General features: G+C 39.8%; 5 protein-coding genes, 2 non-coding genes and 2 pseudogenes across 17 annotated transcripts in view; 4 read left to right on the forward strand and 5 right to left on the reverse strand.

The window, feature by feature from the left end:
• The window catches only part of ARHGEF9 (Cdc42 guanine nucleotide exchange factor 9), a 386,748-nt gene extending 361,254 nt beyond the window's left edge, over nt 1–25,494 (reverse strand). For all 4 annotated transcript variants that reach the window (XM_025276866.2, XM_025276865.2, XM_025276863.2 and 1 more), the window contains exon 1: nt 24,995–25,494. The gene's annotated coding sequence lies outside the window, so the exon portion shown is untranslated. The remainder of the gene's footprint in view (nt 1–24,994) is intronic.
• TRNAC-GCA lies at nt 5,837–5,908 on the reverse strand. The gene has a single exon. It is a non-coding gene; the product is annotated as a tRNA-Cys (tRNA).
• Nucleotides 25,495–161,881: 136,387 nt separating the features above from the next.
• Nucleotides 161,882–192,154, reverse strand: AMER1 (APC membrane recruitment protein 1). 4 transcript variants are annotated; one of them, XM_025277336.3, is made up of 3 exons: nt 190,830–192,154; nt 183,940–184,098; nt 161,882–169,909 (listed from the first exon to the last, which is right to left on the reverse strand). In XM_025277336.3, exon 3 carries the CDS (start codon nt 169,807–169,809, stop codon nt 166,450–166,452), a length of 3,360 nt encoding a protein of 1,119 aa, XP_025133121.1. In that variant the 5' UTR covers nt 169,810–169,909; nt 183,940–184,098; nt 190,830–192,154; the 3' UTR covers nt 161,882–166,449. The 4 variants fall into 4 exon arrangements, 3 of the variants coding, with proteins under 3 accessions (XP_025133121.1, XP_006054332.1, XP_006054333.1); XR_327192.4 differs by lacking the exon at nt 183,940–184,098 and having other exon boundaries at nt 161,882–164,388; nt 164,586–169,909; XM_006054270.4 differs by lacking the exon at nt 183,940–184,098.
• Nucleotides 192,155–206,119: 13,965 nt separating this feature from the next.
• Nucleotides 206,120–213,889, reverse strand: ASB12 (ankyrin repeat and SOCS box containing 12). The gene is made up of 3 exons (XM_025277088.2): nt 213,600–213,889; nt 206,961–207,809; nt 206,120–206,417 (listed from the first exon to the last, which is right to left on the reverse strand). The coding sequence occupies exons 2-3, from the start codon at nt 207,742–207,744 to the stop codon at nt 206,284–206,286; spliced, it is 918 nt and encodes a 305-aa protein (XP_025132873.1). The 5' UTR covers nt 207,745–207,809; nt 213,600–213,889; the 3' UTR covers nt 206,120–206,283.
• A 32,325-nt stretch (nt 213,890–246,214) lies between these two features.
• On the reverse strand, nt 246,215–472,087 carry MTMR8 (myotubularin related protein 8). 5 transcript variants are annotated; one of them, XM_006054317.4, is made up of 14 exons: nt 471,944–472,087; nt 417,583–417,705; nt 413,359–413,521; nt 409,695–409,852; nt 408,252–408,380; nt 406,939–407,073; nt 383,204–383,336; nt 381,802–381,911; nt 374,540–374,665; nt 373,608–373,657; nt 367,098–367,298; nt 364,387–364,515; nt 250,934–251,060; nt 246,215–248,489 (listed from the first exon to the last, which is right to left on the reverse strand). In XM_006054317.4, exons 1-14 carry the CDS (start codon nt 471,965–471,967, stop codon nt 248,025–248,027), a joined length of 2,073 nt encoding a protein of 690 aa, XP_006054379.1. In that variant the 5' UTR covers nt 471,968–472,087; the 3' UTR covers nt 246,215–248,024. The 5 variants fall into 5 exon arrangements, with proteins under 5 accessions (XP_006054379.1, XP_025132867.1, XP_025132868.1 ...); XM_025277082.3 differs by lacking the exon at nt 406,939–407,073; XM_025277083.3 differs by lacking the exon at nt 367,098–367,298.
• Nucleotides 361,853–361,956, forward strand: LOC112582397. The gene has a single exon (XR_003106935.1). It is a non-coding gene; the product is annotated as a U6 spliceosomal RNA (small nuclear RNA).
• Nucleotides 423,620–423,909, forward strand: LOC123332000 (annotated as a pseudogene).
• On the forward strand, nt 440,217–471,792 carry LOC123331959 (annotated as a pseudogene).
• Nucleotides 472,088–474,927: 2,840 nt separating the features above from the next.
• On the forward strand, nt 474,928–475,389 carry LOC102407513 (profilin-2). The gene has a single exon (XM_006054315.1). It carries the CDS (start codon nt 474,928–474,930, stop codon nt 475,387–475,389), a length of 462 nt encoding a protein of 153 aa, XP_006054377.1.
• The last annotated feature ends 71,978 nt before the right edge of the window (nt 475,390–547,367 follow it).

Raw genomic sequence — 547,367 nt, forward strand, 5'->3', positions numbered from 1 at the left:
GACAATATTCTCAAAGTACGGTATAGCACACCTGAGTCATAGCCACCTAATACAGAAACCCTGGTAGTTGGAACTAAGAAATATACATCTGTAACAAGTACCCTCAGTAATTCTGAGGCACACAGAGTTTGGGAACTAGGGCTTAAGAATGAAAAGTGAAGGTCTTTTGTGTCTGTTCTTACTCATGGAAAACCATTGCCATGTTCAGTTCAGTTCAGTCACTCAGTTGTGTCTGACTCTTTGTGACCCCATGGACTGCAGCATGCTAGGCTTCCCTGTCCATCACCAACTGCCATGTAGCAAGAGATAAGATACTGCCCACCTCATTTTGCTGGGAGGAACCTGAAGGGGAGTAAAACCCTAGTGAAGTAATTGAAAAGCAAAGCCAGCCCATCTGGGGCAAGAAGGGAATTAGTTACCTTGAGAAAAGGGTAACTGTAATATTCTACATATATTACATTTGTAGAATCAGAAACCTGTATTTCATATTCTCTCAACAGACTATTGTGTTGACTGTTTCACACAGGAAAAAAATTACTAATGTTATATTTATACAAAGATGAACTTTGAAAACCTGTTATTATGTACATTGTTTGTAATTAATTCATTGATTAGTTTTTTGTTTACCTTTCTTTAACTTTCTTATTAATGAATCTCAACAGAGAGCCCCAGGGTCTGTCTGTGTCTAGGTTTTGGCTATGTTCTAGGAATGACAGTGGGAACAACATCAGGGCATAAATGAGAACATTCCAAGAAGATACTGAGGCTCGAAGGAACCAAATTGTGACCACTACAGGCTCCTTTGTTACTTTAGAAGTTTCTAGCTTGTAGTAGTAAATGTCCATCAACCAATGAATGGATAAGAAGATGTGATATCAGCTGTTGAAGGAATGAAAATATACCATGTGTAACAACATAGATGGACCTAGAAGGTATTATGCTTAGAGAATGAAAAATACTTTATCCACTTTTATGTGGATTATAAAAAATAAAACAAATGAACAAATACAACAAATCAGAAAGACACTAGTGGTTACTAGAAAGGAAAAGGTTTAGGGGAGGGGCAAAATATGTGAATGAGATTAAGTGGTACAAACTACTAGGTGTAAAATAAGTTACTAGGATGTAATGTATAGCACAAATAATATAGTAAATATTTTATGATAAAATTGCATGGAGTATAATCTATAAAAGTATCAAGTTACTATGTTGTATGTGCAAAACTAATATAATATTGTAAGTCAACTATACTTCAATTAAAAAAAGTTGTAGTATATTCAGACAATGAAATACTATGTAACAATGGAAATAAAGGAACTATAACTATGAAAAACTCTAGCTTCTCACATTTGAATGTGTACATAAATAATATGAAAGTGAAGTGCTAGTTTCTCAGGTGTGTCTGACTCTTTGTGACCCCATGGACTGTAGGCTTTTCTGTCCCCAGGCTCTTCTGTCCATGGAATTCTCCAGTCAAGAATGCTGGAGTAGGTAGCCATTCCCTTCTCCAGGGGATCTTCCCAATCTAGCGATCAAACCCAGGTCTCCTGCATTACAGGCAGATCCTTTACTGTCTGAGCCACAAGGGAAGCCCTGAATAATGTGAGGATCTTATTAAAATGCAAATTCTGATTCAGTAGGTATGTAGTAGGACTTGAGATTTTGCATTTTTAACAAGTTACCAACTGATGCCAATGCTGCTGATCTGGACACTGTATTGTGAATATAAAGAGCACCTCTCAGCAAAAAGTGAGGGGAGGGTTCTCATTTATTTCTTTCATAAACATAATCTGTATCTCTCCAAGGCCCCTTACGTCTCTGAGATTTATTTCCCAAGTTCTTCCTCAGTTCTTCACATAGAGTTACAAGATTCAGAGAACTTCCTTTCAAGCCAATAAGTCAGTCTTCTCTGCAAAATCCACTGCTAAGTTCCTGGAAAAAATGAATCACTGAGAGTAGAATTCCATGTATGTAAGAGAGAAATCTGGGGGCAGAGAACCTTCCTGCTACTACTACTGCTAAGTCACTTCAGTCGTGTCCGACTCTGTGCGACCCCATAGACGTCAGCCCACCAGGCTCTCCTGCCCCTGGGATTCTCCAGGCAAGAACACTGGAGTGGGTTGCCATTTCCTTCTCCAATGCATGAAAGTGAAAAGTGAAAGTCAAGTCGCTCAGTCGTGTCCGACTCTTCACGACCCCATGGACTGCAGAACCTTCCTAGCACTCATCAAACAACACCATATAAATAGCCACCACACACCCCTCTGTTACACTTGCCTGTATTTTTTTATGTTTTCTACCTACTGCTTCCTCTTCTTACTGGGAAGAATAAATAGATAAGCCCTTCTCTGTTATACAGGTCCCCCAAGGTATCAGTTTCGCCTCTTTTATATTGGGCCTTGCTCTTTGTTTTCCATCACACCCAAGGCCACATCCCTTCTAATAATGTAAAAAGTTATCTGAAGAAAAGGAAAATTATATATGCTAGGAACTCAGAACTACATAAAAAATGGAAGCGTTTGAAGAAATACTATGTGAAGAAAAAAAAAAGCTTTTTTATTATTTATAATTTTAACTGAGATATAGTTGATTACCAATATTATATAATTCATATGTATAACAGTGCTGAACTATTTTTAAAGATTATAATATACTTTATACTTATTATCAAATATTACCTAAATTCCCAATTATGTACAATATATTCTTGAACCTTATTTTACATAAAGTATTTTGCATCCCTTAATCACATACCCCTATTATGGCCCTCTCCACTTCCCTCTCCCCACTGATAATCACTAGTTTCTTCTCTACATATGTGAGTCTGTTTCCTTCTTGTTACATTCACTAATTTGTTTGTTATTTTTTTATATTCCACTTATAAATGATATCATACAGTACATTCCATTTTATTTTTGGATATGTAGCCAGAAGTGGAATTGCTGTACTATATTTTAATTGTTTCAGGAAACCCCATAATGTTTTCAAAGTGTCTAAACCAGATTACATTCCCACCAACATTGTACACTGGTTCAATTTTCTCACAAACATTTGTTATTTGTGGTCTTTTTGATGAAAGTCATTATGACAGGTTTTAAGTGATATCTCATTGTGATTTTGACTTTCATTTTTTTGATGAATTTTAATAATTTTGAGTATTGTTTCATGTACCAATTGGCCATTTGCAGTTTTTTCTTGTTTGGAAAAAAAAAAAAAAGTCTATTCAGGACTTATGCCCACTCATTAATAGGGTTCTTTGTTTTTTTCTTCCTCTCTCTCTGTGGCTGTCCCACAGTTTAGGTTGCTATCTCACATTAGCTCCCTCAGATTGCCCTCAGGTCATTCAGGCGGTCCTTCCCTAAGTAATGCAGCCTGCTCCTCCCTGTTCAGCCCCTGCTTGCTGGTGGTGAATGCAAGCATCTGGGCTACTTCTCTGCTGAGAGCTGCCGTTAGGCACGTAATCTGTGGGTTTTATTTATTTATTTATTTATTTATTTTTCCCTCCTGGTTATGTTGCCCTCTGAGACTCCAAAACTCCCCACAGACCCGCCGGTGAGAGGTTTCCTGGTGTTTCAAAACTTCTCTTTAAAGACTCCCTTCCCGGGCCTGGTACCCATTCCTAACTCTTTTATCTCTCTTTTTATCTTTTATATTTTGTCCTACCTCCTTTCGAAGATAATGGACTGCCTTTCTGGGTGCCTGATGTTCTCTGCCACTGTTCAGAAGTTGTTTCATGGAATTTGCTCAGCATTCAAATGTTCTTTTGATGAATTTGTAGGGGAGAAAGTGGTCTCCCCATCCTATTCCTCAGCCATCTTATGACCGCCCTCTTTGTTTTTTGATATTGAGTTGTACTACCTGTTTATATATCTTGCATATTAACCCATTGTTGGTCATATCATTTGAAAAGATACTCTCAATTAGGTAGGTTGCTTTTTCATTTCATTAATGGTTTCCTTTAATGTGCAAAAGCTTTTAAGTTTAATTACATCCTGTTTCTTTATTTTGCTTTTGTTTGCTTCAGGAAACAAATGAAAATATAATATTACTAGTTAATTATGTCAAAGAGTCTTCTGGTTATGTTTTTTTTTTTTTTCCCCTAGGAATTTTATTATTCCTGGTTTCACATGTAGGTTCAAATAAATTTTGACTTTATTTCTGTTTATGGTGTTAGCAAATGTTATAGATTCAGTCTTTGACATATAACTGCTCAGTTTTCTAAGTACCAGTTTTCTAAGTACTTCCTGAGGGAAGCACACCCCTAGTCTGCATTACTGCAGCATTGTTCACACCCCAGTCTATCACTGTTGACTTTTCACCTGCCAGTCACTGTCCCCTTGTTGCTGTTCAGTTGCTAAGTCCTGTCTGACTCTTTGTGACCCCATGCATTGCAGCACTCGAGGTTTCTCTGTCCATTACGAATTCCCGGAGCTTGCTCAAACTCATGTCCATCAAGTCTGCGATGTCATTCAACCATCTCATTCTCTGTGGTCCCCTTCAATCGTTCCCAATATCAGGGTCTTTTCAAATGAGTCAGTTTTTCACATCAGGTGGCCAAAGTATTGGAGTTTCAGCATCAGTCCTTCCAGTGAATATTCAAGACTGATTTCCTTTATGATTGACTGGTTGGATCTCCTTGATATCCAAGGGACTTGCAAGAGTCTTCTCCAATACCACAGTTCAAAAGTATCAATTCTTCAATGTTCAGCTTTCTTTATGGTCCAACTCTCACATCCATACATGACTACTGGAAAAACCATAGCTTTGACTAGATGGACCTTTGTCTGAAAAGTAATGTCTCTGCTTTTTAATATGCTGCCTATTGTTGCATTCTGTTTGCAAATATTTTGATGAGGGTTTTTGCATCTCGGTTCATTAGTGATATTAACTTGCATTTTCTTTTTTAAAAAGTCTTTGTCTACTTTTGGTATCAGGGTGATTCTGGTTTTGTAGAGTCAGTTCAGACGTTTTCCTTCCTCTGCAATTTTCTTGAACAATTTGAGAAGGATAAGTGTTAACTTTTTTTTATATGATTGCTAGAATTTCTCTGCAAAGCCATCTGATTCTGAAATTTTGTTTCATGGAATTTTTATAATTACTGCTTAATTTCAATTACTGGTAATTTATCTGTTCATTTTCTATTTCTTCCTGGTTCACTCTTGGAAAACAGTACATTTCTAGAAATTTGTCCATTTTTGGAAGAAATATGGGCTAAGTTTTGTAACACTGTACAGGAATCAGTGACCAAAACTATCCCAAAGAAAAATAAATGCAAGAAGGCAAAATGGTTCTGAGAAGGCTTTGTAAATAGCTGAGGCAAGAAGAAAAGCCAAAGACAAGGGAGAATGGAGAAGATATAACAAACCAAATGCAGATTTCCAGAGAATGGAAAGGAGAGATATGAAGGCTTTATTAAGTGAACAATGCAAATAGAGAAAAACAACAGATGGGAAAGGTTACAGGTCTCTTGAAAATTGGAGATATCAAGAGAACATTTCATGTAAGGATTGACATGACAAAGGACAGAAATGGTAAGGACCTAACATAAGCAGAAGAGATTAAGAAAAGGTGGCAAGAATACACAGGAGCTATTTAAATTCCTAAAAGATGACATTGTTAAAGTGCTGCACTCAATGTCAGCAAATTTGGAAAATTCAGCAGTGGCCACAGGACTGGAAAAGCTCAGGTTTCATTCTAATCTCAAATAAAGTAAAGTCGCTCAGTCGTGTCCAACTCTTTGCGACCCCATGGACTGTAGCCCACCAGGCTCCTCAGTCCATGGAATTTTCCAGGCAAGAGTACTGGAGTGGGTTGCCATTTCCTTCTCCAGGGGATCTTCCCAACCCAGGGATCGAACCTGGGTCTCCTGCACTGCAGGCAGACGCTTTACCATCTGAGCCACCAGGGAAGCTCAATCTCAAATAAGGGCAATGCAAAAGATTGTTCAAACTACCATAATATTGCAGTCATTTCACATGCTAGTAATTTTATGCTCAAAGTCCTTAAAGCTAGTCTTCAGCAGTATGTGAATTTAGAACTTTCAGATGTACAAGTGGGGTTTAGAAAAGGCAGAGATCAAATTGCCAACATTCATTGGATAATATGAAAAGTAAGAGAATTCCAGAAAAACATCTACTTCTGCTTCATTGATTATGCTAAAGCCTTTGACTGTGTGGATCACAGTAAACTGTGGGAAATTCTTAGAGATGAGTATATGAGACCACCTTACCTGTATTCTGAGGAACGTGTATGCAGGTCAAGAAGCAACAGTTAGAACTGCACATGAAACAATTGGCTGGTTCCAAATTGGAAAGGAGTATGACAAGGCTGCATACTGTCACCTTGCTTATTCACTTTCTATGAGAGTATATCATGGAAAAGTATGGGCTGGATGATGCACAAACTGGAATCAAGATCGCTGGGAGAATTACCAACAACCTCAGATATGCAGATGATACTACTTTAATTGCAGAAAGTGATGAGGAGCTAAAGAGCCTCTTGATGAGGGTGAAAGAGGAAGTGAAAAAGCTGGCTTTGCAACTCAACGTGAATAAAACTAAGATCATGATATCTGGTTCCATTATTTCATGGCAGATAGAAGATAAAATAGTGGAAGTAGTGACAGGTTTTCTTTTATTGGGCTCCAAAAATCACTGCGGATGGTGACTGTACCCATGAAATTAAAAGATGCATGGTTCTGGAAGGAAAGCTATGGTAAACTTAGTGAATTAAAAAGCTTAGATATCACTTTGTTGACAAATGTTGTATAGTCAAAGTTATGATTTTTCCCATAGACATGTATGGATGTGAGAGTTAGATCATAAAGGAAGTTGAATCGCTGAAGAAATTTTACTTTTGAGTTGTGGTGCTGGAGAAGATGCTTGAGAGTCTCTTGGACTGCAAAGAGATTAAGCTAGTCAGTCTAAAGGAAATCAACCCTGAATATTCACTGGAAGGACTGATGCTGAAGCTGAAGCTCCAATACTTTGGCCATCTGATGGAAAGAGCCAACTCATTGGAAATTACCCTGGTGCTGGGAAAGGTTAAAGACAAAAAGTGAAAACGGTGGCAGAGGATGAAATGTTTAGATAACATCATTGACTCAATGGTCATGAATTTAAACAAACTCTGTGAGGTAGTAAAGGATAAAGAACCTGGTGTGCTTCAGTTCATGGGGTCCCAAAGAGTCAGACATGACTTAGTGACTGAACAACAATAAAAATGTTAACTGAATTGGAGTAAAGAATTGATCATTTTAAGACAAAAGTAGGAAATATGAAAATGACTCAATTAAAAATAGGTAATTCAATATCTGAAATTTAAAAAAAAACTAGAAGGAATGAGTACTAGACTAAGTGATACAGAGGAATGCATATGTAATCTGGAAGACATAATAATGGAAATCATCCAATCATTAAAGCAGAAAGATAAATGAAAGAAATGAAAACAGTCTATGAGATCTCTAGGAGAATAAGTGTGCCAACATTAGCATGATAAATATTCCAAAAAGAAAACAGGAAGAGAAGAGGACTGAAAAATATTTGAATTAATTTTGGCTGAAAAGTTCCCAAACTTGAAGAATGAAAGAGATGCCAAGGTGCAGTAAGCATCATAGAGTGTCGCAAACAACATGAAACCAAACATGCCCACACCAATGAACAGAACATTTTAATGGCAAAATTAAATCTGAAGAAATAATTCTAAAGGTAGCAAGGGGGGGGGGGGATTCATGTACAAGATAATCCCCATAATGCTATCAGCTAATTCTCCTGCAGAAAATTTCCATGACAGAAGGGAGTAGCATGATATATGCAACGTGCTGAAGGGGAAAGTGGAGAAAACCATTATACCATTCAGGTATGACCTAAATCAAATCCCTTATGACTATACAGTGGAAGTGAGAAATAGATTTAAGGGACTAGATCTGATAGACAGAGTGCCTGAAGAAATATGGATGGAGGTTCGTGACATTGTACAGGAGACAGGAATCAAGACCATCCCCAAGAAAAAGAACTGCAAAAAAAAAAAACAAAAAAAACAAAAGGGCTGTCAGAGAAGGCCTTCCAAATAGCTGTGAAAAGAAAAGAAGTGAAAAGCAAAGGAGAAAAAGAAAGATATATGCATTTGAATGCAGAGTTCCAATTAATAGCAAGGACAGATAAGAAAGCCTTCCTCAGTGATCCGTGCAAAGAAATAGAGGAAAACAACAGAATGGCAAAGACTAGAGATCTCTTTAAGAAAATTAGAGCTACCAAGGGAACATTTCATGCAAAGATGGGCTCAATAAAGGACAGAAATGGTAGGGAAGCAGAAGATATTAAGAAGAGGTGGCAAGAATACACAGAAGAACTGTACAAAAAAGATCTTCACGACCAAGATAATCATGACGGTGTGATCACTCACCTAGAGCCAGACATCCTGGAATGGGAAGTCAAGTGGGCCTTAGGAAGCATCACTACGAACAAAGCTAGTGGAGGTGACAGAATTCCAGTTGAGCTATTGCAAATCCTGAAAGATGATGCTCTGAAAGTGTTGCACTAAATATGTCAGCAAATTTGGAAAATTCAGCAGTGGCCACAGGACTGGAAAAGGTCAGTTTTCATTCCAAACCCAAAGAAAGGCAATGCAAAAGAATGTTCAAACTACTGCACAATTGCACTCATCTCACATGCTAGTAAAGTAATGTTAAAATTCTCCAAGCAAGGCTTCAGCAATACGTGAACTTCCAGATGTTCAAGATCGTTTTAGAAAAGGCAGAGGAACCAGGGATCAAATTGCCAACATCCATTGGATTACAGAAAAAGCAAGAGAGTTCCAGAAAAACATCTATTTCTGCTTTATTGAGTATGCCAAAGCCTTTGACTGTTGGATCACAATAAACTGGAAAATTCTAAAAGGGATGGGAATACCAGACCACCTGACCTGCCTCTTGAGAAACCTATATGCAGGTCAGGAAGCAACAGTTAGAACTGGACATGGAACAATAGGAAAAGGAGTACGTCAAGGCTGTATATTGTCATCCTGCTTATTTAACTTCTATGCAGAGTACATCATGAGAAACGCTGGGCTGGAAGAAGCACAAGCTGGAATCAAGATTGTCGGGAGAATATCAGTAACCTCAGATATGCAGTTGACACCATCCTTATGGCAGAAAGTGAAGAGGAACTAAAAAGTCTCTTGATGAAAGTGAAAGAGGAGAGTGGACAAGTTGGCTTAAAGCTCAACATTCAGAAAACTAAGATCATGGCATCTGGTCCCATCACTTCATGGGAAATAGATGGGGAAAGAGTGGAAACAGTGTCAGACTTTATTTTGGGGGGCTCCAAAATCACTACAGATGGTGATTGCAGCCATGAAATTAAAAGACACTTACTCCTTGGAAGGAAAGTTATGACCAAAGTAGACAGCATATTCAAAAGTAGAGACATTACTTCCCTAACAAAGGTCCATCTAATCAAGGCTATGGTTTTTCCAGTAGTCATGTATGGATGTGAGATTTCGACTATAAAGAAAGCTGAGTGCAGAAAAATTGATGCTTTTGAACTGAGGTGTTGAAGAAGACTCTTGAGAGTCCCTTGGACTGCAAGGAGATCCAACCAGTCCATCCTAAAGGAGATCAGTCCTGGGTGTACATTGGCAGGACTGATGTTGAAGCTGAAACTACCAATACTTTGGCCACTTGATGCAACAGCTGACTCATTTAAAAGACTCTGATGCTGGGAAAGATTGAGGGCAGGAGGAGAAGTGGATGACAGAAGATGAGATGGTTGTATGGCATCACCAACTCGATGAACATGAGTTTGAATGGGCTCCAGGAGTTGGTGATGGACAGGGAGGCCTGGTGTGCTGCAGTTCATGGGGTCACAAAGCATCTGACATGACTGAGCAACTGAACTGAACTGAAGGGGAAAACTTGTAATTTACTATACTCTAACAAGATTATTATTTAGAATATAAGGAAAAAATTTTCAAAGAAAAATAGTACATCAATAATAAAAGTGTCTTTGTGTCTCAGTCATGTCTGACTCTGCGACCCCATAGACTTTAGCCTGCCAGGCTCCTCTATCCATGGGATTCTCCAGGCAGGAATACAGGAGTGGGTAGCCTTTCACTTTTCCAGGGGATCTTCCAGTCCCAGGGATCAAACCTGGGTCTCCTGCATTGCAGGCAGATTCTTTACCATCTGATCAGATCAGATCAGATCAGTCGCTCAGTCGTGTCCAACTCTTTTCGACCCCATGAATCGCAGCACGCCAGGCCTCCCTGTCCATCACCAACTCCCGGAGTTCACTCAGACTCACGTCCATCGAGTCAGTGATGCCATCCAGCCATCTCATCCTCTGTCATCCCCTTCTCCTCCTGCCCCCAATCCCTCCCAGCATTGGAAGTCTTTTCCAATGAGTCAACTCTTCACATGAGGTGGCCAAAGTATTGGAGTTTCAGCTTTAGCATCAGTCCTTCCAATGAACACCCAGGACTGATCTCCTTTAGGATGGACTGGTTGGATCTCCTTCCAAGGAGTAAGCGTCTTTTAATATCATGGCTGCAGTCACCATCTGCAGTGATTTTGGAGCCCCCAAAATTAAAGTCTGAAACTGTTTCCACTGTTGCCCCATCTATTTCCCATGAAGTGATGGGAACAGATGCCATGATCTTCAATTTCTGAATGTTGAGCTTCAAGCCAACTTTTTCACTCTCCACTTTCACTTTCATCAAGAGGAGTTTTAGTTCGTCTTCACTTTCTGCCATAAGGGTGGTGTCATCTGCATATCTGAGTTTATTGATATTTCTCCTGGCAATCTTGATTCCAGCTTGTGCTTCTTCCAGCCCAGCATTTCTCATGATGTACTCTGCACAGAAGTTAAATAAACAGGGTGACAATATACAGCCTTGACATACTCCTTTTCCTATTTGGAACCAGTCTGTTGTTCCATGTCCAGTTCTAACTGTTGCTTCCTGACCTGCATACATATTTCTCAAGAGGCAGATCAGGTGGTCTGGTATTCCCATCTCTTTCAGAATTTTCCACAGTTTATTGTGATCCACACAGTCAAAGGCTTTGGCATACTCAATAAAGCAGAAATAGATGTTTTTCTGGAACTCTCTTGCTTTGTCCATGATCCAGCGGATGTTGGCAATATGATCTCTGGTTCCTCTGCCTTTCCTAAAACCAGCTTGAACATCAGGAAGTTCATGGTTCACATACTGCTGAAGCCTGGCTTGGAGAATTTGGAGCATTACTTTACTAGCGTGTGAGATGAGTGCAATTGTGGGGTAGTTTGAGCATTCTTTGGCATTGCCTTTCTTTGGGATTGGAATGAAAACTGACCTTTTCCAGTCCTGTGGCCACTGCTGAATTTTCCAAATTTGCTGGCATATTGAGTGCAGCACTTTCACAGAATCATCTTTCAGGATTTGGAATAGCTCAACTGGAATTCCATCACCTCCACTAGCTTTGTTCTCTGAGCCACCAATAATAAACCTAACTTAAAGGCAAACTTGAAAAGCCCTCTCCTCTCTAAATGGAAAATAGTAAGAACTTATAGAAAAGGGAAAGTCGTGTCAACAAATGCAACTGTATAATAAGGTTTGAAGATTACTTAAATAAGCTAGTATGTGTTTTGACAGACAAAAATGAAAAGGCAATTTTGTCTAGAATAAGCTGTTAAGAGATAAATATGAAGATGCAAAATATGATATTAAAAACCAAAATATGTGGAAGGGGAATAAAAAATATAGATTTTTATAATATATTTTAACTTAAATGAGTACCAGTTTAAAACAAGTAGATATCATTATAGGTCAACATACATGGACTATATGGTAACAATAAATCAAAAATGTACAATACAGTTCCTGGTACAGTAGTGGATAAGAATCTGCCTGCAAATGCAAGGGACACCTGTTTGATCCTTGATCTGGGTAGATACCACATGATGCAGTTTAACTGAGTCCGTGCACTACTTCTACTGAGCCTGCGCTCTAGAGACTGCAAGCTGCAACTACTGAGCCATGTACAACAACTACTGAATCCTTGGCGTTCCAGGGCCTGTGAGCTGCAACTACTGAGCCTGTGTTGGGGGAGGGGCCATTTCGCAGCCGGCTAGCTCTCCTCTGGTATTTGCTCAATCCTTTGTTCTGTGAGAGGGCCAGGTTGTGCCTTAGCTTTTCGCGGGAAAGTTCTCTCTCTCTTTTTTATCTCTCTCTGGCTATCCCACAGTTTGGTTTGCTATCTCAGGTTAGCTCCCTCAGATTGTCCTCAGGGCTTTCAGACCTGGTCCTTACCTTAAGCATGCAGCCCACGCCTCCCTAGGGTTCAGCCCCCACTCGCTGCTGGCCAATGCAAGCGGTTGGGCTACTTCTCCCCTGGGAGTTGCGGTTAGGCACGTAATCTGTGGGGTTTTGTTTTCCTTTTCCTCCCGGTTATGTCGCCTTCTGAGATTCCAAAACTCCCCACAGACCCGCCGGTGGGGGTTTCCTGGTGTTTTGAAACTTCTCCTTCATGAATCCCTCCCTGGGAGGGTCTCCATCCCTAACTCTTTGTCTCTCTTTTTAATCTTTTATATTTTGTCCTACCTCCTTTCAAAGAGAATGGGCTGCTCTTCTGGGGGCCTGGTGTCCTCCACCAGCATTCAGAAGTTGTTTTGTGGAAACTGCTTAGTGTTCAAATGAACTTTCAATGAATTTGTGGGGAAGAAAATGGTCTCCCTGTCCTATTCCTTCACCAACTTAGGACCCTTTGGGTTTTTTTTTTTTTTTTTTTTTTTTTTTTTTTTTTTTTTTAAAGCATTTTCTGTGTTTCTATCTAGAGAACTTCCCTTAGCATTTGTTGAAGAGTTGGTTTGGTGCTGCTGAGTTCTCTTAGCTTTTACTTGTTTGTAAAGATTTTGATTTCTCTTTTGAATCTGAGTGAGATCCTTGCTGAATAGAGCAATCTTGGTTGTAGGTTTTTCCCTCTTATCATTTTAATTATCTCCTGCCACTTCTTTCTGGCCTGCAGAGTTTCTGTTGAAAGACCAGGTGTTAGCCTTATGGGGAACCCATTGTATGTTTTTTTGTTTCTTTTCCCTTGCTGCTTTTAATATTTATTTTTTGTGTTTAATTTTTGTTAGTTTGATTGATATGTGTCTTGGCTTGTTTCTCCTTGGTTTATCCTGTATGGGACTCTCTGGGCTTCCTGGACTTGGGTGGCTATTTCCTTCCCCATTTAGGGAAATTTTCAATTATAATCTCATCAAATATTTTCTCATGTCTTTTCCTTCTGTGTTCTTTTTTTTTTTTTTTGGACACCCATGATTTGAATGTTGGGGCACTTTGATAAAGTTAAATAAGCTGTTGCTGTAGGCTTATCATATATGGCCTTTACTGTGTTGAGATAGGTTCCTTCTAGGCCCATTTCTTGAAGAGTTTTAATCATATATAGGTGCTGAATATTGCCAAAGGCTTTTTCTGCATCTATTGAGATGATCATATGGTTTCTACATTTCAATTTGTTAATATGGTGTATCACATTGATTGATTTCCATATATTGAAGAATGTTGCATCCCTGGAATAAACCCAACATGACCATGGAGTATGAGCTTTTTGATATGTTGCTGAATTCTGTTTCTAACATTTTGTTGAGGATTTTGCATCTATGTTGATCAGTGATATTGGTCTGTAGTTTTCTTTTTTGTGTTGTCTTTGGCTGGTTTTGGTATCAGGGTGATGCTGGCCTCATAGAATGAGTTTAGAAGTGTTCCTTTCTCTGCAATTTTTTGGAAAAGTTTTAGAATGAAAAGCATTAGCTTTTCTCTAAATGTTTGATAGAATTCTCTTATGAAGCCATCTGGTCCTGGGCTTTTGTTTTCTGGGAGATTTTTGATCACAGCTTCAATTTCAGTGCTTGCAATTGGGTTGTTCATAATTTCTTTTTCTTCCTGGTTCAGTCTTGAAAGATTGAACTTTTCTAAGAATCTGTCCATTTCGTCCAGGTTATCTATTTTACTGCCATATAGTTGTTCATAATAGTTTTTTATAATCCTTTGTATTTCTGCATTTTCTGTTGTAACCTCTCCTTTTTTTATTTTTAATTTTGTTAATTTGATTTTTCTCTCTTTTTTCCTGATGAGTCTGGCTATGGGTTTGTCAAATTTGTTTATCTTTGCAAAGAACCAGGTTTCAGTTTTATTAATCTTTACTGTTGTTTCTTTCTTTCTCAATTATTTCCACTCAGATCTTTGTGATTACTTTCCTTCTATTATTTTGGGTGCTTTTTCCTTCTTCTTTTTTTTTTTTTTCCAGTTGCTTTAGGTGTAAATTTTAGGTTGTCAATTCCATGTTTTTCTTGTTTCCTGAGGTAGGATTGTATTGCTATAAACTTCACTCTTAGAAGTGCTGCATCACATAGGTTTTTACTTGTGTTTTCATTGTCATTTGTTTCTAGAATTTTTTTGGTCTCCCTTTTGATTTCTTCAGTAACCTGTTGCTTATTTAAAAATGTGTTGCTTAATAGCCATGTGTTTCTCTTTCTTACACTTTTTTCTTGTAATTGATATCTAGTTTCATAGCGTTGTGGTCAGAGAAGATGCTTGATATGATTTCAATTTTTTAAAATTTACTGAGGTTTGATTTGTGACCCAAGATGTGGTCTATCCTAGATAATGTTCTATGTGCACTTGAGAGGAAGGTGTATTCTTCTGCATTTGGATGGAATGTCCTGAAGATATAAATGAGATCCATCTCATCCAATGTATCATTTAAGACTTGTGTTTCCTTATTAATTTTTTGTTTTCATGATCTGTCCATTGGTGTAGTGGGGTGTTCAAGTCTCTTGACTATTACTGTGTTACTGTCAATTTCTCCTTTTATGTCTGTGTTTGTCTTATGTATTGAGGTGCTCCTATATTGGCTGCATAGATATTTACAATTGCTTTGTCTTCCTCTTGAACTGACCCTTTAATCATTATGTAATGTCCTTCCTTATCTCTTGTAATCTTCTTTATTTCAAGGTCTATTTTGTCTGATATGAGGATTACTACCCCAGCTTTCTTTTGCTTCCAATTTGCATGGAATATATTTTCCATCCTCTCACTTTCAGTGTATATGTGTCTTGAGGTCTGAAGTGGGTTTCATGTAGACAACATATATGTGGGTCTTGTTTTTGTATCCATTCAGCCAGTCCATGTCTTTTGGTTGAAGCATTTAATCCATTTAGATTTAAATTAATTATTGATATATAAGTTTCTATTGCCATTTTCTAATTGTTTGGTGTTGATTTTGCAGACCTGTTTCCTTCTGTTGTATTTCTTGACTATATAAGTCCGTTTATCATTTGTTGTAAGCTTGTTTGGTGGTACTGAATTCTCTTAACTTTTGCTTGTCTGAAAAGCTTTTGATTTCTCCATCAATTTTGAATAAGATCCTTGCTAGGTACAGTAATCTTGGTTGCAGATTTTCCCCTTTCAGTCCTTTAAATATATTCTGCATTTCCCTTCTGGCATGCAGAATTTCTCCTGAGAGAACAGCTATTAAGCATATGCGGTTTCCCTTGTATGTTACTTGTTGTTTCTCCCTTGCAGCTTTCTTTGTGTTTAGTTTTTGTTAGTTTGATTACTATGTGTCTTGGCATGTTTCTTCTTGGGTTTATCCTGTATGGGACTCTTTGTGCCTCTTGGATTTGATTGGTTATTTCTTTTTCCATTTTGGGAAATTTTCCACTATAATCTCTTCAAAACTTTTCTCATATCTTTTCTTTTTCTCTTCTTCTTCTAGGACCCCTATAATTCGAATGTTGGTGTGTTTGATATGGTCCCAAAGGTCTCTGAAACTGTCCTCAGCTTTTTTCATTCTTTTTATTTTATTCTGCCCTTCAGAAGCTATTTCCACCATTGTATCTTCCAGATCACTGATTCATTCTTCTGCTTCAGATATTCTGCTATTGATTTATTCTAGAGTATTTTTAATTTCAGTAATTGTGTTGTTTGTCTCTGTATGCTTATTCTTTAATTCTTTTAGGTCTTTGTTAATTGAGTCTTGCATTTTCTCTATTTTCTTTTCAAGGTTTTTGATCATCTTTACTATCACTATTCTGAATTCTTTTTCAGGTAATTTTCTTATCTCCTCTTCATTTTTACTTCTGTGTTTCTAGTTTGCTCCCTCATTCATGCAGCATTTCTCTGCCTTTTCATTGTTTTTTTGTTTGTTTGTTTGTTTGTTTTTAAGTTATTGAAGGCACAGGGATAAAGAGCACTTCAAAACTTCATAATTTTACCTTTGTGAGTGCCTGCATCACTCACTGATTTTCATCCCACCTCCCCTCCCCCATCTCTCTTTCTTCTTTTCTTCCCCTTTTGTTTCTCTCCTCAGTCTTTAACCGGTCAATACTTGGATTGAAATATACTTGGGAGGAATTTCAAAATGTTGACTACAGTTTTTCCCTCCTTGTTCTTTTTTAAATCAGGAAAATGCCATTCTGAAACAGAACAAACTGTGGTGTCTTGTTTGCAAATGGTCATTAATGAGCTTTTCTGGAGCTCAGTTACATTTTATTTGAGGGTGGTCCTCAATTAGGTTTATTAGGATTCAGTTATCTAATAAATGGATGGAAAAAAAATAGGATAAATAGGCTAGTTTAGAAGGATGCCTTGGGAGCTAGACTGAGAGCTTGGCTTTAGGTGTTAGGCAAGGGCCAGTACTGTCTGCTTGTGTGTCCAAAAGCCAGAAGTGACTTCAGATAGCAACTGTAAGCTAATCGAAGCTAGCTGTAAGCTTTGAGAATCAAACTAGGGGAATGGATAGTGAACCTTCATAGGCTACTTGTTTCACTGATGCTGCTCTTCCCACTCATAACCCAAAAGGTCATGGTCAAGGGGGCTTCCACAAAGCACTTGGGAACTCAGGCTGTGCCTTCCTTCCTTCTTCCATTGGCCATTGCCCCCACAGCCTTCAACTGTGGCATTAATAATGGCTTTGGTATCTGTGAACAAGCTCCTAAAATAGCCAGTCCTAGGAGACAGGCCACAGATCCTGGCAGAAAACTGGAGACAGTAAAGACCCTGGGAAAGAAGTGTGAGAGAAGTTCAGATAGGAGTATCTGGAATATATCTATCCAAATAGATTCATTACCACCATGTTTTGCAGTGATGGTAGAGCCACTAGAGAGGCAGAATCAAAAACATCAGAACTCAAAGAATTTTGGAGATTATTTAACTTAGTCTAGACCATCTCTTGGGTACCAACACAGAAGATAATCTAAGAGCCCAAGGAGTTCCACTGGGAGCATACTGGGCTTCCATGGAATACATCTTTGCTGAAAATCACAAATCTAGTCTAATCAAGTTGTATAGATGGCAAACCAAAGCCAAGAAAGAGCAAGGTACTTGTCAAAAGTAACACCTCGAACTCAGGTCTCCTGACTCAACACCACAAGAATCAGAAATACTTCAGACTTATGTAGTATTTTAGTTCTTTTTAAACTGTATATTTTTATTTCCACAGATCATATAATTTGCTCCTTCCTGTGGCAAAATACGTATTATTTTCCCATTGTTTGACCAATGAGAACCTGAAGCTCAGAGTGTGTTAGCAGTATGTCCAAGATGACATAACAAAGTAGCTTTAGCCACATTACATTCAGATTGACTTTGGCAAATCAGCAGTGTCCAAAGTGTTAACAGCTTAGAAATAGCTCTGCGATTCCCACTCATAACCTCCATCACTAAGCTATATTTCTTACATCATCTGTCTCAGAGAAAGGACATCAATCAGCACTAAAAACATTCCAAGTTGTTCTATCCTTCCATATGCCTCTATTGCACTCCACCCCAAAATCTTCAGATACAACAAGAATGCCAAGGCAGATGTGGAAATTCCTTTCCTTGGGTATATGGGTTTGCACTTATTTTCAGGCTAAATTCATCTGTTTCTTAATTTTTTGAGCATCTAATGTTTAAGGCCCTTAAAGAAAAAGAAAACAGAAAATGTAATACTTTTTTATGCATGTAGCTAATTAGATAGTATAATAGCTAGTTCAGGTGTGGAGCATGGGGAAGAGGAAGGAGAGAGTGAGAGAGGCTGAAACTTCAGAGAAGAGTGTACATTTCCTCTAAAGTACATGCATTTTGAAGGAATGGACTTTGGGATGACCATGTGGAAGAGGCATTAAAGGATAAACAAAATTTAGTCATGTGGAGATGGGAGGAGTAAAAAATATTTCAGATGGAAGGCCTGAGGAAAAAAAAGAGGATACAATTTTTGGTGTGCATATGAAGAAAAGCAAGTTGCTAAATTTGGCTGAATTCAGGAGTTTTAAACTAGAGTAGAAGGGATAGCAATAGAGAGGCAGTTTGTTGTCAGAGTTAGACTTAAGGCTAAAGAGCTTGGACTATATTCTGCATTGTGGGACTGTTGACTTCATCAGATTTGTTTTAAGCAGGAGAGTGATACCATCATATTTGTTTTTAAACAAATTGTCCAGGAGAGAAATTATGACAGCTTGAGGAAGAAAATAGTGAGACAGGTTGAAAGGAAGGAATTTTCAATCAGCCAAATAATGTTTTTGGAAAAACTCTGAGTTCTGCAAGATCATCACTGCATAAGACATATTACAAAATAAAGAGCTTTCACAGATCCATGAGCAAAATATGAACAAGTTACCACAGACAAATGAGCACTAATATGAAAAGAAAATTTATAGAAAAGAAATATAAATGGCTAAGCGTATTTTATATGCTTAACCTCTGCAGTAATAAGGAATATGTAAATGGCTCAAAAAACCATATTTCATTTGTACAATGTACAGAATTTGAAAGATGACTTAATGAATGTATAGAAAGAGGGATATGTGATAAAGCAAATACAGTTAAATGTTAATGGTAGAATCTAGGTAGTGGATATATGGGTGTTCACTGTATAATTCTTTCAACTTATCTGTATGTTTGAAAATATCCATAATGAAATATTGGAGGGGAGGGGCAGAATTTTAAAGCATAACTCTTTTGGCACAACAATTTCATTTCTAGGAATCTACCTTACAGACATAGATGTTCACATGTACATAATAAATAACTAAAGAGGTATCCTGAAGCCTTATGTGTCATAGGAAAGAATTGGAAATCATTTAGCTATACATCAGAAGAAATATTAAAATACACTATGGTATACCCATACTATGAAATATGAGGCTGTTTTTTTTTTTTAAATGAGGTAGATCCATATACTGAAATGAGATGTCCAAAATATATTGTGAAGTCAAAAATGCAAATTACTGACTCAGCTATAAAGTGTGATCCATTTAAATTTAAAAGCAAAACTATTAGGTTGATATGGATGTATATAGTTTTGGATACATATAGAAAAAAGGATTAGAAGAATACACAGAAAATTGTGAACTATATTTACCTCTGGGAGGAAAATATGGATGTAAGGAGCTTTTCCTTTTTATTCTGTGTACTTTTATATAGTTTGAATTGTCTGCAATATGACTGTTGACTGGGGCTTCCCAGGTGGCGTGCGTGCTAAGTTGCTTCAGTTGTATTCATCTCTGTGAGTCCCTGTGGACGGTGGCCTGCCAGACTCCTCTGTTCATGGGATTCTCTAGACACGGATACTGGAGTGGATTTTCATGCCCTGCTCCAGGTGCTCTTCCCAACCCAGGGATCCAGGGATTGAACCTGCATCTCTTATATCTTCTGCATTGGCAGAAGGATTCTTTACCACTAGTGCAACCAATAAGAAAGTGACACTAGTGGTAAAAGAATTTGCCTGTCAATGCAGGAGATGCAAGAGAAGCAGGTTCTATCCATGGGTTGGGAAGATCTCCTGGAAAAAGAAATGGCACCCCACTCCATTATTCTTGCCTGGGAAAATTCAATGAGCAGAAGAGCCTGGGGGGGTGGGTAGGGCAGACTACAGTCCATGGGGCCACAAATGGGCACAACTGAGCAATTGAGCACATAGCACTTTTAACTGTACATTACTTATGTCCCCTGATATTTTATTTATCTGTTTGCCATTCATTTATCTATTGATTGAGCATCCATTTATTAATTATTCATTTATCTACTTATTAATCCATCTATCCATTTTTGATTGAAGTCTTTTTGTAAAGTTTTTTTTTTTTTTAATTTTTACAATGTTGTGTTGGTTTTTGCCATACAACAATGCAAATCAGCCATAATTATACATACACCCCCTCCCTCCCTGGCTTCCCTCCCTTCCCCCATCCCATCCATTGTTGTGTAGCATAGAGCCCAGTCTGGCACTGTATTTTCTTATCTTTTGATGCATTTCAAAGTAAGTTGCAGAATTACTCTTATGTTTTAAAATTCATAAAAGACAAAAGATATTATCAACATTGACTATAAAGACTTAGCAGTTAAGTCAACTGGGACAAGGTTGTATATGTTGGATTCTAGGAAAGAGAAGATGACGATGGCTCCGAGGTTCACTGTGTAAACACAAGGCAAAGAGCCTAAAAGCTCCCTTCTGTAAGAAATAGAAAAAAAAAAAAAAAAGGCCCAATGTGCCAGGTGCTAAGGGCAGAGCAATGGTCACTCGAAATCTGAAAAAGAATTGTTGGTAGAGGATGGAAAAGGAAGTGGATTTGAGAAAGGAAATATCTTAAGAATTCAGCTCAATGACACTCCTTCTGACCTTCCTCTAACAAGGACAAGGAGTCCCAGTCTGCAATACAAAGATTCTTTTGTAAGCCTTAGGTTCACAATGAATCCCAGTTTTATAACTTCAAATCTGGACAGTCTCTCTGGATTCATCCATGGGGGATAGAAATTATATATCTTTCCTAGCTCTTTAGAGCTAGAAAGGACCTAAAGACTCACTGAGGCCGAACTCCCCCACTTCCACAAGTAACAATGGAAAAAGTGAGGCTCAGAGAGGGAAAGAAACTTGATTAAACTAAAGTCTCCTGACTCCCAGGCAAAAGTTCTTTCCATCTCTGTAGCAGGATTGGCTAGGCTTCTTCAATATCACCAGACCACATCAGAAACCTGGATCTACTCTTGATTCCACCAGTGGTTTCCAAAATCTTTTTTTCTGGACAGGAAACACCATTAAGTCAAGGCACATGATCTCGAAGACTCTGTCTTCCCTTGCCCTTCTCCAAGTCTCCACTGTGCCCTATGTCCTTCAGCCTCAGTCAGACAGTGAGGATTACACTCAGTCCATCAGTGTCATCCTCCATCCCTCAGCAGCCAACAAGGCTGACCACCCTCACTCCTAGCAAAGGGCCAGACCATATGCAGTTCATTGGCAGCCATCTCAAGGATGGGTCACTCCACCCCTATGGTGTTTCTTCTCCATTGTCATTAGGAGGTACTGTCTACCATTAGACAGGGAAGCACTGCCATTCCTTGAACTTCTGAGTAGAATGAAGATTGGGCAAGGCATAGTTTTTTATGGGAGACTACACAATGTCACAGGTGTTTGTTCACTGGCACTGCTCAGCTCAAAAACCAAGCGTGGCTGCAAGCTGCTAATTTTGCCTTTCCAGGAGCAGGTCCAAACTGTCAGTCTAGTGCTCAAGGGCTCCGTTTGCAACCCCAATTTCTATTTTCCTTTTTTGGATCAGCAGACACACTAGCCATTAGCTGTCAGTTCCTTCAAGCTAGGCTTCAACAGTATGTGAAGTGAGAACTTTCATATGTACAAGCTGGATTTAGAAAAGGCAGAGGAACCAGAGATCAATGCCAACATCTGCTGGATCATAGAAAAAGCTAGAGAATTCTAGAAAAACATCTACTTCTGTTTCATTGACTATGCTAAAGCCTTTGACTGTGTATATCACAACAAACTGTGGAAAATTCTTAAAGACATGGGGATACCAGACTACCTTACCTGCCTCCTGCAAAACCTGTATGCAGGTCAAGAACAAGAAGCAACAGTTAGAACTAAACATAGAACAACAGACTGGTTCCAAATTGGGAAAGGAGAATGTCAAGGCTGTATCTTGTCACCCTGCTTGTTTAACTTATATGCAGAGTACATCATGTGAAATGCTGGGCTGGATAAATCACAAGATGGAATTGAGATTGCTGGGAGAAATATCAATAACGTCAGACATGCAGATGATACCATCCTTATGGCAAAAAAGTGAAGAACTAAAGAGCCTCTTGATGAAAGTGAAAGAGGAGAGTGAAAAAGTGACTTAAGACTCAACATTCAAAAAACTAAGATCATGGCATTCGGTCCCATCATGTCATGGCAAATAGACAGGGAAACAATGGAAACAGTGACAGACTTTATTTTCTTGGGCTCCAAAATCATTGCATATGATGACTGCAGCCATGAAATTAAAAGATGCTTGCTCCTTGGAAGTAAAGCAATGACAAACTTAGTGTATTAAAAAGCAGAGACATTACTTTGCCAACAAAGGACCATGTAGTCAAAGCTATGGTTTTTCCAGTAGCCATGTACAGATGTGAGAGCTGGACAGTAAAAAAGGCTGAGCACCAAAGAACTGATGCCTTCAAACTCTGATGCTGGAGAAGACTCTTGAGACTCCCTTGGACATCGAGGAAATCAAACCAGTCAATCCTAAAGGAAATCAACTCTGAATATTCAGTGGAAGGTCTGATGCTGAAGTTGAAGCTCCAATAGTTTGGCCACCTGATGTGAAGAGCTGACTCATTGGAAAAGACTCTGATACTGGGAAATATTGAAGGCAGGCAGAGAAGGGGATGATGACAGAGGATGAGATGGTTGAATGGCATCACCGAATCAATGGACATGAGTTTGAGCAAGCTCCGGGAGATTGTGAAGGACAGGGAAGCCCGGTGTGCTGCAGTCCATGGGGTTGCAAAGAGTAGGACACAACTGAGCAACTGAACAACAACAACATATCCATGAAGGCACATATGTTTTTCATGTGTCCAGGAATTTTGTCCCAGTTTCTGCTGTCTTCCTCTGTTAGTGTAAACCCTACCCAGAGCACTTCAAGGCCCACCACAAATGCCTCTTGAAGACCCACCCAAACCAGAAATTCTCATCTAATACCAGAAAGTCTTAAAGTTTCAGGCCTCAGAAGGTGGGCTGACCTGCCTTAAGTGACCAGCCAAGATTAGAATCTAAGGCTCCCAAATTTCTAACCTAGTGTATTTTTATGGCTCCACATGATTTCTGTCTTTTCTGTACACCCCCCTCAAAGCAACATTCTGCCTTATAATATGGTCTGTGATCCTTGTACCTGCCTTTCCCATAAATGACTTGAAGCTCTCTAAGGGCAAGAGCCTATTTCATCCATTACTCTCTGCCCTCATCTCCATTTGCTCAGTACAATGTACCACACCAGCAGATGCTCTGCATTTTTGCATAACAAGACAGAGCAATTGCCTTTGCAGTGACTAAAAAGCAATGCAGTTGTCATTGGACAATCCAAGCAACATCAAAGGAGGCCCTGAGTTTTTACTCTTCAGAGACCTTGGCTGTTGGGAAACACTACAGCCATTGAAAGTGTATCTGTTGGATGGACATTAGAGTCACACCTCAGCCAGTGAAAGAAGGGAGAGGCATTTTAGTTCCTTTTGGGGTCCATCTTCAAGATGTTGTGGAGACCCAATTCTACAACTCCTGTAAATTCAAGAGTGCAAAAAACTAAAGCCCATTTTTTTTTACAATTTTATTTTTACTGGTCAAAGGGATTTTTTTTTTTTCAGGTAACCTAGTGAAGTCTAATTCTCTGACTTTAAAGAAGAGGGACTTGAAGTCCAGAGAGATGATGGTATTTCTCTAAAGTCACGGCATGAATGAATGATAGACTCTCCCAATATCTTGTACAAGCCTTTTTCAGCCCCAGCAAATGAATAGATGGTTGTCACAAACCTCGTCTTAAGAACAGAAAGAGCTGCAGCCTAGACGAACAGAGACTCCATTACTTCCTGGCATTCCATTTCATCATTGGACATATCCAAACCTTGCTAAGTGTTAAATGGGATAATTTATGTAAAGAAGTGAAAATGAAAGTGAAGTCGCTCAGTCGTGTCCGACTCTTTGTGACCCCGTGGACTGTAACCTACCAGGTTCCTCCATCCATGGGACTCTCCAGGTAAGAATACTGGAGTGGGTTGCCATTTCCTTCTCCAGAGGATCTTCCCGACCCAGGAATTGAACCGCGGTGTCCCACCTTGCAGGTGGACGCTTTAACCTCTGAGCCACCAGGGAATTTATGTAAAGCACTTAGCAAATTGCCTGATACACAATAAAAATACTCCTCCCTCCCTGTTAGAATGAAGTTCCTTTATAGTAAGCTTAATTCTGCCTCCTGGTGGTTTCCACTCTGTTGAAATCTGACCCATCCTAGGTTCTCCTTTCTAGAGACACTTATGACAAATAATCCTTTTCCACATGACAGCTTTGAAGGCATTTGAAGACAGCACTCCTGCTCTACTTCCCTTCCTTCAAAATGGTTCACTGCAAGACTATCCTTCACCCACTCAGATTTCATCTTCCTGCAAATAGGGGTTGGCCTCATTTTCCACAAAATCATTACATTTATAATGAGAAGTTGTCATTCGGTCTCTGACTGGAGAATTGGGCCAACAGAAGTGCACTTACCTTGTGCCCTCAAGCCCCTTACAACACAAGCAAAGGCTGAACTGAGCAGAACACCCCAAGGTGGCCAAGTGTTGAAGTGTTCAGTCCTCAGGTGAGCCAGTAGCTTCACACTGCCACTGGTAGCTTCCCCAACACTGTCCTTGGCTCCTTACCTCCCCCATCTCTCTTCCTCATTTCCCCATCCCATTCCCACGGTAGAACTCAGCTACCCTACATCCCTAAATCTGTAAGCTCAATTGTTGAACCATGTAAACTATTAAGCCTTGAGTCGCGCCAGGCAGGTGCTCCTGCTCAACTACCTATCCTGGCATGCCCCAGTGGTCCCTGCAGGCTCCCCAGGTAGCCCTTGTCTCGAGCATTTTCCCCAAGCTGGTGGCAAAAGTGGACCTTTGCCCTGGCGGGCACAAGACACTAGTTCCGCAGAGAGCCTACAGTGGGAGTTACCTTGCAAGCATTGAGTGGTTGAAGCGCTCCATTGGACGACTGGACCTAGAGGTGGATGGGTCGTCACCTAGGTTGCGCTCCTTTCGCCACGGTCAGGCCCGGAGTAGAGCGGCAGGCTGGATGGAGGGTTCCCGTCCCTCGTAGCCAGGAGTTGGACTGACCCACTGATGAGCGGCAGGGCTAGGGGGCCGGCAGAGGATAGCACGGAGGCAGCTTCGGAGGGGGCGCTGCTGCGGAGGGAGCGCTGCTGGTCGCCGCCTAGGCAGCCCAAAAGAGAGACTCAGCCACCGGTTTCTGTGACAGCCCCTGGCCCCCAGCTGCGCCTCACTTGTAGGCCGCAGTCGCTCTCAGCAGGTTACCCGCACGCCCGAGAGCTCTGGCGGAGGTTCCTGCGGCGTCAGCTAGGGGTCAAGGAGGTTTGAATTCAACTGAGCCTCTCCTGGCGCTGCTGCTTGCCAGCTACTGGGCGTCAGGACGGCGGGTTCCTCGGGTCACAATTGGCGGAAGATGGAGCCTTAGAGGCGAGTAAAGTGAGTAGGAGTGGTAGGGAGGGGCCCCAACCCTGAAGTTCAGATCAGAACTCTGCTGCCTGAACGGAGAAGGCTGGCTGAAGGCCAACGCACACTCCCTCCCAGGGGCGGACTTGGGCGGCCTAGATACTCCAGGGGGTGGAGGCGGAGGTACCCGAGCTAGGGTGAGCGGCAGAGCGTCAAACTCGCTGCTCGCTAACGCCACCCACCTCCCCGCCCTGCCGTGTGCTTGGGTCGCGAAGACTGATTTGGTCCACCAAAACCTGACGTAACACAAACATTTCATTAGCCAAATGGCTAACCTCTCTGGAGCCAAAGGCTGGGAGGGCAGAGTAAGGAGGGGTCCTCCCCTTTCCAGGCCCCTCTGAGAGGCCGCCAGAGAGCCCTACGGTGCACCACACCCTGGCCTGGAGTCCCCGTCTCACGCCTCCGGGAGGCCCAGCGATTTGTGAGGGAAGGGGAGGGTGGGGTGGGATGGCGCGACGGACTGTCGACAACCTTTTCCTGGATCCATTCAATCCGCTACTCGAAGTTTCCTGGCAATTACAACATCCCCAGGAGGGCAGATTCCCCGCCTGTTAATCACGGTGTGCATTTTTAAACCACCTCCCCCCTATCTTTTTGAAAATTTAGCTGGCATGCTTCCAGCCTACAAGCTTGGGATGGTTGGGAAAAGACACAGCTCCACAGCTCAAGTGCGGTGGGCAGGAGGACTTGAATGTTGCTTTCCTTCAGCTCTCACCAGATGTGTACTAGAACACGAAGGAACATTGCCTCTTGGATATCCCACCTCCTGGCTGAGGAAACCTACATTTGAGCCCTTGCTTGCTAGGTGGAAGGAACTGACTTCAGAATTTTTCCGGAGGGCTTAGTGAACACACCTCTGTTTTTAAATAGAGAAGTTAAGCTAATCAACCTAGAAATTATACTAATGAATCTGTATAACATGCCTCAAGCGGGGTGGGGGGACGGGGTGGACTCACATGAATCACTTCAGCACTCTAAAAACATCAGTGTTCAATGGAGGGAATTGTGTAAGGCAGCACTCCTCTGGAAAAGATTTTCTTGAAATTCTGCCAGTAGGTTGAAAAGCAACCATCCTTGACAAATGCGTGTACCGAACAAGTTTATCCTGTAACATTGCCACGGAGATGTGAAAGGGGACCTGACTTTAAGGATAGATGGTCAACTCCATACAAAAGCCAGATCTGGGGCTTCTCTTACATTACACTCCTCCTACTCCTTTCCTACCTCTCATTTTCTCCTTTTGCTCCTAGTCTTCCTTCCAGGGTGTGTAGTATCTGGTAGGAGTCTGAGAAGACTTCACCACCTCCAAACTGAGAGGAAACCTATGAGCTAAGTAAGCTTTCACGTCTTTAGGCCTTCAATGGTGGTGGTTTAGTTGCTAAGTCGTGTCTGACTCTTGCGACCCCATGGACTGTAGCCCGCCAGGCTCAGAGGAGTCCATGGGGATTCTCCAGGCAAGAATACTGGAGTGGATTGCCATTTCCTTCTCCAGGGGATCTTCCCAACCCAAGAATCAAACCTGGGTCTCCTGCATTGCAGGCACATTCTTTACCAACTGAGATATGAGGGAAGCCCTTAGACCTTCAATATTCTTCATCTATTAAATGACCCTAATAAAAGGACCTTCTTCCCAGTATTTTAGAAAGGATTCAATGGGTTGATCTGTGCCTGGCCGATAATCAGAGCTCTGTATTTCTCTTCTTCCTCCAAGACAAAAGAAAGATAGTGATTCCAAGACTGCCTTTTATTCTCATTGTTGTACATGGCCCATTGTCCTTGATGAAGGCAGAACCAGATCACCAATGGATGATCATACTCTGAGGGAAAGGGCCTAGCTTCCTGCTTTAAAAACAAGCCCCTTCATGCTTTCCACAGGGCCTGGCTTTTTTTTTTTCTTTTTAGTTTTCCCTGTGCCTTGTAGGATCTCAGTTCCTTGACCAGGGATTGAACTTATGCCCCTTACAGTGGAAGCATGGAGTTTTAAACACTGGACCGCCAGAAGAGTCCCTACAGGCTTGTCTTAATGAGCTCAGATCAGAGACTTCAAAACAAAGGCCAGCTCTTTCTACATACCATATGTAGATCCCTGAGAATATCCCCTGGAGAAGGAAATGGCAACCCACTGCAGTATTCTTACCTGGAAAATTCCATAGACAGAGGAACCTGGGGAACCTAGTCCACAGGGTCACAAAGGGTCAGACATGACTGAGCAACACAAGTTGCAGGCATGCTTTTGAAAATAGGTAAGAATACATATTTTGATTGCCATAATTCTTCTTCATCATACTCACTCTGATAATAACAACAATAATAATGTCTGTGCTGTGTAACAGCCTCTGCAATTGGGGATAACAAGAGAAAAACCCTTTCCCCAGCCCTTATATTTCATCCTGCCATCTTCCTCTTAGATCCATACTTGGGTTTAAGCCTTCCATCAACTTTAAAACATATACCTTTTGTGTAAGACTGAATAATTACTTCACACAAATATCTATATCTTAATCCCCGAGACTTGTAAAATGTTACCTTACATAACAAAAGGGACTTTGCAGTTGTAATTAAAGTTCTTGAGATGGGGAGACTATCCTGGATTATCCAGTTGGGCCCTAAGTGCAAACACCTGTATCCTTATAAGAAGGAGACAGAGAGAGATTTATATATACAGAGAATAAAAGGATATGAAGATGGAGCAGCATGAGTTTTAAAGCTACTGACCTTGAGGATTGTACTGATGAAGCCACAAGCAAAGAAATCCCAACTGCCACTAGAAACTGGAAGAGACAAGGAAATTATTCTCCTCCAGAGCCTTTAGAAGAAACAACCCTGTCAACATCTTGATTTTTGCCCCATAAAACTAATTTTAGGCTTTTGATCTCCACGACAGTAAGAGAATAAATTTAAGTCACTAACTTTGTGGTAATTTGTTGCAGTAGCCAAAGAAAATGAATATACTTTTATAATCATATTTAATTCTATCTCATCTAGTTTGTTGTCTGTGTCTTTGCTACAACTCCCTACCAGATTTTAAGCTACAGTGCACAGCAAAGGGCATTCAACACATTTCTACTTACTGGACAACTAACTAACCTAATGAATGAATGAACTGATGTCACTCATCAGCAAAGTGGTCAGAGCAGGGGAAAAGTGCCTAGCTCATTGTAACCCATATCTGTTGCTTCTATACCTTAATGGTGTGCTGGGTTCAGTTGGTATATTTCTTCTTAAACAAAGAACAATACATTGTGTAATTTCTAAATATCCTACAGGATGTTAATTAGGCAGTATTGTATGCTGAAGTAGTTACGTAAGGGCTTGAGTTTTAAATCCCAGCTCTGTTATCAGTTCACTTGTGACCCTGGGTAGGTAATACTCCAACTCAGAGCCTCTGTTTCCCCATCTGTAACATAAGAAAGTTTCTAGACTATCTGGAAGATCCCTTCCAACATTGTTCAATAGTCCTTAGAATTACACCACTGTTCTGTTACTGTCTGCATCCCCTTTATTTTTACACTTTGGTGGGGAGGTGCTAAATCAGTAATGGTGAGGTTGCAAGCCATAAGAAAAGAAAGAAAATCAAGAAATGATGGTACTGGAAGGAAAGCATCAAAGCTTTTTAATTTTCTCGAAAGGAGATGACATACTCCCATGCACTTGCAGACATAACGTATTTCTGTACCTCCGCTTTGGCCTTTTACAATCACTTTACTCAGAGTACTTCACAGTATATATTCTCATAACACTAACAATCTCTGGTTTCATTTTCTAGTCAATGTCACAGTAATCCTAAGAAAAGAAAAACAGTGAACCAGTACTGGGTTTCCTCAAACACCCGCCCCAAAATGTCACTTGTATCAGCAAAAATATACAGTGGCTTTTCATTGCTTTAGAAATATAGTCTCAAATCCCTTGCATGACATTTGGAAGCTTTCTACAATCTAGCCCTGCCTTCCTTTACAATCAATTCATCATTATCTGAAGTCTGTGCTTCAGCTAACATTGTCACATCCTTTCCAAAACTTCTGTTTTGCTATGCTGCTCCCACTACTTGGAAAACCCTGTCCCCTCGATTCCACTCCCTTTCACCTGCCTAAGGAAATTTTATTAATCTTTCAAAGCTTAACCAAATGACACTTTCTCCATGAAGCCCTCCCTGATCCAGCAAAAATGAAGCACCTCTTCCCTTCCCTTACTTGAACCCTATTTATTTGATATATTGGGATGGCCAAAAAGTTCGTTCAGGTTTTTCCATATGATGGTATGATGGAAACCTGAATAAACTTTTTGGCCAACCTAATATTTTCATCTTCTTACACACAGAGTAGAGTCCTGGTAGATACTCACCAAATCAGTCCACAAAATAAACCTAAAATGTCCCATACTTAAAAATGCCCCTCATATATTGTGAGGTAGTTTCTCACAATGTTAATTATAGAGTCACCATATGACCTACAATTCCTCTCCTAGGTTCATAGGAGCATCATTTATAATAGCTGAAACAAACCAAATGTTATCAATTGATGAATGGACAAACAAGATGTGGTCTATCCATACAGTTGAGTACTATATATTACTCAACTTTTAGAAAGGATGAACTACAATATGGATGAAACTTAAACATATTATGCTAAGTGACAGAAGCCAGACACAAAAGGCCATATATTATGATTATATTTATATGAAATATTCAGAAAAAGCAAATTCATAGGGATAGAAATTTGGTTAATGGTTGCCAGGGACTGGGGGAGAGAAGGAAATGGTAAACAACTGGAAATGAGTATGGAGTTTCCTTTTGGGGTGCTAAAAAGATAACAGTAATGGTTGCTGAATTCTGAATATATTTAATTTCACTGAGTGGTATACTTTAAAAGAGTGGATTTTTATGGTATGTGAATTATATACAAGAAATATTTTTTAAAAAACACATGCAATATCCCATGTAAACAAAATCATAGGAAAAGACCAAAATTCCAGTATGGGTTTGTATTTTACTAATAATTCCTCCTTACAGTCTGATTTCTTTTTAGCCTCACCTAATTTCTTCCTGACCTCGGCTTAAACTGCTTCTGACCACCTGTATAGCAGAATCTTTTTAAGTCAGTCAAATGTTTTTCCACAAGCTCTTAACTACCAGTTTCCTTGGAAGCAGACTGCAGAGTGTTAATTGTATAAAACAAATACAGGGCTTCTTCTAACTTTCCCTCTCCAAAAGGACAGTAGGCCTATGACTCAGGCCTATTCTAGATGGTCCTAGTAAGTAGCCAGACTTTTATCCAGTAACCTGTGGGTTACCCCAAACAGCTGTCTGCTCTGCCTGGCAGAGGCCCAAGATGTTTCTCTTCATGCGTTCATCACTTAATTGCAAGGAAGGCCTTGCCTGAAAGACATGCTGCTCCTTGCCAACACAATGCAGAGAAGGACTTCACTGAACTTTATCTGGAGGAGGAGGTTGGGGATAGAGGACTGACTAGAGAGAGAGCTCCACAGGAGAAGTAGAGAGAAATCCTTGTCAGTTTGGGACCACTAGGCCGAGAAGGAGGGAGAGAGGAAGCAAAGGAGAGAGTATATATGCCATACATCTCTTTATTGGTGGAAGGGAAGCCATGGTATTTACAGGTCTTTGGGATGGGCCCAATACCTCAGCCAAATGTACCAACCAAATAGAAATACCCATCAAATGCTTTGATAATAGAACAATTCAAGGAGAAATTGCAATCACCTTAGGCCTGAGAAGACTATGTAACTCAGTCAGTTCAGTTGCTCAGTCGTATCTGACTCTTTCCGACCCCATGAACCGCAGCATGCCAGGCCTCCCTGTCCATCACTGATTCCCGGAGTCCACCCAAACCCATGTCCCTTGAGTCGGTGATGCCATCCAGCCATCTCATCCTCTGTCGTCCCCTTTTCCTTCTGCCCTCAATCCCTCCCAGCATCAGAGTCTTTTCCAATGAGTCAACTTTTCACATGAGGTGGCCAAAGTACTGGAGTTTCAGCTTTAGCATCCTTCCTTCCAAAGAACACCCAGGACTGATCTCCTTTAGAATGGACAGGTTGGATCTCCTTTCAGTCCAAGGGACTCTCAAGAGTCTTCTCCAACACCACAGTTCAAAAGCATCAATTCTTCGGCGCTCAGCTTTCTTTATAGTTCAACTCTCACATCCATACATGACCACTACGTAATTGACAATTGGGAAATGGGTAACTTATTAGTTACTTAAGGGATAAAATTCTACATATATCCTTCCTTATCAGTTCAGTTCATTCAGTTCAGTCACTCAGTTGTGTCCAACTTTTTGCAACCCCATGGACTGAAGCACACCAGGCTTCCCTGTCCATCACCAACATCCAGACTTTACTCAATCTCATGTCCATCAAGTCAGTGATGTCATACAATCATCTCATCCTCTGTTGTCCCCTTCTCCTGCCTTCAATCTTTCCCAGCATCAGTGTCTTTTCCAAAGAGTCAGTTCTTCCCATCTGATGGGCAAAATATTGGAGCTTCAGCTTCAGTGTAAGTCCTTCCAATGAATATTCAGGACTGGTTTCCTTTTGGAGTGACTGGTTGGATCTTTTTGCAATTCAAGGGACTCTCAGGGGTTTTCTCCAACACCACAGTTCAAAAGCATCAATTTTTAAGTGTTCAGCTTTCTTTATGGTCCAACTCTCACATCCATACGTGACTACTGGAAAATCCATAGCTTTGACTATTGGGACCTTTGGTGGCAAAGTAATATCTCTATTTTTTAGTATGCTGTCTAGATTGGTCATAGCTTTTCCTCCAAGGAGCAAGTATCTTTTAATTCCATGGCTACAATCACAATTTGCAGTGATTTTGGAGCCCAAGAAAATAAAGTCTGTCACGCTTTCCATTGTTTCCCCGTCTATTTGCCATGAAATGATGGGACCGCATGCCATGATCTTAGTTTTGTGAATGTTGAGTTTTAAGCCAGCTTTTTCATACCTCTTTTACTTTCATCAAGAGGCTCTTCAGTTCCTCTTCACTTTCTGCCATAAGTGTGGTGCCATCTGCATATCTGAAGTTATTGATATTTCTCCTGGCAATCTTGATTCCAGCTTGTGCTTCACCCAGCCCAGCATTTCACATGATATACTCTGCATATAAGTTGAATAAGCAAGGTGACAAGATACAGCCTTGACGTACTCCTTTTCCTATTTGGAACCAGTCTGTTGTTCCGTGTCTGGTTCTAACTGCTGCTTCTTGACCTACATGCAGATTTCTCAGGAGGCAGCTAAGGTGGTCTGGTATTCCCATGTATTTCAGAATTTTCCACAGTTCATTGTGATCCACATAGTCAAAGTCTTCAGCATAGTTAATGAAGCAGAAGTAGATGTTTTTCTGGAACTCTCTTCCTTTTCCTGTGATCCAACAGATGTTGGCAATTTTATCTCTGATTCCTCTGCCTCTTCTAATCCAGCTTGAACATCTGTAAGTTCTCAGTTTATGTACTGTTGAAGCCTAGCTTGGAGAATTCTGATCATTACTTTGCTAACGTGTGAGTTGAGTGCAATTGTGCAGCAGTTTGAACATTCTTTGGCATTGCTTTTCTTTGGGATTGGAATGAAAACACCTTTTCCAGTCCTGTGGCCACTGATGAGTTTTCCAAATTTGCTGGTATATTGAGTGCAGCACTTTCACAGCATCATCTTTTAGGATTTGAAATAGCTCAGTTGAAATTCCATCATCTCCACTAGCTTTTTTGTAGTGATTCTTCCTAAGGCCCACTTGACTTTGCACTCCAGAATGTCTGGCTCTAGATGAGTGATCACACCATCGTGGCTATCTGGGTCATTAAGATATTTTTTGAAGAGTTCTTCTGTATATTCTTGCCACCTCTTAATAACTTTGGCTTCTGTTAGGTCCATACCTCTTCTGTCGTTTACTGTGCCCATCTTTGCATGAAATGTTCCCTTGGTATCTCTCATTTTCTTGAAGAGAGCTATAGTCTCTCCTATTCTATTGTTTTCCTCTATTTATTTGCACTGATCACTTAGGAGTGCTTTCTTATCTCTCCTTGCTATTCTTTGGAACTCTGCATTCAGATATATTTCCTTTTCTCCTTTGCCTTTAGCCTCTCTTCTTTTCTCAGCTATTTGTAAGGTCTCCTCAGTCAACCATTTTGCCTTTTTGCATTTCTTTTTCTTGGGGATGGTCTTGATCACTGCCTCCTGTACAGTGTCATGAACCTCCATCCATAGTTCTTCAGGCACTCTATCAGATCTAATCCCTTGAATTTGTTTCTCACTTCCACTGTATATTAGTAAGGGATTTTTTTTAGGTCAAACCTGAATGGTCTAGTGGTTTTCCCTACTTTCTTCAATTTCAGTCTGAATTTTGCAGTAAGGAGTTCATGATCTGAGCCACAATCAGCTTCTGGTCTTGTTTTTGCTGACTTTATAGAGTTTCTCCATCCTCAGCTGCAAAGAACAGAATCAATCTGATTTCGGTATTGACTATCTGGTGATGTCCATGTGTAGAGCCATCTCTTGTATTGTTGGAAGAGCATATTTGCTATGTCTAGTTTACCTTGATTCATGGACCTAAGATTCCAGGTTCCTATGCAATATTGTTCTTTTACAGCATTGGAATTTACTTTCACCATGAGAGGCATCCACAGCTGGGCATTATTTCTACTTTGGTTCAGTTTCCTCTTTCCTTCTGGAGCTATTTTTCCACTCTGCTAGTAGCATATTGGGCACTTACTGACCTAAGGATTTCATCTTTCAGTGACATATTTTTTGCCTTCTCATACTGTTCCTGGGGTTCTCCAGGCAAGATTGCTGAAGTGGTTTGCATTTCCTTCTCCATGGACCTCATTTCTCAGAACTCTCCACCATGACCAGTCTTTCTTGGGTAGCCCTATACGGCATTTCTCATAGTTTCACTGAGTTAGACGGCTGTTATCTGTGTGATCTGTTTGGTTAATTTTCTGTGATTGTGGTTTCCATTCTGTCTTCCCTTGATGGATGAGGATAAGAGGCTTGTGCAAGCTTCCTGATGGGAGGGACTGGATGTGGGGAAAACTGATTCTTACTCATGTGGGCAAGGCCATTCTCAATAAATCTTTAATCCAATTTTCTGCTGATGGGTAGGGCTTTGTTCCCTCCCTATAATTTGTCCTGGGGCCAAACTATGGTAGGGGAAATGGTGACCTCCTCCAAAAGGATGTATGCCAGCATGCCCTGCCTCCCAGAACTGTTGTAGTCAGTGCTTCTAACCCTGCGGCAGGCCACTCTTGACCCACACCTCCACCAGAGACTCCGGAACACTCACAGGCAAAGCTGGCTCAGTCTCTTGTGGGATCACTACTCCTTTCTCCTGGGTCCTGGTGTGCACAAGGTTGTTTCTGCCCTCCAAGAGTCTCTGTTTCCTCAGTTCTGTGGAAGCTCTGTATTCAAATCCCACTGGCTTTCAAAGTCAAATTCCCTGTGATATATATATATATATATATATATATATATATATATATTTCCCTGATAGCTCTGCTATTGAAGAATCTGCCTACAATTCAGGAAACTCTTGTTAAATTCCTGGGTCAGAAAGGTAGAAAGGTCCCCTGGAGAAGGGATAGGCTACCCACTCCAATATTCATGGGCTTCCCTGGTGGCTCAGATGGTAAAGAATTCAACTGCAATGCGAGAGACTTGGATTTAATCCCTTGGTTGGGAAGATCCCCTAGAGGAGGGCATGGCAAGTCACTCCAGTGTTCTTGCCTGAAAAGCCCCCTGAACAAAGGAGGCCTGGTGGCCTATAGTCCATGGGGTCACAAAGAGTCAGCACACAGGAAACATACACGCATACACACATATATATATATATGACATATCTTTAATCATTCATCTATTGATGGACATTTAGGCTGTTTTCATGCTTGGCTATTTAAACAGTACTGCTCTGAACACTGGGGTGCATGCATCTTTTTGAATTAGAGCTTTCTCCAGCTATATGCCCTGGAATAAGATTGCAGGATCATATGGTAACTCTACTTCTAGATTTTTAAGTAGCTTCCATACTATGCTCCATAGTGTATGAGCCAATTTACATTCTTACCAATAGTGTAAGTGGGTTCCTTTTTCTCCACACTCTCTCCAACCTTTATTGTTGTCAACATTTTAATGATAGCCATTTTGGACCAGTGTGTGGTGATACTCCATTGTAGTTTTCATTTGCATTTCCCTAATAATTAGCGAGGCTGAGCATCTTCTCATATGCCTGTTGGCCATTTTATGTTTTCTTAGGAGAAATGTCTATTTCGGTCATCTGCCCTTTTTTTTGTTTTAATATTAACTTTTGTGAGCTGTTTATTTACTTTGGAAATCAATCCCTTGTCCATAGCATAATTTGCAAATATTTTCTTTGCTTTATGTTTTGTTTATGGTTTCCTTTGCCATGCAAAAACATTTATGTTTAATTAGGTCCCATTTGTTTATTTTTGTTTTTATTTTCATTACTCTAGGTGATGGATCCAAAAAAGTTATTGCTGTAATTTATTTCAAAGAGTATTCTGCCTATGTTTTCCTCTAGGAATTTTATAGTACCTGGATTTACATTTAGGTCTTTAATCCAGTTTGAGTTTATTTTTGTATTGGTGTTACAGAATGTTCTCATTTCATCTTTTACATGTAGCTGTTCAGTTTTCCCAGCAACACTTATTGAATAGACAGTCTTTTCTCTATTGTATATTCTTCATTCCTTTGTTGTAGATTAATTTAACAATAGGTATGTAAGTTTATTTCTGTGCATTCTATCCTGTTTCACTGATCTATATTTCTCTTTTTCTGCCAGTGACATACTGTTTTAATTACTGTAGCTTATTAGTGTAATTTGAAGTCAGGTAGGGTCATTCCTCCAGCACTATTCTTCCTTTTCAGGATTGTTTTTGCTATTCAGAGTCTTTTGTATTTACATACAAATTTAAAAAATGTTCTAGTTATATGGAAAATGCCATTGGTAATTTGATAGGGATTATACTATTCTTCTAAAACTCTTCCAAAAACTAGCAGATGAAGGAACACTTCCAAACTCATTCTATGAGACCACCATCACCCTGATACCAAAACCAGACAAAGCTTCCACACACAAAAAGGAAAATCACAGGCCAATATCACTGGTGAACATAGATGCAAAAATCCTCAACAAAATACCAATAAATCAATTCCAATAATATATTAATAGTATCATACACCATGATCAAGTAGGATTTATCCCAGAGATGTAAGAATTTTTCAATATCCACCAATTAATTAATGTGATACAGCACACTAACAAATTGAAGAATAAAAACCACATGGTCATTTAAATAGAGGCAGAAAGGTTTTTGATAAAATTCAACATCCACTTAGGATAAAAATCTTTTCAGAAAATTGACATAGAGGGAACCTACCTCAAAATAATAAAAGCCATACATGACAAACCCACAGCTAATATCATTCTCAACAGTGAAAAGCTGATATTATCATTTCCTCTACATTTAGGAACAAGACAAGGATGTCCAATCTCACCAGTTTTATTCAACATAGTTTTGGAAGTCTTAGCCATGGCAATCAAAGAAGAAAAAAATAATAAATGAAAAGAATCCAAATTAGAAAAGAAGTAAAATTGTCACTCTTTGCAAATGACATGATTCTCTGTATAGAAAATCATAAAGACACTACAAGAAATCTACTAGACCTCATCAATGAATTTGCTGGATGCAATGTTAATATACAGAAATCTGTTGCATTACTATACACTAACAATGAAAGATAAGAAAGAGAAATTAAGGAAACAAATACATTTACTATTGTATCAAAAAGTATAAAACACCAAGAATAAACCTAAGGAGGCAAAAGACTCATACTCTGAAAACTATGATGCTGATGAAAGCAATTGAAGACAACACAAACAGATGGAAAGATAAACTGTGTTCTTTGATTGGAAGAATTAATATTTTTTAAATGACCATATTACTGAGGCAATCTACAGATTCAGTGTAATCCCTATTTGTAGACTTTTAAATTATAGCCATTGTTGCAGATGTAAGCTGATACCTCTTTGTGCTTTTGATTTTTATTTATGTGACAAGTAGTGATGTTGAGAACCTTTTCACATTCCTGTTAGCCATCTGTGAATCTTCTTTGGAAACATGATTGCTCAGATCTTCTCCTATTTTTTTAACCAGGTTGTTTGTTTGTTTGATATTGAATTGTGTGAGCTGCTTATATATTTTAAATATTTTTGTCAATGGTTTCCTTTGTTCTGCAAAAGTTTTTAAGATCAATTACGTCCTATGGGTTATTTTTACTTTTATTCCCTTTGCCTTAGGAAACAGATACAAAAAAAAATTCTAAAATTTATGTTAAAAACTGTTCTTTATGTTGTCTTCTAGGACTTTTATGGTTTCCAGTCTTACATTTAGGTCTTTAATCCATTTCAAGTTTATTTTTTATATGATGTGAGAAAATGTTCTAATTTTATTGCTTTATATCTAGCTGTCCACTTTTTCCAGCAAGACCTATTGAAGAATTTGTCTTTTCTCCATTGTATGTCCTTACCTACTTTGTTGTAGATTAATTGGCCATGAATGTGTAAGTTTATTTCTGGGCTTTCTACTCTGCTCCATTAATCTACGTCTGTGTTTCTGTGCCAGTACCATTCAATTTTGACAACTGTAGCTCTGTAGTGTAGTCTGAAATCGGGTAGTGTAATACCTCCAGCTTTGTTGTTTTTAAGATTACTTTTGCTATTATGGTCTTTTGTGGTTCCATATAAATTTTAGGACTATTTGTTTTAGTTCAGTGAAAAACGTCACTGGTATTTTGATACAGATTATGTTAAATCTGTAGATTGCTTAGAATAGTATGCAAAAGAATAGTATTACTAATATTAATAGTAATATTAATTTCTGCATTTTTCATATCATCTTTAATTTCCTTCATCATTTTTTATAGTTTCGGAATATAGGTTTTTCAATTCCATTTTTAAGTTTATTCCTAAGTACTTAATTCTTTTTGATGCAATTTTAAGTGTTTCTTTTTTGGCTTTCTCATTATGAGAGCATATAAAAGCAGCAGAATTCTGTGTATATCAGTTGCTGCCGCTGCTGCTAAGTCACTTCAGTCGTGTCCGACTCTCTGCAAACCCATAGATGGCAGGCTTCCCCGTCCCTGGGATTCTCCAGGTAAGAACACTGGAGTGGGTTGCCATTTCCTTCTCCAGTGCATGAAAGTGAAAAGTTAAAGTGAAGTCGCTCAGTTGTGTCTGACTTGTAACAACCCCATGGACTGCAGCTTACTAGGTTCCTCCGTCCATGGGATTTTCCAGGCAAGAGTGGAATTGCAATTGCCTTCTCTCATATATCAGTTGTAATCTCTGTAAAATCAGTTGTAATTTCTCCCGTTTCATTTCTTACTTTGTTTATTTGAGTCCTCTTTCTTTTTTTCTTATTGGGTCTAAATAAAGGCTTAACAATTTTGTTCATCTTTTGAAAAAAGCAACTCGATTTCATTGATATTTTCTATCATTTTCTGGTTACTATTTTACTCATTTAATTTAATTTATTTATTTATGCTCTGATCTTTATTATTTTCCATATTCTGCTGGTTTTGGATATTATTCATTCTTCTCTTTCTAAGTCCTTTAAATGGGAGTTTAGGTTTGTTATTTGAAATTTGTGTTTTCTTTTGTGGAAAGCCTGTATTATTATTAACTTCCCTCTTAGAAGTGCCTTTACTGCATCCCATAGTGTGCACACTCTTCAGGATCAGTCTCAGTTTCTTACAGCCCTCCAGTAAGTCACATTGGTTTTTAAATCAGTCGAGTGGACTTATCTTTACAGTGTTTGTCCCCAGTGCCTAGGTGCCCAATATGTGGCTCAAGCTCCCCAGGAAGGATTCCTGAGCCCATGATATTCTTCTCCTCTTCTGTGTTTCCTGCTAAGAGTATGGATCCAGACCTGATTGCTTTTCTCTTCCTACACAATTTCATGTGAATCTTTATAGCTTTGTTTATAGGAGAACCTTACTGCCAGCCTCCAGTTTGTTTTCAGTGAGAGTTTTTCCACATGTAGATGTATTTATTATGTGTTCCATGTGGAGGAAGCATCTTCCTAATCTGCCATCTTGACCTCCCCTCCTCTCAAGTTTTTCTCTTTTGATCTTCTTTTAGTCCACCATTTCTTCAGTTTCCATCTCCAAACAGCTTTTCTCTTCTTTGTGCCTGATGTCACCACCTGGAAACTACAGTAGCATATTGGAAGTTCATAATATACTTAAACACCTCTCATTCAAGCAAAGTCAAGGGCAAGACTAAATCCAAGTCTTACTGAGTGTCAGTCATTCATGCTAAATACTTCACATACATTATGTTACCTATCTGATGACAAAACACATGATATAATCTGGAAAGGGAAGAGAGGTTATTTCTTCACACCCATTCAAGGCCCAAAGATCATAGTGTTCAGCTAGTGCTCGTAACAGGGGAAAGGACACCCTAGAAATGATGTTGCTTCAAACTTGGGATTTGGTTCATTACCTTTTAAAGAAGAGATGATCTGAAGTCTGGTCATTAATTATTAACTAAAACAGCAGGTTCAGCTGCCTCCTCAGCCTTACCTATGGAATCACACATCAGTCTTCAAGCATAGGCACATACAAGCTTCTGAATTTTCTTATTGCCAACTGCATAAAAGCTGAGCCCTTACCTAAATAATATTCTTCACAAGGTCTATTATCCAGCCTCTGTTTTGTGAAACAGTTCCCAGAAGCATAACAATCATAGTACTGATACTAAAATAAGAGCTTGAGGAATTGCTCAAGAAGAATCTTGTGGCTAACTTTTACAATCCAGTGGGAAAAAAAATGGAAGCCTCAACTTTCCTATTTTTCATGGCTAAGTGTGTGCTTCTGGAGCCTCTCAGGGAAGACTAAAGATAGAGCATAAAGATCTTTCTGCATTGACAGGCTATTTAGTTTCATCTCTCTATGTTAATGTGTACTTTTTGAAAGTGAACTTTTCATAAAAACTCCATCTCTGATTCTTTCTTATCCTAGTTTGTCAAAACACTATAATGAGACTTCTTATACTGAGACTTATATAATGAGATTTTTATAATGAGACTTCTCATTATACTTATATAATGAGACTTCTTATAATGAGACTTTATAATAAGATCCCCCAGGTTCAGAAAGATACTTATCAGGGCTTTTTTTGGTGATAGGTAGATGGTTAGAGATGATTCTGAGACCCAGTAAATGTCCTTATCAGTGACTTCTACACCTCTAAAGTGTTTGGGGATTGTACATTCCACTTGAGAATTTTGGGCAGACTTATGAAGTAGAGAAAGGAGGGAAAAGTGAAGTCATTGCAAAACACACAGATATTTCACTGAAGGGAAATCATACTGCTGATCTTTATATAGATAGCAAATTAACACTTGAAAAGATGATCCTTATTAGTCATAGGGAAATTCAAATTAAAGCCACCATGAGATATCACTATACACCTATAAGAATGTATATCAAAAACCAAATATAGAAATTAAAAATAAAATAGTATAACACCAAATGCTGGAGAGGATTTAAAGAGACTGAATCACTTGTCCATTGCTGTTAGGAATGTAAAATGGTCATACATTTTGGAAAACAGTTTGACAGTTTCTTAGACAAGAAGCCATGCAATTACCACAATCTAGCTTGAACTCTTGGGCATTTATTCTACAGGAAAAAGAAACTACTGTTCATACAAACACTTATATATGAATATTCATAGAAGCTTTACTTGTAATAATTAAAACCCAGAAATATCCCAGATGTCCTTTAGAAGCTGCGTGGTTAAATCAATAATGGTACATTCATGTCATCAAATACAAATCAGCAATAAGAAGAAGCAAATTCTTGATACACACAACAACTTGTATGAACCTTAGAGGGAATTATAATGAGTGAAAAAAAGGCAATCCCCAAAGTTGCATAGTGTATAATTCCAATTTTATAATGTTCCTGAAATGACATAATTATAGATATTAGTGGCTTCCAGTTGGTTAGGAAAGATAGTAGGATGGTGGTGACTGTATCTATAAAAACATTGCATAAAGGATACTTTCTACAGTACAGTTCTTCATCTTAGTTTTGGTGATGATTACACATGTTATAAAATTGAATAGAACTTAATTACCCCCCACACACACTTACACTTGACTGCATATAAAACTGATGAAATCTGAAAACTGGATTGTATCAATAACAATATTCTGATTGTGATATTGTACTGCTTGCTGCTGCTGCTGCTAAGTCACTTCAGTTGTGTCCGACTCTGTGTGACCCCATAGACGGCAGCCCGCTAGGCTCCTCTGTCCCTGGGATTCTCCAGGCAAGAATACTGGAGTGGGTTGCCATTTCCTTCTCCAATAAATGAAAGTGAAAAGTGAAAGTGAAGTCGCTCAGTCGTGCCCGACTCTTAGCGACCCCATGGACTGCAGCCTACCAGGCTCCTCCGTCCATGGGATTTTCCAGGCAAGAGTACTGGAGTAGGGTGCCATTGCTTTCTCCGGTGATATTGTACTACAGTTATGCAAAATGTTACTAATGGGTAACATTAGAAAATGGATAAAGAATATACAGGATCTCTCTACATTATTTCTTACAACTGCATGTGAATCTACAATTAGCGCAAAATAAAGTCCGTTTTTTTTTAATAAAAAGGATAAATCATGCCAAATGTACTATATATCTTTTGTTAAGATCTTAATTAGAAGGAATGAAATCAGTTATAAAAGAATTAAAATTTTAATGAATAATTTTTAAAAGAGCATTTACCTTGTAATACCACTAGTTTAAAAAAGGAAGATAAGTTTGATTAAAATGGTCAACTAACATATAGATTTGTACAAAGTCTTAAAGAGGTAAATATATTAGAGATTTCTTTTAAAAATATGAAGCTATGGTTTTATTCTGTTTTGACCACAGAGAATGCAGATGTGGTCACTGTTGACTGTCCAAAGTCTTTTATCTTTTATTATAAGTGCCCATTTGAAAGCATCTTTTGTTCTGAGGGCTATAGGTGCCACCCCTCCACTCAAGATTGATTAGAAGCCAATCAATTTGAATCAATCCCCAGGCTAATCTGTAGAAAAAAAATTAACCATCTCTGATTGTACATACCCAGTCAAGCCAGCAAGATACTGAATGATGACTTAGCATCTTGCCATTCCCTATCTAAGCCATGTTCCTCATGTCTAGGATCCTGTGCTGAATTTCACCTATATGCACTTCAGGTGTTTGCATATTGGGGTGAGGGAGAGGCTGGGAATGGCTACTATATTTTGCTGCATCCTGGTTTTCTTGCCTAAAGAACTCTTGACTGGATGTTGACAAGTTCATCTATTGCAATTAAACCCAGGACTAAAAAAGAACAGACTGTCCTGCCCAGTACTCTTGCTAGAGTAACTACTAAATATAAAATAGAGGAAAAGATAAAGAAAATATTGCTTTCTGAATCACCCAATAGGTAGATAGAGGAAGGTAAAAGGAGTAGGTGGAGTAGTTTACTGGTTCCTGGGCAGAGAAGAATGATCTCATAGGTCTTATTGGTTTTGGATTCTTCTGACGCACCTAATAGTACCTGAGCACATCTTGGCATGAGATCCAGGCTTTGTGCCTCTTTGTGCCCACATCATTGCTGTGGCAGTCCCTTTTCTCACAACTCTGAGAGTGAGTCACAGAGAAAACAAGCAAGCATTTCCTCATATGGCATAAGCCTGTAGTCTGTTGCTGAGACCCCAGTAAGTAGACTCTTGCTGGCAAGATTTGCTTTGTCCCTTCGGAAGCAATCACACATGTTAACTTCAAATAAATCTGACAGTTAATCAAGTGGTTACATATCTGATTACCCATCCTGGGCGAGTTATCCATGGCTTCCTTTTCCCCTCCATTCAAAAATCCTGATAGTCTAGTTTCTAGCCGCATTTCACAATTATATCCTTCAATTCTGGAAGAATTATATTCCAAATCAGCAGAATTGTGATTTCTGGAGCAAGCCTCTTTGACGTGTGGAAAGTAAGGACTGTTATTAAGCATGGGATGCTAAAAGGTAGACCTTGAAAGAATTAAAACATTAGTAGTAGATCTAGGTTGTAACATTATTAAACATTTCTGTTTTAGTCACAACCCAAAAGTCAGCCAAGAAAGTGTTGTCTCTATTGTTTCTGGGAAAGCCATGTCTTCTTCAAAGAAATTCTAAAGATACTTGTTAAGGATATTATCTTGATTAAGAAATGAAAATTTATAAGCTTAACAGAGCCAAAGAAGAAGATAAAAGAAGTATTCCCTCTCTTGAGTACTCTTTAGTCTTCTGTGGGGACTGCTAGTGAAGGCTGAGGCTGCAAGAGGAAAGGGAAGTTGAGGTATAGCCATTACAACTGTTGTTCCTAGACAAAGAGGATGTGGGGGTTGTCTCACTTCCTCCCCATCTGCTTTCAGCAGTGGAAGTGAATTATAAAAATACAGAGGCTTTACTTGCTATAGAAACCAGTTGGGCCTATCTGATTCGCAGAGCTCTCAGAGAACCAGTACATTGCTCAGTTCCAAGGAATACAATTCACATTGAAGTCTAGGTGAATCTTACTCCCTAGAGTCGTACAGAACACAGATTGTTCAACCCTATATACAGCAACTCCAACTCTATTAAGGGACCATTATCAATAACGGGGTGAAAGTGGGGAGATAATGGTGATCATTGGCTGTTGATTACTGGTTTTCCAACAGCCAGGCAGGACAAAAATGATGCAAAGAGCAACAGTTCAGCTTCTAGATAGGTATTATTAAACACCTCCTGCCTATGAGACACCAGGAGTTGTGATCCAGAAATGTTGCAGAACAGTTTCTTTTGGAGAGCTAAGGAGAGAATCCATTGCAGGAAACAACAAGACAAAACAAAAAGGCAGCAATTCATACATTACTGTCTGAAAACTACTGTCACAGTTGTGGACAAAAATGTCTTCTGCTGTATGGATAAACAAAGGATGTTGCAGCGATCAGCCACAGCAACTGCCCCTGACTGTGTACCCTGAAGGGATTCAAGATGAAGAAAAACAAGATACTCACCCTAGATAGTTAAAGTGCATATAAAAGGAATGATTTAAATGTGCCCAGACTCTTGCATGCCTCCATACACAAAAAGTGCTAAATTCATTGACATGAGGTTTCTAGTTTTTCTTAAATTAATCATAATCTTTTAATGTTCCTATTACTTGATTTTTGTTTCAAAAACCTCTGTATAGCCTGGCTCCTCTCTTACCTCTTTGAAGTAGTCCCTCAGAGTTCTCTAAGAGACTGCCTCCTAGGCTTAAGTTTTCGGCAACTCTGCTGAATAAAACATAGTTCTTAACTTTTAGGTTGTGCATTTTTTTTTAATTGGCTGCTTTGGCAACCAACAAAGGGACCAGGGCAGCTTTTTTAGCCTGGTATCAGCAGAAGCCTCTTCAGCCTGTCTGACTCCTTGCAGAGTCCAGATGAATTTGTGTGAATCTCACCTGGTTCTTGGATCTCCCATTATTGGCTGATGATCATAAGTTTTATTTGATGGTGTTGAATTCCTCTCTGGAAGAGAAAGTTATCCTTGAAACTTGGTTTCAAGAAAAGGTATCTGGGTTATATTCAGTTGAAAGATACTGCAAAGATTTTTGCTCAGTTTAGTCACTGAGTAGGTTTATCCTCACTTCAAAGACTGAGAAGAACTTGTACAGTTGAAAGATACTGAGTGAAGTTGGACTGGATAATTAGGTACAAGATTGGCTTTTTGTTTTTCCTTGAATTCGCTATTTTAAGATAGTGTTAAAATAAAAGTGAAATTATCTCATGAGAACCTTCAGCTCCAAAGAAGGTATATCTCCTCCCAGCCAGTAATGATGTTCTCAGACAACTGAGAAACTTATGGAGAAGTGGAGGCAAGTCCTCATATCATGCAGCTAACCCTACAGGGAAACACATTCATTTTAATTATCTTGACAAAGTAACCTCAGAATGGAGAACAAAACTTTCAAACAAGAGAAAAAGGAATGAAAGATTGCCAGGCTCCAACTAATACATCACTGTTTTGGTTCAGTTCAGTTCAGTCACTCAGTCATGTCCTACTTTTTGTGACCCCATGGACAGCAGCACCCCAGGCTTCCCTGTCCCTCACCAACTCCCAGAGCTTGCTCAAACTCATGTCCGTGGAGTTGGCGATGCCATCCAACCATCTCATCCTTTTTCTTTCCCTTCTCCTCCTGCCTTCAATCTTCTTCAGCATCAGGTTCTTTTCCAATGACTCAGTTCTTCGCATCAGGTGGCCAAAGTATTGGACTTTTAGCTTCAGCATCAGTCCTTCCAATGAATACTCAGGACTGATTTCCTTTAGAATGGACTGGTTGGATCTCCTTGCAGTCCAAGGGAATCTCAATAGTCTTCTCCAACACCACAGTTCAAAACCATCAATTCTTTGGCGCTCAGCTTTCTTTATAGTCCAACTCTCACATCCATACATGGCTACTGGAAAAACCATATCTTTGACTAGATGGACCTTTGTCAGCAAAGTAATGTCTCTGCTTTTTAATATGCTGTCTAGATCGGTCATAGCTTTTCTTCCAAGAAGCAAGCATCTTTTATTTTCATGGCTGCAGTCACCATCTGCAGTGATTTTGGAGCCCCCCAAAATAAAGTCTGTCACTGTTTCCACTGTTTCCTCATCTATTTGCCATGAAGTGGTGGGACAGGATGCCATGATCTTAGTTTACTGAATATTGAGTTTTAAGCCAACTTTTTTACTCTACTCTTTCACTTTCATCAAGATGCTCTTTAGTTTTTCTTTGCTTTCTGCCATAAGGGTGGTGTCATCTGCATATCTGAGGTTTATGTATCTACAAAACCTACACTTAAAATACTTATTTAATTATAAATTAAAGCAACCTCACCCTGAAAAATAACTAAGATGGGGCTCTTTTATTGCATACACAGTTAAGTCAGAGAAAGCCAACTTGATAATACATGCTTTAAAAATTCTGACCTTAAAGAAGCTAAAGTCCTTTGAGGAAGAACTTATATTTCTCTTTCTGTGTCTTTCAAAAGTAACAGTAAATGTAAAAGGAACACTAAACAATAAATTTAGCAAATTTACTAAAAGAGTAAATATTAATAGTAGTAAATGTTCTATATGATCTTCTGTGTGTGTGTGTGTGTGTGTCTGTGTATTGAGAACATGGTCTCTGGCATCTGCAAGATACACATAGCGTGTACATTTGGCAACCAATCAAATAGACTGGGATGCTACGCAGTCTTTTCTCTGTGCCAATTCTCAGTGTATTTTTGCCATCTTAACCTGTGTTGTATCAGCTTGTATAATGAAGGTCTTTACTTTCTTATATTTTTGGAAATAAACTTTCTGGGTCTTACTTAGGCAGCATGCTTTTTACTCTATTGTGGGGATGCCTCTTGCATCTTATTGATTTGAGATATTATTAAGATATGTCTCCTTAACAGGAAAGTGATAAATCTTTTAAATTGGAAAAACTTCTAAACTGATAAATGTTTAAGAGCATTCATTATAAAGTTGTTTTAGTGGTACCTGTATAAACAAAAACAAATTAGAGGGTGGGAAATACATATGTGTGTGTGTGTGTGTGTATATGTGTGTGTATGTGTGTGTATATATATATATATATATATATATATATATATATATATATGCTTTCCTGATAGTTCAGCTGGTACAGAATCCACCTGCAATGCAGGAGAACCCAGTTCAATTCCTGGGTCAGGAAGATCCCCTGGAGAAGGGATAAGCTACACACTCCAGTATTTTTGGGCTTCCCTGGTGGCTCAGATGATAAATAATCTGCCTGCAATGTGGGAGAACTGGGTTCATCCCTGGGTCAGGAAGATTTCTTGGAGGAGGGTATGGCAACCCACTCCAGTATTCTTGCCTGGAGAATCCCCATGGATAGAGGAGCCTGGCGAGCTGCAGTCCATGGTGCTGCAAAAAGTTGGACATGACTGAGCGAATAGCACACATGCATTGTTCAACTTAGTGTACTATGGTCCTTTTTATTTGTGCAAATTCCTAATGGACAGAGAAGGCTGGTAGGCTACAGTCCATGGGGTCACAAAGAATCAGATATAACTGAGTGATTAAGCACAGCACAGTATAATAGTCAACCTAAGAACTCCTTTAATTTAAAGCAAACAAACAAAAACAGTTTGGGAAGCCTTATTTCTGGTGTCTGCTTCCACTCAATGGGTCCTAGAGATGCCAGTAAAAATATGAGAATAATTAGTGTTAATTAGGTTGATTAACAAAGAAATAAGAAACAACTAAGACAACCTGGCAGAGGAGTAGGAGGACATGGGGTTCATATCTCCCCACAAATGCATCAAGAATACATCCACAAATTGAACAATTCTTACAGAACAGAGGACCTTGGACACGTAAAAGGACATGAAATATCCCTACATAACTGGCTAGGAGGAAAGAATAAGGGGAAAAAAAGAGGACAGGAAGCAAGACAGGACCCTCACCCACCCATCAATGGAAGAGCTGAAGGAGAGGAGAATGTGCTTGCACCTGAGGAAGGCCCCTCACCAAAGAGGAGATCAGTTGGGACAGAAGAGGAGCTTTGAGGGTTATTGAAGGAGAGTACAGAAAAAGATCTGTGGCATACAAGACAACGTGAGACCTACACAGATGGTCTGTATCATAGCCCTGCACACCCCAACCTAAGACATATGTATGCTGGTGAAGATGAGGACTAGAACTTGAGGTTTGGAGAGCAAACTCTGGGAGAGGATTGACTGCTGTTGGCTGGGAAGAGAAGGCCTGAGGGAATAAGAGTGAGGAGGTCTGTAATTGGGAAGGGTTGTGGAGGAGACCAGGACTGCCACAGAAGCAAAGTGTCATTATTAAATGACATGCAAGGAACAGAGTCACCATTGCAACCTCTCTCCACATGCACCAGCTCCTGCTCCCCAAAGCACTGGGAGGGGCCACCACCAGGGCCAGCTCTCTCATGCCTGTGGTTGTTGACCTTTCCACTTACTTCATTACCTCTGGGTTGGCTCTCACATGTCCTTGGCCAGGCAGCAGGAAGGGCCCTGCCAGGACTGACTCTCCTGTGCCTGCTGTCTCCCACGTGAATATTCAGGACTGATTTTCTTTAGGATTGACTGGTTGGATCTCTTTACAGTCCAAGGGATTCTCAAGAGTCTTCTCCAATAGTACAGTTCCAAAGCATCAATTATTCAGTGCTCAGCTTTCTTTATGGTTCAACTCTCACATCCATACATGACTACTGGAAAAACCACAGCTTTGACTAGACGGACCTCTGGTGGCAAAGTAATGTCTCTGCTTATTAATATGCTGTCTAGGTTTGTCACAGCTTTTTTCCCAAAGAGTAAGTGCCTTTTAATTTCATGGCTGTCACCATGTACAGTGATTTTGGAGCCCAAGAGAATAAAGTCTGTCACTGTTTCCATTGTTTCCACATCTATTTGCCATGAAGTGATGGGACAGGATGCCATGATCTTAGTTTTTTGAATGTTGAGTTTTAAGCCAGTTTTTTCACTCTCCTCTTTTACTTTCATCAAGAGGCTCTTCAGTTCCTCTTTGCTTTCTGCCATAAGAGTGCTGTCATCTGCATATTTGAAGTTACTGATATTTCCCCTGGCAATCTTGATTCCAGCCTGGCATTTCACATGATGTACTCTGCATATAAGTTAAATAAGCAAGGCAACAGTATATAGCCTTGATGTACTCCTGTCCCAATTTGGAACCAGTCCAGTGTTCCATGTCTGGTTCTAACTGTTGCTTTTTGACCTACATACAGGTTTCTCAGAAGGCAGGTTAGGTGGTCTGGTATTCCTATCTCTTGAAGAATTTTCCTCAGTCTGTTTTGATCCACACAGTCAAAGACTTTGGCATGGTCAATAAAGCCGAAGTAGATATTTCTCTGGAACTCTCTTGCTTTTTCTATGATCCAATGGGTGACAACCTGGTCTCTGGTTCCTCTGCCTTTTCTAAATCCAGCTTGAACATCTGGAAATTCATGGTTCATGAACTACTGAAGCCTCACTTTGAGAATTTTGAGCATTACTTTGCTAGCATGTGAAATGAGTACAATTGTGTGATAGTATGAACATCTTTGTCATTGCCTTTCTTTGGGATTGGAATGAAAATTGACCTTTTCCAGTCCTGTGGCCACTGCTGAGTTTTCCAAATTTCCTGGCATATTGAGTGCAGCACTTTCACAGCATCATCTCTTAGAATTTGAAATAGCTTAACTGGAATTCCATCACCACCACTAGCTTTGTTCGTAGTGATACTACCTAAGGCCCTCTTGACTTCACATTCCAGGCTGTCTGGCTCTAGGTGAGTGATCACACCATTGTGGTTATCTGGGTCATGAAGATCTTTTTTTGTATCATTCTTCTGTTTATTCTTGCCACCTGTTCTTAATATCTTCAGCTTCTGCTAGGTCCATACCATTTCTGTCCTTTACTGTGCCCATCTTTGCATGAAATGTTCCCTTGGTATCTCTGATTTTCTTGAAAAAATATAAATGCACATTTTTATGACCTTGAGTTTGGAAGTGGATTTTTAGATATGATGAAAAAACATAAACAATAAAATAAAACTAGACAAATTATAATTCCTCAAATTTAAAAACTTTGCACTTTAAAAGATACTAAAAATAAAGTACCCTCATGGCAGAAAGCAAAGAAGAACTAAGGAGCCTCTTAATGAAAGTTAAAAAGAAGAGTGAAAAAGTTGGCTTAAAACTCAACATTCAGAAAACTAAGATCATGGCATCCTGTCCTGAGTGCCAAAAAATTGATGGTTTTGAACTATGGTGTTGGAGAAGAGTATTGAGAGTCCCTTGGACTGCAAGGAGATTCAACCAGTCCATTCTAAAGGAAATCAGTCCTGAATATTCATTGGAAGGAATGATGCTGAACCTGAAAGTCCAATACTTTGGCTATCTGATGCAAAGAACTGACTCATTGGAAAAAACCTTGATGCTAGGAAAGATGCAGGAGGATAAGGGAATGAAAGATGATGATATGGTTGGATGACCTCACCAATGCAATGGGACATACGTTTGAGTAGGCTCCCGGAGTTGGTGATAGACAGGGAAGCCTGGCATGCTGCAGTCCATGGGGTCACAAAGATTCGGACATGACTGAGCTGACTGAACTGAAGTGAGCTGAAAAATAAATTGAAATAGACAATCAACACAATAAGAGAATTTTTTACAAATCAGATACCTGTTATACCTAGTATCTAAAATGTGCAAATAAGTAAATATATTACAACTCAAAGTAAAAGAGAAATAATATAATTTTTAAATATGCAAGGATGCCAATAGACAATTACCAAAGAAGATATGCAATTATCTATTAGTCGATGAAAATATGTTCAACATCATTAGCGAATTTGGATTAGTAAAATGCAAATTAAAACCACAGTGAGATGCCACTTCACATCTTTTATAGTGACTATAATAAACAGCAGCAAGTGTTGGTGAGGACGCGGAGATATTGGAACCCCCCACTCCAGTACTTTTGCCTGGAAAATCCCATGGACGGAAGAGCCTGGTAGGCTGCAGGCCATGGGGTTGCTAGAGTCGGACACGACTGAGTGACTTGACTTTCACTTTTCACTTTCATGCATTGGAGAAGGAAATGGCAACCCACTCCAGTGTTCTTGCCTGGAGAATCCCAGGGACGGGAAGCCTGGTGGGCTGCCGTCTATGGGGTCGCACAGAGTCGGACACGACTAAAGCGAGGTAGCAGCAGCAGCAGCATATATCACTAAAGGCGATGTAAAATGGTGCACCCACTATGAAAAATATCCTGGCGGTTTCTCAAAAAGTTAAAAATAGAGTTACAATATGACTTCACAGTTCCACTCTTAGGTATATATACTCAAGAGAAATGAAAATTTATGTCCATACCAAAAGTTGTACACAAATGTTCATAGCAACATTATTCATAGGTAGACAAAAATGTCAAGATAGCACAAACGTCCATCAATTCATGAACAGATTAACAAAATATATTTTATCCATACAACGAAATATAATTCATTCATAGGAAGCTGTGAAGTGAAGCTGAGAAGGAAGATGGCAGAGTAGGAAACAGTAGGAATCTGAGTCTCTGCACTAGACAAAAAGTATAGTTTACAAACTGCTGGAGTATCTATTTTGGAACTGTAGATTCTATCAAACAACTGAAGTTTCTAGGGCAAAACAGACTGGTAAATTATGATTAATTTCAGTCAATTTCACCCATTAGTGAGACTCCCTACTGGATTTTGTTTTCAGCAGCAGCAACAGCAAAAAACCACAAGGCATATAAAGAAACATGAAAGCATAACCTGGTTAAATGAAGAAAATACATCAATGGAAAGTTCCTCTAAAGAGGAGTCCAGATGATGGGATTTTTAAACAGAGACATTAAAACAGTTGTGTTAAAGATGCTCAGAGAGATAAAGGAAGACATGGACAAAAACAGGAAAACAGTGCATTAACAAAGTGAGAATATCAATGCAGAGATAAAATACAGAGAAAAACTGAAAAGAAGTGCTGGACTTGAATAATACAATGACTAAGATGAAAAATCACCTACAGGCTTCAAAGCAGATTTAATCAGGGGAAAGAAAGAATCAAACTTGAAGACAGGACAATTGAAATTATCAAGTTTTTAAAAATATATATGTTTTATTGAAGCATAGTTGACTTACAATGTTTCAAGTGCTCAGCAAGGTGATTCAGTTATACAAAAACACATATATTATTTTTGAAATTATTTTCCATCATAGGTTATTACAAGATATTGACTATAGTTCCCTATGCTATACAATAAAATTTTGTTGCTTGTTGCACATTTATTTTTTTAACTTGAAATCTAACATTTTATTCATACTAAGTCAAACAAGTGGGATCAAAATGTCATAATTTTTTTCAGTTCAGTTCAGTCACTCAGTCATGAATTAGGAAAAAAATTCATAAGTTTTCTAATATATATATATATATATAATGCATATTTATAAATATGTGTTAAAAAAACTAAGATCATAGCATCTGGCCCCATTAATTCATGGCAAAAAGAGGGGAAAAATGTGGAAGTAGTGACAGATTTCCTCTTCTTGGGCTCTAAAATCAATGCAGACAGTGATTGTAGGCATGAAATCAGAAGACATTTGTTTCTTGGCAGGAAAGCTATAACAAACCAAGACCATGTGTTGAAAAGCAGAGACATTACTCTGTCAACAAAGGTTTGTATAGTCAAAGCTATGGTCTTCCCAGTGGTCACATACCACTGTGAGAGCTGGACCATAAAGAAGGCAGAGTGCCAAAGAATTGATGCCTTCAAACTGTGGTGCTGCAGAAGATTCCTGAGAATCTCTTGGACAGCAAGGATATCAAACCAGTCAATCTCAAGGGAAATCAACCTTGAATACTTGGAAGGACTGAAGCTGAAACCCGAGTATTTAAGTCATCTGATGAAAACAGCTGACTCATTAGAAAAGTCCCTGATGCTTTTGAACTGTGGTGATGGAGAAGACTCTTGAGAGTTCCTTGGACAGCAAGGAGATCAAACCAGTCAAACCTAAAGGAAATCAACTCTGGATATTCATTGGGAGGATGGATGCTGAAGTTGAAACTTCAATACTTTGGCCACCTGATGCAAAGAACTGACTCATTGGAAAAGACCCTGATGCTGGGAACAGTTGAAGGCAGGAGGAGAAGAGGTCAACTGAGGATGAGATGGTTGGATGGCATCACTGACTCAATGGACATGAGTTTGAGCAAGCTCCAGGAAATGGTAAAGGACAGAGAAGCCTGGCGTGCTGCAGTCCATGGGGTCTCAAAGACTCAGACACGACTGAGCAACCAATCAACAACAATCACAAGCCTATCAGGCTTCCTTGGTAGCTCAGACAGTAAAGAATCTGCCTGCAATGTTGGAGACTCGGGTTCGGTCCTGGGTTAGGAAGATCTCCTAAAGAAGGAAATGGCAATCCACTGCAGGATTCTTGCCTGGAAAATACCATGGACAGAGGAGACTGGTGGACTATAGTCCATGGGGTCGCAAAGAGTCAGACATGATTCAACGTCAAACACTTTCTTTTCAGTGTATTATTCATCATTGTTTGTTCTTTAGTGCTTCTAAATCTTTGGTAAACATTTCCTGCATCTTCTAAGTTGTTGCCTCCACTCTTTTCCTGAAATTCTGGATCATCTTCACTATCGTTATTCTGAATTGTTTTTCTGAAAAGTTGCCTATCTCCACTTCATTTAGTGTTTTTCTGGGGTTTTATCTTGCCCCTTCATCTGGGACATGACTTTATGCTTTTTCATTGTGATTAACTTTCTGTAATATGGTTTTTGTTTTAGCCTCTGTGAGGCTGTGCTTCTTCTTGCTTCTTTTGTATGCCCTCTGATGGCTGGGTCTAGGAGGCTTGTGTAAGTTTCTTGATGGGAGGGAAAGACTGGGTCTTGCTCTAGTGGGCAAGGCTTTACTCAGTAAAACAGTTATCTGCTGATGGCAGGGGTGGCACTCCCTCCCTGGTATTCTTTTGGCCTGACTAAGATATTCATGAATATCATCAAGCAGACCAACACACATATCGTGACATCCAGAAAGAGAAGAAAAAGGGAAGGGCTGGAAAAGAATATTTAAAGAAGAAATGACTGAAAACTTCTAAAATTTGATGAAATACATGAATCTACAAACTCAAGTGTCTCAACAAACTCCAAGTAGAATGAAAAGAAAGACACCCACCACCCACACTTAGACCCATTATAATCAACTGTCAAAAGTCAAGACAAAAACAGAATCTTGGAAGCAGAATGGGAGAAGCAACTATCACATATAATGGATCCTAAATAACTTTATCAACTGATTTCTTATCAAGAATCTTGGAGACAAGAAATCAGTGAGCTGATATATTCAAAGTGATGGAGGAAAATAATAAACTGTCAACTGAGAGTGCTATGTCCAGCATAATTACCCTTCAAAAATTACTGAGAAATTACACATTCTCAAATAAAAAAAAAGCTAAGTAGGTTCATTGGAGAAGGCAATGACACCCCAGTCCAGTACTCTTGCCTGGAAAATCCCATGGACCAAGGAGCCTGGTAGGCTGCAGTCCATGGGGTTGCTAAGAGTCGAACATGACTGAGCAACTTCACTTTCACTTTTCACTTTCATGCATTGGAGAAGGAAATGGCAACCCACTCCAGTGTTCTTGCCTGGAGAATCCCAGGGATGGGGGAGCCTGGTGGGCTGCTGTTTATGGGGTTGCACAGAGTCAGACATGACTGAAGCGATGCAGCAGCAGCAGCAGCAGCAAGTAGGTTCATTACCACAAGACCCGCCTTGCAAGAGATGGCAAAAGGAGGGAATTCATAATATTGAAAATGAAAAAAATACTAGACAGTGGATTGAAGCTGTATGAATAAATAAAGATCCTCAGAAAAGGTAAGCTCATGGACAATTATAAAATCTACTGCTATTGTAATTTTGATGTATAATTCCACTTTTTAAATTTAATACAGTCTTTGAAAGACAGATATATAAAGCAATTATTTATCTATGTTATTGGACATGCAATGTATTCAGATGTAATTTTGACAGTAATCTACAGTTCATTATCAAATTAACAATAACATTTTCCACACAATTAGAATAAAAAATTTTACAATTTGCATGTAAACACAAAAGATTCCAAATAGCTAAAGCAATCCTGAGAAAGAAAAATGGAGCTTGAGAAATCAGACTCCCTGACTTCAGGCTATACTGCAGTGGTGCAGTAACCAAGACAGTATGGTACTGGCACAAAAATGTAAATATAGATCAATGTGACAGGATAGAAAGTCCAGAAATAAACCGATGCACCTATGGTCACCTGATCTTTGACAAAGGAGACAAGAATATACAATGAAGAAAAGACAGTCTCTTCAATAAGTGATTCTGGGAAAACTGGACAGCTATATGCAAAAGAAGGAAATTAGAACACTCTCTAACACAATACACTAAAATAAACTCAAAATGGGTTAAAGATTTAAACTTAAGGTCAGATACTATAAAACTCTTAGAGGAAAATATAGGCAGAACACTCTTTGACATAAATCATGGCAAAATCTTTTTTGACTCACCTCCTAGACTAATGAAAACAAAAACAGAAAGTAAAAATTGGACTTAATCAAACTTAAAAGCTTTTGCATAGCAAAGGAAACCATAGAAAAGAGGAAAAGACAATCCTTAGAATGGAAGAAAATATTTGCAAATGAAGCAACTGACAAGGGATTAATCTCCAAAATATTCAAACAGCTCATGCAACTCAATATCAAAACAATCAAACAGCCCAATCAAAAAACATGTAGACGACCTAAATAGACATTTCTCCAAAGATAACATACAGATGACCAAGAAGAACATGAAAAGACGCTCAACATCACTAATTATTAGAGACATGCAAGTCAAAACTATAATGAGTTATCACCTCACATTGGTCAGGGTGGCCATCCTCAAAACATCTCATTGTTGGTCAGAATGTAAATTGATTCAGCCACTATGGAGAACAGTAAGGAGGTTCCTTAAAATGTGGAACTACCATATCACCCAAAAATCCCACTTCTGAGCACGAATCCTGGAGGAAACCAGAATTCCAAAAGATATATGTACTGTGATGTTTATCGCAACACCATTTACAATAGCCAGGACATGGAAGAAACCTAAATGTCCACCAACAGAGGAATGGATTTAAAAAAGATGTAGCACATCATATACAATGGCATCTTTCTGAACCATAAAAAGGAAAAAAAAAAATGTTCCATGGACCTAGGAACTGTCATACAGAGTGAAGTAAGCCACAAAACCAAATATCGTATATTAATGCATATATATGGAATCTAGAAAAATGGTACAAAAGAACCTATTTGCAATGCATAAATACAGTCACAGTCACAGAGAACAAATGTATGAATGCCAAGAGGGCAAATCACGGCAGGATAAATTGGGAGATTGGGATTGACATATATAGACTACTATCTATAAAATAGCTAATGAGAACCTACTGTATAGCTAAGGGAACTCTACTCAATGCTCTGCGGTGACCTAACTGGGAGGGAAATAAAAAATGAGGGGATATACATGTATATGGATGATTCACTTTGTTGTGCAGCAGAAACTAACACAGAATTGTAAAGCAACTATACACCAATAAAAATTTTGAAAAATGAAAGCATCAAAAAGGTATTCCATACAAACAATAAAAACAGAGAGCTGGAGGGGTTATCCTAACCTGAGAGAAAAGAGAGTGTAAATAAAAAAAAAATATTATGAGACAAAGAAGGACACTATATTTTAATAAACAGCTTAGCACAGCAAAAGATAAAATTATAAGTATTAACAGACCTAACAAATGGCCTTTAAATATAGGAAGCAGACCTTGATTGAATTGAAGGGAGAGATATTTCTTTAATAATAGCTGGAAACTTCAATAACCAACTTTCAATAACAGATAGTATAGAAGAAATAGACAGAAGCTCAGTAAGGAAATGGTGGACTTAAGCAATACAACAAATCAACTAGACTTAAGAGATATATGCAGGACACTCTACCCAATAACAGAATACACAATCTTTTCAAATGTACACAGGACATTCTCCTGGATAGATCACAGATTAGACCACAAAAGAAGTCCTGATAGGTTTAACAGATGGAATTCAGTCAAAGTTTCTTCTATGATGAAATTGAGTTAGAAGTAAAGAACAAAAGGAAAACTGAAATTTCACCAAAAAGTTATACATTAAACAACACAATTAAGAACAACAAATAAGACAAAGGAGAAATCACAATAAAAATTAAAAATGCTTAAGGACAAATGAAAACAAAAACACAGCATAAAGACACAGTATGCAGGAATATCAGTGCTCAAAAGGAAATTGATAGCTGTAAATGTACACATTAAAAAAGAAGAAATCAGTACTATAACATTATATTTGAAGAAACTAGAGAAAGAAAAGTGAACCAAACCAAAGCTGGCAGAACAAAGGAAATAATAAAGATTGCTGCTAAGTCACTTCAGTCGTGTTCGACTCTGTGCAACCCCATAGACGGCAGCCCACCAGGCTCCGCCATCACTAGGATTCTCCAGGCAAGAACACTGGAGTGGGTTGCCATTTCCTTCTCCAATGCATGAAAGTGAAAAGTGAAAGTGAAGTCGCTCAGTCATGTCCGACTCTTCGCGACCCCATGGACTGCAGCCTACCAGGCTCCTTGGTCCATGGGATTTTCCAGGCACAAGTACTGGAGTGGGTTGCCATTGCCTTCTCCAATAATAAAGATTAGAGCAGAACTAAACAGAAGATAAATTACAAAACAATAAAATCGATGAAATCAAATGATTGCTCTTTGAAAAGATGAACAAATATTGCAAACTTTTATCTAGACTGAAATTAAAAAGAGAAACATCACATGATTAAAATCAGAAATGAAATTCGGGACATTACTATTAAGCTTCAGAGATAAAAAAGAATTCCAAGAGAATAGTATGAACAGTTTTATGCTAACACATTGGATAAACTAAAAGAAATGAGCAAATTCCTTGACTCATACACATTAAGTCAAACTGATCAAGAAGAAATAGAAAATTTAAACAGACTTGTAACCATTAGAGATTGAAACAGTAATAAAAATTTCCCAACAAATAAAAGCCCTGGACCGGATGGCTTCACTGGTGAATTCAACTAAGCATTTAAAGAATAATACCAATCACTTTACTGGCCTCCTGATAAATCTATATGCAGGTCAAGAAGTAACAGTTAGAATGGTACATAGAACAACAGACTTGTTTCAAATTTGGAAAGGGGTAAGTCAAGGCTATATATTGTCACCCTGCTTATTTAAGTTACATGCAGAGAACATAATGAAAATGCCAGGCTGCATGAAGCACAGGCTAGAATCAAGATTGCCAGGGGAAATATCAATGGCCTCAGATATGGAGATGACACCACCCTTATGGCACAAAGTGAGGAAGAACTAAAGAGCCTCTTGGTGAAATTGAAAGAGGAGAGTGAAAAACCTGGCTTAAGTCTCAACATTGAAAAAACTAAGATCATGGCATCTGGTCCCATCACTTCATGGCAAATAGATGGGGAAACAATGGAAACAGTGACAGACTTTATTTTGGGGGGCTCCAAAATCACTTCAGATGGTGACTGCAGGCATGAAAATAAAAAATGCTTGCTCCTTGGAAGAAAAGCTATGGCAACCTAGACAGCATATTAAAAAGCAGAGACATTACTTTGCCGACAGAGTTCTGTCTAGTCAAAGCTATGGTTTTTCCAGTAGTAATGTATGGATGTGAGAGTCGGACCATAAAGAAAGCTGAGCGCCAAAGAATTGATGGTTTTGAACTGTGGTGTTGGAGAAGACTATTGAGATTCCCTTGGACTGCAAGGAGATCCAACCAGTTCATTCTAAAGGAAATCAGTCCTGAGTATTCATTGGAAGGACTGATGCTGAAGCTGAAACTTTGGCCACCTGACGTGAAGAACTGACTCATTGGAAAGACCCTGATGCGGGGAACGTTGAAGGCAGGAAGAGAAAGGGACAACAGAGGATGAGATGGTTGGATGGCATCACTGTCTCAATGTACATGAGTTTGAGCAAGCTCCAGGAGTTGGTGACGGACAACGAAGCCTGGCTTGTTGCAGTCCATGGGGTTGCAAAGAGTAGGACATGACTGAGTGACTGAACTGACTGACACTTTCTTGTAAGAGTTCTATTGCTTAATCTCTTAGACTTTGATCCATTTTGAGTTAGTTTATGTATATGACCTGAGATAGGAGTCCAAATTCATTATTTTGCACATGGCTATCTAATTGTTCTAGTGAAATTTGTTGAGAGACTTTGATTACCCCCATGGAATTGTCTTGACAGCATTGTCAAAAGTCAGTTGGCCACAAATGTATGTCCTATTCATTTATAGAAACTATAATATTTCACCAGGTTATTAATCTATATCCTTTATAAGAAATAGTAAACATTAAAAATTGTATTTAATTCTATGGGTGTTTATGCTATTAATGTTAATATATAATGTTTATATATATATATATATATATAATGTTAATAATATAGCAGCAGTAGCCACAATGATATCAGTAATAGTAGCAGTTACCATATATTGGGTATAATCATTTAGCCAATTAAAAGTTCACCAAACTGCCCTGTCAGTCAATCTTTATTTATCTATGTAGACCAAGAGACAAAAAAGTTTTTGTTAGCACCCTACCATTGGCCAGATAATCATTAATCTCCTTTCTCCCAATGCATAAGGCCAGTTTCATTGCATAAAAGTAGCACAGCTGATCCACCAGAAATGTTTGTGTTCCAGATGTTCCTTTGATGGTTGTCCTAATTATCACTTCCTTTTCTAAATTTTCATACACCAGTTTTTGCATAGTCTGTCCTAGAATCTTGCTTCAAGTCAAAATTAAGATGTTTTACCCCTCATTTTCAATATGTGCTCATTTCTCTTTTTGGAAAAATTAGGCATTTTCCTATTATCTATCCTTCATAATTTCTCCAACTCTTCAGGATCATTAGTTAATGGTTGTATTTGAAATTCAGCATGGCAAAAAGAATTTTGAAAGCATCAGTGAAGTATTTGTGACATGCTCAATAAAGTTTGCTTGGGGGCAGAAAAATCCTCTTATTTTAGGATATTTTTCTCTGGGTTACTCTGAGTAAAATTTCTAGATCATGACAAATTTACAGGCCCTAGAGAATGGAACTGCTACTCACATGAGCTCTGTGATTCTCTAAGGAAAGTCTAAAGACACAAAAGAGATAACTCACTAGGTCACCTTGAGTAAATTATTTCCACCTCTTTAGACTTTGTTTTTCCTACCTTAAAAATGAGGGGATAAGTTAAGGAAATTGTGAAGATCTTTTCAGTTCTGAGACTGGATTTGTCTATATAGTTACCTACAGGACTCCAGAAGAGCTTGAGGATGGAGATACTTATAAAAGAGGTAAAGAAAAGTTATCAATTCCTTTCCCCAGAAAAAAAAAAGATTCCTGCCTTTTCCCTCACACTCTCTCCACTACCAAGGTATTTTTGAGGGGGCTGTGCTGGGTTTTTGTTGCTACTCATGGGCTTCCTCTAGTTGCAGCAAGTGGGGGCTACTCTCTAGTTGTGGTGCAAGGGATTCTTATTTTGATGCCTTCTCTTGTTGTGGAGCATGGGCTCTAGGGCCTGCAGGCTTCAGTAGTTGTGGCACATGGGCTTAGTTGTCCTGCAGCATGTGGGATTCTCCCAGACCAGGGATTGAACGGATGTCCACTGCATTGGCAGGTGGATTCTTAACCACTGGACCACCATGTAAGTCCACCAATGTATTCTTGACCCCAAAATAAACATACACAAACAAGGCTTAGAGGAAGGCAGGCTGGCAGGAAAATGGAAGGCTCTAACTTCTGTGCTATTTCTGTTGCTTGTCTCCCAGGGTCCTAGAACAAAAAATCTCTCAGGAGAAAAGGCAGACAGAGTTGTACAGTGCAGTGCCTCTTTCTCCTCCCCTTCAAGGAGAGATAATATTCCCCACTAGCAGGATGGAGGTTGGGTACAGGGGTGCATTAGAGAGCACAAATCCTATATGGAATATTTAAAACAAATCCATGAAAGGCAATTATAAAGCAATAGCTAGTGGTTCTGAGGGGCTTCCCTGGTAGCTCAGCTGGTAAAGAATCTGCCTGCAATGCAGGAGACTCCAGTTTGATTCCTGCATTGGAAAGATCCCCTGGAGAAGGGATATGCCACACACTCCAGTATTCTTGGGTTTCCCTGGTGGCTCAGATGATGAAGAATTGGCCTACAATGAGGGAGACCTGGGTTGGATCTCTGGGTTGGCAAGATCCCCTGGAGGAGAGCATGACAACCCACGTCAGTATTCTTGCCTGGAGAATCTCCATGGACAAAGGAGCCTGGTGGGCTACAGTCCATGGGGTCACAAAGAGTCAGACACAACTGAGCAACTAAGCACATAACAGCACAGCATTCGTTCCAGAGTGGTCAAGCACTAACAAGAAAACAGCCTGGAGTCAGCTTGATGGCCCAAAATAACAACATTTCTGCAAGGGATGGAACAGCAACACCAATTCAGAAGTCTGTCCTGTTGAGAAGATTCAGTCTCCCAGCAGCTAGGAGGTTGGGGACTAAGACATCCTGGAAATTAGCATAGGGCGGGATAAAGAGGGAGTTGGTGGAGGTGTGTAAAGAACAAAGTGTTTGGTAACAATGCAGGATGACAAGTCGATAATAGTGGAAAGGGAAAGAAAACTCATCCTGATTATATTCCATACATCTGATTCTATACTAGGTATTTTGTGGGTATAGTTTCCCCTATCACTCATTACATATTCAGAAGTAATTATTAGACCCCTGTTACTAACATAGAAGCTGAAGAACAAACTGTGAAATGACTTGACCAAGGTCAGACAAATATCTGTGAAGTTAGGATTCAAAGTCAAATATACCTGCCTCCAAAAAGTTCCTTTCACTACATCAACTTGCTCCTTATCTTTTTAAAACCATAGTCACTTGCTTCCACACTGACTCTCCATCTCTCTTTTGCTGTGATTCATTTTTTGTTTCATTCATCTATGTAGCAAGCAGGCCTTGAGATTCTATTACTTAGTGTGTATATTCCAGGCACTGTGAACAGAAATAGGACTTTCATCTAGTCCTAGCCCATGAGGAGCTCCCAGATAGTGGAGGATTCCAAAGGTAAGTAAAAGCACTTTAATATGACATAGTCTGTGCTACAGTAAGAGGATTTAAGAGAAAACATGTTGGTATGGGCTCCTCCAGAGAAGTTGATGAGTGTACAGAGTCTTCTGGAATTGAAGTAAGTTCACCAGTTGAGAAAGGGGCAAAAGCACACAAAACATTACTGTAGTGTGAAAGAATGAAGTGCATTCATGGGCAACAAATTGTTTGATAGGCTTAGAGCCTAGAGTACAAGAAGATGGGGAAGTAGGGGATGAGGCTGCAGAAATAAACCTTGGTCCAGATTATGGGAGGTTTAAGTATAATTCTTTTATTTAGTCAATAAATATTCATTAAATACTTACTATGCATTAGGTTGAAACAGAGCAGGACACTGTGGGGCCTTTCCAGATGTAAGCTTCTCTGAGTTCCCTGCTTAACTTTACTCTCACAGGCCTTTTCTCAGTTCCAATTAGAAATTTTAATTAGTTAACAATTACAGAAGTGAGAAAATGAAGAAACTAAGGAAAACAGTTAAGCAAGACAAAATAATAACAGTTTAGTCATACAAAAATGAAGGGCCTTTAGTTCCTCCTCAAGGACTATAGATAATATCCTGTGCATCTCTTTGAATAATTACATAGAAACTATGTCCCCCCTCCACACTGGGTGGATTAAATTGACTGCATACTGATTATAAACACATAGATCACAGGCTGGTGAGAGCAATAAAATTGATAATTGAGATTCTCACATTACCCTGTTACCTCACCACCAATCAATCAAAAGGATGTCCACAAACTTATCATTAACCAGTGACTCTCACCCCTGATGTTGCCTTTAAAAACCTCTGCATGTAAGCCAAGGGGGAGTTCAAGCTTTTTGAGCATTATCTGCTCATTCTTCTTGCTTGCTGCTACTGCTGCTGCTAAGTCGCTTCAGTTGTGTCTGACTCTGTGTGACCCCATAGATGGCAGCCCACCAGGTTCCTCTGTCCATGGGATTCTCTAGGCAAGAATACAGGAGTGGGTTGCCATTTCCTTCTCCATCTCCTTGCTTGGTACCCTGTAAATAAACTCTAGACTCTCCTTCACCTCAACCCAATGTCAGTACATTGGCTTTGATGCATGTGAGACAAGTGAACCCAAGTTCAGTTTGTTAAAAATGTGGGTGACAATAAAAGGAGCAGTGTCCTGAGTGAGAATCTTGCCATAACACATCAGTCTTTGGTTGGTGGAGGCTCTTTGATTATGTACAGCAGCTGCCCGAGCACCTTTGCCTCAGGGACAGCCTTGAGCACCTGCCTTGCACTGGGCATCACTGGCTTACAACCCTTTAGAGTGTGTGTTAAAGGAAACAAGGGGAAAACAAGATAGCATAGGAGTAGATGGACATGGAGTACATCCCTCTCCACCGATACATCAAGAATACAACTTCAGACACAGAAGTACTTGCAGAACACCAGCTGAGAGCAGGCAGGAGTACCTGACCACTGGAAAAGAATATATAGAATCACACAAAACTCGCTAGGATGAAGAAGTAAGGAGAAAAAGAAGAGAGTTAGTAGGACTGGACCTTTCCTTGGCAGGTGGGGGAACTGAAGCAGGGGTCTGATCCCCACATTGGGGCAATTGTTTGGACAGAGGAGAAATATTTGAGGCAGACACTGAGACAGCTGATCTGTGACAATCTAAATGGGATGAGAATCACACAGACAATCCTTGCTGCAGCCATACATACCCCAGACAGAGATGGGGGTCCCCAAGAAGGCACAGCGACTGGGAGCCGGAGTGTAGTGATTATGGAGCAATCCCAGGGCGAGGTCTGCTGTTAACTGCAAGGAAACAGCCCAAGGTGCCAAGAGGGAGGAGTTTGTGGTGGGAACTGCCTGTGGAGGAAAACAAGGCAGCCATGGAGTCAAGGCGGTACCACTGAGTCATGCATACGGGGTGGAGCCATCACCATAGTTTCTCTCTCCCCACACACCAGCGCTAGCAGCTAAGCAGTAGAGAGGCTGGCCTTTAAAGCTCCTGAGACACCAAACAACAGAGAAGAAACCCAGCCAGGTGAGCCTTTTTAGTGCCTTATGCACCCGAACACCAGAGTACAACCCCAGCCAGGAGGGCGCCTTTATGTATCTGATGCACTGAGCAACAGAGAAGGACCCCATCCAGGGGAGCCCTCTGTACCTAAATGGGCAGAGCAACAGAGAAGGACCAGCCAGAGGCTAGAAAAAGACTCCTATAGGGCCATAGCTCCTGTAGCCGAGGCAGTCCGTGTGCCTGCACACTTGGCATTGCCAGGGTGCCCAAGAACCAAACAGCTATGCCACCTTCATGCTCAAGGCGTGAGCATGAGAATGAGGTAGGGCTGCCTCAGGCTAGAAAAAGTCCTAATACCATCACATCTCCTTTGACAATAGTGCCATATCTCCTGTGATGTAGCTGGCATGGCCAGGGTCCCCATGATCCAAACAAATGCACCACCTCCATGCAAGATTCCCACTGGGACAGAGATGTCAGAAGCTAGAAAAAGCCCTGCATCTGTGCACATGGGGTCACTTTGGTTGTGTCCAACTCTTTGTGAACCTGTGGCCTGTGGCCTGCCAGGCTTCTCTGTCTGGGGGATTCTCCAGGCAAGACTACCGGAGGGGGATACCTTATCCTTCTGAGTGAAGTGAGTGAAGTTGCTCAGTCGTGTCTGACTCTCTGCAACCCCATGGACTGTAGCCTACCAGGTTCCTCCATCCATGGGATTTTCCAGGCAAGAATACTGGAGTGCATTGCCATTTCCTTCTCCAGGAGATATTCTCGACCCAGGGATTGAACCTGGGTCTCCCGCATTGTAGGCAGACCCTTTACCGTCTGAGCCACCGGGGAAGCTCAGGAGGGGGATGTCTTACCCTTCTATAGCACCATATATCCTGCTGCCTTAGTTGCTAGCTCCCCTGTGTACATGGTGTTCCCAGGGCTCCTGCAACCCAAGCAGCTGTGCCACCCCGACATGTGGACTTCACTAGGGCAGACACAAGTCCTGCAGGGCATCCTCAGGAGCAAACGCCTGTGGACGATCCATATGCAGAGGTGGAGATAAAACCACAATTGAAACTCAGGGGCAGAGTGGATAAGGAAGAGGACGCAAAACCTTTCCAGAAGCTGAAGATCAAATCCACCTGATTAACTAGGCAGACTCCATGTACATGGAACATATAAAACGACAGTGAGAGCTCCCACAAAAGAAAATGCAGGAGTTCTGAGAGTAGGACCAGATTAGAGTCCAAGCTGCCCCCACAGCAGGTCCAGAGACCATCCCAGTGATAGAGGGCATCCTAGGGAGGCAAGGTAGACTGTGACTCCCAGCGAGGGAAAGAACACTGACAGCACAGACTCAAGAAAAAAAACATGTATTGTTCTTATATTTTGACTTGATTTGTAGTTGCTTCTGGGTTTGTTTGTTTGTTTTTTTCTTTCTTTGTTTTTCCTTCCCCCTGCCTCCCCCACTGTTGTAGTTGATTTTTTTAGTAGTTAAATCTATTTAAACTTTTGAGAATTTTTTAAATCACACTTTATTTCTGTTATATACTTCTGCATCTACATTGGCCTTTTGCAGTTCTGTGGGGTTGTCCTTTTTTTCTATCTTTTTAAATTTTAATTAAAAAAATTTTAATTTATTATAATTTTTACTACATTTATTCCTTTGCTTTTCCTACTGTTCTTTTCCCATTGTAGTTAATCTTTAATATATATAAATCTTCTTTATCTATCTCTATTCAGCTTTGTGTTTCCATTCTTCCTTTTCTTTCTTTTTCTCACCATATTTGTTCATTTGTTTGTTTTTATTGCTTTATTCCCCAATTTTGTTTCCCAGTTTGTGCTTTAGTTAGTTCTGTTTTTAACTGATGGATATAATTTTTTGTTTCCTTTGTTTGCTTGGTCAGTATATTGTATTTTATTTTTTTTTTTTGGGGGGGGTGCTGTTTTGGCCTTGTTTATGGGTGTATATCTGGAGAAGGCAATGGCATCCCTGCCAGGAGCCGGCATATTGCATATTGAGTGCATATTGCATATTGCATATTGAGTGCAGCACTTTCCACAGCATCATCTTTCAGGATCTGGAATAGCTCAACTGGAATTCTATCACTGCCGGGAGCCAGCGTGAGGAACTCCGCCCATGACAAAGGTCATGAGGAAGGAGGCTCGGCATATGCAAAGGCGGGATCGAGCCTCAGGAGTCCTCCTGGAAATTCTCGAGCATCTACCCCCCAAGCCAGAGTCTGCCTACTTTCTGCTTTGTGCTTTCACCTACACCTCTGACTTTACGGGGGGCTGTCCCCCACTACCTCTCTCTGAAAAAAGAATTAGCTTACAGCTCCAGTTAATAATTCCTGGGTGTGACAGTGTTTAACCTACAAACTCCTTTGGAAATCCTCTAGCCTGCCTGAATAGGTTTTTCCAGCCACATGTGATTGTTCAGAGCCTCCCAACTGTGAGAGGCAGGAGATGTTCTAAACTGTCTAAACACAGATTCTTTTGAGTAGTTAAAATATTGATTAGAAATTGTATTGGTGAAGGGTTTTTCACTTATTGAGCCAATGTTTGCTGCTAAGTCTCCATACTCCTTACCTACTGTGTCCTTGGCAGTGTATTGATTGATATAATGGGTGTATAGAAATGTAAAATGCAGCTTTGTCCAATGCTTTTTTGGAGGCTGGTGCCTGACTTTGGAATAATCACCTTTAGAGAAAAATAAGTTTCTTAAAATGTAAACAGGTCTCCTGGCCAGAAGATGATGTCAATCATCTGAACTTTTGCATATGATAAGTTTGAAAGCCTGGCTTCGATTAGGACCAGGAACTGCTGTCCTTGCATGACTCCACCCCTTCCCCCATTATCCTCTATGCATAACTTAAGGTATAAAAACTACTTTGGAAAATAAAGTGCGGGCCTTGTTCACTGAAACTTGGTCTCCCCATGTTGCTCTCTCTCTCAAATTCTGGCTGAGTCTCCATCTGGAGCGCAGAACCCGCCATGCTTGCTAATTATGCCTGGGCTTCTAAGATCCGACTGGGGAGGCCTCAGTGTCTCCTCTCCTTCGGGAGAACGGAAGGACGCCTGCGGCCTACGTAAGTGGTGCAAACATCTTGTCTTGAAGTTTTATTGGTCTCCCATGTAAACCAAGCTACTCAGCCTCTTTTCTCCACTGAATTTTCCTACTGAGCTATCCTCATTCTATTACTCTTTATATCCTTAATTAACGTTTAATTAAGCAGTTGTTTCCTGACCCTCGCCTACGCCGTCTCTCCTTCGAATACCCTGGATCAGCTGGGGCTGGACCCCGGCACATCCCACTCCAGCACTCTTGCCTGGAAAATCCCATGGATGGAGGAGCCTGGTGGGCTGCAGTCCATGGGGTCGCGAAGAGTCGGACACGACTGAGTGACTTCCCTTTCCCTATGGGTGTATATGTATGTGTGTATACTCCATTATTTCAGTTATTATTTGCCTGGTTTTGTAATTGCTATTTGTTTTGGGTGCATCTTTGGTTTTTATTTTTTGTGTATTTGCCATAACAATCCACTGTTGGAATCTCTGTTCCCCAGCCAGAGGTCAAGCCCTGAGCCTTTGGAGTGGGAGCACTGATTCCAAGACCCTAGGCTACCAAAGAACTCCTAAAACTAAGGAGAATCAAATAGTGAGAACTCCCACAAAACCAACTACTTGTATACAAGATCCAGTATCACCCAACTGCCAGTAGCACCCTGTGCAGGACACTTCATCCAAAAAAGAAACAAGACAAAAATACAAATTTAATCATCAGCATATAGGATTACCACCTAACTCATCCCTGCTCATCAGAGGAAACAATAAAATCTCACCTCCTCCCACCAGAATGCAAGCACAAGTCATGCCCTACATGAAGCTTACACAAACCACTGGACCAACCATACAATGGCAGAAACCAAAAAGGAGAAAGAATTCAATCTCAAAGCCAGGGAAAAGAAGACCTCAAACACCTAAGTTTAAAAAAAAAAAAAGTCAGAGAAATACTGTGCAAATGAAGGAACAACCTAGAACCACACAAGTCCAAATAAATAAAGAGGAAATATGCAACCTACCTGAAAAATAATTTAGAATAATGATAGTATAAAGATGATCCAAGAGCAGAAGAAGATAGTGGAGGAGTAAGACAGGGAGATCACCAGTCTCTGCACAAGCACAACAAAAACTCATCAAGATATGGAACAACTCCTACAAAGCAACCTCTAGGCAACAGCAGAAGACCCCAGGCCACCAGGGAGGCAGGCTAAGCTCACTGGAATGAGGTAGGAGAGAGGATGGAGACATAAATAAGGGAAAAGATGGAGAACTTCTGGACGGGAGCTTGTGCCCCAAGGGAGAGAAGCAGTCCTGAAGCAGGAAGAGTTCCTGTGCCCTGGGAAGCTCCCTCACTGGTGGCCCCAAGGGGGAGCTGAAGAATCTCAGGAAACTGGGCAAAACAGGGACTTAGAAGGCAGAAAGCAGAGAAAGTTGCACTTCTCAGCCCATAAACAGCTCACGGACTGTGGCCCCAACCAGATGGCAGGTTCAGGGAACCAAAAGAAGCTCACAGAAGCCCCATGGAACAGAGGGCAGGCCCAGGGTGCTGATAGAAAGGCAGCATACAAACCTCTCCAGTGCACACAAATCACAGGGTGCAGAGGGTGGGCTGGGGAGATGAAAGAAGAACACACAATGTAAAGAGCAGGCCACTGAGCTGAATCAAGTGCACACAAGCCCTGACATAGAGGGTGGGCCTGGTGAGCCAAGACAAGTGCACACAAGCTCCACCACACAAGCTCAGGGGGCTGAGGGAAGCCCACACAAGTTCTGCAGAGGGCGGGTTAGGGAGCTGGGGAAAGATCCACATAAGCCCCTACCAAGCAAGCTTTGGCCTGCAGTGTAGGGAAGAACTGGGGAACAGAAGCACTGGCAAAGATTCCAGGGACAAATACAGGGCTAGTGGCAGTGAAGATATGCTAAGAGGGCCACTTCAACATGGCTGCAAAAATAGAGGCTGCAATGTGGCTGCATGTCTAATACTGCCAAAGCCAGAAGGACTGCCCAAAGACATACTGAACGCATAGACACCCCCAAACTTACTACTGGACACTGCATTGCCCTTTAGAGAGATGTGTGTGTGTGTGTGTGTGTTAGTCGCTCAGTCGTGTCTGACTCTTTGTGACCCCATAGACTGTAGCCCTCCAGGCTTCTTTGTCCATGGGATTCTCCAGGCAAGAATACTGGAGTGGGTTGACATTTCCTTCTCCAATTAGAGAGATGAGATCCAGCTATATCAACCAGAACACAGGTACAAGCTCCCCCAAACAGAAAAACATCACAAGACACTATTCCAATCTCATCCATGGGGGCAGCCTCCACAACCAAGAAGAACTATGAACTTGAGAAATTTTCTTCCTTATAAATGACAATGTTAATTCCCCTTACATATTTCTACCTTCACATTAGGCTTTTGTGGTGCTATAGTGTTTTTCTTGCTAAAAAAATTCATTTTAAGATTTTTTAAGAATTTCTTTTTCACCATTTTTTGTCTGATTTTTCTGATTGTGTTTTTTGATATATTCAGCTGCTTTTCTTATAGTTGTTTACTGGCAGTGGCCATTCCTAAATATATATAAATCTTTTTCACATATGTCTATTTATCTTTGCTTCTCTATTTTTTTCTCTTCTTTTACTTTTTAAAAAAAATATTTATTTTTTTGTTGAAGGATAATTGCTTTATAGAATTTTGCTGTTTTCTGTCAAACCTCAACATGAATCAGCCATAGGTATACATATATCTCCTCCTTTTTGAAACTCCCTCCCATCTCCCTCCCCTTTCCACCCCTCTAGATTGATACAGAGCCCCTGTTTGAGTTTCCTGAGCCATGCAGCAAATTCCCATTGATTATCTATTTTACATATGGTAATATAAGTTTCCATGTTACTATTTCCATACATCTCACCCTCTGCTCTCTTCTCCCCATGTCCATAAGTCTGTTCTCTGTTTCTCCATTGCTGCCCTGTAAATAAATGCATCAGTACCATTTTTCTAGATTCCATATATATATGTTAGGATATGGTATTATCTTTCACTTTATGACTCACTTCACTCTGTATAATAGATTCTAGGTTCATGCATCTCATTAGAACTGACACAAATGCATTCCTTTTTATGGCTGAATAATATCCTATTGTGTATATGTATCACACATCTTTATCTATTTATCTGTTGATGGACATTTAGGTTGCTTCCATGTTATACCTATTGTAAATACTGCTGCAATGAACAACGGGATACATGTGTCTTCTTCAATTTTGGTTTCCTCAGGGTATATGCCTAGGAGTGGGATTGCTGGGTCACATGGTGGTTTTATTCATAGTTTTCTAAGGAATCTTTATACCGTCTTCCATAGTGGCTGTATCAATTTACATTCCCATCAACAGTGCAAGAGTTCCCTTTTCTTCAAACACTTTCCAGCATTTACTTTCTGTAGACCTTTTTTTTTTTTTTTTTGGAAATTAATTTTGTTATTTTAATTGGAGGCTAATTACTTTACAATATTGTAGTGGTTTTTTTCATACATTAACATGAATCAGCCATGGGTATTTGTAGATTTTTTGATGAGGGCCATTTTGACTGGTGTGAGGTGATATCTCATTGTAGTTTTGATTTGCATTTTTAATAATGAACAATGTTGAGCAACTTTTCATGTGTTTGTTAGCCATCTGTATGTCCTCTTTGGAGAAAAGTCTGCTTAAGTCTTTTCCCCACTTTTTGATTGGGTTGTTTGTTTTTCTAGTATTGAGTTGTATAAGCTGCTTGTATATTTTGGAAATTAATCCTTTGTCAATTGTTTCATTTGCTATTATTTTCTCCCATTTTGAGGATTGTCTTTTCACTTTGCTTATACTTTCCATTGCTGTGCAAAAAATTTTAAGTTTAATTAGGTTCCACTTGTTTACTTTTGTTTTTATTTCCATTACTCTAGGAGGTGGGTCACAGAGGATCTTGCTTTGATTTATGTCATCAAGTGTTCTGCCTATGTTTTCCTCTAAGAGAGTTATAATTTCTGGTCTTACATTGAGGTTTTTAATCTATTTTGAGTGTTTATTTGTGTACGGTGTTAAGAAGTGTTCTAATTTCATTCTTTTACATGTAGCTGTCCAGTTTTCTCAGCATCATTCATTGAAGAGGCTGTCTTTGCCCCATTGTATATTCTTGCCTCCTTTGTCAAAAATAAGGTACCCATAGGTGCATGGGTTTATTTCTAGGCTTTCTGTCTTGTTCCATTGGTCTACGTTTCTGTTTTTGTGCCAGTACCATACTGTCTTGATGACTGTAGCTTTGTAGTATAACCTGAAGTTAGGAAGCTTGATTCCTCCAGCTCCATTCTTCTTTCTCAAGACTGCCTTGGCTATTTGGGGTCTTTTCTGTTTCCATATGAATTGTGAAATATTTCGCTCTAGTTCTGTGAAAAGTGCCATTGGCAATTTAATAGGGATCTCATTAAATTGTAGTATAGTCATTTTCAGAATATTGATTCTTCCTACTCAGGAACAAGGAATATCTCACATCTGTGTATGTCATCTTTGATTTCTATCACTAATGTCTTATAATATTCTATGTACAGTTCTTTTGTCACCTTAGGTAAGTTCATTCCTAGATATTTAATTATTTTTGTTGCAATAGTGAATGGGATTGATTCCTTAATTTCTCTTTCTGATTTTTCATTGTAAGTATATAGAAATGCAAGTGATTTCTGTGTATTGATTTTGTATCCTACAACTTTGCTAAATTCACTTATTAGCTCTAGCAATTTTCTGATACTGCTTTAGGGTTTTCTATGTACAGTATCATGTCATCTGCAAACAGTAAGAGCTTTACTTCTTCTTTTCCCATATGAATTTCTTTGGTTTCTTTTTCTTCTCCGATTGCTGTAGCTAGGACTTCCAGAATGATGTTGAATAGTAGTTGTAAAAGTGGGCACCCTTGTCTTGTTCCTGATCGTAGGGGGAATGCTTTCAGTTTTTCACCATTGAGAATAATGTTTGCTGTAGGCTTATTGCATATGATCTTTACTATGTTGAGATAGGTTCCTTCTCGGCCCATTTCTTGAAGTGTTTTAATCATAAATAGGTGCCGAATTTTGTCAAAGGCTTTTTCTGCATCTATTGAGATGATCATATGATTTCTACATTTCAATTTGTTAACATGGTGTATCACATTGATTGATTTCCATATATTGAAGAATCCTTGCATCCCTGGAATAAACCCAACTTGACATGGTGTATGAGCTTTTTAATGTGCTGCTGAATTCTGTTTACTAACATTTTGTTGAGGATTTTTGCATCTATTTTCATCAGTGATACTGGTCTGTAGTTTTCTTTTTTGTGTGTGTTGTCTTTGTCTGGATTGGTATCAAGGTGATGCTGGCCTCATAGAATGAGTTTGGAAGTGTTCCTTCCTGTGCAAATTTTTGAAAAAGTTTTAGAAGGATAGGCATTCAGTTCAGTTCAGTTCAGTTCAGTCGCTCAGTCATGTCCGACTCTTTGCGACCCCATGAATCGCAGCACGCCAGGCTTCCCTGTCCATCACCAACTCCCGGAGTTCACTCAGACTCACATCCATCAAGTCAGTGATGCCTCTGTCGTCCCCTTCTCCTCCTGCCCCCAATCCCTCCCAACATCAGAGTATTTTCCAATGAGTCAACTCTTCGCATGAGGGGGCCAAAGTACTGGAGTTTCAGCTTTAGCATCATTCCTTCCAAAGAAACCCCAGGGCTGATCTCCTTTAGGATGGACTGGTTGGATCTCCTTGCAGTCCAAGGGACTCTCAAGAGTCTTCTCCAACACCACAGTTCAAAAGCATCAATTCTTCAGTGCTCAGCCTTCTTCACAGTCCAACTCTCACATCCATACATGACCACGGGAAAAACCATAGCTTTTCTCTAAATGTTTGATAGAATTCTCCTGTGAAGCCATCTGGTCCTGTGCTTTTGTTTTCTGGGAGATTTTTGGTCACAGCTTCAATTTCAGTGCTTGTAATTGGGTTGTTCATAATTTCTATTTCTTCCTAGTTCAGTCTTGGAAGATTGAACTTTTCTAAGAATCTGTCCATTTCTTCCAGGTTATCTATTTCATTGCCATATAGTTGTTCATAATAGCTTCTTATAATCCTTTGTATTTCTTCATTGTCTGTTGTAACCTCTCCTTTTTCATTTCTAATACTGTAGATTTGATTCTTCTCTCTTTTTTTTCTTGATGAGTCTGGCTAAGGGTTTATTAATTTTGTTTATCTTTGCAAAGAACCAGCTTTTAGTTTTATTAATCTTTACTATTTTTTCTTTCATTTATTTTTCATTTATATCTGCTCAGATCTTTATGATTTATTTCCTTCTACTAATTTTTTCCCCCAAGTGCTTTAGGTGTATACTTAGGTTGTCTATTTGATGTTTTTCTTGTTTCTTGAGGTAAGATTGTATTGCTATGAACTTCCCTCTTAGAACTGCTTTTGCTTCATTCCATAGGTTTTGAGTTGTCGTGTTTTCATTGTCATTTGTTTCTACAATTTTTTTATTTCCCTTTTTATTTCTTCAGCAACCCATTGTTTATGTAGAAATGTGTTGTTTAATCTCCATGTGTTTGTGTTTCTTATAGTTTTTTCTGGTAATTGATATCTAGTCTCATCACGTTGTGGTCAGAGAAGATGCTTGATACAATTTCAATTTTCTTAAATTTACTGAGGTTTGATTTGTGACTCAAGTTGTGGTCTATCCTGGAGAATATTTCATGTGCACTTGAAAAGAAAGTGTATTCTTCTGAATTTGGATGGAATATCCTGAAGATATTAATGAGATTTATATCATCTAATGTATAATTTAATACTTGTGTTTCATTATTAATTTTCTGTTTTGATGATATGTCCTTAGGGTGAGTGGGGTGTTAAAGGCTCCCTCTATTATTGTGTTACTGTCAGTTTCCCCTTTTATGTCTGTTAGTGTTTGTCTTATGTATTGAGGCATTCCTAGTGGGGTACATAAGATATTTAGAAGCTGGAATCAAGATTGCTGGGAGAAATATTAATAACCTCAGATATGCAGATGACACCACCCTTATGGCAGAAAGTGAAGAGGAACTAAAGAGCCTCTTGATGAAAGTGAAAGTGGAGAGTGAAAAAGTTGGCTTAAAGCTCAACATTCAGAAAACGAAGATCATGGCATCTGGTCCCATCACGTCATGGGAAATAGATGGGGAAACAGTGTCAGACTTTATTTTTGGGGGCTCCCAAATCACTGCAGATGGTGATTGCAGTCATGAAATTAAAAGACGCTTACTCCTTGGAAGGAAAGTTATGACCAACCTAGATAGCATATTCAAAAGCAGAGATATTCCTTTGCCAAAAAGGTCCGTTTAGTCAAGGCTATGGTTTCTCCAGTGGTCATGTGTGGATGTGAGAGTTGGACTGTGAAGAAAGCTGAGCGCTGAAAAATTGATGCTTTTGAATTGTGGTGTTGGAGAAGACTCTTGACAGTCCCTTGGACTGCAAGGAGATCCAACCAGTCCATCCTAAAGGAGATCAGTCCTGGGTGTTCATTGGAAGGACTGATGCTGAAGCTGAAACTCCAATACTTTGGCCACTTCATGCGATGAGTTGACTCATTGGAAAATACCCTGATGGTGGGAGGCATTGGGAGCAGGAGGAGAAGGGGACAACAGAGGATGAGATGGTTGGATGGCATCACCGACTTGATGGACATGAGTTTGAGTAAACTCCTGGAGTTGGTGATGGACAGGGAGGCCTGGCGTTCTGTGATTCATGGGGTCGCAAAGAGTTGGACATGACCGAGAGACTGAACTGAATTGAACTGACTGATGTCATCCTCTTGGATTGATCCCTTGATCATTATTTAGTGTCTTTCCTTATCTCTTTTAATCTTCTTTATTTTAAGGTCTATTTTGACTGCTATGAAGATTGCTACTCCAACTTTCCTTTGCTTCCCGTTTTCATGGAATATATTTTTTCATCATCTCACTCTCAGTCTATGTGTGTCTTGAGTCTGAAGTGGCTTTCTTTTAAACAGCGTATATATGGGTCTTGTTTTCGTTTCCATTCAGCCAGTCTGTTTCTTTTGGTTGGAGCATTTAATACTTTTACATTTAAATTAATTATTGATATACATGTTCCTATTGGCATTTTCTAATTGTTTGGGGTTGATTTTGTCTATCTTTTTTCTTTTGTTATATTTCTTCACTATATAAGTCCCTTTAACATTTGTCAAGCTGGTTTGGTGGTACTGAATTCTCTTAACTTTTGCTTGTCTGAAAAGCATTTTATTTCCCCATCAATTTTGAATGAGATCCTTGCTGGGTACAGTAATCTTGGCTGTAGATTTTTCCATTTCAGTACTTTAAATATATCCTGCCATTCCTTTCTGGCCTTCAGACTTTCTGCTGAAAGATCAACTGTTAAGTGTATGGAGTTTCCCTTGTATGTTTCCTGTTGCTTCTCCCTTGCTGCTTTTAATATTCTTTCTTTGTGTTTAGTCTTTGTTAGTTTGATTAGTATGTGCCTTGTGTGTTTCTCCTTGGGTTTATCCTGTATGGGACTCTTTGTGTCTCTTGGACTTTTTTGACTATTTCCTTTTCCATGTTGGGGAAATTTTCAACTGTAATCTCTTCAAAAATTTTCTCATATCCTTTCTTTTTCTCTTCTTCTGGGACCCCTATAATTTGAATGTTGGTGCATTTGATATGGTCCAAGAGGTCTCTTTAAACTGTCCTCAGCTGTTTTCATTATTTTTACTTTATTCTGCTCTTCAGAAGCTATTTTAACCATTTTATCTTCCAGCTCACTCGTTCTTCTGCTTCAGATATGCTACTATTGATTCCTTCTAGAGTATTCTTAATTTCAATAATTGTGCTGTTTTTCTCTGTAAGGTTATTCTTTAGTTCTTCTAGGTCTTTGTTAATTGATTCTTGCATTTCCTTCATTTTGTTTTCAAGGTTTTTTTTTTTTTTTATCATCTTTACTATAATTATTCATAATTCTTTTTCAGGTAATTTTCCTATTTCCTCTTCATCTGTTTTGACTTCTGTGTTTCTAGTGTTCTTTTATTTGTGCAGTATTTCTCTGCTTTCTCATTTTTTTTTAAGTTATTGTTTTTGGGGTCTCCTTTTCCCAGGCTTCAAGGAAAGTTGAATTCTTTCCTTTAAGAAGGTTGAATTCTTTCTTCTTTTTGGTTTCTGCCCTTCTAAATTTGGTCCAGTGGTTTGTGTGAATTTTGTACAGAGTGAGATTTGTGCTGAGTTTTTGTTTCTTTGTTTGTTTGTTTTTCCTCTGATGGGCAAGGCTGAGTAAGATGATACTCCTGTCTGCTGATGTTTGAGTTTGTATTTTTGTTTTGTTTTTAGATGAGATGTCCTGCATAGGGTGGTACTGGTGGTTGGGTGATGCCTGTTCTTGTATTCAAGTGGTTTCCTTTGTGGGAGTTCTTACTACTTGATACTCCCTAGGGTTAGTTCTCTGATAGTTTAGGGTCTTGGAGTCAGTGCTCCCATTCCTAAAGCTCAGGGTTTGACCTCTGGTCAGGAACGAATATTCCCAAGTGGTTTGTTATGGCATTATGGGAGAATAAAACAGATATCAAAAAACGAGAAACCAAAGATGAACCCCAGAGAAATGGCAGTTACAAAACCAGGCAAATAATAATTGAAATAATGGAATATACACATATACATATGTCATGAGCAAAGTGAAAACAGTCCAACAAAAATATAGTAGATTGATCCAGGAAACAAAGGAAAAAAATTATATTTACCAGTTAAGAACAAAACAAACTTAAGCACAAACTGGAAAACTAAACTAAAGCATGTGCCAAGTGGCAAATAAAGCAATGAAAACAAAACTAACAAATATGATGAGAGGAAAGGAAAGAAAGAAAGAATAGATATGAAAAGTTAAATAGAGGTAGATGAAGAAGATTTATGTACAATAAAGATTAGTTGCAAGGGGAAAAGAACCGTAGGAAAGTCAAATGAAGGAATAAAAGTAGAAAAAAATATGATAGGTTTTAAAAAATTAAAATTATAAAAAAGAGAAAAAAACAGAAGATGAAAGAAAAAAGTTGGGAAAAAAAGGAAAACTCCACAGAACTGCCAAAGCCCAATGTAGAGGCAGAGGTTTATAAGGACAATAGAAAGTGTGGCTGAATATACACATATACATGTACACCCATAATCAAAATGAAAACAGTTCAACAAGAATTAAGTACAATAAGTTGACCCAGAGAACAAAGGTAAACAAAAATTATATCTACCAGGAAAAAAAAAAAACTAATTAAAGCACAAACTGGAAAACAAAACTAAACAAGGTGCCAATTGAGGAATAAAGCAATGAAAATGAAATGAACAATTATGTTGAGAGGAAAGAAGAGAAAGAAAAGAAAAAAGTATAGATATGCAAAGTTAAATAGAGGTAGATAAAGAAGATTTATATATGTTAAAGTTTAGCTGCAAGGGGAAAAGAACACTAGGAAAAGCAAACAAAGGAATAAATGTAGAAAAAATAATAGTTTAAAAAATTAAAATTAAAACAGGAAAAAAGAGAGAAAAACTACACAGAACTGCAATAGCCCAATGTAGAGGCAGAGGCTTATGACAATAAAAAGTGTGACTGAAGAAAAAGAAAAAAAAAACTCAAAAGCTTAATTGGATTTCTTAGTGCCAATAAAATCAATAACTACAACACAGGGGGAAAAAAAAAAGGAGAAAAAAGAAAAGAAAAAAAACCAAAAGAATCTACAGAACAAGTCAAAAAATAAGAATAATAAATGTTTTTCTTGAATCACTGCTGTCAGAGTCATTTCCCATGCTGGGAATCTCAGTCCACCTTACCTCCCTAGGATGCTCTCCAACACTGTGCTGGTCTCTGGACCTGCTGTGGGGGTTGCTCAGATTCTAATCTGGTCCTACTCCTGTCTATTCTTGCCTCCAATGTCCACAGCTATGAGAACTAGTGTGTTTTATTTTGTGGGAGCTCTCAATGGCCTTTTATATATCCCATAGACACACAGAATCTGCTTATTTGATCATGTAGATTTAATCTGCAGCTTGTACATCTGGTGAGAAGGTTTTGGATCTTCCTTAGCCACACTGCCCCTGGGTTTCAATTGTGGTTCTATTTCCACCTCTACATGTGGGTCATCCACTGGGGTTTAGCTCCCGAGGCTGCCCTGGAGGGCTTGGGCTTGCCCCTCTGAGGGCCAGGTGTAGAAGTGGTGCAGCTACTTGGGTTGCAGGGGTTCTGGCAGCACCAGGTACTCAGGGGGGTTGGCGGCTAGGTCAGTAGGAAATATAATGCTCTAGAAGGGTATGACAACCAGTATTGGCCAATACACTCCAGTATTCTTTCCTGGAGAACCCCCTCTCTGACAGAGAAACCTGGCATCCCACGGTCTACAAAGTTGCAAAGAGTAGGACAGGACCAAAGCCATCCTGCACGCATAAACACGGTTTTTGTTGTTGTTGTTGTTGTTTTTGCCTGTGGCAGCTCTGTCCCAGTGAGAGTTGATCATGAAGGTGGTGCAGCTGCCTGGCTTGCAGGCACCCTGGCAGCGCCAAGTGTCCAGGGACACAGACTGTCTCTGTGACAGGAGTTATGGCCCTATCAGTGTCTTTTTTCGAGCCTCTTGTAGCTGGCAATCAGAAGGCCTCTTTGGCCTGTCTTTCTCCATAGCTCCACCTGTTCAGGCACTTAGGGAGATCCCTTGCCTGGGGTTCTTCTCTGTTATTCAGTGCATCAGGCACATAGAGGACCCCCCCCCCCCCATGACTGGGGTCCTACTCTGTAGATCAGTGCATCAGGCGTTTGATGAGCCAGCCTCTCTATTGTTCAGCTGCCTGATGCTGGTGTGTGGAGAGAGATAGGGGCTATGGTGATAGCTCCAACCCCTACACGTGACCCAGCAGTATCACCTTTCTTCCATGGCTGCCTGGCTTTCCTCCATAGGCATTTCCCACCACAATCTCCTCCCTCACATCCCCTCAATCTGTCTCTCCATAGTCAATAGCAGCCCTCACACTGGGATTGCTCCACAATTCCTAAACTCCAACTCCCAGCCACTGCCCCTTCCAGGAGACCTGCTTTCCTGCCCAGCATATGTATGGCTGTGGCAAGGACTGTCTGATTCTCATTCCATTTAGGCTGCCACCGATCAGCTGTTTCACTCTCAGACTTAAATGTTTCTCCTCTGATTCAGACAATTGCCCCGCTGTGGGGATCGGACCCCTGTTTCAGTTCCCCCACCTGCCAAGGGCAGTTCCAGTCCTACTAACACTCCTGTTTTCCCCCTTATTTCCTTCATCCTACCAGTTTTTCTTGGTTCTATATATTATTTTCCACTGGTCAGGTACTCCTGTCTGCTCTCATCTGGTGTTCTGCGTGCACTTCTGTGTCTGAAGGTGTATTCCTGATGTATCCTTGGAGAGAGATGTATTCCTTGTCCACCTACTCCCCCACCATCTTGTTCTCCTCTTCTTCTTTTTCTTTTTTTAAATCTCTTTTCCAACTCTTCATTTTTACTTTTCTATCCCTTATCCACTTTCCCCCCTCTTTTTTATTCTCCATTTTTTCCTTCACTCTTTCTTTTTTCACCAAGTAAGTTAAATTGTTGAGCTGTCTTTGCTCTATTCCCCAGTTGGCATTCTGTTCAGGTTCAGTTTTCCAGATTGAGCATTATCTAGCTGTGCTTTTAATTGGTCAATATCAATCAAGAACTGGTCAATATTGATAGAAGGCATTAGTCTCCACAATTTACAAACAGTTCATGCAGCTCAATATAAAAAATGCTGGATTTAGAAAAGCCATAGGAACCAGAGGTCACAGTGCCAACATCCGTTGGATCATAGAAAAAGCAATAGAGTTCCAGAAAAACATCTACTTCTGCTTTATTGACTAGGCCAAAGACTTTGATTATGTAGATCACAACAAACTGTGACAAATTCTCAAAGAGATGGGAATACCAGGTCACCTTACCTGTCTCCTGAGAAATCTGTATGCAGGTCAAGAAGCAACAGTAAGAACTGAACATGGAAAAAAACAGACTAGTCCCAAATTGGGAAAGGAGTATGTCAAGGCTATATATTGTCACATCAATAACCTCAGATATGCAGATGACACCACCCTTATGGCAGAAAGAAGAGAGGAATTAAAGAGCCTCTTGATGAAAGTGAAAGAGGAGAGTGAAAAAGTTGGCTTAAAACTCAACATTCAACAAAGATCATGGCATCCAGGCCCATCACTTCATGGCAAATAGATGGGGAAACAGTGGAAACAGTGACAGACTATTTTTGGGGAGGCTCCAAAATCACTGTAGGTGGTGAGTGAAGCCATGAAATTAAGAGGCTTGCTCTTTGGAAGAAAAGCTATGACCAACCTAGACAGCATATTAAAAAGCAGAGACAATACTTTACCGATAAAGGTCCAGCTAGTCAAAGCTATGGTTTTTTCAGTAGTCATGTATAGATGTGAGAGTTGGACCATAAAGAAAGCTGAGCACCAAAGAGTTGATGCTTTTGAACTGTGGTGTTGGAGAAGACTCTTGAGAGTCCCTTGGACAGCAAGGAGATCAAAGCAGTCAATCTTAAAGGAAATCAGTCTTAAATATTCATTGGAAAGACTGATGCTGAACCTGAAATTCCAATACTTTGCCTACCTGATGCAAGAAGACAACTCACTAGAGAAGACTCATTGATCCTGGAAAAGACTGAAGGCAAAAGAAGTTGTGTCAGAGGATCGGCTCTTTAGATAGCATCACCGACTCAATGGACATGAATTTGAGAAAACTCTGGGAGATAGTGAAGGACAGAAAAGCCTGGCATGCTGCAGTCCATGGGGTCCCAAAGAGTCAGATCCAACCTAGCGACTGAACAACAGCAATAAATACTATACTAGGGATTGCATTAAATCTGTAGATTGCCTTGAATTGTGTGTACAGTTTAATAATGCTAATTTTTCCAGTTCCTGAGCAAAGTATTTTTCCAATTATTTATATCATCTTAAGTTTCTTTCAACAATGTCCATAGTTATCAGTGTCTTTCACCTCCTTGTTAAAGTTTATTCTTAGGGATTTTATGGTTTTGATTCAGTTATAAATTTGATTATTTTCTTGCTTTCTCTTTCATTATTAAGTTCAGTTCAGTCACTCAATCGTGTCTGACTTTTTGCGACCCAATAAATTGCAGCACGCCAGACCTCCCTGTCCATCACCAACACCCGGAGTTCACTCAGACTCACATCCATCGAATCAGTGATGCCATCCAGCCATCTCATCCTCTGCCGTCCCCTTCTCCTCCTGCCCCCAATCTCTCCCAGCATCAGAGTCTTCTCCAATGAGTCAACTCTTTGCATGAGGCAGCCAAAGTACTGGAGTTTCAGCTTTAGCATCATTCCTTCCAAAGAAATCCCAGGGCTGATCTCCTTCAGAATGGACTGGTTAGATCTCCTTGCAGTCCAAGGGACTGTCAAGAGTCTTCTCCAACACCACAGTTCAAAAGCATCAATTCTTCAGCACTCAGCTTTCTTCACAGTCCAAATCTCACATCCATACATGACCACTGGAAAAACCATAGCCTTGACTAGGCAGACCTTTGTTGGCAAAGTAATGTCTCTGCTTTTCAATAGGCTGTCTAGGTTGGTCATAACTTTCCTTCCAAGGAGTAAGCGTCTTTTAATTTCATGGCTGCAGTCACCAGCTGCAGTGATTTTGGAGCACAGAAAAATAAAGTCTGACACTGTTTCCACTGTTTTCCCACCTATTTCCCAAGAAGTGATGGGACCAGATGCCATGATCTTCGTTTTCTGAATGTTGAGCTTTAAGCCAACTTTTTTCATTCTTCATTTTCACTTTCAGCAAGAGGCTTTTTAGTTCCTCTTCACTTTCTGCCATAAAAGTGGTGTCATCTGCATATCTGAGGTTATTGATATTTCTCCCGGCAATCTTGATTCCAGCTTGTGCTTCTTCCAGCCCAGCGTTTCTCATGATGTACTCTGCATATAAGTTAAATAAACAGGGTGACAATATACAGCCTTGACATACTCCTTTTCCTATTTAGAACCAGTCTATTGTTCCATGTTCAGTTCTAAGTGTTGCTTCCTGACCTGCATATAGGTTTCTCAAGAGGCAAGTCAGGTGGTCTGGTATTCCCATCTCTTTCAGAATTTTCCACAATTTATTGTGATCCACACAGTCAAAGGCTTTGGCATAGTCAATAAGGCAGAAGTAGATATTTTTCTGGAACTTTCTTGCTTTTTCCATGATCCAGCGGATGTTGGCAATTTGACCTCTGATTCCTCTGCCTTTTCTAAAACCAGCTTGAACATCTGGAAGTTCATGGTTCATGTATTGCTGAAGCCTGGCTTGGAGAATTTTGAGCATTACTTTACTAGCATGTGAGATGAGTGCAAATTGTGAGGTAGTTTGAGCATTCTTTGGCATTGTCTTTCTTTGGGATTGGAATGAAAACTGACCTTTTCCAGTCCTGTGGCCACTGCTGAGTTTTCCAAATTTGCTGGCATATTGAGTGCAGCACTTTCACAGCATCATCTTTCAGGATTTGAGATAGCTCAACTGGAATTCCATCACCTCCACTAGCTTTGTTCATAGTGATGCTTTGTAAGGCCCACTTGACTTCACATTCCAGGATGTCTGGCTCTAGGTGAGTGATCACACCATCGTGATTATCTGTGTCATGAAGATCTTTTTTTGTACAGTTCTTCTGTGTATTCCTGCCACTTCTTCTTAATAACTTCTGCTTCCGTTAGGTCCATACCATTTCTGTCCTTTATTGAGCCCATCTTTGCATGAAATGTCCCCTTGGTATCTCTAATTTTCTTGAAGAGATCTCTAATCTTTCCCATTCTGTTGTTTTCCTCTATTTCTTTGCATTGATCGCTGAGAAAGGCTTTCTTATCTCTTCTTGCTATTCTTTGGAACTCTGCATTCAGATGCTTATATCTTTCCTTTTCTCCTTTGCTTTTCGCTTCTCTTCTTTTCACAGCTATTTGTAATGCCTCCACAGACAGCCATTTTGCTTTTTTGCATTTATTTTCCATGGGGATGGTCTTGATCCCTGTCTCCTGTACAATGTCACGAACCTCCATGCATAGTTCATCAGGCACTCTATCAGATCTAGTCCCTTAAATCTATTTCTCACTTCCACTGTATAATCATAAGAGATTTGATTTAGGTCATACCTGAATGGTCTAGTGGTTTTCCCTACTTTCTTCAATTTAAGTCTGAATTTGGCAATAAGGAGTTCATGATCTGAGCCACAGTCCGCTCCTGATCTTGTTTTTGTTGACTGTATAGAGCTTCTCCATCTTTGGCTGCAAAGAATATAATCAATCTGATTTCGGTGTTGACCATCTGGTGGTGTCCATGTGTAGAGTCTTCTCTTGTGTTGTTGGAAGAGGGTGTTTGTTATGACCAGTGCATTTTCTTGGCAAAACTCTCTTAGTCTTTGCCCTGCTTCATTCCGTATTCCAAGGCCAAATTTGCCTGTTACTCCAGGTGTTTCTTGACTTCCTACCTTTGCATTCCAGTCCCCTATAATGAAAAGGATATCTTTTTTGGGTGTTAGTTCTAAAAGGTCTTGTAGGTCTTCATAGAACCGTTCAACTTCAGCTTCTTCAGCATTACTGCTTGGGGCATAGACTTGGATTACTGTGATATTGAATGGTTTGCCTTGGGAATGAATAGAGGTCATTCTGTCATTTTTGAAATTGCATCCAAGTACTGCATTTCGGACTCTTGTTGACCATGATGGCTACTCCATTTCTTCTGAGGGATTCCTGCCTGCAGTAGTAGATATAATGGTCATCTGAGTTAAATTCACCCATTCCCGTCCATTTTAGTTCGCTGATTCCTAGAATTGTCGATATTCACTCTTGCCATCTCCTGTTTGACCACTTCCAATTTGCCTTGATTCATGGACCTGACATTCCAGGTTCCTATGCAATATTGCTCTTTACAGCATTGGACCTTGATTCTATCACCAGTCACATCTACAACTGGGTATTGGTTTTGCTTTGGCTCCATCCCTTCATTCTTTCTGGAGTTATTTCTCCACTGGTCTCCAGTAGCATATTGGGCACCTACTGACCTGGGGAGTTCCTCTTTCAATATCCTATCAGTTTGCCTTTTCATACTGTTCATGAGGTTCTCAAGGCAAGAATACTGAAGTGTTTTACCATTCCCTTCTCCAGTGGCCCACATTCTGTCAGCCTTCTCCACCATGACCCACCTGTCTTGGGTGGCCCCACGGGCATGGCTTAGTTTCCTTGAGTTAGAGAAGGTTGTGGTCCTAGTTTGATTAGGTTGACTAGTTTTCTGTGATTATGGTTTCAGTGTGTCTGCCCTCCCATGCCCTCTCGCAACACCTACCTTCTTACTTGGGTTTCTCTTACCTTGGACGTGGAGTATCTCTTCACGGCTGCTCCAGTAAAGCATAGCCGCTGCTCCTGACCTTGGACGAGGGATATCTCCTCACCACCGCCCCTCCTGGCCTTGAACGTGGAATTGCTCCTCTAGGCCCTCCTGTGCCCGCGCAGCCACCGCTCCTTGGACATGGGGTTGCTCCTCCCAGCCACCATCCCTGGCCTCGGGCCGAGGGTAGCTCCTCTTGGTTGCTCCTGTGCTGTCACAGCCTGGGTTTCTTGTAGGCAGCATATGGAGTGAGTGAAGTCGCTCAGTCGTGTTGGACTCGTCGCGATCCCATGGACTGTAGTAGGTGCCTACTTTATATGTAGGCAGCATACAAATGAGTCTTATTTTTTATCCATTCAGCCCCTCTTAGTCTTTTGAATAGAGTATCTAGTCCATTTACTTTTAAAGTGATTACTGATAAGTAAGGAAGTAAGTGAAAGTCTCTCAGTCATGCCCAACTCTTTGTGACCCCATGGACTATACAGTCCATGGAATTTCTCTAGGCCAGAAAGCTGGCAGGGGTAGCCTTTCCCTTCTCCAGTGGATCTCCCCAACCCAGGGATTGAATCCAGGTCTCCCAAGTCGCAGGAGGATTCTTTACCAGCTGAGACACAAGGGAAGCCTGTAGGTATGCATTTAATTGCCATTCTGTTACTTGTTTGCTGGTTGATTTTGCTGTTTGTTTTCTTCTTCTTTTAGTTTCTTCCCTTTTGGTTTGACAATTTTTTTTATTGTTATGTTTGGGTTCCTTTCTCTTTTTTTGTGTCTCTTTTGTAGGTTTCTGATTTGTGAATACCATGTGATAGATAGGTAGATGACAGTAATGTAAGTTCCAAAACATTCTAAAAGCTCTACATTTTTATTCACCCTTAACATTTTGTTTCTGATGTCATATTTTACATCTTTATGTGAGTCCCTTAACTGTTATAACTGTTATGTAGCTATAGTTGATTTTACAACTTCTGTTTTTCATCCTCTATAACTTTTAAAGTGTTTGTTCCACTATCTTTACTATATTTGCCTTCAGCAGTGACATTTTTTTCCTGTATATACTTTCCTATCTCTTGTTATGGCTTTTCTTTTTTGCTTAAAGAAGATCCTTTAACATTTCCTGTGAGACTGGTTCAGTGGTGATGAACTCTTGACTTCTGCTTGTCTTGTAAACTACCTCTCCTTACATTCTGGATGATATCACATCCTTCTGGTCTGCAATGTTTTTCCTGACCAATTAGCTGATTGTCTAATGGAATTTTCCTTGAATGTGATTCTTTTTCTCTTGCTGCTTTCAAAATTCTCGCTTGTACTTTTGCCATTTTGATCATGCTGTTTTTATGTGGATCTCTTTGAGTTCATCTTCTTTGAGACTCTGTGCTTCCTCTACCTGGATATCTGTTTCCTTGTTTAGGTTAGGGAAGTTTCGTGTCATTATTTTATTAAATGTATTTTCTACTCCCTTTTCTCTCTTCTTCTTCTAGTATCACTATAATGCTAATGTTAGTACACTTGATGTTTTCCTGGAGTTCGTTTAAACTATCCTCATTAAAAAACATATTTTTTTACTTTGCTTATTTGGTGATTTCTACTATTCTGTCTCCAGGTCTCATGCATTCTTCTATATTACCCAATCTGTTGTTGATTCTTTCTAGTGTATTTTTCAGTTCAGTTATTATATTCCTGAACTCTAATTTTATATTTTCTGGCATTATATTTTCTAATCCTTTGTTGAAGTGCTCACTGTATTCCTCTATTTTCCCCCTGAGTTCAGAGCATTTTTATTACAACCACTTTGAACATTTTATTAAGTAAAATACTTATACATTTATTTATTAGTTTCTCCCTGGGTTTAATTTTCTTTTGTTTGGAATGTATTCCTCTAATTTCTCATTTTGCTTTACTTTTTGTATCTATGAAATTAGGTGAAATCTTGTTCTTGAAGGTATGTCCTTGTGTGGGAGCATCCCTATGCAGTCTACTTGTGGCCAGTGGTTTTGCTGAGAATGGTTGATCTGAAGAAAGTGTGGGCCAGGACTTTTCTCTGGGATGCATTGCTAACTGATGCCTTGATGGAGGAGTGGAGCTGGAGGTAGATGGGCTAAAGCTGTAGCCCCATGTGAGTTGAGTCTTCACCAGGGGCATGCTGGAAGCTGCTACATCAGCAAGAATTGTGAGTGGAGTTGAGGGATTAGAGCTAGGGCCTGATTCAAGATAGTTTCCCCTGGGCTTACTGGTGGCCACCTTGTCAAAAGGGTTGTTGGTTCCAGAGCCTGGTGCAGGCTGGTGGACATGCTGTGATAGTTTTTGCAGGCCACATTGGGCATCAGCCTTTCCCAGTGGCTCAGTGGGTAAAGGGTATGCCTGCAATGTGGGTTTGACCCCTGGGTTGGGAAGATCCCCTAGAGAAGGGAATGGCTACCCACTCCAGTATTCTTGCCTGGAGAATTCCAGGGAGAGAGGTCTGGTGGAATATAGTCCACTGGGGTCACAAAGCGTCAGACACATCTAAGTGATTAACACTTAAGCACCAAGCACTTTTAAATCTGCTGCTTCTGTGCTGGGACTGGAAATGAGTAAGTTTGCTCATACACACTTTAGTAGTAGAGTCTTGGTTTCCTAGAGTCCTCTAGTTCTCTCAGTTATAAGTCCTACTGGTTTTCAAAATCAGTTATGGGGCTTTGTCTTCCTGGTGCAAGACCTCTGGGCTGAGGTGAACAATGTGGAGCTCAAATTCTTCACTCCATAGAGGTGATCACCAAGTTTGTGATATCCTCTTCCTCTTCCAGGGGTATGTGTCATGACTGGATCAGTTCTTTTTCCCTTCAACCTGTCTTGATATATTTTCTTCTTTATATCCTTAGTTGTAGAAGAGCTATTCTCAGAAAGAGTTTTTTTTTGTTTGTTTTTTTTTTTTTACTTTTATGTCAAAGCTGAAATTTTGGTGTATTTGTGGGGGGGAGGTGAGCTCAGGAACTTCCTACTCCACCATCTGATCCCACCTCCAAGCTCTTCACAGGGACAATTTTGTAAATGCATCAGAGTAAAGCAATAATTATAAATGACAAAAGACTTAATTTCCACACTTAAAGATCTGCTGAGAGTTGCAATTTTTTTGCCAAAGAAATTTGATTATTTCTGTGACAAATAACATTTCAAGAAAACAACTAGAATTACAAGTGATAGCATACCAGGACATAGCAGATCTCTAGGAATTTCATACAATTTCTGGAATACTCATGTTAATAGTATATATCTACAAAAAATATAACACATCAAGGACTAGCATCACTTATCTGACAATGCTTTCCCCATAATTTAATATATCAAATAAGCCTAACTAATATATCTTTTTATAAGTATAGAGAAAAAATCTTATGAGATGTTCCAGTTCAGTTCAGTGGCTCAGTTGTGTCTGACTCTTTGTGACCACATGAACCGCAGCACACGAGGCCTCCCTGTCCATCACCAACTCCTGGAGTCCACCCAAACCCATATCCTTTGAGTTGGTGATGCCATCCAACCATCTCATCCTCTGTCGTCTCCCTCTCCTCCTGCCTTCAGTCTTTCCCAGCATCAGGGTCTTTTCAGGGGGGTGGTCCTAAGATGGTGGAGGAATAGGACTGGGAGACCACTTTCGCCCCCACAAATTCATCAAAGAACATTTGAACGTGGAGTAAATTCCACAAAACAACTTCTGAATGCCAGCAGAGGACATCAGGCACCCAGAAAAGTGGCCCATTGTCTTCGAAAGGATGTAGGAAAAAATATAAAAGATAAAAAGAGGGACAAAGGAGGTAGGGATGGAGCTCCATCCTGGGAAGGGAGTCTTAAAAAAGAGAAAAGTTTCCAAACACCAGGAAACACTCTCACTGCCGAGTCTGTGGCGAGCCTTGGAACCACAGAGGGCAACATAACCAGGAGGAAAAATAAATAAATAATTAAACCCCGTAGATTACGTGCCCAATGGTAACTCCCAGCGGAGAAGCAGCACAGACGCCTGCATCCGCCACCAGCAAGCGGGGGCTGGGCAGGGAGGCATGGTCTGTATTGCTTAGAGTAAGGACTGGGCCTGAAAGCCCCGAGGGCAATCCAAGAGAACTAACTTGGGATAGCAAACCAGACTGTGGGATAGCTACCATGCGAAAATCCCTAACCTAAGACACCATCAGGCCCTCTCACAGAACAGTGGACTGAGCAGAGCTAGCCGGCTGCAGACCAGCCCATATCCCCCCTACAGTGACAGACAGGCAAGGGCAGCCAGAGCCGGAAGGGGGCAGTCGGGGCCCCAGAGAGGCATCATCTACCTAACTGCAAGCAGGCTTCGTTGCTAACCAAGACTTCTTGGGATTTGGGACTGTCAACATCCGCCTGAGAAGGTGTGCCAGTTGTACACCCAGAAAACCGAGCGGCAGGGACGGGGGAGGAGATAAGTTGCAGCGACCGTGCTCACCAAACACCTGGCCACCTGAGCTGCTCGGACCTGGGAAGGGCACAAAACGCAGGCTCAACCCTGTCTGCGCCTCTGAGGACTACCTGAGTACCTGAACCTGAGCGACTTAGACCTGGGAAGTGCATACAACCCAGGTCTGGCCTCAGACAGTTCCTGGCAGAGCAACCTAGAGCCTAAGCAGGGTAGACAGGGAAAGCACACACGCCGTGAGCGGGGGCAAACCCAGTGTAGCCGAGACACTGCGAGCACATGCCAGTGTTATTTGTTTGCAGCATCCCTCCCTCCCCACAGCACGACTGAACAAGTCAGCCTAAAAAAGTTTCCACCGCCACCCCCTGTGTCAGGGCAGAAATTAGACACTGAAGAGACCCGCAAACAGAAGAAGCTAAAACAGAGGGAACTTCCTTGGAAGTGACAGGTGCAATAGATTAAAACTCTGTAGTTAGTACCAACTACATAGGAAGGGGCCTATAGATCTTGAGAAATATAAGCCAGATCAAGGAACTATCCGAAAATGAACTGACCCCACACTGCCCACAAGGGTCTTTTCAAACGAGTCAGTTCTTCGCATCAGGTGGCCAAAGTATTGGAGTTTCAGCTCCAACATCAGTCCTTCCAATGAACACCCAGGACTGATCTCCTTTAGGATGGACTGGTTGGATCTCCTTGCAGTCCAAGGGACTCTCAAGAATCTTCTCCAACACCACAGTTCAAAAGCATCAATTCTTCGGTGCTCAGCTTTCTTTATAGTCCAACTCTCACATCCATACATGACCACTGCAAAAACCATAGCCTTGACTAGATGGACCTTTGTTGACAAAGTAATGTCTCTGTTTTTTAATATACTGTCTAGGTTGGTCATAACTTTCCTTCCAAGGAGTAAGCATCTTTTAATTTCATGGCTGCAATCACCATCTGCAGTGATTTTGGAGCCCCAAAGAATAAAGTGAGCCACTCTTTCCACTGTTTCCCCATAGTACTTGGGTAAAATCTCAAAAACGACAGAAGGTTCCTGCTTTATTTGCAAGGCAAACCATTCAACACCACAGTAATAGAAATTATTTCCCCAATTAATATCAAGGAAGTTGAAGTTGAATGGTTCTATGAAGACTTACAAGATCTTCTAAAGCTAAAACACACAAAAGATGTCCTTTTCATCATAGGGGACTGGAATGCAAAAGTAGGAAGTCAAGAAATATTTGGAATAACAGGCAAGTTTGGCCTTGGAGTACAAAATGAAGCAGGGCAAAGGCTAATAGAGTTTTGGCAAGAGAACACACTGGTCAAGCAATCACCCACTTCCAACAACACAAGAGTGGACTCTATACATGGATATCACCAGATGGTCAGTACCAAAGTCAGACTGATCATAATTTTTGCAATCAAAAATGGAGAAGCTCTACACAGTCAGCAGAAACAAAACCTGAAGCCAATTGTGGCTTAGATCATGAACTCTTTATAGAAAAAATCAGACTTAAATGGAAGAAAGTAGGTAAATCCACTAAGTCATTCAGATATGACCTAAATCAAATCCCTTATGATTATACAGTAGAAGTGACAAATAAATTCAAGGGATTAGATCTGATAGACTGAGAGCCTGAAGAACTATGGAGGGAGGTTTGGAACATTGTACAGGAGGACGTGATCAAAACCATCCCCAGGAAAAGAAATGCAAAAAGGCAAAATGGTTGTCTGAGGAGGCCTTACAAATAGCTGAGAAAAGAAGAGAAGTGAAAGGCAAAGGAGCAAAGGAAAGATAACCATCTGAACGCAGAGTTCCAAAGAATATCAAGGAAAGATAAGAATGCCTTCCTGAGGCAGAAGAAGATGGTGGAGGAGTAAGACGGGGAGATCTATGCCTCTCCACAAATACATCAAAAACTCATCAAGATAGGGAACAACTCCTACAAAGCAACCTCTAGGCAACAGCAAAAGACCCCAGGCCTCCAGGGGGACAGGCTAAGCTCCCTGAAATGAGGTAGGAGAGACGATGGAGACATAAAAAGGGGAAAGAGGGAGATCTTCTGGGCAGGAGCTTATTCCCCAAGGGAGGGAGGGAGTCCTGAAACAGGAGGAATTCCCATGCACAGGGAAGCTCCCTCGCAGGTGGGCCCAAGGAGGAGATGCAGAGTCTTGGGAAACTTGGCAAAGCAGGGACTTAGAGGGCAGAAAACAGAGAAAGCTGCACTTTCAGCCCATAAACAGCTCACGGATTGTGGCCCCAACCAGACAGTGGACTTGGGGAACCGAGTGTGGGAGGCATACAAACCTAGTCAGCGCACACAACACTTGTGACACAGAGGGAAGACCCAAGTAGCCGAGTGTGGCATGGTGTACAAACCCCTGGAGCACACACAACCCTCGCAGCACAGAGGGCAGGCCTGGGGAGTCTAAAGAAGAACACATAAGCCGTGTGACAAATAGGTCAGGCAGGTGAGATGAAACAAATGCACACAAAACCCTTGATGCAGAGGGAGGGCACAGGGAGCTGAGACAAGTGAACACAAGCCCCACGAAGCAGATGGCAGGCACAGGGAGCAGAGACAAGTGCACACAAGCCCCATGATATACAGGGCTGGCCTGGGGAGATGACATAACTGCACACAAGCCCCACAACACAAAGGGTGAGCTGAGGGGGTTGAGAGAAGCCCACAAAGCCTCCATGATGCAGACAGCAAAAGAAAATATCCACACAAGCCACTACCAAGCTTTAGCCAGCATTACAGGGCAGGACAGGGAACAGAAGCACTGGCAATGATCCCAGAGAGAAGTAGGGGACTGGCGGCAGTGAAGACATGCTGAGAGGGCCACTTTGAAGTGGCTGTGGAAATAGACATGTCTAACATTGCCAAAGCCAGAAGGACTGCCCAAAGGCATACTGAGCCCATAGACACCCGAAAACCTACTACTGGACACTGCACTGCCTTTCAGAAAGACAAGATCCAGCTCCATCAACCAGAATACAGGCACAAGCTCCCCCAACCAGGAAAACATCACAGGACACTAGTCCAACCCCATCCACGGGGGCAACCTCCACAACCAAGAAGAACTACGATCTTGAGAACCTTTTTTTTTTTCTTTTCCCTTATAAATCACACTGTTTATTTCCCCTGCATATTTCCACCTTCACATTAGTCATTTGCAGTGCTCTGGAGTTTTTCATCTTTGCATTTCTTGTTAAAAAAAATTCATTTTAAGTTTTTTTTTTTCTTTTCTTATAAATCACACTGTTTATTCCCCCTAAACATTTCCACCATCACATTAGACTGTTGTGGTGTCCTGGAATTTTCCTCTTTGGTTCTCTTATTTAAAAAATCACTTCAAGATTTTATTTTATTTTCTTATAAACCACACTCTTTATTTCCCATGCATATTCCCACCTTCATATTAACCTTTGGCAGTACTGTGGAGTTTTCCTCTGTGTTTTTCTTGTTTAAAAAAAAAAAAATCATTCTAAGATTCTTTTCTACTTTTTTTCCTCCTTTCATCCTTTTTTTGATGAGCTTTTTATCTTGTTTTGATATATTCAGCTGCTATTCCTATAGTTATTTACCAGTTAAAGCTATCCCTAAATATATATAAATCTTTTCCACATCAGTTCAGTTACATTCAGTCTCTCAGTTGTGTTCGACTCTTTGCGACCCCATGAATTGCAGCATGCCAGGCCTCCCTGTCCATCACCAACTCCCAGAATTCACCCAAACTCACATCCATAGAGACGGTGATGCCATCCAGCCATCTCCTCCTCTGCCGTCCCCTTCTCCTCCTGCCCCCAATCCCTCCCAGCATCAGAGTCTTTTCCAATGAGTCAACTCTTTGCATGAGGTGGCCAAAGTACTGGAGTTTCAGCTTTTGCATCATTCCTTCCAAAGAACACCCAGAACTGATCCCCTTTAAAATGGACTGGTTGGATCTTCTTGCAGTCCAAGGGACTCTCAGGAGTCTTCTCCAACACCACAGTTCAAGGCATCATTTCTTTGGCACTCAGCTTTCTTCACAGTCCAACCCTCACATCCATACATGACCACTGGAAAAACCATAGCCTTGACTAGCTGGAGTACAGGGAAATTAATTTCCTAAAGTAAATTACTACAACTATAGGCATTTTGGTCAGAGAAGGCAATGGCAACCCACTCCAGTACTCTTGCCTGGAAAATCCCATGGATGGGGGAGCCTGGTAGGCTGCAGTCCATGGGGTCGCTAGGAGTCGGACATGACTGAGAGACTTGACTTTCACGCATTGGAGAAGGAAATGGAAACCCACTCTAGTGTTCTTGCCTTGAGAATCCCAGGGATGGGGGAGCCTGGTGGGCTGCCATCTATGGTGTTGCACAGAGTCGGACAAGACTGAAGTGACTTAGCAGCAGCAGCAGCATAAAATCAGACAAATAGATCAATGAAACAAAATCAAGAGCCTAGAAATAAACCCAAACAAATATGGTCAACAAATATTTGACATGGGAACCAAGACTACACAATGGAAAAAAAGACAGTTTCTTACACAAATGCTGCTGGAAGAATCATATGTAAAAGAATGAAACTCAGCCCTATTTTTTAAAGAGTGCAATTTATTATTATTATTTTTTTACCTCATTGCATGGCTTGAGGGATCTTAGTTCTCCTACCAGGGACTGAACTCAGGCCCTTGGCAGTGAAATCATAGAACTGAACTGCCAGAGAATTCCTTCAGCCCCTATCTTACACCACTCAAAAATTAGCTTAAAATGTATCAAAGACTTAGATGTTAAGCCTGAAACCATGAAACTCCTGGAAGAAAATAGGAAAAGAGATCTTTGACATGGGTCTTGGATATGACACCTAAAGCACAAGCTACGAAAAAAAAAAAAAAAAAAAAAACACATGGTACTACATCAAGCTAAAAAGTTTCTGCACAGCAAAAGAAATGATCAACAAAGTGAAATGACAACCTACAGAATGCAAAAAAAAATTGCAAATCCTGTATCTCATAAGAGACAAATATTCAAAATATATGTATATAGACATCTCTCCAAAGAAGATATACAAAAGGCCAACGAGTACATGAAAAGATGCTCAAGATGATCACTAGTCATCAGGGAAATGCAAATCAAAATCACAATGAGATATTACCTCACTCCTGTTAGAATGGCCAATATCAAAAAGACAAGACAAGGGATTACCCTGGTGGTCCAGTGGTCCACTGGTTACCAGTCCACCTTCTAATGCAGGGGATGTGAGTTCATTCTCTAGTTAGGGAACTAAAATCCCACATGCCACAGAGCAATTAAGCCCAAGCATCAAGCATTGCGACTACTGAGCCTGCATTCTATATCCCACACAACACAACTAGAGAAACCCACACACTGCAATGAAGAGCCTGTGTGCCTCAACAAAGACCCAGCACAGCCAAAAAAAAAAAAAAAAAAAAAGATGTAACAAAATGGAGGACACCCTAGACAATATCATAAATAGCAGGCACCCTCACTCTATCACAGGCATATTACTTTTTATCCCCAATCTTTCATCAAATGTTTCTTCAGTTAAGGTATAAACCACTGAGAACAGGTTAAAGTACATTAAAGTATACTCTGGAAAGCACTCCTTCTGTAGAATGCTGTTATGTTAAAAGAAAAAAATTCTCCTCTTCAAACAAGATTGGGCGTGTTCAGGATGGTAAAACTGTAGACAAAGTCTCATCTTCAAACAAGTTTAGGAAATAATGAGTTAAATAAAGATCAATGCTTTGTCTGCCACAGAACTTCTCGGGGTTTTTAATATACATTGTGAAATTTCAAGGTCAGAGAACCCCTTAGTTTTTGCTTTTTTTTTTTTTAACTATTAACACCTAGTAACTTTACCCGATCCCAGATATCCAAAACAGGTTGCACTATAAGAAATACTTATTTATGCTATTACCTTTCCTCCTTGAAGCTATATTTTAATAAGAAGAGTCCTAAGCTAGAAGGATGTTGCTTTAATGGAGGGATTTCAGGCATTGGTCAATTGGAGTGGATAAAACAGATTTCTGAAGTCACACCATGAGTGGTGCCAACACAGGTGCTATACCCCACACTAACTTAGCACTCTCTCTCCCATCTTTACATTAGAAGCTCAATGAATGAATCAGGCTCAGTCTGTGGATGTGAATGTTGATGTGCTCAGCTTCATGAACAAATTGCCCTGGGATCATTGCCTCTCTGATATTACATAAATATATGCAATTGCAAAATAAAGAGATGAGGTTTTTTTTTTCCCTTCAACTTACATATCCTAGAAGGTTGTTTTGCAAAGTTCCAGGTGGCTCTAGTGGTAAAGAACTCGCCAGCCAATGCAGAAGATGTAAGAGATTCAGGTTCAATCTCCGGGTTGGGAAGATCCCCTGGAAGAGAGCATGGCAACCCACTCCAGTATTATTGCCTAGAGAATCCCAAGTTCAGAGGAGCCTGGCGGGCAACAGTGCATAGGGTCACAAAGAGTTGGACATGACTGAAGCAACTAACCAAGCATGCATGCTCCCTAAGAAGCTGCCCACTTTTTCCTATGATTCTGCTATGGTTCAGAAGATGAGAAGTAGATAAACCTGCATTCAAATATCACTATGTCACCTATTATCTGAATGATATTGGATAAGCTACTAAGTTTCTCTGAACTTTGGTTTCCTCATCAGTAAAACAGAGCTAATAGAGCTCTTCTAGCAGGTTGTTTGGAGAATGAATTAAGTTTAACGTCTGGCACAATTACTCTTCATCACTCTACTCTGGGGGACAGACATCTCTCAAGGCATTATAACAGCCTCTGCTGCTGCTGCTGCTAAGTCGCTTCAGTCATGTCCGACTCTATGCGACCCCATAGATGGCAGCCAACCAGGCTCCCCTGTCCCTGGGATTCTCCAGGCAAGAACACTGGAGTGGGTTGCCATTTTCTTCTCCAATGCATGAAAGTGAAAAGTGAAAGTCAAGTCGCTCAGTCGTGTCTGACTCTTCGCAACCCCATGGACTGCAGCCTACCAGGCTCCTCTGCCCGTGGGATTTTCCAGGCAAGAGTACTGGAGTGGGGTGCCATTGCCTTCTCTGATAACAGCCTCAGGAAAGCCTTATTTTTGCCCAAATAAGCAGCTCTCTTTGCTCATCATTTTATCTATCAAAATTTAAACTTTCTCTCAGAAGATCAGAATTTGCCAGTGGTTGTGAAGGCAGCCCAAGTCTAGAGTCTTCAGCTTTTAACTAATATGCTGAACTGCCTCCCATAGAGGGTTCTTCACTTAGGAGCCCCTCTTCTCAGAGTTTTAGCATCTATTTCTACAAAGCAGAGTTTATATTCCCTGCCCTGATAGCTTCCCAGTGTTATGTGCAAGTTACATGGAAAATAGATGTGAAATAATTTTTAAACATTAAAGCACACAAACACACACATACATATAATTTAATAGGAAGATAAATTCCTGTGGCCAGGATCCATCCTCTGCCTTTGCCTTCTTTGCCCTCTATCAAATCTTGTAACTTAAGAAGCCCCCAACTCCTGCCTCCAGCTTGCATTATATAGAACTAACTTGTATTGTGCAGGTCAAATGAAAAACCTATGGTGAAACTCTGGTCACAGTATTTATATCATAACTAAACTACTCAGACATAAATCCATCCTTAATCTTATCTTCTCTGTTGTCTCAATACTCTTACCTATAAAATAACACTTACCTCATAGCAATGGTACAAAAATATAATGAGATAATCCACAGGAGTCTAGAAGCATGTGGGGCATATAGTAAATGCAAGATAAGTGTAAGCTCATCATTACCATTCATGGAATCCTACATCATAACTTTCTAGCTCAACTTTTCACATTGTACAGAGAAGGAAACTGAGGCCTAGGGAGAGAAAGGGATTGATTCAATATCACATAGAGAGTGGCAGAATCTAAACAGAATGTATTTGTCGGTAGAATTAAAGACTGAAATCTGGAAATGCCAAGTAACGTAAAGCAAAGGTCCCTGTCACAATTCACAGTTTAACACACAAAAGCTTGCTGGCCAGATACGTTTCTCTGTAACACACTGGAAGATTTGCGAAATTCTAACTTGACTGAAATTCACTGACACTTTTCCATCCAGTTGTTAATTATTAGTCAAAGAATATACTGCTTCCCAAGCAACCTTTATCCCTGGGGACAAAAGGCCAAAGAAAACATTAATTAGCAAAACTGATACATTATTTTGCTTAAGATTGGAAGCAATTTTTAAGTATTTTCAATTGAGTACTGGTTGGGCCTAGGAGAAATCTTCACCTACTTGTCACAGGCTTTCTAGGTTCAGAGTTGGGACACTCCTCCATTCCCTTACCTAAAAGTTGCCCACAGCTACTGCCAAAATGACCACAACCTTGTCATAGCCCAGAAGAATGCCAGTGTTGGGTGATGAAGGGTCTTTAGAGATGATTCAGTCCAACTTCTCTCATTTTTCAGATGAGACCAGAGAAGAGAAAGAATAGGCCCCAGGTCACACAGGGAAAAGCTGAAGTTTAGACCCAGGTCTTCCCAGTGGGGGAACTGGATTCCACTAAATCAATGGATATATGGACCAAGGGGAAGGAAATTTCTGCTTTATTGACTATGCCAAAGCCTTTGGCTGTGTGGATCACAATAAACTGTGGAAAATTCTGAAAGAGATGGGAATACCAGACCACCTGATCTGCTCTTGAGAAATTTGTATGCAGGTCAGGAAGCAACAGTTAGAACTGGACATGGAATAACAGACTGGTTCCAAATAGGAAAAGGAGTTCGTCAAGTCTGTATATTGTCACCCTGTTTATTTAACTTACATGCAAAGTACATCGTGAGAAACGCTGGACTGGAAGAAACACAAACTGGAATCAAGATTGCAGGGAGAAATATCAATAACCTCAGATATGTAGATGACACCACCCTTATGGCAGAAAGTGAAGAGGAACTAAAAAGCCTCTTGATGAAAGTGAAAGTGGAGAGTGAAAAAGTTGGCTTAAAGCTCAACATTCAGAAAACTAAGATCATGGCATCCGGTCCCACCACTTCATGGGAAATAGATGGGGAAACAGTGGAAACAGTGTCAGACTTTATTTTTCTGGGCTCCAAAATCACTGCAGATGGTGACTGCAGCCATGAAATTAAAAGACACTTACTCCTTGGAAGGAAAGTTATGACCAACCTAGATAGCATATTCAAAAGCAGAGACATTATTTTGCCAACAAAGTTTTGTCTAGTCAAGGCTATGGTTTTTCCTGTGGTCATGTATGGATGTGAGAGTTGGACTGTGAAGAAGGCTGAGTGCCGAAGAATTGATGCTTTTGAACTGTGGTGTTGGAGAAGACTCTTGAGAGTCCCTTGGACTGCAAGAAGATCCCACCAGTCTATTCTGAAGGAGATCAGCCCTGGGATTTCTTTGGAAGGAATGATGCTAAAGCTGAAACTCCAGTACTTTGGCCACCTCATGCGAAGAGTTGACTCATTGGAAAAGACTCTGATGCTGGGAGGGATTGGGGGCAGGAGGAGAAGGGGACGACAGAGGATGAGATGGCTGGATGGCATCACTGACTCGATGGACGTGAATCTCAGTGAACTCCAGGAGTTGGTGATGGACAGGGAAGCCTGGCGTGCTGCGATTCATGGGGTCACAAAGAGTCGGACATGACTGAGCAACTGATCTGATCTGATCTGATCTGATGAGACATTCCAGAATATACTGTTGACAGAGACAACCCACCAGTAGAAATGCCAAAGACAGCAAAGCCAAGATTTAGCCAAGATTCATGGTATAAAGATTTTAAAATATTATGTGGTAGTCAGGGTTGCGGGTCAATTGCAAAATTTATATACAAAAACATCACTATACAAGAACACAACTTTAGTACATAGTTGGAAAGAAAAAGAACACATTTGTTGAATGCTTAACTATGTAACTATGTGCTAGGATTTTTCACAGTCACTTCATTTGACCCATGCATCAACCCTGGGATAGATCTCTCGTTACTATTTTTATCAAGCCTCAGGTTAAATGACTTTTCCAAGTTCATAGCTTGCTAGTAGAGAAGCCCACAGCTGTCCCACTACAAATCTCAGGCCCTGTTCACTATGGTATGCACCATATTAAATCCATCTGAGTGGAGACCAAGGAAAACACCAAAATTCCTTGGGTAAAACTTGATAATTTAAGCTCATAGCTTTAGAAAGTACTCGTCTCCCATGCTTTGGTTTTCTCAACCATAAAAAATGGAGCTTGCTAAGGATTGAATGTGTCCCCCCTCCCAAATTCATATGTTGGAACCTTAATCCTCACTGTGATAGTATTTGGATTTGGGGACTTTGGGAGGTAATTAGATCAGGAAGGTTAAGGCTTTGTGATAGGATTAGTGCCTTTATAAGAAGAAATGTGAGAGAACTTGCTTCCCCTCACTACTTTCTGCCATGTGAGGACACAGCAAGAAGATGGCCATTTACAAACTAAGAAGAGGGCCATCATCAGGAATTAAATAGGTTCTTGATCTTGAACCTGAAGCCTCCAGAACTGAGAGAAATAAATGTTTAATTAGGCCACTCAGTCTATGATGTTTTTGTTACAGAAGCCCAAGCTGACTAAGACAGAACAAATATTAATACCTATGTTCTGGGATTGCTATGGGTATTAAAAGAGTTAATTTGTATGACGTACTTGGAATAGCACCTGGTACAGGGAAATCTTATGTAAGTCACTGTTATAATATTATTACAGTTTTGTCAATGAACAGTGAAATACCAGGGAAATACCACGCTATTTTATTAACTTCATTTTTACAGATTTGGGAATGAAAGCATAAAATAAAGTACTTTGCACAAAATCACAAGTAGAAGAGCTGAACTTGTACCCAAGCAGTCTGCCTTCAGAGGCCACATTCTTCATCTTTTCATTCTATTTCTCAGGCTTTGGGAAAATATATGAACCCTGGTTTAAGACACCAAGGATTGGTGAGGACTGCATCAAAAACTGGACCATTCATGCCCTACTTAAAGTTTTCAGGTTCAAACATTTAAAAGAAAATACTGCAAGGAGATCCAACTAGTCCATTCTGAAGAAGACCAGCCCTGAGATTTCTCTGAAAGGAATGACGCTAAAGCTGAAACTCCAGTACTTTGGCCACCTCATGCAAAGAGTTGACTCATTGGAAAAGACTCTGATGCTGGGAGGGATTGGGGGCAGGAGGAGAAGGGGACGACAGAGGATGAGATGGCTGGATGGCATCACTGACTCGATGGACGTGAGTCTGAGTGAACTCCAGGAGTTGGTGATGTACAGGGAGGCCTGGCGTGCTGCGATTTATGGGGTCACAAAGAGTAGGACACGACTGAGTGACTGAACTGAACTGAACTGGGTTGGTCAAACAAAACGCATTTTGTTTCATAGGCCTAATTTCACCCAAGAGGCTACTAATGTACAAAGCCCATGTTAGTTTATTTTTTTTTTTCCAGTTCTGACGTTCTGTTACTTCCATAAGAATCTAAATCATACACAACAAACTCTTGCCTGCCTTCTCCTGTTTGAAGATGGAGTAATGTCAGAGAGATGGCCTTTTCAGAGATTTGGTATTTTAACTACCATGTGCTTCCCAGTCTCTCCCCATTATTTGAAATTTCCATTGTTCATTGAAGACAGCAGAAAATAGGAGTGCAGTGTTTTGATTACTGGAGACACTGAAATCACTTGTTCATACTAGAAGTAGTCTACCTCTTTTTTTTCAGTTGCAATTCTGCTGCACTGGAAAAAGAAAACAAAAATAATGACTGTGCAGTTTTTCTAGAAGCAATTACTAGGAGAATATCAATAAATCCATTGGTGCCCCTGCTGTATCTTGGGTTGAGGAGACCAGGGATATCTGCCCCATGGGGGTTCCACATCTTTTATTCTGGGAGAGATGAAAGCAAATTCTGTTCAGTCACTCGGCTGTATCTGACTCTTTGTGACGCCATGGACTGCAGCACACCAGGCTTCCTTGTTCATCACCAACACCTGGAGCTTCCTCAAATTCATGTCCAGTGTGTCAGTGATGCCATCCAGCCATCTCATCCTCTGTCATCCCCTACTTTTCCTGCCTTCAATCTTTCCCAGAATCAGGGTCTTTCCCAATGACTCAGTTCTTCTCATCAGGTGGCCAAAGTATTGGAGTTTCAGCTTCAACATCAGTCCTTCCAATGAATATTCAGGATTGATTTCCTTTAGGATGGACTAGTTGGATCCCCTTGCAGTCCAAGGGACTCTCAAGAGTCTTCTCCAACACCACAGTTCAAAAGCATCAGTTCTTCTGTGCTCATCTATCTTTATGGTCCAACTCTCAAATCCATACATTACTACTGGAAAAACAATAGCTTTAACTAGATGGACATTTGCTGGCAAAGTAATGTCTCTGCTTTTTAATATGCTGCTAGGTTGGTCATAGCTTTTCTTCCAAGGAGTAAGTGTCTTTTAATTTCATAGCTGCAATCACCATCTGTAGTGATTTTGGAATCCAATAAAATAAAGTCTTTCACTGTTTCCATTGTTTCCCCATCTATTTGGATGAAGTGATGGGACAGGATGCTATGATCTTTGTTTTTTAATGTTGAGTTTTAAGCCAGCATTTTCACTCTCCTCTTTCACTTTCATCAAGAGGGTCTTTAGTTCCTCTTCACTTTCTGCCATTTGAGTGGTATCATCTGCGTATCTGAGGCTGTTGATATTTCTCCAGGCAATCTTGATTCCAGCTTGTGATTCCTCCAGCTCAGCATTTCACATGTTGTATTCCGCATACAAGTTAAATAAGCAGGGTGACAAGATACAGCCTTGATGTACTCCTTTCCCAATTTTGAACCAGTCCATTGTTCCATGCCCAGTTCTAACTGTTGCTTCTTGACCTGCATATAGCTTTCTCAGGAGGCAGGTAAGGTGGTCTGGTATTCCCATCTCTTTAAGAATTTTCCACAGTTTGTTGTGATACACACGGTCAAAGGCTTTAGCGTAGTCAATGAAGCAGAAGTAGATGTATTTCTGGTATTTCCTTGCTTTCTCTATAATCCAATGGATGTTGGCAATTTGATCTCTAGTTCCTCTGCCTTTTCTAAATTCAGCCTGAACATCTGGAAGTTCTCAGTTCACATACTGTTGAAGCCTAGCTCAGAGAATTTTGAGCATTCTTTTGCTAGCATATGAGATGAGTGCAATTGTGCAGTAGTTTGAACATTCTTTGGCATTGCCCTTCCTTGGGATTGGAATGGAAACTGACCTTTTCCAGTCCTGTGACCACTGCTGAGTTTTCCAAATTTGCTGGCACATTGAGTGCAGCACTTTAACAGCATAATCTTTCAGGATTTGAAATAGCTCAACTGGAAAAGAAATCATGGACTAAGTAAACCAAAAGTAAAAATTAGCTTGGTGATAAAGTGAAGCTGGCTTTAATGACCTCACTTACAAGACTTCAAAAATCATATCAGGGTGGAAATAAAGCTCTACAGTGACTAGACCTCTACCAGGAAATTGAAAGTCACAGGGATAAACTCAGAACTTCAGATGCTTTTACAGACTGCGGCCAAATTCACCCAGGGTTAGGGGATTAAAAAACTTGCCAGTGAATGACACCATAACTACAGAGTTAGGTAAACCCATTGTGTAGGCAGAATTCTAGGATAGCTCCAAGATTTCCCACCCCCATCATGTACATGCCCTACATAACTCCTGAGGGCTATGAATTTGATTAGATTATCTGTTGAAAATGAGAAGGATTTGTGTTATTGCTAGCTTAAAGATTGAAGATGCTAAGTAGCAAGGAAAGTGGGTGGACTTTAGGAGCTGAAAGCAGCTCATAGCTGACATTCAACTAAGAAATGTAGCCCTTAGTTTTATATTCAATATCCAGGCTTCAACAGTACATGAACCTAGAACTAGCAGATGTCCAGGCTGGATTTAGAAAAGGCAAAGGAATCAGAGATCAAATTGTCAACATCTACTGAATCATTGAAAAAGCAAGAGAATTCCTGAAAAACATCTACTTCTGCTTCATTGACTATGCTAAAGTCTTTGACTGTATGGATCACAACAAACTGTGGGAAATTCTTAAAGGTATAGGAATACCAGACCACCTTACCTGCCTCCTGAGAAATCTGTATGCAGGTCAAGAAGCAACAGTTAGAACTGGACATGGAACATCGGACTGGTTCCAAACTGGGGAAGGAGTACATCAAGGCTGTATATTGTCACCCTGCTTATTTAACTTTTATGCAGAGTACATCACGTGAAATGCTGGGCTGGATGAAGGGAAACCAAATTCTATTAACAACAAGAATGAGCTGGGGTGGATTTTTTTTTTTGCGCAGAGCCTCCAGATGAGTCACCATAGCTGTCACTTTGATTTTAGCCTTGGGATATTCTGGGCAGAGAACCCAGGTGTACTGTGCCCAGACTTCTAATCTAAAGAAGTTTGAACTAATGAATGATTGTGATTTAAAGCTTCTAAGTTTGTAGCAATTTGTTATACAATAGTAGAAAACTAATACAGATTTCGATAACTGGAAGTTAGGTGGGGCTGTAAATACTAAAAAAAAAATATGGAAGCAATTTTGTAATCAAGCAATGGGTGAAGGCTAGAAGAATTTTGAGGAGTATGATAGAGAATGTCTTAATTGTTATGAATATACTATTATTAGAAACATGGACACTAAAAACTTTGCCAGTGAAGGGGCTTAAGAGACACGAACTTACAGTTATAAAATAAAATTAGCAAGTCATGAGTATGTAATATACAGAATAGAAAATACAGTCAATAACATTGTAATATCTTTAAATGCTAACAGATAGCTACTAGACTTATCATGATAATCATCTTATAGGTATATAAATGTTGGATAACTATATTGTATACCTGAAACTAATAGAACATTGCGTGTAAATTAACTGTACTTCAATTAAAAAAAGGTTTTCTCAGTCTGGTAGCAGAAGAGGAATTTAAGAGAGAAAGTTAAGAATGAGAAGAATTTATCTTGTCTTGGCTAGTCTGAAGGTAGACAAGGCCACATGGAAGATCTAAAAGATTGGACCTAGGACCTTGTTCCTAGGAGCAAGGAACTGATTCTTGCCAGCAAGATTTGCTTAAATACGGATTGTTCTCTAGACTCTCCAGTTGGAAACTCAGCACAGACAACACTTTGATGTTAGCTTTGTGATACCCTGAGCAGAAAACCCAGTCATATTGTGCTTGACTTCTGACATAGAACTGAGAAATGTGAAATGAACATTAAGTCTCTAAGTTTGTGGCAATTTATTATGCAGCAATAGAAAATTCTGAATGAGATGGGAATACCAGACCACCTGACCTGCCTCTTGAGAAACCTATATGCAGGTCAGGAAGCAATAGTTAGAACTGGACATGGAACAACAGACTGGTTCCAAATAGGAAAAGGAGTACGTCAAGGCTGTATCTTGTCACCCTGCTTATTTAACTTATATGCAGAGTACATCATGAGAAACACTGGGCTGGACGAAGCACAAGCTGAATCAAGATTGCCAGGAGAAATATCAATAACCTCAGATATGCAGATGATACCACCCTTATGGCAGAAAGTGAAGAGGAACTAAAAAGTCTCTTGATGAAAGTGAAAGAGGAGAGTGAAAAAGTTGGCTTAAAGCTCAACATTCAGAAAACGAAGATCATGGCATCTGGTCCCATCACTTCATGGGAAATAAATGGGGAAACAGTGGAAACAGTGTCAGACTTTATTTTTGGGGGGCTCCAAAATCACTGCAGATGGTAATTGCAGCCATGAAATTAAAAGATGCTTACTCCTTGGAAGGAAAGTTATGACCAACCTAGACAGCATATTCAAAAGCAGAGACATTTCTTTGCCAACAAAGGTCCATCTAGTCAAGGCTATGGTTTTTCCTGTGGTCATGTATGGATGTGAGAGTTGGACTGTGAAGAAAGCTGAGTGCTGAAGAACTGATGCTTTTGAACAGTGGTGTTGGAGAAGACTCCTGAGTCCCTTGGACTAGAAGGAGATCCAACCAGTTCATTTTAAAGGAGATCAGTCCTGGGTGTTCTTTGGAAGGACTGATGCTAAAGCTGAAACTCCAGTACTTTGGCCACCTCATGCAAAGAGTTGACTCATTGGAAAAGACTCTGATGCTGGGAGGGATTGGGGACAGGACGAGAAGGGGACGACAGAGGATGAAATGGCTGGATGGCATCACCGACTCGATGGACATGAGTTTGGGTGAACTCTGGGAGTTGGTGATGAACCAGGGAGGCCTGGTGTGCTGTGATTCATGGGGTCACAAAGAGTCAGATACGACTGAGTGACTGAACTGAACTGAATAGAAAATTAATATACCAACAAATCAATAAGACCTTGGCTTGTCCTAGTGTTGAAGTTAATATGATCAAATACAGTAGACCTCATGGAGGTCTTGGGAGCCTCTCAGGCTGTCTCCAAGGAAAGAAAATGTGAAAGGCCTTAAGGAATTGCTTCCACAGCTCTCAGTGATTAGCATTTGCATGAGATGTGGTCTGTGGAACTGGACAAAATTGACCTTACCTACCCTGATCATATGCTCTATAGACAAAGTAGGGGAGAAAAAATACACTTATTGAGTGTCTACTATGTGCCAAGAGAAGGATGATAAAGACCCCCAAGGTTAAGTAAGAAGCCCTCTTGTGGCATCTTAACATTTGCTGACAGGAGCCTGGATCCTTGCTTGAGACTGTGCCTGGAGACTCTCAGTTTTCTTTGCCCTTATACATCCCAATCAGGGCATGGCATCACTGACTCAATGGACATGAGTTTGAGAAAGCTCTGGGAGATGGTGAAGGACAGGGAAGCCTGGCATGCTGCAGTCCATGGGGTCACAAAGAGTCAGACATGACTGACAGACTGAAAAACTACATCCCAATTCCTTATCCTTGCATTCCAGCTCCTTTATAAAACAGTCCCACATTACCTTTCATCTATATCTCCCACTCTTATCCAGAAAAGATTTCTTCTTCAGCTAGACTGGTCACTCTCAGATTTTTCTCATTCCTGCCTCCACACATTCAGCTATGCTATTCTCCCCTTTTGATATGCCCTCTCAATTGTCTTGTTTATTCAAACCTGGCCACTGTTCCAGACTCAGATGAATCTTTCTGTTCTTCAGTTCAGTTATTCAGTTGTGTCTGACTCTGCAACCCCATGGACTGCAATACACCAGGCCTCCCTGTCTATCACCAATTCCCAGAGTTTACTCAAACTCATGTCCATAGAGTCAGTGATGCCATCCAACCATCTCATCCTTTGTCATCCCCTTCTCCTACACTTTCAATCTTTCCAAGCATCAGGGTCCTTTCAAATGAGTCAGTTCTTCACATCAGGTGGCCAAAGTATTGGAGTTTCAGCTTCAGCATCAGTCTTTCCAATGAATATTCAGGACTGATTTCCTTTTTTTTTTTTTTTTTTAATTTTATTTTATTTTTAAACTTTACAATATTGTATTAGTTTTGCCAAACATCGAAATGAATCCGCCACAGGTATACCTGTGTTCCCCATCCTGAACCCTCCTCCCTCCTCCCTCCCCATACCCTCCCTCTGGGTCATCCCAGTGCACCAGCCCCAAGCATCCAGTATCGTGCATCGAACCTGGACTGGCGACTCGTTTCATACATGATATTATACATGTTTCAATGCCATTCTCCCAAATCTCCCCACCCTCTCCCTCTTCCACAGAGTCCATAAGACTGATCTATACATCAGTGTCTCTTCTGCTGTCTCGTACACAGGGTTATTGTTACCATCTTTCTAAATTCCATATATATGCGTTAGTATACTGTATTGGTGTTTTTCTTTCTGGCTTACTTCACTCTGTATAATAGGCTCCAGTTTCATCCACCTCATTAGAACTGATTCAAATGTATTCTTTTTAATGGCTGAGTAATACTCCATTGTGTATATGTACCACAGCTTTCTTATCCATTCATCTGCTGATGGGCATCTAGGTTGCTTCTATGTCCTGGCTATTATAAACAGTACTGCGATGAACATTGGGGTACATGTGTCTCTTTCCCTTCTGGTTTCCTCAGTGTGTATGCCCAGCAGTGGGATTGTTGGATCATAAGGCAGTTCTATTTCCAGTTTTTTAAGGAATCTCCACACTGTTCTCCATAGTGGCTGTACTAGTTTGCATTCCCACCAACAGTGCAAGAGGGTTCCCTTTTCTCCACACCCTCTCCAGCATTTATTGCTTGTAGACTTTTGGATCACAGCCATTCTGACTGGTGTGAAATGGTACCTCATAGGGGTTTTGATTTGCATTTCTTAGGATGGACTCGTTGGATCCTCTGTCCTTTGGAAGTCTCTTCAACCTCTTTTGGATCTCACTGAACTTCTCTACTGGTAGAAGGAGGTAGATCTTATTTTACTGCTTACAGGGCCCAAAAGCATTAGAAGAGTAAACATGACTAAACCACTGCTCAAGGAATTTAACACAGTGGGGTCTAATAGGCATGGAAGCAGTTTCATTAAGAAATGTCAGACCCCAAATAGACAAAGCAATCTTGAGAAAGTACAAAGCAAGAGGCATCACACTCACTGATTTCCAAGTACATTACAAAGGTAATTAATAAAAATAGTATGGTATGGGGAAAAAAACAGAGACATAGCTCAATGCAACACAGAAGAGAATCGAGAAATAAACTCATGTATAAAAAGTCAATTAATTTTCAACAAAAATAACCAAGAATATACAATGGAGAAAGGACAATCACTTCAATAAATGGTGTTGGGAAAACTGAAAAGCCACACGCAAATGAATGAAACTGGACACCTACACAAGTATTAACTCAAAATGAATTAAAGGCAGGGGCAAAATTGCAGAAGAGTAGGTCGACATGAAGCACATCTTTCTCCATTGATGCATCAATAATATTTCCACAGATCCAAAAGTTCTTTCTCACAGAACATTGCCAGAATACTAGCAGAAGTCCCTAACCACCAAAAAAAAAAAAAAAAAATTATAGGGATCGATGCTTAACAAGGTAGGAAAAAAAAAAGAAAGAAGGGAGAAGGAAGAAGAGACCAAGCAGGACCAGACCAGCACCCATGGGAGAGATCCCTGCATCCAGGGAAATTGGTTAGGACAGAGGGAATGCATTTGATGCTGTCAGAGGGTAAAGCAGCTGATCTGTGACAATCTGAAAGAGTAAGAACAACACAGACAATCTGCCACGGCCCCCACACACCAGATAGGGCTGTATGGCCACTGGTGCACGTGGGGACTGGGAGCTAGAGTATAGGGACTGGAGAGCAATTCTGGTGCTAGGATTGTGGTTGGCTGCAGGGAGATGGCCTGAGGGAACAATAGGGGGGAAATCCACAGCACGGAATGCCTTTGGAGGAAAACCAGACAGCCATGGAAGCAGGGAGATTCACTGCTGAGTAATGTGCAGAGTCTCTCTCTTGCCACACACCAATGATGACAGATGAGCAACAGAGAATGATGCCAGATAGGGCAGCCCTTTGAGCACCTGATGCACCAAGCAATAGTGAAGGACCTACATGCCCCTTTGAGCACCATCTGCTAGAGGCTAGAAAAGACTTCTAATGCAGTCATATCTCCTGTGCCCAGGGCCACTGGCTTCCCTGAACACCTGGTGCCACTTGGGTCCCCCAAATCCAAGCAGCCACACCACCTCCACTCATGGTCCTCACTTGGGTCCCCTCTTCCCCCCAAGTCATAAAGGGCAGCCTCAGGAGCAGACCTCTGTGAATGCCCCACACACAGAGGTGGAGATAAACCACAATTGAGCTTGAGGGGTGGAGCAACTAAGACGTGTCAAAAACATTTCCATCGGCTTCAAAAGTGGCAGATTAAATCCAAACAATCAACTAGGCAGACTTTGTCTGCCTATGGACTATATGAAAGGACCATGAGTGTTCCTACACACACACACACACACACACACACACATCTCTAGATCTGGCAGCTGTTGACATTGAAGGCAAGCACACATTGGAGTAGGGGCATATTAGAGTCTGAGCTATCCCCACATCAATCCCAGATACCAACCCACCCCAGCATTGGAGGGCTTCCTAAGGAGGCAGTGGTGGGCTGTGGCTCACAGCAGGGGCAAGGAGGCTGACAGCTGAGACACTAAGAAAACATTTATTATCATTTCTATGTTTCAATTTATTCTGTTTTTAGTTCTACTTTGTGTTTTTTCCTTCTTTCTTCTTCTTTTTTTTTTTTTTTTTTTTTTTTTTTTTCTGTTGTGGCTGTTGTTTTCGTTATTCCTATATTTAGGCTATTGGGCTTCCCAGGTGGTGCTAGTGGTAAAGAACCCGCCTGTCAATGCAGGAGATGCAAGAGACATAGGTTCAACACCTGGAGGAGAAGATCCCCTGGAGGAGAGCATGGCAACTCACTTCAGTATTCTTACCTGGTGAATTCCATGGAGAGAGGAGCCTGGTGGGCTACAGTTCATAGGGTCACAGAGTCAGACACGATTGAAGCAACTTAGCACACGCAGCACACATTTAGTCTTTTGGGATGTTTTCAAATCATTGCTTTTATTTATTTTATCTTTTAATTTATTTATTTAAATGGAGGATAATTACTTTACAATATTGCAGTGGTTTTTGCCATTTATCAACATGAATTGGCCACGGGTAAACACGTGTCTCTTCATCCTGAACCCCCCCTCCCATCTCCCTCCCCACTCCATCCTTCTGGGCTGTCTCAGAGCACCAGCTTTGGGTGTCCTGCTTCATGCATTGAACTTTCACTGGTCATCTATTTTACATATGGCAATGTACATGTTTCAATACTATTCTCTCACATTGTCACACCCTCACCTTCTCCCACTGAGTCCAAAAGTCTGTTCTCTACATCTACACCTCCCTTGCTTCCCCACATGGAGGATTGTCATTTCATCTTTCTAAATTCCATATATAAGCATTAATATACAGTATTTCTCTTTCTCTTTCTGACCTACTTCACTCTGTATAATAGGCTCCAGTTTCATCTGCTTCATTAGAACTGATTCAAATGCATTCATTTTTTATAACTGAGTAATATTCAGTATATATTCACAATATACATTGTGTGTATGTACCACAACTTCCTTATCCATTCACCTGCCAGTGGACATCTAGGTTGCTTCCACGTCCTAGCTATTGTAAATAGTGCTGCAATGAACATTGGGGTACATATGTTTCTTTCACTTCTGGTTTCCTTGGGGTATATGTCTAGCAGTGGGATTGTTGGGTCGTATGGCAGTTCTATCCCCAGTTTTTAAGGAATCTCCACACTGTTCTCAATAATGGCTGCCCCAATTTTCATTCTCACCAATAGTATAAGAGGGTTCCCTATTCTCCACAACCTCTCCAGCACTTACTGTTTGTAGACACTTGATTATGGCCATTTTGACTGCCGTGAGATGATACCTCATAGTTTTGATTTGCATTTCTCTAATAATGAGTGATGTTGAGCATCTTTTCATATGTTAATTAGCCATCTCTATGTCTTCTCTGGAGAAATGTCTGCATAGGTCTTTTACACACTTTTTGATTGGGTTGTTCATTTTTCTAGTATTGAGCTACATGAGCTGCTTGTATATTTTGGAGATTAATTCTTTGTCAGTCGTTTCATTTCCTATCATTTTCTCCCATAATGAAGGCTGTCTTTTGACCTTGTCTATAGTTTCCTTCATGTGCAAAGGCTTTTAAGTTTAATCAGGTCCCATTTGTCTATTTTTGTTTTGTTTCCATTATTCTGGGATGTGTGTTATAGAGGATCTTGCTGTGATTTATGTTGGAGAGTGTTCTGCCTATGTTTTCCACTAAGAGTTTTGTAGTTTCTGGTCTTAAATTTAGGTCTTTTTTGACTTTTTGTGTGTGTGTGTGTGTGGTGTTATAAAGTGTTCTAGTTCCATTCTTTTACATGTAGTTGACCAGTGTTCCCAGCACCACTTGTTGAAGAGACTGTCTTTTCTCCACTGCATATAGTTTTGCCTTCTTTGTCAAAGATAAGGTGTCCATAGGCACGTGGACTTATCTCTGAGCTTTCTATTTTGTTCTGTTGATCTATATTTATGTCTTTGTACCAGTACCATGCTCTTTTGATGACTATAGCTTTATAGTACATTCTTAAGTCAGGAAGGTTGATTCCTCCAGTCCCATTCTTCTTTTCAAGATTACTTTGGCTATTCGAGGTCTTTTGTGTTTCCATACAAATTTTGAAATTATTGGTTCTAGTTCTGTGAAACATACCATTGGTAGTTTGATAGTGATTGCATTGAATCTATACATTGCTTTGGGTAGTATACTCATTTTCACTATATTGATTCTTCCAGTTCAAGAACATGGTATATTTCTCCATCTATTTGTGTCATTTTTTATTTCTTTCATCAGTGTTTTACAGTTGTCTATATATAGGTCTTTTGTTTCTTTAGGCAAATTTATACCTAAGTATTTTATTCTTTTTGTTGTAGTGGTGACTGGGATTGTTTTCTTAATTTGTCTTTCTGATTCTTCATTGTTAGTGTATAGGATGCAAGGGATTTCAGTGTATTCATTTTGCATCATGAAAATTTACTACGTTCATTTATTAGCTCTAGTAGCTTTCTGGTGGTATCTTTATGATTTTCTATGTAGAGGATCATGTCATCTGCAAATAGAGTTTTACTTCTTTTCTTCCAATCTCGATTATTTTTCTTTCTTTTTCTTCTCTGATTGCTGTGGCTAGGACTTCCAAAACTATGTTGAATAATAGTGGTGAGAGTGGACATCCTTGTCTTGTTCCTGACTATAGAGGAAATGCTTTCAATTTTTTACCAATGAGGATGAGGTGTGCTGTGGGTTTGCCATATATGGCTTTTATTATGGTGAGGTATGTTCCCTCTATGCCTGCTTTCTGGAGAGTTTTTACCATAAATGGGTATTCAATTTTGTCAAAGGCTTTCTCTCCATCTATTGAGATAATCATATGGTTTTTATTTTTCAATTTGTTAATATGATATATCACATTGTTTGATTCATGAATATTGAAGGATCCTTGCATCCCTGGAATAAAGCCCACTTAATCATTTTGTATGATCTTTTTAAAATGTTGTTGGATTCTGTTTGTCAGAATTTTGTTGAGAATTTTTACATCTATGTTCAACAATGATATTGGCCTGTATTTTTCTTTTTTGTGGGTGGCACCTTTGTCTGGTTTTGGTATCAGGATGATTTTGGCCTCCTATAATGAATTTGGGAGTTTTCCTTCCTGTGAATTTTCTGGAAGAGTTTGAGTAGGATAGGTGTTTGCTCTTCTCTTCTACTTTGATTATTTGGTACTGTGGGGTTTTTTTTTTCCCCCATAGTTTTGGCTTTTATTTATCTTTTTTGGTGGGTGTTTTTTCCTGTTATTTTTCTTTAATATATATATCTTTTTAATACACATCTGTTTAACTTTACTTTTCTTGTATTCACTTTTTCTTTTTTTTTTTTTTTGGTTTTCTGTTTTTTTATTTCTTAGCACTCTGCTTTTGTTTTGATTCCTGTTATGTGGTTTAGTTGGTTTTATTTTTAATTGATTGATTTCATTTTTGGTTTGTTTTGTTCACTGGGTTACTCCATTGTACTTTGCTTTCTTTGGTATGTTTTGGCTTCATTCATCTTTGTGTGTGTGTATGACCCTTTGTTTTGTTTTTGCTTGTTTGCTTTTGCTTTTCTCATTTGTCTGGGTTTCATTTTGGGGGTTTTGTTTTTTTAAATCCCCTTCAAATCCATGACAGATGGCTTGGGGCTTCTTGGTTTCCCCAATCAGAAGCCCATCCTGAGCCTCTGGGGCAGGAACACAGAGTCCAGGACATTAACTTCCAGAAAACTCTGACCCCAGGGAGAACTATCATGAAGATCTGCACCGGAATTCAAGACCTGGCTCCACCCAACTGCCTGCAGCACCAAGCACTGGATGCCTCACCCAGACAAAAGGAATACAGAAACACAAACCCAATCATCAACAGACAGGCTGCCCACAGACACCCTAAAAAACAACATCTCACATGGCCCTGCACATCAGAGGGAAACACTCACCTCCAACCAGAATGCAGGCAAAATCCCTCCTAACACAAAGCATACACAAGAAACAACCTCACCAATTAGGGGCAGAGATAAGAATCAAGAAGGAATACAACCCTATAGCCTGGGGAAAGGAGACCTCAAACACAATAAATCAGAGAAAATGAAAGGGCAGAGAAATATCAGGCAGATGAAGGAACAAGGTAAAAACACATAAGACCAAATAAACAAAGAGGAGATAAGCAAAGTACCCAAAAAGAATTCAGAGTAATGATAGAAAAGATGATCCAAAATCTCAAAAATACAATGGAAGACATGCAATAATCATTTAATACATTTAACAAGGACCTAGAAAAAATTAAGTATAAACAAACAGTGATGAACAATACAATTTCTGAAACTAAAAATACTCTAGAAGGAATCAGTAGCAGAATAACTGAGCAGTAGAATAAATAAATGAGCTGGAAGACAGAATGTTGGAAATAACTGCTGAAGAGCAGAATAAAATAAAAAGAATGAAAAGAACTGAGGAGCAACTCAGAGACCTCTGGGACAATATTAAACATGGCAGCATTGGAATTGTACAAGTACCAGAAGAAGAAGAGAAAAGGTTTGAGAAAACATATGAAGAGATTATAGTCAAAACTTCCCTAAAATGAGAAATAGAATAGTCAATCAAGTCCAAGAAGGGCAGAGAGCCCATACAGAATAAACACAAAGAGAAACATGCTGACTCACATATTAATCAAATCAACAAAAATTAAACACAATGAAAAAATATTAAAAGTAGCAAGGGAAAAGCAACAAGTAACATACAAGGGATTCCCCCATAGGGTTAACAACTGATCTTTCAGCAGAAATCCTGCAGGCCAGAAAAGAGTGGCAGTATGTAGTCAAAGCAGTGATAGTGAAAATTTACAATTAAGATTACCCCACCCAGAAAGGATCTCATTTTAAATCATTGGAGAAATCAAAAGCTTTCCAGACAAGCAAAAGCTAAGATAATTCAACACCACTAAATCAGCTTGGGATTGGGGGCAGGAGGAGAAGGGGACGACAGAGGATGAGATGGCTGGATGGCATCATTAACTCGATGGACGTGAGTCTGAGTGAACTCCGGGAGTTGGTGATGGAAAGGGAGGCCTGGTGTGCTGCGATTCATGGGATCTCAAAGAGTCAGACATGACTGAGTGGCTGAACTGAACTGAACTGAAATCAGCCTTACAGTAAATGCTAAAGGGGCTTATCTAGGGATGAAACACAAGAGAAGGAAAAGACCTACAAAAACAAACTCAAAACATTAAGTAAATGTCAATTTGGAAGTTATATCAATAATTACTTTAAATGTAAATGGATTAAATTCTTCTACTGAAGGACACAGACTAGCTGAACAGATTAAAAAAAAATTGTATATATGCTGCCTACCACAGACCCACTTCAGACATAGGGAGACATACAGAGTAAATGTGCAAGAATGTAAAAATAATTTCTAGGCAAATGGAAATCAACAGAAATCCAGAGTAGCAACTCTCATATCAGACAAAATAGACTTTAAAGATTATATTGTAAGAGACAATAAAGGATACTATATAATGATCAAGGGATGAATTCAAGAAGACGACATAACAACTGTAAATTATTATGAACCTAACATAGAAGTACTTCAATACATAAAGCAAGCACTAACAGACATAACAGGGGAGACTGACAGTAACAATAAGGGGACAGTAATAATAGTAGGGGACTGTAACATCCCACTTATACCAGATTATCCAGACAGAAAATTAATAAGTAAACATAAGCCTTAAATGACATCTTAAACCAAATGGACCTAATTGATATCTACAGGATCTTCCATCCAAAAGAGCAGAATACAAGTTTTTCTCAGTGTACATGGAACATTCTCTAAAATAGATCATATTTGGGGTCACAAATCAAGCCTTGGTAAATTTAAGAAAATTGTATTCATATCAAGCATCTTTTCTGACCACAGTGCTAAGAGATTAGATATCATTTGCAGGAACAAAACTGTAAAAATCATAAATATATGGTGACTAAACAATACACTTCTATATAACCAAGAATTCACTAATAAAACAAAGAGGAAATTAAAAATACTTAGAAAAAAAAAGACAATGAAAATACAATGACCCCAAACCCATGGGATTTGGAAAAAGTAGTTTTAACAAACAATTTATAGCAATACAATCCTACTTTACAAAATGAGAAGAACATCAAATACACAACTTAAACTTACACTTAAAGGAAGTAGAAAAAGAACCAAAAAAAAAAAAAAATCCAAAAGTTAGTAAAAAGAAAGAAAGAAAGATCAGAGCACAAATAAATGAAAAAGAAATAAAACAATAACAAAGATCAATAAAACTAAAAGCTGGTTCTTTAAGAAGGTTAAAAAAAAATTGAGAAATCATTAGCCACTCATCAAGAAAAAAGGAGAGAAGACTAAAATGAGTACATTTAGAAGTGAAAAAGAAGTTACAGGAAAAAAATGCAGAAATACAAAGGATCAAAAGAGACTCCTACAAGCAACCAAATGCAATAAAATGAAGAACCTGGAAGATATGGACAAATTCCTAGAAAATTACAACCTACCAAGACTGAACCAAAAAGAAATAGAAATTATGTACAGAATTAACACAAGCACTGGAATAGAAACTGTGATCAAAAGTCTTCCAAAAAAAAAAAAAAAGCCAAGGGCCAGATGGCTTCACAGGAGAATTCTATCAAACATTTAGTGGAGAGCTAATACCTACCCTTCTCAAAACCTTCCAAAAATCACAGAGGGAGGAAAACTCCCAAACTCATTACACAAGGCCACCTGATACCAAAAACCAGACTAAGATATCACCCCAAAAAGAGAAAATTACAAGCTGATATCACTGATGAACATTAGAGCAAAAACCTCCCATAGAATCCTAGCAAAGAGACTCCAACAACACATTAAAAGGATCATACACCATGATCAACTGGGGTTTATTCGAGGGATGTAAGGATTCTTCTACAAATACAAATCAATCAATCTGATACACCATAGTAGCATAGTGAAAGATAAACACTATATGATCATCTCAATAGATGCTGAAAAAGCTTCTGACAAAACTCAACAATATTTATGAAAAGACCCTCCAGAAAATAGACATAGAAGTAACCTACATCAACATAAAAAGGCTATATATGACAAAACCACAGCAAACACTATCCTCCATGTTAAAAAACCAAAAGTATTCCCTCTAAGATCAAAAACAATACAAGGGTGCCCGCTCTCACCCCTATTATTTAACATGGTTTTGGAAGTAAGGAAATAAAAGGAATCCAGATTGGAAAAGAATAAATAAAACTCTCACTGTTTGTGGATGGCATGTTACTTACTATACATAGAAAACCCTCAAGATGCCACCAGAAAATTACTAGAACTAACAAATGAATTTATTAAACTTGCAGGATACAAAATTTATACACAGAAATTCCTTGCATTCCTAAACACTAACAATGAAAAATCAGAAAGAGAAATTAAGGAAACAATCCCATCACCATTGCAACACAAATAATAAAATATCTAGGAATAAACTTATGTAAGGAGACAAAACACCTATATGCATAAAATTATAAGACATTGATGAAAGACATCAAAGATGACACAAACAGATGGAGAGATATACCATGTTCTTGGATTGGAAGAATTAACATCATGAAAGTGATCATGGTAGCCCAAGCAGTCTACAGATTCAATGCAATCCCTATCAAATTCTGATGGGACTTTTCACAGAACTAGAAATTTTTTTTTTTTTTACAACTTGTATGGAAACACAAAAGACCCCGAACAGTAAAAGCTATCTTGAGAAAGAAAAATGGAGTGGGAGGAATCAACCTTCCTGACTTCAGACTATATTACAAAGCAACAGTCAGCAAGACAGAATGGTAGTGACACAAAAATAGAAATATAGATCAATGGGACAAGACAGAAAGCTTAGAGATAAACCCATGTACCTATGGGCACCTTATCTTTGACAAAGGAGGCAAGACTATGCAATGGAGAAAAGACAGCCTTTCCAATAAATGGTGCTGGGAAACTGGACAGCTTCATACAAAAGAATGACATCAGAATAGTTACTAGCACCATACATAAAAATAAATGGATTAAAGATATACCTAAATGTAAAGCCAGAAACTAGAAAACTCAGATGAAAAGAGGCACACACTGACAAAAATTTCAGCAAGATCCAAGTTTGATGCATGATACTGGTTGCTTGGGGCTGGTGAACTGGGACGACCCAGAGGGATGGTATGGGGAGGGAGGAGGGAGGGGGGTTTGGAATGGGGAACATGTGTATACCTGTGGCAGATTCATGTTGATGTATGGCAAAACCAATACAACATTGTAAAGTAACTAACCTCCAATTAAAATAAATAAATTTATGTTTAAAAAAAAGATCCTCTTTGACCCATCTCCTAGAATAATGAAAGTAAAAACAAAAATAAACAAATGGGACCCAATTAAACTTAAAAGCTTTAGCACAACAAAGGAAACTATACACAAGATGAAAAGAATTGCAAATGGAGCAACTGACAAAGGCTTAATCTCCAAAATTTACAAGCATCTCATGCAGCATAATATCAGAAAATCAAACCACTCATTCAAATTGGGTGGAAGACCTAAACAGACATTTCTCCAGAGAAGACATTCAATTGGCCAACAAACAAGTGAAAAGGTGTTCAAAATTGCTCATTATTAGAAAAAGAAAATCAAAACTACAAAGAAGTAGTTCAGAATGGCCCTCATGAAGAAACCTACAAACAAGGAATGCTGGAGAGGATGTAGTGAAAAGGGAACCCTCTTGCACTGTTAGTGGGAATGTAAATTGATACAGCCATTATGGAGAACAGTATGGAGATTCCTTAGAAAGCTAGGAATAAGACTACCATATGTCCCAGAAATCCCACTACTATGCATGTGTGTGTGCATGCTCAGGCATGTTGGACTCCTTGTGACCACATGGACTATAGCCCACCAAGCTTGGTTGTTATATATACTAGGAAAACCATAATTCCAAAAGATATTTGTATCCAGTGTTAATTGTAGAACAATTTACAATAGTTATGACATGAAACCAGTCTAGATGTCCATCAACAGATGAATGGATAAAGAAGCTGTGGTACATATATACAATGGAATATTACTCAGATATAAAAAGGAATGGGTTTAAGTCAATTGAACAGAGGTAGATGAACCTAAAGCCTGTTATTCAGAGTAAAGTCAGAAAGATAAAAACAGATATCAAAAATTAATGCATATCTATGGAATCTAGAAAAATGGTACTGATGAGTGTATTTGCAAGGCAGAAATAGAGATGCCTACATAGAGAAAAGACATGTGAACACAGTGGGTTAAGGAGAGAGTGAGATGAACTGAGCAAGTAGGATTGAAATGTATACATTTCCATGTATAAAACAGCTAGTTGGAAGTTGTATGACACAGGGATTTCATCCTGGTGCTCTGTGATGACCTAAAGGAGTGGGATGGGGCTGTGGGAGGAGGTTCAAGAGGGAGGAGATATATGTATACTTATGACTGATTAATGATTTCGTGTAGTAGAAACAAATACAATATTGCAAAGCAGTTATCCACCAATTTTTAAAAAATCACCAATCATAATGTGAGTTAAATAAAGACACTTTCAGCATGCATGGATGCATATATTCTTGTTCTATGCACTTTTTCCTGTGGTGACTCTTGGCAGGGAGGTATGATCAGAAGGCAGACAGAATGAAAACCACAATCACAGAAAACTAACCAACTGATCACATGGAGCACAGCCTTGTCTAACTCAATGAAACCATGAGCCATGCCATGGAGAATCATCCAAGACAGATGGGTCATGGTGGAGAGTTCTGACAAAATGTGGTCCACTGGAGACAAGAATGGAAAACCACTTCAGTATTCTTGCCTTGAGAACCCCATGAACGGTATGAAAATGCAAAAAGATAGGACACTGAAAAATGAACTCCCCAGGTCGGTGGGTGACCAATATGCTACTGGAGATCAGTGGAGAAATAACTCCAGAGAGAATGAAGAGATGGACCCAAAGTGAAAACAATGCCCAGTCGTGAATGTGACTAGTGAAAGAAGTAAAGTCTGAGGTTGTGAAGAACAATATTGCATAGGAACCTGGAATCTTAGGTCCATGAATCAAGGTAAATGAAACTGATCAAATAGGAGATGGCAAAAGTGAACATCGACATTTTAGGAATCAGTGAACTAAAATGGACTGGAATGGGTGAATTTAACTCAGATGACCATTATATCTACTATTGTGGGCAGGAATCCCTTAGAAGAAATGGAATAGTCCTCATAGTCAACAAGAGTCTGAAATGCAGCAGTGTGGTAAAATCTCAAAATGGCAGAATGATCTCTGTTCATTTCCAAGGCAAACCATTCAATATCACAGCAATCCAAGTCTATGCCCCAATCACTAATGATGAAGAAGTTGAAGTTGAGTTGTTCTATGATGACCTACAAGACCTTCTAGAATTAACGCAAAACGAGATGCACTTTTCATCACAGGGGACTTGAATGCAAAAGTAGGAAGTCAAGAGATACCTGGAGTAACAGGCAAATTTGGCCTTGGAGTACAGAATTAAGCCAGGCAAAGGCTAACAAAGTTTTGCCAAGAGAACGCACTGGTCATAAAAAACACCCTCTTCCAACAACACAGGAGATGACTCTACACATGGCATAACCAGCTGGTCAATACTGAAATCTGATTGATTGTATTCTTTTCAGCCGAAGTTAGAGAAGCTCTATACAGTCAGCAAAAACAAGACTGGGAGATGACTATGGCTCAAATCATGAACTCCTTATTGCGAAACTCATATTTAAATGGAAGAAAGTAGGGAAATCCGCTAGGTCATTCATATACGACCTAAATCAAATTCCTTATGATTATACAGTGGAAGTGACAAACAGATTCAAAGGACTAGATCTGACAGACAGAGTGTCTGAAGAACTATGGACAGAGGTTTGTGATATCATACAGGAAGCAGTGATTAAGACTATCCCCAAGGGAAAGAAATGCAAAAATGCAAAATGGTTGTCCTAGGAGGCCTTACAAATAGCTGAGAAAAGAAGAGAAGCTAAAGGCAAAGGAGAAAAGGAAAGATATAACCATCTGAATGTAGAGTTCCAAAGAATAGCAAAGAGAGTTAAGAAAGCCTTCCTCAGTGATCAACTCAAAGAATTAGAGGAAAACGATAGAAATGGAAAGACTAGAGACCTCTTCAAGATAATTAGAAATGGAAAGACTAGAGACCTCTTCAAGATAATTAGAGATAACAAGGGAATTTCATGCAAAGATGGGCACAATAAAGGACAAAAACCATATGGACCTAACAGAAGCAGAAGATATTAAGAAAAGGTGGCAAGAATATACAGAAGAACTACACAGAAAGGATCTTAATGACACAGACAACCACGATGGTGTGATCACTTACCTAGAGCCAGACATCTTGGAATGTAAAGTTAAGTGGGACTTAGGAAGCATCACTACAAGCAAAGCTAGTGGAGGTGATGGAATTTCCAGCTGATCCATTTCAAGTCCTAAAAATTAATGCTGTGAAGGTGCTGTATTCAATATAACAGCAAATTTAGCAAACTCAGCAGTGGCCCCAGAACTGCAAAAGGTCAGTTTTCATGTCAATTCTAAAGAAAGGTGATGACAAAGAATTTTCATATTACTGCAAAACTGCATACATCTCACATGCTAGCAAAGTAGTGCTCAAAATTCTCCAAGAGAGGCTTTAACAGTACATGAGCCAAGAATTTCCAGTTGTTCAAGCTGGATTTAGAAAAGGCAGAGGAATCAGAGATCAAATTGCCAACATCTGTTGGATCATAGAAGAAGCAAGACAATGCCAGAAAAACATCTATTTCTCCTTTATTGGCTATGCCAAAGCCTTTGACTGTGTGGATCACAACAAACTAGCAAATTCTTCAGGAGATGGGAATATCATTCCAACTTACCTGCCTCCTGAGAAATCTGTATGCAGGTCAAGAAGCAACAGTTAGAACTGGACAAGGAAGAGTGGACTGGTTTCAAGTTGGGTAAGGAGTACATCAAGACACTATATTGTCACGCTGCTCATTTGATTTATATGCAGAGTACATCATGAGAAATACTAGGCTGGATGAAGCACAAGCTGGAATCAAGATTGCCAGGAGAAATATCAATAACCTCAGATATTCAGATGACGACACCCTCATGGCAGAAAGTGAAGAGGAACTAAAAAGCCTCTTGATGAATGTGAAAGTGGAGAGTGAAAAACTTGGCTTAAAGCTCAACATTCAGAAAACGAAGATCATGGCATCTGGTCCCATCTCTTCATGGGAAATAGATGGAGAAACAATGGAAACAGGGTCAGGCTTTATTTTTTTTGGCTCCAAAATCACTGCAGATGGTGACTGCAGCCATGAAATTAAAAGACACTTACTCCTTGGAAGAAAAGTTATGACCAACCTAGATAGCATATTCAAAAGCAGAGACATTACTTTGCCAACAAAGGTCTGCCTAGTCAAGGCTATGGTTTTTCCTGTGGTCATGTATGGATGTGAGAGTTGGACTGTGAAGAAGGCTGAGTGCCGAAGAATTGATGCTTTTGAACTGTGGTGTTGGAGAAGACTCTTGAGAGTCCCTTGGACTGCAAGGAGATCCAACCAGTCCATTCTGAAGGAGATCAGCACTGGGATTTCTTTGGAAGGAATGATGTTAAAGCTGAAACTCCAGTACTTTGGCCACCTCATGCGAAGAGTTGACTCATTGGAAAAGACTCTGATGCTGGGAGGGATTGGGGGCAGGAGGAGAAGGGGACGACAGAGGATGAGATGACTGGATGGCATCACTGACTCGATGGACATGAGTCTGAGTGAACTCTGGGAGTTGATGATGGACAAGGAGGCCTGGCGTGCTGCAATTCATGGGGTCGCAAAGAGTCGGACACGACTGAGCGACTGAACGGAACTGAACTGAATATTCCATTGTATATATGTACCACATCTTCTTCATTCATTCATTCATCTCTTGATGGATATTTAGGTTGCCTCCATATCCTGGCTATTGCAAATAATGCTGCAGTGGAAACTGGGGTGCATTTATAATAACTTTAAATTGAATATAACCTGTAAAAAAAAAAGAATCGCTTTTTTATAAATTTGAAAATAATAAATACATTGTAAATCAACTATACTTCAATAAAAAATAAACAAAGAAAATAAAAATAAATAAATAATAAAATATGGAGAATTCTCAATATTCAACAGTAAAAAAATAAATCTTAGTAGAATGAAGGAAAGACATTTCACCGAAGATGGTATCAAGGTAGCAAATAAGTACATGAGATGTTCAACTACATCAACCTTAAGGAAATGTTGAATAATACTAAAATGAGATTTTATCATGTCTTTCAGAATCACTAAGCCAAAAAAAAAATGACAATAATAACAATATGAAACTTTGAGGATATGGAAAAACTAAATTATTCATATGCTATTAATGGGAATGTAAAATAGTACAGCCACTCAGGATAGCACTTTGAAAATTTCTTAAAAATTTTAAAAAACTAAACATGCAACAAAACTACCACAGCCTCACATATCATAATCCTGGATATTTATACTAGTAATATGAAAATTTAGGTTAACTATAAACCTGTATATAAATGTTCATAACAGCTTTCTTTGTAATACCACAAAACTAGAAAAAAACCCAGATGTTTATCAATGTGGGAATGATTAAACAAACAGTGGTACAGTCATATCATAAATACTGCACTGCAATAAAAAGAACAAACTATTGATATATGCAACAATCTAAATGAACTCCAGATAATTATGTTGAGTAAAAGAAAATCCAATTTCAAAACTTCCATGCAAAATGATTAAATTTATGTATTATTTTTGAAAAGTCAAAATAATAAACATTGAAGATAGAATAAAAGAAAAGGTATATGCAATCCTGTGTTCACTGCAGCATTATTTACAACAGCCAAGACATGTAAACAATCTAATTGTATATTGATGGATTAATGGATAAATAAAATGTGATATATATATATATAATATATTTGTATATTATATATACAGATATTATATTATACATATATTGTGCATATATGTATATATATTAGACATATATACATAGCATTATTATAATATACATGTATTGTATCTATCTATCTATATATATATATTTATATACACACACACATACAACGGAGAAGGCAATGGCAACCCACTCCAGTACTCTTGCCTGGAAAATCCCATCGATGGAGAACCCTGATGGGCTGCAGTCCATGGGGTCGCTAAGGTTCGGACACTACTGAGCGACTTCACTTTCAATTTTCACTTTTGTACATTGGAGAAGGAAATGGCATCCCACTCCAATGTACTTGCCTGGAGAATCCCAGGGACAGGAGAGCCTGGTGGGTTACTGTCTATGGGGTTCCACAGAGTTGGACATGACTGCAGCAACTTAGCAGCAGCAGCAGCAGCAGCAGCACACACATACAATAGAATGGAGTTTGGCCACAAAATGGAAATATTGCAATTTGTGAAAACAGAGATGGATGTTGAGGGCATTATTCTAGGTGAAATAAGTCAGACAGAAAAAGACAACTGCAGTATGATCTCAATTATAAATGGAATATTTTACAAATCCTAAAAAAAGCTGAACTCATATATAGAGAAAACAGATTGGAGGTTACTAGAGGTGGGGTGTGAAAAGCAAACAAGTAAGGAGGTCAAAAGTACAAATTTCCAATTATAAAATAAGTAAGTCCTGGACATGTACTTTACAGAATGTTGACTATAGTTTAAAAATACTTTATTTCATATTTGAAAGTTGCTAAGAGAGTATATTTAAAAAATTCTCATTACAAGAAAAATATTGAAACTATTTGTGGTGATGGATGTTAACTAGACTTTTTGTGGTGAGCATTTCCTAATACATACACAAATTATATTATGCTGTACCTCTGAAATTAATGTCAATCACATTTCAATAAAAAAGAAGCATTTCTTTAATTTAGTGACTGATCATATGTGGGATGGAAGACAAGAAAAAAGTGAAGAGATGAAAAAGGATTTTAGGCTCAGGAATCAGACTGCCTCAGTCTCATTTCCGACTCTGCCACTTATTAACTATGCAAACATGGTCAAGAATCTACCCGCCAATGCAGGAGATGCAAGAAACACGGGTTTGATCCCTAGGTCAGGAAGATCCCCTGGAATTGAAAATGGCAACCCACTCCAGTATTCTTGCCTGAAGAATTCTATAGACAGAGGAGCCTAGCAAGCTACAGTTCATGAGGTCACAAAAAGTCAGACAGGACTGAGTCACTGAGCATGCATAGGTAAAGAACAGTAACCATCACATAAGAGGCACTCAGGTATATGAGCTACTGTTTCTCCCTCTACTGAGAAATACATTTCTCTTACTTTCTATACTTCTCACTTTGCTCACTGCTGAGAAAACTGGCTGCCATGAAAAGCACACCTCCCAAAGATTGGTGGGGACTGATTTAGTAATTATATGTCTGGGTCTATCTATAAAATAAAGCATTAGGTGATTTACAGAGTGCCTGAAGAAGTACGGATGGAGGTTCGTGACATTGTACAGGAGACAGGAATCAAGATCATTACCAAGAAAAAGAAGTGCAAAAAAAGCAAGGTGCCTGTCTGAGGAGGCTTTACAAACAGTTGTGAAAAGAAGAGAAGCAAAAAGCAAAGGAGAAAAGGAAAAACATACTCATTTGAATGCAGAGTTTCAAAGAATACCAAGGAGAGATAAGAAAGTCTTCCTCAGTGATCAGTGCAAAGAAATAGAGGAAAACAATACAATGGGAAAGACTAGAGATCTCAAGAAAAGTAGAGGTACCAGAGCACTATTTCATGCAAAGATGGGCTCAGTTAAGGTCAGAAATGGTATGGACCTAACAGAAGCAGAAGATATTAAGAAGAGGTGGCAAGAATACACAGAAGAACTATACAAAAAAGACCTTAAGACCCAGATAATCACGATGGTATGATCACTCAACTAGAGCCAGACATCCGAGAATGCAAAGTCAAGTGGGCCTTAGGAAGCATCACGATGAATAAAGCTAGTGGAGGTGATGGAATTCCAGTGGATCTATTTCAAATCCTAAAAGAAGATGCTGTGAAAGTGCTGCACTCAATATGCCAGCAAATCTGGGAAATTCATCAGTGGCCACAGGACTGGAAAAAGTCAGTTTTCATTCCAATCCCAAAGAAAGGGAATGCCAAAGAATGCTCAAACTACAGCACAATTGCAAAGTAATGCTCAAAATTCTCCAAGGGAGGCTTAAAATGTATGCAAACCATGTATGTCCAGATGTTCAGGCTGGATTAAGAAAAGGCAGAGGAACCAGAGATCAAATTTCCAACAACTGTTGGATCATCGAAAAAGCAAGAGAGTTCCAGAAAAACATCTATTTCTGCTTTATTGACTATGCCAAAGCCTTTGATTCTGTGGACCACAACACACTGTGGAAAATTCTTAAAGACACGGAAATACCAGACCATCTGTCCTTCCTCTTGAGAAATCTGTATGCAGGTCAGGAAGCAACAGCTAGAACTGGACATGGAACAACAGACTGGTTCCAAATAGGAAAAGGAGTGCATCAAGGCTGTATATTGTCACCCTGCTTATTTAACTTCTATGCAGAGTACATCATGAGAAACGCTGGGCTGGAGGAAGCACAAATTGGAATCAAGATTGCTGGGAGAAATATCAATAACCTCAGATATGCAGATGACACCACCTTTATGGCAGAAAGTGAAGAAGAACTAAAGAGCCTCTTGATGAAAGTGAAAGAGGAGAGTGAAGAAGTTGGCTTAAAACTCAACATTCAGAAAACGAAGATCATGGCATCTGGTCCCATCACTTCATGGCAAATAGATGGGGAAAAAATGGAAACAGTGACAAATTTTATTTTGGAGGGCTCCAAGATCATTGCAGATGGCGACTTCAGCCATTAAATTACAAGATGCTTACTCCTTGGAATGAAAGTTATGACCAACCTAGCATATTAAAAAGCAGAGACATTACTTTGCCAATAAAGGTCTGTCTAGTCAAAGCTTTGGTTTTCCAAGTAGTCATATATGGATGTGAGAGTTGGGCCATAAAGAAAGCTGAGAGCCAAAAAATTGATACTTTTGAACTTGTGGTGTTGGAGAAGACTCTTGAGAGTCCCTTGGACTGCAAGGAGATCCAACCAGTCCATCCTAAAGGAAATCAGTCCTGAATATTCATTGGTAGGACTGATGCTGAAACTGAAGCACCAATAATCTGGCTACCTGATGCGAAGAACTGACTCATTGGAAAAAAAAAAAAAAAACCCTGATGCTGGGGAAGACTGAAGGCAGGAGGAGAAGGGGACAACAGAGGATGAGATGGTTGGATGGCATCACCGACTTGATGGACATGAGTTTGAGCAAGGTTCAGGAGCTGATGATGGACAGGCAAGGCTGGTGTGCTGCAGTCCATGGGGTTGCAAAGAGTTGGACATGACTGAGAGACTGAACTGAGCACAGAATTGTAAAGTGCCGGGGTCCAGCCCCAGCTGATCCAGGGTATTCGAAGGAGAGACGGCATAGGCGAGGGTCAGGAAACAACTGCTTAATTAAACTTTAATTAAGGATATAAAGAGTAATAGAATAAGGATAGCTCAGTGAGGAAATTCAGTGGAGAAAAGAGGCTGAGTAGCTTGGTTTACGCGGGAGACCAATAAAACTTCAAGACAAGAAGTTTGCACCACTTATGTAGGCCGCAGGCGTCCTTCCGTTCTCCCGAAGGAGAGGAGACACTGAGGCCTCCCCGGTCGGATCTTAGAAGCCCAGGCATAATTAGCAAGCATGGTGGGTTCCGCGCTCCAGATGGAGACTCAGCTAGAATTTGGGAGAGAGAGTGACATGGGGAGACCAAGTTTCAGTGAACAAGGCCCGCACTTTATTTTCCAAAGTAGTTTTTATACCTTAAGTTATGCATAGAGGATAATGGGGGAAGGGGTGGAGTCATGCAAGGACAGCAGTTCCTGGTTCTAATCGAAGCCAGGCTTTCAAACTTATCATATGCAAAAGTTCAGGTGATTGACATAATCTTCTGGCCCGGAGGCCTGTTAACATTTTAAGAAACTTATTTTTCTCTAAAGGTGATTATTCCAAAGTCAGGCACCAGCCTTCCAAAAAGCATTGGACAAAGCTGCATTTTACATTTCTATACACCCATTATATCAATCAATACACTGCCAAGGATACAGTAGGTAAGGAGTATGGAGACTTAGCAGCAAACATTGGCCCAACAAGTGAAAAACCCTTCACCAATACAATTTCTAATCAATCTTTTAACTATTCAAAGGAATCTGTGTTTAGGCAGTTTAGAACATCTCCTGCCTCTCACAGTTGGGAGGCTCTGAACAATCACATGTGGCCGGAAAAACCTATTCAGGCAGGCTAGAGGATTTCCAAAGGAGTTTGTAGGTTAAACACTGTCACACCCAGGAATTATTAACTGGAGCTGTAAGCTAACTCTTTTTTCAGAGAGAGGTAGTGAGGGACAGCCCCCTGTAAAGTCAGAGGTGTAGGTGAAAGCACAAAGCAGAAAGTAGGCAGACTCTGGCTTGGGGGGTAGATGCTCGAGAATTTCCAGGGGGACTCCTGAGGCTCGATCCCGCCTTTGCGTATGCCGAGCCTCCTTCCTCATGACCTTTGTCATGGGCGGAGTTCCTCACGCTGGCTCCCGGCAGTGATAGAATTCCGGTTGAGCTATTCCAGATCCTCACTCAATATGCAATATGCACTCAATATGCAATATGCCGGCTCCCGGCAGTAAAGCAATTTACTTTCAATTAAATTTTTTAAAAAATCCATTAAAAAATTGAAAACCACATCAAATACCAATACAACATGGGGAGAAATAAAGGTCAAGTTTCAGATCATAATGGAACTCAATTTGTAAAAAGAAAAATTACCAATGGTATATTTCTCTGAACTAGAACAAAATATTTAACAAATTATATGAAAATATGGTAGTTTAGTCACTATGTCGTGTCTGACTCTTTGCAATCCCATGGACTGCAGCCCACCAGGTTCCTCTGTGCATGGGATTCTCCAGGCAAGTATACTGGAATGGGCTGCCATTCCCTTCTCCAGGGGTTTTCCTGACCCATAAATTAAACCTGTGTTTCCTGCTTTAGCAGGCAGATTCTTTACCACTGAGCCACCAAAGAAGCCCCATGAAAATATGAAAATATAAAAGATGTCAAATAGCCAAGGAATTTTGAGAATTTAAAACAGACCTGGAGGAATCAGGCATTTATACTACCAAGCTACCGTCATTGAAACAGTATGAAATTGGCACAAATACAGAAATATAGATCAATGAAACTGGATAGAAAGTCCAGAGATAAACCCACCCACCTATGGTCAACAAATCTATGACAAAGTAGGCAAGAATACACAATGGAAAAAAGACAGCCTGTTCAATAAGTGATGCTGGGAAAACAGGGAAGCTACACGTAAAAAAATTAAATTAGAGCACTCCCTAACACCATCCACAAAAATGAACTCAAAATGGATTAAAGATCTAAATATATGGTGAACACTATAAAATTCTTACAGGAAAACATACACAAAACATTCTGACATAAATCATAGCAAGATATTTTTTATCCACTACCTAGAACAATGAAAATAAAACCAAAAATAGAAAAAATTGAATCTAATTAAACTTAAAAGCTTTTGCACAGCAAAGGAAACTATAAACAAGATGAAAATACAATGCTCAGAATAGGAGAAAACATTTGGAAGCAAAGTAACTGACAAAGGATTAATCTGTAAAATACACAGATAGCTCATGCAGCTCAATATAAAAACAGTTAAAAAATTAATGGTAGATCTAAACAGATACTTCTCCCAAGAACACATATAGATGGCCAAAAAGCACATAAAAACATATTTAACATCACTAATTATTAGAGAAATGCAAATCCAAACTACAATGTGATATCACCTCACACTGGCCAGAATGGCCATTAGAAACGATCACTGACTCGATGGATGTGAGTTTTAGTGAACTCTGGGAGTCGGTGATGGACAGGGAGGCCTGGCATGCTGTGATTCATGGGGTCGCAAAGAGTCAGACACGACTGAGCGACTGAACTGAACTGAACTGAAATGCTGAAGAGGGTGTGGAGAATAAGGAACCCTCCTACACTGTTATTGGTAACGTCATTTGGTACAGCCACAATGGAGAACATTATGGAAGCTTCTTAAAAAACTAAAAGTAAAGCTACCACATGACCCAGAAATCCTACTCCTAGGCATATACATGGATAAAACCATAATTTGAAAATATATGTGCATCCCAATGTTAATTGCAGCAGTATTTACAATAGTGGAGAAGGAAAAATGCAACCCACTCCAATAGAATTGCCTAGAAAATCCCACAGACAGAGTAGCCTTGCAGGTTACAGTCCATGGGGTCACAAAAGAGTCAAATATGAGTTAGTGTCTAAATAGCAACAACAGGAAAATTTACAATATCTAAGATATGGAAATAAGAGAGTTAATTCCTAGGCATGTTGATAAGAAGTCCAGGGTCCCTGAGGAGGAGAGACAGGTATGGGGATCCCAAGGAAGAGAAAGGGTTCTGGACTTTTCAAGGAGGAGGAAACAAACATCTTTTTCTCTACACTCCTTAGTCTTAGTCACATAAAACATTTTGTTTTTTTGTTTTTTTTTTGTTTTTTTTTTTTGTTTTTTTCCTTTAAGCCCAGAAGTGATGATTACACAACAAACAATTCAGTTTAAACTTTACTAAGGATTATATTCTTCAGTATTCTTGTCTTGAGAACCCCCTGAACAGTATGAAAAGGCAAAATTATAGGATACTGAAAGAGGAAATCCCCAGGTCGGTAGGTGCCCAATATGCTACTGGAGATCAATGGACAAATAACTCCAGAAAGAATAAAGGGAAGGAGCCAAAGCAAAAACAATACCCAGTTGTGGATGTGACTGGTGATAGAAGCAAGGTCCGATGCTGTAAAGAGCAATATTGCATAGGAACCTGGAATGTCAGGTCCATGAATCAAGGCAAATTGGAAGTGGTCAAACAAGAGATGGCAAGAGTGAACGTCGACATTCTAGGAATCAACAAACTAAAATGGACTGGAATGGGTGAACTTAACTCAGATGATCATTATATCTACTACTGTGGGCAGGAATCCCTCAGAAGAAATGGAGTAGCCACCATGGTCAACAAAAGAGTTTGAAATGCAGTACTTGGATACAATCTCAAAAACGACAGAATGATCTCTGTTCATTTCCAAGGCAAACCATTCACTATCACAGTAATCCAAGCCTATGTCCCAACCAATAAGGCTGAAAAAGCTGAAGTTTAACGGTTCTATGAAGAACTACAAGACCTTTTAAAACCAACACCCAAAAAAGATGTCCTTTTCATTATAGGGGACTGGAAATGCAAAAGCAGGAAGTCAAGAAACACCTGGAGTAACAGGCATATTTGGCCTTGGAATACAGAATGAAGCAGGGCAAAGGCTAATAGAGTTTTGCCAAGAAAAAGCACTGATCATAGCAAACACCCTCTTCCAACAACACAAGAGAAGACTCTACACATGGACATCACCAGATGGTCAACACCGAAATCAGATTGATTATATTCTTTGCAGCCAAACATGGAGAAACTCTATACACTCAGCAAAAACAAGACCGGGAGCTGACTATGGCTCAGATCATGAACTCCTTATTGCCAAATTCAGACTGAAATTGAAGAAAGTAGGAAAATCCACTAGACCATTCAGGTATGACCTAAATCAAATTCCTTATGATTATACAGTGGAAGTGAGAAATAGATTTAAGGGACTAGATCTGATAGACACAGTGCCTGATGAACTATGGACGGAGTTTCATGACATTGCACAGGAGACAGGGATCAAGACCATCCCCATGGAAAAGAAACGCAAAAAAGCAAAATGGCTGTTGCTGTCTGAGGAGGCCTTACAAATAGCTGTGAAAAGAAGAGAAGTGAAAAGCAAAGGAGAAAAGGAAAGATATAAGCATCTGAATGCAGAGTTCCAAAGAATAGCAAGGACAGATAAGAAAGCCTTTCTTAGTGATCAGTGCAAAGAAATAGAGGAAAATAACAGAATGAGAAAGATTAGAGATCTCTTCAAGAAAATTACAGATACCAAGGGAACATTTTATGCAAAGATGGGCTCGATAGACAGAAATGGTATGGACCTAACAGAAGCAGAAGATATTAAGAAGAGGTGGCAAGAATACACAGAAGAACTGTACAAAAAACATCTTCATGACCACGATAATAATGATGGTGTGATCACTCACCTAGAGCCATACATCCTGGAATGTGAAGTAAAGTGGGCCTTAGAAAGCATCACTACGAACAAAGCTAGTGGAGGTGATGGAATTCCAGCTGAGCTATTTCAAATCCTGGAAGATGATGCTGTGAAAGTGCTGCACTCAATATGCCAGCAAATTTGGAAAACTCAGCAGTGGCCACAGGACTGGAAAAGGTCAGTTTTCATTCCAATCCCAAAGAAAGGCTATGCCAAAGAATGCTCAAATTACCACATAATTGCACTCCTCTCATACGCTAGTAAAGTAATGCTCCAAATTCTCCAAGCCAGGCTTCAGCAGTACATGAACAATGAACTTGCAGATGTTCCAGCTGGTTTTAGAAAAGGCAGAGGAACCAGAGATCAAATTGCCAATATCCGCTGGATCATCAAAAAAGCAAGAGAGTTCCAGAAAAATATCTATTTCTGCTTTATTGACTATGCCAAAGATTTTGACTGTGTGGATCACAACAAACTGTGGAAAATTCTGAAAGAGATGGGAATACCAGACAACCTAACCTGCCTCTTGAGAAACCTATATGCAGGTCAGGAAGCAACAATTAGAACTGGACATGGAACAACAGACTGGTTCCAAATAGGAAAAGGAGTATGTCAAGGCTGTATATTGTCACCCTGCTATTTAACTTCTATGTAGAGTACATCATGAGAAACGCTGCACTGGAAGAACCACAAGCTGGAATCAAGATTGCCAGGAGAAATATCAGTCACCACAGATATGCAGATGACACCACCCTTATGGCAGAAAGTGAAGAGGAACTAAAAAGCCTCTTGATGAATGTGAAAGTGGAGAGTGAAAAACTTGGCTTAAAGCTCAACATTCAGAAAACGAAGATCACGGCATCTGGTCCCATTACTTCATTGGAAATAGATGGGGAAACAGTGAAAACAGTGTCAGACTTTATTATTTGGGGCTCCAAAATCACTGCAGATGGCGACTGCAGCCATGAAATTAAAAGACGCTTACTCCTTGGAAGGAAAGTTATGACTAACCTAGATAGCATATTGAAAAGCAGAGACATTACTTTGCCAACAAAGATCCGTCTAGTCAAGGCTATGGTTTTTCCTGTGGTCATGTATGGATGTGAGAGTTGGACTGTGAAGAAGGCTGAGCGCCGAAGAATTGATGCTTTTGAACTGTGGTATTGGAGAAGACTCTTGAGAGTCCCTTGGACTGCAAGGAGATCCAACCAGTCCATTCTAAAGGAGATCGGTCCTGGGTGTTCTTTGGATGGAATGATGCTAAAGCTGAAACTCCAGTACTTTGGCTACTTCGTTTGAAGAGTTGACTCATTGGAAAAGACTCTGATGCTGCTAGGGATTTGGGGCAGGAGGAGAAGGGGACGACAGAGGATGAGATGGCTGAATGGCACCACCGCCTCGATGGATGTGAGTTTGTGTGAACTCCGGGAGTTGGTGATGGACAGGGAGGCCTGGCGTGCTGCGATTCACGGGGTCGCAAAGAGTCGGACATGACTGAGTGACTGAACTGAACTGACTGAACCTATGGCAAAGGAGGCAAGAATATACAATGGAGGAAAGACAACCTCTTCAATAAGTGATGCTGGGAAAACTGGACAGCTACTTGTAAAAGTAGAAAATTACAACACTCCCTAACACCGCACACACAAAAATAAACTCAAAATGGATTAAAGACCTAAATGTATAGCCAGATACTCTAAAGCTCTTAGAGGAAAACATAGGCAGAACACGCTTTTATGTAAATCACAGCAAGATCATTTTCAATCCACCACCTAGAGTATTGAAAAAAAAATAAAAATAAAAATGGGATCTAATTAAACTTAAAAACTTTTGCACAACCATAAACAAAAAGAAATATAAACATAAAGAAACCATAAACAAAAAGAAAAGACAACTCACAGAATGGAAAAAATAATTGCAAAAGAAACAGCTGACAAGAGATTAATCTTCAAAACATCCAAATGGCTCATGTAGCTCGGTATCAAAAACAACAATAAGAAAACCCCAATTAAAATATAGGGAGAAGATCAGGAAAGACAAAATGGCAGAGAAGTAGGTGGACATGGAGTAAATCTTTTTCCATGGATATATCAGGAATACACCTTCAGACACAGAAGTACATGCAGAACACCAGCTGAGAGCATACAGGAGTACCTGACAGAGGGAAAGAATATCAAGAACCACACAAAACTTGGTACAACAAAGGAACTTGGGGGAAAAACAGGAGTGTAACCAGGACTAGTTACACTAGACCTGACTTCAGGGGGTGGGGGAACTGAAGCAGGGGTCTGATCCCCACACCGGGGCAATTGTCTGAGTCAGAGGAGAAACATTTAAGACCGAGAGTGAAACAGCTGATCTGTGGCAGCCTAAATGGAATGAGAATCAGACAGTCCTTGACACAGACATACACACTCCACACAGGGAGACAGGTTCCCTAGAAGGCACAGCAGCTGGGAGATGGAGTTTGGGGGTTGTGGAGCAATCCCAGGGTGAGGGATGCTGATGACTGTGAGGAGACGGATTGAGGGGCTGTGTGGGAGGAGATTGTGGTGGAAAATGTCTCTGGGGAAAGGCCAGGCAGCCATGGAGGTAAGGCAATGGTGCTGAGTCATGCATAGAGGGTGGAGCCATCACCATAGCCTTTATTGTTCATCGGTAGCTGAACAATAAAGAGGCTGGCCCATCAAATGCCTGACGCACTGAACTTCAGAGTAGAACTGCACCCAGGGTGCCTCTTTAAGTGCCTGGTGCACTGATATACAGAGTGAGACCCCAGCCAGGGGGGCCACTCTATGTGCTTCACGTGAGCAACAACAGAGAAGGACCTCAGGCAAGGGAGCCTACTAAGTGCCTGAACTGGTGGAGCTATTGAGAAAGACTGGCCAAAGAGGCCTTCTTTTTTTTTTTTTTAATTTTATTTTATTTTTAAATTTTACATAATTGTATTAGTTTTGCCAAATATCAAAATGAATCTGCCACAGGTATACATGTGTTCCCCATCCTGAACCCTCCTCCCTCCTCCCTCCCCATACCATCCCTCTGGGTCATCCCAGTGCACCAGCCCCAAGCATCCAGTATCGTGCATCGAACCTGGACTGGCAACTCGTTTCATACATGATATTTTACATGTTTCAATGCCATTCTCCCAAATCTTCCCACCCTCTCCCTCTCTCACAGAGTCCATAAGACTGTTCTATACATCAGTGTCTCTTTTGCTGTCTCACATACAGGGTTGTTGTTACCATCTTTCTAAATTCCATATATATGCGTTAGTATACTGTATTGGTGTTTTTCTTTCTGGCTTACTTCACTCTGTATAATAGGCTCCAGTTTCATCCACCTCATTAGAACTGATTCAAATGTATTCTTTTTAATGGCTGAGTAATACTCCATTGTGTATATGTACCATAGCTTTCTTATCCATTCATCTGCTGATGGACATCTAGGTTGCTTCCATGTCCTGGCTATTATAAACAGTGCTGTGATGAACATTGGGGTACACGTGTCTCTTTCCCTTCTGGTTTCCTCAGTGTGTATGCCCAGCAGTGGGATTGCTGGATCATAAGGCAGTTCTATTTCCAGTTTTTTAAGGAATCTCCACACTGTTCTCCATAGTGGCTGTACTAGTTTGCATTCTCTCCAGCATTTATTACTTGTAGACTTTTGGATTGCAGCCATTCTGACTGGTGTGAAATGGTACCTTATAGTGGTTTTGATTTGCATTTCTCTGATAATGAGTGATGTTGAGCATCTTTTCATGTGTTTGTTAGCCATCTGTATGTCTTCTTTGGAGAAATGTCTATTTAGTTCTTCGGCCCATTTTTTGATTGGGTCATTTATTTTTCTGGAGTTGAGCTGTAGGAGTTGCTTGTATATTCTCGAGATTAGTTGTTTGTCAGTTGCTTCATTTGCTATTATCTTCTCCCATTCTGAAGGCTGTCTTTTCACCTTGCTAATAGTTTCCTTTGATGTGCAGAAGCTTTTAAGGTTAATTAGGTCCCATTTGTTTATTTTTGCTTTTATTTCCAATATTCTGGGAGGTGGGTCATAGAGGATCCTGCTGTGATGTATGTCAGAGAGTGTTTTGCCTATGTTCTCCTCTAGGAGTTTTATAGTTTCTGGTCTTACATTTAGATCTTTAATCCATTTTGAGTTTATTTTTGTGTATGGTGTTAGAAAGTGTTCTAGTTTCATTCTTTTACAAGTGGTTGACCAGATTTCCCAGCACCACTTGTTAAAGAGATTGTTTTTTCTGCATTGTATATTCTTGCCTCCTTTGTCAAAGATAAGGTGTCCATATGTGCGTGGATTTATCTCTGGGCTTTCTATTTTGTTCCATTGATCTATATTTCTGTCTTTGTGTCAGTACCATACTGTCTTGATAACTGTGGCTTTGTAGTAGAGCCTGAAGTCCGGTAGGTTGATTCCTCCAGTTCCATTCTTCTTTCTCAAGATTGCTTTGGCTATTCGAGGTTTTTTGTATTTCCATACAAATTGTGAAATTATTTGTTCTAGCTCTGTGAAGAATACTGTTGGTAGCTTGATAGGGATTGCATTGAATCTATAAATTGCTTTGGGTAGTATACTAATTTTCACTATAGTGATTCTTCCAATCCATGAACATGGTATATTTCTCCATCTGTTAGTGTCCTCAAAGAGGCCTTCTGATTGCCGGCTACAAGAGACTCAAAAAAAGACTGTGATAGGGCCATAACTCCTGTGATGGAGGCAGTCCATGTCCTTGCACACTTGGTACTGCAAGGGTCCCCACAAGCCAAGCAGCTGCATCACCTTCGTGTTCAACTTTCACTGGGTCAGAGCTGCCTCAGGCAAAAATGTCTTGCGTCTATGCGCACAGGGTCACTTCAGTCATGTCTGACTCTGCAACCCTGTGTACTGTGGCCGGCCAGGCATCTATGTCAGGGAGGTTCTCCAGGCTAGAATACTGGAGTATATAGGCCAACACTGGTTGCCATACCATTTTAGAGCACTGTATTTCCTACTACCCTAGCCGCCAACTCCCCTGAGTGCCTGGTGCTGCCAGAACCTCTGTGAACCAAGCAGCTGCACCACCTCTGCACCTTTCCCTCAGTGGGGCACACTGAAGTCCTCTAGGGCAGCCTCAGGAGCAAATCCCAGTGGATAGAGCTTAAAATTCAACATTCAGAAAACTAAGATCATGGCATCCAGTCCCATCTCTTCATGACAAATGGGGAAACAATGGAAACAGTGAGAAACTTTATTTTTTGGATTCCAAAATCACTGCAGATGGTAACTGCAGCCATGAAATTAAAAGACGCTTACTCCTTGGAAGAAAAGCTATGACCAAATTAGTCAGCATACTAAAATGCAGAGACATTACTTTGCCAACAAAGGTCCATCTAGTCAAAGCTATGATTTTTCCAGTAGTCATGTATGGACTTGAGAGTTGGACTATAAAGAAAGCTGAGCACTGAAGAACTGATGCTTTTGAACTGTGGTGTTGGGGAAGACTCTTGAGAGTTGCTTGGACTGCAGGGAGATCCAACCAGTCAATCCTAAAGGAAAGCAGTCCTAAATATTCATTGGAAGGACTGATGCTGAGGCTGAAACTCCAATACTTTGGCCACCTGATGCAAAAAAACTGACTCATTGGAAAAGACCCTGATACTGGGAAAGATTGAAGGCAGGAGGAGAAGGGGACGACAGAGGATGAGATGGTTGGAAAGCATCACTGACTCAATGGACATGAGTTTGAATAAGCTCCAGGAGTTGGTGATGGACAGGGAAACCTGGTGTGCTGCAGTCCATGGAGTCACAAAGAGTTGGACACAACCGAGAGACTGAACTGAACTGATAGCTGAGTTGGTCTTGTAACGGGGATCTTGGAGTAAACCAACAGACAGATAACAATTTTTCGGTAATAATTCTTTGGGAGAGTTGTTTCATTCTACTTCCTCTAGTGGCTGTCAAGATGCTTTGGAATATGGGCTGGTATTTTTTTTTTTTAAGTTTATGGCATAATTGGAGAGAAGTTAGAGCGTGGATGCATCTGCCTGCAATGTGGGAGACCTGGGTTCAATCCCGAGGTCAGAAAGATCCCCTGAAGAAGGAAATGGCAACCCACTCCAGTACTCTTCCCTGGAAAATTCCATGGATGGAGGAGCCTGGTAAGTTACAGTCCATGGGATTGCAAAGAGTTGCACACAACTGAGCAACTTCACTTCTAGAGCCTGGAACTTATAATACCATACAGAAAATTATAATACCATACAGCTCACTATTCTTACTGAGATTCAATTGTGTTTCTTGAATAAACACTACGCAGGTTTTTAAAAGTCTTTTCTTAACTTCAGTGTTTTGAAAATGTTGATTTTGACAAATTTTACCAGGCTTTACCTTGCTTTTATAACAGGGAAAATTTTGGAGGTCCTACTGCCTATCCTTTTCACTGACATCATACTATACAATTACTTTTTAATTGGTTAAGAAAAAAAGTAAACAAGTATGCAATTCTGCTTTGTATTATTACCTACATAATTACATGTATTGGAGTTGTTAATATTTTCATGGGGATTCAAATTAGAATCTGGTGTCACTTCCTTTCAAGCTAAAGAATTTCCTTTAGTTTTCTTGTAAGGCATATCTTCAAGCAAAAAATTCTTTGTTTTAATTTGTGAATGTCTTAATTTCTCCTTCATTTCTAAGGATAACTTTGCCATATATACAATTCTTGTTTCATAGTTTATTTTCTTTCTCTCTGCACTTTGGCTATGCTGTCCAACTAATTCCATTGTTTCTGATAACAGGTCATCTGTTATTCTTGTGATTTTCTTGTGTATGACAAGTCATTTTTCTATTTTCAAGAGTCCTTGTTTTTGGCAGTTTAATTGTGGTTAGATGTGGATATTTTTGAATTTATCTTACATGAAGTTCACTGAGCATTTTGGATGTGTGGATTACTGTTTTTCAATAAAATTAGGATGATCCCAGATAATATTTGTTCAGATATTCTTTATTTCTCTTTCTCTGGTTGCCTTCTAGACTCCCACTATGCGTACCCTTGATGGTGTCCTGCAGGTCTCTTTATTCTTTCTCATTGTTTTTTCTTTCTGTCCGTCAGACTGGACAATACCAAATGATACATCCTTCAGGTTTACTGATTCTTTTTTCTACTAGGTTAAATCTTCCATTGAGCACCTTTAATTATTTTTTTTTTAATTTCAGTTATTTAACTTTTCAACTCTAGAAGTTTTATTCAGTTGTTTTTTTAAACTTTCATTATCTTTCTCTTTGTGCTTAGTCACCCAGTCATGTCCTACTCTTTGCGACCCCATGGACTGTAGCCTGCCAGGATCCTTTGTCCATGGAGATTCTCCAGGCAACAATACTGGAATGGGTTGCCATGCTCTCCTCCAGGAGATCTTCCCAACCCAAGTATCATACCCAGGTTTCCCACACTGCAGGCAGATTCTTTACCATCTGAGCCACCAGGGAAGCATCTTTCTCTTTAGTAAATCTATATTTAGTGAGTCATTCTTTTAATGTTTTTCCTTAATTCTTTAAAGAATTATTTAATGTGCCATAATTTTCGATTAAAAAAAAAAACGCCTTTTAACTAATATAATGTGGCAACTCAGGAAATTAGTTGCTCTCTTCCACAAGATTTGTCTTTATGGCTTTTATTTTTGTTACTGTTTGTTTAGTGGCTTTCCTCATCTAATTCTGTGAAGTCTGTATTTGACATATGTGGCGACTGAAATTTCTGCTCGGATAGCTTAATGACCAACTAATAAATGAATAAAAATGTCCTTGAATGCCTGAAACCAGTAAATTTTCTAGCTGTTACAAAGGAGTTCAGTGTATATGTTGGAGCAAGCCTTAAATATTCAGTTAGGCTGTTTTCAACTCTGCCTTAGCTTTCATGATAATAGAAAAGCATCACAAAGTCAGACAGAAGTGATAGATGAAGGCCTTTTCATGTCTTTCCATTCAAATAAGGAAAAGAACATCAATAAATGAAATAGAGAATATAAAAACAACAAAGAAAATCTGCAAACAAACCAAACAAACAAACAAACAAAAAAAAAACCTTTGTTCTTCAGAAAGGTAAAAAAGTGGCAAACTTTTACTTCAAGTGACCAAGAAAAAAAAGAACTTTCAAATTACTAAAATCAGAGATGGGCATTAACATAATTTTGCATAATAAAAACTATTATAATGAAATGCTATGAACAATTGCATGCCAATAGTTACCCTAGATGAAATGGATAAATTCCCATGAAAACACAAATTATTTAAAATAATTCAAGAAAAAATAGGAAACACGAATAGACATATTACATAAAAGAGAGTGATTTAGTCATCTAAAATCTTACAAAAAGAAGCCAAGGATGATTTCTTACTGAATTCTACTGGACCACTTTCCAACTCATCTTATGAGGTCATTACTATGTGCTCATTCACCAAGTCATGTCTGATGCTTTGTGACTCCATGGACTGCAGCCCATCTGCTTCCCCTGTCCATTGGATTTTCCAGGCAAGAATACTGGAGTGGGTTGCCATTTTCTCCTCCAAGGGATCTTCCTGACCCAGGGGTCAAACCCGCACCTCCTGCAACTCTAGCTTTGTAGGGGGATTCTTAACCCCATGGACTGTAGCCTGCCAGGCTAATCTGTCCATGAGATTTCCCAGACAATAATACTGGAGTGGGTAGCCAGTCGCTTCTACAGTGACAATTGGATATCCACATGCAAAAGAGTGAATTTGGATGTCTACTTCCCACCATACACAAAAATTAACTCAAAAAAAAGTTAACTATTGGAAGAGATACCTGCATGTAAGAGCTAAATCTAATCTAAAATTATTAAATTTTTAAATAAAAACTGTAATGGGTTGAGTTGCATTGCTCCCCTTCAGTTGTTGCATTTATAAACTTCAGCATGTGACCACATTTGAAGACAGGGTCTTTACAGAGGTAGTAATTTTACAATGAGTCCATTAGGATGGGCCCTAATCCAACATGATTTGTTTCCTTATAGAAGGGGAAAATTTGCACAGAGACACACATACACATAGTGATGATACCACATGAAGATGATGACTAAATGGCACCTCTACAAGTTGAAGAACTTCAACGATTGCCAGCAAACCACCGGATGTTTGGCAAGGGTCATGGAACATAATTTTTCTCATAGATCTCAGAGTGAACCAATTCAACTGACGCCTTGATCATGGACTTCTAGCTTCCAGAACTATGGGACAATACATTTCTGCTGTTCACTAATATATAACCATAGAAGTAAATCTTCATGATCTTAGGTTAAACAATGGTTTTCATATTCATCCCTGGGTCGGAAAGATCCCCAGAGGAGGGCATGACAACCAACTCCAGTATTCTTGCCTGGAGAATCCCATGGACAGAGGAGCCTGGTTGGATATGACCCATAGGGTCTCAAAGAGTCAGACACGACTGAAGCAACTTACCATGCATGCACACTTATATATTAAAGCAAAATAACTAGTGACAAAAGAAAAAAAAAAAAGATCAATTAGAGTTCATTAAGATTTTAAAATTTTGTGAGTCAAAAGACTATCAAGAAAGTTAAGAAATAACCTACACATTGGAGAAAATATTTGGAATTCATATATCTGATGAGATTGGGTGCATTCAAGGTAGTATGGCTGTAGACTGGAATTCATATATCTGACACATGCTCAGTTGCTTCAGTTGTGTCCAACTCTTTGTGACCCTATGGGCTGTAAACTGCCAGGCTGCTCTGTCAATGGGATTTTCCCAGCAAGAATACTAGAGTGGGTTGCCATGCCCTCCTCCAGGGGATCTTCCCAGGGATCAAAACTGCATTTTCTACATTGCAGGTGGATTCTTTACTGCTGAGCCACCAGGGAAGGCCTTCAGCCTAGTATTTAGAATATATACATAACTTACAACCAGAAAAAGGCAGATAATCTAATTTTAAATAGAGGATTTGAATAGATGTTCATCCAAAGAAGATCTACAGTGGTAAATAAGCACAAGAAAAATGCTCAACATCATTCTTTATTAGTAAAACATAATTCCAAAGTGCAATGTAATGCCACTTCACATTTACAGTTATGACCATAACAAAAAAGAGTTTCTCCCTTTATGTAACTTATCGTTTTATCCTCTTGTGAGTATTTTGCAAAGCAAAAGTTTTTAATTTTATAAAGATCCAGTTTAACAGTTTTTCCTTTTATATATCACACGTTTGTTATCAAGTCTATGAACTCGTGGCGTAGCCCTAGATCTCCCCAAATTTTCTTCTATTTTTTACATGATAGCTTTACATTTCACTTTTAAGTCTCTGTTTTGCTTTAAGTTGTAAATGCTGTTATTGAGTTTTTAATTTTGCTTTACACATGTTCATTGTTACTACACAGAGTTGGGATTAACTTTTGTATATTGATCTTTTATTTTTAACCTTGCTAAACATTTTAGTCTTGGTTTTCCAAGGATGCTTTTATTTCCCTATTCACAGGACACTGAATTCACATTTTGCTCTTATTTTCTTTCAGTATTTGAAAAATATTCTATCACTTCTCTTTGTCCTTCATTGTTTTGGATGAGAAATCTGCTGCCATTCAAATTCTAGCTCCCCTGCGGAATAGATCAAGATGACAGCATAGGAGGATGGGGAACTCACTTCCCTCCACACACACATCAAAGTTACACCTACATGTGGAATAATTCTCACTAAAAACTAACTGGAAACTGGCAGAAACTTCTGTACAACCAAGACTGTAAGAAAGATCCACGGGTAATTGTGTAGGAAGGGAAGAAAAGTGATCAAGTCAGGACCTGTACACCTGGGAGGAGACTCACAGGAAAAGAGAGAATACATGGATGGAAATCTACCTGGGGAATGAGTGCTTTGAGCCACAGATTGGGTGCCGCAGTTCTAGAGTCCTACACAGAGGAGTTGAGACCCCTTGGCTGGTTGGTAGAGGACTGGAACTAACAAGAAAGCTGAAGGAAGCCTGGACTTTGCTCTTGAGGAGCATATGAACTCTGCTTTTCCCTCAAGGCAGGGCAGAAGGGGCAGATTGAAATCACATGGCTGGCTGACTCATTTCCCACAACCACCTAGCTCTGTGCCCCAGCCTGAGCCAAGCAAAGTCCCAGCCCCACTTACTCTATATCATTGGTAATAAGAACATTAATTGAATTAGGAAAAAATAATATATGAACACAGTGAGAATTTTGATAATGAACTCGAAAACTATTTAAAAACCCAATCAGAAATGAAGATTTCAATAACTTATATGAAAAGCACACTAGAAGGAATGAAGAACAGATTAAGTGACACAGAAGAACATCTAAGTGATCTGGAAGATAGAATAATGGAAATCAATGGTTAGAACAGGAAATTAATTTTTTTTTCATGAGAACAGTTTCACACAGCTATATTTAAAGTGGATAACCAACAAGGACCTACTATATAGCAAAAAAATTCTTGTTTTAAATGAGTGATTATGAAAAAATAATAAATGTCTATAAAGTAAGTAAGTAAAAACATGAGAACAGTTTAAGAGGTCTCTGTGATAACAATAAGCATATCAATATTTGCATTACAGGGGTCACAGAAGGAGAAGAGAGAGATCAAAATTGTATTTGATGAAATTACAGCTGAAAACGTTCCAAATCTTAAGAAGGAGACAGATATCCAGGTACAGAAGCATGCTGCTGCTGCTAAGTCACTTTAGTCGTGTTTGACTCTGTGCGACCCCATAGATGGCAGCCCACCAGGCACCCCTGTCCCTGGGATTCTCTAGGCAAGAACACTGGAGTGGGTTGCCATTTCCTTCTCCAATGCGTGAAAGTGAAAAGTGAAAGTGAAGTCGCTCAGTCGTGTCCGACTCTTCGAGACCCCATGGACGGCAGCCTACCAGGCTCCTCCACCCAAGGGATTTTCCAGGCAAGAGTACTAGAGTGGGGTGCCATTGCCTTTACCAATACAGAAGCATAGAGGGTCCCAAACAAGATGAACTCAGAAAGACCTATGCCAAGACATTTAATAATTAAAATGGTAAATTTAAAGGTGAGAAAGAATTCTAAAGGCAGTAAGAGAAAAAAAAAGTCATATACAAGGGAATACTGATTTTTCTGCACACAATTTGTAGACCAGAAGGTAGTGTGGCATGGTATTTTGGAAGTGATGAGGGGAAAAAACCTGCAACCTAGGATACTCTACCCAGCAAGATTATAATGTTGAATTGAAGGAGAAATAAAAGACCTTCTCAGACAAGCACAAATGTAAAAGTCCATTAATACTAAAACTGCATTAAATTAAATGCTGAAGGGTCTTCTCTAAATGGAAAAGAATTAAGAGTCTATTCAAAATGGAAAAATCATGTAAACTGTAAAAGGAACTACAACTACAAAAACCAGTACGGGATAAACATCAAGGTTTAAGATATGACATCAAAAACACAAAATATGAGGAAGGGGAGAAAAACGTAGATATTTTAAAATGTGCTTGAACTTAAATAACAGCCAGTTTGAACTTAAAAAACCACCACCAGGTCAACATATATGAAACACATGGTAACCAAAAATCAAAAACCTACAATAAACACAAAAAACTAAAAATAAAGGAACACAAGCATAAAACTAGGGAAGTAAAAGTCACTACGTCATGTCCGACTCTTCACAACTCCATGGACTATACAGTCTATGGAATTCTCCAGGCCAGAATACTGGAGTGGTTAGCCTTTCCCTTTTCCAGGGGATCTTTCCAACCCAGGGATGGAACACAGGTCTCCCATATTGCAGGCAGATTCTTTACCAGCTGAGCAACAAGTGAAGCCCAAGAATACTGGAGTGGGTAGCATATCCCTTATTCAGCAGATCTTCCTGACCCAGGAATCGAACCAGGGTCTCCTGCATTGCAGGCAGATTCTTTACCAACTGAGCTATCGGGGGGAAAAAGTGTCAAATAACAAGGAAAGAAACAAAAAGAAGTAATGATCAGAGAGCTACAAACAAAAACAAAAACAAACAAACAAAACAGAAAAGAAGTAATAACTTGGCAATAAGTACATACCTATGAATATTTACTTTAAATATCAATGGAATAAATGTTCCAATCAAAAGACATAGGGTGAAGGGATAAAAAAGCAAGACCCATCTATATGCTGCCTACAAGAGACTCACCTCAGACATAAAGATACACACAGACTGAAAGTGAGGGGATGGGAAAAGACATTTCATGTAAACAGAAAGAACAAGAGAGCAGAGGTAGCAATACTCATATCAGGCAAAATAGACTTTAGAACAAGGGCTATAACAAAAGATAAAGAAGGACATTATATAATGATGAAGGGATCAATATAAGAAGATAATATACTCATGAAGATATATGAACCAAAAAAAAATGAATGTAATACAGAAGCACCTAAATATATAAAGCTATTAATAATACTAATAGATGTAAAGGGAGAAATTTACAATAATACCATAATAGTAGGGGACTGTAACACAACTGGAATCAATGGACAGATCATCCAGACAGAAAATCAGTAAGGTAACAGTGGTATTAAATGACACAATAGGCAGCTGGAATTAATAGATACCCATCCTGAAAGATGATGCTGTGAAAGGGATGCACTCAATATGCCAGCAAATTTGGAAAACTCAGCAGTGGCCACAGGACTGGAAAAGGTTTTCATTTCAATCCCAAAGAAAGGCAATGCCAAAGAATGTTCAAACTACTGCACAATTGCACTCATCTCACACGCTAGTAAAGTAATGCTCAAAATTCTCCAAGCCAGGCTTCAGCAGTACATGAACAGTGAACTTGCAGATGTTCAAGCTGGTTTTAGAAAAGGCAGAGGAACCAGAGATCAAATTGTCACCATCCTCTGGATCATCAAAAAAGCAAGAGAGTTCCAGAAAAATATCTATTTCTGCTTTATTGACTATGCCAAAGCCTTTGACTGTGTGGATCACAATAAACTGTGGGAAATTCTGAAAGAGATGGGAATACCAGACCATCTGACCTGCCTCTTGAGAAACCTATATGCAGGTCAGGAAGCAACAGAGAGAACTGGACATAGAACAACAGACTGGTTCCAAATAGGAAAAGGAGTTCGTCAAGGCTGTATATTGTCACCCTGCTTATTTAACTTCTATGCAGAGTACATCATGAGAAACGCTGCGCTGGAAGAACCACAAGCTGGAATCAAGATTGCCAGGAGAAACATCAATCACCTCAGATATGCAGATGACACCACTCTAATGGCAGAAAGTGAAGAGGAACTAAAAAGCCTCTTGATGAAAGTGAAAGAGGAGAGTGAAAAAGTTGGCTTAAAGCTTAACATTCAAAAAATGAAGATCATGGCATCTGGTCTCATCACTTCATGGGAAATAGATGGGGAAACAGTGGAAACAGTGTCAGACTTTATTTTTTTTGGATCCAGAATCACTGCAGATGGTGACTGCAGCCATGAAATTAAAAGATACTTACTCCTTGGAAGGAAAGTTATGACCAACCTAGATAGCATATTCAAAAGCAGAGACATTACTTTGCCAACAAAGGTCCGTCTAGTCAAGGCTATGGTTTTTCCAGTGGTCATGTATGGATGTGAGAGTTGGACTTTGAAGAAAGCTGAACGCTAAAGAATTGATGCTTTTGAATTGTGGTGTTGGAGAAGACTCTTAAGAGTCCCTTGGACTGCAAGGAGATCCAACCAGTCCATTCTGAAGGAGATCAGCCCTGGGATTTCTTTGGAAGGAATGATGCTAAAGCTGAAACTCTAGTACTTTGGCCACCTCATGCGAAGAGTTGACTCATTGGAAAAGACTCTGATGCTGGGAGGGATTGGGGGCAGGAGGAGAAGGGGACGACAGAGGATGAGATGGCTGGATGGCATCACTGCCTCGATGGACGTGAGTTTGAGTGAACTCCAGGAGTTGGTGATGGACAGAGAGCCCTGGTGTGCTGCAATTCAGAGGGTCACGAAGAGTCGGCCACAACTGAGCGACTGAAATGAACTGAAAGTACCACCCTAAACAATTAGAAAAGGAAGAAAAAAGTCTGAATAGGCAAAAAATAAAATATTAAAGATCAGAGAGAAAATAAATGAAATAAAACCAAATAACAGTTTTAAAAAATCCATGAAGCCAAGAGCTGTATTTTAAAAGATACAACAAAAGATAAATAAAACTGATAAACTTTTAGCTAGACTCACCAAGAAGGAAAAAGGGTGGAGACATAAACAAAATAAGAAATGAAAGAGAAAAAGTAACAACCAATATCACAAGATGCAAGAAATTATAAGAGAATACTATGAACTATATGACAACAAATTGAACAACCTAGAAGAAATGGACACATTTATAGGATCATACACCTGGCAAGAAGAAACAGATAATCTGAAAAGATCAAAACTAGAAGTGAAACTGCATTTGTAATTAAAAAAAAAAAACAACAAAAAACTCCCAGCAACCAAACTCCAGGACCAGACGGCTTCACAGGGGAATACTACCAAACATAGAATGTAGAAATAATACCTATCTTTCTAAAGCTATTTTAAACAATTGAAGAGGATGGGCCAATCCTAAGTTCATTCTATGAGATCACCACTACTCTGATAACAAAATCAGACAAAGACATAATTTAAAAAAAAAAAAAAAGAAGAAAATTTCAGGCCAATATCTTTGATGAATATACAAACAAAATCCCTCCCCCCCCCAAAATATTAACCAAATGAATCCAACAATATATAAAATAGTCATACATCATGATCAAGTGAGATTTATTCCAGGGACTCAAGGATGATTCAATATTCATCAGTCAATGTAACACATCACCACAATAAAAGGAAGAATACAAATTACATGATCATCTCAACAGATGCAGAAAAAACATTTGAGAAAATTCAATATTCATTCATGATTAAAAAAAAAAAAACTCTTATCAAAGGTAATATAGAGGGAACATATCTCAAACATTAGCTAGGCCATTTATGACAAATCCACAGTTAACATCATACTCAGTGGTGAAAATTTCAAAGTCTTTCCTCTAAATTGAGGAAAGAGAAACAAGGATGGCCACTCTCATCACTTCTATTTAACATAGCATCAGAAGTCTTAGCCATTGCATTCAGACAAGAAAAGGAAATAGATGGCATCCAAATTGGGAAAGAAGAAGTAAAAGTGTCACTACTGTCATCTACATGATACTTTATATAGAAAACCCTAAAGTCTCTACCAGGTAACTATTAGATCCAGTAAATGAATTCAGCAAAGTTTCAGGAGACAAGATTAATGTACAGAAATCTGTTACTTTTCTTTATAGTAATAATAAACTACCAGAATAAGAAAGTGGAAAAAAAATCCTGTTTAAAAATCACATCAAAAAGAATAAAATTCCTTGGAATAAACTTAACTAACAAGTTGAAAAATTATACTCTGAAAACTATAAAATACTGAGGAAGGAAATTAAAGATTATACAAAGAAATGGAAAGGTATCCAGTGTTCTTGGATTAGAATGATTAACTTTGCTAAAATGCCCAAACTTCTTGAAGCAATCTATAAATTTAATGTAATTTCCTCAAAACACCCATGACATTTTTCACAGAACTGGAACAAATAATACTAAAATTTATATTTTAGGTCTTTACATTAAAGACCCCAAATTGCCAAAGCAATTTTGAGGAAAAAGTAAAAAAGTAAAAAGCTGTAGGTATCACCTTCCCTGAATTACAAAGCTGCTGCTAAGTCACTTCAGTCATGTCCGACTCTGTGTGACCCCATAGATGGCGGCCCACCAGGCTCCCCCGTCCCTGGGATTCTCCAGGCAAGAACACTGGAGTGGGTTGCCATTTCCTTCTCCAATGCATGAAAGTGAAAAGTGAAAGTGAAGTCTCTCAGTCATGTCTGACTCTTAGCCACCCCGTGGACTGCAGCCTACCAAGCTCCTCCGTCCATGGGATTTTACAGGCAAGAGTACTGGAGTGGAGTGCCAAAAACAGACACATAGAACAATAGGACAGAACAGAGAGCCCAGAAATAAATCCACACAACTATGGTCAATTAATCCATAACAAAGGTTGGAAGAATATACAACAGGGAAAAGACAATCTCTTTAATAAGTGGTACCAGGAAAACTGGACAACCATATGTAAAAGAATGAAATTAGCATAGTTCCTTATACTACATAGAAATAAACTCAAATGAATTAAAGATTGAAAGACAAAACTTAAAATTCTTAGCAGAGAACATAGGCAGAACATTCTTTGACATAAAGCATAGCATTTTTTTAATCTGCCTCAGGCAAAAGAAATAAAAGCAAAATTAAACAAATAGGACCTAATTAAACTTAAAGGCTTTGCACAGCAAAGGAAACCATTGGCAAAATGAAAAGACAACATATGGAATGGAAGAAATATCTGCAATTGATATCACTACCAAAATGCTAATATACAAAATATATAAATGGTTCATACAACTGAACATCCAAAAAAATCCAATCAAAAAATTAGAAGACTTGAGTAGACATTTTTCCAAAGGTGACAGATGGCTAACAGGCACATCAAAAGCTGTTCAACATAATTAACCATTAAAGAAATTCAAATTAAAACCACAATGAAATATTACCTCACACCTGAGAATGGCTATTATCAAAGTTTGGCAAAAAAAAAAAAAAAAAAAAAGCAGATATGTCATATATATACAATGGGCTTCCCTGGTGGGTCAGATGGTAAAGAATCTGCCTGCAATATGGGAGACATGGGTTCGATCCCTGGGTCAGGAAGATCCCTTGGAGAAGGGAATGGAAACCCACTCCAGTATTTTTGCCTGGAGAATTTCATGTACAGAGGAGCTGGTGGGCTACAATACATTGAGTGGCAAATGAGTCGGAAACGACTGAACACACATATGATGGAATATTACTCAGCCATATTAAAGAATGTAATTCTGCCATTTTCAACAACATGAATGGACCTAGAAAATATAATGGTAGTGATTTAAGTCATAGATATCACTTATATGTGGAATCGAAGAAAATAAAGAAAACTGATATAAATAGTAAAATAGAAACAGACTCACTGATATAGAAAAGAAACTAATGATTCCCAGTGGGGAGAGCAAAGAGCAGAGGGGCATAATAGTGGTACGGGGTTATGAGACACAAACTACTATGTATAAAATAGAAAAGCAACAAGGATATATTGTGCAGCACAGGGAGACATAGGGGCTTACATTATTTTGTAACATCTTTTAATGGAGCATAATCTAAAAATACTAAAGCAATATGCTGTATACCTGAAACATAAATAATTCGATCATATTTCAATATGAAAAGAATTATTTTTGAACCACTGAATTTTTATTTACTAAAACCAGAAACAATAAATCGAATAAAATTCTGACTTTTTAAAATAATTTTTAAAATAAATTCTTCTTCCCCTACAGCAATATATTGTTTCTCTATGGCTGATTTCAAGGGTTTTTTTTCTTTTATTTAGTTTCCAAGTTTTAATTATATTGCTTGAATATCTTATTTGGTATTCATTCAGTTTCTTGAATATGTAAGTTTATGCCTTTCATCAAAATTTGGAAGTTTTCATCTATCATTTCTTCATATACTCTTTCACCTTCACTCTCTTTTCTCTCCATGACTCAAATGATACAAATGTTATATCTTTTTTTTAGTCCCACCAGTTTTGTGGTTTTGCTCATTGTTTTCAACCTATTTTGTCTCTGTTGTTCAGACTGCACAAATGCCACTAAACTGTCACGTTCACTGATTCTGTTATCTTCTTCAGTTTTGAGCCTCAGTTCAGTTCAGTTCAGTCGCTCGGTCGTGTCCGACTCTTTGCGACCCCATGAATCGCAGCATGCCAGGCCTCCCTGTCCATCGCCAACCCCCGGAGTTCACTCAGACTCACGTCTATCGAGTCAGTGATGCTATCTAGCCATTTCATCCTCTGTTGTCCCCTTCTCCTCCTGCCCCCAATCCCTACCAGCATCAGAGTCTTTTCCAATGAGTCAGCCTACCCACATTTTAATTTTTTAATTTCTATTTGGTTCTTTTTGATAACTTCTAATTCATTCTTGAGACTTTCTGATTTTTCATTTGCTTCAGGAGAATTTATTATTGGCTACTGAAGCATTTTTATGATGGCTGCTTTAAAATCCTTTTCACATAATTCCCAACATCTGATTTATCTCAGTGTTGGCATCTGTTGATTGCCATTTCTCTTTAAAGTTTGATTTTCCTGGCTCTTGTATGACAGGTGATTTTTTAAATTTTATCATGGATATATTGTATAGTGTGTTAGGAGACTCTAAGTTCTATATAAATGTTTTATGTTGGAAGGAAGTCATCCTGTTTAGGTTTAACAGTAGCCTGGACTACTTTTGTTAGCTGTGGCATTGATGGGTCTTTACCATACTATTTTAGTCTTCGTGGTCTATCTGGTCCTGATGGAATTCCCATTTGTTTCTGATGCTGCTGCCTGGGGGTTAGAGAGAATCCCCCAGGCCAGGCTACCTGGTGAACCTAGATTGGGTGAAAATAGTCATTGTCCTGCAAGGAGGAGGAGCATATCCCAGGCTGGGTCATTTGTTTTGCTAGGATACCCCTTGATGGTATCACCTAGTTACTTGATGTCTCTTAATAGTAGACTCTGAGGCCTGGCAGAGAAGGAAAATGATTCCTTTTACTGCTTTTTATCAGCCGGACTCCCTGTCAATCTTCTTTGCTGGTGTCAGAGGGATATCTGTTCTTTCTGGGAGAAGTTTAAACCTTCCTTGGCAGCCTTCTGTTGTTAGGTTTGGGGTCAGGAAATGCCAGGTCTATGTCACCTTTTTTTCATGGGTGGGAGGATGTATGATGTTCTGCTGTTGTGCTACATTCTTCCAATTCTATGATCCCTAACTAGTTCACCTCTTCTTACCACTTTTCACATTCTCCTCTGGTATGTCTTATGTTATTTCCAGAATTTATCATTGTACTTTAAGTGAAGCACATCTGGACCAGTGTGTGTTAGTCGCTCAGTTGTGTCCAACTCTGTGACCCCATGGACTGTAGCCCACCGGGCTCCTTTGTCCAGAAGACACCCGTAGAACATTTAAAAAAAATCATTACTACCTGTCATAAAGAAGAGTAATGTATTACTTTTGCCCTTAAGGAACAATAGGCTAGTCAGAGAGATGAGACAAGAATATAAACATAACAATAGCATTTACTATTTACTATGTTTCAGTTTATAGTTAGTAAGCATTCAGTTTCCAAATTTGCTGGCATATTGCTGGCATATTGAGTGCAGCACTTTCACAGCATCATGAGTTTAAGTTAATAAGTATTTAAAATTTTATAACACCTTCTGAAAGAGGTACTAATGAGTTGCCCATTTTAAATATGTGCAAGAAAATTTAGGCAACTTGCTCAGTGTCACACAGCTGTGTCAGTCACTCAGTCGTGTCTGACTCTTTGTGATCCCATGGACTATAGCCCACCAGGCTCCTCTGTCCATGGAATTCACCAGGCAAGAATACTGGAGTGGATTGCCATTCCTTTCTCCAGAAGATCTTCCCAACCCAGGGATCAAACCTGGGTCATCCACATTGCAGGCAGATTCTTTACCATCTGAGCCACCAAGGAAGTCACATGGCTAGTAATTAGCAAAGTCAGGACTAGAACCTAAGCACTCCTACTTAAAAGCTGCTACTCTACTCTATACTAAGTTGAATAACAATACAAAGAGGCAAATGAATAGGGTTCAGAACAGTAAATGAACCTCCTATGATGTGGAAATCAGGATGAGGTGGCATTTAGGAAGTGTCATGAGGGATAAGAAGGATTTCAAAGGGTAAAGGTGGTGAAAGTCTAGTATGAAAGAAGAGCATGTATAAAGACCCTGTGGTAGTAACAATGGGGCCTATTGAGGAAACCACTCTAGTATATAGAGTGGTGAGAGTTAGGACTATAAAAAAGTTTGGAGCCATAAGATAGAAGTCTTTGAATGCCAAGTTGAGGAAGTCAGTATTAATTTCATAGGCAATAGTGACTTCACAAGAGGCATGACCTGAGTAGTTTGGTGATTTCTAAAGAACATTCTAGTGGCAGTAGCTGAGAGTAGATAAATGGAGTTCATGGCGACTAGGAGTGGGTGAAGGCCTGACCTAGGACCATGGCAGCCAAGATGGAAAGGAGGTAATTGATACAGGAGATATTTAGTGGGTATAATCAAGAGAATTTAGTGACTTATTAGATATGGTGACTGAGCAAAAGAAAGGAGTCAATAATGACTCTTTTTAGGAGTTTGGCTGGCTGGTAATGCCATTAAGTGATATGTTGAATTCTTCTGCCTTCGGGAAATGTAAAAAAGCAGTATAGCATCACCTGTGTATCAGTCTTTTGATATGTGAAGACTATTATTCTGTTGACAGGCACATTTCTTTTCTCAAGGAACACTTCCTTTCACCTTTCCTCATAGATCCTATTTCCAACTGTTATAATAACTTTCCTTTGCTCTCTTTTGGACATACTCAAATTTCCAGCACTCTTAGGGTGTAAGACACAGGCAGACTGGTGAGGGTGGAGTGAAGAGAAAGAGTGAGGAAGAGAGAAAGTGTGTGGTGGAATAATGAGGCTATGGCATAAGGATATAAGGACCTGAATTCTGACCTTTAACTTAGTGGAGGCGATGAGGCAAAAGACCTGTGGATATCTTAGCCCATCAGTGCTGTGTTTCTCATGTCAAAGCCTTGTCCATTTTGGTAAGGAATCAGAGGGAAAAAAAGTGGTAATGGAGCCTTTAGGGTTAAGACAAAGAACTAAGAGCCCTGGGGCCTAACTCCAGCTCAACCTCAGGTCATCTGAAGGGCCTCAGGAAAACCTTTTCCATTTCAAGTACTTCCCTCTGCTAAAGATGACATTCTGTTAGGTGGAACTATATGAATTTGCCAATACTCACCTAGTTTTGACCGGCACAAACAGCAGTATTACATGGTTCAACTTAGTATTTTCATCTATTGTAATCATGTGCCTGCTTACCTTACCACTTTCGCACAGTATGTACACATGTGCAGTCAAACATATATACATGGAAACACACACACCACTGCTAAATTGGCAGATCCTTTATGATTGAAACAATTCTAGATTTTTGAAAAAAAATTCGTATTTGTAGCGTTTGCCCATTTCCATAGAGGAAATTACTCTCTCATTGCCAATTTCATCTACCAATGTGATGTCTTCCCTCGTAGCTCAGTCGGTAAAGAATCTGCCTGCAATGAAGGAGACCCAGGTTTGATTCCTGGGTTGGGAAGATTCCCTGGAGAAGGAAATGGCAATCCCCTCCAGTATTCTTGCCTGGAGAATCCCATGAACAGATAAGCCTGGCAGGCTACAGTCCATGGAGTTGCAAGAGTCAGACATGACTTAGCAACTAAACCACCACTACCATGTGATGTCACTGAATATGGAGTTGGGAAGAGATGTGCATGCACAGTTGGCTCTTAAGAGTTGGTATAAGTTGGCTGTAACATACCACTGCTTATCTCTATATCCCTTTATAACATTTAGTAAAGGATCTCAGTATGAGGGCAGAAATGGTCAATTTGAACATAAAGCCTTCTCCTGAAGAATCCAAATTGCACAGAAAATGCCAGTAATAATGACAATCATTTTGGTACTTTGCTTTACAGTTTTCTAAATAATTTGCATATCTATTTTAGGAGGAAGGCAGGAGGGAGACAGGATAGGAATTCATATTCTTATCTTATTGAATGAGCAAGCTGGGGATAAACTGAGATCGAGAGGTTGGGAGCATTAAGAAAGTGAATTCCTTTAGTTACCGCAATTAAAAAAAAATACGCCCCACACATACACATCAAAACTAAGACTCTTAAGTCACTGTATCCAATGATTGGATAATTCATGTACTTCAACCTAATAGAATGCCATTTTTAGCAGAAGGGATCTGGCTACTGGTAGGTACAAATGCCTTTTCACAGGGCCCTGACTTTGTGAGAAAAATGAGCTCATAGAGGGCAGACAACCAGTACCAAAGCATTTGAATACTACTACCATTTTGCATTTCTGTAGCCTTTTACATCTTTTTTAAAAGTACCTTCACATTTACTCTCTACTACATTCCCAGGTGGCCCTAGTGGTAAAGAACCCACCTGCCAATGTAGGAAACGTAAGAGCGGCTAGTTCAATCCCTGGGTAGGGAAGATCCCCTGGAGAAGGGCATGGCAACCCACTCCAGTATTCTTGCATGGAGAATCCCCATGGACAGAGGAGCCTGGTGGGCTACAGTTTATGGGGTCGCAAAGAGTCAGACATGACTGAAGCAACTTAGCACGCACGCATTTTCCAGTAGGAAAAATGAAGGTAGTCTCTGCTGAAGCACAGGACTGGTGGGAGAGAGAGGCTGAATAGGCATTAATGACCCCATTTAGAAGGGGAGAAAACATGCTCAGGGCTGTTGACAGACCTATTCAGAATCTCAAGGACTTGCCTGTTATACACTCTGGCTGCTCTCTGCACAGGCCTGTCCCAAGCCATTTTTTTCAACTTCCAGGTGAGTAGGGTCCTTCAGACTGCCATACCTCTAAGTTCAGCCCCAGAAGTAGCATTATAAATATCCTACAAATAATTGGCTTTAAGGCCTGAAAGCAGCCCTCAAGGGAGGGACCCTGAGGAAAGTATTTTGGTTAGTCCTTGTTTGCACCCTGTGTGTAGATACAGTTCACATGCCTACACAAACATTTGTTGACAACTCATAAAAGCTCAGCCTTGACACCAAGCACCATCCATTGTTATCTCCTTCTTGCTCACCTGTTTGGTCCCACTGTTCCTCACTTTCTTCCTCCCTTTGCACCTGAGCTTCTCATGCCTACCTTAAACTCCTTACTTAGATGATAGTTTTAATTATACAGCTCAGACCTTAGCATGCTCTTCCAGGTACAGCCTGCTACAGTTTTCCTGGCACCAGGCATTTCCAATTTCTGATAAAAGAAACAAACTTGTCACTCATCCTCCTTGAAGTCTCCAATTCTACCTTCTCTGGGGTGGGACATGGGACCTTGATCCTGGATGCTGACAGCTCTGGCTTTTCTGGGATGCTTAAGTCTAGCCACCAACAGGCACTCACAAAACTCAGTGAGAGAAGTATGAAAGGCCCATACTCATATTTCTTGAGCAGTTTAGGTCTTTACAGAGGGTGACCAGGTTGACTAGATTCTCAATCACTATAGGGTCCACACCTACCAAGAATCCAAATTGAGGTTGCCTATGTGCCAAGGGTACAGGCCACAATGACAACTGAGATTGGCCATCATCTGGGTAGGGCCCACATGGGCCAGGCACTGGATAGAGAAGTTTTATACACATCATTGCTAATCCCTACAACATATAGATTATTTCTTCCATTTTATGGACTTCCCTGGTGGCTCAGATGGTAAAGTGCCTGTCTACAATGCGGGAGACCCGGATTCGATCTCTGGGTCGGGAAGATCCCCTGGAGAAGGAAATGGAAATCCACTCCAGTACTATTGCCTGGAAAATCCCATGGACAGAGGAGCCTGGTAGGCTACAGTCCATGGGGTCACAAAGAGTCGGACACGACTGAGCAACTTCACTTTCTTCCACTTTCTTCCATTTTATAGATGAAAAAGTTGAGGGTTAGAGAAGGTCTCACTTATCCAAGCTCACATAAGTAGGTCGTGGAACCAAAAAGAGAATCAAGGTCTGTTTGACTGAAAACTCATACCACTTAGCCTCTTGCAGGTGTTTAGGGATAATAAAAAAGGACCTAGATGAATTTGTCTAAAGAGTCTTATTCTGAGACCCACACTTGAAGAGGGCCACTAATAGTGGAGTGCTTTCAGCATGGATTGAGAAGGCTGGGGAAGGGACTTAGACCAAGGACATATGAGGAAAGACTGGAAGATGTAACACTGTTTTTCCTGGAAAAGAGACAACACCAGATAACAAGTATCAGGCCATGTCATTCTCTGCTGCTGCTGCTAAGTTGCTTCAGTCGTATCCGACTCTGTGTGACCCCATAGACGGCATCCCACCAGGCTCCCCCATCCCTGGGATTCTCCAGGCAAGAACACTGGAGTGGGTTGCCATTTCCTTCTCCATGTCATTCTCTGCTCCCCTCTAACTCAGGACAGGAGTCAAAGTCTTTTCAACAGTCTTCTCATCTCCCTCACTCCAACATTACCTCTGTAACCTCATCCCTTCACTCACTCCACTTCAGGTACACTGGACTCATGGTTGTTCCTGGTATTTATTATCTTCTCTTACCTTGAAGTTTCAGTTCTTCTCTCAAATGTGACCTGCACAGTGAGTCTTCTCTTGACCACTCTATTTTAAATTGGAACCTCCTGTCTTTCCTTTATTTCCCTCCATTGTATCTATCACCATCCGACATATGATAACTTTATTTATTTTGCTTCATTATCTGCCCACCTGCAGAAAAAAGTAAGTCCCATAAGCGGGGGGATGGGGAGAGGGATTTTTTCTTTTTTATCTTGCTTATTTACTGCTGGACCCACAGCACCTAGAATAGGTACTTAACATTTGTTGAACCAAAGAATACCATCTCTGCCTTCAGATCTGGAAGGACTGTTATGGGGCAAAGAGAGTAGATAGCAAATAGGATCTGTGTGACTCCCAGGGACTAAGCTAGGCCTATTCCAGCTCAACGTAAATAGGGGCATCTTAGGCATTAAAACTGCCCCAGGAATCTATGCTAGTGGAGGTGAGCAGGAGCAAGACAGATGATATAGGAAGAATTTAAGCATCAAAAAGGAAAGGGTGAGGAAAGGACCACAGTCTGAGATTCTGTGTCCTCCAACTCGTTTAAGGATGAAGAACCTGAGGCTCTGAGATATGAAGTTTCCATCAGTTGCAGGTAGAACAGGGACTAAAATCTTGGTGTCCTAAATTGTAGGACAGTGAAATAATTTTTTCCTTCAATAAAGCAGTATTTTGTGGCAGGGTAATTTCTGGAAATATTCATATTTATTTGTTTGCTGCCCCTCTATATCCCCACACCCCATACCCCTGCTACATGGAGGTAACCTGGCCCTTAAAAGACCTCTTGCAAGATGGATTTCACAGTGTAGAAAGCCAAAGCAGGCTGACATCACTGAATCTATCACTCTTTTATCAAAGTATGAAAACACCATTCATATATAAGGACAAGGAAAAGTCCTGAAAGAAAAAAAAAAAAATTGAAGAGGGATCCCTCCCACTCCCAGCCCCACGTAGGAATGGAGAGCTCCTAAGTCTGGAGCAGTAGAGAAGGACAAAAATGGCTTAGGGAAGTGCCTCAAAGATGGGGAGGAGATGGTTTTAAGGTACCCAGAGGGATGCAGGACCTAGGACCTTGGGGCTCTCAGCTTCTCTTCTATCACTGCAGGCATGGAAAATGAGGGTATCAGTGGTGACTGGAATAGATTAGAGCTTAGTTGCCTTTGCCTTAATTTCTGGGTAATACAAGTACCACTTGGATTCCAGTGCCAACCTTAAGTGGGTCCCCAGTCATGAAATACATGGAATTTTCTGCTTCTCTGCTAGAGTGGGAGGTTTGGAGTCAGGATTCAGTTACTTTAAATAAAACAAACAAGGATTGTTTTCTTGCCCACCCACATCTGAGTTTGTGGATGGACACGGATGTCCATTCCATTTTCTGCCTCTTGAAGGACATAAATATTAATTTTAATCACAGCATTTGTGGACAGAGCATCCACTTCCTGTTGGCACTGGGTTCTACATAGGAGCCCATTGGAAATCTCATGAGGTTATCCATGGGCTGAGAGAAAATATGTTCAGGCATCCAGAGGAAGGAAGTGGAAAAGCAGGAGAGAAACTGAAGGAACAGAGGTGAGTAGCCTTCAAGAGCCCATCAGACAGCAATTTCTCACTGTGACTGTTAAGTGATTTGCAATTAACTCTTCATGAGGAAATGCTCCAGTTGATGGTGAAAGTCTGAGTGGGCAGATGCCAGTTCTCCAAGCTCACATCTATTGATTCACTCTGCTAGTCATCTTTTTTCCCCAGGCTGCTTATTAGCAGGTTTAAATGGGAGAAGGGATAGGCCCACCTGGCTGGGAACAATGCTCAGAGATCCAAGGCTAGAGGTGGGAATGGGGAAAAGTAGTTGCTCCCTGGGCTCACAAGGGCCTCTGACCTGGGCTTGGAGCTGGGAAGCTTGGCTGGGCTCAGTGGGATAAAGAGGCAGCCAGAGGTCCAATTTAGCTTTAGCATGCTCTGACTTTGGGCCTGCTGCTGAGATTCAACTCCTAGCACCTTAACATACATCGAAACAGCAGCTTCACTACAAGTGCAACAGAAAAAGCAGGAGATTTGAAGTCTAATGACCTGGTTGCGTGAATTTTGGCAAGGGTCTTAAACTTTCTGAGGCTCTGTTTTCTTATTTGAAAATGCAGATACAATAATGTGAACCTCATACAGTTAAGGTAAACATTACACAAGATGATGCAGTTAAAGTGTCTAGTGCCTGGCACATATCAATTATATTATTTATTTTGTGCTTGGAAAATTATTAGTAGTATTCTCTTACACCACATCTTTCACCCCTGCCTGCACATCCTCTTACCCATCCTGACTTGCAGTCAATGTTCTAGATCACCATGAGCAAGTCATTTCACTTCTCACGGCCTCCATGTCCTTATCTATAAAGTTGGGATAAAGTCATCCATTCTGCCCAGCTGCTTCAGGGGCCTTTTAGAAAATAATGGAGATAGAAGGAATTTGCAGACTAGAAAGTGCTACCTCAGGCCACTTGTTCCTATTGGCTAGGTCTGGCCCCGAAAAGTCATACAGGCCAAAGTCTAGGAATTATCCAGAGAGAAAAGGAACACAGTCACTGGGGCCCAGAATCCAGTCAGGGTAGAGGCAGTACAGAGCTAGCAGCTTGTCTACAGCATCCTCCAAAAGACTTGCACAGATGTCTCTTGTCTATCAGATTTCCATCTGCTCGAAACAGAAATGAGGAACAAAGAAGGGCCATTCACTATGCACAACCCCAGCGCCCAAGCAGACCAGAGAATAGCACTAGAGCTGACCAAGGCAGTTTTCTTGATGATCTAAGAAAGGTCTTTAGAGGTTCCCTCCACCAATGGCTCTCTCCAGTATTGCTAAGGACTCCCCAGGGGGTCACAGCGAACGTAGCCATTAGTCACAGTAGAACAGGAAGAGGTCTAATACATCAGTCATGCTGGGAACCACAACAGAACTCCCCCCAAGTCCAACTGAATTAGAATAGGGTGGGGCATGCTGGATTTGGGAGAAGGCAATGGCACCCCACTCCAGTACTCTTGCCTGGAAAATCCCATGGATGGAGGAGCCTAATGGGCTGCAGCCCATGGGGTCGCTAAGAGTCGGACATGACTGAGCAACTTCACTTTCACTTTTTACTTTCATGCATTGGAGAAGGAAATGGCAACCCAGTCCAGTGTTCTTGCCTGGAGAATCCCAGGGACAGAGGAGCCTGGTGGGCTGCCATCTATGGGGTCACACAGAGTCGGATACGACTGAAGCGACTTAGCAGCAGCAGCAGCAGCAGCAGTGCTGGATTTAGGTAGTTGACAAAATTCCATAGGTCACTCCTAGCCCAGTCTTCTGTCTTACATATGGAAACTAGTCTAGTCAAATCTATGCCCATGTGCTGTGTGTGTGTGTGCTTAGTCACTCAGTCATGCCCAACTCTTTGCAACACTTTGGACTGTAGCCTGCCCGATTCCTCTGTCCATGGGGATTCTCAAGGCAAGAACAATGGAGTGGGTTACCATTTCCTCCCCCAGGAGATCTTTCCGACCCAGGGATCAAACTCTCATCTCCTGCATTGCATGAAGATTCTTTACCTGCTGAGCCATCAGGGAAGCCTAATGTATGCCTATGCCACCCATATAGTATTATTGGGGAAACTGAGACTCACAAGGAGAATGGATTTGCCCAAGTCCTTACTGATTAATGAGGGGCAAAAATTACAGCACAAATCTAAGCCTCCCTGACCCCCATGAATTTCCCATGGATGTAATAAGGCCTTTCCAGAAGGTGTTGCCCCAAAATTCCCCTGAGCAACTATGCTTCCTTTCATGAGAGCCCAGGACAGAGAATTCCATTTCTATACATCATTATCAACTTCCCTCCCAGAATGTTCCTTTTTCTCTCTTGCTAATTTGTGCCTATTTTGGCTTTGCTTGATTCATGAGGTCCTGGGGGCCAATAAGCATCTTAGTCTGAAAAGGGGTCCCAAGGAGCCTAGGAGCACTATCCACAGCACATTCAAGCAGCTATTTTAGTCCTCCAGACACCCTTGCTTACCAGGGACGAATGGTAAGAGTTTGGATTAGAGAAATCTGAAGAATGGTAAGAGTTTGGATTAGAGAAATCTGAGCCATTAACACAGTCACCTTCTCCTAGATGATGGCACAAGTAATAGAAAGGTGGAGAGTGATTACTGCTTAGGCTAGAAAAGGCCTGGAAATCGGGATATGACCTAGGTGACTGAGTTATTGCTGTGGTACACCTCTGGTGCCAACAGATGAGATGACTTGCAATAGGGCAGAAGCCACATGCTCCCCACTCAGCCCCACAATTAAATAGGTGGGGCAGCCTGGCCAGCAGCTCTGCCCATAGGCCTGAGTAAAGGATGCTGTTCTTTTCAGGTTGGCCTGAGAGTCTTACCATGAAATGTATCCTTTTGCTTGAGCCATGGGTAAGAGGTTCACACCTCTGCCTCCCAGCTGGTGAGGAGGCTAACACATTTACATGAACTGAGGTTAATTTCAGAAGTGCTAGCCAGCTCCCTGGCAGCTTTCAGGCCATGGACAATATGATGGAGAGTACATCCTCAGATTGAGATGGAGGGGATGGTTTGGATGAACTGAAGTTAAAGTTTCCCTTACTTTCAGCTCTGTCTTCTTTCCCCCTTGCTAGTTGATGCCTCACATTGCTTTGCTTTCTTCATTTCCCTTCAAGGGCAAACCCAGCAACCATGGGTCACAGGCATACTGATGTGGAACAAACCACAAGAATGCGCTTTAGTGACCGGGGGTCCCTCTTGAACCCAGTTTATTAACATTCAGTAAAAGAAATATTCGTTGTTACAAACAGGCAGTGCATCAAGATATCTAGACATCAATGAGAACTAGGATTGGAGAGGTCACAATCCAGGCAATTCCATGATGTCTCAGGGATAAGGAAGGGGAAGCTAGGGCACATCCAGGGGCCATGCTTCCCATTTTTCACTGGGAGAGAAAGAACTCTTATATCTGGGGTAAGGATGTACTGCAGTTTCCAACTTCTTCCCTTTGTCCCCCAGCCATTTTATTTAACATGACCTAAGTATACATTCTTGGTTCCCCCCAACCCCACCCCACCCCACCCCACCCCCATATACATCAGGGAAAATAAGCACCAATAGTAACAAGAATAATAACTAAAGCCCCGCCTCTCAGTAGGTCCAGTCCTCACACACACACATGCCATGTGAATTTTCTTCTTTGGAGTGACTATATAATGGAAAAGTAGGGAATCAGGCCAGCAAGCCATCACCCTAATAGTCACTGTTCCCCCAAAGTTCCATCCATGTGTGAGCTGGAGCACAGCAGGGGAGTAGGAATGGTGGTAGAGGAAGAGATTCCCCCAAAGCAGCAAGAGGGATCAAGGAATTCCCCAACATCTCTTCTGGGTGAATGTCACAATCAACTGAGCTCCTGGAAAGTCCCATGTAAGGGTTTCCTCAATGAGATGGCTAATTCCTGATGGTTCAAGCATCACTTTCATTTGTCTCCCCCAGCTTCTTGGGGAAAGGGGGAATAGTTGAGAAATCTCCTGCCCTCCTTACTGGGTGGAGAATACCCCCAAAATGCTCTTTGGAGAAACCCAACATGACAAATAGCAAAACATGGGCATTCTGGTTTCAAAACTAGAGCGGAAAACATAAAGAGGAAAGAGAGAGACACAGACATGAGTACTTCTAGAAGATCTACACACAGGGAAGGGTGAGTCTGAAAGAAAAAAATAAAACCATAAAAAGACATGCTATCTACCAGGTTCCACATGCCTGAGTCACCTGGCATTTGTCTTAATACCTGGGCATCTTATGCTGTCCCTATCATGGAGGGAGGGGATGGACAGTGCGATACATCAGGGATGGGGAGAGGGGAAAGAGCGAGGGTCCTGGGCAATTGAGATGCCAACCCTCTGCACAAGCAGCAGCAATTTTTGTGTCATCTTCGTTTTGTCTAAAACTGTAAACAGCACCGCTTAAAAATAAAATATATCAGAAAAGAACAATTGATACATTGTTTTCCATGAATATAAAATGCAAACAATACAAAAATAGATAATTGACTTTTGAGATATATATATATATATATATATTAAAAACAACTTGGATGCAACATACACATGGGTAAACTTGAAGTCTCCCTGCTAAACCCCGTCTCCCTCTAGCAATTGGGCCTGAGGGCCGAGGGCAGGTGGGGTGGTAGCAGTGGCAAGGGTAGGAAAGTCACTGGCAGCAGGATGAGGGGAATGCACCTTGGGTGTGGGAAGCTACTTCCCTCCTTGGTACAGTATTGAGGGAGAAAAGACTGGTGTTGACCAAAGCCTTTGGCCCAGAAGGCTCATGGACTGGTGCCTAAGTTGAGTCCAGATGGTTGGGGAAGGCCTTAAAAGAGCCCCAAGGCAGGGCTTCCTTGAAGACGTTAAAACAGAGAAACTGACAGCCCTGGGAGAGACATTCTAAGTGGTTTTCTCTATCCACAGTCATTGGTCCCCTAAGGATCAGTCTCATTTGGGAATTCTCAGGATCAGAGCTATCTGACACTATATATAAGCCTGCTTGCTGGATAGCTAAGAGCAGTCACCTTCTCTCAAGTCGTACCTTCCTGTGAAGTCACATCCAAAAACATTGACCTTGCAATGCTGAAATGGTGTTCATTTGTGGACTTAACATCTACACATTTAGTAGTCTGGGACATATTTGGTGTTAGCCAAGCAAACACTGGTGTATGTTTGGGGAGAGGCCTAGAGCTTGGCTGGCTCTCCCAGTGTCACCCTGTGCTGTCACACAAGTCTCCAGCTGGTCCTCCTTCCTCTTCTAGGCCACAGCTGGGATTCAGAAATGAACTGCTTGGATCTAGAGTAGACTCAAAGGAGGCTGCTTCTGCAGCCATGCACCCTGACTGCCTTATTTCTGATGGTAAGGATCCTATCTCTGGGCTGGCCAGGACAGTGAAAGGACTTGCAGGCAGCAGTGTTCAAACCATGAGCTGATGCTCAGTCCTAAAACTTACTGTGATATGAGACCTTCCAAAGCCCAGCAATGTGTGTCAGGGCTATGACTGCCCTATTCAGAGGTGGTACCTCTTGCTGCCCTCTTGTTAGAGACTGCAGCTCTCAGCCCTTGGCCAAAGGCTGACCACCTACTTTTTCTCTTCTCAGACAGGTTGGTGATCCAGCAGGCTCTGGTGGTTGGTGATGGTTCTACTACCTGCTGTGGTTGGCACAGTCTACATACAAACAGGAGCTTGTGCTGCCCTGAAGGACAAGCAGAGACAGAAGAGGCAAGTGGTGAGCGTTCCTCTGTTGTAAAGGCATTTGGTGAGTGTCTCCTTCCTGCCAAACAGCCAGGACAATTTTAGTCCCACCCTCCCAGGGCAACTTTGGTGAGAAGCCAGAATTGGGGCACTTCTCTCTTGGAATGCTATGCTAGGGTTGAGGAGGGCCTTTCTCACCTTCTTTGATTCTCCAGCTTCATGACTGACAGATTTCTTCACAATGCAGACAAAGTCATCCCTTGAGTGTTGGTGTCGGTGCCATGCAAATTCATGTGGTGCTTCCAGGGGTACACCTTCTACCATCCAGGTTTACTTTTTGTGGGGATGGGCACTGGGCCAACCCCAATCCTAAAAATGGTGACAAAGGCCAGCACACACATCCCATGGCCAAGGGGCAGTCTTCCCACAAAGTCATCTCAACTTCAGGTGGCAGGCAACAGCATCTCTTCTGGAATACCAAGAGCCCTCTTTGCCTCTTAATAGGCATGGAGATGGGTGGAGGATGGGGACAGGATCAAGGGAGCAAGGATCATAATTTGGGTCAACATGCCTAGGTAAAAAGTTTCATTTACCATTTCCAATGGTGAAATTTAAAAGGACCCCTCCGTATTGGTGATTAATGAGAGATAGAGCCTGGTAAGATTAGCCTGTTGCAATGTCTTCCTGACAGCAACTCTTCCTCACCAATATTTCCAAGCTAGTTTAACATGAAAACTGTGTGAATGCAGAAATAAGGGTGCCATTCTTTCCATAAGGAGCTGCAATTACCACACAAGTTGGAGTCCTTCAGCTTGGCAGACTGAGGGCAGATCAGTCTTTCCTCTCAAGACGCCCAGTCCTATGATGATACTAAGAACTTGGCTAATTGGAAAATGAAGGCTCTTTAGAAAAACTGGAACAGTAACCTAAATACCCTTGGTGTCCTGTCTCTTGGGAATGCTAGCATGAAGCCTCTTTAAAGCATCCAGTGAAAGGGTGGGCAAGGCTTAAGGAACTTTTTGTCTTTGGGGGAAAGCAATTTTCCCTTTTAAGAAGCTGAGTTGACATGAGCTCTGCAATGTATGAAATCCTCTCTTCTGTGAAAAGAATGAATGAATTCCTTTTCCTATCCTTCTCCTGCAACCTGCAAAAATTCCATCCCCTACAGCCGAGCCTAGTTTAGGCCACTTCTCTTCCCGTATCTCGATTAAAAGAATGTGTTCCTTGTAATGAGATAACGAAAATTTCCTTTGGAGAAAAAAAAGAACCAAAATTCAAAAGCATCTGCAATTCAGGCTGTCACAAGCTTAAAGAAACAAAGAAGGAAAAAAAATCCTATTATTCCGGAGCTCAAGACCTATGGTAGTGTCTACAATATAACCCTGTCTTGTTTGCAACTAGATGAATTTGGTCATTACATTAAGGAAATTAGCATTTTTGTCTTCAACCCAAGCTATAGCAGGCCAGGTTAAAAGACCCTCACTGGTTATGATACCTAAGTCCATAGCAATAGGCAGTGAGACACATGCTACTTGATCCTCTCTGAGGACAGCTAGCTGGGGCTACTAGATTATACTATCTGATGTGATGGTGGCAGCTATGGCAAGACCAAAGGAAGTGGGAGTGGGGAGGATTTGTACCATAATTTTACACTGCTAATAGCAAACAAGCTCCTTGTCCCCAAGTGGGAGGCAGTGTAGATTTGGCTGCTCATCTACTGGATGGAAAAATGGCAGAGATTTTATACATATATAAAATCACTACCTTGGCAATTGGAATAGGCACAAAATTAGAGCATCTCAAACCCTGCATGGGTCACAAGGTAAAAACCCAAAAACAAAAATTGGAGCACAGAAGCAGCAATCTCCCAGGGCAGATGTACTTGAGCTGAATGTGGCCACAGAAGGGAAGTGGGAAAACAAAGGTGAAAACTCATAGGAGCTTTCCTTGGCCAAAAGAATTTTCAAGTTAAACAGTAACCCCCACCCCCACCCCTCTGCCCAACCCTGATCCCCATTCACATGCTCAGGCCCCATGCCCCTCACTCCAGAATTGATGATGACTACTCAGCTAGTTTTCCATTCATAGCAGTGGAGGAGCAGCTGGTGGGGAGAGAGGCACCTTGCTCAGCCTTCTCCTTTGACAGGTCAAGGCTGGAAGCCCCATAGTGAATGGGCTGAGGCTCTGGGGGCTCAGGCCGGATCCTGGGCAGCTGAGGGATGCCATGAGTAATGCCCACAGGCTTGGCCTGGGGCACAGGGCTGGGGCTGAAGCCTCCAGAAATGGAGGAAAAACTGGGCTCATCAACAGGCAGCAGCACATCTTGAGGCCTGGCCCTCACACTCTGGGAGGCCTTTGGCTGGGGGTTATAACAAGGGCCCAGGGGCAGGGGTAGGTGCGAAGGCCGAGCTAGCTGAGACTTGGATTCCCCAGGTGCTCTTGGCTCTGGCCCTGATACTGAGAGCAACATTGACATGGTGAAAGGAGATATGCAACAGACTGCCTGCCCAAATGGATGGCTAGAAGGCCCATTCAACTGGCTAGGACTTATCCAGGCATGGCCAGGCCCCACTGGGAGAGGACAGGGAGCCCAGGCAGGCCAGTCATAGGTTACTGGAGGTTCAGTATAGAGAGATAGGGGACTGTCTCGGCCCCATTCTTCCTCCTCCTCTTCTTCATCTGAATCTTCTTGCTGGGCCTGAAGCTCATCAGAATCCATATAGCCTTGGGTCAGGTGAGAATTGGAGAGCTCCAGCTCCAGGGTCTCAGCAGTGTCAAGGGAGCGGCTCCTCCTGCTGAGGGCCATGGCAGCAGGTGGAGGTCGAGGGTGCATGCCAGGTAGTCCCAAGTATCGAGGGAGACTGCTTACACCCCAGGGTAGGCCTTGGTAGAATCGGCTGCGGTAGTTGTTGAAGGCATGTTTCTGATAGTAGCCCAGTTCAAAAGCTTCCAAGGAGGCTGCAAGGTCTTCATCATTGTGGAACTCAGGATTTTCTTCACACTTGCCTTCCCCATCCCGTTCCACATCGGCGATATCAAAGGTCACCATGGGAGGCAGCTCAGGAAGGTTTTGAGTAAAGGATGAATCAGAGTCAGAGCTGCAGGACATGCTGGAGAAGAGGTTCCCATTGCTGGTGAACTCCACAAGGGCCTGAGAGAAACTCACAGTAGCATTCCCTTCCTTCTCAACATCCTCTTCCTCTGGCTCCTCAGGGGGTGAATAAGTAGGGTAGGCCCTCCTGGGAGATCCTCCAAAATTTGCTTCTTGCATGTCTGGCTCAAACATAGCGTCACTCTGGAAGAGTTGCATCAGGCAAGTACTTTGATCTTTCTTGGAGCAGGTTCCCTCAAAACGCTTCTCCAAAGGACGGAAGTCCCTCCAGTCTGGCTCGCTGCTTGCAGTGGCAGGGAAAGCTGATGTGGTTCCTCTGTAGGAAGTCTGAGAGGCCCCTGATGCCCCTTCCACCAGACCCATCACTGATGGGCCTAAAGGCCTCATTTGATACTCTATAACGGGCTTCTCCTGCCGCACCTGGGCCTCTCGGACTTGAAGCTCTCGACCACAGACCTCTTGGCCACAGGCCTCCCTGGCGTAGGCCTCTCGAGGTCGGGCCTCTCTGACATAAGCTTCCCGGGTGTGGGCCTCTCGAGCATGGGCCTCTCTGGTGTGAGCCTCTTGGGCACATGCTTCCCGGGCCTCTCGCTGCTCCCGCTGAAGCTCCCAATATAGCAACTGTTTCTGGATGGCTACTAGCCGTTCTTCCTCTGTCTCCATTGCCCCAGGTGGCCGAGGGGAAGAAAAGGGCTCAAAGTTCAAGAAGGGGTCAAACATCTCAGAGCTGTGACAATGGAGGTCATAAAGGCAGTCATCCCCAGGTGGGGAGTTCTCAAGACTATCATCTGGCTCATAGAACTCATAGAGGGCATCACCACTATAGCTGTCTCGGGGCAAGCAATCCCTATGGACAAGCCCCAGGGCCTCACCTGAATCATCCTCAAGTCCTGGTGTAGTGGAGTCATAATAACCCTCATCACTATTGGGGGCGGACTCTTGCTGATCACTCTGAGGAGTCAAAAGTTCCCCAGGGGCTGAGCCAGGATAAGACCTAACTGGGTCAAGAAGCATGTAGCCAAGGTGGCCTGGGGATGTTGTGGGATGGTAGCCTGGATTTAGTATGGGCCTTGGGTACATCTGGGAACTTGCCCACAGATACTCTAAATCATCATCTTCTTCCTCCTTGACTTCTTCTCCCTCTTCTAATTCCACCTCCTCTTCCTCTTCTTCCTCATCATCATCATCAGGCAAGGCCATCTCTTCACCCCCTCCTTGGTAGGTCACCAAGCAGGAACTTCGTTTGGTTCCATCTCGGTTGGCCCTCTGGCCTCCAGAGGCCATGCTATCTGTCATACTATCCATATCCTGTTCTGCTATTATGTCACCACAACCTGTCAGTGAGTCAAAACTCTTCAGAGATGTGACATCCCCAAAGAGGAGGCTCAGCTGGTCCCCTAAAGGGCCATTGGGTAGATTTACCTCTCCTGCCACAAGCTTCTCCCCTGTTTCTGGACTATGGAATTCCTCTGGGCCACTGGCTTCAGGGTCAGGTTTGGGCTGCAAGAATGCTGAGACAAAGGCCTCCAAGGTTTTTTCTGGATCTTTAAAGGCTGCTTTCTCAGTGGCTGCCAGAGAAGTCTCTGATATTGAAGGAATGTTCGGCCCAGGGACATCTTGGAATTTGGCATTTTCCTTTCTTGGGGCTTGGAGGACCTCATCAGTGTGGGACAGAAGGGCTGAGCTCACATACTCATGAGGCCTGGCTCTGGCCCCCTCAGACTCCTTGGCTCCTGGATTGCTTTGCTCAGCCCCAGAGACCTTGCTCTTCCGGTGACGCCGGATACTACTGAAAAAACCTTTCAGGCCTTTTTTTGGCTTGGGCACAAAGTGAGCCTTCTCAGCCCCAGCTTTCTCTGTGGCTCCAGCCACAGACCTCTTGCATCTGGAGTCTGTCTCCAAAGACCCATGGACACTCTGAGAGCTGGGAAGTTGGCATGATGACTCAGGCAAAGGTAAGGAGAGGCCAGTTCCTTCACTGACAATGTCTTCAGGGTCATGGACTGCTTCACTCAGGCCATCGTGGGTCTTGCTCTTGCTAAGACCCTTCTTAGAACTGCCTTTCCCAGAACCTTTGCTTCGTCCCCCTCCAAAGAAACTAGGCAGGGTACAGATGCCCTTCTTTCCACCAAAGAGTTTCATGGCAGTTTTCTTCAGCCTACCTGGGCCAGATGAGGGTGGCTCTGATGTGGGCCTTTCTGTTGTCTCAGATGCCTTGTTTTTGGCCCCTTTCTCTGTCCCTTGATCCTGGGTATCCATAGAGACTGTTGTTCCCTTGGCCTGAGCAGCTTCATCCTTTCGGGTCTCCATGATGGTGGGGAAAACTCAGGTGTATTCAGCTAAAAAATGCAGCCTTTTGGCTTCTCGGCACTGTTATAACATCATCAGTCAGGAAGCATCACAGCTGGGGCTGAAGATAAGAGAGACAAAGAGAGACAGTATTGGTGAGCAAGCATCCAGGCTGGGTTTGTTTTCACAGGTGTCTGTGGTTTCAGGCTTGAATTGAACCACAAAGAAAGAAAATGTAGGGAAAACCTTAATGCACTCCATATGCTTGGCTTGCTGGGTCAGACCCCTCTGGGCCACAAAGCAGCAAAACCATACACTGAGCAACAGGCAGCCATGACCCCTATCCCGTTTGCTGGGTCTACTCACTTCAGGTCACCTTAAGCTCAGGGGAGCACACTGGGCAGGGAGAATTGCAGATATGAAAAAGGCCCAGGTGCTATTGGCCACAGGAGGGGTGGTGTAGGAAGGTGGAAGGGAAGTCAGCTCTGATGACACAGAAGTTTTGAAAAGCAGCTGGCAAAAACAGCCCATTAAGTATTCACTGGGTTCTGTAAGAACCAAGCCTCAATTTCATATTAGCCAGAGCTCTCACTGACATTTTGCCTGGAACTGGGTAGAAAAGTAGACCTGAAGTTTCACTTTCTTCCTTCAGGCTACCTAAATTGCTTGTAGGACCATGTTCAGACCTTCAAAAGTGCAGAACAGGAGCCTTGCAGACCCACATTCCAGAGTTGCAATACAGAATCAGCTAAGATGGCATGGTAGCCTTGGGGCAAGGCACTCTCTGGGATTCAGTATACTCTGTCTAAGAGACCTAGAAATACCTCCCTCTCATAGTGGTTATGTGAGGGACAGGTCTAACCTAGACTCTCTAGTGACTGTTCTGCTGGTAACAGATTTTAATGTGGTCCACAGGGGCTTCCCTGATGGCTCAGACAGTAAAGAATCTGCCTGCATGTAAAATATCATGTATGAAATGAAAAAAAAAAAAAAAAAAAGAATCTGCCTGCAATGCAGGAGACCCAAGTTCATATCCCTGGGTTGGGAAAATCCCCTGGAGAAGGGAATGGCTACCCACTCTAGTATTCTTGCCTGGAGAATCCCATGGACAGAGCAGCCTGGCAGGCTACAGTCCATGGGGTCGCAAAGAGTGACATGACTGAGCAACTAACAGTTTCGCTTTCTGTAACTGAAACCACCATGAGAACCATAAGACAGATTGTTTCTTCTCTGCTCCTTTCATTATTTTGACCCCCATCTAACTTCCTATCTAGAAAGGGAACTCCTTGAAGGCACAACTCAACATGACTCATGTCCCTGGTCAGTTAGGCTCTGAACAGCTATTTGAATGAACAAACCTGATGCAAGACACACCCTTCTGGTCTAGGCTCCCAGTCCTCTAAATAGCCAAATGTCACAGAGATAGAAAAAAAAAAAAAAAAAAAAAAGAAGGATTAGCCACCACCTATCCCAACATATCCCCCTCTCCACCCCCATGGTCTGATGTATCCACTCCAGTGACTATAGCTGATTAACAGCTGGATCAGTGACCAGCCTGCGAAAGCCCAGTGACCCCTCCCTGGAAAGTCCCTCACCACTATCCTCTCTTTGCAGGGTGGCCACCAGCACCTAAGGAGCTTGGGTAGGAAAGGGAGACAGAATAGCTGCTGGGAGCCAGAGAGAGAGAGAGAAAGAGGGGCAAGCAACACTGTTGTCCTAAGAGTAGCTGGCCAGCATATCAGCCTTGTGACTTGTTGCCACGGTAAAAACCCTCTCACATTCACCTACAGTGGGAAACTAAGAACTAGCACTCTGGGGGTGGAGAGAGCCTGGCAGCTACAATCTATCCCCTGACCACCTTAGAGGAATCTTCCTGGAGTCCCTGATCTTGTCTTGCAAATAGTAATTTTGTGCTTTGTGCCATGCTTAGCCTGACACTTGACTCATCAATGTGATCTAAGCTTCCCTCAGAAGTACTCTGCAGAACTGAATATTAAACTTGTAGCATGATAATGTTTGGTTACCCCAAAAATAAGAGAAAAAAATACCATCATCTGATCTCTTCTCTGCAGAAATCTGTATTGCAATTTACTCAGGTTAGGTTCTTGTTTTTTGATTGTGTGACATATTTTAACATGGCATTGTTCCAGCTTAGCCCTGCAACTGATAGGACCACAATAAACAGTGCTACCCCTCAAATACACAATGATACACACACACACACACACACACACACACACACTCCGAGTCCTCTGCCCTGGGGTCTAAAGGGAATAGGGACCCTATCATCTATCTGAGTCCTTCACTTTCCAAAACACAGATGTTTTTACCTCAGCCCTGAAATTATTGACAATGTTGTCATTATGGTTTGGGCATTGAGGAGATGGGGTGGCAATAAGTGGAGTTATTTGTGAAATTCCATTCCCCTCTGAGGAATTACTGAAAGGAACCTCACTAGAACACTTGGTTAAATGATAATTATTAAGCTCAGTGCTGCCAGAAGGGTTCAAAACCCCAGTCCTTGCTTTTGGGAAGCTCCTAGGCTAACAGAGAATCTTCTATATAACAGTCTCAAGGCACAATATGATGCAGACCTTAGAGAAGAGCCCTCCTTACTGGTTAAGCTGAGTGCTGAAATATCACTCTTCATATCTTATGATCATATCCCAGGATAAACTTGAAAGGCAAAAAGATAATCCCTGGGCTCAGAAAAGAGAATGCCTTGAGAAGGAGGCATTCAATCTGGGCCTTTTTAGACAGGAGTGAGTGAAACTGTCAATTATTTAGAGGAAAGGATGGGCAAGGCTAGTAAGTGTGGCTGGGCATCAAGGAAAACCAAAGGCTAAGTGAAAAACCTTATAGGCTTACCCATCCTTGTGAATTGAAGGTTTAATTGTCCTATGGGTTTTGGAGCTAGAATTTCTGCAAACAGAAGAATTAGGCAAACTGAATCTTAAACAGGGCTGCTTTATAGAACCTTGATGCCTTGGCTAGAAGGTAGGCCCTTTGGGCTTTCTCTTACCCTTGCTTCTTTGCTCTGTTGGAGTAGAGGCCAGCCCACAGCTCTCTACATTGTCCCCTTCTCTGTAATAGGGATCAGCAGTATGCTGTGTAAGAAGCCATGGTCCACAGAGTTGGGTTCCAGATCATGCCAAGGCATCCATCTAAGCCTTGGGCACTTGTGAAATGGAGATCAAAATAGCTTCTCTACCTGTGGTCCACTACAGAGATGTGAGGTTAGATAGGATAATGAACATCAAAAGCATTTTGTAAGCTGTAAAGTGCAAAGCAAATGAGAAAGACTGGCATTCCGGTTATATAAGTCAGATCTCAGTTTCCTAGGAAGTAGTTGTTTGTTGTTGTTTAGTCACTAAGTTGAGACCATGTGTAAAAGGCCACTCATTTGAGAAAGCCATTCAACTACAGGAGGTCCAAGGAACCAGCTGCCTTGGCCCATGCTAAGGAAGAGCCAAGTGTTAAGAGATTTTAAAGATATTTGTGGATTTATACAAAGTCCTCTGTTAAGGGCAATTTAAAAAGCCTTCTGTATATGTTGTGGGAGTGGGTGAACTAGGCAGGGTTGTATCCCCGGGATTCAAATTCTCTTCCCCCAGCTTCAGGTTCTCCTCCTAACTAGGCCCAGGGCCATCTCTGCTGGCAAAGGTCAGAGTTGAAATTATACTGTCTCCTACTTCCCTGCTTTGTCCCTTCCAGAGCCAGGCACCCCACCCATAGTGTCACTGCCCTGTTTCCCTCACAAGGCAGTAGGACAGAAGCTGACAGGAATCACCTGTAGCTAGTGCTCCTTAAGCCCAGCCCCACCTAGCCATCTGACTCAGGCCTCTTTTCCATACTCCTTACTGCCTCACCAGGTCCCAATGCTGTCCTTTCCCAGTGGGCTATGCTACCTTTGCTCGGGACCACAGTTCAGGAGAGTGCGGTGGGGCAGAAGGCAAAGGGGACTGCATAGGGGACTGAAAAGGGACAGATTCTGCAGCTCCCTCAGGCTGAGGCTGGCTCCCTTCATAGTTTCTGCCAAGAAAGTAGTCCTGCTAAGTGCAGAGCCCCTCCACCCTAAGGTTTCTCAAACTGCATGCCTATCTAAGTTTCAGTTGGACTGGTGGGTGAGAGAATACTCTAAGGCTACCCTGTGATCCCTGGCAGGGGCCACTTGCTGAAGCTATTGCTAGCACGGCAGGAATTGGGCTGTGTCCATCCCTGCTCCAGAGAGGCCAGCCTCAGGCCATTCTTAGACCAGTGGAAGGCTAAGTCAGAGCTACTTCCTCCTCCTCTCCTCTCAAAACACAGAAAGAGACCAGTCACAAATTTGCCCCAGGAATCCATCTCAGTAACGGGGAAACAGCTGCAGCGAGTCCTGCACATTCTGCTCCCAGCCCTATTTCCTGGGGCCAGCTGAGCCAACTTAGAGAAGGCTGAATTCAGGGAAGAAGTGTGTGGATTTATGCAGTAGCTCCAGAGGCATGGCCTAAACCAGTCGTAGTTTCCCAGACCTCCTCCAAGAAGTTTCCCTGGGAGCAATCCCACTCTGGGTGCATCTTGTGCTTGTACATGCAGTGGAAGGTGGTCTAAGGAAGGAGTAATAAGGACAGGAAGTCCAGCCAGCCTCCCCCCACTTCCTGAGAGTCAGCCAATTCTGCACTGTAATCAGTTCTCCCTACTTGGGGGAAATCCAGCAAGTTCTTTTGGTTTCAACTGGAAAATAAGGCTATTAAGAGTGCCTACATTTTAAAGCTATTTTAAGGAATTAAAATCTGATGTATATAAAGTAACAAATAAAATCCATAACAGAGGCTCAAAAACATAGCAACGAGTTTTACATATATTTTATTCAAACTGCTGCTATTAAGTCACTTCAGTCGTGTCCAACTCTGTGCGACCCCATAGACGGCAGCCCACCAGGCTCCCCCGTCCCTGGGATTCTCCAGGTAAGAACACTGGAGTGGGTTGCCATTTCCTTCTCCAATGCATGAAAGTGAAAAGTGAAAGAGAAGTCGCTCAGTTGTATCTGACGCTTAGCGACCCCATGGACTGCAGCCTACCAGGCCTCTCCATCCATGGGATTTTCCAGGCAAGAGTACTGGAGTGGGGTGCCATTGCCTTCTCTGTTTTATTCAAACTATAGTTGGACAATTTCTAGCAGCAAAACTACCTCAGTCAGGGTTGACTAAGGTGCTTCCCAGGCTCTAAGGGTATGTCACCAAACCTTCTTGGGCCTCAATTTACACAAATGGTAAATGAAGGAGCCTTCATTTCTTCTCACAGGAGGCTTCAGTTCTTTTAGTCAACTTTTGATTTCGGGGGCCCAAAATATTTCCTCAAATCAACTACTGGTTTACAGCTCTAGTTTATCTGGGAATCTCCACTAGCCAGGTTCTCTAGCCCAAGCCAGAAAGGTCAACAATCCAAACTTAGCTAAAGTACTGATACAAAGGAAATTCAAATCAACAAATGTCCTTCATCCACTCCTGGTACTTGTTGTTTAATCACTAAGTCATGTTCTACTCTTTTGTGACTCCCATAGACTGTAGCTTGCCTGGCTCCTCTGCCCATGGGATTCCCCAGGCATAAATACTGCAGTATGTTGTCATTTCCTTCTTTAGGAGATCGTCCCAACCCAGGGATAGAACCCACATCTCCTGCATTGGCAGGCAGATTCTTTACCACTGAGCCACAAGGGAAGCACTCATGGTACTTACCAGCTTACAAAATGTTCCCCACGTCCTCACTCACGCCCATTTCTCCTTCCCAGTGATCCATTAATCAGGCCTGGTTGCTGCTGCTGTTTAGTCACTAAGTCATGTCTCTTTTGCAACACTATAGACTGTACCCAACCAGGTTCCTCTGTCCATGGGATTTTCCTGGCATGAATACTGGAGTGGAGAATACTTTCTTCTCAAATGCACATGGAACATTCCCAGGATAGACCACATCCTGGTTCACAAATCAAGAATCAGTAAATTTAAGAAAACTGAAATCATATCAAGCATCTTTTCTGACCACAACGCTGAGACTAGGTATCAATTACAGGAGGAAAAAAAACTGTATAAAACACAAACACATGGAGATCGAACAATACATTTCTAAATAACAAACAGGTTATTGAAGAAGTGAAAAGAGAAATCAAAAAGTTCCTAGAAAAACATGACAGTGAAATCATGATGACCCAAAACCTATGGGATGCAGCAAAAGCAGTTCTAAGAGGGAAGTTTATACACAATCCTACCTCAAGAAACAAACAAACAAACAAAAACATCTAATAGACAACCTAACTTTACACCTAAAACAACTGGAAAAAGAACAAATGAAAAGACCCAAAGTTAGCAGAAGGAAAGAAATCAAACATCAGAGCATAAGTAAATGAAAAGGAAATGAAGGGACAATACTAAAGATTAATAAAACTAAAAGCAGATTCTTTGAGAAGATAAATAAAATTGACAAACCTTTAGCCAGACTCATAAAGAAAAAAAGGGAGAAGAATCAAATCAACAAAATTAGAAATGAAAAAGGAGGGGTTACAACAGACAATGCAGAAATACAAAGCATTATAGGAGACTATTATGAACAACAATATGGCAATAAAATAGATAACCTGGAAGAAATGGACAGATTCTTAGAAAGGTTCAATCTTCCAAAACTGAACCAGGAAGAAATAGAAACAATGAGCAACTCAATTACAAGCACTGAAGTTGAAGCTGTGATCAAAAATCTCCCAGAAAACAAAAGCCCAGGACCAGATGGCTTCACAGGAGAATTCTATCAAACATTTAGAGAAGAGCTAATGCCTATCCTTCTAAAACTCTTTCAAAAAACTGCAGAGGAAGGGACACTTCCGATCATTCTATGAGGTCACCATCACCCTGATACCAAAACCTGACAAAGACAACACAGAAAAAGAAAACTACAGGTCAATATCACTGATGAATATAGATGCAAAAATCCTCAACAAAATTTTAGCAAACAGAATTCAGCAACACATCTGAAAGCTCATATATCATGAACAAGTGGGCTTTATTCCACAGATGCAAGGATTCTTCAATATTTGCAAATCAATCAATGTGATATACCATATTAACAAGTTGAAGGATAAAAACCATATGATTATCTCAATAGATGCAGAGAAAGTCTTTGACAAAATTCAAAACCCATTTATGATAAAAACTCTCCAGAAAGCAGGCATAGAAAGAATATACCTCAACCTAATAAAAGCCATGTGTGATAAACCCAGAGCAAACATTATCCTCAATGGCAAAAAATTGAAAGCATTTCCCCTAAAGTCAGGAACAAGACAAAGGTGCCCACTCTCACCACTACTATTCAACATAGGTTTGGAAGTTTTAGCCACAGCAATCAGAGAAGAAAAAGGAAAAAAAAAGGAATCCAGATCAGAAAAGAAGAAGTAAAACTCTCACTGCTTGCAGATGACATGATCCTCTACATAGAATACCCTAAAGACACTACCAGAAAATTGCTAATCAATGAATATAGCAAAGATGCAGGATATAAAATTAACACACAGAAATCCCTTGCATTCCCATACATTAACAATGAGAAAGCAGAAAGAGAAAGAAAAAATTTCATTCACCATTGTGATGAAGAGAATAAAATACTTAGGAATAAATTTACCTAAAGCAACAAAAGACCTATATATAGAAAATGATAAAACACTGATGAAAGAAATCAAAGATGACACAAATAGATGGAAAAATATACCATGTTCATGGATCAGAAGAATCAATATAGTGAAAGTGAGTAGACTATCGAAAGCAATCTAGATTCAATGTAATCCCTATCAAGCCACCAATGGTGTTTTTCACAGAACTAGAACAAACAATTTCACAATTTGTATGGACATACAAAAAACCTCGAATAGCCAAAGCTATCTTGAGAAAGAAGAATGGAACTGGAGGAATCAACCTGCCTGACTTCAGACTATACTGCAAAGCTACAGTCATCAAGACAGTATAGTACTGACACAAAGACAGAAATATAGATCAATGGAACAAAACAGAAAGTCCAAAGATAAATCCACACACCTATGGACACCTTATCTTTGACAAAGGAGGCAAGAATATACAATGGAGAAAAGAGAATCTCTTTAACAAGTGGTGCTGGGAAAACTGGTCAATCACTTGTAAAAGAATGAAACTAGAACACTTTCTAACACCATACACAAAAATAAACTCAAAATGGATTAAAGATCTAAGTGTAAGACCAGAAACCATAAAACTCCTAGAGGAAAACATAGGCAAAACATTCTCTGACACAAATCACAGCAAGATCCTCTATGACCCATCTCCCAGAGTAATGAAAATAAAAGCAAAAATAAACAAATGGGACCCAATTAAACTTAAAAACTTTTGCACAATACAGGAAACTATAAGCAAGGTGAAAAGACAGCCTTCAGAGTGGGAGGAAATAACAGCAAACGAAACAAATGACAAAGAATTAATCTCAAAAAAATACAAACAGCACATGCAGCTCAATATCAGAAAAATAAAGGACCCAATCAAAAAATGTGCCAATGACCTAAACAGACATTTCTCCAAAGAAGACATAGAGATGGCTAACAAACACATGAAAAAATGCTCAACATCACTCATTATCAGAGAAATACAAAGCAAAACCACAATGAGGTACCATCTCATGCCTGTCAGAATGGCTGCTGTCAAAAAGTCTACAAACAATAAATGCTAGAGAAGGTGTAGAGAAAAGGGAACCCTCTTACACTGTTGGTGGGAATGCAAACTAGTACAGCCACTATGGAGAACAGTGTGAAGATTCCTTAAAAACTGAAAATACAACTTCTATATGACCCACCAATCCCACTGCTGGGCATGCACACTGAGGAAACCAGAATTGAAAGAGACATGTGCACCCCAATGTTCATTGGAGCACTACTTACAATAGCTAGGACATGGACGCAACCTAGATGTCCATTGGCAGACAAATGGATAAGAAAGTTGTGGTACATATACACAATAGAATTATTACTCAGCTATTAAAAAGAATGCATTTGAATCAGTTCTAATGAGGTGGATGAGACTGTAGCCTATTAAACAAAGTGAAGTAAGTCAGGAAGAAAAACACCAATACAGTATATTAACGCATATATATGGAATATAGAAAGATGGTAATGATGACCCTATATGTGAGACAGTGAAAGAGACAGATATAAAGTACAGACTTTTGGACTCTGTGGGAGAAGGCAAGGGTGGGATGATTTGAGAGACTAACATTAAAACATGTATATTACCATATGTGAAATAAATCATCAGTCCAAGTTTGATGCATGAAACAGGGCACTCAAAGCCAATGCACTGGAAGAACTCAGAGGAATGGGATGGGGAGGAAGTGGGAGGGGAGTTCCAGATGAGGACACATGTACACCCATGGCTGATTCATGTCAATGTATGGCAAAAACCACCACAATATTGTAAAGTAATTAGCCTCCAATTAAAATAAATACATTTAAAATAAAAGAAAAAAAACATATTGAAAGATAAAAACTATATGATAATCTCAATAGAAAGAAAGTCTTTGACAAAATTCAACACCCATTTATGATATAAACTCTTCAAAAAATGGGCATAGAAGGAATCTACCTCAACATAATAAAGGCCATATAAACCCACAGCAAATATTACTTTCAATGGTGAAAAACTGAGAGCATTCCCTCTATGACGAGGAATAAGACAACAGTGCCAACTCCTGTCACTATTATTCAACACAGTTTTGGAAGTCCTAGCTATGGCAGAGAAGAACATGAAATAAAAGGAATCCAGGTTTGAAAAGAAGTAAAACTCTCACTGTTTGCAGACATTATACCATATATAGAAAATCCTAAAGATACTATCAGAAACTTACCAGGACCAATCAGTGAATTTAGTAAAGTCACAGGATACAAAATCAACACACAGAAATCCCTTGCATTCCTATATCCTAACAATGAAAAATCAGAAAGAGAAATTAAGGAAATGATCCTAGGAATAAATTTACCTAAAGAAACGAAAGACCTGTATATAGGAAACTATAAAACACTGATGAAAGAAATCAAAATGACACAATTAGATGGAGAAATATACCATGTCTTGGATTGGAAAAATCAATATAGTGAAAATGAGTATATTACCCAAAGCAATCTATAGATTCAACATAATCTCTATCAAACTACCAATGGTATTTTTCACAGAACTAGAACAAATAATTTCACAATTTGCATGGAAACACAAAAGACTCTGAATAGCCAAAGCCATCTTGAGAAAGAAGAATGGAACTGGAGGAATCAACCTTCCTGACTTTAGACTATATACTACAAAGCTATAGTCATCAAGACAGTATGGTATGTGTGCTCAGTTGCTCAACCATGTCCAAATTTTTGCGACCCCATGGGCTGTAGGCTTCTCTGTCCATGGGATTTCCAGGCAACAATACTAGAAGATGGGTTGCCATCTTCTCAACCCCAAGACAGTATGGTACTTGCACAAAAATAGAAATATAAACCAATGGAACAAGATCTTAAAGCCCAGAGATAAACCCACACACCTGTGAGCACCTTATGTTTGACAAAGGAGGCAAGGATATACAATGGGGCAAAGACAGTCTCTTCAGTAAGTGCTGCTGGGAAAACTTGACAGCTATCTGTAAAAGAATGAAATTATAACACTTCCTAACACCTTGCTGCTGCTGCTGCTAAGTTGCCTCAGTCATGTCCGACTCTGTAGGACCCCATAGATGGCAGCCCACCATGGTCCCCCATCCCTTGGATTCTCCAGGCAAGAACACTGGAGTGGGTTGCCATTTCCTTCTCCAATGCATGAAAGTGAAAAGTGAAAGTGAAGTCACACAGTCGTGTCTGACTCTCAGCGACTCCATGGACTGCAGCCTACCAGGCCTCTCCATCCATGGGATTTTCCAGGCAAGAGTACTGGAGTGGGTTGCCATTGCCTACTCTGTCCTAATACCATACACAAAGATAAATTCAAAATGGATTAAAAACCTAAATGTAAGACCAGAAACTATAAAACTCTTAGAGAAAAACATAGGCAAAATATTCTCTGACGTAAATTACAACAAGATCCTCTATGACCCACCTCCCACTGCTGCTGCTGCTTTGTCACTTCAGTCTTGTCTGACTCTGTGTGACCCTAATGGACTGCAGCCTGCCACGCTCCTCTGTCCATGGGATTCTCTAGGCAAGAATACTAGAGTGGGTTGCCATGCACTCCTCCAGGGGATCTTCCCAACTCAGGGATTGAACCTGGGTCTCCTGCATTGCAGGCAGATTCTTTACCACTGAGCCACCAGGGAAGTCCCATGACCCACCTCCTAGAGTAATGGAAATAAAAACAAAAATAAACAAGTGGGACCTAGGTAAACTTAAAAGGTTTTTGCACAGCAAAGGAAACTATAAACAAGGTGAAAAGACAACCCTCAGAATGGGAGAAAATAACAGCAAATGAAACAGCTGACAAATAATTAATTTCCAAAATATACAAGCAGTTTATGCAGCTCAATACCAGAAAAAAACGAGCAATCCAATCAAAAAGTGGGCAGAAGACCTAAAGAGACATTTGTCCAAATAAGACATAAAGATGACTAATAAAACACACGAAAAGATGGTCAAGATTGCTCATAATTAGAGAAATGCAAATCAAAACTACAATGAAATATCACCTCACACCTCTCAGAATGGCCATCATAAAAAAATCTACAAACAATAAATTCTAGAGAGAGTGTGGAGAAAAGGGAACCCTTTTGCACTGTTGATGGAAACGTAAATTGATATAGCCACTATGGAAGACAGTATGGAGATTCCTTAAAAAACTAGGAATAAAACTACCATATGACCCAACAATCCCAGTTCTGGGCATATACCCTGAGAAAACCATAATTAAAAAAGACACATGTACCCAGTGTTCACTGCAGCACTATTTATAGTAGCTAGGACATGGAAGCAACCTAGATGTCCAACAGATGAATGGATATAAAAGATATGGTACATATATACACAATGGAATATTACTCAGCCATAACAAGGAACACATTTGAGTCAGTGCAAAGGAGGTGGATGAACCTAGAACCTATTATACAGAGTGAATTAAACCAGAAAGAGAAAAACAAATATAATGTATTAACACACATATATGAAATCTAGAGAGATGGTTCTGATGAACCTATTTGCACAACAGCAATGGAGATGCAGACATAGAGAACAGACTTATGGACACAGGGTGGTAGGAAGGAGAGGGTGGGACGAATGGATAAAGTGGCATGGAAACACACACTAACATATGTAAAATAGACAGCCAGTTGGAATCTGCTGTATGACTCAGGGAACTCAAACTGGGGCTCTGTGATAACCTAGAGGGGTGGGATGAGGTGGGAGGGAGGCTCAAGAGTGAAGGGACACAGTATACCTATGGCTGACCCATGTTGATATAGGGCAGAAACCAATACAATATTATAATTATCCTTAAATTATAAAGTAATACATTAAAAAAAGAATACTGGAGTGGGTTACCATTTCCTTAGGGGATGTTAACTCCTTGTCACACAGAGAAAAAAATTGTTAAGGCTTGGGAGAAGACTTGCCAAAAGTCACACAGTGGGATGATGACAGAGCCACACCAACTTCCAGGCCTCTGAGTCTCAATTCTATGCCACTCTGCTGCACTGTGCTGGGCCCTAATCAAGGAAGAAGAGTTAGAGTGAGGACTATGCAGGTTCCCCTCACACCTGTAAGAGCCATCCTCTTCCTCTCCCATCACACTCTTGTACCAATCCAGCTGAGCCTTCTCTTCAGCATTTCCAGTCCTCACTGGCTACCACTATTTTGGTCCCACCTAGAACATTCCAGAAAGCTTTCTGTGGCTATTATTCTTATCCAGAAACCCCACTATCACCACTCCCAAACTGTGGAACATGTTCCTCTACTCTTCTCCTTGGGAGATAAGTTTGAGGAGCCAAAACAAAGGTCCAAACAGAAACCTGCCATTGGGGACAAACATAAAGGTAAAGACAAAATGAAAATAAAGAATTTGAGTTATTGTTTAAGGAAAATGACCAACAAGATCTGGAATTTGAATTAACATTTCTAAAGCCTACAGCCAAAGTCTACTCTCAAAACCATTTTTTTCAGGACCTGAAGGAAGGGCTGTCTAGCTTGGTACTCTTTGGGAGAGCTGTAAATGCTGCTGGTAGAGCCCCAAGCAAGCTATCCCTGCAACTACTCCTCCCCTAATTTGCAGCCTTCCTCAGAGGCACCTCTTCTTAAGGGGGGCATCTCACTAACTCTAGATGCAGCAAAGACCCCAAAATGAGCCCTCTAGCCCCTGTTCCCATTTCCTCAACACCAGCCCCTCAAATGAATTATCTTATTCAGCCATGAGTAATTCATTCAGCCCAGCCTCAGTCTGTCTGTTCTTTTCTCTTGAATGCAGCCTCCTTTATCTTATACAGCAGTCACCACATCTAGCACGGAGCAGCAGCTCAAACAATGTTGGTTCAACTGAATTCTAATTCAGCTACAGCTTATCAGCCCAAAACTAAAATGCCAGAGTCACTCCTTTCAGGCTGGAGATTTGAGAAAGAGACCTAACCTTTTTGAAGAAAATGCTACCTAACATATGGAGTCACAGTAAGGATTAGAGATGATAAATATAAAAGATTACTTGCTAGGTACTAAGAAGATGTTCAATAAAGGGCCCTTGTGATAGGGCCTCTTGCAGCTACCTTCTCCACTCTAGTTCCTCAGATTTCCCCTCACTGAGATGAGGATGACAAAAGTCTCTTAACAGCATTCCCTCTGGTTCCTCCTGCTGCAGCACTGAAATCCCACCCCCTTGCCTCCCCGCTTCCATCTCATCCACCCCGCACACCCTTGCCAGATTCATTTTCTTACAACTCTGATTTCAGTGCATCACACCTTGACTTACTAAATTATTCGGCACTGCCTACAAGATTAAGGCCAACTCCCTTTGCCTGACCTTCAAGACCTGCACTCTCCATGTCGCTTGCAGGTTTCCTAGGCTCACTTCTCTGCCCCTTAGCTTCAGCCCTAAATATACAGGGCTTATCCAGTCTAGGAGGTATGGTCACTCAGACTCTGCCTCTACCTAGAAATGGGCTTACCTGGTGAAACTTCTTGATGCAGCAGCTTTCTCCTCAGGCTACTGAGCCTGCCTCTCCAGCTTGCCTCGAATGGTGGGGGCTCTCGGAACCACCTACTTGCCACTCTCCTCTAAGGCTCCCAAACTGCCTTAGAACGGAATGTATTCAAAGGTGTCATACCTGAATGATAAGGCTTCCATTATTTCAGTACTAACTCAGCAAGGGTGAGATCAAAGGCAACATACCTCCTTCTTCCTCTGTTCAGATGAAGAACAGGAGAAGAGCTAACTCCAGGGAAAGAGATGTGATAAGGCAGTCAGAAAAGCCTGCAGAGGAACAGCTGGATCAAGTTAACAATGGAGACTCCTGACTTTCCTAGGTATCCTCTATATGTACCATATCCTCTATATGCACCATACCCTAAGTGAGAGACCTCAGTAAAGAAACGGAGGTTTGGGAGGGATCAAATCAGTGTGCTTAGAGGAAGAAGCATTAAATTGAGGGCCAGGAACTTTGTGCTCTTATGTAACCTTTGGCAAACAAATCACTTCCCTGTTCTGGGCCTCAGTTTTCCCATTTAGAAATGGGAGACTGGACTGGGAATCTGTTTCCTCCAGGCTGCATGAAGCTGGGGAAAGGACAGTATTGTGTTTAGTTTTCCAGTGGCTGCTGAGTTAGGAGTCATGTTGAGGAAATGTCATTTTGGGGGTTCTAGGCTTCACTGGGAGGCCTGGATGCCTATCTGGTTGGGCCCACTGCAGAACAGAGGTGAACTGCAGCCCTGCCTCACTCCATATGCCTCTCACTTCTACCCTCCCTCTGCAAGCCCACCCAACACTCTACTTTTCTGAATGTGCTAGGCCTAGCCTATGAATATATAAAATGTACAGATTCTTGAGGATCCACAAGCTGGCCAGGCCCAGCCCTCTCTCTGGAGAACTGCAGCCCCCAGTTGAGGGGCACTGTCTAGAGAAGAGGTGTTAGTATCTGCTTGGAAACCCAGCAGGGGGAAAAAAAAAAACTGTAGATGAAAGCAGTGAAGGCTCTGCAATAAGAAATGCAGATCAAAAGATTGCAAAGCTCCCCAACCCATCCCCATCCCCTGCAGTACCATTATGCCTGCCTCTGACTCCACCAAACTCCCTCAGGCCATTTTCTTCATTGTACTTATTATCCCCTAATCCCAAAAGGGGAGGTGCAGGGGAGCAATGCACCCTCACTCAGCTAGCACCTGCACTTCTGCAGTGGTTCTGCCTGCCTTGCTAGACACATGAACAGGTTTGAAAAATAAGACCAAGGAGACATGAAAGACTGATTATTTAATTCAGAGAAGTTGAAGGTGGAAGAGATGGTTTAATGCCCATGAAATCGCCATGAATTGTCAAGCAGTAGAGCTATGGTGGGAGAAGGTAATGGCACCCCACTCCAGTACTCTTGCCTGGAAAATCCCATGGACGGAGGAGCCTGGAAGGCTGCAGTCCATGGGGTCGCTGAGGGCCGGACACGACTGAGCGACTTCACTTTCACTTTTCACTTTCATGCATTGGATAAGGAAATGGCAACCCAGTCCAGTGTTCTTGCCTGGAGAATCCCAGGGACGGGGGAGCCTGGTGGGCTGCCGTCTATGGGGTCGCACAGAGTCGGACATGACTGAAGCGACTTAGCAGCAGCAGAGCTATGGTGGCCAGCTGTTCTCAACCCCACCTGCCAACACACACACACACTTGGTTTCAGTATAGCATGAGAGGCTCAGATTACATCTGAAAAAGAACTTCCTGGCCATGAGATGGGTAAACCAAGAATGACTGACACAAAGGTCTATGAAATGCCTCTTCCGAGGGCTTTACTTTTATCACCCAGTCTATCTACCTGGACAGGACTTGAGGCTGGGGAACTGAAGAAATAACACTAGGCAGCTCTCTTCCAACCCCTTCTTCCTCTTTGGTTCTTCAAAGAAGCTAGACTTGTTGCTATTTCTTTCATTCCCTTCATCCTCTGGTTTAGAGAGTGTAAATGTAACAGTTCTTGAGGAATTTTTAACACCTCCACTATACTATGAGAGAAACACTGGATTGCCAGCTTCTTTCAACTACTTCTCTTCTGAAACTTTCAGCCCCTGACAGGTTGTAGAACAAGACTGAAAAAGCAAGAGACGTGAAAGGGGAGGAGTTCCTAGAAAGCTAACCAAGCTTCTTTTCACTCTTGATGAATGGGTGAGGTAAGAAGAGGGGTTGATTCATGTGATTTGTACTGATTTATGCTGAATGGATACAGTGGATAAGAGGAGCTGCACAGGAGGCAGTTGGTGCTGGTGGTGGTGCTTAGTTGCTAAGTCTCTCCCTAAATTCTATGTGAACTTAAGCGAGTCTCTGCTGCTTTGCGAGGCCTTGGGATTCCCGTCTGTAAGAAAAGGAGTCCAAACTGGTGCTTCCTGAAGGCCTGTCCAGCTTGGAGAAAAACGATCAGCAAAGGACTAAGGGGCACTCAGCCTTTACCACATTGGTATATAGAATCCTGGCTCTGTCCTTCCCCGCCACCCCACCAAGATCCCCTGCAAGGCCAAAGAGAGGCTGACAATATACAGTTTCCCTCTAGAGATAGCCTGCTCCCCTAGTTCTTCCAGATCCAAAGATGACTTTTTACCCGCCCAACTTATGGCACTCTTCCAATCCCTTTCTAAGAACCCATTCTAAAACCCTTTCTAAAATCCTGTTTTATTGTGGCATATCTGCACACAAAAAATATCAGAACTTCCCAATTCCCCACTCTTTGATGGCCCCTTCCTTCATTCCTTCAAGATCAGACCCCATTTCACAACCTGGCATTTGGGAAACCCAACACCACTGGGCCTCAATTTCCTTTTTACCTTGCTGTTGGTGTTGTTCAGTTGCTAAGTCACATCTGACTCTTTAAGACCCCAGGAACTGCAGCATGCCAGGCTTCCCTGTCCTTCACTATCTCCCAGAGTTTGCTCAAATCCATGTTCATTGAGTCGGTGATGCCATTCAACCATCTCATCCTCTGTTGCCCCCTTCTCCTTCTGCCCTTAATCTTTCCCAGCATCATGGTCTTTCCCAGCGAGTCAGCTCTTTGGACCAGGTGGTTAAAGTACTGGAGGTCCAGTTTCAGCATCAATCCTTTCAATGAATATTCAGGACTGATATCCTTTATGATTGACTGGTTGGATCTCCTTGCAGTCCAAGAAGACTCAAGAGTCTTCTCCAATAACACAGTTCAAAAGCATCAATTCTTCGGCACTCAGCCTTCTTATGGTCCAACTCTCACATCCATACATGACTACTGGAAAAACCACAGCTTTGACTATACAGATCTTTGTTGGCAAAGTGACATCTCAGCTTTGTAATATGCTATGTAGATTTGTCATAGCTTTCCTTCCAAGGAGCAAGCATCTTTTAATATCATGGCTGCAATCGTTGTCTGCAGTGATTTAGGGCCCAAGAAAATACAATCTGTCACTGCTTCCACTTTCTCCCCCTTCTATTTGTCATGAAGTGATGGGAACGAATGCCATAATCTCAGTTTTTTGAATGTTGCGTGTTAATTCAGTTTTTTCACTCTTTTCTTTCACTTTCATCAAGAGAGTCTTTAGTTCCTCTTCACTTTCTGCCATTAGAACGGTATCATCTGTGTACCTGAGGCTGTTGATATTTCTCCCAGAAATCCTGATTCCAGCTTGTGATTCATCCAGCTCAGCATTTCACACGATGTACTCTGCATACAAGTTAAATAAGCAGGGTGATAATATACAGCCTTGATGTACTCCTTTCCCAATTTTGAACCAGTCCATTGTTCCATGTCCAGTTCTAACTGTTGCTTCTTGAACTGCATATAGGTTTCTCAGGAGACAGGTAAGGTGGTCTGGTATTCCCATCTCTCGAAGAATTTTCCAGTTTGTTGTGATCTACACAGTCAAAGGCTTTAGCATAGTCAATGAAGCAGATGTTTTTCTGGAATTCCCTTGCTTTCTCTATGATCCAACGGATGTTGGCAATTTGATCTCTGGTTCCTCTGCCTTTTCTAAATCCAGCTTGAACATCTGGAAGTTCTGGGTATTTTCTGGTTGAAATTGTAAGGGGCATTTCTACCTTGGAGCCATACAATTTCAACCAGAAAAGACTGTCACTTCACTCATCCTGCTTGCTAGCCACTCCCTCCCATTCCTAATTTTGCTTATACAACTATATTTTGCCTAACCAAAACCCCTCTAATTTCTGGAGGCTTCCCAGGACAATACCTCATGTACATACAGATCTCTCATCTCTCTCCATGGCAGCTGTCTCTAGATTCATGAATTAGCTGGGGACTGGGCAATGCAGGTCCTGAGCTTATAGACATTGTGCTTTATTTTTTTTAATTGTAGATGAAACCCATTCCCCTTCTCAATCATCATTATGTATACTCAATAAATATCTGAGACTTGAGTATCATTTTTCTAATCATTTTCATGTGAATCAGGACAAGAGCCAGTTGCGAACATAAAGGTCTTCTCCAAAGCTTGACAGACATTAAATCCTTCCTGAGTATTCATTACCGCTGTGCATTGCTAGGGTTTCATGGAACTTCATCTGAGATTCAGGTTTCATTTACCCCTGTGAGAAGTTCGGAGAGAACCCAGACATTCATGGTATAAGGGAAACAAAGTAGAGGCAGGGAAATTTAATTATAGTTTGCTTCCTAAGCCAGAAAATGCCCAAGGGATGCAGGTGGCCTGGAGGAGTTCTGAGTTCTGAGAAAGAGGTCATCTGGATTGCAAGAGATGGAAAGGCACTAAGAATATAGGCCCAGAGCTGAGAGGGAAGAGAATTTGAACATTGTAGGGTGAGTGAGTCAGAGTGTGGGGAGCAGAGTCATATAGGGCAGGGATGTTGGGTGGCTGCTGGTTTGAGACAGTGCAAAGGACATGTCCAGCTCTGAACCAGAGATACCCAGATGTAAGTAGGGGGATTGAATTGGTGCTTGGTCAAAGTGAGAGGAGGTGACTGTAGTGTCCTATCTGCAGTTCTTGCTAGTGTCACAAAAGTCCCCAGCTAGCCTTCCATTAAAGTGAGGGATTTACTGGGTCTCATTTTCTCCTCTTATAGGTACCTAGGCTTTGCCAGGGACCTGTAGTGTACAGAGTTTTCCACCCTCAGAGGTGTGTTAAAGGTCCAAGAAGAGCCTTTCAAGTCCCTAGATAGCTCCTGGGCTTCCCTGGTGGCTCAGATGGTACAGAATCCACCTGCAATGCAGGAGACCTGGGTTCGATCCCAGGGTTGGGAAGATCCGCTGAGGAGGGCATGGCAACCCACTCTGGTATTCTTGCCTGAAGAACCCCCGTGGACAGAGATGTCTGGTGGGCTACAGTCCATGGCATGGCAAAGAGTCAGACACGACTGAGCAACTAAGTACAGCACAGCACAGATAGCTTGCTCCTCAGAAAGGCCTATAGTCCACAGAAAGGGGCACACTTCCATGCAGACTGAGCAGTGGGTGGGGCCGATTGAGGGGAGCTGCACTGAGGGAGGGGGCTCTGCTGGACTCCCCAAGGTGTGGGTGGGGAGTCCAACAAAGCAGGACCCTCCATCAAGCCCATGTGAATGCAGCAGGCAGGTAAAGCTGCAGGAGATATTTGTGTGAGGGGCAAAGGTTCACCTTGACTCCCGCGGCCCATGCCAAGGCAAGCTTGGCCCATGGAGGCTGGATCTGCAGGGCCTGTCCTGAGCTGTGGCACGCCTAGCACAGCCCCTCACCGCCGGCAGAGCCTAGGCCAAGTCTGACGGTCACCAGTCAGAGGTGTCTGCAGCAGACAATGACAGCGGCCCAGCAGGCTGGGTATTTTCAGCAACTTTGAAGTTGGAGGATTTGGCTGCTTCTCTAGCTCTCTCACACACACCCAAACGGCTGTTTCTTTACTACAATAATTGCTCCCCCGACCTATGGCACAGAACCGCGCGCCCCCCCCCCGCCCCCCGCCACACACACATACACCACACCACATCACACCATGGTTATCGCTATTTTTAAACCAGAGGTTGGAGAGAAAAGCGCAGCCAGTACCCTCCAAGGGGACAGGAGGTGAGGCAGGGCGGGGGAGGGGGAGCAGGGACAGGAGGGAGGCGCGGGGGCGAGGGAGAGTTTGACAAAGCGGCCTTGCAGCTCTCACCCAAGGACTAGCTTGAGCTGCTGACCTAACCCAAGGTACTCCGAGAGATGGGTTGCCAGCCCCTCTGTCCGCGGGGGCGGGCGCCAGATGCGCCCGGAAGCCCAGGAGCAGGGGGCGCGGCTGGTTGGGGCCTCAAGGCCGAGGTTCCAAAGGGAAGTGAGCAGCCCACAGGCCAAATTGAGCTCCTCTAGGGAGGAGACAGACAAAGTAGATACCCCAACCCACGCCAATGCAAGTACCCGTCGGGCCCAGGCCAGCGCGTAGGCTTCGTCCCTAGAGAAGAGGGAAAGGCAGGAGATGCGCCGGGAAGGGGAGGGGCGGCAGCCGGGCCGCTGTGATGAGCGATACTCGTCTAACACAGCTGTTCCAGCTAATGTGCTACAACAAAGCTGTAGAGCTCCGGGCCTACAAAAGCACCGCTGGGGGTGCTGGTTGGCTTCTCCCCTCACGAGACCACAGGGCAGCACGTGCGGGTCGCCTCCCCTGCCTCCCCCGAGAGCCCCGAGGCATGGCCCAGGATAGCCTGCCGGCCTGCCTTCCTCTTTCCACCTCTAGCCGCGGTCGCTAGCGCTCAGAGGACATGGCTCTGACTCTCACCAGAAAGTCCTTAAAGCTGGTTCCAAAGGGGAGCGCAGAGCGGTCCGGACGCCGATCGGCCCAGCCCTTAGAGCTCCTTTCCAGGCGGCCAGAGTGGAGCACTGCACCGTATGGCGGGCAGGCGGAGGCTCCTGCTGCGCGCAAAGCTTACCCGGCCCTGTCCGGTTTCCAGTCCGGTTTTTGTCTCTTGCGCCGCACTGGCCGGAGCTGGAGCCTTGGCTGCTACGGCTGAGAGCGTCGCCACCGCCGCCCCTGCCGCCGCTGTGGCTCCAGTCACCTCCTGCACCAGCTCCCCTTCCCAAGGCTCTGGACTGTTCCCCCATACCCCTCCCCCGCCCCAGTTTCGCAGCCACAGGGTGGGGCATTGGCTTCCTGATTGGCAGGCGTGTGGTCCAATCACCACAGTGAGAAAGCGTTTCCTGACTCACCCACTGTTTTCCTTGGTGCGTTTCTCTTTAAATGCAAATAAACGCGGGCGTGGTGTTGGCAGGGGGCGGAGAGGCTCCAGAACCCCTAGCGGGGACTCCTCAGTCCCCCACCCTCTCACGCCGGGCGGGTAGCTGCTTGGCGACGCCGTAAGCTCCAGGGGCTGGTCCCGTCAGTATGGAGCTCTCTGGAGCCCGGTTTCGCTTTTGCATGCGCTTTTATTTCCGTGGCCGCGGTGCAATCGGGCCGCGGCGCGCTGGCCGCCACCGGTAGTTTATTCCAGAGCGAGAGGCCCTCTGGGAGAGGCGGGGTGGAGAGATTGGGGTTCCTGGGGGACTACAGCGCACCCCCTGCACTTTTCCGGCCCCCTCCTTAGGCATAGAATCAGGGCCCCGGGCGCCTGCTCCGGAGCCGCTCAGAGAGACCCACCTGCCAGGAAAGTCAATTGCAGCTCCAGCGTCCCAGCTTCCTCCACCTTTTCGGCACACTGGAGCCTTAAGAGACTATAGAGTCCAGCTTCTACCAGTTACTGAAAAGTCTTTTGCTGCCCAGAGAAGAGAAAGTGCTTCCCCAAGGTCACCTATACTTCTAGTAACTGGGGCAGATTTGGAATTCAGGACCTGGGCTCCCAGTCCAGGGCTGCTTTCACTTTTCTTCTTTGTAAAGACCTGTTTCCATGATTGACTCTGACCCTAATTTCCCACTTTTTATGGAACTTGAGGGGATCCCCAATGTCTCTAGTGGCCTTCTCAGCCCTTTGATGTTGAGCTAGGCTTTGTGCAGTTCCCTATCCCTGAAAAACCTGGTTATTGAGAGAAAAATCTTGTCTGGGCTCAGACTGGAGGTCAAAGTTGAAGGTGGAATGAGGAGGCCTGTAGCAGCCTTGCTGCTGATGTGTCTGGGATGTGGTAGGGGGCCAGCCTGAATTTGGGTCTCTAGCCTGAGGGCATTAAATGGCATTAGTGGCTGTCAGGGCCAGGTGAGCTGAGGCAACAAAGAATCCAGTTCTACCACTAGCTCAGGAGTATCCAGAAGGCCCAGCCCTAAAACTCTGTGAATGTCTAAAAAAGCAGGGGAGGGGGGTGAGGAAGGGCAGAAGTGGTACAGTTGAGGAGAGGGGAGGGATTAGAGAACGATGCCTGCCATTTTTTGCATTGCAGGAGGAGTGCTGTCTGTTGCTCTGTTGGGTTCTATTTGCCTTGAAAAGATCCAGCTGCTAAACTGGTAAGAGGAGGACTACTGCCCCTGCCTGTGTGGACCAAAGGAAGTTACATGGTTGCTAGGGCTGGGATCTGCTCCAGCTCTGCCTCAGACTTGCTGTATGACCTTAGCCAGTCCATTTTATCTTGTGGGCCAGACCATCACACCATCTCCACAAGGAGGGTGTAAAACTGGTCAAGCGTATAGAGTCTTCCAACTCTGACAGTTCAACTCAATTTTTTTATAATATTACATGACTTTCCATGACATTCTATACTTTGTCAACAAACATTAGTATTTGAACATCATACCTCCTCTCATCATCTTAGGTCCAAATAAATGTCAGAGAGAAGGGGGCTGCGGCTGGCTCATTGTGCAACTTTGTTGGACGAGTGGCTAGCCTCAGTTTCCCCATTTAGATGGCTGGCCTGTAATGTTTCCCTGGAGCTGTGATTTCCTGCTTTGTAAAGCCCTGATTCTCATTTATTGGACCTGATTTGGAGGTGTCTTTTTTCCCAGTACCTCCTTCATAAACTTCTTCACTGCCCCATGCCTCTGGTTGCCTGCCACCTGTTCCCATTTCACCCAGAACCTTGATTCTCTGGAGTAGACCAAAGACTACTATTTGGAGGAGACAGTTTCTAAATCTGGAGTCCAGGGAAACACAGGGCCAGGATAGTTTCAGCTGTGGGAGCAGGAAGATGAGATGTACAGAGTAGTAAAGTGGTGGGCTTGAAATAACACTGAGGTGAGGGGCACTGATGCACTGCTCCTGTCAGAGGAGCTAGTCCTCAATATCTTCTACCCAGCTACCAACAATATTCCACAGCAGTCAGATTTGGGACTGATAAGTATTTGACATTGGGCTGGGCCCAAAAGAAATAGGGATTGCAGAAAATGAAAATAATTTTTGACATGATAAAGAGGTCCCAGATGGGTGCACTTCTTGGTGCTGATATTTCTAAGTCTCAGGTGAAGATTGTATATATGCACGTTAAGGTAGAAGGGATGTTATGGGGGATGGCACAGCTCCTTGTTTGTATGGCCCACTCCTCCCCAGGAACAATGTATGGCAAGACCAAGTGTGGGCATAAACTTATACCTCAAACTGCTTTCTTGAAGAGAGTGCCCTCAAGGCCCCCATTATACATGCAGACTGAAACACAGTCAACTTGTTTGGTCACTACAGGGGCTGGTGGTGGAGAGCAAGAATATGTCCCTAAGTTTCTTCACCTACAAAGTGGAGATAATCTCTCTGCCGCTCAATACCTTGTTCCTGTGGTGAAAAACCCATGAGAACAGATGTGCAGGCTGTTTAGAGGCAACTCTATAAACATAGACTGATTCACATGACTACAGTGCTCATTTCTTTCTTCCCCAAATGTTCCATGGGCACCTCCTCTATGGCAGGCCTGGTGATAAGCATTGGGAGAAGTGGGTACAGTGATAACATTCTGGGAGAAGGGGGAAATTGGGGATAGAGTTCTGGGAGGAGCTGAAAGGTAGACTAGAGGTCTAGCAAAGGTGATCTGGAGCACTGCAGATGAAAAGATTCCTTCTCTCCAGGGGGAGGGGGAGGGGCATCAAAGATTCATGGAGGATGGCCTTGATGGTTATGTTAAGTTAAACAAGTTAGAAAAGTAGGTGTGGGGAAATTAGCAAGATGGTGTCAGTCAGGCTCTCTCACCCCATGCTTTCATGCCCTCTTGCCCCATGTTCTGTAAACAATGACTTTGCACAGTTATGTAACAGCTGAGATCACTTATAGCACTGCACATGTGCATCACAAGGTACTCATTTGGTTATGGCTACTTTGTGCAGTACCCCTGTATGAGCTTCACCATGAAAGCCCTAGCTGCTACTTCTTTGGGGTTACACTGGAGCAACATCATGGTTATGTTACATGAGGTTATGCTCTGGCTCTGTTATAGCTACATTATGGTTATGTTGTGGATGCTGCTATGGCTGCTGCATCAGCCAAGAGAGAGACTGTGTTATGGCTGCCATGCCAGCCAGGAAAGAATAAAAGAAAGTGGAGTCGCTCAGTCGTGTCCGACTCTTTGCGACCCATGGACTGTAGCCTACCAGGTTCCTCCATCCAGGGAATTTTCCAGTCAAGAATACTGGAGTGGGTTGCCATTTCCTTCTTCAGGAGATCTTCCTGACCCAGGGATTGAACCCGGGTCTCCTGCATTGTAGGCAGACGCCTTACCGTCTGAGCCACCAGAGAAGTCAGGAAAGAGTAAATGTTTCTGCAATTCCTAAAGTTCCTTGAGTCTCTTTCCAGCCTCTTAGCTCGCGCCTTGCTTACCCTGGGTTCAGTGAACAGTGCACACAGTGTGAACAGCGAGACAATTGGCGCCATGAGCAGGATTGGCTCATGGGTGATTTCCAGGCTAATTCATGCTGATGAATATTCTTAAGTACCTCTGCCTCCAGTTTCCTTATCCCACAGTGAGCCACAGCTTAACCCTGCCTCAGCTGGAGACTCTCCAAAACACATAGGTAAGTCTGATCCAGGCTCCTATGACGTCACTGATTTTGCCCTGGGTCCTGGTGAGCACTAGACCTTGTGTGCACTCTCCAAGAGTGGAATTTCTATTTCCCCCAGTTCTGCGGAGCTCCTGCACTCAACCTCTCCTGGCCTTCAAAGCCAGATGCTCTAGGGGCCCCTCCCCCCAATGCCAAACCCCCAGGGTGGGGAGCCTGATATGGGGCTCTGAACTCTCACTCCTCTGGGAGAACTTCTGTGATACAATTGTTATCTAGTTTATGGGTTGCCCACCTGGGGAATTAATTATATTGCAAGTGTGCCCCTCTTTCTGTCTCATTGGGTTTCTTCTTTATGTCTTTGGATGTAGAATTTCTTTTCTTGGTAGGTTCCAGTCTTTTTTATAGATGGTTGTTCAGCAGTTACTTGTGATTTGGTGTGCTCATTAGAGGGTGTGAACTTAGGGTCCTTCTCCACTATTTTATCTCTCCCACCCAGAGATTATTTTGATTGAGCACAGACACACCAAGTTTCCCAGAGAAGGGGGTCTCTTTCATACTTATACCCTCTGCACCCAAAAGAGAGTTTAGCACAGACTTAGTGCTAATCATGTGTTTGCTGAACATAGTCAAACAAGACACCTTTAGGTCTAATATTGAGCTTAATTGCCAACACCAACTATTGAAATGTGATGTTGTCATTCTCATCTGCACCAGACCATGTGTTTGGTGCCACATCCATGGTGATAAACTAGACACAGTTTACGGCCTCAGGGCATCCAGTGTAGTGGAGGAGACACACAGCCAATCTGACTAATGCCCTGCAGTATCTGACTTGGGCAAGGCACTTGATGAGGTTACCATCTACTAAACTGAAGAATAAAGGAATAGGATTAGAGGATGTAATGATTCTGTTTAGGACAGTCTGAGTTTGACTTGTTTTAAAGTTCCCCTTCTAAGAACTTTGCATGTGCTGTTCAGAGTGCCCCTAATGTTTTTCCTCTGAATACTGACATAGTTTGTGCCTCATTTTCTTCAGATATCTTTCAAGTGTCACCTTATTAGTGAAACTTTCCCTGGATACTTGAAATATAAAATAGAAAATCCCTTTTCCTACCTCCTTCATTCTCCAATCCTTTAATTGTCCTTTTATTCTTACCCACAGAATTTATCACTTCCTGGTATATTATTTTTATAGTCATTTAAAAATTATTTATTTTTAATTGGGGGATCATTACTTTACAATATTTTGTTGACTTCTGCCATATATCAACATGAATCAACCATAGGTATATGTATGTCCCTTCCCTCTTGAATCTCCCTCCCACATCCCACCTCATCCCACCCCTTTAAGTTATTGTCTATTTCTCATCATGCTAATGAAAGCTCCATGAGGGCTGACAGACAAGTAACAAAATACATAAGTAAAGCATATTGTATGTCAGAAGGCGATAAATGACATGAAGAAAAATAGACCAGGAAAGGAGTACAAGGAGTACCGGTGGGAGAATACTGCTTTAAATAGGGCAGTTGAGGTAGCACTTATTGAAAAGGTGAAAGTCAAGCAAAGATCCGAGGGAACTGAGGGAGCAAACTATGAGAATATGTGGAAGAGAAGCAGTACAGGCAGAAGGAAAAACAACTAAAAAGATCCTAAGGTGGGAACATGTTGGAATGTTAGAGGAACCACAAGGAAGCCAGTATAGCTACAGCAGAGTGAGTGTGGGGAAAAGTGGTAGAAGAGGGGGTCAGAGAGGACATGGGAGGTAGATGGCATATGACTTTGTACATTATTTAAAGACTAAGCTTTGCAGATTTTGAGTTGAGAAGTTGACATGGTCTTAGTAAAATGGCTAGGGAGTTGTAACATCAAGGAAGGAAGCAGTGAGACCAAATGGAGGCCCCTACAGGAATCCAGTTGAGAGGTAATGGTGGCTCAGACCAAGGGAGAAGCAATAGACATGCTGAGAAGTAATTGAGTTCTAGATGTATTTGGAAAATAGAACTGCCCAGACTTGGTGATGAAGGGTGTGAGAGAAGAGTAAGGAATAGGAGCTTACAAACTGCGAGAGGAAGGGATTGGCAAAGTGAGACCAGAGCCAGGAGATCTGACTCTCCCAGAAACCATATTAAAGATGGTATTCAGTTCAGTTCAGTTCAGTCACTCAGTCGTGTCGACTCTTTGCGACCCCATGAACTCCAGCATGCCAGGCCTCCCTGTCCATCACCAACTCCCAGAGTTCACTCAAACTCACGTCCATCGAGTCAGTGATGCCATCCAGCCATCTCATCCTCTGTCATCCCCTTCTGCTCTTGCCCCCAATCCCTCCCAGCATCAGAGTCTTTTCCAGAGTCAACTCTTCGCATGAGGTGGCCAAAGTACTGGAGTTTCAGCTTTAGCATCATTCCTTCCAAGCAACACCCAGGATTGATCTCCTTTAGAATGGACAAGTTGGATCTCCTTTCAGTCCAAGGGACTCTCAAGAGTCTTCTCCAACACCACAGTTCAAAAGCATCAATTCTTTGGTGCTCAGCTTTCTTCAGAGTCCAACTTTCACATCCATACATGACTACTGGAAAAGCCATAGCCTTGACTAGATGGACCTTTGTTGGCAAAGTAATGTCTCTGCTTTTTAATATGCTATCTAGGTTGGTCATAACTTTCCATCCAAGGAGTAAGCATCTTTTAATTTCATGGATGCAGTAAACATCTTCAGTGATTTTGGAGTCCCCAAAAATAAAGTCTGACACTGTTTCTATTGTTTCCCCATCTATTTCCCATGAAGTGATGAGACCAGATGCCATGATCTTCGTTTTCTGAATGTTGAACTTTAAGCTAACTTTTCAGTCTCCTCTTTCACTTTCATCAAGAGGCTTTTTAGTTCCTCTTCACTTTCTGCCATAAGAGTGGTGTCATCTGCATATCTGAGGTTATTGATATTTCTCCCGGCAACTTTGATTCCAGCTTGTGCTTCCTCTAGCCCAGCGTATCTCATGATGTACTCTGCATACAAGTTAAATAAGCAGGGTGACAATATACAGCCTTGATGTACTCCTTTTCCTATTTGGAACCAGTCTGTTGTTCCATGTCCAGGTCTAACTGTTGCTTCCTGACCTGCATACAGATTTCTCAAGAGGCAGGTCAGGTGGTCTGGTATTCCCATCTCTTGAAGAATTTTCCACAGTTTATTGTGATCCACACAGTCAAAGGCTTTGGCATACTCAATGAAGCAGAAATAGATGCTTTTCTGGAACTCTCTTGCTTTTTCCATGATCCAGCAGATGTTGGCAATTTGGTCTCTGGTTCCTCTGCCTTTTCTAAAACCAGCTTGAACATCTGGAAGTTCACAGATCACATTGCTGAAGCCTGGCTTGGAGAATTTTGAGCATTACTTTACTAGCGTGTGAGACGAGTGCAATTGTGCGGTAGTTTGAGCATTCTTTGGCATTGCCTTTCTTTGGGATTGGAATGAAAACTGACCTTTTCCAGTCCTGTGGCCACTGCTGAGTTTTCCAAATTTGCTGGCATATTGAGTGCGGCACTTTCACAGCATCATCTTCCAGGATTTGAAATAGCTCAACTGGAATTCCAACACCTCCACTAGCTTTGTTCGTAGTGATGCTTTCTAAGGCCTACTTGACTTCACATTCCAGGATCTCTGGCTCTAGGTGAGTGATCACACCATCATGATTATCTTGGTCATGAAGATCTTTTTTGTACAGTTCTTCTATGTATTCTTGCCCCTCTTCTTAATATCTTTTGTTTCTGTTAGGTCCATACCATTTCTGTCTTTTATCGAGCCCATCTTTGCATGAAATAGCAACCTCCTCCAAGAGGACTTATGCCATGCACTGTGCCTCCCAGGACTATTGCTACCAGAGCCGCTGTCCCCGTGGCAGGCCACTGCTGGCCCATGCCTCCACAGGAGACAGTCAAACACTTTTCAAAGGCAGTTCTGGCTCAGTCTCTTGTGGAGGTCACTGCTTCTTTCTCTGTGTCCTGGTGTGCATGAGGTTTTGCTTGTGCCCTCCGAGCATCTCTGGTGGGTATGAGATTTGATTTTAAACATATTATGCCCCTGCTACCAAATTGTTGGGGCTTCTCCTTTGTCCTTGGATGCGGAATATCTTTCTTTTGTGGGGTCCAACATTCTCATGTCAATAGTTGTTCAGGAGCTAGTTGTGATTTTGGTGAACAGTATGAAAAGGTAAAAATACATGACACTGAAAAATGAACTTTCCAGGTTGTTAGGTGACTAATATGCTACTGAAGAAGAGCAGAAAATAGCTCCAGAAGGAATGAAGAAGCTGAGCCAAAGCGGAAACAACACCCAATTGTGGATGTGTCTGGTAGTGAATGTAAATTCCAATACTATAAGAACAATATTGCATAGGAACCTGGAATGCTAGGTTCATGAATCAAGGTAAATTGGAAGTGGCCAAACAGTAGATGGCAAGAGTGAACATCGGCATTTTAGGAATCAGTGAACTAAAATGGACCAGAATGGGTGAGTTTAATTCAGATCACCATTATATCTACTACTGTGGTCAAGAATCCCTTAGAAGAAATGGAGTAGCCTTCATAGTCAACAAAAGAATCCAAAATGCAGTACTTGAATGCAATCTCAAAATGACAAAATGATCTCGGTTTGATTCCAAGGCAAACAACTCAATATCACAGCAATCCAAATCTATGCCCCAACAACTAATGCGAAAGAAACTTAAGTTGAACAGTTCTATGAAGACCTACAATACCTTCTAGAACCAACACCAAAAAAATATGTCCTTTTCATCATAGGGGTCTGGAATGCAGGAAGTGAAGAGATACCTGGAGTAACAGGCAAGTTGGCTTTGGAGTACAAAATGAAACAGGGCAAAGGCTAACAGAGTTTTGCCAAGAGAACACACTGGTCATAGCAAACACCTTCTTCCAACAACACAAGAGACAACTTTACACATGGACATTATCAGATGGTCAATATCAAAATCAGATTCTATTCTTTGCAGCCGAAGATGGAGAAGCTCTATACAGTCAGCAAAAACAAGACTGGGAGCAGACTGTGGCTCAGATCATGAACTTCTTATTGCCAAATTCAGACTTAAATTGAAGAAAGTAGGGAAAACCACTAGGCCGTTCAGGTATGACCTAAATCAAATCCCTTACAATTACACAGTGGAAGTGACAAATAGATTCAAAGGATAAGATCTGATAGAGTGCCTGAAGAACTACGGATGGAGGTTTGTAACATTGTACAGGAGATGGTGATCAAAACCATCCCCAAGAAAACGAAATGCAAAAAGGAAAAATGGTTGTCTGACAAGGCCTTACAAAGAGCTGAGAAAAGAAGAGAAGCTAAAGGCAAAGGAGGAAAGGAAAGATATAAGCATCTGAATGCAGAGTTCCAAAGAATAGCAAGGAGAGATAAGAAAACCTTCCTAAGTGAACAGTGCAAAGAAACAGTAGAAAGACTAGAGATCTCTTCAGGAGAACTAGATATACCAAGGAAACATTTCTTGCAAAGATGGGCACAATAAAGGAGAGAAATGGTATGGACATAACAGAAGCAGAGGATACTAAGAAGATGTGACAAGAATACACAGAAGAGCTATACAATAAAAATCTTAATGACACAGATAACCACAATGGTGTGATCACTCACCTAGAATCAGACATGTTGGAGTGGGAAGTCAAGTGGGCCTTAAGAAGCATCACTACAAACATCTAGCAGAGGTGATGAAACTCCAGCTGAGCTACTTCAAGTCCTAAAAGATAATGCTATTAAAGTGCTGCACTCAATATGCCAGTAAACATGGAAAACTCAGCAGTGACCACAGGACTGAAAGAGGTCAGTTTTTATTCCAACCCCAAATAAGGGAAATGTCAAAGAATGTTCAAACATCCACATCATTGCACTCATTTCAGTTTAGTTCAGTTGCTCAGTCGTGTCTGACTCTTTGAGACCCCATGAACTGCAGCATGCCAGGCCTCCCTGTCCATCACAAACTCCCAGAGTCCACCCAAACCCATGTCCATTGTGTTGGTGATGCCATTCAACCATCTCATCCTCTGTCGTTCCCATCTCCTCCTGCCCTCAATCTTTCCCAGCATAAGGGTCTTTTCAAATGAGTCAGTGCTCCAGAACAGGTGGCCAAAGTACTGGAGTTTCAGCTTCAACATTAGCCCTTCCAATTAACACCCAGGACTGATCTCCTTTAGGATGGACTGGTTGGACCCCCTTGCAACCAAGGGACTCTCAAGGGTCTTCTCCAATGCACAGTTCAAAAGCATCAATTCTTTGGTGCTCAGCTTTCTTTATAGTCCAACTCTCACATCCATACATGACTACTGGAAAAACCATAGCCTTGACTAGATGGACCTTTGTTGGCAAAGTAATGTCTCTGCTTTTTAATGTGCTGTCTAGGTTGGTTATAACTTTCCTTCCAAGGAGAAAGCATCTTTTAATTTCATGGCTGCAATCACCATCTGCAGTGATTTGAGAGCCCAGAAAAATAAAGTCAGCCACTGCTTCCACTGTTTCCCCATCTATTTGCCATGAAGTGATGAGATTGGATGCCATGATCTTAGTTTTCAGAATGTTGAGCACTCATTTCACATGCTAGCAAGATAATGCTCAAAATTCTCCAAGCTAGGCTTCACAGTATGTGAATCGTGAGCTTCCAGATGTTCAAGCTGGATTTAGGAAAGGCAGAGGAACAAGAGATCAAATTGCCAACATCCGTTGGAACATAGAAAAAGCAAGGGAATTTCAGAAAACAACACCTAGTTCTGCTTCATTAACTATGCTAAAGCCTTTGAGTGTGTGGATCCCAGCAAACTGTGGAAAATCTTAGCTATGGGAATACGAGACCACCTTACCTGCCTCCTGCAAAACCTGTATGCAGGTCAAGAAACAACAGTTAGAACCAGACATGGAACAACAGACTGGTTCCAAATTGGGAACGGAGTAGTCAAGGCTGTATATTGTCACCCTGTTTATTTAACTTACATGCAGAGTATATCATGTGAAATGTTTGGCTGAATGAAGCACAAGCTGGAATCAAGATTGCCAGGAGAAATATCAATAACTTCAGATATGCAGATGACACCACACTTATGACAGATAGTGAAGAGGAACTAACGAGGCTCTTGATAACTGTGAAAGAGTAAAAAAGCTGGCTTAAATCTCAACATTCAAACAACTAAGATTATGGCATCCAGTCCCATCACTTCATGGCAAACAGATGAGGAAACAATGGAAACGCTGAGAGACTTTATTTTCTTGGGCTCTAAAAATCACTGCCGATGGTGACTGAAGCCATGAAATTAAAAGACACTTGCTCCTTGGATGAAAAGCTATGACAAATCTAGACAGAATATTAAAAAGCACAGATATTTCTTTTCTGACAATGGTCCATCTAGTCAAAGCTATGTAGCTTTTTCAATAGTCTTGTATGGATGTAAGAGTTGGTTTATAAAGAAAGCTGAGCACCAAAGAATTGATGCTTTTGAACTGTGGTGTTGGAGAAGACTCTTGAGAGTCCCTTGGAATACATGGAAATCAAACCAGTCAATCCTATAGGAAATCAATCCTGAGTTTTCATTGGAGGAACCGATGCTGAGGCTGAAGCTCCAATATTTTGGCCACCTGATGTGAAGAGCCGACTCATTGGAAAAGACCCTGATGATGAGAAAGATTGAAGACAGGAGGAAAAGTGAATGACAGAGGACAAGATGGTTGGATGGCATCACTGATTCAATGGACATGAGTTTGAGCACACTCTCGGAGATGGTGAAAGCCAGAGAAGCCTGGCATACTATAGGCCATTGTGTCATAAAGACACAACTGAGCGACTGAACAGCAACAATGTCTTTGTTCATTGATTTTCCCCAACTAATACCTTTTTTTTTTTTTCACTCTTTACCAATTACAATATTTTCTACCATTCAAGGCCAAGATCAAACACCACCTATTCCATTACCCTTTGCCTCAAATTAGTAGCTGAAGGAGAACTCTCTGGTTTCTGCAGACAGTGGACCATTTGCAGTTTGGATCTTGTCTTTGGTAGCCACATTTCTGAATAAAGCAAAATAATTTTCCTATTGCAGGAAAGAATGCAGACTTGTTAGTGTCATGTGCAGAGCACAGCCAGCCCTAGGCTCATGGCAACTCCAGTATAGAAGGGAGGGTACGACATAGGGAGAGAAGAAAGGAAAATAAATGTTAGAAGGAGACAGGGAGAGAGGGAGAGAAGGGTTAAAGTTCAGCTTTCTTGGAAGCTGCATTCCCACTAGTCTAGCTTATAGTCAAGATCTAACTGGGAAAACAAAGTACCTGAAAACTGGTGATTGTAATGGGGGATAGGACGGAAGCTAGATTATCATCTAGGGGCAGTGCCAACAAGAGACTAAAGGCCAAGAGTGAGCTTTCATTCCAGGCACCTCCTCCTTATATCTCCTAGGGAAAGTTGCCTCAGAAGGTTCATCATCAGCATTTGAGATGATCCATTTTAACTCTTGGTCTCTTGTCTGGATGGGAAAGAGACCAAGGTACCAGGCTTTAAAGTTGTTTCTGTTCATAGAAGCACAGGCAAGTAGAAGAACAATAGCTCAGAGGTGTCAAGAGCTGAGCTACCAATAACATGGGCACTTAATTTTGGAAGGTTCTCAATCTGCTTATCTTGGAAATAGGGCATAGAGTTTCAGCCTTTCCTCTCTGTATAGGATTTGATGTGCTCCTACATTCTCATCAAATGCAAGTCTTCTGGCATGCCAAGAGTATCCACACGTTTTCAAAGGTCAACCAGAGAATCTGTATTCTAGGTTGCACAGGAGAGGCTACTCTGGGCAGGCCCCATTTGAAGGGTGTATTTTCCCAGGGTCCTAAAGTATTGGGCTGGCCAAAAAATTCATTCAGGTTTTTCCATAATATCTTACAGAAAAACCCAATTGAATTTTGTGGCCAACCCAATAGATGGGGCTGCTGAACTTGACTCCAAATCTCCTAAACCTTGACTAAGGGGATGGGGAACAGAGCAAGGAGTGGGGTCCCAGATAACTCACCCATCAGGAACCCAGATTGAAAGAAAGGTAAAAGATACCTGTGGCTCTCTGCCATGAAATCTGTGTTTATAGTATATTCCAGTCCTTTACTTCTCTTGTTTCTTGGACATAAACAGTTGCACTGCCATCCAAAATGCCTTATGCATTTGAAAGTCTGGAATCTGTATGGGGCAGGGCCATGGGGATAGATGGCCAGTTTTCTTGCCTCCCTTTCTAATGGCTCTCAAGCCCTAGGAGCTAGGGAGTGTGCGAGTGGTAAGAAGGAGAGGCAAGTAATTTTCAAGCCCATTCCCTGCCTCCCATCTTGCATGATAGGAAATAATTATGGGGTGTTGGGGGTGGGTCTGTCAAGGCAGCTCTCAGGAAAAGCTCTAAACATCAAAAGTACTTCCCACATAGCTATTATCTGGGCTTGCATCCTCTATGTCTTCACCTTGTATCTCTTTAACTGCTCATCCATATCCTCACCCACAGTTGTCCAGGAGATATAAAAGAAGGTACTGTGAAAGGATGAAGATTTAGCAAAATTGAAGGTGTCTAGATCTGGATTTGGGTGGCTATCTGTGCTGGTTCAGGCCCCTTTTGCCTCCTTCCCCTGTTCTTCTCCACACCATAGGTTGACTGACCACTGCAGGCTGTATTTCCCAGGCTTCCTCGTCAACCACCTTCTGGTTGGGTTCAACCAGTGGAAGGCACTGATGGGAGGGTAAGAAATGTGGGGAAGCCAGGGTACTTAAGCTCTACATTTTGTGCCTTTGGTGGCATCTCTGCTGTGTCTCTTCTATGGCTTCTGCTGTCAGTATACTTCCAGTTCTGCTGTGTGATCCAATTCCTGGCTCAGGTCATACCACCTCCTTCCACTGTCCACTTTTCACCTTGTCCTGCTCGGCCAGATGTTGCAAGAGGGGCTGACCCCTCTAGATTGTGTTTCCCAAGCTCTTATATTATTTGACCTCTAGTTTTCTCCAGTGAGACACTGGAAGCAGACTGATGGGCAAGAATGATGTAAAGGAGAGGGTGTTTCTTCCTTTCTTCTTGTTTGGATAATCCATGATAGACCTGTGATTTCACTTTTCATCAGATGACCCAAGTCCCTAGACTCTGGACATACTTCTTCCCTTACCCCTTCAGCCTAAGGATGGTGTTAGACTCCTGCTATGACTAATCTATAACTTCCTGTCCTTAGATCCTCTGCCTATCACCTATGTAACCATTTTCCATGTTAAATCTGTTGTCATAAATATTTGGTAATTTGTGTTCCTAGCTAGATCTTGACTATAAAATAGACTAGCAATAATGCAGCCCATGATTCAAGGTGAGTGAATGGGAGACTCCTTGGTCATTTGACTCAAATAAAGTGTTTGGCAACTGTAGGAGACAGGAAGAATAAAAGAAAAGCAGGTCCTGGCAAGGGCTGCAAAAGAAATATATAATTATTGATAAACTGGACGCTATAAGGCATGAGACTCTTGGAACAAGTCCAGAGGGAACAGTTCATAATCTTGAAAACAAGATATGATCCTGGGGTCAGAAAACCAACCCCAGACTGTTTCTCAACTGGCGTCTCAGAGTCACATGTTTTATATCTGGTGGAAAATCTATAGATAAGAATATTAGTCTTAGTTACTGATTTGTTATTGATTATTGTTTCTTAATTACTCAATGCTTAATGATCATTTTGTTCTTTGGCCCTGAAGGCCACATATATTATAATTTAACTCCCTGCATATTATTTCATTCACAGCTGAAAGTATAATAAAGCTGGCTTAGATTCAGTTTCGGCACCTTCACCTTGGAGTGGTGTTGGTCCCCTGATCCTCACTTTTCTCTGAATTCTTGTGCCTTGTTTCTCATTCTCTTGCCATATCATACTTTTGGAAGCTCTGCTTGTCAAGCTGGTCTTGACAGGCAACAGCCCCTGAAAAGGTGGCTTTCGTTCACCACAACCTGGTGTCAATAGATTGGTTGTGGACCCAAGTTTGGTTCAGTAACAATAGCAGCCAGAGAGTCAATGGAGACACAGGGCTGAACAAGATGATGCTACCCTTATACTTACCTGCTTTCTTCAGGACCTTGCTCCTAGGACATTACAGTGCCAATTGTTTCAAGGATCTTGGTGGGGAGGTATAAGCTATTGGGTTAGTTTTATCTTTCAGTAGTCAGGCTCCTATGCCTGTTGAATCCCAGATCACTATAATTCTTTCCCATGACCAACCAGACACCTTCCCCCAGTGAACTCTATGCCCCCCCCAACCTAACACACACCAGACACAACAGCCCCCAGGATTTATTCTCTGAGGATTTTATTGTGGAGGATAATACAAGAGAGCAGCTTTGGGTGAGTGTGTAGAGCTGTAGTTCTCTCCAGCTACCTGGGTCCCCAGGTGATTTCTTGGAGGCATTGTAGGTTTCTGGGCATGCTGCAAGATTACAGTTGGTGTTTGAGGTAGCTAATCAACATGGGGGGAATATCCAGCTGGTCGATGGCCTGTGGCTGGCTGGTGTGGCACAAGGATCTGCGGATAACTAAACGAGCCTGTGATAGTAGTGACCGTGGAGTGGCTACAGTAAGGAAAAACAGGTTTTGAGAAGCAATTCTCAGTGTAGTTCTCCCACTCAAGCCTACATCCATCCTGCCCTGGCTATTGCAGCCCTAACTGACCTTTCCCTTCTAAGAAATGTCCCCCTCCCTGCCCTAAAATGCATGGTACCAATGGGGACACACTGAAGCCTAGAGAGAGCATGTTCAAGGCCACAAAACTGTCATTGGCAGAGCCAGAACCACAAATTGGGATTGTGCAAACCTTACCTCATCTTAGTGACTGCTAAGTCACTTCAGTCGTGTCCGACTCTGTGTGACCCCATAGATGACAGCCCACCAGGCTCCTCCGTCCATAGGATTTTCCAGGCAAAAGTACTAGAGTGGGGTGCCATTGCCTTTCTCTAAAAAGGAATCTGTAACCTCTTTTCTACTGGGGCCCCAAGAAAGGGAAGACAATGGTGCTTTCTCCAATTCACCCCAGAAATATTAACTTTGGGGGTGATTTGTGTCCCTGGGACATCCAAGCCAGGAGACCTATTAGAGCTGGTCTGCTTGACACTCACCTCGGGCCTGTACCAACAATGCAGTGCCTTTATCATATTGCGAGTTCAGGTCCAGGGAGAGAGATGGAAGGTAGATGTTAGCACCAAAATCAATTAACAGCTGGATGTACTCTGGCTCACAATTATGGTGGAGGCAGATTTCGAGGAGGGTGCGGGGCCGTGAGACTCGAGCCAGTAGGTGCTGGTCAGTACAGTTGTAGTCAGGGTCTGCCCCATGGAGCAAAAGCAGGCGGAAACAATCAAGGTGACCATAGACTGCAGCCAAATAGAGGGGGCCAGAACATGAAGTTATGTTCGATGCCCAGACTGGTAGTTTCGCCTTGACATTGACCTCTGCACCATGACCCAGGAGCTCCTTCAGGATGGTAACAGCACCATCACGGGCAGCTGTGAGCACAGGAGAGCAGTTGTTGTAGATGCTACCACCAGGACAGGCACCAGCTTCCAAAAGCACACGCACACAGTCCAGATGGCCATGACTGACAGCGGTAAAAAGTGGTGTCTGTGCCTTGACGTCTAAGCTGTCAACATCAGCACCATGTGCCAGGAGGACCTGCAGGCAGCTAAGGTGGCCATAAGCAGCAGCCAAGCGCAAGGGTGTCCCAGGGACACCCCAGCCACTCCTACTGTTGATAAATCTTTTGTAACGCTCCTGGCACAAAAGCTGGTCCAAAGTATAGGAATCATTGTTGTACACTGCTTGATTGAGAGCTTGTTTCTCTCCTGTGTTGGTGTCCTCCTCCTCATCAGGCTGCAGGAGGGAGAAGATCTTGGTGATGTCCATGAGGTTTTCACCTTGGCTGATTGGAGCAGAACTATTCTCATTATGAGCAGGAGGATATGCCAGATCTGTGGGTGATAAAAACAGAAGACTGAGGGCTGCCATCAAAAGCCTGGATGCTTGCTCCCTTATCCTTCACTATCAGACTCCTCACTCATTGGCACCCTGCTTCTAACTCCTACTCCATCCAGACCCTAGAGATGGCTGCCAAAATAGATCAGGTAATTTCACAGCCTGGTACCTTTGTATATGTTGTTCTGCCTACCTTTGAAACTCCTACTTCTGGGAAGCCTTCCCTAATCTCTGCCCCTTCTCAGGGATTCTAAAGGATTACAACTAGGCTTTAGCTATGAACTTTCACATCTTATTTCCACTTATCTGTGCTTCATCAGTGTGTAAACTCCAAGGTGAGGACTCCTGTATCCATCTTATTATTCCTCCACTCCTAGCATAGCCTACATCATGGCTAGGGAGTTGGTAGATGCATCTTAGTTCAGAATGTGTGGGCTAATGAGGGGATTCTGGTCTGGCAGTTGCTAGGCTAACAGAATGGTACTTTGTGGTGTGAAGCAGTCATCCCTGAGCATTCTGACATCAGTCTTATGGGGGTAGGCCCTCAACTCTACCTCTCAGCCTTTTAGATAAGATTCAACAACTTCATGGGCTTCCCTAGTGGCTCAGATGGTAAAGATCTGCCTGCAATGCAGGAGACCTGAGTTTGATCCCTGGGTCGGGAGATCCCCTGGAGAAGGAAACGATAACCCACTCCAGTACTCTTACCTGGAGAATTCCATGGACAGAGGAACCTGGCAGGCTACAATCCATGGGATCACAAAGAGTCAGACACAACTGTGCGACTAACTTTCACTTTTACTTTTCAACCTCTTTATAGCCCCTCATATGTGATGTCCACTCAGACTCAGGTCCCATGCTTCAGGCAACAGAGTTGCTCAGGAAATGGATGCTGAATGACATTCAATGATTAAATAAAGAAATTACATTATAAGAAATACACTTCAAGTAAAACAAACTTAAAGAGATAGTGAGAAATAGTTGAGGTTTCCAGGGCAAGTCCTCCTCTCTGTTGAAAACTAGATTTTCCACCAGGACCACTTCAATCCAGGAGTCCCTTTGATTGCCAGCAACTCTTTGGAAACTATGGCTTCTCCATCTCTCTGCTGTTGTTGTTCAGTTACTAAGTCATGTCCAACTTTTTGTAACCCCATAGACTACAGCATGCCAGGTTTCCCTGTCTTTCACTATCTCCCAAGGTTTGCTCAAACTCATGTCCATTGAGTTGGTGATGCCACCCAACCATCTCATCCTCTTTTGCCCCTTTCTCCTCCTGCCTTCAATCTTTCCCATCTCTCTGAGTCAAGCATTTTCCTATCCTCTCTGCTCTACCCAGCCTGGAGCCTTGCCTCAACCCTCAGCTCTTGTCTCTTCATTACCCCCAGGCTCTACAAAATCACTCATCGCCCAGTGACTGACTCAACCTAATGCTTTGACTTTTCTTGTCCTGTTTGTAATGCTCCAAAGTCAAAGTCACCCATCTCAGTTTGTAATGTCATCAGGATAAGCTGGTAGGTTTTTCAGAAGTTGAGTTTTCATCCTATCCCATACCCTGCAGCCCTGGGCTCAAGGCCACACACCTCCTTTTATTCACCGTTGACCTCAACCCCTCTTTGTTAGCCTGGGACCTCAAATATACACTTCATAGAATAAATTGTGAGGTGGGTGGATGGGTCTCCCTCAACTTTAGCTCCCCCTATAAGTCAGCATCAACTCCATATATTTATTATTTATCCATTTTTTTTTGGTACAGTTATAACAAGAGGATTTGAGAAATCAGGCAGATCTAAGTTTGCAACTCAGCACCCCTATTTTCTATCTGAGCAACCTTTGGGCAAGTCTCTTCCCTTCTTTGGGATTCAGTTTCCTCATTTATAAGACAGAAATAATTGTCCCTTAATGGAACTGTTAAGAGAAAGAGTGTGTGTGTGCATGTATGCTTAGTCATTCAGTCATGTCTGATTCTTTGTGACCCCATGGACTGTAGCCCACTAGGCTTTTCTGTCCACAGGATTCTCCAGGCAAGAATACTGGCATGGGTAGCCATTTCCTTGTCCAGGAGATCTTCCTGACTCAGGGATCAAATCCAAGTCTCCTGCATTGCAGGCGAATTCTTTATTGGGTGAGCAACCAGGGAAACCCCAAGAGAAACATAGCTACCACATGTTAGATCTTCAAAGGTGAGCTTCCTCTGTGCCTTCAGCCTCTCCACTGGTTCCTCTCCCTCAGCCATCTTTGGAAACAAAACACTTCTATGGTCCTTTGTCCTACTCTAGCTATCTTTTCTTCTTCACCTCCAAGTCACTTTTCCACCCTCTGCAGTGACTCCATCCACCTTAATCACACACTGAATAGTTCTTTAAAAGTCATCCTTGTGGTTAAATCTACTAGCTATTTCTCAGATCTTTCCTTTTCTGACTCTTCTGAAGCATCTGACCACTTCTTCCTTTGTAGTCTTCTCTTGGCTTCCTGGCCAGCACACTCTTCTGATTTCCCCCCCTCTGTTCTCCCCTGAAATAGTTTTGTCTTCCGTGTTCTCTCCTTCTTCTAGAGCTATAGCTTTCACCTTTATCAGGATGATTTCAAGCTCACTACTCCAAGTACACCAGCTCTCTCTTCAGCAAAGGTATGTATTCATTGAATTCTTTCAGGTACTTCAAAATCAGCAGTATCACACCATCACTACTACCATCACCATCACCAAACTACATCCACATCTCAGTTCATCATCATCCAACTCGTCAACCAAACCAAATACCCAGACTAATGTCAGGTCTCTTTAACTCTTTCTCCCACCCCTATCTAACTGATTTACCAAATCATATGGATTTTACTTCCTAGAGACCTCTATAGGCTACCCCTCTCAGGCTTATACTCATTGCCTGTACTTTGTCTAGGCCTCTATCATCTTTTGCATCAACTCTTACAGTAGTCTCCTAGCTAGTTTACTTTTTCAATAATTTCTTCTTCTTATGGCTAAAGTGATCACTTAAAAATATAAACCTTGTCTGCGCCAATCCTCTATTTTAAATCTTTTAATGACTCCCCTTTCTTTCAGAGTATAGCCCAGATGCCTTGCCAAGCTTACAGGTCCTTCATGAGAAAACCTTGGCCAAAATCTCCAGCCTCACTTTCTATCACTCCTCTACTTATACTCCAAAATCCATCAATAAGGGAGGAGAAATTATGGCTCTTGATATATATCATGCTTTCTTCTTTCACATGCAACTTCCTCTGATTGGTTACTTCCTTGAGTCTTTGCTCTTATAGCACTATAGCAGTCATCACACTGTATCATAACTCCTTCTGTGTGGATCTGTTTTTTCCCTACTGCAGATTGGGAGTCCATATATGGAAGTAGTAAAACATGGTCTAGGATTCTGTTTCAATCTCATCTCTACCACTTAGTAGCTGTGTGACCCAGGGCAGATCATTTAATCTCTCTGTGTCTATTCCTTTATTTGTAAAGATAGAGTAATAGTAGTATCTATCTCAGAGGACTATTGTTAGGATTAAATGAGTTAATACATCTTAAATATTTATAATACCACTTGAATGTAGTACTCAGTAACTATTTTCACTATGATTATTATTATTACTTAGGTCTTCAATTTCTATGACTGCTGCTCCCTCCTGAGGTTAAAGCTCCATAACTTAAATTTAGAGATGGAATAGAAACCAGATTTCCCTACTCCCCATCCTGTCCTTTCTATTATCACCTGAAAAGCAAACACATATCCCTCCTCCTTGCCTCAAGCAGTTATATTGTAGCTCCCAGAATCCTCAGGTTTGAGGTCATGCTGGATTCCAGGACCTTAATCATGTGATCTGTAAAGAAATGATTTCTTTACGAAATCATTAAATAAAATAAATCTTACTATTTTACAATATTACTATCTTACTCTTGGGGGAGTGATGTTCAGGGAAATGAAGAGGAAAGGGAGTGTGAAGGGAAATGCTGAATATCTTACCAAGGTCATATTATGAGCCTACAGCAGGGCCAATATAATGAGCCTCCAGAGGGAGAACAAGACATAAACCCCAGCAGCCTTGGGTACTTGAGTGAATTGTACCTCATCTCATTAGATAGGATAAGAAAATCTAAGTCATCTATTGTCTAACCTCACCATACTATTGTTTATTAATCAGAGTTTTTGTGTGTGGCCATTCTGTGCAAGGATCCTTCTCCTGATCCCCAAAGTGCAGGGGTTTTAAACTCTTTTTTGGTGACATCAGCCCCTGTGGCAATCTTGTTAAGTTTCTGGCCCCATCTCAGAATAATTTTTAATTTTTTCTTTCTTTTTTAGATTAATTAATCTATTTTAATTGGAGGATAATTACTTTACAATATTGTGATGGTTTTTGCCATACATCAACATGAATCGGCCACAGGCATATGTGTCCCTCCATCCATAAGCTATATAGAATGAAAGGAAACTTATTATATTGAAAAATAGCTATCAAATTATTTTTAAAATTGCATATGTAGTAATAAAAGTTATTTATTAACACATTAAACAACAAGTTCTACTAATAATTTCTAAGTTATAATGAGCACAAATGACATTTCTAGATCTCTGTCACAACTGTAATATGAAAGGAAACATCTATGATTTCTTCTGGTGACCAAGTTATAGAAACTAGTAATATGATTGCTACTTGCTGCCAGCATTCATCCTTGAAGGAAGTAGTAAATTTCAGTTAGATTAGGGGAAATAAAAGTATTTGTTCATATCATCTGTATTTTTGGATTTTTTGAATTCTATCTAAGGCCCTCTTGTGAGGGTGTCTGTGAATCTAGGTTAAGAACTCCTTTGGGAGAGTGGCTGGTTTCAGTGGGCCCCAGAATAGTCTGCCAAGCATTAATAGACTATTTTTAATGCTTATTTTCCCCTCTCCCCCCACTACATCGAGGAGCTTTGCCTTTCTGTCCTTGAGCCTATCCTTCTGCATCTACACATACTCACAAATACTAAAGTGAGTGAAGTCGTTCAGTCGTGTCTGACTCTTCGCAACCCCATGGACACCAGGCTCCTCCATCCATGGGATTTTCTAGGCAAGAGTACTGGACTGGGTTGCCATTTCCTTTTCCAGGGAACTTCCCAACCCAGGGATCGAACCCAGGTCTCCCACATTGTAGACAGACGCTTTACCATCTGAGCCACCAGGGAAGTGACGAGGGCGGTCTAACTACTCTAAGACATGTCTATATTAGATAGGTCAATGAACAAGCATTAATATCAGGTATTTAATACTGAATATTTCCCAGTTCATATGAACCTGGAATTTATTGTTTAATTTAGAATTATTTGATTTGTAAGTGCTTACCTTTTTTTAAGTCAAATAAATAGAGCTTATTTACAAATTAACCTCAAAAATATTACCCAGAGACAAAGACATACCAAGACATATTTAAACAGACACAGTGCAAGATCTAGCTTCATTTTCTAAGTTTAGTCATGAATTAGATATTATACTAAACAAGGACACAAAGACAAACAAAACTTCCCCCTTCCTGTATTGCATAACTGCAGTGATTTCCCTGAAGAAGTAGGACCATTTGAATCCCAGAGCCCAGGCAGACATACTTTCCTGGGACAAACACAGCAGGAACCCGTCATTCTCTCTGTGGGCAGGTTTCCTCACTGACCTCCCAAGCACCACCAGAAACCAGACCCAGTGGAAACAGACTACAAAGGGTGGTGATCATAGGTTCACCAGACAGCAGCCCTAAGAGTTCACTTGTTCCTGATAGCATTATCATATTCTAGGCTCCAGGTACTCACCAGGCTGCCCCTACACCTCTGTGAAGCACTGGGCCTTGGTGGCCCCTCCAAGGGGAGCCCCCTACTTGCCCCAGGGGCTGGAGCAGGCAGAGCCCCCAGTTTCCACTGTTAATAACACTGCCTGCAGTCTGGCTGAATAGATACAGAGGGCTAATTTTAGGCTACCCTCCACCCCACCTCCACCTCGCTCTGAAGGCCGTGTTATCTTACTAATGCCTTTCTGGGAGAGATCCCTTTGAGAACAGGGCCATCCATGGGGAAGTCTTGGAAGGACTGACTGACAGGTGTCTGGCTGTGCTGAGACTTAGGCTCCTAGTGTGTCCCAGGGTACCCCTTCCCACCAATAAAATAGGCTACAAGGCCAGACTCCTGGCTGTGGGTGTTCCTGTCCTTTCACTAAGGGGCCAGAGAAGGCCCAGTCTTCCTTAGCACACCTTCCTCTGGTCCCAGGCCTCTTCTTTTTCTCTTCCTAACTTAGCCTCTTTGGATTTCCTATTTCCTTTTTTGAATGACCAACAACACATTGCCCTCTCCTTCCCCCACTCCAATACCCCTACTCCCAAGAGTGAGGAGGATGGTGGGAAGCAGAGAATGCCATACTGGAACACATATCAACAAGGTTTTCCAAAGTTTAGAAGGCCCTATGTGTGCTAAGTCACTCAGTTGGCCCTGATCATTTATAAATGCCTCCCCTGTCCACCAACCCACCAGACTCAGCTTAAAGAAAATATCCACAGCCTTCCCACCCTTTTCACACCTAAGCCATCAAACTAGATTCATGTGTCTAGCACTAGGAACTCTGTCAAAAGCTCAGATCTTTAAAGTATTGTTTTAGCTCTCTGGTTGCCATTAAATGAAGGAAATGGTAGAGAGATATCTTTAGAAATAGTCACATTATCTACCTTAGATGTCACCCAAAAAAGCAAGTGGAAGCGAGCACCTTCTTCCTCCTGGGAAGAAATGCCAGGCCAGCATTTGTTATACAAACTACACCACAAGCCATTGATCATGTCTGAGAAACATTTTATGGAGAAACTATTGAGAAACCACTATGTTTAGGAATAACTTTTTTAAAAATGTAAAATATGGTATCCTTCAAAGAGTTCACAGTTTATTAGGAAAAACAGACATGAAAACAATTGGTAGTTCTCATAATGCTACAATGGTTATCTTGTGTCCATATCAATCTCTCAGATTAGTCCAGGGGGTAATTGCAGGGTTCTGTGTCCCTACATGCCACCAAATACAATAATAACTTGAATTTTCCTGCAGAGATTGTAGTCTATATAGAACATTGATCCCAAGACCTCAGAGTACTTTTTTTTTAACTTCCAATTATCACAGAAGAGAAGGTTCCAGTCAGGAAAAAAAGAAAAGCCAGTGAGGGAACGAGAAATGTGTTGCAATTAAATACCAGCAGCTGTGTTTTACATGATTACTTTGGTATTAGAATCTGCATATTGAAAGGAAATGTCCACATTTCTGAGATGTTCAATAACTTCTGCTTAAATGCTTCCAAAAATAGGACACTCTACATCCCAAAGTAGTACATTTCATTATTGGACAGTTCAGTTGGTCCTTCTTTCAGCCAAGCCTCTATCTGCATCTATAAAGCACTCCTGAGGTCAACTGTTGATCCAAACTTCACTTTAGAACCTCAGACAACACAGTCACTTTGTTTGTCCCAAAAAAGCCCTCTGGGGATCTGATCCCAGATATCATACCATTATCTTATCTCAGTGGAAACAGCTCCCTTCCATCTACTATTTATTTCAAGATCTATCCAATCCCTTCCCAAGTCTTGTCTGCCAATTCATGAAGTGGTAGTGCAGCCTGCTTACATATTAACAGCATCAGGGAGTTCACAGGAGGTCAGATAACTCCTTAGGAAAGTGTCAAGTGTGTCCCAGTGTGATCAATGACTGATCATTCAGTTCAGTTCAGTTCAGTCGTTCAGTTGTGTCCGACTCTTTGCAACCCCATGAATCACAGCACGCCAGGCCTCACTCTCCATCACCAACTCCCGGAGTTTATTCAAACTCATGTCCATAGAGTCGGTGATGCCATCCAGCCATCTCATCCTCTGTCATCCCCTTCTCCTCTTGCCCCCAATGCCTCCCAGCATCAGAGTCTTTTCCAATAAGTCAACTCTTCGCATGAGGTGGCCAAAGTACTGGAGTTTCAGCTTTCCCATCATTCCTTCCAAAGAAATCCCAGGGCTGATCTCCTTCAGAATGGACTGGTTGGATCTCCATGCAGTCCAAGGGACTCTCAGGAGTCTTCTCCAACACTACAGTACAAAATCATCAATTCTTAGGCACTTTCTTCACAGTCCAACTCTCACATCCATACATGACCACTGGAAAAACCATAGCCTTGACAAGACAGACCTTTGTTGGCAAAGTAATGTCTCTGCTTTTGAATATGCTATCTAGGTTGGTCATAACTTTCCTTCCAAGGAGTAAGTGTCTTTTAATTTCATGGATGCAATCACCATCTGCAGTGATTTTGGAGCCCAGAAAAATAAAGTCTGACACTATTTCCACTGTTTCCCCATCTATTTCCCATGAAGTGATGGGACCGGATCCCATGATCTTCATTTTCTGAATGTTGAGTTTTAAGCCAACTTTTTCACTCTCCTCTTGCACTTCCATCAAGAGACTTTTTAGTTCCTCTTCACTTTCTGCCATAAGGGTGGTGCCATCTGCATATCTGAGGTTATTGATATTTCTTCCGGCAATCTTGATTCCAGCTTGTGCTTCTTCCAGCCCAGCATTTCTCATGATGTACTCTGCATAGAATTAAATAAGCAGGGTGACAATATATGGCCTTGACATAGTCCTTTCCCTATTTGATACCAGTCTGTTGTTCCATGTCCAGTTTTAACTGATGCTTTCTGACCTAAATATAGGCTTCTCAAGAGGCAGGTCAGGTGGTCTGGTATTCCCATCTCTTTCAGAATTTTCCACAGTTTATTGTGATCCACACAGTCAAAGGCTTTGGCATAGTCAATAAAGCAGAAAAATATGTTTTTCTGGAACTCTCTTGTTTTTTCGAAGATCCAATGGATGTTGGCAATTTGATCTCTGGTTCCTCTGCCTTTTCTAAAACCAGCTTGAACATCTGGAAGTTCACAGTTCATGTATTGCTGAAGCCTGGCTTGGAGAATTTTGAGCATTACTTTACTAGCATGTAAGATGAGTGCAATTGTGTGGTAGTTTGAGCATTCTTTGGCACTGCCTTTCTTTGGGATTGAAATGAAAACTGACCTTTTCCAGTCCCGTGGCCATTGTTGAGTGTTCCAAGTTGGCTGGCATATTGAGTGCAGCACTTTAACAGCATCATCTTTCAGAATTTGAAACAGCTCAACTGGAATTCCATTACCTCCACTAGCTTTGTTCGTAGTGATGCTTTCTAAGGCCCACTTGACTTCCCATTCCAGGATGTCTGGCTCTAGGTGAGTGATCACACCATTGTGATTATTTGGGTCATGAAGATCTTTTTGGTACAGTTCTTCTGTGTATTCTTGCAACCTCTTCTTAATATCTTCTGCTTCTGTTAGGTCCATACCATTTCTGTCCTTTATCGAGCCCATCTTGGCATGAAATATTCCCTTGGTATCTCTAATTTTCTTGAAGAGATCTCTAGTCTTTCCCATTCTGTTATTTTCCTCTATTTCTTTGCATTGATTGCTGAGGAAGGCTTTCTTATCTCTCCTTGCTATCCTTTGGAACTCTGCATTCAGATGCTTATATCTTTCCCTTTCTTCTTTGCTTTTCGCTTCTCTTCTTTTCACAGCTATTTGTAAGGCCTCCCTAGAGAGCCATTTTGCTTTTTTGCATTTCTTTTCCATGGAGATGGTCTTGATCCCTGCCTCCTGTACAATTTTACGAACCTCCATCCATAGTTCATCAGGCACTCTATCTATCAGATCTAGTCCCTTAAATCTATTTCTCATTTCCACTCAATAATCATAAGGGATTTGATTTAGGTCATACCTGAATGGTCTAGTGGTTTTCCCTACTTTCTTCAATTTCAGTCTGAATTTGGCAATAAGGAGTTCATGATCTGAGCCACAGTCACCTCCTGGTCTTGTTTTTGTTGACTGTATAGAGCTTCTCCATCTTTGGCTGGGAAGAATATAATCAATCTGATTTCTGTGTTGACCATCTGGTGATGTACATGTGTAAATTCTTCTCTTGTGTTGTTGGAAGAGGGTATTTGCTATGACCAGTGCATTTTATTGGCAAAACTCTCTTAGTCTTTGCCCTGCTTCATTCCGTATTCCAAGGCCAAATTTGCCTGTTACTCCAGGTGTTTCTTGACTTCCTACTTTTGCATTCCAGTCCCCTATAATGAAAAGAACATATTTTTTGGGTGTTAGTTCTAAAAGGTCTTGTAGGTCTTCATAGAACTGTTCAACTTTAGCTTCTTCAGCATTACTGGTTGGGACATAGACTTGGATTACTGTGATAATGAATGGTTTGCCTTGGAAACGAACAGAGATCATTCTGTCGTTTTTGAGATTGCATCCAAGTACTGCATTTCAGACTCTTTTGTTGACCATGATGGTTACTCCATTTCTTCTGAGGGATTCCTGCCCACAGTAGTAGATATAATGGTCATCTGAGTTAAATTCACCCATTCCAGTCCATTTTAGTTCGCTGATTCCTAGAATGTTAATGTTCACTCTTACCATCTCCTGTTTGACCACTTCCAATTTGCCTTAATTCATGGACCTGACATTCCAGATTCCTATGCAATATTGCTCTTTACAGCATCGGACCTTGCTTCTGTCACCAGTCACATCCACAACTGGGTATTGTTTTTGCTTTGACTCCATCCCTTCATTCTTTCTGGAGTTATTTCTCCACTGATCTCCAGTAGCATATTGGACATCTACCAACCTGGGGAGTTCCTTTTCCAGTATCCTATCATTTTGCCTTTTATACTCTTCATGGGGTTCTCAAGGCAAGAATACTGAAGTTGTTTGCCATTCCCTTCTCCAGTGGACTGACCATTGGAAACATCAAAAAGCATATCTCCTTCAGCTTGGTTTGAGGCAGTGGCCTGTAGGTGTTTATTACCTGAGGTCTCATGCTAACCTGATTAGCAGCCAACAAACAAGCTATTTATGATTCAGTATTATTCTTGGAAAAAAAAAGTAGGATTTTTTTAATAGAAAATTTTGGAAATAATTGCATATTAACATACAGAGATTCCCTGTAGACTTTACTATTTCCTCCAATGGTAGAATTTTGTAAGACAATGCAGTGCCTTAAGTAGAATGTTGACATTGATTCACCTATCTTATTCTGATTTCCGAAGTTTACCTGTAGTCATGTGTGTCTCAGTGTTTGTTTGCTTCTGTACAATTTTATCACATAGTAGCTTTTTGTGTATACCACCCCAATATACAGAATATACAGACAGTATACAGAATAGTTCTAGAACAATAAGGATACCTCAGATTTCCTTTTTATAGCTATATCTATTTCTTTTCCACTCTCCCTCCTTGGTCCTTAACCTAGCAATCTCTAATCTCTTTTCCATTTCTATAATTTTGACATTTCAAAATTATATAAATGAAACCGTACCTTTTGAAAGTAGCGTTTTTTTCCCACCCAGCATGCCCATGGGATTCATCCAAGTTGTTGCCTGCATCATTTGTTTTTGTGGTGTGTATGTACCATGATTTGTTTAACCATTGACCCAGTGAAAGACATCTAGATTGCATGTAGTTATTTGGCTATTAAGGAAAACCATTCTATGAACATCTGTGCACAGGTCTTTATCACTCCAGTTATATCATAGGATTTATGAGCAAAGTGATTACCCTAACCCTAACCCTAAAGTGATTACTCCCATTTTACTCTTCCATGTCAGGATTGTTTTAGCTATACTAGGACCTGTAGCTTTTAATTATCAATACCTTTTAGAATAAGCTTGCCTATGTCTACAAAAAATTGCTGAGACTTTGGAAGAAACTGTGTTAAGTCTATATAATAATTTCAGGAGAATTGACTGCTTTACTGTGTTGAACCCATGGTATTTTTTTTTTTACTTATTGGAATATATTTGACTTACACTGTTGTGATAGCTTCAGGTGTATAATAGCAAAGTGAATCAGATATACTTATACATATACCCACTCTTTTTTAGATTCTTTTCCCATATAGGCCATTACAGAGTATTGAGAGTAGGTCCTTATTGTTATTTATTTTTATATATCAGATCAGATCAGATCAAATCAGTCACTCAGTCATGTCCAACTCTTTGCGACCCCATGAATCGCAGCACACCAGGCCTCCGTGTCCATCACCAACTCACGGAGTTCACCCAGACTCACGTCCATTGAGTCAGTGATGCCATCCAGCCATTTCATCCTCTGTCGTCCCCTTCTCCTCTTGCCCCCAATCCCTCCCAGCATCAGAGTCTTTTCCAATGAGTCAACTCTTTGCATGAGGTGGCCAAAGTACTGGAGTTTCAGCTTTAGCACCATTCCTTCCAAAGAAATCCCAGGGCTGATCTCCTTCAGAATGGACTGGTTGGATCTCCTTGCAGTCCAAGGGACTCTCAAGAGTCTTCTCCAACACCAGAGTTCAAAAGCATCAATTCTTCAGCACTCAGCCTTCTTCACAGTCCAACTCTCACATCCATATATGACCACGAAAAAAATCATAGCCTTGACTAGACGAACCTTTGTTGGCAAAGTAATGTCTCTGCTTTTGAATATACTATCTAGGTTGGTCATAACTTCCCTTCCAAGGAGTAAATGTCTTTTAATTTCATGGCTGCAGTCACCATCTGCAGTGATTTTGGAGCCCAGAAAAATAAAGTCTGACACTGTTTCCACTGTTTCCCCATCTATTTCCCATGAAGTGGTGGGACCGGATGCCATGATCTTCGCTTTCTGAATGTTGAGCTTTAAGCCAACTTTTTCACTCTCCACTTTCACTTTCATCAAGAGGCTTTTTAGTTCCTCCTCACTTTCTGCCATAAGGGTGGTGTCATCTGCATATCTGAGGTTATTGATATTTCTCCCGGAAATCTTGATTCCAGCTTGTGTTTCTTCCAGTCCAGCGTTTCTCATGATGTACTCTGCATACAAGTTAAATAAACAGGGTGACAATATACAGCCTTGACGAACTCCTTTTCCTATTTGGAACCAGTCTGTTGTTCTATGTCCAGTTTTAACTGTTGCTTCCTGACCTGCATACAAATTTCTCAAGAGGCAGATCAGGTGGTCTGGTATTCCCATCTCTTTCAGAATTTTCCACAGTTTATTGTGATCCACACAGTCAAAGGCTTTGGCATAGTCAGTAAAGCAGAAATAGATGTTTTTCTGGAACTCTCTTGCTTTTTTCCATGATCCAGCGGATGTTGGCAATTTGATCTCCGGTTCCTCTGCCTTTTCTAAAACCAGCTTGAACATCAGGAAGTTCACGGTTCACATTGCTGAAGCCTGGCTTGGAGAATTTTGAGCATTACTTTACTAGCTTGTGAGATGGGTGCAATTGTGCGGTAGTTTGAGCATTCTTTGGCATTGCCTTTCTTTGGGATTGGAATGAAAACTGACCTTTTCCAGTCCTGTGGCCACTGCTGAGTTTTCCAAATTTGCTGGCATATTGAGTGCAGCACTTTCACAGCATCATCTTTCAGGATTTGGAATAGCTCAACTGGAGTTCTGTCACCTCCAATAGCTTTGTTTGTAGTGATGCTTTCTAAGGCCTACTTGACTTCACATTCCAGGATATCTGGCTCTAGGTCAGTGATCACACCATCGTGATTTTTATATATAGTAGTGTGTATATATCAATCCCAGTCTTGCAATTTATCCCCATCCCTCCTTCCTCCCTGGTAACCATACATTAGTTTTCTACATCAGTAACTATTTCTGTTTTGTAGATAAGTTCCTTTGTATCCTTTCATTAGATTCCACATATAAGTGATATTGTATATTTGTCTTTTCTACACATGGTATATGTTTTTACATTTATTTAAGTCCTTAATTTCTTTCATCAAATTTTGTAGTTTTTAGTGTATGTATCATATACATATTTTATTAAGTGTATACCTAAGTATTTGAATTTCTTTGGATACATTGTAAATTACATTGGGTTTTGATTTTGAACACCAATTACATTGGGTGTTCATGTAGATATATGATGTGTGTGTGTGTTGATTTTATATCCTGCCACAGTGCTGAATTTACTAGTTCCAATGTTTTTGTTTTTTATATATTCCTTTGGATTTTCTATGTATTCAATCATGTCATCTGCAAATAGGGACAATTTTATTTCTTTCTTTCCAATCTGTATGCCTTATTTCCTCTTCTTGTCTTATTGTAGTGGTTAGAACTTCCAGAAATATATTGAGTAAGAGTGGTGAGAGTGGACGTCTTTGCTTTTTCCCAGTCTTGTGGGGAAACATTTAGTCTTTCATCACTAGGTATGATGTTAACTATAGGTTTTTTAAATAGATGCCCTTCGTCTAGGTTCAGGAACTTCCCTTCTATTCATAGCTTTTTTTTTTTTTTGAAGTTGCTCAGTCATGTCCGACTCTTTGCGACCCCGTGGACTGTAGCCTACCAGGATTCTCCATCCATGGGATTCTCCAGGGAAGAATACTGGAGTGGGTTACCATTTCCTTCTCCAGGGGATCTTCCTGATCCAGGGATTGAACCCCGGGTCTCTCGCATTGGAGGCAGACGCTTTAACCTCTGAGCCACCAGGGAAGCCCATAGCTTACTGAGTGTTTACATCAGGAATGTACGTTGGATTTTGTTAAATACTTTTTTTACATCAATTGATGTGGTCATATGAGTTTTCATCTTTAACCTGTTCATATGGTGGATTAACATCATTGATTTTGAAATGCTGAATCACTTTCATCCTTGAAATAAATTGCACTTGGAAAGGGTGAATAATTTTTAGTGCCTCATGGGGTTAGGTTCCTGGAGGAGGGCATGGCAACCCACTCCAGTATTCTTACCTGGAGAATCCCATGGACAGAGGAGCCTGGTGGGCTACAGTTAATAGGGTTGCAAAGAGTTGGACACAACTGAAGCAACATAGCATGCACAGGGTTACGTTTGCTAATATTTTTGAAAGGAATTTTCTGTTTAGGTTGATGAAAAAATAATGGTTTGTAGATTTCTTTTTTCTTTATCTCTTTGATTTTGGTATCAGGGTAACACTGACCTCATAAAATGAGTTTAGAAATCTTCTCTTTTCTTCCATTTCTGGAAGAAATTGTGTAAATTAATAAGATTGGTATTAATTCCATAAATGTTTGGTAGAATTCTCCAGTGAAACCATCTGGGCCCAGAGATTTTTTGGGGAGGGGAGTTTTTACATAATGAATTTCATTTCTTTAATGGATACAGAACTATTCATATCAGTTATTTAATTTTTATTAAAGTTTTGGTAGTTGGTGGATTTTGAAGGTCAATTTTCTCTAAATTGTTATGATTATAAGTGTGAAGTTCATAGAATTTCTTTTAAAACTAATCAATAATTTTATTATATATATTTATTTACCATCTTACTCACTTAAAAAAAAAAACTTTATATTTTTGAGAAGTCTTATGTTCACAGCAAAATTGAGAGGATGATACACAGATTTCCCCAATATTCTATCCCTATGCACAAATAGTCTTCCCCATTATCAACATCCCCTACCAGAGTGGGCTATTTATAACAACTGATGACCTTACATTGACACATCATAATGACCCTAAGTTCATAGTTTGCATGAGGGTTCATCCTCCGTGTTGTATGTTCTATGGATTTGGTTAAATATTGATATCTAATGATATGTAACCATCATTATAGTATCATTCAGAGTATTCTCATTGCCTCAAAAATCCTCTGTGTTCCACCTATTCATCCTACCCCTACTCAACCTCAGGCAACACTGATATTTTTATTGTCTCCATGGTTTTGCCTTTTTTTAGAATGTAGCATTTTCAGATTGGCTTCTTGCACTTAGTAATGTGCATTTAAGATTCTGTTGACCTAAAACAAGTAGACTGTCGGATACCTCTCAAGCAAAAATGAGTTTATTCAATATCAGCAGAGAATTGCAATTTGGAGTCAGTAACCATGGTGAGTCATGTGGAAGTCCTCCCACAGCAAGGAAAGGAGAACACTTTTATAGAGAGGAAAAGAAAGTTGGGAGGGCTATAGTAAACAGAATTTATGACTTTTCTTTGTCAGAGTTCTTGCCAGGAAAGAAGGCCTTCTTTCTATTGGGGTCTGCTATCCTCACAGGGCATGAGAGCTCCTCCTTCTAGTCTTCCAACTCTATTTAATTGAGGGTTCTGTGGTTTTGTTTTTGATTTTACAGTTCCTGTATGTCTTTATATTACTTAATATCTCATTTCTTTTCAGTGCTGAAGAATTTTCCAATGTCTGGATGTTCCACAGTTTATTTTTAAGTTCACCTATTGAAGAATGTTTTGGTGACTTTTAAGTTTGGGAGATTATAAATAAGGCTGCTAGAAACATCTGTATGCAGGTTTTGTGCAAAAGAAAAGTACTGAAAAGTGTCAGTCATTCATTTGTGTCTGACTGTTTGTGACCCAGACTGTAGCCCACCAGGCTCCTCTGTCCATGGAATTCTCCAGGCAAGAATACTGGAGTGGGGAGCAATTCCCTTCTCCAGGGGATCTTCCTGGCCCAGGGATCAAACCCATGTTTCCTGCATTATGGATGGATTCTTTACTGTGTGAGCAACCAGGTAACCCCATCTGAGGGAATATAAATTATCAATTCCTTTGGGTAAATTCCAGAGTTTGATTGATGGAATTGTATGGTAAAATTATATTTAGCTTTGTAAGAAACTTCCAAAGTGTCTTCCAAAGTGGTTGTACCATTTTGCATTCCCACTAGCAATGAACAAGAGTTCCTATTATTCCAGATCCTTCTCAGCATTTGGTGTTGTCAATATTCAGGGTTTTGACCATTCTAATAGGTGTGCAGTAGTATCTTATTGTTTTATTTTGCATTTCCCTGATGAATAAGACATAGGCATCTTTTTATATGCATATTTGCCATTTGTATACCTTCTATGGCGAGGTGTCTGTTATGATGTTTGTCACATTTTTTAATTGGGTTGTTTGTTTTCTTATTGTTGACTTTAAGAGTTACTTTTGAAAGTAGAGGAAAAAACAGTGAATTCTTCCAAAGAGGTAATTAAAAATAGCCTGGCAGTCTGGAGGCTGAGGGATCAGATAGAAGTGATCAATGATAGAAGTTTATAAAATCATAGAGACCATGAATTAAATGACACAGAATTGTTAAAAGCAGATGCTCTGGGGCTGGATTGTCTGGGTTCAAATGTTGCCTCTGCTGCTTTCCAGCTGTGTGACTTGAGGCAGATTACTTAATCTGTCTGTATTTCTGTTTCTGCATCTTTCAAGTAAGGCTAATAAAAGTACCTACTAACAGCAAAAAAAAAAAAAAGTTATTTTTGTAATTTCTATATAAGTCTTTTATCATGGGTATCTTTTAATTTTTTTTTTATTGGAGTATAGTTGCTTTATGGTGTTGTATTACTTTCTGCTGTACAGATGTCTCTTTTGTAAAAATTTTCTCCAAGTTTTTGGCTTCTCATTCTTTTACCAGTGTCTTTTGCCTATCAGACTTAAAAAATTAAGTTCAGTTTATCAGTAATTTTTTTCATGGAACCTGCCTTTGGTTTGTACCTAAAAAGTCATTGCCATACCCAAGGTCATAGAGGTTTTCTTCTAGGTTATCTTCCAGGAATTTTATAGTTTTCCATTTTACACATAGGTCTGTGATTCATCTTTAGTTAATTTTTGTCAAAGTGTGAGGTCTTTGTCTAGATTCATTTTTTTAACGTGGATATCCAGTTGTTTCAGCAACATTTGTTGAAAAGACTATCTTTGCTCCATAGTATTGCCTTTACTACTTTGTCAAAGATCAGTTGATTATATTTACATGGCTCTACTTCTAAGCTTTCCATTGATCTATTTGTCTATTATTTGCCAATAATTGGAGAAGGCAATGGCACCCCACTCCAGTACTTTTGCTTGGAGAATCCCATGGACAGAGGAGCCTGGTAGGCTGCAGTCCATGGGGCCGCTGGAGTCAAACACGACTGAGTGACTTCACTTTCACTTTCATGCACTGGAGAAGGAAATGACAACCCACTCCAGTGTTCTTGCCTGGAGAATCCCAGGGACGGGGAAGCCTGGTGGGCTGCCGTCTCTGGGGTTGCACAGAGTCGGACACGACTGAAGTGAATTAGCAGTAGCAGTTGCCAATAATACACTTTCTTGCTTACTACAGCTTTATAGTAAGTCTTGAAGTTGAGTAGTATCAGCCCTCCATTGTTCTTCTCTTTCAATATTGTGTCAGTTATTATGGATCTTTTGACCCTCTATATGAACTTTATAATAACTTTATAATCAGTTTGTTGATATTCCAAAATAACTTCCTGAGATTTTGATTGAGATTGCATTGAATCTATAGATCAAGTTGGAGAGAACTGAAAACTTGACATTTTGTCTTCTATCCATTAACATGCACTCTCTCTCCATTTATTTCCTTCTTTTTTGATTTCATACATCAGGGTTTTGTAGTTTTCCTCAAGTAGATCTTGTATTTTGATAAACCTGTCTCTATGTATTTTTTGGTGCTAATGTAAATGGCATTGTGTTTTGAATTTCTAAATTCTTCTTATTCTTTGCTGATATATAGGAAAATGGTTGGCTTTTGTATATTAACCTTGTGTCCTGAAAGCTTGCTATAATTCTTATTAGTTCCAGGAGTTGTTCCATCCATTATTTTGGACTTTCTATATGCAATAATGTCATCTAGTACATAGACAGTTTTATATCTCCCTTCTGAATTTTTATACCTTTTATTTTCTTTCCTTAGCTGGGACTTCCAGTATGATGTAGAAAAGGAGTAGTAAGAAGAGATATCCTTGCCTATTGATTCCTTCATAGGAATGCTTTGCGGTTCTTACCATTAGGTATGATGTTTGCTGCAGGCTTTTCAGATATTGTTTATCAAATTGAGAAAGTTTCCCTGCACTCCTATTTCAACTTTTTTTTTTTATCATAAATGAGTGTTTGATATCACAAATGTTTTTTTTTTCTGCATCTATTGATATGATGATGTGATTTTTATTTATCAGTGTGTTGCTATGATGAATTATATTAATTGATTTTCAAATGTTGAACCAAACTTGTGGTCATTCCACTTGTTAAATGTTGCATTATTCTTTTTAAACATTGTTTGATTTGATTTGCTAATATTTTGTTGAGGGGTTTTACAGCTATGTTCATGATAGATAATTGATTTGTAGTTTTCCTACGAAGTTTTTTTTTTTTTTTTTGTCTAGGCTTGGTATTAGTATAATGCTGGCCTCATCGTGTGTGTGTGTGTGTGCACGTGCACAATTAGCCATGTCCAACTCTTTGCGACCCCATGTACTATAGCCTGCCAGGCTCCTCTGTACACAGAATTTTCTAGAAAAGAATACTGAAGTGGGTTGTCATATCCTACTTCAGGGGATCTTCCTGATCCAAGGATCAAATCCGTGTCTCCTGCATCTCCTGCATGGCAGGCAGATTCTTTACCACTGGTGCCACCTATGGTAAACCCCTCATAGAGTGAGGTAAGTATTCCCTCTGCTTCAATTTTTAGAAGAAACTGTAGATAATTGGTATAATTTTTTTCCCCCTTATTGTCTGATAGAATCCATCAGTGAGCCCATCTAAGATGAGTGATTTGCTTTGTAAGGTTATTAATTTTTTTAGAAATTATAATTGATATACAATGTTATATGAGTTTCAAGTATAGAATAGTGATTCACTATTTTTATAAATTATAGAATGATCACCATGATAGATCTAGTTACCATCTGTCACCAGAGTTATTAAAATATCATTAACTATATTCCTATACTACACTTTACATTCTCATGACTTATTTATTTTATAGCTGGAAGTTTGTGTCTTTTGATCCCCTTTATCTATTTGCCCATCCCCCAACACACCTCCCCTCTGGCAACCACCAATTTGTTCTTCATACCTATGAGTCTGTTTATGTTTTACTTTGTTTGTTCATTTGTTCTCTTTTATAGATTACAAAACGTGTAAGTGAAATCATATAATATTCATCTTTCTCTGACATTTCTCTCCATCCACATTGTTGCAAATGGCAAGATTTCATTCTTTTTTATGGATGAGTAATATTCCATTATTTATATATACTACCTCTTCTTTATCTATTTGTCTATCGATGGACACTTAGGTGGCTTCCATATCTTGGCTATTGTAAGTAGTATTGCAATGAATATAGGGGTTCAGTTCAGTCACTCAGTCGTGTCCAACTCTTTGCGACCCCATGAACTGCAGCACGCCAGGCCTCCCTGTCCATCACCAACTCCCGGAGTTCACCCAAACTCATGTCCATCGAGTCGGTGATGCCATCCAGCCATCTCATCCTCTGTCGTCCCCTTCTCTTCCTGACCCCAATCCCTCCCAGCATCAGAGTCTTTTCCAATGAGTCAACTTTTCGCATGAGGTGGCCAAAGTATTGGAGTTTCAGCTTTAGCAACAGTCCTTCCAAAGTCTATCTGAATTAGTTTGTTTCTTCAAATAAGTACTCAGAAGTAGAATTGTGGATTAGATCGTAGTTCTATTTTTAGTTTCTTGAGGGTTATCCATACTGTTTTCCATACTTGGTGTGCCAATTTACATTCCCACCAACAGTGTATGAGTGTTCTCTTTTTTCTACATGCTCGCCAACAATTGTTTCTTGTTTTTTTGATAATAGCCAATCTGACAGGTGTGAGGTGTGGTATTTTTTTGTGGATTTGATTTGCATTCCTCTGATGATTAGTGATGTTGAGCATATTTTTATGTGCCTGTTGGCCATTTGTATTCTTTCCCTGGGGAAAAAAAGAGTCTATTCATCACTACTGCAATTTTTAATAGGGTTGTTGGTATTTCGATATTGAGTTGTATAAATTTTTTATATATTTTTGATATCAACCCCTTATTGGTTATATTGTTTACAAATGTCTTCTCCCATTCAGTAGGTTGCCTTTTTGCTTTGTTGATAGTTTTTTTTCACTGTAAAAGGCATTTTACCTTTCTCTCCTGGTGTGCATCTCTGCCTTGCTTCTATCTTAAGTAAACAAAGCATTACTCTATGTGCCCTCCCACTTGTTGTTGTGCTGTCTCTAATAATAAACTTTGTACCTGCAAAAAAAATAGGCATTTTAGTTTTTAGTCTCATTTGTCTACTTTTTCTTTTGTTGCCCTTGCCTGAAAAGACATGTCAAAAAAATATTGCTAAAACCAATGTCAAAGAGCATACTGCCTGTTTTACTGTAGGAGGTTTATGGTTTCAGGTTTTACATTTAAGTCTTTAATCCATTTTTAGTTTATTTCTGTATATGGTGTTATGAAGTGGTCCTGTTTCATTCTTTTGCATGTAGCAGTCTAGTTTTTTTCAGTACCATTTATTGAAGAGACTGTCTTTTAACCGTTGTCTCCTTTCTTGTAGATTAATTGAACATATATTTATGCTTTATTTAATTATGGTTTATTTCTAGGCCCTCTATTCTGTTTCATTATTTCTTGATTCAATTCATTAATAGGTATAGGCCCATTCAGATTGTCTATTTCTTCTTGAGTGAATTTCTTTCTTTTTTTTTTTTTTACACTTGTATGATGTTTTTATTTATTTTTTAAATATAAATTTATTTATTTTAATTGGAGGTTAATTACTTGTGTGAATTTTTGTTGATTTTGTCTTTCAAGCAATTGGTCTGTTTCATCTAGATTATCAAATCTGTGGACATAGAGTTGTTCATAATATTCTCTTATTACCCTTTTATTGTCCAAATAATAATTTATATCTTCTCTCTTCTTCACATAGTTAACTTGGCTAGAGGCTTAGCAATTTTAGTAATCTTTGCAAAGAACGAGCTTTGGGTTTTGTTATTTTCTTTATTGAGTTTCTGTTTTATTTTATCTTTATAATTTTCCTCAATGTCTGCTCTATTTTTTTCTCTCCTCCTTTTGGTTTAATTTGCTCTTTTCCCCCCTAGTTTTCTAATGTGGAATCTTATCTTATTTACTTTAGCTCTTTCTTCTTTTCTAATTTAACACTATAATTTATCTCAATGCATTACTTTCACTGCATTCCCTGGATTTTGATAACTTGTATTTTTAATTTTCACTTACAAACATTTAAAATTTCTTTTCAGGCTTCTTCTCTGCCCCATGTGTTATTTAGAAATGTGTTGTTTAATCTCCTTATATACTAGACTTTGCTGGCTACATTTTGATGATCAATTTGTAGTATAATTCTATTGTGGTCTTAGAGTATACTTTTTTAACTTCTATTTTTTAATTTTTCAGTTTTTTTGTGATGTAACACATATAACATTATGTAAATTAAGGTATACAATGTGATTATTTCATACACATATATAATATAGAATATCTACGAAAATAAGGTTAGTTAAAACACCTCTCAGCTCCCATACTCATCATTTTGTTATGGTGAGAAAAATAAAACTCTATTCTCATAGAAACTTTCAAGTATAGAATACAGTATTGTTAACTGTATTTACCATTCTGTACCTTAGATCCCCTGAACTTATTAATCTTGTAATTGAAAGTTTGTACACTTTGACCAATATCTCCCAATTTCCCCTATCCCTTAGGCAACCACCATTCTACTGTTTCTATGAGTTGAATGTTTTTAGATTCTACATGTATGTGAGATCATTCAATATGTCTGTCTGACATTTCACTTAGGATAATGCCCTCAAGGTCTATCTGTGTTGTCACAGTTGGCAGGATTTCTTTCTTTTTAATGGCTGCATACTATTATGTATCTATATTTAAAATTTCTCTTTATCTATTTATCTGTTGGCTGAGATTGAAAGAGTCTGCCTGCAGTGTGAGAGACCTGGGTTCAATCCCTGGCTTGGGAAGATCCCCTGGAGGAGGGCATGGCAACCCACTCCAGTATTCTTGCCTGGAGAATCCCCATGGACAGAGGAGCATGGTGGGCTATAGTCCCTGGGGTCTCAAAAGAGTCAGACAGGACTGTGCGACTAAGCACAGCATAGAACACTTAGGTTGTCTCCATGTCTTGGCTATTGTGAATAATGCTGCTGTGAACATGAGAGTACAGATGCCTCTTTGAGACAATGATTTAGTATCCTTTGGATATACACTTAAAAGTGAAATTATTGGATCATATGGTAGTTTTGCTTTTAATCTTTTGAGTAACTATGCTTTTTTTTTTTTTTTTTTTTAAATCAAGGACCTTTTATGGTTAGAAACCATACTGTTTTTATTAGTGGCTCTACTAATTTATATTCCCACCAGCTGTGCACCAGGGTTTCCTTTCTCAACATCCTTGCCAGCATTTATTACCTCTTGTCTTTTTGGTAATAGCCCTTTTGACAGGTGTGAAATGGTATCTCATTGTGGTTTTGATTTGCATTTCCCTGATGATTAGTGACATTGAACACCTCTCATGTACTTATTGTCATTTGTATATCTTCTTTAGAGTCATGTCTAAGTTCTTTGCCCATTTTTAATCAGGTTCATTTTGTTGTTTTTGTGTTTAAGTAGTAATCCCTTATCAGATATATGGTTCACAAATATTTTCTCTCATTTCATGTTTTGCCTTTTCATTCTCAGTAATAGTTTTTTATAGACAAAGTTTTTGATTTTGGAAATCCATTTATACATTTTTTCATTTTGTTGTCTCTACTTTTAATGACATATACAAGAAATAATTGCTATATCAAATATCATGAAACTTTCCCCTATAATTTCCAATTTGATTCTTTGGTATGTGGATATAATTTTACCAACAACATTTGTTGAAAAGACATCCTTTCATCCTTTCTCTGTTGAATTATCTTAGTGCTTCTATTGAGATCATTTGATCATATGTATGAGAGTTTCTGCTTTGGCCCAGCTGAGAACCAAGAACTTCCAGATGTACCAGCTGGGTTTAGAAAGGGCAGAGGAACCAGACATCAAATTGTCAACCTTATTGGATCATAGAGTAAGCAAGGGAGTGCCAGAAACAAAACAAAACAAAACAAAACAAAAAAACAAACAAAAAACCCCCACAACATCTGCTTCTCCTTCATTGATCACACTGAAGCGTTTGACTGTGTGGATCACAGCAAACTGTGGAAAATTCTAAAAGAGATAGGAGTATCAGACTACCTTACCTGTCTTCTGAGAAACCTGCATTCAGGTCAAGAAACTGTTAGAACCAGACCTGGAACGACTGCCTGGTTCAAAATTGGGAAAGGAGTATGTCAAGGCCATATATTGTCACCTTGTTTATTTAACTTATATGCAGAGTACATCATGTGAAATGCTGGGCTGGATGAATCATGAGCTGGAATCAAGATGGCTGGGAGAAATAACAAAAACCTCAGATATGCAGATAATATCATTCTAATGGCAGAAAAGTGAAGAGGAACTAAAGAGCCTCTTGATGTGGGTGAAAGAGGAGAGTGAAAAAGCTGGCTTAAAACTCAACATTAAAAAAAAGAAGAAACACATATGTACACCTGTGGCTGATTCATTTTGATGTATGGCAAAAACCATCACAATATTGTAAAGTAATTATCCTCCAATTAAAATAATTAATTAAAAATAAGATCATGGCATCCAGTCCTATCACTTTTTGGCAAATAGAAGGGAAAAAATAAAAACAGTGGCAGATATTATTTTTTGGGGATCCAAAATCACTGCAGATGGTGACTGCAGTCACGAAATTAAAAGATACTTGTTCTTTGGAAGAAAATCTATGGCAAATCTAGACAGTGCATTAAAAAGCAGAGATATCACTTTGCTGAAAAAGGTCCATATAATCAAAGCTATGGTTCTTCCAGTAGTCATGTACGGATGTGAGAGTTGGATCATGAAAAAGGCTAAGCACCAAAGAATTGATGCTTTTGAACTGTGGTGCTGGAGAAGTCTCTTGAGAGTCTATTGGACAGCAAGGAGATCAAACTAATCAATCCTAAAGGAAATCAACCCTGAATATTCATTGGAAAGACTAATGCTGCAGCTGAAGCTCCAATGTGTTAGCCACATTATGTAGAGGTGACTCATTAGAAAAGACCCTGATGCTGGGAAAGATTGAGGGCAAAAGGAGAAGAGGGTGGCAGAGGATGAGACGGTTAGATAGCATCACCAAGTCAATGGACATGAATCTAAGCAAACTACAAGAGATAGTGAAGGACAGGGAAACCTGGCATGCTGTAGTCCATGGGGTCACAAAGAGTCAGACATGACTTAGCAACTGAACAACAACATGAGAGTTTATTTCTTGATATTCTATTCCATTAGTGTATTTCCCTATACAAGTACCACATTGTTTTGATTATTGTAGTTTTCTATGAAGTGTGAGGTTTTGAGCTTTGTTTTTTTTTTTTTTTTTTCAAGATATTTTTGTCTCTCTGGGAATACTTAAAATTCCATATGAATTTTTGGATGGAGTTTTCTTTCTGCCAAAAAAATGCCTCTACAATTTTGATAGGGATTGCATTGAACTTGTGGATTACTTTGGGTAGTACTGACACTTAACAAAATTAATTCTTCCAGTCCATGTATATGAATGTCTTTCCATTTGTGTTTTATTTCTTTCAGCATCCTTTTGTGGTTTCAGTGTACATTTCTTTGACCTCCTTCATTAAATTTACTCCTAGGTATTTTATTATTATATATGGCTTTGTAAATGGAATTTATTTCTTAATTTCCTTTTCAAATTGTTAATTATTAGCACATAGAAGTGCAAATGATTTTTTGCATGTTGATTTTGTATTCTGCAATCTTGTTAGACTCACTTATCAGTCCTAACACAATATTATCTATTTTATTTATTTAAAGTATTTACATCTTCAAACATATTTTGCCTCTTCCTTTCCAGTTTGTATCATATATATATATATATATATATATATATATATTTTTTTTTTTTTTTTTTCCTTGCCAATTTCTCTGGTTAAAACTTCCAGTACAATGCTGAGTAGAAAATGGTGTAAGCAGTCACTACTCCCTTGTTGCTCACTTTGGAGAAAAAGATTTTACCATTGAGTATGATGTTAGCTCTGGATTTTTTTGTATGTGACCTTTATTGTGTTGAGATAGTTTCCTTCTATTCCGAGTTTAGTGAGATGTTTTTATGTTTTTTAAAATCATGAAATACTGTTGATTTAAAAAAAATGTTTTTTTTTTTCCTTCATGAATTGAAAAGATCATATGATTTTCTCCTTCATTCTACTAATGTAACAGGAAAGAGCAAATCTGACTACTTATTAGAACTGTTCCTTTTACTTTGTGTGAGAGTTGCTCAGTCATGTCTTCCTCTTTGCAACCCCATGGACTATACAGTCCATATAATTCTCCACTCCAGAATACTGGAGTGGGTAGCCTTTCCTTTCTCCAGGGGATCTCCAATCCCTAACCCAGGGATTGAACCCAGGTCTACCTGCATTGCAGGTGGATTCTTTACCAGCTTAGCCACAAGGGAAGCCCTGGAGTGGGTAGCCTATTCCTTCTTCAACGGATCTTCCTGACCAAGGAATTGAACTGGGGTCTCCTGCATTGTAGGCAGATTCTTTACCAACTGAGCCATCAGGGAAGCCCTGATACTTTACTTTTACTTTCAACCCTGATACTTTCCTTTTACTTTAACCTTACTTTAATTTTTAAAAATTTATTTATTTTAATTGGAGGCGAATTACCTTACAATATTGTAGTGGTTTTTGCTATACATTTAATCTTTGTACTCTGTTGCCTGTGCTTAGTCATGCTGGCTCTGCACCTTTTCTAAAAGAATGTTGCCTATAGCTTGAAAAATACAAAATAGCCTGATCATGACCTGACTTGAAGAGAGACTAGTTTGTCTTATTGGAGGTTTACAGGAACATTGTGACCTGACCTTGGGCTGACCTACCTGGACAGCTGCAAGAACAAAGGAGCCTACACCAAGGAGTTTGCAGCAACTAACTACACCGTTCCCTCACCTTGCCTCTAAAAGTGCTTTGCTGAAAGCCTTAGAGAGTTCAGGCTTTTTAAGGCATGAGCTATCAGTTTCCTTGCATGGCCCCTCAATAAAACTTTCTCTGCTCCAAACTCTGACATTTTGGTATTGTTTGGCTTCACTCAGCATTGGGAACACAGACTTATATTCTGTAACAAAAATGTGATATATTATCTTGATTGATTTTAGTATGTTGAACTATTCTTATTTCTGGTAGCTTTGGGTTATATCTTTCTAATGAATTGACCCTTTTAGTATTATATACTGTCCTTCTTTGCTTTTTGTAACAGTTTTTATGTTAAAGTCTATTTTGTCTGATAGTAGTATAGTCACCCCTCCTCTCTTTTGGTTACTATTTTGATGGATACTTTTTCCAACATTTTTCAATCTATGCATGCCCTTGGATCTAAGTTGGGTTCCTTGCTGATAGCATACAATTAGATTCTGTTTTTTTTTAATCCATTTTGTCAATATATGTCTTTCTATTTGGGAGTTTAATTTACTTACATTTAAAGTAATTGCTATTGGTGAAAAGCTTGCTATTTCAATTTTATTGTTTTCTACGTCTTATGCCTTTAATGAACCTCACTTTCTCCATTATTGCCTTCCTTTGTGTTCAGTTGACCTTTTTTGTAGTGACACATTTTGATTCCTTTCTCATTGCCTTTTGTATATCTTCTATATTTTCTTTGTGGTTACCATGGTGATAACAAAAACATCTTAAAGTTATAACAATCGATTTTAAATTGTTACCACCTTAACTTCAACTGCATATGGAAACTACCCTTTACATCTCTGCCTCCCTTACTTTATGTTAGTGTTGTCACAAGCTACATCTTTATACAATTTAACCTACTGACATAGATTTCCAATTATTTTTTAGGCATTTCTCTTTTAAATAGTGTAGAAAATGAAAAGCTGAGTTTTAAACCTAATCACAGTAATACTGGTTTTTAGATTTGTCTACATATTTACCTTCAATGGAGAATTTTATTTTTTGTATGACTTTGAACTCCTTTCAAGAATTCTTTCAACTTGAAGGACCTCTATCTAGTATTTCTTGTAGGTCAGGTGTTGTGCTAACAAATAGCTGCTTGATGGCATCACCGACTCGATGGACATGAGTCTGAGTGAACTCTGGGAGTTGGTGATGGACAGGGAGGCCTGGCTTGCTGCGATTCATGGGGTTGCAAAGAGTTGGACACGACCGAGCGACTGAACTGAACTGAACTATAATAACTTCCCTAAGAATTAACATCCCAATTTCTCAAGGTCTTTGCTTTTATATTGTATTCCTCTACCAGTATTTTCTTGCCTCCATTATGTGTGGCTCTGCAGTCTTTCTGTGGCTTTCATGAACTGTGCTCACTGTTTCACAAGGTTTTTCCTAACCTGGAATCTGAGATCCATTTTAAACAATACAGAGACCAGTCCTTCCTATAGCCCCCAGGAAGGTTCAGATCAGATCAGATCAGTCGCTCAGTCGTGTCCGACTCTTTGCGACCCCATGAATCGCAGCACGCCAGGCCTCCTTGTCCATCACCAACTCCCAGAGTTCACTCAGACTCACGTCCATCGAGTCAGCAATGCCATCCAGCCATCTCATCCTCTGTCATCCCCTTCTCCTCTTGCCCCCAATCCCTCCCAGCATCAGTCTTTTCCAATGAGTCAATTCTTCGCATGAGGTGGCCAAAGTACTGGAGTTTCAGCTTTAGCATCATTCCTTCCAAAGAAATCCCAGGGCTGATCTCCTTCAGAATGGACTGGTTGGATCTCCTTGCAGTCCAAGGGACTCTCAAGAGTCTTCTCCAACACCACAGTTCAAAAGCATCAATTCTTTGGTGCTCAGCCTTCTTCACAGTCCAACTCTCACATCCATACATGATCACAGGAAAAACCATAGCCTTCATTGCAAATTAATTCCACTCTGTTTTCTCTGGTTTGAAGAAATAACTGGGGACTGGGCCACCACTTCCCTACATCCACACCATGCTAGGGAGGGAGTAGATCAAGGATGAGTAAAAACATCACAAATTTTTCTAGCTTTTTGAATGGGGCTTTTTTTTTTTTTGATTGGGCATTTGCTTGGATGTTACAGATATCTGTCTGATTTCCAGAAACCTTGTAAAGTCATTTTATTTACTCTCTAATTGTTTTAAAAAATGCTCCTACGGGGGAATGAGGATTTGGATCTTCCTATTCTACCATCTTGCTTTAAGCTTTTATCTTCTTCACATTGGAAGAAAAATTTCACTGGTACAGAATTTTAGATTGGTTGTTTTCTGCTTTTAATGATTTAAATATTTTATTCTATTCTGTCTGTGCTTGCAAGATTTTGAAGAGAAGTTTGATATAACTCTTACCCTTGCTTTGTTATAGGTATAGGAATTCTCCCTCTCTGGGTCCTTTCAAGAATTTGTCTTTGATCTTCTGCATTTTAAATATGATTTACATATGTGTAGACTTTCCTGGTATTTATTCTTTTTGGTATTCTATGAGCTTCCTGGGTCTGTAGGTTGGTGTCTATCATTAATTTTCAGAAATTCTTAGTCATTATTGCTTCAAATATTGCTTGTGTTCCCTCCTTCCCTCCCTCCTTTTCTTTTTTCCTCCCTTTTTTCTTTCTTTCTTGTCTTTCTTCTTCTTCTATATTCCCCTTACACCCACGTCATATCTTATGTAACTGTTTCACAATTCTTGGTTATTCTGTTTTGTAATTTCCATTTTTAAAATCTCTTGGGATTTCAGTTTTGGAAGATTCTATTGATGTCTCTTCAAGTCACTGATTCTTTCCTTGGTTGTGTTCAATCTGTTGATGAGCCAATCAAAGGCACTCTTCATTTCTATTACATTATGCTTCATTTCTAAAACTTCTTTTTCATTCTTCCTCAGAGTTCCCATCTATCAACTTAAATTACCCATCTGTTCTTGCATGTTGTTCATTTCTTCTTTCTGTTGAAGAGCTTCATTTAAGAGTAGGTCCAACAAATTCTTTTATTTTGCCTTCATCTGAGGATGTCTTTTTCCTATGCATTCCTGAAGGATAGTTTCAATGAGTACAGCATTTCCAGTTGGCAATTTTTTTTTTCCTTTCAGCAGTTGAAAAAATATCAACTCTTTTCTGGCTTCCACAGCTTCATATGAAAAATTCACTCTCACTTGAATTGGTAGCTCCTACAGATAATGTATCATTTCGCTCTGGCTGTTCTCAATATTTTTTGTCTTTAGTTTTTAGAAGTTTAATTATTATGTGTCCTGGCATGGATTTCTTTGAGTTTATTCTGTTTGGGGTTTGCTCAGTTGAAATCCTTAGGTTTGTACTTTTCACCAAATTTGATGAAAGTTTTCAGCCATTACTGTTGCACATACTCTTTCAGCCCCATTCTTTCTACTTTCTTTCTCTGATTCCAAAGATATGAATGTTGGCTTAAAAAATGTTACACAGGCCCCCGAGGCTCTGCTTATTTATTTTTAAAGCCATTTTTAAATGTTTTTCAGATTGGGTAAATTATATTAACTTGTCCTTAAGTTCACAAATTTTATCCTGTTATATTAATTTTTTCATATACTCATGTTTTCTTTTGTTTCAAAATAATTTGCCTTTTTAATAGTACCTATGATGACAGTTTTAAAATCCTTTTCAGATAATCTGATTCATTTCAGTGTTGATGTCAGCTGTTTGTCTTTTCTTATTCAAATTGTGATTTTCCTGGCTTGGTATTATGAGTGACTTTCTGTTGTATCCTGAACATTTCAGTTTAGTATGTTAGGAGACTCTGGGTCCTATTTAAATCTTTTTTAGTAGGCAGTCACCTTAATTTTAGCATGCTGATTCTGGCCTACTTTTGTCAGCTGTGGTTACAATGGAAGTCTAGGCTTCAGAGCCTTTGTAGTGCTTTTTTCTTCCTGACTTATCTGGTATAATGAGTGCTACCAGTGCTTTCTGCTTGTGTTAGCTCAGAGAGTGGAAGGGCTTTCCCCAGGTCTGTTGCCCTGTGTCTTTCACTAGGGAATGGAAATTTCAGGTCTTCAAGGACAAAGAGGCTTCCCTGGCTGGTCCTTTATTTTTACAGTGTTCTCCCTGCCTGTGGAAATGGAGGGAGCTTCCTGGGATGAGCACTTGTTGTAGCAAGGAATCTCTTGTTGATGCCTCCTGGCTACAACAGTGACTCTCAGTGGGAAAGTCAGGGATGGAAAGCTCTTTACCTAGTTTATTATTATTAGTGGGGGATAGGGTCTTAATCAATCCCTCTTGCTGATGCTGTCATGCTCACCTGTCAGAGGGACTCTTTTTCAATCTGGGGGAGAAATGAGCCTTCCGATGCTGCCCTTCTGTTCTTAAATTAGAGGTCAGGAAATAGCTAAGTTGGACTGCCTTCTTCTTTTGGGCTGTTGCTCCCGTACTGGAGTCCCAAACCAGTTCTCTTACCACCTTTCAGAGTCTTTCTTTGGTTGGCTCTTGTGTTATTCACAGGGTTTAAAAGTTGTACTTAATTGGCAGGAGCAGTGATAAATAAGTCTACAACATCTTTTCTGGACCAGAAGTCCAATAAACAGGATTCTAGAGTACTGAATTCTGAAGAGAGACAAAATTTTAAGGCAGCCTTGGGTTCCAAGTAACTTACATACTCGTTTGGTGTCTTACACAGGATTTCAGTTATTTAAGCCACATGAAATACATTTAAAGCTCCTACCTCAAGGCCTGACACAGATGAGTCATTCAATAGGTATTTAATATCTTTCCCTAGAAATCATCTAGTTCAAATCACCTGTTTTAAACACAAGGCAACAGAGGCCTAGAGAAATGAAGAAGACTTTCAAATGTGCTGTGACTCACATATATCCCTTGTGACATTTTCCCCTTAAAGAACTGACATTGCCAATTCTTGGTTATTTGGTTCCTTGCTTCTATGCAATAGCTTCTATGTGGTTCAGTTTGACAGGATTTGCCAGTTTATATATGAAAAACACCTCCAATGCTTTTGCAGTTACAACTTCCCTTGCTTTCCACAATCATAGTGTGAAACTTACAGGAAAGAGATTATTAGTATTTTGCAAATAAAAAAATATAGTAAGTTGAGGGGCTGAGACTTATCCAGAAGTGATTTCCCAACCAGGGCCTTCCATTGATACTTTTCCCCCTGTGAAACCAGATCTCTCTTGGTGACAGGAGGCTGCGGAAATAGCTGATTTAAGGGGACTTGGCTTGCCATGTCCTCAGCTGCAACTAATGCAATGTTACCATGCGACTATACAGTGGATAAATTCCAAGTACAAACTTATATTCCATATAATACCCTGATTTAGAGATCAAATTACCCTTAGAGAATCTGTTGGTAAAAAATCCTGCCAGATAGATGAAATTATCCATTTGAACAGGTCATCTCAGGGAAGAGGATATGTTATATCCGAAAAGATGTTGAGGATTCCAATAGAGGGAAATAGGCTATATGTGAATGAACAAAATGTTTTGTCAGACAGTATGGTTTATGAGTTAAGTGGGTGTCAGTCTTGCTCTCCCAGCTCATCAAAGCTAGCTAGACTCTGCACTCCATAGTGCTGTCCAGAACCAGGCACCCTCTCTGATACTTGTCTTATTTTAACATTTAACCTACCTGCAGATTTTGTCTTTATAATGAGGTTCATCCATTAAGGCTAGGTCAGTGTACCTTTCTTTTTTGAAGGTATGCCACTTTTCCTCTAATTTGTAACTATGACATGGTAACCTTATACACATAAAAAATTGAAGCTTTTAGATTCTAGGTCAAAAAACTTATCAAATATCTTTAAATTGGACACAAGTGCAAAATTGGACCAGTGAACAATTTGACACTGGATTAAAGAAATAACAGTGAATATTTTTACACATCACACCCCATACCCCACTGGTATGACAGGTTCAAGATAACACACAATAGGAAATTTAAAGTCAATCATATACACTGTTGTACCTTATAAAGTTCAGACTTGAGCTGCTGTGATAGTTATTCTGTAAACCTGAGGCTAATGAAAAGTAAGGTTTTCAAGAACCTACACAGCCTGGGTTCTGATTTATATATCAGTTACATGACATTCATGCAGGTATATGGCTAATATTATCACACTACAGGTAACAGTGATCATATATTTGAATAATACTTCTTTAAAAAAAAAACACTTTTATTTTGTATTGAGGTATAGCTGATGAACAATGTTGTGATAGTTTCAGGTGAATGGTGAAAGAATTCAACCATATATATTCATGTATCCATTCTCCCAAACTCCCCTCCCATCCAGGCTGCCACATAACACTGAGCAGAGTTCCATCTGCTATATACCATACAATAGGTCCTTATTGGTTATCCATTTTAAGTATAGCAGTGTATACATGTCCATCCCAAACTCCCCAACTATCCCTTCCCTCCATCCTTCCCCGCCAGCAACCATAAGTTCATTCTCTAAGTCTGTGAATCTCTTTATGTTTTGTAAGTTCATTTGTCTTCCATTCCCTTACTTTCAGTTTGTAAGTGTCTGTAGGTCTGATATGGGTCTCTTGTCTTGTTTTTGTATCCACCCATTCAGTCTATGTCTTTTGGTTGATGCATTCAATCTATTTACATTTAAGGTAATTATTGATATGTATGATCCTATTACCATTTTCTTAATTGTTTTGGGTTTATTTTTTGTAGGTCTTTTCCTTCTTGTATGTTTTCTGTCTAGAGAAGTTCTATTAGCATTTTTTTATAAAGCTGGTTTGGTGTTGCTGAATTCTCTTAACTTTTGCTTGTCTGGAAGGCTTTTGATTTCTCTGTCAAATATGAACTAGAGTCTTACCAGGTAGAGTACTCTTGACTGCCACAAAACAGAATATAGAATAAAGAATTTAAAGAAATAAAGACAGCCTAAAAGATCTTTGGGACAACATTAAATGTACCAATATTCACACTACAGGAGTCACAGAAGGAGAAGAGAGAAAGGACCTGAGAAAATATTTGAAGAAATAATAGCTGAAAACTTCCCTAACATGGGAAAGGAAATAGTCAATCAAGTCCAGGGAGTGCAGAGAGTCCCAGGCAGAATAAACCCAAGGAGTAACATACCAAGACACAATAATCAAACTGACAAAAATTAAAGACATATTCTGTATGTCTGTTCCTCCATTGATGAATAGTACTTCTAAAGATGCCTGATTGATACAGTGAAAAGGACAGTTGCTTCACCATTTCTTTGGTTTGTATGTCTGGCTTAACATGTCCTAAATTTCTATGGCACTCAGCTGGACGTTATCAAAGTTAGAGTACATGCATGTGTGCTAAGTCACTTTGGTCAAGTCCAACTCTTTGCAACCCTATGAACTTCCTGCCAGGCTCATCTGTCCATGGGATTCTCTAGGCAAGAATACTGGAGTGGGTTGCTGTGCCCTCCTCCAGGGGATCTTCCTGACCCAAGGATTGAACCTGCATTTCCTGTGGCTCCTGCATTGCAGTAGGATTCTTTACCTTTGAGCCACCAGGAAAGCCCCATAGTTAGAGGTCTAGAACTAAAGCAGCTTTTTATTCTTGGATAAATTCTCTTCATCTGAATGAATGCCCAAATAACCTGTTCAACCAGATGCTACTAAAGTTACAGTAAACACATACACATATACAAACTCTAAGTTACATTCTAAAAAACTGAATTTTTTACCTGTTCCTAAGCCTGATACACTGTTAACTAGAATATAGGACATGCTGTATTTCAAAACTAGGGGAAAAATTTAGGATACATGCTCTGTACCATTCCTATTGACATTTGCAAAATATGGAAACAACCCTGTAAGCAAATGTGAGGTTGGAGACATAGAAAGACTTTATGTGAACTGGTGTGGCCAACTGAATGTGAGGTGGGATCAGAGATGTGAGTCTTTGAACAGTGATCACCTACTGACTTTGGTGTATATAGTCTCATCTGACTCTGGGAAAGGGCTGTCAAGTGGTGGTTTATCTACAAAGAGGCAAAGAAGGAACTCAGGACACATAAGCCTTGGAAGCATATTGATGGGAGAGGATACCACCTACCATCCTTTACCCTTTAAAAGAAAAGAAAACCCAGGACCACATACCTAGAAGTGAAAATTGTTGGGACACAGAAAATACACAGAACATTCTAAAGGAAAACAATTCTACCAGTGTAAAATATAACTTTAAAAGAAAATATGTCAGCCATAATACTAACTGGAAAAGAGGACCTAATTTGGACCTTATTGGAGCACATTCAATCTTAATTAATTGGCATGCTGGTCATCCTGGACTGCCATATGCTCCTTTTGATGAACTGGCCAGATGTATTTCTGTACCTTCTCTTTTCTCCTTCTTTTCTTCTACCTTCTCCACAACTGGTATTCTATAAAGGCTAGTGTACAGCTCTTTAAGAGTCAAAGTCATGAAAATGGTTGAAAGGCAACAAAGCTTTGGAAGAGAAAGAGGCTTTTAGGTAACCCCCAAAGCTTTAGAAAATGCCCCAGCAAGACACATGGGCCTAAATTAGATAGCTTTCAAAGAGTACTTGCCTTTTGTGAAGACAAGTAACAATCACAGAGCATGTAACACACTTCTACTTGCACTGACATCGAAAGCAGACATGGGCTGCTGTGATTGGTGATGAAATCAATACTTTTCATTTAAGAGGAAGGCGAAGACTGTCAAATGTCATAGCCAGGGAATTAGAGAAGACATGTTCTCTATGGCTTGAAAATCCTTTTTTTTTTTTTTGGCCTTGAAAAAGCTTCTATTGCTGCCATCAAATGCTGTAAAAACAGAACTTCCTCCAAAAGGGCAACAAACTAAGAGTCCTTTATGACCCCAAATCTTTTCTCTTATCCTTTTCCTATTTGGTTTCATCTAATAGCTGTCATCTCTTTACATTATATTAAAAAAGTAACCTCATAGGAAAAAAATTAAGGCTTAATCCATTTCTAATTTTTCTTTTGAAATGTCTATATAAAATGTCAGGTCTAGATTTGGCACTTAGAAGAAAGTAACCAGATTTGGTTATAATCATATCTGCGTGTATCATACATAGAATTCTGGGAAGGAGAGGCCTGAGGGTGGGGGAATGATTTGGTACAACAGACATCATTAAATCATTTACTTTGGAAATTGAGAGAGAAAGTGAGAACAATCTTCCTAGGAAGAAACCAATCTGAAATATAATATTCCCCTTTTGAGACAACTTTATCTTTTCTCACACACCTGTTTTTTAAAAAAAGCCACTTTATAAAATGTTCTCATAGAAAGATTTCCCAGTGGTATATCAATGCTTAATAGCATCAAGAAAAGGTGTTATGTGTTAATAAAAATCACTATGTAACAAAGATCTGATATAGTTATTAAACTTCTCTTTCTGCTAAATTCAGGCCAAGCTTAAATATTTACAAATTTTATTTGAAAACATCTCTTAAAAAGACTCTGATTCCTTCTTGTTCGAAGTGCTCAAGGAAAGATTTTACTTTCAGTGAAGTTTGAGGTGTGTCTCAGAAAAAAATATGCCGATGCATGTTAACAGGCATGACAACTATGTTGGTAGTAATTGAACACAGTTTCTAGGGTGACTTTCCAAAAGATACCTGTGCCTAATACATGTACCATAAGCTTTCTAAGTCTTGCCAAATTAGTGCTAAATAAATCTTCATGCTTTCTTTCATACAGCAAACCCCAGCCTTAAATTTTTTCTTTAAAAACTTGGACTATTAACTGTTACTTAGGTTTGTTATTTAGGATTGTTTTACTTATTACCATGAGGAATCTGTTATTCTATAAACTAATAATTAATGAATTTTTAAAACAAAGTATTCATGTAAAATCTGAGAATGGCCACACTCCCAGGCACAAAGACTGCCTTAGGCTTGGAAAAGATAAGCAGTGACCCCAGACCTGTGAAAACTGTATAGGAAACAGGCAGGTGTTAGGTTCATGCATAAGACAGTGGCAGGTGGTTAAATGCCTTCCTAATTAAATGGGTGGTCACACAAGAATGGAATTTTCTGCTCAGGGAACTGGAATGGTAGGGCAGTAGTGGAGGGAGTCACATTTCTGTAACAGCATAGATGCTATATGAGGATATGAAATTAAAGCCATTAATAGATGATATTTTCTAGTACACTCAGTAACTTTCCTTCAGGACTCTCCCCCCTATTGCTAGGCTCTTAACTACAGATAGCTACTGGGTTTTTACCAGTGCATAAATATTTGGATTCTACTGAACATTTTTCCTTCCTCAAATTTTCAAATCCAACTGTAAAACAGTAGGTGTTAGGTGTTGAGAGTAAATAGGGGATTTTTGCAAGGTTTTCCTTAGTTCTATGTATGTCATATACAAGTAATATAGGACATATTAAGGAATAAACATAATCACCACCAAACAAGTTGACTGGAAACACTGTTTTTCTTCATCACTTCTCAGTTTAGAATTGTATTGAAAAAAACTTGTCACTAATGATTAATTTTGTTTTGGATCTAAGAAATAAAGTTTGGTACTATGTACACCCTTGTACAGGTCTGTAGAAATAAATATGAGACTTTAATTTTTATAGGATTTGCAAAAGTCATTTGCCTTTTTCTTTTCTATATAAAACTCTTAACACACTATTGGAAATATCATGCTAGTTAATGGACTATAAAATTCAGATTGAGATGTGGGAGAAAGTCTTTGGTATAAAGCAAAATCCAGAATAAACTCACTTGTGGCAGATGATTGGTATTGTCATTGTCTTTGACATCTTCCTTATTGTCAATGTCTTTGACATCCTCCTTCACAGAGCCAGAGTTAGATGGAGCTTCCAGATCAAAATGACTTGCACAAATCCCATTTTTTTCAAGAAGTAACAAGTCAAATGACAACTGGCAACATCTGATGATTTATGTTATATAAGCCAAAGATCCCTGGGCTTCCCTGGTACCTCAGTCGGTAAAGAATCTGCCTGCAATGCAGGAGACCTAGGTTTGATCCCTGAGTTGGGAAGGTCCCCTGGAGGAGGGCATGGCAACCCACTCTAGTATATCTTGCCTGAAGAATCCCCATGGACAAAGGACCCTGGCAGGCAGCAGTCCATGGGGTCGCAAACAGTCAGATACAACTGAGCAATTAAGAACATTAGTGAAAGATCAACTAGTGGAAAGAGGGGGATCAGAGAAGATACAATAGGAAATCACATTGATGTTTAAACATTAAAGGAAGAAGGCAGCTATCAAGAAGAGGTAAGTAGAAAAATGGCTCCAATTTACATATAAAAAAAGACAACCAAAATGACTTAGAGTTCTTCTTCTAAGTAGGGCTATTTTTTTGTCCATAGTTTAGCTCTTCTCTGCTACTTCTAACACTTTGATTAAAAGGCCTACCTTTCTTATACTTTTCAATTTGTTAATGTGGTGTATTACATTGATTGATTTGCAGATATTGAAGAATCCTTGCATCCCTGGGATAAAGCCCACTTGGTCATGGTGTATGATCTTTTTAATGTGTTGTTGGATTCTGATTGCTAGAATTTTGTTAAGGATTTTTGCATCTATGTTCATCAGTGATATTGGCCTGTAGTTTTCTTTTTTTGTGGGATCTTTGTCAGGTTTTGGTATTAGGGTGATGGTGGCCTCATAGAATGAGTTTGGAAGTTTAACTTCCTCTGCAATTTTCTGGAAGAGTTAGTAACTAATGAGGTGATCCTTTAGAGATGTCTGTATTTACAAATGGATGTGATAGTAACAGAGATGGCTCTTTCACTAAGAATCTCAGGTTTTTTTTTTTTAGCTTAAACCAAATACATGGTATACAAAATAGACATCCTGGGTGACTATATGGATTCTACTGCCAAAGGAAATTCTGAAAGTGCTGACAATATATTGCATGACCCAAACTATGCAAGGCTTATCCTACTCCAACATGTGGAAGTGGGTAAACTATGACTGTATATCCAATAGGAAAGTGTACAGCAAGTGTATCAACCCCAAATTGGGGAAAGTTTAGTTTCCCCTTCCCCTGGAGTAGCTGGGCATGCTTTAAGAACAGACTTTTTTCAAAAGTCTACATTAGTACAAGGTGTTAAGCCTATCAGATTTTAAAAGTAGTGCCAATTATGTCTAAAAATCCACAAACTAATGTGATCTCTAGGGAAGTAAAACCACTGATCTTCATAAAAATGCCTAAGAAGAGGGACTTCCCTGGCAGTCCAATGATTAAGATTCCATGGTTCTACTGCAGAGGGAATGGGTTCAATCCCTGTACAGAGAACTAAGATCCCACAGGCCATGTGGTATGGCAAAAAAAAAAAAAAAAAGACCCAAGAAGAGTCCTGTTTTTAGGAAAACTTAGGTGGGCACATATGCCATGTATAAGCCAGGGTCTAAAGCACTAAGATTTTCAGTTGTCTCCTGAACTGATGTTGAAAATGCTATTGATCAACATTATTAATTCAGACCCCACTGTTTTGGAATTGATCATTTTAGAATGTAGTGGATTCAAGTTTATTGATGGGCTATCTATAAAAAAGGGAGTTGGCTAAGTGAGTATTATAAGACCTAGCTAGGGAATGAACTGGGAAAATTTTCCTTATATGTTCTAAATCACCAAGTACCCATGTACCATTTTGATTTATTCTCAGGTAAATGTTGGGGGTCTCTACTGGCAATAATGTGAGCTTACATTGTATGACTATATATATACCTTCAAGTAAAATTTTCTTTCAAGTCATTCTGCAATTCAGTTACCTTTGCACATTCCATCCCTTCAACAGGGTCTTAATTCTTCAGTATGACAATATTTCTACTTGTTCTTGTGCTAGAATAGTAAGGGTGGAAAAGTAAGGGAGACTGACCTTTAAGGAAAATGGAATAATGGAACCAATCTAATATCTCAGCTGAAAAGCAAGATATTTTTAAAGTTAAATCCCATTCTAGAACTATAACATATTCTTTCTTTTGCCTATATTCTAGGCTGCTTGACATGCATATGTTGTTTGTTCTTGTTGTTTAGTTGCTAAGTCATGTCTGACTCTTGCGACCCTATGTTCTGGAGCCCATCAGACTCCTTTGTCCATGGGATTTCTCAGGCAAGAATACTGGAGTGGGTTGCCATTTCCTTCTCCAGAGGATCTTCCCAATCCAGGGATCGAACCCACATCTCCTGCATTGGCAGGTGGATTCATTACCACTGAGCCACCAGGGAAGCCCTGAGGTACATACACTGATTGCTTAACTAGTTAAGGCCCTAAATCCCCTTCTAGAATCTTAAGCCTCAGCCATTTAATCCAGTTAGAAAAGCAGCAAAGCCTTTTTTGAGACAAGGATCATTGTGGGTGTTGTAGGTACAACTAACATGGAAACAGATGAATAGCTCACTGTTGCTTAGAGAAGCCTGTCTTGGTGCTGGCCTTAGACAGCCCTATGTCTTCAGAGATGCCCATGTTCCCAGAGAAGCTCATGGTCTTAGAAATGCTGGTGTATTCATAGAAGCCCATAGCTTCAGTGGTGCCCATGTTGTCAGAGATGCCCAAGACCCCAGAGATGCCTGTGTCTCCAGAGAAGCCCACACCCCTAGAAATGTTTATGGCCCTAAGGTTGCCCATGATCCCATAATAGTCATGGTGGAGGTCTGCACACTGACTTTTTACTTGATCCAGCTGAACTAGAGGGCCTCCTTCTCTAGAAAGAGTGCCATTCTCCATCAAGGTATTCAGGTCTCCATTGGTACCCATAAAACAGACAGGATTTGTCAAAGGAGTTCCCAGGTGCTGAGATAGTAAATGCCCTAATTGAGAGCAGGTACGGACTTCTGGTGGCTCATCATGGGCTTTCAGTTTCTGTCATGGGAGCAAGGAATGGTTGAAAAGAATTAGAAACTGGAATAAAACTAGGCAAATATCATACTGACATATAGGGATCCTGTCAGCTGTCACTTATATGGTAGCCAATGACTTTTTGCCCCCTCCTCATCCTCAAGTATCTTTTATTCATCACTTAACATAGTGCTTTAAAAGCCCTACCACTAAATATCCTCAAAGGTCTTGTATCTATAAAAGTTCCCTTTTCTGATAAATGCTATTTTATTACTGAGAACAGGGAGGGCAAGGGAAAGGATCACTAACATTTATTGATTACTTCCATGTGCCAACCACTATAGTATTTCATTTTATGCTTAGGTCCTATTAGTTAAGTATTAGCTATATTTTACAGATGAGGAAACTGAGGTTCAGAGAATTTAAGTAAGTTCACCCAAATTCACACATTTAAGAAGTGGCAGAGCTGGGATCTGACCCTGCCTCTACTTAATGCCAAAGTCTATGACCTGTCTACTACTTCATGCTGTCTCCAATGGATATTTTCACTTTCAGGGATAACACAATGATTCACTGATATTTTACAACAGTGATTCTTAGCTTTCTTGGGAGGTCACAGACACCTTTGAAAATCTGGAGAAAAGGATGAACCTTCTTCTCAGGAGAAAAGGATGCACCTTATTCTCAGAAAATCACATGCAGGCACAAATGAGTGAATGAGATGGCACACAAACAGTTTTTAGGGATAATTTCAGGGGTTTCACAGATCCCTTCAAGGTCATCTGTGGATGTCTATGGGTTTATGGACTCCAGTTAAGAGCTCCTGCCTTAGGGATAAGCATACCATTTTTATTTTCCTGGAACTCACAAAATCATACACACACACATACACACACATACACACATGTATACAGTGATAACACTTGGAGAAAGAAACTGACTGCATAGGTGGCTGGGAGAGTTTTTTAAACATTTCATTTTGTACACTTTTCTATTGTGCATATTCTAACTTTATATTTGTATTGCCTTTTAAAAAACATCAACAGGGTATCTGTAATATAATATGGGCTGCTTTTGTTTTTCTTCTCTGTATTAAAAAAGGAATGTTAATAATAGTTATTGTCTTTTTTGCCTTCTTTTTCTTTAATTGGAGGATAATTGCTTTAAAATATTGTATTGGTTATTTTAAAAGAAAGCCTTACTTACTTTTTAACTTTAGAATCAGAGAGTGATATGATTCTATTAACAGAATGAATCTGATTCTCTTAGGAATTAAACAGGAATAAATAAAAGGGCTAGGTTTATAATAGGGGACCTTCTCTGGAGACCCTGTGGAGAAGGTTGCTAATAGGTAAAAGAGGAGTCAGGAGAAAGGTTCCTTACTTCTCAGTTCTGCCTAGGGCTTCTTTCCTGGGACGGCTTGTTTCCTTTGTTTCCTGATTTTAAGTCATACTTCAGTTTTATTCCTTCCCCTCCCTCTTCTTCATCTTTTTTTTTTTTTTTTTTAAATGGAACTAAGTAACTGACTGTTGCTTTTCAAGAGGACATTCAAAAGTTTAGGATCTGATGCAACCACAATACATTTATTTAAAAAATAAAAGGATATTTGTTTACTTACAGGGAGCAGCAGAAATGCTATGACTTATCTGGTGGAAAGGAGGTTTGCACCCAGTTCCTAAGCAGCACACCCTTTCTAAGAATTCTTTTCTAAGAAGTATCCCTCCCTTTTACTTCAAACATACCCTAGGGACCTCTGGGTTCCAGAAGCAGCTCAGCATTTTCCATTTTTTTTTTTTTTTGGAAAAGAAATCCCTGTTGACTTGTTCAACTCTAATTAAAACAAGTGTGTGACTTTGGTTTTGTTGGTATCATAAAGGAAATCAACACATAATCATATCCTAAAGCAAAAGAACCATTCAATGAACAGAGTTATCATATGCACGGGAAGGAAATCAGATTTTTTAAAAGGTTTTGATTGTTGGAAATAGCAATGTCATTGTTCTCATTAGTACACCCAAGAAGTTATACTTATTTTCTTGATGGATAACAAATACCTGCATTATTTCCCTGAAACTCCCTCTTGCTCCTCCTCATAATTCCATCCAGATCCAAAAAGGGAACAAATTGGCTTAACTATCTGACTGTGATATTTACCATTTAATATGGGAGGTTACGGAGAAGGCAATGGCAACCCACTCCAGTACTCTTGCCTGGAAAATCCCATGGGCGGAAGAGCCTGGTAGGCTGCAGTCCATGGGGTTGCACAGAGTCGGACACGACTGAAGCGACTTAGCAGCAGCATGGGAGGTTAAAAAAAAAAAGAAGAGCTGTGCATCACAGGATGCTTGCAAAGCAGAGAGGATAACAAGCCAGCCAGGTAGCTTCTCACAAGTACCAAATCAATTCCAAGTGAGTTAGGACTACTCAGAAGGTGTAAGAGATTCTCTTTTTGAGATTCAACTTTTCACCTTTTCTAGTTTGTGCACATCTGCCTCCAGCATTGATCTCTGCTTCTTAATTTCCAGGAGGCTCTCTAGCATACTCTGCTTGGGCTGCAACCCTTTGTCAAAGCGGTTATACATCCCACACCAGAACCTTGAATAAACAAAAAGAAAAAAAAAAAGTGGGTTAGTTTAGCTAGAGAAATAGATTATGTTTTGTTCATGTCAAGAAAATATCAGCTTGGTAGGTAGGCAGATCTCAAAAGTAAGGTAACATGATAACATTAAAAACATAGGACATGCTCATAATTTAAAAGTAATGTTCTTAGCAGAAAGATCTCTGCTGAAGACAGGTTGCCTAAAGTTGTACTGAGCTCATAGCCACCTCTAACACACACCCCTTGACATACCCTGCCTACTCCAAAGAATAAGACCCAGCTCCACCCACTAGTGGGCAGGCACAAGCCCCAGGATCAACCTCATCCACCAGAGAGCAGACACTAGAAGAAAGAAGAGCTATAGTCCTGCAAGCATACAGAAAGGAAACTACAAACACAGAAAATCAGGCAAAATGAGATGGCAAAGAAGTATGTTCCAGACGAAGGAACAAGATAAAACTGCAGAAAAACAACAAAGTCAGGTGAAGGTAGACAATCTACCTAAAATAATTCAGAGTAATGATAGTAAAAGTGTTTCAAAATCTTGGAAAAGGAATGGAGGTAGACTGAGAAGATAAAAGAAATATTTAACAAAGAGCTATAAGATTTAAAGAACAAACAGAGATAAATAATACAATTACTGGGATGAAAAAATACACTAGAAGGAATCAATGGCATAATAAATGAAGTAGAAGAACTAATGAATGAGCTAGAAAACATTGTGGTGGAAATTACTGCCATGAAACAGAAAAAAGAAAAAAGAATGAAAACAAATGAGAACAGTCTCAGAGACCTTTGGGACAATGTTAAAAGCACCAATATTTACATTATAGGAGTCCTAGAAGGAGAAGAAAGAAAAAAAGAGTCTTAGAAAATATTTGAATAGATAATAGCCAAAAATTTCTCTACCATGAGAAAAGAAACACTCACTCAAGTCCAGGAAGTACAGAGTACCATATGGGATAAACACAAGGAGGAACATACTGAGACACATATTAATCAAACTGACAAATTAAAAACAAAAAGAAAATATTGAAAGAAACAAGGGAAAAGCAACAGACAACATACATATATACAGCTGATTTTTAAGTAGAAACTGCAGGCCAGAAGCTTGTGGTATGATATATGTAAAGTGATGAAAGGGAAAACTTCCAAACAAGAATATTCTACCTGGCAAGGCTCTTATTCAGATTTGACAGAGAAATCAAAACCTTTGCAGACAATCAAAGCTAACAGAATTCGGCATCACCAAAAAAGCTTTACAACAGATGATAAAGGAACTTCTCTAGGAAGAAATGAAAAGTCCACAACTAAGACAATAAAATTATAAATGGGAAGGCTCAGTGGTAAAGGCAAACATGAATCTGGTAAAGTTGTAGGATACAAAATTAATATGTAGAAGTCTCTTCCATTCATATACACTAACAATGAAATATCAGAAAGAGAAATTAAGGAAACAATCACATTTAACATCACATCAAAAAGAATGAAATACCTGGGAGGAAACCTACTTAAGGAGGGAAAAGTACTCTGAAAACTATAAGACAATGATGAAAGAAATTGAAGATGACACAGACAGATGAATAGATATGCCATGTTCTTGGGATTGGAGGAATTAAAATTGTGAAAATGACTATACTACCCAAGACAATCTACAGATTCAAAACAATCCCTATCAAATTACCAATGGCATTTTTCAGAGAGCTACAACAAATTTTTAAAATTTGTATGTAAACATAGAAGACTCCAAATAGCCAAAGAAATCCTGAAATAAACACAGCTGGAGGAATCAGGCTCCCTGACTTCAGACTATTCTATGAAGCTACAGTAATCAAGACAGTACGGATCATACTGGCACAAAAACAGAAATATTGATCAGTGGAACAGGATAGAAAACCCAGAGATAAATCCACACACCTATGGTCCACATAACTTTGATAATGAAGCAAGAATATACAATGGAGAAAAGACAGCCTCTTCAATGAGTGGTGCTATGAAAACTGGACAGCTACATTTAAAAGAATGGAATGAGAACTTTCTCTAACACCATACACAAAAATTAAACTCAAAGTGGATCAAAGACCTAAATTTAAGGCCAGACATTATAAAATAAGAGAAAAACATAGGGAGAACACTCTGACATGAGATTAGCTCAAGATGGTGGAATAGAAGGAGATGAGAAGATGGTGGAATAGAAGGAGATGAGCTCACACCTTTTTATGAGAACACCAAAATCACAACTATAAACAACCAGCAACAACAACAACAAACAAATAAACAAATATTGCAACCTATGAAAAAAGATACCCTACATCTGAAGACAAAGAAGTCACAAGGAGATGGTAGGAGGGGTGCAATCACAATAAAATCAAATCTCATTCCTGCTGGGTGGGCAACCCACAAACTGCTAAACAATTATAGTACAGAAGTTCTCTCACAGGAGTGAAATTTCTGAGCCCAACATCAGACTTCCCAGTATGATGGTCTGGCACTGGGAGAATCCCCCAGAAGATCTGATTCTGAGGGACACTGGAATTTGATCAAGGAATTCCACAGGACTGGGGGAAACAAAATCCACTCTTGGAGGGTGCACAAATGTTCTTGTGTGTACCAGGACACAGGAGAAAATAAGTAGTGACCATATAAGTGACTGGGTCAGACCTACCTGCTAATATTAGAGGATCTCCTGTGGAGGCAGGGGTGGCTGTGGCTCACTCTGGGGACAAAGACACTGGCAGCAGCAGTTCTGGGGAGAACTCATTGGTATGAGCCCTCCTGAACATTAGCTTCACCAAACAGCCTGTAGGCTTCAGTGCTAGAATGCCTCAGGCCAAACAACCAACAGGGCAAGAACACAGGCTCACCCATCAGCAGAGAAGTAGCTTAAAGCCTTCCTGAGCACAGCCCTGCAAATCAGAGAGACAAGACCCAGCTCTCCACACCACTGGGCAGGAACCAGAATATCAAAGCAATATTTTTTTATTTACCTCCTAGAGTAATGAAGATGAAAACAAAAAGTTTTAAAATGGGACTAATTAAAATTAAAAGCTTTTATACAGCAAAGGAAACCATAAACAAAATGAAATGGCAACATACAGAATGGGAGTAAATCTTTGTGAGTGACAAGGGATTAATCTCCAAAATATACAAAGAGCTCATGCAGTTCTATGTCACAAAAACAAACAACCCAGTTAAAAAATGTACAGAAGATCTAAATAGACATTTTTTCAAATAAGACATATACATAGCCAAAAAGTATGTGAAAAAATGCTCAACATCACTAATTATCAGAGAAATGCCAATCAAAACTACAACGAAGTATCCCCTCACACTGGTCAGAATGGCCATTATTAAAAAGTCTATAAACAACTAATGCTAGAGAGAGTGGGAAGAAAGGGTGCCCTCCTACAGTGTTGATGGAATGTACTGATAAATTGGAACAACCAGTATGGAGACCAGTACGGAGGTTCATGAAAAAAATTAAATACAGATGTACCATATGATCCAGAAATCCTACTCTTCTCTCTCTCTCTCTCTCTCTCCCTATATATATATATATATATATATATATATATATATATATATCTCCAGAGAAAAACACAATTTGAAAAGATACATGCACAGCAATGTTCACTGCAGTGCTATTTACAAAAGTCAAGACATGGAAGCAACCTAAATATCCATTGACAGAGGAATGGATAAAGACATGGTACATATATACATTGGAATATTACTCAGCCATAAAAAGAACAAAATGATGCCACTTGCAGCAACATGGCATAGACCTAGAGATAATCATATTAAGTGAAGTCAGGCAAATACAAATATCATATGAAATCATGCAGGAGCTTCCCAGGTGGCTCAGGAGGTAAAGAAACTGCCTTCAATATAGGAACCCCAGGTTAAATCCCTGGGTTGAGAAGAACCCCTGGAGAAGGAAATGGCAACCCACTCTAGTGTTCTTGCCTGGAAAATCCCACAGACAGAAGAGCCTGGCATTGGGCTACAGTCCATGGGGTTGCAAAGAGTTGGACACAACTGGATAACTAAAATTAACTCACAGATCTCAGATTTCAAAAACAAATCAAGGTTACCTAAGGGGAAACATGTACGGGCAGGGATAAATTACGATCCTGGGATTAACATACATAAACAACTATATATAAAATAGATAACCAACAACAACCTACTGTACAGCACAGGAAACTGTACTCAATATTCTTTAATAACCTATATGAGGGAAGAATCTGAAAAAGAAAAAAAATATATGCGTATGCATAACTGAACCACTATGCTGTATACTTGAAACCAATACAACACTGTAAACTAACTATAATTTAAAAAAGGACCTGAATAGACAATTTTTCCAAATAAGAGATATATATGGACAATAAGCATACAAAAATATCATCACTAATCATTAGGGTATCACATGCTATCAGGGTAATGTTCAACATCGTTAAAGCTAGGCTTCAGCAGTATGTGAACAAAGAACTTTCAGATGTACAAGCTGGATTTAGAGAAGGCAAAGGAATCAGAAATCAAATTGCCAACATCCACTGGATCAAAGCAAAAGCGAGGGAATTCCAGAAAAACATCTACTTCTGCTTCATTGACTAAGTGAAAGCCTTTGACTGCATGGATCACAACAAACTCTGGAAAATTCTTAAAGAGATAGGAATACCAGGTCACCTTACCTGTCTCCTGAGAAATCTGTATGCAGGTCAAGAAGCAACAGTTAGAACTGGACATGGAACAACAGATTGGTTCAAAATTGGGAAAGGAATACGTCAAGGCCATATATTATCTTGGGCTCCAAAATCATTGCAGATGGTGACTGCAGCCACGAAATTAAAAGACATTTGCTCCTTGGAAGGAAAGCTATGACAAACATAGACAGTGTATTAAAAAGCAGAGACATCACTGCTGACAAAGGTCCCTACAGTCAAAGCTATGGTTTTTCCAGTAGTCATGTATGTTTGTGAGAGTTGGACCATAGAGAAGGCTGAGTGCCAAAAAACTGATGCTTTTGAACTGTGGTGTTGGAGAAGACTCTTGGGAGTCCCTTGGACTGCAAGGAGATCCAACCAGTCAATCCTAAAGGAAATCAACCCTGAATATTCAGTGGAAGGACTGATGCTGAAGTTGAAACTCCAATAATTTGGCCACCTGATGCAAAGAGCTGACTCATTGGAAAAGACCCTGATGCTGGGAAAGACTGAGGGCAGGAGGAGAAGGGGGCAACCGGATAAGATGGTTGGATGGCATCACCGACTCAATAGACTTGAGTTTGAGGAAAGTTCAGGAAATAGTGAAAGACAGGGATGCCTGGCATGGTGCAGTCCATGAAGTCGCAAAGAGTTGGACATGACTTAGTGACTGAACCACAGCAACCCACTAAGTAAATGGAAACTAAAACCATGACATATCATTCATACCCATTAGAATGGCTAGTATTTCAAAACAAGCAAACAAACTATTGGCAAAAATGTGGAGAAATTGAACTGTTTGTGTCATGGTACAGCTTCTATGGAAAACACAATGGTTATTCCTCAAAAAAATTAAAAATAGATTTACCATATGATCCATTAATTCTACTTTTCAGTATATATCCAAAAGAATTTGAAAAGAGGGCCTCAAAAATAAGCCAATGTTCATAGAAGCATTATTTTCAAAAACCAAAAGGTAGAAGTTATACAGTTGTTTATATACAGGTGAATGAATAAACACAATGTGATATGCAATCAATGAAATATTACTCAGCCTTAAAAGAGAATGAAAATTCTGACAGAAGTTTCACGTGGATGAACCTTGAGGACATCATACTAAGTGAAACAAACCGGGCATGAAAGAACATATAATATATGGTTCCACTCATATGAGGTATCTAGAGTGTTCAGATTCATAGAGACAGAAAGTAGAATGGTAGTTGTTAGGGGATGGAGTGAGAGGGAAATAGAAAACTTAATGGGTACAGATTCAGTTTCATAACATGAAAAATTTCTGGAGACTGACTGAACAATTCAGATATACTTAACATTACTAAAGTGTACACTTAAAAATGATCATTGTGCTAAGTCACTTTAGTTGTGTCTGACTCTGTGTGACCCCATGGTCTGTAGACCACCAGGCTCCTCTGTCCATGGGATTCTCCAGGCATGAATACTGGAGTGAGCTGCCATTTTCTTCTCCAGGGGATCTTCCTGACCTAGGGATCAAACTTGCATCTAGTACATCGCCTGCACTGGCAGCTGGGTTCTTTACAACTAGTGCTACCTTGGAAGCCCCTTAAAATGGTTAAGATGGTAAATTTTGTGCTATGTGTATTTTACCACAATTTTAAAAAGGAATAGTAAAGAGTAATCCCCAAAAAGCTGTATCCAGTTTCCTCAATGGATAACTGTAGTACAATATCACAACTAGGCTAATATGATATATTCAAGATAAAAATTCCTTTATAAGGAATATTGCTACTGTACTTTTATAGCCACACACAACTCTGTACCTTCTATCCCTCAACCCTGTCCTCCACCCTTGGTAATCATTATCTTAACCATTTACTATTAATTTTGCCTTTCAAGAAATTTATATAAATGGATACATAAAGTATGTAATATTTTGAGATTAGCTTTAAAATTTAATCCCAATTCTCTGAAAGGTGTTGCATGTATCAATAGTTCATTCTTTACTGCTGAGTAATAATCACTGGCATTGATGTACCAGTTTGTTTACATATGAACAATTTACTTATTGAAGGAAACTTGGGTTGTTTTAAGTTTTTGGCTATTTTGTATAACACTGCTATGAACACTAGTGTATAGGTTTCTTGTGAACAAAATTTTTTATTTGTTTGGGATATATGTCCAGAAGGGCAATTAGTGCAAATGTTAGATCAAATGGTAGTTGCATGTTTAGCTTTTTAGGAAATTTAAAAACTGATTTCCACAGTGATTATACTATTATAGATTGCTGTTATATAAATGAGCCAAAAAAGGCCTCTGCATATGGCTCTATATTGTTTACTTCTTAATAGAAGGCTGGGACCTGTTAGCTGCAAAGACCAACAGTGCCAAACTCAAAATTTTACCCATCCAGTCATTTTCAACATAGCCCAAATAAGCAGTTTTTAGTTATTTAATTCCTACTTTGCTTTGCATACCCTGAAAAAGTGCACTCAGTATCTGCAAGCCATAAAGAAGATGAATTTCTGTACAGTAGCTGAACAGGTGCTTCTGAGCTCAACTAGCTATGTGTTGAGTTCTGCCAGAGGGAGCTTCTCACCAGAACACTGCCTAAAGATGAGGTTGAAGATTAAACTTCTGGGGGAGATGAAATGGAAGGTAGGACCCTATGAAGTTTCCACTAGAGGGAAAGTTTCCACTAGAGGAAAGTTTCCACAGTACCATCATGATAGTGATGAGGATAACTTACCCTGTTTTCCTGGTAACTGATTGCAAAAGTAAGAGATATTGAAATAGCAAAAGGGGAGGGGCAAAAAGGAGGGACCGGATCTCAGTTGGATAAAGAGATATGTCATCTCTTTTCCCCTGAGGCCTCAGGTCAGTTGAGTCACTCAGTAGCATATGACTCTTTGTGACACCATGGACTACAGAAAGCCAGGCTTCCCTGTCCATCACCAACTCCCAAAGCTTGCTCAAACTCATGTCCATCGAGTTGGTGATGCCATCCAACCATCTCATTCTCTGTTGTTCCCTTCTCCTCCTGTGTTCAATCTTTCCCAGCATCAGGGTCTTATCCAATGAGTCCATTCTTCGCATCAGGAAGCCAGAGTATTGGAGCTTCAGCTTCAGCATCAGTCCTTCCAATGAATATTCAGGGTTGATTTCCTTTAGGATGGACCGGTTGGATCTCCTTGAAATCCAAGCAACTCTCAAGAGTCTTCTCCAACACCGCAGTTCAAAAGGATCAATTCTTTGGTGCTCAGCTTTCTTTATGGTCCAACTCTCACATCCATAGAAGAGTACTAAAAAAACATAGCATTGACTGATGGACCTTTGTTGGCAAAGTAATATCTCTGCTTTTTAATATGCTGTCTACGTTTGTCATAACTTTCCTTCCAAAGAGCAGCTTCTTGTAATTTCATGGCTGCAGTCACCATCTGCAGTGATTTCAGAGCCCAAGAAAATAATGTCTGTCACTCTTTCCATTGTTTCCCCATCTATTTGCCATGGAGGTGATAGGGCCAGATGCCATGATCTTTGTCTTTTGAATGCTGAATTTTAAGCCAACTTTTTCACTCTCGCCTTTCACTGTCATCAAGGGCCTCTTTAGCTCCTCTTCAATTTTCTGCTATAAGAATGGTATCATCTGCATATCTGAGGTTATTGATATTTCTCCCAGCAATCTTGATTCCAGCTTGTGCTTCATCCAGCCTGGCATTTCACATGATGTACTCTTCATATAAGTTAAATAAGCAGGGTGAGAACATACAGACTTGATGTACTCCTTTTCTGATTTGGAACAAGTCTGTTGTTCCATCTCCAGTTCTAACTGTTGCTTCTTGACCTGCATACAGATTTCTCAGGAGGCAGGTCAGGTGGTCTGATATTCCCATGTCTTTAATAATTTTCCATAGTTTGTTGTGATCCACACATTCAATGCTTTGGCATAGTCAATAAAGCAGAAGTAGATGTCTTTCTGGAACTCTCTTGCTTTTTCTATGATCAAACCTGATGTTGGCAATATGATCTCTGGTTCCTCTGCCTTTTATAAATCCAGCTTGAACATCTGGGAGTTCTCAGTCCATGTACTGTTGAAGCCTGGGTTGGAGAATTTGGGGCATTACTTTGCTAGCGTGTGAGATGAGTGCAATTGTGTGGTAGTTTGAACATTCTCTGGCATTACCTATCTTTGGTATTAGATGCAAACTGACCATTTCCAATCCTGTGGCCACTGCTGAGTTTTCCAAATTTGCTGGCATATTGAGTGCAGCACTTTAACAACAGCATATTTTAAGGTTTGAAATAGCTCTCCTGGAATTCTATCATCTCCACTAGCTTTTCTCGTAGTGATGCTTCTTACTGCTACTGCTAAGTTGCTTCAGTCGTGTCCAACTCTGTGCGACCCCATAGACGGCAGCCTGCCAGGCCCCGTCATCCCTGGGATTCTCCAGGCAAGAACACTGGAGTGGGTTGCCATTTCCTCCTCCAATGCATGAAAGTGAAAAGTGAAAGTGAAGTCGCTCAGTCATGTCTGACTTTTAGCGACCCCATGGACTGCAGCCTACCAGGCTCCTCCATCCATGGGATTTTCCAGGCAAGAGTACTGGAGTGGGGTACCATTGCCTTCTCCCGATGCATCCTAAGGCCCACTTGATTTGAACATTTTAGTATGTATGGCTCAAGGTGAGTGATCACACCGTTGTGGTTATCTGGGTCATGAAGATCTTTTTTGTACAGTTCTGTGTATTCTTGCCACCTCTTCTTAATATCTTCTGCTTCTGTTAGGTCCATATCATTTCTGTCCTTTATTGTGCCTATGTTTGCATGAAATGTTCCCTTGGTATCTCTAATTTTTTTGAAGAGATCTCTAGTCTTCCCCATTCTATTGTTTTCCTGTATTACTTTGCAGTAATCACTGAGGAAGGCTTTCTTATCTCTCCTTGCTATTCTTTGAAACTCTGCATTCAAATGGGTATATCTTTCCTTTTCTCCTTTGCCTTTTGTGTCTCTTCTTTTCTCAGATATTTGTAAGGCCTCGTCAGATAACCATTTTTCCTTTTTGCACTTCTTTTTCTTGGGGATATTCTTCATCACTGCCTCCTGTACATTGTCACGAACCTTCATCCATAGTTCTTCTGGTACTCTGTCTATTAGATCTTATACCTTGAATCTGTTACTTTCACTGCATAATTGTAATGGATTTGATTTAGGTCATACCTGAATGGTCTAGTGGTTTTCCCCACTTTCTTCAATTTCAGTCTGAATTTGGCAGTAAGGAGTTCATGATCTGAGCCACAGTCAGCTCCCAGTCTTGTTTTTGCTGACTCTATAGAGCTTCTCCATCTTCAGCTAAAAAGAATATAATTAATCTGATTTAGGTATTGACTATCTGGCCATGTCCATGTGTGGAGTCATCTCTTGTGTTGTTGGAAGAGGGTGTTTGCTATGACCAGTGTGTTGTCTTCACAAAATTCTGTTAGCCTTTGCCCTGCTTCAGTTTTTACTCTAAGGCCACACTTGCCTGCTACTACAGGTATCTCTTGATTTCCTACTTTTGCATTCCAGTCCACTATGATGAAAAGGACTTTTTTTTTGGTGTTAGTTCTAGAAGACTTCATAGGTCATCATAGATTTATTCAACTTCAGATTATTTGGCATGACTGGCTGGGAAATAGACTCGAATTTCTATGATATTGAAAGATTTGCCTTGGAAAGAACAGAGATCATTCTGTCATTTTTGAGATTGCATCCAAAATACTGCATGTCAGACTCTTTTGTTGACTATGAGGGCTACTCCATTTCTTCTAAGGGATTCTTGCCCACTATAGTCGATATAATGGTCATCTGAATTAAATTCACCCACTCCAATCCATTTTAGTTCACCGATTCCTAAATTGTTAATGACCACTTCCACTTTGCTTTGATTCATGGACCTAACATTCCAGATTCCTATGCAATATTGTTCTTTACGGCATTGGACTTTACTTCCATCATCAGTCACACTGACAACTGGGTATTGTTTTCCCTTTGGCGCCATCTCTTCATTCTTTCTGGAGTCATTTGTCCACTCTTCTCCAGTACCATATTGAGCACCTACAGACCTGGGCAGTTCTTATATCAGTGTCCTATCTTTTTCCTTTTCATTCTGTTCATGGGGTTCTCAACCCAGGAATACTGAAGTGGTTTGCCATTCCCTTCTCCAGTGGAGCACATTTTGTCAGAACTCTCCACCATGACCCGTACATCTTTGGTGGCCCTACATGGAATGGCTCATGGTTTCGTTAAGTTAGAGAAGGCTGTGATCCACATGATCAGTTTGGTCAGTTTTCTATGATTGTGGTTTTCATTGTGTCTGCCCTTTAATGGATAAGGATAAGAGGCTTGTTGAAGCTTCCTGATGGGAGACACTGATTGTAGGGAAGCTGGATTTAGAAAAGGCAGAGGAACCAGAGACCAAATTGCCAACATTTGCTGGACCATCAAAAAAGCAAGAGAATTTCAGAAAAACATCTATTTCTGTTTTATTGACTATGCCAAAGCCTTTGACTGTGTGGATTGCAATAAATTGTGGAAAATTCTAAAGGAGATGGGAATACCAGACCACCTGACTTGCCTCTTGAGAAACCTGTATGCAGGTCAGGAAGCAACAGTTAGAACTGGACATGGAACAACAGACTGGTTCCAAATAGGAAAAGGAGTACATCAAGGCTGTATATTGTCACCCTGCTATTTAACTTATATGCAGGGTACATCATGAGAAATGCTGGGCTGGAGGAAGCACAAGCTGGAATCAAGATTGCCAGAAGAAATATCAATAACCTCAGATATGGAGATGATATCACCCTTATGGCAGAAAGCAAAGAAGAACTAAAGAGCCTCTTGATGAAAGTGAAAGAGGAGAGTGAAAAAGTTGGCTTAAAGCTCAGCATTCAGAAAACGATCATGGCATCCAGTCCCATCACTTCATGGCAAATAGATGGGGAAACAGTGCCTGACTTTATCTTTTTGGGCTCCAGTATCACTGCAGATGGTGATTGCATCCATGAAATTAAAAGACGCTTACTCCTTGGAAGGAAAGTTATGACTAACCTAGACAGCATGTTTAAATGCCGAGACATTACTTTGCCAACAAAGGTCCATCTAGTCAAGGCTATGGTTTTTCCTGTAGTCTTGTATGGACGTAAGAGTTGGACCATAAAGAAAGCTGAGCACTGAAGAATTGATGCTGTTGAACTATGGCATTGGAGAAGACTCTTGAGAGTCCCTTGGACTGCAAGGAGACCCAACCAGTTCATTGTAAAGGAGATCGGTCCTGGGTTTTCACTGGAAGGACTGATGTTGAAGCTGAAACTCCAATACTTTGGCCACCTGATGCAAAGAGCTGACTCATTTGAAAAGACCCTGATGCTGGGAAAGATTGAGGACAGGAGGAGAAGGGGACGACAGAGGATGAGATGGCTGGATGGTATCACCGACTCGATGGACATGGGTTTGGGTAGACTCTGGCAGTTGGTGATGGACAGAGAGGCCTGGCATGCTGTGGTTCATGGGGTTGCAAAAGTTGGACACGACAGAGTGACTGAACTGAAATGAATGGGTCTTTTTCTGATGGGCAGGACTATGCTCATTAAATCTTTAATCAAATTTTCTGTTGATGGGTGGGGCTGTGTCCTCCCCCTCCCAACCCTGTTGTTTGGTCTGAGGTCAAACTATGGGAGCGGTAATGGTAGGGTAAAAGGACTGTTGTATTCAGTGCCCCTGAGGCCTAGTCTATCCTTGAAGAACTAACCCTAGAGCCAAGTAAAAAAGAGGCTGCCTGGTCATATAGAATAGATCTGGTGAGGAATAAAATTCACCTTATGGGTGCTAAATTTAAGCAGTTGGTTGCTCAGAATAGAAAAGTGGTGTCCCTACTAAAGGATCCTATACAATTAGTGTGAAAGGTGAGACTGACCAATAGAAAAAGCTTTGGACTCTGGTCCACATATTCCTTTTGATGTGAATTTTTATGGCTTATAGGGTTGACCATTCTATATTAGGACTCATAAAGGCCTAGGCAAACTGTTAATAGAAAATATTAGCTGAGGCCAAATATTTCCTCTGTCAGCTGGGATGTTGGAGTGGACTTATTAGGCAATAGATGGATGCAGCATGGCATGTAGTATGATGACTCTACAAGTCAAGAAGTGACTTAATTATGTCTTGAGTCTATCTAGTTGTTTGTCAGGAGGGCTTCTGTTAAGTATGCACATATGCATGCTCAGTCGCTTCAGTCGTGTCTCTTTGTGACCCTATGGACTTTAGCCTGCCAGGCTCCTCTGTCCATGGGATTCTCCAGGCAAGAATACTGGAGTGGGTTGCCATACCCTCTTCTCTGTTAAGTGTAAGTTCTCTTTATGAGTCATAACAGCTAATGCTAAAACAATTGAAGAAGTCACAGCTGCACTACATTTAATAGAAACACATGAAAGAGAAACTCAGAGTCAAGCATCACTTGTTAATTATAAAACTCAGAGTCAAGCATCACTTGTTAATTATACAAATAATACCCTAATTGCTATCAATAGGGATATCTCTTTCCTCTACACTATACAAACCAATTATAACCAGGTCCTTGCTTAAATGTGAAGTATGAGATGAACAAGAGAGGTTATATTGGATCCTAAGAAACAAGAGAAATCCAAATTGGATGCTGTCTGGTAAATTGGTGGAGCAATTATAATATTTAACTAGGGTTAGATTACAATCCACAACAGGCATCACCTTCAAAAGCGCTACCCTTGGAAAGCTACCTCTGATTTCCTCCAGTAGCAGGCACCAACCTCCATATAGTGATCTGGCAGTCACATAAGGGGTGGTTGTAGAAGCTGGCCCCTTCTAGTGGAAAATCACCCTTTTGCCACCTTAACTATAGTTTTTTTTTTTTTTTTTTTTTTTTTTTTTTTTTGGTATTGAGCTGCATGAGCTGTTTGTAAATTTTGCAGATTAATCCCTCATTGGTTGCATCATTTGCAAATATTATCTCTCATCCTGTGGGTTGTCTTTTCATATTATTTATTGTTTCCTTTGCTAGGCAAAAGCTTTTGAGCTTAATTAGATCCAATTTGTTTATTTTTGTGTTTATTTTCACTACTCTAGGAGACTGATGGAAAAAGGTATTGCTTCAAATTTATGACAGAGATGGTTCTGTTTATGTTTTATAGTATACAGTATTACATTTAGGTCTTTAATCCATTTAGAGTTTAACTTTGTGTATGGTATTAGAAAATGTTCTAATTTCACTCTTTTATATATAGCTATCCAGTTTTCCCAGCAACACTTATTGAAGAGATGGTCTTTTCTCCATTGTATATTCTTGCCTCTTTTTGTCAAAGATTAACTGACTGCAATGGCACCCCACTCCAGTACTCTTGCCTGGAAAATCCCATGGATGGAGGAGCCTCGAAGGCTGCAATCCATGTCTTTAGTTCTTCACTTTCTGCCATAAGGGTGGTGTCATCTGCATATCTGATGTTATTGATATCTCTCCTGGCAATCTTGATTCCAGTTTGTGCTTAATCTAGTCCAACATTTCTCATGATGTACTCTGCATATAAGTTAAATAAGCAGGGTGACAATATACAGCCTGGACGTACTCCTTTCCCAATTTGGGACAAGTCAGTTGTTCCACGTCCAATTCTAACTGTTCCTTCTTGACCTGCATACAGATTTCTCAGGAGGCAGGTCAGGTGGTCTGGTATTCCCATGTTTTTAATAATTTTCCATAGTTTGTTGTGATCCACATGTAAGGCTTTGGCATAGTCAATAAACCAGAAGCAGATGTTTTTCTGGAATTCTCTTGCTTTTTTGATGATCCAACGGATGTTGGCAATTTGATCTCTCATTCCTCTGCCTTTTCAAAATCCAGCTTGAACATCTGTAAGTTCTCGGTACACATATTGCTGAAGCCTGGCTTGGAGAATTTTGAGCATTACTTTGCTAGTGTGTGAGATGAGGGCAATTGTGTGGTACTTTGAACATTCTTTGGCATTACCTTTCCTTGTGATTAGAATGAAAACTGACCTTTTTCAGTGCAGTGGAAACTGCTGAGTTTTCCAAATTTCCTGGCATGTTGAGCACAGCACTTTCACAGCATCATCTTTTAGGATTTGAAATATATCAGTGAAAATTCCATCAGCTCCATTAGCTTTGTTTGTAGTGATGCTTCCTAAGGCCCACTTGTCTTGAACATTCCAGGTGTCTGGTTCTAGGTGAGTGATCACACCATCATGGTTATCTGGGTCATGAAGATCTTTTCTGTATAGTTCTTCTGTGTATTCTTGCCACTTCTTCTTAATATCTTCTGCATCTGTTGGGTCCATGCATCTGTCCTTTATTGTGCCCATCCTTGCATGAAAAGTTCCCTTGGTATCTCTGATTTTCTTGAATAGATCTCTAGTCTTTCCCATTCTGTTGTTTTCCTCTATTTCTTTGCAGTGATCACTGAGGAAGGCTTTCTTATCTCTCCTTGCTATTCTTTGAAACTCTGCATTCAAATGGGTATATCTTCCCATTTCTCCTTTGCCTTTAGCTTCTCTTTCTTTTCTCAGCTATTTTTAAGGCCTCGTCAGACAACCATTTTTCCTTTTTGCATTTCTTTTTCTTGGAGATGGTGTTTATCACTGGCTCCTATACAATGTCACCATCCTGCATCCATAGTTCTTCAGGCACTCTATCAGATCTAGTCCTTTGAATCTATTTCTCACTTCCACTTTATAATCATAAGGAATTTGATTTAGGTCATACCTGAATCATCTAGTGGTTTTCCCTACTTTCTTCAATTGAAGTCTGAATTTGGCAATAAGGAGTTCATGATCTGAGCCATAGTCAGCTCCCAGTTTTGTTTTTGCTGACTGTATTAAAGCTTCTCCATCTTTGGCTGCAAAGAATACAATCAATTTGATTTTGGTATTAACCATCTGATGATGCCCATGTGTAGAGTCTTCTCTTGTGTTGTTGGAAGAGGGTGTTTCTATGACCAGTCTGTTCTCTTGGCAAAACTCTATTAGCCTTTTCCCTGCTTCATTCTGTACTCCAAGGCAAAATTAGCCTGTTACTGCATATATCTCTTGTATTCCTACTTTTGCATCCCAGTCCACTATAATGAAAAGGACATATTTTGGGGGTGTTGTTTCTAGAAGGTCTTGTAGGTCTTCATAGAACCATTCACAGTCAGCTTCTTCAGCATTACTGGTTGGGGCATAGACTTGGATTACTGTGATATTGAATGGTTTGCCTTGGAATGAATAGAAATTATTCTGTCGTTTTTGAGATTGCATCCAAGTTGCATGTCAGACTCTTATGTTGACTATGATGGCTACTCCATTTCTTCTAAGGGATTCTTGCCCACAGTAGTAGATATTAATGGTCATCTGAGTTATATTCACCCATTCCAGTTCATTTTATTTCAGTGATCCCTAAAATGTTGATGTTCATTCTTGCCATCTCCTGTTTGACCCTTCCAATTTGCCTTGATTCATGGACCTAAAATTCCAGGTTCCTATGCAATATTGCTCTTTACAGCATTGGACTTTACTTTGATCACTAGTCATATCCACATCTGGGTGTTGTTTTAGCTTTGGCCCCATCTCTTCATTCTTTCTGTAGTTATTTCTCCATTGATCTCCAGTAGCATATTGGGCACCTACCGACCTGGGGAGTTCATCTTTCAGTGTCCTATCTTTTTGCCTTTTCATAATGTTCATGGGGTTCTCAAGGCAAGAGTAGTGAAGTGGTTTGTCATTCCTTTTTCCAGTGGATAACATTTTGTCAGAACTCTCCACCATGACTCATCCATCTTGGGTGGCCCACACGGCATGGCTCATAGTTTCATTGATTTAGACAAAGCTGTGGTCCATGTGATCAGATTGGTTAGTGTTCTGTGACTGTGGTTTTCAGTCTTTAGAGTTTTTTAGAAAATCCTAAAAATGCTACCAAAAGACTACTAGAGCTCATGAATGAATTTGATAAAGATGTAGATTACAAAATTAATATATAGAAATCTGTTGCATTTCTGTAAACTAAAAATAGAAGAACAGAAAGAGAAATTAAGGAAACAATCCCATTTACCATCACATCATAAAGAAAAAACAATACCTAGGGAAAAAAAAAAAAAAAAAAAAAAAAAAAAAAACCTTTACTCCAAAACCTAAGATGCTCATGAAAAAAATAGACTCCCTCATGGTTCAGAAGATAAAGAATCTGTCTTCAATGCAGGAGACCCAGGTTCGATTCCTGGGTTGGGAAAATCCAGTGGAGAAAGAAATGCAAGCCACTTCACCATTCTTGCCTGGAGAATTCCATGGACAGAGGAGCCTGGCAGGCCACAATCCATGGGATCACAAAGAAAGAAAAAGAAAGTGACACAACCAGATTGAAAGATATACCATGTCCTTAGACTCAAAGAATCAATACTGTCAAAATGACTATACTGCCTAAGGCAATCTACAGATTTAGTGCAATTCCCATCAAATTACCAATGCACTTTTCATAGGACTAGAAGAATAAACTTCAAAATTTGTATGGAGACACAAAGACCCCAAATAGCAAAAAACAAAAACAAAAACAAAAACAAAAAAACAAACAAACAAACAAACAAAAAAAAAACTTGAGAAATAAAACAGAACGGGAGGAATCAGGCTCCCTGACTTCAGACTATACCCCAAAGCTACAGTAATCAAAATGATACGGTACTGGCAAAAAAAAAAAAAAAAAAAAAAAAAAAAAAACATAAACAAAAAAAACAGAAATATAAGTCAATGGAACAGGATAGAAAGTACAGATATAAACCCACCTACCTATGGTCAGTTGCTGCTGCTGCTAAGTCGCTTCAGTCGTGTCTGTCTCTGTGCGACCCCATAGATGGCAGCCTACCAGGCTCCCCCATCCCTGGGATTCTCCAGGCAAGAACACTGGAGTGGGTTGCCATTTCCTTCTCCAATGCGTGAAAGTGAAGTCATTCAGTCGTGTACGACCCTCAGCGACCCGCCTCTTGAACAAAGTGAAAGAGGAGAGTTAAAAAGTTGGCTTAAGACTGAACATTCAGAAAACTAAGATCATGGCATCTGGTCCTATCACTTCATGGAAAATAGATGTGAAATAGTGACAGACTTTATTTTCTTGGGCTCCAAAATCACTGCAGATAGTGAATACAGTCATTAAATTAAAAGATGCCTGCTCCTTGGAAGAAAAGTTATGACCAACCTAGACAGCATATTAAAAAGCAGAGACATTACTTTGCTGACAAAGGTCCATCTAGTCAAGGCTATGGTTTTTCCAATAGTCATGCATAGATGTGAGAGTTGGACTATAAAGAAAGATGAGTGCCGAAGAATTGATGCTTTTGAACTATGGTGTTGGAGAACACTGTTGACAGTCCATTGGAAAGCAAGGAGATCCATCCTAAAGGAAATCAGTCCTGAATATTCACTGGAAGGACTGATGATGAAGCTGAAACTCCAATACTTTGGCCACCCGATTCGAAGAACTGACTCATTTAAAAAAACCCTGATGCTAGGAAAAATTGAAGGTGGGAGGACAAGGGGATGGCAGAGGATGAGATGGTTGGATGGCATCACCGACTCAATGGGCATGAGTTTGAGGAAACTCTTGGAGTTGGTGATGGACAGGGAGGCCTAGTATGCTGCAGTCCATGATGCTGCAGAGTTGGACACGACTGAGTGATTGAACTGAACTTAGGATTTTCTATGTATGTATCATGTCATCTACAAACAGTGGTAGCTTTACTTATTTTCTAACTTGGATTCCTTTTATTTCTTTTTCTTCTTGATTCCCATAGTAAGACTTTAAAAACTATCTTGAATAAAAAGTGATAACAGTGGACATCCTTGTCTTGTTCCTGATCTTAGAGAAAATGCATTCAGTTCTTCACGGTTGAGTGTGATGTTAGCTCTAGATTTGTCATATATGGGTTTATTATGCTGAAGCAGTCCATGGAGTCCATGGAGTTCACAAAGAGTCGGACACACACACATACATACATACACTACTATGCGGAAGTAGGTTCTCTCTATGCCCACTTTCTGGTGTGTTTTCATCATAAATGCATGTTGAATTTTGTCAAAAGTTTTCTTTTGCATGTATTGCAGAAGATGATCATGTGGTTTTTATTCTTTAATTTGTTTACATAGTGCATGACCCTGATTAAGTCTGTGAATATTGAAAATTCTTTGCATCCCTAGGAAAACTCCCATTTGATCATGGTGTATGATCCTTTCAATATATTGTTGAATTCAGTTTTCTGGTATTTTGTTGAAGACTGTTACATCCATGTCCATCAGTGATATTCACCTGTAATTTTCTTTTTTTTTCCCTTTTGTATCCTTGTTTGGTTTTGGTATCAGGGTGATGGTGGTTTGAAAAAAACAAATGAACCAATCAAAAAATGGAGAGAACACCTAAATAGACATTTTGCCAAAGAAGACATACATATAGACAAGAGGCACAAGAAAAGATGTTCAGCATTGCTAATTATTGTTGTTGTTGTTTAGGTGTGAAGTTGTGTCGGACACTTTTGTAAGCCAATGGATTGTAGCCTGCCAGGCAATTCTGTCTATGGGATTTCTCAGGCAAGAATAGTTTTGTTGGTTGCCATTTCCTTCTCCAGGGGATCTTCCTGACCATAAGGATTGAACCCCATCTCCTGCAAGTCTCTTGCATTGCAGGTGGATTCTTTACCACTGAGCCACTGAGAAATGTAAATCAAAACTACAATGAGCTATCACCTCACAACAGTCAGAATAGCCATCATCGAAAAGTCTTCAAACAGTAAATGCTGGAAGAGGGTGTAGAGAAAAGGTAACCCTCCTACACTGTACAAACTGGTAGAGCCATTACAGAGGATAGTGTGAAAGTTCTTTAAAAAACTAAAAATAGAGCTACCATGTGATCCAGCAATCCCACTCCTGGGCATATATCCAGAGAAAACCATGGTTCAAAATGATACACGCACCCAAATGTTTGTTGCAGCACTGTTTACAATAGCCAAGACATGGAAGCAACCTAAATGTCCATCTACAGATGAGTGGATAAAGTAGAGGTGGTACATATGTACAATGGAGACTCAGCCATTAAATAGCATGAAATAGTGCTGTTTTTGGCAACATGGGTGGGTCTGGAGATTATTTTACTAAGTGGAGTAAGTCAGAGAGAGAAAGACAAATATCATATAATATCGCTTATTTGTGGAATCAAAAAAAAAAGATACAAATGAACTTATTTATAAAACAGAAAGAGACTTGCAGAGATAGAAAATGAAGTTTTGGTTACCAGGAATGAAGGGTGGGGGTGGGAGGGATAGATTGGGTGATTGGGATTGACATATACACACTCCTATATTTAGACTAGATAACCAACAAGACCTACGGTATAGCAGAGGGAATTCTGCTCAATATTGTATAATAACCTAAATAGGAAAGTAATTTGAAAAAGAATAGATATGTGTATAACTGAATCACTTTGCTGTACATTTGAAACTAACATAACATTGTAAATCAAGTATAGTCAAATATAAAGTTAAAAATTAAAAAACAAAAAAAAAAAAAAACAAAAAACAAACAAACTATAGTTTTGTATTTCAAAATCTAACCACCACTGGCTGGCTCTGTTGCACATGGTTTTTCAAACCTCCCTTACCCCAGAAATCACTCATCTTTTAAAGGGACCCCTCAACTCTCCTCCCAACACAGGAGGTGATCAGCTTGGGAGGAGGAAAGATTAAAGTAATAATTACCCACTTATCTATTAAAATTGACCCAGTTCTGCAAAAAAAAAAAAAAAAAAGTTTGTTTGGTTGTAACTGCTATCCTTTCTGCCAAGACTATCTCTCTATCCATTACTGGAATGGAGCTCTTCAGTTAGCAAGTATTTCATGGAACAAACTAAAGGCTTTTATGCTATTGTGGACACTGCATGGTAAAAACCAGTTAATGATCCCTTACATATGAGACAGTATCAGCTAAGACAAGGCGCTGAAGGATTATGGCTTGACTTAAAGAATGGGTACTGACTCCTCCTATCTCACCTTTCAATTCCCTGGTACAACCTGTGCTATAAAGCCACTACTAATAAGTGGAGGCTAATTATAGACTATAGAGAGTTGAACAAGGCTGTTCCCTTTTTTAGAGCATCCCTACCAGATATCTTCACCTTAACATTCAAAGAAATATAGATAAACAGTTTGAAGTAACAGACTTGACTAGTATGTTCTATTCATTAAAAATATTGCAGGAGAGTAACAATTCATCAGAGGTCAGACACACAAACCATAATCGCAGAAAACTAGTCAATCTAATCACACGGACTGCAGCCTTGTCTAACTCAATGAAACTAAGCCATGCCACGTGGGGCCACCCAAGATGGGCAGGTCATGGTGGAGAGGTCTGACAAAATGTGGTCCACTGGAGAAGGGAATGGCAAACCATTTCAGTATTCTTGCCTGGAGAATCCCATAAGCAGTATGAAAAGGCAAAATTATAGGATACTGAAAGAGGAACTCCCCAGGTTGGAAGGTGCTCAATATGTTACTGGAGATCAGTGGAGAAATAACTCCAGAAAGAATGAAGGGATGGAGCCAAAGCAAAAACAATACCCAGTTGTAGATGTGACTGGTGATAGAAGCAAGGTGCGACGTTGTAAAGAGCGATATTGCATAGGAACCTGGAATGTTAGGTCCATGAATCAAGGCAAATTGGAAGTGGTCAAACAGGAGATGGCAAGAGTGAACGTCGACATTCTAGCAATCAGCAACTAAAATGGACTGGAATGGGTGAATTTAACTCAGATGACCATTATGTCTACTACTGCAGGCAGGGATCCCTTAGAAGAAATGGAGTAGCCATCATGGTCAACAAAAGAGTCCAAAATGAAGTACTTGGCTGCAATCCTATGATGCAGAGTGAAGTAAGCCAGAAAGAAAAACACCAATACAGTATACTAACGCATATATATGGAATTTAGAAAGATGGTAACAATAACCCTGTGTACGAGACAGCAAAAGAGACACTGATGTATAGAACAGTCTTATGGACTCTGTGGGAGAGGGAGAGGGTGGGAAGATTTGGGAGAATGACATTGAAACATGTAAAATATCATGTATGAAATGAGTTGCCAGTCCAGGTTCGATGTACGATACTGGATGCTTGGGGCTAGTGCACTGGGACGACCCAGAGGGATGGTATGGGGAGGGAGGAGGGAGGAGGGTTCAGGGTGGAGAACACATGTATGCCTGTGGCGGATTCATTTTGATATTTGGCAAAACTAATACAATTATGTAAAGTTTAAAAATAAAATAAAATTTAAAAAAAAGAAAAGGAAAAAAAAAAAAAAAACCAACAGAATGATCTCTGTTCATTTCCAAGGCAAACCATTCAATATCACAGTAATCCAAGTCTATGCCCCAACCAGTAATGCTGAAGAAGCTGAAGGTGAATGGTTCTATGAAGACCTACATGACCTTTTAGAACTAACACCCAAAAATGACGTCCTTTTCATCACAGGGGACTGGAATGCAAAAGTAGGAAGTTAAGAAACACCTGGGGTAACAGGCAAATTTGGCCTTGGAATACGGAATGAAGCAGGGCAAAGGCTAATAGAGTTTTGCCAAGAGAACACACTGGTCATAGCAAACACCCTCTTCCAACAAAAAAAGAGAAGACTTTACACATGGACATCACCAGATGGTCAACACCAAAATCAGATTGATTATATTCTTTGCAGCCAAAGATGGAGAAGCTCTATACACTAAGCAAAAACAAGACTGGGAGCTAACTGTGGCTCAGATCATGAACTCCTTATTGCCAAATTCACACATAAATTGAAGAAAATAGGGAAAACCACTAGACCATTCAGGTATGACCTAAATCAAATTCCTTATGATTACACAGTAGAAGTGATAAATAGATTTAAGGGACTTGATCTCATAGATGGAATGCCTGATGAACTATGGATGGAGGTTCGTGACATTGTACAGGAGACAGGGATCAAGACCATCCCCATGGAAAACAAATGCAAAAAAGCAAAATGGCTGTCTGAGGAGGCCTTACAAATAGCTGTGAAAAGAAGAGAAGCAAAAAGTAAATGAAAGGAAAGATAAAGCATCTGAATGCAGAGTTCCAAAGAATAGCAAGAAGAGATAAGAAAGCCTTCTTCAGTGATCAATTCAAAGAAATAGAGGAAAACAGCAGAATGGGAAAGACTAGAGATCTCTTCAAGAAAATTAGATATCAGGGGAACATTTCATGCAAAGATGGGCTCAATAAAGGACAGAAATGGTATGGACCTAACAGAAGCAGAAGATGTTAAGAAGAGGTTGCAAGAATACACAGAAAAACTGTACAAAAAAGATCTTCATGACCCAGATAATCACGATGGTGTGATCACTCACCTAGAGCCAGACATCCTAGAATGGGAAGTCAAGTGGGCCTTAGAAAGCATCAGTACGAGCAAAGCTAGTGGAGGTGATGTAATTCCAGTTGAGCAACTTTAAATCCTGGAAGATGATGCTGTGAAAGTGCTGCACTCAATACGCCACCAAATTTGGAAAATTCAGCAGTGGCCACAGGACTGGAAAAGGTGTTTTCATTCCAATCCCAAAGAAAGGCAATGCCAAAGAATGCTACAACTACTGCACAATTGCACTCATTTCACATGCTAGTAAAGTAATGGTCAAAATTCTCCAAGCCAGGCTTCAGCAATATGTGAAGCGTGAACTTCCAGATGTTCAAGTTGGTCTTAGAAAAGGCAGAGGAACCAGAGATCAAATTGCCAGCATCCACTGGATCATCAAAAAGGAAGAGACTTCCAGAAAGCATCTATTTCTGCTTTATCGACTATGCCAAAGCCTTTGACTGTGTGGATCACAATAAACTGTGGAAAATTCTGAAAAACATGGGAATACCAGACCACCTGATCTGCTTCTTGAGAAACCTATATGCAGGTCAGGAAGCAACAGTTAGAACTGGACATGGAACAACAGACTGGTTCCAAATAGGAAAAGGAGTACGTCAAGGCTGTATATTGTCACCCTGCTTATTTAACTTATATGCAGAGTACATCATGAGAAAGGCTGGGCTGGAAGAAGCACAAGCTGGATTCAAGATTGCCCGGAGAAATATCAATAACCTCAGATATGTATATGATACCACCCTTATGGCAGAAAGTAAAGAGGAACTAAAAAGCCTCTTGATGAAAGTTAAAGAGGAGAGTGAAAAATTTGGCTTAAAGCTAAGCAATAAGAAAACTAACATCATGATATCTGGTCCCATCACTTCATGGGAAATAGATGGGGAAACAGTAGAAACAGTGTCAGACTTTATTTTGGGGGGCTCCCAAATCACTGCAGATGGTGATTGCAGCCATGAAATTAAAAGATGCTTACTCCTTGGAAGGAAAGTTATGACCAGCCTAGATAGTATATTCAAAAGCAGAGATATTACTTTGCCAAAAAAGGTCTGTCTAGTCAAGGCTATGGTTTTTCCAGTGGTCATGTATGAATGTGAAAGTTGGACTGTGAAGAAAGCTGAGCACCGAAGAATTGCTGCTTTTGATCTGTATTGTTGGAGAAGACTCTTCAGAGTCCCTTGGCCTGCAAGGAGATCCAACTTGTCCATTCTAAAGGAGATCAGTCCTGGGTGTTCTTTGGAAGGACTGATGCTGAAGCTGAAACTCCAATACTTTGGCAACATTATGTGAAGAGTTGACTCATTGGACAAGACTCTGATTCTGGGAGGGATTGCGGGTGGGAGAAGGAGACGACAGAGGATGAGATGGCTGGATGGCATCACCGACTCAATTGCCAAGAGTGTGGGTGAACTCCGTGAGTTGGTGATGGACAGGGAGGCCTGGTGTGCTGCGATTCATGGGGTCACAAAAGTCGGATACAACTGATCGACTGAACTGAACTGAACTGAACAATTCGTCTTCAGCTTTCAGGGTCGAAGGTATCTTTTCTTGTTTGCCTATGGCATATGTAAATAATCTTGTAATAGTACATGTGCTTTGCATACAGGACCTAGATCCCTGCTGCACATCCCACTAGAAATTTGGCTCTGACATTATATTGATGACATCCTCCTCACTGAACCTGACCAACACTCTGTTTTATAGGCCATCACAACTGTGAGCAAACTTGTCACAGATAGGGGATGTGCAAATATCCTGCATAAGGCATAAGACCTCTTCCAATCTGTTGACATTTTGGGACTACATTTGGAATTCAGAAGGGTAAACCATTTCCCAACCTAGTAAAAGACAAGCTCCTAGCACTTCAATCTCCCATACTGGTAAAGAAGTTCAAATATTTGTTAGGAATGTTTGGACTCTGACTTTAATACATTTCTTATCACCAATATTTGCTGGTCCCCAGCTATCATGTCACCTGCGAATATCTGCTTCTTAGTGTGTATCTGAGCAACAACAGGTACTAGATAAACTAGTAGGGTAGACCTCAAAATTGGAAGTTTCTTGACACTTGTGATTTTGCTTCATGGATCCTCTTGACCAGACAGATAAATGTCTACCATGATCTTTAGGGTAAGCAAAGTCCCAAACTCAGCCCATAAGTATTCACCACAAGAGAGGAAACTCCTAGTGGTGTATTAGGCATTTATCAAAATGAAGCTCTTACTAGAGCAGAGGCTTTCACTCTGTAGACCAATATTCCTACTATGACCTGAGTAATGGAAAAAGTTCCCTGCAAAACTGGATCAGCAATAGAGGTTTACTAATTAAAACAGAAGTGGTATCTGCAAGATTAGGCTAAACCCAGTTCTACTGGAGTGTCACAATTCCATGAAGAAACAACAGTCACAAACCTTGCCACTGAGGTTAACTTGTCAAAACCCCAAGAAATGTCTCTGACTTTTGCTAACCAAGGAATTAAGTAGGAGTCATCAGCACTCATGGAACAAGAAAAGCAATAGTATTTCTTTGCTGATGGATTGAGCATAGAGCATAAGGTGGCCAGGTAGTTCAATGCATAAAATTTACCCTTTTTAAACACTCCGATTTTCAAACAGGGATAGACAAAAGTATCCAGTTGGCTAAGCAATATGCAATACTTCTAGCAATACAGCATGCCCTTGACAGACATTTTCCTAAGATTCATATTTTCACTGATCCCTGGTTGATGGCTTGTGTGCTAACTACTTGATCAAGGCTGGAAAACACAGGCTGAAACATTTGGGGGTAAACAGTTCTAAAAATCACCACATTGGCTACCACTCTGAAGATATTCATGCATCATACCTTGTCTCATATCAAACAAGACACAGATGAGGCACAACATAATGCTGAAGCTTACTAACTAATCAAAGCAGCAATTCAGGTAACCACTTAAAGAAGGGACAGTCCCCAAAACTTTGGGAGGAGCCACCCTACTACTTCCATTTGTAAGCATACCAGAAGTCAGTCAAGGCATTTGGGTATCATGGGGTTGCAAAAATAGATTGTTAATAGAGGAGTCAAATCAGCAGAGAAACATTTACACAAAGCTATTAGGGATTGTACCATGTGCCAGAAATCTAGACTCTGGGCCTGTGGCATGGGAGGAGAAATTTATAGTAATGGTCACATCAGAACTAACAAACCAGTTTCACTGGGCCTCTCCATGTAGCAGACAGAGTCATTATATATGTGTTAACAATGATGGATACCTACAGAGGCCTTCTATTGGCTTCCCTATGCAAAGATAAAATGCTAATGTTGTGAGGGGTTAACAAAACAACTTTTACAGTCTTTGGGTGTGCCACAGTTACATAGTTCAAGGCACCCACTTCATCATAAAGCGAATGTAACAGCGGGCACTACAAAATAATATTGCTTGGGTTTTTCACCTACCCCATTGTCCTATGACAGCAGATATCATAGAAGGAAATAGTGAGCTTTTAAAACAAGGGCTCCTGAGAGATCTTAGAGGACAGTGGTCCTCCAAGTGGCCAAAACTACTGCACATAGTCCTGCTTACATTAACTCACCCCCACACCCTTATGGCATAACTACACTATGTTGACATCTTTGACAAATGAAGGGAACACCAACAGAGATGCTGCAACCCTTGCTGATATATACACTCACAACAGATACAACCCAATTACCACTTTTCTTGGACTTGGGAGCCCTGATATTGCTATCTACTCACCCTTCTCTTCTCCCTCATAGAAAAATCCAGATCCTAGTTACTTCCCCATCAGTTGTGACAAGGACCTAACTTGAACCATTGATTGTGGGACCATCCTCAGCTTGTGGTCACTCATGACTCAATGTAAGCTAAGCAAACCACCTACGATTGTCTGGAGATATGACTTCATATGCTGCCCACTAAAAGCACTGTGGAACAAACCAGAACTTACTTCCAACATCTAAGAGGTTAGAACTAATCACCCCTGGACTGAATAATACCATTTGGGTGATACCCAGTGTGCAATCATATTCCTTAGTGCTGGCTGCAGGTGACATCTAACTTTAATCCCTACTCTGTTGCTGTGCCACTCCTACTATCACCAGTGTCAACTACACATTGATCACCTAACCCTGAACCATACATTCCATGGTTGACAAAGTATGTCTGGAAATAGCATGCCACATACACACCATTGGAAACACACAACATGGGTCAGATTGAGGACAACAGAGACCATGCTATTACTATCTGGGTCAGTCAATCCAACTAACACAATCACAAACATCAATACTGAGGCTAATCCTCCTCCTCAATCTAGTCTACTACATCAATAACACACATTCTGACTAAGCCAACTTTAAAATATCACTTATGACTCATAAATGACTTGTAAGCCCTACGTGCTAACTTTTACTTCAAATCAGATGAATCCAACTATTATTAAGGCCATCGAACAGAGCAGCAGGTCATGACCTATTGGGTTTTATTTAAGGAATTCCTAGAAACAGTATGTACCTAATACTACAATCAGTATGCTCGAGATTGGTGTAATCAAATAAAAAATGCTGTAATGCAGAGTTAATACCAACAAACTCTGTGGGATTACAGAGATAAAATTATAGTTTTTATTATTCCGTGGCAGGATGATGAATGTAGAAACCTACCAATAATGTACATTCTTACATTACATTATAGGGCTATAGGCCCATTTTTCCTGTAACATTAATTATAATATTCTCTCTCCCCCTCCGTTATGAGTCTTATTTATTGAAGCAGAGAGAAGCTGTACTAACCATATGACCAAGGGAACCTTACCAAAAACTTCTTCCTTGACCACTAATTAATATATTATATGGAAGGCAATGTATACTATATAGCCTAAGTCAAGGCATATCTAAAACACTGGGGAGTATTACCAGCTTGGAGTTTCCCTGGTGGCTCAGCAGTAAAGAATCTACCTGCAATGCAGGAGGCACAGGAGATGTGGGTTCAATTCCTGGGTCAGGAACATCCCCCGGAGGAGGGCATGGCAACTCATTCCAGTATTCTTGCCTGGAGAATTCTAAGGACAGAGGAGCCTGGTGGGCTACAGTCCATAGAGTTGCAGAATTGGACACAAATGAAGCAACTGAACACACATACATGCATAATCAGCTTGGGAATTCTTCCCTAATCTAACCTCACAGGACCAACTGCAAATTTTATATAATACAGATGCAATGCTGCCTGCCCATAGTAAATAGCCATAGCTCTTGGGTATCACTGAAAAGATAATTCTTATGAAAATCATACTTGATCCCATATAAAGATCTAGCCTCTCTCTACATGGGAATCCCCAATCAAATTGACATCTATGTTTTTATGGCTGTTACAAAATCTGCTGGGCCTACAAAGGTCACTGTTAGAAGGATTTGGAAAATACTCGAGGGAAATTAAGACCCAAAGGTACTCTTCTGGGGGTCCTAAAAAACATACACAACCCACCTTTGAGGAGATAGAAATGATTATGAGAAAGAAACCTAGTAGCAAATTTAGCATGGGAAGAAATCTGTTGGTTTGGTTACACCACTACTCCCAAGGGTCCACTATGAGGTTATTAAAGCTATAGAAATGCCTGTCCTAGAGAGATTTCCCCTAGAACACAAGCAATGGAGCAGCTGGTCCTGCACTGAAACACAGCAATGTTGTGATAAACAGAGACAGAAATAGGCTAAAGTGTACAATACAATTGGTGTCTATTTTTGAAATAATGTGCCCACCTATGAGGATCCCATGTTGTAATGTCCCATAATTTAGGATCTAGTTTGGTGTCTTATTAATAAATTAATAACTTAAAAAAAAAAAAAAAAACTTCTGAGTGCACCTGTGAAGCTTATCTCACAATTGTGGAAACATGTTGTTTGCCATTGTAACTGGCAAAAAACCAAAACACCAAAGTATACCAATATAAAAGAGGAGGAATATACAGTTATCCACAAAACCCAACCTTCATATAGGTTCAGCCACAGAAATAAATAAGATGGCAAATTTAACCACATTCTGAGGTTGCTTCCAGCAACCTAATTTTAGTACACACAACATATTAACTTTTCCCTAGCCCAGCTCACACATAAACCTCACTTATCAAGATGCACCTATTCCCCTAACCAGTGATACTCAACAACAAAATTAACAGGCTTATCTCACATGGGTAAATGGACAATGGTGGGCTAAGACCTTTACCAATTTAGCTGACCTAGGTGCTGAATGTAAGGTGGAAAACATACATGTTTGTTTGACTATCATGTTATATACACCCAAACCTAACTAGAGAACTGTTGCAGTCCTGTAACCCATCCTCAGTCATGTTTACTGAAATTCAGCCAGTAGTTCTATCCACTGGCAGAGCTGAGCCAGTGGTCCTATCTGGCTGGGGAGATAAGTGGGTAGATCTACCTGGTTCTGATACTAGAAAGCCAAATCAGCTATTAATTTCTTTCTGTAGCTCCACCTGTGTAGGGAACCAAACACAAAGCTCTGTGTGCTGCTGAATATAGCCACTAGTCCCACCTGACCAGGAAGCCTAACTAGATAATCCAGAAAGCCTCAACGCCTATCCTAAAGCAATACTTGGGCAGGGAACCAAGACAGCAGTCTTGCCAAATTGTATAGACTCTGCCTTGCGTAACCAGGGAATCTTATCAGTGACCATGGACAGTCTCAGAATCCAGCCTATGGTACCACCAGGTGACGAAGCCTAGTCTACAGGCAACAGAGGTCAGCCAATAGTTGTGCTCAGGCAGGAAGCCCAGCCAAGCATGTCACCCCATCATAGAGCACAGCCTGCAGCCTTATCTCATGAGGGAGCCTAACCAGCTACCCTGCTCAATAGCAAAACAATACGTAGCCCCTCCTACCTGTGGCATACAGCTGGAGTCCTCTCCTGAGCCAAGGTCCCAATCAGAAAACTTGTTGAACAGCAGGATGTTGTTGTTTAGTCACTAAGTCATTTAGGTCTTTGCGACCCCATAGACTGCAGCATGCCAGGCTTCCCTGTCATTTACTATCTCCTGGAGTTTGCTCAAACTCATGTCCATTGAGTCGATGATGCCATCCAACCATCTCATCCTCTGTCAATCCCTTCTCCTCCTGCCCTCAGTGTTTGCCAGCATGAGGACTTTTTCCAATGAGTTGGCTCTTGGCATCAGGTAGACAACATATTGGAGCTTCAGCTTTAGCATCAGTCTTTCTAATGAATATTCAGGGTTGATTTCCTTTAGGATTGACTGGTTTGATCTCTTTGCAGTCCAAGGGACTCTCAAGAGTCTTCTCCAGCACCACAACTCAAAAGCATTAATTCTTCGGTGCTCAGCCTTCTTATGGTCCAGCTCTCATATCCGTACAAGACTACTGGAACAACCATAGCTTTGACTATATGGACCTTTGTCAGCAAAGTGATGTCTCTGCTTTTTAATACACTTTCTAGGTATGTCACAGCTTTCCTTCCAAGGAGCAAGTGTCTGTTAATTTCATGGCTGCAGTCACTGTCTGCAAGTGATTTTAGAGCCCAAGACAATGAAATCTGTCACTACTTTCACTTTTTTCCCATATATTTGTCACAAAGTAATGGGACCAGATGTCATGATCTTAGTTTTTTGAATGTTGAGTTTTAAGCCAGCCTTTTCACTCCCCTTTCTATTCATCAAGAGGCTCTTTAATTCCTCTTCGTCTTTATGTCATTAGAGTCATATAATCAGCATATCTGAGGTTGTTGATATTTCTCCCAGCCATCTTGATCCCAGCTTTTGAGTCATCCAGCCCTGCATTTTGAATGATGTACTCTGCATATAAGTTAAATAAACAGGGTGACAATATACAGCCTTGACATACTCCTTTCCTGATTTTGATTTTGTTCTATGTCTAGTTCTAACTGTTGCTTCTTGAACTGCATACAGATTTGTCAGGAGACAGATAAAGTGATCTGGTATTCCCAGAATTTTCCATAGTTTGTTGTGATCCACACGGTCAAAAGCTTTCACATAGACAATGAAGCAGATGTTTTTCTATAATTTCATTGCTTTCTCTATGATCCAACAAATGTTGGCAGTTTGATTTCTGGTTCCTCTGCCTTTTCTAAACCCAATTTGTACATCTGAATAGAAACATACCTGACTACCAAACCCAGCATATGGCCCATTCTACTCTGGAGCACAATCTGAATCTTAGCTTGTTTACATAGCACTGCCTGCATATCTGTTCAACACTGAAGTCCTGCCAGTGGCCCCACTTAAACAGAGTCCAGCCAGAAGCTCTGTCTAGTTGGGCATCACAACCTAAATCTCTACTCAACCAGGACTGATTGTGGAGCAAAGCCTATATCCATGCTCAGTTGAATAATTCAACCAGTGGCATCACACTAAAAGGGAACAGAGCCAGTGACCTTGCCTGAACAGAGGTGACTGCAGAACCCATCTAATGGCCCCACATTACTGAGGAACACAATCAGCAGGGCCCCTGAACAGGAAGCCTAAATATCAGCCCTGCTTAAACATGAAGCCCAGCCAATAATCTCATGCAACCATGGAGCTGAGTTAGTAGTGCACCCGCCACTCTCAGAGTTCAGGCAGTGGCTTCACCCTAATAAAGAACCCAGTGGGAAGCCCTATATGCCAAAGGATGCTACAGCTGAGCCATCCAGAACCTCAAGGTATGCTAACTGAAGGAATATCCTTGTTGAAGAGAATCTGTGAAGTCTGGGAGAGGAGACTGCTTACTCAAATGTATAGATACCTACAAAAGGAATCAAGGATCATGAAGAATCAGGTAAACATGACACTACCAAATGAAAGTAACAAAGTTCTATTAACTGACCCTAAATAAATAGAGATCTGTGAAATGTCTGGTAAAGTATTCAGAATAATCCTCTAAAAATTTCAGTGAAAAACAAGAACACACAGAGAGCCAAATAAAAACAGGAACATAAAAATCCATGAACACAATGAGAAATTTAACAACGAAAAAGAAACCATTAAAAAAAAAGCATATGCTAGAGGAGGGGCAAAATTGCATTTACAATCAAACCCCATACCCACCAGAGAGGCTCAGAAGGCTCAAAAAAAACCTTGTGCACACCAGGAGACCCCACAGAGACTGAGCAAGACCTGCCTTTGAGTGTTTGAGGGTCTCCTGCAGAGGTACTGGTCAGCAGTGGCTCTGGATACAGCAGAGCTGAGTGTGGCATAAGCCCTCTTGGAAGAGGCTGCCATTAACTCCACCGTTGAGCTGTCAAAACCTATACAGGACTGGGAAAACCGACTCCTGGAGGACACAAACAAAACCTTGTGTGCACCAGGACCCAGGAGAAAGGAGCAGTCATCACACAAGAGACTGATCCAGGCTTGCCTGTCAATGTCCAGGAGTCTCCGGTGGAGGCGTGGATCAGCAGTGGTCTGCTGCAGGGTCAGGGTCACTGAGTGTGGCAGTACCTGCACAGGACCTTATGAAGGAGGATGACATTATCTTCATTACCTCCCCCATAGTTTGGTTTCAGGTCAAACAATAAGGAGGGAACACAGCCCCACCCATCAACAGAAATTGGATTAAAGATTTACTGAGCATGGCCCTGCTAATCAGAACAAGACCCAGTTTCCCATACAGTCAGTCTCTCCCATCAGGAAGATTCCATAAGTCTCTTATCCTTATCCCTCAGAGGGCAGACAAAATGAATACCACAATTAAAGAAAACTAATTAAACTGATCACATGGACCATGCTGCTGCTGTTGCTGCTGCTAAGTCGCTTCAGTCGTATCTGACTCTGTGTGACCCCATAGACGGCAGCCCACCAGGCTCCCCGTCCCTGGGATTCTCCAGGCAAGAACACTGGAGTGGGTTGCCATTTCCTTCTCCAATGCATGAAAGTGAAAAGTGGAAGTGAAGTCACTCAGTCGTATCCGACTCCTAGCGACCCCATGGACTGCAGCCTACCAGGCCCCTCCATCCATGGGATTTTCCAGGCAAGAGTACTGGAGTGGGTTGCCATTGCCTTCTCCGCACATGGACCATAGCCTTGTCTAACTCAATGAAACTATGAGCCATGCCGTGTAAGGCCAACTAAGACAGATGGGTAATGGTGGAGCGTTCTAACAAAATGAGGTCCACTGGAGAGGACAATGGCAAACCACTTTAGCATTCTTGCCATGAGAACCCCATGAACAGTATGAAAAGGCAAAAAAAAAAAAAAAAAAAGACACTGAAAGATGAACTCCCAGGTCAGGTAGGTGCCCATTATGCTACTGGAAAGAATGGAGAAATGACTCCAGAAAGAATGAAGAGATGGAGCCAAAGCAAAAAGGATGCCCAGTTGTGGAGGCAATTGGTGATGTAAGTAAAGTCTGATGCTGCTAAGAACAATATTGCATAGGGACTTGGAATGTTAGATCCATGAATCAAGGTAAATTGGAAGTGGTTGCAAGAGTAAACATTGGCATTTTAGGAATCAGTGAACTAAAATGGATTGGAATGGGCGAATTTAACTCTGATGACCATTAGTTATATCTACTACTGTGAGCAAGAATCCCTTAGAAGAAATGGAGTGGCCCTCATAGTCAACAAAAGAGTCCAAAGGCAGTACTTGGATGCAATCTCAAAAACGACAGAATGATCTCTGTTCGTTTCTAAGGCAAACCATTCAATATCATAGTAATCTAAGCCTATGCCCAAACCAGTAAGGCTGAAGACGCTGAAATTGAATGGTTCTATGAAGACCTACAAGACCTTTTAAAACACCCAAAAAAAGATGTCCTTTTCATCACAGGGGACTGGAATGCAAAAGTAGGAAGTCAAGAGATACCTGGAGTAACATGCAAGTTTAGCCTTGGAGTACAAAATGAAGCAGGGCAAAGTGTAACAGAGTTTTGCCAAGAGAACACACTGGTCATAGCAAACACCCTCTTCCAAAAACACAAGAGACGACTTTACACGTGGACATCACCAGATGGTCAATACCTAAATCAGATTGATTATATTCTTTGGAGCCAAAGATGGAGAAGCTCTATACATTCAGCAAAAACAAGACTGGGAGCTGACTGTGGCTCTGATCATGAACTCCTTATTGCCAAATTCAGACTTAAACTGAAGAAAGTAGGGAAAACCACTAGATGATTTAGGTATGACTTAATCAAATCCCTTACAATTATACAGTGTAAGTGACCAATAGAGTACCTGAAGAACGATGGATGAAGGTTAGTGACAATGTACAGGAGGGAGTGATGAAGACCATCCCCAAGAAAAAGAAATGCAAAAAGGCAAAATGGTTGTCTGACGAGGCCTTACAAATAGCTGAGAAAAGAAAGAGAAGCTAAAGGCAAAGGAGAAAAGGAAATATATACCCATTTGAATGCAGAGTTCCAAATAATAGCAAGGAGAGATAAGAAAGCCTTCCTCAGTGATTACTGAGCCCCAGAAGTTTGAACCCTTTTGATATCAAAAGCAAAGGCAATGAAAGCAAAAATAAAGAAATGGGACTACATCAAATTAAAAAGTTTCTGCACAGCCAAATAAATCATCAGTAGAATGAAAAGGTAACACACCCACTGAAAGAAAGTATTTTCAAATAATAAATTTGATAAGGGATTAATATCCAAAATATATAAAGAACTCATGTAACTCAAGCCACCAACAAAAAACAAAGAACCCATTTAAAAATGGGCAGAGGATCTGAATTGGCACTTTTCCAAAGAAGATATACAGATGAGCTACAGGCACATGAAAAGATGTTCAGCGTCAGTAATCACCAGGGAAATTCTAGTCAAATCCACATTAAAATATCACCTTACACATTAGAATCACTATTATCAAGACAAGAAATAACAAGTGTTCCAAGGATGTGGAGAAAATGGAACAATTGTGCATTGTTAGTAGATTAGTTGGACCACTATGGCAAACAGTACAGAAGTTGCTCAAAAAATTAAAAAATAGAACTATCAGATCTAACATCTCCACTTTTATGTATATACCTGAAAGAAATAAACTCACTATTTCAAAGAAGTATCTGCATCCCTTGCAAGAAATGTTTACCAAAGACCTAGAAGAACTAAAGAACAGAGATGAATAATACACTAGAAGGAATCAATAGCAGAATAACTGAAGCAGAAGCATGGATAAATGATCTGGAGGACAGAATACTGGAAATCACTGCCACATAATAGAATATTAAAAAAAAAGAATGAAAAGATATGAGGACTGCCTAAGGGACCTCTGGGACAGCATTAAATTCATCAACATTCACATTATAGGGGGTCCCAGAAGGAGAAGAGAGAGAGAAAGAACCTGAGAAAATATTTAAAGAGATAATAGCTGAAAAATTCCCTAATAAGGGAAAGGAAATACTGAATCACATCCAGGAAGCACAGAGAGTCCCAGGCAGAATAAACCCAAGGAGAACCACACTGAGACACATAAAAATCAAACCAACAAAAATTAAAGACACAGATAAAATATTAAAAGCAACAAGGGAAAAATGAAAAATAACATACAAGGGAACTCCCATCAGGCTATCAGCTGATTTCTCAACAGAAACTCTACAAGCCAGAAGAGAATGGCATGATATATTTAAAGTGATGAAAGGGAAGAACCTACAACCAAGAATACTCTGCCCAGCAAGACTTTCATTCAGATTTGATGGAGAAATCAAAAGCTTTCAAAACAAGCAAAAGTTAAGAGAGTTTAGCACCACCAAACCAGCTTTACAACAAATCCTAAAGAAATTTCTCTAGGCAGGAACCACAAGAAAAGGAAAAGATCTACAGAAAATAAAGCCAAAACAATTAAGAAAATGGAAATAGGATCATATATATCAACCATTACTTTAAATGTAATTGAATTAAATGCACCAACCAAAAAACATAGACTGGCTGGGTAGATAAAAACATGTGTATGTATGCACTCCTACTGACCACATCACTCAGTTTGACCCTCCCAAATTATATGTAATTATTTTATATTGTTAATTATGTTTCCAATATGATTTGCAATTGTAATTATCTTTTACTTTTTGTCTGGATATTGACTGTGACAACTGGTAAACATCTTTTACTACTGTGATTATGTAACCATTTTACTCACTTAATACCATTCATTGTATCATGATTGGTCAACAGAAAAACAATAGAATTCTATATCACCAAAACTAGTATCTAACAGAAAAACCTGCAATCACTTTTTAAAATACAGATGCATAGCAGAAGTATGTCAAAATTTTTTGAAAAAATAGAAATGATCAGGAATTTTTTTTCTTCAGAGCTCCAGATATGTTTCAAATGAGCAGTCATGTTTAAAAACAACTGGACTATATGATGTTGTTTTACTTTTATCTAATTTGTTTCACTTTTTATATTTCATATTCAGTGCTGCCATTTCATTTAGTTTATGTTCTCCAATTTCTCCATCTCTTCTTTTTTTTGGATGTTCTTTCTCAAGACTTTATCAAGTGTAGTGGAAAAGCTTTAGTGTGTGTGTATATATATATATAAATAATATATGTATAATATATATATGTATAATATATACATTTTAAAAAACATGACTTTTTGCTTTTCTAAAAAATTTATGACATTTTGTTCCTTCTTGTTTGACTTAGTATGAATAGAATGCCACATTTCTAATTAAAAATAGATATGCAACAAGCAACAAAGGTTTACTGTATAGCATAGGGACCTACAGTCAATATCTTGTAATAACCTATGATGGAAAATAATTTCAAAAATATTATATGTGTATTTGTATAACTGAATCACTTTGCTGTGCATCTGAAACATTGTAAGTCAACTATACTTCAATAATATATATATTTAAAAGCAACAACGACACAACAAAAACAACAAAAAAAGACATATCTGTATCATCTCTATGTTCACTGAGGCATTATTTATAATAGCCAAGACATGGAAATAACTTGTTTCCATCAATGGATAAATAGATAAAGAAAGAGTGATATGTATATTAAGTGGAATATTGGAGGAAGAGGAAGGAAGTGTTAATCGCTCAGTCATGTCTGACTCTTTGCAACACCATAGACTGTAGCCTGCCAGGCTCCTCTGTCCATGGAATTCTCCAGGCAAGAATACTGGGGTGGGTAGCCATTCCCTTCTCCAGGGGATCTTTCTGACTCATGATTGAACCTGGGTTTCCTACATTGTAGGTGGATTCTTTACCATCTGAGCCAACAGGGAAGCCTTCCACTGACTAATTTCACTTACCATAATGCCCTCAAGTTCATCCATATTGTCACAAATGGCAAGATTTCCTACTTTTTATGACTGTATAATGTTATTCAACAACCTCCAATATGCAGATGACACCACTCTAATAGCAGAAAGTGAAGAGGAACTAAAGAGTTTCTTGATGAGGGTGAAGGAGGAGAATGAAAAAGCCAGCTCAAAGCTCAATATTAAAAAAAACTAAGATGGTGGAAACCGGTCCCATCACTTCATGGCAAGTAGAAGGGGAAAAGGTGGAAGCAGTAACAGATTTTCTCTTCTTGGGCTCTAGTCACTGCAGATGGTGACTACAGCCATGAAATCGGATGACTGCTTCTTAGAAGGAACGCTATGACAAACATAGACAGTATATTAAAAAGTATAGACATCACTTTGCTGACAAAGGTACATATAGTCAGAGCTATGGTCTTTCCAGTAGTTATGTATGGATGTGATAGTTGGACCATAAAGAAGGCAGAGTGCCAAAGAATTGAAACTTTTGAACTGTGGTGCTGGAGAAGACTCTTGAGAGTCCGTTGGACAGCAAGGAGATCAAACCAGTCAATCCTAAAGGAAATCAACCCTGAATATTTATTGGAAGGACTGATGCTGAAGCTGAAGCTCCAATACTTTGGCCACCTGATGCAAAGAGCTGACTCACTGGAGAAGACCCTGACACTGGGAGATTGAAGGCAGAAGCAGAAGAGAGGAACAGAGGATGAGATAGTTGGATGACATCACCGAGTCAATGGACATGAACTTGGGCAAACTCTGGGATATGGTGAGGGACAGGGAGGCCTGGCGTGTTACAGTACATGGGGTCACAAAGAGTCAGACATGGCTTGGTGACTGAACAACAACAATATTATTCAGTCATGAATATCTATAGTAATATTATTCAGTCATAAAAGTAGGAAATCTTGCCATTTGTGACAACAAGGATGAACTTTGCAGGCATTATGCTAAGTGAAATAAGTCAGTGGAAGAAAATACTGTATGCTCTTACTTATATGTGAAATCTTACAAAACTTAAATCTAGTACTAATACACTATTAAATGTCAATCATATGTAAATAAAAAAAGAAATGGGAAAACAATTTGAATAGACACTTCCCCAAAGAAGACATACAAATGGCTAATAATTACATGAAAAGAGGCTTAGTATCACTAATCATTAGATAAATGCAAATAAAAACAATGAGATACGATTTCATATCCATTTGGATGGCTATTATAAAACAAACATATAAACAAACAAAAAAAAAATAGAAAATTACAAGCATTGGCGAGGATGTTGAAAAACTGTACCCATTATCCAATTTTGGTAGGAATGTAAAATGGGAAGTTACTATAAAAAACAGCATGGAAGCTCAACAAAAAACTAAAAATAGATTTACTATATGACTCAGCAGTTTCATTATTGGGTCTAGGCCAGAATTAAAAGCAAAACTCAAACTGATATTTGTGCAACTATGTGATAGCAGCATTATTCACATTAGTTAAAAAGTGGAAGCAACACATCCATCAACAGATAAACTGACAAACAACATTTCATGGATACACAAAATATAATATTGAGCCTTAAAAAGGTAGGAAATAATTTTTATTCAGTATAGATGATGTAAAATATTATATTAGTTTCAGGTATATAATATAGTGATTCATAATTTTTAAAGAATATATTCCATTTACAGTTACTATAAAACAGTGGCTATATTCCATGTGTTGTACAATATATCCTTGTAGCTTTTTTATTTTATGCATAGTAGTTTCTATTTCTTAATCCCCTACCCCTATCTTACCCCTCCCTCTTCCCTCTCCCCACTGGTAATTACTACTTTGTTCTCTATATCTGTTCATCTGTCTCTTTTTGGTATAGTCACAAGTGTGCTTTATTTTTTAGATTGCATATAGAAGTGATATCACACACTATTTGTATTACTCTAACTACTTTCACTAAGCATAAAACCAACTAGGTCGATTCATATTGTTGCAAAAGGCAAAGTTTCATTCCTTCTTATGCATGAGTAGTATTCCATTGTGTGTTTGTGTATGTGTGTGTGTTTTAGTTTCCACATACAAGTGATACTATATGATACGTCATTTTCTCTGTCTGACTTCATGCAATATGACAATCTCTAGTTCCATCCATGCTGCTAAAAATGGTATTATTTCATTCTTTTTTAAAATTTTATTTATTTAAATGGAAAGATAATTGCTTTAGAGTATTGCATTGGTTTCTATCAAACATCATATTTCATTCTTTTTTTATGGCTGAGTAATATTCCATTGTATATATGGGCCACATATTCTTTAGGGGTTCATCTGCCAATGGGCATTCAGGTTGCTTCCATATACTGGCTATTGTAACTAGTGCTGCAGTGAACACTGGTGTGCATGTATATTTTTAAATTATGTTTTTTTCCAGATACATGCTTGGAGTAGAATCAGAAGATCAAAAGCTAATTCTATCTATAGATTTTCAATGAACCTCCATAATGTTCATATAATGGTTGTGCCAATTTACATTCCCACAAACAGTGTGGGAGGGTTCCCCTTTCTCCACACCCTCTCCAGCATTTATGGTTTATAAATTTTTTGATGATGGCCATTCTGACCAGTGGGAGGTGATATTTCATTTAGTTTTGATTTGCGTTTCTCTAAAAGTGATGTTGAGCATTTTTTATGCACTTTTTGGCCATCTGTCTGCCTTCTTTGAAGAAATGTCTACATAGATTTTCTGCCCATTTTTTGATTCAGTTGTTTGATTTTTTTAATTTTTAAAAAAGTATTTATTTTTTATAATTAACATATTTTATTGAAGGATAATTGCTTTACAAAATTTTGTTGTTTTCCATCAAACCTCAACATGAATCAGCCATAGTTATACATATATCCCCTCCCTTTAGAAACTCATCTCCCATCTTCCTTCCCATCCCACACCTCTAGGTTGATATAGAGCCTCTGTTTGAGTTTCCTGAGCCATACAACAAATTCCCATTGGCTATCTATTTTACATATAGTAATGTAAGTTTCCATGTTACTCTTTCTATACATATCACCCTCTCCTCTCTTCTCCCTATGTCCATAAGTCTATTCTATATGTCTGTTTCTCCACTGTTGTCCTGTAAATGAATTCTTTAGTACCATTTTTCTAGATTCCATATATATGCGTTAGAATATGGTACTTATCTTTCTCTTTCTGACTCACTTCATTCTGTATAATATGTTCTAGGTTCATCCAACTCATTAGAACTGACTCATATGTGTTTCTTTTTATGGGCGACTAATATTCCATTGTGTATATATGCCACAAGTTCTTTATCCATTCATCTTTCAATGCAATCTAGGTTGCTTCCATGTTCTAGCTACTGTAAATAGTGCTACAGTGAACAATGGGATACATGTGTCTCTTTCAATTTTGGTTTTCTCAGGGTATATGCTTAGGAGTGGGATTGCTGGGTCATATGGTGGTTTTATTCCTAGTTTTTTAAGGAATCTCCATACCATCTTCCATATTAGCTGTAACAATTTGTATTCCCACCAACACTGCAAGAACGTTCCGTTTTCTCCACACACTTTATAGCATTTATTGTTTGTAGACTTTTTGATGAGGGTCATTCTGACCAGTGTGATGTGATATTTCATGTAGTTTAGATTTGCATTTCTCTAATAATGAGTGATGCTGAGCATCTTTTCATGTGTTTGTTAGCCATCTGTATGTCTTCTTTGGAGAAATGTCTGTTTATGTCTTTTCCCCACTTTTTAATTGGGTTGTTTGTTTTTTTGGTATTAAACTTCATGAACTGCTGTATATTTGGAAATTAATCCTTTGTTAGTTGTGTCATTTGCTATTATCTTCTTCCATTCTGAGGGGTGTCTTTTCACCTTGCTTATAGTTTTCTTTGCCATGCAAAAGCTTTTAAGTTTAATCAGGTCACACTTGTTTACTTCTGTTTTAATTTCCTTTACTCTAGGAAGTGGGTCATAGAGGATCTTGCTCTGATTTATGTCATTCATGTTCTGCCTATGTTTTCCTCTAAGAGTTTTATAGTTTCTGGTCTTACATTTAGGTCTTTGATCCATTTTGAATTTATCTTTGTGTATGGTGTTAGGAAGTGTTCTAATTTCATTCTTTTACATGGAGCTGTCCAGTTTTACCAGCACCACTTATTCAAGAGGCTATCTTTGCCCCATTGTATATTCTGGCCTCCTTTGTTAAAAATAAGGTACCCATAGATGCATGGGTCGAGAAGGCAATGGCACCCCACTCCAGTACTCTTGCCTGGAAAATCCCATGGGTGGAGGAGCCTGGTGGGCTGCAATCTGTGGGGTTGTGAAGAGTCGGACATGACTGAGTGACTTCACTTTCACTTTTCACTTTCATGCATTGGAGAAGGAAATGGCAACCCACTCTAGTGTTCTTGCCTGGAGAATCCCAGGGACAGGGGAGCCTGGTGGGCTGCCGTCTATGGGGTCGCACAGAGTCAGACACGACTGAAGTGACTTAGCAGCAGGTGCATGGGTTTATTTCTGGGCTTTCTATCTTGATCCATTGGTCTATATTTCTGATTTTGTGTGAGTACCATACTGTCTTGATGAGTGTAGCTTTGTAGTATAACCTGAACTCAGGAAGCTTGATTCCTCCAGGTCCATTCTTCTTTATCAAGATTGCTTTGGCTAGTCAGGGTCTTTTGTGTTTCCATATGAATTGTGAAATTTTTTGTTCCAGTTCTGTGAAAAATGCCACTGGTCATTTGATAGAGATCACATTAAATCTGTAGATTGCCTTTGTTAGTATATTCATTTTCACAATATTGATTCTTCCTACCCAGGAACATGGGGCATCTCTCCATTTGTTTATTGCATATTTAATTTCTTTCATCAGTGTCTTATAATTCACTGTGAACCATTCTTTCATCTTCTTAGGTAAGTTTATTCCTAGATAATTTATTCTTTTTATTTGCAATGGTGAATGGGATTGATTCCTTAATTTCTCTTTCTGATTTTTCATTGTTAGTATAAAGAAATGAAAATGATTTCCGTGTACTGATTTTGTATGCTGCAACTTTGCTAAATTCACTAATCAGCTCTAGTAATTTTCTGATTTTTTTTTTTTTATTTTCTTTAGGGTTTTCGATGTACAGTAGCATGCCATCTGCAAACAGTGAGAGCTTTACTTCTTCTTTTCTGATCTGGATTCCTGTTATTTCTTTTTCTTCTCTGATTACTGTAGCTAGGACTTCCAGAACTATGTTGAATAACAGTGGCAAAAGTGGATACCCTTTTCTTGTTCCTGATCTTAGGTGGAATGCTTTCAGTTTTTCACCATTGAGAATAATGTTTGCTGTAGGCTCATCATATAAGGCCTTTACTATGTTGAGGTAGGTTCTTTCTATGCCCATTTTTTGAAGAATTTTAATCAAAAATAGGTTCTGAATTTTGTCAAAGACTTTTCCTGCATCTATTTTTTTAAAATTTTATTTTATTTTTAAACTTTACATAATTGTATTAGTTTTGCCAAACATCAAAATGAATCCGCCAGAGGTGATCATATGGTTTTTATCTTTTAATTTGTTAATACGGTGTATCACACTGACTGATTTGCATATATTGAAGAATCCTTGCATCAGTGGAATAAACACAACTTGATCATGGTTTATGAGCTTTTCGATATGTTGCTGAATTGTGTTTGCTAAAATTTTGTTGAGGATTTTTGCATCTATGTTCATCACTGATATTGGTCTGTAGTTTTCTTTTTTTGTGTTGTCTTTGTCTGGTTTTGATATCAGGGTGATGGTGGCCTCCTAGAATGAATTTGGAAGTGTTCCTTCCTCAGCAATATTTTGAAAGAGCTTTAAGAAGGATAAGCATTAGCTTTTCTCTAAATTTTTGATAGAATACTCCTGTGAAGCCATCTGGTCTTGGGCTTTTGTTTTATGGGAGATTTTTGATCACAGCTTTGATTCCAGTGCTTGTAATTGGGGTGTTCATAATTTCTATTTCTTCCTGGTTCAGTCTTGGGAGATTGAACTTTTCTAAGAATCTGTCCATTTCTTCCAGGTCATCTATTTTATTGCCATATAGTTGTTTATAATAGTCTCTTATAATCCTTTGCATTTCTTCATTGTCTGTTGTAACCCCTCCTTTTTCATTTCTAATTTTGTTGATTTGATTCTTCTCTTTTTTTCTTGATGAGTCTGGCTAAGGGTTTGCCAATTTTATCTTCTAAAAGAACACAGCTTTTAGTTTTGTTAATCTTTACTGTTGTCTCTTTCATTTCTTTATCATTTATTTCTACTTAGATCTCTTTGATTTCTTCCCTTATACTAATTTTTTTTTTCTTTTTCAAGGTGTTTTAGATGTAAAGTCAGGTTGTCTATCCAATGTTTTTCTTATATCTTGAGGTAGGATTGTATTGCTATAAACTTCTCTCTTAGAACTGCTTTTGCTGCATCCCATAGGTTTTGATTTGTCGTGTTTTCATTGTCATTTGTTTCTAGAGATTTTTTTAAAATTTTTTCAGTATCCTGTTGGTTATTTAGAAACGTGTTGTTTAATCTCCATGTGTTTGTGTTTCTTACATTTTTTTCTTGTAATTGATATCTAGTCTCATAATGTTTCTTACATTTTTTTCTTGTAATTGATATCTAGTCTCATAGTGTTGTGGTTGGAGAAGGTGCTTGAAACAATTTCAATTTTTTATAAATTTACTGAGGTTTGATTTGTGACCCAAGATGTGGTCTATCCTGGAGAATGTTCCATGTGCACTTGAGAAGAAGGCATATTCTTCTGCATTTGGATGGAATGTACTGAAGATTATCAATGGCATACATTTCATCTAATGCATCATTTAAGACTTGTGTTTCAAAATTAATTTTCTGTTTTGATGATCTGTATATTGGTATGAGTCGGGTTTTTAAGTCTCCTACTATAATTGTGTTACTGGCAGTTTCTCCTTTTATGTCTGTTAGTGTTCGTCTTATGTATTGAGGTGCTCCTATGTTGGTTGCACAGATATTTACAACTGTTATGACTTCCTCTTGGATTGATCCCTTGATCATTATGTAGTGTCCTTCCTTATCTCTTGTAATCCTCTTTATTTTAAGGTCTATGTTGTCTGATATGAAGATTGCAACTCCAGCTTTCATTTGCTTTCCATTTGCATGAAATATATTTTTCCATCATCTCACTTTCAGTCTATATGTGTCTTGAGGTCTGAAGTGGGTTTCTTGTAGACAGCACATATATGGGTCTTGTTTTTTTTTTTTTTTTTTTATCCATTCATCCACTCTGTATCTTTTGGCTGGAGCATTTAATCCATTTACACTTAAAGTAATTATTCATACATATGTTCCTATTACCATTTTCTAATTGTTTGGGGTTGATTTTGTAGATCTTTTTTCTTCTGCTGTATTTCTTAACTACATGAGTCAGTTTAACATTTGTTTTAAAGCTGGTTTTGTGGTACTGAATTCTTTTAACTTTTGCTTGTCTGACAAGCTTTTTATTTCTCCATCAATTTTGAATGAGATCCTTGCTGGGTACAGTAATCTTGGTTGTAGATTTTTCCCTTTCAGTCCTTTAAATATATCCTGCCATTCGCTTCTGGTCTTCAGAGTTTCTGCTGAAGGATCAGCTGTTAAGTGTATGGGGTTTCCCTAGTATTTTACTCGTTGCTTCTCCCTTGCTGCTTTTACTCTTCTTTCTTTGTGTTTCATCTTTGTTAGTATGATTAGTATGTGTCTTGGCATGTTTCTCCTTTGTTTATCCTGTATGGGACGCTTTGTGCCTCTTGGACTTGATTGGCTATTTCCTTTTCCAGGTTGGGGAAATTTTCAACTATAATCTCTTCAAAACTTTTCTCATACCCTTTCATTTTCTTTTCTTCTTGTGGGACCTGTATAATTAGAATGTTGGTGCGTTTGATATGGTCCCAGAAGTCTCTGAGACTGTCCTCAGTTCTGTTCATTCTTTTTACTTTATTCTGCTCTTTAGAAGTTATTTCCACCATTTTATCTTCCTGCTCACTGATTTGTTCTTCTGCTTCAGATATTCTGCTATTGATTCCTTATAGAGTATTTTTAATTTCAGTAATTGTGTTGTTTGTCTCTGTATGCTTATTTTTTAATTCTTCTTCTGCTGCTAAGTCTCTTCAGTCGTGTCTGACTCTGTGCGACCCCGTAGACAGCAGCCCACCAGGCTCCACCATTCCTGGGATTCTCCAGGCAAGAACACTGCAATGGGTTGCCATTGCCCTCTCCAGTGCATGAAAGTGAAAAGTGAATATGAAGTTGCTTAGTCGTGTCCAACTCTTTGCAACCCCATGGACTGCAGCCTACCAGGCTCCTGTGTCCATAGGATTTTCCAGGCAAGAGTACTGGAGTAGGTTGCCATTGTGGTCTTTGTTAGTTGATTCATTTTCTCGATTTAGTTTTCAAGATTTTTGATCATCTTTACTATCATTATTCTTAATTCTTTTTCAGGTAATTTTCCTATTTTCTCTTCATTTATTTGGACTTCTGTGTTTCTAATCTGTTCCTTCATTTGTGCAGTATTTCTCTGCGGTTTTTTTTTTTTTTTTTTTAATGTTATTGTGTTTGAGGTCTCCTTTTCCCAGGCTTCAAGGAAAGTTGAATTCTTTCCGTGAAGCAGGTTGAATTCTTTCTTCCTTTTGGTTTCTGCTCTCCTAAGTTTGGTTCAGTGGTTTGTGTGAGCTTTGTATAGGGTGAGATTTGTGCTGAGTTTTTGTTTGCTTCTTTGTTTTTCCTGATGGGCAAGGCTGAGTAAGGTGGTACTCCTGTTTGCTGATGATTTGGTTTGTATTTTTGTTTTGTTTGTTGTTTAGATGAGGCGTCCTGCAAAGGGTACTACTGGAGGTTGGCTGATGCCTGATCTTTTATTAAAGTGGTTTCCATTGTGTTCTCACTATTTGATGCTCCATAAGGTCAGTTCTCTTGTAGTCTAGGGTTTTGGAGTCAGTGGTCCCACTCCTAAGGCTCAGGGTTTGATCTCTCATCAGGAACGAAGATTTCATAAGTGGCCTGTTATGGTATTAAGGGAGAGTAAAACAAATATCCAAAAAGGAGAAACCAAAGATTAACCCCCAGGCAAATGGCAGTTACAAAATCAGGCAAATAATAATTCAAATAATGGAATATACATATATCCATATACATGCATGAGCAAGGTGTAAACAGTCAAACAAAAAATAAAGTATAATAGATTGATCTGGTGAACAAAGGAAATCAAAAATTATATTTACCAGTTAAGAATAAAACTAACTTAAGCACAAACTGGAAAACAAAACTAAAGCAAGGTGCCAACTGGGGAATAAAGCAATGAAAACAAAACTAACAAATATGTTGAGGGGAAAGGAAAGAAAGAAAAGAAAGTAAGAATAGATATGCAAATTTAAATAGAGGTAAATGAAGATTTATATACATTAAAGGTTAACTCCAAGGGGAAAAGAATAGTTGGAAAGGTTACCAAATACTAAATGTAGAAAAAATGTAATAGGTTTAAAAAAATTAAAATTATAAAAAAGAGAAAAGAGAAAAAGATGGAAGAAGAGAGAATAAAGGGGAAAAAATGGAAAATACCACAGAACTGCAAAAAACTAATGTAGAGGCAGAGCTTTATAACAACAACAGAAAGTGTGACTGAATATATACATATACATATACACCCATAAACAAAATTAAAACAGTCCAACAAAAATTAAGTACAATAGATTGACCCAGAGAACAAAGGAAACAAAAAATTATATCTACCAGAACAAAACTAATTAAAGCATAAAAAAGAGTCCCTTGGACTGCAAGGAGATCCAACTAGTCCATTCTGAAGGAGATCAGCCCTGGGATGTCTTTGGAAGGAATGATGCGAAAGCTGAAACTCCAGTACTTTGGCCACCTTATGAGAAGAGTTGAGTCTTTGGAAAAGACTCTGATGCTGGGAGGGATTGGGGGCAGGAGGAGAAGAGGACGACAGAAGAGGACGACATGGATGGATGGCATCACTGACTCGATGGATGTGAGTCTCAGTGAACTCCGGGAGTTGGTGATGGACAGGGAGGCCTGGCGTGCTGCGATTTATGGGGTCACAAAGAGTCGGACACGACTGAGCAACTGATCTGATCTGATCTGATCTGAAAACAAAACTAAAGGAAGTTTCCAATTGTGGAATAGAGCAATGAAAATAAAATTAACAAACATGTTGAGAAGAAAGAGAGAAAGAAAGAGATATGCAAAGTTAGATAGGGGTAGATAAATAAGATTTATATACCTTAAAGATTAACTTCAAGGGGAAAATAACAGTAGGAAAGGCAAGCAAAGGAATAAAAGTAGCAAAAATAATAATAGATTTAAAAAATAAAATTAAAAAAAAGAGGAAAAAAAAAAGATGAAAACTCCACAGAACTGCAAAAACCCAACACAGAGGCAGAGGTTAATGACAACAATAAAAACTGTGACTGAGGAAAAAGAAAGAAACAAGGAAAAAGCTCAAAAGCTTAATAGGATTTCTTAATGCTAACAAAATCGACAACTACAACAGATGGAGATATAAAGGGGAAAAAAGGAAAAAAAAAATCCAAAACAATCTTCAGAACAAGTCAAAAAAATAAGAATAATAAATATTTTTCTTGAGTCACTGCTGTCAGTCCTTTGCCGTGCTGGGAATCACAGTTCACCTTACCTCCCTACCATGCCGTCCAACACTGTACTGATCTATGGACCTGCTGTGGGGGCTGCACAGATTCTAATCTGGTTCTACTCCTGTGGGTTCTTGCCTCCAATGTCCATAGATATTGGAACTAGCATGTTTTCTTTATGGGAGCTCTCAAAGGCCTTTTTTATATATTCCATAGGCTCAGAGTCTGCTTAGTTGATTGTGTGGACTTAATCTGCAGCTTGTACAGCTGGTGGGAACGTTCTGGGTCTTCTTCCTTAGCCACACTGCCCCTGGGTTTGTATTGTGCGGGGAGCCAGCATGGGAGTTCCCAACCATGACAAAGATCATGCGGAGAGGCCTGATATGCAAAGGTGAGTCAGGGCTCGAGGGACCCCCCTGGATCTGCCTGAGGGTCTACCCCCAAACCAGAATCTGTCTGTTTTACTATTTTATGACTTTCAGCAACTCCTCTGACATTAACGGGGGGCTATCCCCGACCACCTTTCTCTGAAGGAGATAAACTTAAAGCTTTAGTTAATAAGCCTCCTGGGCATAATAGGAGTGTTTAAATCCAAATCCCTCAGACGGATCTCTAACTTGCCTGACAGGTTTACCCGGACTCCTACAGCTATGCATACGATTGTTTACAGTCTTAGTATAGAGCCTCTCTGGGAGTTAGAAATTGTTAGAATAGGACTTGTAGAAGATTTCATTGTTGAGCCAATGCTTGCTGCCAAGTTTCCACATCCCCTGTATTGTATCCTTGGAAGTGTATTAATTAATATAGTTGGTATATAGAAAAAATAAGTAGTGGCCTTGGTGTTAACAACTTTAGACCCTTAAGGTAATAAATTCTTTCCTTTGTTGTAAGCCCACTGCACCTTTGCCCTATAGGAATGCAACTTTATCTAACACCTTCAGAGGATGGCACCAAACTTTAAAATAATTACTCTTAGAGAAAATAAGTCTTATGGTTGACAAACCTTTATCAGAGTCACAAAATGTTAACAGGCCTTCTGGCCAAAAGATGATGTAAATCACCTAAACCATTTGTATACGATAAGTTTGCAGAAAAGAAAAGCCTGGTCTCGATGAGGATCAAAGACTGCTGACTCTGCATGATTTTACACCCCCTATTATCCTCTATGCACAACTTAAGGTATATAAGCTCCCTTTGAAAATAAAGCTAAGGGCCTTGCTCAAAGCTTGGTCTCCCAGTGTTGTTCTTTCTTGTTTCTTTCTCTCTCCTTTTCTTTTCTGTTCTTCCTTCAGGACATTTAATTGGAGCACGGGGGTCCTCTGGGACCACTTACTTGCCTGGGCTTCTAAGACCCACTCGAGAAGGTGCCTAAGGTGGGGCACCTTCAGCAATTTGAGAGGGCGCCTGCGGCCTCCATGGTCAGAGCAAACCTGATGTCACAGGTTTTATTGATTTTCCACATAAACCAGTTATAATGAGCCTCTAATCTCTGCTTTGCTATCCTTTAATCACCAATGCCGTCCTCCCGAGGGAATCCCTGGATCCAACCGGGTCTGGACCCTGGTACTATTGTGGTTTTATTTCCATCTCTACATGTGGGTTGTCCACTGGGGTTTAGCTCCTGAGGCTCTCCTGGAGGGCTTGAGTTTGCCCCTGTGAGGGCCAGCTGTAAAAGTGGTGCAGCTGCTTTGGGTGCAAGGGTTCTGGCAGCACCAGGTACTCAGGGGGGTTGGTGGCTAGGGCAGCAGGTAATATAGTGCTCTAGAAGACTATGTATATTGTCACCCTGCTTATTTAACTTGTATGCAGAGTACATTATGAGAAATGCTGGACTGGAAGAAACACAAGCTCGAATCAAGATTGCCAGGAGAAATATTAATAACCTCAGATATGCAGATGACACCACCCTTATGGCAGAGAGTGAAGAGGAACTAAAAAGCCTCTTGATGAAAGTGAGAGGAGAGTGAAAAAGTTGGCTTAAAGCTCAACATTCAGAAAACGAAGATCATGGCATCCGGTCCCATCACTTCATGGGAAATAGATGGGGAAACAGTGGAAACAGTGTCAGAATTTATATTTTTGGGCTCCAATATCACTGCAGATGGTTACTGCAGCCATGAAATTAAAAGACGCTTACTCCTTGGAAGGAAAGTTATGACCAATCTAGATAGCATATTGAAAAGCAGAGACATTACTTTTCCAACAAAGGTCCATCTAGTCAAGGCTATGGTTTTTCCTGTGGTCATGTATGGATGTGAGAGTTGGACTGTGAAGAAGGCTGAGTGCTGAAGAATTGATGGTTTTGAACTGTGGTGTTGGAGAAGACTCTTGAGAGTCCCTTGGACTGCAAGGAGATCCAACCAGTCCATTCTGAAGGAGGTCATCCCTGGGGTTTCTTTGGAGGGAATGATGCTGAAGCTGAAACTCCAGTACTTTGGCCACCTCATGCAAAGAGTTGACTCATTGGAAAAGACTCTGACGCTGGGAGGGATTGGGGGCAGGAGGAGAAGTGGATGACAGAGGATGAGATGGCTGGATGGCTTCATTGACTCGATAGACATGAATTTGGGTGAGCTCTGGCAGTTGGTGATGGGCAGGGAGGCCTTGCGTGCTGTGATTCATGGGGTCACAAAGAGTCGGACACGACTGAGCGAGTGAACTGAACTGAAGTGAGAAGGGTATGGCAACCAGTACTGGGCAATACACTCCAGTATTCTTGCCTGGAGAACCCCCTCTCTGACAGAGAAGCCTGGCAGGCCACAGTCTACAGGGTTGCAAAGAGTCAGACAGGACTGGACTGAAGCGACCCTGCATGCATAAACACAGGACTTTTTTTTTTTTTTTTTTTTTTTTTGGTCTGTGGCAGCTCTGCCCCAGTGAGAGTTGAGCGTGAAGGTGGTACAGCTGCTTGGCTTGTGGGGACCCTGGTGGCGCCAAGTGTTCAGGGACACAGAATGCCTCCACGGCAGGAGGTATGGCCCTATCAGAGTCATTTTTTGAGCCTCTTGTAGCTGGCGATCAGAAGGCCTCTTTGGCCAGTCTTTCTCTATAGCTCTGCCTATTCAGGCATTTAGAGGGATCCCTTGCCTGGGGCCCTTCTCTGTGGTTTGTCATGTCAGGCACATAGAGGGGCCCTCCTGACTGGGGTCCTACTCTGTAGATTGGTGCATCAGGCACATAAAGGGGCACCCTGGGTGGGGTCTTTGTTGTTTGGTGTATCAGGCACAAAGAGGGGCCCTCCTGACTGGGGTCCTACTCTGTAGACTGGCGCATCAGACACTGAAAGGAGCACCCTGGGTGGGGTCCTACTCCATACTTCAGCGCACCAGGCATTTGATGGGCCAGCCTTTCTATTGTTCAGCTGTTCATACTGGCATGTGTAGAGAGAGAGGCTATGGTGATGGCTCTGCCCACTATGCATGACTCAGCAGTATTGCTTTGCTTCCATGGCTGCCTGGCTTTCTTCCACAGGCATTTTCCACCACGATCCCCTCCCTCACATCCCCTCAATCCGTCTCTCTGGAGTCAACAGCAGCCCTCACACTGGGATTGCTTCACAATCCCTAAACTCCAGCTCCCAGCTGCTGCCTCTTCCAGGAGACCCGTGTTCCTGTCCAGCATATGTATGGCTGTGGCAAGTACTGTCTGATTCTCATTCCATTTAGGCTGCCTAAATGGATCAGCTGTTTCACTCTAAGCCTTAAATGTTTCTCCTCTGACTCAGACAACTGCCCTGATGTGGGGATTGGACCCCTGTTTCAGTTCCCCCAACAGTAACACTCCTGTTTTTCCTCCTCTTTCCTTAATCCTACTGAGTTTTGCATGGTTCTATATATTCTTTTCCACTGGTCAGGTACTTCTGTCCACTCTCAGCTGGTGTTCTGCATGCATTTCAGAAGGTGTATTCTTGAAGTATCCGTGGAGAGAGACTCCACGTCCACCTACTCCTCCGCCATTTCGTTCTCTCCCAGTTGTTTGTTTTTGTGATACAGAGATGCATGAGGTATTTGTATATCTTGGAGATCAATTCCTTGTCAGTCACTTTATTTGTAAATTTTTGTTTTTCCATTTTGTTGGGTTGTCTTTTTGTTTTGTTTATTGTTTCCTTTGCTGTGCAAAAGCTTTTAAGTTTAATAAGATCCGGTTTGTTTATGCTTGTTTTTATTTTCATTACTCTAGGAAGTGGATCAGAAAAGATATTGCTGTGATTTATGTCAGAGAACATTCTGCCTATGTTTTGTCAAAGGGTTTTATAGTATACAGCTTTAAATTTAGGTCTTTAATCCATTTTGCTATGACAAACTTAGACAGCATATTAAAAAAGAGACATCACTTCACTAACAAAGGTCTGTATAGTCAAAGGTATGGTTTTTCCAATAGTCATGTATGGATGTGAGAGTTGGACCATAAAGAAGGCTTAACGCTGAAGAATCAATGCTTTTGAATTATGGTGCTGGAAAAGACTCTCGAGAGTCTGTTGGACTTCAAGGAGATCAAACCAGTTAATCCTAAAGGAAAGCAACCCTGAATACATATTGGAAATACTGATGCTGAAGCTGAAGCTCCAGCCACCTGATGTGAGGAGCTTACTCATCAGAAAAGACCCTGATGCTGGGAAAGATTAAAGGCAAAAGGAGAAGTGGGTGGCAGAGGATGAGATGGTTAGATAGCATCACTGACTCAATGGATATGAATTTGAGCAAACTCTGCAAGATAGTGAAGGACAGGGAAGCTTGGCATGCTGCAGTCCATGGAGTCACAAAGAGTTTGACACGACTTGGCAACTGAACAATCCATTTTGAGTTTACTGTGTATGGTGTTAATGCTCGTTGCTCATTCATGTCCAACTCTTTGCAACCTCATAGACTGTAGCCCACCAGGCTCCTTCTGTCCATGGAATTCTCCAGGCAAGAATACTGGAGTGGGTAGTCATTTCCTTCTCCAGGGGGGGTCATCCTGACCAAGGTATCAAACCAGAGTCTTCTGCATTTCTGGCAGATTCTTTACTGCCTGAGCCACCAAGGGAACCAGAATGTTCTAATTTCATTCTTTTCCATATAGCTATCCAGTTTTCCCAGCACAACTTATTGAAGAGACTGTCTTTTCTCCTTTTTATCATCTTGTTGCTTTTGTCATATGAATAGATTAGCTGACCACAGGTGCATTGGTTTATCTCTGGAGTTTTTATCCTGTTCCCTTCATCTATATTTATGTATTTGTGCCAGTACAATACTGTTCTGATGACTGTAATTTTGTAATATAGTGTGAAGTCAGGGAACCTGATTCTTCCAGGCTTGTTTTTCTTTCTACAGATTACATTCAGATATTTGGTGTCTTTTGTGTTTCTCCACAATTAATTTTTTGTTGTTGTTGTTCTGTGGAATTTGCTCAGTCATGTTCAACTCTGTGACCCCATAGATTGTAGCCCACCAGGCACCTTTGTCCATGGAATTTTCCAGGCAAGAACACTGGCATGTGATGGCATTCCCTTCTCCAGGGGATCTTCTTGACCCAGGAATTGAACCCGGGTCTCCTGCACTGCAGGCAGATTCTTTACCATCTGAGTCAGAAAAATGCCATTGCTAATTTGATAAGGATTCCATTAAATCTGTTGTCATTGCTTTGGACAGTACAGTCATTTTGACAATATCGATTCTTTCAATCCAAGAAAGAATGTTATATCTCTCCATTTGTTTGTGTCATCTTTGATTTCTTTCATCAGGATCTTATAGTTTCCAGAGTACAGGTCTTTTGCCTCCTTAGGTAGGTTTTCCCCTAGGTATTTTATTTTATTTTTTTGATATGACAGTAAGTGGGGTTTTTTTCTATAATTTCTTTCTGATCTTTTGTTGTTAGTATATAGGAATGCAACAAATTTTGATGTACTAATTTTGTATCCTATAACTTTACCAAATTCATTGATGAGCCCTAATAGTCTTCTGGTATCATCTTTATAATATCACGTCATCTATGTATAATATGTCATCTGCAAACAGTGACTCTTTTACTTTTTTCCAATTTGGATTCCTTTTATTTCTTTTACTTTTTTGGTTGCCATGGCTAGAACTTCCAAAACTAGTTGTATAAAAATAGCAAGAGTGGATATCTTGGTCTTGTTCCTGATCTTAGTGGGAATGCTTTCAATTTTTCACCATTTGAGTATGATGTTAGCTGTGGGTTTGTCATATATGGCATTTATTACATTGAGGTAGGTCCCTCTATTCCCACTTTCTGGAGAGTTTTTTTTTTTTTTTTTTTTTTTTTTTATCACAAATGGGTATTGAATTTTTTCAAAAGCGTTTTCTGCATCTATTAAGATGGTCATATTGCTTTTATTCTTCAATTGGTTAATGTGGTGTATCACACTTATTGATTTGATGATACTGATGAATCATTACATCACAGGGAAAAACTCCACTTTGATCATGGTGTATGATCCTTTTAATGTATTGTTGGACTCAATTTGCTAATACTTTGTGGTGGATTTTTGTGTCTGTGTTCATCAGTGATATTGGCCTTTAATTTTCTTTTCTTTTTTTTTATCTGTTTCTGGTATCAGGGTGATGGTGGTCCTGTGGAATAAGCTTAGTAGTGTTTCTTCCTCTTCAATTTTTGGAAGAGTTTCGGAAGGATATTTGCTAACTCTTCATGTTTGATAGATTTTGCCTTTGAAGTCATCTGGTCCTGGAAATTTGTTTGAAAATTTAAACCACAGCTTCAATTTCAGTACTTGTGATTGGTCTCTCATGTTTTCTATTTCTTACTGGTTCAGTCTTGGAAGTTTTTACATTTCTAAGAATTTGTCCATTTCTTCTGTGTTGTCTGTTTTATTGGCATATAGGTGTTTATAGCAGTCTCTTATGATCCTTTGTATTTCTGTGATGTCAGCTGTAACTTCTTTTTCACATATAATTCTTGTTTTGAGCCATGAACTGTGGCAAACACAGTGTGGTCCATCCACTGTGAGCACTCCCCACACGTGTCAGCGGTATTTGTTTGCAGTGTCCCTCCCTCCACATAACACCACCGAACAAGTGAGCCTAAATAAGTGACCACTTTTGCCCCCTTGTGCCAAGGTAGAAATTAGACACTAAAGAGACTTGCAAACAGAGGACGCCCCCCCCCACCAAAAAAAAAAAGAGGACCACTATGGAAGTAACTTGTGTAGCAGAATAAAACCCTGCATTTAACACTGGAGACTGTGCATTTGAAGGCCACCTATAGACCTTGAGAACAAGTAGAAGCCAAAACAGGGGATTATCTGACACTGAACTGACCCCACACTGCCCATAACAGCTCCAGAGAAATTTCTAGGTATATTTTTACTATTATCACTTTTTAGTCTTTTTAAAAACTTAGTTCTTTATTACTTCTTTACCTTTCATTTTTATAACCTACTATTACCTTTCAGAAAAACCCTGTTTTTTAAAACAAATTCCATATATATATATTAAAATTTTGGGGATTGATTATGTTTTGTACTTTTTATATTGTATTTTTGAGAGTCAAACCTCTAACAAGTCATCTTTATATACTATCTACAGGAGACCCACCTCAAACTTAGGGACACATGCAGACTGAAAGTAAGGGGCTGGAAAAAGACATTTTATGCAAATGGATGCAATACTCATATCAAATAAACTAGACTTTGAAATAAAGACCATGATAAGAGACAAGCACACTACATAATGATCAAAGGATCAATCCAAGAAGAAGATAGCACAAGTATAAATATATATGTACCCAACATAGGAGCACCTCAATACATAAGGCAAATGGTAACAAGTATGAAAGGGGAAATTAACAGTAACACAATAATAGTGGGGGACTTTAGTACCCCATTCACACCTATGGATATATCAAATGAACAGAAAATTGGCAAGGAAACACAGGCTCTAAATGATACATGGACAAGTTAGACCTAACTGATATCTATAGGGCACTTCACCCCTAAACAATGGAATTCACCTTTTTCTTAAGTGCACACGGAACATTCTCCAGGATAGATCACAACCTGGGCTATAAATCTAGTCTTCATAAGTTAAAAAAAAAAAATTGAAACCATTTCAAGCATCTTTTCCAATCATAATATGGTAAGACTAGATGTCAACTATAGGGAAAAAAAAAAAACAATTAAAAACACAAACATAAGGAGGGTAAACAACACGCTTTTGAATAACCAACAGATCATGGAAGAAATCAAAAAGGAAATAAAAATATACATAGAAAAAATGAAAGCACAACAACCCCAAACCTATGGGATTCAGTAAAAGCAGTGCTAACAGGGAGGTTCATAGCAATAAGAGCCTACCTTAAGAAACAAGAGAAACATGAAATAAACAACCTAACTTTATACCTAAAGAAACTAGAAAAAGAAGAACCTCGAAGTTAGTAGAAGGAAAGAAATCATAAAACTCAGAGCAGAAATAAGTGAAAAAGAAATGATGTCTCAAGCAAACAGTATCTTAATGCATATATATGGAATTTAGATGGTAATGACGACCCTATATGCAAGACAGCAAAAGAGACACAGATATAAAGAACAGACTTTTGGACTATGTGGGAGAAGGTGAGAGTGGGACAGTTTGAGAGAACAGCATTGAAATTTGTATATTCAGTTCAGTTCAGTTCAGTCGCTCAGTCGTGTCCTACTATTTACGACCCCATGAATTGCAGCATGCCAGGTCTCCCTGTCCATCACCAACTCCCAGAGTTCACTCAGACTCACGTACATCGAGTCAGTGATGCCATCCAGCCATCTCATCCTCTGTCATCCCCTTCTCCTCTTGCCCCGAATCCCACCCAGCATCAGAGTCTTTTCCAATGAGTCAACTCTTCGCATGAGGTGGCCAAAGCACTGGAGTTTCAGCTTTCGCATCATTCCTTCCAAAGAAATCCCAGGGCTGATCTCCTTCAGAATGGACTGGTTGGATCTTCCTGCAGTCCAAGGGACTCTCAAGAGTCTTCTCCAACACCACAGGTCAAAAGCATCAATTCTTCGGTGCTCAGCCTTCTTCACAGTCCAACTCTCACATCCATACATGACCATGGGAAAAACCATAGCCTTGACTAGATGGACCTTTGTTGGCAAAGTAATGTCTCTGCTTTACAATATGCTATCTAGGTTGGCCATAACTTTTCTTCCAAGGAGTAAGCGTCTTTTAATGTAGGCTGCAGTCACCACCTGCAGTGATTCTGGAGTCCCAAAAAATAAAGTCTGACACTGTTTCCACATCTATTTCCCATGAAGTGATGGGACCAGATGTCATGATCTTCATTTTCTGAATGTTGAGCTTTAAGCCAACTTTTTCACTCTCCTCTTTCACCTTAATTAAGAGGCTTTTTAGTTCCTCTTCACTTTCTGCCATAAGGATGGTGTTATCTGCATATCTGAGGTTATTGATATTTCTCCCAGCAATCTTGATTCCAGCTTGTGCTTCTTTCAGCTCAGCATTTCTCATGATGTACTCTGCATATAAGTTAAATAAACAGGGTGACAATATACAGCCTTGATGTACTCCTTTTCCTATTTGGAACCAGTCTGTTGTTCCATGTCCAGTTCTAACTGTCGTTTCCTGACCTGCATACAAATTTCTCAAGAGGCAGGTCAGTTGGTCTGGTATTCCCATCTCTTTCAGGATTTTCCACAGTTTATTGTGATCCACACAGTCAAAGACTTTGGCACAGTCAATAAAGCAGAAATAGATGTTTTTCTGGAACTCTCTTGCTTTTCTGATGATCCAGTGGATGTTGGCAATTTGGTCTCTGGTTCCTCTGCCTTTTGTAAAACCAGCTTGAACATCCGGAAGTTCACAGTTCTGAAGCAGGGCAAAGACTAATAGAGTTTTGCCAAGAAAATGCACTGGTCATAGCAAACACCCTCTTCCAACAACACAAGAGAAGACTCTACACATGGACATCACCAGATGGTCAACACCGAAATCAGATTGATTATATTCTTTGCAGCCAAAGATGGAAAAGCTCTATACAGTCAACAAAAACAAGACCAGGAGCTAACTGTGGCTCAGATCATGAACTCCTTATTGCCAAATTCAGATGTAAATTGAAGAAAGTAGGGAAAACCACTAGACCATTCAGGTATGACCTAAATCAAATCCCTTATGATTATACAGTGGAAGTGAGAAATAGATTTAAGGGACTAGATCTGATAGATAGAGTGCCTGATGAACTATGGAATGAGGTTCGTGACATTGTACAGGAGACAGGGATCAAGGCCATCCCCATGGAAAAGAAATGCAAAAAAGCAAAATGGCTGTCTAAGGAGGCCTTACAAATAGCTGTGAAAAGAAGAGAAGCAAAAAGCAAAGGAGAAAAGGAAAGATATAAGCATCTGAATGCAGTGTTCCAAAGAATAGCAAGAAGAGATAAGAAAGCCTTCCTCAGCAATCAATGCAAAGAAATAGAGGAAAACAACAGAATAGGAAAGAATAGAGATCTCTCCAAGAAAATTAGAGCTACCAAGGGAACATTTCATGCAAAGATGGGCTCGATAAAGGACAGAAATGGTATGGACCTAACAGAAGCAGAAGATATTAAGAAGAGGTGGCAAGAATACACAGAAGAACTGTACAAAAAAGATCTTCACGACCCAGATAATCACGATGTTGTGATCACTGACCTAGAGCCAGACATCCTGGAATGGGAAGTCAAGTGGGGCTTAGAAAGCATCACTACAAACAAAGCTAGTGGAGGTGATGGAATTCCAGTTGAGCTATTCCAAATCCTGAAAGATGATGCTGTGAAAGTGCTGAACTCAATAGGCCAGCAAATTTGGAAAATCAGCAGTGGCCACAGGACTGGAAAAGCTCAGTTTTCATTCTAATCCCAAAGAAAGGCAATGCCAAAGAATGCTCAAAGTACTGCACAATTACACTCATCTCACACACTAGTTGAGTAATGCTCAAAATTCTCCAAGCCAGGCTTCAGCAATATGTGAAATTTGTATATTACTGTAGGTGAAATCAATGACCAGTGTAAGTTAGATGCATGAAGCAGGGCACTAAAAGTTCCTGCTCTGGGACAACCCAGAAGGATGGGGTGGTGGGGAGTTGGAGGCGTTTCAAGATGGTGAGACATATGTACAGCCATAGCTGATTCATGTTGATCTATGGCAAAAACTACTACAATACTGTAAAGTAATTAGCCTCCAATGAAAATAAATTAACTAAAAAGGAATAAATTCATAAAAATCAAAAAGGAGAGAACATAAGTGTAAAACATCAAACTACAAAAAGAAAAACAAATAAAAAATGAAGAATCAACAGGAAAACAGGTTTTAAATTGGATATATATATATAAATCATATATATTAATTATATATAAATCATATATATATATATATATATATATATATATGATTGCCTTAAAAGTTAATGGACTAAATGCTCCAATAAAAAGACAGAGTGATAGTTTGTATAGGAAAAAGAAAGCAAACAAACAATACCCTATAATATGTTGCCTACAAGAGACTCAATTTAGGGCAAAGGATATGCATAGATAGATATCAAAGGGATGAAAAGGCATATTTCATGGAAACAAACAAATGAAAAGAAAGAGGAAGTTGAGATACTCATATCAGACAAAATAGACTTTAAGTTAAAGGCTTTATAGAAAGATTAAGAAATACACTGTACAATGATAAAAGCATCAATACTAGAAGAGTGTTTTACAGTTGTCAACATATATTCACCTAATATAGAAGAACCAAAATACATAAAACAAATACTAACAGACATAAAGAGAGAAATTGATGGGAATACAATAACATTAGGAAAGTTTAACACTCCACTGAGATCAATGGGCAGATCTTCTAGAGAGCAAATCAATTAGCCAATAGAGATCCTAACTGGTACAATAGAATAGCTACACTTAATTGTCATTTTCAGTATGTGCTAAGTTGCTTCAATCGTGTCCGACTCTTTGCAATCCTAAGGACTGGAGCCCTCCAGGCTCTTCTGTCCATGGGATTCTCCAGGCAAGAATACTGGAGTGGGTTGCCATTTCCTTCTCCAGGGAAACTTCCTGACCCAGGGATCAAACCCAGGTCTCCTGCATTGCAGGGAGATTGTTTACCAACTGAGCCACTAGGGAAGCTCACTAGGGAAGATGGCAGTGATGGTTGCACAAAAAATATTAGTGTACCAAATGCCTCTGAACTGTACATTGAAAATGGTCAAAATGATACATTTTGTGTTAAGTACAATTTATCACCATTTAAAAAAAAGTGAAAAAACCCCAGAAAATCCTACAGGGTCTCAACGGATAAATCTGAGGATTCAAATTTGAGAATAAGTTCTTAAATGGGAACCCCCAAATCACTCCTTTCTTTTCCTCTCCCTGCCATATCCTTTCCATTTCCATGGGATTGTTGGATATTCTTAGTGCAATTGAGTCCAGTTTTTATTTATTTCAAGGCCATACTCAAGAACAGAGCAGAGATTGTTTCTGTGAGATTAATGAAAGTATGCAAGGAAAGCTAGCCTTTTAAATTTTTCAGTTGTGCTGTAGGAAAATGGTTGTAGAATTAGTATGAAGGGCTTAAAATAAATATTAACTGCTGAGACTAGAAATAAGTTGTACAAAAATCTTTTAGGGAAAAATAAGCAAACAAAAATCAAACTCATATATTAACTTCTTCTTTTCCAATTTGGATCCCATTTATTTCATTTTCTTCTCTGATTGCTGGGGCTAGGACTTCCAAAATTATGTTGAATAAAAGTGGAAAGAGTCAATATCTTTTAAATTCCTGATTAGAGGAAATACTTTCATTTTTTCATCATTGATTTATGATGTTAGCTGTGGATTTGTAGGTTTCCTCTATTCCCAATTTCTGAAGAGTTTTGAAGTCATAAATGGTTGTTGAATTTTTTTTCAGTTTTATTTATTTATTTTTACTTTACACTATTGTATTGGTTTTGCCATACATTGACATGAATCTGCCATGGGTGTACATGTGTTCCCCATCCTGAACCCCCCTCCCATCTCCTTCCCCATCCCATCCTTCTGGGTCATCCCAGTGTACCAGCCCTGAGCACCCTGTCTCATGCATCAAACCTGGACTAGCGATTCGTTTCACATGTGATAATTTACATGTTTCAATGCCATTCTCCCATATCATCCCAATGTTTCCCTCTCCCACAGAGTCCAAAAGACTGTACATTTGTGTCTCTTTTGCTGTCTCACATACAGGGTTATCGTTACCATCTTACTAAATTCCATATATATGCGTTAGTATACTGTATTGGTGTTTTTCTTTCTGGCTTACTTCATTGTGTATAATAGGCTCCAGTTTCATCCACCTCATTAGAACTAATTCAAATGTATTCTTTTTAATGGCTGAGAAATGTTCCATTGTGTATATGTACCACAGCTTTCTTATCCATTCATCTGCTGATGTACATCTAGGTTGCTTCCATGTCCTGGCTATTATAAACAGTCCTGTGATGAACACTGGGGTACACGTGTCTCTTTCAATTCTGGTCTCCTCAGTGTGTATGCCCAGCAGTGGGATTGCTGGGTCGTATGGCAGTTCTATTTCCAGTTTTTTAAGGAATCTCCACCTTGTTCTCCATAGTGGCTGTACTAGTTTGCTATTATTTTCTCCCATTCTGAAGGCTGCATTTTCACCTTGCTTATAGTTTCCTTTGTTGTGCAGAAGCTTTTAATTTTAATTAGGTCCTAATCTACCTGATAAAGAATTCCAAATAATGATGGTGAAAATGATCCAAAACATTGAAAACAAATTGGAGTTACAGAAAAATAGCCTGGAGACAAGGATTGAAAAGATGCAAGAAAGGTTTAACAAAGACATAGAAAAAATAAAAAAGAGTCAATATATAATGAATAATGCAATAAATGAGATCAAAACACTCTGGAGGGAACCAACAGTAGAATAACAAAGGCAGAAGATAGGATAAGTGAGGTTGAAGATAGAATGGTAGAAATAAATGAAACAGAGAGGAAAAAAGAATTAAAAGAAATGAGGACAACCTCAGAGACCTCTGGGACAATGTTAAGTGCTCCAACATTCGAATCACAGGAGTCCCAGAAGAAGAAGACAAAAAGAAAGACCATGAGAAAATACTTGAGGAGATAATAGTTGAAAACTTCCCTAAAATGGGGAAGGAAATAATAACCCAAGTCCAAGAAACCCAGAGAGTCCCAAACAGGATGAACCCAAGGTGAAACACCCCAGGACACATATTAATCAAATTAACAAAGATCAAACACGAAGAAGAAATATTAAAATCAACAAGAGAAAAACAACAAATAACACACAAGGGGATTCCCATAAGGATAACAGCTCATCTTGCAATAGAAACTCTTCAGGCCAGAAGAGAATGGCAGGACATACTTAAAGTGATGAAAGAGAAAAACTACAACCCAGATTACTGTACCCAGCAAGGATCTGATTCAAATATGAAGGAGAAATCAAAAGCTTTACAGACAAGCAAAAGCTGAGAGAATTCAGCACCACCAAACCAGCTCTCCAACAAATGCTAAAGGATCGTCTCTAGACAGGAAACACAGAAAGGGTGTATAAACTCGAACCCAAAACAACAAAGTAAATGGCAATGGGATCATACTTATCAATAACTACCTTAAATGTAAATGGGTTGAATACCCCAACCAAAAGACAAAGACTGGCTGAATGGATACAAAAACAAGACCTCTATGTTGTCTACAAGAGACCCACCTCAAAACAAGGGACACATACAGACTGAAAGTGAAGGGCTGGAAAAAGATATTCCATGCAAATAGAGACCAAAAGAAAGCAGGAGTAGCAATACTCATATCAGATAAAACAGACTTTAAAACAAAGGCTGTGAAAAGAGTCAAAGATGGACACTATATAATGATCAAAGGATCAATCCGAGAAGAAGATATAACAATTATACATAAATATGCACTGAACATAGGAGCACCACAATATGTAAGGCAAATGCTAACAAGTATGAAAGGCAAAATTAACAATAACCCAATAACAGTGGAAGACTTTAATACCCCACTCACACCCATGAATAGATCAACTAAACAGAAAATTAACAAGGAAACACAAACTTTAAATGATACAATGGATCATTTAGACCTAATTGATATCTATAGGACATTTCACCCCAAAACAACGAATTTCACCTTTTTCTCAAGAGCACAAAGAACCTTCTCTAGGATAGATCACATCCTGGGCCATAAATCTAGGCTTGGTAAATTCAAAAAAATAAAAATCATTCCAAGCATCTTTTCTGACCACAATGCAGTAAGATTAGATGTCAATTACAGGAGAAAAACTATTAAAAACGCCAACATATGGAGGCTGCAAAACACGCTGCTGAATAACCAACAAATCACAGAAGAAATCAAAAAAGAAATCAAAATATGCATAGAAATGAATCAAAATGAAAACACAACAACCCAAAACCTATGAGACACTGTAAAAACAGTGCTAAGGGGAAGGTTCATAGCAATACAGGCTTACCTCAGGTAAGAAGAAAAAAATCAAATAAATAACCTAACTCTACACCTAAAGCAACTAGAAAAGAAAGAAATGAAGAACCCGAGCATTAGTAGAAGGAAAGAAATCTTAAAAATTAGGGCAGAAATAAATGCAAAAGAAACAAAAGAGACCATAGCAAAAATCAACAAAGCCAAAAGCTGGTTCTTTTACAAGATAAATAAAATTGAAAAAACATTATCTAGACTCATCAAGCAACAAAGGGAGAAGAATCAAATCAACAAAATTAGAAATTAAAATGGAGAGATCACAACAGACAACACACAAATACAAAGGATCATAAGAGACTATCATCAGCAACTATATGCAAATAAAATGGACAATTTGGAAGAAATGGACAAATTCTTAGAAAAGTACAACTTTCCAAAACTGAACCAGGAAGAAATAGAAAATCTTTACAGACCCATCACAAGCACGGAAATTGAAACTGTAATCAGAAATCTTCCAGCAAACAAAATCCCAGGACCAGATGGCTTCACAGCTGAATTCTACCAAAAATTTAGAGAAGAGCTAATACCTATCCTACTCAAACCCTTCCAGATATTTGCAGAGGAAGGTAAACTTCCAAACTCATTCTATGAGGCCAACATCACCCTAATACCAAAACCTGACAAAGATGCCACAAAAAAAGAAAACTACAGGCCAATATCACTGATGCACATAGATGCAAAAATCCTTAACAAAATTCTAGCAATCAGAATTCAACAACATATTAAAAAGATCATACACCATGACCAAGTGGGCTTTATCCCAGGGATGCAAGGATTCTTCAATATCCGCAAATCAATCAATGTAATACACCACATTAACAAGTTGAAAAATAAAATCCATATGATTATCTGAATAGATGCAGAGAAAGCCTTTGACAAAACTCAATATCCATTTATGATAAAAACTCTCCAGAAAGCAGGAATAGAAGGAACATACCTCAACATAATAAAAGCTATATATGACAAACCCACAACAAACATTATCCTCAATGGTGAAAAATTGAAAGCATTTCCCTTAAGTCAGGAACAAGACAAAGGTGCCCACTTTTACCACTACTATTCAACATAGTTTTGGAAGTTTTGGCCACAGAAATCAGAGCAGAAAAAGAAATAAAAGGAATCCAAATTGGAAAAGAAGAAGTAAAACTCTCACTGTTTGCAGATGACATGATCCTCTACATAGAAAACCCTAAAGACTTCACCAGAAAATAACTAGAGCTAATCAATGAATATAGTAAAGTTGCAGGACATAAAATCAACACACAGAAATGCCTTGCATTCCTATACATTAATAATGAGAAAATAGAAAGAGAAATTAAGGAAACAATACCATTCACCATTGCAACGAAAAGAATAAAATACTTGGGAATATATCTACCTAAAGAAACTAAAGACCTATATATAGAAAGCTATAAAACACTGGTAAAAGAAATCAAAGAGGACACTAATAGATGGAGAAATATACTATGTTCATGGATTGGAAGAATCAATATAGTGAAAATGAGTATACTACCCAAAGCAATCTATAGATTCAATGCGATCCCTATCAGGCTACCAACGGTATTTTTCACAGAGCTAGAACAAATAACTTCACTATTTGTATGGAAATACAAAAAACCTCAAATAGCCAAAGCAATCTTGAGAAAGAAGAATGGACCTGGAGGAATCAACCTGCCTGACTTCAGGCTCTACTACAAAGCCACAGTCATCAAGACAGTATGGTACTGGCACAAAGACAGAAATATAGATCAATGGAACAAAATAGAAAGCCCAGATATAAACCCATGCACCTATGGACACCTTATCTTTGACAAAGGAGTCAAGAATATACAGTGGAGAATAGACAATCTCTTTAACAAGTGCTGATGGGAAAACTGGTCAACCACTTGTAAAAGAATGGAACTAGAACACTTTCTAACACCATACACAACAATAAACTCAAAATGGATTAAAGATATAAACATAAGACCAGAAACTATAAAACTATTAGAGGAGAACATAGGTGCAAAACTCTCCGACATAAATCACAGCAGGATCCTCTATGACCCACCTCCCAGAATATTGGAAATAAAAGCAAAAATAAACAAATGGGATCTAATTAAAATTAAAAGCTTCTGCACAACAAAAGAAACTATAAGCAAGGTGAAAAGACAGCCTTCAGAATGGGAGAAAATAATAGCAAATGAAGCAACTGACAAAAAACTAATCTCAAAAATATAAAAGCAACTCCTGCAGCTCAATTCCAGAAAAATAAATGACCCAATCAAAAAATGAGCCAAAGAACTAAACAGACATTTCTCCAAAGAAGACATACAGATGTCTAACAAACACATGAAAAGATGCTCAACATCACTCATTATCAGAGAAATGCAAATCAAAACCACATTGAGGTACCATTTCACGCCAGTCAGAATGGCTGCAATCCAAAAGTCTACAAGCAATAAATGCTGGAGAGAATGAGGAGAAAAGGGAACCTTCTTACACTGTTGGTGGGAATGCAAACTAGTACAGCCACTATGGAGAACAGTGTGGAGATTCCTTAAAAAACTGGAAATAGAACTGCCATACGACCCAGCAATCTCACTGCTGGACATACACACCAAGGAAATCAGAACTGAAAGAGACACGTGTACCCCAATGTTCATCTCAGCACTGTTTATAATAGCCAGGACATGGAAGCAACCTAGATGTCCATCAGCAGATGAATGGATAAGAAAGTTGTGGTACATATACACAATGGAGTATTACTCAGCCATTAAAAAGAATACATTTGAATCAGTTCTAATGAGGTGGACAAAACTGGAGCCGATTATACAGAGTGAAGTAAGCCAGAAAGAAAAACACCAATACAGTATACTAACACATATACATGGCATTTAGAAAGATGGTAACGATAACCCTGTATGCGAGACAGCAAAAGAGACACAGATGTATAGAACAGTCTTTTGGACTCTGTGGGAGAGGGAGTGGGGGGATGATTTGGGAGAATGCAATTGAAACATGTATAATATCATATAAGAAATGAATCTCCAGTCCAGGTTTCATGCAGGATACAGGATGCTTGGGGCTGGTGCACTGGGATGACCCAGAGGGATGGTATGGGGAGGGAGGTGGGAGGGGGGTTCAGGATTGGGAACACGTGTACACCCGTGGTGGATTCATGTTGATGTATGGCAAAACCAATACAATATTGTAAAGTAATTAGCCTCTAATTAAAATAAATAAATTTAAATCAAAAAATAAAGACTATCATATTTCATTGTGACTGTAGCCATGAAATTTAAAGACCTTGCTCCTTGGAAGAAAAGCTATGACAAACCTGGACAGCATATTAAAAAGCAGAGACATCACTTTGCTGGCAAAGGTCCAACTAGTCAAAGCTATGGTGTTTCCAGTAGTCAGGTATGGATGTGAGACTTGGACCGTAAAGCAAACTGATCACTGAAGAATTGATAATTTTGAACTGTGGTATTGGAGAAGAGTCTTGAGAGTCTCCTGAACTGACTACAAGGAGATCAAACCAGTCAATCCTAAAGGAAATCAATCCTGAATATTCACTGGAAGGACTGATGCTCAAGCTGAAGCTCCAATACTGTGGCCACCTGATGTGAAGAACTGACTCATTAGAAAAGACTCTGATGCTGGGAAAGATTGAAGGCAGGAGGAAAAGGGGACAACAGAGGATGAGATGGTTGTATGGCATCACCGACTTGATGGACACAAGCTCCTGGAGTTGGTGATGGACAGGGAAGTCTGACTTGCTGCAGTACATGGGGATGCAGAGTCATACACGACTGAGTGACTAAACTGAACTGAATAATCCATTGTGCTGTATATACCACATATATCCATTTATGCTTTATTCATTTCTGTGTCAATGGACATTTGGGTTACTTCTAATCCTTGGCTGATGTGAATAATGCTGTTATTAATGTGTGTGTGCAAAAGTTATTTGAGATATTGAATTAATTGGGATATACTGGGTTGGTCAGAGAGTTTGTTCAGAAATGAACTTTTATTTTTTTTTGGTCAACCCAATAAATCTAGAAGTGAGATTGCTGTATCATATGGTAATTTTACATTTATTTTTTGAAGGATTGCCAAATTATTTTCAATAATGACTACACCATTTTATATTCCCACTAGCAGTACACAAGTGTTACAACTTGTCTATATCTTTGCTGATCAATCTTTTCTCCATTTTTTTTTATAGTAGAAACTCTAATGGGTTTGAAGTAATATCTTATTATGGTCTGATTTGCATTTCCCTGTTGATCAGTGATGAAGGCTTATTGTCCTTCTTGTGCTTACTGCCCATCTGTATACCTTCTTTGGAGAAGTGTTTAAGTCCTTTGGCCATTTTTGAATAGGGTTATTTTTTGTTGTTGCTAAATTTTTAGATGTTCATTATATATTCTGGATATTAATCTCATAGCATATATATGACTGGAAAGTATTTTCCCATTTTCTAGTCTGACTTTTCACTCTCTTGATAGTACCTTTTTTATGGCTGCACCCTGTGGCAGGCAGGATCTTAGTTCCTCAACCAGGGATTGAACCCATGCCTCCTGGGTTGTAGTGGAAGCATGGAGTCTCAACCACTGGACTGCCAGGGAAGCCCCCAAAGTACCCTTTTATACACAAAACTTTTTAATTGCAATAAAACCCATTTTACTCAATTTTTCTTTTTAATCCACTTTTGGTGTCATATCCAAGAAACTATGCCAAAGCTAATGTTATGAAGATTTTCTCTATGTCCTCTTCTATGAAATTTATGGTCTAGCTCTTATATTTAGGTTTTTAATCAATTTTTAGTTAATGTTTGTATATGGTATAAAGTAAATGTCCAACTTCAGTAAGGGCCCATCTTCATTCTTTTGCTGTGGATATTCAGTTTTCCCAGCGCCATTTGTTGAAAAAAACTATCCTTTCCCTTTTGAATGATCTTGGAACTTTCATTAATAATGTATTGACTATATATGTGGGGGATTATTTTTAGGTTTTCTATTCTATTCCATCAGTCTATATGTGTGTCATTATACTAACACATTATTTTGATTATTGTTGATTTGTAGTAAGAGTTGAAATAAGGAAGAGTGAGTCCTCCAACTTGTAATTTAAGATTGTTTTCTGCCTATTCAGGATCTCAATAATTATATTTAATTGAATGATTATAAACAGTATTGTTGTTCAGTCACTAAGTTGTGTCTAACTCTTTGGAACCCCATGAACTACAGCTCATGCCAGGCTTCCCTGTCCTTCACTATCACCCTGAGTTTGCTCAAACTCATGTCTATTGAGTCAGTGATGCCATCTAACCATCTCATCCTCTGTTGTCCCCCTCTCCTCTTCCCTCAATCTTTCTCAGGTTCTCTTCCAATGAGTCGGCTCTCCAGGGTGTTTTCCAATGAGTTGGCTTTTCGCATCAGGTGGCCCAAGTACTGGAGCTTCAGATTCAGTATCAGTCCTTCCAGTGAATATTCAGGGTTGATTTCCTTTAGAGTTGACTGGTTCAATCTTGCTGTCTAAGGGACTCTCAAGGGTCTTCTCCAGCACCACTGTTTGAAAGCATCAATTCTTCGGTCCTCAGCTTTCTTTATGGTCCAACTCTCACATCCATACATGACCACTGGAGAAACCATAGCCTTGACTATACAGACCTTTGTTGGCAAAGTGATGTCTCTGCTTTTTAATATGCTGTCCAGGTTTGTCATAGTATTTTTTCCAAGGGGCAAGAATCTTTTAATTTTGTAGCTGCAGTTACCATCCACAGTGATACTGGAACCCAAGAAAATAAATAGTATACATATTTTTATTTCTGTTTCCCTTTGTTCACTACTAGTATATGCCAGCAAATTGATTTTTGTACATTTATATTATATCCTGTACTCATACTGAACTCACCTATTAGTTCTAAGAAGTTTTTTTACAAATTTTTTATTGATTCCTTGGGCTATTGGGCTTATCAATTCAGTTTTTTTTTTAAATATTATTTTATTTTTCAGTTGTATAATTTCCATTTGGTTCTATATATTTTCAATTTCCTTTCTGAGACTTTTTTCATTTTCAGTTGTATTTGTTGAAGAATTTTAATGATGGCTATCTAAAATTTTTGTCAGACAATTCTAACATCATTGTTATCTTTGTGTTGATGTCTATTGAATGTTTTTTTCATTTAAGTTGATACTTTATTCTTGGTATGATGAGTAATTTTCAACTGAAACTTATAAATTTTGGTAATTTTTTAATGAGACTCTACAACTTATTTAAGTCTTGTTTTATCAAGCTGACTATGACACTGTTCTGGCAGAGGAAATGTGGGTGCTTCTTATTAGTACCAGGAGGAAATAGAGGTTAAGGCTCCCCACATGGCTTCCACTGACACTCAAGTCGGGGAGGGCCCCCACAGTACTGCTGCATGGAAGTGGGGATTCAAGCACCTCACTAGTGGTACACTGATAGCACTCCAGGTGGAATAGACAGAAGCACTTCATTACTTCTCCCTATGTAAATTCTAATGATGTCATAGGGTGTGGTCTTATTAATTATTGATGGTAGTAAAATTCATGACTACACTAGGTCTCCTTTGATACCATCCAAGTGGGAAAAGGGAAAGGTAATTATCATCAATGAGTGGAGGTGGAAGTCCAGGCTCCCTGCATGGTCTCTACAGATACTGCCAGGAGGAGAGTATCTGGTGGGAATACAAATCCCAGCTCTCCACTTGACCTTCTCTGACACTACTCTAGGGAGACAACATAGGGGCATTTGGTGCATTGTTACAGCTTGGTGAAGGTAGAAATCTAGGCTCTTTCATGACATTTACTAGATAGGTAGGGTTACAGTTTATTTTCATACTGTTTAACTGGAAGATAGCAGTTTAAAAAATGCTTTGTTTTGCTAGGTTACCCCTTTTTTGATCCTTTGGCTAAAGAGAACTGGCTTCACATATGGATTTCTCTTCTGTCTTCTTGATGTTTCTCCGTTGTCAACTTCTTCAGCTCCATGTTTAGCATATATAAAACAAACATGATAAAACCAAAACCAAATAAAACAACCCCCCAAACCATGGAACTCACCATTGTGTTTTCCTTTAGTTTTGTGGAACATAGTCAGTCTGCCATTTTCTCTCCACCTTTTGTAATGGCTTAATTTTTTTTTAAATAATAACCAAGGGTTTTAGATTTACTTAGTGAGAGAAAAACATTCCCATTACATCGTTCCCTTACTAGGTATTTTTTGTTGCATTTTGGTTAACAAAAGACACCTACCACTGGTGATATCACTAAAAAGGGTTAAGTAGAGATCACCTAAACTCTGTCCCTTCACTAAAGCAATGCTTAAGCAGGCAAAAATTATAAATAATCAACTTACTAAACTGAAAAATTTAATCAAAAGCTTACAATAATGGGGGGGGGAAGGCTTAATTAAAAAAAAACTGCTAAATTTTGGTAAGAGTGTATTATAACATTTTGACTAAGCCACCTTCCAGTATCCCTCTCCAGCTTGCCAGAAGCTTTGGGAATGACAGTTCACATTAACAGCAAGGCTTTCTGGTACCAGAAGGACAACACATACATTGTTACTAAATTATTGTGGTTGTATATTTTGACCTCCCTGGTAGCTCCTCCTGGATGAGTTCAGGAGCTTGTTTTTTCAACTTCAGAACTTGGTCAAAGCTGAAGTTCCCTTACTGACATTGTCAAAATAATTTAAAGATAAATCTACTAGCCACAGCCACCTGAGGAAAGGGATAATAGATGGGGCAAGCAGCAGACAGATTGAAAAGCCTGGGGAGGAAAAGCCTTGGCAAAGAGATATATGGAAAAATAAGGGAACTGAAAAGCTCCTGTACATACCAGGGAAAGTAGATGGCTAGGTGCATGACCAGGACTAGACACACGTTCAGAAAATGTCTGACAAAATCCTAAGCTTTCATCTGTTGCTGACTTTTAGGTACTGCCCAAACAGGAAGTGAAGGTTAAGGGGGAGTTATAAATGATTTAACTAAGCACTGGAGGTGTATTACAATACAGAGCCAATCTGCACAGATAGGAGACTATTTTTTATTTTTGCTATTTAAAGAAATGTCTGTCAAATCACTCATTGACAACTAAGCTAATGGAAAGAGAATTCAGTCATGACTGATGAAAATGAAAATGGTCTTGACAAAAATAGTTTTCAAAAGACACTAGTTAGATAAAAAACTACAATCCAATACTAGTAGCAACAAGAAACTCTAAAGAGGGAGGAAAATCTAATTTCTGGAATTATTGTATTATATTACTCAAACTGTCCAGTTTTCAACAACAGCAAAAAAGGCATAGAAAAAGCAAGAAAGGATGACCCATTCACAGGAAAAAAAAAAAAGAAATTAATATAAACTCTCTAAGAAGAAGCCCAGACATTAATCTAACTAGGAAAAGACTTTAAATCAATAGTCTTAAATGTGCTCAAAGAACTAAAGGACATGAGGCAAATGAAATCTCACCAAATAATGAGTATTAATAAAAAGAGATAATTTATTAAGAAAAAAGAACCAGATAGAAATTCTAGAGATGACAATTATAATAGGTGAAGTGAAAAATTCACTAGAGGTATTCATAAAAGATCTGAGCACTCAGAAGCATTCATTAACTCAAAGACAGCTTTATTGAATTACCCACTCCAAGGGGCAGAAAGAGAAAAATGATGAAAAGTGAGGCACACAAGTGATCTGTGAGAGATCATGAGCATATCAGCACACACAAAATCAGTCTCAGAAAGAAAGAAGATAAAGAAAGGGACAGAAAAAATATTCAAAGACACAGTGGCCAAAACCATCTAAATTTGATGAAAAATATGAATCTATGCATCTAAAAAGCTCAATAAACAATAAAAAGAATCAATTCAAAGGGATCTACACTGAGATATATTATTATCAAAATACAGAGTATCTGGTAAGCAAAAAGACAGAAGCAACTCACCACATGCAATGGACCAGCATCAATAATATTAACAGTTGATTTCTCATTGTAAACCATAGAGGACAGAAGGCAGTAGGCTAGCATGTTTATAGTGCTAAAAGAAAAAACCTGTCAACCAAGAATTATATATCTGGCATATATTTCTAAAATTAAGGAGAAATAAAGATATTTCTTGATAAAGTAGAGCTGAAGGAGTTAATCATTAGTAATCTTGTGCTATAAGAAGAGTTGTAAGGCAAACCTCAGGCTGAAATTAATATAATATATAGTAATTGAAAGCCATACAAAAAATAAAGAATACCAATAAAGGCAACTAGTCAGGGAAATATAAAAGTAAACATTACTGTGTTTTTGGTACATAATTCTGCCTTTTTTTCCTTAAATAATTTAAAAAAAACATAATTATGTCTTTGTTAATGGATACACAATGTACAGGTTGTAATTTGTGACAATACCTTAAAGAGGGGGAATAAAGTGCTATATAAGCAGAGATTTTATACACTATTGAAGCAAAGCTGGTATGAAGTAAAACTGAAGTGTTATGAATTTAAGATGTTATTTGCAATTGCCAAAGTTAATGCTAAGAGAATAACAAAAATATATACAGAAAAGGAAAGAGGAAGGGAAGCAAAATGATGCATAAAATCAATACAAGAAAATAGTAATGGAGAAATCAAGGAACAAAAAAGGGGTATATAAAAAGAAAAGAAAAAAGTACCATAAGTCCTTTTTATCAGTTGTTGTTGTTCAGTCACTCAATTGTGTCCCTCTCTCTGTGACATGATGGACTACAGAACGCCAGGCCACCCTGTCCTTCACTACCTCCTGGAGTTCTCAAACTCATGTCTATTGAGTCAATGATGCCATCCAACCATCTCAACCTCTGCTGCCCACTCCTCCTCCTGCCCTCAAACTTTCCCAGCATCAAGGACTTTTCCAATGAGTCAGCTCTTTGCATCAGGTCGCCAAAATTTTGGAACTTCAGCTTCAGCATCAGTCCTTCCAATGAATATTCAGGGTTGATTTCCTTTAGGATTAACTGGTTTGATCTCCTTGCTGTCCAAGTGACTCTCAAGAGTCTACAGAATCAGTTAGAAAACATCAATTCTTCAGCGTTCAGCCTTCCTTATGGTTCAACTCTCACATCTGTACATAACTACAGGAAAAACCATGGCTTTGACTCTACAGATCTTTGTTGACAAAGTAATGTCTCTGCTTTTTAATACTTTGCCTAGGTTTTTCATAGCTTTTCTTCCAAGGAGAAAGTGTCTTTAAATTTCATGGCTGCTGTCATCATCCACAGTGATTTTGGAGTCCAAGAAAATAAAACCTGTCACTGTTTTAATTTTTTCCCCATCTATTTCCCATAAAGTGATGGGACAGGATGCCGTGATCTTAGTTTTTTGAATGCTGAGTTTTAAGCCAGTTTTCCACTCTCCTCATTCACCTTAATGTGAGGCTCTTTAGTTCCTCCTCGCTTTCTGCCATTATGGTGGTATCAAATGCTATCTGAGGTTGTTAGTATTTCTCCCAGAAAACTTGATTCCAGCTTGAGCTTCATCCAGCCTGGCATTTCACATGATATACTCTGTATACAGGGACTTCCCTGGTAACTCAGTGGTAAAGAATGTACTGGTAATTCAGGAGACCTGGGTTTGATCCCTGGGTCAGGAAGATCTCTTGGAAGAGGGCATCACAACCCACTGCAGTATTCTTGCCTAGAGAATCCCATGGACAGAGGAGCCTGGTGGGCTGCAGTCCATAGTGTCACACAGAGCTGGACACAAATGAAGGGACTAAGCAGCAACAGCATTCCAAAGGGAGTTAATCACTTAGTCATGTCCAATTCTTTGTGATCCCATGGACTGTAGCTCACCAGGCTCCTCTGTCCATGGAATTCTCCAGGCATGAATACTGGAGTGGGTAGCCATTCCCTTCTTCAGGTGATGTTCTCAACCCAGGGATAGAAACTGGGTTTCCTGTATCACAGGCTGATTTTTTACCATCTAGTCACCAGAGAAGCCAGCAGGACTCTGAATAAAAGTTAAATAAGCAGGGTGACAATATACAGACTGGACATACTCCTTTCCCAATTTTGAAGCAGTCTGTTGTTCCATGTAAGGTTGTAAATTTTGCTTCTTGACCTGCCTATAGGTTTCTAAAGAGGCAGGTAAGGTGGTCTGGTATTCCATCTTTTTAAGAATTTCCAGTTTGTTGTGATCCATACAGTCAAAAGCTTTAGCGTAGTCAATAAAGCAGAAGTAAATGTTTCAAACAAGATCTTCATGACAGAGATAACCACAATGGTGTGATCACTCACCTAGAGCCAGACATCCTGGAATGCGAAGTCAAGTGGGCCTTAGGAAGCATCACTATGAACAAAGCTAGGGGAGGTGATGGAATTCCAGTTGAGCTATTTCAAATCCTAAAAGATGATGCTGTGAAAGTGCTGCACTCAATATGCCAACAAATTTGGAAAACTCAGAGCAGTGGCCACAAGACTGGAAAACATCAGTTTTCATTCTAATCCCAAAGAAAAGCAATGCCAATGAATGCTCAAACTACTGCACAATTGTGCTCATTTCACAAGCTAGCAAAGTAATGTGCAAAATTCCCCAAGCCAAGCTTTAACAGTATGTGAACCCTGAACTTCCAGATGTTCAAGCTGAATTTAGAAAAGGCAGAGGCCCCAGATATAAAATTACCAACATCTGTTAGATTACTGAAAAAGCAAGAGAGTTCCATAAAAACATCTACTTCTGCTTCATTGACTATGCCAAAGCCTTCGACTGTGTGGATCACCACAAACTGTGGAAAATTCTTAGAGATGGGACTACCAGACCACTTGGCCTGACTCCTGAGAAATCTGTATGCACATAAAGATGCAACAGTTACAACTGGACATGGAACAATATACTGGCTCAGAATTGGGAAATGAGTAAGTCAAGACTGTACATTGTCACCCTGATTATTTAACTTATATGCAGATAACATCATGAGAAATGCCAGGCTGGATGAAGCACAAGCTGGAATTAAGATTACCAGGTGAAATATCAATAACCTCAGATATGCAGATGACACAACCCTTATGTCAGAAAGCAAAGAAGAACTAAAAAGCTTTGTGATGAAAGTGAAAGAGAAGAGTGAAAAAGTTGGCTTAAAACTCAACATTCAGAAAACTAAGATCATGGCATCCTGTCCCATCACTTTATGGCAAATAGATGGGGAAACAATGGAAACAGTGACAGACTATTTTTTCAGGCTCCAAAATCACTGCATATGGTGACTCCAGCCATGAAATTAAAAGACGCTTGCTCCTTGGAAGAAAATCTATGACACACCTAGATAGAATATTAGAAAGCAGAGACATCACTTTGCCAACAAAGGTCCATCTGGTCAAAGCTATGGTTTTTCCAGTAGTCATGTATGGATGTGAGAGCTGGGCTATAAAGAAAGCTGAGCACCGAGGAATAGATACTTTTGAACTGTGGTGTTGGAGAGGATGCTTGAGAGTCCCTTGGACTGCAAGGAGATCCAACCAGTCCATCCTAAAGGAAATCAGTCCTGAATATTCATTGGAAGGACTGATGCTAAAGCTGAAACTACTTTGGCCACCTGATTCGAAGAACTGAGTCATTGGAAAAGACCTTCATGCTGGGAAAGATTGAAGGCAGGAGGAGAAGGGGACGACAGAGGATGGGATGGTTGAATAGCATCACTGACTCTATGGATTGAGTTTGAGTAGGCTTTGGGAGTTGGTGATAGACAGCGAAGTGTGGTGTGCTGCAGTCCATGGGGTCTCAAAGACTAGGACATGACTAAGCGACTGAGCTAAACTGAATTGAGATGTTTCTCTGGAATTCCCTTGCTTTTTCTATGATCCAAGGGATATTAGCAATTAGATCTCTGTTTCCTCTGTCTTTTCTTATACATCTGGTAGTTCTCAGTTCATGTAACGTTGATGCATAGCTTGAAGGACTTTCAGCATGATCTAGCTAGCATGTGAATGACTGCAACTCTTTGTTAGATTTAACATTCTTTGGCATTGCCCTTCTTCGGGATTGGAAGGAAAACTGACCTTTTCCAGTCCTGTGGCCACTACTGAGTTTTCCAAGTTTGCTGGCATATTGAGTGCAGCACTTTAATAGAATGATCTTTTAGGATTTGAAATAGCTCAGCTGGAATTCCAGGCTTCCCTCATAGCTCAGTTGGTAAAGAATCCGCCTGCAATGCAAGAGACCCCAGTTCAATTCCTGGGTCAGGAAGATCCCGTGGAGAAAAGATAGGCTAATCACTCCAGTATTCTTGGGCTTCCCTTGTGGCTCAGTTGGTAAAGAATCTGCCTGCAATGTGGGAGGCCTGGGTTGGGAAAATCCCCTGGATAAGGAAAAGGCTACCCACTCCAGAATTCCGGCCTGGAGAATTCCATGGACTGTATAGTTGCAGAGTCGGACACTACTGAGCGACTTTCACTTCACTTCACTTTAGCTGGAATTCCATCACCTCCACTACCTTTGTTTGTAGTAATGATTCCTAAGGCCCACTCAACTTTGAATTCCAGGATGTTTTGTTCTAGGTCAGTGATCACAACATCATGATTATCTGGGTCATTAAGATCTTTTCTCTACAGTCCTTCAGTGTATTCTTGCCACCTGTTCTTAATCTCTTCTGCTTCTGTTTTGTCCATACCGTTTCTGTCCTTTACTGTGCCCATGTTGGCATGAAATGTTCCCTCGGTGTCTCTAATTTTCTTGAAAAGATATTTAGTCTTTCCCATTCTGTCGTTTTCCTCTATTTCTCTGCATCGTTCACTTAAGAAAGCTTTCTTATCCCTCCTTGTTATTCTTTGGATCTCTGCATTCAGATGGGTATACCTTTCCTTTTCTTTGCCTTTCACCTCTCTTCTCTGCTATTTGTAAAGGGGTCCTCAGACAACCAGTAAGATAATTTTTATCAGTAATTATTTTAAATATAAATGGAATAAACTGTCTAATTACAATACAAAACTTTGCAAAAAGGATAAAAATTTGTGGCTGCAAGCTATTTTCACTTGAACTTTTGATTTAATGTGAAAAAACTGAATGAACAGAAAAAGATATTCCATGCAAAGAGTAAACAAAAGAGAGCTGGTGGCAATATACTAATAAATATAAAATAGACATTAAGTCAAAATATATTAAACTGTATATTGTTACACTGCTAATTTAACTTACATGCAGAGTACATCATGTGAAATGCTGGGCTGCATGAATCATCATCTGAATTCAAGATTGCCTGGTGAAACATCAGTAACCTCATTTATGCAGATGATACCACTCTAATGGCAGAAAGTAAAGAGGAACTAAGTAAGCCTCTTGATGTGGGTGAAAGTAGACAGTGAAAAAGCTTGGCTTAAAACTCAACAGTCAAAAAAATAAGCTCATGGCATCTGGTCCCATTACTTCAAGGCAAAGAAGTGGGAAAAAGTAGAAGCAATGACAGAGCTTATTTTTGCGGGGGGGCGGGGGGGGGGATGGTTTCCGAAATCACTGCAGACAATAAGACGATTGCTATGACAATCCTAGACAGCATATTAAAAAGCAGATACGTCACTTTGCAAACAAACGTCTGTATAATCAAACCTATGGTTTTCCCAGGAGTCATGTACACAGGTGAATGTTGGACCATAAAGAAGGCTGAGCACCAAATAATTGATCATTTTGAACTGTGGTGCTGGAGAAGAGTCTTGAGAGTCATTTGCATAGCAAGGAGATCAGACCAGTCAATCCTAAAGGAAATCAACCCTGAATATTCATTGGAAGGACTGATGCTGAAACTCCAAAACTTTGGCCACCTGATGCAAAGAGCCAACTGATTGGAAAAGACCCTGATGCTGGGAAAGACTGAGGGCAAGAGTAGAAGAGGGAGACAGAGGATGAGATGGGTGGATGGCATCATCAACTTTGAGCAAACTCTGGGAGATGGTGAAGGACAGGGAAACCTGGTGTGCTACAGCCCAGGGGATTGCAAAGAGTCAGACATGACTGAGCAACTGAACTGAACCCAGAGGCACAAGTGCCTGGAAAGAAAGCACTCGGTGACATCTCTAGTAGAGATGACGGATAGTTGAGAGTTCTTACTCTCAAAAATAGCAAGAGACAGCTCAGGATAAAGATATAAAAACTTTACTAGACATCACGGGATGATTTTGGTCACTCTTTCCTATACAGTGTTAAGAATCTCCATCCATAGTTCTTCAGGTACTCTTTCTATCAGATCTAATCCCTTGAATCTATTTGTCACCTCCACTGTATAATCATAAGGGATTGATTTAGGTCATACATGAGTGGCCTAGTGTTTTTCCCTACTTTCTTTAAATTAAGCCTGAATTTTCTAATAAGGAGCTCATGATCTGAGCCACAGACAGCTGCAGGCCTTTTTTTTTTCTTTTTTTCTTTTTCTGACTGTATACAGTTTCTCTATCTTCAGCTGCAAAGCATATTATCATTCTAATTTCAGTATCCTCTTGACAAAACTCTGTTAGCTTTTATCCTGCTTCATTTTGTATTCCAAGGACAAACTTACCTGTTATTCCCATTATCTCTTGATTTTCTAATTTTGCATTCCAATCCCCTATTTGTTTTTTTTTTGGTTTTTGGTGTTCGTTCTAGAAGGTGTTGTAGGTCTTCATAAACCAGTCAACTTCAACTTATTCAGCATTAGTGGTTGGGGCATATACTTGGATTACTGTGATATTGAATGGTTTGCCTTGGTAATAAACCAAGATTAATTTGTCATTTTCGAGATTGCACCCAAGTACTGAATTTTGGAATCTTTTGTTGACTATGAGGGCTACCTCATTTCTTCTAAGGTATTCTTGCCCACTATAACAGACTGAGCGACTGAACTGAACTAAACTGATAGCAGATATAATGGTCATCCGAATTAAATTCGCCCATTCCCATTCATTTAAGTTGACTGATTCCTATGATGTTCAATCTTTAAATTTCCTGCTTGACCACATCCAATTTACCTTAATTCATGGACCTAACATTCCAGGTTCTTATGCAATATTGTTCTTTGTGGCATTGGACTTTACTTTCACCCTCAGACACAGCCACAACTGAGTGTTGTTTCTGCTTTGTCCTAGCCTCTTCATTCCTTCTGGAGTTATTAGTAAGTGCCCTCTGCTCTCCCAAAGAATGTTTAAACTACTGTACAACTGCACTCATTTCACATGCTAGTAAGTTTATGTTGAATATCCTTCAAGCTAGGCTTCAGTAGTATATGAACTGAGAACTTCCAGATGTACAAGCTAGATTTAGAAAAGGAACATGTACCAGAGATCAAATTGCCAACATCTGCTGAATCATAGAGAAATCAATTCCGGAAACACATCTACTTCTGTTTCATTGACTATGCTAAAGACTTTGACTGTGTCGATCACAACAAAGTGTGGAAAATTCTTAAAGAGATGGTAATACCAGACCACCTTATCTGTCTCCTGAGAAACCTATATGCAACTCAAGATGCAACAGTTAGAACTGGACATGGAACAACTGACTGGTTCATAATTGGGAAAACATTACATCAAGGCTGTATATTGTTCCCCTGCTTATTTAAATTTTATGCAGAGTACATCATATGAAATGCCAGGCTGGATGAATCCCAAGTTAGAATAAAGACTGTTGATTCTACAACAGATGATACTGCTCTAATGGCATAAAGTGAAGAGGAACTAAAGAGTTTATTGATGAGTATGAAAGCATAGAGTTAAAATGCTAGCTTAAAACTCAGCATTCAAAACATTAAAATCATGTCATCTGGTCCCATCACTTCATGGCAAATAAAAAGGGAAAAAGTGGAAACAGTGACATATTTATTTTCTTGGGCTCCAGAATCACAAATTAAAAGATGCTTGCTCTTTGTAAGGAAAGCTATGACAAACCTAGACATTGTATTAAAAAGCAGAGACAGCACTTTGCTGACAAATGTCCATATAGTCAAAGGTATGGTTTTTCTAGGAGTCATGTAGGGATGTGAGAGTTGAACCATAAAGAAGGCTGAGAACTGAAGAATTGATACTTTCAAATTGTGGTGCTGGAGAAGATTTGAGAATCCTTTGGACTGCAAGGAGTTCAGACCAGTCAATCCATAAGGAAATCAACCCTGAATATTCACTGGAAGGATTGATGCTAAAGCTGAAGCTCCAATACTTTGGCTACCTGATGCGAAGAGCCAACACATGGGAAAAGACCTGATGCCAGGAAAGACTGAAGGCAAAAGGAGAAGGGGACAGCAGAGGATGAGAAGGTTGGATGGCATTACCCTCTCAATGGACATGAATTTGAGCAAACTCTGGAAGAAAGTGAAGAACAGGGGAGCCTAGCATCCATGTGTTTTAGAGTCAGCCATGACTTAGTGACTGATCAATAGCAAACATCATAGGTGTGCCCTAACTTCAGGAGAAATGAAACTTGATCATTTTGAACATTGTTTCCTTAAACCTTGTAACAGATTCTGTACTAGATGGCAGAGCAGAGGTTCTTGAGCTCACATCCTCTTATGAAAAAGTCAAAATCACTACTAAATGATGAATAACCATTAACAAAAAAGACTGTAACCTACAAAAAAGATATTTTACATCCAAAGACAAACAAGTGATACAAAGAAAATGAGATGGTAGGAGGGGTACATTCACGATTTAATCAAATCCCATACCTGCTGGGTGGGTGACCCACAAACTGAAAAATCATTATGTCACAGAGGTTCTCCCACAGAACTGAGAATTTTGAAACCCACAACAGTATCCCCAGCCTGAGGGTCTGGCATTTGGCAGAGGAGCCCCTAGAGCATTTGGCTTTTGCAGGAGATCCACAGGACTGGAGGAAACAGAAGCTCTACTTGTGGAGGAAGCACAAAAGATTTCACGTGCACTTGACCCAGCACAAGGCAGCGACTCCAGAAGTTACATAGAAGCCTGGGCTAGACCTCCCAGCAGGACATGGAGGGCTTCCTGGGGGATATGAGGGTTGTCTGTAGTTCACTGTGAGGGCAAAGACACTAGTGCAGAAGTCCTAGGGAATATTGGCTGGAGTTGGCTCTCTCAGAGGTTGCCATTTAGCCACAGAGACTTGGCCTACCTCAGGCTCCAGTGCTGGAATGCCTCAGGCCAATCAAACAGCAGGATGAGAATGCAGCCGGACACATCAGCAGTCAGGCTGTCGAAAGTCATATTGAGATCACAGCCACCTCTAAACACACCCTTCAACAGGACCCTGCCCAATAGAAAGAAAAGACACAGCTTTACCCAATACTGAGCAGAGACAAGTTCTTCATATCAGGAAGCCTGCACAAGCCCCTGGACCAACCTCACTTATCAGGGGGCAGACTCCAGAAGCAAGACTAGAACCAAGCAAGCTGTGGAATGGAGACTACAAACACAGAAATTTAGACAAAATTAGGTAGCAGACAAATGTGGTCCAAAACAAGGACCAAGATAAAAATGCAGAGAAACTAAGTGAAGTGGAGACAGGAAATCTAATTGAAAAATAATTCTTAGTAATGACAGTAAAGATGTTCCAAGATCTCAGGAAAATAATGGAGAAACAGATCAAGAAGATACAAGAAATGTTTAAAAATACCCAAAAGATTTAAAGGATAAACAAAGCTGAAAAATACAATAACTGAAATGAAAAACACACTAGAAGTAATCAGTAGCAGAATAACTGAGGCAGAACAAATAAGTGAGCTGGGAGACAGAGGGGTGGAAATCAGTGCCACAAAACAGAATAAAGAAAAAAGAATGAAAAAAAAAATGAGAACAGTATCAGAGACATCTGGGACAACATTAAATACACAAACATTTGCATCACAGGGGTCCTAGATGAAGAAGAGAGAGAGAAAGGTCCTGAGAAAATATTTAATGAGATTATAGCCAGAACTTCCTGAATAGGGGAAAGGAAACATTCAAGTCCAGGAAGCACAGGGAGTCCTGTACAGGATAAACCCAAGGAGGATCATGCCAAGACACATATTATTCAAATTAACAAAAATTAAACACAAAGAGAAAATATTAAAAGCAACAAGAGGAAAGTAACAAATAATGTATAAGGGAATCCCCATAAGGTTATCAGTGTATTTTTCAGCAGAAATCCTGAAGGTCAGAAAAGAGTAAAATGATATACTTAAAGTAATGGAAGGCAAAACTCTACAACCAATAAAACTGTTGAGCAAGGCTCTCATTCAGATTTGATGGAGAAATCATAAACTTCATAGACAAGCAAAAGCTAAGATAATTCAATACCATCAAACCAGGTTCAAAAGAAATGCTGGAGGAACTTCTCTAGGCATAAAAATAAAGGCCACAACAAGAAACAAGAAAATCATGAATGGGAAAGCTCACCAGTAATGGCAAACATATAATAAAGGTAGGACATCATCCACAGCTGAATATGTTATCTAAGTCAGTAATCATGAGAAGAATACAAATGCAGAATATTAAAAATGCATCTGAAATTTAGAGACCAGCAACTTTTAACAATTTATATATATATATATATATATATATATATGATCTGCTATATCAAAACCTCAGGGTAACAACAAACCAAAAATCTAAAATAGATACACAAAAAATGAAAGAAGAAGCCATCCAAACACAACACTAAAGGTAGTCATCAAAATAAAAGAGAAAAAAATAAAAGAAGATGAAAGAAAAAACCTACAAAAATTCAAAATAATTAACAAAATGACAATAAGTATATGCATATTGATAACTACTTTATCCATATTTATATGGATTAAATATATATGTAAATGGATTACATGCTCCAAACAAAAATCATAGGCTGGCTGAATAGATACAAAAACAAGAACTGTATATATGCTGTCTACAAGAGACCCACTGCAGACCTAGGGATATAATTCGACTGAATGTGAGGGAATGGGGAAGGTATTTTGGGCAAATGTAAATCAAAAGAAAGCTGGAGTAGCAGTAGTCATATAAGGCAAAATAGACTTTAAAACAAGACTGTTACAAGAGACAAAGAAGGAAACTACATAATGATCAAGGGATTAATCAGAGAATAAGATATAACAATTGTAAATAAAGGTGCTCCCAACATAGGAGTGCTTCAATATATAAGGCAGATGCTAACAGTCATAAAAGGAGAAACAATAACACAATAAAAGTGGGGGACTTTAACACCTCAGTTACATCAATGGACAGATCATTAGGAGAAAAAAATCAGTAAGGAAAAATAGGCCTTAAATGACACATTAGAGAAGATAGACTTAATTGATATTTAATAGAGGATTATCTCCAAAAGCAACAGAATACACATTCTTCTCAAGTGCATATCAAACATTCTGCAGGATAGATCACATGCTGTGCCACAGAGCAAACCTCAGTAAATTTAGGAAAATTGAGACCCTATCAAACATTTTTTTTAACTATAAATCAATTAGAGAAAAATACAGCATAAGACACAAAAACACATGGAGGTTAGAAAATATGTTACTAAATAACCTGGATCATTGAAGAAGTCAAACAGGAAATGTAAAAAAAAATACAGGATTGGGCAAAAAGTTCATTTGGATTTTTGGTAGCATCTAATAGAAAAACCCAAATGAACTTTCTGGCCAACCAAATACCTAGAGACAGATGGTGATAAAAACACAGTGACTCAAAACACATGGGGCACAGTTAAGCAGTTCTAAGAGGTAACTTCATAGCAACACAACTTTACCACAGGCAACCAAAATCATAATCAGAGCAGAAATAAATGAAACAGAGATGAAGAAAACAATAGAAAAGAATAATGAAAGTAAAAGCTGGTAATTTGAAAAGATAAGCAAAACTGATCAACCTTTAGTTAGACTCATCAAGAAAAAAATGGGGAGGGTACAAATCAATAAAATTAGAAATGAATAATAACTTACAACTGACACCACAGAAATACAAAGGGTCACAAAAGAGTACTATAGGTAACTACATGCCAATAAAATAGACAACTTAGCAAAAATGGACAAAATCTCAGAACAGTAAAATCTCCCAAGAATGAAGCAGAAAATATGAAGAGATCAATTACAAGCACTGAAATTGAATCTGTGATTTAAAACTCGAGGACTAGGTGACTTCAGAGGCAAATTCTAGTAAATGTTTAGAGAAGAGTTCACACCTACCCCTCTGAAACTCTTTCCAAAAAAGATGCAGATGTAGGAACATTTTCAGTCTCTTCCTATGAGGCTACCATCATCCTAACACTAAAAGCAGACAATGATAGTACAGGAAAAGAAAATTACAGTGAATTGTTACTGATGCACATGGACACAAAACTCCTCAAGAAAATGCTAGGAAAGTGAATATAATAATTTAATAAAATGATCAGACACCATGATCAAATGGAATCAATCCCAGGGATGCAAGGATTCTTCAATATCCACAAATCAGTGTGATGTCCCACATCAACACATCAACAAGTTGAGGAATAAAAACCATATGATCATCTCAATAGATGCTGAAAAAGCTTTTGACAGAATTCAACACCCATTTATGATAAAAATTCTCTAGAAAGTGGGTATAGAAGGAACACAATTCAACATAATAAAAGCCATATAAGAAAATTCATAGCTAACATCATACTCAAAGGTGAAAAGTTAAAAGCATTTTCTCAATGATCAGGAACAAGATAAGGATTTCACTCTTACCATTTTTATTCAACACACTTTTATAAGTCCTAGCCACAGAAATCAGAGAATAAAAAGAAATAAAAGGAATCCAAAATGGAAAAGAAGTACAACTATCACTGATTGAAGATGACATGATATTATAATAGAAAATCTTAAAGCTGCTACCACAAAACTATAAGAGCTCATCAATGAAATTGGTAACACTGAAGGCAATGGCACCCCACTCCAGTACTCTTGCCTGGAAAATCCCATGGACTGAGGAGCCTGGTAGGCTGCAGTCCATGGGGTCACGAAGAGTCAGATACAACTGAGCGACTTCACTTTCACTTTTCCTTTCATGCATTGGAGAAGGCAATGGCAACCCACTCCAGTGTTCTTGCCTGGAGAATCCCAGGGACACGGGGGAGCCTGGTGAGCTGCCATCTATGGGGTCACACAGAGTCGGACACGACTGAAGTGACTTAGCAGCAGCAGCAGCAGCAGGATATAAAATTAATACACCGAAATCACCTCCATTCCTATACACTAACAAAGAAAGAGAAAGTAACAAAATTGTCCCATTTACCATCATATCCAAAATAATAAAAACACTTATGAATGAACCAAACTACCCACAGAACCCCATAAACAGCATGAAAAAGCAAAACGATATGACACTGGAAGATGAGCCTCCCAGGTCGGGAGGTGTCCAATAAACTACTTGGGAAGAGCTGAGAAATAATTTCAGAAAGAATGAAGAGGCTGGGCCAAAGCAGAAACAACACAGTTGTGAATGTGTCTTTTGGTAAAAGGAAAGTTCCAATGCTGAAAAGAACAAGACTGCATAAAAACCTGTAATGTTAGGTAAATGAATCAAGATAAACTGGATGGGGACAAGCAGGAGATGTCAAGATTGAACATCGACATGTTAGGAATCAGTGAACCAAAATGGATGGTTATGGGTGAATTTAATTCAGATAACCATGACTTCTAATACTGTTGGCAAGAATCCCTCAGAAGAAATGCAGTAGCCCTCATAGTCAACAAAAGATTCTGAAATGCAGTATTTGGGTGCAGTCTCAAAAATGAATGATCTTGGTTCACTTCCAAGGCAAAGCATTCAATATCACAGTAATCCAAGTATATGCCCCAACCACTAATGCCAAAGAAGCTGAAGTTAAATGGTTTCATGAAGACCTACAAGACCTTATAGAAATAACACCAAAAAAGATGACTTTTTAATCATAGGGGATTAGAAAACAAAAGTAGGAAGTCAAGAAAAACCTGGAGGACCAGGCAAGTTTGGTCTTGGAGTACGAAGTGAAGCAGGGTAAAGGCTAACAGAGTTTTGTCAAGAGAACACATGGGTCATAGCAAACACCCTTTTCCAACAACACAAGACAACTCTACACATGGATATCACCAGATGGTCAATACCAAAATCAGAGTGATTATATTCTTTGGAGCTGATTATGGAGAAGCTCTATACGGTCAGCAAAACAAGACTGGGAGCTGACTGTGGCTCAGATTATGAGCTCCTTATTGCAAAATTCAGGTATGACCTAACCAAATCCCTTATGATTATACAGTGGATGTGAGGGATAGATTCAAGGGATTACATCTGATACAGTGCCTGAAAAACTGGATTGAGGTTCAGGTACATGGATTATGGTACAGGAGACAGTGATGAAAACCATCACAAAGAAAAGGAAATGCAAAAAGGAAAATGGTTGTCTGAATAGGCCTTAAAAATAGCAGAGAAATGAAGAGAAGTGAAAGGCAAAGGAAAAGGTGAAAGATACATCCAACTGAATGCAGAGTTCCAGAGTATAGCAAGAAGAGATAAGAAAGCCTTCTTAAGTGAACAATGCAAAGAAACAGAGGGAGAGAATAGAATGGGAAAGACTAGAGATCTCTTGGAGATATCAAGGGAAGATTTCATGCAAAGATGGGTGCAATAAAGGAAAGAAATGGCAAGGAGCTAAAAGAAGGAGAAGAGATTAAGAAGAGGTGGCAAAAATACACAGAGGCACTATACAAAAAAGGTCTTAGTGACCCAGATAACCATGATAATGTAGTCACTCATCTAGAGCCAGACATCCTAGAGTGTGAAGTCAAGTGGGTCTTAGCAAGTGTTTTATGAACAAAGCTAGTGAATGTGATGGAATTCCAGCTGAGTTATTTCAAATCTTAAAAGATAATGCTGTTAAAGTGTTGCACTCTATATGCCAGCAAATTTAGAAAACTCAGCAGTGGCCACAGGACTGGAAAAATTCAGTTTTCATTCCAAAGGCAAAAATGGGCAATGCCACAGAATGTTCAAACTGCCATACACTTGTGCTCATTTCACATGTTGGCAAGGTAATGCTCAAAATCCTTCAAACTATATTTCAGGAGTATTTGAACTGAGAGCTTCCAGATATACAAGTTGATTTAGAAAAGGTAGAGCAATCAGAGATCAAATTGCCCACATCCACTGGATCATAGAAAAAGCAAGGGAATTCCAGAAAAAAACATCTAATTCTTCTTCATGACTATGCTAAAGCCTTTGACTGTGTAGATCACTACAAACTGGAAAATTCCTAAAGAGATGGAAATATCAGATCACCTTATTTGTCTCCTGAGAGACCTGTATGAGGGTAAAGAAGCAACAGTTAGATCCTTCCATGGAAAAATTGGTTTGAATTTGGGAAAGAAGTATATCAAGACTGTATATTGTCACCCTGCTTATTTTAGTTATATGCAGAGTACATCATGTGAAAAACTAGAGTGGATGAATCACAAGCTGAAATGAAAATTGCTGGGAGAAATATCAACGACCTCAGATATGCAGAATATACCCACTGAAATGCCAGAGAGAAAATAAGTAAAGAGTGTCTTGATGAAGGTGAAAGAGGAGAGTGAAAAAAAGCTGGCTTAAAACTCAACATTCATAAAACTAAGATCATGGCATCTAGTCCCATCAGGTCATGGCAAATAGATGTGGAAAAGTGGGAACAGTGACAGATCTTATTTTCTTGGGCTCCAAAATCACTGCATACAGTGACTGCACCCATGAAATAAAAAGATGCTTGCTCCTTGGAAGAAAAGCTATGAAAAACCTAGACAGCATATTGAATAGTAGAGACATCACTTTGCCAACAAAGTTCTGTAAAGTCAAAGCTATGGTTTTTCCAGTAGTCATGTACGGATGTGAGAGCTGGACCACAAAGAAGGTTGAGAGCAGAGAACTGATGCTTTCAAAATGTAGTGTCTGAGAATATTCTTGAGAGTCTGTTGGGTAGTAAGGAAATCAAATCAGTTGTTCCTTTAGGAAATCAACCTTGAATATTCACTGGAAGGACTGATGCTGTAGCTGAAGCTCCAATATTTTGGCCACATGATGTGAAGAGCTGACTCATTAGAAAAGACCCTGATGCTGGGAATTGAGGGCAGGAGGAAAGGGGGTGCCAGAGGATGAGATGGTTGGATGGCATCACTGACTCAATGGACAAGAGTATGAGCAAACTCTAGGAGGCAATGAAGTACAAAGAAGCCTGGTGTGCTGCAGTCTATGGGATAACAAAGAGTCAGACACGATTTAGTGACTGAACAGTGTTTCAACAATGGTGGCATAACACTTGTGTTGTGAATGCTATAAGCTGCTGCTGCTAAGTCGCTTCAGTCATGTCTGACTCTGTGCAACCCCATAGATGGCAGCCCACCAGGCTCCCCCGTCCCTGGGATTCTCCAGGAAAGAACACTGGAGTGGGTTGCCATGTCCTTCTCCAATGCATGAAAGTGGTCGTGAAGATCATTTTTGTACAGTTCTTCTGTGTATTCCTGCCACCTCTTCATAATATCTTCTGCTTCTGTTAGGTCCATACCATTTCTGTCCTTTATCGAGCCCATCTTTGCATGAAATGTTCCATTGGTATATCTAATTTTCTTGAAGAGATCTCTAGTCTTTCCCATTCTGTTGTTTTCCTCTATTTCTTTGCATTGATCACTGAAGAAGGCTTTCTTATCTCTTCTTGCTATTCTTTGGAACTCTGCATTCAGATGCTTATATCTTCCCTCTGCTCCTTTGCTTTTTGCTTCTTTTCTTTTCACAGCTATTTGTAAGGCCTCCCCAGACAGCCATTTTGCTTTTTTGCATTTATTTTCCACGGGGATGGTATTGATCCCTGTCTCCTGTACAATGTCACAAACCTCATTCCATAGTTCAGTATAGAGGTTCTCTAAAAAATTAAAAATAGTGGCCTCTGTTTCAAGATTGTGGAGTAGAAGGATGTGCACTCATTTCCTCCTGCAAGAGCACCAACATCACAACAAGCTGTCAAACAACCACTGACAGTAGGATGCTGAGACCCACCAAAAAAAAAGATACCCCATGCCCAAAGACAAGGAAGCCACAGTGAGACATTAAGAGGTACACAATCACAATAAAATCAAATCCCATACTCACTGGGTGGGTGACCTACAAACTGGAGAACTATAATACCAAAGAAGTTCCCCCATTGTTGTGAAGAATCTGAACTCCATATCAGGCTTCTCAGCCTGGGGATCCAACAAAGGGCCTGGGAATCCCCAGGGAATCTGACCTTGAAGGCCAGTGGGATTTGATTACAGGACTTCCACAGGACTGGGGGAAACAGAGACTCCAGTCTTGGAGGGCACAAACAAAATCTTACACACACTAAGACCCAGAGGAATGAAGAAGTGACCCCACAGGAGACTGAACCAAAACTACTGGCTACTGTGGGAAGGCCTCCTGAGGAGGCATGGGTCAGTAAGGGCTCACTACAGAGACATGGTTACTGGTGGCAGCAGCCTGGGAAGGTTTCCCTTGGTGTAAGCCCTCTTGGAGGTCACCATCAACCCTACCATAGAGCCTGACATAGGGCTGTGTTGCCTCAGGACAAACAACTACCAGGGAGGGAGTGCAACCCCACCCATTGGCAGATAAATGGTTTCAAGCTTTACTGAGAAAGTCCCTACCCATCAGAGCAAGACCCAGTTCTTCCCACCACCACTCTCTCCCATCAGGAAGCTTACACAAGCCTCTTAGCCACTTCCATCAGAGGGCAGACATAAGAAGCAAGAAGAGACAGTTCTACAAAGGTTAAAATGAAAACCACATTACTCAAAGTTAGTTATGGAAGATGGCGGAGGAATAGGATGGGGAGACCACTTTCTCCCCCACAAATTCATTGAAAGAACATTTGATGCTGAGCAAATTCCACAAAACAACTTCTGAATGCTGGCAGAGGACATCAGGCACCCAGAAAGGCAGCCCATTGTCTTCGTAAGGAGGTAGGACAAAATATAAAAGATAAAAAGAGAGACAAAAGAAGTGGGGATGGAGATCCATCCTGGGAAGGGAACCTTAAAAGAGGAGAAGTTTCCAAACACCAGGAAACACTCTCATCGGGTCTGTGGGGATTCTTGGAAGCTCAGAGGGTAACATAACCAGAAGGAAGAATAAATAAAATCCACAGATTATGCACCTAACGGCAACTCCCAGCACTCTCAGCCCTCACCAGCAAGTGGGGGCTGAACAGGGAGGTGCGGGCTGCATTGCTTAGGGTAAGGACAGGGCCCAAATGCCCTAAGGTCAATCTGAGGGAATTAACTTGAGATAGCAACCCAAACTGTGGGATAGCCAGAGAGGGGAAAAAAAAAAAAAAAAAAAAGAGAGAGAGGGAGACAGAGAAAGAGAACTATCCTGTGAAAAGCACTAACCTGAGGCACTGCTAGGCCCTCTCACAGAACAAAGGACCAGAGGAGAGCTAGCAGGCTGCAGACCAGCCCATCTCCTGCTGGAGACAAGCAAGCAGGGGGCAGCCAGAGCCGGAAAGGGGCAATTGCAGCCCTGAGAGTCATCCTCTACCAAACTGCAAGCAGGCTCCATTACTAACCAAGAGTTCTTGGGATTCTGGACAGTTGACATCCTCCAGGAGGGATGCAGCCAGAGATCAGATCCCCAGAAGAGACACACAGCACACCTGAGAAGGCACGCCATTGTACACCCAGAAAACTGAGTGGATGGGACGGGGGAGGCAATAAGATGCACCACCCAACTTGGGGTAACTATGCTCGCCAAGCTCCTGGTCACCTGAGCTGCTCAGACCTGGGAAGGGCACAAAACGCAGGCCCAACCGAGTCTGCATCTTTGTGGAGTATTCGAGAACCTGAACCTGAGCGGCATAGATCTAGAAGGTGCACACAACCCAGGGCCTGCCTCAGACAGTTCCTGGCAGAGCAACCTAGAGCCTGAGAAGTGTAGACCATGAAAGCACACACGCCATGAGTGGGGGCAAACCCAGTGCGGCCAAGACACTGCGAGCACTCCCCACACATGCCAGTGATATCTGTTTACAGTGTTCCTCCCTCGCCACAGCATGACTGAACAAGTGAGCCTAAATAAGTGACCACCTTAGCCCCCTTGTGTCAGGGAGGAAATTAAACACTGAAGAGATCAGCAAACAGAAGAAGCTAAAATAAACAGAGGGAATCACTTTGGAAGTGACAGGTACAACAGATTAAAACCCTGTAGTTAGCACTGACTACATAGGAAAGGGCCTAGAGATCTTGAGAAGTATAAGCTGGAACAAGGAACTATCTGACACTGAACTGACCACACACTGTGCAATAGCACCATGGAAATTCCTAGATATATTTTTACTATAATCGTTTTTTAAATTTTAAAAAAAATTTTAAGTCCTCTATTACTCCTTTAATTTTCATTTTTATAATCTGTTATTACCTTGCAAAAAAAAACCCTATTTTTAAAGCAAACTTCATATATATATATATATATATATATATTATAATTTTTATGACTGTTTTATTTGTTTAATATTGTATTTTTGAGAGTCTAAACTCTACTCTGGATTTTTAATGTTTGCTTTTTGGTATTTGTTATCAATTTTGTACCTTTAAGAACCCAATCTTCAGTACCCATTTTTACTTGGGAGTGTGATTACTGTCTTGACTGTACTCTCCCCCTTTTGACTCTCCTTTTTATCCACCAGGTTGCCTCTATCTCCTCCCTCCCCCTTCTCTTCTCTACCCAACTCTGTGAATCTCTTTCTGTGTTCCAGGCTGTGGAGAACACTTAGGGAACTGATTACTGGCTGGATCTGTCTTTCTTCTTTTGATTCCCCCTCTTCTCCTCCTGGGCAACTCTATCTCCCTCCTCCCTCTTCTCTTCTCCATGTAATTCTGTGAACCTTTCCAGGTGTCCCTCACTGTGGAGAAACTTTTCATCATTAACCTAGATGTTTTATCAGTGCTGTATAGATGGAGGAGTTTTGAGGCTACTGTAAGAATAAGACTGAAATCCAAACGCAGGAGGCTTCAGTTCAAACCTGAGAACAACAGAGAACTCCTGACTCCAGGGAACATTAACTGATAAGAGCTCATCCAAAAGCCTCCATACCTACACTGAAACCAGGCACCACCCAAGGGCCAACAAGTTCCAGAGCAAGACATACCATGCAAATTTTCCAGCAACACAGGAACATAGCCCTGAGCTTCAACATACAGGCTTCCAAAAGTCACACCAAACCCATAGACATCTTAAGACTCACTACTGGACACTTCATTGCACTCCAGAGAGAAGACATCCAGTTCCACCCACCAGAACACCAACACAAGCTTCCTTAAATGGGAAACCTTCACAAGCCACCCATCCAACCCCAACCACAGTGAGGAACCTCCACAATAAAAAGGTACCACAAACTGCCAGAATATGGAAAGGCCACCCCAAACACAGCAATCTAAACAAGATGAAAAGGCAGAGAAATAATCAGCAGGTAAAGGAACAAGATAAATGCCCACCAAAGCAAACAAAAGAGGAAGAGGTAGGGAATCTAAATGAAAAAGAATTCAGAATAATGGTACTGAAAATGATCCAAAATCTTGAAAACAAATGGAGTTACAGATAAATAGCCTGGAGACAAGGATTGAGAAGATGCAAGAAAGGTTTAACAAGGACTGAGAAGAAATAAAAAAGAGTCAATATATAATGAATAATGCAATAAATGAGATAAAAAAACACTCTGGAGGGAACCAACAGAAGAATAACAGAGGCAGAAGATAGGATAAGTGAGGTAGAAGATAGAACGGTAAAAATAAATGAAGCAGAGAGAAAAAATGAAAAAAGAATTAAAAGAAATGAAGACAACTTCAGAGACCTCTGGGACAATGTTAAATGTCCCAACATTCGAATCATAGGAGTCACTGCTGCTGCTGCTAAGTCACTTCAGTCATGTCCAACTCTGTGCGACCCCATAGATGGCCTCCTACCAGGATCCTCTGTCCTTGGGATTCTCCAGGTAATAACACTGGAGTGGGTTGCCATTTCCTTCTCCAATGCATGAAAGTGAAAAGTGAAAGTGAAGTCACTCAGTCGTGTCCGACTCTTAGCGACCTCATGGACTGCAGCCTACCAGGCTCCTCAGTCCATGGGATTTTCCAGGCAAGAGTACTGGAGTGGGGTACCACTGCCTTCTCCACAGAAGAAGACAAAAAGAAAGTCTATGAGAAAATACTTGAGAAGATAATAGTCAAAAACTTCCCTAAAATGGAGAAGGAAAGAGTCACCCAAGTCCCAGAAACCCAGAGAGTCCGAAACAGGATAAACCCAAGGTGAAACACCTCAAGACACATATTAATCAAATTAACAAAGATCAAACACAAAGAACAAATATTAAAAGCATCAAGGGAAAAGCAACAAATAACACACAAGGGAATTCTCATAAGGATAATAGCTGATCTTTCAATAGAAACACTTCAGGTCAGAAGGGAATGGCAGGACATACTTAAAGTGATGAAAGAGAAAAACCTACAACCCAGATTACTGTACCCAGCAAGGATCTCATTCAAATATGAAGGAGAAATCAAAAGCTTTACAGCCAAGCAAAAGCTGAAAGAATTCAGCACCACCAAACCAGCTCTCCAACAAATGCTAAAGGATCTTCTCTAGACAAGAAACACAGAAAGAGTGTATAAACTTGAACCCAAAACAACAAAGTAAATGGCAATGGTATCATAATTATCAATAACTACCTTAAATGTAAATGGGTTGAATGCCCCAACCAAAAGACAAAGACTGGCTGAATGGATACAAAAACAAGACTCTGATATATGTTGTCTACAAGAGACCCACTTCAAAACAAGGGACACATACAGACTGAAAGTGAAGGCCTGGAAAAAGATATCCCACACAAATAGAGACCAAAAGAAAGCAATAGTAGCAATATTCATATCAGATAAAATAGACTTTAAAATTAAGGCTGTGAAAAGAGACAAAGAAGGACACTACATAATGATCAAAGGATCAATCCAAGAAGAAGATATAAGAATTAAAAATATACATGCACCCAACATAGGAGCACAGCAGTATGTAAGACAAATGCTAACAAGTATGAAAGGGGAAATTAACAATAACACAATAATAGTGGGAGATTTTAATACCCCACTCACACCTGTGGATAGATCAAATAAGCAGAAAATTAACAAGGAAACACAAACTTTAAATGATACAATGGACCAGTTAGACCTAATTGATATCTATAGGACATTTCACCCCAAAACAAAGAATTTCACCTTTTTCTCAAGTGCACATGGAAACTTCTTAAAGACAGAACACATCCTGGGCCATAAATCTATCCTTGGTAAATTAAAAAAAAAAAAAAAAAAAAAAACTGAAATCATTCCAAGCATCTTTTCTGACCACAGTGCAGTAAGATTAGATGTCAAATATAGGAGAAAAACTATTAAAAATTCCAACATATGGAGGCTGAACAACACGCTGCTGGATAACCAAAAATCACAGAAGAAATAATAAAGGAAATCAAAATATGTACAGAAATGAATGAAAATGAAAACACAACAACCCAAAACCTATGGGACACTGTAAAAGCAGTGCTAAGGGGAAGGTTTATAGCAATACAGGCTTACCTTAAGAAACAAGAAAAAAGTCAAATAAATAACCTAACTCTACACCTAAAGCCAGAGAAGGCAATGGCACCCCATCTCCAGTACTCTTGCCTGGAAAATCCCATGGACAGAGGAGCCTGGTAGGCTGCAGTCCATGGGGTCGCTAAGAGTCGGACACGACTGAGCGACTTTACTTTCACTTTTCACTTTCATGCATTGGAGAAGGAAATGGCAACCCACTCCAGTGTTCTTGCCTGGAGAATCCCAGGGACGGGGGAGCCTGGTGGGCTGCCAACTATGGGGTCACACAGAGTCAGACACGACTGAAGTGACTTAGCAGCAGTAGCAGCTTATAGTCCGGAGAAGGCAATGGCATCCCACTCTAGTACTCTTGCCTGGAAAAATCCCATGGACGGGGGTGCCTGGTGGGCTGCTGTCTATGGGGCTGCACAGAGTCGGAGATGACTGAAGTGACTTAGCAGCAGTAGCAGTAGCAACGCACCTAAAGAAACTAGAAAAGGAAGAAATGAAGAACTCCAGAGTTAGTAGAAGGAAAGAAATCTTAAAAATTAGGGCAGAAATAAATGCAAAAGAAACAAAAGAGACCATAGAAAAAAATCAACAAGCTAAAAGCTGATTCTTTGAGAAGATAAATAAAATAGGCAAACCATTAGCCAGACTCAACAAGCAACAAAGGGAGAAGAATCAAATCAACAAAATTAGAAATGAAAATGGAGAAATCACAATGGACAACACAGAAATACAAAGGATCATAAGAGGCTACTATCAGCAACTACATGCCAATAAAATGGACAACTTGGAAGATATGGACAAATTCTTAGAAAAGTATAATGCTCCAAACTGAACAAGGAAGAAATAGAAAATCTTAACAGACTGATCACAAGCACAGAAATCGAAACTGTAATAAAAAATCTTCCAACAAACAAAACCCCAGGACCAGACGGCTTCACAGCTGAATTCTACCAAAAATTGAGAGAAGAGTTAACACCTACCCTACTCAAACTCTTCCAGAAAATTGCAGAGGAAGGCAAACTTCCAAACTCATTCTATGAGGCCACCATCACCAACTAGACAATGATGCCACACAAAAAAAAAAAAAAAAAAGAAAGAAAGAAAACTACAGGCCAATATCACTGATGATCATAGATGCAAAAATCCTTAACCAAACTCTAGCAAACAGAATCCAACAACATATGAAAAACATCATACATCATGACCAAGTGCACTTTATCTCAGAGATGCAGGGATTCTTCAATATCCATAAGTCAATCAGTCTGATACACCACATTAACAAATTGAAAGATAAAATCCATATGATTATCTCAATAGATCCAGAGAAAGCCTTTGACAAAATTCAACGTCCATTTATGATAAAAAACCCTCCAGAAAGCAGGCATAGAAGGAACATACCTCAACATAATAAATGCCATACATGATAAATCCACAGCAAACATTATCCTCAATGGTGAAAAATTGAAAGCATTTCCCCTAAAGTCAGGAACAAGACAAGGATGCCCACTCTTACCACTACTATTCAACATAGTTTTGAAAGTTTTAGCCACAGCAATCAGAGAAGAAAAAAAATAAAAGGAATCCAGATTGAAAGAGAAGTTAAAACTCTCACTGTTTGCAGATGACATGATCCTCTACATAGAAAACCGTAAAGACTCCACCAGAAAATTACTAGAGCTAATCAATGAATATACTAAATTTACAGGATATAAAATTAACACACAGAAATCCCTTGGATTCCTATACACTAACAATGAGAAAACAGAAAGAGAAATTAAGGAAACAACTCCATTCACCCTTGCAATGAAAAGAATAAAATACTTAGGAATAAATCTACCTAAAGAAACAAAAGACCTATATATAGAAAACTATAAAACACTGACGAAAGAAATCAAAGAGGACACAAATAGAGGGAGAAATATACCATGTTCATGGATCAGAAGTATCAATAGAGTGAAAATGAGTATACTACCCAAAGCAATGTATATAGTCAACTACCCAAAGCAATGTATATATTCAATGCAATCCCTATCAATCTACCAATGGTATTTTTTAGAGAACAAGAACAAATAATTTCACAATTTGTATGGAAATACAAAAAACCTCGAATAGCCAAAGCAATCTTGAGAAAGAAAAATGCAAGTGGAGGAATCAACCTGCCTAACTTCAGACTATACTACAAAGCTACCATCATCAAGACAGTACGGTACTGGCACAAAGACAGAAATATAGATCAAAGGAACAAAATACAAAGCCCAGAGGTAAATCGATGCGTCTATGGACACCTAATCTTTGACAAGTAAGTAAGAATATACAATGGAGAAAAGACATCTCTTTAACAAGTGGTGCTGGGGAAACTGGTCAACCACTTGTAAAAGAATGAAACTAGAACACTTTCTAACACCATATACAAATGTAAACTAAAAATGGATTAAAGATGTAAATGTAAGACTAGAAACTATAAAACTCCTAGAGGAAAACATAGGGAAACACTCTCTGACATAAATCACAGCAGGATCCTCTATGACCCACCATCCAGATTAATGGAAATAAAAGCAAAAATAAACAAACAGGACCTAATTAAACTTAAAAGCTTTTGCACAATGGAGGAAAGTATAAGCAAGGTGAAAGACAGACTTTAGAATGGGAGAAAATATTAGCAAATGAAGCAGCTTGCAAAGAATTAAGTTCAAAAATATACAAGCAGCTCCTGCAGCTCAATTCCAGAAAAATAAATGACCCAATCAAAAAATGGGCCAAATAACTAAACAGACATTTCACCAAAGAAGACATACAGATGGCTAATAAACACATGAGAAGATGCTCAACATCACCCATTATCAGAGAAATTCAAATCCAAACTACAATGAGGTACCATCTAATGCCAGTCAGAATGGCTGCTATCAAGAAGTCTACAAACAATAAATGCTGGAGAGGGTGGGGAGAAAAGGGAACCCTCTTACACTGTTGGTGGGAAATGCAAACTTGTACAGCACTATGGAAAACCGTATGGAGATTCCTTAAAATACTGGAAACAGAACTGACATATGTCCCAGCAAGCCCACTGCTGGGCATGCACTCTGAGGAAACCACAATTGAAAGAGACATGTGTATCCCAATGTTCATCGCAGCACTGTTTAAAGTAGCATGGACATGGAATCAACATAGATGCCCAATGGCAGACGAATGGATATGAAAGCTGTGGTACATATACACCATGGAATATTACTCAGGTATTAAAAAGAATGCATTTGAATCAGTTCTAATGAGGTGGATGAAACTGGAGCATATTATACAGCATGAAGTAAGTCAGAAAGGAAAATATGAATATAGTATATTAATGCATATATATAGAATTTAGAAAGATAGTAATGATGACCCTATATGCGAGACAGCAAAAGAAACACAGATGTAAAGTACAAACTTTTGGACTCTGTGGGAGAAGGCAAGGGTGGGATGATTTGAGAATGGCATTGAAACTTGTATATTACCATATATGAGACAGATCACCAGTTCAGGTTTGATGCATGAGACAGGGTGCTCAGGGCTGGTGCACTGGGATGACCCTGAGGGATGGGAAGGGGAGGGAGTTGGGAGCAGGTTTAGGATGGGGAACACATGTATACCCATGGCTGATTCATGTCAATGTATGGCAAAACCCACTACAATACTGTAAAGTAAATAGCCTCCAGTTAAAATAAACAAATTAATTAAACACACACACACACACACAATGAGGTACCATCTCACACCAGTCAGAATGGCTGCTATCATAAAGTCTACAAACAATAAATGCTGGAGAGGGTGCAGAGGAGAGGGAACCCTTGTACACTGTTGGTGGGAATGCAAACTCATACAGCCACTATGGAGAACAGTGTGGAGATTCCTTAAAAAACTGGAAATAGAACTGCCATACAACCCAGCAATCCCACTTTTGGGCATACACACTGAGGAAATCAGAATTGAAAGAGACACATGTACCCCAGTGTTCATCACAGGACTGTTTATAATAGCTAGGACATGGAAGCGACCTAGTTGTCCATCGGCAGACAAATGGATAAGAAAGCTGTGGTACACATTCACAATGGAATATTACTCAGGTATTAAAAAGAATGCATTCAAATCAGTTCTAATAAGGTAGATGGAACTGGAGCCTATTATACAGAGTGAAGTAAGTCAGAAAGAGAAACACCAATACAGTATAGTAATGCATATATATGGAATTTAGAAAGATGGTAATGATGACCCTATATGTGAGACAGCAAAAGAGTCACAGATGTAAAGAACAGACCTTTGGACTCTGTGGGAGAAGACAAGTGTAGGATTATCTAGGAGAATAGCATTGAAACTTGTATATTACCATATATGAAATAGATCTCCAGTCCAGGTTCGATGTATGAGACAGGGTGCTCAGGGCCAGTAGACTGGGATGACCCTGAGGAATGGGATGGGGAGGTTCAGTATGGGGAACACATGTAAATGCATGGCTGATTTTTGTCAAAGTATGGCAAAAACCACTACAATATTGTAATTAGCCTCCAATTGAAATAAATACATAAATTAAAAATAAAAAAATAAAAATAACAGGTCTATATGATGATCTTTTACTTTTACCTAGTTTGTTTCACTTTTTCCTATTTCATATGTAGTCCCCCCATTTCATTTAGCTTATTTTTTCCAATTTCCCCATCTCTTCTTTTTCTTTTGATGTTCTTTCTCAAGACTTTATCAAGCATAGTAGAAAAGCTTTTGTATACATATGTATAACTAATATGTATAATATATATTTTAGAAAACAGACATTTTTGTCTACTAAAAATTTATGACATTTTGATTCCATACTTTTGGCTTAGTATGAATAGAATGTTACGTTTCTAGTTTAAGATATATATATATATATATATATATATATATATATATATGCAACAAGCAATGAAGGTTTACTGGATAACATGGGGAACAATAGTCAATATCTTGTAATAACCTATAATGGAAAATAATTTCAAAAATAATGTGTGTATATGTATAACTGAATCACCTGGCTGTGCACCTGAAACATTATATGTCAACTATAACTCAATAATATATATATATATTTAGAAAAAAATTAAAAATAGAACTATTATATGATCCAGTATCCCTCTCTGCTGCATATATTTGGAGAAAACCATAATTCGAAAAGATACACGCATCCCAATATTCACTGTAGCACTTAGCAAAAACATGGAAGCAACCTAAATGTGCACTGACAGATGATTGGATAAAGAAGATGTGGTATATGTATACAATGGAATATTACTCTGTTATTTAAAATATTGAAATAATGCCATTTACAGCAACATCCATGTACTTAGAAATCATCCTACTGATGTATGTCAGACAAAGACAAATATTATCCATGTACTTAGAAATTATCCTACTGATGTATGTCAGACAAAGACAAATATTATATGATATCACTTATTTGTGTAATCCAAAATGATAGAAATTAATTTACTTATAAAACAGAAAGACACTGACAGACTTAGCAAACAAACTCATGGTTACCAAATATGGGGGAGTGATAAATAAGGAAGCTGGGATTACCACATATACACTACTATAGAAAATCAACGAGGACCTACTATATAGCACATAGTCAATAATCTGTAATAATCTATGTGGGAAAAGAATATGAGAAATAGATATATGAATATATATATAACTAAATCACATTGTTCTACACTCAAAACTAATGCAATACTGTAAATCAGCTATATTCCAATATAAAGTTAAAAAAAAAAAAAGAAGTTTTACCTAAAGAAGAAAGTCTTTTCTGACTTCACATGCACTAGTAGATAAACAACTCATCATATCCCAAGAAAAACCACAGTAACACTGTATTCTAAAAAGAAAATGATAGCTCACCAGAAATCAAACTTAAAAGTCATGGAATAGTTAAGATTGGCAGTGATGGCAGAGTAGAAAGACCCAAAGCTAATCTCCTCTCACATCAACACCAAAATCACAACTATTTATAGAAAAAAAAAATCACTGATGAAAAAACCTGGTACCTACAAGAAAAATTTCTACAACGAAAGATATAAAGAAGGAATCAAAACCATATTGGTAGAAGTAACTGTTCTCATTACAAGAAAGTCTCAGTATAGTCAAATATCCCTGTGTTGGTGGCCCACAAACAGAATAATTACAATTGTAGAGGCTCTCCTAAATTAGTGAGATGTCTGAGCTTGACATTGGACTCTCAAGCATGGGGGTCCTGTATCGGTAAGACAAGGGCCCAGAGCAATTGACTTTGACAGTCAGTGGGGCTTACTCTCAGGAGTGTCAGAGGGCTGGTTACTCTCAGGAGTGTCAGAGGGCTGGTAAACAGAGACTTAGAGAGTGTACCAGACACTGAGCAAACTTCAGCTCACCTGAGGGAAACAGGCACTGGAAGCTGCCATTGTTGGCAGTTTGTTTTACCACGTGGACACTAATGATGGCAGGTGCCAAAGTTGAATTTTCCCTGTATCTTATGAGCCCCAGGGTCTAGCCCCATTCTGGCCCAAGGGACTATAGGTTGCAGTACTGGAATACCTTGAATCAAGCCACTAACTACGTAAGGACACAGCCCTACCCACCAGCAGACAAGCAACCTTAAGACCCTTTGAGTCCCCAAGTATCTCTGGAAATGGCCATTCCTAGCAGAGGGCCTAGGACTCAGCTCCACTCACCAGTTGGCAGGAACTAGCCCCAGAATCCCAAAATCTTCTAGAATTTTCTGAAGGACAAGGCCTTCCATGGAGTCTACTGTAGTGTTTGGACCAGCTGTACCTGCTGGGGGCAGACACTAGACACAAGAAAACCACAGTCCTGCAATTTGTGCACCCAACCTGCCTACCAGCAAGCCAGACGCCATGTTATGATGAACTGGGTCCTGGAAATGCAACACCAGTGAACCTGCTCTAGGCTTGGGGTCAGCATAACCCCCCAGTAGACAGAAACTAGCCATTAGAAAATAGCAGCTATGCACCTGGTCGACACAGCCTACCCACTAACAGACTAGATTCTGCATTAGAATCAGCTGGGCCTTGGCCACACTAACCAGCAGGTCAATAGAAACTTTAGGATACTTCAGAATGTATAGTGAACTGTGTCATGAACAGGCCAACAAGCACCAGTGATCCAACACCAGCTCTGGGATACCTAGGACTTATAACCAGTCTTTAGGCCACAACATTGCATGAAAGTGCACCAGCACTAGACCCAGGACCTGGCTTCACCCACTAGCAGGCAGGCAAAAGCCCTGGGTTCTGCTGAACTTGACTCTTTCCACCAGTGACTAAGCACTTGCACCAGAGCACCCCAGGTTTCCACAGTCAATCTTGTGACCAAGTCCCATAAACCAGAAGCTAGCAACCTCATTATAAGGTAAGATGTAGCAACCAACCAGACTGGGGGCCAGCCAAATTTATCAGACTGCCCGTATAACCAGCATAACACAAAAGAAAGACCCACAAAGCCCAACATAGCAGGAAGCCTTAGAACATATATCTTGGTTTATGAGCAAGGAGTTTGCTGCTAGGATGCATTAGGACATTTTCTTAAAAGGGCTACTTCTTTTCTTTTTATTATCAATTTAAGTGTTATCTTAAAAATTTATTCATTTTTAATTGGGGGATAATTGCTTTATGACATTGTCTTGGTTTCTGCCATACATCAACATGAATCAGACAGGTATACACATCTGCCCTCACCCTCTTGAACCTCCTCCCATCTCCCACTTCATCCCATCCCTCCAGATTGTCACAGACCACTGTGTTGTGCTCCCTGTGTCATACAGCAAATTCCCACCAATTATCTATTTAACATATGGTAATATATATGAGTTTCAATGCTACAATCTCAAATCATCTCACTTTCCCCTTCCCCCACTGTGTCCACAAGTCTGTTCTCTATGTCTGTGTCTCTATTGCTGCCCTACAGATAGGTTCATTGCTATTGCTGAACCTACAGATAGGTTCATCATACCACATTCCTAGATTCTCTATATATGTGTTAATATACGATATTTGTTTTTCTATTTCAGACTTACTTAGTCAGTCAGTTCAGTCACTCATACGTGTCTGACTCTTTGTGACCCCATGGATTGCAGCACGCAAGGCCTCCCTGTCCATCACCAAATCCTGGACTTCACCCAAATTCATGTCCATCGAGTCGGTCATGCAATCCAGCCATCTCATCCTCTATCAACCGCTTCTCCTCCTGCCCTGAATCCCTTCCAGCATCAGAGTCTTTTCCAATGAGTCAACTCTTTGTTCGTAGTGATGCTTTCTAAGCCCCACTTGACTTCACATTCCAGGATGTTTGGCTCTAGGTCAGTGATCACACAATCGTGATTATCTTGGTCGTGAAGATCATTTTTGTACAGTTCTTCTGTGTATTCCTGCCACCTCTTCATAATATCTTCTGCTTCTGTTAGGTCCATACCATTTCTGTCCTTTATCGAACCCATCTTTGCATGAAATGTTCCCTTGGTATCTCTAATTTTCTTGAAGAGATCTCTAGTCTTTCCCATTCTGTTGTTTTCCTCTATTTCTTTGCATTGATCGCTTAGGAAGGCTTTCTTATCTCTTCTTGCTATTCTTTGGAACTCTGCACTCAGATGCTTATATCTTTCCTTTTCTCCTTTGCTTTTGGCTTCTCTTCTTTTAACAGCTATGTGTAAGGCCTCCTCAGACAGCCATTTTGCTTTTTTGCATTTATTTTCCATGGGGATGGTCTTGATCCCTGTCTCCTGTACAATGTCATGAACCTCCATCCATAGTTCATCAGGCACTCTATCAGATCTAGTCCCTTAAATCTATTTATTACTTCCACTATATAATCATAAGGGATTTGATTTAGGTCATACCTGAATGGTCTAGTGGTTTTCCCTACTTTCTTCAATTTCAGTCTGAATTTGGCAATAAGGATCTCATGATCTGAGCCACAGTCAGCTCCTGGTCTTGTTTTTGTTGACTGTATAGAGCTTCTCCATCTTTGGCTGCAAAGAATATAATCAATCTGATTTTGCTGTTGACCATCTGGTGATGTACATGTGTAGATTCTTCTATTGTGTTGTTGGAAGAGGGTGTTTGCTATGACCAGTGCATTTTATTGGCAAAACTCTCTTAGTCTTTGCCCTGCTTCATTCCATATTCCAAGGCCAAATTTGCCTGTTACTCCAGGTGTTTCTTGACTTCCTACTTTTGCATTCCAGTCCCCTATAATGAAAAGGACATCTTTTTGGGGTGTTAGTTCTAAATGGTCTTGGAGGTCTTCATAGAATCATTCATCTTCAGCTTATTCAGCATTACTGGTGGGGGCATAGACTTGGATTACTGTGATATTGAATGGTTTGCCTTGGAAACGAACAGAGATCATACTGTCATTTTTGAGATTGCATCCAAGTACTGCATTTCGGACTCTTTTGTTGACCATGAAGGCTACTCCATTTCTTCTAAGGGATTCCTGCCCGCAGTAGTAGATATAATGGTCATCTGAGTTAAATTCACCCATTCCAGTCCATTTTAGTTCACTGATTCCTAGAATGTCGATGTTCACTCTTGCCATCTCCTGTTTGACCACTTCAAATTTGCCTTGATTCATGGACCTGACATTCCAGTTTCCTATGCAATATTGCTCTTTACAGCATCAGGCCTTGCTTCTATCACCAGTCACATCCACAACTGGGTATTGTTTTTGCTTTGGCTCCATCTCTCCATTCTTTCTGGAGTTATTTCTCCACTGATCTCCAGTAGCATATTGGGCACCTACTGACCTGGGGAGTTCCTCTTTCAGTATCCTATCATTTTGCCTTTTCATATTGTTCTTTGTGTTCTCAAGGCAAGAATACTGAAGTGGTTTGCCATTCCCTTCTCCAGTGGACCACATTGTGTCAGCCCTCTCCACCATGACCCGCCCATCTTGGGCGGCCCCACGGGCATGGCTTAGTTTCATTGAGTTAGACAAGGCTGTGGTCCTAGTGGTCCTTTGGTTTCCCTTGTGGCTCAGCTTGTAACTGCCATACAGTATGAAACAAGAAAGCAGTAACTGAGTAAAATCATAGAAAGCCACCAAATTAAAATAGCAGATAGAAACACAAGGAAAAAGAAACAATAGAGATATAGATCAACCAGAAATAAAAGTTTACATGGCAGTACTGAGTTCTTGATAGCAATAATCATTCTACAGAAAAATTGGTTGAATATAGCAATCAAAAGATACAGAGTGGCTGGATAAATAAAGGAAAAAACAAGACTCAACTATATACTGCTTCTGGAGACTTATCTCAGCTCTAAAGACAAACATAGGCTCAAAGTGAAGCAGATTGCAGTCAAAAAAAGGTAGATGTTGCCATACCATATCAGACAAACAGACTGTGCCAAAAAATTTAACAAGAGACAAAGATGGACATTATAAATGATAAAGGGTACAATTTATCAAGAAGATATAAAAATTATAAATATATATGAACCATGTTAAGGAGTGACAAATATATACAAAGGAATTATTAACAGAATTAAAGGGGTACATTAAAAGCAACACAGTAAGTGTAGCACATGTTAACACGCTGTTACATCAATGGACAAATCATCCAGGCAGCACGTCTTCAAGGAAACAGTAGCCTTAAAGAAAACATTAGAGCACACAGATTTGATAGATTGGTACTGACTACTTCTTAAAAATACAGCAGAATATACATTCTTGTCAAGTGTGCATGGAACATTCTCAGTGATAGATCCTATGCTAGGACACATACACAAAAAGTCTCAATAAATTTCAGAAGGCTGAAATCATATCAAGTCTTTTTTTCTGATCACAGTGGCATATTCATTAGAAATCAGCTACAAGAAATAAGCTGGAAAAAATTACAACTACTTGGAGACTAAAAAATATGCTACTAAACAACTATTGGGTCAATGAAGAAATTAAAGATGAAATAAAAAATGTGTGTGTGTGTGTGTGTGTGCTAAGTTGCTTCAGTCCTGTCTGACTCTTGGTGACCCTGTGGACTGTAGCCTGCCAGTCCACAGGATTCTCCAGACAAGAATACTGGAGTAGGTTGCCAGGCTGTCCTCCAGAGGGAGGACTCTCAACTCAGGGAACAAATCCATGTTTCTCATGTCTCCTACACTGGCAGGTGGCTTCTTTACCACTAGCACCACCTGAGAAGCTCCAAAATTAAAACATACCTGAAGACAAATGAAAATGAAAACCTGACATACCAGTATTTATGGGAGGCAGCAAAAGTAGTATGAAGAGGGAAGTTTATAGCAATTCAGGCCTACCTCAGGATACAAGAAAAATCTCAAAAAACAACATAACCATAAACCTAAAAGAACTATAAAATAAACAACAAACAAAGCTCTGAGTTAATGGAAAGGAGGAAATAATAAAGACCAGAGCAGAAATAGAGGAAATAGAGACGAAACAGACAATAGAAAAATATGAATGAAACTAGGAGCTGGTTTTTTAAAAGATAAACAAAATTGACCAACATTATAGCTTAACTCATTAAGAGAAAAAATATAGAAGGCTCAGCTAAATAAAATAAAAAAACAAAAGAGAAGAAATTACAATGGATACCACAGAAATACAATTAATTATAAGACAATACTATGAACAGCTATACAGCAAGAAATTAGATAACCTAAAAGCAGCAGTGGCACCCCACTCCAGTACTCTTGCCTGGATAATCCCATGGATGGAGAAGCCTGGTGCGCTGCAGTCCATGGGGTTGCTAAGAGTCGAACACGACTGAGCGACTTCACTTTCACTTTTCACTTTCATGCATTGGAGAAGGAAATGGCAACCCACTCCAGTGTTCTTGCCTGGAGAATCCCAGGGATGGGGGAGCCTGGTGGGCTGCTGTCTCTGCAGTTGCACAGAGTCGGACACAACTGAAGCGACTTAGCAAAAGCAGATAAATTTTTAGAATTATACAACTGTCCAAGAGTGAATAATGAAGAAATGGAAAATATGAATAGACCGATCACTAGTAAAGAGACTGAAGTAGTAACCAAAAAACTCACCCTGAGGGAAAAAAATCAAGAATCAGATCCCTTCACAGGTGAATTTTACCCAACATTAAAAGTTGAGTTAATCTCCACCCTTGTCAAATTGAAGAGGAGGGAATGCTTGCTAACACATTTTATGAGCTCAATATTACCTAATACCAAAACCAGACAAGAGTAATGCAGTAATTAAAAAAAAAAATTGTATAGGTCAGTATCTCTAATGAACACAGATACAAAAGTGGTCAACAAAATATTAACAAAACATATACAACAATACATTAAAAGGATACAATGTGAACAATTGGGATTTATTCCAGGAATGCAAGGATGGTTCAACACTCACAAACCAACCAATGAGATACACCAAATCAACAAAATTAAGAATAAAAATTGTATGATCATCTCAATAGGTGCACAAAAGGCATTTGACAATATTCAATACTCATTTATGATAAAAACTCTCAATAAAATGGGTATAGAGTAAATGTACCTCAACATTATAAAAGTCATATATGACAAGCCCACAGCTAACATCATATTCAACAAAGAAAAACTGAAAGCTATACCTCTATGATTAGGAACAAGACAAGGATGCCCACTCTTGCCAGTCTTATTCAATATGAGAAGTCCTAGTCAGAGAAACTACAAAAGAAAAAGAAATAAAAGGCATCCAAATTGGAAAATAAGATCTAAAACTGTAACTATTTATGGATGACATGATTTTATATATTAAAAATCCTAATGCTTCCAGCAAAAAAAAAAAAAAAAAAACTATTAGAAATAGTAAATTAATAAAGTTGCAGGGTACAAAATTCATATGCAAAATCTTTTGAGTTTCTACACCTTAACAACAGACAAGCAGAAAGAGAAATTAAAAAGAAAATAATCCTATTTACAATCACAATATAAAGAATACCTAGGGATAAATTTAACTAAGAAGTGAATGACCAGTTTGCTAAAATCTATGACACTGTTGAAAGAAACTTAACAAAACACAAAGAAATGGAAAGACATTCCATGGCTGTGGATTAGAATTAACATTACTAAAATGTCCATATTACCAAATCAATCTACTGATTCAATTCAATCCTTATCAAAATCCTGATGACATTTGTCACAGAACAAAACATCCAAAAATCTATGTGCATCCTGGGCTTCTCTGGTAGCTCAGATGGTAAAGAATCTGCCTACAATACAGGAGACCCAGGTTCAATCCCTGGGTCGGGAAGATTCCCAGAGAAGGCTATGGCTACCCACACCAATATTCTTGCCTAGAGAATTCTATGGAGAGAAGAGTCTGGTTGGCTGCAGCCCATGGGGTCACAAAGAGTCAGACACAAATGAGCAACTAACACTTTCACTTTCACTTAAATAGCAAAATAAATTCTGAGGAAAAAGAACAAAGTGAAAGTATTCCCCTCCCTGATTTCAAATCATACCACAAAGCTACAGTATCAGAAATATCACAGCATTGGCAGAAAAAAAGATACATAGAACAATGAAACAAAATTGAGGGCACAAAAATAACCTCATGCACATATGGACAATTAATTTATGATAAAAGAGCAAAAAACATACTATGGAGAAAGGTAGTCTCCTCAATAATTGGCATTAGGAAAACTGGACAATCCACGTGTAGGGAAAAAAAAAAAAAAGAAACTAGACCACTATCCCATAGCAGACACAAAATTCAACTTAAAATGGATCAAATCCTGGAGTATAAGACCTGAAACTATAAAACCCCTAGAAGAAAACATAGGCAGTATGCTCTTTGACGTTGGTCTTAGCAATATCTTTCTCCTCAGGCAAGGAAAACAAAAGCAAAAATAAACAAATGGGACTACATCAAACTAAAAAGCTTCTGTACAGTAAAAGAAACCATCAGCAAAATGAAAGGACAACCTACCAAATGGGACAAGTCATTTGCAAATATATGATATGAGATTAATATGTAAAATATATAAAGAACTCATATAACTCAGCAACAACAAAATAAACAACCTGATTTTTTTAAAAATGGGCAGAGGATCTGAACAGACATTTTTCCAAAGAAGACATACAGATAGCCAACAGGCACATGAAAATAAGTTCAACATCACTAATTATTAGGGAAGTGCACATCAAAACCCCAATATATCATCTCACACCCATCAGAATGGCTAGTATCAATGGCAGGAAACAAGTGTTGGAAAGGATATAGAGAAAAGTGAACACTTGCACACTGCTGATTGGAATGTAATTTGATGCATCCAGTATGGAAAACAGTATGGAGATACTTCAAAAAGTTAAGAAAGAAATACCATATTTTCCAGCTATTCTACTTTTGGGTATTCATATAAAGAATGCAAAAATAATAGTTTGAAAAGATACATACCACTCCTATGTATGTTGCAGATTTATTTACAATAGCCTAAGCACAGAAACAACCCAAGTGCTCATTGATGGATGGATAAAGAAAAGAAATATATATATATATATATATATATATATATATATATATATATACACACACACAAATATACACACAATACATATATATACAACAGGATACTACTCAGCCATAAAAAGGCAAAATCTTGCTGTTAGTGACAACATGGATGGATATTAAGGGTTTTATGCTAAGTGAAATAAGTCAGATGGAGAAAGGCAAATATGATTTCACTCACATGTGGAATAAAAAGAAAAACAAAAAAGATAAACACATAGATACAGAGAACAGGGTAGTAGGAAGTGGTAAGCACATATATAGACCCATTGCAACAGGCTCCAATATAGCTCATTACAGCACTGGTTAGAACCTTACATTGTTGATGAAAAGGGTCAGGTAAAAAGGCAGAACTGTTTCTTGAAGGAAGTAGATAGAGGGATTGGGCTGGGAAGTCAAGCTCTGCCTGCAGAGAGAAAGGGAGAAGCAGTGCTTCTATTCCACAAGAAGGTCAGGCTCAGTCTGGCATTACACATAATAAATTAAATACACACATTCCTTTAAACCTACATATCCCCTTCCTTAGAATCTATTCTGTAGACTTTTATGGAATAAAGTGATTTAACTGACTGCATCCTGGAACCTGCATGGGAAAATGGATGTTCAGGGAGTCTCACCTGGGTGAAGATGACACTAAGGGAGGAGAGAAAGGCTTTGTCTTGAATAATCAAAGGATCTAAGCTTTTTAGGGAAATTATTGTTTGTTTATCTGAGTTTGAGTAAACTCTGGGAGTTGGTGATGGACAGGGAGGCCTGGTGTGCTGCAGTCCATGGGGTCGTAAAGAGTCGGACACGACTGAGTGACTGAACTAAACTATCTGAAATTCAAATTAAAAAGTACTTTGGGATTGATATAAACAAAAATACAATATACCAAAACTTATGGGATACAGAGAAAGAACTGCTAAAAAGGAAATTTATAACTGTAAGTGCATTCATTAAAAATAACCACTTAATCTTATACCTTATGAAGCTAAAAAGGGAAGGCAAATTAAACCCAAAGTTAGCATAAGGGAAGAAATAATGAAGATTAAAACAGAGATAAATGAATATCAACAAAACTAAAGTTGGTTCTTTGAAAAGATTAATAAATTCAATAAAATGTTAAGTTAAACTGATTAAAAACAATGAGAGGGTGCTCATTTTGGCAGCATATATAATACAGTTGGAATGATACAGGGATTAGCATGACAGGTGTAAAATAATAACATGCAAATTTATGAATCATTCCAAATTTTGCTATGATTGTAGAGCATTAATGTTCTCGCCATAACAGCTAACAGCAAAATGGTAACTGTATGAGTAGAGGATGTGCTAACTGATCTTGTTGTGGTGAGCATTTCACAATATTTACATGTATCAGATCATCACACTATATACCTTAAACTTACACCATGTTATATGTCAATTATATCACAATAAAACTGGAAAAATGCCCCTCAAATCCCTAAAAGTAACAGAAATGCATCATTTAATATGTATTATCCAGTTTATGTACAAGATGCTTTTGACATTAAATGAAGGTATTTTGGCCTCAAAAAATAAAAGAGGAAAGTCTCAAATTACAAAAATCATAAATTAAGTTGCTGCCAAGTCGCTTCAGTCGTGTCCGACTCTGTGCGACCCCATGGACTGCAGCCTACAAGGCTTCTCCGTCTACGGGATTCTCCAGGCAAGAACACTGGAGTGGGTCGCCATTTCCTTCTCCAATGCATGAAAGTGGAAAGTGAAAGTGAAGTCACTCAGTAGTGTCTGACTCTTAGCGACCCCATGGACCGCAGCCTACCAGGCTCCTCCATCCATGGGATTTTCCAGGCAACAGTACTGGAGTGGGGTGCCATTGCCTTCTCCCATAAATTAAGTTAGGTATTTTATTATTGAACTTATAGAAATAAAGAAAAATACTAGAGAAAGTCATGAACAATTGCATGCCAACAAATTAGATGAAATGGAAAAATTTTTAGAAACACACAAACTTCCAAAAATGACTCAAGAACTAAAAAAGTTGAACAGACCTATAACAGTTTTTGATTCAGTAATCAAAAAATTCCCAACAAAGAAAAATTCAGGACCAGGTGGCTTCACTGGTGACTTCTACTAACACTGAAGGATTAACAATAATTATTTTCAAACTATTCCAAATGTTGAAGAGTATGGAACACGCTCAGCTCATTCTATGTGGTCACTATAACCTTGATACCAAAGCTAGACCAGGACATTATAAGAAAATAAAACTGTAGATTAATATGCTTTATGAATATAGATGCAAAAATCCTCAACAATATACCAGGAAACTAAATGCAGCAGCATATTAAGAGGATTATATACCATGACCAAGTGGGATTTACCCTAGGAAAGCATGGTTGGTTCAAAATCTGAAAATCAATCAGCGCTACACACCACATTAACAAAATTAACAAGAGCGAGTTCTCTGGTGGCCTAATGCCCTGGATTCTGAGCTTTCACTACCATGCCCTGGGTTCAATCCCTGGTCAGGGAACAGAGATGCCTCAAGCCGTGTAGTGTGGCCAAACAAAAACAAACAAAAAATAAAATTAAAGAGAAAATAACACATAATTATCTGCATCTCAACATGATTCAGAAAAAACATTTGATATAATCTAAAACACTTTCATCATAAAAACACTCAACAAACCAGGAACAGAACGGAATGTCCTAAACATGATAAAATGAAGTTGCTTCAGTCGTGTCCAACTCTGTGCAACTCCATAGACAGCAGCCCACCAGGCTCCCCTGTCCCTGGGATTCTCCAGGCAAGAACACTGGAGTGGGTTGCCACTTCCTTCTCCAATGCATGAAAATGAAAAGTGAAAGTGAAGTCGCTCAGTCGTGTCCAACCCTCAGCGACCCCATGGACTGTAGCCCACCAGGCTCCTCCATCCATGGGATTTTCCAGGCAAGAGTACAAGAGCGGGGTGCCATTGCCTTCTCCCAAACATGATAAAGGTCATTTGTAAAATAAAATTATAACATACTCAATGGAGAAAGACTGAAAGATTTCCCCCTAAGATAAGGAACAATATAAGGATGCTCGCTTTCACTACTTCTATTCAGCACTGGAAGTTCTACATAAGGCAAGAAAATAAAAGGCATCCAAATTGGAAAGTAATAATTAAAACAATATCTATTCAGAAATGATATGATCTTACATATATAAAATCCTACAGAATATACAATATAAACCATTATACTTAATAAATGCATTCAGTTCTGTCTTGTACTCATTGAATTGTGGTTAGTGAGCATGGCACCCTGTACTTAACACTTTGTGGGGAAAGTAGAACAAACTATATCAGCACATTCTCTTTCTCTGTTTTTCCTTCTCTTTGTCAGGGAAAAGGATAAGAAAGAAGAGAAATACGTAAGGAAAGACTAAAAGGAATGAAACAACCTACATCTTGACTGGTTGTACTACTATAAATAAACTATTGTTTCTTGTTTATTTCCCTAAGCAAGTAACTACAAAGCCCTGAAAACCAATGGGAGTGTGGTCTTGCTTTCAGAGGCAGCAAGGAATGGGTAATCTGGGAGAGAATGTCCTACTCCATAGCTTGGGTTATGGAGATGATGTCAGCTATACAAGGAGAGGCAAAGAAACTGAGGCCTTGGGGTTTGCTGTAAGAAAGGATGAACAACTTAGGAACTTACTGAATGTTGTAGGGCACAGTACTAGGATTTAGTACCCCATACATAGTGAAGCCTTTATAGAGAGGGTTCCTGAAGTCTGGTTTCCTCTGAACCAAGAAAGGCCACACTGAATGGGTTTTCTCATATATTCTGTAAGAAAAGAAAAACAAGCCAAAAAATTAAAAGCAGCAAGCAGGTAACATCAATAGATTTGCTGAACTTGACAATCATCTAAATTCTATTAACAAGTAACCTAAGACAGAAGGCTAGGATATGATATAAGGAAAATAAAAATAAATGGTAATGAAGAATGATAGAGTAACAAATTATCTGGGCTTCAACTTATCCATTTTTAAAGAGATTAGAAAGAGTTCCACATTGAAGAGAAACATGTGCTGAGTATATATGCAGAGACTCTGTCTCTGCCACAGAGTAGTGATGTAATCTTAGGGATGTCCCTAGCCCTTTCTGGGCTTATTTTCTCATTTGTATAATGTGATCTTTAAGGTGTCTTCCAAATCTTGGATTCCATGAATAACCTTTCCAGTTTTTTAAAAATCTAGAATTCCTTTTAAAAATCTGGTAAATTAACAGACAAGAGGTGAATTTCTGGCTTTTCTATATTTTATTTCAAACCAGCTTCTCCTCCCCTCAGAAGGTATAAGACAGTGAAAGACAACGTAGCAATTTATATTAGCAAATATTTGTGAGTTATCCTAGGTGAGCAGCACTGATTTTGATATTTATATTAAAAGACTGATTCTTCTTATCCCTTAGCTGAGTCCCTGGGGAGCGACTTAGTTAACACAAAAAAGCATGGAATTCATTGTCCCCAATGAAAGCTGCTGTGTAGCCACACATGGGAAGTTCATTTGCTCATACAGTGTCAAAGAAAGCTCTAGGAGGACAACAAAGAGAAGTGATATGGGATATATGACGTAAAAATTATAGTCTTGTAACTTTTAGAATCCTCAGACCATTTCAATGAGGCCAAAGGAACTGTATATGCATCTTTCTCATTTGTTGTTGGTTGAAAAAAGAAAAAAAAATCTTGCAGTGGTAATGTAAGTAGTATTTATTGAGTATTTACTATGTGTCAAACACTGTCCCAGACTCTACTTAAAATACCCTATTAAATTTCATAATAAAACCTTGTGAGATATTTTATTCCCAAAATAATAATGAGAAAATGAGACAAAAATTAATTTGCAAAAAGTCACACAGCTAGTAGGTGACAGAGCCAAAATCTGAACCCAGGTCTCTCTGATCCTAGAGTCCATGTCTTTTCTTTCATGGATGAATGATATGTCTGCTTGTTTTATATAACCACTATTAAAGCATATGTTAAAATTTTTAAATTTCATACTTTTACATGTAGATTCAGATTTGTGTGAGGAATGGGTTGAGGATATATTAGCCTCATTTTAAGAGGGTGGAGAAAAAGTATACGGAAAAGATCTCTGATTTTAGTGCTAGAAAAGCAGGCCAGAGACAGAACAAATGTGTTTATAAGCATTTGGGAAGAGGGTAAGAAAGTTCTAGTTGCAAAATGAAATAGAAATGTGCACAGAAGCTACTAAGTAACTACAGATTTTGAAGCAGCAAAATTCACCACTGTTCTCAGTGTTAACAAGAAAACAGAATTAGAGATATCATCTGACTTATCCAGGATATATCATAGCTGGGCCTGAGAACTTTTTTTTAAATTTAAATTTATTTATTTTAATTGGAGGCTAATTACTTTACAATATTGTATTGGTTTTGCCATACATCAACATGAATCCACCACGGGTGTACATGTGTTCCCAATCCTGAACCCCCCTTCCACCTCCCTCCCCATACCATCCCTTGAGCTAACTGCTACTCAATTAACAACTCTGAAACTAGAGTGGATTGTGAGATAGTCACTTCCCCTCTCTATTCTTTTTTTCTGACTCTAAAACAAGGAGAATGCTATTCCCAGAAACTCTGTATTGTCAACTTCAAAAATTATTTACATTTTATACACTGTGAGGATGTTAGAGTTTAAGTCTGGTACCAATTCAAGTGCCTATAGGAGCTGGAGAAGTAACATATGAAGTGAGCTGAGAATAAACAACAGAGAGCAGTGAGAATTGTGGCAAACAACAGTGAGCTTGCTTCATTCAAATGGAGCAGGTTATTATTCAGCTCCAACTGATTATTGCCATTAGAAAATGCAGGTCCAATACTGCCAGAGTTCCTCATATTGCAGAATATTTTGCCACAATGGCTTTTTGATTTTGGAAAAAAATCCTAAAACAACTGGATTTTTATGTGAAATATCATGATATTTAAATGCTAACTACTAATTAACAGTTTAAAAAATACTCTACAGATGAAACAGAATATACCTGTTAAGCCAGATTTGGCCTATGACCTGCTATTTAGTGATCTTAGACACAAATGATAAAGGATAGTAGCTAATGACTACTCATACACTCATTCCTTATAAAATCCTTGCACATCCATTGCTTTATTGGTTCCTTATGATAGACTGAAAATTATGTATTATTAACCCTATTTTACAGATAAAGAATCTGAGGTTTTGAGGAATACCCATACAAATACCAAGTGTTTTATGCTTCAAAAATTATGTTTATAGTTGTCATCTCCTCCCCTTTTGTGAACTGCTGTCCCAAATTCAGGGTGAGTAGTAAATTTATACTGATCTCCTCTCCCTAATTCAGTGTTTTCTCACAAACTGAATTCACCTCAGATCATCTCGATCCTTCTGGCAGTTTCCAAGGAAGTTCCCAAACTGGCAGGAGAAAACATGGTCATGAATTTCCAGCAGGAAATTTTCATTAAATTCAAAGGCACATGGAAATTGTTCCATTAATTGCCAGATACAGTCTAGGAACTGTGTGAAAATAGGGGATACTTCTTTAGAGTCCCCATCCAGGTGGCCACACCTAAGAGATACAAGTAAAGGTAAAGAAAGACAATGATTAACATCAGGGATTACACTGTTTGGAACAGGCTATAGCAAGGTCACCTTCAGTTTCTGTATTGGAATTGGTAGGGAAATACCTAATGCCAAAATACAACTTAGAATCTCAAAGTTCATTAATCCCAGTGGACCTCTTAGACACCAGCAACTTTCACCATTATCCAGATCATAAACCTTTTGGTCATCTATTCTATTTCCTTTTATATTCTCTACAATAGAACTTTCTACAATGATTGAAATGTTCCATATTTGTGCTGTCCAATATGGCAGTCACTATTAAGCACTTTAAATGTGGCTAGTATGACTAAGGAACTGAATTTTCAATTATATTTAACTTTAATTAATTTAACAGCTACATTTAGCTTAATGTGAGCAAAGGTCATATCTATGTTGTTTACTGGACAGTGCCTGGTGTGAAAATAGTATTTAAAACATTCCTTAAATGAATGAAAAAAATCTCATCCTAGAACTGTTTAATGTTTTTTCTCCCATGATGCTCTTTCCCAACTCTACCATCCACTAGAAGCCCTAATCCACTGTAAACATACATGGCATCCTTAACTTCTACACTGAATTTTCTATCTTTTGATATAATTGAAATCTACCTCACCAAGGACACTACTTCTTGGGCCCCAAATAAAATGGAGAAGGCTCGTCATTCACTCTTCATGTATCATAATCCTAAAAGAAAGCTGAAGTGGGATCAATTTTCTCCTCATTACCACTGCATTCAACTACTCCTTTTACTCTCTTAAAAATACTTCCATTATGGGTCATGCTCATTCATTTTCCTCAGTGTTGTCTTCTACAATATTTGGGTCACTTCTCTACATTTTCTGAAGAATCTGACTCCAGTTGTAAGTACTTATCTTTGGAGTAGATGTAGATGACCTACATTGGCTTAGACTCTTTAACTAACTAATCTATTTCACCGATCTTTACCTCTATCTACTTCACATCAGGCTTGTGTATCCATGGCATCCATGTTTCTTGATGTTAACTGAAGGTGCTTCCTCCACTTTGAAACCTTAATCTCAATATCCTGTTCTGATCACCACATATTATATTTCCAAAAGCTGCTCAATTTACCTCATCCAGCCCTCATCTTTGGACCTCTCTACTTGCCAGATTCCTCCTAGCTTCTTTACCACTCTATATTCTAGATCTTCCCCCACCAACTATTCTTTCCCCATTTTCTTCAACTTTCTGGTCTTTTTTGTCATTATTTTCCTTCAAAATCCAACCACTGAGGAACAAACAAAGCTATGTTCTCTACTTCCACATCCTGACTGATGAATGCTGCTTGAGAAAAATTTAAAACCAGGCAAATTGACAACTTAAGTCTCCATACTCAGCTGGAATTTAATTGCTCCCAAGTAACCTTTATTAATGGGCTTCCCTGATAGCTTAGCTGGTAAAGAATACACCTGTAATGCAGAAGACCCGGGTTCAATTCCTGGGTCGGGAAGATCCCTTGGAGAAGGGATAGGCTACCTACTCCAGTATCCTTTGGCTTCCCTGGTGGCTCAAACAGTAAAGACTTGGCCTGCAATGTGGGAGACCTGGGTACAATCCCTGGATTGGGAAGATCCCCTGGAGGAGGACATGGTAATCCACTCCAATATTCTTGCCTGGAGAATCCCCATAGACAGAGGAGCCTGGCGGGCTGCAGTCCATAGGGTCGCACAGAGCTGGACACGACTGAAGCAACTAAACAGCAGCAGCAGCAACCTTTATGTATATCCTTAACACAGTTTTCCCATTAACGCTTACAGCTCTTGCAAATTTTAAGCTATCTTCTGTAACCCTGACACATTTAACATTGACGTCTATAGTATTAATGAAAAAGATCAAGGCCATCAAGTAAAAATATCTAACTTCTGCCTTGGACATTTACAAACCTAGTTCCTTCTCCACCTGTCCTTCCATGTAGTCTCCAATGAAGAGGTATGCTTATTTATCAGTTCAGTTCAGTTGCTCCGTCATGTCCAACTCTTTGTGACCCCACGGACTACAATACGCCATGCTTTCCTGTCCATCACCAACTGCCGGACCTTGCTCAAACTCATGTCCATCGAGTGGGTGATGCCAACCAACCATCTCAGCCTCTGTCATCCCCTTCTCCTCCTGCCTTCAATCTTTCCCAGCATCAGGGTCTTTTCCAATTAGTCAGTTCACATCAGGTGGCCAAAATATTGGAGTTTCAGCTTCAGCATCAGTCCTTCCAATGAATATTCAGGACTGATTTCCTTTAGGATGGACTGGTTGGATCTCCTTGCAGTCCAAGGGACTCTCAAGAGTCTTCTCCAACACCACAGTTCAAAAGCATCAGTTCTTCAGTGCTCAGCTTTCTTTATAGTCCAACTCTCACATCCATAGATGATTACTGGAAAAACCACAGCTTTGACTATATGTGGAACTTTGTCGGCAAAGTAATGTTTCTGCTTTTTAATATGCTGTTTAGGTTGGTCATCGATTTTCTTCTATGGAGCAAGGATTTAATTTTCTTCTTAAAGGAGCAAGCATCTTTTAATTTCCCGGCTTCAGTCACCATTTGCAGTGATTTTGGAGCCCAAGAAAATAAGGTCTCTCACTGTTTCCATTCTTTCTCCATCTATTTGCCATGAAGTGATGGGACCAGATGCCATGGTCTTAGTTTTTCACATGTTGAGTTTTAAGACAGTTTTTTCACTGTCCTCTTTCATTTTCATCAAGAGCCTCTTTAGTTCCTCTTTGCTTTCTGCTGTAAGGGTGGTTCTTGGTTATACCTCAAGCTAAATGTTTTCATTTGGATGGAAGTCTTTATCCCTCTTTTCTCCTAAGGAGTCATTCTACAAAACACCCACTATTTCTTTCAAATCTTTAATCTTCTTTAAAATTTATTTATTTTTAATTGAATAACAACTGCTTTACAGTATTGTATTGGGCTTCTGTCATATATCAATATTGATCAGCCATGGGTATACATATGCCCCCTCCTTCTTGAACCTCCCTCCCACCTCCTACCTCCCACCCATCTCACCACTCTATGTTGTTACAGAGCCCCAATTTGAGTTCTCTGAGTCATATAGCTAATTCCCATTGGCTATCTATTTTAAATTCCTATTGGCTATCCATGGGGTCACAAAGAATCGTACACGACTGAGCAACTGAACTGATCTTTTTTACATATGGTAGTATATACGTTTCCATGTTACTCTCTACTTTCATCCCACCCTCTCCTTCCCCCTCCCATCCAATGTCCATAAGTTTGTCTCTACATCTGCATTTCTTTTCCTTCCCTGCAAATAGGTTCATCAGTGCCATCTTTCTAGATTCCATATATATGTGATAATATATGACATCGTTTTTCTCTTTCTGACTTACTTAACTCTGTATAATAGGCTCTAGGTTCATCCACCTCATTAGAACTGACTCAAATGTGTTTTGTTTTTTTTTTAGCTGAGTAATATTCTATTGTATATACACACCACAGCTTCTTTATCCATTCATCTGTCAATGGATATCTAGGTTGTTCCATATCCTACCTATTGTAAATAGTGCTGCAATGAATATTGGGGTACATATGACTTTTTCAGTTTTGGTTCCTCAAGGTATATGCTTGGCAGTGCGATTGCTGGGTCATATGGTAGTTTTATTCCTATTTTTTAAAGGAATCTCCATACTGTCTTCTATAGTGATTGTATCAAATTACTTTCCTACCAACTTTGCAAGAGGGTTCCCTTTTCTCCATATCCTCTCCAGCATTTATTGTTTGTAGATTTTTTTGATGATGGCCATTCTGACCAGTGTGAGGTGATATCTTATTATAGTTTTGATTTACACAAATCTTCTTTTTTAAAACTTTTTTTGCATGAAAGATTCTTTAAATCTATAGTGCTTTATAATTTTCACAAGTTTCAGACAAATGATTTCATATAATTTCATAACCCTCTTAAAAAATTTCCTACCTACAAAACACTTTGTTGTAGTGGACTTTGTACAAATTTGTGTTGAATGATCATAAAGTTAATTTCCCAAATGATAAATAAGTAATTTGGATTTCCTTTAAAGGCCTATAAAGGCTATCTTCAAATTTCAAAACTCTCAGGAGAAATCATTCTGGATTTGTACTCAGTGTCACTTTTTTTTTGTTTGTTTTGTTTTGTTTTTTGGCTTTTACATAATGTGTGACAGGCTATATGAGTCATATTGAAATCTTGATAAACATAGTAAATTCAACCTATGAAGAAACAGGAATCCAAAGGCAGTATTTGAGTTTGTACCAAGAACAAATCTTGGTATAAATGCATTTCAACCATTAAAAAAAATAAAGCATCTCCAAAAGAAAAATGAGGATAAACTCCTACTGTAAGTTCTGTTTCATAAAAAGACAAAGTAAGAAGTGTTGGATTCAGCACCAGAAAACAAACATCAGTCTGACATCAAGACAGCTGACACTGAAGATGATGAGCCCATCAGTTTGCTTATTTAACAATCATCCATTAAACTTTGTTAACTTTTTGAGTCTTTCCTTTACCTTTCCTACCTACTCCTCTCTTTACCCCTCTTCCCTAGTTTCTTCCTAACCACTACTTTGTTCTCTACATCTGTGAGTCTGCTAGTTTTTTGTTATATTCACTAGTTTGTTGTATTTTTTAGATTCCACATGCAAGTGATATCATACAGTACTTTTATTTCTCTGTATGACTCATTTTAATTAGCATAATGCCCTCCAAAGTCCATCCATGATGCTGCAAATGACAAAGTTTCACTGCTTTTTACAGCTGAGTAGTATTCCACTCTATATCTATTTATATATACAACATCCTTTTTATCCCATCTATTGATGGACGCTTAGGTTGCTTCCACACCTTGGCAGCTGTAAATAATGCTGCTATGAACACGGGGGTGCATTGTATGTTTCTAAATTAATGTTTTTGTTTTTTCTCAGATATATACCCAAAAAGAAACTGAAAAAGAAACATAACAAATACTGGCCAAGGATATGGAGAAAAGGGAACCATCCTACTTGCTTGTGGGAATATAAAATGGTGCAGCCAGAGTGAAAAAGAGTATGGAGATTTCTCAAAACCTAAAAATAGATCAACCTCATCTTCTTAATGTTCTAAAATACCACCAGTTCTAGGAATTTTCCTTTGCCCAGCATGGGTAAGTTTCCCTTGTAGCAGTTATCATACTATGTGTGTGTGTTAAGTCACTTCAGTCATGTCTGACTCTTTGTGACCATGAACTGTAGCTCACTAGGCTCCTCTGTCCATGGGATTCTCCAGGCAAGAATATTGGAGTGGTTACAATCCCCTCCTCCAGGAGATCTTCCCAACCCAGGGACCTAAACCTTATCTTTTACATCTCCTGCATTGTCCAGCAGGTCCTTTACCACTAGTGCTACCTGGGAAGCCCATATCATACTATACTGTCATCACTGATTTTATTTTCTATAAAAGAAGGGACAGCAAACACATCTGGTCCAATATAGTACCCTCAAAACCTGGCATATTGCCTGGACCAAAGTTTGTTGACAAAAGAAGAACAAATGGATGGACCCAAATAGCTAGAGAGTAGTAATCAAAAGAAATTAAATGTATACACACCAATGTGGGATAATAAGACTTGAATAGCAACCTCCTTGAGGGTAAAACTCATATTTTATGTGCCTTTGTTATCAGCTCAGTGTCTCACATAGTTTACAGCATATTGTTAGGTATTTGATAAATATTTGTTATTCTCTTAACACACAAAGTCTCAGTGAGGCTGTTTGGCTTATAACAGCACTAGATCACTAAATAAATATAAGTCCTTGCATCCACCTCTTACCAAAGAACAGAAATGTGCAAATGCCTTTTTTTCTTATAAAAGATTAAAAGTTGCATTGCATTCGATATTACTCCCTCTACCTGAATGCCCACTGTTCTCTCTAGCAAACTCCTATTCAGTCCCTAAAATTCATCCTTAAATATTGCCTATTCCTGGAAGCCTATCTTGTTAAGCTCTTTTTCCTCTGTGGCCTGTGATGTCTAGTCTTCCTTGAAATATTTAATGATTTGATATAATCATTTGTTTCACTTTGAAGGCAGATATGATTGCCTAGTTACTCCTGTGTCCCTAATTCCTTAGCATTATGTATGGAATATGTGTTTCTTGATGAAAAGAGATTTATGCCATGTTCAACTTATTCTTCCTTCTTATACAAGAATATATCAGGGTTTTGATAAATCTCACCCTACTGAATTCTCCTTAGCCTCCAACTTTAAAATGAGGATATTTTTACCTTTGGGAGAACTTGTGGCCCATGGATATCCATTCCTTCTCTATCAGGATCTTTATTTTATAGAAAAAGAAAACTTTGCATTAGAAAAATCATAAAATTAATTAATCATACCTATAAAGTATCAAAACACTTTGCTGAAGTGGACTTTGTACAAATTTGTGTTGAATGATCATAAATTTAATTTCCCAAATGATAAATAAGTAATTTAGATTTCCTTTAAAGACCTATAAAGGCTATCTTCAAATTTCAAAGCTCTCAGGAGAAATCATTCTGGATTTGTACTCAGTGTCACTTTTTTTTTGTTTGTTTTGTTTTGTTTTTTTTGCTTTTACATAATGTGTGACAGGCTATATAAGTCATAACAAAATCTTGATAAACATAGTAAATTCAACCTATGAAGAAACAGGAATCCAAAGGCAGTATTTGAGTTTGTACCAAGAACAAATCTTGGTATAAATGCATTTCAACCATTAAAAAAAAAAAATAAAGCATTTCCAAAAGAAAAATGAGGATAAACTCCTACTGTAAGTTCTGTTTCATAGAAAGACAAAGTAAGAAGTGTTGGATTCAGCACCAGAAAACAAACATCAGTCTGACATCAAGACAGCTGACACTGAAGATGATGAGCCCATCAGTTTGCTTATTTAACAATCATCCATTAAACTTTATTAACTTTTTGAGTCTTTCCTTTACCTCACACCAACCAGCCTATTATATCCAACTTATCTTCTCATGGGGAAGAAACTATGTTGAGTGTGCAATGGAAAGTATGTAGACTGTAAATGCCTACTTTAGTGAAAGAAGGTAAACTGAAAATGAGAGCTGTTTTTGTAGACCTTTTTCTTATAGAAAACAAGTTGGTTGAGAGTTATATTTGATCTATTCATAATCACCCACTTGTGCAAGGTAAAATCCAATCACTGCTCTCTTACCATGAGTCCTTTGAATGTCCTATAAAATGGATCTAGGAGGATGCTGGCCACAGAGCAAACTTGTGCTGTGCGGTCCCACCCATCAGAACAATGGACTAAGACATTGGTCTTTTCTACCTTCACTGCCTGTAAAGACAAGAGGCAAAAAGTACCATAAACAACTTTTACATAGCATGCTGGGTTAATTATATATGGTTACCATCAATACAGCAGAGAACTTGGTCTTAACTGGGCTACATTAATTTCTTCTCATAATATTGGTATCCTATATGAGGAATGACCCTGGAAAAGGAAATGGCAACCCACTCCACTATTCTCTGTCCATAGGATTGCCTGGAGAATCAGAGGAGCCTGATAGGCTATATAGTCCATAGGGTTGTGAAGAGTAAGACACAACTGAGCATGCACACATGGGGAATGAAAAAGAAAATAAAGATATGTAACAGAAGGTGAGCTTACCTAATAGGAAAAGAAAACCAAAACCAGCACATGATATGGGTAAAAAGAAAAACAAAAGAAGATCTACATTTATAGAACTTCTGAAGAAGACATGGATCAATTATTACAGCGAGGAGTGAGCAAGAGGAAGAATTCATGATAAAAAACAAGACAGTTCTGCATCTCAGTCCCAGACCTGACAGTAATTTGCTTCGGAATCTTTAGCCATTTAGTCTTACTAATATAAATACTTTTAACTTAAGGTGGAGAGGTTTACCTGTCTTAGGTAAGTTTCTATATAATCAAAATGATGTAAAAATATGGGCAGTTACTCAACCTGGGCAATTTTGGCAATGGGAGCTATTGAGCATTCACTTATTCATTCTAGCACTTAATTATGTATCCCTCTATGTCTTGTATATGCTAAGGATTAGAGATACAAAGATGAGACTCAGTTTCTGCCTTCAATGAGCAAACTATTCAGGATTACCAAAGGTAAAGAAATACAATGCAGTGGAAAAACTGATGCTATAGGGTAATGTAGCTTTTTGTAGGAGCCAGGGAAGCTTGAGCCTTGAAGAAAATGTAGGATTTTCTCAGGTGAGGAAGAAGGGCATTTATTCACACATTCATTCATCTACTCACCTAGCCAATAACTACTGAGTGACTATACAAGATGCATTATAGTGTGCACTGGGGATACAAAAAAGACAAACATTTAAATGAATGACTATAAACCAATGATAACTAAAACAATGAAAGGTAACATCAGATAAAACAAAGGCATATAATAACTAAAGAAGAGGAGACAACTAAAGTGGGCCTTGTCAGATGAGTAGACATTTGTCAATAGACCAGGAGGAATGGATATTCCAGGCAGGGGGCATAATCTGACAATATTTACAAGGGCAAGGAGGCATGGCATAGGTGAGGAATTATTAACTAGCCTGGTGGTTGAGGCTACACTAGAAGTGAGGGAGTGAGGAGAGACAAGTCTGGCCAGGAGGGCAAGGTTCAGATTGACAAGTGTGCACTTTATCTGGTGGCAATAGGGAGTCACTGGAGTTTTAAAAGCAGAGAAGTGCCATGATCAGATGTACTCACTATGGTGACAATAAGGAGAATAAGAGGGCATAAATTTGGATTTAGAAAGATCAGTCAAAGAGCCACTAAAATTGTGAAAGGTAATAAGCACCTGAATAAAGGTGGTAGCAGTGGGGCTGAAAAGGAGAAGAGAGATGTTAAGAATAAAAATCTAATAGGACATAGTGTGAGAAGAGATGTGGGATGAAGGAGAGGGAAAAGTCAAAAATGACTCTTAAATGCGTCATTTAGTAATGACTAAGTGGATGACAATACCATTAGCCTGAACAATAAACACAGAGGAAGAAACAAGTTTTAGTTAGTGTTCAGAGTAAGTAAGACTTCATTTGAGGCCATGGAGAGTCTGAGGTAGTTGGGGGATGTTCAATGGGGCATTCAGTGGACAACTGTATATGTGGGTCTGGAGTTTAGGAGAATGAGGAAACTGAGCCAGAGTATAGATGTGACCACAATATGAGTAGAGATCGTAAGTGAAACTGCATGACTGGTGCTGTCCATGCAGAGACCACAGTGAGAAAAGGAAAGACCTTAAAAAGCAGTAACTTTTAAGGGGAAAGTAGAGGAAGGAGAGAGCTATTAAAGGAGTCAGCTTGTGAAAAAGCCTGAAAGGTAGAAAAAGAACCGGGAAATAGTAGTTGGATTAAGGCCAGGACTACAAAAATGGTTCAAAGAGAATGGGGATAACAATGTCAAATGTAGCAGAGTGGTGAAAACAGAACAAAGGTTAAAGAGTGACCTTGAAATTGACAAGTTAGGGGTCATTTGAGACCTGAGCAAGAAAGTAAAAAGTGAAAGTGAAGTAGCTCAGTCATGTCCGACTCTTAGCGACCTCATGGAGTGCAGCCTACCAGGCTCCTCCATCCATGGGATTTTCCAGGCAAGAGTACTGGAGTGGGGTGCCATTGCCTTCTCCGTAGCAGCAGAGAGCTCAACAAGAAGAGTACTAATGGTATGGAAGGAAACTGGATTATAGTGAACTGAAGAGTGAAGGGATGTGAGGAAGTGCGAATAAGGAAGGTCAATTACTTTCAAGAAAGCTCTAAGCAAGAGGAAAGAGAACAGTAAATATAAGAAGATAAGAAAAATTCTTTTCTTAGGAATAAGAAAGTATTAAGTTGACTTCCCTGGTGGCCGAGTGGTTAAGAATCCACCTGTCAATGCAGAGAACATGGGTTCAATGCCTGGTGTGGGAAGATTCCACATGCTGTGGGGCAATAAAAACTGTGTTTCACAACTACTGAAGCCTGCGTGTGTGCCCTAGAGCCTGTTCTGCACAAGAGAAGTCACCACAATGAGAAGCCTGTGCACTGCAACTAGAGAGTAGTCCCCTCTCACTGCAACTAGAGAAAATCCTCACAGCAACAAAGACCCAGTGTAGCTCCCCCTGTCCCCCCCAAAAAAGTGCCGAGCATATTTCTGAGGGATGAAGCCAGTGAAAGGAAAAGGTTAAAAATGTAAGAGAGGTGGGAAAAAGAAAATATAGGGGGAAAAGTTTCCTTGAAGAAGGAGGGGATGGAATTAAGAATATAGGTATGAGGCACCATTTCCTCTAAGATAGCAAGGAAGGAGAAAAAATAGTTGCATGGGAAGATGAGAGATTACCTTTATTTTTCTATAAAGATGAAGATAAGTCTGAATATGTGCTTATAGAGAGGAAAGTAACAGTGCTATAGCCAGCTTGAAAGTAAAATACATATTAGAAATATCTGCTTGGTGGAACAGGGCTGGGACCCAACCAATGTTATACACCATAAACTCAATACCAATTAACATGGCTATGGGATTTACTCCTTTGTAGCACTGTTTAGTAGTCAGGATATAAAAGCAGAGAAAGCAGAGAATGAATGAGATTATCAGGGTAGGTAGAATGGAAGGATAAAGAGGCAAGGTGGAATGGATGAGGTGCTACACGACTAGGTCTTGGCTCCATAGGGAAGAAAGTAGGAAAAGGTGGAAAAAATGGAGTTAAAAGTGCAGAGGTCTTCATGGGACAGAAAAACCAGGTTAGCTGGAGTAAAAGTGTGAGAACTGGGGTATAAAAGTTCAAAGAACTATATCAGTGCTGAGTGTTTTATAGGTTTGTACATGGACATTCAAATCTCCAAGGATTGAGAGGAAGAATCAGGATGGAAAGGAAGTCACCTACCTAAAATGGTTTCCAAAGTACTTAAAGGAGAAAAGAGAGCCACTAGGAGAGGTATCGGAGAAGGCAATGGCACCCCACTCCAGTACTCTTGCCTGGAAAATCCCATGGACGGAGGAGCCTGGTAGGCTGCAGTCCATGGAGTCGCAAAGAGTCGGACACGACTAAGCGACTTCACTTTCACTTTTCACTTTCATCAGTTGGAGAAGGAAATGCCAACCCACTCCAGTGTTCTTGCCTGGAGAAGTGTCAGGGACGGGGGAGCCTGGTGAGCTGCCGTCTATGGGGTCGCACAGAGTCGGACATGACTGAAGCGACTTAGCAGCAGCAGCAGCAGCAGGAAAGGTATAGAGTAGCATAGCTAATTGAAATAGACCTAAAAAGAGGAACGAGTTTTGTAAAAAGCAAGGGTAATATTGAACCTGCCATGGACTGTGAGGTTCAGGGGTGTGGGAAAATGAGTAACCTCTGTAATAGACAGTACCAAAAAAAAAAAAAAAATGATATTCCTAGAAAAATAGTTAGGTTGCAAGACAAGAGTTACAGAAATCTGGAAGAAAGTTCTCAACCTTTTAAACTTCCCAGTTAACCAAATACTTCAGGTAGTATCAGAGGCCTAATAGTAGCAGCTACACTCTTTCCTTAGGGCTTCACATGGAGTGAAAAGTCACTGGTAGATAGGAAAAGATGTTCAATTTCACTAATAATTAAAGAAGTGCAAATAAAAACAGGACATAAAATGCATCACCTATCACATGAGCAAAAATTAAAAAGACTGATGATAACCATTGCTGGCTATGTAGAGAAAGAGGCATTGTTGGTGGGAATGGAAACTGGTGTAACCTAGTTGAAGAACAATTTGACCACATCTAGTAAAGACTGAAATATTCATACTCTTCAACTGAAAATCCACTTTTAAGAATGCCAACACATATAAAGAAATATGCAACAATGTCTGCATTTGTAAAAAATGTGAATAACTGAATTGTCTATTAACAGGGACCAATATTTTAAGCCAGAGGCTATAAATCTCATCTCCAACTGAGAAAATGGCAGAAGAGAGGTGAAAAGTGATTATCTCCTTTCTTCACTTCCACCAAATAATAGGGGTGGGGTGAAGAGAGCATGTTCTCATGTAGGAATATGTAAACAAAATTTCAAAATGAGAAAATGTACACTCCAAATTTCTTTTATTAACATAACCTAATAAATGAAATTCAAATATTCACTTAATGGAATATTATATAGTCACTGAAAAAAAATGAGGTAATACTGATTGAACTGACCTAGAAAATATTTATCATATATTAAGTATAAAAAGTTAGTTGCAGAAAAATATGCACAACATAATCTTACTTTTACAAAGTAGTAATAATAATATATATAGTGTTATAATTCTTTACCAAGTGAGATATCAGGGAAGCCCTATATATAATTATATATGCTGAAAATCTAGACCTGTACTGTGCCATATGGTAGTCACTAGCCGCAAGTGGCTATTTAAACTGATCAAAATTGAATAAAATTTTAAATTCCTTACTCTCACTAGCCACATTTCAAGTATACAACTCCCACATGTGGCTAGTGGCTATTGTATTTGTACAGATCCAGAACATTTCCAACATCACATGAATTGGGAAGCACCCTCTCACTCAGTCATGTCCGACTCTTTACGACTTCAGGCTCCTCTGTCTATGGAATATTCCAGGCAAGAATACTGGAGTGGGTTGCCATTTCCTGCTCCAGGGGATCTTCTCAACCCAGGGATTGAACACAGGTCTCCTGCAATGCAGGCAGATTCTTTATCTTCTGGGCCAAAAGGGAAGCCATCAACACAGGAAGTTCAAGTAGTGCTGATCTAGAGGCATACATTAAACTATTAATAGTGATGTATATGTTGTGGGGGCAAACTACAGGGAATATATACATTTTATGTTATATACTTCGAATTGTTTACTTCTACAATGTACATGTATAACTTTTATAATGAGAAACATAAATAAAGATAATGAGAGACAAAGAGAGAGGGAGGGATACTATAGTGTTTTTGAGGACAAGATTTCATGATTGCCAGGGTCTTATGGGCAATGGGGAGTCATTGCAGGATTTTGAGTTTAAAGTGACATTATCATATTTGCTCAAGAAAGATGACTTTAGAATCAATTTGGTGGCCAAACTGGGGAGCAACTATTAGGGACAAGTAAACCAGTCAGAAAGTTATTATAGTACGTAAGGCAGAGGCTGGAAAGAAAGGATAGATTTGAGAAACACTTGAGGATAGCTGACAGGATGAGGCAATTACCAGATGGAGGGGAAGCGAGAAAATTCAAGGCTGACTTTTTCAAGCTGGGGATATATAGGTGTTATGGAGATGGGAAACACAGGATAACTGTACAAACGCGAGCCTATTTTTTTTTTTTCATCCATTCATTTTAAATCACAAATGTTTATGAGGTTGTACTATCTACCAAATCTATTCCTCTTCTCCATTCTCACTCTCTTTGGTCTCATGAAGTCAGTTTCAGAAAGGAAATACAAATGTATGAGTATAGTACATGCAAAAAAGGAACAGTATAAAGAATGGCTAGAATAATGGGTTTGAAATGACCTGGGGGGGGCGGTCACACAGTAAGCACTAATAATATATTATAATGAAAAATGTAAGCAGTAGGACTAGGAAATTGAAAAATATTAGGGTTAGATATTTAAGATAGTTAAATACACACATTCTTTTAAAAACCTTTTAAGGCAGAGGCTATAAATCTCATCTTCAACTGAGAAAATGGCAAAAGAGTGGTGAAAGTGATTCTCTCCTTTTCTTCACTTCTAACAAATAATTGGGGTGGGGTGAAGAGAGGAAGTTCTCATGCAGGAATATATAAACAAAATTTCAAAATGAGAAAACGTACACTCCAAATTTCTTCTTTTTTTAACATCACCTAATAAATGATACAGAAGCCAGGGTTCTGAAAGTAAGAAAGTAAGTGACTCAGCATAAATGAGTGATGAAGTCTACTTAGACTGTATTCAGAGGTAGAACTATACAAAAACATCAGAAAGGTCAGCTTTATACTCAGAGCTCTGAAAACCCATAGAAACAAACTGCATTTATTTTATACCCAGTCTTACTTCCACTTGGTATCTTAGAATCAACACAAAAATACATCAGAGTATTTGAGTTAGAAGGATCATGAGATATTATTTAAGTTATTATTTAAGATATTATTTAAGTTTTTAACCAGAGATATACTGTATACTCTCTGAAATTAAGGCCTATATTCTGTATGCATAGCTATATGTATATTTTTCCAGGGGAGAGGGTCAATGATATTGTCAAAGAGTTCAGTACCCCCCCCCAAAAAAAGTTATGTCATTAGATTCTAGTCTAACCACCTTGCTTTACAGAGGATGAAACTTAGAGAAGGAAAGAGATTTGCCAAGGGCACACATTAAATTAGTGGTAGACATAAATCTAGAAACCAGGTATCTTTTTCTTATATTCTTTCCATGATACACTGCTACTTTAAGAGATCCCATAATTAAGTCAGTGCAAGTTCTTAAAAGCCCTGATTATTACCTTTGCAATGAAAATTCCAGCATCCATAATAGCTTTAATGTGTCTCAACCACCCTGAGCTCTCCAGGCCGCTAAGAAATTCACTCATTGTTGGAGTTTTCAATTCACAAACTAAGGTAGAAAAGGAAGCAGAAATTGAAATTCACAATTACCTCAGTTTATTCAACAAGAAAGGAGACAAAGTGGATTCCCATTTTGTAAATGAGGAAACTGAGGCACAGAAAGGTTAAATAATTAGTTGGAAATCACACAGTGAATCAGGGACAGTACTAGAGCTAGAGTCTACCATATCTCCTAGTTTGGGTTTGCTTTCTCAAGTCCATAGAATCCATCCCCAAGACCACAGAAATCTCGAAAGAAGAGAGACAGAAGACTGAGTTAGTATCCATAGGAAAATACTCACATCTCCTGCTATTAGAAAACACATCTGATTCCCATTCTAACTCCTCCTACTCATCCTAACTATGTAGCCCTTAACATCTGTCTCTACTTCCACATCACCACCTACTCCCTTGCAGTTCTGTGCTGTCTCAACAGTTGAAAAAATTATGTTAATTTTCATGCATTTTGCACTGGGCAATCTTTTGCCTCAAAAAAATCTGCAAAAGGTTCTCTTCTCCTACTATATAATATTCTGGGACAAAAAAGAAAGGAGGAAGAGACCTAAGGAAGAGGAATCCTAATACCCTAAAAGGGCTGCAGACTGAGGAGACAAGATCTGATAAGGGTCATGTGAAGGAGAGGTCCTGGCAGACCGTATAAGTAAAAAATTGAGAAGAGGAAGAACAGGGAGTTCACTTAAGGAAGGCAGGTTTTCCCTAATGTGTGCCTGAGATGACATATCACATCATGGAATCCTGGATAGTGGCTCTGGGAGAAATGTTCTAGACTCAAGAGTCCTGTGAGGCCCTGATCTCACCTTGACCCCATTCTGATACCAATTATTTTGCAGCTATGACAGCTGACCCAAATTGCTTGATAGCAGCTTTATTCCTTTGAAGTCTAAATTCACCCCCTTTATCAGCACAGTGATGAAACTGGACTGACTCTTTACAGCAGATTAAATGAGGAAGATGAAATAAATCCCAAATTCACTTATATTTGTGTTGATCTACCCACCTCTACATAGCAATCTCTATAATTTTATACAGATACATTATTTCCCAGATGGACTCCACAGAGTTATGAAATTAAACACTGTAGTTCCTTTGTCAGACCAACACTGCTATAATTCAGTACTATCTATGCAAACTGGATTCACATTATAGTCAAAAATGTTATCACCTATTGATTCTGCTCTGCTGGTTGCTTTTATATTTTACCCCAAAATCAGACATACTTTTTCCTTACATAATTATGCGATCTGTTTAGACTCTGGCCTAGCCCAGGTGAAATCCCTGTACCTTCCAAGAGTTTCTGCAGGCTGCTCCGCATCACATGGATGTTCTCAATGCTCATGAACCTGAAGCGAATGTTGGCATAGTTGTCTTCATTTTCATACCCCTTCCCAGCTGCTCGGTTGGCCAAGGCATTTAACTGTAATATTGAGAACATAAGAGAGCAGACAGAGCAGATGATGAAAGAACATGGTTTGTCAATCTCAATGCTTCATTGTAAACAGTTTTAAATCTTACCCATTTAAAAAGAAGTCAGATCAGATATAGCACATTCTGGAATGAAGAGAATTTCATTGGCATTTAGACAAGGTATTTTAAGTAACAGAATAGTAAAGGGAAAGATAAGGAGATTTAGCATTTTTATTATATTATTAAAACTCAGCTTAAGAGATTGATTGAAGGATATGGCAGCTATGAGGATGTCCGATCTGAAGAACTAAAATAATAATTTTGAGTTTCCTATTACAAACAAATGTTTTCTCACCTGAAAGGGCTTTATATTGAGAAAAAAGTCTTTATAATTGAGAAGTTCAAAAGTATTTACAACTGAGAAGCTCTAGAAAGAAGTCTAAGAACTTCAGAGCCAGTTAATTATAAAGAACTACTGTAGAAAAATGTCTAAAACATGACTTCATGAGATACATGACTTTCACTCATTGATAAAATTGAAATGGAGCTACCAAGGGACATTTTAACACTATATTCAGCTGTTATAATCAGAACACTTGTAGGTCATATGAAGAATGTTGGGTGGGGTAGAGAGTAAATGAGACTTGCAGAGCTGCTAAGTCACTTCAGTCGTGTCCGACTCTATGCGACCCCATAGAGGGCAGCCTACCAGGCCCCCCCGTCCCTGGGATTCTCCAGGCAAGAACACTGGAGTGGGTTGCCATTTCCTTCTCCAATGCATGAAAGTGAAAAGTGAAAGTGAAGTCGCTCAGTCATGTCTGACTTTTAGCAACCCCATGGACTGCAGACTACCAGGCTCCTCTGTCCATGGGATTTTCCAGGCAAGAGTACTGGAGTGGGTTGCCATTGCCTTCTCCGAGACTTGCAGAGAGGAGACATTAATCAAAAAACTAGAGAGCAGCCAAAATATCTTCTATAATGATGACCATTTTACTAATGTTGTCTGGGCCTATTTTCTAATCTCCAATTACTGTGCATTTCAGAAGGTAGGAGGAGCATGTATATGGATAGGGTGTAGTTTCTGTAGTAATAAAAATTTAAGAATGCCATTGAAACCTCAAAAACACAAACTATTCACATTAACACATGCAGGAAAAAAATCTACAAGTTAACATATTCTACTTAGAATGCAAGATATTTGTTAAAGGGGAAAATGATGGTAATTCTGATTTCTTATCACACAATGTCACTGAGCTTTCATTAAATTAATGACAAACATCAAAGGGACACCTCAGGAGGTGTAAGCAACAACCACCTAGTAACAAGAAAGTTTATTATGATTGATGGATGCATCCACAAATTAAACAATAATTATAGCAGTCCCTACCCAAGTTTGGGTAGCAGCAGAAAGGCCAGCTACTACAGATAGCTAGCTACATCATACCACTACACAGTCTCTGGGAATAGGTCTGGCATATCTGAGAAACTGCTACATAAAAGCAACCTAATGTTCAAGTAGGAAAGAATATATAATATTTGCTGAGCCCCCAGTATGTGTGTACTAGATACTGTGCTAGATTCTTCACATATATTATCTCATTTAATCCTCAACAAGAGCCACTAAAGATGGGTACTTTTATTATCCCCATAAGAAGATGAGTTCAGAGTGGTGAACCAATTTCAACCAGAATCATATGGATAAAAGCTGAAGGCAAGGTCTGAACCCAGATTTGATCAACTCGTAAGGATGGAACTTTGTCACTACAATACAGTTTCTAATAAAAGTATTGATCTAGCCATCCAGAAGAGGAGTATTGCTAGATATTTGTACATTCTCTGAGAGAGGAAAAATTGACCTACTAAAAAGGACTTTTGAGGAACTCCCTTGGTGTTCCAGTGGCTAAGACTCCATGCTCCCAAAGCAGGGGGCCCAGATTCAATCCCAGGTCAAGGAACTAGATTCCACATGCCACAACTAATAATTTGCATGCCACAACTAAAGATTCCTGGAGAAGGAAATGGCAACCCACTTCAGTATTCTTGCCTGGAAAATCCTATGGACTGAGGAGCCTGACAGGCTACAGTCTAGGGGGTCAGAAAGAGTCGGACATGACTGAGCATACACACACACACACACACACACACACTAAAGATTCCACATGTATCAACAAAGGTCGAAGATCCCACATGCCACAACTAAGATTTGGTACAGCAAGATAAATAAATAAAATACACTTAAAAAAAAGATGGATTTTTTGATCTTTCATTTGGACAAAGGGCACCAATTCTTTAGTTTTTTTCAAAAGCTTGGTACTTCTCTTTACCATTTTAAGATTAATAATGGTGAAAGACACAGATTTGATTAAACTCTTTCTAATCCCTGAATGTCAAATGCAGTTTTAGTTGAAGTAAGACAGCAAACTTCTGAGAAACTGAAGGATGGTTGTTGTTGTTCAGTTGCCCAGTCGTGTCCCACTCTTTGCTATGCCAGACCTCCCTATTCTTCACTATCTCCCAGAGTTTGCCCAAGTTCATGCCCATTGCATCGGCGATGCCATCCAGCCATCTCATCCTCTGATGCCCTCTTATCCTTCTGCCTTCAATCCTTCCCAGCATCAAAAGCTTTTCCAATGAGTTGGCTGCTTGCATCAGGTGATCAAAACACTGGAGCTTAAGCTTCAGTATCAGTCCTTCCAATGAGTATTCAGGGTTGATTTCCGTCAAGATTGACTGGTTTGATCACCTTGCTGGCCAAGAGACTCTCAGGAGTCTTCTCCAGCACCACAGTTCTGAGGCATAAATTCTTTGGCACTCTGCCTTCTTTAGGGTCTAGCTCTCACACCTGTACCTGACCACTAGGAAGATCATAGCCTTGACTATACAGATGTTTATTGACAGAGTGATGTCTCTGCTTTTTAACACACTGTCTAGGTTTGTCATCACCTTCCTGCCAAGAAGCAATCGTCTTCTGATTTCATGGCTGCAGTGACCATTCACAGGGATTTTAGACCCCAAGAAAAGGAAACTTGTCACTGCTTCCACCTTTTCCCCTTCTACCTGCCATGAAGTAATGGACATCAACATCTTAGGAATCAGTGAACTAAAATGGATGGGAATGGGCAAATTTAACTCAGATGAACACTGTATCTATTACTATGAGCAAGAATCCCATAGAAGAAACGGAGTAGCCCTCAAAATCAACAAAAGAGTCTGAAATACAGTACTTGGGGGCAACCTCAAAAATGACAGAATGATCTCAGTTTGTTTCCAAGACAAGTCATTCAACATCACAGTAATTCAAGTCTATGCCCCCACCACCAATGCTGAAGAAGCTTAAGTTGAATAGTTCTATCAAGACCTAGAAGACCTCCTAGAACTAACACCAAAAAAAAAAAAAAATATATATATATATATATATATATATATATATATATATATTCTATTCATTACTGGGGATTGGAATCCAAAAGTAGGAAATCAAGAGATGCCTGGAGTAACAGGCAAGTTTGGCCTTGGATAACAAAATGAAGCATGGCAAGACTAACTGAATTATGAAAAGAGAATGCACTGGTCATAGCAAACACCCTCTTTCAACAACACAAGAGATGACTTTACACGTGGACATAACCAAATGGTCAATACTGAAATCAAGTTGATTATATTCTTTGTAGCTGAAGATGGAAAAGCTGTACACGGTGAGCAAAAACAAGTACTGGAGCTGACTGTGGCTTAGATCATCAGCTTCTCATAGCAAAATTCAGGCTTAAATTAAAGAAAGAGGGAGAAAGCAACAGGCCAGCCAGGTACGACTTAAATCACATCCCCTATGCTTATGGAGTGGAGGTGATGAATAGATTCAAGGGATTAGATCTAGTAAACAGTGTACCTAAAGAACTATGGACAGAGGTCTGTAATACTGTACAGGAGGCAGTGAATAAAACTATCCCAAAGAAAAAGAAAACCAAGAAAGCAAAGTGGTTTTCTGAGGAGGCTCTACAAATAGCTGAAGAAAGAAGAGAAGTGAAAAGCAAGGGAGAAAGGGAAAGGCACATCCAACTAAACACAGAGTTCCAAAGAATAGCAAGGAGAGACAAGAAGACCTTTTTCAATGAACAATGCATAAAAATAGAGGAAAATAACAGAAGAGGAAAGACTAGAGATCCCTTCAGGAAATATTAAAGGAATATTTCGCCCAAAGATGGGCAAAATAAAGGAGAGAAATGGTAGAGAACTAGTAGATGTTGAAGTGATCAAGAAGAGATGGAAAGAATACACAGAAGAACTGTACAAAAAAGATCTTAATGAACTGGATTTCTATGATTTTGTGGTCAGTCACCCAGAGCCAGACATTCTGGAGTTCACATGAAGTCAAATGGGCCTCAGGAAGTACTGCTGTTAATAAATCTAGTGGATGTGATGGAATTTCAGTAGAACTATTCAAAACCCTAAAGAATGACGCCAAAAAGGTGTTGCACTCAATATGTCAGCAGATCTGGAAGACCTAGCAGTGGCCACAGGACTGGAAAAGGTCAATCCTCATCCTAATTCCCAAGAAAGGTAGTATTAAAGAATGTTCAAACCATCAGACAATTGAACTCATCTCCCATTCTAATAAGCTCATGTTAAAATCTTGCATGCTAGGCTTCAGCATTATGCAAACCAAGAACTTGCAGCTGTCCAAGTTGGGTTTAAAAAATGCAGAGGAACCAGAGATCAAACTGTCAACATTCACTAGATCATACAGGAGGCAATAAAATTCCAGAGAGACATCTACTTCTGTTTCATTGACTATGATAAAGCCTTTGACGTTTGGATCATAACAAACTATGGAAAGCTCTTAAAGTATACGAGACCATTTTACCTATCTCCCAAGAAACCTGTATGCGGGTCAAGAGCAACAGTTAGAACCCTGTATGGAACAACTGATAAGTTCATGACTAAAATGGGAGTTCAACAGGGCTGTCTGCTGTTACCCTGTTCAGTTCAGTTCAGTTCAGTTCAGTCACTCAGTGGTGTCCAACTCTTTGTGATCCCATGAATCGCAGCACTCCATGCCTCCCTATCCATCACCAACTCCCAGAGTTCACTCAGACTCATGTCAATCAAGTCAGTGATGCCATCCAGCCATCTCATCCTCTGTCGTCCCCTTCTCCTCCTGCCCCCAATCCCTCTCAGCATCAGAGTCTTTTCCAATGAGTCAACTCTTCGCATGAGGTGGCCAAAGTACTGGAGTTTTAGCTTCAGCATCATTCCCTCCGAAGAAGTACCAGGGCTGATCTCCTTCAGAATGGACTGGTTGGATCTCCTTGCAGTCCAAGGGACTCTCAAGAGTCTTCTCCAACACCACAGTTCAAAAGCATCAGTTCTTCAGTGCTCAGCTTTCTTCACAGTCCAACTCTCACATTCATACATGACCACTGGAAAAACCATAGCCTTGACTAGACGGACCTTTGTTGGCAAAGTAATGTCTCTGCTTTTCAATATTCTGTCTAGGTTGGTCATAACTTTTCTTCCAAGAAGTAAGCATCTTTTAATTTCATGGCTGCAGTCACGATCTGCAGTGATTTTGGAGCCCCACTGTTTCCACTGTTTCCCCATTGATTTCCCATGAAGTGATGGGACCAGATGCCATGATCTTCATTTTCTGAATGTTGAGCTTTAAGCCAAATTTTTCACTCTCCACTTACACTTTCATCAAGAGGCTTTTTAGTTCCTCTTCACTTTCTGCCATAAGGGTGGTGTCAACTGCATATCTGAGGTTACTGATATTTATACAGGCAATCTTGATTCCAGCTTGTGCTTCTTCCAGCCCAGCGTTTCTCATGATGTACTCTGCATAGAAGTTAAATAAGCAGGGTGACAATATACAGCCTTGACGTACTCCTTTTCCTATTTGGAACCAGTCTGTTGTTCCATGTCCAGTTCTAACTGTTGCTTCCTGACCTGCACACAGATTTCTCAAGAGGCAGGTCAGGTGGTCTCGTATTCTCATCTCTTTCAGAATTTTCCACAGTTTATTGTGATTCACACAGTCAAAGGCTTGGGCATAGTCAATAAAGCAGAAATAGATGTTTTTCTGGAACTCTCTTGCTTTTGCAATGATCCAGCAGATGTTGGCAATTTGATCTCTTGTTCCTCTGCCTTTTCTAAAACCATCTGGAACATCTGGAAGTTCACGGTGCACGTATTGCTGAAGCCTGGCTTGGAGAATTTTGAGCATTACTTTACTAGCATGTGAGATGAGTACAATTGTGCAGTAGTTTGAGCATTCTTTGGCATTGCCTTTCTTTGGGATTGGAAGGAAAACTGACCTTTTCCAGTCCTGTGGCCACTGCTGAGTTTTCCAAATTTGCTGGCATATTGAGTGCAGCACTTTCACTGCATCATCTTTCAGGATTTGAAATAGCACAACTAGAATTCCATCACCTCCACTAGCTTTGTTTGTAATGATGCTTTCTAAGGCCCACTTGACTTCACATTCCAGGATGTCTGGCTCTAGGTCAGTGATCACACCATCGTGATTATCTGGGTCATGAAGATATTTTTTGTACAGTTCTTCTGTGTATTCTTGCCACCACTTCTTAAAATCTTCTGCTTCTGTTAGGTCCATACCATTTCTGTCCTTTATCTAGCCCATCTTTGCATGAAATGTTCCCTTGGTAGCTCTAATTTTCTTGAAGAGAGCTCTAGTCTTTCTCATTCTGTTGTTTTCCTCTATTTCTCTGCATTGATCATTGAGGAAGGCTTTCTTATCTCTTCTTGCTATTCTTTGGAACTCTGCATTCAGATGCTTGTATCTTTCCTTTTCTCCTTTACTTTTCACTTTTCTTTTCACAACTATTTGTAAGGCCTCCCCAGACAGCCATTTTGCTTTTTTGCATTTCTTTTCCATGGGGATGGTCTTGATCCCTGTCTCCTGTACAATGTCACGAATCTCCATCCATAGTTCATCAGGCACTCTATCTATCAGATCTAGTCCCTTTAATCTATTTCTCACTTCTACTGTATAATCATAAGGGATTTGATTTAGGTCATACCTGAACGGTCTAGTGGTTTTCCCTACTTTCTTCAATTTCAATTTGAATTTGGTAATAAGGAGTTCATGATCTGAGCTACAGTCAGCTCCTCGTCTTGTTTTTGTTGACTGTATAGAGCTTTTCCATCTTTGGCTGCAAAGAATATAATCAGTCTGATTTTGGTGTTGACCATCTGGTGATGTCCACGTGTAGAGTCTTCTCTTGTGTTGTTGGAAGAGGGTGTTTGCTATGTCCAGTGCATTTTCTTGGCAAAACTCTATTAGTCTTTGCCCTGCTTCATTCCATATTCACAGGTGGCTGCGACGGCGTGCAGAGCACGGCCGAGAGGAGCTACCCCACGTCTGAGGTCAGGGGCAGAAGCGGGGAGGACCCCATGACTGAGGGGCGGCGGCCGAGAGGAGCTACCCCACGTCCGAGGTCAGGGGCAGTGGCCAGGAGGAGCTACTCCACGTCTGAGGTCAGGGGCTACAGCCGATAGGAGCTACCCTGCATCCGAGGTCAGGGGCTGCAGCCGAGAGTGCCAGGCCGTGACAGTGCAGGAGCAGCTGAGAGGAGCTATTCCCACCCGAGGCCAGGGGCGGCAGCCGGGAGGAGCAACCCCACATCCAAGGAGTGGTCGCTGCATGGGCGCCGGGGGGCCTAGAGGAGCTATTCCATGTTCAAGGTCAGGAGGGGCGGGGGTGAGGAGATACCCCTCGTCCAAGGTCAGGAGCAGCGGCTGCGCTTTGCTGGAGCAGCTGTGAAGAGATACCCCATGTCCAAGGTAAGAGAAACCGAAGTAAGACAGTAGATGTTGCAAGAGGGCATCAGAGAGCAGACACACTGAAACCATAATCACAGAAAACTAGTCAATCTAATCACACTAGGACCACAGCCTTGCCTAACTCAATGAAACTAAGCCATGCCCGTGGGGCCACCCAAGACGGGCGGGTCATGGTGGAGAGGTCTGACACAATGTGGTCCACTGGAGAAGGGAATGGCAAACCACTTCAGTATTCTTGCCTTGAGAACCCCATGAACAGTATGAAAAGGCAAAATGATAGGATACTGAAAGAGGAACTCCCTAGGTCGGTAGAGGCCAAATATGCTACTGGAGATCAGTGAAGAAATAACTCCAGAAAGAATGAAGGGATGGAGCCAAAGCAAAAACAATACCCAGCTGTGGATGTGACTGGTGATAGAAGTAAGGTCCGATGCTGTAAAGAGTAATATTGCATAGGAACCTGGAATGTCAGGTCCATGAATTAAGGCAAATTGGAAGTGGTCAAACAGGAGATGGCAAGAGTGAACATTGACATTTTAGGAATCAGAGAACTAGAATGGACTGGAATGGGTGAATTTAACTCAGATGACCATTATATCTACTACTGAGGGCAAGAATCCCGTAGGAGAAATGGAGTAGCCATCATGGTCAACAAAAGAATCTGAAATGCAGTACTTGGATGCAATCTCAAAAATGACAGAATGATCTCTGTTCGTTTCCAAGGCAAACCATTCAATATCACAGTAATCCAAGTCTATGCCCCAACCAGTAATGCTGAAGAAGCTGAGGTTGAACGGTTCTATGAAGACCTATAAGACCTTTTAGATATATAACACCCCCCAAAAAAGATGTCACCCTGTTAGTTTATCCTATATGCTGAGCACATCATGAGAAATGCCAGGCTAGATGAGTTACAAGCTGGATGGGGGAAACATCAACAACCTCAGATATGTGGATGACATCACTCTAATGGCAGAAAGAAAAGAGAAACTATAAAGAGCCTTGTGATGAGGGTAAAGGAGGAGAGTAAAGAGTCACTTTAAAACTAAATGTTTAAAAAAACTAAGATCATGGCATCTGGCCCCATTACTTCAAATGGGGGGGGTGGGGTGGGGAAGCGTTCTTGATCTCTTCTGCTTCTACTATAGGTCTCTACACTTTCTGTCCTTTATTGTGGCCATCTTTGGGGCAAAATATTCCATTGACATTTCCAATTCTCCTGAAGAGATCTCTAGTCTTTCCCCTTCTGTAGTTTTCCTCTACTTTTATGTATTGTTCATTGAAGAACACCTTCTTGTCTCTCCTTGTTATTCTTTGGAACTCTGCATTTAGTTGGATGTACCTTTCCCTTTCTCCCATACTTTTCACTTCTCTTCTTTCTTCAGCTATTCGTAAAGCCTCCTTAGATAACCACTTTGCCTTCTTGCTTTCCTTCTTCTTTGGGGAAATTTTGATCACTGCCTCCTGTACAGTATTACAGACCTCTGTCCATAGTTCTTCAGGTACACTGTTTACTAGATCTAATCCCTTGAATCTATTCATCACCTTCACTGCACATTCATAGGGGATGTGATTTAAGTCATGCCTGGCTGGTCTAGTGGTTTTCCATGCTTTCATTAATTTAAGCCTGAATTTTGCTATGAGAAGCTGATGATCTGAGCCACAGTCAGCGTTAGTACTTGTTTTTGCTAATTGTCCACAGCTTCTCCATCTTCAGCTACAAAGAATGTAATCAATTTGATTTTAGTATTGACCATTTGGTTATGTCCATGTGTAAAGTCATCTCTTACATTGCTGGAAAAGGGTGTTTACTATGACTAGTCCATTCTCTTTGCAGAATTCAGTTAGCCCATATCCTGATTCATTTTGTACTCCAAGGACGGTATATGAACAAATACAGAAATTATTTTCTCTACTGATCCCAGTGAGTCAGAGAGATTGCAAAAATGGACACACATCTGTCTAAAGCCACAGTGTGGTTTCAAGCACATGCTCAACTCTGCAGTCACAACCCCTGGCTTAGGCTTCAATCTAAATCACTGACTTAGCAATCACTAGTTAGCAATGAAACCACCTAGTCAGCCACATTTCACATATCAAATTATAAGCAAAATTATTTTGTTCTGTGGCTGTGTGTGAAAAGAAAAGGCTTTAAGAAAAGGGAACCTGAAAGATGGTGGAGGAGTAGGTGGATGTGGAGTACATGTCTCTCCACATATGCATCAGGAATACACCTTCAGAAACAAAAATGCATGGAGAACACCAGCTGAGAGTGGACAGAAGTTCCTGACCAGTGGAAAAGAATATATAGAAGCAAGCAAAACTTGGCAGTATGAAGGAAGTAGGGGAAAAAACAGGAGTGTTACTAGGACTGGACCTGTCCTTGGCAGGTGGGGGAATTGAAGCAGGGGTCTGATCCCCACAACAGGGTAATTGTCTGAGTTGGAGGAGAAACATTTAAGGCTGTGAGTGAAACAGCTGATCTGTGGCAGCCTAAATGGAATGAGAATCAGTCCTTGCTGCAGCCATATATACTCTGAACAGGGACACAGGTACCCTAGAAGGTGCAGCGGTTAGGAGCTGGACTTTAGGGATTGTGGAGCAATCTTAGGGCGAGGGCTGCTGTTGACTGCAGAGAGACAGACCGAGGGGACATGACGGAGGAGATTGCGGTGAGAAATGACTGTGGAGGAAAGTGAGGCACCCATGGAAGCAAGGCAATACTGCTGAGTCACATGTAGGGGTTGGAGCCATCACCATAGCATCTCTCTCCCCACAAGCAAGCAACAGCAGCTGAACAATAGAGAAGCTGGCCCATCAAGCACCTGACACACTGAACTACAGAGCAGGACCACACCCAGGGTGCCCTTTTAAGTACCTGATGTGCTGATCTACAGAGTAGGACCCCAGCCAGGGTGGCCGCTCTATGTAGCTGATGCACCGAACAACAGAGAAGGACCCCAGGCAAGGGAGCCCTCTGAGTGCCTGAATAGCGAGAGCTACAGAGAAAGACTAGCCAAAGAGGCCTTCTGATCGCCAGCTACCAGAAGCTTGAAAAAAGACTCTGATAGGGCCATAACTCCACCAGCTGAGGCAGTCTGTGTCCCTGCACACTTGGTGCTGCCAGCATCCCGGCGACCTACATAGCTGTGCCACCTTCGCACTCAACCCTCACTGGGGTAGAGCTGCAACAGGCAAAAAAAAAAAAAAAAAAAAATGTCTTGCATCCATGCATGCAGGGTCGCTTCAGTTGTGTACAACTCTTTGCAACCCTGTGGGCTGTGGCCTGCCAGGCTTCTCTGTCAGGGGGTTCTTCAAGCAAGAATACTGGAGTGTATTGGCCAATACTGGTTGCCTTACCCTTCTACAGCACTACATTTCCTGCTGCCCTAGCTGCTAACTCCCCTGAGTACCTGGTGCTGCCAGAATCACTGCAACCCACGCAGCTACAAAACACCTCCGCACCTGGCCCTCACTGGGACAGATCCAAGTCCTCCAGGACAGCCTCAGGAGCAAACCTCAGTGGACGACCCACATGTAGAGGTGGAAATAAAACCACAATAGAAACCCAGGGGCAGTGTGGCTGAGGAAGAAGAACTAAAACCTTCTCACCAGCTCTCCAAGCTGCATATCAAATCCCCATGATCAACTCAGCAAACTTTCTGTGGAATATATAAAAGGACATTGAGGGCTCCCACAAAACAAAATGCACTAGTTCTCAGAGCTGTGGACACTGGACACAAGATCACATAGGTGAAGGACCAGATTAGAATCTGAGGTGCACCCACAGCAGGTCCAGAGACCAGCACAATGTTGGAGGGCATCCTCGGGAGGTGAGGTGGACTGTGACTCCCAGCATGGGAAAGGATCCTGACAGCATTGTCTAAAGAAAAATATTTATTATGCTTATGTTTTGACTTGTTCTATTGTTAATTTTGGATTTTATTTTCCATTTCTTTTTTATTCCCCTTCTGTTGTAGTTGTTGATTCTATTGAAACTATGAAAGCTAATTAAGCTTTTGAGGTTTTCTTTGCAGTCACACTTTTTATTGTTGTTATAAACCTCTGACTCTATTTTGGGCTTTTGCACTTCTGTGGAATTTTCTTTTTTTCTTTTTTTTTTCTTTATTTTTTCTTCTTCCTTTTTGATATCTTTTTTCTTTTCTCCTTTTTTAATTTTAATTTTTTAAACCTATTATTATTTTTTCTACACTTATTTCTTTGTATGCTTTTCCTACTGTTCTCTTCCCCTTGCAGTTAAATTTTAATTTACATAAATCTTCTTTATCTGCCTCTATTTTGCTTTAAATGTTTATTCTTTCCTTCTTTTCTTTCCTTCCTTTCCTCTCAACATATTTGCTAGTTTTGTTTTCATTGCTTTATACCCTACTTGGCACATTGCTTTAGTTTTGTTTTCCAGTTTGTGCTTTAGTTTAGTCTTGTTCTTAACAGGTAGATATAATTTTTGTTTTCCTTTGTTTGCTAGGTCAATCTATTGTACTTTGTTTTGTTGGACTGTTTTGATTTTGCTTATGGATGTATATGTTCAGTTCAGTTCAGTTGCTCAGTCGTGTCCAACTCTTTGCAACCCCATGAACTACAGCAGGCCAGGCCTCCCTGTCCATCACCAACTCCCAGAGTCCACCCAAACCCATGTCCATCGAGTTGGTGATGCCATCCAACCATCTCATCCTCTGTCGTCCCCTTCTCCTCCTGCTCTCAATCTTTCCCAGCATCATGGTCTTTTCAAATGAGTCAGCTCTTAGGTGGCCAAAGTATTGGAGTTTCAGCTTCACCATCAGTCCTTCCAATGAACACCCAGGACTGATCTCCTTTAGGATGGACTGGTTGGATCTCTTTGCAGTCCAAGTGACACTCAAGAGTCTTCTCCAACACCACAATTCAAAAGCATCAATTCTTCAGCGTGCAGCTTCTTTATAGTCCAACTCTCACATCCATACACGACCACTGGAAAAACCATAGCCTTGACTAGATGGACCTTTGTTGGCAAAGTAATGTCTCTGGTTTTTAAAATGCTGTCTAGGTTGGTCATAACTTTCCTTCCAAGGAGTAAGCATCTTTTAATTTCATGGCTAAAATCACCTTCTGCAATGATTTTTATGTATGTGTGTATATTCCATAACTTCAATCATATTTACCTGATTTTCTAACAGCCATTTGTCTGAGGTTCATCTTTGGTTTCTTGTTTTAGGGTATGTGTTTTAATTTCACTTATTGCCATAACAAACCACTTGTGGAATCTTAGTTCCTGACCAGAGATCAAGCCCTGAGTTTTTGGAGTGGGAACACTGACTCCAAGACCCTAGACTGCCAGAGAACTAACCCTAGGGGGTATCAAATAGTGATAACTCCCACAAAGGAAACTATTTGAATACAAGATCAGGCATTACCAAACCACCTGTGCAGGATGCCTCATCTAAACAACAAATAAAACAAATATACAAACCCAATCATCAACAGACAGGATTACCACCTCACTCAGCCTTTCCCATGAGAGTAAAAACAAACAAAAAAATTCAGCATAAATCTTACCCTATATGAAGCTTACACAAACTATTGCACCAATCTTAGGGGGGCAGAAACCAAAAGGAGGAAAGAATTCAGCCTTGAAGCCCGGGGAAAGGAGACTTCAAACACATTAAGTTTAAAAAAAAATAATGAAAAGGCAGAGAAACACTGCACAAATGAAGGAACAAACTAGAAACACAGTAGTTCAAATAAGTGAAGAGGAAATAGGCAAACTACATGAAAAAGAATTCAGAATAATGATAGTAGAGATGATCAAAAACCTTGAAAACAGAATGTAGAAAATGCAAGAATCAATTAACAAAGACCTAGAAGAATTAAATAATAATAATAACAACACTATCACTGAAAGTAAAAATACTCTAGAAGGAATCAATAGCAGAACAGCTGAAGCAGAAGAACGAATCAGTAAGCTGGAAGATAAAATGGTGAAAATAACCTATGAAGAGAAGAATAAAGTAAAAAGAATGAAAATAACTGAGGATAGTCTCAGAGAACTCTGGGACAATATCAAACACACCAACATTAGAATTATAGAGGTCCCAGAAGAAGAAGAGAAAAAGAAAGGGTATGTGAAAATTTTTGAAGAGATTATAGTTGAAAATTTCCCCAATATGGAAAAGGAAATAGTCAACCAAGTCCAAGAGGCTCAAAGAGCCTATGCAGGATAAACCCAAGGAGAAACACACCAAGAAACATGCTAATAAAACTTAAAAAAAAAGATTAAACACAAAGAAAAAAATACTAAAAGCACCAAGGGAAAAGTAACAAGTAACATACAAGGGAAATAACAGCTGATCTTTCAGCACAAACTCTGCAGGAAGGGAATGGCAGGGTAGTATAATTAAAGCACTGAAAGAAAAAATCTACAAGCAAGATTACTCTACCCGGCATGGATCTCATTCAGAATTGATGCAGAAATCAAAAGGTTTTCAGACAAGCAAAAGTTAAGAGAATTCAGTACCACCAAACCAGCTTTACAACAGATGTTAAAGGGACTTATATGTTCAAGAAATACAAAAGAAGAAAAAGATCTACAAAATCAACCCCCCAAAATTAAGAAAATGGCAATACAAACATAGATATTAATAATTACTTTAAATGCAAATGGATTAAATGCCCCAACCAAAAGACACAGATTTGATGAATGGATACAAAATCAAGACCCATATACATGCTCTCTACAAGACACCCACTTCAGACCTAAAGACACATACAGACTGAAAGTGAGAGGATGGAAAACTATATTCAATGCAAATGGAAAGCAAAAGAAAGCTGGAGTAGCAATCCTCATATCAGACAAAATAAACCTTAAAATAAAGAATATTACAAAAGATAAAGAAGGACACTACATAATGATCAGGGGATCAATCCAAGAGGAAGACATACCAATTATAAATATCTATGCACTCAACATAGGAACATCTCAATACAAAAGAAAAACATTAACAGACAGAAAAGGAGAAACTGAGAGTAACAGTAATAGTAGGAGACTTTAACACCCCACTCACACCAATGGACAGATCATCAAAACAGAAAATTAATATGGAAACACAAATCTTAAATGATACATAAGATGAGAATCTGTCCTTGACTGACAGCTGACAGCCAGTGAAGGTTCAAACATTCAATGAGAAGCAGCAGTAGGAAAGCCTGGGCACCGGGCATGTCATCGAGCTATGATGAGTGGCTAAAGGGCATGTTCCTGCCAGTTAGGGCTAACAAAATATGGTCCACTTGAGAATGGAATGGCAAACTACTTAGTATTCTTGCCTTGAGAACCCCATGGACAGTATGAGAAGGCAAAAAGATATGACACTGAAAGAGCAACCCCAGAGGTCGGTAAGTTCCCAGTATTATATTGGGGGTAGAGCAGAGATATAGCTACAGAAAGAATGAAGAGTGTGAGCCAAAGCGGAAATGATGTCCAGTTCTGGTTGTATCTGGTGGTGAAAGTAAAGTCAGATGCTGCAAAGAACAATATTGCATAGGAACCTGGAATGTTAGGTCCATGAAGCAAGGCAAACTGGATATGGTCAAACATGAAATGGCAAAAGTTAACATTGATATTTTAGCAATCAGTGAACTAAAATGGACGGAAATCTGAGAATTTAATTCAGATGACCATTATATCTATTACTGTGGGAAAGAGTTCCATAGAAGGAATGGAGTAGCCCACATAGTCAACAAGAGAGTCTGAAATGCAGTACTTGGTTGAAATCTCAAAAATGACAGAATGATCTTGGATAGTTTCCATGGCAAACCATTCAACATCAGTAATCCAAGTCTATGCCTCACCCTCTAATGCTGAAGAAGGTGAAGTTGAATGACTCCATGAAGACCTACAAGAACTCCTAGAACTAACACCAGAAAATATGTCCTTTTCATCATAGGGGACTGGAATGCAAAAGTAGGAAGTCAAGAGATACCGGGAATAACAGGCAAGTTTGGCCTTGGAGCACATAATGAAGCAAGGCAAAGGCAAAAACAAAGCAAGGCAAAGAATTTTGCCAAGAGAATGCACTGATCATAGCAGACACACTCTTCCAACAACACAAGAGAAGATTCTACATGGGCATTACCAGATGGTCTGCAGCCAAAGATGGAGAAGCTCTATACAGTCAGCAAAAACAAGACCGGGAGCTGACTGCGGCCCAGATCATGAACTCCTTATTGCCAAATTCAGACTCAAATTGAAGAAAGTAGGGAAAACCACTAGACCATTCAGCTATGACCTAAATCAAATTCCTTATGATTATACAGTGGAAGTGAGAAATAGATTTAAGGGACTATATCTGATAGAGTGCATGAATAACTACGGACGGAGGTTCAGGACATTGTACAGGAGACAGGGATCAAGACCATTTCCCAAAAAAAAGAAATGCAGAAAAGTGAAATGGCTGTCTGAGGAGGCCTTACAAATAGCTGTGAAAAGAAGGGAAGTGAAAAGCAAAGGAGAAAAGGAAAGATATACTGATTTGAATGCCGAGTTCCAAAGAATAGCAAGAGAGAAAGACTTCCTCAGCGATCAATGCAAAGAAATAGAGGAAAACAATAGAATAGAAAAGAGGAGAGATCTCTTCAAGAAAATTAGGGACACCAAGGGAACATTTCATGCAAAGATGGGCTCGATAAAGGACAGAAATAGCATGGACCTAAGAGAAGCAGAAGATATTAAGAAGATTTGGCAAGAATACACAGAAGAACTGTACAAAAAAGATCTTCACGACCAAGATAATCACGATAGTATGATCACTCACCTAGAGCCAGACATCCTGGAATGTGAAGTCAAGTGGGCCTTAGAAAGCATCACTATGAACAAAGCTAGTGGAGGTGATGGAATTCCAGTTGAGCTATTTCAAATCCTGAAAGATGATGCTGTGAAAGTGCTGCACTCAATATGCCAGCAAATTTGGAAAACTCAGCAGTGGCCACAGGACTGGAAAAGGTCAGTTTTCATTCCAATCTCAAAGAAAGGCAATGCCAAATAATGCTCAAACTACCACACAATTGCACTCATCTCACATGCTAGTAAAGTAATGCTCAAAATTCTCCAAGCCAGGCTTCAGCAATATGTGAATCGTGAACTTCCAGATGTTCAAGATGGTTTTAGGCATCTAAAGGCAGAGGAACCAGAGATCAAACTGCCAACATCTGCTGGATCATCGCAAAAGCAAGAGTTCCAGAAAAACATCTATTTCTGCCTTATTGACTATGCCAAAGCCTTTGACTGTGTGGATGACAATAAGCTGTGGAAAATTCTGAAATAGATGGGAATACCAGACCAGCTGACCTGACTCTTGAGAAACATGTACGCAGGTCAGGAAGCAACAGTTAAAACTGGACATGAAACAGTAGACTGGTTCCAAATAGGAAAAGGAGTATGTCAAGGCTCTATATTGTCACCCTGCTTATTTAACTTATATGCAGAGTACATCATAAGAAATGCTGGGCTGGATGAAGCACAAGCTGAAATTAAGATTGCTGGGAGAAATATCAATAACCTCAGATATGCAGATGACACCACCCATATGGTGGAAAGTAAAGAAGAACTAAAGAGGCTCTTGACGAAAGTGAAAGTGGAGAGTGAAAAAGTTGGCTTAAAGCTCAACATTCAGAAAACTAAGATCATGGCTTCCGGTCCCATCACTTCATGGCAAATAGATGGGGAAACAGTGGAAACAGTGTCAGACTTTATTTTCTGGGCTCAAAAATCACTGCAGATGGTGATTGCAGCCATGAAATTAAAAGACGCTTACTCCTTGGAAGGAAAGTTATGACCAACCTAGACAGCATGCATATTCAAAAGCAGTGACATTACTTTTCAACAAAGGTCTGTCTAGTCAAGACTATGGGTTTTTCCAGTGGTCATGTATGGATGTGACAGTTGGACTATAAAGAAAGCTGAGCTCCGAAGAATTGATGCTTTTGAACTGTGGTGTTGGAGAAGACTCTTGAGAGTCCCTTGGACTGCAAGGAGATCCAACCTGTCCATCCTAAAGGAGATCAATAGTGGGTGTTCATTGAAAGGACTGATGCTGAAGTTGAAACTCCAATACTTTGGCTGCCTGATGTGAAGAGCTGACTCATGTTAAAAGATCCTGATCCTGGGAAAGTTTGCGGGCAGGAGGAGATGGGGATGACAGAAATGGTTGGATGGCATCACCAACTCAATGACATGGGTTTGGGTGGACTCTGGAAGTTGGTGATGGACAGGGAGGCCTGTCATGCTGTGATTCATGGGGTCGCAAAGATTCAGACACGACTGAGTGACTGAACTGAACTTAACCTAACCTAATCTGATGAATTATAGACTTCCAAGGGACTTGTGATTCATGCTGTTACTGTGTACTTTTACTTAGACTGCCTGTATGGAAGCACCTAGCCTTGCTAAGAGCCAAAAGTTACTGTATGGAAGAGCCTAGCCTTGCTAGGAGCCGAAAGTTTCCAAAGCACGTTTGGGAGCAAGGCAGAACTCTAGCTCCAGGAATGTCTCTCAGGCTAGAGGGCACTCTCTTGGCTGCCTGCCTCAGGGACCAATGACGTGAAAGTGAGTCTTTGTCATGGCTGTGTCTCGGATCTACATGGATAGAAGCATTGCTGGTGACCATGAGGTTTTTGAGGACACAGATTGGGAAGTGCAGGATCTGGTCTGATTGGAATTGCAATGGGCTTCTTCCTTCAGTAGTGCTAGCTTTTAGCAGATCAGAGAAAGTGCTCCACTGGCTTCTGTCTCAACTCCTTAGATATTTCTTTTGAGGAGTCTGTGGAAATGAATTGGAAGGATTGGCCCTAGTAACTCGAGGACAAAAATCACTTTTTCCTCACTGGCCACCCTCCACTACCTCTTTTGCCATCATATATACTGATATAGCAATAACTCACCACTTCTACTGTGGTCAGGATTGTACTCAGAAATGTGCACAGGCACATGGAAGACAGATGCTTCCCCTAGGAGCTGTAGCTTGGGAAGCATTCCGGGAAAGCTATACTGCTTCACCCCAGGTGGTATCAGTGGAAAAGGGTAAATCAAACAAAGGTCTTGGTGGTATGGAACTAGAAATCAATTTGGGATGCCATCAGGTCTACTCCTGGTGCATTTCCACCCTACCTCGGTGGTAGAACCAGGAGGGATGAGTATGATGCCTGTGTTGGTAAGGGGCAGACTAAGTCCAACCAGGGAAGGAAAGCTTCATTGGAAAGTCTGTCCACATCTCCATCTAGAGCAGGGAGGGACACCTCCAGAGGAAAGAAGCCAAGGCTGTGGATACCACTTTTTTCTCTCTTACAGATGGGAGCTAGCAGTTCCAGAAACACTCCTTTAAAATATATTTTAAAGAACTGGGACAAGTTTGATCCCCAGAATTTAAAAAAGACATTCCTGATATTCTTCTGTGATACTGAATGGCCATGGTATCCTTTGGGAGACAGGAATGCTGGCCTTTTGAAGGGTCTCAATTATAATACTGTTTTACAATTAGTCGGTTCTGTAGAGAACAAGAGAAATGGGTATAAATGTCTTGAAGGCAAAGGAAAGAGGGAACACGAAATAGCTCTCCTTCCTATTGGAAGCCAAGCAGTTCTCATAACAGAACCACTTTGTCAGATGCATTCTTGAAGGACTAAAGTGAGCGTTCACTAAGACTTTAAACTATGCTGACCTTAAACTATGCTAAGTTGGCTGACATAGAACAGGGGGAGAAGGAAACTCCTAGTAAATTCTTAGATAGACTACAAGAGGCTCTCTGTAAGTTTACTGATGTTGATCCCAAAAGGGCAGAGAAGGAATGATCTTAAAAGATAGATTTCTCACTCAGTCAGCTCCAGATATCCACCATAAGTTACGAAAACAGGTATTTGGACCAAATAAGTCTTAAGAAAAACAGTTACAGCTGGCTCAGACAGTATATTACAGTAGAGAATATGAGGAGGAGAAACGACAACAGAAAAGAACCAAAGGAAAGGCCCAGGCTCTAGTGATGGCTGTGAAAACTTCTATGAATCAGCCTGAAGAGAAAAACGCCCAGAGGAAACCAGGTGAAAATGGATGGGCTTGTTATTACTATGGAAAGGAGGGGCATCTCATATGAAGTTGCCCTCAGGCATCTAAGCTGCCCCAGTTCCATGTTCAGTCTGCAAAGGACCATAGTGGATAAGAGACTGCCCTCGAGGTGCAGGCCCCAGGGGTCAGACTCTCAAGACAATCAGGACTGAAGGTGCCTTGGGGTCCCCACACAAGCTCCCATCTTAATAACACCTGAGGAACCCCAGATATTAATAACTATGGCGGGCCAATCAGTTGATTTTCTTTGGACCCTGAGGCAACTTTCTCAGTGCTCACTGAAGCCCATGGTCCACTTTCCTCCCAATCCACTACTGTAATGGGACTGTCAAGATGAGCCAAATGCTATTATTTCAGTCATACTTTAAGCTGCAACTGGGACTCTGCTGTTTTCTCAGGAGTTTCTGATCCTGCCAGAGTCTCCCTCACCCCTTTTGGGGAGGGAAGGCAATGGCACCCCACTCCAGTACTCTTGGCTGGAAAATCCCATGGACAGAGGAGACTGGTAGGCTGCAGTCCATGGAGTCGCTAAGAGTCGGACATGACTGAGCGACTTCACTTTCACTTATCACTTTCATGCATTGGAGAAGGAAATGGCAACCCACTCCAGTGTTCTTGCCTGGAGAATCCCAGGGACGGGGGAGCCTGGTGGGCTGCTGTCTATGGGGTAGCACAGAGTCAGACATGACTGAAGCGACTTAGCAGCAGTAGCATACTGAACAAGGTCCAGGCCTCTGTTTTCATGAATATGGAACCTGCTCTTTTAACTGAAGAAAATGTAAATCCTAAAGTGTGGGCTGATATAAAAACTGTGGGTTGAGCACAAAATGTTGTTCCTTTCCTTATCAAGCTCAAAGACCCTCACTTATTTCCACATCAAAAACAGTATCCATTAAAGCCTGAGGTTAAGGAAGAGTTAAAACCCATCATTGAAAATTTAAAGGAACAGGAGCTATTAATTCCTTGTAATAGTCTATGCAACACTCCTATTTTGGGTGTGAAAAAGTCAAATGATAAATGGAGACTAGTTCAAGATTTATGAATAATAAATGCATAATCCTTATACTTTATTGTCTGAAATTCCTGAATGAGCCAAATATTTTTTCAGTCATTGATTTGAAGAATGCTTTCTAGAGTTAAACCTATACTATACCATCTTCTACCTATGACTTTAAGACAACTGAGAGGATAATCCTCTTGGGCACTACAGGCTATTGGCATATTTGGATTCTGGGTTATGGGGAAATTGCCCAGCCTTTAATGAGGGCTTGAACTATCCCCCAAAGAAGGGACTGACTCTATGACAGTTTTTGCACACAGATATTGTCTTAGATCCTAAAGCCTTAGAATTAACTATGTGACTCAGCTTTCAGCTTTTCAAGAGACATTAGAAGAACCCCAGGAGGTGACCCCTGACCCAGCCAACACAATCGTTCTAACTGCTGTTTCTGTGGAGCACTCCCCTCCTCATCAATTGAAGGCTTAACATGGTTAGTTTCTCTCATTCATGGAAAGGACTTTCTTCAAGTCTGCAAATACCTTCACCAACAACAATCATATCTGATGCCTCTTCTTGATCTGATTACATCTAACAAGCCTAAGAGGGACTGATAACATATTGTACCTTAGCTATGGACATAATGTAACTTTTAATATTGATTATGTTTTAACTTGGTTTAATGACTATTTTGCCTTACATCTGTAACTGTATAATGGGATTTGTTTCTAACCGTCTGAGAACTTTTAAGTTACAAATAGTTGTCCAGGCTCCTACAAGTGCCACAGCCTCCTCCAACTATTACTTGGGGCCCCTGGATCAGAGACACTCAATATGAGGGTTAGGAGAATATGTTGCCTCCACAATTTAGGAATGACACTCCTCAAAAGCAGGAAGTAGTTATGGAATAAAAATGATGCCCCTTTCCCTTGGCAACACAATTCTCCTAAAAGAAAAGGGGGGAATGAGAGAGTCAATTTTTAGGTAGGTTGATAAGAAGTCCATGGTCCCCAAAGAGGAGCAAGGGGTCTGGGGCTCTCAAAGAGGAGATAGGGGTCTGGAAGAAGGAAAGGACAAACATTTTGTCTACATTCCTTAGTCTTAGTGCAGGAGACCCGGGTTCGATCCCTAGGTCAGGAAGATCCCCTGGAGAAGGAAATGGCAACCCACTCCAGTATTCTTGCCTGAAAAACTCCATGGACTATCTGCTGAGAAGCCTGGTAGCCAACAGTCCATGGAGTTGCAAAGAGTCATGACTGAGCGACTTTCACTAGTCTTGAGTGAGTGAGTGAGTGAAGTCGCTCAGTCATGTCTGACTCTTTGTGACCCCATGGACTGTAGCCTACCAGGCTCCTCCCTCCGTGGGATTCTCCTGGCAAGAGTACTGGAATGGGTTGCCATTGCCTTCTCCAGGGGATCTTCCCGACCCAGGGATCAAACCCGGGTCTCCCGCATTCCAGGCAGATGCTTTAACCTCTGAGCCACCAGGGAAGCCCTCACTAGTCTTAGTAAGGATTATATAACAACAATGTATCCTGCTTGAGGACAAGTTTCTCCTTCTTGAGAACCTTTTGACTAATCTTGTTATCTTAAAATGTATATTATGGGAGCGGGTCTGGTAAAATCTTTCTATTGTTAATTCTAATCCTGTCATCTTAAAATGTAAATTGTGGGAGTGGGTCTAGTAAGATCTTTACAACCTTGAGACATTATTTTGGTTTACTGTAATAACCAATTAAAAAGTATATAGCTCCCTTGCTAAGACTAGTTAGAGGAGCACTCTCCATCCCCCTTCTGATGTCTATGTCAGAAGCTTTCTCTGTCCCTTTTTATATTTTAATAAAATTCTGCTACACAAAAACTGGTCCGAAAGCTAAATGATCAAGCCTGGTCACTGGTCTGAAAGCTAAATCTTCTTTAGAGATCACAAATCTGACATCATTCACCATAAGCTGTCGACTTCATGGCACATAGATGGTAAAAAAGTGGAGAGAGTAGTAGATTTTATATTATTGGATTTCAACATCATTGCGGATGGTGACTACAGCCATGAAATTAAAAGACACTTGCTTCTTGGAAGAAAAGCTATGACAAACCTAGCATGTTAAAAAGCAGAGACATCACTTTGTTGACAAAAGTCCATATAGTCAATGCTATGGTTTTTCCAGTAGTCATGTACAGATGTAAGACCTGGACCATAAGGAAGGCTGAGTACCAAAGAAGTGATGCTTTTGAACTGTGCTTCTGGAGCACACTCTTGAGAGTCCCTTGGACAGCAAGGAGATCAAACCAGTCAATCTTAAAGGAAATCAACCCTGAATATTCATTGGAAGGATTGATGCTGAAGCTCCAATACTTTGGCCACCTGATGCAAAGAGCTGACTTATTGGAAAAGACCCTGATTATGGGAAAGATTGAGGGCAGGAGGAGAAGGGAGTGACAGAGGGTAAGATAGTTGGATGGCATCATCGACTCAATGGACATGAGCTTGAGCAACCTCCAGGAGATAGTGAAGGACAGGTTAGCTTGGCGTGTTGCAGTCCATAGGGTCACAAAGAGTCAGAAATGACTTAGGGACTGAACAACAACAAGCCCATATGCACAAATTCAACTTTCCCATTAACATTGCAAAGCTCATTACATGGGGAGGGGCATTGCACCATGTGTAAAATATAAGTATTAGAGAGGGTTTTGATACATAGATACCTTTGGTCTTGTGTCTACAACATACAAGAACTGGCTCCCTGGATTTGTCTGGCGAATAGCCTCTAGCAGGAGTTCATCATCTATGCAACGAGTATAAAATCCAGATAGAGGCTGGCTACAGCGGCAAATGGCAGCCTGTAAAGGCAAATGTTTTTCAGTTGAGTGATCATATTTACAGGTGGTAAAAAAATCCTCCTCGTTCCCATGTTCAATGAGTAGAAGAGGATGAGCCAACTCAGGATAGTGAAATAAAAAAAAAAAAAATGTAGCCCTGAAATCCAGCATTTCAGTAACATTGAGCTCAGCTTCCTTCCTCCCTCCCCACTCCAGCATGTGGGCTGTGTTACTACAAACTGTTGCTCAGATAGTCTTTTCTTTCTTCTACATGGCTAAGATTCCCAACCCAGTCTTGACAAACCCAGACTACAAGAAAATCACATCGTGAGGTTTTTAATAAAATTTTATCTGTTTTTAGTATGTATTAGGCTAGTATTTTTTCTGAAATTTTCTTGCTTTTTATAGTCCCAGTGATATCACCCATATATCAGAGGCTCACTTAAGAATTCAAGATAGAACAAAGATCTAGAGTTTCTTAAGAGAAGAGAATTCACTCATTTTAGGAGTTAATGCCAAATCATAGAACTGGTTTGTTTAAAGCCATTTCAATATGAAAATAGCACAGCTATGTAGCAGGTACATCTAATAATGATGAGTTAATGAACTGCCTTACATTTTGGTGGTGTTGTTATATAGTCTGCTTACTTCAACAGTTTGACACAGACAACCACTTATATTACTATACTCTTTAGCACTTGAATACCTGAGAACTTGACTATTTGTCTAATTCCAGATCTCAGAGAGACCACAAGAGGCAAGAACTATTATCCCTTCTTATGGAAGGGGACTCAGAGGAGTCAAGTGCTTTCCCATAAGACCCTAAATTATATGAAAAACAGTGAGAAAGAATAAGGAAATCTGTGTTATAGTGAGAGGCAACAGTCTACAAATATCCTTCCATATGACTGTTCCCATTCATTTAACAGTTACTTGCCATCAAGCAGGAACTGGCAGAGCAGGAAAGAAATAAATGAACACACTACAAATACCACTTAAAATCTGCATAGCACTTTAAAATTTACAAAGTACACATATATTTTTCCTGATGTGACCCACTTAAAACCCCTCAAAAGTACTAAAGTTCAGAGAAGTAACATGCTTGATGTCACAAAGCTAGTAAGTGACAGTAGTGTGACTTAAACCCAGGTCTTCTAGAGCCAAGTTTAGTTCTCATCAGAGAAGTTTTGTCAACTCACATTGTTCTCTTTGTAGAGGTAGGACAGCACAGGCACACGTTCTTTACTTCTGAACTTTGAACTTCCAACCACCGTTCCCAATGTAACAGATTTAGGAATCACTATTTCAAGAGGGTAGGTACTGCATATCTAAAAGAAAACAAACTCAATTTTTTAAACTTAATCTTCTTACATTTTTTTTTTTACCTGCTAGCAGCAACAGGTTGGAATAGCACTCAAGCATTAGCTATCCATTATCTATAAGCTAGAATCATCGATTCCTCAAAAATAAGAACAAAAATATCCTTGATGTAAAAAGCTCTTCCAAGTATGCTATTATTTTCTAGAAATGAAAATATTGAGATATATAAGAACAAAATGTACCTTAAGAATAACTAACATTATAGGTAGAAACATTTTTCACATGTCACATTGCTAGAGGAGTTGAAGCATGTCCTATGTGACTCCACTGGGAAAGGGCAAAAGCTTCAACTTTTGTTTGGTTTTCCCCAGACTTTACTCCTTTTCCCTTTGTTGATTTTGCCTTCTATATTTTCACTGTAATAAATCACAGTCACAAGTGACTATATGCCAGGTCCTCCTAGTGAATCAATACACTTGAGAGATTCTATACTTGGCCCAGAAATCTTTCTGGAGATCTAGGCTAAAATGCTTGATATCAAATACCTGATTTTTTAAATCACCTTAAACTCACATCTAAAACTAAAGATGCTGTCTGACCCTCTTCTTGTGATCCTTATCTTGCTAATATATCCATACCCACTTGGGTCACCTAAGCCAGAAACCAGGAAACCTGGGATGCCTACTAAACTTCTCCTTCTTTCTCCCAGCCACATTAATGTGTCACCACGTTCTTTAACTTCTACTACCTAAATATCTGTTAAAACTATCTCCTCCTCACCATCCATAGCCATTGCCTTAGTTCAGGTTCTCATCACTTCTCATATCACTCTCCTGCATTCGTAACTCCAGCAAACCAATTCTTCATACTAATATCAAAGTTATCTTTCTAAAATACAAATATACTTACAGACATTTCCAAATCAAAATACTCTTGTGGTTATAGTCCTCAGAATAACGTTCAAATTCTTCAATTTATCCATTATCTGAGTTTACTTACTGACTTCTTTCCTTCTCTCCCTGTATAAGTTAGGATAGAATCCCTTCTCTAGGCTATTCGCCAGCATTTAAGGCTGTTACTGGCATTCCAGTTTGAATTCCATATTCTTCATCCATGCTCCCATAGCACCCTATTCTTTAGACTATGAGAACTCTGACTTGGTGTTTTAAATGCATTAGTTACTTAATAAAAATCTTGTTGAACGGCTGAATGTTGAATGAAAAGGAGAGATAATGAGTGGTTTCTTCCCTTTTCAAAACTTTGTTTGCTGAAATACTTCTGTTTCAATTAAGTGAACCAAAAGAAAACAATAACAAAATTACCTCATAGTTTCTGTTGGCATCTGTTATAGTCCAGTACCTGTTAGGAATTCCCATACGTCCAAAGTCTGATGTTTGGTCAATCAGCTTCCATCCACTTTCCCTCATGTCTTTTGAGAACTTGGGATTATATGAAAAAGCATACAGATCTTCAGGTAATTCTATAGAAGAAATATAGGCATGAAAATAAAGTAATAATGAATGAAATTTAACATCAAATAATGCAATAAAGGCTGGATTTTCTTCTCTCTAAGGGAGTATTTGTCATCAGCCCCTGAAAAGGACGATAATTTGTGTACAAGGCTGCCTTTATTTGTGTACAAGGAATAAGAATTGAAATAATGCTTCAGAGTCTTCTTTTAAAAATATTTATATGATCCCAATGCTGGATAATGGACTGAATTCAATTTTCCAGTTTTAACACGCTGAGAAAGTGGTCCTTACCAAAATTTTTAACTGATCTTCAATGTCCTAACTGCAGTATTTGTTGTAACATATAGCAAAACATTAGCAGTGTTCTTGCATTTTGTTTAGTCAAAACAAGTACCTGCTTCTGGCTGATAAACAGCCATCTCTTCTTCTTGTCAACCCTACTTCCTCTTTAACAAAATTCAACATATAGTTAATAACTCATTTGATCAATTTATGTGGCAATAAATTGTGGCAACAAATTGATTATGTGGCAATAAAAGAGAAACCTAAGTAAGATGGTAGGCAGTGAGAGAGGGCATCAGAGGGAAGACAAACTGAAACCGCAATCACAGACAACTAGCCAATCTGATCACATGGACCACAGCCTTTTCTAACTCAGTGAAATTAAGCCATGCTGTGTGGGGCCACCCCACACTGACGGGTCATGGTGGAGAGGTCTGACAGAATGTGCTCCACTGGAGAAAGGAATGGCAAACCACTTCAGTATTCTTGCCCTGAGAACCCCATGAACAGTATGAAAAGGCAAAAAGATAGGACACTGAAAAGATGAACTCCTCAGGTCAGTAGGTGCCCAATATGCTACTAGAAATCAGTAGAAAAATAACTCCAGAAAGAATGAAGGTATGGAGCCAGAGCAAAAACAACACCCGGCTGTGAATGTGACTGGTGATAGAAGCAAGGTCCGATGTTGTAAAGAACAATATTGCATAGGAACCTGGAATGTTAGGTCCATGAACCAAGGCAAATTGGAAGTGGTCAAAAAGGAGATGGAAAGAGTGAACGTTGACATTCTAGGAATCAGCAAACTAAACGACAGAATGAACTCCGTTCATTTGCAAGGCAAGCCATTCAATATCATGGTAATGCAAGTCTATTCCCCGACCATTAAGGCTGAACAAGCTGAAGTTGAACGGTTCTTGAAGACCTACAAGACTTTTTAGAACTGACACCCAAAAAAAGCTATCCTTTTCATTATAGGGGACTGGAATGCAAAAGTAGGAAGTCAAGAAACAACTGAGGTAACAGGCAAATTTGGCCTTGGAGTACAGAATGAAGCAGGGAAAAGGCTCATAGAGTTTTGCCAAGAGAACACACTGGTCATAGCAAACACCCTCTTCTAACAACACAAGAGAAGACTACACATGGACATCACCAGATGGTCAACACCAAAATCAGATTGATTATATTCTTTTCAGCCAAAGATGGAGAAGCTCTATACAGTCAGCAAAAACAAGACTGGGAGCAGACTGTGGCTCAGATCATGAACTCCTTATTGCCAAATTCAGACTGAAATGGAAGAAAGTGAGGAAAACCACTGGATCATTCAGGGATGACCTAAATCAAATCCCTGACAATTATACAGTGGAAGTGAGAAATAGATTTAAGGGACTAGATTTGATAAAGTGCCTGATGAACTATGGACAGAGGTTCATGACACTATACAGGAGACAGGGATCAAGACCATCCCCAAGAAGAAGAAATTCAAAAAGACAAAATGGCTGTCTGAGGAAGCCTAACAAATAGCTGTGAAAAGAAGAGAAGCGAAAAGCAAAGAAGAAAAGGAAAGATATAAGCATTTGAATGCCGAGTTCCAAAGAATAGGAGAGATAAGAAAGCCTTCCTCAGTGATCAGCATAAAGACATAGAGGAAAACAATAGAATGGAAAGACTAGAGATATCTTCAAGAAAATGAGAGATACCAAGGGAACATTTCATGCAAAGATAGGCTCGATAAAGGACAGAAATGGTATGGACCTAACAGAAGCAGAAGATATTAAGAAGAGGTGGCAAGAATACACAGAACTATACAAAAAAAGACTTTCATGACCCAGATAATCACAAGGCTGTGATCACTCACCTAGAGCCAGACATCCTGGAATGGGAAGGCAAGTGGGCCTTAGAAAGCATCACTATGAACAAAGCTAGTGGAGGTGATGGAATTCCAGTGGAGCTATTTAAAATCCTGAAAGATGATGCTGTGAAAGTGCTGCATTCAATATGCCAGGAGATTTGGAAAACTCAGCAATGGCCACAGGACTGGAAAAGGTCATTTTTCATTCCAATCCCAAAGAAAGGCAATGCCAAAGAATGCTCAAACTACCACACAATTGCACTCATCTCACATGTTAGTAAAGTAATGCTCAAAATTCTCCAAGCCAGGCTTCAGCAATACGTGAATTGTGAACTTCCAGATGTTCAAGCTGGATTTAGAAAAGGCAGAGGAACCAGAGATCAGATTGCCAACATCCGTTGGATCATCAAAAAAGCAAAAGGGTTCCAGAAAAACATCTATTTCTGCTTTATTGACTAGCCAAAGCCTTTGACTGTGTTGATCACAATAAACTGTGGACAATTCTCAAAGAGATGGGAATACTAAACCACCTGACCTGCTTCTTGAGAAACCTGTATGCAGGTCAGGAAGCAACAGTTAGAACTGGACATGGAACAACAGACTGGTTCCAAATAGGAAAAGGAGTACATCAAGGTAGTATATTGTCACCCTGCTTATTTAGCTTATATGCAGAGCACATCATGAGAAACCCTGGGGTGGAAGAAGCACAAGATGAAATTAAGATTTCTGGGAGAAATATCAAAAACCTCAGAGATGCAGATGACACCACCCTTATGGCATAAAGTGAAGAAGAACTAAAGAGCCTCTTGATGAAAGTGAAAGAGGAGAGTGAAAAAGTTCGCTTAAAGCTCAACATTCAGAAAACTAAGATCATGGCATCTGGTCCCATCACTTCATGGGAAATAGACGGGGGCTCCAAAATCACTGCAGATGTTGATTGCAGCTATGAAATTAAAAGATGCTTACACTCCTTGGAAGGAAAGTTATGAGCAAACTAGACAGCATATTAAAAAGCAGAGACATCACTTTGTCAACAAAAGTCTGTCTAGTCAAGGCTATGGTTTTTCCTGTGGTCATGTATGGATGTGAGAGTTGGACTGTGAAGAAGGCTGAGTGCCGAAGAATTGATGCTTTTGCACTGTGGTGTTGGAGAAGACTCTTGAGAGTCCCCTGGACTACAAGGAGATCCAACCAGTCCATCCTAAAGGCAAAGGTTATGCATCTTGCCCAAATACCATGGAGCTGTAAGAGACAGAGCCCAGATTCAAACTTATTTAAGTCTATTGAACTCCATAGCCCATGATCCTTCCATTATGCTGTTCTGGTGGAGGGGTGGATAATTTAAAAATTATTTAAAGCAGATAAAAATACTATCATAACTACCTGGTTGAGAAAGCTTTAGCAGTGAAATATAAACCTCATGGCACACAATATCAGATTCTAAAACAAAGTGGGCCACCCGGAAATTCTTGCAGCGGAGGATCAGGGGACAACCCAGGCTAGTGACAGGCAATTTCTCCACAGTTGCAATATGATGCAGTGCAATCTACAAAACAGACAAGAAAAACAACAACAAAGATCACAGACATGCACTAGATCTATCACTATCAGTGTGCTTGACTCTCAGTAACGGTAACAGCATAACCATGTGGTCATATCTACAGCCTATAATCATCCATTGTAAGGCAAAACTGGGTTTCTGTCAAACAGAAGTAAATAGTGGTAAGAAATCTGCCTGCAATGCAGGAGACCTGGGTTCAATCCCTGCGTTGGGAAGATCCCCTGGAGAAGGGAATGGCTATCCACTCCAGTATTCTTGCCTGGAGAATTCCATGGACAGAGGAGCCTGGTGGGCTACAGTCCATGTGTTGCAAAGAGTCGGACACAACCAAGTGACTAACACTATCACTTTCACACTTTCAATGCAAAGCAAATTATGGTATTATAAAACTTTTCTCTCCTTAGGGATATAATGTTAGGAGATTTATTGGGCACTTGTGGTGAATTTGGCTCAGAACAGATGGCTTCTAGAACTATTGTTATTGTTTAGTTTCTGGGTTGTCATGTCCAACTGTGTGCAGAGAGTCGTGCCCATGCAGAGTCGTGTCCGACCCTTTGCAATTCCATGGACTATAGCCCACCAGACTGCTGGAGTTTAAAAATCATAGTAGAATGATTGTCACAGAGAAAAATAGAACTTCCTCTTGTTCTATCAAATTACTAGTTAAAATGATTAATAATTGGTATTTTGCTTTATTGCTCATGAAGTGTTCCATGATCATTAACTATTTAACCCCTGTAACAATGCTTTAAGGTATAATAATCCCATTTCAGGAACGAAGAAATCAAAGCTCTTAAATGTGAATTCTTCATCAAAGGACACTCAGCCAAAAAGTAGCACAGACAGAATTTGAACCATGACAGTCTAACTTTGTTCACAGTTATTTCTCTAGAAATTCTAAAAACTGTAGTCCTAGAATTAAAATGTAACTAGAAATACTACACAGAGAAGGCAATGGCACCCCGCTCCAGTACTCTTGCCTGGAAAATCCCATGGACAGAGGAGCCTGGTAGGCGGCAGTCCATGGGGTCGCACAGAGTCGGACACAACTGAGCGACTTCACTTTCACTTTTCACTTTCATGCATTGGAGAAGGAAATGGCAACCCACTCCAGTGTTCTTGCCTGGAGAATCCCAGGGATGGGGAAGCCTGGTGGGCTGCTGTCTATGGGGTCACACAGAGTCGGACACGACTGAAGTGACTTAGCAGCAGCAGAAATACTACAAGGAAAATTTCTCTTCCACATCTTAGACTCTAGTGACAGTAAAGAAGAAATGAAGGCATTTTTTTTACCTAAGTGACTCAGGGAATAAGTAGAAACTATAAGACTAAAGACTAAAATAACTATATATAAGCACTGTACTGTACTTAAGAAAGTTATTTCCCATGGGAGTACAGGATAATAACTCTGATTTAAAAAAAAATATGAAGGATTATTAAGTCTTTAGTTTTATCATCCCTGCTCATGCTAATGCAGCAAAAAAGAAATGGAAAAGGAACTGGTACAAGAAACTGTATACAAATAATGCAAGTCTCTCTTTATAATTTAAAAATGCCATGGAATCATGGTTTTACATTTTTAGTCTTTGATGTTCTCCTATCTGTGTCTCTGATGTTTCCTGCCACTAAAGCCTAAGTGTACTTTTTTTCATTTTCTGGACTTCCTGACCTGTGCCTGGAATGGCCATCCTATCATCATTGTATTTTCTTTTCCTCCATCTCACACAATCTATACCCCAGCTCCCATTTATTTTGAAAAGAAATCTCTTTCAGGAAATCTTTTTAATCATATCCATCATCTAAGAATGGGGTAGATGCAGGACTATTCACATATTCCAAGAAGGAATTTTTCATCTTAATGTCTGTCTTGACTATTTTGTCAAACTTAATTCTTGTGGAAGTTTTGAAGGGTCAAAAAACTACTGATAATGTAACAGAATTAATATATCAAATTTCAAGAAAATCAAAGCCCTCCTGATCAATATGGTAGATCTATGTTTGAGCAGTAAAACACTGATCATTGAAAACAGGTGCCAGGCAAAAAACTGGTGACTTAGAGGCAGAAAGTGAAGCAGACTAAGGCTGGAAAGAGCTTCATTAACAATACTAACTGGGTAAATATGCCTCCTTTGACATACAGAAAGTTAACATAAGTTCTCCCTTCCCAATGTAGTTCATTAGATTTGAAATAATACACAGTAGAAACAAATTTGGACCATTGATCTATATTTCCATCTTTGTGCCAGTACCATACTGTCTTGATGACTGTGGCTTTGTAGTAGAGCCTGAAGTCAGGCAGGTTGATTCCTCCAGTTCCATTCTTCTTTCTCAAGATTGCTTTGGCTATTCGAGGTTTTTTGTATTTTCATACAAATTGTGAAATTATTTGTTCTAGCTCGGTGAAAAATACCTGAAATTATTTGTTCTAACTCTGTGAAAAATACCGTTGGTAGCTTGATAGGGATTGCATTGAATCTATAGATTGCTTTGGGTAGTATACTCATTTTCACTATATTGATTCTTCTAATCCATGAACATGGTATATTTCTCCATCTATTAGTGTCCTCTTTGATTTCTTTCACCAGTGTTTTTTAGTTTTCTATATATAGGTCTTTAGTTTCTTTAGGTAGATATATTCCTAAGTATTTTATTCTTTTTGTTGCAATGGTGAATGAGATTGTTTCCTTAATTTCTCTTTCTATTTTCTCATTATTAGTGTATAGGAATGCAAGGGATCTCTGTGTGTTGATTTTATATCCTGCAACTTTACCATATTCATTGATTAGTGAAGATGCATGCTGTCTGTAAATGCAGGTAGAAAGGGAAAAGGCTTATGACACAGTACTAAAGAACTGGTTCCCAAACTGTTCGAAATTAAAGAGTCCTTACTAATTATATAATCTAACCACCTAATTTTACAGATGAGGAAACTGAAGCCCAGAAAGCAAGAGTCACTTGCCCAAGTTCATATAGCCAGTTAGTGTACAACTGAGTCTAGCTAAAACTAACTTTCCTGATTCTTCTTTTCTTAATCCTTTCATTGTACCAAAGTGAACAAGATATAATGTCATATAGGAAAAGTCATGATATTTTTAAAAAGGAAGTATTAAAATACTTTTTTATAATATACAGTCTGTTTAATTCATTTTATACTTATAAAATAGTCTCTATCATGTGCCAGACATGATTTTAAGCACAACATTAACTTTTTTATTTCTATAACCAAGCATTATTATTTCATTTATTTTAGAGATGAGGGAAGTGAGCCTCAGAGAAGTTAAATAACTTGCCCAAGGTTACAGAGGTAGTAAATGTTGAAGCTGGGATTTCACCCTGAACACACTAGCTCTAGTCTTAATTGCTGTGCTATGCCATATATCAGAAGCATGTTTTACTTGTTACAGAGGTCTAAGCATAAATCTATCTAATGATTAAGATTAAATTATGATACTCTAGGATAAGTAAGGCATAATAAAGTAATGTTACTAGTGCTAAACTAATTAGAGAATATTATTTAAAGATGTAACAATGCACACACACACACACACACACACACCACTCTGTCTTAGGTCAGACAGCTGGTCTATATTATTGCTACCCCAAATATAGTCCATGGGCCACCAGCATCACCTGAGAGCATTTTAGAAATTTAAAACCTTAGGCCTGAGCTTTTGCATTTTTAACAAGCTCCCAGGTTATACAGATGTTCTTAGTTGTTGAACCAACTTTATGTGTAGCAATTTTATGTGTAGCAAGGTTTTAAATTACTTCAGGATGCTTACCAAGTAGGCATCTTGAAAATAAGTAGAGATCACTTTACCTTAAAATATTGAGGCAAAGTCTCATATAGTTTAAAATGACTATAGTCAACAACTTGAGGGAAGAGAAATTATATGATTCAATTTATGAAAAGACCCACCCAGAATAGAGTCTTTGAAGAAAAGGTTTTACAGAAATTTAACTGTTAACTGAAATTTCAATGTGAGAAAGCATGTATGCAAAATTCTTCAAGACTCTTTGATATTTCTTCCTATGAACATACATACCCATGTCTCTTTTCGGGCTGTCCCAGAAGCTTCCACATAGATTAGGTGGGTTGCAGTAAGATACAGACTTCCATTAGCTGGTTTCTTACCTACATAACGATCCAGTAATTTCACGTTTTCTACCTGTTATAAGGGTGGGGTGGAGAAAAATGCTGATTAAGTTATCAACTCACCATCTGTGATCAAAGTGGGGTACCTCAAAGTAAGACAAATGCTGTTAATTTACTACAAAACTTTAAGTTTTTCTGGTTTCTGTCAAGGTAGCAAACTAGTATGATCTGTGTTTCCTTTTCCTAAATCAACCATGAAAAAACTATAAAAGTGAGAGGGAAACATGGATTAAAATTCTAGATGATGTTACTATGATAGGGTAGATGTGTGTAGAAGATAAATAGGACATGGACGAGGTACTAATCTTATTGGAGGAAAGTGGCAGTTATTGTGCATGGAAAAATCAATAAGGGTAAATAACATGAGATTAGATCTTAAGTTTAAGATCTTCCATTAAAGTGCAAGAAAATAGAATATATAAATTTCTAAAAAGCAAGAGAAAAGTTGATTTATCCCAATGGAAAGTAGAAAGAAAAAAAAAAAAAGAGTACCATAAATGGAAATTATAAAATTAAATGCCAGAAATAAGTCCTATTATAAGAGAAATTACAGCAAATATACACAAATTAAACTTACCAATTAAAAGACAGACTTATAGACTGAATTAAAACAAATACTCAACAATACTCAGTCTAAAAGATATACACCTAAAATGAAGAGATGTAAACAAGTTGAAAATAAAAAAGACAGAAAAGATATACTGACAAATATGAACAAAGCTTGAGTAGCATTCTTAAAATCTGACAAAATAGAATTAAGAGACAAAGAACAGGACAAAATACATCTTGCATCATGTACTTGCTTATAGCAGAATTGCAGAGACAAAGGAAACACTTGCATATTTTAACACTTTAATTAGGAATTGATAGATTAAACATACAAAAACAAAAAACAGAAATGAATAGAGATACAGAATACTTTTACAGTACAACTACAAATTTCAAGTTATTAGATATACAGAGAACTCTATATCCAACAAATAAAGAACATAAAATCATTCAAGACAAATAATAGAACACTTCTAAAAAGACATCATGATAATGTCTATAAAGGAAGACTCAATAAATACCAAAGGTTCGATATCATACAATCTGCATTCTTATACCATGATACAATGCCATTAGAAATTAATAACAGAATAATAGACAAAGTTAGCATATATTAAGAAACAAAATTATTAAATAAACCTTGGGTTAAAAGCAAACCATAAATGAATTCATAAATATTTAAAATTGAAAAATAATAAAAACACAACAAATGAAAAATTGTGGGATACAATTGAAGCAGAACTAAGAAGGAAATGTACAGCTTTAAGTACACTTATTATTAAACAAGAAATATTAATAAACTAGTTAATCATCCAATACAATGAAGAAAGCAAAAGAACAGAGAAAAAAGACAAATCACAGAAATAAGCAGATAATCACCCCCACATACACACACACACCAAAAATAAAACAACAGAAAACATGAACAAAATTAGAGTTTAATTATCTAAAAAGGTTAATAGATCTTTGAGAAGACTGGTCAAGAAAAAAAAAAAAAATGGAAGAGGCAAATACACAAAATACAGATTGTAAAAGGAAAAACAATGTAACAAAATTCTTTAAATGAGAGTATTATGAACAATATGCTAATACATTGAAAAACTTACATGAAGTGAAAACATTTCAAGGAAAATCCCTCAGGTCCAGAGGGATTTGCTAGTTAAATCTACCAAACTTTCCTGAAACAAACTATCTTATCCAATTGATTTCAGTGTTAGAAAAACAATGACAGTTAGTCTTATTTATGAGGCTAGCATAATTCTCATTCTAAAACCAAACAGACAACTATAAGAGATGAAAATTTATACAATTTCACGTATGAAATATAGATGCAAAAATTCAAATAAAATTATTTAGTGAATCAACAGTGTATTTTCAAAAATGTATTCATTTCATCAGGCTTCATTGACTAAACTAAGGCCTTTGACTGTGTGGATGAAAACAAACTGGAAAATTCTAAAAGAGATGGGAGTATCAGACCACATTACCTGTCTCCTGAGAAACCTGTATGAGGGTGAAGAAGCAAGTTACAACTGGACATGGACTGGTTCAAAATTGGGAAAGTAGTACGTCAAGGCTGTATACTGTCACCCTGCTTATTTAACTTAAGCAGAGTACATCTGTGCAAAATGCTTCACAAACTGAAATCAAGATTGCCGGAACAAATATCAATAACCTCAGATATGCAGATGATACCACTCTAACGGCAAAAAGTGAAGAGGAACAAAAGAGTCTCTTGATGAGGGTGAAAGAAGAGAGTGAAAAAGCTGGCTTAAAACACAACATTCAAAAACTAAGATCATGGCATCTGGTCCCATCTCTTCATGCCAAAAAGAAGAGGAAAAAGGTGAAGCAGACAGGTTTTCTTTTCTTGGGCTCCAAAATCCCTGTGGATAGTGACTGCAGCCATGAAATTAAAAGACCCTTGCTCCTTGGATGGAAAGCTATGACAAACCCACAACAGGATGTTAAAAAGCAGAGTCATCACTTTGCCAACCAAGGTCCATATAATAAAAGCTATGGCTTTTCCAGTAGTCATGTATGTATGTGAGAGTTGGTCCATAAAGAAAGCCGAGTACCAAAGAATTGATGTCTTCTGCTTGTGGTGCTGAAGAAAACTCTTGAGAGTCTCCTGGACAGCAAGGAAATCAAACCAGTCAATCCTACAGGAAATCAAACTTAAATATTCATTGGAAGGACTGTTTGTGCAGTTGAAGCTCCAATACTTGGGCCACCTGATGCGAAGAGCCAACTCATTGGAAGACTCTGATGGTGGGAAACACAGAAGGCAAAAGGAGAAGGGGACGGCAGAGGATGAGGTCCTTAGATAGCATCACCGACTCAATGGACATGAATTTGAGCAAACTCCAGGAGACACTGGAGGACAGAGGAGCCTGGCATACTATAGTTCATGGAGTCCCGAAGAGTAGGACACAAGTTAATAACCAAACAACAAGAAAAGGAGCAATAGGTTAGAGGTACACATAGAAACATAAATAGATGCAAAAAATACATGGCTTAGTGAAAAAATAAGAAGCAGAATGAAATACTGAAGATATCACTAGTTACATAAATACAAATTCATGCAATTCCATCATGTTTTGAAGGATATATTCAAATATTCAGTTGAACTCAGTTGCTCAGTCGTGTCCAACCCTTTGCGACCCCATGGACCACAGCACGCCAGACTTCCCTGTCTATCACCAACTGCTGGAGCTTGCTCAAACTCATATCCATTGAGTCAGTGATGCCATCCAACCATCTCATCCTCTGTCGTCCCTGTCTCCTCCTGCCTTCAGTATTTCCCATCATGAGGGTCTTTTAAAATGAGTCAGTTCTTCCCATCATGTGGCCAAAGTATTGGAGCTTCAGCTTCAGCATCAGTCCTTCCAATGAATATTCAGGACTGATTTCCTTTTAGGATGGACTGGTTGGATCTCCTTGCAATCCAAGAGACACTCAAGAGACTTCTCCAACACCACAGTTCAAAACCATCAATTCTTTGGCACTCAGCTTTCTTTATACTCCAACTCTCATATCCATATATGACTACTGGAAAAACCATAGCTTTGACTAGATGGACTTTTGTCAGAAAGTAATGTTTCTGCTTTTTAATATGCTGTCTAGGTTGGTCATACGTTTTCTTCCAAGGAGCAAGCTTCTTTTAATTTCATGACTGCAGTCACCATCTGAAGTGATTTTGGGATCCGAGAATATAAAGTATGTCACTTTTTCCATTGTTTCCTCATCTATTTGCCATGAAGTGATGGTACCACAAGCCATGACCTTAGTTTTTATATATTGAGTTTTAAGTCAGCTTTTTCAATCTCTTCTTTCACTTTCATCAAGAGGATCTTCAGTTCTTCTTCACTTTCTGCCATAAGAGTGGTGTCATCTGCATATGTGAAGTTATTGATATTTCTCCTGGCAATCGTGATTCCAGCTTGTGCTTCATCCAGCCTGGCATTTCACATGATGTACTCTGCATATAAGTTAAATAAGCAGGGGAACAATATACAGCTTTGACATACTCCTTTTCCAATTTGCAACCAATCTGCTGTTCAATATCTGGTTGCAACTATTGCTTCTTCACCTGCATACAGATTTTTCAGGAGCAGGTAAGGTGGTTTAGTATTCCCATCTCTTTAAGAATTTTCCACAGTTTTTCGTGATCCACACAGTCAAAGGCTTTGGTGTAGTCAATAAAAGAGAAGTAGGTGTTTTTCTGGAACTCTCTTGTTTTTTCTATGATCCAATGGATGTTGTCAATTTGACCTATGGTTCCTCTACCTTTTCTAAATCCAGCTTGAACATCTGGAAATTCACAGTTCATATACTGTTGAAGCCTGCCTTGGAGAATTTTGAGCATGACTTTACTAGCTTGTGAGATGAGTGCAATTTTGTGGTAGTTTGAGCATTCCTTGGCAATGCCTTTCTTTGGGATTGGAATGAAAACTGACCTTTTTCACTCCTCTTGTCACTGCTGAGTTTCCCAAATTTGTTCTCCACAACATAAAAGTACAAGGTAAAGCAGCAAGTGTAAATGTATTAATAGAAGATACAACAAATTATCCAGAAGACCTAGCTAAAATAATAAATAAAGGTGGCTACACTAAATGATAGATCTTCAATGTAGATGAAAGTCTTATTTTGGAAGATGATGTGTCAGGAGCCATGTTAGGCATTAATGACAAAATGAAGGCATGGCCCCAACCCCCTCTCCTCATCTCGCAGGCACGGTCCCAGGATGAAGGAGTTAGGCCTTGTGATTCTGACTTGTTCTTTCCTTTCTTTGGTTGAGTTGGCTGGAAAGAATGTTAAGGTGCTTGAGAGAAGCATGAGAAAGCACAAAGTCTTCTGCAGCTGTGCCCAGAAAATAATCTATAAAATAACCATTGACATTTGTTCAAGGATCTTTACAAAGAATGTCCCAGGATGAGCACATGGACCGCAGCCTGAGGCCATGGGAAGGATTATTATCTGAGACCTGTTTGTGAGGGAAATATTTATGGCAAAAGAAGTTTGCTGAGTTTAGGGTTTAGGAATAATTAAGAATAGCTAGAAGCCTTTTTAGGAGATAGTGATCTTAAGATGCTAGGGGCAAACAGGATTTAGAAAGATAAGAAATAAACTGAGGAATGTGGCATGAGTTACAATGTAATCACAAGTTAAGTATAGGACACATAAGAAAAAGTAGATAATAGATAGTAAAGCCAATTCTGAGAGAATTGCTGAAGCAGGAACTCTGCAGGACAACAGTGATTTCTGGAGACAGTAAATCTGGGTGGGGCAAACTAAAAATGTCAAACCTCTGACCTAATGCTTTTGTCAAAGTATAAAAGAAAACCTGAAGCTTGAAATAAACATGTAGTTCCGTACTATGAGTCAGAGGCTACATCATCATCCACCAACACCGCTCACCCCTTCAGGCTGATTCCCTGGTTGCTGGGGCTGTATTCTGGCAATGATGCTATCTAGAACCTTCAGAGCTAGAAAAAAGTCAGTGCCTGGCTTCAGATTTCAAAGAACATATTGACTCTCTTGTTAGGACCTAATGCAGCTGGTGATTTTACATTGAAGTCAGTGTTCATTTAAAATTCTGAAAATCCTAGGGCCCTTAAGCATTATGCTAAGTATACTCCATGCTCTATAAATGGAAAAACAAACAAAAAAAAAAAAAAAAAAAAAAAAACCTGGACAACACCACATCCGTTTACAACATGGTTCACTGAATATTTTAAACCTACTGTTGAGACCTACTATTCAGAAAAAGATTCCTTTCAAAATATTTGCTCAGGTGCCAGTTGTTCCAAGTGTCCAGGCCTGAGGTGTTCTCCTAATTCCTTCCCCTACTAGCACCTGAAACGGCAGACCACTCATCAAGAATTCTGTATCCAAGACCTGAAAATTTGTTGCTTAAGATGATGAATGCTGACATAGATGCAGCTGATGCTGAAAATTAGGTGGAATTAGAGGGAAAAAATTACTTATTAATTAAGGGTTGGATTCCCAACACACACTTGAAGACCTCTCTGCAATAGTAGATACAGTTAGGGAAGAAAACATGAAGCTAAAATCATAAAATCCAGTTCTTAAACAATATATAGAAAACTTCATGAAAGATTCTAATGTTTTTCAAACAACTGACAGAAAAAGCAAAAGAAAGTAAGGGACTGATATCCATTATGTCTTTATGGAATTGCTGCTGATCTTTTTTCCTTTAAAACTTGGATAGATTCCAAAAGTTATAGGACTACTGTTTGTGGCTTCACTGAGTATTTATAAAGATGTCAGATCTGGGAAAAATTAAAAGCATAACAGAAGACTTCTATGAGTTTGTATATTATGTTAGTCTATGAAAACATGCAAATGCATTGTAGAGAGTTTACAATTAGAAATGCATATATTTATGACTTGAAAATGAATGTTATATCAAATTTGCTTTTATTTATAGGTTTAGCTTTCTATTTTACTATAGACACAAGAAAATAAACACCTTGTTGCAACAAAGTGACCAAAATCATACTGAATGCACACCTTTATGTACCCTGTCCACCACTGTGTGCCTCATCTCTTTTTGCTTTCTTCCCGTTTTCCTTCCTCTATGGAAAAAAATGGTTTCACATTTATAAAAAGTAATTTCAGTAGTTACTCATCTAGGAGAGGAAGCAGAACTTCTAACTGCTAAAAATTAACCAAAATAAAATACTTTCTTAGTTAGGGCTTATTTGTTATGTTTAGTAGTAAGATAGGATAGTTGGTTTCTCTTTAATCAACTGAAAATGGAGACTCTAAAAATGAAGATTTTTCTTTGAATTATCATATTGGGAAGATTTGTTGTTTAAAACTTCCTTTGCACAAAATAACCTATGTGGTATCTAAAAAGGTGAGCTCTGGTTGTTTGTTTGAAATAGAAAATTTTGAGGAAAAATATAAATAGTTTGGGAAAAGTACTTGTTAAGTACTTGTAACCAACTCCAAATGTTTTTACTCAAGATTTCTGTTATCTCTAGCACAGATTAGATTGTGGGGGGACTATATAAGAAAGTGAATTAAGTTTGGCTAGCCTTATATAAACCACACTTGGAAGAAAATAAAGTTTGGTCTCAGGTTTAATATCTAGCAGATCAACTTGGCAAAGTCCCTTAAGAGTGTATCAAAATCATGAACAAAATGGGAAAATTTTACATGTATACTAATTGATGCTGTCTCAGTATTTTATCATACTACTCCCAGAATTTTCTGTAAACACAACTACTGGTTTACAGCGTTTTAGTCAGTTAAGATTTCATTTTTTTAAATTTACTTTGTAGATTCCATTTGATAAGGAAACCAGTATCAGAAGTAATATTAAAATGTTAAAAAGGAAAAGAGATCCACTAATATAGTTTATGGTTATTAAACTTTAAGCTAATGATGGAATAATCTTATGTTTGTACTGGTGTAAGATTTGATGGCTTTAGCTGTATGAATATGTAATAGTAATACATAGACATTTTGCAACTCTGTGACATAATTTTCAAACATTTAAAATTGTGTTGCAGTTATGCTTGGCTGTTTAATATAAAACAGTCTCAAAAAATATATTATTACTCACTAAAATTGCACCCGGTCAACCAAGAGAATGTGTACATGATTCATGTTGTTTTAAGCTTGCTAACACAACATCCCTTCTGCAGCCCATATATCAAGAAGTCATTCTGATTTTTAGAGTTTATTATTTAAGAGAGATATTTTGTAAGGTTATAGCTGCCATAGACAGTGATTTCCCTGATGGATATGTTCAAAGTAAGTGTAAATCCTTCTGGAAAGGATTCACTATTCTAGGTACCACTAAGGACATTCATTATTCATGGGAAGAGTACAAAATATCAACATTATCAGGAGTTTGGAAGTTAATCATCATAAATGACTTTAAAAGGATCAGTCTTCAAAAGTGATGGAAATATCAAGAAAACTAGAATTTGAAGTGGAGGCTAAAGATGTGACTGAATTATTATATTAAGTGAAGTAAGTCATAGAAAGACACATATTACACGATATCACTTGTATGATACAAATGAATGTATTTTCAACATAGAAATCGACTCAGAAATAGAAAACAAACTTATGATTACCAAAAGGGACAGTGGGATAGTGGGAGAGGAGGAGAGACAAATTAGGAGTTTGGCATTAACATATACATATCACTATATAGAAAATAGGTAAACAAGGACCTGCTGTATAGCATATGGAACTATACTCAATATCTTGTAATAACTTACAGTGTAAAAAAATTTGAAAAAGACTGTATATATATATAATTGTGTGTGTGTATAATTGAATCACTTTGAAATACGCTAAAAACTAACACAATATTGTAAATTAACTATTCTTCAATAAAAGAGAAAAATTATACCCAAAAATGTGACTAAATTGCTGCAATCTCACAATAAAACTTTAACGAGGGAGATGTGTCTTATGGATGAGCAAAAAATGTGGTTTCTGGAGATGGAATTTACTCTTGGTGAAGGAACTATGAAGATTCTTGAAATTACAGCAAAGGATTTGCTGTAATCATAAACAATGATTAGCAGCAGCAGGACTTGAGAGGGTTGACTCTACTTGTGAAAGAAGTTCTAAAGTGTATAAAATGCTGTCAAATAGCACTATAAGCTACAGAGAAATTGTTCATGAAAGAAAGAGTCAATCAGTGTGGCAAATTTCATTGTTGTCTTATTTTAAGAAATTACCAAAGCCACTCCAACCTTCAGCAACCCTGATCAGTCAGCAGCCACCAACACCAAGGCAAGAAAATTACAAATTGCTGAAGGCTCAGATGATGTCTAGCAATTTTTAAATAATAAAGTGAAAGTGAAAGTCACTCAGTCATGTCCAACTCTTTGTAATCCCATGGACTATACAGACCATGGAACTCTCCAGGCCAGAATACTGGAGTGGGTAGCCTTTTCCTTCTCCAGGTGATCTTCTCAACCCAGGGATCGAACCCAGGTCTCCCACAGTGCAGGCAGATTCTTTACCCACTGAGCCACAAGGGAAGCCCAAGAATATTGGAGTGGATAGCCTCTCCCTTCTCCAGTGGATCTTCCTGATCCAGGAATCAAACCAGGGTCTCCTGCATTGCAGGAGGATTCTTTACCAACTGAGCTATAGGGAAGCCCTTTAAATAATAAAGTATATTTAAATTAAGGTATATACATTATTTTATTACATATAATGCTTTATCACACACTTAGTAGACTAAAATATAATATAAACAAAATTTTACATGCACTGAGAAGCAAAAAAAGATAAATGTGACTTGCTTTATTGTGATACTAATTTCATTGCTGTGGTCTGGAACAGTATCTCCAAGGAATGATGATAAATGAAAGATGGTCTGGCATTGATCAATGATGGTAACACACCATGAGTGAGGTACACGTAATTAACTCAGTTCTATATATCTGAGGTTGAAAAACAGAGACAAACGAAAAGCCATGTTTCCTTTTTAAAATTATGGAAAATAAACTTTTAGACACTTAAAAGGTATTCTATAATGTTGGCCTCTTTAATTCATCCGCACTCATGGTTGAACTCATTTTTAACATTTGTACCTCTACATCCTTAGGCATTGTGACTTTCATTTACAATGGGATAAAAGGAGAAATGCCTGAGACCACATCAACATAAAATTCCTAGCCCAATGCTCTTTTTTTGAAATTTATGTTTAACTGGAGGATAACTGCTTTACAAAGCTGTGTTGGTTTCTGTTGTACAGCAACATGAATAAACTCTACATATACATATATCCCCTCCCTCTTAAGCCTCCCTCGAATCTCCCTATCCTACCTCTCTAGGTCATCACAGAGTACTGAGCTGAGTTCCCTGTGCTATACAGCTACTCCCCACTAGTTATCTGTTTTACACATGGTAGTATACATATTTAGTGTTACTCTTCCGATTAATCCCAGCTTCTCCTTCCCCTGCTGTGTCCACAAGTCTGTTCTCTACATATGTTTCTCTAGTCCTGCTCTGCAAATAGGTTCATCAGTACAATTTTTCGAGATTCCATGTATATGGGTTAATAAACAATATTTGATTTTCTGTTTCTAACTTACTTCACTCTGTATAACAGGCTCTAGGTTTATCCATCTCAGTAGAACTGTCCCAAATTCTAACCTTTTTATGGTTGTGCAATATTCCATTGTATATATGCACCACAGCTTCTTTATCCATTTATCAGTCAATGGACATTAGTTCTCTTTCATGTTTTTATTGTTGTTCAGTCATGCAGTCATGTCCAACTCTTTGTGACCCCATGCACTGCAGCATACCAGGCTTTCCTGTCGACACTTCACTGTCTCCCAGAGGTTGCTCAAACTCATGTCCATTGAGTCAATTATGTCATCCAAACATCTCATCCTTAGTCGCCCCTTCTCCTCTTGCCCTCAATCTTTCCCAGGATCAGGATCTTTTCCAATGAGTCAGCTCTTCACATCAGGGGGCCAAAGTGTTATGTTAGAACTTCAGCTTCAGTATCAGTCCTTCCAATGAATATTCAGGGATGATTTCCTTTACGATTGACTGGTTTGATCTCCTTGTTGTCCAAAGGACTCTCAAGAGTCTTCTCCAGCACCACACTTTGTCAATTTTTTGACACGCAGCCTTCTTTATGGTACAACTTTCACATCTGTTCTAGCTATTATAAATAGTGCTGCTATGAACACTGGGGTACATGCGTCTTTTTGAATTATGGTTTTCTCAGTGTGTATGCCCAGTATAAGGATTGCTGGGTCATAAGGTAAATTTATTCCTAATTATTAACGAATCTCATATTGTGTCCCATAGTGGTTGTATCACTTTACATACCTATCAACAGTGAAAGAAGGTCCCCTTTTCCCCACATCCTCTCCAGCATTTATTGTTTGTAGATTTTTTGATGACGATAATTCTGATCAGTGTGAGGTGATATCTCACTGTAGCTTTGATTTGGATTTCTCTAATAATGAGCAGTGTTGAACATCTTTCCATGTGCTTCTCGGCCATCTGTAAGTCCTCTTTGAAGAAATGTCTGCTTAGGTCTTCTGCCCATTTTTTGATTGGGTAGATTTTCTGATATTGAGCTGCATTAGCTGCTTGTACATTTTAGAGATTAATCCTCTCTCAGTTGCTTCATCTACAATTACTTTATCCCATTCTGAAGGTTATCTTATCTTGTTTATGGTTTCCTGTGCTGTACATGTGATTATTTTTGTTTTTATTTCCATTACTCTAGGAGGTGGGTTTCACGTCCAGTTCTAACTGTTGCTTCCTGACCTGCATATAGGTTTCTCAAGAGGCAGGTCAGGTGGTCTGGTATTCCCATCTCTTTCAGAATTTTCCACAGTTTATTGTGATCCATAAAATTAAAAGCTTTGGCATAGTCAATAAAGCAGAAATAGATGTTTTTCTGGAACTCTCTTCCTTTTTTGATGATCCAGCGGATGTTGGCAATTCGATCTTTGGTTCCTCTGCCTTTTCTAAAACCAGCTTGAACATCTGGAAGTTCACGGTTCACGTATTTCTTAAGCTTGGCTTGGAGAAGGCTATATATTGTCACCCTGCTTATCTAACTTCTATGCAGAGTACATCATGAGAAACGCTGGGCTGGAAGAAGCATAAGCTGGAATCAAGATTGCTGGGAGAAATATCAATAACCTCAGATATGCAGATGACACCACCCTTATGGCAGAAAGTGAAGAGGAACTAAAAAGCCACTTGATGAAATGAAAGAGGAGAGTGAAAAAGTTGGCTTAAAGCTCAACATTCAGAAAACGAAGATCATGGCATCTGGTCCCGTTACTTCATGGGAAATAGATGGGGAAACAGTGGAAACAATGTCAGACTTTATTTTGGGGGGCTCCAAAATCACTGCAGATGGTGACTGCAGCCATGAAATTAAAAGACGCTTACTCCTTGGAAAGTTATGACCAACTTAGATAGCATATTCAAAAGCAGAGCTATTACTTTGCCAACAAAGGTTTGTCTAGTCAAGGCTATGGTTTTTCTAGTGGTCATGTATGGATGTGAGAGTTGGAGAAGACTCTTGAGAGTCCCTTGGACTGCAAGGAGATCCAACCACTCCATTCTAAAGGAGATCAATCCAAGGTGTTCATTGAAAGGACTGATGCTAAAGCTGAAACTCCAATATTTTGGCCACCTCATGCGAAAAGTTGACTTATTGGAAAAGACTCTGATGCGGGGAGGGATTGGGGGCAGGAGAAGAAGGGGATGACAGAGGACGAGATGGCTTGATGGCATCACAGACTAGATGGACATGGGTTTAGGTGAACTCCAGGAGTTGGTGATTGGACAGGGAGACCAGGCGTGCTGCAATTCATGGGGTCGCAAAGAGTAGGACATGACTGAGCGACTGAACTGAACTGAACTGAGGAGGTGGCTTGGGCTTCCATGGTGGCTCAGATGGTAAAGAATCCTCCTGCAATGCAGGAGACCTGGGTTTGCTCCCTGGATTGGGAAGATCTCTTGGAGGAGTGCATGGCAACCCACTCCAGTAATCTTGCCTGGAGAATCCCCATGGACAGAGGTGCCTGGCAGGCTACAGTCCATGGGGTCGCAGAGTCAGACACGACTGAGCGACTAAGCAGAGCACAGCACAGGTGGTGGGTCAAAGAGGATCTTGCTGCAACTTATATCAAAGAATGTTCTGCCTATGTTTTCCTCCAAAAGTTTTAGAGTGTCTGGCCTTACATATAGCTCTTTAATCCATTTTGAGTTTCTTTTTGTGTATGGTATTAGGAAGTGTTCTAATTTCATTCTTTCACATGTAGCTCTCCAATTTTCCCAGCACTACTTATGGAAGAGGCTATCATTTATGTATTGTATATTCGTGCCTCCTTTGCCAAAGATAAGTTGCCCATAGGTGCATGGGTTTATCTCTGGGCTTTCTATCTAGTCTGAAATCAGGAAGGTTGATTCTTCCAGCTGTTTTTCTTTCTCAAGATTACTTTGGTTATTCAGGGGTATTTGTGTTTTCATATAAATTGTATTTTTGTGCGTGTGTGTATTCTATGAAAAATGCCATTGGTAATTTGATAGAGACTGCAATCAACCTATACATTACTTTGCTTAGTAGGGTCATTTTCACAATATTGATTCTTCCAATCCAAGAACATGGTATATCTCTCCATCTGTTTATGTTATATTTGATTTCCTTTATCAGTGTCTTATAGTTTTCTGCATACAGACCTTTTGTCTCTTTAAGTAGTTTTATTTTAGGTGTTTTATTATTTTTATTGCAATGATGTTTCCTTAATTTCTCTTTCTGATTTTTCATTGTTAGTGTATAGGAATGCAAGGGACTTCTGTGTATTAATTTTGAATCCTTGGACTTTACTTAATTCATTGATTAGCTCTAGTAATTTTGGGGTGGCATTTTTAGGGCTTTCTATGGCATCACTGACTCGATGGGCATGAGTCTGGGTGAACTCCGGGAGTTGGTGATGAACAGGGAGGCCTGGCATGCTGCGATTCATGGGGTCGCAAAGAGTCAGACACGACTGAGCGACTGAACTGAACTGATGTATACTATCATGTCATCTGTAAATAGTGAAAGTTTTACTTCTTCTTTTCCAATTTGGATTTTTAAATTCATTTTTCTTCTCTGACTACCCTGGCTAAGAATTCCAAAACTACATTAAATAACAGTGGCAAGAGAGGGCACCTTTGTCTTCTTCATGATCTTAGAGGAAATGGTTTCAGTTTTTCAACATTCAGAATAATGGTTGCTGTGGGTTTGCCTTTATATAGTGTACATTAGATTTAGGTTGGTTCCTTCTATGCCCATTTTCTGGAGTTTTTTTTGTTTTTTGTTTTTAAAATAAATGGGTGGTGAATTTTGTCAAAAGCTTTTTCTGCATCTATTGAGATGATCATATGGGTTTTATCTTTCAATCTGTTAATTGAACATTGTGTGTAACATTGATTGATTTGTGTATACTGAATAATCCTTGCATCCCTAGGATAAACTCCACTTAATCATGGTGTCTGATCCTTTTAATTTGCTGTTTGATTCTGTTTGCAAGTACTTTGTGGAGGAGTTTTGCATCAGTGTTCATCGGTTACACTGGCCTGTAATTTTTGTTGTGATATCTTTGGTTTTGTTATCAGAATGACAGAGGTCTTGTAGAATGACTGGGATTGTCCCTCTCTCTGCAAATGTTTGGAAGAGTTTGAGAAGGATAGGTGTTAGCTCTTCTCTAAATATTTGATAGAATTCACCTATGAAATCATCTGTCCCTAGGATTTGTTTGTTGGAAAATTTTTCATCACAGTTTTTATTTCAATGCTTGTGACTGGTCTATTCTTACTTTCTATTTCTTCCTGTTTCAGTCTTGGAATATTGTACTTTTCTAAGAATATGTCTATTTCTTCCCAGTTTTCCATTTTATTGGCATATAATTGCTCATAGTATTTAATCCACTTACATTTAAATTAATTATTTACATATATGTTCCTGTTGGCATTTTCTTAATTTTTCTTGGTTGTTTCTGTAGGTCTGTTCTTTCTCTTCTGTTTCTTGCCTAGAAAAGTCCCTTTAACATTTGTTGTAAAGCTGGTTTGGTGGTGAGGAATTCTGTTAACTCTTGCTTGTCTGTAAAGCTTTTGATTTCTCCATCAACTTTGAATGAGATCCTTGCTGTGTAATCTTGTTTAGGTTTTTCCCTTCCATTACTTTAAATATATTCTGCCACTCCCTTCTGGCCTGTAGAGTTTCTGCTGAAAAATCAGCTGTTAACCTTATGGGGATTCACTTGTATGTAATTTGCTGCATTTCCCTTACTGCTTTTAATATTTTTTATTTGTGTTTAAATTTTGTTAGTTTCATCAATATGTGCCTGGGCATGTTTCTCCTTGGGTTTATCAGACTCTGTGCTTCCCAAATTTGATTGACTATTCCCTTTCCCATGGTAGGAAAGTTTTCATCTATAATCTCTTGAAAGATTTTCCAGATCCTTTCTCTTTCTCTTCTTCTGAGATGCCTATAATTTTAATGTTGGTACATTTAATACTGTCCCAAAAGTCTGAGACTGTCCTCAATTATTTTCATTCATTTTTTCTTTATTCTGCTCTTCAGCAGTTATTTTCACAATTCTACCATCTAGCTCACTTATCAATTTTTCTACCTCAGTTATTCTGCTATTGATTCCTTCTAGAGTATTTCTAATTTCAGTAACTGTGTTGTTTATCTCTGTTTATTCTTTATTTCTTCTAGGTCATATTAAATGTGTTAATTGATTCTTGCATTTCTTCCATTCTATTTTCAAGGTTTTAGATATATTTACTATCATTATCTGAATTCTTTTTCAGGTAGCTTGCCTATTTCCTCTTCATTTATTTGGTCTTGTGGGTTTTTAACCTTGTTCCTTCATCCTCACAATATTTCTGTCTTTTCATTTTGTCTGAGTTATTATATTTGGGGTCTCCTATCCCCAGGCTGTAGTATCACAGTTCTTCTTGCTTCTGTTCTCTGCCCCTCGTGGGTGAGGTTTGTCCAGTGGCTTGCACAGGCTTTATGTTGAGAGGGGCTTGTGCCTTCCTTCTGATGCATGGAGATGAGCTTTTTCCTCTAATGGGCAGGATTGTGTGAGGTGATGCGTTTTGTAGTAACAATGGGCAGTCTGTATGCTGATGATTGGGTTTGTGTTCCAGTCTTGCTTGTCATTTGGGTGAGGCATCTCGTGTTGGGTGCTGCAAGCAGTTGGGTGGTGCTGATCTTGGATTCAGATGGAGGCATTCATGGGATTTCTCATCAATTAATACTCCCTGGGGTCAGAACTTTTCTGATGATCTAACATCCTGGACTCAGCTCTCCATTCAACAGGTTCAGGGCCAACTTCTGGTTGGGGAACCAAGATACTACAAGCCATGATAATAAAAGGGATTTTTAAAAAGGAAACAAAAATCATAGAACACAAATGGTAAAAGCAGTATCACTGAAACAGAAACAAAAACAAATACACATACACAAGAAACTAAAAGAGATGAAACAAAACAAACCATAAGAGAGCAATTCAACCAACAAAAGAAATAAAAAATGAAATCAACCAATTAAAAACAAAACTAACTGAAACACAAAACAGAAAACAAAACTGAAGCAGAGCACCAACAGAGGAATAAAGCCAAGAAAACAAGGGAAACAGCCAAAAATGGTAAAAAAAAAAAAAAAAACAAAAAAAAAACAGAAAAGCCAAGCTGAAAGAGAGGTATAGAAACAAGAGATCTATATGTTTTAAAAAAGACACAGAATAGCAGAAAGCCAAAGTAGTAAAAATATATAAAAGAAACAAAAAGTATGATTTACAAAATCCAAAAAGCCTTAATAGAGATAATAATAACAACTGCAACAAGAGAAAGAAGAGATTAAAAGCAAAACAAACAAGAGAATGAACCAAAACATAAAAAGTAATAAATATTTTCCTAGGATCTCAGCTGTCACCGCCCTTGCTTCTGCTGTGAACCACAACCCATCTCCACCTCCCTACAAGGCCTTCCAATGCTGTGGAGGGCTGGTCTCTGTACCTGCAGTGGGCCCTGTGGGGACAGCTCAGACCCTAATCTGATTCTACTCCTGCCTGTGCTTCTCACCAATCTCTATGTCTGCCAGAGCTAGAGCAGTTTCTTTTGTAGGAACACTAATTGTCCTTTTACATTCCATGGATGGTTTTTTATATGCTTCATTAGTCACTTTGCCCCTGGGGCTCAATTGTGGCTTTATCCCTATATCTGCATTGGAGTCATTCACAGGAGCTGCTCCTGAGGCTGCTCTGAAGGATTTGGGTTTGCTCCAGCGAGGATAGGGTATGGAGGTGGCATGGCTGCTCGGATTGTGATGACCCTGGTGGTGCCAGTTTTGCAACGAAGCCATTGGCCACAAGAGCAGGACTGCCCTGGATGCTCCTTCTCTACTGTGCAGCTGCCAGTGCTTCGGTGTAGGGAGACAGAGGCTGCAGAGGTGGCTCCATCTGTTCCATGTGATTCAACAGTAGTGCTCTGCTTCCATGACTGCCCAGTTTGTATCCAAAGGGAGATTATCTCCTGTTGCAGATTTTCTCCTCCCTTTCCTTCAAGCCAAATCCCCACACTCAACAGCAGTCCTCACCCTAGGATTGTTCTCCAATCCCCATGCTCCAGTTCCCAGCACCCGTGCACACCAGTGACCCACATTCAGTCCAAGGTACATAGGCATGGGTTTTTTGTGTGGTTGTCACTCTATTCAGACTCATAGATCAGCTGTTTAACCAATGCCAAAATTAGAACAATGTGAAAAATTCATTTCAGTTCAGTTGCTCAGTCATGTCTGACCCTATATGATCCCATGGACTGCAGCTGCTAGGCTTCCCTGTCCATCATCAGTTCCAAGATCTTGCTCAAACTCATGTCCATCAAATCAGTGACAAAATCCAACCATCTCATCCTCTGTCGTCACCTTCTCCTCCTTCCTTCAATCTTTTCCAGCATCAGGGTCTTTTCAATGACTGAGTTCTTCACATCAGGTGGCCAAAGTATTGGAGCTTCAGCTTCAGCATCAGTCCTTCCAATGGATATTTGGGACTGATTTCCTTTAGGAGGGACTGGTTGGATCTCCTTGCAGTCCAAGGGACTCTCAAGAGTCTTCTCCAACACCGCAGTTCAAAAGCATCAATTCTTTGATGCTCAGCTTTCTTTATAGTCCAACTCTCACATTCAAAAATGGCTACTGGAAGAAACTATAGCTTTGACTAGATGGACATTTGATGGCAAAGTAATGTCTCTGCTTTTAATATGCTGCCAAGGTTGGTCATGGCTTTTCTTCCAAGGAGAAAGTGTCTTTTAATTTCATGGTTGCATTCACCATCTGCAGTGATTTTGGAGCCAAAAACAATAAAGTTTGTCACTGTTTCCATTGTTTCCCCATTTCTTTGTCATGAAGTGATGGGACCAGATGCCATGATCTTAGTATTTTGAATGTTGACTTTGAAGCCTACATTTTCACTCTCCTCTTTCACTTTCATCAAGAGACTCTTTAGTTCTTCTTTGCTTTCTGCCATAAGGGTGGTGTCACCTGCTTATCTGAGGTTATTGATGTTTCTCCCAGCAATTTTGATGCCAGCTTGTGCTTCATCCAGCCCAGGATTTTACATTATGTACTCTGCATATAAGATAATTAAGCAGGGTGACAATAAACATCCTTGAGGTACTCCTTGCCAATTTGGAGCCAGTCTGTTGTTCCATGTCCAGTTCTAACTGTTGCTTCTTGACCTACATACAGATCTTTCAGGAGCCAGGTAAGGTGGTCTGGTATTCCTATCTCTAAGAATTTTCCACAGTTTGCTGTGACCCACACAGTCAAAGGCTTTGGCATAGTCAATGAAGCAGAAGTAGATGTTTTTCTGGAACTCTCTTGCTTTATCGATGTTGGCAATTTGATCTCTGGTTCCTCTGCCTTTTCTAAACCCAGCTTGAACATCTGGAAGTTCAGGGTTCATGTACTGTTGAAGCCTGGCTTGGAGAATTTTGAGATTACTTTGCTAGTGTGTGAGATGAGTGCAATTGTGTGGTAATTTGAACATTCTTTGGCATTGCCTTTCTTTGGGATTGGAATGAAAACTGATGTTTTCTAGTCCTGTGGGCATTGCTGAGTTTTCCAAGTTTGCTAGCATATTGAGTGCAGCACTTTCACAGCATCATCCTTCAGGATTTGAAATAGCTCAACTAGAATTCTATCACTTCCACTAGCATTGTTTGTAGTGATGCTTCCTAAGGCCCACTTGATTTCACATTCCAGGATGTCTGGTTCTAGGTGAGTGATTACACCATCACGGTTATCTGGATCATGAAGATATTTTTTGTGTATTTCTTATGTGTATTCTTGCCACCTCTTCTTAATATCTTCTGCTTCTGTTAGATCCATACCAATTCATTCCTTTTTTGTGCCCATGTTTGCATGAAATGTTCCTTGCTATCTCTAATTCCTTGAAGATATCTCTAATCTTTCCATTCTGTTGTTTTCCTCTATTTCTTTGCATTGATCACTGAGGAAGGTTTTCTTATCTCTCCATGCTATTCTTTGGAACTCTCCATTTCAATGGGTATATCTTTCCTTTCCTCCTTTGCCTTTAGCTTCTCTTCTTTTCTCAGCTATTTGTAAGGCCTCCTCAGACAACCATTTTGCCTTTTTTGCATTTCTTTTTCTTGCAGATGGTCTTGATCACTGCTTCCTGTACAATGTCATGAACCTCCATCCATAGTTCTTCAGGCACTCTTTCTATCAGATCTAATACCTTGAATTTGTCCCTTCCACTGTATAATTGTAAGGGATTTGATTTAGGTCAGACCTGAATGGTCTGGTGGTTTTCCCTACTTTCTTCAGTTTAAGTCTGAATTTGGCAATAAGGAGTTCATGATCTGAGCCACAGGCAGCTTGAGGTCTGTTAGCGTTTGCCCCACTTCATTTTGTACTCCAAGGCCAAATTTGCCTGTTACTCCAGGTTTCCCTTGACTTCCTACTTTTGCATTCCAGTCCTGTATGATGAAAAGGACATCTTTTTTGGTGTTAGTTCTAGAAGGTCTTCATAGAACTATTCAACTTCAGCTTCTTCAGGATTGCTGGTTGTGGTATAGACTTGGATTACTGTGATACTGAACGGTTTGCCTTGGAAGCAGACAGAGGTCATTGTGTCATTTTTGAGATTGCAACCAAGTACTGCATTTTGGACTCTTATTGACTATGAGGGCTACTCCATTTCTTCCATGGGATTCTTGCCCACAGTAGTAGATATAATCATCGCCTGAATTAAATTCATCCATTCCAGTCCATTTTAGTTCACTGATTCCTAAACTGTCAATTTCACTCTTGCTATTCCTGTTTGACCACTTCCAATTTCCCTTGATTCATGGACCTAACATTCCAAGTTCCCATGCAGTATTGTTCTTCACAGCATTGGACTTTACTTCCATCACCAGTCACATGCACAACTGGGCTTTGTTTTTGCTTTGGCTCCATCTCTTCATTCTTTCTGGAGTTATTTCTCCACTCTTCTCCAGTAGCATCCTGGGCACTTACTGACCTGGGGAGTTCATCTTTCAGTGTCATATCTTTTCGCTTTTTCATAGTGTTTATGAGGTTCTAAGGCAAGAATACTGAAGGCGTTTGCCATTGCCTTCTCCAGTGGACCATGTTTTGTCTTGTGAAAGATTAACATGCAGAAAAAATATATATGGCTAAAAGGGGTGACAGAGAGATGGTATCACCTCTTTTCCTAGAGACATTTATGAACAGTATTGCCATTTATCTACTGGGTACTTGATTGTTTTTCTTACAATTCTGTGTTTTAATAAGAAGAATATCATAATTATTGATATCAAAGATATTCTCATTATTTTACATTCCTGTAAAATATAAATAACACCTTGGCATTTATAAGAAAAGCATAACAACCTTAACAGAAACAGTAGAAAAATAATATGAACAGATAACTCACACAAGGGGAAATAAAAACTTGAACAGTTCAATTTCACTAATAATATTATTTAGTTGCCAAGTCACATCGACTCTTTTGCGACTCCATGGACTACAGCCCACCAGGCTCCCCTGTCCATGGTATTTCCCAGGCAAGAATACTGGGGTGTCTTGCCATTTCCATCTCCAGATCTTCCCGACCCAGGGATCAAACTTGCATCTCCTGCACAGGCAGGTTCTTCATCACTGAGCCAACAGGGAAGCTCTCACTAGTAATGACAGATGTGATAATTTAAAGTGATATGGAACCACAATTTTGCACTAATGAAACTTGCAAAATACCTTATGTTGGCAAGATGGTGGTAAAACTAGTATAATTATACATTGCTGATTGCAATGCTGTATCACTTTTAGAAAACAATATGGAAACATTATCAAGATCATATATAAGTATGATCCCATAGTCCTGTGGTCCAGTATTCTCACTGTTACAAAGTTTCCATGAATCTTTCACCCAGTCTCTGTCAATTTAACATCTTGCAATCACAATAAACATCAACTTTAGGAAACTGGCATTGCTTCAATCGAGACCATATCCAGATTGAACCAGTTATAAATGTACCTATTCATGTACAGCATGTACACATTCTATAATTATATACTGTGTGTGTAGCTTTATGCAATTCTATCACATGTATAGCTTTGTATAACTACCACCACAATCAATATAAAACACAAGATGCCCTCATGCTATTCCATTATAGTCACACTCACCCTTCTCCATCTACCTATCCTTAACTCTTAGCAAACAGTAATCCAATATGTTCTCATTCCCCACAATGTTATTTTGAAAAAAAAAAAAAAATAGTTCTGGAAACAGAGAATTATTCATGGTATAACATTTGAGATTGGTTCTTTTCACTCAACATAATTTGCTTAATATCCATCCAAGTTTTGCATATATTAATACTGTGTTTCTTTTTATTGATGAGCGGTATTCCAATTGTATGGATGCACCAAAATATGTCTAATCACTTATTCACTGAAGGACATGTAGGTAGTTTCCAGTTTGGGGCTATTACAAATAAAGAACATTCATGGACAAGTTTCTGAATGAAAATAATTTTCCATTTCTGTGGAATAAATGGCCAAGAGTTCAAGGGCTTAATATTTTTTTATAACAAATTAAAATGCATATACATAAATCTAAAGAACAGGATATATTTCACTGCCAGACACAATAATTCCCAGAGTCTTGGTCAATCAATCCACTGACCCTAACAACAGCTATCTATGGGATATGTTCCAACCCAAAAGAGGGAACAAAGAGAAAAGATGCTAAGTGCTGTGTTATATTCTACATACGTTATCTTATTTAATCCTCATAATAATCCTATAAGATAAGTGTTATTGTTAGTTCCACTTCATATATGTGTAAATTGGGCTCAAAGAGGTTAGCTAAACTTATCTATGACTGCACAGATAAGTGGCAAGGAACGTCAAGAAAGCAAGAACCCACACTCTTAACCATTACTCTATACTGCCACAGATGAACTAACTGAGTTTGGTTGGAGAGAGGAAAGTAACTGTCTTAGTCCATTCAGACGCCTATAACAAAATACCAAAGACAGGGTAGCTTATAAACTGCATAAATTGATTTCTCACAGTTTTGGAGGCTGCAAAGTTCAAGATCAAAGTGCTAATATGGTCAGGAGAGAGCCCTCTTCCAGGTCACCAACTTCTTGTTGTATCTTCACATGGTAGAAGGGGTGAGGAATCCCTCTAAGGCTTCTTTTATAAGAGTACTAATCCCAATCAATAGGGCTCCACTCTCATGATCTAATCATCTCCCAAAGATCCCACCTCCCAACACCATCACCTTAGGTAGATCAGGACCCCAACTTATAAACTTTGGGGGGACACAAACACTCACACCATAGCACTGAATATGGTTGGAGAAGGGAAGGGAAGGAAACTGAAGACCTCCTACCCCTATGGCCTTCTCTCTAAAACAGAAAATGAAGGGTACTGAAACTGTGGTAAAGGTATGGAGGCTAAGGGAAGAAACAAATATACCCAAGCCAAAGTATAGTCCATTCTTTTTTGGCAAGGATAGATTAGGAGAGACAAGGCAACTGCCATGGGAAACTTCCTGCAAATGTAACTAATTTTGAAGACTGCTGATCTATTGGGAAGATGGTACAGCCATGGGCCCAAGGAAAGAAGCTAAGTTTCCTTGAGACTCATTGCATCCCAGGTATCTTGAGACTCACTGTATCCCAGAGTCACATACCAGAGAAAATACAAATAACTAAAGCTAGATTTAATTCAATAATATTTTATTGAATACCTACTATGTATCAAATCCTGTGCCAAGCATGTTATGGGAAAGTAGAAGAAGAATGTATACGGCCCTGAACCCCCAGGAATTTACAATTTCTTAAGAATACACAAACATGGACCCAACTTGCTGTAACACAAGACAGCCTATGATAAATGTCAAAACAGAGGCATGACTAGAGCCTGGAGCAATCGGAGTTCCCAGTTTCAGAAAGATACACCTGGGAGACAACTAGAACCAAATTTTCAAAGGTTCCTTCACTCAACATTTATTAAGCACCTGCTACTTTCAAATTATGGAGTTAGGTGTTTCTGGGGAAATAAGGCACAAACCCTGCATTCATCTACCCATTTGACAAATATTTCTTGAGCATCTAATATATGCCAGGCACTGTACCAAGTGTTATGGAATTCAAGATGCCTAAGCATGCTCTTTACCCTCAAAGAGTATTCAATCTTAATACAGAAAAAATACACATGTAAAACAGGAAATAAAAAGCTAGGTTGGTGTGTGTAGCTATATCCTTATGAATAACATATATAGAATTGCTACAGTAAAGGGAGTGATCTTTGTCTAGGAGATGGAAGGCAACAAACGGAGACTCTTTTTATAAAAGAGTCAATACATAAGCCTCAATCAGTATGCTTAAGTTTTGAAAGACAAGAAGGAATTCAGCAGGGAGTAGAGAAAGGAACAACATTCCAAGTACAATTGAGAATACACTGAAACAAGGAGCCAATCTAAAGTGGGAGTGGAGAAGGAGTCAGGAAGTAGGCTAGAGAGACAGACAGGGACTAGATCTAAAAGTTCTGTATGCCAGGTGAAGAAATTTGTTAACTCCTTAAGGAAACTTGAGGTACATAAGGCATTTGCACTAAAGACTAATGTGGTCATATTTGTGTTTTTGAAACCTCATCCTGGCAGCAATGTAGAAATCAGATCAGAAGCAAGGCTCTTATAGCTAGCAATTCATATGAGAAAAGATGAGTATCTGAACACAAGAGTGGCAATAGTTATATACAGGAGAGAATATATATCAGAAGGGCATTTAGAAGGAAAAAAGGGGGCTGATGACTGACTAAACATGGGGCATAAAGGATAAGGAGAATTCTAAGATGCCTTTCAGGCATGGTGACTGGGTGGATGGTGGGTGATGGTGTTATCACTAAAATTGCAACCAGTGGAGACAGAAAATAATATTAAATATATTTTGAGACATTCAGAGTATAATACACCTATTAGATATTCAGTTCAAGATGGCTATTTATAGAATATATATCCAGATCTGGAAACCAGAAGTTATTTGGTCTGGAGAAAAATCATTTGGAATTGTTACTTCGTGTTGATTTAAAATCATGGGAGAAGATGGGATCACCAAGGAAATATGTATAGAATGACATGAAAGATGGCCAAAGATGGAACTCAAAGGGGACTATAATATGTATAGGTCAGACAAAGAGCAGAAGTAATGGTCTGAAGTACAAGGGGGAAAAAAAAAACACAAGAGAGAGTGGTCTCTTGGAAGCCAAAGGAATGGAGTTTCATGTAGGCTCAATAGACGAAGAATTAAATATGTCCATATGACACAACAATGAGTGAAGTCATTGTTGACTTTAGCAAATGAACTTTCAGTGAAGGAGTCTGAGTGGAAACTTAACTGAAAAGTTCCTGACAGATAAAGCTATCTCCAGAGAGTGAGCATAAACTACTCTTTTGAGAAGTTTGTTAGGAAAGAAAGAAGTAGTTACAGAGAGACCCCTTTGCTAAAAAAGGGTCTTATAGAATGGAGACATGAGCATGATTCCAGGCCAGAAAAAAAGGATAAAGAAAAGAAGGATGAAGACATGGAAGAGAATATTAATAATGTATCAAATCTCAGAGGCCATTGGTGACCTTGATGAATATTTTTGGTGGGTTAACTGGTGTAAAATCATGATTATAGATTAAAAAAAGAATGGAGACTTCATAAAATTCAGTTCTTTGATGAGCATGTAAGGAGCTTGGAAGACATCACTGTTACCCTAACATAAAAAAAAAAAAAAAAAAGCTGAACAAACTGGAAATCAGCAACTCTTCTTAGATTCATCATAAAACTGGTATCACAGGACAAACTGCTGTCCCCAAACTGGGGAGAAAAATGAACAGAGAATCACAACTTATTCAAACAGAAGACCAGAAGCAGAAACCTCCATGGGAAACATTACTCCTTTTAGTACATCATGCCTGGCTTTCAGTTAAAACATACTTAAAGAAAATACCCACACAGTTTAAAGAGACAGAGCAAGCATCAGAACCAGACTCAGATATGTCAGAAATCTTGGAATTATCAGAATTTAAAATAACTATAATTAATATTCTAAGGGTTCTCATGGCTTAGTGGACAACATGTAAGAACAGATGGGTAATGTAAACAGAGAGATAGAAACTCCAAGGGAGAGTAAAACAGAAATGCTAGAAATCTTAAAACACTGTAACAGAAATGAAAGATGCTTTTCATGGGCTCATCAATAGATTAGAAACAGCCAAGAAAAGAGTAAGTAAACTTGGGCTCATCAATAGATTAGAAACAGCCAAGAAAAGAGTAAGTAAACTTAATGAAATGTCAAAAGAAACTTCTAAAACTGAAGTGAAAAGAGATAAAGAAATGAAAAAGAATATTCAAGTGGGATAATTAGAAAAGATATAACACATATGTAATGAGACTACCAGAAGGAGAAGGAAAAGAGAAAGGAACAAATGAAATATTTGACCCAATAATGACTAAGAATTTCCAAAAAAATTAATAATAGAATCTAAATCAGATCTAGAAAACAGCATGCATGATAAACACCAAAGAATCTTGAAAGAAGCCAGAGGAGGGGGGAAAAAAAAAAACACTATGTACAGAGGAAAGAGAATAAGAATTACGCTGGAATTCTCTTCAGCAATGAAGAAAACAAAAAGATAATGGAATAAAATATTTAGTATTGAAAGAAAAAAAAATGCCAAGCTAGAAGTCTGTACTCTAGGGAAATTATTCTTCAAATGTGAAGGATACATAAGGACTTTTTTCAAACAGACAAAAAATAAAGTAATTTGTTACCAGTAAACTTCTCATGAAAGAACTATTAAAAACTTTTCAGAGAGAAGGAAAAATGATACAGGCCAGGAACTTGAACATCATAAAGGAAGAATGTTAGAGAAGGGATAAATGAAATTATTTTATTTTTTTTTTAATTTTTTAATGAGCTAACAGTTAATAGTTTGTTCAGAATAATAAGAGGAATATTTTGGTGATTATAACTTATAGATATGTGAAATGAATGACAACAATGTTATAAGGGACATAAGGCAGAAATTGGCAATAATCTGTTAAAAGGTGCTTACAGTACCCATGAAATGGTATAGAATTATTGGGTTACTTGTAAATGTATAGTACAAATTCAAAGATGACCACTGAAAAATGAGAAAAAAGTATAATTCTTATGCTGAGAGAAAAATAAAGTTAGAATTACATATAATTCTCAGTTAAAGTGAGAAGGCCAAAAAAAAAAAAAAAAACAAAGGTCAAGGGTAATGAATAAAAACATTAATAAATATTAATAAACAGTATATTGATATTAATAAACAGTAGCAAGTTGATAAACATTAACCCATCAATATCAATAATCACTTTAAAATAAATGGTCTAAACACATTAATGAAAAATGATTTTCAGAGTGCATAAAAATAGACTATAAGAAGCCTACTTTAAACATCAAGATACATATACATTAAAAGAAAAGGGAAGGAGAAAGGCCATGCTAACACTAATCTAAAGAAAGTTGGAGCAGCTATATTAATAGAAGATAAAGCAAGACTTCAGAGCAAGGAAAATATCAGGATTGTTAAGAAAGATATCACTTAGAGATAAAAGGGTCAATTCTCCAAGAAGACACAACAATCCTTAATGTGTATACTGAAAACAGAGCATCAAAATACATGAGCCAAAAATGGATAGAACTGCAAGGTGAAATAAATGAATCCCCTATTATAATTGGAGATTTCAACAGCCCTCAATTGATAAATCCATCAGGCAGAAAGTCAGTAAGGACATAGATGAACTTAACAGTACCACCAATCAATTAGCTCTAATTGATATCTATTTAATATTTCATCCAATGAGAGCTAAATACATTTTTCTCAAGCTCACATGGAACATGCATCAAGACAGATCATGTTCTGTGCCATAAAGCACACCTTAAATAAATTGAGAACAGAATTCACACAAAGTATCCTCTCATAACACAATGAATTCAATGAGAAATCAACCATAGAAAGATAACTGTAAAATCTCAAAATACATTGAGATTATATAATATACTTCTAAATAACACATGGTTCAAGGGAAAAGCTTCAAGAGAAATTTTTTAAATATTTTGAACTAAATGGAAATTGAAACACAACTTTTAAAATGTATGTGATGCAGTGAAAGCAATGCTTAGAGGGAAATTAATAGCACTGATCACAGAAGAAGAAAAAAATTAACATTAATAATCTAAGCTTAGGAAACAAGAAAAAGAAGAGCAAATTAAATCCAAAGAAAGCAGAAGGAAAGAAATAATAAAAATAAGCATCAATGAAATGACAAATAGGCAAGTAACAGAGAAAGCTGGTTTTATGAAAAGATCAATAAAACTTAAATATCTAGCTAGGTTAACTAAGTAGAAAACAGAAAAAAAACACAAATTACTAATATCAGAATTAGAAAAGGAGCCACCACTATCAGACATTAAAAAAACAATAAATAAATATTATGAATAATCCTATGCCCACAAATTTGATAACCTAGATGAAATGAACCAATACCTTGAAAGACATAATCTACCAAATTCATCCAAGAAGAAATAGATCATCTGAGTAGACCTATATCTATTAAACAGATTGTATCTGTAATTAATAATTTTCCAAAACAGAAAGCATCGGGACCAGACGGGGGTTACTGGTAAATCCTATCAAACATTTAAACATGAAATTACAACAATTCTCTACAATCTCTTCCAGAAAATATAATCGGAGAACTGTTTCCTAATTCATTCTATGAGGCAAGATTACCCTAAGAGAAAAACTGGAAAAGACATTAGAAAAAAGGATATATTCTACTGCACAATATTGTGCCCATAATTAACAATAATGTATTATGTACTTTAAAAATATGTTAAGAGGATATATCCTATATCAAATATTCTTAAAAGAAAAAGAATAGGAGGAGGAAGAAGAAAGACAAAGTGTAGACTTATATCTCTGACAAACACAGAAGGAAAATCCTCAACAACAACAAAAATTATTATTATTAGTTTGCCTATTCTAAAGGCAATGCCTATACTAATGACCACATTTTGAATTGATTACTTCTGTCAGGACCCTATCTCCAAATAAGTCACAATCTGAAGTACTAGAGTTTAGGACTTCAACATACTTAACTTTGGGGGGACAGAATTCAACCCATTATAATTAGCAAATGAAATCCAACAGTATACTGTATAAAAAAAACTTATATACCACGTTCAAATGAAATTTGTTCCAGATATACAAGGCTGGTTCAACATTTGAAAATCGATTAATGTAATTCACCACAGTAATGAACTAAAGATTTAAAAAAAGCATAGGATCATAGCAATAGATGAAAAAAAAAAAGCATTTAACAAAATCCAGCACCTGTCTAGGATAAAAACTGCCAACAAACTAGGAAGAGAGGGTAATTTTCACAACTTGATAAAGAACACTGGCAAAAAACCTACAGCTAAGATCATACTTAGAAACTAGATTTTTCTTGCTAAGATTGGGAACCAGGCAAGTATGTCTGCTCTCAACAGTGTATTGGCAGTGTTAGTTAATGACACAAGTCAAAAATGAAAAGGTATGAACATACAGAGGAATAAATAAAGCTGTCTTTGTAGAACACATGATTATCTATGTAGAACACATGATTATCTATGTAGAAAATATCAACATAAGTTGATAAGTTGTGTAAGTATCAACATACACAAAATAGAAACTCCAGGAGCTAATTAGCAATTATACTTAAGTTTCAGCATACAAGGCTAATATACAAAAATAGATTTCTTATATATTGTCAATGAACAATTGAAACTTGAAATTGGAACTTGAACTTGGAACAATTGGAACTTGAAATTCAAAACACAATATAATGTACAGTAGCACCAAAATTACTTATGTATAAAATCTAACAAAATATTTACAAGATATTCTGAAAACTACAAATTTCTGATTAAAAACAAATCTAGATAAATTGAGTGATATTCCATGCACACGGACAGGAAGACTCAGTATTATCAAGGTATCAGTTCTTCCCAACTCAATCTATACATTCAATGCAATTCCAATCAAAATCCCAGCAAGTTATTTTATACATATCAACAAACTGACTCTAAAGATTACATGGGCCTTTCTGCCCATGGACACGGCTGAGTAAGCATCGTTGAAGACATCCCCCTCCACTGCTGTCATGTCTAAGTGAGTCTCCCTAAGAGCTGCAGTAGCTCTTCATGGAAGGTTTGAGCTTTGAAACAACCAATGAGTCTAAGGAGTCATTTTGAGCAATGAGGAATGCTCACAAACTATGTGGTAATGAGGGATCCAAACACCAAGTGCTCCAGAAGTTTTGGGTTTGTCACATATGCCACTGTGGAGGAAGTGGATGCAACCATGAATGCAAGGCCACTCAAGGTGGATGAAGAGTTGTGGAACCAAAGAGGGCTGTCTCAGGAGAAGATTCTCAAAGACTTGGTGCCCACTTAACTGTGAAAAAGATTTTTGCTGGTGACAATAAAGAAGACGCTGAAGAACATCACCTAAGAGATTATTTTGAACAGTATGGGAAAATTTAGGTGATCAAAATCAAAACCACCAAGGCAGTGGTCAAAAGAGAGGCTTTGCTTTTGTAGTCTCTGATGACCATGACTCCATAGACAAGACTGTCATTCAGAAATACCACACTGTGAATGGTCACAACTGTGATGTAAGGAAAACCCTATCTAAGCAAGAGATGGCTAGTGTTTCATCCAGTCAGAGGTTGAAGTGGTTCTAGAAACTGTGGTGGTGGTCGAGGAGATCGTTTTGGTGGGAATGATAGCTTTGGTTGTGGAGGAAACTTCAGTGGTCATGGTGGCTTTGGTGGCAATCGTGGTGGTGGTCGATATGGTGGATGTGGGGATAGTTATAATGGGTTTGATAATAATGGAAGCAATTTTGGAGGTGGAAGAAGCCATGATTTTGCCAATTACAACAATCAATATTCAAATTTTGGACCTATGATAGGAAGAAACTTTGGAGGCAGAGGTTCTGGCCCCTATGGTGGTAAAGACCATTACTTTGCCAAACCATGAAACCAAGGTGGCTATGGTGGTTCCCTGGTGGCTCAGAGGTTAAAGCATCTGCCTGGAATGCAGGAGACCCGGGTTCGATCCCTGAATCGGGAAGATCCCCTGGAGAAGGAAATGGCAACCCAGTCCAATACTCTTGCCTGGAGAATCCCATGGAGGGAGGAGTCTGGTACACTACAGTCCATGGGGTCGCAAAGAGTCAGACACGACTGAGCGACTTCACTTCATTGTGGTTCCAGCAGCAGCAGCTATGGCAGTGGCAGAAGGTTTTAATTACTTCCAGGAAACAAAGCTTATCAGGGGAGGAGAGCCAGAGAAGTGGCAGGGAACAGTTTGGTAAAAACATGTAATTGCTTCAGCTAATTGAGAGTTAAAAGGAAGTAGGCTTGCTGTTGCTAGAAGGAACTATATTGTGATTAGGTTAATAGAAGACATCAGTGCTAGTTGGAAGAGGAGCTCATTCTCTCACGCTCAGGAAAAGAAGTCACATCTCAGGAAAATAATGGCAGAGGATGAGGAGCAGAAATTGAAACTATAAAGCATCTTTAGTGCTCTTCCACCTGTCCCAGGACAAGCAGCTTTGAATGGAAGGATGTTCAACAAGGGGGAAAATATGTCACTCAAAAGGAGTTCCAGTGAAGGCCCAGGGCATTATCTACCAAAAAGCCACAATGTCCATGTGTGAAGGCTATTAAGTGCCTCAGAGGAGAGGGAAATTGTTGGTATTGAAATTGTTAATGTGAACAGCCGGGAGCTGGCGAGAGACATTCCACTCATGACAAAGGTCATGAAGAAGGAGGCTCGGCATACGCAAAGACAGGATTGAGCCTCGGGAGTCCCCCCGGATATTCTCGAGCATCTACCCCCCAAAAACCAGAGTCTGCCTACTTTATTGCTTTGTGCTCTCACCTCTGACTTTACTGGGGGCTGTCCCCTACCACCATCTCGCTCTCTCTGTCAAAGAGTTAACTTACAGCTCCAATTAATAAAGTTCCTGGGCAATTAGGAGTGTTTAAATCCAAACCCCTCAGATGGCTCTCTAACTCGCCTGACAAGTTTACCTGGACTCCTACAGCTATGCATACGATTGTTTACAGTCTCCCAGCCTCGAGAGGCATGGGAAGCTTAAGATATTCAAATAGCTTAGAGCCTCTCAGAGAGTTAGAAACTGTCAGAATAAAAACTAGTAAAAGCTTTCATTGATGAGCCAATGTTTGTTGCCAGGTTTCCACATCCCCTGAATTGTATCCTTGAATGTGTATTAATTAATATAGTTGGTATGCAGAAAAGAAAAGTAGTGGCCTTGGTGTTAGTAACTTTAGACCCTTAAGGTAATAAATTCTTTCCTTTGTTGTAAACCCATTACACATCCGCCCTATAGGAATGCAATTTTATCTTTGGAAGATGGTGCCAAACCTTAAAATAATTACTCTTAGAGAAAATAAGTCTTTGTTGATAAGTCTTCGTCAAGAGTCATAAAATGTTAATAGGCCTTCTGGCCAGAAGATGATGTAAATCACCTAAACCATTTTTATATGATAAATTTGCAGGAAAGAAACCCTGTTTTTTGATAAGGATCAAAGACTGCTGACTTTGCATCCCCTATCATCTTCTATGTGTAACTTAGGGTATAAAAACCCCTGTTGAAAATAAAGCTACGGGCCTTGCTCACCAAAGCTTGGTCTCCCCATGTCATTTTTCTCCTTAACCTCCAGCTGAGTCTCCATCTGGAGCGCGGATATCCTCTGCGACCATTTATTTGCCTGGGCTTCTAAGACCCACTCGAGAAGGTGTCTAAGGTAGGGCACCTTCCGCTATTCGAGAGGGAGCCTGCGGCCTCCGTGGTCAGAGCTAACCTGGTATCACAGGTTATATTGATTTTCCACGTAAACCAAGCTACTCAGCTTCTTTTCTCCACTGAATTTTCCTACTGAGCTATCCTCATTCTATTACTCTTTATATCTTTGATAAATAAATAAATAAATAGGTCGCCTACGCCGTCTCCCCTTCAAATACCCTGGATCAGCTGGGGCTGGACCTCGGCAGTGAACTTCCTATAGCGCTTCACACTGCAGAGAACCTGTGTCTATTAGCAGGTGGGAACTTTTAGCCCTGCAATTACTCAGACTCACCCCTTTCTCCATTCATGGGCACCAGGGACACCCCTGGTTCTAAAAGAGTGTAGTAAGAGTGTCTCTGCCTGGTGTGCTTTTGTGTGTGTGTGTGTGTGTGTGTGTGTGTGTGTGTGTGTGTGTGGCAGGGGAAAGAGAAAAAGAAATGCAGGGAAGAGACTTAAAAGACATGACAGGAGGGTAAGGGAAGAGAAAGGAAAGAGAGGGGAAAGAGAGAAAGAAGAGAGGGAGAAAAAGGAAGAAGGAGAGAGAAGGAAGGGAGGAGATGGAGAGTAAAGAGAGAGAGAGATGGAGAGAAAGCAAAGAGAGAAGAAGATGACCGACACCAAGCACTACAGAGACTCTAATTCCCAGTAAGGCCACCCAGCTGCTTTTTTAGTTTTGCACACCAGGACTATAGACAGAACATGCAGACATTTACTAGATCATTGCTCTTAGAGAAGCTATGGATCATAAACCATGTTTTTCTCCCCTTTCTCTTCCAGGAAGGGAGGAAGGAAATCAGGTGTGCTTCAGAGGTCTCTGAATCTATTCATTATCCTTATTTGCCACAATTATTGATAATAAATTGGAAATACTGCAAAAAATAAAAGATAGGACATCTAGCTCCAGGAGGACCAATAGCATGATGATATCTAACAGCCCATGTTCCACATAAGCCCTACTCCATATAGCATCAGTTCTGACAGTTGTTTTCTGACAATGAAAACAATTGCTGAACTCTGCATATATTAAAGAACTTGCTCCTACTTTCACAACAAGCACCTCTGATTAAGGTCTCTTATTTTAAGTATTAAGTGAGAAAATACATAATAGAGTAGGGAGAAGGAAAGGAAAAGGCAGAGGGCAAATGAAGTCCTTTGTGTCAAGATATACAAGGTCATTTAAAGCAAGTGTTAAAAATACACCATAGACTAGCCTTGAATTTATGCCTCATCACCCCCTAATTTTTATCAACCCTCCAATTAAAAAAATTGATACTCATAGAGGAATACTGCATTTTACAGTCCACATACCTATCATTATTAAGTGCTGGAAGCACTTAAGAGTTAGAATGAATCTTCCAGATTAACACCAGTATTTCTCAAAACATATTCTATAAACCCTCAGTCCACAGGATGTTAATAGGTGTGCATGCATGTGCACACGCACATATATACACACACATACACACACAGAGTTCTGTGGTCAGGTTAGGGAAATACTGCTTTATAAGTAGGTTTCTTTACTGCAGGGTTTCTCAGAGACTTTAATAGGTGAAAAATCATTAGCAATCTCCAGTGTTTGTAGTGTCAACATATTTTACCTTAGAATCTTTTTTTTTTTTTTTTTTAACAACTTATCTTGTGGGACTAGTAGTCACTAGGAACCAAGTTTAGGAAATGCTGGTATAATCCAATCTGCTCATTTTATGGAAGCAGTATACTGTAGGGGTTAAGAGCACAAGCTTTTGAGTCACATACTGCTTCATTTCTGACCCTCAGCAAGTTACTTAAGCTTTCTGGGTCCTGATTTCTTTATTTTTGCAATGAGGATAATAATAGTTATTGTTGTGTGTCTTAAATGAGTATATAAATATGCAATATTTACATAAACCACTTAGAATAGTGCTTGGTACATAGTGATTGCTCAATAAAGGTTAGATATTGTTATTTAATCCACAAGGAAAATAAAACCTAAGGTCACACAGCATGTCAATATCAGACCAGGTCTCCTGACTCCCTGTCCTGTATGGGTTTCTCAACTAATGAAAATATCTTTGGAGATTATCAAAACTCTTTCTAAAGCACTTAAATATTATTGCACCATAAAACCAAAAAATAAGTTCTAAAAAGACAACTTTAAAATAAGGCCAATGGTTTTTAGGAATGACAGCTTAGCTGTGGTTTTCCAATTACAAAATGAGATCAAAGGAGGAGGTTCTGGTAGTGAAAAAAAAAAACAATTTCAATTCCTATAAAATATCAGACCACTGCCACCAGGGCTTCCTGGGTAGCCCTTCTCTTTACTGTAAGTACCAAGAGCCTTGGTACTCAGTATGCTCAGGAAAATACTCCTTTTTGAGATAGGCTGTTTTTTGAGACCTTCCAGGACTGATTATATATATATATATATATATATATATATATATATATATATATGAGAGAGAGAGAGAGATGGAGATATAGATATGATATATGCTGCTAAGTCACTTCAGCCATGTCCAACTCTTTGCAACCCTATGGACCGCAGCCTGCCAGGCTCCTCTGTATATATATATATACAATTGTTTGGCTCTGATAGAGAAGGGAATACATAGTCACAGAACACTTAATTTCTGTCAGTCCCTTATCATAACTTATCTTAATCTTCATCATAGTCCCAAGATTTAGACATCATCTCCATTTTACAAATGAGGAAACTGAGACCCAGGACTTTTGAGTGATTTGGCCAAGAACTCAGAGTTAAGAAATAATATATCTGGAATTCAAACTTGGCTCTGTCCAAGGTTTCTCCCACTACATTATACTTTCCTTGATTGAAAGGATCAAAGTAAAGCCAACTGAATTTAGACTTCTGAGAAATGGAAGAGGAGTACGACCCTCATCTCTAGAAATTACATTTCCTTGATATAGAAAAACACTTTACTAGTTTTATATTGATTTATTTTGACCTTGCCTCATTCCTAATTTGAGGTGGTTTCTAATAAAAGATAAATCTACAATCAGGTTATCAGAACAAAAAAAATCAAAGCCATGAAAAGGAAGAAGAAGCAATAATGCTACATACAAGGGCTAATGTAGTTAATATGACTGAACACTAAATTTGGTTTTCAGCTTCTTGGAAGTCAAGCCAAAAGTTATCTGCTTTTAGGAAAGCTTCATATAAATTTTTATCTTAAGAGCAGGTAGGGTGGCTTGAAAAGCACTTTGTAAACAGTTAGTGTTAGTCACTCAGTCGTGTTTGACTCTGCAAACCCATGGACTATAGCCCCCCAGATTTCTCTGTCCATGGAATTCTCCAGGCAATAATATTGCAGTGGGTAGCCATTCCCTTCTCCAAGGGATCTTCCAGACCCAGGGATCAAACCTGTATCTCCTGTATTAGCAGGCATATTCTTTACCATCTGAGCCACCAGGGAAGCAGGAGGGGAAATTAGTGTTTGGTAAATACAGTTTCAGTGTTGCAGAAAAAAAAGTTCTAGAGATTTCTTGAAAAATAATGTGAATATACTAGGTCCATAGCCAAATTTATAAGGAACACCTTTAGACAACCTTAACATTCCTTGGTTCCCTGATGGCTTCTACCTATGAAATGATGGACATCTGAAAGCTTGAAATGGTATCACTACTGCCTTCTCTGGAACAGAATCCAGTGCTCTGCCTATTGATTCTTCAGCCTAGCACACTGAACTGTATTCACTCACTCATACCTTCACTTTGGCCTTTGGCAAATGCATTAACATTTACACTGAGAGCAAGTATGCTTCTGAAGTTGCTCAAAATTTTGGAATGCTTTGGAAACAGATTTCTTGACCTTAGGGGGATATTAAATTTAAAATGTCCCCTTTAGAGGGCAGAGCCAAACTGGTTGAGTAGGAGGACACAGAGTTTGTATCTCCTCACAACTAGGGCACCTATCAGGCACTGGCCAGGAACCTCAGACACCTAAGGAAATGAGAGGAACCCTCGCACAACTGGGGAGGGTGTGGGGAAAAGGTAGGAGGGACGAGAAGTGGAGGCCAGATAGAACTGGCAACCCTGAAAGGTGGCTGAGAGAAGGAAGGGGTTCCCATGTTCAGAGGGGCCCACTCATGGCAAGAGAATCAGCAGAGTCAGGAAGAGACCTTTGGGGAATTATTGGATCAAAAGGGAACTACTCAGGCACCAGAGTGTGGCCTGGGACGCAGGCATGAACCTCTGCTCTCTGAGGCCTTCTCCGGCTACACAGGTCCTATGGACATGGGAGAAAGGCAGCAGGGAAGGAAAAGTAAAGGAGAGATTGGACCAGTGTCTGCCAGGGGTGGCTGAGGGAGCAGGGGGGTTCCTATACCCACCCACAATGAGGGGATCAGCAGGGACTGAGACTTTCCAGTGACTGGGGAGGAGCAGGGAATGGCTATTATTTTCCCTGCCCACTCGAACAGGGGAGCCTGCCGGGTTCCTGGGCCTGAACCTCCAACTTCTGAGGCCCCCTCCAGTTGCAAGGGTCCTGGAGACAAGGGAGGAGTTCAGTTCCATTCAGTCACTCAGTCGTGCCTGACTCTTTGTAACCCCTTGAACTGCAGCACGCCAGGCCTCCCTGTCCATCACCAACTCCTGGAGTTTACCCAAACCCATACCCATTGAGTCGGTGATACCATCCAACCATTTCATCCTCTGTTGTCCTCTTCTTCTCCTGCCTTCAATCTTTCCCAGCATCAGGGTTTTTTTTGTTTGTTTGTTGTTTGTTTGTTTGTTTTTCCTTCAATTAGTCAGTTCTTCCTATCAGGGGGCCAAAATAATGGAGGCTCAGCTTCAGCATCAGTCCTTCCAATGAACACTCAGGACCTATCTCCTTTTGGACAGACTGGTTGTATCTCCTTGCAGTTCAAGGGACTCTCAAGAGTCTTCTCCAACACCACAGTTCAAAAGCATAAAATCTTCAGTGCTCACCTTTCTTTATAGCCCAACTCTCACATCCATACATGACTACTGGAAAAATAATAGCCTTGATTAGATGGACCTTTGTTGCCAAACTAATGTCTCTGCTTCTTAATATGCTGTCTAGGTTGGCCATAACTTTCCTTCCAAAGAGTAAGAGTCTTTTAATTTCATGGCTGCAATCACCATCTGCAGTGACTTTGGAGACCCCAAAATAAAGTCAGCCACTGTTTCCACTGTTTCCCCATCTATTTGCCATGCAGTGATAGCACTGCATGCCATGATCTTAGTTCTCTGAATGTGAGCTTTAAGCCAACATTTTCACTCTGCTCTTTCACTTTCATCAAGAGGCTCTCTAGTTCTTCTTCACTTTCTGCCATAAGGGTGGTGTCATCTGCATATCTGAGGTTACTGATATTTCTCCTGGAAATCTTGATTCCAGTTTGTGCTTCATAACGCCCAGCATTTCTTGTGATGCATTCTGAATATAAGTTAAATAAGCAGAGTGAAAATATACAGCCTTGATGTACTCCTGTCCCTATTTGGAAAAAGTCTGTTGTTCCATGTCCAGTTCTAACTGTTGCTTCCTGACCTGCATACAGATTTCTCAGAGGCAGGTCAGGTGGTCTGGTATTCCCATCTCTTTCAGAATTTTCCACAGTTTGTTGTGATCCACACAATCAAAGGCTTTGGTATAGCCAATAAAGCAGAAATACATGTTTTTCTGGAACCCTCTTGCTTTCTTGATGATCCAGCTGATGTTAGCAATCTGATCTCTGGTTCCTCTGCCTTTTCTAAATCTAGCTTGAACATCTGGAAGTTCACGGTTCATGTATTGCTGAAGCCTGGCTCAGAGAATTTTGAGGATTACTTTACTAGCGTGTGAGATGAGTGCAATTGTGCAGTAGTTTGAACATTCTTTGGCATTGCCTTTCTTTGGGATTGGAATGAAAACTGACCTTTTCCAGTCCTGTGGCCACTGCTGAGTTTTCCAAGTTTGCTGGCATACTGAGTGCAGCACTTTAACAGCATCATCTTTCAGGATTTGAAATAGCTCAACTGGAATTCCATCACCTCCACTAGCTTTGTTTGTAGTGATGCTTCCTAAGGCCCACCTGAATTCACATTCCAGGAAGTCTGGCTCTAGGTGACTGATCACACCATCGTGATGATCTGGGTAGTGAAGATCTTTTTTTAACAGTTCTGTGTATTTGTGTCACTTCTTAATATCTTCTGCTTCTGTTATGTCCATACCATTTCTTTCTTTGACTGAGCCCATCTTTGCATGAAATGTTCCCTTGGTATCTCTAATTTTCTTGAAGAGATCTCTAGTCTTTCCCATTCTATTGTTTTCCTCTAATTCTTTTCACTGATCACTGAGGAAGGCTTTCTTAGCTTTCCTTGATATTCTTTGGAACTCTGCATTCAAATGAGTACATCTTTCCTTTTCTCCTTTGCTTTTGGCTTCTCTTCTTTTCACAGCTATTTGTAAGACCTTCTCAGACAGCCATTTTGCTCTTTTGCATTTCTTTTTCTTGGGGATGGTTTTGATCCCAGTCTCCTGGACAATGTCAAGAACCTCTGTCCATATTCATCAGGCATTCTATCAGATCTAGTCCCTTAAATATATTTCCCACTTCCAATATATACTCCCTGTATAATCATAAGGGATTTGATTTAGGTCATACCTGAACAGTGTGGTGGTTTTCCCTACTTTCTTCAGTTTAAGTCTGAATTTGGCAATAAGGAGTTCAAAATCTGAGCCACGGTCAGCTCCCAGTCTTGTTTTTGCTGACTGTATAGAGCTTCTCCATCTTTGGCTCTAAAGAATATAATCAATCTGATTTCGGTGTTGACCATCTGGTGATGTCCATGTGTAGAGTCTTCTCTTGTGTTGCTGGAAGAGGGTGTTTGCTATGACCAGTGCATTCTTTTGGCAAAACTCTATGAGCCTTTTCCCTGCTTCATTCTGTACTCCAAGGCCAAATTTACCTGTTACTTGTTTCTTGACTTCCTACTTTTGCATTCCAGTCTCCTATAATACAAAGGATATCTATTTTGGGTGTTAGTTTTCAAAGGTCTTGTAGGTCTTCATAGAACCATTCAACTTCAGCTTCTTCAGCATTACTGGTTGGAGCATAGACTTGAATTACCATGATATTGAATGGTTTGCCTTGGATACAAACAGAGATCATTTTGTCATTTCTGAGATCGCATCCAAGTGCTGCATGTCAGACTTTTTTGTTGACTATGATGGATACTCCATTTCTTCTAAGGGATTCTTGTCCACAATAGTAGATATGATGGTCATCTGAGTTAAATTCATCCATTCCAGTCCATTTTAGTTTGCTGATTCCTAGAATGTCAATGTTCACTCTTGCCATCTCCTGTTTGACCACTTCCAATTTGCCTTGATTCATGGACCTCACATTCCAGGTTCCTATGCAATATTGCTCTTTACAGCATCGGACCTTGCTTCTATCACCAGTCACATCCACAACTGGGTATTGTTTTTGCTTTGGCTCCTTCCCTTTATTCTTTCTGGAGTTATTTCTCCACTGATCTCCAGGAGCATGTTGGGCACCTACTGGCCTGGGAAGTTCATCTTTCAGTGTCCTATCTTTTTGCCTTTTCATACTGTTCATGGGGTTCTCAAGGCCAGAATACTAAAGTGGTTTGCCATTCCCTTCTCCAGTGGACCACATTTTGTCTGAACTCTCCACCATGACCCATCTATCTTGTGTGGCCCTACATGGCATGGCTCATAGTTTCACTGAATTAGACAAAGCTGTGGTCCATGTGATTAGATTGTTTAGTTTTCTGTGAGTGTGGTTTCTGTCTGCCCTCTGATGCCCTCTCTCAGTGCCTGCCATCTTACTGGAGTTTCTCTGACCTTGGACATGGGGTGTCTCCTCATGGCCCATGCTCCTGACCTTGTCGGCTGTGCGGTGCTGAGTGGCGAGTGGCTGAGAGGAGATACCCTACCCCATGTTTAAGGAGGCAAGGGGGAAGGGGGTAAGAAAACTAGAAGAGAGACAAAAGGGTGCCCTTAAGGGGTGGCTGGGGGAGGGGAGGGGCTCCCACACTGAGAGTGACCCACCCATACTGATGGGATCAGCAGGCATTAGGAGAGACTTTTCGGGGATAGGAGTGGAGCAGCCAGTATTTCCCCTGCCTGCTCAGCCCCAAGCAAGTCTTCTGGGGTCCCTGGCCTAAACCTCCACCCTCTAAGGCCCCCTCCAACTGTGCTGAGACTAAGCCCCATGCCCAAAAGCCACCATAGGGCCTTTTCCTGCAGCACTGGTTCTGAATCTAGCCAAACCGCTAAGCCCCACTCCCCAGGCCCAGGTTCCACTCCTGCATAAGCACCACCGCCCCACAGTCAAGGCTTTTCTGGCCCTTTTTAAAAAATCATTTATTTATTGCTATTGTGTACTTGTTGCTATTTCATTTATATTTTTCTTCATATATATATATATATTTATTTTTCTAATTATGTTTTTTATTCTTTGTTACTGATTGGCTCTTTTCTTTTGCACTGCATAGCTTGTGGAATCTTGGTTTCCAGGCCAAGGGTCAGGCCTAAGCTCCTGTGGTGGGAGAACTGACTCCAAGCCACTGAATGAATTTAGAACCTCAGACCCCAGGGAATATTACAGTGCATTCTCCTGGAGGTCCTCATCTGAGCACTGAGACCTGGCTCTACCCAACCACCTGAAAACTCTAATGCTAAATGTCTCAGGCCAAACCAGTAAGACAAGAACACAGCCCTATCCATCAAAAAACAAACAACAACAACAAAAAATAAGACAACAAAAAAAATAGGTCACAGACGAAGGAACAAGGTAAAAACCTACAAGACCAAATAAACGAAGAGGAAATATGCAACCTACCTGAAAAGGAATTCAGAATGATGATTGAAGATGATCCATAATCTCAGAAATAGAATGTAGGCAACAGATCAAGAAAATACAACAAATGTTTAACAAGAGCCAAGAAGAACTAAGGAACAAACAAGCAGTGATAAACAACTCAATGTGGGCAAGCTCAGTCACTCAGTCATGTCTGACTCTGTGACCCCATGGACTGCAGCCTGCCAGGCTCCTCTGTTCATGGGATTTTGCCAAGCAAGAACACTGGAGTGGATTGTCATCTCCTTCTGAAGGGGATTTTCCTGACCAAGGGATCAAACCTGCAGCTCCTGCAGCTCCTGCACTGACAGGCAGATGTTTTACCACTGAGCCACCTGGGAAGGCAAACAACCCAGTAGCTGAAATGAAAAAAAAAATACACTTTAAGGATTCAATAGCAGCTTAATTTGGAGAAGGCAATGGCAACCCACTCCAGTGCTCTTGCCTGGAAAATCCCATGGACGGAGGAGCCTGATAGCCTGCAGTCCATTGGGTTGCTAAGAGTCGGACACGACTGAGCAACTTCACTTTCACTTTCCACTTTCATGCATTGGAGAAAGAAATGGAAACCCACTCCAGTGTTCTTGCCTGAAGAATCCCAGGGACAGCAGAGCCTGGTGGGCTGCAGTCTATGGGGTTTCACAGAGTTGGACACGACTGACAAGACTTAGCAGCAGCAGCAGTAGCAGCAGCTTAATTGAAGCAGAAGAATGAATAAGTGAACTGGAAGATAGAATAGTGGTAAAAACTGCCAAGGAGCAAAATAAAGAAAAAGGAATGAAGAAAACTGAAGACAGTCTCACAGACATATGTACGACAACATTAAACACACCAACATTCAAATTATACCAGTCCCAGAAGAAGACAAGAAAGAGAAAGGATCAAGAAAATATTTCAAGAGCTTATCATCAAAACATTTCCTAACATGGGAAAGGAAATAGCCTCCCAAGTACAGGAAGAGCAGAGAGTTCCACACAGGATAAACCCTAGGAGAAACACAAGACAACACATAATCAAACTAACAAAAACTAAATACAAAGAAAAAATGTTAAAAGCAGCAAGGGAAAAGCAAAAAAATAACATACAAGGGAATCCCCATAAGGTTAACTGATTTCTCAGCAGAAACTCTGTAGGCCAGAAGGGAGTGGCAGGATATATTTAAAGTGATGAAACAGAAAAACTTACAACCAAGATTATTCTACCCAACTAGGATCTCATTCAGATTCAACAGAGAAATCAAAAGCATTACAAAGAAGCAAAAGCTAAGAGAATTCAGCTCCACCAGACCAGATTCACAAGAAATACTAATGGAACTTCCATAAACAGGAAGCACAAGAGAAGAAAATGACCTATGAAAACAAACCCAGAACAGTTATAAAAATTGTAATAGAAACTTACATATCGATAATTACCTTAAATGTAAATGGATCAAATGCTCCAATGAAAAGACAAAGACTGGCTGAATGGATATAAAAAGAAAACCCATATATATATGCTGTCTAAAAGAGACCCACTTCAAACTTGGGAATACATATGTGAGACAGAATGTGAGAGGATGGAAAAAGATACTCCATGTAAATCAAAAGAAATCTGGAGTAGCAATTCTCTTATCAGTTAAAATACACTTTAAAATGAAGACTATTACAACAGATAAGGAAGGACACTACATAATGATCAAGGGATCAATCTAAGAAGATATAACAATTATAAATATTTATGCACCCAACATAGGAGCACCTCAATACACAAGGAAAATGCTAACAGCTGTAAAAGGAGAACAGTAACATGATAATAGTGGGGGGGGGGGTTACCACCCCAATTACACCAATGGACAGATCATCCAGACATAAAATTAATAAGAAAACAGAAGCTTTAAATTACACAATGGACCAGAAAATTTTAATTGATATTTATAGGACAATCCACCCAAAAGCAGCAGAATAAACTTTCTTCTCAAGTGCCCATGGAACATTCTCTAGGATAGATCATATCATAGGTCAAAAACCAAGCCTCAGAAAATTTAAGAAAATTGAAATTGTATCAAGAATCTTTTCTAACCACAATGCTATGAAATTAGAAATCAATCACAGGGGAAAAAACTGTAGAAAATACAAACACATGGAAGTTTGTAACACTGTGCTGCTGAATATCCAAGAGGCTACTGAAAAAAAAAAACAGGAAATTAAAAATACATTAAAACAAATGATAATGAAAACATGAGGACCCAAAACCTATGGGATGCAGCAAAAGCAGTTCTAAGACAGAAGCTTATAGCAATTTAATCTCACCTCAACAAATAAGTAAAACATCATATAAACAATATTAACCTTACATTTAAAGCCACTAGAGAAAGAAGAACAACAAAAAAATACTCCAAAATTAGTAGAAGGAAAGAAATAATAAAGATTAGAGCAGAAATAAGTGAAATATAAACAAAGATAATAGCAAAGATCAATAAAACTAAAAGCTGATTCTTTAAGATAAAATTAATAAAACTTGACACAGAATCATCAAGAAGGGGGGATAATTCAAATCAATAAAATTAGAAATGAAAAAGAAGTTACAACTGAAACCACAGAAATACTAAGGATCATAAGATACTATTCATAAGCAACTAAATGACAACAAAATGGAAAACCTTGAAGAAATGAACAAGTTCTAAGAAAGGCACAACTTTCAAAGACTGAATCAGGAATAATTAGAAGATATAAACAAACCAGTAAAACATAATGAAATTGAAAGTGTAATTTAAAATCTTCCAACAAACAAAAGCCCAGAACCAGAGGATTTAACAAGCAAATTCTATTAAACATTTAGAGAAGAAATAACACCTAACCTCTCAAATTCTTCCAAATAATTACAGAAGGAGGAAAATTCCCAAACTCATTCTATAAGGCCACCATCACCCTGATACCAAAACCAGAAAAAGACATCACAAAGAAAGAAAGTTACAGATCAATATCATTGATAAATATATATGCTGAAAATCCTCAACAAAATAATAACAAACAGAATCCAACAACACATTAGAAAGATCATACAACATGAAAGTGAGATTTATTCCAGGGATGCGAGGATTTTTCAATATATGCAAATCAATCCATGTGATATACTATATTAACAAATTAAAGAACAGAAACCATATGATCATCCCAATAGATGCAAAAAAAGCTTTTAACAAATGTAACACCTATTTATGATCAAATTTTCTAGAAATTGAGCATAGAGGGAATCTGACTCCACATAATAATGACCATATATGACAAACACAGTAAACATCATTCTCAAAGCTGTAAAACTGAAAGCATTTCCTCTAAGATCAGGAACAAGACAAGGATATGCACTCTTGTCACTATTATTCAACATAGTTTTGGAAGCCCTAACCATGGCATTCAGAGAAGAAAAATAAATGAAAGGAATCCAAATTGGAAAAGAAGTCAAATTGTCACTGTTTGTAGATGACACGATACTATACATAGAAAAGCTTAAAGATGTCACCAGAAAACTACTAGAGTTAATCAAAGAATTTGGCAAAGTTGTAGGATACAAAATTAATGCATAGAGATCTCTTGCCTTCCTATAGACTAACAATGAAAGATCAGAAAGGGAAATTAAGGAAACAACCCCATTTACCATTGCAACAAAAAGAAAAAAAAAAAATACCTAAGAATAAACCTACCTAATGAGCCAAAACATCTGTACTCAAAACTATAAAACACCAATGAAAGAAATCAAAGATAACACAAACAGATGAAGAAATACACCATATTCATAGCTGGGAAGAAGCAATATTTGAAAATGACAGTACTGCCCAAAGCAATCTATAGATTCAGTGCGACCTCTATAAAATTACTAAAGGCATTTTTCACAGAATTAAAAAAAAAAAATTACAATTTGTATGAAAACACAAAAGCCACTAATAAAACAATCTTGAGAAAGAAAAATGGAGCTAGAGGAATTACGCTCCCTGACTTCAGACTATACTATAAAGCTGTAGTAATCAAGATAGTATGGTTTTGGCACAAAAAACAGAAATATAGATGAGTGGTACAGGACAGAAAGCCCAGAGATAAACTCATACACCGATGGTCATCTAATCTATGACAAAGGAGGCAAGAACATACAAAGGAGAAAAGACAGCCTATTCAATAAGTTGTGCTGGGAAAACTGACCAGCTACATGCAAAAGAATGAAATTAGAACACTACTTAACACCATACATAAAAATAAATTGAAAATGGTTTAAAGACCTAAATATATGGTGAACAGTATAAAACACTTAGAGGAAAACACAGGAAAAAACTCTGACATAATAAATAACACCAAGATCTTTTTTTTTTTTTTTTTTTTGACTCATCTCCTACACTAGAGCCATCACAATATTGTAATTATCCTCCAATTACAACTAATTTAAAACCCCCAAAAAAGAAAAATAAAAAAATAAGCAAATGAGACCTAATTAATATTTTTTGCACAGGCTAGGAAACCATAAAGAAGACGAGAAGACAACCCTCAGGATCGGAAAATATATTTGCAAACAAAACAATGGATAAAGAATTAACTTCTAAAATATACAAACACTCATGCAGCTCAATGTAAAAAAAAAAAAAAAAAAAAAAAAACAGCCCAATCAAAAAATGGGCAAAAGACACAAATACACATTTCTGCTTTATTGACTATGCCAAAGCCTTTGACTGTGAGGATCACAATAAACTGTGGAAAATTCTGAAAGAGATGGGAATACCAGACCACCTGACCTGCCTCTTGAGGAACCTGTATGCAGGTCAGGAAGCAACAGTTGGAACTGGACATGGAACAACAGACTGGTTCCAAATAGGAAAAGGAGTATGTCAAGGCTGTATATGGTCACCCTGCTTATTTCACTTACATGCAGAGTACATCATGAGAAACACTGGGCTGGAAGAAGCACAAGCGGGAATCAAGATTGCCGGGAGAAATATCAATAACCTCAGATATGCAGATGAAACCACCCTTATGGCAGAAAGTGAAGAGGAACTAAAAAGCCTCTTGAAAGGGAAAGAGGAGAGTGAAAAAGTTGGCTTAAAGGTTAACATTCAGAAAATGAATATCATGGCATGTGGTCCCATCACTTCATGGGAAATCAATGGGGAAACAGTGGAAACAGTGTCAGACTTTATTTTGGGGGGCTTCAAAATCACTGCAGATAGTGACTGCAGCCATGAAATAAAAAGATGCTTACTCCTTGGAAGGAAAGTTATGACCAACCCAGATAGCATATTCAAAAGCAGAGACATTACTTTGCCAACCAAGGTCCGTCTAGTCAAGGTTATGGTTTTTCCAGTAGTCATGTATGGATGTAAGAGTTGGACTGTGAAGAAAGCTGAGCACCGAAAAATTGATGCTTTTGAACTGCGGTGTTGGAGAAGACTCTTGAGAGTCCCTTGGACTGCAAGGAGATCCAACCAGTCCATCCTAAAGGAGATCAGTCCTGGGTGTTCTTTGGAAGGACTGATGCTAAACCTGAAACTCCAATATATTGGCCACCTCATGCAAAGAGTTGACTCACTGGAAAAGACCCTGATGCTGGGAGGGATTGGGGGCAGGAGGAGAAGGGGATGACAGAGGATGAGATGGCTGGATGGTTTCACTGACTCGATAGACATGAGTTTGGGTGAGCTCTGGGAGTTGGTAATGGACAGGGAGGCCTGGCGTGCTGTGGCTCATGGGGTCACAAAGAGTCAGACACAAATGAGTGCCTGAACTAAATTGACATACAGATGGCCGAGAAGCAAATGAAAACATGCTCAACATCACTAATTAGAGAAATGCAAATCAAAACTACCATTAGAGACATCCCTGTTGGTACAGTGGATGGGAAAACACCTGCTAATGCAGAGGACACTAGTTCGATCCCTGCCATAGAAGAATTCCACATGCCATGGAGCACCTAAAGACCATGTACCACAACTACTGAACTCCCTCTGTAGAGCCCAAGAGCCACAACTACTGAGCCCACATACTACAACTACTAAAGTCCATGTGCCTAGTGCCTGTGTTCCATAAGAGAAGCCACTGCAATGAGAAGCCCGTACTCCACAACGAAGAGTAGCCCCCATTCACTACAACTAGAGAAAGTCTCCATGCAGCAATGAAAACCCAGTACAACCAAAAAGAAATAAATTATGTATATATGTATATATATACAAACTACAATGAGGTTTTATCTCACACCAGCCAGAACAGTCATCATCAAAAAATCTACAAACAGCAAGAGCTGGAAATGGTGTGGAGAAAAGGGAATCCTCTTGCACTGTAGGTGAGAATGTAAATTGACATAGCCTCTCTGGAGAAGACTATGGAGGTTCCTTAAAAAACTAAACATAAAACTACCATAAAACCTAGCAACTCCTCTACTCGGCATATACCCTGAGAAACACCATAATTCAAAAACACACATGTACCCCAGTGTTCAGTTGAGTTCAGTTCAGTTCAGTCACTCAGTCATATCCGACTTTTTGTGATCCCATGAATCGCAGCACGCCAGGCCTCCCTGTCCATCACCAACTCCCGGAGTTCACTCAAACTCATGTCCATGGAGTCGGTGATGCCATCCAGCCATCTCATCCTCTGTCATCCCCTTCTCCTCCTGCCCCCAATCCCTCCCAGCATCAGAGTCTTTTCCAATGAGTCAACTCTTCGCATGAGGTGGCCAAAGTACTGGAGTTTCAGCTTCAGCATCATTCCTTTCAAAGAAATCCCAGGGCTGATCTCCTTCAGAATGGACTGGTTGGATCTCCTTGCAGTCCAAGGGACTCTCAAGAGTCTTCTCCAACACCACAGTTCAAAAGCATCAATTCTTCAGTGCTCATCTTTCTTCACAGTCCAACTCTCACATCCATACATGACCACTGGAAAAACCATAGCCTTGACTAAACGGACCTTTGTTGGTAAAGTAATGTCTCTGTTTTTGAATATGCTATCTAGGTTGGTCATAACTTTCCTTCCAAGGAGTAAGCGTCTTTTAATTTCATGGCTACAGTCACTATCTGCAGTGATTTTGGAGCCCAAAAAAATAAAGTCTGACACTGTTTCCACTGTTTCCCCATTGATTTCCCATGAAGTGATGGGACCACATGCCATGATCTTTGTTTTCTGAATGTTGAGCTTTAAGCCAACTTTTTCACTCTCCTCTTTCACTTTCATCAAGAGGCTTTTTAGTTCCTCTTCACTTTCTGCCATAAGGGTGGTGTCATCTGCATATCTGAGGTTATTGATATTTGTCCCGGCAATTTTGATTCCCGCTTGTGCTTCTTCCAGCCCAGTGTTTCTCATGATGTACTCTGCATGTAAGTGAAATAAGCAGGGTGACAATATACAGCCTTGACATACTCCTTTTCCTATTTGGAACCAGTCTGTTGTTCCATGTCCAGTTCCAACTGTTGCTTCCTGACCTGCACACAGGTTTCTCAAGAGGCAGGTCAGCTGGTCTGGTATTCCCATCTCTTGAAGCATTTTCCACAGTTGATTGTGATCCACACAGTCAAAGGCTTTGACATAGTCAATAAAGCAGAAATAGATGTTTTGCTGGAACTCTCTTGCATTATTGATGATCCAGCGGATGTTGCCAATTTGATCTCTCGTTCCTCTGCCTTTTCTAAAACCAGTTTGAACATCTCAAAGTTCACGGTTCATGTATTGCTGAAGCCTGGCTTGGAGAATTTTGAGCATTACTTTACTAGCATGTGAGATGACTGCAATTGTGCAGTAGTTTGAGCATTCTTTGGCATTGCCTTTCTTTGAGATTGGAATGAAAACTGACCTTTTCCAGTCCTGTGGCTACTGCTGAGTTTTCCAAATTTGCTGGCATATTGAGTGCAGCACTTTCACAGCATCATCTTTCAGGATTTGAAATAGCTCAACTGGAATTCCATCACCTCCGGTAGCTTTGTTCATAGTGATGCTTTCTAAGGCCCACTTGCCTTCCCATTCCAGGATGTCTGGCTCTAGGTAAGTGATCACATCATTGTGATTATCTTGGTCATGAAGATATTTCTTGTACAGTTCTTTTGTGTATTCCTGCCACCTCTTCTTAATATCTTCTGCTTCTGTTAGGGCCCACCATTTCTGTCACTTATCGAGCCCATCTTTGCATGAAATGTTCCCTTGATATCTCTAATTTTCTTGAAGAGATCTCTAGTCTTTCCCATTCTGTTGTTTTCCTCTATTTCTTTGCATTGATCGTTGAGGAAGGCTTTCTTATCTCTTCTTGCTATTCTTTGGAACTCTGCATTCAGATGCTTATATCTTTCATTTTCTTCTTTGCTTTTCGCTTCTCTTCTTTTCACAGCTATTCGTAAGGCCTCCTCAGACAGCCATTTTGCTTTTTTGCATTTCCTTTCCATGGGGATGGTCTTGATCCCTGTCTCCTGTACAGTGTCACGAACCTCTGTCCATAGTTCATCAGGCACTCTATCTATCATATCTAGTCCTTTAAATCTATTTCTCACTTCCACTGTATAATCATAACAGATTTGATTTAGGTCACTGCAGCTCTATTTACAGCAGCCAGGACATGGAAACAATTTAAGTGTGCATCAACAGATAAATGAATAAAGAAGATGTGGTACATATCCACATTGGAATATTAGTCAGCCATAAAAAGGAACAAAATTACATCATTTGTAGAGAAGTGGATGAACCTAGATTCTGTCATACAGAGTGCAGTAAGTCAGAAAGAGAAAAAGTATCATATATTAACACATGTATGTGGAATCTAGAAAAATTGTACCAATAAACTTAGGTCCAGGGCAGGAATAAAGAGGCAGATGTAGGGAATGGACATGTGGACACAAGCAGAAAGGGGAGGCTGGGATGAACTGGAAGATTAGATTTGACATAAATGTACTATCATGTGCAAAACAGCTAGTGGGAACCTGCAGTGTAGCAAAGAGAGTTCAGGTCGGTGCTCTGTGATAACCTAGATTGGTGGAATGGGGGTTGGTGTTGGAGGAGGGTCCAAGAGGGAGGGTATATAAGGTATAAATATGGTTGATTCACTTCATTGCACAGCAGAAACTAATATAACATTGTAAAGCAATTATACTCCCATAAAAATAAATGGCCCCTTTGTTTTAGCTGCTACAACAACTGGCAATTATAAAAGTCTGGAGACATTCCAAAGACAACACTGAGGAAGGAAAGGAGAATTGACAGACCAATAGAGCTGCTAAGGCAGCAGCATTACAAGATTCAAGCTCCATACTTGGGAGGACACCTGCTGCCCATCTAAGGAACAGAGATGAGTTTCTGAATGATGCACATTTGATCAACATACTGGGCTTTGGTATATGCTAAATTGCCACTCTACTCTTTGTGAAGTCACACAAGAAACCACACTAAAATTAATACATTAAATTATTCATTGTGGGAACTGATAAAATGACAGCCTGGGAAAAACAATACTTTTGGAAACCTTCTCCTAAAGTAATGGCTGAAATATGTCAGAGGTGTCATATCTGTCCTAAGCAGAACCCAGAAATACCTATTCATACTTCTCACCGCCACTTTCCTTTGCTTCTGGGTCATTTTGAAATCTGGCAAGTGGATTTTACCTCGCTATCTCCCTTTCAGGGATGCAAATATGTTCTGATGATAGTATGCATGTATTCCCATTGGGTGGAAGCCTTTCCCTGCAGATGAGTAACTCCCCTTACAGTAGCCAAAACACTGTTGAAAAGGATTATTCCTACTGAGGGAATTCCCCTGGAATGACATAGTGATAATGGTGCCCATTTCATTGTACAAATTCTACATGCTATTTGTAAAATCCAGCCTCTACTACATTTCCACTGTAACTATCATCCTCAATCTTCTAGTCCAGTGGAAAGAAACAAAGCCGTAATCAAAACTCAACTGGCAAAACTCTCTGAGGCTATAGGCCTTCCTTGGCCTAAATTTCCATACATAGTTCTATTAAACTTAATATCTATACCCTTTGGAAAATACAAACTGTCACTATTTGAAAAAAAATTATTGAAAAATCCATGATTCTTGACTTAGGACTATATAATCCCCTTCTAGTCAAGGGAGATCTTTTACATTATTGTCAAAGTCTCATTAAAACTGACCCAGAAGTGAGGCAAATGGCCCCTAATGTGGATGGCTTTCCCAAGACTTTGGACAAGGCTGGTACTTTCCATGATCCCCATCAATGAAATCCTTCAAGTTAACCTTGTTCTAATTGCTGCCATCATAGAGTTGTTACATCTCCTTCATTATGTAATAATTGATGATGCATCAACTTGCTTCTCCTTCTTATAGACATATTGTCAAGGAGTGAAATTTTTCATGAATAGGTTTATGGCCAGGAATGAAAATTTAGAGGAAGTGACCCTGGTCCTTCGGTTCTTTGATTTTGACTATAAAGGACTGGACAATTGAATTTTTGGGACTCCTTGTTGAAGCTACAGTTTTATTAATGTGCTTTGTCCTACTACATAGAGTAGGCATCCTCCATGAATGGTAATTCTATCTTATATTAACTCTGCTGGGAATAAGCCTGTGGCTCCAATTCTTGGCCATTTAATTACTCTATTTCACTTGGGATTCTTTCACTCACCAAGGCCATGAGTTACCCTTAGTCCTCTTTATATTAAGATGACTGACTTTTATTGGGATAGTTTTTACTAGAGTTATATTATTAGCTCTCTTAATATCCATCTGGACTCTTTATACCTGGGAAAATAATGCCTTATTCTGCATTTCCAAAAGTCTAGCCACTGGAGGAAATCTAACAAACTGTTGGATATGCCATCAGCACCCTAATCATTTGCTGAATACTGGGATCCCCTTGCTTTGGCTATCTCTAATCTTACTGGTAACTCTCTACCATATGTTATTCAGAACTCATCTACTTGAATCCACAGTTCCCTTTCCTTGTTTTCCTTGTTTGGAACCAGATAACCCCTCAAACAGTTCCTTAGGAATATGTGTTTTAATGAGGCCCTGTGGTTATCCAGAAACAAGAAATCCAACTTCCAAACACCCACTTTTATTTCACTGTTCAACAACAAAATATATTCTCATGATAACCCCCATATATTCCAACAAGGAAGGCTTCTAGGCTGCTCATATATAACCAGCCCATGGTTGAATTTCACCTTTGACGTCTCCTTTCTCTGTGCTCCAGTGAAGTTGCTCAGTCGTGTCCAACTCATTGCAACCCCATGGACTGTAGCCTACCAGGCTCCTCCATCCATGGAATTTTCCAAGCAAGAGTACTGGAGTGGGTTGCCATTTCCTTCTCCAGGGGATCTTCCCAACCCAGGGATCCAACCCAGGTCTCCCGCATTACGGGCTGACGTTTTTCCATTTGAGACACTGGGGAAGCCCTCCATCTATGTATTTGTGGTTGGAAGGTCACCACCCGGGGCATATCCTGCCTCAGTGCCCTAACACCAGGTTCTAATGTGCCATAGGACTTTTAATCGGAGAAGGCAATGGCAACCCACTCCAGTACTCTTGCCTGGAAAATCCCATGGACGGAGGAGTCTGGTAGGCTGCAGCCCATGGGGTCATGAAGAGTCGGACACGACTGAGTGACTTCACTTTCACCTTTCACTTTCATGTATTAGAGAAAGAAATGGCAACCCACTCCAGTGTTCTTGCCTGGAGAATCCCAGGGACAGGGGAGCCTGGTGGGCTGCCATCTATGGGGTCACACAGAGTTGGACACGACTGAAGTGACTTAGCAGCAGCAGCAGCAGGACTTTTAATAGTTTATTTGACTGTGTTAAATTTGTCAGAAATTACCAAATGGCACATAGAGTCTACTTTCTGCCTCTGCCAAGAAACCCCTTCTGAGGGATTTCAAAGGTTCCCAAGATTTATTTATCATCATGTTGCTTCCAGTGAATTTTCCAATCTATCCACTGATTCATCACAAACCACCCTCTAAAGGACATGATGGACCTGGAGCAGACAACCAATTCTGGCTATGTGGAAATAAGAATTGCTCCAATGATGTTTTCTTGAGGAAAAGGCATGGGCAAAAGGGGAAAATGTGAAAATAACTATGTCAGGAATGACTAAGACATGACCTGAAGATCTCCGTATTTGCTACCAATGCTGGACTTTCGCTGAACACTCTAAATTAAAACTGCTGAATAGTTGCTGAGCTGCTAAAAGGAAAGATTGGTGTTGAGAACTAGACTTTATCTTCCTAAGAAAACACAACTGTCCCTAGTAATGACTGAGATTCATTCCATAACTCAAATCTTATGTATAGAATAATTTTACCCTCCAATCCAAATTGTTGGTAAACAACTTGCATAACCCTGCATTGATTTCCCTCTTCCTGTAAAAATCCTAGCCATTTTCCCCTTGTAGGACACTATTCTGGTTTCTTCTAGACTTTCTGTGATCCCTGAATTGCAATTCTAAGACCCCAAATAAACTACCTTTTTGCCTCTTCACAGTTAGTAATCTTTATGTTTGATGTGGATTTAAATTAGCCTGGGCCATATCTCCTATGATCGATAGAAAAAATTAAGCAAAAACTAGTTGTAACCCTTCCCTGTTCTCAGCCTGACGGTAGAAAGAAATCTGACAGGAAGGAAGTGAATTCGAAAAGAAAGAGGCCGGAGTTGGGGAAATACAGAGTAGTATCTGGAAAGAAAAGACATAAAAGAGGCTCTAACTAGGGTCAGCTGTACACAGACACCAACTGGCCTAGCAATGTCACCTCTACGTTTTTTTTCCTGGATGAGCAGAGCCAGGTCCACTCTATTACACCTCTTTCCTATAGCCCAGCTCGGGGCTGGACAGATGCTTTTGCCCCCAAACCCACACATGCAAGTTGGGGAGCTGGAGTGATGGTCTGAGCAACTGTTGGGGCAGAAGTCAAGAGAAGGGCAGGGAAACCCTGGATAAAGGAAGTAACCCTCTGGGAGGCAATGCCACTCGGGGTATTCAAGAAAGGCTGTTACAAGTGCAGCAAGTCTGTATAAAAGGCTGGAGTAAAGGGGTGTATGAGGTAACCGCTGGGGAGCCAGGAGGAGCTGGGATCGGAGGAGACAGGACAGAGACGGACCCGGCAGGCTACCACCCAGCGCGGAGGCGGCATCAAGTAAGAGAACGATTGGTACAGAACCACCTCTCCTTTGCGTGCCGCAGCCGCCTGCAAGCAGGTCCCAAGGAGAAGAAAGTTCAGTTTGGGTGAAACGGGGTGTGAACCGAGGAATATAACTCCGGTCCCGCGCGGAAGAGGGCGTCAAAGAGCACTCTAAGAGTTGAGAGGGTGTACCTGGGCTTGCGGCTGAGCATCGAGAGGGAATCCCCGGCTCCCAGCCTCGCCGATCTCTTCTCCTTACCTTGGGCACCGTGATATGGTCCATGACCGCGGTTCCCCACACCCGAAATCCTTAGTGCAACTCAGGCTGCTGCTGCCACCACGGTTCTCGCAGCCTTCTTGCCCAACCCTGGTTCTAGCCTCCGCCCTCCCTCTCGTGCTTCCAGTTCTCGTCACCTGATCCTCGCGGAGGCTTCTCTCGCGACACTTTGCCTTCGGCCGCTAACGCCATCTTACTTCCTGGCAATGCCCTTTTATTTGGGCGGTCCTGTCAAAATGCCATTCCTTTGGTAGGGGTGTGTACCAGTAACATCCGACTCTTAGCGACCCTTTGGATTATAACCCACCAGGCTCCTCTGTCCATGGGATTATCCAGGCAAGAATACTGGAGTGGGTTGCTAGGGATCTTCTCTACCCAGGGATGGAACCGGAGTCTCTTGCATCTCCTGCTTTGGCAGGCAGATTATTTACCACTGCACTATTTGGGAAGAGAAACTGCTAAATATACATTCTAGCTTTCTAAGGACACTTGGTTTAAATAAAATCCGGTGATTGGGAGCTTTTTTCATATTGTTTAAGGGAAAAACTATTAGGACTGTAGACAGGAGGCAGAACAGTAACATTAGGTTCACAAATATTTCTAGGACTGCTTCCATTTTCTTAAGAGTAAAAACAGCAACAACAACAGATTGTCCTAGTTCAGACTTCAGGTTTGGCCCAGGAATTCTTAAGTCCCAGACTCAAGTGCTGGCACCCTTCTCACAACCCATGATGCTGTAAGGATTCTGAGTACCAATATCATTCCACAATTCTTTAATGTTAACAGAGATGGCACCAGTCAGAGATAACATAGACTACTCTGTGGTGATGACTGAGTTTCTGAAGAGCTTCTTGTGAGACCTTGGGCAAGTCACTATAGAATATTTTTGAGATGGTTTATAAGTATATTTTCCTTTCACTCCTCTCAACCAGGGGGAGTCTACTGCCATAAACCTAGTTAAAGCCTGAACTATTAGAGTAGCCTCATAACTTTGTCATCAAAGATGTGGGAAAAGGACCAGAGACCCACTGGACCACCTCTCAGATGAGGTGCAGCTACTCTGTAGTGTTCTCTGAATCAGGATTATGATGGCAAAAAGAACAGTCTGAGAGTCGAAAAACCTGGATTTTACTCTCAGGTCTGCTACTACTAACTTGCTGTGTGACCTTGGGCAAATCATGTCACCTCTCTGGGCCCTGTATTCTAGCTAAAACCTCTATCTTGCCTAAATTATTGACATAGATTGGTCACCATGTTTTGGCCCTGGTTCCCCTAGAATCTGTCCTCAATATGGCATCTTCCAGACTCTAGAATCTATAGTGATGTCACTCCTTTGCTTGAAACCTACCAGTGGCTCTCCATTTCAGAGAAAATCCAAATCTTTACATGGCTTAAAATAATCCTACGTGTGATCTAAGCCTAGTGCCTCTCTGACTATATCTTCTATCACCCTTTTCTTTCTCTCTTTATGTTATATTGATCTTCTTGTTGTTTCTCAAATATACCATACATTCTCCTGCCTCAGAAGCACTTGCTGTTCCTTCTGCCTAGAATGCTCTTCCTCCAGATATACATATGCTCACTCCCTCATCTCTGTCGGGTCTCTGGTCAAATTCACAATGTCAGAGAATCCTACTTGAGCACCTTATATCAAATAAAACCACCACTACTTCTTCCCCATAATTCTCTATCATCTTAACCTTTTTTCTTTATATTAATAATTATGAACACCACCTGATATACTATAAATGCCCTTGTCTGTTATTTGTCTCCCCTTTAGGATGTCAGCTTCATGAGGCCAGGGACATTTTGTTCACTGCTAGATCTCCAAAGTCTGGAACAGACCTGGAACACAGTAGGTATTCAATAAATATTTGTTGAATAAGTGAATTTTCTAAACTACCCCAAATTTTCTCTCCATTAACCTTAGCCATTCCTCCTAACAGTCCCTACTTAAGGCAAGTTAGTGTCATTTCAGAGGAAATTAAGGTAGAGATGGTGATTTGTCAAAGGTTTCAGAATAATCACATGTCAGATTGGACCCCCACAGGAGTAGATAGCATCTGGGACTAAGAAGGAAAATGTGGAAGGCAAAAGTATTAGATTCATAAAAAAAAAATTCTGTGAAAGGGATTCTATTATAATTTATTATTTATTTGTCTTCTGTCATTATGATGTCAGCTCTGTGAGATTTTTCTCTGTGCATTGCTGTAACCCAGTGCTTGGAAAAGTACTTGGCAAATAGTGAATGCCTGATAAATGCTTGCTGAATGACTAGATGAAAACGAATTACTCTAGACTCACAGCTGGTGTGGGCCAGAGGATAAACAACTAGATGAAAATAATCTGAAGACAGGAAATCATTAGGAGGCTATTATGTCCATCCAAAAAGAGTTGTAAGTCAGTGGGGCTGTGGGTTTTTTTTTACTTTGTACCTAGAGCTCAGGTCTCAGATTAGCCAACATCTGAATACTAGTTGCTGCACTAAATCTCACCTGTCCTGCTTTATATCCAAACCTCCAACTCAAATATTACTCAGTTATGTTCTACATTGAGGGATTTTCTGATATTGGGGGTTGGTGTTTCTCCCATGGTATCCTAGGGAAGTATGTAGATGTGCTTTACACCAATATCTCACTAGCTGGAGATACAACCACTGAAAGCTACTGCCAAAGGTCACCCATGATATGGTGAATTATGACTGTTTAACAAGTCACAGAGCCTTTGTGACATCACTCCTGCTCCAAACATAGATTGATAAGTCACAACAGAGGGCAGCTGGGGCATAACTTCACACAAGTCATCAAGACCTCCTCCGCCTTGCTGCTGGGGAGATGCCATCAAAAACAGACTGTATTTTTAGCTTATTTCAGTGTCATCTTGAGCCAACTACCAACAAACTTCTTTTGAAGACCTACTTGCCAAAAATCACTTTATTCATCATTTAGAGACAACTTACCTGAATCATGCAGTGCGTAGGGGATATCAGTGAAGAAGTCTGGCAAGACTGCATCACCCTCTTCCTACAGACTGGGATGTGCTATGATGCGGTGATAATCACCAATTCCCCACCTTGGTTGTTAGCTTCTTATCCTGAAGGTAACCTGTTCCAACTGACCCAGGAAGAAATTCAGATCTTGCTGGCGAGAGAAGGGAGAGAGAAGTTGTTTCTTCAGGGAATCACTCTTGCAGGGACCAAATGCTTGTTGATTCGGGACAACCTATACACTGAGGGCAACAACACCATGGATCTCCGCACCAAAGGCCAGAGTCGGGGCAGCCAAGCAGTGACAGTAGTTCAGATCGAGTCTGTATACCTTGTGGTGATGGGACAAAAAGGAACAGAAGGAGGGCCTCTCAACCTCAAGGCTTTTGAGATGGCGGGTTACATCAAAGAGGCCATTAATCAACACATGGCCCATTTCTAAGTAAATAAAAAGGCCTTGGTGTTTGACCTGGAATTTGAATTCAGTGTTATCTGATTCACCTTCCAGATTAACAGTCTTGAAGAAAATAAAGGGAAATTCCAGATCAGGTTTGGAGATGTGTGTGTGTGTGTGTGTGTGTGTGTGTGTGTGTGTAAGCTTGTTAGGAGAAGAGCAGATTGGGGAGTGAGTATTCAAGCATTTGAGTTTCTGCACCTTTTTTACACCTAGAACACCATCTCTTCTATCTCAGCACTTGGAGGGAAGAGTACTGGACTGGGAACTAGACAATCTTGGTTGCACTCCCAACTTTTTTCTAACCATGGTATCTTTTTCTCTCTGTACCTCAGTTTCCTTATCGGTACAATGAGGAATGTACTATGTCTCTAAGGGCCCTATAAGTTCTGGAAATCTATGATTTTGTGATAATCACATTTATCCTTCCAAAATTCAGCACAAGTACTACCTCCTCAAGGAATCTTTCTTTGCATCAACCTTTAGGAGTGACCCTAATTTGAATTACTAGAGTACTAACTCTATGGGTAATTTGTATGTACTTAATCTTACTCTGCCCAGAATTTATTGAATGATTGTCCCGTAATCTTGTTTAACTTTTCACACACACATTAGTTTTGTTTCCCAACTTTATTATAATCTGCAAAAACAAAAACAAAAACAAAAAACGACAGGTGGTTTCCCTTCTATTTCTTTCTTCCCCTTCTAGGTTAACCCATCATGGGGCTTTGCCAGGGGAATTGGCTATATGGATAAATCAGGAAAAGAGATTTTTTGAAGTGGGGATTCTGCTGCATGTGGATGATCCAGGGTATTTGTGGGTAGATTTTATTCTTCCAATTTGTGGTTCACCTTTGGACTACTTATCTGTTCATTGTTGTCACCATCAGGGAAAACATGGGTGGGCAGAAGCTAAGAAAGGAGGTAAAAAGCTCTAACCATTCCATCTGGCTTGTTGCTAGCTACTCTGGACAAGCTGGCATGAAAGAAGACTGGAATGAGAAAGATGAGATTGAATAATAAACCATAGCACTTTTTGCCTGGAGAATTCCATGGACAGAAGAGTTGGGCAGGCTACAGTCTGAGGTCACAAAGAGTTAGACATGACTGAGTGACTATCACTCATTTGACCCTACTGCCACCAGGAGCAGTAATTATGGAGAACCTTCTTCTCTGTCAATTTCAGGGAGTGGCTTCAATACCCGCCATATATACCCTCACAAGCCTATAAATGTCGAAGTTTAAACATGGAGGTTGTCAAAAATCTGTTCTATTCAATACAGATATAATGTTAGTCATATATGTAACTTATTTTAACTTATTTTAATATTTACTTTAAGAAGGAAAAACTGATACAGTTGAATTCAATTTTAAGAATGTAGAATGTGTTTATTTAACCCAGTATATCCAAAATATTGTTATTTAAACATATAATCAACAAAAATATTATTAATGAGATATTTTACATGTTTTCATGCCAAGGCTTCAAAATCTGGTGTGCATGGGTTCCCTGGTGGCTCAGTGGTAAAGCACCCACTTGCCAAGCAGGAGAAGCGAGTTTAATCCCTGGGTTGGGAAGATTCCCTGGAGAAGGAAATTGCAACCCATTCCAGTATTCTTGCCTGGAAAATCCCATGGACAGAAGAGGCTGGCAGGCTACAGTCCTTGGCGTTGCAAAAGAATCAGACACAACTTAGCAACTAAACAAAATCTGGTGTGCATTTTACATTTGTAACACATCTCAATTCAAACAAGCTTAATTTCAAATGCTCAGTTATCATAAGTATCTAGTGGCTACTGTATTTGGCAATTTGGGTCTAGGCCAACCTCATCCAGTTTTTGAAACCTCTCTACGATATCCTTGCCAGCACATTCATCCATCCATCCAACACTCTTCATGCCAAGTATTGGCTAGATAATTAATAAAAATGTCAAAAATTAGAGAAAAGAAGTTTCTTAAATAAAATTCTAGTGGGGACAAGACAAATGAAAAAAATAAGTTGCAATACAATGAGGTAGATGGCATGAAAAAGTTTGTATAAATATGTATTGAGCTCGTGCTGTGTAAACAAAGTACACAATAACCCTGTGTTCATGGAGCTTATAGTCTAGTGGAAGAAACAGAATATGTGTCAGGAGATGATAAATGTCATGCAACAAAGCAGTAAAAAGAGAGGTAGAGAGTGATGGGAAGGACTGTTTTAAATGGGAGATCAGGGGAAGCTTCTCAGGAGAGGTGATATCTGTATAGGGGCCTAATGAAGTGAGGAATTAAGTGATGTCAAGAACTAGGGGAAGTGCTGCAGGTAGAGAAAAGGACCATTCAAAGGCCCTGAGGCAGGAGTGTGCCTGTTCTTTTGAGGAACTATCAGGAGACCCATGTGGTTGCCGCCTCCCAGGACAATGCTCCTTTCCCTTCTCACTCGCAGCAGTCTCAAAAATGTGGTGAGACAGTAGATGCTGTCTTCTGGGGGTAGAACAGCAAAGCAGAGCAAATAGTCTCATTGCCCTCCTTTTGGATCCTCTCTTTCTAATGAAATTGCTGTAACTTTTATCTTGGCAGCCATGTTATACTTCTGACTCACACTGAGCTCTTGGTTAACTAAACCCCTTTGTGCTTTTTCACATTGGCTTATGTTAAGAAAGAATGCTTCCCTGGTGGCTCAGAGGTTAAAGCATCTGCCTGGAATGTGGGAAACCAGGTTCGATGCCTGGGTCGGGAAGATCCCCTGGAGAAGGAAATGGCAACCCACTCCAGTACTCTTGCCTGGAGAATCCCATGGAGAGAGGAGCCTGGTAGGCTACAGTCCATGGGGTCGCAAAGAGTCGGACACGACTGAGCGGCTTCACTCACTTCACTCACTTATGTTAAGAAAAGAGTTTGAAATAGTGGTAGGGCAATAAGCCAGGGAAAAAAAAATTAAATGTGAATGTGGCCTCAGTAGAACCTTTATCTTGGATACAGCCTCAATGTGGCTTAATACATACCCCTGAAGGGAAAGAAAGAGAGGTGAGATGGAGGGTAAAGAAGGAAAATTCTTAAGATAATTGAGCCTTCTACATTATTCTTTACAGCCTGAATCTCTAAAACATAAAGACATGTTCAGAAATTAGGGCCATTGAGGAAAATGGCCTTGCCAATTAGAAAGGCCCAAGCAAATCTTTCATTAGAGGATAAGCTAAAGTATTCAGATTCCCAATTGAACAAGAGACTTAATTGGATGTATGACTGACTGAGGACCAGAGTGTTAAGCTGGGAAGAGGAAGGGAACCTACATGGTGGCCACCTAGCAGAGATCCTGTCCTTTTGAGCCAGAAAGAAGCACTTCACTGTGGTACCAGACCATGCTTGCGTGTTGCCATGGTGAAGTCTTTCCCTAGAAACTGAATGTGCCTTGTACAAGTAAGGTACAACTGAATGAAGAGAAAAATTCATTTGGACTGTTTTATTACCAGAAGGGATAAGAAGGACAGGCTACATGAGAGCTCAGGGTCAGTACAGAGAAACTTGAGCCTTGCTATGAGGATTCATTTCCCCTCTCCATCCACCCTATGTGCCCTTCCTGTTTTGGGTACTCACAGTGAATTCTGAAGCTAGCCTTAACCTTCATCTGCCACCTTGATGCTCACTTATCCTTTCTTGTACTCTGCAGTCCAGTCACACTGAATAACTCATTGTTTTCATCACATGCTTCACAATTTCCTGAACAGTGTTCTCAGAATTCACTATTACTTGCCCTCCCCTTCTCTAATAATCACAATCCAGTGTCCAACTTATTTGTCTAGATCCAGGAACCAGGCCCATTTCTATAAGGATATTTCTTATTCCCCAGGTTTGGATATGTTTTCTCCTGACTTGGAATCACTCACTTTGTGCTTTGCACCTCTCTCGTAACACTGAACTCTTTCAGCTTTCAGTCCTTACTATGCATGTGTATGTTTTCTTTACCTTATTGGCCTTCAAGGTCCCCTAGAGATGACTATTTGGTTGTAATCCCTATTAGCAGGCTTTTTTGCTAGGAAGTTCTCAGTGAATATACAACCCCCTGGATGATTAATAAATGACAGACATAATGAATGAATAAAGGCTAATTTTCCAGCCAAGCCACTTCCTTGGTTTCCTGTGGTTTAAATTAGTGGAGAATGAAGGAAGGTTGTTGAGTCCTCTTTGTCCTTCCTCTCCCCAGCACTTATCATATTTCCTTTGCTTCTGGGCTGCAGAGTGTCTCACTCTGGGAAATCTTTAGCTCTGGTTTTGAGGCTTTATGTGATTATTATATTTCTTGAATAAGGTGAGGTCCATGCCAATTGAATGGTATACACAACTAATGGTGTAGGAATTAAGTGGAAGAACTCCAATGAGTGCTGTCCTTATTCATTGTTATATGGAATGTGCATTCCCTCTGCTAACTAGGAGCTCTACATGCAGTATATTCATTTCTTCATGTTTATTTTCTTGTTGAATATTTTATACAGGCATTTACAATGGGGTGAAAAGAACTTAATTCTAAGAATCTGATTCCCAGCCCTGAACTATCATTTATTAGGTATATATTCTTGGCTAATCACTTTATGGTCCTCTGGTTTCTCATCTAAAAAAAATGGAGATGTTGATACTTGCAGGATTAGTGTGGAGATCAAATTTAAAAATGGACACAAAGTGCTTTGGAAAATATAAAGTGCTTTAAATATCAGATCAGGTGTGGGGATATGTGTGTGGGGGTTAAGTTGGAGATACTTGTCTTCAGGCAAGTACTTGGGGGTGTGGGGAGCAGACTGAGCTCCCATGCAATTGACAACAGAGACAAGACACTTCGGGTCTGCGATGCTAGTTATAACAATAAGCTTTAACTGATTTGGAGATGGCCAGGATGCAGGTGGGTTGAGAATAAAATGTTGCCCCCTATGGAAAGGGTAGAGGCAGTTCTTAGGAACAGCAGTAAACAGCTTCATATTTGTGGTCTAGAGGGGAACAGGGCAACTATTTCCTAATGATAAACCACTGAGTGTCTTACAGTTTATAGAAGGCTTTTGCCATTCATTCAGCAGATATTTATTCAGTGCCTACTGTGAACAAATAAATGATAATACAATATAGTAAGTGGTATTAAAGAGTATATTGATTCATTCATTCAAATATTTATTGACTGTCCACTTCTGTTCAAGCACTATTGTAAGCACTGATAATACAATTGTGAATAAAATAGGGAAAACTCCCTGCTCTCATGGAGCTTACATTCTAATATGGGAGACAGCTAGTACACAAAATTAAGTAAAATACATAGTATACTAGATGGTGATAAGTGCCACAAAAGAAAAAAGGGAAAGCAGAGAATGGAGCAGGAAATGGTAGAGCAAAATAGGGGAGCTTTACAATTTTAAATAAGATAATGAGTGCTGTCTTAGTTTTAGTCAGGCTGATATAAGAAAATAGCACAAACTAGTTAGCTTATAAACAACAGAAGTTTATTTCTTACAGTTCTGGAGTCTGGAAAGTCCAGGATCAAGGCACCAGGATGTTGTGTTTTGGTAAGGAACATTTTCCTGGTTCATAGCCAGTACCTTTTCACTGTGTCCTCACATGGTGGAAGGGCCTAGGTAGCTCTGGGGGATCTCTTTTATAGGAACAACAATCTAATTCATGAGGACTCCAATGAGCCTAATCACTGCCCGAAGGTCCCACTTACTAATACCATCACATTTGCAAGGTTAGGATTTCAACGAATTTTGGGGGGACACAAACATTCAGACCACAGCGAGTACCTTACCCATAGACAATGTAAAGAAAAGACCCAAAAGAGGTAAGGAAGCAAGTTATGTTATTATCTCGGGGTAGAGGAAAAAAACTATGAGGTAAAAGCAGAATTGCTATGTTTGAACCTGGGGTGAAGGTTGGAGTAAAGTGAGCAAGGAGGGGAAGGGAATTGTATTAGGTGAGATGAGAAAAGTTATGTGGGTTAGATCTTATAAGGCCTTGTAGGAATTTAGGTTTTATGCTGAATTAATTGGGGAACTTTGGGAGAATTTTCAGCAGATGGTTGAAATGACCTGATTGTGTTTTAATGAGAGCACTCTGGCTACTATTCTGAGAATAGATTGTAAGAGGGCAAAGGAGGAAGAGAGAGAGCAGTCATAGGGCTATTGCAATATCCAGGTAAGAGATGGTGATCGCAAAGTAGAGTGGTAGGAGGGAAGATGGGAATTAGGAGTCAGATTCTGGGTACGTTTTTTAAATTGAAGTATAGTTAATTTACAGTGTTGAGTTAGTCTCAAGTGTACAGCAAAGTAATTTATATATATATATATATATATGTGTGTGTGTGTGTGTGTATACTTATATATATATATCCATATGTAATTCTCTTCCATTACAGGTTATTACAAGATATTAAGTATAGTTAATATCCTTGTGCTATACAGTAGGTCCTTGTTGTTTACCTGTTTTATATATATTGGTGTATATATGTTAATCCCAAACTCCTAATTTATCTCCACCCTCCTGCTATCCTCTTTGGTAACCATAAGTTTATTTTCTATATTTTTGAGTCTATTTCTGTTTTGCAAATAAATTCATTTGTGTCAGTGTTTTAGATTCCACATATAAGTGATATGAAATGATTCTGTCTTTGACTTATTTTACTTAATATGATAATCTCTAGGTCCATTCATGTTGCTACAAGTGGCATTATTTCAGTTTTTATGGCTATATATATGTGTGTATGTATACAAGCCACATTTCTTTATCCATTCATCTGTTGATGGACATTCAGATTGTTTCCATATCTTGGCTATTGTGAATAGTGCTGCAATAAACATTGAGGTACATGATATGTTTTGAAAGTAAAGCAAGCAGAATTTGATGACAGATTGGATGTGGGACATGAGAGAAAGTGAACATTCAGTGATAGCACCTTAGGAGACAACTGTCTCCCAAAAAAAGTGTTACTAAGAATTATATTAAAGAATGTACTGACTGTTTTCTTTTAGGAGTTTTATGTTTGTAATCTTACATTTAGGTCTTTAATACATTTTTATTTCATTTTTGTATATGATGTTATAGAATGTTCTAGTTTCATTCTTTTACATATAGCTGTCCAGTTTTCCCAGGAACACTTATTGAAGAGACTGTCTTTTTCCCATTGTACATTCTTGCCTCCTTTGTTGTATCAGATGACTATATGCATATGAGTTTATTTCTGGGTTCTCTAATCTGATCCACTGATCTATTTATCTATCTTTGTGCCAATATCATACTGTTTTGTTTACTTTGTAGTATAGTCTGAAGGGCATGATAATTTCATCTTTGTTCTTTATTCTTAATATTTCTTTGGCTAGTTGGGGTCTTTTGTAGTTCCATACATACTGTAGGAATATTTGTTGTAGTTCTGTAAGAATGTCATGGGTATTTTGATAGAAATTGCATTAAATCTATAGATTTCTTGGGTGGCATCACCATTTCACTGAAATTATTTTCCTCATTCACGAACATGGAATATTTTTCCATTTTTTTGTATCATCTTAAATTTCTTTCATCATTGTCTCATAGTTTTAGAGTATAGATTGTTCACCTCCATGGTTAGGTTTATTCCTAGATATTTTATTCTTTTTGATGCTATTTAATTTTTATTTTTAATTGAAAGATAATTACTTTATAATGTTGTATTGGTTTCTGCCAAAAATTTGATGTTATTTTAAATGGGATGGGATTTTTTTTTTTTTTTTGCTTTTTCTTTCTGCTATTTTAAATGGGATGGGATTTTTTTTTTTTTTTTTTTTTTTTGCTCTCTCTTTCTGATAGTTCATTATTGTATAGTGTATAGAAAAGAAACAAGTTTCTGTATTTTAATATTGTACCTTGCAAATGTACCAAATTCATTTTTTAGTTCTAGTAGTTTTTTTTGGTGGAGACTTTAACATTTTTTATATGTAGTATTATGCCATTTGCAAATAATGACAGCTTTACTTCTTTCCTTACAATTTGGATGCCTTTTATTTCTTTTCCTTGTCTGATTGCTGTGTCAAGGACTCCTAGTACTATGTTAAATAGAAATGACAAGAGTGCAGATCCTTGTCTTGCTCCTGATTTTAAAGGAAAAGCTTTCAGTTTTTTATTATTGAATATGATGTTAACTGTGGGTTTGTCGTAAATGGTCTTTCTTATGTTCCTTCTATACCAAATTTGATGAGAATTTTTATCATGGATTGATGTTGAATTTGGTCAAATCTTTTTTTTTTTTTTTCCATCTATTGAGATGATCATGTGATTTTATCCTTTGTTTTGTTAATGTGGTGTATTTCATTAATTGATATACAGATAGTGAACCATCCTTGCATCCCTGGAATAAATCCCACTTGATTATGGTGTATGGCCCTTTTTACATGTCATTAAATTTGATTTGTGGATATTTACATCTATATTTACCAGAGATGTTGGCCTGTAATTTTCTTTTCCTTTTTTTTTTTTTTTTTTGTAGTGTTTTTCTCTGATTTTGTTTTCAGGGTAATGGTAGTCTTGTAGAATAAATTTGGGAAATTCCCTCCTCTTTCAATTTTTTGGAATAATTTGGGGAGGATAAATATTAACTCTTCTTTATATGTTTCGTAGAATTCCCCCATGAAGCCATCTGTTCCTGGACTTTTATTTGTCAGAAATTTTTTTCTTTTGAACTTTTTATTTTGTATTGGGATATAGCCTATTAACAATGTTGTGATAGTTTCAGGTGAACAGTGAAGGGACTCAGCCATATGTATACAAGTATCCATTCACCCCCTCCCAGGCTGGCACATAACACTGGGCAGAGTTCCATGTATTACACAATAAGTCCTTGTTGGTTGTTTTAAATATAGCAGTGTGCACATGACTCTCTCAAACTCCCTAAGTGTCTCTTCCCTCTGGCAACCATAAGTTTGTTTTATAAGTCTGTGAGTCTCTTTCTGTTTTGTAAGTTTATTTGTATCATTTCTTTTCAGATTCCACATACAGAGGATGTCATATGATATTTCTCCTTCTTTATATGACTTACTTCACTCATTATGACACTCTCTAGGTCCATCCATGTTGCTGAAAATGGCATTATTTCATTCTTTTTAATGGCTGAGTATACATATATATATCACATCTTCTTTATCCATTACACTGTCAACAGACATCTAGGTTCCTTCCATGTCTTCCATGTCTTGGCTATGATAAACAGTGCTGCAATGAACATTGGTGTGCATATATCCTTTTGAGTCATGTTTTTTCTCCAGATATATGCCCAGGAGTGGGATTATAGGGTCATATGGTAGCCCTATTTTTAGTTTAAGGAACCTTCATACTGTTCTCCATAGTAGCTGTATGAATTTACATTCCTACCAACAGTGTAGGAGGGTTCCCGTCTTTCCACACCCTCTCCAGCATTTGTTCTTGGTGGATTTTTTGATGATGGCCATTCTGGCTGGTGTGAGGTGGTATCTCATTGTAGATTTGATTTGCATTTCTCTAATAATTAGCAATGTTGAACATATTTCCTTGTGAATATTGGCCATCTGTATGTCTTCTTTGGAGAAATTATTTAGGTCTTCTGCCCATTTTTTGAGTGAGTTGTTTGTTTTGATGCTGTTAAATCATCATAAACTGTGAATTTTGGGAACTAATACCTTATTGGTCACATCATTTGCAAATATTTTCTCCCTATCTGTGGGCTGTGTTTCCATTTTACTTATTGTTTCCTTTGTTGTTAAAAAATATTTGCGTTTAAGTGGGTCACACTTGTTTATTTGTGCTTTTATTTCCATGATTCTGGGAGACGGATTGAAAAAGATGTTGCTGTGATTTATGTCAAAGAATGTTCTGCCTATGTTTTCCTCTAGGAGTTTTACAGTTTCCAGCTCACAATAGGTCTTTAATTCATCTTGAGCTTATTTTTGTGTATAATGTTAAAGAATGATCTAATCTCATTTTTTACATGTCATTGTCCAGTTTTCCCAGCACCATTTATTGAAGAGACTTTCTTTCCAACATTGTGGAGTCTTGCCTCTTTGTCATAGATTAATTGACCATAGATGCATAGGCTTATTCTGGGTTTCTATTCTGTTCCATTTATTTATATTTCTATTTTTGTGCCAGTACCATGCTATTTTGATGACCGTAGTATGTAGTCTGAGATCAGGGAGCCTGATTCCTCCAGCTCCATTTTTCTTTCTCCAAGATTACTTTGGATCTTCGGATTCTTTTGTGTCTCCAAACAAAATTTGATATTCTTTGCTCTAGTTCTGTGAAAAATGCCATTGGTAATTTGATAGGGATCCCATTCAATCTGTAGATTGACTTGGGTATTATAGTCATTTTGACAATATTGATTCATCCAGTCTATGAACATGGAATATCTTTCCAACTGTTTATGTCTTCTTTGATTTCTTTCATCATCATCTTAAAGTTTTTGGGGTACAGGTCTTTTGTCTCCTTAAGTAGGTTTATTCCTAGGTGTTTTATTCCTTTTGATGTGATGGTAAATGAAATTATTTCTTGAATCTCTCTTTGTAATATTTCATTGTTAGCGTATAGAAATGCAACATATTACTGTGTATTACTTTTGCCACCTGAAATTTTAACAAATTCATGGATGAGTTCTAGTAGTTTTCTGGTGGGATCTTTAGGACCTTCTATGCATGGTATCATATCATATGCAAACAGTGAAAGTTTAACTTATTTTCCAATTTGGATTCCCTTTACTTCTTTGTCTTCTTTGATTGCTGTAGCTGGGAATTCCAAAATTATGTTGAATAAAAGTGTAGAAAGTGAACATTCTTGTCTTGTTCCTGATGTTAGAGGAGATGATTTCAGTTTTTCACAATTGAATATGATTCTAGCTGTAGGTCTGTCATATATGGCCTTATTATGTCAAGGTGCCAAAGAATTGGAGAAGACTCTTGAGAGTCCCTTGGACAGCAAGGAGATCCAGCCAGTCCATCCTAAAGGAAATAAGTCCTGGATATTCATTGGAAGGACTGATGCTGAAGCTGAAACTCAAATACTTTGGCCACCTGATGCAAAGATCTTATTCTTTTGAAAAGACCCTAATGCTGGGAAAGATTGAAGGTGGGAGGAGAAGAGGATGACAGAGGATGAGATGGTTGGATGGCATCACTGACTCAATGGACATGAGTTTGAGTAAACTCCGGGAGTTGGTGATGGACAGGGAGGCCTGGTGTGCTACAGTCCAAGGGGTTGCAAAGAGTCAGACACGACTGAGTGACTGAAATGAACTGAACTGATGTCAAGGTATGTTCCCTCCATGCCCACTTTCTGTAGAGTTTTTATAATGAGTGCTGAATTTTGTCAAAATCTTTTTCTGCCTCCATTGAGATGATCATATGGCTTCTATTCTTCCATTTGTTAATGTGATGTATCACATTGATTGATTTGTAGATGTTGAAAAATCCTCACATCACTTGGATGAATCCCACTTGATCATGGTATATGATCTTTTTAATGTATTGTTGGATACATATTGCTAGTATTTTGTTGAAGATTTTTGTGTCTATGTTCATCAGTAATATTGGCCTGCAATTTTCTCTTTTTGTGGTACCTTTGTCTGGTTTTGGTATCTGGGTGATGTCGCCCTCATAAAATGAGTATTAAAGTTTTCCTTCCCCTGCAATTTTTTGGAACAGTTTCAGAAGTATTGGAGTTAACTCTTCTCTAAATGTTTGATAAAATTTGCCTGTGAAGCCATCCGGTCAAGGACTTTTGTTTGTTGGGAAGTTTTTAATCAGTTTCAATTTCAGTGCTTGTGATTGGTCTGGTCATATTTTCTATTTCTTCCTGGTCCAGTCTAGGGAGACTGTATCTTTCTAAGAATTTGTCCATTTCTTCCAGGTTGTCAATTAATGTCCAATAGTGGCATACAACTCTTCACAGAAGTCTCTTATGATCTTTTCTATTTCTATGCTGTCCATTGTAACTTTCCCTTTTTCATTTCTAATTTTATTGATTTGAGTCCTCTCCCTTTTTTTCTTGATGAATCTGGCTAAAGGTTTATCAATTATGTCTACCTTTTCAAAGAAGCAGCTTTTAGTTCCATTGATCTTTGTGTTTGCTTTCTTTGTCTGTATTTCATTTCTTTCTTCTCTGACCTCTATGATTTCTTTCCATGCACTAACTTTAGGTTTGTTTGTTCTTCTTTCTCTAGTAGTTTAAAGTGTAAGGTTAGGTTGTTTATTTGAGAGTTTTCTTGTTTCTTGAGGTAAGATTGTATTGCTATGTACTTCCCTCTTAGAACTTCTTTTGCTGCATCCATTAAGTTTTCAACCATTGTGGTCTTGTTTTCATTTGTAGGTATTTTTTAATCTCCTCTTTGACTTCTTCAGTGATCCATTGGTTGTTTTGTAGCATATTGTTTAGCCAATGTTTATGTTTTTTTTAGAGTTTTTTTTTCTTGTAGTTTATTTATAATCTCATAGCATTGTGATCAGAAAAGATGCTTGATATGATTTCAGTTCTCTTAAATTTACCAAGGTTCGCCCAGCACGTGGTTAATCCTGGAGAATGTTCCGAGTGCACTTGAGAAGATTGTGTAATCTGCTGCTTTTGAACGGAATATTCTATAAATATCAATTAAGACCAATTCATCTAAAGTGTCATTTAAGGCCTTGTTTCCTTATTAATTTTCTGTTTGGATGATCTGTCCATTGATGAAAATGCAGTGTTAAAGTCCACTATTATTATTCTGTTACTGTCAGTTTCTCTGTTTATGGTTTAGTATTTGCCTTATATATTGAGGTGCTCATATGTTGAGTGCATATATATTTATAGTTGTTATATCTTCTTGGATTGAACCCTTGATCATTATGTAGTACCTTTCTTTGTATCTTATAATACTCTTTGTTTTAAAGTCTATTTTGTTTCATAGGAGTATGCTACTCCAGCTTTCTTTTGATTTCCATTTGCATGGAATATCTTCTCCCATCCCCTTACTTTCAGTCTGTAAGTATCCCTAGGTCTGATGTGGGTCTCCAGTAGAAAGTATATATATTGGTCTTGTTTTTGTATCCACCCAGATGACAGAGGATGAGCTGGTTGGATGAAATCACTGACTCAATGGACATGAGATTGAGCAAGCTCTGGGAGTTGGTGATGGACAGGGAAGCCTGGCATGCTGAAGTCCATGGAGTCACAAAGAGTCGGACATGACTGAGTGACTGAACTGACAGAGCCAGTCTACGTCTTTTGGTTGATGCATTAAGCCCATGTACATTTAAGATAATTATCTATGTGTATTATCCTATTACCATTTTCTTAATTGTACTGGGTTTATTTATTTATTCTTTTGTAGTTCTTTTCCTTCTCTTGTGTTTCCTGCCTAGAGAATTCCTTTAGCATTTGTTGTACAGCTGGATTGTTGGTGCTGAATTCTCTTAACTTTTGCTTGTCTGTAAAGCTTTTGATTTCTCCATCAAATCTGAAGGAAAGTCTTGCTGGGTAGAGTATTCTTGGCTGGAGGTTCTTCACTTTTATTCCCTCTGGCTTGTAGAGTTTCTGTTGAGAAATCAGCTGATAACCTTATAGGAATTCCCTTGTATGTTATTTGTCATTTTTCCCTTGTTGCTTTTAATATTTTATCTTTGCTTTTAATTTTTGTTAGTCAGGTTACTATGTGCCTCTGTGTGTTCCTCCTTGAGTTTATTGTGTCTAGGACTCTCTTTTTCTTGGACTTGATTGACTATTTCCTTTCCCATGTTAGGAAAGTTTTCAGCTATTATTTCTTAAAATATTTTCTTGGGTCCTTTATCTCTCTCCTCTTTCTGGGACCCCTATAATGTGAATGTTGGTGTGTTTAATGTTGTCCCAGAGGTCTCTTAGGCTGTCTTCATTTTTTTCATTCTTTTACCTATATTCTCTTCAGTGACAGCAATTTCCACCATTCTATCCTTCAGGACACTTATCTGTTCTTCTGCCTCAGTTATTCTGCTATTGATTCCTTCTAAGTATATTGTTCATCTCTGTTTGTTCTTTAGTTCTTCTAGCTGTTTGGTAAACATTTCTTGCATCTTCTCAATCTTTACCTCCATTCTTTTTCTGAGATCATGGATCAGGTTCACTATCATTATTCTGAAATATTTTTCTGGAAGGTTGCCTATCTCTACTTCATTTGGTGGTTTTGAGGGGTTTTATCTTGTCCCTTCATCTGGGACAAAATCCTCTGCTTTTTCATCATGATTAACATTCTGTGATGTGGTTTTGGTTCTAGCCACTGTGGGATTGTGGTTCTTTTTTCTTCTGTCTGCCTCCTGAGGGGTGAGGTTGTATAAATTTAAGAGGCTTGTATAAACTTCCTGATGGGAGGGACTGGTGGTGGGAAAAACTGGGTCTTGCTCTGGTAGGCAGGTCTGTGTTCAATAAAGCCTTAATCCAATTATCTGCTGATGGGTGTGGTTGAGCTCCCTCCTTGTTAGTTGTTTGGCCTGAGGCGACCCTGAATGCTGTCTATGGGTTCTATGGTAGGGTTAAATGGTGACCTCCAAGAGGACTTATGCCAAAGGGCCCTTTCCAGGACTACTGCTGCCAGTGCCCCAGTCCCAATGGTGAGCCACTGTCGACCCACACCTCCACAGGAGACCCTCCAACACTAGCAGATAGGTCTGGCTCAGTCTCCTGTCTGGTCACTGGGTTTCACCTGGGTTTTGGCAAACACAGGATTTTGTTTGTGTCCTCCAAGACTGGAGTCTCTGTTTCCTCCAGTCCTGTGGAAGTCCTGTAATCAAATCCCACTAGCTTTCAAAGTCAGGTTCCCTAGGGATTCCCAGTCCCTTTGCCTGATCCCCAGGCTGGGAAGACTGACATGAGGCTCAGAACCTTCACAACAGTGGGAGAATTTTTTTGGTATTATTATTCTCCAGATTGTGGCTCACCTATCCGGCGGGTATAGAATTTAAGTTCATTGTGTTTGCACCCCTCCTACCATCTCATTGTGGCTTCTTCTTTGTCTTTGGCCATAGGGTATCTTTTTTGGTGGGTTCCAGCATCCTTCTGTTGATGGTTGTTCAACAGCTATTTGTGATTTTGGTGCTTTTGCAGGAGAAGATGAGCACACATCCTTCTATTCTACCATCTTGAACCACAATCCTAGTAGCAAATTTTTATAGTCTTAAGACAAGGAAAATTCCCTCTGGAAGTTTGGCATTAGGTGATTTGTTAGGGTGCTATGCTGCTACTGCTAAGTCACTTCAGTCATGTCTGACTCTGTGCAACCCCATAGACTGCATCCCACCAGGCTCCCCAGTCCCTGGGATTCTCCAGGCAAGAACACTGGAGTGGGTTGCCATTTCCTTCTCCAATGCATGAAGGTGAAAAGTGAAAGTGACGTTGCTCAGTTGTGTCCGACTCTTAGCGACCTCATGGACTGCAGCCCACCAGGCTCCTCCATCCATGGGATTTTCCAGGCAAGAGTACTGGAGTGGGGTGCCATGGCCTTCTCTGTAGGGAGCTATAGGGTGAGTAATAGGATGGGTATTTTTACCTAATATTGGCTCAGGGAGCTGGCTGGTTTAGATCAGGGTGGGGAGGGGAGTTCATGGCAATAGTTGCTGTGGTGCTCAGTCAGTTCCAGAGATGACCTTGGTGTGGGGCTCCTCATCTATGACCTTGGTACAAGGCCTTGCTCCTGTGACCTTGGTATAGGCCTCCACAAGTATCCTGCTTTTCCACATCCTGAGTTTCCTTGGGGCTTACCATAGGGAGTGACTGCAATCTGATAGCTGCTAGATGGCAGACTTTTCCTTTCTGAATTTTCTCAGACTCACCAGCTCATGATGGAGGGTGGCAATCATTGATGACTGTGACATCCTTGTCTACTGATATATCAAGAAATATTCCATTTCTCATCTTCATATACAGATTGGGAAAGTTAAAGAAAGCTAGTGAGTGGCAGATCTAGGTTACAGAAACAAGAGGTTTAATCCTAGAGCTCTAGTCTTCTTAACCATTGCACATACTGCCTCTCAGTATAAGGCAAGAGAGTATTTTGGACTTGAGACTTCATACCCCATGTAAAATCATCATGTTACTATTTAAAAAAAATGATGCTGGCAAAACAATCATAACTTGAAGCCATACAAATAGCTATCACCAGTTTGCAACCCATTCTTTATCCTCCTTAACATATTCTGCCTGAAGTAACTCACACCAGGATAAATCCTGAGGCCAGGTTTTTCCTGGATGAATATCACCACCTACTAGCCCATTACTTCCCATCTAAGTTTCAGCCAGTCAGGGGATGTAGCAACCATAACTTTATCCTACTTGCCATTTCCAAGTGGCCATGAGGGGTATAAAGTTTAAGCTCTGAATTTCTCTCTCCTCAAAAGAGTTACTGGCACCAAGTCTGTGGCAGGAAGATCTAATGTCTAATGGGGTTCCACCCATCATAAAGATCTGCTGTTGAGTTTCCTGTGACTAAACAAGCTCTAATACTGAAGGCCAGTAATAAAAATAGTCACATTTCTGCTTGTGGTCTATGTTTTTCTTCCTCCTCCTCCTCACTACTTCCTTCAGTGTAACACCCTAGAACATTGCAGGACTGAATTCTCTTTCCTCTGCTCTTTTCCACAAAACACCCTCCACAAAACAGGGCTTCATTCCCCTTTTTACCTGGCCCCCAAAGAGAGAGAGCTATAAGCACCTTCCTTCTTGGAAAGCTATTTGAGGAGAAAGCATTCTGTTCTTTTCACAGATCAAAAGTGACCCAGAGTTTGAGTGATTAAATGAAGAGCAAGCCAAACAACCTCTGAGTTTTTGAAATCTTCTCTGAGTCTCCGGTTCAGTTTAGACAACAGGACTCTGAGGATTTCCTGCCTCAAGCAGCTCTCAGATTCTGTTTTAGTGTTGAATTGTAGTTGTGGTTAATTTAGTCAGAGCCCTTGATTCAACTTGAGACAAAGGCACTAAGTAGCTATGGAGTAGGCTATATGCCTGAAGACTAAGGAGCAAACGGAAAGGCTAAGCTTAGAAGGTGAAAGCCCTGTGCAAGGTAAGACCTGAAGTCAAAACTGGCCATGGGTCCAGAATTCATTCAACATACCCTACTTATATTCCATCAGCCTCCTGTACTCACCTTTCTTGATTTATTTTTTAACTCAATTTAGGTCAATAGTGCTTATGTAATTTGGCTTCCCACTACTTCTCTGACCTTGTCTCCTAATACTGTCCTCCTTTCATGTTCCTATTTCAGGAAATTTGCACGTGCTGTTTCTATAATATAAAGCACTCTTTCTCCAGATATCCCTTTCTTGAGATATAATAAATAAGAAAGTGTCTACCTTTCTTATTTTTCTTAAGATTTTTAATAAAATGTCACCTTTTCTCTGAGGTTTTCCCTATCTCTCCTATTCTTGTAACTCTATCCCTCTTACCATGCTTTACTTTTAAAATACCACTTATTACTAACATAGGATATACTTACTTCTTTATTTATCTTCTATATTGCATAATAGAATATAAGTACTGTGAGAACATAGATGTTTGATTGTTCTTATTGTTATATCCCCAGTAAAACTAGCACAGTGCCTGGGACATAAGAGGTTCTCAATAAATATTTGCTGAAAGAGTAAATGAACAAACATTTACAAGGGACTAATATGCTGAAGATCCTGTGTTAGGTTATACTAAGAAGAGAGAGGGTGTTGGGTATAGAGTCAAATCCACTCACGTGTAACTCTCCTGAGGTAGAATGTGGTAGTTACTATAATGAAGGTCTATGGTCCTTAATGCAATGTCAAGGGTGAGAGAACTTAATATAGAATGGAATAATTTCAGAACAATTTGGGAGAAGGTGAGATCTGAACTGTGTTTATGGAGATGTGCAGAACTGTCAAAGGTGAGAATAAGCAAAGGGAAGGGAATTTCAGGTATTGAGGACAGCTTGAACAAAAGCACAGAGAAGAAACAAGTGGCAGAAATGTTTGGATGGACAAGACAAATTTGTCTAGGGTGGCTGGCTGGAAAGTATGATGTATGAAAGTGAGTGGGAGAGGCAGACTAGGTTCAGGATAGGAGGCCTTTGGTTCTTTAGGGCAACTCTGAAAACTAAGAAACACCTGACAGAAATGAATAGCATTCACTTATGAAAGCAAGATGCAAGCATATTGGATTAACTTTATCTCAAAAAGAAACACCAACTTTCACTCAGAAAGGTCACTACAGGGGCACTAGTAGACTGAAAAATATAGAGAATATTTTTCAGGCTCTTATATTGCTGTAAACCTGCCTGTAAGCCTGATTTTAGATGTCCCAAAAAGTTTCACACTCAGTTGTCACAGCTGGGACAAATTATTGCCATCAAAGACATCTGTTCTTTGTCAAATGGCTATCATCCAGGTAGTCTGAAAGAATTGCATGCTATGTATAAAAAATCATTTGAACATCGCTTAAAAAAAATCTTCCAAGCCCCCATTGCTGCTCCTAAGTGCTCTTACAATGTTGGCTATTTAGTGCACTCTACCCCATATTCATCATTGTTATCATCATCGTTCTCTACTTCTGAAAAAGTAAATTCTTAGAAAAGGACACCTTTCCAAACTTAACCAAGAGAAAGATAAAATATTAACAGACCAATCAGAAGCATGGAACTCGAAACTATGATCAAAAACCTCCCGACAGAACCCCAGGGCCAGATCTGTCCATGTTGTTGCAAATGGCAAGATTTTATTTTTATGGCCAAGTAATATTCCATTATGTATGTATGTATGTGTATATATGTATGTATATATATGTATGTATATACAATATCTTCATTTGTGTGCTTTTTAAGCTTATTTTTTAATTGAAGGATAATTGCTTTACAGACTTTTGTTGCTTTCTGTCAAATATCAACAAGAATCAGCCATGTACGCTCCCTCCTGAATCTCCTTCCCATCTCCCTCCCCACCCAACCTCTCTAAATTGTTACAGAGCCCCTGTTATTCTATGTCTGGTTCTAACTGTTGCTTCTTGATTTGCATACAGTTTCCTCAGGGGGCAGGTAAGGTGGTCTGGTATTCCCATCTATTTAGAAATTTTCCACAGTTTGTTAACAATGAAATGATGATGAAAGCATAGCAATTAAAAAGCTATGGGATGCAGGAAAAGTGGTGCTAAGAGAGAAGTTTATAGCAATATGAGCCTACCTCAAGAAACAAGAGAAACATCAAATAAACAACCTATCCCCACACCTATAGCAACTACAAAGAAGAACAACCCCCACAAAGTTAGTAGAAGGAAAGAAATCATAAAGATCAGAGAAGAAATAAATGAAAAAAAGAAAGAGGACAAGAACAAAGATCAATAAAAGTAAAAGCTGGTTCTTTAAGAAGATAAACAAAATTGTCAAACCATTAGCCAGACTCATTAAGAAATAAGAGAAGACTCAAATCAATAAAATTAGAAATGAAAAAGGAAAAGTTACATCAGACAATGCAGAAACAAGCAACTATATGCAAATAAAATGAACAACCCTGAAGAAGTAGATAAATTCTTAGAAAAGTACAACTTTCCAAACTGAACCAAGAGAAATATAAAATATGAACAGGCCAATCAGAAGCATGGAAATCGAAACTGTAACCAAAAATCTCCCAACAGAACCTCAGGGACAGATGGCTTCACAGGTGAATTCTACCAAAAGTTTAGAGAAGAGCAAAGTCCTATTCTGCTCAAAGTCTTCCAGAAAATTAAAGAGGAATGAAAACTCTCTAACTCATTCTATGGGGCCAGCATCACCCTGTTACTAAAACCAGACAAAATGCCATACACACAAAAAAAGAAAATAACAAGCCAATATCACTGATGAATGTAAATATAAAATTCCTCAACAAAATTCTAGTAAACAGAATTCAACATCACATTAAAAGGTTCTTACACCATGATCAATTGGGGTTTATCCCAGGGATGCAAGTATTTTTCAGTATAGGCCAATCAATCAATGTCATACATTATATTAATAAACTGAAAGGCAAAAAACATACGATCATCTCAATGATGCAGAGAAAGCTTTTGAAAAAATTCAATACCTATTTATGATACAAACTCTCCAGAAAGCAGGTATAGAAGAAATGTATCTCAACATAATAAAGGCCATATGTGACAAACCAGAGCAAACATTATTCTCAATGGTGACAATCTGAAAGCATTTCCTCTAAGATTAGAAGCCAGACAAGGGTGTCTACTTTCATGACTATTATTCAACATAGTATTTGATGTCCTAGAAATAGCAATCAGAGAAGAAAAAGAAATGAAAGGAATCCAGATTGGAAAAGAAGAAATAAAACTCAGTGTTTGTAGATGACATGATACTATACATAGAAAACCCTTAAGATGACACCAGAGAATTATTAGAGGTAATCAATGAAGTCACAGGATATAAAATTAATACACAGAAATCTCTTGCCTTCCCATACACTAACAATGAAAATTCAGAAAGAAAAATTAAGGAAACAATCCCATTAACCACTGCAGCAAAAAGAATAAAATACCTACGAATAAACCTACCTAAAGGGAAGAAAGACTTGCTGACAGAAAAGTATAACACACTGATGAAAGAAATTAAAGATGACACAAACAAATGGAGAGATATACCATTGTCTTGGATTTGGAGAATTAATATTTTGAAAGTGACTATTTTTACCCAATCTACCAATACAATGCAATCTCCATCAAACTATAATACCAACAGTACATTTTGCAGAGCTAGAACAAAAAGTCTCATAATTTGTATGGAAACACAGATCATAAATAGCCAAAGAAATCATGAGAAAGAAAAATGGAGCAAGAGGAATCAACTCTCCTAAACTATATTACAAAGCTACAGTCATTAAGACTGTATTGTACTGGCACAAAAACAGAAATATAGACCAAGGGAACAAGACAAAGCCCAGAATAAACCTATACACCTATGAGCACATTATCTTTGACAAAGGAGGCAAGAATACACAATGGAGAAAAGACAGTCTCTTCCATAAGTGGTGCTGGGAAAACTGGAGAGCTACATATAAAAGAATTAAGCTGGAATATTTCATAATACCATATAGAAAAATAAACTCAAAATGGATTACAGACTTAAAGCTAAGGCCAGAAACTATAAAGCTCTTAGAGGAAAACATAGACAGTATACTCCTTGACATAAATCACAGCAAGATTCTCTATGACCCACCTCCTAGAATAATGGAAATAAAAACAAAAATAAACAAATGGGAACTAATTAGATTTGAAAGCTTTTGCACATCAAAAGAGACTATAAACAAGATGAAAAGACAACTCTCTGAATGGGAGAAAATATTTGCAAATGAAGCAACTGACAAAGGATTAATCAACTAAATATATGAGCAGCATATGCAGCTCAATATCAGAAAAACAAACAGCCCAATAAAAAAATGGACCTAAACAGAAAACCTAAACAGACATTTCTGATAACAGTATAATGACAGAATCTGAAAAGGAGCTAAAGAGCCTCTTGATGAGGGTGAAACAGGAGAGTGAAAAGGCTGGCTTAAAACTCTTTAATAAAAAAAATAAGACTATGGAATCTGGTCCCATAATTTCATTGCAAATAGAAGGGTAAAAAGTGGAAGCAGTGACAAATTTTATTTTCTTGGGCTCCAAAATAACTGGATGGTGACTGCAGCCATGAAATTAAGAGGCTTGTTCCTTGGAAGGAAAAATATGACAAACCTAGACAGTTCATTAAGAAGCAGACATCATTGCTAACAAAAATCCATATAGTCAGTGCTATTGTTTTTCCAATAGTCACGTACAGATGTGAGAGTTGGACCATAAAGAAGGCTAAGCACCAAAGAATTGATGGTTTCAAATTGTGGTGCTAGAGAAGAATCTTGAGAGTCCCTTGGACTGGAAGTAATTCAAACCAGTCAATTCTAAAGGAAATCAACCCTGAACAAGCATTGGAAGGACTGATGTTGAAGCTGAAGCTCCAATTCTTTGGCCACTTAATGCGAGGAGCTGACTCACTGGAAAAGACCCTAATGCTGGGAAAGATTGAGGGCAGGAGGAGAAGGGGGCAACAGAGGATGAGATGGTTAGATGGCATCATTGACTCAATGGACGTGAATTGGAGCAAATTCTGGGAGACAGTGGAGGACAGAGGAGCCTAGCATGCTACAGTTCATGGGATCTCAAAGATTCGGATATGACTTAGAGACTGAACAACAAGCATATATTTACATATCTATTAACAAATGAATATAGAAGTGCAGACTTAAATTGAAGAAAGTAGGAAAAAGCACTAGGCCTTTCAGGTATGACCTAAATCAATGGTCATAATGGGTGGTTGCACATAGAGTATGAATGGGTGGTATATTTTTGCTCATATACCATTGGCAAAAATTTAGTTCCAGAGTCTCAGTTGGCTGAGAGACTAGGAAATATGATCATTCATTGATTGACCATGTGCTTAGATAAAATTTCCACCTTTGTGGAAGAAGGAAAGAATAGTCTATAAAAGGGAGAAAACTTTGAGAATAAACTTAGATGCCTTTGTAGTATTTATTCTCCACTTCTTACTTACCAAAACCTTATTTTATTCATGTAACCACTCTTCTCCCGCATATCTCATATACTTTAGGCAAAGCTGATCCCATCTCTAACTTTAGGAGTAGCCTGATTATTAATCTCATTCCCCTCAAGCCAGTAATCAGCTCAAGACTGACAATTTGAGCAAATGATGCTAAAAAGGTTTGTTGGAATATTCTAAGTGAAGTTCTTACCCATTCTTCTGGGATAAATTTTATAATCAACTTTCCATTTTTTTCTCTCTGAACACTGTAGTATTTGCTTGTGAAGGCCAGAACTGATGTAGTAATTTTGCCTAAAGATAAAGCAAAAATACAAAGCTGACAGAATTACAAAGGAGTGAAGATAGAGCCACTGGATTAAGTCAACCCTGAAGATTTTCTCTATTTCTGGCTTTCATTACATGAATAAAGTTTGGTTTTATTTTCTTGCATCTAAAACATCCTAACTGATAAAATGGCCAAGGACTTAATATGGATTCAAGTTCTCTTCTGTGCCTACATTTTGGCTGATCCAAATCTGGATTGCTCCTCCAGATTTCTATGCTGCCCTATGGTGAGGCTGAACCTATTATACAAAAATCCTTAAAATGAGTGAGCCATACAAAGCATGTACATACTTTTCATATAAGTTCCTCATGAATCAAAGTTAAGACCCATGTACCCCTTTAGGAACAGGGGCTGTTTATCATAAAGGCATTGGGCCACTACCTAATGAAACACCACCTCTTATGATAATTATAGAAGTTATGTTTTTAAAGGTCAGCTTGTGATTATTTGCCTTTTGCTATTGGGATGAAAATAAAGCAAGTGTGAATATGCATATTGGAAATTTTCCCTTGCAGATATTTTTCTACACTTGAAAAACACAAGCAAAGACCATACTAGTGGCTAGGAAGTGTATTTTTTTGTAAATTAAATTATTTATTTTAATTGGAGGCTAATTACTTTACAATATTCTAGTGATTTTTGCCATACATTGACATGAATCAGCCATGGGTGTACATGTGTCCCCCATCCTGAACCTCTCTCCCACCTCCCTCCCCATCCCACCCCTCAGGGTCATCCCAGTGCACCTGAACTGAGCGCCCTGTCTCATGCATTGAACCTGGACTGGTGATCTATTTCACATATGATAATAAACATGTTTCAATACTATTTCTCAAATCATCCTACTCTCGCCATCTCCCACAGAGTCCAAAAGTCTCTTCTTTACATCTGTGTTTCTTTTGCTGTCTCGCATATAGGATCATCATTACCATCTTTCTAAATTCCATATGTATGTGTTAATATACTGTATTGGTGTTTTTCTTTCTGATTTACTTCACTATGTAAAATAGGCTCCAGTTTCATCCACCTCATTAGAACTGATTCAAATGCATTCTTTTTAATAGCTGGGTAATATTCCATTTTGTATATGTACCAGGGCATTCTTATCCAATCATCTGCTGATAGACATCTAGGTTGCTTCCATGTCCTACCTATTGTAAACCATGCTGCGATGGACATCAGGGTACACGTGTCTCTTTCAATTCTGGTTTCTTCGGTGTGTATGCCCAGCAGTGGGATTGTTGGGTGATATGGCAGTTCTACTTCCAGTTGTTGTTGTTGCTGTTGTTGTTTTAAGGAATCTCCACACTGTTCTCCATAGTGGCTGTTCTAGTTTGCATTCTCACCAACAGTGTAAGAGGGTTCCCTTTTCTTTGCACCCTCTCCACCATTTATTGTTTGTAGACTTTTGGATAGTAGCCATTCTGACTGGTGTGAGATGGTACCTCATTGAGGATTTCATTTGCATTTCTCTAATAATGAGTGATGTTGAACATCATTTCATGTGTTTGTTAGCCATCCGTATGTCTTCTTTGGAGAAATGTCTCTTTAGTTCTTTGGCCCATTTTTTGATTGGGTTGTTTATTTTTCTAGAATTGAGCTGCATGAGCTGCTTGTATATTTTTGAGGTTAATTCTTTGTCAGTTGCTTTATTTGCTACTATTTTCTCCCATTTTGAAGACTGTCTTTTCGCCTTGCTTATAGTTTCCTCTGTTGTGCAAAAGATTTTAAGTTTAATTAGGTCCAATTTGTTTATTTTTGCGTTTATTTCCATTACTCTGGAAAGTGGGTCATAGAGGGTCCTGCTGTAGTTTACGTCAGAGAGTGTTTTGCCCAAGTTTTCCTCTAGGAGTTTTATAGTTTCTGGTCTTACATTTAGACCTTTAATTTTGAATTTATTTTTGTGTATGGTTTAAAAAGTGTTCTAATTTCATTCTTTTACAAGTGATTGACCACTTTTCCCAGCACCACTTGTTAAAGAGATTGTCTTTTCTCCATTGTATATTCTTGCCTCCCTTGTCAAAGATAAGGTGTTGATAGGTGTGTGGACTTATCTCTGGGCTTTCTACTTTGTTCCATTGATCTATATTTCTGTCTTTGTGCCAGTACCATACTGTCTTGATGGTAGCTTTGTAGTATAGTCTGAAGTCAGGCAGGTTGATTCCTCCAGTTCCATTCTTCTCTCTCAAGATTGCTTTGGCTATTCGAGGTTTATTGTATTTCCATACAAATTGTGAAATTATTTGTTCTAGTTCTCTGAAAAATATTGTTGGTAGCTTGCCAGGGATTTCATTCAATCTATAGATTGCTTTGGGTAGTATACTCATTTTCACTATATTGATTTTTCCAATCCATGAACGTGGTATATTTATCCATCTATTTGTGTCACTTTGATTTCTGTCACCAGTGTTTTATAGTTTTCTATATATATAGGTCTTTTGTTTCTTTAGGTAGATTTATTCCTAAGTATTTATTCTTTTCATTGCAATGGTGAATGGGATTATTTCCTTAATTTCTCTTTCTGTTTTCTAATTGTTAGTGTTTAGGAATGCAAGGGATTTCTCTGTGTTAATTTTATATCCTGCAACTTTATTATATTCATTAATTATCTCTGGTAATTCTCTGGTGGAGTCTTTAGGGTTTTGACACAACTGAGTGACTGATCTGATCTGATCTGATGTAGAGGATCATGTCATCTGCAGACAGTGAGAATTTTACTTCTTGTTTTCCAATCTGGATTACGTTTATTCCTTTTTATTCTCTGATTGCTGTGGCTAAAACTTCCAAAACTATGTCGAATAGTAGTGGTGAGAGTGGGCACTCTTGCCTAATTCCTGACTTTAGGGGAAATGCTTTCAATTTTTCACCATTGAGGAAAATGTTTGATGTAGGTTTATCATAAATGGCTTTTATTATGTTGAGATATGTTCCTTCTATCCCTGCTATCTAGAGTTTTTATCATAAATGGATGTTGAACTCTGTCAAAGACTTTCATTGCCTCTATTGAGATAATCATATGTTTTTTATCTTTCAATTTGTTAATGTGGTGTATCACATTGACTGACTTGCAAATACTGAAGAATTCTTGCATTCCAGGGATGAAGCCCACTTGGTCATGATGTATGATCTTTTTAATATGTTGTTGGTTCCTGTTTGCTAGATTTTTGTTTAGGATTTTTACATCTATGTTCATCAGTGATATTGGCCTGTAGTTTTGTTTTCTTGTGGCATCTTTGTCTGGTTTTGGTATTAGGGTGATTGTGGCCTCATAGAATGAGTTTGAAAGTGTACCTTCCTCTGAAAATTTCTGGAAGAGTTTGAGAAGGATAGGTGTTTGATCTTCTCTAAATTTTTGGTAGAGTTCAGCTGTGAAGCCATCTGGTCCTTGGCTTTTGTTTGTTGGAAGATTTCTTATTACAGTTTCAATTTCTGAGCATATGTTGGGTCTGTTAAGATTTTCTATTTCTTCCTGGTTCAGTTTGGGAAGGTTATACATTTCTAAGAATTCATCCATTTCTTCCAAGTTGTCCATTTTATTGGCATATAGTTGCTGATAGTAGTCTGTTATAATCCTTTGTATTTCTGTGTTGTTTGTTGTGATTTCTACATTTTCATTTCTAATTTTGTTGATTTGATTTTGCTCTCTTTTTTTCTTGATGAGTCTGGCTAATAGATTGTCTATTTTATTTATCTTCTCAAAGAACAAGCTTTTAGTTTTGTTGATGTTTACTATAGTCTCCCTTGTTTCTTTTTCATTTACTTCTGCCCTAATTTTTATGATTTCTTTCCTTCTACTAACCCTGGGGTTCTTCATTTATTCTTCTTCTAGTAGCTTTAGGTGTAAAGTTAGCTTATTTATTTGATTTTTGTCTTGTTTTTGAGGAAAGTTGTATTGCTATGAACATTCTCCTTAGCACTGCTTTTATGGAATCCTGTAGGTTTTGGGTTGTCGTGTTTTCATTTTCATTCATTTCTATGCATATTTTGATTTCTTCTGTGATTTGTTAGTTATTTAGAAGCATGTTGTTTAGCCTCCATATGTTGGAATTTTTAATAGTTTTTTTTTCCCCTGTAGTTGACATCTAATCTTACTGTACTGTGATCTGAACAGATGCATGAAATGATTTCAATTTTTTTTAAATTTACCAAGGCTAGATTTATGGCCCAGGATGTGGTCTATCCTGGAGAAGATTCCGTGTGCCCTTGAGAAAAAGGTGAAATACATTGTTTTGGGGTGAAATGTCCTATAGATATCAGTTAAGTCTAACTGGTCCTTTGTATAATTTAAAGTTTCTTTTTCCTTGCTAATTTTCTGTTTAGTTGAACTATCCATAAATGTGTGTGAGGTATTAAAGTCTTGCACTGTTATTGTGTTACTGTTAATTTCCCCTTTCATACTTGTTAGCATTTGCCTTACATATAGCAGTGCTCCTATATTGGGTGCATATATATTTATAATTGCTATATCTTCTTCTTGGCTTGATGCTTTGATTATTATTTAGTGTACTTTTTCTCTTTTAAAGGCCTTTATTTCAAAGTCTATTTTATCTGTTATGAGTATTGCTACCCCCTCTTTCTTTTGGTCTCCATTTGTGTGAAATATCTTTTTCCAGCCCTTCACTTTCAGTCTGTATGTGTCCCTTGTTTTCAGGTGGGTCTCTAGTAGACAGCATATATAGGGGTCTTGTTTGTACCAATTTAGCCAGTCTTTGTGTTTTGGTTGGGGCATTCAACCCATTTACATTTAAGGTAATTATTGGTAAGTATGATCCTGTTGCCATTTACTTCGTTGTTATGGGTTCAAGTTTATACACCTTTTCTGTGTTTCCTTTCTAGAGAAGATCCTTTAGCATTTGTTGAAGAGCTGGTTTGGTGGTGCTGAATTCTCTCAGCTTTTTCTTGTCTGTAAAGCTTTTGATTTCTCCATCATATTTGAATGAGATCCTTGCTGGGTACAGTAATCTGGGTTGTAGGTTTTTCTCTTTCATCACTTCAAGTATGTCCTGCCATTCCCTTCTGGCCTGAAGAGTTTCTATTGAAAGATCAGCTATAATCCTTATGGGAATCCCCTGGTGCACTATTTGTTGCTTTCCCTTCCTGCTTTCAATATTTGCTGTTTGTGTTTGATCTTTGTTTTAAGACACTAATAGACACTAATAAGTGTCTTGGGATATTTTGCTTTGGTTTTATCCTGTTTGGGACTCTCTGGGTTTCTTGGACTTGGATGACTATTTCCTTCCCCATTTTATATAAGTTTTCCACTATTATCTCCTGAAGTATTTTCTCATGACTTTTCTTTTTGTCTTCTTATTGGGCTTCTATGATTTGAATGTTGGGATGTTTAACATTGTCCCAGAAGTCTCTGAGGTTGTCCTCATTTTGTTTAATTCTTTTTTTTTCTTTTTTCCTCTCTGCTTCATTTATTTCCACCATTCTATCTTCCACCTCACTTATCCTATCTTCTGCCTCAGTTATTCTGCTGTTGGTTCCTTCCAGAGTGCTTTTGATCTCAGTTATTGGATTATTAATTATTGATTGACTTTTTTATTTCTTCTTGGTCCTTGTTAAACATTTCTTACATCATCTCAATCCTTGTCTCTATTCTATTCATCTATAACTCCATTTTGTTTTCAAGATTTTGGATCATTTTCACTATCATTATTCTGAACTCTTTTTCAAGTAGACTGCCTATCTCCTCCTCTTTTGTTTGGTTTGATGGAAATTTATCATGTTCCTTTACCTGATGGATATTTATGTGCCTTTTCATTTTGTTTAGATTGCTGTGTTTTGGGTGCTCTTTTTGTATACTGGAATTTTGTGGTTCCTCTTTATTGAGGAGGTTACTCCCTGTGGTTGGGGTTCAACTAGTGGCTTGTCAAGGTTTCCTGGTTAGGGAAGCTTACATCAGTGTTCTGGTGTGTGGAGCTGGATCTCTTCTCTATGGAACACAGTGAAGTGTCCAATAGTGAGTTTTGAGGTGTCTATGGGTTTGGTACGACTTTGGGCAGCCCGTATTTTAATGCTTAGGGCTATGTTACTGCATTGCTGGAGAATTAGCATGGTATGTCTTGCTCTGGAACTTGTTGGCTTTTGGGTGGAACTTGGTTTCAGTGTAGGCATGGAGGCTTTTGGATGAACACTTGTCGATCAATGTTCCCTGGAGTAAGGAGCTTTCTGGTGTTCTCATGTTTTGGATTTAAGCCTCCTGTCTCTGGTTGACAGTCTTATTCTAACAATAGCTTCAAGACTTGTCCGTCCATACAGCACAGATGATAAAAACATCTATGTTAATGGTGAAAAGATTCTCCACAGTGATGGACACCCAGAGAGAGTCACAGAGTTACATTGAAAAGAGAAGAGGGAGGAGGGAGATAGAGGTGACCAGGAGCAGAAGAGGGGGAATCAAAAGGGGGGAGAACAATCCTGCCAGTAATCAATTCCCTATGTGCTCTCCACAGTCTGGAACACACAGAGAGCTTCACAGAGTTACATAGAGAAGAGAAGAGGGAGGAGGGAGGTTGAGGTGACCAGGAGGAGAAGAGAGGGAGTCAAAAGGGGAGAGACCAATCTAGCCAACAATCAGTTCCCTAAGTGTTCTCCAGAGCCCAGAACACCCAGAGAGATTCACAGAGTTAAGTAGAGAAGAGAAGGGGGAGGGAGGAGATTGAGGTGACCTGGGGGAGAAAAGGGAGAATCAAAAGGGGAGAGAGCAATCAAGCCAGTAATCACACCCCTATGCAGAAATGGGTACTGAAGATTAGATACTTAAAGGTAAAAAATTGATAAGAAATAACCAAAAATCAAAAATTAAAAATCTAGAGTAGAGGTTTAGTTCAGTTCAGTTCAGTTGCTCAGTCATGTCTGACTCTTCGCGACCCCATGGACCACAGCATACCAGGCATTCCTGTCTATCACCAACTCCTGAAGACTACTCAGGCTCATCCCCATTGAGTTGATGATGCCATCCAACCATCTCATCCTCCATCGTCCCCTTCTCTTCCTCCCTTCCGTCTTTCCCAGCATCAGCATCTTTTCAAATTAGTCAGCTCTTCACATCAGGTGGCCAAAGTATTTGAGTTTCAGCTTCAACATCAGTCCTTCCAATGAACACTCAGGACTGATTTCCTTTAGGATAGACTGGTTGGATCTCCTTGCAACCCAAGGGACTCTCAAGAGTCTTTTCCAACACCATAGTTCAAAAGCATCAATTCTTCAGTTCTCAGCTTTCTTTATAGTGAAACTCTCACATCTATGCATGACCACCAGAAAAACCATAGCCTTGATGAGATGGACCTTTGTTGTAATGTCTGTGTAATGAGACATATAATGTCTCTGCTTTTTAATATGCTGTCTAGGTTGGTCATAACTTTCCTTCCAAGGAGTATGCGTCTTTTAATTTCATGGCTGCAATCACCATCTGCAGTGATTTTGCAGGCCCCCTCCCAAAATAAAGTCAGCCATTGGTTCCACTGTTTCCCCATCTATTTGCCATGAAATGATGGGACCAGAGTAGAGGTTAGACTCTGAAAAATACAATATTAAAAATACAAAACAAAATCAATCACAAAAAATTTATATATATATATATATATGAAATTTGTTTTAAAATAGGGTCTTTTTTGCAAGGTAATAGTAGGTTATAAAAATGAAAATTAGAGTAATAAAGAACTTAAAAATTAAAAAAAATAAACAATTTAATAATGATAATAGTAAAAATACATCTAGGAATTTCTCTGGAACTGTTGAGGGAAGTGTGGGGCCAGTTCAATTTCTGATAGTTCCTTGTTCCAACTTATACTTTTTCTCAAGGTCTATAGGCCCCTTCCAATGCTTAGTCAATGATAAATACAGGGTTTTAATTTGTTGCTCCTGTCACTTCCAGAGTAGTTCCCTCTTTTTTGTTCATTGTGGCTTTCTCTGTTTGCAAGTCTGGTCAGTGTCTAATTTCCACCCTGACACAAAGGGGCGAATGTGGTCACTTATTTAGGCTCACTTGTTCAGTTGTGCTATGGGGAGCGAGGAACACTGCAAACAAATATCACTGGTGTGTGTGGGGAGTGCTCGCAGTGTATGGACCACACTGGGTTTGCCCCAGCTCACGGCATGTGTGCTTTCCTGGTCTATACTGCTCGGGCTCCAGGTTGCTCTGCAGGGGACCTGTCCACAGCGTGCCCTGGGTTTCATGCTCTTCCCGGGTCTAAGCTGCTCAGTTTCAGTTTCTTGGATACTCCACAAAGGCACAGACTCGGTTGGGCGTGCGTTTTATGCACTTTCCAGGTCCAAGCAGCTCAGGCGACCAGGTACTTGGTGAGCACACTGTTCTAGGTGGGCTGTGTATCACAGCCCTGGTCCCAGCCGCTGGGTTTCCTGGGTGTGCCACAAGAGCACCACCTCAGGTTTGCCATGTGTCTCCTCTGGGGAGCTGATCTCAGGCTGTGACCCTCCTGGCAGATGTATACCGTCCAGGATCCCAGGAAGACTTGGTTAGCAATGGGATCCTGCTCACAGTTTGGTTGAGGATGCCATCTCTGGGGCCTAGATTGCCCCTTGCTTTCAGGCTCTGGCTGTCATCTGCCTGCTTCTCTGCTTCTGTCAGGGGGGTGAGCCAGTCCACAGCCGGCTAGCTCTCCTTTGGTATTTGCTAAATCCTTTGTTCTGTGAGCGGGTTAGGCTGTTCCTTAGGTTAGAGCTTTTCATGGGAAAGTTCTCTCTCTCTCTTTTTTTGTCTCTCTGGCTATCCCACAGTTTGGGTTGCTATCTTATGTTAGCTCCCTCAGATTGTCCTCAGGGCATTCAGGCCTGGTCCTTACCCTAAGCATGCAACCTGCACCTCCCTGTTCAACCCCCACTCGCTGGTGGCTGACATGAGCATCTGGGCTACTTCTCTTTTGGGAGTTGTGGTTAGGCGTGTATTCTGTGTGTGTGTGTGTGTGTGTGTGTGTGTGTGTGTGTGTGTGTGTTTCCTCTCCCGGTTATGTTGCCCTCTGAGATTTCAAAACTCCCCACACACCCGCCAGTGAGAGGTTTCCTGGTGTTTGGAAACTTCTTCATGACTCGCTCCCTGAGATGGGTCTCCATCCCTAACTTTTTTGTCTCTCTTTTTGTCTTTTATATTTTGTCCTACCTCCTTTCAAAGAGAATGGGCTGCCTTTCTGGGTGCCTGGTGTCCTCTGCCAGCTTTCAGAAGTTGTTTTGTGGAAGTTTCTCAGCATTCAAATGATCTTTTGATTAATTTGTGGGGGAGAAATTGGTCTCCCCATTCTATTCCTCCACCATCTTATTTTCCCCCTGGAAGTGTTTTTTTTTTTTTTTTTTTTTTTTTTGCTCAGTATGAAACATGACTCAAATGATAACTTTGTACTGGGCAGCAAGACTCAGCTAGACCTAGTTCTAATTTTCATTTATTAATCTAGTCTCCCTAGGTCAGAAAAAGTAAATAAGCCAACATTGAGTCAATGATAAATAATAATTAATTCCTCTTGTCTTTTTACTAGGTCTTAAGAGGGCAAGTCTTTTGAAATTGGATACAAAAGGGAGCAAAAACTATGAAAAGGGAGAGGAGGCGGGGAAAAAAAAAAAAAACTATGAAAAGGTAGTAGAGACTAGTCCCTGACTCTGGTGTCTCTACATTGTGAGCAAAATACCAGAGAGAGTCTAGTTTTGCCCTGATGAACAAGATCTGGGGTGGCGTTAAAATGCTTTAAAATGACCTGGAGACAGATTGGAGTGATACCTTGAGACTCAGTCTCACTTCCTTGCCTATTCCTAGGATAGGCAACATGAAGGTCTGTATCTGAGCTCTGGTCCAAAAGCAGGCATTAATACCAGACCTGCCACAGGCCACTTGTCCTGACTTGAAGAATGCTCAGATCCCTGGACAATTTGAATCATTTCTGTATCTTTTCTCTTTTCCACCTACTTAGTATGACCTCTTCTTCCCCTTTCTTTTTTTAAGCACATGGCTTTAAATGGGGCTTGGGAGACTCAAGACATGTAGGTTCAGTACCTGGGTCAGGAAAATCCCCTGGAGGAGGTAATGGAAACACACTCCAGTATTCTTGCACAGAAAATTCTATTGGCAGAGGAGCCTGGTGGGCATGTACAGTCTTTAAATGGGGCTTAATTGAGTTGTATCTTGTGGATGGACAAGGAATAAATTAAAGGAAGAATGTAAATTACTTAAGTCAGCCAATCTCAGTGAATTCTATAAATTTTTAATCTGATTACCAAAGCTTGGAGCATCTGCAAATTCAGCCAGCATCAGATGCAGGGCTCCCTAAGATTCTGTGAGACACTTCTAAGTAGGTCTTGCCCTTCAGTCCTTATCTGACTTATCTATTATGCAATAATATAATATCTATATCTATATAAATAATATCTTATCTATAGTAGATAATTTGACTTATCTATTATGCAATAAATTCACCAAGCTTACAGTCAAGCTCTGTACTACAACCTTAGGTTAGAGAAATGAAGTAGCTATTGCTATTATTATCTCTAAGTTACAGACAAGGAAATAAGATCAGAAGGAATCCCTTCTCTATCTCCACTCTCTTCTGGCAACACTCCATTCTGCCCACCTACCCCTTTTCACCATGATCCAGCCACACTGGCCTCCTTTTAGTTTCTCTAACAGCCTAACCCTCTTCTCATCCCATGGCCTTTGTACTAACTGCTATTCTTCCTGAAATGCTCTTCTGCTTCTCTGAGTAATTGGCTTCCTCTTAAAAAATTCCTTCTTCAGGTTTCAGCTGAGAAGGTTTCCCTGACCACTCTGTTAGGTAGCCACTCCTTTTCAAGTTTTTACTCTCTAATATATCATCCCATTCATTCCCTCAGAACATTACTTAATGCAAGTGTTAGTTTTATTATTTATTTATTTGCTTCATGTTTATCATGTGTCTTCTCCCTTGCCTGTCCCTCTTCACTAGAATGTCAGCTCCTTATGGGTTGAACCTTTGTCTTGTTCCATCCTCAGCAACAAGGACAGAATTTGGCATGAAGTGAGTACTTAACACTATCTGTTGATTGATGGGCAGAAATGTGGTAAAACTGTGGGGTTGTTTATTTAACTACCCTTAGCACAGTACCTGACACTTTAGTAGGTGCCCAGTGTTTGTTGAATGGATGAGAGAATGAATGAATAAACTTACCCAAGGATGATCAGTTACTAAGAGGAGAAATTAGAATTCTCTGAATCTTATAAACCTTGCACTCTTTACACTCTATTCCCTCCTCTCCAACTCTTCCAGTATCTTCTTTGCCTATTGAATTGAGCTAACAGTCCTTCTGCCAGCTGTGAAGCCCCAAACTTACTTCTAAGTCCTCTGTTTTCCTATCAAACAGTATGTGATTAGTATCACGAATCAGTAGTCACAAGTATATGTGTCAATCATTAAAGATAGCAAAGACCAACCTCCACCATAGGAGACAGATAGTAAAGCAGCCCCCATCACCCTCTCCCCCAACACACACAATAGGTAAGACAGGTTATGACTTCAGGACCAGGAGTTACGTTGATAAAGAGGCCAGACCCAGAGAGCCATCTCTTTTGTTTCCTAATTCATAAGGCCTCCACCAACAGAGGGAGAATTCAAAAGAAAGGCACACCCTCATTCAGTGTCACCAAGCCTCTGGTTGTTTCTTTGGGAAACTGAACACACGACTGGCTGGTGGATTCTTGTTCGCTTTTATCCAGTTGTTTGGTCTTAATCAGTGAACACTTAGAATTGACAGTATTAATAACAACCTTTCAAATCCACCCACAGTCTCTTACACATATCTGGCAAATGTTTAAGTGGTAACATATCTATTATGTCAGTTAAAAACCTCTGAATGTTGCCTATTTCCTTACCCAACTGCAGCTACTGCTGGGGAAAGAATTAACTTCTTTGATGGAGAAATCCTACCTGTGGCTACCAATATGGTGACAAAAGTCTTACGGGCATGTATTTTGATACTTTAAAAATTTAAATCTACCAGTCTACCTTCTCTCTCCTACCTTGAAATCATCTTGATTGTGGTGGATACCTTCAGGAAAATAAGGCATTTTTACCCCTGCCTCCACTCCACTCTCCAACTTGCAATAGCCACAGGCATTTTGTTCTCCACAAGGATGTCCAACCTCTGAGGATTTCCCAGCCACTCAGATAGAGACCAACTTTTGTTCCTTCTCAAGATCTTTCTAAAACAGTTTTTCTACTCAAAGACAATCAAGTGGAACAAAAAAACATAATTAAAAGACAGAATTACTTGGTTGAAATGAGTGACAGCCTTGGGTACCACCTTCTTAGTCATCACCATCATCTTGAGGGTTATACTTGAGGACACAATAGAACCATCTGGGGACTCTCAGAGCAGTTTAAAAACAATCACCTGATGTGAGTACAGAAGAATGTCAGAGATTCAGCATTGTTGGCTTTGAAGATGGAGGACAGGGGCCATAAACCAAGAAATATGGGCAGTCATAGAAGCTGGAAAGGACAAGGAAGTGTATTATACCCTGGAGCCCCCAGAAAGCAAAAAAAAAAAAAAAAAAAAAAAAACAAAACTCTGCCAACACTTTTTGCCCCAGGGATACCTGTGTTGAACCTTTGATTTACAGAAGCATAAGATAATAAATTTGTATCGTTTTAACCCATCAAGTTTGTAGTAATTTGTTAAAACAGAGAATTGAAAACTAATTCCTTCTCTTACTCTCTTTTCTATTTTTCTATTTATCTCTTGGTGAAACTACATTTATCCTACCAAATCTTTTACATTCTGAATTTAGTTGATTTCATTCCTGTGGTGTCATTTAACATGTTCCTCTATCGCTTGTATATCCTGCAATCTGGTAATTACATTTAGAGACTTGATCAGATTAACGTTCAACTCATCAGTGTAGCTACTTCGTAAGCATTGAGTGGTCCTCCTTTCTCAGGTGATCTGAGGCATTCAATCCATGGACCAGCATTTGGAAACCATAGATCTTGTCTGACTCCTAGGAATATTGAAGCCCAGAGAGAAGATGGAACCCACACAAGATCATACAGGAAATTAGGGGCAAAGATGAGACTATAATTCTAATTTGAAGTTCATTATATCACTAGGTCCTGGGGCTAGATGAATCTTCAAAAGATCGCTGAGGCAGAGCTCATATGATCAGCTTTTTAGATGATTCAATATTTAGCTCATAGGATAGCCTCAATCTTAGAAAAAAGTTTCAAGTATTTCACCCTAAACTGCTCGAGAATGGAAAAAAAAAAAAAAAGAAGAAGAGTCAGGTTAACTGGACTGGACCCTTGCCAATCTTGTGGTTTGTTCTTCTTCAGAATGGCATCCTAAGGAGGTCACCCTAATGTTGCTTCTTGCCACCTTCTCAATCAGGGTTCAAGAACATAGATAACCCTTGTGAGATAACACACACACCTGCATCTGTGCAACTAACATGAGTAGAATTTGTTATAATTTATAAAACCACTTTATCATCCATTATGCCATTTTACCATCCCCAAAGTCCCGGAAGGTGTACTAAGCAATAATATTATCCCTGTTTTACACATGAGCAAACTGAGGCTCAGAAAGGTAAGGTGACTTACTCCAGGTCACAAAAATTTCAGATATGTCTGAATCCAGACTCTACAACCTTGGGTCCTCCACCCATGTCTTCCCAAAGTAAGCCCCTCATGTGCCCACCTGCAGGCTCAAGCCCATCACAGGCCCTGAACTAGTCCCTACCAGGGTAACAACTTGGTCAGCAGCTTCTACTAAGCAACCAGACTTGGGATTAAGATGTATGGCCAATCAGCATGCTTCCCAGTTCACTATTTATTTATTAATCAGCCACCATTTATTAAGCACCTACCATCTGCAAAGTATTCTTCTAAGCCCTTAGGTAGATTCTCTACAACATTATTTTCCACACTTTACAGAAGAAGAAAATGAGGTTTAAGAGAGATTATTGACTTGTCCAAGATCAAACAACCAACAAGTGGAAGATACAAGATTCAAATTTGAACATGTCTAACTGTAAACTGGGCTTCCCTGGTGGTTCAGACTGTAAAGACTGTTCAATCATTGGGTTGGGGAGATCCCCTGGAGGAGGGCACGCAACCCACTCCAGTATTCTTGTCTGGAGAATTCTGTGGACAGAGGAGCCTGTCAGGCTATGGTCCATAGGGTCACAAAGAGTCGGACATGACAAGAGACTTAGCACAACACAAAGCACAACTGTAAACTGCCCCTGCCCTCTACTCATGCTGCCATAACACACGCAATTCTGAACACCCGTGTAGCCTCTAGGTGACAGCCCTCACTTCTCTTCATTAAGGGAACAGGAAAGGATAGTGACCAGGGTCTAAATGCACAGTGCTAAAGGCCCGGATGAGGTTAGGGACCATGAATGCTAAGCAGGACCAGGCTACATAGGGCTGGGAGTTGTTCCCAGCAGCACCTGGTTGCCTGGAACAACATTAGCAATGATCCTTGATTTGAGGTTCTTCAGATAAAATGGGCTTCCCTGGTGGCTCAGATGGTAAAGAATCCGCATGCAATGCAGGAGAGCTGAGTTTGATCCCTGAATTGGGAAGATCCCCTAGAGGAGGGAATGGCAACCCACTGCAGTAGTCTTGCCTAGAAAATCGCTATAGACAGAGGAGCCTGGTGGGCTACAATCCATGGGGTCACAAATAGTCAGACACAACTGAGTGACTAAGGACAGCACAGATAAGATGGAAAAAGGATGGGGACAAGGAGAGCTGAAGGTATTGGCAAATGAAATGCTGGAGCAATGGACCAGGAGGTCCAGGCTGGAGGAAGAAGGCAGGATGGGGTAAATGGACCAGAAGAGGGCCCCAGGCCTGAAGTATTTTTGGGATCCAAGAATAGGTGAGCAGGAGGAACTGGGGGAAAGAGGACGGAGACTGGGAAACATGGTAGAGGTGTGAGTTGCAGAAAGGGGACATGGAATCATAAGGTTATAACATTTCAGAGGTCCACATCTTTTGGGTATGGGTAGATCTTGGAATTGGAAGTTGAAAAGATGTAGAGATTAAGGTCCAACAAGCTTTGATTTGTAAGTGGAGGGAACCATTACCTTCTCTTGAGATGAGCTTCAGGCAGAAATGACCATCTAGTCCCTGGAAGGGGCTCAGCTTCAGTCTTTCTAGATGGTATACGGAGATGAATTTTCCCCCAAATACAGTTGGCTTGTCCCGTTGAACTGAGCTCCTTTATACACTTTCTCCACCACCCCCTCACAGTTTACTACCAAGCAGCAATAATGGCCAGAGTCATCCTTTGGTCTTTTTGAAGACAGGATTGTGTTGGGATGCCACAGAGAAGAGAGTATCCAGTAGAAGGACATCTAGCTACTTTGATGAATCAGGACAAAGTTGGCATCCGAAACCTAGAATAGGCTGGAACTCAGGAGGAAACCTCAGTTCTAGCTCTTCCTCTGTGGTAGACTGATTTGTGACCTTGTGCCAGTCCCTTCCTTTCTCTGGGCTTAATGTACCCACTAAGATGAGGACGAGTTAGACTAAATGACTCTAAGTACCTTTCCACCTCTAGATTCCAAGGCTCAAATCTAATAAGGGATCATCTGTGTAAGGAACGGGAACTGTCAGGCAAGTTATCCAAGGGAATTGAAGGGATCACACAGGGATTATTGAATTTGAACTTTTTGGGTGTGCTGGGGGCTTACTCCTCTGCTTGACTAGGAACAACTGCTGAGTTTCTTCTCACTGAAGTTGATTGATCTGGTTGGATAACAGAGTGCTGCTGCTAAGTCACTTCAGTCATGTCCAACTCTGTGCGACCCCATAGATGGCAGCCCACCAGGCTCCCCCGTCCCTGGGATTCTCCAGGCAAGAACACTGGAGTGGGTTGCCATTTCCTTCTCCAATGCATGAAAGTGAAAAGTGAAAGTGAAGTTGCTCTTGCCTGGAAAATCCCATGGGTGGAGGAGCCTGGTAGGCTGCAGTCCATGGGGTCGTGAAGAGTTGGACACAACTGAGCGACCTCACTTTCACTTTTCACTTTAATGCATTAGAGAAGGAAATGGCAACCAACTCCAGTGTTCTTGCCTGGAGAATTACAGGGTAGGGGGAGCCTGGTTGTCTGCCATCTATGGGGTCACACAGAGTCGGACACGCCTGAAGTGACTTAGCAGCAGTAGAGTTGCCTATACCGAACAACATGGATGTCTACCAGCATCTATCACCCTGTCACAAATTGCCACAAAAGAGAGTCAGAGAGGGCAAGGAAAGGGCTGAGAGATAAGGGGCATTTCCAGTCAGAGCTCTACCATTTTTTGGCTGGGGCAGTGCTTAGCATGTTGGGAGGCAGGGCAGGGGAAGGGGAATGGAGCAGATGTCTGATGACCATTGTCCTCATAAGAGAGGGCCACGACTGTATTCAGGTCAGTTCAGTTCAGTAGCTCAGTTGTGTCCGACTCTTTGTGATGCCATGAATCACAGCACACCAGGCCTCCATGTCCATCACCAACTCCCAGAGTTCACTCAAACTCATGTCCATTGAGTCTGTGAAGCCATCAAGCTATTGCATCCTCTGTTGTCCCCTTCTCCTCCTGCCCCCAATCCCTCCCAGCATCAGAGTCTTTTCCAATGAGTCAACTCTTTGCATGAGGTGGCCAAACTATTGGAGTTTCAGCGTCAGCATCAGTCTTTCCAATGAACACCGGGAACTGATCTCCTTTACGATGGACTGGTTGGATCTCCTTGCAGTCCAAGGGACTCTCAAGAGTCTTTTCCAACACCACAGTTCAAAAGCATCAATTCTTCTGAACTCAGCTTTCTTCACAGTCCGACTCTCACATCCATACATGACCACTGGAAAAACCATAGCCTTGAATAGATGGACCTTTCTTGGAAAAGTAATGTCTCTGCCTTTCAATATGCCATCTAGGTTGGTCATAACTTTCCTTCCAAGGAGTAAGCGTCTTTTAATTTCATGGCTGCAATCACCGTCTGCATTGATTTTGGAGCCCCAGAAAATAAAGTCTGACACTGTTTCCACTGTTTCCCCATCTATTTCCCAAGAAGTGATGGGACCAGATGCCATGATCTTCGTTTTCTGAATGTTGAGCTATAAGCGAACTTTTTCACTCTCCTCTTTCACTTTCATCAAGAGGCTTTTTAGTTCCTGTTCACTTTCTGCCATAAGGGTGGTGTCATCTGCATATCTGAGATTATTAATATTTCTCCCGGCAATCTTGATTCCAGCTTGTGCTTCTTCCAGCCCAGCGTTTCTCATGATGTACTCTGCATACAAGTTAAATAAGCAGGGTAACAATATACAGCCTTGACCTACTCCTTTTCCTATTTGGAACCAGTCTGTTGGTCCATGTCCAGTTCTAACTGTTGCTTCCTGACCTGCATACAGGTTTCTCAAGACGCAGGTCAGGTGGTCTGGTATTCCCATATCTTTCAGAATTTTCCACAGTTTGTTGTGATCCACACAGTCAAAGGCTTTGGCATAGTCAATAAAGCAGAAATAGATGTTTTTCTGGAACTCTCTTGCTTTTTCCATGATCCAGCGGATGTTGGCAATTTGATCTCTGGTTCCTCTGCCCTTTCTAAAACCAGCTTGAACATCTGGAGGTTCACAGTTCACATATCACTGAAGCCTGGCTTGGAGAATTTTCAGCATTACTTTACTAGCGTGTGAGATGAGTGCAATTGTGTGGTAGATTGAGCATTCTTTGGCATTGCCTTTCTTTGGGATTGGAATGAAAACTGATCTTTTCCAGTCCTGTGGCCACTGCTGAGCTTTCCAAATTTGCTGGCATATTGAGTGCAGCACTTTCACAGCATCATCTTTCAGGATTTGAAGTAGCTCAACTGGAATTCCATCACCTCCACTGGCTTTGTTTGTAGTGATGCTTTCTAAGGCCCACTTCCAGGATGTCTGGCTCTAGGTGAGTGGTCACACCATCGTGATTATCTGGGTCATGAAGCCCTTTTTTGTACAGTTCTTCTGTGTATTCTTGCCACCTCTTCTTGATATCTTCTGCTTCTGTTAGGTCCATACCATTTTTGTCTTTTATTGAGCCTATCTTTGCATGAAATGTTCCCTTGGTATCTCTAATTTTCTTGAAGGGATCTCTAGTCTTTCCCATTCTGTTGTTTTCCTCGATTTCTTTGCATTGATCACTGAAGAAGGCTTTCTTATCTCTCCTTACTGTTCTTTCGAACTCTGCATTCAGATGCTTATATCTTTCTTTTTCTCCTTTGCTTTTCACTTCTCTTCTTTTCACAGCTATTTGTAAGGCCTCCTCAGACAGCCGTTTTGCTTTTTTGTGTTTCTTTTCCATGGGGACGGTCTTGATCCCTGTCTCCTATACACTGTCACGAACCTCCATCCATAGTTCATCAGGCACTCTGTCTATCAGATCTAGTCCCTTAAGTCTTTTTATCACTTCCACTGTATAATCATAAGGGATTTCATTTAGGTCATACCTGAATGGTCTAGTGGTTTTACCCCCACTTTCTTCAATTTTATCTCAATTTGGCTACAAGTTCATGATCTGAGCCACAGTCAGATCCTGGTCTTGTTTTTTCTGACTGTATAGGGCTTCTCCCTCTTTGGCTGCAAAGAATATAATCAATCTGATTTCGGTGTTGACCATCTGGTGATGTCTATGTGTAGAGTCTTCTCTTGTGTTGTTGGAAGAGGGTGTTTGCTATGACCAGTGCATTCTTTTGGCAAAACTCTATTAGCCTTTGCCCTCCTTCATTCTGTACTTCAAGGCCAATTTGCCTGTTACTCCAGGTATTTCTTGACTTCCTACTTTTGCATTCCAGTCCCCTATAATGAAAAGGATATATTTTTTGGGTGTTAGTTCTAAAAGGTCTTGTGGGCCTTCATGGAAACATTCAACTTCAGCTTCTTCAGCATCACTGATTGGGGCATAGGCTTGGATTACCGTGATATTGAATGGTTTGCCTTGGAAATGAACAGAGATCATTCTGTTGTTTTTGAGATTGCATCCAAGTACTGCATTTCAGACTCTCTTGTTGACCACGATGGCTACTCCATTTCTTCTAAGGGATTCCTGCCCACAGTAGTAGATATAATGGTCATCTGAGTTAAATTCACCCATTCCAGTCCATTTTAGTTTGCTGATTCCTAGAATGTTGACGTTCATTCTTTTCATCTCCTGTTTGACCACTTCCAGTTTGCCTTGATTCATGGACCTGACATTCCAGGTTCCTATGCAATATTGCTCTTTACAGCATTGGACCTTGCTTCTATCACCAGTCATATCCACAAGTGGGTATTGTTTATGCTTTGACTCCATCCCTTATTTCTTTCTGGAGTTATTTCTCCACTGATGTCCAGTAATATATTGCACATCTACCGACCCAGGGAGTTCCCCTTTCAGTATCCTATCATTTTGCCTTTTCATACTGTTCATGGGGTTCTCAAGGCAAGAATACTGAAGTGGTTTGCCATTCCCTTCTCCAGTGGACCACATTCTGTCAGACCTCTCCACCATGACTCTCCCATCTTGGGTGGCCCCACATGGCATGGCTTAGTTTCATTGAGTTAGACAAGGCTGTGGTCCATGTGATAAGATTGGCTAGTTTTCTGTGATTATGGTTTCAGTGTGTTTGCCCTCTGACGCCCTCACCTACCATCTTACTTGGCTTTCTCTTACCTTGGATGTGGGGTATCTCTTCACAGCTGCTCTGGCAAAGCGCAGCCACTGTTCCTTACCTTGGAGGAATGGTATCTCCTCACGGCTGCCCCTCTTGACCTTGAAGGTGGAGTAGCTCCTCTCATCCCTCCTGTGCCCATGCAGCCGCTGCTCCTTGGATGTGGGGTTGCTCCTCTTGGCTGCCTCCCCTGACCTCGGGTGTGGGGTAGCTCCTCTCAGCCGCTGCCCTGACCTCAGGCGTGTGGTCGTTCCTCTCGGCCGCCACCCCTGACCTCCAGTGTGGGGTAGCTCCTCTCGGGCTAGTCTAAAAGGTTTACTGACTGAGGTCAAAGTTGTATTCAGAGAGGCCACAACCAGAGTATAAAGCCCCAAGACAGAATGCCAGTGGATGAGCCAAGGTACCAGTATTGCTCAATTACCCCAAACCCCAAGACCCAAGAAGGACCAGAGGTATAATCAAGGTCAAGAGTGTGTATTGCAGGGGGCGGTCCTAAGATGGTGGAAGAATAGGACAGTGAGACCACTTTCTCCACCACAAATTCATCGAAAGAACATTTGAACACTGAGAAAATTCCAAAAAACAACTTCTGGACGCTGGCAGAGGACACCAGGCACCCAGAAAGTCAGCCCATTGTCTTTGAAAGGAGGTAGGACAAAATATAGAAGATAAAAAGGGAGGCAAAAGAGTTAGGGACAGGGATCCATTCCGGGGAGGGAGTCATAAAATAGGAGAAGCTTCCAAACACCAGGAAACCCTCTCATCGGCAGGTCTGTGGGGAGTTTTGGAATCTCAGTGGGCAACACAACTGGGAGGAAAAATAAATAAATAAAACCCACAGATGACGTGCCTAACGGCAGTTCCCAGCAAAAAAGTAACCCAGACACTTGCATCTGCCACCAGCAAGCGGGGGGCTGAACAGGGAAGCACAGGCTGCATTGCTTAGGGTAAGGACTGTGACTGAATGCCCTGAGGGCAATCTGAGGGAGCTAACGTGAGATAGAAACCCAAACTGTGGGATAGCCAGAGAGAGAGAGAGAGAGAGAGAGAGAAAAGAGAGAGAGAGAACTTTCCCACAAAAATCTGTAACCCAAGGCATTGCCATGCCCGCTCACAAAACAAAGGACTGAGCAAATACCAGAGGAGAGCTAGCCAGCAGCCAACTGGCCCATTCCTCACCAGAGGCAGGGAAGCAGGCGGGCAGCAGCCAGAGCCTGAAAGGGGCAAACTCAGCCCCAGAGATGGCATCATCCACCAAACTGTGGGCAGGCTCCCAGTTGCCAACCAAGCCTTCCTGGAATCCTGAATGGATGACATCTTTCGGGAGGGTTGCAGCCAGAGATCAACTCCCCAGAAGAGACACACGGCACACCTGAGATGGAGCACAGGGGAAACCAAGCGGCTGGGACAGGGGAGGTGATAAGATGCACCACACCTAAGGAGAGTGTAGTCGTCAAGCACCTGGTCGCCTGAGCTACTCGGACCTGGGAAGGGCACAAAACACAGGCCCAACTGAGTCTGTGCCTTTGTGTAGTACCTGAGAACCCGAACCTGAGCTGCGTAGACCTGAGAAGTGCATGTAACCCAGGGCCCACATTAGACAGTTCCCCTGCAGAGCAACCTGGAGCCTAAGCAGTGTAGACTGGGAAAGCACACACGCTGTGAGCGGGGGCAAACCCATGTGGCCAAGACACTGCGAGCATTCCCCACACAGGCCAGTGATAGTTGTTTGTAGTGTTCCTCCCTCCCCACAGCATGAGTGAACAAGTGAGCCTAAGTAAGTGACCACCTTCGCCCCCTTGTGTCAGGGTGGAAATTAGACACGGAAGAGACTTGCAAACAGAAGAAGCCAAAATAAACAGAGGGAACAGCTTTGGAAGTGACAGGTGCAACAGATTAAAACCCTGTAGTTAGCACTGACTACATTGGAAGGGGCCTATAGATCTTGAGAAGTATAAGCTGGAACAAGGAACTATCTGAAACTGAACTGACCCCACACTGCCTATAAAAGCTCCAGAGAAATTCCTAGATATATTTCTACTATTATAATTAAAAAAATTTTTTTTATTTTTAAGTCCTCTATTACTCCTTTAATTTTCATTTTTATAACCTACTGCTGCTGCTGCTAAGTCACAACAGTTGTGTCTGACTCTGTGTGACCCCATGGACTGCAGCCCACCAGGCTCCTTCATCCATGCGATTTTCCAGGCAAGAGTACTGGGCTGGGTTGCCATTGCCTTCTCTGTTATAACCTTGCCAAAATAAAATAAAATAAAATAAAACTCTATTTTTAAAGCAAACTTCATATATATATTTTTATAATCTTTGTGATTTTGTTTTATTTTTTTTAATATTGTATTTTTGAGAGTCTAACCTCTACTCTAGATTTTTAATCTTTGCTTTTTGGTATTTGTTATTAATTTTGAACCTTTAAGAATCCAATCTTCAGTACCCATTTTTACTTGGGAGTCTGATTACTGGCTTGATTGCCCTCTCCCCCTTTTAAATCTCCTTTTTCTTCCCTAGGTCACATCTATCTCCTCCCTCCCCCTTATTTTCTCTACCCAACTCTGTGACTCTCTTTGGGTATTCCGGGCTATGAAGAACACTTAAGGAACTGATTACTGGCTAGATCTGTCTCTCTCCTTTTGACCCTCACTTTTCTCGTCCTGGTAACCTCTATTTCCTTCCTCCCTATTCTTTTCTCTATGTAACTCTGTGAACCACTCTGGGTGTTTCAGGCTGTGAATTAATAGGCAATTAATTACTGGATAGATTGCTCTCTCCCCTTTTAATTCTCCCTCTTCTCCTCCTGGTCACCTATATCTCACTCCTCCCTCTTCTCTTCTCCATGTAACACAGTGAACCTTTCTGGGTGCCCCTCATTGTGGTGAATCTTTTCTCCATTAACCTAGATGTTTTATCATTGGTGCTGTATGGATGGAGAAGTCTTGAGGCTACTTTAAGAATAAGACTGAAAACCAGAGGCAGGAGGTTTAAGTCCAAAACCTGAAAACACCAGAGAACTCCTGATTTCAGGGAATAGTAACTGATAAGAGTTCATCCAAAAGTCTCCATAACTACCCTGAAACCAAGCTGCACCCAAGATACAACAGGTTCCAGAGCAAGAAATACCATGCATATTCTCCTGAAACACAGCAACATAGCCCTGACCTAAAATTTTAATATACAGGCTGCCCAAAGCCACACCAAACCCATAGACATCTCAAAACTCACTACCGGACACTTCAATGCACTCCAGAGATAAGAAATCCAGCTCCACCAACCAGAACACCAACGCAAGCTTCCCTAATCATGAAACACTGACAAGCAACTCGTCCAACCCCACCCACAGGGAGGAACCTCCACAATAAAGAGGAACCACAAACTGCCAGAATACAAAAAGGCCACCCCAAACACAGCAATCTAAACAAGATGAAAAAGCAGAGAAATACTCAGCAGGTAAAGGAACAGGATAAATGCCCACCAAACGAAACAAAAGAGGAGGAGACAGGGAGTCTGCCTGAAAAAGAATTCAGAATAATGATAAATAAAAAAGAGTCAATTAATAATGAATAATGCAATAACTGAGATTAAAAAAAAAAAAGCACTCTGGAGGGAACAAACAGTAGAATAACGGAGGGAGAAGATAAGATAAGTGAGGTAGAAAAATAGAATGGTGGAATTAAAAGAAGTAGAGAGGAAAAAAACAAAAGAATTTAAAGAAATTAACAACCTCAGAGACCTCTAGAGCAATGGCAAACGTCCCAACATTAGAATCATAGGAGTCCCAGAAGAAGAAGATAAAAAGAAAGGGCATGAGAAAATACTTGAGGAGAAAATAGTTGAAAACTTCCCTAAAATAGGAAAGGAAATAATCACCCAAGTCCCAGAAACCTAGAGAGTCCCAAACAGGAAAGACCCAAATGAGTCATATTAACAAAAATCAAACACAAAGAACAAATGTTAAAAGCAGCAAGGGAAAAACAACAAATAACACATCAGGGTATTCCCAAAAGGATAACAGCTGATCTTTCAATAGAAACTCTTCAGGCCAGAAGGGAGTGGCAGGACATACTAAAAGTGATGAAAGGGGAAAACCTACAACCCAGATCACTCTACCCAGCAAGGATCTCATTCAGATATGAAGGAGAAATCAAAAGCTTTACAGACAAGCAAAAGCTGAGAGAATTCAGCACCACCAAACCAGCTCTTCAACAAATATTAAAAGATCTTCTCTAGACAGGAAACACAGAAAATGTGTATAAACTTGAACCCCAAACAACAAAGTAAATGGCAATGGGATCATACTTATCAATAATTACCTTAAATGTAAATGGGTTGAATGCCCCAACCAAAAGACAAAGACTGGCTGAATGGATACAAAAAAAAAAAAAAAAATACCCCTATATATGCTGTCTACAAGAGACCCACTTCAAAACAAGGGACACATACAGACTGAAAGTGAAGGGCTGGAAAAAGATATTTCACACAAATGGAGACCAAATGAAAGCAGGAGTAGCAATACTCATAACAGATAAAATAGACTTTGAAATAAAAGCTGTGAAAAGAGACAAAGAAGGACACTACATAATGATCAAAGGATCACTCCAAGAAGAAGATATAACAATTATAAATATATATGCACCCAACATAGGAGCACCACAATATGTAAGGCAAATGCTAACAAGTATGAAAGGGGAAATTAACAATAAAACAATAAGAGTGGAAGACTTTAATACCCCACACACATGTATGGATAGATCAACTAAACAGAAAATTAGCAAGGAAACACAAACTTTAAATGATACAATGCACCAGTTAGACCTCATTGATATATATAGGACATTTCACCCCCAAACAATGAATTTCACTTTTTCTCAAGTGCACACGGAACCTTCTCCAGGACAGATCACATCCTGGGCCATAAATCTAGTCTTGGTAAATTTGAAAAAATTAAAACCATTCCAAGCTTCTTTTCTGATCACAGTGCAATAACAGGAAAAAAAATATTAAAAATTCCAACATATGGAGGCTAAACAACACGCTTCTGAATAAGCAACAAATCACAGAAGAAATAAAAAAAGAAATCAAAATATGCATAGAAACTAATGAAAACAAAAACACAACAACCCCAAAGCTATGGGACAGTGTAAAAGCAGTACTAAGGGGAAGGTTCATACTAATACAGGCTTACCTCAAGAAACAAGAAGAAAGTCAAATAAAAAACCTACCTCTCCACTTAAAGCAACTGAAAAGTAAGAAATGAAGAACCGCAGGGTTAGTAGAGGGAAAGAAATCATAAAAATTAGGGCAGAAATATATGAAAAAGAAACAAAACAGACTATAGCAAAAATCAACAAAGCTAAAAGCTGGTTCTTTGAGAAGATAAAAAAAATTGACAAATCATTAGCAAGACTCATCCGGAAAGAAAGGGAGAAGAATGAAATCAATACAATTAGAAATGAAAATGGGGAGGAGCCAAGATGGCGGAGGAGTAGGATGGGAAGAACACTTTCTCCCCCACAAATTCATCAAAAGAGCATCTAAACATCGAGTAAATTCCACAAAACAACTTCTGAATGCCGGCAGAGGACATCAGGCACCCAGAAAAGCAACCCAACTCTTCGAAAGGAGGTAGGAAAAAATATAAAAGACAAAAAAAGAGACAAAAGAGGGAGGGACGGAGTTCCGTCCCGGGAAGGGAGTCTTAAAAAGAGAGAAGTTTCCAAACACCAGGAAACCTTCTCACTGCCGAATCTGTGCCGAGCTTTGGAAGCACAGAGGGCAACATAAAAGGGAGAAAAAAGAATAAATAAACAAAAATCGCAGATTGTGAGCCCTACAGTAACTCCCCCAGCGGAGAAGCAGTGCAGACGCCTGCACACGGCATTAGCAAGCGGGGGCTGGGCAGGGAAGCGCGGCGCGGGCTGTGTCCCTTAGAGTAAGAATCTGGCCCGAATGTCCTGAGCGCTATCTGAGCGAAATAGTTTGGGCTAGCCAACCAGACTGTGGGATATCTACCACGCGAAAAGCCAGCCCTAACCTAAGACACCGCCAGGCCCGCGCACAGAACAAAGGACTGAGCAGAGATAGCCGGCTACAGACCTTCCCCCTCCGGTGACAGGCAACCAGAGCCGGAAGGGGGCAATCGCAGCCCAAGAGAGACACTATCTATAAAACTGTAAGCAGGCTTCTTTGCTAACTAAAACTTCTTGGGGGTCTGGACGGTCAACATCTGCCTGAGAAGGTGCGCCGGTTTTACACCCAGATAACCAAGTGGCGGGGAGGCGATAAGTCGCAGCATTGGTGCCCGCCAAACACCTCATCACCTGAGCTGCTCGGATCTGGGAAGAGCACAAAACGCAGGCCCAACCGAGTCTGCGCCTCTGAGGACTACCTGAGGGCCTGAACCTGAGCGGCTTGGACCTGGGAGCTCAGCCCAGGGCCGGCCTCTGATTGTTCCCGGTGGAACAACCTAGAGCCCTAGCAGTGTGGGCAGGGAGGCTACACACGCCGTGATCGGGGGCAGAGCCAGTGTGGCTGAGGCACTGCGAGCGCACCCCAGTGTTATCTGTTTGCAGCATCCCTCCCTCCCTCCCCACAGTGCGGCTGAACAAGTGAGCCTAAATAAAATAAAAAAAAATAGTGTCCTCCACCGTCCCCTTTGTGTCAGGGCGGGAACCAGACACTGAAGAGACCAGCAAACAGAAGAAGCTATAACAGAGGGAAACGCCTTGGAAGCTACAGGCCATAGATTAAAACCCTGTGGTTACTACGGACTACATACGAAGGGGCCTATAGATCTTGAGAAATATAAGTCAGACCAAGGAACTAGCCAAAAATGAACTGAACCCACAATACTCACAACAAAACCAGAGAAAGACCTAGATATATTTTTACTATTTTTATGATCAATCTTTCTTTCTTTTTCTTTTTTTAATTAAAAAAAAAAATTAAGTCCTCTATTGTCCTTTAATTTTCACTTTTATAACTATTACTTTGCCAAAAAAAGACCCTATTTTTTATTCTTCTTCAGCAAACTTCATATATATATTTTATAATTTTTTGACCGTGTTTTGTTTTGTTTTGTTTTCTTTTTCTTCTTTTCTTTAACATTGTATTTTTGAAATTCCAAACTCTACTCTAGATTTTTAATTTTAGTCTTTTGGTATATGCTATCAATTTTGTACCTATAGTTTTTTTCATAATTTCTTTGACTTTTTTTCCCCTCTGTTTCTTTCTCTTCTTCTTTTGTATAACATCGTATATCTGCAACTCCAAACTCTACTCAAGATTTTTAATTTATGCTTTTTGGTATTTGAAATCAATTTTGTACCTGTATTTTCTTTATAATTTTTGCGACATTGTTTTTGTTGGTTTGTTTGTTTTCTCTCTTTATTTTTCTTCTTCTTTTTTTTAACATTGTATTTGTGAAATTCCAAACTCTACTCTAGATTTTTAACTTTTGCTTTTTGGTATTAGTTATCAATTTTGTACCTGTAGTTTCTTTATAATTTTCACGACCTTGTTTGTTTTTCTTTGTTCGTTTTTTCTCTCTTTCTTTTCCTTCTTCTTTTCATTAACATCGCATTTTTGAAATTCCAAACTCTACTCTAGATTTTTAATTTTTGCTTTTATGTATTTGTTACCAATTTTGTACCTTTAAGAACCCAATCTTCAGGACCCATTTTTCACTAGGGTACAAGATTACTGGCTTGACTGCTCTCTCTCCCTTTGGACTCTCTGTTTTCTCCACCAGGTCGCCTGTATCTCCTCCCTAACCCCTCTCTACCCAACTCTGTGAATTTCTGTGTGTTCCAGACAGTGGAGAACACTTAGGGAACTGATTATTGGCTGGATCTGTCTCCCTCCTTTTCATTTCCCCCTTTTATCCTTCGAGCCACCTCTGCCTCCTTCCTCTTTCTTCTCTTCTCTGTATAATTCCGTGAACATCTCTGAGCGGTCCAGTTGTGGAGTGCACATAAGGAAGTGACTACTGGCTAGCCCACTCTCTCCACTACTGATTCCACCTCATCTCATTTGGATCACCTCTATCTCCCTCCTCCCACTTCTCTTCTTCATGTAACACTGTGAACCTCTCTGAGTGACCCTCACAGTAGAGAAACTTTTCATCTTTAACGTAGATGTTTTATCAATGGTGCTGTATAGAAGGAGAAGTTTTGAAACTACTGTAAAAATAAGACTGATAACTGGAAGTAGGGGCTTAAGTCCAAACCCTGACTCCAGGGAACTCCTGACTCCAAGGAACATTAATTGACAGGAGCTCATCAAACGCCTCCATACCGACACTGAAACCAAGCACCACACAAGGGCCAACAAGTTCCAGGGCAAGACATACCAAGCAAATTCTCCAGCAACAAAGGAACACAGCCCTGAGCTTCAAGATACAGGCTGCCCAAAGTCACCCCAAAACCATAGACATCTCATAACTCATTACTGGACATTTCATTACACTCCAGAGAGAAGAAATACAGCTCCATCCACCAGAACATCGACACAAGCTTCCCTAACCAGGAAACCTTGACAAGCCACCTGTACAAACCCACACACAGCGAGGAAACACCACAATAAAGAGAACTCCACAAACTGCCAGAATACAGAAAGGACACCCCAAACTCAGCAATTTAAACAAGATGAAGAGACAGAGGAATAACCAGCAGATAAAGGAACAGGATAAATGCCCACCAAACCAAACAAAAGAGGAAGAGATAGAGAATCTACCTGATAAAGAATTCCGAATAATGATAGTGAAATTGATCCAAAATCTTGAAATTAAAATGGAATCACAGATAAATAGCCTGGAGGCAAGGATTGAGAAGATGCAAGAAAGGTTTAACAAGGACTTAGAAGAAATAAAAAAGAGTCAATATATAATGAATAATGCAATAAGTGAAATTAAAACCACTCTGGAGGCAACAAATAGTAGAATAACAGAGGCAGAAGATAAGATTAGTGAATTAGAAGATAGAATGGTAGAAATAAATGAATCAGAGAGGATAAAAGAACAACGAATTAAAAGAAATGAGGACAATCTCAGAGACCTCCAGGACAATATTAAATGCTACAACATTCAAATCATAGGGGTCCCAGAAGAAGAAGACAAAAAGAAAGACCATGAGAAAATACTTAAGGAGATAATAGTTGAAAACTTCCCTATAATGGGGAAGGAAATAATCACCCAAGTCCAAGAAACCCAGAGAGTCCCAAACAGGATAAACCCAAAGCGAAACACCCCAAGACACATAGTAATCAAATTAACAAAGATCAAACACAAAGAACAAATATTAAAAGCAGCAAGGGAAAAACAACAAATAACACACAAGGGAATACCCATAAGGATAACAGCTGATCTTTCAATAGAAACTCTTCAAGCCAGGAGGGAATGGCAAGACATACTTAAAATGATGAAAGAAAATAACCTACAGCCCAGATTATTGTACCCAGCAAGGATCTCATTCAAGTATGAAGGAGAAATCAAAAGCTTTTCAGACAAGCAAAAGCTGAGAGAATTCTGCACCACCAAACCAGTTCTCCAACAAATACTAAAGGATATTCTCTAGACAGGAAACACAAAAACGGTGTATAAATTTGAACCCAAAACAATAAAGTAAATGGCAACGGGATCATACTTATCAGTAATTACCTTAAACGTAAATGGGTTGAATGCCCCAACCAAAAGACAAATACTGGCTGAATGGATACAAAAACAAGACCCCTACATATGTTGTCTACAAGAGACCCACCTCAAAACAGGGGACACATACCGACTGAAAGTGAAGGCCTGGAAAAAGATTTTCCATGCAAATAGGGACCAAAAGAAAGCAGGAGTAGCAATACTCATATCAGATAAAATAGACTTTAAAACAAAGACTGTGAAAAGAGAAAAAGATGGTCACTACATAATGATCAAAGGATCAATCCAAGAAGAAGATATAACATTTATAAATATATATGCACCCAACACGGGAGCACCGCAGTATGTAAGATGAATGCTAACAAGTATGAAAGGAGAAATTAACAACAACACAATAATAGTGGGAGACTTTAATACCCCACTCACACCTATGGATAGATCAACTAAACAGAAAATTAACAAGGAAACACAAACTTTAAACGATACGATAGACCAGTTAGACCTAATTGATATCTATAGGACATTTCATCCCAAAACAATGAATTTCAACTTTTTCTCAAGCGCACATGGAACCTTCTCCAGGACAGATCACATCCTGGGCCATAAAGCTAGCCTTGGTAAATTCAAAAAAATAGAAATCATTCCAAGCATCTTTTCTGACCACAATGCAGTAAGATTAGATCTCAATTACAAGAGAAAAACTATTAAAAATTCCAACATATGGAGGCTGAACAACACGCTGCTGAATAACCAACAAATCACAGAAGAAATCAAAAAAGAAATCAAAATTTGCATAGAAACGAATGAAAATGAAAACACAACAACCCAAAACCTGTGGGACACGGTAAAAGCAGTCCTAAGGGGAAAGTTCATAGCAATACAGGCACACCTCAAGAAACAAGAAAAAAGTCAAATAAATAATCTAACTCTACACCTAAAGCAACTAGAAAAGGAAGAAATGAAGAACCCCAGGGTTAGTAGAAGGAAAGAAATCTTAAAACTTAGAGCATAAATAAATGCAAAAGAAACAAAAGATATCATAGCAAAAATCAACAAAACCAAAAGTTGGTTTTTTGAAAGGATAAATAAAATTGACAAACCATTAGCCAGACTCATCAAGAAACAAAGGGAGAAAAATCAAATCAATAAAATTAGAAATGAAAATGGAGAGATCACAACAGACAACACAGAAATACAAAGGATCATAAGAGAGTACTATCAACAATTATATGCCAATAAAATGGACAACGTGGAAGAAATGGACAAATTCTTAGAAAAGTACAACTTTCCAAAACTCGATCAGAAAGAAATAGAAAATCTTAACAGACCCATCACAAGCACGGAAATTGAAACTGTAATCAAAAATCTTCCAGCAAACAAAAGCCCAGGTCCAGACGGTTTCACAGCTGAATTCTACCAAAAATTTAGAGAAGAGCTAACATCTATCCTGCTCAAACTCTTCCAGAAAATTGCAGAAGATGGTAAACTTCCAAACTCATTCTATGAGGCCACCATCACCCTAATACCAAAACCTGACAAAGATCCCACAAAAAAAGAAAACTACAGGCCAATATCACTGATGAACATAGATGCAAAAATCCTTAACAAAATTCTAGCAATCAGAATCCAACAATACATTAAAAAGATCATACACCATGACCAAGTGGGCTTTATTCCAGGGATGCAAAGATTCTTCAATATCTGCAAATCAATCAATGTAATACACCACATTAACAAATTGAAAAATAAAAACCATATGATTATCTCAATAGATGCAGAGAAAGCCTTTGACAAAATTCAACATCCATTTATGATAAAAACTCTCCAGAAAGCAGGAATAGAAGGAACATACCTCAACATAATCAAAGCTATATATGACAAACCCACAGCAAACATTATCCTCAATGGTGAAAAATTGAAAGCATTTCCTCTAAAGTCAGGAACAAGACAAGGGTGCCCACTTTCACCATTACTATTCAACATAGTTTTGGAAGTTTTGGCCACAGCAATCAGAGCAGAAAAAGAAATAAAAGGAATCCAAATTGGAAAAGAAGAAGTAAAGCTCTCACTGTTTGCAGATGACATGATCCTCTACATAGAAAACCCTAAAGACTCCACCAGAAAATTACTAGAACTAATCAATGACTATAGTAAAGTTGCAGGATATAAAATCAACACACAGAAATCCCTTGCATTCCTATACACTAACAATGAGAAAACAGAAAGAGAAATTAAGGAAACAATTCCATTCACCATTGCAACGGAAAGAATAAAATACTTAGGAATATATCTACCTAAAGAAACTAAAGACCTATATATAGAAAACTATAAAACACTGGTGAAAGAAATCAAAGAGGACACTAATAGATGGAGAAATATACCATGTTCATGGATTGGAAGAATCAATATAGTGAAAATGAGTATACTACCCAAAGCAATCTATAGATTCAATGCAATCCCTATCAAGCTACCAACAGCATTCTTCACAGAGCTAGAACAAATAATTTCACAATTTGTATGGAAATACAAAAAACCTCGAATAGCCAAAGCAATCTTGAGAAAGAAGAATGGAACTGGAGGAATCAACCTACCTGACTTCAGGCTCTACTACAAAGCCACTGTTATCAAGACAGTATGGTACTGGCACAAAGACAGAAATATAGATCAATGGAACAAAATAGAAAGCCCAGAGATAAATCCATGCACCTGTGGACACCTTATCTTTGACAAAGGAGGCAAGAATATACAATGGATTAAAGACAATCTCTTTAACAAGTGGTGCTGGGAACTCTGGTCAACCACTTGTAAAAGAATGAAACTAGAACACTTTCTAACACCATACACAAAAATAAACTCAAAATGGATTAAAGATCTAAACGTAAGACCAGAAACTATAAAACTCCTAGAGGAGAACATAGGCAAAACACTCTCTGACATACATCACAGCAGGATCCTCTATGACCCACCTCCCAGAATATTGGAAATAAAAGCAAAAATAAACAAATGGGACCTAATAAACCTTAAAAGCTTCTGCACATCAAAGGAAACTATTAGCAAGGTGAAAAGACAGCCTTCAGAATGGGAGAAGATAATAGCAAATGAAGCAACTGACAAACAACTAATCTCAAGAATATACAAGCAACTCCTACAGCTCAACTCCAGAAAAATAAATGACCCAATCAAAAAATGGGCCAAAGAACTAAATAGACATTTCTCCAAAGAAGACATACAGATGGCTAACAAACACATGAAAAAGATGCTCAACATCACTCATTATCAGAGAAATGCAAATCAAAACCACTATGAGGTACCATTTCACACCAGTCAGAATGGCTGCAATCCAAATGTCTACAAGTAATAAATGCTGGAGAGGGTGTGGAGAAAAGGGAACCCTCTTACACTGTTGGTGGGAATGCAAACTAGTACAGCCACTATGGAGAACAGTGTGGAGATTCCTTAAAAAACTGGAAATAGAACTGCCTTATGATCTAGCAATCCCACTGCTGGGCATACACACTGAGGAAACCAGAAGGGAAAGAGAGACGTGTACCCCAATGTTCATCGCAGCACTGTTTATAATAGCCAGGACATGGAAGCAACCTAGATGTCCATCAGCAGATGAATGGAAAAGAAAGCAGTGGTACATATACACAATGGAGTATTACTCAGCCATTAAAAATAATACATTTGAATCAGTTCTAATGAGGTGGATGAAACTGGAGCCTATTATACAGAGTGAAGTAAGCCAGAAAGAAAAACATGAATACAGTATATTAACGCATATATATGGAATTTAGAAAGATGGTACCAATAACCCTGTGTATGAGACAGCAAAAGAGACACTGATGTATAGAACAGTCTTATGGACTCTGTGAGAGAAGGAGAGGGTGGGAAGATTTGGGAGAATGGCATTGAAACATGTAAAATATCATGCATGAAACGAGTTGCCAGTCCAGGTTCGATGCACGATACTGGATGCTTGGGGCTGGTGCACTGGGACGACCCAGAGGGATGGAATGGGGAGGGAGGAGGGAGGAGAGTTCAGTATGGGGAACACATGTATACCTGTGGTGGATTCATTTTGATATTTGGCAAAACTAATACAATTATGTAAAGTTTAAAAATAAAATTAAATTAAATTAAAAAAAAAAAGAAATGAAAATGGAGAAATCACAACAGACAACACAGAAATACAAAGGATCATAAGAGACTACTATCAGCAACTATATGCCAATAAAATGGACAACATGGAAGAAATGGACAAATTCTTGCAAAAGTATAACTTTCCAAAACTGAACCAGGAAGAAATAGAAAATCTTAACAGACCCATCACAAGCACAGAAATCGAAGCTGTCATCAGAAATCTTCCAACAAACAAAAGCCCAGGACCAGCCAGATTCACAGCTGAATTCTGTCAAAAGTTGAGAGAACAGCTAACACCTATCTTACTCAAAGTCTTCCAGAAAATTACAGAGGAAGGTAAACTTCCAAACTCATTCTATGAGGCCACCATCACCCTAATACTAAAGCCAGACAAAGATGTCACAAAAAAAGAAAACTACAGGCCAATATCACTAATGAACATAGATGCAAAAATCCTTAACAAAATCCTAGCAAAATAGAATCCAACAACATATTAAAAGGATCATACATCATGACCAAGTGGGCCTTATCCCAGGGATGCAAGGATTCTTCAATATCCTCAATCAATCAATATAATAACCACATTAACAAATTGAAAGTAAAAACCATATGATTATCTCAATAGATGCAGAAAAAGCCTTTAACAAAATTCAACATCCATATATGATAAAAACTCTCCAGAAATCAGGAATTGAAGGAACATACCTCAACATAATAAAAATCTACATATGACAAACCGACAGCAAACATTATCCTCAATGGTGAAAAATTGAAAGCATTTCCTCTAAAGTCAGGAACAAGACAAGGGTGCCCACACTCAGCACTACTATACAACATAGTTTTTCTAGTTTTAGCCACAGCAATCAGAGAATAAAAAGGAATAAAAGGAATCCAGATTGGAAAAGAAGAAATAAAACTCTCACTATTTGCAGATGACATGATCTTCTACATAGAAAACCCTAAAGACTCCACCAGAAAATTACTAGAGCAACTCAATGAGTACAGTAAAGTTGCAGGATATAAAATTAACACACATAAATCCCTTGCATTCCTATACACGAACAATGAGAAAACAGAAAGAGAAATTAAGGAAACAAACCCATTCACCATTGCAACGAAAAGAATAAAATACTTAGCAATAAATCTACCTAAAGAAACAAAAGACCTATATATAGAAAACTATAAACCACTGATGAAATAAACCAAACAGGACACAAATAGATGGAGAAATATACCATGTTCATGGATTGGAAGGATCAATATAGTGAAAATGAGTATACTACCTAAAGCAACGTATAGATTCAATGCGGTCCCTATCAAGCTACCAACGGTATTTTTCAGAGAACTGGAACAAATAATTTCCAAATGTGTATGGAAATACAAAAAGCCTTGAATAGCCAAAGCAATCTTGAGAAAGAAGAATGGACCTGGAGGCATCAAGCTGCTTGACTTCAGGCTATATTACAAAGCTACAGTCATCAAGACAGTATGGTACTGGTACAAAGACAGAAATTTAGATCAATGGAACAAAATAGAAAGCCCAGAGATAAATCCACACACCTATGGACACCTTATCTTTGACAAAGGAGGCAAGAATATACAGTGGAAAAAAGGCAATCTCTTTAACAAGTGGTGCTGGGAAAAGTGGTCAACCGCTTGTAAAAGAATGAAACTAGAACACTTTCTAACACCACACACAAAAATAAAGTCAGAATGGATTAAGGATCTAAACGTACGTCTACAAACTATAAAACTCCTAGAGGAAAACATAGGCAAAATCCTCTCTGACATAAACCACAGCAGGGCCCTCTATGACCCACCTTCCAGAGTAATGGAAGCAAAAGGGACCTAATTAAACTTAAAAGCTTTTGCACAATGAAGGAAACTCTAAGCAATGTGAAAATATAGCCTTCAGAATGGGAGCAAATAATAGCAAATGAAACAACTGATAAATAATTAATCTCAAAAATATACAAGCAACTCCTGAAGCTCAATTCCAGAAAAATAAAGGACCCAATCAAAAAATGGGCCAAAGAACTAAACAGACATTTCTCCAAAGAAGACATACAGATGGCTAACAAACACATGAAAAGATGCTCAAGCTCACTCATTATCAGAGAAATGCAAATCAAAACCAGTGAGGTACCATCTCATGCCACTCAGAATGGCTGCTATCCAAATGTCCGCAAACAATAAATGCTAGAGAGGGTGTGGAGAAAAGGGAAGCCTCTTACACTGTTGGGAATGCAAACTAGTTCAGCCACTATGGAGAACAGTGTGGAGATTCCTTAAAAAACTGGAAATAGAACTGCCATATGACCCAGCAATCCCACTCCTGGGCATACACGACGAGGAAACCACAACTGAAAGAGACACATGTACCCCAATATTCATTGCAGCACTGTTTATAATAGTCAGGACATGAAAGCAACCTAGATGTCCATCGGCAGGTGAATGGATCAGAAAGCTCTGGTACATATACACAGTGGAGTATTACTCAGCTATTAAAAATAATGTATTTGAATTTGTTCTAATGAGGTGGATGAAAGTGGAGCCTATTATACTGAGTGAAGTAAGTCAGAATGAAAAACACCAATACAGTATACTAATGCATATATATGGAATTTAGAATTGTAACGATGACCCTATATGCAAGACAACAAAATAAATACAGATGTATAGAACAGTCTTTTGGACTCTGTGGAAGAAGGTGAGGGTGGGATGATTTGAAAGAATAGCATTGAAACATGTATATTATCATATGTCAATCAGATCTCCAGTCCTGGTTCGATGCATGAGACAGGGTGCTCAGGGCTTGTGCATTGGGATGACCCTGAGGGATGGGATGTGGATGGAAGTGGGAGGGGGGGTTCAGGATGGGGAACACATGTACACATATGGCTGATTCATGTCAATGTATGGCGAAACCCACTACAATATTGTAAAGTAATTAGCCTCCAATTAAAATAAATTAAAAATATAAAATAAATAAATAAGATAAATACAGGACAGCTGAATGTGTAACCTTAAAAAAAAAAAAAAAGAGTGTGTATTGCAAAAGGAGGAAACTGGAGCAAGTATATGTCAGGAACAAGCAAGGGGGTGCCTCAGAAGCTTGTCATAAACAGCCTTGAGGCATTTATGAGGCATGGGTGCCTAATTTGGGCATTTCTCTAGTTGACTTAAGTGGCCAAAACAAAGATGGAATATCCCTATCTCCAACACATACATGTTATCCTCTGATAAAAGTTGGCCCTGGACTTTATTGCTGAAGGAATCTAATGGGTTCCTGGGTATTCCTTAGATGGAAGGTGCTTTTTTTTTACAACCTTTTGTCTAGCCCCTAACCTTTTACTGCACCAGAAATTGGGATTGACTATGGTGCTAGTGGAAGTTCAGACTTCCACATTCTGCTTTCCAGCTCTCCATCTCAACTAGCTGGGGCTGGACACAGGGCAGGAAGATGGGAAATGTGGTCCAAGCATGCCAGGTGGAGCATGTCAGTAACAAAGAAGTGAATCTTCAAAGATGTTGGCAACTGGAAACAAAATGTCATGCGCTTAGTTTTCTTAGTAACTGTTTTCAGATTTTTGTAAGGGCAAGGGTATAAAGATGACCTCTGTATGGAGATTGTCTTCTCTCGTGCTCAGGGATGAATATTGGCTTCACATTATTCCTCTGTAAACCCTAGTGGGTCCTATAGACATTTTTGAAGCCGTGCTGCTCATGCAGGTGGCTGAGAGCTGCTGGTGATGTGCTGAGGGCTGGGGTACTAGCAGGAGTAAATGTCACCATTGGGGCAGAATGGAGAACAGAAAGCAATTATTAAGCGATGATGAATCTAAGCTTAATGTCAGCAAGAAGTATAATAGATGAAGTACTCTCTTGCTACGCTCTGATTATTCCCAGGTTGTGGTTCATAGGCTAGAAAGACAGAGATGGAGAGGGCACAGGACAACACTTTTCATTGTATCATCACCCAATCCTGCTGTGGCTTTAGGAGGACATTCATGTCAGTCAGTTCATGATGATTATGTCCAGGAGTTCATACATTGAAAACCAGATGGTGGGTCTCACTGGGAGACTAGTTATTCACTTGAGTTTTGGTGTTTGATTTCTTAGGTTTGAGTCCCAGCTCTGAAACTTACCTTGGGTAAGAAATTTAACCAGTTGGTGCCTCAGGTTTTTAATGTGGGGATAATAATAACACATATATTTTAGGACTTCTGTGAAGGTTAAATGTGAGCATTATGTGAAGCACACATTTCAATGCCTAGACCATAGTAAATGTTCACTCAATAAAGATAAGCTCTTATACTGTAGCTCTTTCAGGTCTGTCTTCACCCCAGTGCATGTTCCACAGAGGAATATATATTAGAAGGCATCAGGCCAAAAGCAAAGCTGTTGAGGGTACTGGGAAGCCATGCTTTTTTAAAGGGATGTGGTTCCCTGCCAGAATAACATTAGGCAGAAGGAATGTACTTCTCTGTAGGCTTTTTTCTTGGGAGCACATTTATATTCTTGGGACTCCTAAGCTGGCTCTTCCCTTTTTCATGGTGCTGCCATGTATGGACATCTATACATTGCACCTTTTGGATGAATATAGCTACCTGCCTGCTGTGGACACATCTCCTCTTCTTTCTGGATGGAACACAGACATCTCCGGGTGAGCAATGTGGTTACTTGCTCAGGATGTGAAAGAGTATCTGGAGTCAGGGTTGCCTGTAGGACCCAGAGGTCAAAAGCAGTGTCTCAGGCTCTTGGAGTTGTCAATGTTATGGAATTTCAAGCACAGAAAGCTAGGATTAAGGTGATGTATGGAGGAGAAGGGTGGAGGCATAACTGCTGCTGCCCTGAGTGTGAAAAGCAATGTGATGGAAGGTTCTGTAACAGGTGCACCACATCATCAGCAGTGGGGGCAGCTTCTGCTCAGATGGCAGAATAAGTGGGTAAGGGCCAGATCTGAAACTTCCCAGAGACCCTGAGCATGCTGTGAATTAGAAACAATAGGTGACAGCTTCCATTATCACTACCAGAAAAAAAGAAGGCTTAGAGCACAACTGGGCACAAAGGTACAATAGGGTGACTAACCATCCCAACTTGCCTAGGTCTGAGGAATTTCCTGATCTGTGTTCGTTTATCACAGATCAGGAAATATCTCAGTAATCCAAGTCTGTGCCCCAACCACTAATGCTGAAGAAGCTGAAGTTGAACAGTTCTATGAAGACATACAAGAGCTTCTAGAACTAAACCAAAACAAATAAAAAAAAGATGTCCTTTTCATCACCACCCTTATGGCAGAAATTGAAGAGAAAGTGATGATGAAAGTGATAGAGTGAAAAAGCTGGCTTAAAACTCAACATTCAGAAAACTGAGATCATGGCATCTGGTCCCATCACTTCATGGCAAATAGATGGGAAACAATGGAAAGAGTGATAGACTTTATTTTCTTGGGCTCCAAAATCACTGCAGATGGTGACTGCAGCCATGAAATTAAAGTATGCTTGCTCCTTGGAAGAAAAGCTATGAGCAATCTAGACAGCATATTAAAAACAGTCATTACTTTGCCAACACAGACCTGTCTAGTCAAAGCTTTGGTTTTTCTCATAGTCATGTATGGATGTGAGAGTTGGACCATAAAGAAAGTTGAACGCCAAAGAATTGATGCTTTTGTAAAAAATTAATTAATTTTAATTTTAATATAAATTTATTTATTTTAATTGGAGCCTAATTATTTTACAATATTGTATTGGTTTTGCCATACATCAACATGAATCTGCCACGGGTGTACACATGTTGCCCATCCTGAATCCCCCTCCCACCTCCCTCCTCATACCATCCCTCTGGGTCATCTCAGTGCACCAGGCCCGAGCATCCTGTATCATGTATCGAGCCTGGACTAGCAATACATTTCACATATGATATTATACATGTTTAAATGCCATTCTCCCAAATCATCCCACCCTCGTCCTCTCCCACAGAGTCCAAAAGACTGTTCTATACATCTGTGTCTCTTTTGCTGGCTCTCATACAGGGTTATTGTTACCATCTTTCTAAATTCCATATATATGCATTAGTAAAGAAAGGCAATGCCAAAGAATGCTCAAACTATTGCACAATTGCACTCATCTCACATGCAAGTAAAGTAATGCTCAAAATTTTCGAAGCCAGGCTTCAGCAATACATGAACCGTGAACTTCTGGATGTTCAAGCTGGTTATAGAAAAGGCAGAGGAACCAGAGATCAAATTGCCAACATTCGCTGGATCATTGAAAAAGCAAAAGAGTTCCAGAAAAACATCTATTTCTGCTTTATTGACTATGCCAAAGCCTTTGACTGTGTGGATCACAATACCAGACCACCTGACCTGCCTCTTGAGAAACATGTATGCAGGTCAGGAAGCAACAGTTAGAATTGGACATGGAACAACAGACTGGCTCCAATTAGGAAAAGAAGTATGTTAAGGCTGTATATTGTCACCCTGCTTATTTAACTTATATGCAGAGTACATCATAAGAAACACTGGGCTGGAAGAAGCACAAGCTGGAATCAAGATTGTGGGGAGAAATATCAATAACCTCAGATATAAAGATGACACCACCCTTATGGCAGAAAGTGAATAGGAACTAAAAAGCCTCTTGATGAAATGAAAGAGGAGAGTGAAAAAGTTGGCTTAAAGCTCAACATTCAGAAAACGAAGATCATGGCATCTGGTCCCATCACTTCATGGGAAATAGATGGGGAAACAGGGTCAGACTTTATTTTTTTGGGCTCCAAAATCACTGCAGATGGTGATTGCAGCCATGAAATTAAAAGACACTTACTCCTTGGAAGGAAAGTTATGACCACCCTAGATAGCATATTCAAAAGCAGAGACATTACTTTGCCAACAAAGGTCCGTCTAGTCAAGGCTATGTTTTTTCCAGTGGTCATGTATGGATGTGAGAGTTAGACTGTGAAGAAGGCTGAGTGAAGAAGATACTTTTGAACTGTGGTGTTGGAGAAGACTCTTGAGAGTCCCTTGGACTGCAAGGAGATCCAATCTGTCCATTCTAAAGGAGTTCAGCCCTAGGTGTTCTTTGGAAGGACTGATGCTAAAGCTGAAACTCCAATACTTAGGCCACCTCATTAGAAAAGTTGACTCATTGGAAAAGACTCTGATACTGGGAGGGATTGAGGGCAGGAGGAGAAGGGAATGACAGAGGATGAGATGGCTGGATGGCATCACCAACTCGATGGACATGAGTTTGAGTGAACTCCGGGAGTTGGTGATGGACAGGGAGGCCTGGCGTGCTGCAATACATGGGGTCACAAATAGTCGGACACGACTGAGCGACTGAACTGAATTGACTGATACTGTTTTGGTGTTTTTCTTTCTGGCTTACTTCACTCTGTATAATAGGCTCCAGTTTCATCCACCTCATTAGAACTGATTCAAATGTATTCTTTTTCATGGCTGAGTAATACTCCATTGTGTATATGTGCCACAGAATTGATGCTTTTTAACTGTGGTGTTGGAGAAGACTCTTGACAGTCCCTTGGACTGCAAGGAGATCAAATCAGTCAATCCTAAGGGAGATAAGTCCTGAATATTCATTGGAAGGACTGATGCTGAAGTTGAAACTCCAATACTTTGACCACCTGATGCAAAGAAATGACTCATTGAAAAGACCCTGATGCTGGGAAAGATTGAAGGCAGGAGGAGAAGGGCTGATAGAGGATGAGATGGTTGGATGTCATCACCAACTCGATGGAGATGTATTTGAGCAAGCTCTGGCAGTTGGTGATGGACAAGGAAGCCTGGCATACTGCAGTCCATGAGGCTTCAAAAAGTTGGACACAACTGAGTGACTGAACTGAACTGAACTGAACTGAAGGATTTAACAGGAGGTAGGACATTCACTTTTAAAACCAGCACAGTCATGGGCAAATTATGACAAGTTGGTCATCCTAAGTAGAAGTGCAAAGCTGTCTCTCCCTCTTTCTGCATTATCATCTGTTCTACCTGGTGGTCTGCCAATTTGGCATAGGTAGAGGGCTCAGTGAGAGCTATGCTGATGAGTCAAGAGGTCAAATTATGCAGTGGGAATGCTAGGGAAGAAAACAAGGCTTTTAGACAGAGAAGTAACATTACCAGGTAGATGTTTTATTGCCCCAATATTTTATTATAAAAAATTGCAGGCACAACAAATTTTACAGTTAGCACCTTATGTCCTGGAGAAGGAAATGACAACCCACTCCAGTGTTCTTGCCTGGAGAATCCCAGGGACAGGGGAGCCTGGTGGGCTGCCGTCTCTGGGGTCGCACAGAGTCAGACACAACTGAATCGACTTAGCAGCAGCAGCAACAGCACCTTATGTCCCCTACCTAAATCCTAAAATTAGCATTCTACTAAACTTATTTTATCATATATCTATGCTTCTATCCATCCACCAATATGCTAAGTTTCAGTTAAGTTCAGTCCAGTCGCTCAGTCGTGTCCGACTCTTTGTGACCCCATGAATCGCAGCACACCAGGCCTTCCTGTCCATCACCATCTCCCGGAGTTCACTCAACTTACATCCATTGAGTCAGTGATGCCATCGAGCCATCTCATCCTCTGTCGTCCTCTTTTCCTCCTGCCCCCAATCTCTCCCAGCATCAGAGTCTTTTCCAATGAGTCAACCCTTTGCATGAGGTGGTCAAAGTACTGGAGTTTCAGCTTTAACGTCATTCCTTCCAAAGAACACCCAGAGCTGATCTTTAGAATGGACTGGTTGGATCTCCTTGAAGTCCAAGGGAATCTCAAGAGTCTTCTCCAACACCACAGTTCAAAAGCATCAATTCTTCAGCGCTCAGCTTTCTTTACAGACCAACTCTCACATCAATACATGACTACTGGAAAAACCATAGCCTTGACTAGACAGACCTTTGTTGGCAAAGTAATGTCTCTGCTTTTGAATATGCTATCTGGGTTGGTCATAACTTTCCTTCCAAGGAGTAAGTGTCTTTTAAATTCATGGCTGCAATCACCATCTGCAGTGATTTTGGAACCCGAAAAAAATAAAGTCTGACACTGTTTCCACTGTTTCCCCATCTATTTCCCATGAAGTGATGGGACCAGATGCCATGATCTTCATTTTCTGAATGTTGAGCTTTAAGCCAACTTTTTCACTCTCCTCTTTCATTTCATCAAGAGGCTTTTTAGTTCCTCTTCACTTTCTGCCATAAGGGTGGTGTCATCTGCACATCTAAGGTTATTGATATTTCTCCCCACAATCTTGATTCCAGCTTGTGCTTCTTCCAGCCCAGCATTTCTCATGATGTACTCTGCATATAAGTTAAATAAGGAGGGTGACAACATAAAGCCTTGACCAACTTCTTTTCCTAATTGGAGCCAGTCTGTTGTTCCATGTCCAATTCTAACTGTTGCTTCCTGACCTGCCTACAGGTTTCTCAAGAGGCAGGTCAGGAGGTTTGGTATTCCCATCTTTTTCATAATTTTCCACAGTTTATTGTGATCCACACAGTCAAAGGCTTCGGCATAGTCAGTAAAGCAGAAATAGATGTTTTTCTGGAACTCTCTTGCTTTTCGATGATCCAGCAAATGTTGGCAATTTGATCTCTGGTTCCTCTGTCTTTTCTAAACCAGCTTGAACATCTGGAAGTTCATGGTTTATGTATTGCTGAAGCCTGGCTTGGAGAATTTTGAGCATTATTTACTAGCATGTGGCATGAGTGCATTTGTGCACTAGTTTGAGCATTCTTTGGCATTGCCTTTCTTTGGGATTGGAGTGAAAACTGACCTTTTCCAGTCTTGTGGCCACTGCTGGGTTTTCCAAATTTGCTGGCATATTGAGTGCAGCATTTTCACAGCATCATCTTTCAGGATTTTAAATAGCTCAACTGGAATTCCATCACCTCCACTTGATATGTTAGTAGTGATGCTTTCTAAGGCCCACTTGACTTCACATTCCAGGACGTCTGGCTCTAGGTGAGTGATCACACCATCGTGATTATCTGGGTCGTGAAGATCTTTTTTGTACAGTTCTTCTGTGTATTCTTGCCACCTCTTCTTAATATCTTCTGCTTTTGTTAGGTCCATACCATTTCTGTCCTTTATTGAGCCCATCTTTGCATGAAATATTCCCTTGGTGTCTCTAATTTTCTTGAAGAGATCTCTAGTCTTTCCTGTTCTGTTGTTTTCCTCTATTTCTTTGCATTGATCGCTGAGGAAGGCTTTCTTATCTCTTCTTGCTGTTCTTTGGAACTCTGCATTCATATGCTTATATCTTTCCTTTTCTCCTTTGCTTTTTGCTTCTCTTCTTTTCACAACTATTTGTAAGGCGTCCCCAGACAGCCATTTTGCTTTTTGCATTTCTTTTCCATGGGGATGGTCTTAGTCCTTGTTTCCTGTACAATGTCACCAACCTCCATCTATAGTTCATCAGGCACTCTATCAGATCTAGTCCTTTAAATCTATTTCTCACTTCCACTGTATAATCATAAGGGACTTAATTTAGGGCATACCTGAATGGTCTGGTAGTTTTCCCTACTTTCTTCAATTTAACTCTGAATTTGGCAATAAGGAGCTCATGATATGATCCACAGTCAGCTCCCAGTCTTGTTTTTGCTGACTGTATAGAGCTTCTCCATCTTTGGCTGCAAAGAATATATTCAGTCTGATTTTGGTGTTGATCATCTGGTGTTATACATGTGTAAAGTCTTCTCTTGTGTTGTTGGAAGAGGGTGTTTGCTATGACCAGCACGTTCTTTTGGCAAAACTCTATTAGCCTTTGCCCTGCTTCATTCCATATCCCAAGGCCAAATTTGCCTGTTACTCCAGGTGTTTCATAACTTCCTACTTTTGCATTCCAGTCCCCTATAATGAAAAGGACATCTTTTTTGGGTGTTAGTTCTAAAAGGTCTTGTAGGTCTTTACAAAACCATTCAACTTCAGCTTCTTCAGCTTTACTGGTTGGGACATAGACTTGGATTACTGTGATATTGAATGGTTTGCCTTGGAAACAAACAGAGATCATTCTGCCCTTTTTGAGATTGCATCCAAGTACTGCATTTCAGACTCTTTTGTTGACCATGATGGCTACTCCATTTCTTCTAAGGGATTCCTGCCCACAGTAGTAGATATAATGGTCATCTGTGTTAAATTCACCCATTCAAGTCCATTTAGTTCACTGATTCCTAGCATGTCGACGTTCACTCTTGCCATCTCCTGTATGACCACTTCCAATTTGCCTTGATTCATGGACCTAACATTCCAGGTTCCTATGCAATATTGCTCTTTACAACATCTGATCTTGCTTCTATCACAACTCACATCCACAACTGGGTATTGTTTTTGCTTTGGCTTCATCCCTTCGTTCTTTCTGGAGTTATTTCTCCACTGATCTCCAGTAGCATATTGGGCACCTACTGACCTGGGGAGTTCCTCTTTCAGTATCCTATCATTTTCCCTTTTTATACTGTTCATGGGTTCTCAAGGCAAGTATACTGAAGTGGTTTCACATTCCCTTCTCTAGTGGACCACATTCTGTCAGACCTCTCCACCATGACCTTCCTGTCTTGGGTGGCCCTACATGGCATGGCTTAGTTTCATTGAGTTAGACAAGGCTGAGGTCCTAGTGTGATTAGATTGAATAGTTTTCTGTGATTATGGTTTAAGTGTGTCTGCCCTCTGTTGCCCTCTTGCAATACCTACCGTGTTACTTGGGTTTCTCTTACCTTGGACGTGGGGTATCTCTTCACAGCTGCTCCAGCAAAGCGCAGCTACTGCTCCTTATCTTGGATGAGTGGTATCTCCTCACTGCCACCCCTCCTGACCTTGAAAGTGAAGTAGCCCCTCTAGGCCCTCCTGTGCCTGTGCAGCCACCGCTCCTTCTATGTGGGGTTGCTAAGTTTCAATGCATTTCAAAATAAATTGTAGACATCAGTACACTCTTCCAAGCATTTTTATGGTTTAATGGAGTTAGACCCAAATTTGAAGGCACTTGACTTCTACCAGCTTAAAGATTTTCATCTCTAAGCTGATGACACTAAGTGTTGGTAGGAAGATTTGATTTGTTTACTTTATGAAACACTCAGATAATGCTTTCTATGTGCAACTCATAAGCACTGTCTTATCTAATCCTAGGAACAATCCAATAAGGAAAATTCTATTATTACCTCCATTGTAATTATGAGGTTTTAAGAAGTTAACAAGCTCACTGAAAGTCTCACAGTCAGCAAATGGCTTTGCTAAGAGCTGAATCAAGACTCTCTGACTTTGGTGTCCATGTCCTTAGCCACTGCACTATGCTGCCTCCCACAGTGACCAGAGATTATGGACATACTGTAAATGGTGACCCTTGCCTCTCTCTACAACCTCATACAGTAGGTATTGTCTCCAGTTTACAGATGAAGAAACTGGGGGTTGGAAAATTTGTCCAAGAATGCACTGCTAATAAATAAAGGATTGGGGATTTGAACTCAGGAACAATTGGCTCCTGGGTCAGTGTCATTTGCCTGTACTGCACAGTACAGAAATCACTGAAGTGTACATGAGCCTAGACTACTTATAGGGAATTTTTGTTTAGGGATGGTCTTCCCTCCTCAGTGATAGCAGAAAAGATTGTGGTGAAAAGAAGGACTTCTGCCTAGTTCCCATGAGGGGCCTCTGTTTTTTTTACAACCATTAAATAGACTCTGGCAAGTGACAACAGAACCTTGGAATCTCATCAAGCTTCAGGAAAGGAACCATGACTCTCAGCTATCAGCTTTCCCTCTGTGGGAAACCCTGCTGCTGCTAAGTCATTTCAGTCATGTCCGACTCTGTGACCCCATAGACAGCAGCCCACCAGGCTTCCCCGTCCTTGGGATTCTCCAGGCAAGAACACTGGAGTGGGTTGCCATTTCCTTCTCCAATGCATGAAAGTGAAAAGTGAAAGTGAAGACAGTCGTATCCGACTCTTAATGACCCCATGGACTACAGCCTACCAGACTCCTCCGTCCATGGGATTTTCCAGGCAAGAGTACTGGAGTGGGTTGCCATTGCCTTCTCTGGTGGGAAACCCTACATGGGGGTAATCCCTTCCCTACTGTGCCTTGTCTCCTCTTCCCTTTCTCTCCCTCCCTTCTCCTCCCCTTCCCTTCCCCTTCTCTTCTTCTTTCCTTTCCTCTTCCTCCTCCCCCACCTCCTCCCCATCTTCCTCCTCCTCCTCATCATCATCGTTGTCATCTTTGGCCTCTCAGGAAGCCAGTCATAATCATTATAATTTTCTTCCTCATCATTTACTGAGTGCTTCTCAAGTTCTGTTCTAAGCACTTTACATATATTATTAGCTCATTTAATCTTCACAACAATGCCATGAGGAAAGGACTACTACATGAGATATTGGATGCCCAGAGAGGTTAAGTACCTAACCTAAGGGCACCTGGCCTTGAGTTAACAGACTTTCCAGAGTTCACCCTGGGAGATGTTGATCATTGCAAATATGCTGATAATTGCTATGGGAAAGCTGAGGACATAATATTAACAGTGAAATAAACTTTTAAGAGCAGAATTGCTAAAATTGCCTGTCCTTTCCCTGTGGAGTGAGCACCTATCCTCAGTGTAAAACCAAGCCATCTGGAACAAAGCATGTATAGAATTCATCCTCATTGTGTCAAACATGTAAAGCAGGCCCCAAATCAGGTTATTTCCAAATTGGAAGGCCTGGGTTCTAGTTGTGGCTTTGCTCTTAACTTGCTAAGTGACGTCGGGTGAGTCAGTTCCCCTCTCTGGGTCTCATCTATAAAATGTAATACTACATGCTCTCCTAATAGTACAGGGCTATTAATGTGAGAATTAAATGAGAATGTTGAAGACGGTACTTTAAGTATAAAGCATTTTACCAGCATAACAAATAATTTCTTACTCTCTTCCTCTTCCTTCTCTCTCCTTCACCCACATTGTTTTTGTCTTTCACTCTATTTTGTTCCTTTTCTTCCTTTCTTTAGTCTCCTCTAACCAGGTCTCAGACCTACCTAAATAACTGCTTTTAGGTAGAAGAAACACAGGCTTTAAAGGCAGAGAGACTTAGGTTTGCCTCTTGGTTTTGCTCCTTCCTAGTTGTTTGTTGGGCAACTACTTTCCCATTTTTTTGAGCCTCACTTTTATCATTTGTAAAAATGGGCACACATAATGTAAGTTTGTTGTTGGATGATGTGGTAAGTTATCTGCAAATGTGAACAACAAATCCTCCCATCTTTGACCTGAATGCAGCTCCTCCTATCAAGAGGTAGAGTCTCTTTTCCCCACTCCTTAAATCTGGGTTCGTTCTGTGACTTGCTTTGACCAGTAGAGTACAGCAGCAGTTTTGCTGTATGACTTCTGGTTTTATGCAACAAAATGCCTTGCAGTTTTGGTTCTCACCCTCTGGGAAGACTGCTGCCACATTAAAAAAAAAAAAAAATGTCTCACTGTTCTAACTGGAAAGGGAGTGAAAGGTTGTTGTTGAATCACGTGAATACACCAGGATTCTTTGCTCCTGGAGGAGAAGAATTCAATCCGGGGCCAGAGACAAGGCTTGATTGCTCAGAGCTTTTGTGTAATAAAGTTTTATTAAAGTATAAAGGAGACAGAGAAAGCTTCTGACATAGGCATCAGAAGGGGGCAAAAAGAGTACCCTGTAACCCGGAATCCAAATGCGACAGTAACCTGTGATTCCCAAAAATCCTCTCAATTGTCTTAAAGTCATAGGTAGGGGGTGATTTAGTATAGGTTTAATTCTCTCAGGGCCTATGGCCCTAGTCCCTTCTGATATGATTAGGCCCAGATATCTAACCGATTGTTGACAAAGCTGAGCCTTTTCTCTTGATGCCTTGTAACCACAGTCCGCCAGAAAGTTTAAGAAATCTTCTGAGGCTAGCAAACAAGCTTCCTCTGTCTCAGCACAGAGCAAAATGTCATCTACATATTGTAACACCACTGTCTCAGAGCTATTAAAGTTTTGTAGATCTCGTGACAAACTTTGTCCGAATAAGTGAGGACTGTCACGAAATCCCTGGGGCAAAACTGTCCAGGTTAATTGAGAAGCTGGCTGCGTAGGGTCTTCAAAGGCAAATAGGAATTGACTTTCTTCCGCCAAAGGCACTGAATAGAAAGCATCTTTTAAATCAATTACTGAGAAATATTTAGCCCGTTCAGGAATTTCAGACAATAGAGTATAAGGATTAGGCACTACGGGGTGTAAAGGAACTACAGCCTCATTTATTATTCATAAATCTTGAACTAGTCTCCATTTACCATTCGATTTCTTTATACCCAAAATAGGAGTGTTGCAAGGACTGTTACAGGAAATTAATAGTCCCTGTTCCTTTAAATTTTCAATGATGGGTTTTAACCCTTAACTTTAGGTTTCAGTGGATACTGCTTCTTATGTGGAAATACGTGCGGGTCTTTGAGCTTAACAACTACAGGAATAGCATTTTGAGCTCAACCCACAGATTTTCCATCCGCCCATACTCTAGGATTTACATTTTGTTCAACTAAAGGGAGAGAAAGGGAGGGCTCCATATTCATGAAAACAGAGGCATGGACCTTGCTCAGTATATCCCTTCCCAAGAGGGGTGAGGGAGATTCTGGCACAATTAGAAACTCGTGTGAAAACAGCACAGAATCC

Source organism: Bubalus bubalis, chromosome X, assembly GCF_019923935.1.
Source record: "Bubalus bubalis isolate 160015118507 breed Murrah chromosome X, NDDB_SH_1, whole genome shotgun sequence".
NCBI lineage: Eukaryota > Metazoa > Chordata > Mammalia > Artiodactyla > Bovidae > Bubalus > Bubalus bubalis.

What these genes read in the sequence shown, in the direction of transcription:
- AMER1 (XM_006054270.4), bottom strand. Translation starts at nt 169,809, where the DNA reads ATGGAGACCCGAAAGGATGAAGCTGCTCAGGCCAAGGGAACAACAGTC.
- ASB12 (XM_025277088.2), bottom strand. Translation starts at nt 207,744, where the DNA reads ATGGACATCACCAAGATCTTCTCCCTCCTGCAGCCTGATGAGGAGGAG. An exon ending in ATTGTTGGTACAGGCCCGAG is followed by an intron (nt 206,418 to 206,960) that starts GTGAGTGTCAAG and finishes TCCTTACTGTAG; the next exon opens with CCACTCCACGGTCACTACTA.
- MTMR8 (XM_006054317.4), bottom strand. Translation starts at nt 471,967, where the DNA reads ATGGACCATATCACGGTGCCCAAG. An exon ending in CAGCCCGAAAAGAGACATGG is followed by an intron (nt 413,522 to 417,582) that starts GTATGTATGTTC and finishes TCTGTTTTGTAG; the next exon opens with ATTGCACTGCATCATATTGC. An exon ending in ATGTGCACAAACTAGAAAAG is followed by an intron (nt 248,490 to 250,933) that starts GTGAAAAGTTGA and finishes CTCCCATGACAG; the next exon opens with AAACTGAAAGCCCATGATGA.
- LOC102407513 (XM_006054315.1), top strand. Translation starts at nt 474,928, where the DNA reads ATGCAGTGCGTAGGGGATATCAGTGAAGAAGTCTGGCAAGACTGCATC.